We start from the raw sequence: 488,606 nt of genomic DNA, 5'->3' as shown, positions 1-488,606 counted from the left end.
TGAATTTGCTACCCCTGCTCTGTAAGGCACACCGGGAAGGACAGGAAGCATCTGTGAGATGAAAGGGCATATCTTCTTTAGGGATGGGGCATCAAGTGAAAGAAAGCATACAGGAGGGTAGCACTTGCACATTGTAAATCCTGTCCTGCCACAATAGGACAAAGGAGGAGAGACTAGTGAAAGACCAGCAGAGAAGAAAGTGAGGCAGTTTCAGAGAGCATGGTGGGTAGGGGGACAAGACAAATGGATTAAGGTGCCTAGCTGGCCTGAAGAATAAAAGTGCAGTGTTTACAATCTTCCATGAGCTTGTGTTTTGGAGGCTTTCTCTCTCTCCTCCCACCCTCCACTCCTGCTAATCCTCCCCCCTTCTCTATACGTGAAAGGCATCATCCTTGATGTCCCTCCAAGCTGCAGAGGAAGCAGTATAGTGCTCTTAATTTAGAAGCAAACTGCATTTGATTCTACTTTAATGCATAAGGGATAAAGCTTTTGAAAGGAATCTTTTTTTAAATCTATCTATTTATTTATTTATTTATTGGCTGCATTGGGTCTTTGTTGCTGCGCACAGGCTTTCTCTAGTTGTGGCGAGCGGGGGCTACCCTTTGTTGCAGTGCACGGGCTTCTCGTTGCAGTGACTTCTCTTGTTGCAGAGTGCGGGCTGTAGGCGCACGGGCTTCAGTAGTTGTGGCACGTGGGCTCAGTAGTTGTGGCGTGCAGGCTGTAGAGCACAGGCTCAGTAGTTGTGGCGCAAGAGCTTAGTTGCTCTGCGGCACATGGGATCTTCCCGGACCAGGGCTCGAACCCGTGTCCCCTGCATTGGCAGGTGGATTCTTATCCACTGTGCCACCAGGGAAGTCCCTGAAAGGAATCTTAAGGTGAAATATTTTGAAAAGAATAGTTACCTTCCAAAGTTTGCTTATATTTCTTTTATATAAGAATTTTTCTTATGCAGTGTTAGATTAAAGTTAATGTAAATTATCAAACAACTGGACTAAAATTTCTTACACTAAACATATTGTTTGCTTACAACTTTACAAGTTATTCACTGAGAAAACTTACTTGAGACCTATATCTCTATATTATATCTGTATCTGTATGTGAAAGAGAGTTTCAACCCTTTAGTACTACATGATTGTGAGTATAAAACAAAATAGCAAGTTTCAGACTAGTAGAGAGGAAACCTATGGCAATGTTTAAGGAAAAGAGGGGGTCAATGAAACACTGGATTGTGAAGGCGCTCCATTTTAACATTATTCACTCCTTCCTCTGGAAAGAATTCAGGGATTTTAATATTTACAGTAATACATCACATTCATGCTTTTCAGGGAAGATCCAAGTGTTGAATATAGCTTGGAAGGAAAGGGAAAGGAGATGGCAGTGGAGAGGGGGAAAAAAGCTGTGTTTCATCTTTGTTGCATGCACTTGAAAGGGAGAATTGATAAATGGCAGATTTGGGTTACTATACTATCCTGTTTAACTTCCATTTCTTGTCACCTTTCTTGGCATTTTATTCCACTTTCTTGTAGTGCTGGGTTATTTTTTATATTGTAACCAGAGACAGCAGAATTTTTTACAAGCTGATAAAGTAAAATGATATCATCATTATGGAGAATAATTGGAAATATCTAGTTAGTTTGAAGATACACGTACCATGTGACCCAGAAATTCTTCCCGTAGATATATACCCTAGAACTCTTGCATATATGCACAGGGAGACCTGTAAAAGAATGTACTTGCAGTATTGTTGGTTATAATCTCTATTAATAGTAGAATAAATAACTGAATTGTGGCCTATTGATTGAACAAAATACTGTGCTGTAATGAAAAGGACTGGACTATGGCTTCATGTATCATTATGGAGGAATCTTGCAAATATAATGCTGATGAAGGGAAAAGCAGGTTGCAAAAGAAACATAGTATAACAATATAACAGTATTTGAAACAGTGTGGCTTAGTCATGCAGATACTCTGGAGTCAGACTCCTGAATTCAAAGCCATCTCCACTATTTACTACATGTGTGACATTGGCAAGTAACTTAACCCATCTTGGCCTCAGTTTCCTTCTCTGTGAAATGGGGATAATAATTGTTCTACTTAATGTGGTTATTATGAAAAGAAAAATGAGTTAGTACTAAAGTACTGAGAGGAATATATAATACCATTATTTTTCTTACAGTGTATCTTCAGTCTAAAATCATGCAAAAAATACTGGGTATTTTGTAAGAATGTATACATGTAAAAGCACATAGACATGAATGTGAATGAAAATACAAATTAATGATAGCAGTTATCTCCTGGACAGAGAGCTATTTCTTTTTTCTTTTTTTTTTTTTTTTTGCTGCACTGTGCAGCTTGCGGGATCTTAGTTCCCCGAGCAGGGATTGAATCCAGGCCCCGGCAGTGAAAGAGCCATGTCCTAACCACTGGACCACCAGGGAATTCCCAGAGGAATTTCCCACATCTATTTCTTGAGCTGTGGTAGGTACATGATTTTTTGTTATTATAATCCTTATGCCTTTGTGTATGACTAAACTATTTCATTATAAATTTTAAATCAAATAAATAAAGTTTAGTTTTAAAACTATACACACAGTGTAACCAAATTTCCAAAAAAAATTGGAAAATAGAGGAAAATTCACCCCAAATTATACCCTTAACCCACAATTTTTAAAAATTATGTAATTCTTATTATCCAGCAATCCCACTCCTGGGAGTATACCTGGACAAAACTATAATTCAAAAAGATACATGCACCCCTATGTTCATAGCAGCACTATTCACAATAGCCAAAACATGGAAAAACCTAAATGTCCATCAACAGATGAATGGATAAAGAAGATATGGTACATACATTCAATGGAATACTACTCAGCCATTAAAAAGAACTAAATAATGCCATTTGCAGCAATATGTATACAACTAGAGATTATCATACTAAGTGAAGTAAGTCAGAAAGAGAAAAACAAATACCATGTGACATCACTTACATGTGGAATCTAAAATATGGCACAAATGAACCTATCTACAAAACAGAAACAGAATCATAAACACAGAGAACAGACCTGTGGTTGCCAAGGGGGGCAGGGGAGGGAGAGGGATGGACTGGGAGTTTGGGGTTGGTAGATGCAAACTGTTACATTTAGAATGGATAAACAACAAGGCCCTGATGTATAGTACAGGGAATTATATTCAATATCCTGTGATAAACCATAATGGAAAAGAATATAAAAAAAGAATGTATATGTGTGTATAACTGAGTCACTTTGCTGTACAGCAGTGATTGGAACAACATTGTAAATCAACTATACTTCAATTAAAAAAAATTATATAATTCTTTCAACAACACAATGAGGTTGGTGAATAAGAATGTTATTTCTGCAGCATTATTCATAATAGCCAAAATCAACCCAAATGGCCATTAGCAAGCAAATGGATAAACAAAATGTTGTATATCCATACAAAGGAAGGAAATTCAGCAATAAAAAAGCAATGAAATGTTGATATATGTTACAACTCAGATGAAATTCAAAAACATTATGCTCAGTAAAAGGAGCCAGACACAAATGACCACATATTGTATGTTTCCATTTATATGAAATGTCTAGAAAAGGCCAAAAAAGTGCCTAAAATAGATTAGTGTTTGCCTGGAGCCATGGGGGAGGAAACAAAGTGCCTGCCAATGGGCACAGAAGATTTTTAGGGGGTGATGGAAATATTCTACAACTGGATGGTGATGATGGTTGCACAACTTTGTATATTACTTTGTGAGTTATTAAAATTCATTGAATTATAAACCTAAAATGGGTGAATGTTAGAGTACGTAACTTATATGTCCAAAAAAACCCCCACTGTTTTTAAAAAGTCTTTAAAGAAGAAACACTTATGCTTGGGGGAGAGGGAGGGAATGTTATTTTAGATTACAGACATGAACATGGATAGATACAAATCTGAGACAGGACCCAGAACTCTACCCCATTAAACTATGTCGGTAAAAACCCTCCAGGTAGGTTGAGGTGGAGGCTGAAATCAAAGGCGCCTTTCTGTCAGCGTCTCTGGGAGGAGGCCACCTTACAGGAAGACCCTCACCAACCTGGAATAGCCATAATAGAAAAAAAAATAGTAATGGTGGCACCATTAGGCAGAGAGAAATCTGGAGATGGTGCTCCCAGCACTTCATGTTCTGTGGGTGGTTTGCAGGAGATTCAGAAGTTCCTTCATGCCCCAATTTGGGGAGGGTAGGCACGAAATCCTGGAAATTATGATCCTGGGACCATATACCATGTATCTGTTGATGACCCTCAAATTTATATCTCACATCTAACTCTAGGCTCCAATTTCCAATGGCCAACCTGATATCTTCCCTTGGGCATTGCACAGAAATATACAACTAAACGTAGCCCCAAATGGCAATCTTGATTTCTACAGCCCCAAACCTCCCCACCCACCATTCCCCCAGGTTGCCACCTCCATCCACATCCACTGTCCCAGTCTCCCCAGTACACAGAATCCACTTTCTCTATCTCCACTGCTACCACTTGTTCCTGGCCACCGTAATTTCTCTCCTGGACAAAGCAACAAACTCTTAACTGGCCTCTCTGCTTCCACTTTTGCTTTCCTCCAGCCTATCCCACACACAACAGCAAAACTTGTTTTCTTAAATGTAAATTGGGTCCTGTCACTTAAATGCTTAAGACTCTCCAATAGCTTCCCATTGTACACAGTAAATCCCTGAATAATCTGGCCTAAATCCCCACCTGGCATTCTTCCCATTCCTCACTACATTTGTTCACATTTGTTCTTCTCTCAATTTTCATATTTCCTAAGCTGTTCCCATCTCAAGGCTTTGGCACTTACTGTTCCTTCAATTTGTACCGATCTTTTGCCTTCTCATTCTTCACATTTCAGCTTAAACATGCCTCTCGCAAAGTCACCTTCTCCAATCACTTTTTGTAAAGTAGCCTCCCTTTTTATTCCCTTCCTTCATCTCCTTTTCGTTTTCTTCACAACACTTCTCACAATTTGCAACTATTATGTGTTGCTTTACTTATACTTCAGGCTGTTTCTCTTATGAGAATTAAACCTCTGTGAACCACATGCTACTAACTATTGTAGCCCCAGCATACAGCAAAATACCTGGAATGGCTCAATAAAGATTTGTTGAATGAAAGCACTTAGAAAACCACTTGAATATTTCCCCCTATTGTTCAATTTTCAAAAAGAAACAGATTTTCTTGGCCGTATCAGGACTATTTTGTTTGTAAGTAAAGGAAGCCCATTTAAGATGCAGATACAGAGATGGGAATAAAGATGCAGACCTACTAGAGAATGGACTTGAGGATACGGGGAGGGGGAAGGGTAAGCTGGGACAAAGTGAGAGAGTGGCATGGACATATATACACTTAAACTTAAAATAGATAGCTAGTGGGAAGCAGCCGCATAGCACAGGGAGATCAGCTCGGTGCTTTGTGACCACCTAGAGGGGTGGGATAGGGAGGGTGGGAGGGAGGGAGACGCAAGAGGGAAGAGATATGGGGACATATGTATATGTATAACTGACTCACTTTGTTGTAAAGCAGAAACTAACACACCATTGTAAAGCAATTATACTCCAATAAAGATTAAAAAAAAAAAAAGTTGCAGATACAGGATTGTCTCAGGAAGCTGAAGGGCAAAGGTACAGATGTGTCTTAGGAAAGAACTCAACACAGGAACTGGGGTACTGTAGGGCACCTGGGGATTTTACCCTACTTGCAAGCTAACTAGTTAGCCTGCCACCATTACATTCTGGCAGAAGACAGAAGGTTCCTGAGTCAGAGACAAAGAACAATATATCATTCATACCCATAGCAGTAGCCAGAGTATCAGCATTTGCACTGGTTCTGAGCTCCAGTTCCCACAGGGCGACATGAAGAGAGCCAGGTGGTGCTTACACACCCAGTGTGTTGTGTTACAGGTGAGAAACTCCAAGTTTACAGAACCCAAATCTTTTATAATGGGCAGGATGCATGCCTGACCTTGGCCCTGGGAGGAAACATTATTTTTATTGTATTGGATCGTAAACAAACCTGCTTTTTGCTACAGAGAGACATTCTCTTTGTGTTCCAAGGTTGTTTGTTGTATAAACATCCTTGAAAAGATAATCCAGAAGAAGGGTGGCAGTGCCTCACTCACAAGATATGCAGAAATGCAAGAGATCCAGGGAGAAATGGCTCCCACTAGGCAGGTGAGGGGGACAGGATGCCCTAAGCCCAAAAAAATAACAGACATCCGCCAAAATCTCTGGAGCGTGGTAGCTTTTAGAATGGTTGTGGGAATAAGTTTAGCACTTTTCACAAATGAATTCAGGGAATATTTACTAGTTTTTATCTTATAGAACCTTACCATTAGAAACTGTTTTTCTTTTTTCTTTTTTGGCTGCGTTGGGTCTTCGTTGCTGCGCCCGGGCTTTCTCGTTGTGGCGAGAGGGGGCTACTGTTCGTTGCGGTGCAAGGGCTTCTCATTGCGGTGGATTCTCTTGTTGCAGAGCATGGCCTCTAGGCGCGCGGGCTTCGGTAGTTGCAGCACACAGGCTCAGTAGTTGTGGCACGCAGGCCCTAGAGCGCAGGCTCAGTAGTTGTGGTGCACGAGCTTAGTTACTCTGGGGCATATGGGATCTCCCTGGACCAGGGATCGAACCCGTGTCCCCTGCATTGGCAGGCAGGTTATTAACCACTGCGCCACCAGGGAAGTCCCATAGAACCTGTTTTTCTTAAAAAAAAAAACTCTTCCCAAAAGGTATAGGATATTTTGAAAACAATATTTTTTTTTTCTTTGAAAACAATATTAATGTGTTTTCACAACAATTGGTATGGAGGAGAACAATTTAAATTCCTGGCGATGATGCATTTGAAATAATTCTTTAAAACTAATTTCACTTTTTAAATTTTCTTTTTCCAAAGAGTATACTGTGGGGACTTCCCTGGTGGTCCAGTGGCTAAAGACTCCGCACTCCCAATGCAGGGGGCCTGGGTTCAATCCCTGGTCCACATGCCACAACTAAGAGTTTGCATGCTGCAACTAAAGATACCGCTTCCACAACTAAGAGTTCGCATGCAACAACTAAAGATCCCACATGCCACAACGAAGATCTTGCACACGGCAAGGAGGATCCCGTGTGCCGCAATTAAGACCCAGTGCAGCCAAATAAATAAATAAATATTTTAAAAATAAATAAATAAAGAGTAGATTGTGGCAAAGGGTCAAGAAAGGTATTGTTTTATGTTTTTCCTGCTTAAGGGAATCTGAACTACTCTGATTCTGTATGAATAAAAACAAAACTTGGAACATTTATAGCTGTCTTTAAAAGAAATTCGAGGCAGTACTAAGGGACTTAAATGCCCTCATTTAATCCCTCATGACCATTTCAGATTTTTAAAATTATGTTTGTACATGAATTTGAAATTCTGGTTACCCAGAACTCTGTAGATGAAGAAAGTCATATAGTCTTAGGAAATAAACCAGCTATCAGAGTAACCTTATTCTATGATTTCTCTCCAATCAGTGATTATGGAATGGTAGTTTGTAAACAAATCAATGATTTATTTACTGTTTCTTCAGTTACACTTATTGATACATATGTCTTAGATGATGAAACCATAAAATACTGAATTAATCAGTTTAATTCACTTTATAGAGAACTTAGCATAGCAATTGAGTGCTTAAATATTAGCTAAATTAGAAAATGGTCCATAAATCAATTATAGAACCAAGATTTTCAATCTTAATGAAAGACGAATACTTAGAAGCACCATTTCCTCTAATTTAGTGTTAGTACTTTTTTGTTGTCTATCTCTGAAATTTAAGAAAATATATTTCCTTTTTCCCCTTGTTTGTCCCATTTCTAACCCAAGAGAAACTAGAATTTATTTCAGCTATATTTAGCAGTAGAGTTAATCTGTAATAGCAAATTTAAATAGAACAAATTACATGTTATCTTTTATAAAACTGAATATATACTTTTTTTTAAAATTTACTTATTTTATTTTATTTCTTTTTGGCTGATTTGGGTCTTCGTTGCTGCGTGAGGGCTTTCTCCAGCTGCGGCGAGCGGGGGGGTGGGGGGGGGCCACTCCTCCTTGCGGCGGGCTTCTCATCGCGGTGGCCTCTCTTGTTGCGGAGCACGGGCTTCAGGCGCGCAGGCCTCAGTAGTTGTGGCACGCGGGCTGTAGAGCACAGGCTCAACAGTTGTGGCTTGTGGACTCTAGAGCTCAGGCTCAGCAGTTGTGGTGCACGGGCTTAGTTGCTCCGTGGCATGTGGGACCTTCCCGGACCAGGGCTTGAACCCATGGCCCCTGCATTGGCAGGCGGACTCTTAACCACTGCACCACCAGGGAAGCCCTGTTATGTATATATTGAAAACCCAAAATATTTGAGGTACCTGGTGAAGTTGATGTGCTAACTATTGCCTTTTTGCTCATAATCCCTTCCTGGAAATACTATAGGATTCTGTTCACCTCTGCCCCTACCCCCCACCTCATCTTGTTCTCCCTCAGTGGACTAATCTTAGCCTAATAGTATGTGAGTCTAATATAATGTCACCCAAGAATCTGGAATTGAGACACTGAGAGACTGATTAGGTCACAGTAGGCACACAAATGTCAACAGTTGTTACAACACCAAACAAAAACCCACATGTAAACTGATGTTGTGAAGGGAACTCACAAGCCATGAGTAAGCAGAAGTTTTGAGAGAGAATTAGGGGAATGGAGCAAACACGAAAGAAGCAGAGAAGAGAGGGCTCTTGTTAAAATGTAAATCAGGTCATGTCACTCTTCAGCTCAAAATCTTCCCTTTTCTTCTCATTTTAGCTGGAGTAAAAGCCAAAGTCTTTACAAGAGCCTACTAGGTCCTATAGACTCCTTCCTCCGTCCCTCCGACTTTCATCTTCCAAGACTCTCCCCATCACTCACTCCAGTTTAGCCACATAGATGTTGTTCCTCCTTGAAGCCAGGCACATTATTGCCTCAGGGCCTTTGCACTTGCTATTCTGTTGGCATGCTCTTCCTAAGTTACATGCATGTCTTGCTCTCTTACCTCCTTCAGACCTTTGCTCAAATGTCACCTTCTCTGCAATGCTTTCTCTAACCACTCTATTTAAAATTTCAATACCACCCCTGCCCACACTCCTTATTCTCTTCTCTGATTTATTTTTCTCCATAGTGCCATCATCACATGGCATACTCTACATTTTAATTATGTGTTTATTGTCTGTCACCCATCAGTAAAATGTAAGCTCCGTGAAGTCAGGTCTTTTTCCTCTGATTTTTTTGCTATATGCCCATTGCCTAGAACAATTCCTGGTACATAGTACGTGCTCAATAAATATGTTGGATAAATAAATGAATGACTCATTAAAGGAGATGGAGGACATTTCCTTGGTTTCTTACTTTGTAGTTCTGTTCCTCAAGTGGCCTGGCCACACTGTATTACCTACTCTCTGATGTTATAATACAACTTTTTTTTTCACTCATTAGATTTTATAATAGTTGACATATACCACTAGCATTATAATATCCAGAAAAATATATTTTTTTCAAAATAAATGAGCACACATGATACACAACTATAATGCTTATTTCTCTTACATGTTTTGGCTTCATCATCTCTGACTGCTTCTTAATAGGATAGCAATTTTGTAATATTAATAGCTCAAGTGATAACTGGAAGATAATTTGGTCTTATAGCTAATAACAATTTATTTTTTTGCTGTTATTATTATTTTAAAAAAAATTTTTAACATCTTTGTTGGAGTATAATTGCTTTTCATTGTTGTGTTAGTTTCTGCTGTATAACAAAGTGAATCAGCTATACGTATACATATATCCCCATATCCCCTCCCTCTTGGGTCTCCCTCCCACCCTCCCTATCCCACCCCTCTAGGTGGTCACAAAGCACCGGGCTGATCTCCCTGTGCTATGCCGCTGCTTCCCACTAGCTATCTATTTTAAGTTTGGTAGTGTATATATGTCCATGCCACTCTCTCACTTCTTCCCAGCTTACCCTTCTCCCTCCCCATATCCTCAAGTCCATTCTCTACGTCTGTATGACAGACTCTAGATCCAACCACCCCACTACAAATAACTCAATTTCATTTCTTTTTTTTAATTTATTTTATTTATTTTTTATTTATTTATTTATGGTCGTGCTGGGTCTTCGTTTCTGTGTGAGGGCTTTCTCTAGTTGCGGCAAGCGGGGGCCACTCTTCATCGCGGTGCGCGGACCTCTCACTATCGCGGCCTCTCTTGTTGCAGAGCACAGGCTCCAGACGCGCAGGCTCAGTAGTTGTGGCTCACGGGCCCAGTTGCTCCGCGGCATGTGGGATCTTCCCAGACCAGGGCTCGAACCCGTGTCCCCTGCATTGGCAGGCGGATTCTCAACCACTGTGCCACCAGGGAAGCCCTCATTTCTTTTTTATGGCTGAGTCATATTCCATTGTATTTATGTGCCACATCTTCTTTATCCATTCATCTGTCGATGGACACTTAGGTTGCTTCCATGTCCTGGCTATTGGAAATAGTGCTGCAATGAACATTGTGGTACATGACTCTTTTTGAATTATGGTTTTCTCAGGGTATATGCCCTGTAGTGGGATTGCTGGGTCATATGGTATTTCTATTTTTAGTTTTTTAAGGAACCTCCATACTGTTCTCCATAGTGGCTGTATCAATTTACATTCCCACCAACAGTGCAAGAGGGTTCCCTTTTCTCCACACCCTCTCCAGCATTTATTGTTTGTAGATTTTTTGATGATGGCCATTTTGACCGTGTGAGGTGATACCTCATTGTGGTTTTGATTTGCATTTCTCTAATGACTAGTGATGTTGAGCATCCTTTCATGTGTTTGTTGGCAATCTGTATATCTTCTTTGGAGAAATGTCTGTTTAGGTCTTCTGCCCATTTTTGGATTGGGTTGTTTGTTTTCTTGATATTGAGCTGCTTGTAAATTTTGGAGATTAATCCTTTGTCAGTTGCTTTGTTTGAAAATATTTTCTCCCATTCTGAGGGTTGTCTTTTCATCTTGTTTATGGTTTCCTTTGCTGTGTAGAAGCTTTGAAGTTTCATTAGGTCCCATTTGTTTATTTTTGTTTTTATTTCCATTTCTCTAGGAGGTGGGTCAAAAAGGATCTTGCTGTGATTTATGTCATAGCGTGTTCTGCCTATGTTTTCCTCTAAGAGTTTTATAGTGTCTGGCCTTACATTTAGGTCTTTAATCCATTTTTAGTTTATTTTTGTATGATACAACTTTTTAATATCTCCCCTTTTTTACTTTTAATTTTTGTTTGTTAAGCATGTCAGTATTTACATGGTTCCAAAGTCAAAACCATGTTACAAGATAAACTCAAGATAAATTCTATTTTGTTGATGAAAAATTAATCAATCAATCTAAAAATGAAATGGAAATTTTTATTTGAGCCAAATTGAGTATTATCACCTGGGAACGGCTCCTCAGAAAGCTCTGAGAACTGTTCCACCTATTAGAAGCCAAAGTACAGTTATGAAAATTTTTTGAGACAGAACGCTGTACATTAAATGATGTATTATTGACAGTTTACACAATCCAGATCTGCAAGTACACAGTGGTGGATCATTGAGACCCCTTTAAAAGATCAAGAAGGAATGTTATCTTTAAAGGAGTTGTCTGGTTGGTGCTAGGAGAATGTTGCTTTTTATGGTTGAGCAGGTATTTCTGCTGATGGGGAGCTTTGGTTGATGCATAATGCAGATACACCATGCACAGTGAGGGGAGAGAGGAGGCCAAAGGGCAGAGAAAATTTTTTTCATGTTTAAATTTTTCTTGTCTTGCCATAAAATATGAAGTTTATTTCACAGTTTCTATGCCCTTCACTCTGTTTCCTCCTTCCTCATTGGGTCACCGTTTTTTAAAATCGTTTTTTGGTTTAGGCTTCCATTTTTTATTTTTTATTTATATGTATATTTTTGTACATATATAAGCATATATGTATATATTTTATATCCCTCCTGCTGTTAACACTAAGCACCATTCTGAACCAATTATCTTGGAGACATACGGAGATTTTTCTCTTTCCTTTTTATTGAGGCTTAGTCCTCCATTGTGTGGATGCTTCATGATTTTCTCAACTAGTCCCATATTGATAACATCAGGGTTGCTCTCAGTCTTTTGATATTACAGATAATGGCATAAAAATAGTAAACTGCTTCGTGCATATTTCTGTTCATATTTGTTTCCAGTTTCCTTTTGGAATCGATTCTTACAAGTGAGATGAGATTAAATTGAGATTATTCAAGTGGTTTTCTGTTCTTTGCAACCAACAAGTCAAGATTAAAATAGCTACCTATCCCTGAAGGCCCATCTGAAATCACACTTCTTCTGGGAAAGCTCTTATTATCTCAAGGAGAAAGACTCCACTTCTATTCCCTTAATACTCTCAAAAAAAAAAAAAAAAAATCAGAGGAAAAACAAACACACCAAAAAAGCCCTTATATTCTCTTTTGTCCATATGGCTCACATGGCACTTTTCACGTGGTTCTTTGTGTGTATTGTTATCTTGTGTACATTTCATCCCCTTAATTGGACAATAAGCTGCTCCAGAGTGAGGAGCACAGTCCTTATGACCTTTATCATCTCTGCCCCTTAACAGCATACCTTGAACTAGTAACAGTGACCGAATAAATACATAGAGTATAATCCAGCATACGACAATGCCCCATATAAAACTGTCCCTTTAGAGATATGCTTCACACAACCCACCAGAATAAATCCCATGTCAACTGAAGAGTTGAATGTAAGAATTCTAAGAAACTATAAGAAAAAAGGTGTGATATTTAGCATTTGTTTAGAGGTCAGGGAAAGGACTGTCTGAACTTTGTGGCTTTAAGCTAGACTGACCCAATAAAAATGAGCCTGGAGCCCTCTAGCCCATCATTAGGGATCTTCTCACATAGCTTCTGCCCATATTCTCTGCTCATGGTACTAATCCTGGCTGGTTAGTTGCTGGGCTGACCCTTCAAGGGATGACTGAATGTTCTTGCCCAAATATAAGGCTCCAGAGCCAAGCCCATTACTACAGTCATGTGGAAGATCTGGCAACTACATTATTGTGCTCAGGGAGCACATCAGCTTCTGTGTGGAGGTGGTGGCCTTTATCAGCCCTTTGACTTAAGTGTAGGAGGAGTTGTTTTATCTGCCTGGAGTCTAATAGGCTACGCCCACTCTTGGAGGGGACCTTGTGCAACATTATGATGTAGCTCTGAATGCATCTGTGGTGGAGAAGTAGAAAAGCATCTCTTTTATCCTGCCAGGTGGAGAGGTTGAGAAATTTATCGCCTTCCACGCACACTGCAATCCCATCTTTGAAAGCAATACGCATTGCCCTGCTATCCCGTAGAATACATACCCTCTCCCTGTCAGGATCATTGCCAGCAAGACCATGATCTGTCCTGCTGCCAATGCACAGCAGAATTTTGGTGGTTTTCTCAAGAGTTGTTTACAAAGATATCACATCATAATTTGGGTCCAGTGTTGAAGGACCAGAGGATGCTGAAGCAGAACTGCGAACTGACAGCTGTGTGTGACTGAAGGTTGCCTGAATACCTGGCCACACCTCCTGATCAACTGAGGGGGGCTGCAAAAACCAGCAATAGTGAAAGTGCAATCAATTTGGGAGAATGGTGATGGTAGAAAAGAGGAAACAAGTCTTCCATAATACTGGGGTAGACAACCGTGCCGACAGACAGAGCAGCTCTGTTTGAACTGAGAGCCACCTCTTCATGTGCAGGTGCCCTATCTGAAGGAAACCATATCCACTGATAACAGGGGAACCACCTGTGCCATGCCCTACTAGTCATCTCTTCCCTGCCCGACACCCTACCCTCGTTTCTCTAGACTACAGTGCAGATGTGAGATGAGAGCTATCTGGTTTCCAGGAACTTTGGGGAGATGGAATCTGTTTACAGATCGACACAATGGTGGACTCCTGTGCATCAGGGAGCTCTAAAGAGCGGGCCCTAGTCCAACATATCTGGTTACCAGTGTGTCCCAAGACTAGCAACTCACAACCCAGCCAGGCAGCAGCATCACTGGCCCTTTAAATGCAACTCTTCCTCCCGCACAACCTGCTAAAAACCTGCAACCACTTGGCTTTAGCAGAGAATCACCCCTCTCATCTACTGTTGAGACCATTCCTCCTATTCTCATCTGTTTCCTTGGCTCTACACTTTGCCTTTTGATAGCTGCTTTTGTCTCGCTTGTTTCAGGACCAGTTCAATTTTTCCTTCTCTCATGTATAGGCCTAGGACTCTTGCCATTAAATTCTGACCTTTAAATCTTCCTGCTTTGTTGATTGTGGTGGTAATATTACTGCCCTAGGTAAAAGACTCCCTCTGCTAACTTATTCCCCATAAAACTCCTACACGCTGGACTAGTCTACCAGCCTTTCCAGTAAGAAGCTCAGATGCTGAAGCTTCATCTTAGTAAACTGCTGACTGGGGGTGGGAGGGACATGGTCTTCAGGACCCTTCCACCCACCTCTCTGGAGTATCTGGAGTACTATTGGAGTAAATGGCCTACTAGGAAGTCTTTTGATTAAGAGATAAAGGAATTGCTCCCCTCTCTAAGGAACAGATTGTTTCAATGTGTTGAGTCCCAGAGGGGCTGAGACTTCAAAACTGGCAAACTTGCTCTTAGAACAAGAGGATCAAGTTGTTGGGTATCATAAAAGCAATAACCCTTGCTCCCAATCCCCACCCCAGATGGTAGCTGACTGAGGTATCAATATTCTTGTAAGGAGAACAATGGAGAACTCATCTTGGTCATGAACTATTGGAGATTATGAGTGCGGATTCTGAAGTCCGACCACCTGTGTTCAAAACCAGCTCTGCTACTTCCTGGCTATGGGATTCTGGGAAATCATTTAACATTTCTCTCTCAGTTTCCTCATTTGTAAAATGGAGATGATGATACTAATAGCTGCTGCCTCAAAGGACAATTGTGAGTTTTAAATGAATTATTACATATCATAAAAGTGGTCAATAATTGTTAGCTACTATTATTATTGGGCTAATTCAAAAAGACCTAGATATTTACAGAATTACACTTCCAGGGTACATATAACTTTGTTTACATAAGGATGATGATGAATAAGTAAGGAAATTTCTAGATGTGCTTCAGCAAATTGAATAGTTGATTACATCTTTCTGTCTGTGTAATATTCCAGGAGTATACCAAAGACTCAGGAATGGAATTCTCTACAACTTCTTAGATAGAAAAGTAACTGTATAAATATCTCTATTACAGCTTAATTTACTTCAGCCTAATACAAGCCTCTGTTCATAGCCTATTATCTCTCTCCCTAGCATCTCTAAGTCAATACTCAGAATAATATATTTAAAATCTTAGATCAGATTACTGGGACTTGTATCAACTTGGAGATTTAGATGATTCTTAAGTTTTCTCCTATCCTTGAATGGTAGGTTCTCTAGAACATCATGGATATCCAGAAGTGGTTCATATTCTACTTTTCCAACTTCACTGTCTGATATACTACTTAAAGAAAGGGGGAAATAATAAATTTTATTTAACAACCTTATCCTCCCTCTTGCTACCACAAAAAGGGTGGGGGACTAGGTATTGTTCTATTTGGGGTTAAGACAGCAGCCTTCTAAGAGTCTGAGAGCCTGTTTACCTCTGCCCTTATCGTGGACCTTCCCATTTTACATCAATATAATACATGCCCCCAACAGTGTGATAGGGGGCCACCCTTGGACGGAGGACCTTCTTAAGGAAGTGATGCCTGCCATTATGGTCACTTTTGAGGCAACTCATAACTTTAAGATTTGATCGATGCTGACTGGAAAAATTCTAGGTTCAAATCCTGTGCCCCTCTTCTTTTTGTCCCCAAGATTTCAATTCAGAATTTCTTATACACATAGCCTTTAAAGTTCTTGAGATTTCTTCTTAAAATTGCATGTGCCAAGACAGTAAAGAGAGCCCTCTTGATAGACCAGAGGGAGGTAGATCTCTGGGAAGAATGCTGGTGAGGAATAGGTGAGAGAGAACATGTAGGAAATGACTGGTCCGGTGTGTGCCTGTGACGACAAAATAAATGTACTGGATAGTAAAGCTTTCTTCAAAGAATTTGAACACTTTTTAAACAAATGTAAATATTTCTGTAAGTGCCTAGCAATTTCTAAATTCCTTTTGGGCATGTGCTCATATGCGTGCACCCGTACACACACACACACACACACACACACATATCTTTGTATGGGAGTTTAGGATAGCTAAATACCTTTAAGCCATTGAGTAATAGTTTATTTACTTAAATAATTTTAGTGGTTGTAATATTTTCCACTTTGTCAGGAGTTTCACCAAGAGCTAACATACAAGTAGAAACAAGTTATGGAAAGGGACATACCTGCTTAGAAAAAAAGCAACTCCTTCGTCCAGGAACAAAGCAAGCTTATCAAAAAGACCACACCTGAAGAGCCAGTTGGGATAATTGTGCATACTGCAAACACCTCCTAGCTTTACTCCTTATGTCTACCTGAGAGTGACTTTTAGAGTGACTTTTAAAAAACATGCTCTAACACTTCTGAGTCACCAGAGAATTATAGTTAACCCGAAAGAGAAAGACGGGTTTAGGATGGAATGGAAGTATTCTTGTCCTTATACGTCTCAGTGAGAGCCTAAGACTTTCTCTCCCCAGCAGTTCTTAAGGGCTGTTGGCATTCAGGATGTGGAGAATGACCTTCTTTGAAGATGACATATGTAGTGTGACATGTTGCTCTTTTGAAAGAGGAAAATATAATTAAGAAAATCAACCATTCAACATTATTAGGAATCTCCACTTTAATGATTTGAGGCATAATGAACGCATTTATCTGAAATTCACTTGACCTAAATCCATCCATTCATTCAACATTTACTGAACACCTACCACACAGTAGGCACTATTCTAGGCACCAAGGATACATCAGTGAATCCTGTTTTCACACAGCTTACATTCCACTGGGGAGAGATAGGCAATAAACAAAGGAAGAAATAGATGATGTGTCTGAGGAAAAACGAAACAGGCTAAGAGGATGGGGAATGATAGGGATGCTATTTTATGAGGGTCATAATAATGAGGATAGTGAACTTAGGTGGTGATATTTGAGTTGAGATCTGAATGAAGGGAGAGAGTTAGTAATGTGACAGTGTGGAGGAAGAATTGACCCTAGATAGTGGGAATAGCAAGTGCAAAGTTCCTAAAATAGAAACATGCTTGCAGGTTTGAAGAACATCAGAAAGGCCAGTGTGGCTGGAGTAGAGTGACGGAGGGGAAGAATCGGGTAGTCAATGAGATACCTGCAGAAGTTGCCAAGTATCAAATATTTTAGGCCAAGGAAAGGACTTGGGATTTTTAAGTATGTTGGAAATCAAGTAGAGGATCCCTAGCAAAGGAGTGACCTGATCTGACTTACACAAAGATCATCTGGTTGCTATGTGCATCACGGATTGTAAGCAGCAAAGTGGAACAGCCCATTAAGAGAATACCACAATAAGCTACACAAGAAAAGATGGCAACTTGAACTACAGCTGTACCAGTGGTGGTGCCAGGAAGTATTCAGATGTATTTTGAATATAGAGCCAGAATGACCTGTGTAAGGATCAGAGATTAAAGTCAAGTACCAGATTTGTGGTATAGCTAGAATCTGCCATCCAGTGTTCTGATGCTCCATTCATTTTTCCACATTACACCAACCTCTCCTTGCCCCCATGAACTTCATAATGTTATATGAACTATTCTTTTCAAGGAATATATTTGAATGTTCTTGTTACAGAACCTGGCTAGTTGGGATCTATTTCACAAACTATTAAATGCAAGTGAAAGTGCTATACGTGAAGCAGCCGTGTTGTTTAACCCTCTGGTGACTAGTTCAGCTGTGCCAGAGACAGCAATAACATTTAGATGTGCATTATACAGATAATACAATTATTGTGACGCAAAGATATCCTTTGACTAGGTGTGCATAGCTAGGAAAATATTCTACTTATTTATTTATTTAGGCAGCTCCGGGTCTTAGTTGCAGCACACAGGATCTTCGCTGTGGCATGCGGACTTCTTAGTTGGGGCATGCGGACTCCTAGTTGCTGAATGCATGCAGGATCTAGTTTCCTGACCAGGGATGGAAGCTGGGCCCCCTGCGTTGGAAGCGTGGAGTCTTAACACACTGGACCACCGGGGAAGTCCCGATAGTCTACTTATTTATAGTTGGTCAGCAAACGTCAAAAATACTCAATGCTTTTTTTGCTATGAATAACCATCTATCCGGTCCTTGACCTGTCAGAATTTACATTCCTCATAACTTTCAACAAACCAGATATTGAATGTCCACTGTGTCAGACTCTACTAGACATGAAAAACTAAAATGAATGGTCCCTTTTCATCAGGTACACAGACAAAAACAATTGAAAGTGACTTAGAAAAAGAAGCAAAAATTTTAAAAGTGCAGACACCTGTTGAAAACTATTGATCAGGCAATGCTAGAGTAAACAGAACCACTAGATCGTTGTGGAATTGTCAGGAAAAATTTTCCTAGATGGGTGAGCATGAGTTTTAAGAAAAGGAATCAGATTTAGCAGAGTTTTATGAAAAGGAATCAGATTTGGTAGAATATTCTAAGTAAGGAAAATATAGCACAGGAAGGCTAAAGGGTAGAAGCAAGTAAGACATGGCATGCGAGTCCACACCCAGGTGTATGTAATAGGACTGGATCATTATTAGCAAAGGGTGGAGGAGGCAATTAGAGGAAAGCTGCAAACACAAACCAGTTCACAACTGACAACTCAAGAGCAGTGAATGTGATCAAAACAAAGAATTTAGGTGTTTTGTTTTGTTTGCTGTCAGTAGTACGAATTATAAACGGGTGCTACTGAAGGCAGATTCTTAGTCATACTTCTCTCAGCATTCATCAGTATTTGTCAACGTGTTTATTAAGTACTTTCAATACACAACTTTTTTCAAGACTATGAAAAAGATTTTCAGAAGAAAACGATACAAAGAGCAGATTCTGCATCAATTAACAAAGTTGAGAGAGGAGCAGTTTTCTATCGCCGCTTCCGTGCCAGTGTGCAGTAAACTGCAGTGAAGTCGGGAAAACTATTCTAGATAATGCCTTTAAAGTGTACAGTGTCTCCCCGTAGTAAGCACTTAACAATTTATGGTTATTATTTTGACCTTAGACCTCTCTTAACCATTGCGATTCTACTTTCTCATTTTCAGAGGAATAAATGGGTCACAGATGGTCTGAGGATCCTGCCAGCCCCGACAATTTCCTATTTAAAGGAGGAATCGAATAAATATTTGCTGAACAAACAGACGAAGCAAACTGTCTCTCCACGGAGCCGGGCTGCGCGCCCACCAGAGAACCAGCCGGGAGGGAGGACAGGCTCGGATACTGAACCCAGAAGCGAGTGCTCATCCAAGGCCAACAGGCGGGGCTGAGGGAGAGTCTCGATTTGCAATCTTAGCCCCACCCGCCGCCAAGTCCACACTCCCCTGGGGCCCCGCCTGCGGCCGTAATCGCTCTTCTCAGCCAGCAGAGCAACGACCCGCCTCCGCCGACGCTCCGGGACGTCCCTTCCGGTTTAAGCCCCGCCCCACTGGCCTCGCCCGTGGCACCGCCCCTCCGCGAGATCGGCGCCGGGTCCTCTCAGCGCCCGCTGCCGGCCGGTCCACCCTCCGACGCTCTGAGGTCACCGACGGGACCGGGCTGAGGGGGGCGGAGGGACAGAGGGAAGATGGCGGTCGAGGCCGGATATTGGCGCCGCCTCCCCCAATCCTGGAGCCGGCGCAGATGAGGCAGCTCGGCTGGGGCCAGCGGCGCGTCGGAACCGGAGCAGGGGAGGACCCTGGCAGTGGGGCCTGGCCCTGATATATGCCGGCGCCTCGGCTAGAGTGAGCGGCGGCGGCGCCTCTTTCCTCCGGCTCTTTCCCTGTCGCTGTGAGTCTGAGCGGGTGGCGGGCGGCCGAGGCGGCGGGGCCGGGATGGAGGACATTAACTCCAATGTGAACGCGGACCAGGAGGTGCGGAAGCTGCAGGAGCTGGTGAAGAAGCTGGAGAAGCAGAACGAACAGCTGAGGAGCCGCTCCGGGGCCGTGCAGGGCGCCGGCTCCCTTGGGCCTGGCAGCCCGGTTCGGGCCGGCGCGTCCACTCCCTCCTCCGGAGCGGCGTCCCCTAGGGGCTTCCCCTTGGGCCTCAGCGCCAAGTCGGGCTGCGGGGCCGGGTCGGGCCCGAGGCGGACGAGTAGCGAGGAGCTGCGGGACGCCACCTCCTTGCTGGCAGCGGGCGAGGGCGGCTTGCTGGACGAGGTGGAGCCGCTGCGGCCCGAGGAGCTGGAGCGCCTGTCAGGCTGGGAGGAGGAGGAGGAGAGCTGGTGAGCGCGGGGCTCCGGGCCGGAGCTGGGCGGGGACGGGCCCGGGGGCGGAGAGCGTCTTCCGAGGGCCCCCTGGTAAGACACCTCGCTTTGTGTAGCGGGGTCTGATTCGTGGTTTTCTTGCTTTGGCTGCGGAACGGTCAGCGAGAGTTGGGGGTTCGAGGCTTGCGAGAGGAACAGGCTTTGTAGCTAGTTCTCCTCTGGGTTGGGGACCCTCTGAGCTTTGGACCCCGTTGGGGTCTGGGGGCTGGCACAGCCTAGGAAGGGCTGCTCGCCGTGGGAGGAGTCGGAGATGGGAAACTGCTTTGTAGGAAGGGGTCCAGCTTTGTGTGAAATACTGGCTTTCCGATGGCGGCCTGGGCATTTTGGGTGTGAATGAGGTGTCACCCGGTGCGCGGAGCAGACCAGGGTAACCTAAGTCCGGGCAGTGGTCAGTGTTTTGGACCCGTGGGAGATGGGTACATTTCTGGCGGCGATGGGGAGACCGTGTGGATCAGCACTCCCCCGTGGGTAGTAGGGTGACGCTTGCTTTGTGTGAAGAGGGCAGAGGATGGTGCTGCTTTGTGTGACGAGTCAAGGGTGGAACAAGAGCCCTGGCTCTCATTTTTTAAACAAGAATTGGGTCTGGCATTTTTCGAAGCTGTGAAGTGACAGTTACCTATCTTTCATTTCCATGTCATCCTAGGGGCAGAGAAAAACAGCCGTATTTAAAAATCTAAACCGAACTGTATTGTCATAAGCTACTTCTTGATAAAATTGTGACCCACACTGTAATATCACTTCTGTATGTAGAAAGGACATGAGAGGCAGTTTCCCTCATGTATTATTGTAATTGCATAAAGATGTCAATGGGAAATTGTTAATTTGTCTTAATTTATCCTTTTTTAAAGTTTTAATTTTTAGCTAAAGTATCTCTGGTCTTTGTTGAAACTGAAACTTCTAACTTAGTGAAGTTGAAATCCTTCATAGACTCCGGTTTTGCAGGGCTGCAGCCTTACAGAGTGCACTGAGGTAGTTAAGAGCTTTGCCTGGATTCAGGTCCTGGCTCTGCTACTTAGTAGCTGTACAGCTTTGGGCAAGTTAATCAGAGCCTCATTTTCTTCCTCTGTTTGATGGAGAAGATAATAGTTCTTACCTCTGTAGAGTTGTGAAGATTATGTGAGGTAATCCATGTATGCATGGGTCTGGTATATAAGCTCTGTGAGACTAACCACTATTACTCTTAAGCCTAGTTGTTTAAATCAAGAAATATTTAGTGAGTGCTTTCAGGATCATGTGGGAGATTCTTAAATGTTGATCCCTGTTCATTAAGGAAGTTATAGTCTTGTTGGGAGCCAAGTTTTATGGAGGAATAAAGAAATAGGCTAGGAAATACACAGTGAATTGCTTAAAAGAGTGATAGGGACAAAAAGTACTGAGAGTGCTCAGAAGTTGAGAAGAAAATAATAGTCTAGTTGGGACAAACTATGAGGAGAGGTGGTTTTGGAGCCTGAGGGTGGAGAAAGAGTGGGAAGGGCATGTTATGCTCTGACAACTGCTAGAGCAGAGTCAGAGATATTTGTAACTCTCAATTAGAAAGGTTTGAGTTACAGAGGTGCTCTTGAATATATGATGTCAAGCCTTTATTTTATTGCCAAGTGATACCAAATATTATTAGAACGGACTGTGGTAGTGACAGTTTTCATATTAGTGTGAAATCACGTCCTTACAAAGGAATCCTAGGTACGTATACACTTTAAAAGAAGTCGGAATCATCTAAATATCACATGCCTCTTCCAAGTGATGATGATAATGATGCTCTTAATAATAATGAAGATTAGCTGCACTCAGCCCATTTTAGACTATGTATTCTTAGAACACATTGACTCCCCTTGGAGAAGCTGACTAAGTCTTTTGCTGCTTTGGTTTCTGATCACAGTGTTTTTGTTCAGGTAAAGCAAGTCTTTTAAAATACTATGCCAGAAGTTTCTTTTGGCCAATTGGCTCCTGCTTACTACTTTGATCCTGGTTACATATCTTGATGTTATAGATGTCCTGTGCTTTTTCTGAAAATGTGTGAATTGAAAGTCTGAAAATCATATTTAAAGTGCTTTGGAGTATGTGTATGGAGTATAAGTTATAAGGGGTGGTGGGTGTTAGTAGCAGTGAGAGGAAGATTTAAAGAGTCAAGAGTTTTTCTTAGCAAGCTGAAAGTCTACTTTCTGTAACTTATACCCATTTCCTTCGTTTTCATCTAGAGGAATGTTTTTTCCCAAATGTATACCACAAAATGCCAGTCCTGAAGGTGTTAGTAGATACTGTGTGAAAAAAATAATTGTGGGTCTGAGATCAAATATATCTGGGAAAAACGAGGTTCAACAACAACAACCAAAAAAAACCCACCAGATTTCTTTAATGCTGGGCTTTTTTAATATGCTAGTATGTATTGAATATAGTAAGTCTCTAAGTGGTATGGTTTGTTTCCTAAACTTATTTGCGCTCCCAAGGAACTAGAATCTGTAGAACACACTTAGAAAACAGTATTGTACTTACAGCAGTGGCTTTCACGGTTTTGTTTTGTTTTTTTCTCAATCCCAGCTTCATGCTAAGAAATACATTTTATACCATAGTATAATACACACATGTTTATGAATAATTGAAACAGAAGTTTCACAAAACTATACTTAATATATGTGGTAAAGCGCTAATGTTTTCTGTTCTGTTTCTTTAGAAAAAAATGCTGGTTACAGCCCACTGAGCTGATGTGGTGACCCATTAATGGCTAATTATTAGTTTGAAAAATGCTCTTATAGAACAACTCAGAAAAGTCTAGAGAAGGGAACTAACATTATTGTGTGTCACAGTGTGTCAGTCTATGCCAGGCAACATATAAACATTTTTACACTTAATTGCATTTAATTTTTATCCATTTATGAGGTAGGTATCATTTTCTAGGTAAGGACACTTCTCTCTCTAAGCATCAAATAAAAGATGGTAAATGATGGAGCCAGGATTTGAATCTAGGTCTTTATGACATCATAGCTTATGCTGTTCCCACTATATTTTGTTTTCTCCCAAGTCTGATTCCTTTTCCACATGAATGGCCCCTTACGATATTTGAATACTACCATCATGACCCTGCTGACTCCTCCCCGCCACACACTCTGAGCGTTGTCATCTCTTCTTCAGAGTAATACAATCCCAGTTTACTTAATCATTCCTTAGATAATGTCATTCTCTGATCTTTCAACTGTAGTCATTTTTCTCTTAATGAATTCTGGTTGCTCCTCGTCATTAAACGTGGTACCCAGAACTGTACTCAGCATTTTAGATGATATTTGACCAGACAGTGTGTGGTGGATATGTCTTGCTTGAGCTAAATGCTATTATTTTGAAACCAAATATTTCATTAACTGTTTTAATTTCTGTTATTTATGCTTAAAATAAGTGAGTAGTTTCAATTACACTCCATATATTTTATACATAGGCTGTTACACTAAGTCTTCCTAACCCTGGTTTTCTGTAATGAATTTTTTTAGCTTGAATATTAGGCTTTTATATTTCATTTTGTTAGTCTTGATTTAGGCATATAATACCTGTTCCTTCCAAATTTTTTTGTCATTTTCATATTTCATAGGCATACCTACTGGGTCTTCATTTAAGTTGTTGATAAAAATATTAAAATGACAGAATAAAGGGCTCTGAAGTATGCAGCTTGACTAGACTCCCTCCAGATCAATGAACATCATTAATCAACTCACACACTGGTTGTTCAGTAACTGTTAGTACTACTTATTATTATCAAGCCCATATGCCATTTTGCCTGTATGGATATTATGAAAGATTTTGCCAAGTGGCTTGCTATAATTAAGCTATATGGTGCCTTACAGAGTTCTTACCTGCAATGAAGTAAACTTATCAGCATAGACATTGCAATTAATTTGGTTTGACTTGTTCATGATGAATCTTCTGGGTTTTTCCTTTTCTAACTTTACAAACATTTTGTTTAACCTAGTTTAGAATTTTGCAAGGAATCAGTCTGGTCTGGAATTTCTAGACATTGCTTGTTTTTCTCTTTAGAAATTATCATATTTTGTCTTATCCAGGCTTTTGAGCTTGCCATAATACTGATATTTCAGATCAACAGATTTCAGGTCAACAATAATTTGGTGGTAAAATTTCAGTTATCTTCCATTATTTGGAAGAGTAGACTTAAACCTGTTTCAAGCTACCTTTTGGCTTACTGTGTATCACCTTGCCTCATTTGAACCAATTTCCTCAATTTAGCCTCCCCAAAATTCCAAGTTTATAGTTCAGTACTGTCAACTACATGCACATTGTTGTGCAACAGATCCCCAGAACCCTCCCATCCTGCATGACTGAAACTCTACACTCACAGAAGAGTAACTCCCCTTCCCCCTGCTCCTGGCAAGCACTGTCCTACTGTGTTTCTATGAGTTTATCCCCTTTAGATACCTATAAGTAGATTATGTAGAATTTGTCTTTTTGTGACTAGCTTATTTCATTTAGCATAATGTCTTAAGGTTCATCCATGTTGTAGCATATGACATGGGTTCCCTCTTTTTGAAGGCTGAATAATATTCCATTATAGTATATAACACATTTTCTTTATCCTTTCATCTGTTGGTGGACACTTGGATTGCCTCCATTTCTTGGCTGTCGTGAATAATGCTGCTGTGAATGGGGACCTACAAATAATCTGTTCAAGTCCTTGCTTTCACTTCTTGTGGGTATATACCCAGAAGTGGAATTTTTGGATCAAATGGTAATTCTGTGTTTGTTTTTTTGAGGAGCCACCACACTGTTTTCCACAGCAGCTGCACCGTTGTACATTCCAACCAGCATTATACAAGAGTTCCAGTTTTTCCATATCCTCACCAACACTTGCTTTGATTCATTCTGAGTTTTTATATGGTGTGAGGTAGGAGTCCAACGTCATTTATTTTGTATGTGGATATCCAGTTGTCCCTGTACCATTTGTTGAGAAGACTTTTCTGTTCCGTTAAATTGTCTTGGTACCCTTGTCAAAAATGAGTTGCTCAGAGATTGGTTCAGATGGTGGAGTAAAAGGACGTGCTCTCACTCCCTCTTGTGAGAACACTGAATCACAACTAACTGCTGAACAATCATTGACAGGAAGACACTAGAACTCACCAAAAAAAGATGCCGCACATCCAAAGACAAAGGAGAAGCCACAATGAGACAGTAGGAGGGGTGCAATCACAATAAAATCAAATCCCATAACTGCTGGGTGGGTGACTCACAAACTGGAGAACACTTATACCACAGAAGTCCACCCACTGGAGTGAAGGTTCTGAGCCCCACATCAGGCTTCCCAACCTGGGGGTCCGGCAATGGGAGGAGGAATTCCTAGAGAATCAGACTTTGAAGGCTAGTGGGATTTGACTGCGGGACTTCGACAGGACTGGGGGAAACAGAGACTCCACGCTTGGAGGGCATACACAAAGTAGTGTGTACATCGGGGCACAGGGGAAGGAGCAGTGACCCCATAGGAGACTGAACCAGACCTACCTGCTAGTGTTGGAGGGTCTCCTGCAGAGGCGGGGGGTGGCTGTGTCTCACTGTGAGGGCAAGGACACTGGCAGCAGAAGTTCTGGGAAGACTTCTTGGTGTGAGCCCTCCCAGAGTCTGCCATTAGCCCCACCAAAGAGCCCAGGTAGGCTCCAGTGTTGGGTCACCTCAGGCCAAACAACCCACAGGGAAGGAACCCAGCCCCACCCATCAGCAGACAATCGGATTAAAGTTTTACTGAGCTCTGCCCACCAGAGCAACACCCAGCTCTTCCCACCACCAGTCCCTCCCATCAGGAAACTTGTACAAGCCTCTTAGATAGCTTCATCCACCAGAGAGCAGACAGCAGAAGCAAGAAGAACTGCAGTTCTGCAGCCTGTGGAAGGAAAACCACATTCACAGAAAGATAGACAAAATGAAAAGGCAGAGGACTTTGTACCAGATGAAGGAACAAGATAAAACCCCAGAAAAATAGCTAAATGAAGTGGAGATAGGCAACCTTCCGGAAAAAGAATTCAGAATAATGGTAGTGAAGGTGATCCCAGGACCTCGGAAAAAGAATGGAGGCAAAGATCGAGAAGATGCAAGAAATGTTTAACAAAGACCTAGAAGAATTAAAGAACAAACAAACAGAGATGAACAATACAATAACTGAAATGAAAACTACACTAGAAGGAATCAACAGCAGAATAACTGAAGCAGAAGAATGGATAAGTGACCTGGAAGACAGAATGGTGGAATTCACTGCTGTGGAACAGAATACAGAAAAAAGAATGAAAAGAAATGAAGACAGCCTGTGAGACCTCTGGGACAACATTAAACGCAACAACATTTGCATTATAGGGGTCCCAGAAGGAGAAGAGAGAGAGAAAGGACCAGAGAAAATATTTGAAGAGATTATAGTTGAAAACTTCCCTAACATGGGAAAGGAAATAGCCACCCAAGTCCAGGAAGCGCAGAGAGTCCCATACAGGATAAACCCAAGGAGAAACATGCCGAGACACATAGTAATCAAATTGGCAAAAATTAAAGACAAAGAAAAATTATTGAAAGCAGCAAGGGAAAAATGACAGGTAACATACAAGGGAACTCCCATAAGGTTAACAGCTGATATCTCAGCAGGAACTCTACAAACCAGAAGGGAGTGGCATGATATACTTAAAGTGATGAAAGGGAAGAACCTACAACCAAGATTAGTCTACCCGGCAAGGACCTCATTCAGATTCAATGGAGAAATCAAAAGCTTTACAGACAAGCAAAAGCTAAGAGAATTCAGCACCACCAAACCAGATCTACAACAAATGCTAAAGGAACTTCTCTAAGTGGGAAACACAAGAGAAGAAAAGGACCTACAAAAACAAACCCAAACAATTAAGAAAATGGCCATAGAAACATACATATCAATAATTACCTTAAGCGTGAATGGATTAAAAGCTCCAACCAAAAGACACAGGCTTGCTGAATGCATACAAACACAAGACCCATATATATGCTGTCTACAAGACATCCACTTCAGACCTAGGGATGCATTCGGATTGAAAGGGAGGGGATGGAAAAAGATATTCCATGCAAATGGAAATCAAAAGAAAGCTGGAGTAGCAATCCTCATATTAGATAAAATAGGCTTTAAAATAAAGAATGTTACACGAGACAGGGAAGGACACTACATAATGATCAAGGGATCAATCCAAGAAGAAGATATAACAATTATAAATATATATGCACCCAATATAGGAGCACCTCAATACGTAACGCAACTGTTAATAGCTATAAAAGAGGAAATCAACAGTAACACAATAATACGGGGTGTGGGGGACTTTTAACACCTCACTTATACCAATGGACAGATCATCCAAACAGAAAATTAATAAGGAAACACAAGCTTTAAATGACACTATAGAACAGATAGATTTAATTGATATTTATAAGACATTCCATCCAAAACCAGCAGATTACACTTCTCAAGTGTGCACGGAACATTCTCCAGGATAGATCACATCTTGGGTCACAAATCAAGCCTCAGTAAATTTAAGAAAATTGAAATCATATCAAGCATCTTTCCTGGCTACAATGCTATGAGATTAGAAATCAATTACAGGGAAAAAAACGTAAAAAACACAAACACGTGGACGCTAAACAATATGTTACTAAATAACCAAGAGATCACTGAAGATATCAAAGAGGAAGTAAGAAAATACCTAGAGACAAATTACAATGAAAACACGATGACCCAAAACCTATGGGATGCAGCAAAAGCAGTTGTAAGAGGGAAGTTTATAGATATACAAGCCTACCTCAAGAAACAAGAAAAATCTCAAATAAACAATCTAACCTTACACCTAAAGGAACTACAGAAAGAAGAACAAACAAAACCCAAAGTTAGCAGAAGGAAAGAAATCATAAAGATCAGAGAAGAAGTAAATGAAATAGAAACAAAGAAAACAAGAGCAAAGATCAGTAAAACTAAAAGCTGGTTCTTTGAGAAGATAAACAAAATTGATAAACCATTAGCCAGACTCATCAAGAAAAAGAGGGAGAGGACTCAAATCAATAAAATTAGAAATGAAAAAGGAGAAGTTACAACAGACACCGCAGAAATACAAAGCATCCTAAGAGACTACTACCAGCAACTCTATGCCTATAAAGTGGACAACCTGGAAGAAATGGACAAATTCATAGAAAGGTATAACCTTCCAAGACTGAACCAGGAAGAAATAGAAATATGAACAGACCAATCACAAATAATGAAATTGAAACTGTGATTAAAAATCTTCCAAGAAACAAAAGTCCAGGACCAGATGGCTTCACAGGTGAATTCTATCAAACATTTAGAGAAGAGTTAACACCCATCCTTCTCAAACTCTTCCAAAAAATTGCAGAGGAATGAACACTCCCAAACTCATTCTATGAGGCCACCATCACCCTGATACCAAAACCAGACAAAGATACTCCAAAAAAAAAAAAATTACAGACCAATATCACTGATGAATATGGATGCAAAAATCCTCAACAAAATACTAGCAAATAGAATCCAACAACACATTAAAAGGATCGTACACCATGACCAAGTGGGATTTATCGCAGGGATGCAAGGATTCTTCAATATACGCAAGTCAATCCATGTGATACACCATATTAACAAATTGAAGAATAAAAACCATATGATCATCTCAAGAGATGCAGAAAAAGCTTTTAACAAAATTCTTCACCCATTTATGATAAAAACTCTCCAGAAAGTGGGCATAGAGGGAACCTACCTCAACATAATAAAGGCCATATAGGACAAACCCACAGCAAACATCATTCTCAATGGTGAAAAACTGAAAGCATTTCCTCTAAGATCAGGAACAAGACAAGGATGTCCACTCTCACCACTATCATTCATCATAGTTTTGGAAGTCCTAGCCATGGCAATCAGAGAAGAAAAAGAAATAAAAGGAATACAAACTGGATAAGAAGTGAAACTCTCACTGTTTGTAGATGAGATGATAATATACATAGAGAATCCTAAAGATGCCACCAGAAAACTACTAGAGCTAATCAATGAATTTGGTAAAGTTGCAGGATACAAAATTAATGCACAGAAATCTCTTGCATTCCTGTACACTAATGATGAATAATCTGAAAGAGAAATTAAGGAAACACTCCCATTTACCATTGCAACAAAAAGAATAAAATGCCTAGGAATAAACCTTCCTAGGGAGGCAAAAGACCTGTATGCAGTAAGGTATAAGACACTGTTGAAAGAAATTAAAGATGATACCAACATATGGGGAGATATACCATGTTCTTGGATTGGAAGAATCAATATTGTGAAAATGACTATACTACCGAAAGCAACCTACAGATTCAATGCAATCCCTATCAAATTACCAATGGCATTTTTTACAGAACTAGAACAAAAAATCTTAAAATTTGTATGGAGACACAAAAGACCCTGAATAGCCAAGGCAGTCTTGAGGGGAAAAAACGGAGCTGGAGGAATCAGACTCCCTGACTTCAGACTATACTACAAAGCTACAGTAATCAAGACAGTATGGTACTGGCACAAAAACAGAAATATAGATCAATGGAACAGGATAGAAAGCCCAGAGATAAACCCACGCACCTATGGTCAACTAATCTATGACAAAGGAGGCAAGGATATACAGTGGAGAAAAGACAGTCTCTTCAGTAAGTGGTGCTGGGAAAACTGGACAGCTACGTGTAAAAGAATGAAATTAGAACACTCCCTAACACCATACACAAAAATAAACTCAAGATGGATTAGAGACCTAAATGTAAGACCAGACACTCTAAAACTCTTAGAGGAAAACATAGGAAGAACACTCTTTGACATAAATCACAGCAAGATCTTTTTTGATCCATCTCCTAGAGTAATGGAAATAAAAACAAAAGTAAACAAATGGGACCTAATGAAACTTAAAAGCTTTTGCAAAGCAAAGGAAACTAGGAACAAGACGAAAAGACAGCCCTCAGAATGGGAGAAAGTATTTGCAAATGAATCAATGGACAAAGGAGTAATCTCCAAAATATATAAACAGCTCATGCAGCTCAATATTAAAAAAACAAACAACCTAATCCAAAAATGGGCAGAAAACCTAAATAGACAATTCTCCAAAGAAGACATACGCATGGCCAAGAAGCACATGAAAAGCTGCTCAACATCACTAATTATTAGAGAAATGCAAATCAAAGCTACAATGAGGTATCACCTCACACCAGTTAGAATGGGCATCATCAGAAAATCTACAAACAACAAATGCTGGAGAGGGTGTGGAGAAAAGGGAACCCTTTTTGCACAGTTGGTGGGAATGTAAATTGATACAGCCACTATGGAGAACAGTATGGAGGTTCCTTAAAAACTAAAAATTGAATTACCATATGACCCAGCAATCCCACTACTGGGCATATACCCAGAGAAAACCATAATTCAAAAAGACACATGCACCCGAATGTTCATTGCAGCACTATTTACAATAGCCAGGTCGTGGAAGCAACCTAAATGCCCATCGACAGATGAATGGATAAAGAAGATGTGGTACATATATATATACAGTGGAATATTACTCAGCCCTAAAAAGGAACGAAATTGGGTCCTTTGTAGAGACGTGGATGAATCGAGAGACTGTCATACAGAGTGAAGTAAGTCAGAAAGAGAAAAACAAATATAGTATATTAACACATATATGTGGACTCTAGAAAAATGGTACAGATGAACCTGTTTGCAGGGCAGAAATTGAGACACAGATGTAGAGAACAAACGCATGGACAGCAAGGGGGGAAGCGGCGGCGGGTGGGGATGGTGATGTGATGAATTGGGAGATTGGGATTGACATGTATACACTGAGGTGTATAAAATGGATGACTAATAAGAACCTGCTGTATAAAAAATAAAATAAAATTCAAAAATTCAAAAAAAGAATCAGTTCCTCATAAAATGTATGGTTTTATTTCTGGACTTACAATTCTATTCCGTTGATCTATGACTCTCCTTTATGCCAGTACTACCCAGCTGTGATTACTGCAGTTTTGAAATTGGAATGAGTGAGTCCTCCAGTTTTGTTTTTTTCAAGATTGTTTTGGCTATTCAGTGACCCTTGTATTTCCATATGAATTTTAGGATCAGCTTGTAAATTTCAGCAAAAAATAAAAGGCAACTGGAATTTTGATAGGGATTGTATTGAATCTGTAGATCAACTGGGGATCTTAACTATTGAGATCTTAACAATATTGATTTTTTTCAATCCATGAACATTGGATGTCTTTCCATTCATTTAGGTCTTTAATTTCTTTCAACTGTGTTTTGTAATTTTCAGTGTATAAGTGTTACATTTCTTTTGTTAATTTTATTTTCAGTCATTTTATTCTTTTTTTGATGCCACTGTAAATGGAATTGTTTTTCTTAATTTCATTTTTGGATTTTTCATTGCTACTGTATAGAAATACAGTTGATTTTTGTATATTGATATCATTGTTTCCTGCAGCCTTCCCCAAGTCATTTATCAGCTGTAATAGTTTTGTTGTTGTTTTTTTTTGGTGTGGATTTCTTTGGATTTTTTATATAAAAGATCATGTCATCTGCTAATAGAGATAATTTTACTTCTTTTTTTCCAATCTGGATGCCTTTTATTTCATCTTCCCACCTAATTGCCCTGACTAGAATATCCAGTATCATGTTAGGTCCAAGTGGTGAAAGTGGACATCCTTCAGTGTGATTTTTATTGCTCTTTCATTTTTAATAATTGCTAACAATTATTTATTGCATTAACATGACAGATACATGCTAAGCAGTTTATATACAGTATTTCATCCTTTTAATAACCCAATATGGTCAGTCTATTATTAATCCCCATTTTAAAGATGATGAAATTAAAGCTTAGGTTAAATAATTTGCTTATAGTCACTCAAGTTTATGGATGAGCTAGGATTGGAACACAGTTAGTCTGACTATATTTAAACATTTTCAGCCCTTATCTAATTCTAATTATCTGTATTTTTCATGTTATTCTTCGTACATTTGTATTGTTATTCACCTTTGGCTATTTTATATTCCCTAATTCTGTTTTTTGATCATTTGTCTTTAATGACCTGAGCCCTGTGTACATTTTTGTTAATTTCTTTATCTGATGACCTCTTTTTGTACTCACTATTCTTGTGCTGAGTTGGCCTTTGGAGCCCCTGGGAGTCAGATTGTAGCTAAGAGCCATGACTCTGGAACTAGGTAGCCTGAGTTGAAATCCTTGCTCCCACCTTTGTCAACTGCATGACCTTGTCAGCCACTTACTCTCTGTGCTTGAGAGTTTTCATTATCTGTAAAGTAGAGTTAATTATCATATCAACCATATAGAATTAAACGTAATATATGTAAAGCATTTAGAACAGTTGTTGATACAAATTTAATATATGTGTTAGCTTTGTCTTTATCATCACCATTTTATTTTAGTTCTAGACTGGTCTGTCTTTGAAGTGAACTTAAAAAAAAAACTTTTTGAAAAATTTCAAACATATACAAAAATAGAGTGAACAGTAAAATGAACCTCCACTTAACTTACCACCCATCTTTAACACTTACCAACTCATGCCATTCTTGTTTCATCTATACCATTCAAACCTCAACCCTCTGGACTATTTTGAAGCAAATTTCATCTCAAACTTCGTATCATTTAATTACTAAATATTGTAGTAGAAGATAAGGACTCTTTTTAAACATAACTACACTACCAGTTTACCCTCCCCATTAAAACTAATTATTTAATATCATCAAATGTGCTCTGAATGTTTTTAGATCACATTTTCTAAAAAATGGTTTGCACGTCTGTGTTTAGAATTTTTTTTCTATTTTGCTATAAACTCCAAAATGAAATGGCCTCTTTCTTCCAGTATTTTGATCATTTTGTTATCCCCAGTTAATTTGTTGGTGATGGTCAGAACAGGTCCAGTTCTCATTTCTTCCTAAGCCTTTTGAGAAATTAATTGTTGGGAAAATCAAGAATTTCTTAGGTGTTCTCTGTGCAGGGTGAGGTTTTCAGCAGATGTCTAAAAACCTGAAGTGATCCCATATCATTATTAGATATTTTCTTTGTACTAGAACTGAAATTTGAATTAGGTGAGTAACATCATTCATATCTTCCTTTGGCCTGTTGGCCTGTAATCAGCTCCTGTAATATCATCCTTATTTTTACAGTTATATAACATTTTTAGTTAAATTTAGTTTTAGTGTCTCTGTGCTTTCATCCATGTACTTGTACTTTTATGCGCCCAGGTTTTTGTAAAACAAAATAATTTTAGTCGAATTTTCCATAAATCCTCATGTTCTTCATTAAATTTACCTAAAACAGGTATACTTTTACTGAGGAAAGAAACAGTAGTGGGTCTCAAAGAAAGGACCCTTTTTAAATGGTTTTTATTAGAATTTCTCAAAAGCCTCATATTAAAGAATAAACAAATGCATATAATACATAAAACATCTTTATGTTACTATTTAAAATATTCATTGTTGAGGGGGAGGATTAGGAACTGACCTCTCCATCTCTCCAAGTCTCCAGATTATTTTCTCCATTCCTAGTGTGAATTGTGCTAATTGAAAAGGAATTTACATCTGGGCAAATGGGGGGTGTATGTGTGAGATACTTTCTAAATGAGTTTTAGATTGTTTATTCATCCACTCTGCTGCATTTTTGTAGATGAGAGTTTAGTATTGCGTATATATGCATAAAGACTGTATTATCTAATCAGTATTTGTTAGTTAAAATTATTTGTCAGTATCTAGAAGTTTGTTGCTTTATTATTATTTTTTTCTTTGAGAGATTCATTATTGCTGACATACACCCCCTATATCTGTAGAGGAGACAACAGATTGAGAATAATGATTTTAGGGAAAATAGACTTGAGCTGTCTGACTCTTTGTGGGACCCTTAGGAACTTTTGCAGAACGTAAAATCATAGAAAGTAAAATTAGAAATGGACTTTGAGATGAGGTGGTCATGCCTCTTGTTTTTAAGCTGATTTAATATTCAGGCTGGTCAGGACAGATGATTATTCTTTTCTTAAAGGTTTTTGAGATTGGAAATCTAATAAGTTCCTTGTATCCCGTTAAATCCATTTTACTTTAAATCAGTTTTCTTTTACGTTTATGAAGACACTTTAAACTCATGCTGACTTCTCATCAATAAATTTTATGGATAAACTTCCCTAACTCAGAGGTAGATAGGTCTGTGGTTTTTACTTACTGTGTTTTTTTCTCTCATAGCCCTTCACTTCTGAGAATGGACTTTTATTACTTGACCTTTTTGTTTTATGTATGCTTTTTGTAGGGGACCATTGGTAGAATCTGCCTGTGATTTAATATGATAAGCCTAGGTTTATAAAGCAATTTAATTTGTGTAATTGCCACCACTTATAATTTGGCAGTCATTCACTGATTAACATCTTGAAGTTTTGTTTTCTAGACTCTTCTGTACCAAGGAGATGTTACTTTAAAGTAACGTGGTTCTTGTGAATGTGTGTCTAGATGAGCATTTTATTCCCTTCTTAGCAGTGCTTTTCCACTGATTCTAACATGGGTTTACATTTTTTTTTTTCTTTAATGGAAAAAATACTTAGAGCGCCTATGTGTGAGCATTGCAATGCTGGGAACACTTAGAGACATGATAATGCATTTTCTTGCTTTCTTAAAAAATTGAATTTGGCCAAGAAGGGCCACATGATTGGTAAAATATATTACAGCCATTATTGTTTAAGCATGTTCTTTATACCAAGTATTGTATAAGGCATTTTATGCATGTTAAATCATTTAATCTGCACAATTTTGAGTTGTAGTTATTGTTATCCCCATTTTTTTCAATTGGGGTAAAATATACAAGACAAAAATTACCATTTTAATCATTTTCAAGTGTACAGTTCAGTGGCATATAAATACATTTACATTGTTGTGCAGTCATCACCACCGTCCATCTCTAGAACTTTACAAACTGAAACTCTGTATAAATAGTAACTCCCCATTCCCCTATTCTGCCTGCCCCCAGCCCCTGGCAACCACCATTCTACATTCTGTGTCTATGAATTTGACTATTCTAGGTACCCCATATAAGTGGAATCATATAGTATTTATCTTTTAGTGTCTGGCTTATTTCATTTATCATTGTCTGTTCAAAATTCATCTATGTTGTAGCAGGTGTCATGTTATCCACATCTTACAGGTAAGGAAACGAAACTCGAAGTCACATAGCTTATATAGTGCGTCGAGATTCATACCAATCCTGAAAACTGTGCCTGATAAAACATTTGATCTTGATTTATTTCACCTGTAGATAGATTTTTTTAGACTTATTCTGTATAACTCTGGAGATCATTACTAGAACAATAGGTATACATTAGAGGTAAGCAAATATTTATTTAATATAAGGAAGAATTTTCTAGTAGAGCTGTTCCTAGATAGTATAGACTGCCTTTAAAAAGCGTGAGTAACCTTTAGCAGTAAAGACTGCTTAATGGTCCTGTGACAAGGGATGTTTCAAAGAGGTAAAAGTTGAATTTGGTTACTTCTAAGTGTTCTTTTAATCTGTGTTTCTGTGATTAAAATGTTGTCATCTATTTTGGAACATAAGATACCCTCAAGACAAATTGCTAAGCTTAAATGTGGGAGAGATCTTTAGCAATGTAAGCATCATGGATTTTTCTTTTCCTAAATCTATGGCACATTTCTCCGAATAGCCATAGTAATAGCAGATTCTTTTCCTCTTGAGGGTAGCTTTGAATTTTGAAAACTGTTAAAGTCATTATTATGCCTTGTGAATAAAAATGGGGTAGCAAGATATTTGAAGTCCTCAGCAGTCCAACTCCAATTCACCTTTTTCCTAGATTTACTTGCTGTTGTCAGAAAACTTTCATAAACGTTCATGCCTGTTACCTTTTAATTTTCGTTCTGTATAGAGTACCTTTTTTCTTTCCTTTCTGAAGTTCTAAATTTCCCACTTGGTTTACTTCCTCTTCAGTGTTACCCATCACTGTTTATATATCTTTTTAGAGTATATGTAACACCACAACCTCATACTTTGATCTGTCTTGTCTAGATTGTGAGCATTTTAAGCAGAGGGAACAGTATCATATTCATCTTTGTGTGTCAGAACAGGCTCTCAGAATCTTGTGTGTAGTGAGAGTTCAGTTATATTAAATTGAATCAATCTGATTGTCAATGATGTTAAGTTGAAACGAGGTGAACAAGGTAAAATAATGAGACCAAATTTCTTGCATGACTTGCATGACCTCTATGCCAGTTACAAATGAGGAATTTCATACATACTCTGCATAATGGCAATATTGAAACTGTACTCTCCCATGAATGAATTAAAGAAAATTCTGTCCAGATACAGTATCTGATGTTTAGAATCAGTTTTAAAGTTCTCTCTTTTGTAGGATAACAGTTACACCTTGTTTTATACTTCTTTGTACTTTGTGTAATTTCTCAATTTTCTGTTATGAACACAAATTGCTTTTATAATTTAAAAAAATCCTGACAAATATTACTGATTTAAGTCAGTTTCATTACTCTGGAGTCACATAGGGTAGGGATCATAATACAACATGATACATTAAAAAGCCATTGATGTTTTCCTTGTTACTTAGAATCAGTAAGATTATATTTCACAGATGAACAAATTTTGTTTAGGCATGTGTTTTTGATAGAACTGGAGCCCAGGTCAGCTGATGTGTATGATATTATCCGTTATTCTTGTTTTTAACTTTGCCTTTTAAAAATGAGATTCCACAAGTGTAAATATTAACAAGTTTATCAGATTTACCTGAAGTATGTAGTCTTTTTTTTTTTTTAATTTTTATTGGAGTATAGTTGATTTACGATGTTGTGTTAGTTTCAGGTGTACAGCAAAGTGAATCAGTTATATGTATACTTACTCTTTTTTAGATTCTTTTCCCATATAGGTCATTATAGAATATTGAGTAAAGTTCTCTGTGCTATATAGTAGGTCCTTACTACTTATCTATTTTATATATAGTAGTGTGTATACATCAATCCCAATCTCCCTTTATCCCTCCTCCTCCTTTCCCCCCTGGTAACCATAAGTTTGTTTTCTACATCTGTGACTCCATTTCTGTTTTGTAAATAAGTTCATTTGTACCATTTTTTTTTTTTAGATTCCGTATATAAGCAATATCATATGATATCTGTCTTTGACTTCACCTAGTATGACAATCTCTAGATCCATCCATGTTGCTGCAAATGGCACTGTTTCATTCTTTTTTTATGGCTGACTAACATTCTATTGTATATATCTACCACATCTTCTTTGCCCACTCCTCTGTCGATGGACATTGATTGAGGTTGCTTCCATGTCTTGGCCATGGTGAATAGTGCTGCAGTGAACATTGAGGTGCATGTATCTTCTTGAATTACAGTTTTCTCCAGATATATGCCCAGGAGTGGGATTGCTGGATCGTATGGTAGTTTTTGTTTTTGTTTTTTAAGTATTTATTTATTTGGTTGCGCTGGGTCTTAGTTGCTGCAGGCGGGCTCCTTAGTTCTGGCATGCAAACTCTTAGTTGCAGCATGCATGTGGGATCTAGTTCCCTGACCAGGGATCGAACCCGGGCCCCTTGCATTGGGAATGCGGAGTCTTAACCACTGTGCCACCAGGGGAGTCCCCCGTATGGTAGTTCTATATTTAGTTTTTTAAGGAACCTCCATACTGTTCTCCATAATGGTTGTACCAATTTATGTTCCCACCAACAGTGTAGGAGGGTTCCCTTTTCTCCACACACTCTCCAGCATTTATTGTTTATAGATTTTTTGATGATGGCCATTCTGACCGGTGTGAGGTGATACCTCACTGTAGTTTTGATGTGCTTTTCTCTAATAATTAGTGATGTTGAGCATCTTTTCATGTGCTTTTTGGCCATCTGTATGTCTTCTTTGGAGAAATGCCTATTTAGATCTTCCACCCATTTTTGGATTGGGTTTTTTGTTTTTTTGATATTGTGCTGCATGAGCTGTTTGTATATTTTGGATATTAATCCCATGTCGGTCACTTCATTTGCAAGTATTTCTCCCATTCTGTGGGGTTGTCTTTTTGTTTATGGTTTCCTTTGCTGTGCAGAAGCTTTGAAGTTTAATTAGGTCCCATTTGTTTATTTTTGTTTTTATTTTCATTACTCTAGGAGGTGGATCAAAAAAGATATTGCTGTGATTTGTAGTCTGTTTTTGTTGAGGGGGAAAAAACCCAAACTTCCTTATTTTCCAGGAATATCAGATAAGGAATTTCAAAGCTCACATTTTGTGAGTCTTCGGGGTTACTGATGTTGCTGCTCTCCTCAGTCTCATTTTTGGGACTACTCTGCATGCAAATCCCTATGCCAAACTTTCCAGGGTCCCTGGTGGTGCCGATGCCCTGGTAGCCTAAAAGGGCTCCTTCCCTTCTCTTTTATTTACCCAGATCCCTGCCTCCTTGCCCTTCTGCTAGGAACATATCTATAAGTATATCTGTAAATCAGTTTAATTTCGACATGATTTAAAATAAAATAATTTGGATAGTAAATAGCATTAAGTAGTGTCTCAATGTAAATGAATTGTTACAATAATGTTCTGTTCCTTATAGTAATGACTTGTACTAGCCAAAGCACACTGCATGTTGACTCCTGTTGTGATAGTTTAGTAGCAAAAATGAACTTGTAGAAGCACTTAGGTTTTAAGGCTTTCAGTAATATAAGTTCTTATTTTGCCTGTTGTATTTACGTAAAATCACATCCTCTGTGCTCTTTCATTTGGGAATCTAAATTATGGAGGAAATGAATACCTTTAGGAACAAATTAGCTTATTTAAGAGGAAGGCTCAATAAATACAAAACATACAGTTTGCTTCGATCTTGGAAAAGGTTCAAATTCTGGAGTAAAATTGAAATTTCTTGAGGGTATTAAGGACTATAGGGAGGAAAAGAAAAAGTGATTATATCTCCTTGAAATGTGGGAAATAATAGAAGCAAGATAATGCAGTACCATGAAATTTATGAAAATATTTGGAAAGAGAGAAATAGTGTTTAGTTAAAAATTAGAGGTTTAGAATTCATGAGGATGAATCAAACCATGGCCCACTTCTACAGTTACTAGAAGGAAATCTCTCCCACACACAGCCCTCCACTACTCCATTCAGGAACTTCTGCTCATCTGTCTGTGAGAGAATTAGAAAGTACCCAACCATGTGTGGCTGTTAAGGGTTGTTTTGTTTGAAAAGCGTGAATAAGAAGCAGGGGGTGGGGCTTCCTTGGTGGCACAGTGGTTAAGAATCTGCCTGCTGATGCAGGGGACACAGGTTCGAGCCCTGGTCCGGGAAGATCCCACATGCTGTGGAGCAACTAAGCCTATGCACCACAATTACTGAGCCTGCGCTCTAGAGCCTGCGAGCCACAACTACTGAAGCCCACACGCCTAGAGCCCATGCTCTGCAAAAAGAGAAGCCACCGCAGTGAGAAGCCCGCTCTCTGCAACTAGAGAAAGCCCACTTGCAGCAACAAAGACCCAACACAGCCAAAAATAAAATAAATAAAATAAATTTATATATACAAAAAAAAAAGAAGCAGGTGTGGGCCAGGCTAAGTCCACAAATGACCTGTGAGTCTGATAAATTTGAGGAATGGAATTTAATAGATGTTATCAAGTTAGTGAGGAGGTTTTTAAGTATATGCGTTTAGTGCCTAATTCGTACTGTATTTTACAATTATAGAGATTATATTTTATGTCTTTATTAATAACTAGTAGATATAGAGAGAGTACTTTAGTAATTTTAGGATGTGACTATCTTTTGAGTGAGCCTGCTAATTTCCCCCCTTGGAGGGAGATAATGGGTCTTGCGTTGACTTCTCATAGTGAAACTCTTGTTTGCCATTGGTTATTTTTAGCTGGGGTTTATCTGGAGAGGATTAAAAAATAAAATCCAAAAAAACAGATAAGTTCTAGAAACCTGAATCTAGAGGTTTGGAACTTGTTGAGCAGGCGCTGTAGGTTTCTATGGTAGTACAGCCTATGACTGAGAGAGCTAACAACCAGCACTATGAGAAGTATAATCATTTAATTTTGTCTTAATTCATTTTTGAATTCCTGTCGAGCACCATGCCTGGCCAGTGGTAGCTGCCACATAAACGTTTGTTTAAATGACTGATTGTGGCTTGATACTAAGCCTTCAAGTGCTTAGAGTTTAGCTTGGAGACAGAATAAACACAGAATTCGGTCCTCTCTGAAGTCAGCAATGAGAGTTTACAGCAGAAAGGTTTATATGGACTTGAATGTGAGAGCTGAGACTTAGGATTTAGGTACAGATAGGCGGAAGGGTATTTCTTGCTGCTCTGTCAGAATCAAAAAATGCAGGGAAAAGAATGAGTGCTTTATTTGAGTAGGGTAAAGCGAAGCCTGTGAAGATACAGGTTTGTTGGGGAACAAGTAAGAAATTTGAATCATTGAGTTGGAGACCATACTGTGGATGGCTTGTGAAATCTAGGAGGAGATTTTTGAGTGTCGGAATATCCTTAACAAAATGGTGTTTTGGAAAGATTAGTGTGGCAATAGTATGTAGGTGGGAAAAGAAGGCGTAGGTACTTTTGTGGGCTAGAAAACTGAGCCTCTGATCTTTACCAACCTCTTGGGCCCAGACGCACATAGCAAAACTGGAATTCAAGCCAAAGTATTGAGTCCATAATGATAGTCTTTCCATCTCATCCCAACCACTTACAGTTGATTGCATGAAAACAATCATATCAAGCTAAATGAATAAAGATCAGATTTGTTTAGTTCCTCTTATAAAACATCTACATTGTTTAAAAATATCATTTTGATCTTGCTTTCTTATATAAGGGTATTGACATTTGGGGCCAGATAAATTCTTTGTTGTGAGGGCTGTCCTGTGTGTGGTATGATGTCTAGCAACATCCCTGGCCAAGCAAAAATGTCAGACATTGCCAGATGTTTCCTGGGGGCAAAATCACCCCAAGTATTGCCTTAAAGCATACTTACGGTGTCTACTTGACCAGAAATATTTAGTGCTGTATTGCAGGAATAAGTATCTTATTCTAGTAACTTTTCTCCATTTACATTTCTAAGTCATAAAATAATGTTCTGAAAATTAGGTAAAATTAAAATGATTGTGTGATTTATTGTACAAACTATTTGAGAGTCAAGGGAGTGCTGAGATGCCAAAACAACAGGTTTTTTTTTTTTTTTTTTAAATTCTAAGTGTGTGCCCCAGACCCCCTTGGACCCCTTCCTTTTTTTTTTTTTAGAAATTCACGTTCTTTTATTTATTTATTTATTTATTTATGACTGTGTTGAGTCTTCGTTTCTGTGCGAGGGCTTTCTCTAGTTGCGGCAAGTGGGGGCCACTCTTCATCGCGGTGCGCGGGCCTCTCACTATCGCGGTGGCCTCTCTTGTTGCGGAGCACAGGCTCCAGACGCGCAGGCTCAGCAGTTGTGGCTCACGGGCCCAGTTGCTCCGCGGCATGTGGGATCTTCCCAGACCAGGGCTCGAACCCGTGTCCCCCGCGTTGGCAGGCAGACTCTCAACCACTGCGCCACCAGGGAAGCCCAAAACAACAGGTTTAAATGAGGACTTATACCTGTGCAAACTGGGATGAACAGTCACCATGGGAGTAATCATAAAACATTTATTGAGTACCTACTATGAGTAGAGCGCTATGTTAAGATGATAAGGAGTAGTCAGAAGAACTGTGGCAGTTGGAAAGCCTTATGAAAAATGGAAAGTCTTGAATTGGTCTAGAGGTAAGGCTTGGGTTAGACAAGGAAAATGGAAAGGAAATTATTTTTGCCCCCATAGTAAAAAGAGCTATAAGCAAAGACACATCTGTGGTTTAACAGATGTGTGAAGTGAACATTTACTTGGCCATTTTGGCTGGACAAGAGGGTTTTTTACTGGAGTACTTGAGAGAGAAGATCAAGGATGTAGTTTTGCATCTAAAACACAGGATCTTGAAAATTAAGCTGGGGAGTATATCCAGTGAGAAAGTTTTTGAGCTGTGAAACAATGTTTATCCTGACCTGTGTTTTGGAGAGCTAAATGGTAGAATATAGAGGATGGATTGGAAGGTTGAAAGTCTGGTAGGTGTGGGGAAACCAGTTTAATGAATCGATAGAATGTGTTGATTGAATGTATGGAGTGAGAAAACAGTCAAGGTCATTATAAAAATTTTCATTTGTTGACTGGAAAAAATAATGGTGTCATTTTAGGTTTGTTTGAGGATATTTGATTTTGAGACAATGTCTATAGTAAGCACTTACAGCTCTGTGACTGACACCCAGGAGAAAGATTAGGACTAAAACTATTAGAACATATTGTATGTCCAAAAAATGATGATTGGTTATGATGAAACAAACAAAAGACTTCTTCAAATTAAAAGAGTTTCTGGGAATTCCCTTGCGGTCCAGTGGTTAGGACTCAGCACTTTCACTGCCAACGTGGCAAGGCCAAAAAAAACCCAATAATAATAAAAAGTTTATGGTAGGGGCTTCCCTGGTGGCGCAGTGGTTGAGAATCTGCCTGCCAATGCAGGGGACATGGGTTCGAGCCCTGGTCTGGGAAGATCCCACATGCCACGGAGCAACTAGGCCCGTGAGCCACAACTGCTGAGCCCGCGCGTCTGGAGCTTGTGCTCCTCAACAAGAGAGGCCGCGACAGTGAGAGGCCCGCGCACCGCGATGAAGAGTGGCCCCCACTTGCCACAACTTGAGAAAGCCCACGCACAGAAACGAAGACCCAACACAGCCAAAAATAAATAAATAAATAAATAATTTAAAAAAAAAGTTTATGGTAAACATAAAATAAAATAGTAGGAACAAATATATGGTTATATCTTATGAGGCAGCAGTTGATAAAATAACAAAAATAATGTGATGTAGGAAGTGTGTGAAGAGCTCAGGTTTTACACTTCTAATGTGTATTTTCAGATCCTCATGTCATCACTTCTAGCTTTGGTAATTAATAAGTGATCTTGAGAAAACTAGTAGGAAAGGGAAGAAAGTTAAGGGACTGGAGAATAGGTTAAATTTAGCCTCATAAAGACACTGGGATAATTTGATTAGTGTCACTTGAGAGAGATCCTGGTTAGTGGTTATGGGTATTTTGAAAGGAATGAGGAGGGTAGAAATGGATATGAATTAAAACAGGAAGAATTTAGTTCTGCTGATCTTACAACTGCGGTCACCAACTGGTACATCAAGTATAACTGTAGAATTTCCATGATTATAATTTTTCAGGAAAAAGGCAGTGCTATGTTACGAATTTTTTTATAATTATTTCCTTCATTCATTCTGCAGTATGGTGTTCCTTTTCTATAATACTGTGTGCCGGGCAGTCTTCTTTGGGGGTGAGGGTGAGGCATAAGGGATGATGTGAAATATTCCTGTCCCTGAGATGCTTGGAGTGCTATATGAGAGAGTTAAACAATTATATATAGCTTGTATATACACACACAACTACTTTCCCCCATCCCCCCAAATGTATTTTATGTATTTTAACCATCTTGGTATACCATACACTTATAATAATAAGGAATCCTCACTTACTCATTCTTATCTTTCTGTGTAACTCAAAAGAAAAAGAGAAGAGATGGGACTTCCCTGATGGTCCAGTGGTTAAAACACCACGCTCCCACTGCAGGGGGTACGGGGTTCGATCCCTGGTTGGGGAACTAAGCTACCGCATGCTACGCAGGATGGCCAAAAAATTTTAAAAAAGAGAAAGAAAGAAAAGAACGTCTGGGCTGCTTTTTTTTTTTTCTTTAAAGCGTTTTTATTTTATTTTATTTTATTTATTTATTTTTGGCTGCATTGGGTCTTCATTGCTGTGTGCGGGCTTTCTCTAGTTGTGGAGAGCGGGGGCTACTCTTTGTTGCAGTGCATGGGCTTCTCATTGTGGTGGCTTCTCTTGTTGCAGAGCACGGGCTCTAGGCACGCGGGCTTCAGTAGTTGTGGCACAAGGGCTCAGTAGTTGTGGCGCACGGGCTTAGTTGCTCCGCGGCATGTGGGATCTTCCCGGACCAGGGCTCAAACCCATGTCCCCTGCATTGGCAGGTGGATTCGTAACCACTACGCCACCAGGGAAGTCCCTCGGCTGGTCTTAATATTAACTTTAGTTCTATAAGCAGAGTATAGTGTATTATTCTCTCTTCCTACTCTGGCATGTAGCGTAAAGATATTGCCAAATTTTCTTCAGCACTTTAATTACCTGATATTTCATTTTTATTTATTTATTTATTTATTTTGTAATTGCTATCTATGTATGCAATTGTAGCTAAGCAGGTATGTATTAGTCAATATACATTAAAACTGTCTCTTTCTTTGCAGCTATTGCCACAATTTGCAGTCTGGTATAGTTTGAGACTTCCAGTCTTCCTGATGTCTTTTCTCAAAACGAAACAACTCATTTTCTGATTGCTACACTCCCAGTTGGTCTCCCAGCAGTACACAATTATGCCTCAACACTAGATGTTTGCCTATTTAAAGAAGTAATTTCCAACTTCAGTTCTGTGGCATCCCAAGGAATATCAAAATTGTTTTGATACTCTTAAAATTAAAAAACCCATGCCATACCAGAATGAGAATCAAGAGAGTCATGAAATGAAAATGGAAGCAGAGAGTGTCACTGTCTAAAAGTTTGGGATTTGCTACCTTAAAACTTTTCTTCAGTCTGTTCTGCTTGCTCTGCCCTGTTTTTTGATTCACCATGTTGTGTTCTGCTCTCATACCAGCAATTTATATCTGTATCCTGCCCTGCAGCTATTGTCACTTCAGGGCTTGTAAACTGTTCTAAGACTTTATTAATGAATTTGCCTTGTAAATAATTACCACTATTATTTATTACTAAAATTTCAAAAAGACTCTTACTACATATGAACTGAAGATATTTTTCTTCAATTGAGTTGTGATTTTTTTTATTGTATTTAATAGTGGGATCTATTACAACTTTATATTTTGTGGTTCATAAGGCTTAGAAGAGAGCAGGGAACAGCAGGAGGCCATGAGAATGATTACTATATTCAAGCCTTTAAATCAAGGATCTTGTGCATTCTTTTAGAACAGTGGTATTAGTTGGTAAAATATGTAAAGTATTAGTTGGTAAAGTTAAGAGCTTAGGTTCTGAAGCAATCCTGGTTTTGCCACTTAACAGCTATGTCACCTTGGGCAAGTCATTTAGCTCACTGTGCCTCAGTGATCTCATCTGTAAAACAGGGATTATATTAGTACCTATCTCATAAGCTTATTGGGAAGATTGAAAGGGTTAGTATATTTAAAATACTGAGGAACTTCCCTGGTGGTCCAGTGGGCAAGACTCTGAACTCCCAATGCTGGGGGGGGGCTGGGTTCGATCCCTTGTTGGGGAACTAAAACCTGGCACAGCCAAAATAAATAAATAAATAAAATACTGAAACCATGCCTGGCATGTAATAAGCCCTTGATTAATAATAATAATAACAATTATTATTTCACATTGACTCAGGAAGCTTGTTAAATCATTATAAAGCAATGTATCCTAATAGTTTATTAAATTATATTTAGGTGTGGGTACGGCCAAAGATACTTTTATTAATGAAAGTTTAAAAAAAAAACATATACAATGGAATATTACTCAGCCATAAAAAGGAATGAAATAGTGCCATTTGTAGAGACGTGGTTAGACCTAGAGCCTGTCATATAAAGTGAAATAAGTCAGAAAGAGAAAAACAAATATTGTGTAATTTCTCTTATATGTAGAATCTAGAAAATGGTACAGATGAACTTATTTGCAAAGCAGAAATGAGACACAGATGTAGAGAACAAACTTATGGATACCAAGGGGGGAAGGGGGGGTGGAATGAACTGGGAGATTGGGATTGACTTATATACACTACTATGTGTAAAATAGATGACTATTGAGAACATACTGTATAGCACTCGGAACTCTACTCAGTGCTCTGTGGTGACCTAAATGGGAAGGAAATCTAAAACAAGAGAGGATATATGTGTACGTATAACTGATTAACTTTGCTGTATAGCAGAAACTAACACAACATTATAAAGCAGCTATACTCCAATAAAAATTAACTTAAAAAAAACAGTAAATGAGTTCAGCATACATCTATTTCTTGTTCCTCTGCTCCCTTGTGTAGCTGACCAACTTTAGCCTTCTGCAATACCCCTTTGACATATCTGTCCGTCTTTACTCAATCCTCGGTCTTGTTCCCAGTGCCCTTTCTGAAGAAGTTACTCCACAGACCACCAACTCTGATCCATTGATTCCACACTCTGGGCAGACCTTTAAGCCTTTCCATCACTCTGATTTAAATTCAAGCCTTTCCTTGACCTACTGTATAGTACAGGGAATGCTACTCAATACTCTGTAATGACCTATATGGGAAAATAATCTAAAAAAGAGTGGATATATGTATATGTATAACTGATTCACTTTGCTGTACAGCAGGCACTAACATAACGTTGTAAATCAACACTTCAACTAAAAAAAAAAAAAAATTCAAGCCTTTCCGGATGGACCTAGAGATTATCATACTAAGTGAAGTAAGTTGGGCAGAGAAAGACAAATATATGATATCACTTATATGTGGAATCTAAAAAAAAAAAAGTGATACAAATGAACTTATTTACAAAACAGAAACAGACTCACAGACTTCGAAAACAAACCTGTGGTTACCAAAGGGGAAATGTCGGGGGAAGGGATAAATTAGGAGTTTGGGATTAACATATACACTCTACTATGTATAAAATAGGTAATCAAGGACCTACTGTATAGCACAGGGAACTCTACTCAATATTCTGTAATAACCTATATGGGAAAAGAATATGAAAAGAATGGATATATGTATATGTATAACTGAATCACTTAGCTGTACACCTGAAACTAACACAACACTGTAAATCAACTATACGCCAATATAAAATAAAAATTAAAAGTAAATAAATAATAAAAATAAATTCAAATTTCCAATCTGAAAAAGCACCCCATAAAATTATAAGAATAGAAACAAAATTACAATCTCAAAATGGCCACTTTGAACTTTGTTATATTTCCTTTATCTTTTTTCATATGCACTTAAAAAACATTGTAATCATTGGTGTTTTGTTCAGGGTTCATTCAGACGCAAATATATGTCTGTAAATGTCATTACTATTGCAGGGAATATACATTGAACTTTGTGAAGACAGAGGCTCTGTTCTTTTGCCTTGAATACACCTTACTCAGTAAATAGAGAAGTATGATTTTGAGGTATTAAAATCTGATGATTTTCCTTAGCCTGTAAAAAGTTTCCATACCAATCTACAGAAATTTATTTCAATAACAGTTTTGATATAATTTTTATTTTTACTTTAAAGTTAAATCTTTGTTGTTCTTAGCTTTATTAGCCTACTTTCAGCTGACTGCAACATGAAAAGTGATTACTGTGGTTACTATAAATTCAGTAAAGTGTCTCCAGTCTCCCATCCTATCTCCATCTTTTAATAATATGTCTGCTATGTGTATGCATAAAAAAGTCACGAGAGATGTACTGCAAACTGTAAGTAACTTGGGAGGATAGAATTGGTAGGGGGAGGGAGGTTATTATCACTCCTTACATTTATACATTTCTGTATTGCTAAAGTTTTTTTTTGTTTTTTTTTTTTAATTTTTGGTTATGTTGGGTCCTCAGTGCCACGCTGGCTTTCTCTAGTTGTGGTGAGTGGGGGCTACTCTTCATTGCGGTGCACGGGCTTCTCATTTCTCATAGCAGTGGCTTCTCTTGTTGCTGAGCACAGGCTCTAGGCACGCGAGCCTCAGTAGTTGCAGCACACGGGTTCAGTAGTTGTGGCTCGCAGGCTGTAGAGCACAGGCTCAGTAGTTGTGGCGCACAAGCTTAGTTGCTCCACGGCATGTGGAATCCTCCTGGACCAGGGATCAAACCTGTCCCCTGCATTGGCAGGCAGATTCTTAACCACTGCACCACCAGGGAAGTCCCTAAAGTTGTTACTTTTACAAAATAGTTATATTCTTAGTTGTTTTTATCACCAGTCACATTATACAGGTATGTGTGACATATCGGACAAAATATGATTTGTTATGATCAGTTTCATAATCATATTCTTAATTACATCTTTACTAGTTCTCTCACTATTAACAATAGACATAAATTATATTTAATTGTGTTTATTAATTCCTTTGTAATAATTGTTCTAAGGGAAAAAGCAACATCTTGAGAGGCCAATTATTTCTAACATTTTTTTAACAGCTTTATTAAGATAGAATTTACATACATAAAATTCATCTGTTTTTAGTATTGAGTGATTTCTAGTATATTTACAGAATAGTACAGCCATGACCATAATCTTGGTTTAGAATATTTTCAGTATCCCAAAAAGGATCTTTGTACCCATTAGCAGTCATTTCCCATTTCTCTCTCCCCATCCCCTCTCCCATCCCTGGGCAACCACCAATCTACTTTGTCTCATAGATTTGCCTATTCTAGACATTCCATATGAATGGTATCATGCAGTATGTGGTCTTTTGTGGCTGACTTCTTTTACTTAGTTTAATGTTTTTGTGGTTGATCCATATTGTAGCATTTTTATTGCCCCAACACATTTTTTAATTTTTATTTATTCATTTTTGGCTGCATTGGTTCTTTGTTGCTGAGCGCAGGCTTTCTCTAGTTGCGGGAAGCGGGGGCTACTCTTTGTGTCTGTGCGCATGCTTCTCATTGCAGTGGCTTCTCTTGTCACGGTGCACGGACTCTAGGCTCTCGGGCTTCAGTAGTTGTGGCACGAGGGCTCAGTAGTTGTGGTGCACGAGCTTAGTTGCTCCGTGGCATGTAGGATCTTCCTGGACCAGGGCTCGAACCCGTGTCCCCTGCATTGGCAGGTGGATTCTTAACCACTGCGCCACCAGGGAAACCCCTAATGTAGTCTTATGACAGGTACTTAAGGAAGGTTTCCTTGAAGAAGCAACATTTGAGACTTAGCAGAAAGTACGAATGGGCTGGCTGAAGTTGGGCAAGGGAGGGTGAGGTAACCAAGAAGTGGAATTGAGTTTGTTTAAGGCAAGGGGAACAGCATGCACAAAATGACCTAGAAGCAAAAGTGTTGGGTTTTTCAGGAATAGAAATTAGTACCATATGGCTATTATTTAGATTTGAGTGGTGGAGAGGGTGAGAAATGTAGCTTAAAAAAAAAGGTACTGCAACAGTTAGATCATTGCTGTGTTTCAAGGGCCATGGGGGCTCTGTTTTGGAAAAAACTATCATAAGAGCAAAAGGCAACTGGCATAGAATTTTTAGCAGAGGAATATTAATAGTCAGATTCATATTTTAGAAAACTATTTGGCTGCGATATATAGAATGGATTGGAAGGGAGCAAGACCAGAGATTTTGAAATTTAAAAAAGATTTTTCATTTTCAAAATTCTTCTGGCCATTCTTTGTCTTTACATTTTCATGTAACTTTTAGAATTAGGTTGTCCATTTCTATAAAAATACCTGCTGGCATTTTTGTAGGGATTGTATTCTGTTGATCAGTTTGGAAGAATTGACATCTTGACAACATTGAGTCTTCAGATCTAGGAATATGGTACATCTCTCCATTTATTTAAGTCTTCTTTCATTTCTCTCAGCAATGTTTTATTGTTTTCAGTGTACAACTCTTGCACTTCATTTGTTAAATTTATTCCTAAGTATTCTTTTTGATGCTGTTGTGAATGGAATTGTTATATTTATTTCATATTTGAGTTGTTCATTGATATATAGAAATAAATTGATTTTTTTTTTTTGGCCTGTTGATCTTATATCCTGTGACCTTCCTAAACACATTAATTAAGTCTAGCTGATTTCATTTGCTTTCAGTAGATTCCTACAAAGGATTTTCTATGTACAGGATCATAGTGTCTGTGAATAAAGACAATTTTACTTTTTTCTTTCCCACATGGATGCCTTGATTTCTTGTTCTTGCCTTTCTGCACTGGCTAGACACTGTAGTACCACATTGAATAGAGATGTTAATAGTGTGCATCCTTAACTTTGTTCCCAGTCTTAGGAGAAGCATTCAGTCTTTTACCATTAGATCTGTTTTCTGAAAGAGTTTGTATAGGATTGGCATTACTTTTCCTTAGTATTGATAAAATTAATAAGTGAAGGCATCTGGGCCTGGGCTTTTCTTTGCAGGAAGAGTTCTCATTACTAATTCAATTTCTTTTTATAAATCTCTTCAGAGTCTCTATTTCTTCTGGAGTCCCATTTGATAACTTGTATCTTTCTAGGAATTTGTCTATCCAGTCCGTTTTGTTGGCGTAAAGTTGTTCAAAATATTCCTTACAATTCTTTTTTTTTTTTTTTAAAGATTTATTTTTATTGATTGATTGATTGCTATGTTGGGTCTTCGTTTCTGTGCGAGGGCTTTCTCTAGTTGCGGCAAGCGGGGGCCACTCTTCATTGCGGTGCGCGGCCCTCTCACTATCGCGGACTTTCTTGTTGTGGAGCACAAGCTCCAGATGCGCAGGCTCAGTAGTTGTGGCTCACGGGCCTAGTTGCTCCGCGGCATGTGGGATCTTCCCAGACCAGGGCTCGAACTCGTGTCCCCTGCATCGGCAGGCAGGTTCTCAACCACTGCGCCACCAGGGAAGCCCCTTACAATTCTTTTAATATGGGTAGTGTTTGTAGCAATGCTCACTCCTTTTTTTTTTTTTTTTAGTTTTATTGAGATATAATTGAGATATAGCACTGTATAAGTTTAAGGTGTACAGCATAATGACATGACTTAACGTATTTTGCAAGATGATTACCACAATAAGTTTAGTTAACATTCATCATCTCATACAGATACAAAAAGGCGGGGGGGGGAGAAGAAAATTATTTTTTTCCTTGTGTTGAGAACTTTTAGGAAATGTTGGGCTTTTTGGTTTTGTTTTGTTTTTTAATTGGAGTATAGTTGATTTACAGTATTGTGTTTCAGGTGTACAGCAAAGTGAATCAGTTACACATACACGTATGTCCACTCTTCTTTATATTCTTTTCCCATAAACGCCATTACAAAGTATTGAGTAGAGTTCCCTGTGCTATACAGTAGGTCCTTATTAGTTATCTATTTTATATATAGTAGTGTGTATCACTCTTTCTTTCAGACTTTGGCAATTCATGTGAAAGAAGCCAGACACACAAAACACACATCGTATGATTCTGTTTATATGAAATGTCTGGAAAAGAACATGGAGCAGAAAGCAGATTTGTTATTGCCTAGGGCTGGAGGTAGAAACGGAAAGGGGGTTTCTTTTTAGGGTGATAAAAATGTTCTAAAATTACATGGTGGGTAACTAAATACTAAATTCATCAAATTATACAATGAATTTTATGGTGCAGAAATTACACAGGCAAATTTTATGGTTGTAAAATCTTGAAAAAGTTGTTTTTAAAAAAAGTTGTAAGGTACTTTTAGCATCTTTAAAAATACAGAAACTACTATAAACTAAATGAATAAAACATCAATAATTCAAAATCAGTTAAACTAAAACATCATAATCTCGCCTATACCAGGTGAATGGTAGCTTTCCTGTTTTTGTCAATGGCACTATGATTCTTTCAGTTACAAAAGCTAAAAATTTAAGAGTAATTTTGTATTCTTTCATCTTTTTTTATTTCCTACCCTTATCAATTTGCCTACTAAAAACATTTTTTTTTTCACTCTGACGCTTTTGAATTTCTTAAATAATAATATACAGTTCAGTCAAGAGGGACTGTGTTCTGATGGACACAGCCAATTTATTGATGGCTAATGTAGCTTACAACAAATTGAGATTGTCAAGTTTTTACTTGTCAAGAAAACTTGAAAAATATTGCTTTATTCCCCTATTTCTGCTAAAATTAAGTCATAGAGGCCCAGTGGGAGAGCTGAACCTCCACCTCTATGCAGCATCAACAAGACAGAAGGAGGCAATGTCAAATGGAGCGCTTTTTCTCCCTTTTCCCCATCCTCCATGAGTCAGTCAGGTGCAATAAAGGAGCTGATTTTACATCCCATCCATCTGGAAGTGTAGTAATTTAGTTTACATCATAGATTTCACTTAAGTGTCTTAATTTGGAAACCACTCTGGTTAGAATTCAAGTAACTTCACATTTTTCATATAGAGTCACATTTGAAATAAATTAACATCAATTGATGTAATGTGAATTAATCTGAGGAAAAACAAATGAAGTAGGAAGTATCTTCTCACCTTTCTGTTTTTATATACCTTCCCCAGGAGCTTGTAAAATACTTTTCCTTTCTTCTTTACTGAAACTGAAGTAATTTCATAAATTGGTTCATATTGTTATTAAGGATTTTTTAATGTATTGCTTTTCTCTGACGTATCATTTGAAAAAAGGGCTACAGAGTGGGTACTGCTTAAGTAAAAGGAATGCATTACTAATGGTGAATTTTTGTGTGGTTTGTGGTAGGAAGGGAACTGGGAGTTGGAAAGCAAGGTATTTATCTGCCTTCTAGACAGGACTTAATGATATGGTAATATTAGGGAGTTAAGAACTATTGAAAACAGAAAAAAATATTGTAAAGACATGTTTCTTCATAGTTTTTGAAATGAGAGTAAAAGAGAAAAATAAGACACATTTTAGGACTGGACAGTTGGCCTCATTTGGGTTCATTTAATAGTTGAGATTTGGGCTTATATTGATGATTGTAGTGCCGTTTTCTTCCTGTGCAGAAAGTAAATGTGGGTGATTTTAAACATACTCCATCATTTTTACTCCCCATCCCCCAATTTAAATCTGTTCCAAAGGATCCCTATTTTATAACCTTGTGCTTAATAATTAACATTACCCTTTTTTGTTTTTGTTTTTTGTTTTCTTCTAGGCTGTATTCATCACCAAAGAAAAAACTTACACCAATGCAGAAATCAGTTAGTCCTTTAGTTTGGTGCAGGCAAGTTTTGGATTACCCAAGTCCTGATGTTGAATGTGCTAAAAAGTCTCTTATCCACAAACTTGATCAAACTATGTCAGGTATGTCTATAATTTTACTTGTAAATTCATCTCTTTGCTTTCTTTAATCAAAAAACAGATAAATGTTGACTGGTATGTTTTTAGGAAGGCAGTTCTTTGCTTGGGGGTGTTTTCCAAATCACATTGTGCATGCCATCGTGAGTTTTTGCCATATGCACATAACCCTGTTCTGTTATTTTCTTAATAGCTTTTTAAAAAAATCTCCATATTTTTATTTAGCTTCATCCTAAAAAATATCCATGAAATAATGGATTTTATGTAATAAGGTTTTTTTGATGCAAGCTAAAATAAATAATTATTTTTTAAAAATGTTTTGTCTGGTATCATCTAAAATCATCTCACCAGCCTCAGGGAAATTTTGATGTGGTAGAAAGATACAGGTTGAGAACCAAAGAGCCCTCATTCTCACTCTGTCACTTAGTTGCTATGTGACTCTGCGAATTATTTAACTCCTATAAGCTCAGTTTTCTTATAAGCATGATGAACCCTGTAAGTGTTATTTAAGGATTAAATGATAATGTTGAAAGAGGCTAGCATGTTTTTCTGGCTCATGGTAGTGCTTAATAAATGTATTCATTTCCCCTCTTTTTTTTTTTTTAACTTGGCATTTTAAGTTAAATTGCTTTTATGTTCTATTGTTTAATAGCATTCACAAAGCTGACAAAATGTATGTGTCACTATTTATGGTATTTAATGTAGCATGCCAGTGTGTTAGAAATGTAGGAAAAATATTATTGACTCTTTCTTGGAATTACTCTCAGTCTTTTAAAAATATGTTTCAAAAAAAAAATTTAAAAAAAGAATATCAGTTTCTGGGAATTCCCTGGGGGTCCGGTGGATAGTACTCAACGCTTTCAGTGCTGGGGCCCTGGTTCAGTCCCTGGTCAGGGAACTAAGATCCTGCAAGCCTCGCAGCGAGGCCAAAAAAAAAAAAAAAAAAAGAATATCAGTTTCCTGGAATACTCATGTAGTAAAAGATTGATACATGATTACTAATCCTAAATAGAGTTTTGTTTTTTGCTTTGTGTTTACTTGGCAGCCATGTCCTTAAAATTGCTTTTTTTTGGCTTTATTATTGAAGTATGTGCTCTTTTGTTAGAGTGTAAGCTGCAAATGGTCAGGGGAGGCAGGGGGGAGCCTACACAGTTAAACTGTCATATAGTAAAGTGTAGTTTGTTCGGCAGGGGCAGTGGTTATTTTAAGAAAATAATGTATGGGATGGTCATAGGGGAGAAAACCAAAGCTGTTGCACTTCAAAAGTAGCAATTGGAGTGAGTAGCTTTTTGCTTTATTATAACAAAGGTATTAAAGATAGTAGGAGCATGTAAGAAAAGCTGTTATTCTTGAACCAAAACTAGGTGTAATCAAGTACTGGATCTGCTTAACAGTGTTTAGATTTTATAGCTGTATGCACAGAGCAATAGCTATAGCTGTATATATTTAAAGAAAAATAATTTGGCTGTTGCAAGTTTGAACCTTGTAGTCCTAAACCTCTCTTTTCCCAGGTTAAAGGGAAGATTGTTTTTTAAGTGTATTTTTTTGATAAGGCAAAGCTTCCTAGGAACTTAGCTATTATATTCTAGCACAGCCGTTTCTACTCCATCATACTCAGCTTCTCTTTAGTGTACCAGCACATGTTCCTAAGGTATTCTTCTCTTGTTTTTTTGATAGCGCATTATCTTTTTTACCCTTATTCTCCCTCCGGTTTTCTTTTCAGTCTTCTTTAAAGTTTCTCTGCCCATCTTCTTGTGTGTGTTTTGGGGGGGGGGTAAGATTTATATAGCACAAAATTTCCCACTTCCACCATTTTTAAATATACAGTTCATACAGTTCAGTGGCATTAAGTACATTCACATTGCCATCACCACTGTCTATCTCCAGAACTTTTTTGTTGCCCCATACTAAAATTCTGTACCCATTTAACTTCCCATTCCTCCTACCTCCCCCCCACCCCCGCCCCATCTGCCCAGGTGTCTCTTTTGCCCCATTTCTCTCTGTTTTGATGATTTCATCCATTCATACTATATCCAGTATCATCTTTATTCAAACTAATCTCCTTTATTTATGCATATATTCAATTAATATTTTTTGAGAGCCTGTTATGTATCAGGCGTTGGGGAAAGGGTAGCGGATACATGATGAAGAAAGACGAACACTGTACCTGCACTCGTGGAGTTTATCATCTAGTAGGGGAAACATGTTAATACAAATAATTTTTATAACTGGTGATATGTAATAAAAGAATAATCTACAGTGCTTTGAACTTGGAGAAATTAGAATTTTACTTCAGGAAGTAATGTTTGGCCTGAGTCCTAAAGATTCAGGAAAATTTAAGTGGGCTAAAGGGGAAGGCGACAGAGGGAGTAGAGTGTTCCAGGTGGTGAGAACAGCGTGTGTAAAGGCTCTGTGGGAGGCCTGTGGGAGCATATGGGCGGGAGCCTGGCGTACATGAGGAACTGGACATGAGATCAGAACAGTATGTAGGAGCCAGACTCTGCAAGGCCTTAGAGACCATGTTAAAGGTTTTGGACTTTATTCTAAAAGCAATGGGAAGATACTGAAGGGTTTTATTCAAGGGTATGGTATGTGTTGGCAAGAAGAAATTATAGGATTTGCACGTTGATGAGGACATGCTTAGCTGTAGTATGGAGAGTAGATTGGAGAGGGCCAAAAGTGAACCGTAGGATGCTTTTGAGGAGGGTTGATGATGATAGCTGGGTAGTGTGTGTTGGGGGGAAAGGGTCGTAGTGGACATGAAAAGGTGTGAAAGGAAAAAGGAATGAACCAAATATGAGGAAATGAGGGAGAAGAAAGTATCAGCAGTGATTTCTAGGTTTCCAGCTTGTGTAATAGGATGAATGTTGTTATCATTCTGAGATAGAGATCCCAGGAAGAGAATTTGTTTTAGCTCGAAAATAATGAGTTTGGATTTGGACTTGTTGGCTCTGGGGTGCATTTACCATACCCTCAGGGGAGACATTAAATGGGCAGCATATATGGGACTGAAGCTCATGGAAACTTAGGCCTGGAGATATAAGTAATGGATATTTGGGGGAATAGAGATAATAACTAATGTTGGGAGTATGAATGAGATTTCTCAAGAAAAAGAATATGGTTTAGAGTGAGAAGATAAAAGAGTTGAGAACTTGAAATGCTAGTGATTAAATAACCAAATAAAGAGAGACTGCACTTCAAAGGAAATAGAAGAGTAAAGAGATAGGAAGGAATGAACACCCCTATTTCTGCTCGTTGATATATTGAGCTCATGCTACATACTACATACTAAATATGTTTAGTGGTGTCTTGTCTCATGGTGAATATGTAGAAAACTATACTGGCCAACTTACCACACTATCCAACTAAACAGAAAAACTAAACAGAAAACATGTGTTCCTCCTCCCAAAACCAGTGCTCTGCTTATAGGCAAACCAGAAACTTCAGAACCATCTTATTTTTTTTCCCTTTAGTAATCCTTACCGGTTTTTAATATTTATCCTTTTCTTCCTTTTTTTTTTTTTTTGGTCACTTTTATTGCCTAGTTCAGTCTAATCTATTTAACATTAGAATTTCCGTCAGTTTTTTTTCCTTAAGCTGATTGGATCATATTGCTCTTGCTCAAAAGTCCCTGATGGTGTTATCACTGCTACTGAACAAATTTCAGACTCCTGAGCATAGTATTCCAGGCCTCCTGTGACCTGGCCCCAGCTGGTTTTTCCTGTTTTGTCCCTCACCATGAGCTTTACCTTTCTAGATTACTCACTGTTATTCCCTGGACACACTATGCATTTTCAAGACATGGCTTTAGTTTATGTTATAAACACAGATGAAAACATACTTTCCCCATTTCCAGTGTCCTATCAAATTATTCTCTCAAGACTGCTCCAGTGCCTCTCCTTCCAAAAAGCCTTACTACCTACTTTCTCTCAGTTGTAATGAATTACTCCTATCTCATCATTTCCATTAGCCTCTTTGCGCCTTTATGATAGTACTCATTTCATTTTGCCTTGAAATCACTGTTTTTTCTGCCTGCGCTACTTGGCTTTAGGCCTCTTGAGAAGAAGAACCATGTCACATTTGTGTATTTATTCTGCATAGTACTTTGGTGATGGTCATAAATATGAATAAGCTGTAGATTTTAGAATAGGGTGAAGAAAAGAAAAAATATTTTAAGTATTAATTTTTCTTGTATATAATTGATATCTTAGCCCTACTTTCATACTATTTTTATAATTTTATATGCATAGCACAAATTTTTCCCCTTTTTTGGCAGAAGTATTCTCCTTGGCCCAGAAAATGGGGCGGGGTGGGGGGGTTTCTTTTAAAAGAATTCTTGTGTGTTTGACCTTCATCTGGCCTAAATAGTATTGCTTTATTTTTTCAAAAATCCAAACTTTGGAAAGACTATTTTTAAAACTCATTATTTCATAGTTTTTTGTTGTTATTAGCAGTATGTATTTGTTATAGAAAAATGAGACAACATAAATATGCTTTTATATTCATTTTATTTTTAAAGGCCGTTCAAGGTTGATACAGTTGGAATAAACTTTCCAACAAGATAGAAGTAACTTAATTTAGTAGCTAATAATTTGTTGAGGAGATATTCTTCCTATAGTATTATTTCTGTTTGGTGTGGCTCCTGTTTTATTTGCATAACAAAATTTAAGATAGTGGAAATATTTTGTTGGGATTATTAATGTGATATATTTCTCTCCACTAGTATAGAAGTGTTTCTGTGTTTAAACTGAGATAATGACTTACTGAATTTCCTAATTGGAAATTTTTTTTTTTATAAATTTATTTTTATTTATATTTTTTATTTTTGGCTGTGTTGGGTCTTCGTCGCTGCGCGCGGGCTTTCTCTCGTTGCAGCAAGTGGGGCCTACTCTTCATTGCGGTGCGCGGGCTTCTCATTGCAGTGGCTTCTGTTGTTGCAGAGCATGGGCTCTAGGTGCATGGGCTTCAGTAGTTTTGGCACAAAGAGGTCAGTAGTTGTGGCTCGCAGGCTCTAGAGCACAGGCTCAGTAGTTGTGGTGCATGGGCTTGGTTGCTCCGCAGCATGTAGGATCTTCCTGGACCAGGGCTCGAACCTGTGTCCCCTGCATTGGCAGGTGGATTCTTAACCACTCCGCCACCAGGGAAGTCCCCCTAATAGGAAAATTTTTGAGATGTTATTAGCCTTTTCTTCAATTTGATTTTTCCCCTTGTCATTAATGCAGCTCTCAAGAGGCAGAATTTGTATAATAATCCTTTCAACTCCATCAGTTACACAAGTCCTTACAGTCCAAATGCCAGTAGCCCATACAGCAGTGGTTTCAATTCTCCGTCCTCAACCCCAGTGCGACCTCCTATAGTCAAACAGCTAATACTTCCTGGAAATTCAGGTAAGGAGAAATGAAATGGAGTAATTAAGAAATGGTTTTTAACTTACTGCCCTGCCTCAGAAAATAGCTTACTCATCAGTAGTTCAAGTTCCTTTATTTATGAAACCTCCAACTGGTTAGAGAAGATATCATTGAGGTGCTACTTAGCACCAGGTAGTACGGTACTAGGCACCAGTGATACAGATAAGCCAAGTTACATTCATAAAGTTTTCTTTAGCACGTGTGTAAAAGTTTTTTAATGTGGCTTGATAAAATAGGGTCACAGGCTTTATTCTTTTAACCAATAGATGCTTACTGAGTAGCTTGCTTAGGTTGTAAAAGCTACAGAGTTAAAACTCTTTTAATAGGAATTTTAATAAGCTTTGATATTGTAGTTAAATAATAGTACAAGGCTGTATATGAATGTGCCAAGAGGGTGTTTAGAGCTCTAAATGATATGGGAGAGGGATAGATTGCTATAATTGGGGGAAGAATGTTCTGCTGTGGTTCTGTGACTGAGACTGTTATTCTGTAGCTTACTGTTCTTTAGATTTCACCCATTCAGTTACTCTTATTACTGCTATTGGTATGATTAATTATCATAGCTTCCTTAAAAATTAAAGTATTATTAACCACCTCAAACTTTTGACTTGTATACTCCCTAGTCTCATCACTTATTGACCCTGAAGTTTGTTCTGTACGTAGGTTGTTACTTGCTACTTATTTCACCCATGACTGTTGTACTAAAAAGGTTGATCTGCCATATTTGTTTTATATAAAGAATTTTATTCAGGCACTATTTGAGACTGACCTTATAGTACTTTTCCTGTCATGTGCACTATGCTCTTCTTGATAACATAAATATTAACTTTCGTATTCTTCTTGCTCTTTTTATGTGCCATTCGTGTTGGAGCTGACTCTTATGGTGAAGAATTCTGGAAAACAAGTTTCAAATAAATCTGTATTAGAAATATTAGTGACAGTCTTGGGATTTTTAAAATTCTTCATTAGAAGTTGATGATCTGATGAAAGCATTTCCTTAGAAACAAATTAGAATCTTTTGGATATGTAAATCCTTTATTCCTCTGACCTGTCTTCTATCCCCCTTTTGGTTTACAGTGATAAAATGAGTTTTTTCATCCAGTCATTTTCTTCATCCCATCTTTGTGCTTCGCTAGTAAACTTCAGAGAACTTCTTGGATCCCCATTACTAGTTTAGCAAAGGAATTTTGTAAACATGGCATAATGTAGGAGAAATGAGCTTAGTGTTCTTTTTTTGGTTTGTCCTAAATCTCTTAAGGAGTCCTGGTTTTCCTCAAATTATAGCTTTCTTGTTTAGGAAAAGTAGGTGCTTTTATTCAAGGGAAAAGATGGTGGTATTTGCTAGTGACTGAATTTGGGAGGAGAAAACACATCTTAAATTCATCTATTGATAGAGTAGTTTCATTGGCTACCTTGTAAAAGTTGAAATCCTCTAGCATGTATTATTGAACATTAACTACTTGCCAGGTACTGTTTTGAAAGCTTAATTGTTTCATAAGAATATAAATAAGTTATAGCTATAAGAAAATGTGTTTTGTATTTCTCAATATATATGAAGGAGCCTCTGTAGCCCTCTTTATTCTTAATCAGGTCAATTTTTAATTTTAACATTTGGGAATTTTATAAACAGAAAAGGCAGAATAACAATGAACTGAATCCAAAGATATAATATCAAGTTAATTGCAACAGATGGTTATTCAATTTTTGTTTCACTGAAGTTTGAATCATTTTCTTTTTTAAGGTAATTTGAAAAGTTCGTCAGACAGAAATCCTCCACTCAGTCCTCAATCCTCTATAGACAGTGAATTAAGTGCTTCAGAATTAGATGAAGATTCAATTGGATCCAATTATAAGCTAAATGATGTAACTGATGTGCAGATTCTAGCTCGGATGCAGGAAGAAAGTAAGTATTTTAATTGTTAAAGTTGTGGTCTTTCATTACTGTATAATTTTGTTGTCGTTATTAAATATGTCAAAGTGTTGTGGAATAATAATGTAGTAAGAATAGAAATGTTGAAATTTCAGAGGCTTTTTCAACAAGTGGACTGGTTTGTTCATTAACTTGTTTTTAGAGTCCATAGTATGTAGAGCAGTTTGCTGTGTGAGGAGTAAAGAAAAACAGGCTATGCTCTGCTTCTGTGACTGGTAATCACACCCTGCATGTTACTCTACACTGTAACTCTGTAGTTATTACTCGGTTGCTCTGTGTTTTCTTAGTGTAGACCAGAGTTTCTCAACTGTTCTTTCATTATTGCCTCCCCAAGGAGCCAATTTAGACATTTTTTTCCCCTTTTTACCCACCCCCACTCCCGTTAAATTTTAATACCATTGATATACTGTATATCTCTTTTTGTACTATAAGGGCCACAAACTATTATGATATCTAAGATTTTTTCCACACCCCCCAAGTCAGTTTTTTTCTACTTGGGGGCAAATTTCATCTTTCTTAGAATGTTTGGTGTAGTCTGTATAAAAGACCTTCATGGGAAAATTGGAATTGTGACATTAAGTTAAATGAAGCATGTGATGTTGCTTTGCAAAGTGGTCCTTGCAACTTTTTAGGTCACATATACCTTTGAGAATCTGATAAAAGTGTTGTCCCCTGTCATTCCCAAAATATGCATATGCACAAAATTTTTCATACTATTTCAAGGGCTCATTAGTGCCCTGACTCTAATCTGAATGTAAGATGTTGGTGATAGTATTATTCTTGCCTGTATATTTTATTGTATGATGCCATAGGCTTAACTGTGAAAGAAGCAGTCTCTCTAACCTTCATAATGAAAAGGTCCTTGAAACACAGATTTCAGAGTCTTGACAGTTGGCTGAGGTAATGGAGCAATGCTATAGTTTAGTTCAAAAATTTTCTGTTTAGGTCCTTTCTTTTATGTAAATATGTAGTAAGTTTTATCAAGCTATAACATTTATTAAGAAACTGCAGTGTTTCTCACTCTTGTCTGATTCTAATTCTTGTCTGATTTTCACACATCTTCCCTTAGAAAGATAGAAAGGTTTGGTGCTTGTTTTATCTATCTTTAGCCCTAAAAACTAATAACATTTTACCCTTTTCTTCTGTAACTTGTATATATAACTCCTCACTGGGAGTATGGTATTGTCAGCTAGTGAGGGGTTACTTATTATCACGTATGTGAAAAAAGAATGAAGAATGCTGTGTAACTACCAGTTAGAATAAACTCACTCATTTCTTCTTTGAACCCTGACTTTTTAGACTGCAGTATTTTGTTAGAAATTCAACCAGCTATTTGCTGTAGTTCTCATATTGTGTGTTGGTAATGCATAATAGAAATTTTAGTCTTACTTTAAAAATCCTTTCTAAGCTATTCACACGCACAAATATTTCTTTTCCTGGTGAATTTAAAAAAATAAAACAAAAAATGCTGAAAATGTGTGTGATACCTCCTTGAAAACACCAGCTTTTTTTTTTTTTTTTTTTTTTTTTAAAGAGAGAATGATTTTCCTTTTTACAACATTGTTTCTCCTGTTCTTTGGTAACAAAAATGAAGAGTAACAGATTTGCACTTTTGCCTGGTTAAGCTCCCTCATTTTTAAAATGAGAAACACACAATCCCATAGTGGTTGTGACTTCCCTAGGACCCCCTTGTTAATGGGGAACCTGCATTGGGATCTGGATTTTTCTTTTCTAAAACACCGCTCTTCTCACTGGTCTGTCGTCTTTTGCTAGGTGACTTTAGTGCCATGTTTGCTATAACATGACACTAAGTAATTTGTTGGTTACTACAGTGGTCCCCAAACCTGACCAAAGGGCTAGACAGGCCCTAGGAATCTGTAGTTTTACAGGTACCCTGGTGTGATTCTCATCCACTACTTTGGGGAACCATGTTGATATCACTTTCTGTGAATGAATATATAACTTAAAAGTTTGATACTCCTGTAGAACAGATCTTTTGGGCTAAACTGCCAATAGTTAGCAGGACTTCCTCAAAATGTTATCTAAATTCCATACGTTTTTTTCAATTGTAATTTTTTTTCTCGTTGAATATCTATCAACATTTGTTTTTATTCTAGAAGTTTTTATACTATTTGAAGGGCTCCTAAGGTCGCTTGGGTATTTCTGGAGATATCAAGATAAATAAGGGACTCCTTTGAAAATTCTTACTTGATGGCTTAGAATTTATCTTGTGTTATTGAAGTCTCTTAGGTTATGAAACAACTGAAATTATGTTTGTGCCCAAGTATTGAATTCCTAAGAGTGGAATAGAAGTTTCCTTCATCATCTTCTTGAGTAAGATTAATGCAAGGATTCAGTATCCAGGGAGTATATTTACTCACTGATGTATTCTTTACACTGGTTGGGCAGTAATTGTTTTCCTTCAGTATTCCTTTAATATTAATCTCAAATTTGGATTACTGTCTTTTGGAGTAGAAATATTTTTAAATTTATGGTTCTATTTTTAATATAGATTTTGGATTCAGGAAGAAATGTTGAAATTGGGCAAAAGTTTATGAATTTCATTTAATTTAAAAATAGCCTTTTAGATGTGGTATATGCATCCTTATGTGTGGGAAAGTCTAAGGTGAATCAAGTGAAAGGGAGTTTTCCTTTACACGTTATACCCTATTTGAATTTCTCAATGATAATCTTTTGCTTTTAAACCTTAAAAATATTTAAATGTTTAAAAATAAAACTAAAGAAATAAAATAACACATTCATTATTGTCAGGTCTCCGGCAAGAATATGCAGCCACCGCATCTCGGCGCAGTTCTGGTTCATCTTGCAATTCTACAAGACGGGGTACTTTTAGTGATCAGGAACTTGATGCACAAAGTTTAGATGATGAAGATGACAGTATGCATCATGCAGTATACCCTGCTGTTAACAGGTTTTCACCATCACCACGCAATTCACCTCGACCATCACCTAAGCAGTCACCCCGAAATTCACCTCGTTCTCGATCTCCTGCTCGGGGAATAGAATATAGTAGAGTGTCCCCACAGCCTATGATTAGCCGCTTACAGCAACCTCGCCTTTCCCTTCAAGGCCATCCCACAGATTTACAGACAACCAGTGTTAAAAATGAAGGTAACTATAATGTATGGAAAAAATTTGTCCTTCATATTTCAGTATGAAAGTAACACAGTTTTTACCAAGGTTCTGTATTTCAGAAAGTAGATCAAGAATTTAGACAGTTTATTGTTTTATTAATACTGAGTCAGGGACTTCCCTGGTGGCACAGTGGTTAAGAATCTGCCTGCCAGTGGAGGGGACATGGGTTTGAGCCCTGGTCTGGGAAGATCCCACATGCCATGGAGCAACTAAGCCCGTGCGCCACAACTACTGAGCCTGTGCTCTAGAGTCCCCGAGCCACAACTACTGAGCCTGCGAGCCTAGAGCCCGTGCTCCATGACAAGAGGAGCCACCGCAATGAGAAGCCTGTGCACCGCAAGGAAGAGTAGCCCCCGCTCGCCGCAACTAGAGAAAGCCCACGCGCAGCAGCGAAGACCCAACGCAGCCAAAAATAAATACAATAAAATAAATAAATTTATTAAAAAAATACTGAGTCAATGCAAAAATAAAGGAAGAAGTGAATTTAATTTTACTTGATTATGTTAGTTTTGCTTTGTTATACTCATGAAGTGATCTGTGTATAGATTTTTTTTTTTTTTTAATTTATTTTTGGCTGCTTTGGATCTTTGTTGCTGCGTGCGGGCTTTCTCTAGTTGTGGTGAGCGGGGGCTGCTCTTCATTGCGGTGCGCGTGCTCCTCATTGTGGTGGCTTCTCTTGTTGCAGAGCACGGGCTCTAGGCACGCGGACCTCAGTGCTTGCAGCATGTGGGCTCAGTAGTTGTGGCTCGAGGACTCTAGAGCGCAGGCTCAGTAGTTGTGGTGCATGGGCTTAGTTGCTGTGTGGCATGTGGGATCTTCCCAGACCAGGGAATCAAACCTGTGTCCCCTGCATTGGCAGGCGGATTCTTAACCACTGAGCCACCAGGGAAGTCCCTGTGTATAGATTTTGATTTAAGTAATTTATGGTTCTTTTTAACAGTTCTGCCCATTTATAGAAACTGTATTGTTTATTTTTATAAGACGTATACTTCCTGTTAGCTCTTCTAAAATATGCAGAACACTTAAATAAAGAATTTGAGTTTTTAAAAATTTATTTATTTAATTTTTATTTTTGGCTGTGTTGGGTCTTCGTTGCTGCACGTGGGCTTTCTCTAGTTGCAGCAAGCAGGGGCTACTCTTCGTTGCACTGCTCAGGCTTCTCATTGCGGTGGCTTCTCTTGTTGCAGAGCACGGGCTCTAGGTGCACGGGCTCAGTAGTTGTGGCTTGCAGGCTCTAGAGCACAGGCTCAGTAGTTGTGGCGCACGGGCTTAGTTGCTCCATGGCATGTGGGATCTTCCCAGACCAGGGCTCAAACCTGTGTTCCCTGCATTGGCAGGCGAATTCTTAACCACTGCACCACAGGGAGGCCCAAGAATCTGATTTTTGAATGTTAATTAACATTTTAATTTTCTCCATTGGAAAGAATGTTTTGATTTTTTCTTTTAATTAAATTTCTGTTGTCATAGAAAAACTAAGACGCAGTCTTCCAAACCTGTCCCGAACATCTAATACACAAGTTGACTCAGTGAAAAGCAGCAGAAGTGACTCAAATTTTCAAGTGCCAAATGGAGGAATACCTCGCATGCAACCTCAGGCTTCAGCCAGTAAGTATCTTTTATGTATCAGTTATTTAAAGATAAATGAAAATTACAGATTTTAATTTTGTGCTGAATAGCTGTATTAAACTATAGTAAAATGTAGTGATTATCAATTGCTATAAGATGATCATAGCTGTATTAAAATTTAAAATTTGTCCCTATAAAATACCCAATTGTATCAATACTTAAATCTGTATGAAACTGTGGTCTCTCTAGAATTCTAAAATAAGCAAGTTCTAGCTGTTTAATATATAAATATATATGCCTTAAAAACCTTATATTCTGCAATACTGCACATTAAAAATGACAGGATTTTGGGGGGAAATAGTCCTGAAGCAGACCACTTAAAACCCAAGGAGCTTTCTTACTAGAACATTAATAAAAACAATAATGATCCCATAAAAATAATAGCACAATTAAAGGCATGTTAAATTCTTAATAAATAAAATAAATACCCCAGCAAATGTAGAATTTCCTTTTTTAAAAAAGTTGAAGGTAACCTGATGGAAAGGAACGTTGAGACTGTTGAATTAAGGAGACATATGCAACATAAACAAAGATCAGATAATCATGCAGAAGGAACGTCTAAGACAAAGTGGCCAAACTGAGCCAAGAAGTGATGTGGGAGTAGATGGGCACTCTGTACTTTACAGAGTGACTAAAACAGAATTGAACACTTTCCAAAAAGTATTGCGTATTAAGTAGGGTAGATATGAGCATGCAGTCAAACCAATTTTAAACAACAGAGTTATCTCTACAATCTTAGAAATGCTCAATATGCATGCCTTCTATCCCACAGTTCACATCAGTTTTGTAGTTTGATTCATTCAGTTCCTTTGTAGCATGTTTACTGTCAGTGGTTGAAGTGGTCACTGTGATGTGTTCCTTCATTTCCTTAAAGCTGTGACAAAGAAGTGATACAAACATGAGGTTATTGACTGTCCATTTATAACTTGTGTATTGAGTAACACAACTTTGAAAGCATTCAACTCTTTTTAAATCCCCTTTCGCTCTTCCTTGTCTCTATTGTGTTTAGCTGACTTTGTGTAGTTTGTATTAAGCTGCTGTTACTTGGTGGCTCTAAAATCCACAGTCCAGAAAAAAATACATTTGAACCAAAATGACTTTTGTGATATATTGATAAATTTTCCTTATTTACAAATTGCATATGATATTATTTATATTATAGAACTCACATTGTATGGTACCAAACATTCATAATTCTGTTTAATCCTCTGAACAATTCTATGAAGTAGGTTCAATTACTAACACATTTTACAAATTAGGAAATTGAAGCTTTGAAAGGTTACATAAGTTATCTATGATCATACCATACAGCTTATAAGTAGCAAGTTAGGATTCAGACCCATGTTGATCCTGATTGAAAGCCGAAGCCCATTTAGAGAGATTTGTCACATCAGTGGTTTAGTACTAAGACATAAAAATTATCCAGAAATATTACTCTTTTTTTTTCTAAGATAAACTCTAAAATTTAAGGCGTTGTAGAAAATTGATACCTAGAGATTTGGGTACCTCATTTTTTTAGATGGAGGTGTGCAAAAACGTGTTTTTATACCACATTAAATTTTAAACACACAGACCACTTGAACTGTGTGTTTAAGAGTGCCATTATGGTACTCATATTGTACTCACAAATGGTGTAGAAAATAGAGATTCACAAAATTTTAAAAATGAAAGTAAAGGTACAGTTTGAACTCTTAAGTTACTGCTGAAGTGGTGAGGGATAGGTTTTGTGCCTTTAAACCTGCAAATTAAGTTAATTTGATTTAATAATATCCTGTTTCTGGGGTTTTCTTCCCCCTTGGGAAGAGCAATCCACAGTGTTAATACAACAGGAAAGAAACTTTTACATCATTAAGAATATTAAGTAACAAAACTCAGGTATATTATAAGCTACACTTTTACAGTCTATGCACAGATAATCCAAAACACCATTTTCACTCGGCTTTCAGAGGTGCTTTAATACTTAGTTTGAATTGTTAAATTATGAATTTCTCAAATCTTTCCATGACATATTTTCAGACAGCTTCCCAGCTCTTTGATGAAACCAGCTATATCTATGTCCTTTTTACCTCATTCCATTATTGTCAGTACCAACTCTTTACTCAGATTTGTTCCCTCATGCCCTCATACATGCTGTTTGTTTATTTAAACTCTTCTAGCATCTTAAAGCTGTATGGAAATGAAAAATAATTCTTTACAAAAAGAGAAGGAACAATAAAAGATTGAGAACCTAGGATAAAAATGTTAATAAAAGAAGAATATATTGACCATATCTTAAACTTTATGATAACTACTCACCTTCTCTAGTGGTAGAATTACCGTTGTATAATCACCTGCTGATTCCCTAGAATTTTTTTTTTTTCCTGTAGGTGAATTATTTTTTCTTTTTCCCCAGAAGTTGATAATTAAGGAAAATATGTAAAGAAACATAATGAGATTCTAATCACTAATTTACTTTTAAGTGGGATATATGTATACCGTTTCATATTCGTGTATTTCAATATTTGAATAATGTATAGGCAGAAGAAAAAGTAAGGTACCATCCTTTTTTAAAAATTGCATATACTTGTTTATTTTTTATATATGTAGCTATAGTGAAGCTTATTTATGATGAAAATGTCACAAATATTTTAGTATAGAATCACACTACTCACAAGAATGTGTTTGGAAAGTAGTAAATCCAGAATATTAGCAGGTTTAAAATTTAATGAAGTTTACTTTATAAAAATATTTAAAACTTGGGAGTTCCTTGGAGGTCCAGTAGTTAGGACTTGGACTTTCACTGCCGTGGCCCCAGGTTCAATCCCTGGTTGGGGAACTAAGATAACGGAAGCCGTGCGGCCCGGCCAAAAAAAAAGAAAAAAAAATTTAAAACGTTTTGTTTAAAGTTAATACATTATGAAGCAAAATAAAATGTTACCTATTTTTCTGAAAATTTTACATATATCTTTGATACATAATATATATGTGCGTTTTAACTAGTGTGTGTATATAGGTGTACTGTTTTCATAATAGCCTTTTTATTTTGATATATAATTATGTACAAATATTACAATGGCAAGTTTTATACATGAATTAGCATTTTAAATATTTTATATAAACCAAATTTATATATTTGCTGCATTTTCTTTTCTTTTAAGTATTTTTCCAGCTCTTAAGTGGTAAAGCTTTGGTTCTTACTTGCTGGTCTGCATGAACCTAACTTTGCAAGGTTGCTTTATTTCCACCTAAGGGACCACTTCTTTTGCCTTGTTACTATGCCAATCACTATTTTTATATGCTTATTTGCTATGGCTGCATTATTGTGGATGTTGGCATTCAAATATGAATATTATGAGAGTTCTAATATATTTTCATTTTGATAGCTATTACCAATTCTTGACTTTTATATTTGGAAAATGTGAGTAACTTAAAAAGTTTAAGAAAACCAGAGCATTGCAGAGGTCATGGATAACATGTAATTTTCTCAGATTCTCCAGTTAAAGGAAGGAATGTTTCTCAGGGACAGTTTTTCAAAAGACTAGTGCTTGCTTTCTAAGACCACTAGAGCACAGGTTTAATAGAAAGTTTAATTTTCAGAAAAATATAGGAATTACTGGTTCAGAAATAAGAGAAGAAAGAAAAACCCAAGGCAATCTGCTGGTTTTAAAAAAAGTAGTATGAGTTTACTTTCACATGTATTGTCCCATTTGAACCTCACAACATCTCATTTTTCATTTTTATAGAGAGGGAGAAGAGATCCATATAAATTATACGTACAATGTCAAGTAACTAGAAAAGTGACAAAACCAAGCCAAATTACTCCCTGTTCTCAACTCCTCCATGAGTCTCCTGATTTTCTCCCAATCATTGTTTGGATTACATCATGCTGACCTAATTGCAAATGAGGAGGCATCTTGGAAAATATTCTTGGATGACTCTACTGGAGCATGATTTGAGACTGAACTATAAATACTTTGTGAATTACCACAAAAGAGTAAAATAAGTCAGTGTAACATTTATCCACTTGCTTGCTTACATTTAACTAAATATATTTGAATAGGATACAGAGTATACTCCCAGAGAAGAGATGTATAGGATCAGTATTGTACTCTGGACCTCTCGCTGAAGAGGAAGTGTCCAGGGCAGTTGTCAGCTTATGCATAGGCCAGGCTGCACTTAGGCCCATGGGGAAGGAATTCTCATCCAAATTTCACTTGTAACCAAAACACTAGAAGGTTACACTCGAATTTTATATAATTATGAAACATAAATTGAAATAAATAAGTCATGATAAATCTGTGTAATTGGCTAATGTACAAATGAGTGAAATACTTGTAGAACTCCTGTTTAAGGATAAGTAGTGTAATCATGTTGTCAGTTATCACAAAGAGATTTTATAAATGTAGTTTTTCTGACCTTTACTTCTGGAAATGTTGATTGAATACATCTGGGATGGGGACCCAAAATCTATTTTTTAGAGGTGTCTTAGCTGACTCGGGCATATTTAAATTTGAGAACCACTCAATTGGACCTCAGCTGTGGAGGATCTCGAATATTTAGTTTGAATCTCTGGATTTTATCCAGTACTCAGTCACTTATGTGTTTCTTAATTATTCAACAGATATTTATTGGGTGTATATGTTCCAAGCACTGGGAATATAAATGTGAAAGAGACAGCTTATGCCCTCCAAAAGAGGAAGTGATAGGCAGGAAGTGATGTGGGAACAGGAGAGGCATTACACAGCAGTATGAAGAGGTTTTCAGGAAAGGTATTGAAAGATATCTCAGCCAACTCTGGAGGAGCTGTCACACGAGGAAAGGAAGTATAGCTTTTCCAAACAGTGGGACCAGTAATGAAGTCTTAAGAATGGCACCCTGATTATAGTGGTTTTGTTTGACTAAAGTGTGGGTCACAGGATGGTTAGTGGGTGCAGTGACCAAGGACGAGAGATGTAGGTAGGGGTTAGGTTGTGGGAGCTTTTAAATATCATGTTAGGAATTCCCCGGTGGTCCAGTGGTTAAGACTCCACACTTTCATTGCCGAGGGTGCGGGTTCGATCCCTGGTCAGGGAACGAAGATCCCACGAGCCGCGCGGTGCAGCCAAACAAATAAATGAATCAAATAAATATCATATTAAGGAGTTTAGATTTCATCTTATAAGCATGGCGAGCCATCATAGGCTTTTTTTTTTTTTTTTTTTTTTTTTCATCATAGGCTTTTTAATCAGGGTTACTTCTTAAGAAATTCAATCTGGTAGTAATGTGGAGAATAGATTAAAGTTCTAGAAGGATTTGGAGACTTTCAGTTTAACTACTATAATTTATCTTTAAAAAGTGATTTTGGGGACTTCTCTGGCGGTCCAGTGGTTAGGACTTGACACTTTCACTGCCGGGGCCTGGGTTCGATCCCTTGTTAGGGAACTAAGATCCCGCAAGCTGTGCGGACAAAATAAATAAATAAAAAGTGATTTCGTCATTAGAAAACAGATCAAATTACGATTGATAATTCAGATTAAAATGTAGTTTTTGTTTTTATTTGAATAACATTATGTGACTTTGTGGTATCTCATGAAAATCAGTCATTTCATTCCATCTGTATCAGGCAAATTTAGAGTATACTGCCTGATCCTATTTGCTATAAACAGGATCCTATCTGATTCTTGGACTTACTATTGGACAGTTTTCACTTGTCTGTAGATGCTGTTCTTGTGGCATCACCCATGAAACTTGAGGGATAAATAAGGTCCATTGGAGTTATTGTAGCTATTATTTTAAATAAGATCTTTCCAGGACAGTTGATTAGAGATGATATGTTAAACCCTCGTTTAAAAAATTTTAGTGGTTAATAGATACTGTGGATTGCCAATATATGTACAGTTGGTTACCTTTTGCCCTCATTTACTCCACTCCAATCACCGTGGCCTACTTCTGTTCTTCAGATATACCAGGCACACTCCTACCTCAGGTCCTTACTGCTGCTTTTCCTTCCATATATAGAATGCATTCCCCTGATATCTGCATTCCCCTGATATCTGTATGGCTCACTTCCTCTCTTCCTTCAGATCTTTGGCCAAATGTCATCTCAGGGAAATATTTCCTGATGACTCTATTTGTAATTGCAACTTAAATCTCCTACTTCTTGTCTCCCTTTCCTACTTAATATTCTCCTTAGCAGCTATCACCATCTCGCAGGCCATATATTTTACTCTTTGTTTATTGTGTTTCCCCTTCCCTAAAATCTTAGTTACATGAAAGTAGGAACTTTGTCTATCTAGCTGGCTACTAAATCCATTGTTCCTAAAACAGTGCCTCTAATAAAGTAGATAATTACTTGAAAGAATGAAAGAAAGCAGGAATGAATGAATGAGTGAATGAATGAAAATATGAATGGTTGAAAGCATGTATGAATAAATATGTAAATGAAGAATATTCAGTGACGATAGCATCCTATTTTTCTGTGGGATAGATATGAGGTAATGCATTATAAAATTGGTATTTTTTAGGTTTGGAGAATTTTTTGCTTGTCTGCCTGGCAATATATTTAACTTAAACTGGCATACAATATTATTTAGCAGCAGTAATGTGTTGTAGTAAGTGTTACAGAAATTGAAATCAAATGCATTTGGTACTTTTTAAAAATGTTTACTATTAGGCAGTGAGAAAATCCTATCAGCATTGATACGGTTAAGCAATAGAGGGAAAGAAAAATTCTCCTTAATTCTTTTTGGTGATATATCAAGTAATCCATTTATCAACCCAATGTTTGTTTAAACTCTGGCCAGATTTATGGTTTGAGATCTCTTTTTGGGGGCGGGTTGGGGGCGTTGCTTATAAATCCTAGAGGTATATGAAGTCTGACTTTCAAATGGGTAGAATGACATTTTAGAACCACTTAAATAGGTGACTGCACTGGTACATGTGGGAATCATCAGTTCATTGGAGCCAAAGTGAGATTTAACTCTAGATGGCTTTGAACTGCTGCTTAATTGCCAGTTATGAGAGTTTCGCTGCAGTTAATAGATTAGGAGTTCTGAAGAATGCTTAGAATTCCTCATTGATCACTTTAAAAAACAGATGCTCTGACTCTTCCAAATCCCTCAACCCCAACACACACACACCCCTCCCCACCCCGTATGCATGTGTGCATAGTCCAGATATGTTGCTACCCAAAGTCTAAAGTGCAATTAGTTGAATTCTACAGCAAGAGGATGTTGAACATATTAAAGAAACTAGATTGTTTACTCCCTTGAGGACCTGCCTGGTTCTGAGTTTTCTTCTCCTTTTTGAGTATGGGGATTACTATTTCATGTTAGGACAGTTCATCTAACAATAACTGCTTTGCCAAAGTCTGCTTTTTGCACTGAACAAGTACTACATTTATTTTTTTTTTCTGTACTGTGTGCTTGCGTTCATCACTTATTAGCTTTGTATTCTTTGCATCCTGTAGCATGTTTGCTGGTGGTTTGTTTTCTCTTTGATATTTTGATTGGTTTACATATTATAGATGTTCTCATCTATAAGAAATAACTTTGGAAAGTATGCACTTTGCTCTAAGATTTCCATTCCCTTTCTTTTCCAACTTAATGCACTAAGCATCACTTTAAGATTCCTCTGCTTCTAGGATTCTAACATAGTCTCACCTTATCTGTTCCTTGATAAGTTTTCAAGTTTGTATTAAAATATTCAAGTTTACAGAAGCTATAGTCTTTATCTTGTCCTTCCAGGCAAATATTACAGTTCCTTATTTTTCAACAGCTTCGCAAAGGCTGAAAAATTTGCCTCGTACTTCCCTCAAAGCCAAACAGTTGCTTCAAACTTCATCTACAAAAAGAGGTAACTACAGCCTCTTACTAAGTTTTAAATTTCAGCAAATGGTCAAGTTAGTTAAATCTTTTACCTTTTGGCATACTGAGTCAGTGATGTCTATAAGGCACATTTTAGTCTTTTTTTTTTTTATACTAAAATAATGTGTATTCATTCTCTGTTACTTGGATAAATCCAGAAGAAACTCATTTTCTACAGAGGTATGTATCGGGTTGCAGTTCTAAAAAGAATAAATGATATGTAGCATTTAATATTAGAGAATTTATCATTTTTCTTACCTAAAACTGAAGGTTATTGTTTTAACTTTGTTAGATAAACTAATAAATGCTTTAAAATGAACCAAATGCCAGGCATTCTGTATGTTATGTTTTTTCTTCTGTCTTTGGTTTTGGGATTTACTTATCTCTAGGATGAAACAGGCGTGTTTTCATATTAGAAATTGATTGACGTTAAAGCAGAGTTGTTAACTGATGATGTTTGGAATATTTATGGAATGGTAGCTTTTGTAAGAACTGACAGCTGAAGAAATATATGAAGGTTGACATCGAAGTTATCATGTTGGTTCCAAGAGATTGGATGTATGGACAGCTAGAAAGAAGTAGAATTGGGAGAAACACTGTGGGATTAGATAGACCAGCAGTAATAAGAATGAATAGAAACCTCAGAGGAAATGGGACAGAACAAATATAGGCAAATATTTCCCCTATCCAGGACATGTAGATTTCCTGCTAGCTTCAGAACTCAGTAAATAACAAAGCTATATAAGAAGGATAAAACACTAACAGGACATTATATGGAAAGAGGAGGTTTGGGATTTGATTTGTTGAAAAAACGATTTAGTTAATATGGTTATAAAAGTACTGAAATAGGTACTTTAGCAAGTTCATTAATGCAAATGTTTTAGCAATGATTTGGTGGATTAAGTATAATTTAAGGAAATAGTTTTAGATATTAGAATCCAAAGAAAAGAGAATAGTCAAATAGAAAAGTAGAATGTTGGAATGTTTGTGTTTTGGATGTCAGGGGCTGATTATAGGCCTCTAGTAAGGGTGTGTTTTGGTGCCACTGTCAGAAATAATAATAGACTGAATAGATTATGCTCTTTTGATGGAGAAGAAGGTGACTTGTTAAGTATCATTGTAGAAAAGGTTCTTAAATTATTTGAGGACCTTAAACCTCTTTTTTGAGATTTCCAGATACTTTCGAGTACTTCTAGGGGTAGAAGGTAGGTGAAAACAGATGATTATAAAAGGATTGTAGTATCTATACCAGGGCAAGAGAGGATTTTAAGTTTATATAAATTTTATTTTTTGTATGCCTCTATAAGCTGCTTCATAATGTTTTTTGGCATTAGGTACACTTATATAATTTAAAATTTTTACTTGAAGATTTTATGTTGCTATTTATTAGATCGAGAAGATCATAACTTCTGGCTGATTTTTTTTGGGGGTTGGGGGACGCCTGTGGAGGTTACATTATTTTTGTGATTCTGAACTACCAAACTGCCTACCCTCTGTGATAAGATAACAGGAAAACCCAGTCTCATAATTCCTGGTACCTCTAGCTGTCTAGATGACATGGTAAAGAGAGAGAAGTTTGTGCGTGTACATGTTTGATTTTTTGTTCCTTTTTGTTTCATTTTGTTTAATCTCTCATTTATCTTAATCCAGACTCCCTTATTTTCTGGTCGTACTGTGGCTTGGTGATCATCATTTTATACTATAAGTTCTAAACCAATTGAAAAAGGAACAATATATGATAGGATTTAAAATACTAGTTTAATTACTGGTAAAGCTGAGTTGGAGAATATCTCTTGGATCCAAGGTCAAAATGGATTTTCTAATTTACCCTCATGTCTAGACTTTGAGAGAGAGGAGTCTGCATTGGACTGTGGGATTCTCTGCTATTGTGGGGATGTGAAGCAGACAGGATTCAGACACCACGTTTTCTTAGGTATCTTTGCACATTAATCCCATCCAATAGGGAAACATGGACTAGATAGTAAATTGCCACATAAATCAGTTGTTCCTCATCCTGGGGATGAGCCTATAACATTTTCTAGAAAGCTGATTTACTTATTTTAAGGGCTCACAGAATCATGGGAAGAGGAAGAAGATGGTTTCCTTAACTATTGGAAAAATGGTCACTGATTTTAATTGCATTTAGTAGTAGCTGGAGTTTGAAGATGTGAAGGGAAGTAAAACTGTGTTGCCTGGCACAAAGAAACACACCATAAACATTTGTTGATGAACACGATCATGCCACTAACTCAGAAAGGGCTGGACACATCCCTCATTGCGTTTTCTTCTTGCAAAGCTTTTGTGTTTCTTCAGCCCACTTTTCTCTTTGAGGGAAAGAATGCAGTGTTTTTTTAAGACTTCGTAGAAGTGACTGCTTAAACTGCTTTGATAAAGATATATTTTATTTATCTCCAGTTGCTGGGAACTCAGTCAAGTAGAGATAAACAGGGTAGAAACCTCAACAAGTCAGGGGAAGAAAATGAAGACTAATTAGAGAAGTGAATGTAGAGATAAGGACAAATTTAAATGTACAAACATATTTTTATTTAGAAGGAAAGAAACAACTAAGGAGGAGTTCATGATGGTAGTTGTCTAATACTGCTTTAATTTTCTAATTCACTATGTTTTGAGATATTTAAGGTGACATAAGCAATATTTATAAGAGGCCTTATTGATATGAACCCAGGAATTTTGTCATTACCCTGGATCCAAAATTTAAAATTTCATGTTCCCTTTTCTGTCAGCTAACACATATTGAATCTGAAGCATAAACATTATATTATTTATGCATTATTATATATTGTTATATTATAATGCATTATTATGCATTATATTCTTTTCTATTTTTTTCCTCTGTTCTAGTCCCTCTTTACTTTTTCTTCTGTTAACAGTTGTGATCAAAGCCAGCCTCTGCCATAAACAGTTGTTAGATACAGTTAAAATGATAGGAGTTGCTCTCCCTCCCATGACGGTTATATACAATTGGGAGAAGGAAAGGAGAGAGCATGGGGGCTGTTCTTGGCGCTCCCTCCAAACACACAAATTTCTGTTAGATCATTTCATGCTATCTTTGGAATGATACTTGAATAGGTTTTATTTACATTTAGACTTGCTAAGGCTTTTATGATTTTCTAAGATTCTTTTTTCCTCTTTAGTTAAATCTTGACTACATCTGTCAATTTCCTTTGCTGAAGAAAGTCCTAGATCAAAATTTCCACCTCTCTGAAATTTGTGCCTTGATTTTTCTGATTAAATAGGACTGCATTTTAAAATATTAAAAGCCTTTAACATTCTGTGGTTTTAAAAAATCACCTGATTCCAATTAACCCTCATTATATTTTTATTCCTCCCTAACTCCCAAGTTTATAGATAAGGCAAAATGCTGCTACCATTAGAGGAGGAAACATTTTTTACAATAGTAAAACTACAGCTTAGTGCACCTCTTCATATACTCTAGTTTTCCCTCAATTTATACTTTAACCTTACTAAAGTATTTCTCTCCATATCTGGAGATTGTAGAACTTTTTGTCTTGTCCTTTCATAAACTCTAGTACATTTGTCTAAGAATATAAGGATTAATAAATTTAAAAGGATTTCTAATTTATAAATCTATTTTTTAATCTTTGTTATTTTAAAATATAGCACAAATTCAGAAAACCATATAATACGTAGAGAGCTTAATGAATTCCTATAAGGTGACCCCCTTGTAACTACCGGTCATATCAGGAGACTAGAACTTGCTACCTCAGATGCTCTATACCCATCTGCTTCCAAACACAACCCTCTCTTGACCCCCTCTCCCAAGAATAGCCATTCTTCCAAATTTTTATAGCGATCACTTCCTTACTTTTCTGTATAATTTTTATCATCCAAGTAATGAAATTATAGTTTTGCCTCTTTAATATATGTCTTTTTTAAGTTTCTCTTAATTTATAGTTTTCCTCCAACTCTTTACTCCCCCTTGCTGTTTGAAGAAACCAACAAATCACTTGTCCTGTAGATGTTAACACAGACTGGATTTTCCATGGTGTCATTTATCAGGTTCCTCTGTATTTCCTATAAATTGTTAGTTATCTACATGCTTAATTAGATTCAGTTATGTTATTTTTGGCAAGACTACTATATAGGTGGTGGTACTTCTTGGCGTTGCCTGTTTCATGTGATATTAGCAGGCATTGATGCATAATGCCTATGTCCTTACTTTATTAGGAATTGCAGAATTGGGTTATTTCAATTCTAACATTCCTAAGAGAAACTTTTCCTTATTCTTTGGTTAACCAGCACTGAGGTTTTATTTCAATACTTGTTCTTTCCCTTTATTTACCAGTTTACAAAATAAAAAATTGGCAATCTAGGATCCTCCAAAGGTGACCAATATTTTTCATATATATATATATACACGCACACATACATATATATATATATCTCATTATAAACTTAACAGATTTAAACATTTTTTAATGTGTTTCGATCTGAGTATTTTCCCAACTTTGGTAGAAGCATCTTCAAGTTGGCGTTCAGGTCTTTTTGACACAACCCTGGTAGTCTTTGATAACGTCTTGATAACTGGTATGACAAGATAGGCTCATCTTATACATTTCCTGCCACAGACCTGAATTTAGTTATTTCTCAAAAAAAATCCTGATTTCTTTTGGTAGGAAATGGAATTTCAAAACTAAAGTCTGAGTTTTTAGTTGTGCTCTTTACTATCCAGTTGGTCATTGTTTCTAGTTCTTTTCAGTTACTAGAAATATATATGTGTAGATTTGTGTTTGTATATTTTTTAAGATTGAACGCCTTAATGAGTTCATGCTGATACTTCCTAATCAAATTTAGGGCTTGAGGGTAATTACTTAACCTCTTTTAACTTAAAGCTTTCTTTATTTTATTCTTCTCCGAGAAGCCTATCTCTCAGAAACACATAGAAATAGAGTATCATTTAATAATTGTTTTCTCCCACGTTTTACACAGAATCTTCTGGGGATAACATTAGTGTAATACCATACAATATGGTTACTAAAAGCAGTTTATAAAACTTTTTACATAAATAGGTTACTAGGGGATGAGGGGGGAAGGGATAAATTGGGAGATTGAGAGTGACATATATTCACTACTATATATAAAATAGATGACTAATAACCTGCTGTATAGCACAGGGAGCTCTACTCAATACTCTGTAATGGCCTATATTGGAAAAGAATCTAAAAAAAGAGTGGTTATATGTGTATGTATAGCTGATTCACTTTGCTGTACACCTGAAACTAACACAACATTGTAAATCAACTATACTCCAATAAAAATAAAAAAAGCTTTTTCCATAAATAGCTATTATATACTCTCCTTTATATGCCTCATTTAGTCTCAGCCCTACATTTAAATAATATTTGATGCTTGCTACCTGTCTGTTGATATTGTCTCACCAGTGAGTTTTCTTGTTTAAAGCTTATCCTCTGTTAGATTCCTTAAGGAGTTAATGGGAACAATATCTGTTCCCTCAATTTTTGCATGTCGATGACAGCTTGTCTGCTCTTTTTATATTTGAAAGTCGTTAGCTAGATATGAAATCTTTGGCTCACATTTTCTTTCCTTGAGTATCTTAAATATATGACTCCATTTTTGTCAGGAATAAAGAATTGTTTCCATTACAATCGTTTGGTCTTTTTATCTGGATGTCCAAAGGTTGTTTTCTTCTCCTTCGAAGTTCAGTAATTTATGAGACTATGTCTTAGTGTTTGTCATTCTGAGTTGATTTCCCCAGATAGGTGGTGTGTTATTTTAATTTGAAATTGCAGAGTTTTAAAAATTTTAGGCAAGTTCTTTACAATTATAGTTTTTTTTAATTGTGTTCTTTTGCTTTGGCTTTCTTTTTTTGTGGGGACTCTTCTTGTACACATGTTGGGTGTTCTTTGCCTTTCTTCTGTGTTTGTTGCCTTCTCTTGAATCCTTTTCATCTTTCTTCATTTCTTCTTGTTCTATAAAAGTTTATTTTCATTGTTTATTTCTTTTAAAGCATAAGATACTGTATATGGTGACTCTTGTGTTCCTTCTTTCTTAGATTTCATTTTGAAATGATTTATTTTATGTCTGATTCTCTTCTGTGTTCCACCACCTCCCTTTTGAGTGTTTTTTCATTCTGATTTATGTTCTTTCATATCTTGTTATTTTCATCTTTTTGTGCATGTGCATGGTGGACATATTTGGCAAGGTTTCACCATTGGTAGAAATATTATTCTATTCCTTATTCTCTCTATTTTTTTATTTAGTAATTTTATATGGGATTTTGCCTTACTCTTTTTCTATTGCTCATTTTTCTGTGAAATTGGTTTTTCTAAACGTTTAGAAAGGGAGTTTTAAGATTTTCTAATTTATGGCTCTAGTGCTCCCTCTTCTTTTGTTTTAGGAAACTGTTCAAAAATATGGCTGTTTATTTTCTGAGATTTCTTGCTTTTACTCCCCTCCCCTGTTTTAAAATTCATCCTTTTAAAGTGTATAAATCAGTGTTTTTTAGTACAGTTGACCCTTGAACAACACGTGTTTGAACTGTATGGGTTCATTTATACACGGATTTTTTTTTTTTTTTTTTTATACACGGATTTTTTTTCACTAAGTATGTGCTACAATACTACACAATCTGTAGTTGGTTGAATCCACAGATGCAGAACCATGCATGTAGAGGGCCAACTGCAAAGTTATATGTGGATTTTCCACTGTGCAGAGGGTCAGCACCCTTAACCCCCTGAATTGCTCAAAGGTCAACTGTATATTCACAGAGTTGAGCAACTGTTAACCACTGTCTGATTTTAGAGATTATCATCACCCCATAAGAAACACCATGCCCATTAACAGTCACTCCCATTCCCCACTCCTTCCAGTCACTGGCAACCACTAATCTTTCTGACTCTGGATTTGCCTGTGCTGAACATTTCATATCAATGGAATCATACAATATGTGATCTTTGCAGCTGGCTCTTTCAAACAAATTTTGTTTATCCATTCATCAGTTGGTGGACATTTGAGTTGTTTCCACTTTGTACCTGTTGTAAATAATGCTGCTAATGCTGCAAATGTTTGCTGGTAGCTTATTTATTCTTATCTATCAGTCTTTTTGTATGTATGGAAGAAAAGCTAGCGAAACCTGTTCCCAGGGGTTTCTTCTGCCTCTTATGTTTAATAAATATTCTCTTGATAAATATATGCTTACAGAAATAATGGTAAGTACTGTACCCTAATGAAAGAAGAAATCAAGGGATTCTACGTCTTGTTATTTTTTTATGATTACTTGTCAGCCATTACAAATTTAATATGCCTTGGTGTTGTATCTTATAAAACCTGCATAGGATAGTAGCCCCACAAATAAACTTTCTGAGTCTAGTTGAAAATTAAAATGGTGAAAAAGACATTTTAATGTCTACTCCCAGAGGTGTTTCTCTTTTGGTATTACCGAGAGGTAAAGAACACCAATCTGGGAATCAGGAGACCTGAATTCAAGTCCTGACTTTCCTGTTTATTTGCTCAGTTGATTTCTGTGGTTGTGGCAATTTTCCTTCTCTGTAAAGTGGAAGGGTTGTAATAGTTACTAGTATCTCTTTTAACAAGGATGTCTCTTTTTTTTTTTTGGCTGCGTTGGGTCTTTGTTACTGCACGTGGGCTTTCTCTAGTTGTGGTGAGCAGGGGCTGCTCTTCGTTGTGGTGCGCAAGCTTCTCATTGTGGTGGCTTCTCTTGTTGCGGAGCACAGGCTCTAGGCACACGGGCTTCAGTAGTTGCAGCACGCGGGCCCTAGAGCACACGGGTTTCAGTAGTTGCTGCTCGTGGGCTCAGTAGTTGCAGCACGCAGGCTCTAGAACACGCGGGCTTCAGTAGTTGTGGTGCTCAGGCTCAGTAGTTGTGGCTTGCGGGCTCTAGAGCACACGGGTTTCAGTAGTTGCTGCTCATGGGCTCAGTAGTTGCAGCACGCGCACCCTAGAGCACACAGGTTTCAGTAGTTGCTGCTCATGGGCTCAGTAGTTGCGGCACATGGGCTCTAGAGCGCAGGCTCAGTAGTTGTGGCACACAAGCTTAGCTGCTCCGCGGCACGTGGGATCTTCCCGGATCAGGGCTCGAAGCTGTGTTCCCTGCATCGGCAGGCGGATTCTTAACCACTGTGCCACCAGGGAAGTCCTAACAAGGATTCTTTAACTCTGTAATGAGAGAATCATATTTACTTCATCTCTGTGGTCTTTAATAACAAGAAATTATTTTAAAGTCCTTATTATGTCAGTAACCTGTTGCCATCATTTATGGTGCATAGACCATTGAGTGACTGGAATGATATACCTATAAAGTAAGGGATAGTTGACAAGGAAGTATTTTTGTCTTTATTTTTTAAATAATTGAATGGCATATGTACTTTGCTCCCCATCAGTCATGGTAGCCAGTGTTTGGCAATGTGTGTATTTTTATTGCAAACTGTGCATTTATTGGATATTTACATATTTTTTAAAAGTATACAATTAATGTAATTTGTAGTTTGGTTGACACATGACTGTGAAGACAACCACTTGGAGTGTCTAGTTTTTATATTGCAAGATAGTGTTTAATATTGAGATATATTATTTGTAAAACATTTTGTATTCAGTGAGTATCAAGCTAAAAACAGTATACAGTTTACTCAATTTCTCCATTTTAGAGTTAAGTGCCTGCTGAATTATACAAGCCTTAATTAGAAAATAAACTTACCATTTTTATTAAATGCTTATTGAAAGACAAAAATGAATATTCAAAAAATAAGAATCCTCATATCACCCACCATTCCATTTTAGAGATGACTTAGACACCACAGTTAACATTCTTAGTCATATCTCAGTTTTATAAATAGCATTCTAATTCTTGCTTGGAGCAGATAACATTCCTTCATTTTGTGCCTTGATTCAGGTGTAATTCTCGGTATCCACAATGAGTAAAGAGAAACTGTAGCCTGCTGTCATAATTAATTTGGGTAATGGAGCCTAATTTACTTAATCCCTGTATTTTAGTTAATTTATAAGGACAGCTTAGGAGACTGTCCTGAGTGGCATTGTTGAATATCTTTCCAGATAACTGAGCTGCAACAGGCTGAAAAGCACCATATTCCTTAGATAAGGGAGGCATGGATATGATACGCCTTACAAATCCTATAATATTTTACATTTTACCAACAGTTTACTTACACATTGCTCATTTGATCTTTGCAGCTAACCTGTGATATTTGCCGAGATTTGTTTTATTAGATTTACATCTATATATCTATTTTCTCTTTTTTGGGGTGCAGTGCAAATGGTATTGCATTTAAAATTTTTATTTCCATGCATTTATTGCCAGCGTATAGAGATACAATCGATTTTTGTATGTTAATCTTCCATCCTGTGACTTTCCTGAACTCAAAATTTCTGGAAGGTTTTTTTTGTTTTGTTCTTTTGTTTTTAGATTCCTTGGGATTTTCTGTGTAAACAATCGTGGAGAAAGTTTCTTTCTTTCTTTCTAATCTATATGTCCGTTATTTCCTTTTCTTGTTTATTGCACTGGCTAGAACTTCCAGCATGTATTACATAAGAGTGGTGAGAGCCTATATCCTTGCCTTGTTCTGGATCTTAGAGGGGAAGCATTCAGTCTTTCATCATTAAATATAATGTTAGCTGTAGATTTTTTGTAGGTGCTCTTTATCAAGTTGAAGTTCCTACTCCCTGTTTTTCTGAAAATTTTGTCATGAATATGTGTTGAATTTTGTCAGACACTTTTTTTACATCAATAGATAGGCTCATGTGATTTTTCTTCTTTAGCCTGTTATTGTGGTAGATTACATGGATTGATTTTCAAATATTGAACCAACTTTGCATCCTGGAATAAACCCCACTCAATCATGGTATATAATTTTTTTTTATGTATCACTGAGTTCTTTTTGCTAATATTTTGTTAAGGAGGCTTATGTCTATTTTCCTGACAGATATTGGTCTGTAGGTTTCTTTTTTGACACTATCTTTTTCTGTTTTTGGTACTGCTGGTGATACTACTTTCATAAAATGAATTGTGATGTGTTCCCTCCTCTTCTGTTTTCTGATAGAGAGTATATAGAATTGGTGTTAATTCTTCTTTAAACCTTTGGTAGAATTTTCCAGCAAAACCATCTGGGCCTGGAGGTTTCTCTTTCAGAGGGTTTTGAATTATGAAATCAGTTTCCTTAATAATTATATGGCCATTCAGTTTATCTGTTATATACAAGATGAGTCGTGCTAGTTTGTGCATTTTGAAGAATTGGTTCATTTCATCTAAATTGTCAAATTAATGTGTGTAGGATTGTTCTTAGCACTCCCTTATGATCCTTTTGATGTCTTCAGGGTCTGCAGTGATATCCCATTTTCATTACTGATATTGGTAATTTGTGTTTTCTCTCCTTTTTATTTTGTCAGGCTTGTCAATTTTATTGTCCTCTTGAAAGAAATCTTTATTTCTTTGATTTTTCTCTGTTTTTCTTTATTCAATCTCATTGATTTCTGCTCTTTATTATCTTCTTCTGCTTGCTTTGAGTTTATTTCTCTCTACTTTCTCTAGCTTTTTGAAGTAGGAACTTAGATTACTGATTTAAGACTTTTCTTTTTCCTAATTATGACCCACAAACTTTGATATTTTGTATTTTAATTTTTATTCAGTTCCATGTATTATAAAATTTCTATCAAGAAGTATATCATTTAGTTTTCAAGTGATTTTTTTCATCTTTTTGTTACCTTTTTGTTATTGATTTCTAGTTTGATTGTATTATGGTCAGAGAAAGTACTCTTTGTAATTGCAGTTTTTAAAAAATTGTTGTAATTTACTTTATGGCCCAGGGCATAGTCTATCTTGGCTTATATTCTGTGGACACTTGAAAAGAATGTGTATTCTGCTGTTGTTTAGTGGATTGTTCTATAAATGTCAGTTAGATTCTGTGGTTGGTGGTGGTGATGTTGAGTTCTTACATGTTCTATCAGTTGTTAAGAGGGGGGTGTTTAGGTCTCCAACTGTTGTGGATTTGTCTATTTCTCCTTTCAGTTCTGTAAGTTTATCCTTCACGTTTTTATAGCTCTGTTTAGTACATACACATTTAGGATTGTTTTGTCTTCTTGATAATTTGACCCTGCTTTCATTATGTATTATCCCTCTTTGTCCCTGATAATTTTCTTTTTCATTATCTTCATTATATTGTGTTATTTGCTTGATATATTTTTTCCATCCCTTAACTTTCAACCTCCCTATATTTTTATATTTGGAGTGAGTTTCTTAAAGACAGCATAAAGTTAGATTATGTTTTAAATGCATTTCTACCAAATCTCTGTCTTAATAATTGGTGTAGATGGACCATTTACATTTCATGTAATTATTGATATGCTTAAGTCTGCCATTTTATTTGTTGTTTTTTGTTTTTTCTACTTTTCATTTCTCTATTTTCTTTTTCCTGCATTCCTGTGGGTTATTTGAACATTCTTTAGAATTCCATTTTGACTTATATATAGTGTTTTTGAGTCCATATGTTTGCATATGTAGTGGTTGCATTACATTACATTATGTATACATAACATCATATATACATATCACTGTCTGTTGATGTTATCATTTTATCAGTTCAAATATGTAAACCTTACCTTTTTTCATGTACCTTTACCCTCACCCCATTTATAATTGTCTTAAATATTTCCTTTAAATAATATTTCCAACAACATCAGTGTTATAATTTTTTCTTCAACCTGCACATATAATTTTGAAAACTCGAGGAGAGGGAAAGCCTATATGTCTACCCATATTTTTGCTTACCTTGTTCTTTCTTCTTTTCTGATATTCCAAGTTTCCATGTTTTTATCATTTTCTTTCTGTTTATAGAATTTGTTTAGCTAGGGATTTTTTGGGGGGATGCGGTCTGCCGGCCACAAATTGTCTTTGTTTTCTTTTGTCTGAGAATGTCTTGATTTTCCTTTAGTTCTTCTAGGATATTTTCTCTGAGTATAGGATTCTGGGTTGACATTTCTTTCAACTCTTGAAAAATATTTGCTACTTTTCTCCTGGCCTCTGAGGGCTATGATGAGAAATCCACTGTTCTTACAATTCGTTTTCCCCTATAGGTTAGGTGTTATTTCTCTCTCTGATTTCAAGGCTTTTTCTTGTGTTTCGTTTTCAGAAGTTTATAACTATGATGTGTCTTGGCATGGATTGCTTTGGATTTACCTAGTTTAGTGTTCTCCTAGTTTTTTGAATCTGCAGGTTTATGTCCTTTGACAAATATGGGAAGTTTTTGTATATGGGAAGTCATTATTTCTCACGGTACTTTTTGTCCTCTCTTTCTCCTTTCCTCCCAGTACTCCAGTGACATGAAAATGTGGGTCTTTTCTTGTAGTCCCACAGGTCCCCAAAAATTCTGTTCATTTTTTTCTTTTTTTTATTGAAGTAGTTGATTTACAGTGTTTTGTTAATTTCTACTGTACAGCAGAGTGATTCAGTTATACACATATATATATATACACATTCTTTTAAAAATTCTTTTTCATTATGGTTTATCACAGGATATTGAATGTAGTTCCTCATGTTATACAGTAGGACCTTGTTGTTTATCCATTCTAGATATAATGGTTTGCATCTGCTAATCCCAAACTCCCAATCCATCCCTCCCCTACTGCCCTCTCCCTTGGCAACCACAAGTCTTTTCTCTATGTCTGTGAGTCTGTTAATGTTTTGTAAATAGGTTCATTTGTGTCATATTTTAGATTCCACATATAAGTGATATCGTATGGTATTTGTATTTCTCTTTCTGACTTACTTCACTTAGTATGATAATCTCTAAGTCCATCCATGTTGCTGAAAATGGCATTATTTCATTCTTTTTTTACAGCTGAGTAGTATTCCATTGTATATATTTAACACATCTTGTTTATCCATTCATCTGTTGATGGACATTTAGGTGGTTTCCATGTCTTGGCTATTGTGAATAGTGCTGCTGTGAATATAGGGGTGCATGTATCTTTTTGAATTGTAGTTTTGTCCAGATATATGCCCAGGAGTGGGATTGCTGGATCATATGCTAGATATATTTTTAGTTTTTTGAGGAACCTCCATACTGTTTTCCATAGTGGCTGCACCAACTTACATTCCCACAAATACTGTAGGAGGGTTCCCTTTTCTCTACACCCTCTCCAGCACTTGTTATTTGTGAACTCTTTAATGATGGCCATTCTGACCAGTGTGAGGTGGTACCTCATTGTAGTTTTGATTTGCATTTCTCTAATAATTAGCAATGTTGAGTTTCATTTCATGTGCCTATTGGCCATCTGTATGTCTTCTTTGGAGGAATGTCTATTTAGGTCTTCTGCCCATTTTTCAATTGGGTTGTTTGTTTTTTGTTTATGAGCTGTTTGTATAGTTTGGAAATTAAGCCCTTGTCAGTCACATCATTTGCAAATATTTTCTCCCATTCTGTAGGTTGTCTTTTTGTTTTGTTTATGGTTTCCTTTGCTGTACAAAAGCTTGTAAATTTGATTAGGTCCTATTTGTTTATTTTCACTTTTATTTCTATTTCACTGGGAGGCTTTTTGTTTGTTTGTTTGTTTGTTTTTAAGTCTATTTTCTCTATGTTCAGATTGGGTAATTTCTTTTGTTCTATCTTCCAGTTCACTGGGGTTCCCCCAGCCCCCATTCTGCTACTGAGCTCATCCACTGAGTTTTTTATTCTGGTTAATGCATTCGTAAGTTTTAAAATTTACATTTGATTCCCGTTTGTCTGTGTCTTCTATTTATTTGCTGAGACTTTGTATTTTTGCATATTTCAAGTGTTTGGAATTACTCATTCAAGAAATTTTATGATAGCTACTTTATTTTTTGTTAAATATCTTTATTGGAGTATAATTGCTTTACAATGTTGTGTTAGTTTCTGCTGTACAACAAAGTGAATCAGCTACAAGTATACATGTATCCCCATATCCCCTCCCTCTTGCATCTCCCTCCCACCCTCCCTATCCCACCCCTCTAGGTGGTCACAAAGCATCGAGCTGATCTCCCTGTGCTGTGCAGCAGCTTCCCACTAGCCACCCATTTTACATTTGGTAGTGTATATTTGTCAGTGCTACTCTCTCACTTCGTCCCAGCTTCCCCTCCTCTCCCTGTGTTCTCAAGTCTGTTCTCTACATCTGTGTCTTTATTACTGCCCTACCACTAGGTTCTTCAGTACCGTTTTTTTAGATTCCTTATATGTGATCGCTACTTTAAAATCTTTGTCAAGTATTTCTAATGTCTCTGTCATCTTGGTGTTCACACCTCTTGATTGTATTTCTTTATTTAGTTTAAGATCTTCCTGGTTCTTGGTATGGTAAATTGTTGTTTTGGTTTTTTTTTTAATTGAAATCTGGACATTTTCAGATTATGAGAGTCTAAATCTTATTTAAACCTACCCTTTTATGAAAGGGTATGTCTTTCTCTGACACCACTCAGGCATTTGGTGGATGAGGGGCGGGGGATTTCATTACTGCTATGGGAATAGACGCCCAGGTTCCCCACTCAGTTCCTTTTGACACCCAAGGGGGAGGGACCGACTGGGTGGAGGTAGAAATTTTGGCTACCCATATGGTCTCCACTGAAACTGTGATGAGGGTGGTCTTACTGCCAGTGAGCAATCATCAAAGTCCTGACACTCCACTAGTCCTCCTCTGACACCAACCCAAGAGGAGGGAAAAGAGCACCTCATTACTTCCTTCTCTCTTACCTCCCTGGATAAGGTGTTTGTAGGCCTTGTTCAGTCTCAAAAGGATAGAAGTCCAGGCTCCCCACTAGCCTTTGTTGGCATGGGTGAAAGTAGTGCCACAGTTTTTTCTGTGGTGTTTGGCTGGAGCAGAGCACTTATTATCTAAAAGTTTTCTTTCCTAGTCCTTTGGCTAGAGAGAGCAGATTATTTTTTGGTCTGTCATACCCAAAGGCCTTTTTGGGTTGCTGCCTTCTTCAGCTTTAATCTGGGATATATGAGGCAAAAGAAAATCCTGGGAACTCATTACCATGTCACCCCTCAGGTCTCAAGGTTCCTGAGTAGTGTTTCTTCTTCTCTCCATGTTTCAGTCTATGTCTGTTTTATATACAGTGCCCATGGTTTTAAATTATACTTACTGGGAGAAATAGGGAAAAGTTCATCTATTCCATTTTCCCAAGTGGAAGTATGAGATTCACATTCTTAAAAAATTTCAGGAGACATCCATTTCCCTGGCATAACTATTAATAGTTAAAATGGTGGTGAGAAGTTTTTCCAGAGGAAAAGGCTTTCACAAAGCCTATTTTCAAGATAAGATTTGGTGAGACATTCCAAACATTATAGATATATTCCAGTATTTATAAAGCTGTGATGTAGAAATGAAGCACTCTCAGGGACTTCCCTGGTGGCGCAGCAGTTAAGACTCTGTGCTCCCAATGCAGGGGGCCCGGGTTCGATCCCTGGTCAGGGAACTAGATCCCACATGCATGCGGCAACTAAGAGTTCGCATGCCACAACTAAGGAGCCCGCGAGCCGCAACTAAGGAGCCAGCAAGCCACAACTAAGACCTGGTGCAACCAAATAAATAAATATTATTTAAAAAAAAAAAAAGAAAGAAAGAAATGAAATACTCTCAGCCTCATCAAGATGATCTGCCTAATTTCACCATACCCTCTACATCAGTCACCATAAGAAAGAAGCCTAGGACTCCTTGGTCATCTCTCATCTACCAGATTGTCATTCACAATGTCTTAGTGAATCTCTTAACCTGACCTCATTTCTGTCTATCCCCAGCTCTCCAGACTTTTCCAAAATACTCCTTGAAACTCAGTGATCCCCCTCTGAACTTTACTGTTCTTGCCTCCTATCTGAAACCTGCATCCCCACCAAAACAAAATCCCAGTCAAAAGGCTGCCAGTATGGTAAAAAAAACTAGGACTGAAGGTGGCTTTTCTGGAGTTGGTACTGGAAGAAGCAGGTCTAGGCACTACCCTTAGATAGTGGCTAGAGGATAACTTAGGCATAGAGTCTCAGTTATCCAGTGAGCTTCCAGGAAGACAGTGAAACAACTTGGGCAGAGACAAAGGTGGAACTGTAGGGAATGGAATTGAGAAAACACTTTCATAGTCACCTATAGAAAGGGGAAGATGGATTATGTAAGATAAAGAAAAAAAAAAAACTTCTGTGAAGATCATGGAATTTGCAATTCAGGGTACTTGGGTCCTGTGGACATCTTGTCTTCAGTTTTCTACCAGAAGAGACTGTAACAGTTTGTTGGATATAATTGATTCAAGATATAATTGGTTCATAATTATTCTCAATTATGGTCCTACTTTAGAGCCCCTTATGGAGTTTTTTTGGTTTTTTTTTTTTTTTTTTTTTGGCTGCACCCTGCAGCATCCGGAACTTCCCCAACCAGGGATTGAACCTGCACCCACTGCAGTGGAAGCCTGGGGAAGCACGGAGTCTTAACCACTAGACCACAAGGGAAGTCCTGGAGTTTTTTTTTTTTAATCAGCTTTACTCAGGTGGAATTTTAAATGCACAATTTTAATTACAAGAGTATAGATTCATGCAGCCAGCCCAGTAAAGTCATCGACCATTTACATCATCCCCCAAAGTTTTTTTTGTACTTCCTCCCAGTCAGTTCTCCCAGCCTCAGGCAAATATCTGATTTGTGCTTAGTTACCATAAGTGAGATTTGCCTAATTTTTGAGAATCATCCTTGTTGTATCAGCAGTTTTCTCCTCTTTATTGCTGAGTGGTATTCTGTTGTATGGATATACCACAATTTGTTTACCTATTCACCTGCTGATGGACATTTGAGCTGTGTCCAATTGAATGGAGTGTTCTATAAATGTCAGGTTAGCTTGATTGATGGTGTTGGTCATGTCTTTGTCCTTTCTGATTTTCTACCTATTTGTTTCGTCTATTACTAAGGAGTGTTGAAATATCTAACTAATTCTGGACTTTTTTAGTTCCTTTCAGTTATGTCTGTTTCATGTGTTTTGTATATTTGTTTTTGGGTATACATAGTTAGTATTCTTATGTCCTCTTGCTGAATCGACCCCTTTAACTTTATGAACTCTATCTCTGATGGTAATTGCTTTCTGATATTATTATAAACACTCCATCTTTTTCATAATCGGTTTTGTATGAGGTAACTTTTTCTATCCTTTTACTTTTAACCTGTGTCTTTATATCTAAAATGTGTTTCTTTTAGGTAGCATGTTGCTCTTGCTTTTTTGTCCATACTGGCAATATTTACCTTTTAATTGGAGTGATCACGATTCACATTTAATGCAGTTATCAATATGGTTGGTTTAAAATCTGTCTCACAACTTGTTTTCTCTTTGTCTCTTCAGATTTTTGTTCCTTTTCTCCTCTGCTTTCAGTCTTGCAATATCTGAGTACTTTTTATATATTGCATTTTATTTTCACGGTTGGCTTACTTTCTCTTTTTTTTTTTTTTTTTTTGCTTTTTATTAAGTGGTTGCTTTAGAGTGTGCAGTGTACATATTTAACTTATTACAGTTATCTTCAAGTAATATACCACTTCACTTATAGTGTAAGAACCTCAGAACAGTATATTTCCATTCCTTCCCATTCTTTGTGCCACATTTATCATTTACTTTTACTCTCTTTATATATATTATATTAAATTGCAGAGAATGTTTTCGTTAGTTTTATTTTACAGTTATCTTTTAGTGAAATTAAAAATGATTTATTAAAGATCTTTTATGTTTCCCAAAATGTTTACCATTCCTGGCTCTGTTTATTGCTTTATGCAGATCAGGGTTACCATTTGGTATCATTTTCCTTCCAGCTGAAGAACTTCCTTTAGCATTTCTATTAGTGAAAGACTTGCTGGCAACAAATTTTCTCATATTTTGTTTGTCTTTAAAAGTCTTTACTTTGATGTTAGTTTTGAATGATAATTTTGCTGGATATAGAACTCTAGATCGAAGTCTGAGGTATTTTATCTTTGTTCCTCTGTTTAAACATTTTTTAAAAATTTATTATTCACTTTTAGAAATTTGATGATGTTCCTTGGTGTGGTGTTCCCTTTGTTTGCCCTGCTTGGGTTTTTTTTGTTTGTTTGTTTTTTAAACTACTTAGATACATGAGTTTATAGTTTTCATCAAATTTGGAAAATTTTCAGCCATTCTTCAAATCTTTTCTGTCCCACTTATAACCCCCTTCATCTGGGACTCCAGTTGCATGTATTAGACCACATGATTTTGACCTGTAGATCATTGAGGCTTTATCATTTCTTTTTAGAGTCTTTTTCATTTCTTTTTTGAGTCTTTTTATTTTCTGTATGCTTTAGTTTAGATAATTCTTATTGTTATGTCTTCAGGTACCTCTTCTTCTGCAACATCTAAATTGTTATTAATTCCCATCCAGTGAACTTAGCACTTGGAATATATTATAAGTTTTTCATCTTTAAAAGTTCTATTGGGAATTCCCTGGTGGTCCAGTGGTTAGGACTCTGTGCTTCCACTGCAGGGGGCCCAGGTTCGATCCCTGTTCAGGGAACTAAGATCCTGCAAGCTTCAGGGCATAGCTAATAATAATAACAATAATAACAGAAAAAATGTTTTTTTTTAAAGTTCTATCTAGCTCTTTTAAAAATCTTTTATTTCTCACCTCATATTTATATATATTTTTTATATCCTTAAGCATATGTGTAATAGTTCTTTTTAAAGTCCTTGCCTGGTAATTCAGTCATTCCTGTGACTTCTTAATCTGTTTCTCTTGACTAATTTTTATCCTAGTTTTGGTTATCATTTTACTATTTCTTTATATGTCTACTAATTTTTTATTGGTTAGTGGACATGGTGAAGTTTTATGTTCTGTGCTGGATTTTGTTACCTTCTTTTAAATCGTGTAGACTTTGTTGTGGTAAACAGGTAAGATTTTCATGGGTTAGTTTAATCCTTTATAGCAGGGATCAGCAAACATTTTCTTAAAGGGCCCGATAGTAAATATTTTAGGATTGTGGGTGATATGGTCTCTGTTGTAAGTTTTCAGCTACTCTTGTAGCTGGAAAGCAGCCATAGACAATATAGAAACACATGAGTGTTGCCATATTCTACTAAAATTTTTTTTTAAAAAGCATTTTACTTTTCCATGGTGGTAGCTTGCTGACCCCTGCTTTAGTGGCTTGTTTTTAAGTTTTGTTTGAGTGGATTTGGGGTAGCTTTATTCTAGAACTAGTTTATTCCTTTTGGAGTGTCCCCTGATTGCCCTGGATGTTTGACAAGGATTCTCTACTCTAATTGGTTGAAACTCAGATGTTTCCTAGTCCTGTATGAGCTTTGGAAACTGTTTAGTTTACAGTGCTCCAGGCCTCCTTTGCCCAGTGTCATGGAGCTTCACTTGGTGCATTCACAGCTCAATATTCCAGCAAAGGTTCAAGCAGACCTCTAAGCTGAGTTATAGAGGTCTTCTGGAGCACCTTCCTCCTCTAAGGTAATCTGCCCCTCAGATTCCAAGTTTAGTCTTCTCAAATCAGCAAGATAACTTTGATCTGCTCTGAATCCTCCTCCTCACTCTATAATCCAACCTCCCCCCCAAAAAAAGCCAGGGTGCCAGTAGAGCTCACCACATTTATTTTCCCTCTTTCAGGGATTACAGTCCCGTACTGCCTGTTGTCCAATATTTGAAAACTGTTCTTATGTATCTTAACTGGGTAAGCCCTGTCCTATTTTTGTCAACATGGTTGGAAGTGCCTATGGTAGTTTTAAAATAAATATCTTGATTTCCATTCCAGACTAGATTCTCTAGGGGTGGTGCCTGGGCTCCCCCCACACACACCTTTTTTTAAAGTTTCTTGGGATTCTGACACACAGTCAGACTTTCCTCTACTCATATCCTTGGCAAACTAATGGAGGTTGAGAGAGAATACGGTGACTCTGATTCATTTCTCCCCTGCACTCTCCTCCCTTCCTCTCCCCGCCGACCAGTCACTCTGAACCTCACCCCAGAGTTCTTTGCTAGATAAAGCATGTTAAGGTAATATTTTTTTATTTATATTGTATATAGCCATTCATGGGCATTTGAAGAAACCTTCCAGAGATGATTTATCCAAATAGAATAAACAGGAAAGGATGAATGTCCCCCAGGACATCTGAACTTACAATGCTAAGGGACCACTACAAGAATAAAATTTATCTGAAGTCTTATTTTGACTTAAAAATTAATGCAAATTGTACATTTAATTCTTTCATATATCATTATTTGTTTCAACATGTATTTTAAATAACCACTTAGTAGAATTGACATTCCAGCAAAATGTACCATCTTTATCCTGTGACTTTGTATACCTCTTGATATGCCCCTAACTAGATTTATAACTTCCCTACTTGGTGAAGCACAACAATAGAAGCAGGTTTAGTTTCTAAATTATAAGTTACACTGTGGATGATGCAGGGCTTGGAGGTACACTCTCCAGATACTTGATACATGTTTACATGAATGTTTCTTTGAGGGGAAAGTGTGTTTCAAATTCTAGTCAGCTGTCTAGTAGTCAGCATTTTTTTCACCTCTAGAATGTGGCTCAGGTTGGTTGCCACAGTAAAACAGAATGCTGCAGTGCCTTTTCTGGTATTGTAGATTCCTAGCTGACCTAGTTAAAACACTGTTGTCAAGGATAGTTGCAATCCTCTGAGTAAGGACTTGGTTACTTAAGAGCTACCAGTGATCGATCGATCGATCGATCTATCTATCTATCTGTCTCTCTGTTTCCCTAGAAATATTCTTTATTCCTTGCATTTCTGTAGAGTGAGTTTTCATGAATACAGATGTACTGCTGCCCAGTCATAAAGCAGTGGTTTCACTTGCACTTGGTTTCCACTGAAAACATTGATTTTTCTTTGCCATTCTACAGTACCTTCTCCAGGCAAATTCCGCTCCCCTGCAGCACCATCTCCTTTGGCTCTCCGGCAGCCAGTAAAAGCATTTAGTAACCATGGCTCTGGTTCTCCTGGTAGCCAAGAAACAACACAACTCATGCAAACCACCTCCTCACCTGGGCCTCCCATGGTTCAGAACACAGTCCCAGCAAATCCTCCCAGCAATATCAACAGCACTACTCTAACCAGACCTGCAGGGACAACTGTGATGAGAAGTGGCTTGCCCAGACCCAGTGCCCCTTCTGCTGGGGGTATACCAGTGCCTCGCAGCAAACTTGCACAGCCTGTTCGCAGGTAAGTGGCAAATGCCCTGCTTTGACCTTCTTGAGCGTAGGGAAATGGGTAGACTGGAATTATCCTCATCTCTGCATTTGATAGTGAAGATCAAGAGTCCTAGTGGGTTCCCACTAGCATCTTAGTACAATTTGAATAAAACATTACTTTCCTTGCTTAAGAAATTCTCACTTGGGACATTGGGGTATTATATCACTTTGGTTCAGGTTAAATTTACCCAGATGCCTAACATGATTAAGCATCTTGGTGAACTTCTAGAAAAAATTGTTAGAACCACTTCATTTGGATGTGGTATTTGTTCATTTTGAATATAATGATATTCAATAAAGATACTAAAAGCATAATAGAACCTAGAATGAGATTTAAGATAAAACTTCTAGCCATCAGGTCTGAGTATATAATCCAGGAGGGTGGTTTTCAAACCTCGCTACAATTCAGAATCTTCTGTGGAATTTATGTAAATATAGAGGCCTAAGTTTTACCCACAGAGAGTAGATCTGGTGTGAAGCCCAAAATCTGTAGGTATGCTGTTTTTAAATTTGTTTGTTTAATCTTCAGGTGATTCTGAGCCAGCCAGGTTCGGAACCATGTATCTGTAGTCTTCATCTACCTTTCAGGAATGTGCTTACCACTATCAGTAAACTTAGGTGTCAAATATAATTAAACTTGAAATATTTATTTGCATGAAAAAAGTGCTTTTGTGCTGTAAGCATTGAAACTGAATTACCCATACTTCTTTTATTCTAAGATAGCATATTATGTTTCTGAATTCAATAGAATATAAGCTTTTTGCTACGTACTATGCTAAATAACATATCTGTACCTTATTTAGTTTTTACAATAGCATTAAACATGTAGGTACTGTTATTATGCCTGTTTTTCAGAGAAGAATATTACAATTTAATGAGGTTAAGTAATTTGCCTAAGACTTCAGCTAGTAAGACCTTCAGTTCCAAGTATGTCTGACTTCAGAGTCCTTTTAAGCACTGTCCCATTCTGCCTCTCTCGTGATGGTGACACTACGCCTCTAATATCACATTCATCAATTTGCCCCTCAAATAAATAAGTAAATAATAAGCTTGGTGATCCATTCAGTTGGAAAAGACAAGACAATCTTTTCTCTTACTCAAGTGGCTATGTTAACAAAAAAAAGGTTAGTGCAGTCACCTGATGCCCAGTGAAACTTGAAAGTTGTGGACATGTTGAGTGTGGGATGGTTGCGCTAATAGCTGTTTAGAGCTTTGATCTCAGCAGTGCCCTAGAACATTGGATCGTGATGCCATCTACAAAGTAATTAATATATATGGAAGATAAAATGGTAATGTTCCATAAAACCTTGCAAATCACTTTATAAATTGCTTTATTTCAGATCCTTGCCAGCTCCTAAAACCTACAGTAGCATGAAAGATGACAGTTGGAAAGATGGCTGTTATTGACCAGCAAAGACAAGAATGCAGAGTCCACAGCTTCATGGATACCCCTTCACCAGGCTAAAAGACAACTTTTATATGCAGACTGTTCAGATAAGACTCTTGGGATTTATAAAATCCCAGCCCTCTCTGTCTTAATTAGCACAAACTGACAGAGATGATCAAGCAGCACTTTAATGACATTTAACATCAGATGTGTTTGGTAATCATACAATCACTCTCCATGGAATCACTTTTAGTTTTGTTTAATAGAAACTAGGTTGATTTTTTAATATTTGACAGAGGCCAATATCTGGGCAAAAAACTAATGGATGCCAAAGAGAAATGCCCATTTGTAAATGAGAGAGTACCTTTGTGCACAAGAAAATGATGAATTCAAGCTATCCAAAACTTCACATTCAACCTAATTTACTGTATAAATAGTATCAATAAATATTTGTGTTAATGAGAACTAATATTCTGACTACTTATCTAAAATGTTTCACTAGTGTTTCACTAGTTCTCCAGGAAACTAGATTGAGATGGCAAGGGGGCAGGGTGGGAAGAAACCTGGGCTAGAGATTTAAAACATGATACCTAAATTTGGAAGAATCCTATAAGTTATTTTTGCAGATTCATTAGAAAAATTATTTTGTTTAATCTTAAGTTTTGGGTGTAGCTCACATATCACCACCACCAGATAGTGTTACAGCATGCATCCATCATGTTGCATTGACACATCAGACTTCTGTGTGTTTGTTTTGATTGCCAAAAGGGCTTAATATCAGTTGTACAATCTTTCTAAACTTTATAGCTCCTGGCTCAGGAAAGATAGCCTTTGCTATTGAAGCCACCTTCTTTCACATGCTGTCATCTGTTACAGAACTAAGAGTTCTTGTTTTTATTAGCAGGTTTCCACGATGGGAAAGAGCAAGTAGTATGTGTGTTTATTATTGATATAAATAACACCACCTCAGTGCTTACAACCTGGAACAAAACCATACAATAAGAGGGGGGGAGGGAAATCTATGCACTTACCTTACAAAATCTCTGGTAATGACAGTAGTATTGTTACTATTAAGTGACACAATAGCCTATTATGTGGTGGGAAATTATAGCCTGCTGAATCCTACTTAAGTCGATCCACTTTAAACTGTTTCAAAACATCCTTTGAAAATACTGCCCCTTTTAGATTCTGCCTGACATCAATTTTTTGCATTTTTGGTAACAAATGAAACCTACTACGTATGACTGTAACCTGTTAAACACTTGCTCTATGATGGCCCTTATGTATGTCTTGGAAATCACTTATTTTGGTTTTATTCGACTATTAGCAGACTAAAACTTCCTTCTTCAGCAGGCTTCTCATTTTTCATGGTGAGGTCTGTTTTTAAGTATTTAATTTGAACAGCTCTAAAATATTGGCAGCTGGGTCACTAAAGGATTTTAGATATTTGAACATAAGTTCATTTCCTATTAGTCAAACACATTCTGTAAGTTGGCAAAAGAAATTGAGAGAGAAATGGGAAGCTTATATTCAGGATAGCACTGAGGTTGATAGGTTGAGAGAATGATAAAACTTTTAAAACCAAGACCCCTGTTCTGCCATGACGGACCCCATGGTAGACTTTATTAGCTTGACCAGTAGGTAGTCATTCAGTTAGCACAAACAGCTGGAGATTCAAAATGCCAGTGCTAATGTATTTTGGTGTATCATGCAAGGAAGAAATTTTATCCTTGGATTCGAGGGTGATGGGGATGGGTCAGGAAAGGATGGCGCCAGAATTCCACATGATGATGAACTTAAAAATGTTGCTTTTCAGAGGAAGATAAAGCATCTGTTTCGGGTAGAGGGGTATCGCGTGTAAAAATCTAAGTAAGTAAAAGAAAGAACTAGCCACTGTCTCATTTTGAAACCACATATACACAAAAGAAAATAGGTCTCAGTTTTCAGTGCAACATTGGAAAAAAAAAATGCTGCAATCTACTAATGAAAAGGAATTTTAACCCTATTACAAAACACCCATTACATTTTTAAGTTAGATTATCAGTTTCAAAAGGAATATTCAGGTTATTTAACTTTGTTTTTAAATGGCTGCATCAGAAAAGAAAATGTCTATTTTTTTTAATTAAAATATTTCATCACTTGTTAAAAACATATTTGGATCTGAGTTGGGTAAAGTATTATTTTACCTGCTGTTGTACTACCACAGACTATTGGCTTTTAGTTTCCTAAAGAGAAAAATTGCCTATTTACTAGAAAGCCTTTGTGTATTGCCAGTTTTTCTGTTTGGGAAAAAATCTAAGGATTCACTGTGGTTAGTCTTACAGATGAAGTGTGGATTTGATAAACTAGTGCCTATGATTTTAACTTATGTTTGATATATAGTAGTAAGGGTTTTATGAATGTTGATTATTTTTTTGTGCCAACAGCGCAGAATTGTCACTTGTATGTAAGCAGAAATCTGTGAGCTCTGCTTCCAAAGTTATTTAATTTTCTCAGTGTTTGAATGTTATTTTTTGTAAGTGTGTTAATAAAAGTGTAAAGAATTGGAAAAAATATAAATATTCTTAACTCAAGCATTTGCTGGATCATTTTTCTACAAAACTTGTTTGTATAATATAAAACACTCTCTGAAGGGTTGGCTTTTTTTGGTTTTCATACCCTGGGAATCACATTTTGTAATACTGGGGACCATTCATAATTGTCAGATACTTTTAAAAATTATTATCTCAGTACGTCACTTTTATAAAAAAGTTTTTCTGAAAGGAAATTAGATACATGTGTCCCCAGATGTTTGTATAACTCTAGAATGATCTAGACTATGTATATTTAACTTTTTATTGAATGTACAGGCGTCCATTTTTGACGTTATGCATGGTCCTTTTAGATCACATGAAGTTTGATTTGCAAAAACATTTCTATAGCCGAACTTGTATGTGTGGTTGCCTCCTTAATAAACAACCTGACCATAATGTTTATTATTAAATTTATATTTGTTTTTTTAAGTGTTTTATTAATTTCTGGATATGGTAAGATCTGCCCCCCCTTCCCACCAGTTGCCTATAATTGGTAATAATAAATAGCTCAGTTGATTTTTTAAAAACACAAACCCAAATCATATTGCCCTTCCAGACTTGATCTCTGTGAGGTTGGAATGTATCATGTTCTATTCTCTCTGCCCTAGTTATTTCATATGTGGATTATTTGGGGGTAAAATTTGTAGTTTACTCAAAATTGCTATTTTCCTGGAACTTTTTAACTAGCTGTGAATTGATATCTAGTTAGAAAAGGTAGCATACGTAAAACAAGCAAAAAACTATTATGTAAGAGTATCCAGGAGGGAAAATTACATTTTCAAACCAAATATGAATATTTGTTTAGTTGATCATGTGCATCTTTCTCTTATGGATAAACAGAAAAAATCAAGAATCATACACTGTTTTATTAGTTCCCCGCATCCCTTTTGGAAGTTTTTACTGTCCTCCATGTTAAAATTAGTCTCACTAATGAGTCATAAGAAATGACACCTTCCTGCTTGAATTTTCTCCCAAGCCAACCTAAAAACTTTTAAGAACCATTTAAAATTAAATGCCATTATACTTGTAAATTAATGAATGAAAAGTTTACTTAAACTTGTTATATACCCTGTGTAACAGGAAAATGTATATGGTGGTTCTTGTGAATTATTTGCTGTATCAAAGTTTAGCTTTGAATTACAAAATAGAATAAGAATAAATGATAGTGAAACTAACTTGGAGGGAGGTAGTGAACAGCATGTTCACATGAGCATGAAGCCGAAGTTAGCAACCACTAACATATTTGAATGATCTAAATAAAAGTCTGAGTAGATTAAATGGCCCTCTGGTTACTAGTATACAACTCAGTTAAAACTATTAACTGCATGCTAATTTCACACCAGTTCTTCACACTGGATAACTTTAATGTTTTCTCTTTAAAAAGAAGGGGGGAAGAGCTTTATTTCTTCTGATTTTAAAAATAATAGACCCATTACTTTTTTACTTAACTGAAAATACTAAGAAATATAAAAGGGGAAATGATCCCACATTTCACCTTGGGATCCTGCAATCCCACCTTCCAGAAATAAATATTTAAGTGCTGACCTTAACATGGTTATAAAATGCAGATATCTCCCGCATTTCAAAGGTTCACTGTATGCCACTTTGCTTTTATGAAAGACCTATTAGTAGCTGTTTTCACTAACCAAAAGAAATCTGAAGAGTATTTTTGCTTTTATGAAAAAAGGGGAAAGCAAAAATAGCATTCAGTGTTTATTTTGCAGGGAGCAGTGCGCCCCACACTGTGAAGCTCCTTCATCAGGAACTACTCAGCATCTCAGCATCAAGCCACCATAGCTTGGAACTGTGTGAGCATCTGTGCTTTATCTTGATTTATTTTGTATACACAAAATAAATTAGTAAGTAAGTAAGATGTGTCCTCAGATAATTGCTTCTTCACTTTATGCCATTTCAACTTAGGAAAGGTTTCATAGAAATGCTTCTACTTTCAGTAGCCGGGGAAAACTGTACTAAGTGGAAGGGTAAGAAGTCTAATGTTTAAGATGAGAAAATACTTCACTTACAATGCTGACATGAGTTTGCTTTTGAACAGAGGTGTATATTAACTGCCTACTGAAAGTATGACACATTTCTCAATTCCTGATTGTAGATATTCCTTGATTAAAAAAAATATATTGTTTGTATCCTTATAACATCAATTGGTTTCTGTTATGAAAAATTATTTTAGGAAAGTAGAGAAACAGTAAATTATAAAGAAGAAAAAGCACTAATTCCATAGGTAATCACCCACTTAAATTTAAGGATATTGTCTTTTTTCCCCCTAATGAAATTGTGATTATATTCATGATTGACATTGTAACTTTTTCTTAACTCTGAGATCACTGAGGACTGCCATCATTTAGAGTGGTTCTGCTGGGGGAGAAATAGTTGCAGAAAGAGTATACAAATATTCCAAAACTTTACCAAATTTATATTCTCGTGTTCTCTATATAGTATCTTTTATTGACACTTGAGCTCCCCCCCACCCCCACCCCAGTCTACCAAGCCATGAATTGACAGTATTGGTTGAGTACAACTCCAGTTTCAAAACAAAATACCTCTGAAGAAATAGGCACAACCAAATAAAGAATCAAGATAGTCTAGATTAGAGTTCTCAGACTTTAGAATCACCTGACAGACTGCTAAAATGCAGATTTCTGTACCCTACCCCAAGCATTCCTGTTTAAAAATAGAACCTGGTCCCAAGAACAAAACTTCTAGGAATAGGATTCCCCAGCACAGGTCAGGTGCCCATTACTAGGCTAATTGACTATGGCAGGTGATTGGGGTTAAGTAAAAACCACGTAGCTCTTGTGAAAACCATATGGAGAGAATGAGGGAAGACCATTTTCCCTGAAAGTGGTGCTATCCCCATTAAGTAGGCCTAGTCTTGAGCAAACAAAACAGTAGGTACTTACACAAATGTCTCAGTGTATATCGTATAGAATGGTTATTTCATGTCAGTGGTCATGTTTTCCTGGAGGAAACATTTGTAGTGAGAGGGAAGGTTCCGATAGTATTTTTGAGCCCTTGGCTCAAATTGTTCATGCAGCCTAGCATCATTCCTGCCTTGAATTCCACAAAGCACCTCAGTATCCTTATTATAAGTTCCCCTTAATACAAAGGTTGATTTAAGCTAAGATTCTGGCATCTGCCACCAGAAGGAAGAGTTAATTTTTAAAATTTTTTAAGTGTTTTTTAAATTGATACATAAAATATGTACAGAAAAGTGTACAAAACAAATTTTCAGCTGAATGAATTGCTGAGTAACTATAATACATGTGTAACCACCATGTAGGCAAGAATTAGACTATTCACAGCACCCAAAAAAAACTCCCCTAATGCCATCTGCCAATCACTACTTCCTTCCTCCCCTTCAAAGATAACAGGTATCCTGACTTCCAACATTATAATTTAGTTTTGCCTATTTTTGAACTTCACCTAAATGTAACCAGACACTTTGTAACTTTTTTCTGCCTATCATTTTGATTAAAGGCTAAAAATGGTGTTTCTGTCAGACTTGGCAGTAAACAACAAAGATAATGTGAGATTCACCTATGTTGCTCATGTCACTGTAGTGTGTTCATTCTCCTTGCCATATTATATGCCATTGTATAAATATGTTATGATTTGTCCATTCTAATGTTGAAGGACAATTGGGTTGTTTCCAGTTTAGGTCTCTTGAAAGTAATGCAGATTTGGACTTCAGGGATAACCAAGATGGAGTAAGCCCTCAAAAGCCCTTCTCTCCCACTTACAACTAAAAATTTTGGACAAAATGCAAAAGACACCTACCTGAGGACACTGAAAAGTAAACAAAAGCAGGTGGATTTGGAGGACAGTCAAACCTGGAGAAAAGACCCATACAGGGTTGAGTTTTCCATTTTTTTCCTCTTTTATCTCAGCCCTGAGCTCAGAGAGGGCACCCAGCAGAGCTGTCATAATGACTCCTCTGATAGTTTGAACCAGAGGAAATTCTGAGGGAAAACCTATGAAAGGAAAACCCCCAAAAATGAGGGAAAAAAATAGCTCTTGGTAGCTAGGACATGTTGGGGGCTTTTATTTTTGCTTTTCTTTCATGATTTGTCACTGGTGAGCACCCCAGTTAAGCCCTGGTAGCAAACAGTGCCAACAGTTAAAATTGATGGGAAACGTGTTTTTCTGACAGAAGAAATGGGAAAAGAACCTCTGCAGTTTGAAGAATGTGAAGATAATCCCCATTTTTCTCTACTCTCTTTGTCCTGAAGGTAAACTGAGCTGTGGCAACTGCACAGTAATAGTGATGGAGCTAAAATTCTGAAAGAACCCTTATATCTGGTCTGAGCACAGGGCAAAGGTGCCCTTGGGGCAAGGGGGGAACTGATGAGAGAGCTGGAGAAAGCAGCCCTTTATGTTTTGATTAGTGCAAGCTCCAGGCTTACCCCTGAGCTACACATACTCAGACCCAAAACAGCACAGCAAAGCCTTTGAGAACTGAACTAATTTAAACCACTGAACATGACACAGCCTAACCGTGTCTGTCATGCACTGAGCAGTGCATGTATGAGGTAGATCCAACATAGCATGACAAAGCCTTTGTAAACTAAACTGACATTGGAACCACAGCCCGCAGAAGATGGAACAGAAGTTGCATTCTGAACCTATCTGGGTTGACTGTTCAAACAAACAAAAATCAACATTGTCCAGAACATTTTAATGGGACCTAGAGTCTAAAGTATAATATTCAAAATGTCTAGCATATAATCTAAAATTACTCAGCCTGTAAAGAACCAGGGAAATGAGATCATTTCTCAAGAAGACAACAAATGTCAACACCGATATGGTCCAGATGTTAGAATTATCAAACTTTAAGGCAGCCATTATAACTATAACATGAGACAAAGGAAAACACTCTTGAGATGAATGGAACTATAGAAGTTCTCAACAAAGTAGAAATTTTTTTTCAAAAGAAAAAAATTTTAGAACTGAAAAGGTATCTGAAATTTTTAAAATTTGCTAGATGGATCCAATAGCTAACTGAAGATGACAGAAGAGTCAGTGATATTGAAGAGAGAGCAATAGAATTTATTAAACCTAGAGAACAGAGCGACAAAAGATTGAAAAAATGAGCAGAGCCTCAGGAACCAGAGGACCAATATCAAAAGGCATAACATTTGTTTCACTGGAGTCTAGTAGTAAACTAGCTCTCAAAAAAAGTCATTTGTAATGTTTTCCAATGTCCAGGTAAATATTCCCACCATGGCCATTTTCAAGCTATCAACATGATGTCACTGAACGTAGTATTGGGAAGAGTTGTGCAAAATCAGCTTGTGAGTTGGTACAAGCTGGCTCTAGCAGAGCAATGTTGGGATCCCAGAAAAGGAGGAGAAAGAGCTAGGTACAGGGCAATTATTTGAAGAAGTAATGGATAGAACTTGCCAAATTTGATGAAAGACATAAATTTACAGATTCGGGAATCTCAGTGAACTGAACCTACCTGGGTTAACAGGATAAACTGAAAGAAAACCACACCAAGACACATCATAATTAAACTGCTTAACTCAAAAAGGAAAAACTCAAAAGAAATACACACAGAGACACATCATAATTAAAGTGCTGACAACCAGAGATAAAGAAAAAAAAATCTTGAAAGCAGCTAGATTAAAACACTTTATGGGGACTTCCCTGGTGCAGCAGTGGTTAAGGATCTGCCTGCCAGCACAAGGGACACAGGTTCAATCCCTGGTCCGGGAAGATCCCACATGCCACAGAGCAACTAAGTCCATGCACCACAACTACTGAGCCTGTGCTCTAGAGCCCATGTGCCACAACTGCTGAGCCCATGCACCGCAACTACCGAAGCCTGTGCGCTCTAGGGCCTGCATGCCGCAACTAGTGAGCCAGCGTGCTGCAACTACTGAAGCCCCTGTGCCTAGAGCCTGTGCTCCGCAGCAAGAGAAGCCACCACAATGAGAAACCCGCACACCACAATGAAGAGTAGTCCCCGCTCGCCTCAACTAGAGAAAGCCCACATACAGCAACAGAGACCCAACACAGCGCAAAAAAAGAACCACTTTATGTATCGTGGAACAGCAATGTAAATGATCACAGATTTCTCATCAGAAACTCTGGAGGCCAGAAAATACTGAAAAAGATCTTTAAAGTGCTGAAAAAAAGAATAATCAACTCAATTTTCTATCCATTGAAAATTTTCTTCAGTAATCAAAGCAAAATAAAGACATTTTCAGGTGAGGGAAAACTAAGAATTTATTGTCTGCAGACTTAAAGGAAATGATGCCAGAGGGAAACTTAGAACTGCAAGAATGAAGGAAAAGCAGCATAAATGTTAATTATGTGGTTAAAAATAAACGAAAAATTTTCTGAGTTCTTTAAAATATGTATGACTGTTGAAAGCAAAAACTAACTTTGTCAAAAGAAGTTTTCAATGCATTTAGCAATAATGCATATGACAACTATAAGAATAGTAAAGAGACCTGTATAGTTGTAAGGCTTCTATATTTTACTTGAAGTGACAAAATACTAACTCTAAATAGACTGTGAAAGGTCAGGTGTATATATCGTAATCTCTAGAATATGTGTATTGCAATTGCAATTAGAGAGAGAGAAAATAGATGTTATAATTTAAGTTCAAATAATCTAAAAGAAGGCAGGAAAGGTGGAATAGAAGAACAAAAACAGGACAAACAGAAAACAAATATTAAAATGGAAGACCTAAATCCATCCATACCAATAATTACGTTAACTGTAAATGATTTAAACACACCAAATTAGATTGTCAGATTGCATAAAAAGACTCAGCTATATGCTTTATAACTATATGTTGTATATAAATATGAACATATAGGTTAAAAATACAAAGATGAAGAATGACGTACAATGCAAACATCAATCAAAAGAAAGCTAGAGTGATTGCATTTGTCGAAGTAGACTTCTGAACAGGGAAGATTAGCCAGGAATAAAAAAGGGAAATTACATAATGATAAAAGGTCAATTCACCAAGAAGCTGTAACAGTCCTAAAAATGTACGTACCTAACAATCTTCAAATTCATGAGGCAAAAACTGATGGAGCTGAAAGAGGAAATAGACAATATTAGGATTTGGAAGACTTGAACAACACTATCAAACAACTTGATTGAATTGACATTTAAAGATTACTCAATCCAATAACAACATAATACATATTTTTTTAAGTACAAATGGAATAGTAACCAAAATATATGCTGGATTATAGAAAACAAATTAAAAAGAACAACTTTTTAACACATTTTATTCTCTGAATAAAACAGAAATAGGGGCTTCCCTGGTGGCACAGTGGTTAAGAATCCGCCTGCCAATGCAGGGGACACGGGTTCAAGCCCCGGTCTGGGAAGATCCCACATGCCACGGAGCAACTAAGCCCATGCGCCACAACTACTGAGCCTGCGCTCCAGAGCCTGCGAGCCACAACTCCTGAAGCCCGGCGCCTAGAGCCTGTGCTCTGCAACAAGAGAAGCCACTGCAATGAGAAGCCCACGCACCGCAACGAAGAGTAGCCCCCCGCTCACCGCAGCTAGAGAAAGCCCATGCACAGAAACAAAGACCCAACGCAGCCAAAAATAAAATAAGTTATAATAAAATAAAATTTAAAAATAAACAAATAAATTACAGTAAGATTGATAACTGGAAAATACAACTATCTGGAAATTTTATATAAAACATACATTTAAATAACCACACATCAAAGATAAAGACACAAGAGAAATTAGGAAATATTTTGAGTTGAATGAAAATGAAGGTACAAAACATTGATATTTGGGGAAAGCAGCTAAAGTAACTTGAAGGAAATTTACAGTATTAAATGCTTATATTAAGTAAAAATGTGGTTGGCAGAATAATAGCTCGCCAACGATATTCACATCCTAATCCCTAGAACCTGTGAATGTGTTCGATTTCATAGCAAAGGAGCATTAAGTTGTAGATGGAATTCAGGTTAATCGGCCGACTTTGAGATGGGGTGACTGTCCAGGCGTGTTCAGTGCAAGCACAGGGGTCTTTACATATGGAGGAAGGAGGCAAAAGAGGGAGAGATGGCAGCATGGGGACTCAGCCCAACACTGCTAGAGGAATGGAGCCATGAGCCAAGGAATGCAGGCCATCTCTAGAAGCTAGAAAATCAAGGTAACAGATTCTCCTTAGAGCCCACAGAAAGATAAGAGCCTGCCAAGGCCTTGATGTTAGCCCAGTGAGAGTTGTTTCCGACTTCTGGACTTCAGAACTGTGAGATGATAAATAAATTTGTGTTGTCTTAAGCCACTAAGTTTGCGGTAATTTGTTACAGCAGCAACAGGAAACTATAAGAGGTCTCAAATCAGTGATTGAAGCATTTACCTTAAGAAACTACGAAAAGAAGCCAAAGGAAAGAAATAATAAAGTGCAGAAGTCAGTGAAATTGAACACTAAAACAACTGAGGAAATCAGTGGAGTCAAAGTACTGCTGCTATGAACTTTCTTGTACATGTGCATGCATTTCTGCTAGATATATGTATATAAGTGGAATTTCTGGAAAAAGTGATGTGCAGCTGTTTGCAACAGTGGTGTGCCAGCTCCCATTCCTACCTGCAGTGCTCCATATTGACAGTCTGTTTTACTTTAGTCATTCAGAGTGTGTTGTGATATCTTTGTGGGTTAAATTTTCATTTCTTTGATAATTTATGGTGGTTGAGTACTTTTTCATATGCTCATTGATCATTTAGATATCCTCTTGTGAAGTTTGTTCAAATAGCTTGCCTGATTTTCTATTGAGTTTTCTTTCTCTTACTGATTAGTAGGAGTTATATATGTATCCTGGATAAGTACGTTTAGATAGTTTTTAGTAAAGTTTTTCATGATTCTTTTTAATGAGTATATAATCTGAAGTGATGTCCCTTTCATTTCATGTATTGATATTTGGGGATTCTTGCATTCTCCCTCTCCTTCTCCCACCTCTCCTCCCTTATCAGTTTCACCAAGAGTTTCTCAATTTTATAATTGCAGCTATTAATTTGATGTATCCCAGGACCCAGTCCTTGTTCCACTTCTCTCTCTGTACTCACTCAATGGTTCATAGCTTAGAAATCATCTATTATATGTCTGGAATTCAGACCCATCTCCTGAACTCCAGATTTACACACCCATCTGCTGATTCAGTATCTTCACTTGGATATCCAACAGAAATCTCAGGGTGTACATATGCAAAACAAACTTCTGATCTTGCAAACCTTCTGCATCCATCTTGGCTGATGGCAACAGGCTGAAAACTTTGGAGTCATTCTTGATAACTCCTCTGTCTCTCTGTCTCCGTCAGTCTCTCTCTCTCTCTCTCTCTCTCACACACACACACACACACACACGATATAAGTTTCACAGGAGCAGAGATCGTTGATTTGTTTATCATTGTACCTCAAGTGCCTAGAACAGTGCCTAGCACATTGTAGGCACTTAAATATTGAATGAAAGCATTGTTGGTGAGAATCTCTTGAGAGAGCAATTTGTAACACGACAAAATTTACAATGTAGATTAAAATGTAGATCCAGTGATTTCCAAGAATTTATATTACACCTGTATGTGTGCTTGTGTAGATGTGAATATAGAACATTTATTATAGTGTCATTTGTGGCAAAGGCTGAACGTAAATGACAATCAATAGGACACTGGATAAATTATGATACATTATTCACTGAAATATCATGTAGCCATAAGGAAGACCAAGATACAATAATTCTATATAATGGTGTGGAATTACCAAAGATACAGTGTTAAAAGTGAAAACAAAGTGCCAAACAGTGCCATTTGTGGAGTGAAAAGGTTTGTGTGTGATATTTGCTTGATTAACAATGACTGTCTCTAGAGGAAAGCAAAAGAAACTGGTGACTGACCTGTGGAGAGGGGAACTGGGGACTAGGTTAATAGCAGTAAAAAGACTTATTTTACCAGCATACTTCTTTGTACTTTTGAATTCCATATGTACACCTACTGGTTTTTCAAAAAGTAAGAGAAATGTAGCTCTCCTTCTAACTTCCCCACCCCTCCTAAAAAAACTAAAATTTTGACTTTAGTTTAACGAGTAGAATCTGGTTTGTGGGACATGCTCTTCTTTGTCTTAGCCTTCTCATTTATGTCATCTTAAGTTTATATATTTGGGCCACAGAAGGCATTTTTATAAATTTTACTTTAATGTTATGCTTTGGGCTTTATCCAGAATTTTATGAAGAACAACCACAAAAGCTGCTTCTCTCTGGCGTAAAATTATCAGGAGCGTTGCTCATTATATGGCTCAACATCCCCTATATGAGGGCCCATGTGAGAACTTTAGTCTAGAATGCAGTACCTGGAAAATCATAGTCTCTCTTGAGGAACTGAGGGTGCCCCCTCTTGATTACAAGACCTCTGTGCTTTGTCATGTTTGCAGTTTTCTCCCTGTTGCCAGAAAGAGTAGATCTATAAATGATGCTTAATTGTAGTAACTGAATTTATTTCTTTATAGCCTACCTTGGTCCAAAAAAATATAAGGTGGTTTACATAAATACAAGAAGAAGTTTTTATTAGACAGGAAAAAATCATGAAGCTGAAGAAAATAGGAGAAACCTCATGTGGCATATTTGCTTCCTCTTCCTTTTCAGAGCACTGATTGTATTTTTATTTTATAATACAACTATTCTCTTAGAAGTAAGGTGAACATAAGTGAAGAATCCATATTTATATTTTTAACCTAAATGTTAAAAATTTCCACCTATTTTCATTCTTCAGCAAGCCAGAAAGTCTTCTGTAGGTTTAACTTATTCTGCACAGCCCTAAGCTGTGGACTGAGAAATTATGAAATTATATTCATATAATTATATAATTATATGAAGTTATACTATTGGTTTATAGTAAATAAAGGAGACTCTGACTACTAAATAAGTGTAAGCAAAATCTGTTAAAGTCCCTTACAAAAAGTTTTGCTATAGGAGTTTCTTTGTCTTGATTCCTTTAAAATAACATGAAAAAGTTTTAATTAGAAAACTTGATTTTCTATGGTAGACATCCTTCTTTTAATATACACTTTTAGAAAGTTGTGGGGGAGAGGGAAAGTTATATTTGAGAACTGATAACTTGGCCAGCAGCTACTTAGAATGTTTATACTTCATCTTTCAGATAAAAGGAAGTACCTATAGGTTATTCCCCATGTAGATGCTACCAAACCAGGCAGACTTACAAATAACTAGAAAGAGTTCTTTTTAACACTGTCTCTTTTATTTATCTATTTTTATTTTTATTTAGATATAATTGACATATAGCATTATATTCATTTCAGGTGTACAACATAATGATTTGGTATTTGTGTATATTGCAAAATGACCACCACAATAACTCTAGTTAACATCCATCACTATACCTAGTTACAAAAATTTTTTTTCTTGTGAAGAAAACTTTTAAGATCTACTCTCTTAGCAACTTTCAAATAGACAATACAGCATTATTAACTGTAGTCCCCATGTTGTACATTATATCCCTATGACTTATTTATTTTATAGCTGGGAGTTTCCACTTTTTAACCCCCTTCAGCCACTTCACCCACCTCCCACACCCCCTCCCAATTCCCCTCCCCACCTCTGGTAACCAGCAATCTGTTCTCTGTATCCATGAACTCGGTTGTTTGTATTTTGGATTTGTTTTGTTCTGTTTTAAATTCTATATATAAGTGAGATCATACAATATTTGTTTCTCTCTGGCTGACTTATTTCACTTAGCATAATGCCCTCAAGGTCCATCCATGCTATTGTAAATGGCAAGATTGCCTCCCTTTTTTATGGCTAAATAATATTCCAGTGTGTGTGTGTGTGCGTGTGTGTGTGTGTGTGTGTGTATGCCATATTTTCTTTATCCATTTATCTATTGATGAACACAGGTAGCTTTCATAGCTTGACTATTATAAATAATGCTGCAGTGAACATGGGGGTGCATATATCTTTTCAAGTTAGTGTTTTTGTTTCCTTCAGACAAATACCCAGAAGTGGAATTGCTGGATCATATGGTAATTCTATTTTTAATTTTTTGAGGAACCTCCATACTGTTTTCCATAGTGGCTGCACCAATTTATATTCCCATTAACAATGCAAAGTTTCCCTCCACATCCTTGCCAATGCTTATTATTTCTAGTCTTTTTGATAATAGCCATTCTAACAGGTGGGAAGTGATAGGTCATTGTGGATCTGATTTGCATTTCCCTATTGATTAGTGATTTTGAGCATCTTTTCATGTGCCTGTTGGCCATCTTTGGGAAAAATGTCTATTCAGATCCTCTGGGAAAATGTCTTTCAGATCTGCTGCCCATTTTTTAATAGAATTGTTTGGTTTTTTTGCTATTGAGTTTTACGAGTTCCTTATATATTTTGGATATTAACCCCTTATCATATATGATTTGCAAATATTTTCTCCCATTTGGAAGGTTAACTTTTCATTTTGTTAATGGTTTCCTTTGCTGTGCAGAAGCTTTTTGGTTTGATGTAGTCTCACTTGTTTATTTTTGCTTTTGTTGCCTTTGCTTTTGGTGTCAAATCCAAAAAAATCATCACTAAGACTGATGTCAAGGAGCTTGTGGCCTATGTTTTCTTTCTTTCTTTTTTAAAAAATTTTATTTATTTATTTGGCTGCATCGGGTCTTAGTTGTGGCATGTGGGATCTTTTGTTGCAGTATGGGCTTCTCTCTAGTTGTGGTGCATAGGCTCCAGAGCGTGCAGTCTCAGTAGTTGCAGTGCACGGGCTCTCTAGTTGTGGCACATGGGCTCCAGAGCACGAGGGCTCAGTAGTTGTGATGCGTGGGCTTAGTTGCCCTGTGGCATGTGGAATCTTAGTTCCCCAACCGGGGATTGAACCTGTGTCCCTTGCACTGGAAGGCAGATTCTTAACCACTGGACCACCAGGGAAGTCCCCTATGTTTTCTTATTATAGAAGTGTTAATTGTTTCAGGTCATGTTCAAATCTTTGATCCATTCTGAGTTAATTTTTATGGTGTAAGATAGTGGTCCAGTTTCATTCTTTTGCATGTGACTGTCCAGTTTTTCCAACACCATTTATTGAAGAGACTGTCCTTTCCCCATTGTATATTTTTGGCTCCTTTGTTATAAATTAATTGACCATATATGTGTGGGTTTTTTTCAGGGCTTTCTATTCTGTTGCATTGATTTATGTGCCTGTTTTTAATTCCCATACTATACTCTTTTGATTACTATGGTTTTGTAATATAGTTTGAAACCAGGGAGTATGATGCCTCCAGTTTTTTTCTTCTTTCTCAAGATTGCTGTGGCTACTTGGGGTCTTTTATGGTTCCATACAAATTTTAGGATTGTTCTATTTATGTGAAAAATGCCATTGGAATTCTGATAGGAATTGCATTGAATCTGTAGGTTGCTTTTGGTAGTATGGACATTTTAACAATATTAATTCTTCCAATCCATGAGCATGGAGTATCTTTCCATTTATTTGTGTCTTCTTCAACTTCGTTCATCAATGTTGATGAAAATCTTTTTCTGACACTTTTATAAACAGGAGATGCTGATTATGATGTGAATATTTCTTAACGATTTAAGCTCATCAGTAAAATCAATGGCTATATTCTGTGTTTGGTAGATTTGTTTCTTCTCTGTCTACCAGTTGTCAGTCCTACTGCCAGAAAGCCAGTGTTGAAGCCACCCTTACAAAGATGCTGTCTTTCTTCCTGTGGACCCAAATCAAACCATCCTAATTATTAGAGTTACATATAAGAATAGCCAGTAAGTTCTAAGTCCTTGACTATGTCTATTTCTGCATGGATGCCAAGTTTCTGTTTCTCTTTCTTTGGGACAGTTATTTCACAAGCCTCCGTTGCCATGCTTTTTGATTTTTCACTATGTTCAAATGTTTGAATAGCCAGAAATCTGATATCCAGTCATTGGGGGTGGGGGAAGGGGAAAAGTGCTGCTAATTATAGTGCTTATCAAGACTAGTGAAGCAGACAGCACAGGCGTTGAATGCCTTACCTTTTATATTCATTAATCCTGATTAGATTAGATTATAATGAACATAAAAAATGTAAGCCCACAGAAAACTGCTCATTCAGTCCTTGATTACCTATTAGGAGGCGTGATACCGGGCCCCGTAGAGGATACCTGCTCGCCAACCCTGCTCGCTTTTACACGAACCCCCTACCGGGTCTGCAGCTCCCTCTCTCTTCAAGGACATTTTGTTGTTGAGGTTGTTTGCCATTTTTGTTAGTAGTTGACTGTGCCTTCTCTTCCTGTGGGTGATATTTAAACTATGATGTTTATTATCATTTCCAAGAAAACTTTTTTAGGAAGATTTGTTCTGTATTAGTACTAAGTTGGAAAGTCAAGGTGCTGTTTTCTATTCTAAACACTAGGGGGAGATCTTGTTTTCTCTTGGAGTGGTGGTTTTTTGTTTTTTGTTTTTTGTTTTCTTTTCCACTCCCTCTCCACCAGCCCTACCCCCACCCCCCACAAAACTCCTGGAGCGTTTTAAATACCAACTCGCAGTCAGCTAGCTCTGAATTCAGTTTATTTTCGGTACAAGTGAATGTGTGAGATTTTCATCTGTATAAAAATAAAATGAAGATGCATGATGACTAAATGCAATGTGGTATCTTGGGTGAGATCCTGGAAGAGAAAAGGACATAAGGCAAAAACTAAGGAAATCTGAATAAAGTATGGACTTTAGTTATTAATAATGTATCAATATTGGTTCATTAATTGGGACAAATATACCATACTAATGTAAGATGTTAACAATAGAAGAAAGCGGGCATAAGGTATGTGGGAACTTAGTATTTTTGTAACTGTTCTGTAAGTCTAAACTGTTCCAAAATAAGTTTTATTTAAAAATACATTTTAAAAAGTGAGACCAGAACCTAATTTCCCTTCTTTTTCTTTTTGGAACCATGGAAAATATTTTAAAAACAATATATTTGCAGAACAAGTTGAATATTGGAAAGAGGGACTTTGTTAAATGAGCCATAAATATATGAAGATGTAATTAAATGGGATTAGATACATTTAAAGAAACCTAACGAAAGTCTGCTAAGTTTTCTTGAGGAGCTATCAGAGGGTTCCTCTCTGATATGTGTTGTTACATGGCAATCATCTAACAAGAATTCCTGTCAACCCTAGTCAGACCTCTCTCATGTTCTCTAAGTTTCTACTTCTCATAGGAAATCATACATTTCTCTTCTCTCTCTCAGACTCCAAACCTGTGTCCCTGGACTCACGGCTCCTTGCCCTCTCTCTGGCCTTCTCCTTATTCCCTCCTCAAGGACCCATTTGTTCCTCCCTTGAGATGGTGCACTTCTTATGTAAAGTTTCAGATTCCTTCCCTGTGGTGGGAGGGCTTGGGGGTCTGTGGTGGTCAGTAGAGTGTCTTTCAGCATTCTCGTCCTTCTCTTCCACCTGCACATAAGGTAGAGTTGCCTGTCCCTGCCTGTTCCTTGCTTTAGCCAATGGAACATGAGCAGAAATGACATGTCGTTTTCGGACAGAAGTCTTTCAGAGCTGGTATGTAACTCCCACTTCCCTTTCCCCTACCACAGAAAACACTGTCATTCCAGGTGATGGGGACTCCCTCCACTTGCATGCTTAAGTGTGGACCCCCAGCCAACCCGCGGGACATACAGCGTGAGAAAGAAAAATATCTTTGTGGTTATAAGTCATTGAGATTTCAGGGTTGTTAAGAAACACAACCTAGCTCATCCTGTCCATCCACCAGCCCTCCCAACAAAACATACTGTAATCTTCCTAGTTTTGCATGTGAAGAAACAGAAGACTGGGAGATTAATATTACTCAGCTACAAAGGAGGAAAGCCAGGATTTAAACCCAGGAAGTATGGCTCCAGCGTCTGTGCCCTTAGTAACCGTCCCGCAGAGACTCTCTGAGAAAAAATGCAGGAATACATCAGAGAGTCTATCTTCCATTTACTTCCCCTGAAGAGCGCCATCCTGCTGCTCCTGTCTGCCCAGGTGGCTTCCTCTGCCTGCTGCATTGCTATTGCCCTGAGACTCGCCTGCGAGGACCTTTTCCTCGATCTGTGGCTTTTCCTTCTTAGTTTACTCTCTTGTTTTCTGAAGCTTTCTAAGGGGCTCATAGGAAAGGATACATGGGAGGTTAACTTTTGGAGACCTTGAATTTTTAAAAATATTTTTTCCTTCCTTCATTGTGATGGTTAATTTTATGTGTCAGCTTGGTTGGGCCACAGTGCCCAGATATGTGTCCAGCAGTTTTTTGGATGTTTCTCTGAGAGTGTATTTGGATGAGATTAATGTTTACGTAGGTGGATGTTCTGTCAGTCTCTGCCTGTTGATAGTGATGCTGTCAGCTAGGGATGCCTGAGGCACTTGCCTGGTCCATACTACTTGTGGTGAGGCCCCCACTGACATTTCCTTGACTGGAGCCAGTGTTGTGGCTGGACTGGCCCTTGCGGTTCTTACTATGATCAGAAGACACACCTAAGCAGACACCATGAGGGAACTTTGAAGAACAAAATGTATTACTCACAGGTCCTGAAGGGTACATGGCACACCCAATGGCCACACACTGAGGTCAAAGGTAGAAAAAGAGGGAGGGGGGCGCAGACCTGGGGCTCTGCCTTAATTGGGGTCTGAGGGTGAGGTGCCTAGGGTTCACTTTTTATTGGCGAATTTAAAACATAAGAGTGGCAGTTAGGGCACAGGAAGGGAAAAGTGGAACCATTCAAGTGGTCAGTCATCTAGGTTACCCAAGGCTTTCTGAAAAGGGAACTTCATAGGTAGGGTGGCCTGGGTTCTTATCTAGTTGTTTGACAAGTAGCTGTGTCATAGAGCTGGCAACATGCTTATTCGGCATGGAGGTCTTTGAAATGGATGTCTTGGCAATCAAAGCTTAATGTCAGGCAATACATTACAATAAAAAAAAAAAGCTTAATGTCAGACACACTACGGTGGACTTGGAGTAAAGCAGAATGCACTCCATAACATGGTGAGCCTAATCTAATCAGTTGAAGGGCTAAATGACACCAAAGACTGATCTCCTGAGCAAGAGGGAATTCTGCCAGCAGATGGCTTTCTGACTTGAATTGGCTCTTTCCTGGTCCCCAGCCTTCAGGTGCACCCTAAAGATTTTGGACTTGCCAGAATCCATAATCAGATGGGCCAATTCCTTAAAATAAATCTTTTTATATATAAATACACAAACTGTTGTCTCTGTTTCTCTGAAGAAGCTGACTAATACACTCATCCATAATTGCTAGTTTGAAAGACATAATAATCTCCCTTGAAAATAACAGTTCTTTGGAATGTTGACATTCTTCTATGGTCTTCAAATTTTACAGTTGGTACTAAAAGTCTTATTGTCATTCTAGTCCAGTTTCTTTGAATGAATGTGAAAAAAAAAATACTTTCTTTGTTCCAAGTCTTTTGGTATTTTATGATTTTTTTTCTTGGTCAGTCTTAAAATTTTATTGTTCTGGGCCCTTGGTGGGTCTTTTTAACCTGGAGATTCATGTTCTTCAGTTCTGAGAAGTCTTCTTCTTTTCTTATGAATATACTTCACTGAACTAGAAGCTTTATGAAGGCAGGGACCATATATATCTTGCTCATTATTCATCTTACGGTGCCTAGTGTAATGTAGTACCTGGAGCCCAACAGCTATTTGAATGAGTGGATGAAGGAATGAATGAATGCAGGAGAAGAAGATGTATGCTTTGGGAAGAACAGATTGTGCTGAGTTTTAGACCTGTAAAGCTTGAGGTGTAAGAGCCTGGAGCCTCAGAAAGATACCAGGGCTATAAATGTTAATTGGAGAGTTAACTGCATATATTTGGTAACTGAAGCCCTGGTCTTGAAATGATCCCCTGGAAAAGTGTATGGAGAAAGCTAAGAAAAGAAGGTGGGTAGTAGAAGACTATAAAGTAAATGATTCCTTTGAGTAAAGAAATAATTTTGGGGACTTCCCTGGTGGTCCAGTTGTTAGGACTTCACTTCCAATGCTGGGGGTGTGGGTTCGATCACTGGTCGGGGAGCTGGGATCCCACATGCCCCGTGGCCAAAGAACCAAAACATGAAACAGAAGCAGTATTGTAATAAATTCAATAAAGACTTTAAAAAAAAAAAAAGTCAACATCAAAAAAATCTTTTAAAAAAGAAAAAGAAAGAATTTTGTTTCCCAAATCTTCCAAACAGAAGTAAAACTTGAAGAAGATGTTCCCTTGTCCTATAGTTTTCTGTACCTCCCAGCAGAACTTTGCATATTCTTTGAGAAGCATGATACTAGAGCACACTAATTATTAGGATCTGCCATCAGAACTCACCTCTATTTATATCCATAGTTCAAGTAAGCAGAGAAAAGCAGACCTACATGGGCAGGAAACAGAAATGGCAGAGAGGAAAAGCTGTTGGTAGACAAGATAAGTTGCCAGAAGAGAGGTACAAGGGAACAGTTCTAGCCCACCAAGCCCTTGGTCTCCTCTAGGCTATTCAGACCCTCATTCCCAAGCCTTCTGCACCTGAAAACACTGCTGCTAAACACTTCTCCCACCCTCAGATAACTCCCATTGTTCCACCCCTGCCAAAAGCAAATAGCTCCTGCAGACCCAGCTCTGTTCTCTTAACCACACCACACCATGCTTTCCACCAAGTCTTATTCCTTCTCTAAGAAGGTTCGAGCCTCTTGCTTGTTAAGCCTAGTTTCAACTGAAACCAATCTCCCCAGTTCCAGGTGAAGTTAGCTACCTTCTCTAATCACTGGATATTTAGGGTCCCCTCTAACTGCCTGTATCACCAGCAAGATCACCTGCCAGGAACTGACTCTCAGTCCAGGTTCTATCTCTGTCTCACCCTCCATATGTCTCTGCAAGCTCCACACTCTCAGAAAGAAGCTCTCAGGGAAACCCCCCACCCAACCCTGCATAGTATCTTCCTGCTAGAACATGCTTGTAGATGAGCTCACAATTGAATTTGTTTATTTTAATGGTTGGGGTTTGGGTACCTGGAAGCCAGTTTTAGAAAATGTATTGCCTGTTGGATGAAATGATGAAGTACAGATCTAGCATGCAGTTCTAAGATTCTTCACTCCCAGGCTAGCTGACTGGGGAGTGTTAAAAGGAAGTCGAAAGTTAGTTTGTCTGTTGTAACATCCTATACAAACAGTAATTCAGTTTCCATCATGATGGGTTAGATAATAATTTTCTCTAAAATGAAAAATGTTGGATAAAATATATTTAAAATCACATTAAAAACAATAAAGAATTGAAAAAAGAGTGGGACCTGCCATGCTAAATTTGGGGGGAAAGCCTGAACCTAAAAGTCAAGGGAAAGTATCTGAGCACTGAAACCTCTTTGTGCTCAGGTGTCTCCTAATGCTGAACACTCAGTCTTGAGTTCCCTGGTCTCATGTGGCAAAGGAGACAGTCAAGGTTCAGGGTCCACCCAAGAAGAGGAAACTAAGAGGGGACATAACCTACATCATAGGGACCCCAAAAGACTATTGTGATATTGTAATTTATAATAAAAACATATATTCTGTCTTTGTCCCCATTTCCAGCAAAGAGATCCTAAAACCCTTAGAGTTTCCTAAGCGAAGAGAGCAACATAGGTGTCTTTTGTTATGTTAATGAGGTGACATTTGGATCCACCTAAGTATGAGGGCTGGTTGCCAGGAGAACAAACCATAAACAGAGGGTTGGAACTTTCAGTCCCACCCACCACCACCACCCCCGCCCCCCCCCCCCGATTTCTGGGGATGAAAGAGGGGTTATAGATGGAATCATTCACCAATACCAATAATTTAATCAACCATGCCTACATAATGAAGCCTCTATAAAAATCCAAAAGGATGGGGTTTGGAGAGCTTCCAAGTTAGGGAACATGTGGAGAATTGGAGAGAGTGGCACATTTGGAGAGGGCATGGAAGCTCTGAGCCCTTTCCCCATACCTTGCCCTATGCATCTCTTCATCTGGCTGTTGATTCATACCCTTTATAATAAACCAATTATCTAGTGAATAAACTGGTTTCCTGAATTCTGAGAGCCACTCTAGTAAATTAGTCAAACCCAAGGAGGGGGTCATGGGAACCTTGGATTTACAGCCCATTATTCAGAAGCACAGATAACAACCTTGACTTGTGTTTGACATCTAACATGGGGACAGTCTTTTGGGAATAAGCCCTTAACCCATGGGATCTGATGCTATCTCTGGGTAGCTGGTGTCAGCATTGAGTTGAATTGTAGGACACTAAGCTGGTGTCAGAGAGCTGCTTGGTATGGGGGGGTGCAGGGGTGTGTGAAGGGGAACCCCACACATTGTAATTGGAGACAGAATATTAGCTACATAATTAAAGAAATGATAAATCAGAACAAAGCTCCTACCTCCCTGAAGTAACAGAAAGGAAAAAAACAAGCAAGCAAACAAAAACAAAAAGTAACAAGGAAAGAGTCCCTAAGAAGTTATAGTGGACTTCCCTGGTGGTGCAGTGGTTAAGAATCCACCTGCCAATGCAGGGGACATGGGTTTGATCCCTGGTCTGGGAAGATCCCACATGCCGTGGAGCAACTAAGCCCGTGTGCCACAACTACTGACCCTGCGCTGTAGAGTCCATGGGCCACAACTACTGAGCCCACGTACCACAACTACTGAAGCCCATGTGCCTAGAGCCCATGCTCACAGCAAGAGAAGCCACCACAATGAGAAGCCCGAGCACTGCAACAAAGAGTAGCCCCCACTCACCGCAACTATAGAAAAGCCCGCTCACAGCAACGAAAACCCAACGCAGCCAAAAATAAATAAATAAATAAATTAATTTTTTTAAAAAAAGTTATAGTCATAGACTGGTCCTTAAAAGTATTTGTATCCTGCATAAGCATAGCCTGGGTGAACCAGAGAATCTCAAGGTGAGATGGTCCATGTCTGGGGTGCCTGTGCACTTGGCAGAAAACCTCTATGAAATAAGGTTCATTTAGCCTAGAAACCAGAGAACCCACCAAGTTGTTCTTAAAGGTGATGATCAGCAAGCAAACATACACAAGAAAGCAAGGTAACATGAATGAAAACCAGTAGAAAAACGTGACAGCAGAAACAGACTCAACTAAATCTAAGATGTCAGAATTATCAGGCACAAATTATGTAAATAACAAGCTTGAAAATATCTGAAGGAAATCATTAAAAGTGACATAGCAGATTTGGGAAATAAAATAGAAATTCTAGAAATGAATGCTACAACAATCCAAATGAAAACTCAAAGACATGTTTGATAACAGAAGAATTCATGAGCTGAAAGATGGATCAAAAGAGATTACTCAGGGGACTTCCCTCGTGGCGCAGTGGTTAAGAATCTGCCTGCCAGTGGAGGGGACATGGGTTTGAGCCCTGGTCTGGGAAGATCCCACATGCCATGGAGCAACTAAGCCCATGCGCCACAACTACTGAGCCTGAGCTCTAGAGCCCGTGAGCCACAACTACTGAGCCCATGTGCCACAACTACTGAAGCCCATGTGCCTAGAGCCCATGCTCCGCAACAAGAGAAGCCACCACAATGAGAAGCCCATGCATATCAACAAAGAGTAGCCCCCGCTCGCCACAACCAGAGAAAGCCTGCGCACAGCAACGAAGACCCAACGCAGCCAAAAAAAAAAAAAAGAGAGAGATTACTCAGAATGTGTAACAGATGAAAGGATGAAAAATACTGTGGAGAAATAAGAGACATGAAAAACAGGGTGGGAAATTCTTACCTATTTGTGATTGGAATCCCAGAAGGAGACAGAGACTGGGAAGAGGCAATATCTGAAGAGATAATATATAGCAGAGCATTTTTCAGAAAAAAAAAAATGAAAGATACCAATCCACAGATTCCAGAGACTCAGAATATCTTTTTATTTTTGCCGCTTGGGATTTTCACACCTAAATACATCATAGTTGTAAAAGAAGCCAGAGGGTGAAGGAAAGAGAGTATATCTTCAAAGCAATAGCAGTTAAACTGACAACTGAGTTCTTGACAGAAAAAATGAAAGCCAGAAGACAATGCCATAATGTCTCAAAGAAAATTAGCTGAAAGAAAATAACTGCTGTATGAGAGTTCAAGCAGAGAAGCAGAATGAGCAGGAGATACATATGAAGGGACTTGTTGCAAGGGATCTGCTTACACAATTGTGGGGCCCGGCTAGGTAAGTCTGAAATCTGTATGGCAGGCCCTCAGAAGGGTGGACCGGAACTCACTGAAACAGGCTGAAACAGCAGTCCATTGACAGAATTTCTTCTTCAATCTGGGAAGCCTCAGCTCTGTTTTTAAGGTCTTTCCATTATTGAATCAGGCCCACTCAGATTATCTAGGATAATCTTCCTAACTTAAAGTCAACTGATTATGGACTTTACACATCTACAAAACACATTCAGAGCAATCCCCCTTTTTTTAAAAATTAATTTTTATTGGAGTATAGTTGCTTTACAATGTTGTGTTAGTAAATTCACTGTACAGCAAAGTGAATCAGCTTTATATATATGTATACCTATATCCCCTCTTTTTCAGATTTCCTTCCCATTTAGGTCACCACAGAGCACTGAGTAGAGTTCCCTGAGGTATACAGTAGGTTCTCATTAGTTATCTCATTTTATACATAGTTTCAATAGTGTACATATGTCAATCCCAATCTCCCAATTCATCCCACCCTCCCTTCCCCCCTTGGTGTCCATACATTTGTTCTCTACGTCTGTGTCCCTGTTTCTGCTTTGTAAGTAAGGTCATATATATCAGTTTTTTTTAGATTCCACATATATGTGTTAATATGCGATATTTGTTTTTCTCTTTCTGTCTGACTTCACTCTGTATGACAGTTTCTATGTCCATCCATGTCTCTACAAATGACCCAATTTTGTTCCTTTTTATGGCTGAGTAATATTCCATTGTATATATGTACCACAACTTTTTTATCCATTCCTCTGTTGATGAACATTTAGGTTACTTCCATGTCCTGGCTATTGTAAATAGTGCTGCAATGAACATTGGGATTCACGTGTCTGTTTGAATTATGGTTTTCTCTGGGTATATGCCCAGGAGTGAGATTGCTGGGTCATATGGTAGTTCTATTGTTAGTCTTAAGGAATTTCCATACTGTTTTCCATAGTGGCTGTATCAATTTACATTCCCACCAACAGTTCAAGAGGGTTCCCTTTTCTCCACACCCTCTCCAGCATTTATTGTTTGTAGATTTTTAAATGATGGCCATTCTGACTGGTGTGAGGTGATACTTCATTGCAGTTTTGATTTGCATTTCTCTAATAATTAGTGATGTTGAGCATCTTTTCATGTGTTTGTTGGCCGTCTGTATGTCTCCTTTGGAGAAATGTATATTTAGGTCTTCTGCCCATTTTTGATTGGGTTGTTTGTTTTTTTGATATTGAGCTGTGTGAGCTGTTTGTATATTTTGGAGATTAATCCTTTGTCAGTTGCTTTGTTTGCAAATATTTTCTCCCATTCTGAGGGTTGTCTTTTCGTCTTGTCTGTGGTTTCATTTGCTGTGCAAAAAGCTTTTACATTTAATTAGGTCCTATTTGTTAGTTTTGTTTTTATTTTCATTACTCTAGGAGGTGGGTCAACAAATATCTTGCAGCGATTTATATCAAAGAGTGTTCTGCCTATGTTTTCCTCTAAGAGTCTTATAGTGGAATGAGAGCCAAACAAAGATATTTTTAGATAAACAAAATCAGAATTCATCACCTGCATTCTATCACCAAAGGAAATACTAAAGGATGTATTTCAGGCAAAAGGAAAATGATCCCAGATAGAAGGTGTGAGTTACAATAAGAAAACCAGGGACTTCCCTGGTGGTGCAGTGGTGAAGAATCCGCCTGCCAATGTAGGAGACAGGGGTTCGAGCCCTGGTCTGGGAAGATCCCATATGCCACGGAGCAACTAAGCCTGTATGCCACAACTACTGAGCCTGTGCTCTAGAGCCCGTGAGCCACAACTACTGAGCCCGTGTGCTGTAACTACTGAAGCCTACACACCTACAGCCCATGCTCTGCAACAAGAGAAGCCACCACAAAGAGAAGCCCACACACCACAACGAAGAGTAGCCCCCGCTCGCCACAACTAGAGAAAGCCCGCACACAGCAACAAGGACCCAATGCAGCAAAAAGATAAATAAATTAATAAATAAATAAATTAAAAAAAAAAAAAGAAATCCAAAGAGCAAAATAACTAAATAAAGTAACAAAAGAAAAGAAACAGAGTATATTGTTCTAAACTATTGGGGAGTAGGGATTTGAATGATAAAAAAGTTCATTCAAAGGAAGGCAAGAAAAGCACGCTGGCCTCTGCTGCCGCAGGCTCCCCCCACACTCCGTACCCCTCCCTCCCCCCAGCCTGAGTGAGCCAGAGCCCCCGAAGCAGCTGCTCCTTTAACCCCGTCCTGTCTGAGCGAAGAACAGATGCCCTCAGGCAACCTACACGCAGAGGCAGGGCCAAATCCAAAGCTGAATCCCAGGAGCTGTGCGAACAAAGAAGAGAAAGGGAAATCTCTCCCAGCAGCCTCAGGAGCAGCGGATTAAATCTCCACAGTCAACGTGATGTACCTGCATCTGTGGAATACCTGAATAGACAACAAATCATCCCACATTGAGGCGGTGGACTTTGGGAGCAACGATATATATATATATTTTTTCCCTTTTTCTCTTTTTGTGAGTGGTATGCGTATGCTTCTGTGTGTGATTTTGTCTGTATAGCTTTGCTTTTACCATTTGTCCTAGGGTTCTGTCTGTCCTTTTTTTTTTTTTTTTTAATATAGTTTTCAATGCTTGTTATCATTGGTGAATTTGTTTTTTTGGTTTGGTTGTTCTTTCTTTCTTTTTTTTTAAAATTACTTTAAAAATTTTTTAATAATTATTTTTTTATTTTAATAACTCTTTTTAAAATTAAATTTAATTTAATTTTATCTTTTTCTTTCTTTCTTTTTTTCCTCCCTTTTATTCTAAGTTGTGTGGATGACAGGCTCTTGGTGCTCCAGCCAGGCATCAGGGCTGTGCCTCTGAGGTGAGAGAGCCAAGTCCAGGATATTGGTCCACCAGAGACCGCCCAGCTCCACATAATATCAAATGGCAAAAATCTCCCAGAGATCTCCATCTCAACACCAAGACCCAGCTCCACTCAACGACCAGCAAGCTACAGTGCTGGACACCCTATACCAAACAACTAGCAAGACAGGAGCACAACCCCACCCATTAGCAGAGAGGCTGCCTAAAATCATAATAAGGTCACAGACACCCCAAAACACACCACCAGACGTGGACCTGCCCACCAGAAGGACAAGATCCAGCCTCATCCACCAGAACACAGGCACCAGTCCCCTCCACTAGGAAGCCTACACAACCCACTGAACCAACCTTACCCACTGGGAACAGACACAAAAAACAATGGGAACTACGAACCTGCAGCCTGTGAAATGGAGACCTCGAACACAGTAAGTTAAGCAAAATGAGAAGACACAGAAACACACAGCAGATGAAGGAGCAAGGTAAAAACCCACCAGACCTCACAAATGAATAGGCAGTCTACCTGAAAAAGAATTCAGAATAATGATAGTAAAGATGATCCAAAATCTTGGAAATAGAATGGAGATAATACAAGAAACGTTTAACAAGGACCTAGAAGAACTAAGCAAACAAACAATCATGAACAACACAATAAATGAAATTAAAAATTCTCTAGAAGGGATCAATAGCAGAATAACTGAGGCAGAAGAACGGAGAAGTGACCTGGAAGATAAAATAGTGGAACTAACTACTGCAGAGCAGAATAAAGAAAAAAGAATGAAAAGAACTGAGGACAGTCTCAGAGACCTCTGGGACAATATTAAACGCACCAACATTTGAATTATAGGGGTCCCAGAAGAAGAAGAGAAAAAGAAAGGGACTGAGAGAATATTTGAAGAGATTATAGTTGAAAACTTCCCTAATATGGGAAAGGAAATAGTTAATCAAGTCCAGGAAGCACAGAGAGTCCCATACAGGATAAATCCAAGGAGAAACACTCCAAGACACATATTAATCAAACTATCAAAAATTAAATACAAAGAAAAAATATTAAAAGGAAGGGAAAAACAACAAATAACATACAAGGGAATCCCCATAAGGTTAACAGCTGATCGTTCAGCATAAACTCTGCAAACCAGAAGGGAGTGGCAGGACATACTTAAAGTGATGAAAGGGAAAAACCTACAACCAAGATTACTCTACCCAGCAAGGATCTCGCTCAGATTTGATGGAGAAATTAAAACCTTTACAGACAAGCAAAAGCTAAGAGAATTCAGCACCACCAAACCAGCTTTACAGCAAATGCTAAAGGAACTTCTCTAGGCACAAAACACAAGAGAAGGAAAAGACCTACAATAACAAACACAAAACAATTAAGAAAATGGTAATAGGAACATACATATCAATAATTACCTTAAATGTAAACGAATTAAATGCTCCAACCAAAAGACATAGACTGGCTGAATGGATACAAAAACAAGACCCATATATATGCTGTCTACAAGAGACCCACTTCAGACCTAAGGACATACAGAGTGAAAGTGAGGGGATGGAACAAGATATTCCATGCAAATGGAAATCCAAAGAAAGCTGGAGTAGCAATTCTCATATCAGGCAAAATAGACTTTAAAACAAAGACTATTACAAGAGACAAAGAAGGACGCTACATAATGATCAAGGGATCAATCCAAGAAGAAGATATAACAATTGTAAATATTTATGCTCCCAACATAGGAGCACCTCAATACATAAGGCAAATACTAACAGCCATAAAAGGGGAAATCGACAGTAACACAATCATAGCAGGGGACTTTAACACCCCACTTTCACCAATGGACAGATCATCCAAAATGAAAATAAATAAGGAAACACAAGCTTTAAATGATACATTAAACAAGATGGACTTAATTGATATTTATAGGACATTCCATCCCAAAACAACAGAATACACACTCTTCTCAAGTGCTCATGGAACATTCTCCAGGATAGATCATATCTTGGGTCACAAATCAAGCCTTGGTAAATTTAAGAAAATTGAAATCGTATCAAGTATCTTTTCTGACCACAACGCTATGAGACTAGATATCAATTACTGGAAAAAAATCTGTAAAAAATACAAACACATGGAGGCTAAACAATACACTACTTAATAACCAAGAGATCACTGAAGAAATCAAAGAGGAAATCAAAAAATACCTAGAAACAAATGACAATGAAAACATGATAACCCAAAACCTATGGGATGCAGCAAAAGCAGTTCTAAGAGGGAAGTTTATAGCAATACAATCCTACCTTAAGAAACAAGAAACATCTCAAATAAATAACCTAACCTTACACCTAAAGCAATTAGAGAAAGGAGAACAAAAAACCCCCAAAGTTAGCAGATGGAAAGAAATCATAAAGATCAGATCAGAAATAAATGAAAAAGAAATGAAGGAAATGGTAGCAAAGATCAATAAAACTAAAAGCTGGTTCTTTGAGAAGATAAACAAAATTGATAAAGCATTAGCCAGACTCATCAAGAAAAAAAGGGAGAAGACTCAAATCAATAGAATTAGAAATGAAAAAGAGGAAGTAACAACTGACACTTCAGAAATACAAAGGATCATGAGAGATTAGTACAAGCAACTCTATGCCAATAAAATGGACAACCTGGAAGAAATGGACAAATTCTTAGAAAATCACAACCTTCCAAGACTGAACCAGAAAGAAGTAGAAAATATAAACAGACCAATCACAAGCACTGAAATTGAAACTGTGATTAACATCTTCCAACAAACAAAAGCCCAGGACCAGATGGCTTCACAGGTGAATTCTATCAAACATTTAGAGAAGAGCTAACACCTATCCTTCTCAAACTCTTCCAAAATATAGCAGAGGGAGGAACACTCCCAAACTCATTCTACGAGGCCACCATCACCCTGATACCAAAACCAGACAAAGATGTCACAAAAAAAGAAAACTACGGAGCAATATCACTGATGAACTTAGATGCAAAAGTCCTCAACAAAATACTAGCAAACAGAATCCAACAGCACATTAAAAGGATCATACACCATGATCAAGTGGGGTTTATCCCAGGAATGCAAGGATTCTTCAATATATGAAAATCAATCAATGTGATACACCATATTAACAAATTGAGGGAGAAAAACCATATGATCATCTCAGTAGATGCAGGAAAAGCTTTTGACAAAATTCAACACCCATTTATGATAAAAACCCTCCAGAAAGTAGGCATAGAGGGAACTTACCTCAACATAATAAAGGCCATATATGACAAACCCACAGCCAACATCGTCCTCAATGGTGAAAAACTGAAACCATTTCCACTAAGATCGGGAACAAGACAAGGTTGCCCACTCTCACCACTATTATTCAACATAGTTTTGGAAGTTTTAGCCACAGCAATCAGAGAAGACAAAGAAATAAAAGGAATCCAAATCGGAAAAGAAGTAAAGCTGTCACTGTTTGCAGATGACATGATACTATACATAGAAAATCCTAAAGATGCTACCAGAAAACTACTAGAGCTAATCAATCAATTTGTAAAGTAGCAGGATACAAAATTAATGCACAGAAATCTTTTGCATTCCTATACACTAATGATGAAAACTCTGAAAGTGAAATTAAGAAAACACTCCCACTTACCATTGCAACAAAAAGAATAAAATACCTAGGAATAAACCTACCTAAGGAGACAAAAGACCTGTATGCAGAAAATTATGACACTGATGACAGAAATTAAAGATGATACAAATAGATGGAGAGATATACCATGTTCTTGGATTGGAAGAATCAACATTGTGAAAATAACTATACTACCCAAAGCAATCTACAGATTCAGTGCAATCCCTATCAAACTACCACAGAACTAGGCATTTTTCACAGAACTAGAACAAAAAATTTCACAATTTGTATGGAAACACAAAAGACCCCGAATAGCCAAAGCAATCTTGAGAAAGAAAAATGGAGCTGGTTGGACCTTGCTTGGTGGTGTGGGAGAGCAGCGGTCCCAGACACGCCCATCACCCTCCTCTCCCCGCCACCCGCCCCCACCCCCGCGCCCAGCTGCCCACTGACACTCCCCACCGTTGGAACTGGCAGTCAGAATCGTTACCTTACAACTTTTCATCCTGCTTTTAAAAAAGTCTTCATTTTTAAAATAAACCATTATCATCATCAGGCATTTATTAGACAGCAAAGTGAATGTTTCATAATTTTAATGAAAGACTTCAAGGAAACCGTCAATGAGACATTTTACTTTCAAATTTAAGTCTGAAAAAGAAAAGTAACCCAATTATTTAAACCATTTAAAATAGCTTGCTTTCAATTAGCAAATCATGATTCAACTCAGTTATGTAATCACTTTAACCCTTGAAATATAGACAGATGCACCTGGGACTTTATTTCCTCGGCAAACTTCCAACCCGAAGCATAACAATTGTTTAAAAATTGTGTGTGTCAGGGTCATATTAATTCATTTAAGACTAGGAGAATTTCTTGGCAGAATTTCTTCTAATGGTGTGGGCGCTAAAATAAGTATCTAGTGAAATTTATGCGGTAATTGACCCCACCTGGCTTTGTAATGCCGCTAAGTGCAGCCCGTCTCAAGGAGGGAACCGAATGGCTGAGACACGTGTCAGCACAAATTGACTTCATGAATCTTATTTCCTGGAACTACTTGAATCATCAAACTCTAACTCACCAATCAGACAAGAGGAGGAAAACATCTGGATATCCTGAATTTCTCAGTGAGCCTTCCCCCTCCCCCATTAAGGCAGCCTTTATTTTGGATGGTGGAAACTCCCAGGAACAAAGTTGATAGTAGGCCTTCCCTCCTGCTGAGGCTGGCTTGGCGTTCAGCTCTGGGTGATATTACCGAAGGAAGGATTTCCAGGGCACAAGGCAGCCAGCAAAGTGGTTCTCTGGTGATGTTTTCCTGCTAGACAACCCCTTGGCTTTTTTTTTTTTAATTTATTTTGGCTGCGCCGGGTCTTGGTTGTGGCACGTGGGATCTTTTAGTTGCAGCATGCGGGCTTCTTAGTTGCTGCATGCATGCGGGATCTAGTTCCCCGAACAGGGATCAAACACCGGGCCCAGTGCATTGGGATCACGGAGTCTTACCCACTGGACCACCAGGGAAGTCCCCCAACCCCTTGGCTTTTAATACTCCAACTTCACAGAGTGCAGCATCTCAACACGTTTTTCAGCTGAAGTTTGTGGAGAAAAAAATTTTATTTATGCCCCTAAATCCAATAGCTTAAACAAAATTATACATAGGTAAAGTCTCAAATTACTTCCCCCAAACAATTAGGAGATGGCAGAATGACTTGAGGATGATTTGAAAAGGGCACCAAGTGTGCAGGTTGGATGTCGCTGGATCTCACAAGTCAAGGGTTTGCAACAGTCCTACTCATTGTAAGGTCCAAATAAGTGGTGGTTTAATTATCATACATCCTAATATGGGGGTTTACTTTCATGTAGGTATGTTGGTGTTTTACTGTTTGATTTTAGGAAGTTGAGTTCTGAGAACTTTTAGGAAAAGAATGAGTTCTGGGAAATAGATGGCTGACCACAGTTGGAGCATCTGGCAGGGCAGCAGGGTGGTACCTACAGATTGTCATAAAAAATAGTATCAAAGGAAGTGGGATGCCCTGTATTTCCTACTTCTAAGATCAGATGACCTGCCTCCTGCTCTCAGGAGTAGGTCAAATCACCTAGGAATGAATGAGCTCCTTAGTGGATCCAAGCAAAAAACATGGAGGAGAGAACAGGAATTTTTATAGCAATGGTCAAAAAAAGTTAAGTATATATAAGACTATGGCCAGACGTTCTGTCTTCAGGTTAAACAAAAAAGGAAAAGAAACATAGAATGTTGGCAGAGATTTTGGTGATGATGGTTTTCAATATGTCTGTTTCTTGCATTCCACTGCTCCAGTAGAGACAGGTTTCCTCTGTATCTGGTGAGTGGCTATCATCCTGGTACCTCCTTTCAACATCCTCCTGGAGATTCCCTTTGCCTCTCTGGTGTGTCGGATCTCCTGTTTTCTGTTTCCCATATCTTCTTTGTCTAGGGTTTGACTTTGATGGACCACACCCTACAGTAACCTCATCAGAAAGGGTGCATGAGAGGTAAGTTTTTTTAAATATTACCTGTTGAAATTCTCATTATCCTAGAGTGGTAATTTATGAATAGTTTAACTGGGTTGAGAATTTTAGATCAGCAATCCTTTTCCTTCTGAATTATGAAGGCATGACTCTACTGCCTTTAAAAAATTTTTTTTTCATTTCTGAAAATTCTCTTTGGTTCTTTTTCAAAACTGCTATGTCATTCTCACGGTGCCTTGTTTTCTGAAGATATTTTTAAGTTTAGTTCTTTAAACTTGATAAGCATAGTTTAAAGTTCATGACTGATCATTCCAACATTGATTCTCATTCGGGTTCATGTTCTGTTTTCCGGTGTGTTTCCACTGCTTACTGGACATCACCCTAGAAAAATGATTTGTTGTGGTTCTCTGAGTCCTTGATTGGATGTGCCTTCTTGCAGGGCTTTGCATATGTTTCTGCCAGGTGCCTACGGGCACTGTCAGGAAGGACCACATCAAGGTTTGAGAGTTCCTGGCCCAACCAGGTTGGATATATTCTAAATACAATTTCACGTGAGGACCAATCCATGGGTACAACCTCCCTAGGACACCTTCTTTTCCTTTTCCCCCCTTTTTCCTCTGCTGTCCTCCCCCCAGGCCCCTGTGGCTCAGGGGAAGGAGGGCGAGTCTAGTTCAGGTTTGCCATTATTGCTCTGATGTTCTGCTTGCCTCTCTGGCTACAAGCTCTAGTCTGAAAAGTGACCTGAGAGTTCCTAACTGCCTTTTTATATCTTTACTGTTTTTAAAGTGTTTTTATTTTCAAAAATAGATTTTATCCAGTTTTTCAGCAGGACGATGGCTCAGTTTCCTGGCGTGCCATTAACTGGAAACAGAAATGCTCCACTGATTTCTTGCTTCCAGTATTACTGTTAAGAAATCCAAAGCCATTCTGATTCTTGATCCTTTATATATGATCAGTTATTTTTTGTTGTTGCTGTTATTTTTACTTTATCCCTGGAAGCTCATGTTAGTATTGTGAAATTTCATAAAGTTGTGCTTTGATGTGTATCTGTTTTATCCACTGTGCTGAGCTGTCAGTGGGCCCTTTCAGTCTGCAGATCACATCCTTAGATTCTGAGAAATGTCCTTGAATTACTTCACTAAATATTTACTTCACTCAGCTTTCTATGTTCTCCTTCTAGGAATGCCTATTAGATATTTTACCTCATATACTGGCCCTCTGTTACGGATTGATGTGTGTGTCACCCAAAATTCATAGGTTGAAATCTAATGTGATGGTATTAGGAGGTGGGGTCCTTAGAAGGTAGTTAGGTCGTGAGGGTGGAGCCCTCACGAATGGAAATAGTGCCCTTATAAGAAGAGACCAAAGAGCTAGCTCACTCTCTTTCTGTCATGTGAAGATATCAAGAAGTCTGCAACCCTAACCTGACCAGGACCAGAACCAGAACCCGACCATGTTGGTACCCTGATCTCGGACTTCCAGCCTCCAGAACTGTGGGAGATAAATTTCTATTGTTCACAGACCTCTCAGAGTATGCTACTTTATTATAGCAGCCCAAACTGACAAAGACACTAATTTTTGTAATCTTTTTCTCCTATGTTCTGCCTCTGTCATTTTACTTTACTTTTGTAGAAAAATTCAACATTATGTTCCAACTCTGCTATTGAGTGTTTCATTTCTGCTTTCATATTTTTAAATTTTAAGACCTCTTCTTTTTTTCCTTCTAAATGTTCCTTTTTATAGCATCCTGTTCTTATTTTGTGATTGCAATACCCATGTCTGTAAGAATCTTTTTCAAATTTAAAAAGTTTTATTTCCTCTGCTTCGTTTCTATTTTTTTTTTTTTTTTATGTGGGATCTTCCCGGACCAGGGCTCGAACCCGTGTCCCCTACATTAGCAGGTGGATTCTTAACCACTGCGCCACCAGGGAAGCCCAGTTTCTATTTTTGTATGCTGCTTGTTTGTTTGCTTTCTTGCTTGGGTGGGCCTCTATCTTCCACAGTGGAGGTTTTCTTTAGATGTCTACTAATCTTTGGTTGTCTGCTTGTGCTTAAGAGAGAAAGACTAAAAAGCTGATTGGAAGCTCTGAGCACAGGGTGGGATTTGCCTTCCCTTTAGGGTAACCTGGCTGGGCCATTTTATTAGGGAGACTGAAGGGTCCTTATCTTTTGACTCTAGCTGCCAAGTTCTGGGAACAAAGTGGGGGAAAGAAGACTAGGGTAGTACACACGCTCACCTATTGTTTTTGCACCCTCAACTAAGCCTGATGTTCCCCTCTACAGACAGTCTTTTGCCCTCTCCAGAGAGGAAACCTCTAGTCTAGGGGAGGTTGTCTAGAAACCTAAACCAGGGAATAGATCTGGACATTTAACTCCTCCTCTTCCTCCTTCTCCTCTTTCTCCTCATCCTACTCTTCCTCCTTTCCTTCTTCTCTGAAAAAAAACTTCATTGAGATATAATGTACACACAGAGAAATGCACAGATTTTCAGGGTGGACCTAACTAACTGCTTCTCAAACAATCCTAATTTTAGCCCTTCATCCTTCGTGAAGTATGTGGTACTGCCCATTCTTGAGCCTTTGGGGATTCTGGGGTGTATATTGAGTTAGTAATGTAATCAAACCCCAGTCTGAGTGAGGGGACTTATTCTGGTTACTACTTCTCTCAGGAGACCTATCTTTTCCTTTTTTTTCCTTTCCCAGCACCAGGACTGAGACAAACAAGTTACATTTTTTCATGCTTTGCCTTTGTTAAGGGGCAGTGAGTTTTCTCTCCTACCTTTGTGAGGAGGGTGTGACTCTTCAGGTTCCTGACTTTATGTGGGTGTCTCACTTCCAATTCCTGTCTCCTGTGTTCTGTCCCCCAGAAGCCCCCACCCAGCCTTACCCAAGGGCTCTGGGTTCCTAGTTTCAGCAAATGCCTTCAATAAAGCAAGGACTTCAGCACTGGTTCACCATTCTACGTTCCTGATTTTCAAAGGATAGTTATTGTATTTAATTCAACAGTTCTGGTATTTTGTAACTAGAGGATTTTTTAGGATATTTATTCCACAGTATTGCTGGGAACAATTCATCTTTTTAAATCCTATTCATCTTTACATGTTCAATGCAAAGGTCACTTCTTATGTAAAAGCTTCCTGCATTCTCCTGGAGGAGTAGACCTTCCTCTGAGCTTCCATGGACCCTTGTGACACTCCCACTCCAGGGCTGTAACTCACTTGGAAGGTTGCTTTATCTGTGTGCTCACATATCTGTCTTCACCACCAGTTATGAGCTACTCAGGGAAAACACTTCCAAACGCACCTCTTATCATCTGCGTCTAGCATAGAGCCTGCCACCTGAGGGGTAATTAATACTCATTGAATTGAAAGAAAAGCAATTAATAATGTGTTAATGCCACAGTTCAAATTCTCATGAGGCTCTAATCACATTTTTCAGGAGATATTAGACATCCACATATTTAATGCAAACACATATCGGGTGCCTTCATTCTGTCCCTGAAACATGCCAAGCTTGTTCTCATCTCAAGTTCTTTGCGTTACTGTCCTTCTGCTGAGAATGCTCTTCCCCTGGATGTTTACATGGCTACCACCTTCCCCTTATAGAGATCTCAAGTTGAATGCTACCTCCAGAGAGAAGGCTTTCCTAACCACCCCACCCACATGCCCAGTCATCGTATCCTGTTTTCTCTTCCTAATAGTATCTACTAGTGTATGATTCTATGATCAACTAAAATCAACTTATTTATGTTTTAAAAATAAACACATAAGTGCAGTCTCTGCAGTAGCATCCCCAGAGCCTAGAACAATGCCGCAAATAACTTGTTGACTACCTAGCCTAATATGTATGGGTGCAAGAGATTTTAGAAAATGAATAATTGGCCCTAAGAGGTTCATTGAAAAGTTTATTTGATCAAAAATGGATCTTCCTGAGGACGGAAATGTCAAATAGAGGCATCTTTTACAGTGTATTGACCTAAGAAATACTTGTGGACAAAATGATGTGGTCTTTTTTATATTTGCTTCAAATTATTCCAGGGAAAAAAAGGATTGACAAAAGTCCTGATAATTGCTCCTGGGGACATGAAGGTGCACTGTGCTAGACTCTCTACTTTTAAGTAATTTTGAAATTTTTCCAGACAACTTTTAAATGAAAAAGTAAAATGAATTTAGCAAAGGGGGAAAAAAGATCTTCTTTTGGACCACTTTTGAGATTTTTCTATGGCTATGGTGGACAACTAGTAATATCTTTCTAGGCTAAAGTCATCTAAGTTATACTCTGTAATTCTGGGGACCTCACTGGTCATTTAATCATGTGTTAGAGCAGATTTAACCTTGTTTCCTAAGTACAGTCCTGGCTTTGTCTGTAGCTTGTACCAGCTTTGGTCCCTCTAGTCATGGAGTTAGGTCGGATCCTTCGAGGTGGGACTTTGGTTCAGCCTACCCACTTCTTCTAAAGGATGCACACCTCCCCACCTGCTTATCCCTACACCTCTACCAAAGTAGCGTGTGTGCTAGGTAGGAAGGAGGATGAGACAGACTGTAGATGAGGAAGAACACCTTGCAGGGGGGTCTAGAAAAATAAGGTAGCACATGGCACCAGGGGGTGAGAAGAGAGGGTAAGCCTGAGAAGTGGGATAAAGGGGAAAAAAGACAAAGTGGAAAGGCCTCAGAAATAACTTGGACCAACTTTGATATTCAGTCCAGGGTCAGCTTTGCCCAGAATTGGTCTGAAAAGATGCAGTTCCTAACTTATCTTCGTGAGAAATCTTGTGTGAAAGTGGGGAAGGGGGGAAAGGAGGCTGGAGATGACACTTTTTGTCCTGGAACATGAGCTGCTTACCAGACAAGGAACACAGGGAAGCAGAGCATAGATTTCTCCTTCAATTCTAAGAACGTTATAATCTCTGTGGCCCAGTGACCACACTGCCTTTCACCTTTCACCTACTCCAGGAAGCCAGGTCATGGTATAAGCCAAGCTCTACCCTGCGTGCTAAATCAATGTTATTTGGAAGTGGTCTGATCAAGTCTAGCCACACATGCACGTAGCTTCCAGCAGTGATCCTTCAGCTTTGGTGTGCAAAGGAATTTGTTAAAAATGCCAGCCAGTCCTCCCTCAGAGGTTCCGATTCATTAGATTGGATGTGGGGTCCAGGTGTCCACATCTTAACCCAGCGCCACCAGTGATTCTGGTAAAGGGGATTCGTGGATCACTCTTTTATAAAATTGGCTTTTAGAAAATAATAATAATAGTTACCGGTTACTAAATGTTCGCTATGAGCTAGGCATTGTGCTAATAGCTTATGTGTATTGTCTTTCTTAATCCTCACGACCGCTCACCAACTAGTCCGGTACTGTCATTAGATGAGGACTTAGAGGTCAGCTGTAATTTGTAAGTGGTGAATCCTGGACTTAAATCCAACATCTCTGATTTCAAAGCCCCTGCTGTTTCATCGGGCTGGGAATTCTCTGTAGATTCCCTGATACCTTGCTACTCAAAGTGTGGTCCTTGGAGGACATATCTCCTGGGAACTTGTTGGAAATGGAGGATCTCAGGTCCCGCCCCAGACCCTGGGACTCAGAATCTGTACTTTAACGAGATCTCCAGGTGATGTCTATACACAAAAGTTTGAGAAGTGTTATTCTCATTTATTTTATTTATTCATTTGTACCCCATCTCGTGCCAAAATAAATTAGAGGCATGGTTTCCTATTACATATATCATGGAAATACCTTATATCTAGGCAATATGATTCATATCGGTTTATGAGGTTGAATTCATCCATTCAACTAGATTTAGCTGAACCAGTTTTATTATTCTCACCCAGACTATTACAATTATCTCCTATTTGATTTATCTGCCTCCAGTCTCTCCCGTCTTCTATCCATTTTTGCAAACAAGTTTTTTTTCATAACAGTGGAATATCTTACTGAAACAAAATGTTGCTGAAAGACCTACAATAATAAGATAAAGGTGCAGCTGCTTTAGTTGAAATGTGTTTTGTGTGTGTGTTGGGGGGTGGGGAGGGGGGAGGGGGGTCTGGGCTCTGTCTTCTAACCTGCCGCCCCCACCCCCAGTTCCCTAGATGCCTTCCCTGAACCCCCAGGTGTCCGTGAACACAGATGACCTTCCTTGCTCTAGCAGTTCTGAGCTGTGGCATCGTAACTCTGTCATGATCAGTTATGAGGTACATTGTAAATAATTTAGTAATAAAGTGCCAAAGTTTGTGATAAATTTATATTAAAATCATCTGCATTTCAGTATGCTTTCCTGAAGATGAAAGCCCCCATGTTAGTTACACATGGGGAAGTGCGACAGTGTCATCGTGGATGTCATGGTGGAAGAGGGTCAAGAGTCATGGATTCGGACTGGCCTTCACATTGCTGCCAGAGTTTCCTTAAAAATACAGCCCTCTTTGCTTAGAAACTCAGCCCTCCACAGCCTTCAGACTTAAAACCTTGCGAAAAGTGGATTCCTGACCTTCAGTGCCTGCCTCTAGTCCCTCCTGGGTCCAGCGGTTCTGCCTACCTTTGCGCTCTTTGCTGGTCTTCGATACCCTCCGTTGGGCCCTATCTCATCCTTTTACATTTGTCTGTGAGTTGCAGAGATCTCAGCTAACTCACCTTCGTACTCTCAGGGCCTGGAAAGCAGTGGGACAACAAGTCACGTATTTCTTCCTTTCTTTTTTTTTTTTTAATTGAAGTATAGTTGATTTACAATGTTGTGTTAGTTTCAGGTGCACAGCAAAGTGATTCGGATATATATTCTTTTTCATATTGTTTTCCATTATGGTTTATTACAGGATATTGAATATAGTTCCCTGTGCTATACAGTAGGTCCTTGTTGGATGTCTATTTTATATATAGTAGTGTGTATATTTTAATCCCAAACTCCTAATATAGCCCTCCCTCCCCCCCTTTCCCCTTTGGTAACCATAATTTGTTTTCTATGTCTGTGAGTCTATTTCCATTTTGTAAATAAGTTCACTTGTATCATTTTTTTTAGATTCCACATATAAGTGATATCATATGACATTTGTCTTTCTCTGTCTGACTTGCTTCACTTAGTATGATAATCTCTAGGTCCATTCATGTTGCTGCAAATGGCATTATTTCATTTTTTATGGCTGAGTAATATTCCATTATATTAATATATATGTCACATCTTCTTTATCCATTCATCTGTCGATGGACACTTAGGTTGCTTGCATGTCTTGGCTATTGTAAATAGTGCTGCTATGAACATATTTCTTCCTTTTTAAATTTTTTTTTTTAATTTTATTTTATTTTATTTATTTATTTATGGCTGTGCTGGGTCTTCATTTCTGTGCGAGGGTTTTCTCTAGTCGCGGCAAGTGGGGGCCACTCTTCATTGCGGTGCGCGGGCCTCTCACTATCGCGGCCTCTCTTGTTGCGGAGCACAGGCTCCAGACGCGCAGGCTCAGTAATTGTGGCTCACGGGCCTAGTTGCTCCGCGGCATGTGGGATCTTCCCAGACCAGGGCTCGAACCCGTGTCCCCTGCATTGGCAGGCAGATTCTCAACCACTGCGCCACCAGGGAAGCCCCTCTTCCTTTTTAAATGGAGCAAAGCAAAGAAAGCTACCTTGTATTTTATTTATTTATTTATTTATTTATTTATTTTAAACTTTGTTCTCATAGAATTTTTTTTTTTTTTTTTTTTTTGGCTGCGTTGGGTCCTAGTTTCTGTGCGAGGGCTTTCTCCAGTTGCGGCGAGTGGGGGCCACTCCTCATCGCGGTGCGCGGGTCTCTCACTGTCGCGGCTTTTGTCGTTGCGGAGCACAGGCTCCAGACGCGCAGGCTCAGTAGTTGTGGCTCACGGGCTTGGTTGCTCCGTGGCATGTGGGATCCTCCCAGACCAGGGCTCGAACCCGTGTCCCCTGCATTAGCAGGCAGACTCTCAACCACTGCGCCACCAGGGAAGCCCCAAATACCTTGTATTTTAGATCCCATTTTCTTTCCATTGTTCGAGGTGACACTTAGACATACTCCTTTGAGTAAAAATAAAATAGCACATGGTCCTCAGGGCTCTAACTTACCATAAAGATTTTTCAAGTTCTAGTTTTCTTTATGAACAAGAATTATTTATGTTGATTCCCTAAAGAAGCAGCACCAATTTATCACCCCAGGCATTTTCCATTTGCGTGAGATGCACGTCAGAAATGTCCGTCTTTGTGCTAAACCTAGCAGCGCACAGAGCCAGGCTTTTTAAACAGTAATTCATTAGTTTGGAAATAGGAAGTGACAAGAGGTAATTGATCTGTTTCAATTTGTTCTGGCAGGGGAGAGCTTTTATTGCTTTGCCCCGTGGCCCCTTTTGATTTAGTGTATGTATTTTCTAGAAAATTCTTGTCTGTTTTTTTTTTTTCAATTCAATGGGGAGCAAATTTTAGACTGTTTCAAATCACAAATGTAGACCTCTCAGTCTCAACCTCTACTTTCCTACTATAACTAAATATAGAAATTAGGCAATACCAATGTCTCCCTCCCCTGCCTGGTTCCATCTCAGCATTCTGCCCAACCGTGTTTATTCTGTTTTCCCCTCCCCCACAGAGATTTTAATTTTGTTAAAACATTTTTACTGCGGCTGTGACTCAAGCGCTCAGCTAGCTGCAGAAACACAACGTCATTTAATATTCCAGCCCACAGCCCAGACAGTTTCACATCAGGTCATCTGGAGCAGAGCTGTTGCGACGGCTTTATGACAATGATTGGCAACACCCTGCTGCGGAAATCAGACAGCCTGGACACCCACTAGTGTGCTCTGCGCGTATTTCCATTTTCACACCAGACTGCAAATCACAGCCAATTTAACCAAAGTGAGTGTGGTCACAAGATGACGGTATTACAGTAAAGCCACACTCTTGATTCCCTCTGTGTCGGTTGGATAAGACACATCCGTTCATTAACCCACAGCCCATTCATTCAGCTGTATTCAAAGTGGGCCTCTTTCGAGATGGGACCCACACAAAGGCATTGCTCAGGACACAGAACAGCACTAGCTTAGCTCCCGCTGCTACAGACCTGTGTCTACTGGAGAAGGTAGACTTCAAAAAAACATTACGGGTGGGGGCGGCCATGATGGTAACCTGGGGAACCAGAGAAGACGGCACCCTACTCACAGGCAGACCAAAGTCACGTTACAGGGCCTCACAGAGGAAGTGAGGTTTGAAGTGAATTTTGAGGGATGAACTGGCTATTACCAGATGAAGAAAAGGAGTAGATGTATTTCCGTCTACGGAAACGCATCCATAAAGGTGAGAAACTGATGACGGCAGTGCCGTTAACTGAGGTCAAGAAGAGAGGACTGGGCTGGAGAGAATGAATTCTGCTTTATGCCATGTTTGCAGTATCTGTGATGGGTTTGGGACTTAGAGGAGAGTTGGGGCTAGAAGTAGAGATTTGAGAGTCAGTCTCTACAGTTCAGGGCTAAAGGCAGGTGAATGAATGAAGTCATCTAAGAATGTGAGGAGTGAGAGGAAAAAAGAGCCCCTGACTGAATCCTAGGAACGGCAACATTTAAGGAGGTGACAAGGGACACACAAGAGAGGCTGAAGAAGAATATAGATGGAGTACAAAAATAGAAGTGTGTGGTGGAGAGAAGGCACTGTTTTTACAGAAGCTGTCTCCTCACTTTTACATCCCTAACACCTGATATTCACCCAGATATCCGCTAAATGAATGATTTTACATATTATCCAGCTTAATCTTATCTAAAAATGAGAAAAGTAAAGCCAAAAGTTATATAATTAAGATATTCTCTCTCTTTTTTTCATTTTTGCTATGATGTGTCTAGGTATGGATTTATTTCTATTTACCCTTTTCAGGACTCATTATGCTTCTTGAGTCTGGAATCATGTCTTTTTTCAAGTCTAGAAAATCTTTAACCATTACATTTTGAAATATTACTTCTTCTGCCCCCATCTCCAGCTTCCATAAGTCCTTCTGGAATGCCCGTTAGATGTACATGGAGGTTTTCCATTACTCTGTTGTGGACTTATCTGTGCCTTTAAAAGGATGTTTGTTATCTTTTATGCAGCGTATCTGGGTGTTTTTTGTAAAAGAAAGATTTTCAGCTAGCCGAATCAATCATATTATCAGAAAGTGGAGGTAGGTGCGACAATTGCTATAAGTCTGACTGCTAATTTACATCTGTTCCCAGTTCTCTGTCTTAGGCTTCAGAACCAAAGTCCATTTGCGTATTAGATTCCAACTGGATGATCCAAACATCCTATACCCAATGTATTTAAAACCCGAGTCTCAAACTTGCTATTGAATACTTTGCCTATGTTCTGTAGCTCAGTTAATGTTATTACCATGCACCCAGTCTTCCAAATTAAAACCTAATTTTGCTTTAAGTCATCTCTCTCCTTCACTACAATTATATCTTTTCTCAATTTCCATGCTTATTTTCCAGGATAAGCTGCCATTATTTTCCATTGACATTATCATAATAGCCTCCTAGCTTGACTCTCTCACTGTTCTTTATGCCTGTTCCTGTTCATTTACCCTAAGCTTCTGGAACTGTGTTTCTGAGTCTTGAATCTGGATATGTCATTTCCCTGCATAGAAAACTTAGCTGACTTTCTGCTGTCCACAGAATAAAGTTCAAGATCTTTACATGGCAATAAAGGTCTTAGATACTTTACCTCTACTACCCACCTTTCCACATCTTGTTTCCTGTCCTTGCCACTTTGTATACAGTCTCTGTTCCTCTGAGGAAGTAATGTACCCACGACTTTGTTCAAGCTCTTCTTCTCTGGAATGTCCTTCCCTTCCTTCACAGATTGAAAGTCTAAGCACTCGTTGGTTAATGAGGCTTAGACTCCACAGCCAGAGTTTATCACCACCATCTCTATTTGAACTTGAATATATACAGTTCATCACAGTATGCCTTGCAATACAGTTAGCTGTATATTTAGATGGAGCAGCAAGGTCCTTGAGAATATGAAACAGATTATATTTCCACCTCTATCATCCTACTGTCTCAAAAATTGTTGGGAGATTAATACACAGTTGTTGAATTGAGTTATTATAATACAATATTACAGGGGCTTCCCTGGTGGCGCAATGGTTAAGAATCCACCTGCCAGTGCAGGGGACATGGGTTCGATCCCTGGTCTGGGAAGATCCCACATGCCGCAGAACAAGTAAGCCCATACGCCACAACTACTGAGCCTGCGCTCTAGAGCCCGTGAGCCACAACTACTGAGCCCGTGAGCCACAACTACTGAGCCCACGTGCCACAACTACTGAAGCCTGCACACCTAGAGCCCTGCCCTGCAACAAGAGAAGCCACCACAATGAGAAGCCCATGCACCGCAACGAAGAGTAGCCCCCGCTTGCCGCAACTAGAGAAAGCCCGCGTGCAGCAACGAAGACCCAATGCAGCCAAAAATAAATAAATAAAATTTTAAAATACAATATTACAAAAAGAACTCTGCAATTTTCAGAATCTATGTCTACTAATTATAGACAATTCTAAAGGGTCTAGAGTAATAGAAGAAAGCATATGTGTATATATATATATACACACACACACACATATATACATATGTGTCATATATATTCCAAAATATCAGATTTTTTGAAAAGTCATTTATATTTGATCAGTTAGGAGAGAGTCAAAACAAGTACAATAAAAATACTAGTACCAATTTTTAATCCCCCCACCTCCAGCCCCATACGTCCTGTAAGCACGAGTTTGCAGAAGCAGTGTGGGGGAAGCAGTGACCTTATCTACTCTCCCTCAGTCAATATTCTAGACAAAGTAGGGCAATGGATAGTAATGGCATACTGGAAAGCAGCATCCAGGGGTAATAATTCTCAGATCTCTTGGATGGCAAGACTAATGCAATATTGAGAGTAAGAAAAGAACGTATGGAGTATAAAATTATTAACAGACCTCAGTCTTTTCTTAGGAAAGAGAAACCAGCATTCACTGTCATTCCACCAACACATATCACTACTTACCAAGGTTAAATGAGTGAGTAAGAGGTTGTTTTCATGATTTGCTTCTTGCGTAAGGGGCAAGATGCTTTAAATTATTCCAAGAGAAATCCAGCTTTAAAGAATGTTTCAAAATAACACTTTCTAAATTCAAAAATGTTAATGTTTTCTTCAACTTTGTATGGAGTGCTGGAAAAAAATTTTTTAAACCAAATTCAAACTAATTAGTGGTGTCTAATTTTAATAAAACTTAAATTTCACTTTTGCTATTTATCGTGTTGTCTGGTTAACAAGAGGTAATCTTTCCATTGGGAGCTTTTAAAAATATCACTGGAGTTTTTCATGTTTAGATCAAATAAATTCTCAGTTTAATATCCTGCTAGAGCTCTGTAAGATACTGTTTATTTCTTTTCAGTTTATCAGATGACAAATGCCTCCTGATACAAGCCTTTATGCCATACAAAGACTGCTATGTGAAGTCCCCAGGAAAGTCTTCTATGTATCAAAAGCACGTTGAAATATTAGAACTTCAAGAAAGCAACAGACTTCTCACCTTACAGGTTAGTTGACAGTGATAGGAAAGTTAAAGCATAGGTGAAAACAAGGATGGGACTGGTTAAAGAATGGAAGATTAGCAGAGAAAAGAAAAAGAAAACAGTCTAAACAATCTTCTCCTGTAAAGCAAACCCCTATTATTAAATCACTGAGGAGGTGAGTAGAATACTGAGGGCCCCTCTGGTACAGACTTTGAGATAACATGCAAAGGAGGACCTGGATTAAATCAAATCTCAATTGATGCCTTCTGTAGGGACTAGGAAGTGTGCATTGAATCATGTGATTGGAGAGCAGATGAGATAGTATTTTTACAAAGATGACTATTGGATGAGATCTGACGTGTTATCAGAGCCAGTAGGATGGGCTGGAAAAAGTCATGGGAGGACACAAGGAATCAAAGCCTCAAACAATGTAGCAGAAGGAAGACGGATCAGCTCACATAACCAGGAAGGTGAGGAGTGTTGTTGGGAAGGACCAGAACAGGGACCCGGTGCTGCCTGCGTTTTCTCTCTTCACCTCTCATCTGCTTTATTTAGGCTTTTATTTTTGGCTTTATTCTCCCAAGCTGGGTGGTTTTACAAAATGGAGCCATGGTTAGTATCAGTTTCTGGGTTCACAACTTCCCAACTTCTTAACATGTGAAGAAAGGGCTTTTCCCTGTGACTCTCATTTAAAAAAAAAAAGAATCATAGGGAAGAACCCTAATTGACCTGGGTTGGATCAATTTCCACCTTCTGGACCAGTCACTAAAGTTAAGAGGTTGGTTCCTGGAGTCACATCATATACACACTTTAACATTTACAAATTCAAGTCTGAGAGTTAAATGGGGGGAAAATAAGAGAGAGAGGGTGGTTGTGTGTGGGTGACACTGCCAGCCACTGAGTACAGTGGATGTGAGCCTGGAGAAGAGCATTTGCTGTGCCCAAGGCCCCAGTGCTTGTCATGGCCTGAGAACCTGGAGCAAAGGCCCAGAGAGTCATTTCATATAACCTGACCCTGAAATGCAAGCCGGCTACTTCATCTGGTAGTCAGCTGAAGAAACAGCCATCTGTTCCAAAACTGGGGGGACTTGTCACTGCAGCCTTCATGAAAAAAAAGTATACTGTTATGGGTGTTTAAAGGATTTTCAAGGACAATTTTACCTGTAATGAATTCCTCCTCAGAAGCTGACAATAAAACCTACCCCCTGCCTAGGATTGCTCCAAACTCTATTAAGATGCGTCTGGGGGCCTATCCCTCAACCAGTCCCTGATAACTCAGAGGTGGGGTCCTTTAGGAAGGCAGTGGCTTCCATTTGGACTTTATGACAAGAGCTGTTGGATGTGCAATTCCCCCCAAAAAGGAGGGTCTATCTTCCAGGAGAAGAGGGGAGGAGCACTGGGGAGCAAAACAGTTGGGATCCACTACACTGGAGTGACCATGTGGCGTAAGGGTCGAGTGTCTACAAACACCTTCCTCCACTTTGACATCTTGGAGTCTGCCTCTCTCCTCTGGTCCTCACGAGGGCCTCCTTCATGGCTTCCTGGCCCTCTTTAGAACCACTCTGTTAGTGTCTAATTAACGTGCACTTCATTCCCAGACTACTGCCTGCTATAGTGTTTGTGTATGTCAGTGGCTTCCTCCCGCTCTATGAGGCTGGAGTTCAGCTACAGAACATGTTTAATTGGAAACTGCAGTGCTTCTCTCCACCTGGAACCAGGCCAAGTTCCTCAGCGGAGGAGGAGGGGCCTCGCTGTCTCCTCTTCATCAATCCCCAGGCAGCACCCCTAGCCCGAGTCTAGCACCTCCCCTTTGTTCCCTGTGATTTGGGGGTTGCTTCCTAACCACGTGGAGCTCTTAGCCCCCAGAGGCCACTGCTCCGTTTCAGTTTTCTAATCATCCTCTTTCTCCAGGTAAGGTTGCCTGATGAAATATTTGGGACATCTTTATACCAAAAACTTTATTATTTATCTGATATTCGAATTTCACTGGGCAGCCTATATTTTTATTTGCTACATCTGGCAACTCTATCAGTAAGGCTTCCATAAATATGACCTCCACCTGCCTGGTGCACCAGGCAGACATTCCTCAGCAGGTTTCAACGTGCCTGCACGCACCAGGAGCGACAATCCAGGCTTAAAATATTCAGATTTTCATGCCGGTTACATAAATGTAATACGGATGTCCCCCACTTTTCCAAAGTTCACTTTACAACTCTTCACTTTTACGAAAGCCCTACCTATTAGTAGTACTTGTTTTCGCTAACCAAAAGAAATCCAAAGAGGATTTTCACTCTCAGGAGAAGAGAAAAGCGAAAATAGCGTGGGTTTTGCAGCAGCCATTATAGAGGCAGTGCGTGCCCCAAGCAGCGAGAGTGGCCCCGCCAAGCTCCTTCCCGGGAACGGCACTCAGCATCAGGCCGCCAGAGCTGTGAACTGTGTCAGCGTCTGTGCTTTTTCTCCATTGACTTCGTACAACCGTTAGCAAGATGTATCCTAAGGTAAGTGCTTCTTTGCTTTATTGCCATTTTGGTTTATCAAAGGTTTCGTAGGAAGCTCTGCTTTGGGAGAGTGGGGAAACCTTTATTGCAGACCAGCATTTTAAGTGTGGAATGCGTTTTGGACACAGAAGATAGTCCCTGGTTATATCTGTCATTAGCTAGTTACGAAGTATGATTAACACTGTGAGAAATTGACATTTATCTGTAAAATAGGCTTAATTATGTAAATCAGGCATAATCACCAGGCCATGTTGCTTTTAGGTACAAACCAGCTGAGAGGAATATTCCTATCAACTCTCCCATTTGACAGCTTCTATTAAAAGAAAATCTTCCCGCTTCCTTTCAACGAAAGTGGCCAAATGTTATTGCAATTCAAGTTGCTTCAAGGAATTTAGAAAACCTACGTGTTTTATTACTTAAAACACAATAAATTACTATATACTCAATCTACTTGTTTGACAATTTCAGTTTCTTTGAGAGGGTGGTGCTGAGAGCAGAGATAAAGCAAGTATAAGAATGCAAAAATCATCCATCATCCAATATATTTTGAATACATTGGCCCAATCTTTTTGAATGCAAATATATAAATATTTTTAAAGAAATTGGGGCCAAACTGTACGTACATTCTGTTATATAATTTACTTTCTTCCTATCAGATTTTTAAGCTTTTTAATAGTGTATACTGTTCTATTATATGAATAAAGCATAATATACTCAACCAATTGCATATTGCTGAATATTTAGGTTTTTCTAATTTTTTTTTTCTGTTGCCACAGTCTTATTTTATCTTCCTGCATAAATTGTCTGCAATTCAGATGATTTCTCTAAGTCAGCAGAGTGAGCATCTAATGTTTCTGCCAGCCCCAAATCCATTTTTCCTCTGTCTGTTAACAGCACCCAATATTCTTTTGGGGAATCCCTGGCCCAAATCTGAGTTCATGTGTCTTGAGTGGGGATGAGACTACCCCCAAGTTCAAGGGAGAGCATTCCATCTTGTGGCTATAACAACTTTTTCAAGGATAGGCACAGTTCCTCTGCCTGGGTCAAATTTATCCCAGGACTTTTATGAAAAGTATTGGGAAGTAAGCATTCTCAGTCCATGGGTGGTTCTGAGCTGGTGGATATTGTCCAGCCCCCTAGGGAGAAAGTGAACGTAAAAATGAAGATGACATAGTAGAAAGCAGAGCTGAGAAATGGACAGAGACCCAGTCCTCACTATAACCTGGGAGCCAGCCACACCAGGAGATTTTTCATTCTCATGAGTCACTAAATTCCCTTTTTGGCTTAAACCAATTGGAGTCAGTGTTTCTGGCACCTCACTTGAAATAATCCTAATTTTAAAAAAAAAATGTCCATCAGAACTGTATTATCAAATTGCTTTCCCCAGAAGTTGTATCGAATAACCCCTACCATCAAAGCTGTGTTTCTATTGCATTTCCACCATTAAATGTTGTTACTTTGAGACGCTATTTGACTTTTTTTGAAGTTTCATATTTTATGTTTACTTAAATACTAGTGAGGTAAAATTTTTCCTATTTAATAAATAGAATGTAATTTGTCTATTGTAAATTGTATCTTTTGCCTATTTTTCTCTATCAACCTATGGCCTATGGATTGATTACATGATTTGCCCTTTGATACTTGTGGAATGTATTTTTCCTCTAGATTTTAAGCTTTAAAAAATAACATTTACATTTTTCTGATTATAAAATATATTTACAGAGGAATTTGGAAAACACAGTAAAACACAAAGAAGAAAATAAAAATCACTTTTAATACTACCACTCAGATATAATATACACTGGAGAAATTCCCTCTAAGTTTACATATATTTAATGTACTCACTAGAATATAAGTGTATGTTAATATGTGTTTATAGCTTTTTAAATTGCTTTATCACTTAAGATTATGTCAACAGGGAATTCCTCCCTTGTCATTAAATATTCCTCAAAATGGGTCTTGGACCCTCTGAGAAAAGTCATGAACTCACATTTCAGGAAAAAAATGTACGTATATAGAGAAGTTGATACATTATTTCAGGAGGGTCACATATTCACCCTGGACCAGATTAGGAACTCTGGTTGTAAACACGATTCTTAGCATCTGCATAGCAGTCTTTTGTATTAGTACATTTGTATTTATTTATTTATTTTTATTGAAGTATAGTTGATTTACAATGTTTCAGGTGTACAGCAAAGTGATTCAGTTATATCTATATCTATATATCCATATATCTTCTTTTTCACATTCTTTTCCATTATAGGTTATTTCAAGATATTGAATACAGTTCCCTGTGCTATACAATAGGTCCTTGTTGTTTATCTATTTTATATATATTAGTGTATACCTGTTAATCCCAAATTCCTAATTTATCCCTCCTCCTCCACCCATTTCCCCCTTCGGCAACCATAAGTTTGTTTTCTATGTCTGTGACTCTATTTCTGTTTTGTAAATAAATTCATTTGTATCATTTTTTAAGATTCCACATATAAGTGATATCATATAATATTTGTCTTTTTCCGTCTGACTTACTTCACTTAGTATGATAACTTCTAGGCCTATCCATGTTGCTTAGGCCTATCCAAATGACATTATTTCATTCTTTTTAATGGCAGAGTAATATTCCATTGTATATATGTACCACATCTTCTTTATCCATTCATCTGTCGATGGACATTTAGGTTGCTTCCATGTCTTGGCTATTGTAAATAGTGCTGCAGAGAACACTGGAGTACATGTATCTTTTTGAATTAGAGTTTTCATCTTTTCCAGATATATGCCCAGGAATGGGATTGCTGGATCATATGGTAACTTTATTTAAGGTTATTCCTATTTAACTACATCGTATTCGGTTTAGGAGGACAGACTTTGGGATCCAAAAACTTGGGTTCAAAGCCTAGCTCTATCCCTACTAGGGGGTGACTTGGTAAATTTCTTTTTCTCTCTCCTTTTTTTTTTTTTTTTTTTTTGACTTGGCAAATTTCTAACCTCATTAAGCCTGTTATGAAGATTGAATGAGATGATCCATGATTAAAAGCTTAGTAGATTGTCTGTATGTAAGCATTCAATGTAGCTCTCATTTTTTTTTAAATTCCCTGATTGTTTTCTTGGATAAACACCTAGAAATAGAATTGCTGGATCAAAGGAGATGCACATTTTTAGGACTACTGTCATCTACATCAAGTTTTCTTCTAGAAAGTATACACCAATAGCAGGATGAGAGGGTATGCAGTTGATAGTATCCTTGCCACCATAACATAATATAATTTATGTCAGTTTTTTCCGACAGTGGAAAAATGGCATCTATAGGGTTGGCCAAAAAGTTCGTTCGGGGTTTTCTATAACATGGAAAACCTGAACAAACTTTTTGGCCAATCCAATAGTTGCTTCAGTTTAATTTCTTTGGTCTTTCCTTTTTGTGATCTTGTGTGTCTATTCATATCATTTGCCTTTTTCCCTATTGTATTGCTTGTTCTTGTTAATTTGTAAAACTGTTTTATAAATTAATGATATTAGCTCTTGGTTTTACATATGTTGCCAATATTTTTCTCATTTTATAATTTGCTTTTAGTTTTTTAAATGCTCTTCTGACTACACCAAAGGTAAAAATTCTTATATAGCCATATCTACTGAGCTTCCCATTATGATTTCTTCTGTTACTTTTTTGCTTGGGAAGATTTTCCCTATCCAAAGATGAGATAAATACTAGCTAATATTTTTCTCCAACATTTTGTTCCATTATTATTATTATTATTATTATTATTATTATTATTATTTCTTTAATCCATCTGGAATTAATTTTGGTGTATGCTGTGCAAGAAGGCTCTAAATTTATTTTCCCCCAAATGGCATATTTTCCATCTATGTTGTCATCTCTCCCTTCTATGTATTTTCTCCCTTCTGGGTGGGCCAGACTCTCCTTGGTGGCAGCAAGAGTAAAGGTAAGGCAATTGAGAAAGCAAAGTGACCCATGCCAGCTTGCCAAAATCACCTCATCTGGAGAACTAGCTCTATTTTCTAATCCTGGGCTTTTCTCCTGAACAGTGAAGGAGATCAGAAGGAAGAGGGGAGGCAAGAACATCTGCTTTATTTACAACAATCACACCAGGTGTGCAGGCCCCAAGAAGTCCTCAAGGCTGCAGGTTGAGCATGATCCTGCTGATTTACAACCCAACACTTTCTGATTTTTGCTCTTCACCCACTGCACAAATCGCCTCCCGTATCCCTCCCCAAACCCCAAGAGGAGCTAGTTGGATGAGTTTGCCTCCCTCTAACTATAGCTTACTTAATTTGATTGTGGGTTTTAATATCATTAACACAAGGAGGGGGAAAATTGGAGTGGTGTCTGCAGAGTTGGGCTTCAGCTCATGCTCTGCCATTTGTGTTCTTGGCTTATCTCATCCTGTGGTTCAAAGAATGTAAAGGTTCTGCAGTCCTCCTCCTTATCTTGTCTGTCTGTCTACATGTCTCCCCTGGATATAGTCACTTAACCGAAGTATTTGGGTAGCATGTTTCTTTGTTTATCTGCACATAAGCCTAAATGAAATCTTGGAATATTTTTGGTCACATCCCACTTCCTTCAAAGCTCTACAGATATTACTGCATTGTTTTCTTGGGTTTATTGTTTTGGGGAAGTATGAGGGTATATTATTTTCTTTAATGCTTGCAGAAGCACTGCCCTCATGGAATGTATGGTCTGATGGAGAAGAAAGAAATTATTCATTTGTTATTGAGTGCAGTATTCTGTGAATTTAATCATATTTTTCATATTCTCTGTCATTTTCCTGAGATTTGGGGAGGAGAAAATATAAACACACGAGCTCAGTCCACCACTGGGAAATGGAAGTCACCCAGTCTCCTCTGGTGTCAGAAAACGGGGTAGGGACAAGTTTCCACGAGGAAGAATTCACTCTAGGATCTTGGCTCCACACAGACTAACCATGGGCTAAGACTTCACCCTAGAAATTCCCACTGTTGGCTTTCACAGATCAACTGGCTATCACTTTATGGTCACAGCCTTCTCCAATGGCTCTGCCTCCTTGGTATGAAGAGAAGTCCCTTTCCTTTGTAGATGCATCTAGAGACTCCCATAAAGTTGTTGAGTCAACATTTCCAAGAACTCTGCATTTGATTTGTTTGGGGATAAAGCTGTCTGAAGCAGGGAATCTCACAACTTTATTTCTCTTCAGTCCTTTAATCCTAAGGCCAGGGCTATACTCAAAACACTTCATAAATCTGTGGCCACTGAAGTAGCCTCTCCCCATCTGCCAATAACTTCCCAAATACACATTTTTCACGGAGACTGTACTTAGCAGAGCTCTTCAATGCACGCTTTAATACCATATCGCGGCGCACACTGAGCCAGCTGCTTCTGGGTTTGGCTGATGAGGCTGAGATTTCCCTGTGCCTCGGATTCCTGGTGTGGAAAAATCGAGCTAACAGCATCTCTCCCACGGCTCTGCTGTGAGAAAATCAAATGAAATAATGCACACACACATGCACAAGACCTGGCTCAAACCCCACCAATATTTTTATTACTTTCTACTTTAAGTTGGAACACAAAAATCTTATTTAAAAATTGTTTGTAAGTTAAAACCAGATATTGTGTCTGAGAGCAGAGAGCAGATAGGAGCAGAGAGCAGCTCCTATTAAGTCAGGCACCCCTCAGGATGCTAGCGGTTGCAGGCTCTTTGAACAGTGTGTATGATGTACGTGCGTCCATAGACAAACTCCTCTCTCTCTCTCTCTCTCTCTCTGTACGTCTGGCTCTCCAGATTTCATTATCAAAGAGGCACAGCCCATCAGAGAACTTGGTCAGCAGCCAGGCACGGTTTTTTCTTCTTCTTGTCCTTTGTCAGGTCTTTGTTCCGCCCCTGGCTACACTCTAACAGAACCACTTACTGGTGATTAAAAGGAGGGGACTCGGCGGCGGGGGCGGCGCCTGCGGGCGCGGGGGCCCAGCGATTGGGTTCACCCTCGGGGGCTGCGCTTTCTTAAGTGCCAGCCAGCGGCCTTCGGCCGACCCCCAGCCGAGCACCGACCCGTTGCCCCGGACGTCAGACGCGCGCAGTCCGGCCTTGCCACCGAGTCCCGTTTGGCGGCTGCGGACGGGCGGACAGACAGACGGACGGCGGTGGCGACCAAAGGCGCAGAGTCGCGCGCGGCGGGAGGGCAGAGAAATCCGCAGGGCGGTAAGGAGCCAGACCCGCAGCCTCCCGCCGACAGCGCCATGGACGGCACCGGCAACGCCACCCTGCTCTTCGACCCGTCCTCGCTGCAGCCGGACAACTACACCTTGTCGCCCAACGCCAGCAGCCTGAGCCCCGGCCCAGACGCCCCCCTGGCGCCCGCCTCCAGCGCCGGCCCCAGCCCCGGGCTCAGTGTCGCGCCGGGGCCCGGCGTCAGTTTCAGCCCCGGCCCCACTCCGACCCTGACGCCGACGGCCGGCTGCTTCGCGGGTGGCGCCGCCGGCCCGAGCCCTACCTCGTTCGCTCACCCCGAGGCCGCCCACGAGCCCCCGTTCTGGGACACGCCGCTGAACCACGGGCTGAACGTGCTTGTGGGCGCCGCCCTGTGCATCACCATGCTGGGCCTGGGCTGCACGGTGGACGTGAACCACTTCGGGGCGCACGTCCGTCGGCCGGTGGGCGCGCTGCTGGCCGCGCTCTGCCAGTTCGGCTTCTTGCCGCTGCTGGCCTTCCTGTTGGCGCTCACCTTCTCCTTGGACGGGTCGGCCGCCATGGCGGTGCTCCTATGTGGCTGCTGTCCCGGCGGGAATCTCTCCAACCTTATGTCCCTGCTGGTTGACGGCGACATGAACCTCAGGTACGGAGCTGCTGTCCGGTAGGCATCTTTCTTCTCCCAGTGAACCGCGTGTACAGCCATGCGTTCAAGACCAAGGAGGGAGGAAGGAGAGGCGCGGAAGAGGGGAGAATGAGGCGCGGAAGAGGGGAGAAGAAACTGGAGATGATGGGGACGCCCGGGCTTTGGAAGTCCAGGCAAACATGAAGAGGTAGGGTTGGAGGGGAGACGATCTAGACAGGGACAGAGGTGCTCTGAGGGTCTTATGGTCTCATCCACAGCTCCCTCCCCACCCTCCCTCAGTGTTGGGCTGTCAGTGCAGGTTTGCAGGCCCCGGAAGACAAAGGTAACTGGGAAGTCTGAAGCCAGGACTCACGGGAAATGTAAAAGCAAAATAGGACTATTGGCTCCAATAAAGAAAGTAATCTCATATATAAGACAATATAATTGAGGTTAATCCAACAAGTAGTATTCAGTAGCTTTACCATGCCTTACAGGGTGCTTTGGAGGATTAAAGAGAAAACAAAAATGTTCCTTGCCCTCACAGTCATCCAGACTGTAACCAGCTCAATAGGCTGTATAAAGCAGAGGGCAGCAGTCCTGAGATTTTTCTTCTCCTGCCTGGAGTTCATGTTTCAGCTGGGCTTAGCCATGCTGCTCTCCTGGTGCTCCCCTGGGATGAAGCAGGTTCTTCCCTGACTTCAAGCTGGGGGACTTGCAGGCTCCCCCGTTTTCTTCTACCCAATGTTCAAGCAAGGCTCCTTGGCTCAAAGCCCATTCCGACTTCTGTCCATTCCCTTTTCTGCAGCATCATCATGACCATCTCTTCCACGCTCCTGGCCCTGGTCTTGATGCCACTGTGCCTGTGGATCTACAGCCGGCCTTGGATCAACACTCCTCTGGTGCAGTTACTGCCCATAGGCACAGTGATCCTGACTCTCTGCAGCACTCTCATCCCTATTGGTTTGGGCGTCTTCATTCGCTACAGATACAACCGGGTGGCTGACTACATTGTGAAGGTAAGGTCACTCTTCCCTTTGCATACTTCACACACGTAGAGAATCCTTGGTCTCTGACCCACGGCTGAAACAGCGAGAAGTTTGGGAAAGAGAAGTAAGGAAGAAAAGGACTGGGTAGCCCTTGCATGGATAAACTTAAAAAAAAAAAAGAAAAGTTTATGCCACAAATATAACTTCCGTTCCATCTTTTGGAACTTCAAAAATAATAGCTTTAATTAAGACACTGGGTTAATTTAAAACAGCATAAGAGAACTATCAGTATTCATAGGAGGAAACAGATCATGGGGGGTAAAGATGACAGTGCAATTAAATGGCAATATGTTTTCCACTAAGAAGTCATGTATTACTAAAAATCAAAGCAGGTGAAATAAAATTAATAGGATTTGTGCAGTACTTTTGAAATGCATTACAGTACTCTACTTTTTAAAAGTGGAACTCTAATTCTGAGAAACTCTGTAGAAGTTTCCTTTAAAATGTTTCATTAATTTTCTAAAAGTAAGTTTACACTAATAAGACAAAAAGTAATTTAAAAATTACATCGTAAAAAAATTACATCGTAGAATATAATAGAATACACAAAACATTGGCTTTAAGGCACAAAATAAAATCAGGTCCTGGGTAAATAATGCAGAATATATTCACATTATTAAATTTGTGTTTCTTTTTCCTTACCCATTGCAATATTTCATATGGTTTCTAAAGGTAGTAGAAGAGTGGGATTTCTATTATTCTGTGCAATATTTCCAAAATTGCTTTATTTTAAAAAAATTGATGCTTTTGGTAGCAGTAGAGATTTTGTAATAGTTGATTGGAGAAAAAATTTAAATATTTCTAAATTAAACTTTCTTTGAAAACTCAAAACTAGTAGTAAATAAGAGTAAATCATGAACAGGATTCTCATTTTAGGAAGTTAATCAAATAAAATACATAACGAATTAGTCTAATTAGTATAAAATGTACATGCAAATTCCTTCAGACAATGAAGAGAAAAAGGATCACTCTAATGTTTCAATTATGTAGAGTTAAGAAGACAATCTTTTGTGTTTTACTTATATTATACCAAAGTAATCTGATTATACAGAGGGGCTAACTTTTATTAATATGAAAAATAGAGGGCTCTTTTCAGTACATATATCCAGCCTTGAGTAAAAAAATTATGCTCTATTGTAAGCATATATATACTCTGAATGTAATAAATATATATGTACATGTAAATATACATATTTGTTATATGTTATACATAATACATCTATAGATCATCTTGAGATCATTAAGAACTTACTAAGCTTGATCATTAAGGTAATACTATTAATGTGATGGCATTTACTATAAAACCTTGGGAATTCTAAGAGAAAGTCAAATAACCTATTTCCATGCTAAAAACAGGTAAACATATTTAAACAACAGACAATTCAATAAGATAGTGTAACTTTGAGTTTAAGCTGAACGTATTCCATTGCCAGCACACTCATTAAGATCCACTTCATAATATTTTTATACTTTTGCAAACACTTTAAAATGAGCATTCATTGTCAGTGCTCACCCAAATGATTTTAAATTGTTCAAAGGAAATGTTAGAGCCAATATTTTCACAACGAAGAATCAGATTTCCTCTCAAAACTATTGATGTAGACACACTTTGAAACTTAATATAAGTTTTGATTTATAAAAGTTTGGTTTCTGCTAATTGTACATTTGTAACATGAGTATCTTATATAATAATTACTTCAGCACCATTTAGGGTAGACTTTTTGACCAGCCCAGATAAATTTTGAATAATCTTTTAAAGAATATAAAGTATATGCCAATCCCATAGACTCCAAAGGGGTATCCTCCCAGATATCTAGGGAACCAGAAACAACACTTAAACTGTTCTGGATCTGTAGTCTCCCTCACAGACACCCACCCAATCCCCTCCCCCATTAAAAAAAAAAGCTACCGATCTGAAGGAGAACTAGGAGAAGAATTTTTAGGTTTCCACCTTACTATTTACAAGCCTGTCTTATTTGCATGAGTGAAATGTACCAGTCGGACATCAAGATGACACACTGTTTTATACAGTCAATTGTTTTTATCTAAAATCCTTCTATTATATATAATAATTCCTAAGCGTCATTAGAGACTTACATGTGGGAGTATTCTCATGAACAGGTGAAAAAGCAGGGAGTTGCAGGATTACAAAGAATTCCTCACATCTTATGTTTACATTTTTTTCTTTTCTCTTACCTAATCTAAGAGTTGGTAACTGTTTGGGTATTGCTAACAATTCTCTGAGCTATAAAGTGTTTTGAAGGTTAAAAATATCAGACACTCAGTTTCATAAATCAATAGCCTTTTATGTCCTGTGTAAAACCAGAACTAATTTCTTATGGAAAACACTGGGTCCTGTTCAGGGAAAGCAGTGCCCATCTGTCCACTCTATTCATCAGACCATACCTGGTGTCTTGGGCCCAGTTCTAACTGCTCTGTTTTTAAGAGGCACATTCACAAATTAAACGAATGCTCAGAACAGTCAGGACTCCAAAACAGAGTTATGGAATGGAGGCTGAAAGCCTGGGACAGTCTGCCCCCAGAGAAGAGTAGCCTTCCCCTCATAACTGGTTTTTAAACTTTTGGAGGCTGTTTTGCAGGAGGTGCAGTCTGTCTGGTCTGTGCTGCTCCTGAGGGCCTATCCAAGACAATGGCTAGCAGTTATAGAAGGCAAATTGTCACTAGACATAAAGACAGGTTGCCAAACAGAGCTGTCTGACGTGGCCTGGATGCCTCCTGAAGAGGTGATCTACCCATCTTCAGAAATACTCTGTCAAAGACTTTTAATGGCGAAGATCTCCATTCTGTGTGGGAGGTCAGACTAGATGACTCTCCTCTTCCAAGAGCCCAGGATCCCCTTGCCTGAATCCCTCTTCAACTATCTTATTTTTGATGGCTTATTTATCCATGTTCTTTTACTAGGTTTCCCTGTGGTCTCTGCTAATGACGCTGGTGGTCCTTTTCATAATGACCTGCACTATGTTAGGACCCAAACTGCTGGCAAGTATTCCTGCAGCTGTTTATGTGGTAGCGATTTTTATGCCTTTGGCAGGCTACGCCTCAGGCTATGGCTTAGCTACTCTCTTCCATCTTCCACCCAACTGCAAGAGGACTGTGTGCCTGGAAACAGGGAGCCAGAACGTGCAGCTCTGTACCGCCATTCTAAAACTGGCCTTTCCACCGCAAAACATAGGAAGTATGTACATGTTTCCCTTGCTTTATGCCCTTTTCCAGTCTGCAGAAGCAGGGATTTTTGTTTTAATATATAAAATGTATGGGAGTGGAATATTGTACAAGCAAGATCCTCTAGATGAGGATGAAGATACAGATATTTCTTATAAGAAACTAAAAGAAGAGGAAATGGCAGACACTTCCTATGGCACAGTGAAAGCAGATAATTTAATTATGATGGAAACCACTCAGACTTCACTCTAAATATGGAGATACACAGGAGAGTTTATCTTGCTGAAATATTACTTCATGTTTATGGTCTGTGGTAGTGTCTATGGTTTACATAAAGAACAACAATTGGTTCACATTATTATACATGTAACAATTTTGATCTGCCCACCATAAGGTTGCGTTGGTATATTAACCAAGCGTTTTCATAAATTACAAATCAATGTCGTAATATAACTTGCACCTGGGACTGCTAGGGTGCCGCCTGAACAAATGTGCTTTTTGGTTTTTCACCGTTACCGATTTCTATGATTGTTTCAAATATGTTAACTCTTAGAAAACAGGGTCTTGGAAATGTAGAATTTTGATGCACTATCTTATATGAGTAAAAACACGCTATATTTGTAAAGCATAATTGAGTTTAATGTAATTGTTGTTTAAAAAAAAAAAGTGTGCTTGCTCAGCTTATAAATACTTGACATTGTTAAAATTTGACCTGTATTCAGAAAAATCCCCAAACAGGTCTATTAAACAATGAAATATAGTATTTTATTGTCCAGCCTGTATCAAATCAGAGAAGAATTACATTAACGTATTTGATTACTTGACCTGATACCTATTTGTAACGAGCGGCCAACATGTTTCTAGTGGACAAGGCATTTGCTTTCAGCTGGGGACTGATTCGGTCTTCTGCATTTATGTAAACACACCCTAAATCAGTTTCTCTTTTGGAAAGATTATTTGGTTAGGAAAACCCGTAGAGCGACTGTCTACCCCAGAGAAGAGCAACAGCCATCAGACCCTCGTGGTACTCAGCAGCACCTCCTGGTCACCGTTTGAGGTGGGGGGGTTGGGGGCGCGGCGGGGGTGGAGTGAGTTCTCCAAGGGAGAAAACGATTAGCCTAGACACATGCCCTGGAACGCTTTCCCATGCACTTGCTGAAAGGGTTCAACGCATAGATTTCTCAGGGCAGCCCTGAGGTGATGAAATAACCGACAATCTGAGATCGTAGGTATCAGACCCAAAGCAGTTCCCCCAAAACCTTCGCAGTTTTGCTCACTAGCCAGAGGCAGTCAGCCTCGCCTCAGCTTCCCGGGCGGCGCCGACGATCACGCAGGGATGGGGACCACCTGGCTCAGCGAATCGCCGTGATGGTTCTCCTGCTGGTATCCTCTTCACCTGGAGCCAGTTCACTTACAGACCAGTTCTGCTTCGCAAAGAAAGCCTTCTTTGCAGATCATCTCAGGGTATTTGTGCCAACCTCCGGGTGTGGAAAGTTCCCACACCGAGAAAGTCTGGCAGGGGCCCCTCCGGCGGGGACACCAGCGGGTGGCGGGGAGGGTGCGGGGGGCCGCGCAGCGCGGCCAGCGGGGGTGGGGCCCGCGCCCGGATGCCCCCGGGAGGTCGCCTATTTAGGACGCAGGGGCGGGCAGGAGCGGCAGGGGTGTGCTGATGGCTGCCCTGGGGGACGAGGTGCTGGACGCTTACATGTACCCGGCGTGCGCCCTCTACTCGTACCCGTACCCCTACCCCTACCCGGCCGCCGCCAAGGGCAAGGGAGCGGCGGGCGGGGGAGGCTGGCGGCACCGGGACGGCGGCTACCCTCCCGTTTCCTCCTCCTCTGACGGCGCGGCCTCGTCGTCTTTCCCGGGCTACGGGCAGCTGGCGGCCGCCGAGTACTTCCACAGCTACCAGCGGGCGCAGCTCATGGCCCTCCTGTCGCAGGTGGGCCCCGGCCTCGCCCCGCGGCCCGGCCGGGCCAGCATTCGGGACGTGGCCGTGCAGGTGAACCCGCGCCGCGACGTCTCCGTGCAGTGCTCGCTGGGGCGGCGTACGCTGCTGCGCAGGGCCCGCGAGCCCGGCCCTGACCCCGAGGGCGCAGCGGGCGCGGGCGGCAGCTGCCCGGCCTCCCCGCAGCTGGTCCGCCGGGGCCCCCAGCAGGGCAGCCCGCCGAGCGGCGTCCCGCGGCCCGTGCGCTTCCCGCGCACCGTGGCGGTGTACTCGCCCGTGGCCTCCCGCCGCCTTGCTACCCTCCTGGAAGGGGCCGAGACTGCGGCGGCCGAGCAGAGGCCCGGGGCGCCGGACGGAGAGCTAGGGCCGCCAGCTGCGAGGCCCCGAGGCCCCGAGGAGGGAGAGGGGTCGGCGAGGAAGGAGCCCCAGCGGCCGCAGTCCGAGGAGGACGAGGCCCAGGCCGGGGTACCGGCGAGCAGGGAGCAGCCCCCGCTGGTGGCCGGCGCCCCGGACGCCGCGGGCGAGAGGTGGTCGCCGCGGAGCCCCCAGCCGAGCAAGGAGCGCCTGCGCTTCCAGGTGAGTCCCGAGTCGGCTAGGGAACCGGCGGGGGAGCCCCAGGGCTATGCGCCCTCCTGGCTCGCGTCCCGGTCCCCGCCCCGCGGCTGCTCGTGACACGTGGAGGCGCGCGCTCCCTTAGGCGCGGGCACTTCTGTGTGCTTTTCGGCAGCTGCTGAAGTCGTCTTTCTCAGGCAGAATTCAGTCCAGTGTAGCTTGCGTGTTGCTGCGATGGTAAAACACCGGTTGCACAGGGGTGGCCGAGGAAACGCCCTTTTAACATTCTTATTCCGAGCGTATTTGCTGTATAAAGCTCTGACCACGGGAGTGTAGTCCTGTGTTGATCCTGCACTGGATGATCTAGGATGGGTCTCGGAACATCAGAAGGTGAACTTAACTGGCAAGGGGAGTTGATTCCCAAGGATCCCACTCACACTTTCTCATTCAGTGTGTTAGAAACCGTGAACAATTGACTACTGGGGTCCTAGTCAGGATCTTCTCTTGCCCTTAAGACTCACTCCTCTTCAGAAATCTAGTAGCACTGCTGGAGCATCTCCGCTGTGCTGCATTGCTGCCTGAGAGGAGCGGGCTTGGAAGGCCAGTTGGTACTTGCCTGAAACTTAAAGGGCTGGAGCACACTGAGGGGTTGTAACCCAGGGGAGTGGAAAGGCATGAGAGGTAGGAAGAGGCCCGGAAGAGTCCTTTTGGGGTCTCTTCCAGGCTCCCCAGGGCTGTTTAGTGGGGGTGGGGAAACACAGAGGGAATCAAGTTTGCGCGCAAGCTGTGCGTGATCTTAAGTCTTTACCTTCCTGGGCTTCAGTTTGCTCACCTGTGAAATTGCTCAGTGTCCTCCAAAGTTCCTTCCAATTCTAAAGGCCTGATTCCAAAAACTTGTTTAAAATTTGTTTCTCACTGAGAGAGAAGAAGAACTTAAGAATAAGGTAATACTACTTTTGTTCATATTATGTGTGAATTATGGCTTATCCGTATTTTAGATTCCCAGCACCACTGTTTGGTGGAAACTTAATTAGCATAGAGAACTTTTTTCAAGGTGTTCACCCAAGATCATTTTTAGGATGCAGAGTCTAATTTCTTGAGTTTAACCACTTCATGTGTGTTCTAAGATTAGACCTATTCTACAGAGAGAAGCCCTCCCTAAAGAATCCCAAAGTTCAGGAACCCTATGTGTTTGGCTTTCCCCTTGCCTGCCTGAGGGAAAACACCTGCTTAGTAATCTGTTAATTTGCTTTATGAACCAAGTTAATCTGGTACATAAATTCCGGTGGGCCCTTGCTTTTCTACTTGATTAAGCCATTAGCTTTCCTAATGATTACGTTGTGGAGACGGACTCGAACCTGATTCTACTTTCCTCCAAGATATGGAGTGGAGTTGCCAGTTTTAAGTATCAGATCCTTTCCAAGCTTCTGAGATGAAGGCTAATTCAGATGTCATGTTGGTTAAACTCTGCTATCCTTCTGCTCAGTTCTTAGAACAGAAATATGGCTACTATCACTGCAAGGACTGCAACATCCGATGGGAAAGTGCCTATGTGTGGTGTGTACAGGGCACTAACAAGGTAAGAAGTGCCCTGTAACTGGCATCATCCTGACAAAAGGTTCAGGAGGGTTTTGCTCTAAGTTTTTCCTCTTTCCCATCACAGGTTTACTACAAGCAGTTTTGCAGAACATGTCAGAAGTCTTATAATCCTTACCGAGTGGAGGATATCACCTGTCAAGTAAATTGAATGTTTGTATTTTGTGTCTGAACTGGGTAGTGATTAGAAGATTTGGGGGTATGTTTCTTGAATGTATTTCCTAAAAGAGCCTAGATTCCCAGTGACCTCAGGTTTTGATTTCTTTCTGGAAGGAGTTGTAGAAATAATACTTAACTGGGAAACAAGGCCTTGGTGTTAGTTTCCTCCTGCTGTTGCAAACCTCGGTCATGTGAACATCTCTAGAAGCTGTTGCCTCACTTGCAGTGTGGAAGAATGTTTGCTTTGCCTGCGACTCAGCTGAATGTAGGAGAAAGTAAACTTAGAAAACAGATCATCTTTCTACTAATATGAAGTAGTAAAGGTTGATGCTTTTACCCAAATGCGTTTTATGAAGCACATACCCAAGTTAAAGTATTTAGTAAAAGCACGGGTTTTTTAAGTTTCCATTTTGCCTGTGAGTTCAGAAAGGGATTCGTTTTAAAGTAAACCTAAGTTGCTTTAGCTTTAACCCTAAGCTTTATGGGATTAACTGGTAACACGTTGCTTGTTACTATTAACTGAGCACGGCACTGTGATAAAGGGCTCTGATAATCGAAGAGGGAGAAGTGACTAAACTTGCCTATTAATCACACAGCTAGTGGAGCTTGACTTGCCAGTAGAGACAGCCTAATCTATGCACTTGACTCCAGGTGGATGCCGGAAGCATGAACACTGCAGGGTGGGTGGAGAGAGATTCAGTATGGAAAACTTAGACTAATCCAGATCTTGGGAGAGTAGGGTACATTCTAAAGTAGGAGAGAGGAGTTTGACAATGAAAGCGAACTTTCTAACCACTCTGCTCTTGGCCCAGCAGTTGCTGCTCTGCCTCAGCTTGAGGTCCTTCGGAGCAGGGAGAGGGCCAAGGTTAGCCACTGGTGCCAGGCCTGCTACTAGTTCCCGGCCTCACACCTTCGATGTTGTTAAACTCCTCTCTCCTGCTTGCGTGTTCGCCACCCTTCAAGGGCAGGGAAAGATTTCCTCTTAAACTGTTTTAAAAGGAACTTCACAATTCAGAATTGAATCCTGTGCAACATGGGAGCAGGACTGCATGATAAAATGCTCTACTCCTCCCATCCTTCTCCTTGCTAGGAAGGGATGTAGACAGAACAAGATTAGCACAGGACTTTGCTTAGCGTGCATTCAGTTAGTATTTGAATGGACTAGAAAAGTAACTTTGAAGTTCCAGGACATCACCAAGCGTTTATGTTCTGTATGTACTTCTCACTTTTTTTTCAGAATTGTAAACAGACTAGATGCTCCTGCCCAGTAAAAGTTCGCCACGTGGACCCCAAAAGGCCCCACCGTCAAGATTTGTGTGGGAGATGCAAAGGCAAACGCCTATCCTGTGACAGCACTTTCAGTTTCAAATATATCATTTAAATGAATGTGAAAAAAACCAAAACACTGGTCCTGCTGAACGTGTGCTAGTGGAGCAGACAAGTGAGCTTTTTTCCCTGCCCCTCCTCCTCCTCTCTGCCGCTCCCTCAAAATACTTCGTGAAAGGCTGTATTTGACAAAGCTGTCAAATAAAAGCATTGCAAAACAATTGATACACTGCGTAAAATCCTTAAAGATTTAGGAGAGCCTGTCCTAACAGTCTGGGCCTTTTACTTTAATATTTGTCCATTGCTTACAGAGCAACCAGGCTCTGAACTAGGTTAGTCACTTGAGAGAAAAGTGTAGAGGGACGCACATGTGAGGTTTACTACTTGTAGGTCTTGTAGGGCTGATGCCTATAAGAAATTAATTGAATAAAAAGCCATCTATTAAAATGAGCATCCTTCTGGGGGAGGTGGAGGCTAGAGCCAGGCCTTGATGTTTGAGGGGACTCTGGGGGGTGGGGATGGGTAACGCAGAGTCAGAACCCAGAATGGATGGCCTACAGATGATCTCGGTTTAGTAGGTGCTGAGGGAGAGAGGCTGTGAGAACTGGTGACTTGCTACTCACAGTGTCACAGGTACGGGTGGGAACAGGGTGGCTAAGGGCAGCTTTAAGATGTTAAATAACTTCATGTGGACTTCAGCTGGTAATTTGTTAACTTTAAAAAAAGGCCTCCTAAATGTATTTAAAGATTCAGTTAAAATAAAAAAAAAAGATTCAGTTAGAGGCAGCTTTATTTAGCCTTTGTCATTATGGACTTGCAGTTCTGTAAGGGGAAACAGCGTTTGGCGTCATCTAACACAGGGATTCTCATCCTAACCTGATTACCAGGCTTTCTACCTGATGACCAAGAAAACACCGAGACCCGGCACCAGCGCTCTCCTGGTGCAGGGATGGGGGTGGGGGATGACATGAGGGATTTTAACGAAATCAGAGTTGAGAGCTGTTGATTTCTTGGTTACAGAAACCACATAATTGGAACCAGGTGCTAATTAGGCCTCCTTCCAATTTTCTAAGCATCCCATTTTTAAGTTAACCCTTACTACCTTATAGGCCCTATATAGTAAGTCTGTTAACATCTTGGATGCTTGTATATAGACAAATATGGAGAATAAAAGAAACGAAAATGAGTTTGAAGTCTCTAGAATCCTTTATAGCAAGGGGGAAGGCCTCTAACCATATGGCTTGGTAAGGTGTTTGTAAAAAGGCAGATTCGTAGGGTCCCTATCTCTACTGAATCACTACATGGAGGTGAAGCATTGAATAAGCGCCCCAGGTATTGCTTATGGAACTGAAGTGTGAAAACTACAATTGAGTCAGCCTTGCACTTACCGTAGAAAAACATGGCTCTGGGCTCTGCCCTCATAAAACTTCCAGTGTAGCGGGTAGATGGCCATTAATTCCTGCATAAAACTTATGCCATGCGCTATGTAAGACCTACTTTGGTGCCTTGTAGGAGGGAAAAAAAAGGATCTGACTTGGGGAGGTCCGGGAAGCCTTGCCTAAAAGATGACACTACAGCTGAGCTAAAGTTTGGGTGAGTTGAATTAGACAAAGAGGGGGAGAAAGAACTTTTCCAGACTAAGCTAATGTGTGCAAAGGCCCAGTGGTAGAGAAAGCCAGGAGGCCACAGGGGCAGGGATGGGGATGATGGCAGGTGCAACTGATAGGCCCAGGCTGGGAGGACTCTTTGGACCTTGCTCAGGATGACTGGTTTTCATATGTCATCAGTAAGAATCCACTGAAAGGTTTTAAAGCTGTGGTGGGGCATGGTGACAGATTCACCTTTTAAAGAAAATAATCACTCCGGCAGTACAGTGGATGCCTGTAAACCTGTAAGGAGTCTTGCAAAGATCAGATAAAATGGTGGTGGGACCAAAGAGAAATGAAGGATGAGAACTCTAGGTGTGGGTGAAGGTGATGTGTTTTGTACTAAGTGTGGGTGAAGGTGATGTGTTTTGTACTAACACTATTAACTCCTGATGTGGTTGAGGGTAGGTACAGGGATAGGAAACCGATCCGACTCACATGACGTGAAAGGGGTACATAACATTCACTCTAAGCATTTGATGAATGAATGAGGAACAATAGAAATATACCTTCAACGAGTCCCAGGACAAATTCAATGGTTATTAATACAGCTATTAAAATGCCTATTAATCATTCTTTAAGCTTAATATTGTTTGCCATTAATTTTCCTAATAGAGCAGCTAACCCTATTTTACAGCTGAGGAAAGCAAGGATCAAAATATGTGTCACTTCGAGTCAGTGGCCATTCAGACATTGAACAAAGTGGTACAAAAACTCATGATTCCTAAGAGTTATGGTGATAACATTCTAGCAATAAGGCACTGTCAAACTGTATGTATAATTGGAAATTTATAAAATGGATTTTTCTTTGAGTGAGAGATGGAGAGGCTAGAAGGAAATATCCCAGAATACTGTTCTCACTGGGTGTCAAGAGAAGTGATTCTAGTTTTGTTCATATCTCTTACATTTGCTAAAGTGACAGTGGATTACTTTGAAAATTTAAAAATAAGAATGTCATGAAGTACAATTATTATCACATTGATTCTTATTTCCTCTAGTGTAGGTTATGCTGTGGATGGGCAGTTCTCATAGACCAAAAGGAGGTGCACTCACTCTGGCTCTGGTGAGTCTGTTCCAAGAGAATGTCCGACGATTTCCTAAATTTAAGGTAGATTGTGGGGTGTACCACACCCTCCATCTTGTATCACTGAAAGTAGAAAATATTTTCTAAATTGTGTAAAAATCCTTTGGATTTTTCTTCTTTGGAGAAACCGCCAGATATCTTTTTTTTTTAGGTTTTTTTTTTTTTTTTTAATATTTTTTTATTTATTTGGCTGCACCGGGTCTTAGTTGTGGCACTCGGGATCTTTCTAGTTGCGGCATGCGAACTCTTAGTTGCGCATGTGGGATCTAGTTCCCTGACCAGGGATCAAACCCGGGCCGTCTGCATTGGGAGCGCGGAGTCTTAGTCACTGGACCGCCAGGGAGGTACCCAGATCTCTTATCTTGTGTGATTTTACAAACTTACTGTTTAAAAATGATAAATTTAGTGGGCAAAGGAAAAAGTTTGTATGAGCAAAGACTGGGCTCTGATTGGAACTAAATAAGGTGTTTAATAAATTAAGCATTTGATATATTTTGTTAATAAATGCAAACTTTGGACCCAGAGGACAAGGAGCAAAAAATTATAGGCTTTAAGGAAATCTGATTTGCAAAAGGACAATCCTAATGACTTTACATCTGCATCTTGCTTTCTGCATGTGTGTTAATCTTTATTACATTATTAATAGACTTAGTTACATATAAATAGGAGAAGGAAATTTCAACTGTTTGGAAGGTTTGGTTTGGGTAATTAGTCAGTTGAACTGAATCTGTTCTCCCCTTTTGAAGGAAAATTATTTTTAAGAACAATGAAGGCAACATTTGAAAAGTTCCTTAATTATGCACACTCTAATCATCATTCATCCTTTCTTAAAATACAACACAAACCAACAGCTACAATGCTTTTTATTTTAACAAAAAAGGAGGATATAAGGAGGGTGAGAAAAATAGGGGATGGTAAGATAGGCTGTAAAGTGTGGTGTGTCTCCAGACACCCACCCCTCTCTTCCTGCCCCGCACCCAGAAGTTATTAAATAATTTAAAGGACACCATTTACAGTACCAGAACACCATCAAAATAATTGTTTTTATCAGGGTCAAAAAATACAGTGATTATGAATGTGCTGTGACCAGTTACAGAATTTTACAGGTAACATAACTCTAGTCAGCAGTCCAGCGGCGTGCACAGGGCCCTCAGTTAATGCACTTGAGCATAATTACATTTCTGGCAGGGTCTGCACCACCAAGAAAAGGCAAAGCCAAGCATTTCATTTCTACATTCTAAACTCTGGAATCCCAGAGCCCAGTTTAAAAGAAAAGTCACAGTGGATAAGAGATGCATATAAAAAATACAAGGTGTTCCTTTCAAATCAGAGGAATTGTGGGACTACATTCATTTCTTTTACAAAATGCTATTTAAAAAAAGGACAGAGAATCCAGTTCATGTTATGCTACAGGCTTGGACAGCGAATAAGTATATTGCATGTTTTGGTAGTCAGTCTTCAGGCTTCCTTTCATCTTCCCCCATAGCCCCAGGTTCCTTTAGGGTTGAAACATGTGAGTCCTGAATTAAACATATAAAAATGCATTTGCATCTCTCTCCTTGAATTCTGCAGACTTCAGGGCCTGCAAGTCATATATTTTACCATCAATGACCACAATTTTTTCTTTAGCTTTGTACACCTCTTCTTGTATAACAGTGCATTGCACAAATGTACAAGAAAATACTGGTTTTAATCTATACAGTTTCTATAATAATTATGGAGTAAAATAAGTTAACTTTTCTAATGAGAAGAGCTGACGGGCAGCATACATCTTTATTTTACATTTTAAAGTCTCTGCAGGCATCTACTTTGGTTAGTTATCAACAATCGTAACATAAGCACTGATCAGAGAACTGAGCAGCATTCCAATAACGTTAACAGATATATTATTTCTTTTTGAAATACTGGGAAAGCCCAGTTTTAAAATATTATTAAAATGTTCTAACATTTACACACTATGAAGAGTTAGATCTAATAAAATAAAATTTTTTCAAAAATAATCTTGCAGTGCTCTTTTAGGCATGCTCTGAGACGTTATCACCAAACATCCATACCTTGAAAATATGACTATCAAATCACATATTCACACATCTCAGCTCGCACACACACACAATTCCTTATACAGACCAAAAACCAAAACACCCACGCCCTTATCCCACATGTTGGGGGAAAAAAAAAAAAAAAAAAAATCAATGGTTTTTGCAAAGAAGTCTTTCTGTGTATATCTATCCGACTGTATGTTCTTCATGTAGATGATTAAGTATCAGCTGTCGATTATGCTTGTGACTACGAGAAATCCAAGCATCTCTGCAGGTCTTCAGCTAAAATGAACCAGCCTCAATTTCAGCCTCATTTCACCTGCTTTCCAATGTCTCAGTATTAGAGGCCATTATTGCAGACATTCTTAGAATTCTTTTCTTTCTCCAGAAAGTAATATATTTGTATGCATCACTTTTAGCCCTTTTCTTTTCACGTAGGTTAAGTAATTAAAAAAATTCTTTCTTCATACAGTTATTGTGGGAGGTATTGGCAGCTGTTAAACGATTCGTTTTTTTTCCCTTCAGATCTGATTCTGATGTTCTTACTTTTTTACCCCTGGTAAAGTTTGACAGTGAACTGCAAGGGTCCATAGAAGGTGCTTGTTAATATTCTTGATCGCCTTCAGTTTAGTCTCTTCCTAAATGCCTGAAGTTTCTCAGAATCCAGTGCTCACCAAATTTCCAATTGGTTTGGCCTGTGCTAGGAGTTGGTATGATTGCACCATGCGTAGAGACTCTCTTATTTCTAGATTAAGTTCCATCAATTTGTAGTTGGCTTCTGACATGTCCAGGTCAGAGCCTATGACTGCAAAGCTTCCCGTCTGGCCCAGGGTCTGGTGATGGAAATAGATGTGTAACAGTGTCTGGACAGGGTCATCTTCACAACTGCCAAAGATATCGTTGGGCCAGAGAGATCTGAAAACACACAGTATTTTTAAGTCCTGAGACTCAAAGTAATTATTAAAGATAACAACTACTTTTAAGTTAATACCTATAAAAATAATTTCCTTTTGAATCACTGAGGATCTGTTCTAATATTTGAGCAAACATTACTGAAAGTATCACAGAATGAACAAAATCTAAAATTGGTGTCATTTCATTGGTAACTGTACAAAATAAGGTCATGTTTTCCTTTCACAAAGATATAATATTGAAACATCAAACTGAAAACCAAACCCAATCTTTATAAACTTCCAGTTAGGTATAAAGGCATCTCCTATAAATCCCTTCACAATTTACCTGAAAGCTTTGACTTGTGCTACAGCTGATATAAATTCCTTATTTTTCAAAGTTTCAATTAAAGTATGAATGGCAGTTTCTATAGTAGTTTGTGCAGCTTTGGAAATGTCAATTTCTTCATTTTCTGAGGCGGACTCGGCTTCTTTGAGGATACTTTCCAACTGGGCAAGTTCCTCTGACATGTTGAAGACCTAAAAGAAATAAATATACCTTAAAAGGATCAAATTTTATGTTCAGTAACAACAAGAGCATTTACTTGGCTGTGAAGACACATCTAATGGTGGTAGTATTTTTCTCTTAAAGATTATTTTCAACTGTTAAACTTAGTCCTTATGGGCAGTTAATATTTCAAGTTCTCTATTCAGTTGGAATAAATAATTTCAGCTGCCAAATAGTAGTCTTTAAATACTCTTGATAAAACAGGTTGTCTTAAGTGTAATAACTGTTACATTGTAATAAGTTAAAATAATTGGTTGCAACCAATGTTTATATTGGTTTTAACATGTGATATATACTTCATCTTGGATAGTAAAAATACATTTATGTTATTTTTTTTGGTAACAGTAGGCCTGGAATTTTGGGATGATCATGAAAAAAAATTTTGGCAGTAATGAGAAGTCTTTATATTTTTAAAGGGTTACTTACCCAGGGTATTTTATATAAACCAGTACGTGTTTATTTTTTTTAATAAATTTAACCATTTTAGAAAGTGAAGTGATTTCCTCAGTGATAGTTTTGGTACCAGCGGTTGACAAGGGGGAAAAAGACTAAGGTCCCTACTTTTGAATCTATCCATGACACGATTTCTAACATTCGCAGTGCTCTTGACATGTTTATTCTTGTGTGCATTACTTGAACTATAGAAATACTATGTGGACAAGATGTTAGGGGGTGTCATAATACAATTTTGTCTTTATTGAATTGACGTGCTTTACTTCATTTTTGATTACAGATGATCTGTTGCTGCTACTGCGACCTTTAAGGTCTCGGATCTTTTCAGATCGCTGGATATCTGCTGTCAGATTCACTAACAAACAGGTCCTGAAATAGCACATCATTTCAAAAACCAATAATGCTTAACTGCGGGGGGTGGTGTGGGGTGGGGGAAGATTCACTATAAGCGACTTTTCACTTCAGCGCTCCTGCAAGGAAATATGTATGTATGTATTTTAATTTCCTAGGGTCAGTTACTAATGCCTAGTACAACTGAATATTTACCTCTGCTTCATTTTTTATTGTGTTTACTTGATTGATAAGTTTACAGTAGGCTTGGAACAGAAGCAGCAATTGAAAATGCAATTTGTATAACCTTCGGCAGAGCTCCAGTTCCTAGAAAGAAATAACACTGTGTTAAATTTAGGTGTTATTTTCCATATTTGACTAGACAACATATTTCAAATAAAAATTTATAAGTAAATAATTGTTAAAAATTTGTTCTGAGCTTTATTTTTCTGCAGTAAGCACGTTAATATGGTATGAAGTTGATGAAAGACAGATGAAAGATGCTCTGAAGACTGGTATTAAAGTAAAAATGTAAAGATTATTGGTCACATAATTCATTTTTAGTGTGAAGCACATTTTCACATTAGACAAACAAACAGAATTTTTCAGCAGGCAATAAATAGAATGCTTTAAAAAGAACTCACTAGAACTTAAAACTTTAACTTCATAACGAAAAGAATTTACAAGTGCATATACTCTTGCCACACTGAGATGTAAATCTCACTGCACTTATCGACAAGTGCTTGATAAAGCAAGAAGTAAAACTCTGGATAACCTCTCACCTAAAAAGTAAGAATAGTTTGTCTTTAAAATGAGTTCCTTTTTTTAAAAAAAAGCAAATTTGTAATCTCACTGAAACAAGACAATGAAATTAACAAACGCACTTGGATTTTTAAAATTAAGAAATATAAAAGGAGACATGTTAGAGGTGTGTAAAAAGGCAGCCGCTAGTTGTACAGATTAATTATAAAACCTCATTGTCTTTGTAGGACAAACATTTCATGGATTAGGGTTATGCAGAACTGAAGCACACACTACTCTTAAAGCAGTCCATGACAAAACATTGCTAGGTCACAAATGGCAAATGAAAACCAGTTTGTCTGACATGGATAAGTAGTCTATAAATTAAGACAGGTCACTTACTGCTAGAATTTCCATTTGCTAAGCAAGAAGGTGATCGGGTCACAAAAAATACAAAGGAAGAAAAAGACCAAGAATTAGTGTAACAAATCATTTTAGCTAGGGTCACAGATGTCCCAGGCAAACTGAAGAACATTTAAAATTACACCCAAAAGAAAAATTTATGATGCTATTTCCAGAATAAAACTTTTTAGACATTTACTGTAACAATCCAGGGTGTTTTTCACTCTTTGCCAAATAACAGCTAAATTACATTTAGGCTATAGTTTATTTCTTGTGCAAAAGCTACAAAGAATAAAACTAGTGGGATATTGGGAAAGTTGGCTACTGAAAGTGGTCTTCTGTCTGGGTTTTTATAGCCTTTCCAAAGAAAAAAAAAGCCAAATGTAATAAATTTCTGTTAGTAAAGTGGAAAACTTCTGATTAGAAAATATGAAATGATTTGCTCTTCTCAGAAAAGAATTGGTTTATAATTTTATGTAACATGTATTTGCCCATGAGAAGATTCTCTCTGGCGTGGCTCATTCTGGGTTGCCTACCGTTTGCTGCCTAAGTCCTAAATTGCCATAATTAGTGCTGAATCGGAAGGTAAAATGTTGAGAGCAGTTGTGTGTTTTAAATTGCATTGCAAATGTAATTTAGTAAACCTCAGAAATTCGACCCAACTAGGTTTGAATCAAACGAGATAACGTAAAATACACAGTGGAACATCCAGTTTATGGAATATTTAAAAATTATTACATTAAAATATCTACAGCAACTTAGACCTAGTCTCATTAATGGAGGAGAATGACTTCTAATTAAAACAGCAATCGCCATAATGTAAATATTGCTTCTAAAAGTCCTTTTTGAAATCTGCTTTTCTAAATAGTTTCCTCTGAAGCACTGTTTATATAACATTTATTCCTATCAATTTAGAAGGGATTTGCTAAGCAAAGGTGAACTTCAGCTCCGCACTGCTTACCATAAATTATGTAGATGGCCATCCTGTGAATATTAGTTGAGCACAATCCAATGTCAAACATATTAGCATATCTAAATTTCTGAGGTTTTACTTCATACAGTTTTATGTGGAAACTAACAACAATTTGATCTTTTAAATATTTTTTTTCACTTCCGTTAGCATAAATAAAAACTGACTCTACACACGTATCATCCAGAGCATCTACTTTGGGATGTAATGGAAAAGAAATCACTGATAAAGTTTACGATCACCACAACTGTAGGAAATAACACAGACATAATTAATTTCATAGCTCTGAATTACTAGAAATCACGCTAAATATGTTAACACTGTACATTTAAAAATATTGCTTTTTAGTGTACTGAAATTTGCATATACAGTCTTCATTTATTTTTAATATTTATTGATTGCTTATTATGCAAAAGACTATACTGGTATACAGCAAAAGACAATACATAATGTTGTGCAAAAAGGGACCCCCGCTCGCAAGGAGCTGAATTTTTGAAAGGAGACCTAAGATACCAATGAAAGTCTTCAATGTACAGAGTTTTCAGTTTTCACTTAGTAGAAAACCTCAAGCTATATTAATTGGACATAGACTCCTGGAGATGGAACTCATTTTCTTCAGGGTAGAAGGGGTATAAGAAATCACTTAGTCTAACCACCTGATTTATATGTGAGAAAAGCAGTTTGTTACTTCCTTAAGCCATAGTGGCAAAGACAGAATTAGAACCAAAGGATCTAATTCTAGTCTGGGGTTAATTCCTTATCTTGCCTCGTTTCTTTCTTTACACAGATTATTTGACAATTTCTTTATGACAGAGCAGGATTTGGAGTCAGCTTTCCAAGGTTTGAATCTTAATCTATTTACTTACTGATTTTAGATAAATTAGCTTCTCTGAGCCTCAATTTTAATTTGCATATACTTTTTCTCATTTATTTTAAAAATATTTATTAATTGCTTATTATGTATCCTCATCTGTGTAATGGGGCTAATTACAGCATCTACTAGACAGAGCTGTAAGGACAGAGCTCATAAATGTGAAACGCTCAGCACAGTGCCTGGCAAATAGTTTACATTTATGGAGAGTTTACTGTTATTTTCTCAACATTTCAGTTTTGTAAAACTTCACATTTTTATTACAATAGTACAATAACTTTTACAGTGACTAGAAATCTATAACAATCTGATGTTGTAAAAGGTTAGAATTCTCATGTCAAATGCAAAGGGTGTTAACTGATTAATACATGTTCCCCATATGAAGTTATACTTCTATTAGAATGATTTGTAGGTCTTAATTTTATCCTCATTTAATGTATGTGTTACATATGTGCACTTTTCTCTAAGCAAATATATGACTATTATTTTCACTGAATTTTATACTAGCAAAAACCATAATTTATGCAATCAGAATTTCAGCTTCGGAAGGGCTAGTATGAATGTATATAACATTACTCAGGTTTGTTATCCTGACCAGACTATTTATCTGTAGCGTACTAATGCAGAATGAAAAAATGTTTAAAGAGGCAGATGCAACTAAAAGTCAACTTGGACTGTCCAGATATTCATCGAGCTTATCTATGGAATGTTATTAAGCTTCAGTCATAAGCTGGCCGTTCATTTTTATGAAAGTGAATTTTTCATTACTAAGCCAATATTCCATTGAACCTAACTTTTACGAAGATTGTTCTGATAACAAAAATGAAAAATGTTACAAATATTCTTTACTTCTAGGAATATCAAGGACATTTGAGCATACATATTATTTTACCTGATACAGAAATATAGCAAAACTAAGAATAAGAAACTTACTTGTGCATCTGTGTTTATCCTATACATGTCTTCTTTGGCACCAAATGTCCTCTTACAATTGTCTAACCACTGAAGAAATAAATAACAGTAAATTTTAATACAGTAATTGCACAATGCATAATGAAGTTGGTACTGTAATGGCCTGCTCATATAAAACAACAATCTTGGACTCCCCTGATGGCGCAGTGGTTAAGAATCCGCCTGCTAATGCAGGGGACACGGGTTCGAGCCCTGGTCCGGGAAGATCCCACACGCCACGGAGCAACTAAGCCCGTGCGCCACAACTACTGAGCCTGCGCTCTAGAGCCCGCGAGCCACAACTACTGTAGCCCGTGCGCCTAGACCCCGTGCTCCGCAACAAGAGAAGCCACCGCGATGAGAAGCCTGCTGGCCGCAACTAGAGAAAAGCCAGTGTGCAGCAACAAAGACCCAACACAGCCAAAAATACTAAATGAATAAATAAATATATTAAAAAAAAAAATAAAACAACAGTCTTAAAAAGTGAACTTGAATTTCTAGGACTGGTTGTAGACATAGACTTTCATCTCCATTTGAGCCGAATCATTTGTATGCAACAAACCCAAGCAGAGGATACTGTGTATGTGGCTACATGCACACGCTGGGGACGGTTTACTAATGGAAACACAATCAGCTGTCTTCTATTCCAGGGCCTTGTGGCGCTCCATCTCCGTAAAGAATATTCATTTTGTAGATTTTATTGGAAATCTTCACAACCTATACCTGACCTTTGCCTAATGTAAGATGGGGAAATGAAAGATGGGCTTCCCTTCCTGTCAATTTAATAAAGGCAACTTAGAATTAACCAGGTCCGTTTGCTTATCGGAAGTGTAATTCTCAGAAGACTTGTGTCACTTTTAATTAGTGAAACAGAAACTAAAATACATTTTAAATCTTGTTTTTGTTTCTTTTTATTTTTTCTTCCTTTTTGGACAGCAGTAAATGACGAACGTTATCTCCAATGAATATTGAATACAGAAGCCAAATGTGGATTTTCCTTTTCCAGGGGCTAGTCCTAAAGTTGGATATTTATTTAAGGTACCTTTTCCTCGGTCAGATAACAAGAAAATAATAGCACTATGGTTTAGTGGGGAAAAAACACTGGAGTCATAGACTTTCCAAGCTAAAGTGAAAGCTTAGAGCCTGCAAGTTAAGCTCCTAGGTTTCGACGGTTTGATATTATTAATATTACCAGTTCTTTTGACTTCCTAGTTCTTTTTGTGTGATAGATTAAATATAATAAAACTAATATATATATATATAGATGAAGTCATTAGGACTTTGAGAAAAACTACTAGCTACATTGTTTACTCTGAAAATATTTCAGTAGTAGACATTTGAAATTCTCAATTGTAGCTGTTAATGGTCTACGTGCAAAGAATGAAAATTAGATGTCTCGGTTGTTTCAAAACAATCTCTTTGACCTTATGTCCCTCTTATCCTGGTTCCTCAGCCTGCACGGGCCCTCAGGCTCTTTACTTGACAGCATCTCAGAAGAAAAACATGTTAGGCTTTCCTAGTAAGATACGGCTGCTGGCAGTCACTGTCAAAAGCTATCTAGCAGATTTCTTTATATGAGCAAAATTCTCTTGACATCTATCATGGAATCTGTACCTTAATCTTTATTCACGCAAAATGTTAAAATGCCTATACACTTCATCATCATAAGTCCGGCCCAGTTTGTCCAAGTATACTGATAAATTTGAAAAAAATAATTTCAGTTGCTTATTTAATGGCTTGTTCTTACTAAATATAATTTTTTATACTGTATGCCTATGATATGGCATTTGGGGGGCACTATTCAACGTAATTATTTCTGATTTTTATTCTGTTACAAGAAAAGCCCCAACCCGATTGTCCCATGGCTGCACACTGGCCTGAAAAAGTACAGGTCCACACCTCCCCAGTCAGTGTATACAAGATACAGTAGAGAATACTGTGTACAGAATACTCTCCAACTCACATGTAACAGTCTTCCTGTCATGATGGATTTTTTTTTTTTCCCCCCAAGGGATTTTTTTTACTCAAGGCTCAAATAAAGGTTAAAATTTAACTGGAGAGGCTTGGCTTCTGGGTATGATGGGGTAGCTTGTATAAGGCCAGTCCTCCAAGGACAACCATGGAAGCTGAATACCACCAGCCAGGAGGATTTAGGGAGTTAGAGAAAAGTACTGAAGGGAGCTGTACACTGATTCCAGCATTACCCTAGGGGACTTGCTCATTGATGTCCATGGGCTCAGAAGCTGAACAAAAAGTAGTGGCTTATAGTTCACTGGGCTGGGAAAACAGGGCTATCACAGGTAGTGAGGTACTGAGGGCCAAGATCCTGGAGAAAAGATAACTGCAGAGAAGGGAGCCTACCAGTCTGTGTGCAGTTTGCTCCTGGGGCACTTGTTCCTATGTTTGTCATGTGCAGGAGGAAAGGCTAAGAAAGCAAGTGACAGCGTCTGGGAGGATGAAAAGGTAAGCAGAGACTTTTTGGTCTCGTGGTGCTGGGAGATGAGATAAAAATTGTTCAATTCCTGCCAAGAGAGCAGGGTCCTGATAAGTACCCCAGGCTTTCACCTGTGATCCTTAGAAGACTCAAGGAATAATAAAAGAATGTATAACTAAAAGACTATTAGAAGGGAAAAACTGAATAATGAAAAATGGTTGATAGAAAAGAAGTTAAGAAAGGAAGGAAAAAGTAACAGAATAGATAGGATAAGAAATGGTGAGATGGTAGCTTAGGAAGGAATCAAATTCATTTTTCTCTTCCATACAAATATTTTAATTGATTCGGCACAATTTATTGAACATTCTTTTCCCACTGCATTGCCATAGCGCCTTTGCTGTAAATTATATGATTATATATGTGTGGGTCTGTTATGTTCTATTGGTCTATTTGTCTATTTTTATGCCAGCACTACACTCTTGAGATTTTTAATAGGTCTTACTGGATGTAGGTCTAACTCTGTTGTTTAGACCTTGTTGTTGCTCTTTTTGAACAAGATTTGGAAGACATTTTCTGTCAAGGGCAGACAGTAAATATTTTAGGTGTTGCAAACCACAGATTTTCTGTTGCAACTATTCTGTGTCGCAGTGCAAAATAGCCATAGACAATAGGTAAACAAATGGGATGGCTATGTTCCAAAAAAGTTTATTTACAAAAACAGGCAGGGAGCCAGATATGACCTGAGGGCTATAGTTTCCTGACCTGTGTTCAAGACTGTAATCAGCCTGTCAATTTCCATGAATATATTGTCTGAAATTTTGAATGAGATTGCGTTCAATCTATAGATCATTTTGGGGAAAAATGACTTTACACTGTTGAGTTTTTTGATTCATAAACATGGTATAGCCTTCCATTTATTCGGGAGGCCTTTAGTTTCTCTCAGTAATAATTGAAATTTTCTGTGTGGAGGTTTAGCACATCTTTAAATAGACTTAATTTGTAGGTATTTGATGTTCTCCTGTTGTAAGTGGTATCTATTGCTGTATAACCAACCACCCCTAAAACTTAATGGCTTCTTAAAACAACAAGATAAATCTTTGTGTTGGCTGGGAGTTTCTTCTGGTCTTGCCTAGGGTCACTCATGAGTCTACAGTCATCTGATGGCTTGACTGGGGCTGAAAGTTCCAAGCTGGCCTTCCTCAGGTGCCTGGCATTGCTGGCAGTCAGCTGGTGCCTCCACTCTCGTCCACATGGCCTCTCATCCTCCGGAAGGCTGGAGGTCAAATAGTTTTCCAGAGTTTGTTCCAATTTACACTCTGACAGGCATGATGGCAAAAGCAGAAGCTGCAAAACACCTCTTAAGTGCTAGTCTCAGAGGTTGCACAGCATCACTTCTTAATTTGGTTGGTCAGAGCAAGTCACAAGGCCATCCCAGACTCAAGAGGTGGGAAAATAGATTCCATCTCTTGATGGGAGGAACAGCAAAGTCATATTGCAAAGAAGCGTGGACACAGAGGAGCATGATTCATGGGGACTATTATCACAGCAATCAACCTTCTAGGATAGACAGAGATTTCTGAAGACACAAAAGCACTAACCATAATGGAAAAGATGGATTACTTGGACCTAAGTAAAATGAAAAACTTCTGTTGATCAAAAAAATGCTATTGAGATAGGGGAAATGCTAGCCACAGAGGGGGAAAAAATTTGTAATTCATACATCCAGTAAAAGGCTTGTGTTTAGAATGAAGAACTCCTACAAATCAATAAGAAAACCACAAATAACCCATTTACAAAATTGGGCAAGATACTTTAGGCACAATTCACAAAACAGCTAAATGAAGATATCTGTAAAAAAAGGTGCTCAAACAGTCATCAGACAGATGCAAAATAATATCATGAAATACTACCTCACATCCACCAAAAATGACAAAATGTTAAAAGTTGGCAATACCAAGTGGTGGCAAAGGTATTAGGGCATGGTAACTCCTGTACACACTTCTGATAGGATTGTAAATTGATGTAACCTCTCTTAGAAAACTGCTTGGCAGAATCTACTAAAGTTGAACAGATGTGTATACCCTGTGACCCAGCAGTTCCACTCCTAGATAGATATCCAACAGGTATGTGAACATATATACGTAACAGACATGTATAAGAAGGTACACAGCAACATTATTTGTAACATGACCAGATCTTGCCCGATACTTTCCTGCTACTGAAAACTCTCCTCTTCTCCAATCTGTCATTACTATTTCAGTCCAGATATAAGATCACTACCCCCTTAATAAGTATTTTCTTATACCATATTCTTTTCCTGAGATTAATCCCCCAATCTAAAATTAACATCTGTCAAGGATTAAGGTTGCATCTCTATTCCATGAAGTTTTCCTATCAGCCAAAACTGACCTCTCCTTGGAAATCATAGATTTGGTTTGCATCCATTCTCTGTTAGACCTGTATGATTTGGGGAAGTCTCTTTCATTGCCAGTACTTTTATTTATAGCTATAATTTAAACATTTGTTACTAATTATTCATGCACAGTATTTGTGCTTTATATTCCTATCTAGAATATTTAGGGAATAAGAACCAGGTTTAACACTTCATTTTGCATAGGCCTTTACATGTGATAGATATTTAGTACTTATTAATGAAAGACTCATCTCCTATTCTAGGGAAAAAATGCCTGCTGTATGCAGTTTGTGTGAAAAGGAGAAACTTTTTTTCCTTTAAGTTTTTCTTTCCCTGCCAATTGAAAATACACTGGATTTACTCTCAGGGAATAGAACGGCTGTGTTTTGCAGTGCCAGACTGGAGTTAAACATTTCTTTGCAGGTAATATCTGTAATATACCGCGTGCTTATTTCTCCCTTTGCTTGCCCACGTACACAAACACATCACTGGAAAAAGATCACCACTTTGTCACAGGTTGCAGATTTTTCTGGACCACAACATCACTGTGCCTTTCTCAGGGAAATACTGCTTTTATACCCCCGCTTGCAATGTTGACAGCAGCTATTATAGTCTCAACACAGAAGCGTTTTATAAAGCTCATTTTCCATTGTGCTCTTAGGCTCTTAGAGGGCCAATTTCTAAAAGCTAAAGATAGGAATTTAGTGGACAGAGAGCTCCAAGGCCCCAACATTCTCGGTATAACCCTGAGGCAAGTGTTAATAGGTTCTGTTTTCCATCTCAGCTATTATGCCAGGTTAGCGCTTCTAGTGTCACAAGCAGCTACTTTATTTCACACGGTAAAAACAGACTGACCTGCTCAGCTGCTTCTCGTTTGGCACTGTATGTATCCAGGTGCTCTTGCAATTCCAAAACACTGAACTTGAGTGTTTCTAGCAAATCACAGGACATCAGCTGTCAAATCAGAAACACATTGATCCAGGTCACCGTTTCTGATCACAATCCTGAGACCAAAAACTTTGGTTTTCAGGCCAGCTTAAGCCGGCCTCCCTAACTGTACGCTGTCCCATGCTAAGGACTGACCTTTCACTGAAACAGAGGAGAAGTGCAGTGCAATTTCAGGGATGTCAGAAGGATAAGCATGCCTTCAACTGCCTTCAAAAATGGGCTCAGGCAAAAATGGCATGTCAGTCCAGGATATACCTTAAAGGTAATACCCTTGAAGCTTTTTAAACCTTCATTCTTTAAAAAAACCTTAATACATAATCTACAGGCGTGCTTGGACACAAGTGGGGAAGACCAGGGAGTTCTGGATTCTTCATGGGGGGAGGTCTAGCCCTCTCCTACCCGCTTTTACTCAGGAATCAGGAAAAGTACACATCTCTAGAGCATGATTCTTCAGCTTCCCCATCTAGGACTCTGTGGAGGGTGAGGGCAGGGAGAGGCCAGAATCAGAAATAGTCACAAGCCACTGCATATGATACACGGGAATTATATTCTGCTAGATATTTATAATCAAGTTGAAAATATGAACCTTCAGACTTCAAAATTCTGAATTACCTTAAAAAAAGACCATTTACTGAATGATGCCATTTCAATTTAGTTTTTATAATAAGCCCTCATGTTAAAACTTACTGTTTCAGCATCCACAAAGACTGTCGGGCATTCTGAACACATCATCATCACTTCCAGTGAACTTTTAAATTTGGTACCAATGCGTTGCAGACTCTCACCAAGAAAGCTGACTGCCTCATTAGTTATGTCTCCAAACTTTCTTTGAATTGACTATGGAGAAAACATAAGAAAAATGTTAGTATGAAATGAAAATGAAAGCCTTTTTTCATGTTTAAGTAAAAAAGCATAATTTATAATTAGAGCAACCTTTTATTTTAAAACTATTATTGTAGTGATATATAGAACTCTTAAAACTGATCTGTTTTTAGGCACTTCTTTAGGAAACGTGGTAATTTCTAAAAATGATCAAAACAGTATTTACAGAACAGTATTCCTGAAAAAAGAAACTATTGATACAGGCCATTCATCTCCCCATTCCTGAGGTTTTTTTCATTAGGAAAGACAGAAGGAATACATGCTATATACGTTGTTGGAAATAAAGTCCTCACATGTGTGAGGAATTAGCTCTTCTAAAGTTAAGTTCTACCTGAAAGAAACTTTCAGTAAAAGTAGTGAAAAATCTCCTTGGCTATGAGCTGCCTTCTGACTTTAAGTCATCAAAATGCATCAAGGGTAATACCTTCTCAAAACTCAAGAATATTCATTCACATAAAACAGACAGTGCCTGACCCATAGTGAGCACTCAATGAATTAGTATAATCAACAGTGTAATTACTGTACAAATACTTAACGTGTACCTACATGTATATGTGTAGCACCATTAGTTGTCATTATGATTAATTAGAAAAAAAAAAGCATAAGCCACAGTCTTCGGCATCAAGAAATTTATATCTCTGGCACTAAAAGAATATAAATAGAAAACCGAGTAGCAATGCAAAACTACAGAATTAAATAAATAAATGCTCCAGTTAATAAGCACTAAAGAAGTTCCAGGAGGGAGAGACCGAAGGTTGGAGTGGTTGGTTGGGGAAACCTCAGAGAGAATATGTACTGAGCTGGGTTTTCTAAGATGGGCAAAGTTGCTGAGGTAGGGAGGAAAGGTGGCAGGTAGTTTGGAAAATAATGACTTAAATGGTGGCATTTCTCTCTGCCTTGGTTTCCCTAGCTACAGAATGCTAAAAACACATCTACGTTACATAGGTCTATTGTAAGAATTACTTAATGTAGAACATTTAGCCTAGCGCCTAGCATGTACCGAGTGCTCAATAAATGTCAGCTCATATTATTTTTAGGGCTGGAAGCAACCCTGGCTAAAATTTTTAAGGTCCCCACACAGTGATGAAAATGCCAATGAATTTAACGCTTTATGATAAGTTGTCTTATGATACTGACATAAGCTCCTTGAAGGCAGGAACCATGCTTTGTATTTCTTTGGTGTCCCTGAAAGTGCCTAGCATACTGCAGAAAACTTATCAGATGTTGTTCTGAAGTTTTACTCTAATTGCCTTAGGGGCGATATCGGTAGTAGTCATTGTATAATGTCCCAGCAGTGCTACAATGTTGAAGTGTAAATTTAAACATCACTATCTTAGGAAAATAAAAATTTTTAAAGGGAATCAGTGGGAATATTAAAATTTGATACTGATTTTAGCCAAAACCCCATAACTTTATCAGGTAACTATAATATGAATTCAGAAACCCTAAACCTCACTGACCTGAAACAGCCTAGAAAACACGTGAAAAGTAAACACTGCACAGGACCCATCGGTGTCAGACAGCATCTGATTGACGTGACAGCGCCAGGCTTCTTCTTCATCATCGTACGCTACTGGCTGAAAAGCGGCTATGATGGCAGAGAGAAATGGTGATGGCAGAGGTGATGTCTGTGCTTCTGGAAAACCATCTTGCTCTTCTTCATCTTGACTGTTAACACAGATATCATCATCATAATACTATCGCAAAAGAATACACTCAATTACTTAAAATAGTTTGTCATCTAACATAGATTATTTTTTACCCGTATATACACATTGAAATGAAGAATTTAGAAAATGTGCAACCACCTAAACTTTGTGAGAAAGCACAAACAAGCAGATTTTCTTACTCATCCTGTTCTTTCTAGCATCTTGTTCTTTCTTAGCATCTTTGGAATTAGAAATCTAATTTCACATGACCAGCTTACAACAGCTCAAGTCCTAGCACAGGCCAGGGCTATGGAATAATTTCTGTAACTTCTATGAATAATACAGATTAGAATGCTTTCATTTTAAATGGTCAATTTTGGAGGCTTTTTAGTTGAACAGGCCCAGATCGACAATGATAATATTTTTAAAGTTTTTGTCATGTACTTTTATGTCAAGGGCTATATATTAGGTGCTTTATACAGATTGTTTTCATTCAATCTCCACTGCAACTTTAGGACACTTAAGTACTATTATTATCTTGATTTTTTACCAGTGAGGAAACAAAAAGTTCAGCGAAGTTAAATGATGTGCCTAGGCTACTGGGTAGGAAATGACAGAGCCAGAATTTGAAGCCAGGACTTCAAATGGGACCAAACCCAGTGTTAAAGCCATGACATATACTATAATGTCTAGCAGTATGGCAGTAACAGATCTGACTCAAAGAAACGTAAGGCCTGGCCATTTTCTCTGAGAAATGTATAGTCCCCACAGTCAGATAATACATACAAAAATGAGACAATGGGAAAAGATGGAGATGTATTTGGGTTGGGCATCCTATAAAGATACGTGTGACTCTGGGTCTTAATATTGCGTATTTCACATTACAGGGTAGCTCCACAAGGCTTTATAGAAATTACGGAGCAATTCATATGGAAGAGAGGGATCTGAGAAGACTGCGGGGGGAAAAGATCAAAATGCAGCAGACATTTGAAGTGAAAAATTGTATCTCAAAAAGTTTAATTTTTAGAATGTCACTGTGGTGATTGATTTGAACAAAATGTATCCTCTAAGCTTGAGTAGATATACCGCTATATTTAGTAAGGATGTTTAATTCTATTTCAACTTCAGTGCTTGGCCAAAGTCAGCTCTTTGGCTGCAGCCTTTTAGAAAGCCAGACAGCTGAGTATCTACCCCTGCATCATTTCTGGTGTCCCTTAACTTGTGTATGATCAATGAGTGAGTGATTGCATAGGCTACTGTCACATCCAAGTCAGTAATATGAACAAGGTGTGTCACCAAGATTTGTTGTTAACATCTGAATGTGCACTTTCAAGTGTAGGTAGGCATTCCAGATACGCTGAGAGTGAAAAATCTCCTCATGTGCTATATATGTTAAAACTCAATTATCACTTGAAGTATTGATATAAATGAAAAGCTTTTATTGTAGGAGTAAAGCTCTGATATACTTGATTACTAACTATTAATTTTTATATAAAATAATTATCAAGGAGCTTCAGACTGTTGAATAGAAATACACTGATAGAGAGTGCATTAAATTAGATGTGCTTATAAAGAACATTATATTGAGTCACAAATATTTATAAAATTAATTTAAAAAGCAAAATAGTAGATGTAGATTATATCATAAGTCTCATCATTATAGAATTGTTTGGTATTTAAGCTACATAACAGCCACCAAACTTTCTTTTAAGAACTTTATGTAATAATTGATTATTCAATTTTGTCAGCCCATGAGTGAAAAAAAGTCCTATTTGAGAATTCAGCTATCACTTTGTGATAATTTTGAAGCTATGGTGCATAAACATTTAAAAGGAGCACTGTAACATCTGACAGTAGTAAGAAATGGTCACTTTTGCCCATTATATAAGTCAAACTTTAAAAATATGACTGTTGATAATAAAACTATAAAATAATTTTTGGAACCTATTTCAGATTTGTTCTGGTATCACAGAGTTCATTCCATGATTCTGATACTTGGTTCTGGCCATGGGCCAGTATTGATTTTAACACTCGGCCATTTGGCATTTTGCCAAAATAGGTATTTGGTGTACTTCTAAATGCAGAATGCTACTCCCTATGTTCTGAGAATGGCCTACTTGTTTTTCTTTAAGTGAATGTCAATAATAGAAAATAAACCCATCGTAAAAATGAGGTAACTCATTTTACCTTGGAAACATACACAGGAATGAAAGTCCGTTTACTAGAACAGAGGGTCATCTTTGGGAGGGGATAGGAGAGAAAATATCACCTCATTATTGTGTCTGCGATACTGTATTCTCACCTAGACAGCCCAGAGAAATCCGCTTCCTCTTCTTCACATCGTTCATCCAGTTCTTTCAGAGCTAAGGTGACATCTTCTTCACAGACTGACCCGGGGTAGCTCTCGGGAGCCGAAGGCTCTGGCATGTCAGTTTCCTCTAAATCAAGAATCCCTTGACACACGAGAGAATCCTGCTGTTCTTGAATAATATACGACTCTTCATCTTCAAAGGCTGTAAGAACTTGTTCCTCCTTTAATACTGAGCTTGTATCCTGTAAAACAATTATGTTTTTTATGGACTTGAAAAACATTAAAGAGAATTTTACCAACACAGAATAAATGACTATTGCCACCGACCTACATCTGTTTTACTAGGCAGTCTTCATTTACACAGTTTAAGTGTTGGAATTTTTGGACTCTGATCATATAAAATTGATTTTTAAAAATATTTCCAGAGTTAAAATATTTTGAAATTAAAATGTATCACCTATTGCCACTTAGAAACATCATGGAGATCTTTTTTCTCCTACTAGGATTTAGGTGTTTACTTAGAAATATATCCTTATATAATACCTTCTCTCATACATATTCTAATTCTACGTAAGTATAACTTTGTGTTATTACTATAAATTCTCTCTTATTTGAAATGTCATTTCTTTCATTATGCTTGAACCTTATACCCAGTGAATCGTGGATATAAGAAGGGGAGGTAATTCAAAATGGTTAACCCACTGGTCCTGTGGGGCTACCGTGAATCAAGAACAGGTCCTGACCAATCAGGAGGCTGCTGAACGAAAACAGCGAGGGCCACCTGACTGGTTTAAGTGAGCCGAACACCAGAGATGTTTTAATTTGCATGGACATTAGTTCAATCAGTTTGAAAGTAAGCACTAATAGTCTCACAGCTTTAGGAATAAAGATGAACTTCTTTCAGTACTTAGACCTAAGGTTACTACTTAGTTCTACAGTAGTTCCTTATCTCTTTTTCATGGATAAAAATAGAATTTTCCTTCCAAATTATGAAAAGTAAGTGAAATCCAGAGCCCCTGACCTCAGACCTCATCCGTAAAATTCATGTATAAAATGAAGGATTTTGACCAGCTTCTGGGCTGGGTGCTCTGGGATAAATTAATAACTACAATTAGTGTGCAAACTAATAATGAGGTTAGGCTAATGTACAAATGATGGTAATATACAGTAGAGTATGGTACATGTAAGGTAAATATAAGTGATATACAGAGGACTACTGGTACTCAAAGAAGGGAGAGATCACATCTGGTTGAGGCAATGAAGACTAGTCTCTGTGGAGGAAACAACATACGGTGGGCTTTGATAAAGATGGGGTAGCAATAGTGCTATGGACCAAAAGTTTCTGTCCCCTCAAAATTCATATGTTGCAACCCTAACTCCCAATGGGATGGTATTAGAGGTAGGGGCCTTTGGGAGGTGATTAGGTCATGAGGGTAGAACCCTCATGAATGGGGTTAGGACCCTTATAAGAAGAGGACGGAGAGCTGGCTTGTTCTTCTTCCACCACGTGAGAACACAGCAAGAAGAGCTCCCAGGAAGAGAGCCCTCACCGGACAACGAATGGCTGGCACCTTGATCTTGGACTTCCTGGCCTCCAGAACTGTGAGAAATACATTTTGTTGTTGATAAGCACCCCTGGTGACAGTATTTTGTTATAGCAGCCCAAGCTAAGATAGATGGTGTCTCAGGGAAAAGGACTTAGAAGATATCGAAGCCACAGAAACATGGCAGGAAAACACAAAGTGTACTAAGGGAACACTGGTCTGGAGATAGTTATGCAGGGAAAGCACAAAGTCTTTGAGTCTTCACAGGATAGTACTTTATAAATAATATAGTATAATCATTCCTTAATTGCTCCAATAGCTTATATTCAATACACTCTATTTAAGGTTTCCATGTGAATTTTTTTCTTAAAGATCTGGCCATTAAAGGGGTAAGCATTAGTTATTTGGAAAGATATTTTTCCTTCTACGTATCATGTTGAAATAACCCAACAAACTTCTTAGTTTAATGCCGTCACTTTTCATTAGTGTACACCGGTATTTTGTTGTCATTTGTTCTTGAATAATAATTTGAAAATAGATGTTTTACCTAAAATTATTATTATATAGTATATGCTGAAATTTTCTAATAACACCTAGAATTCATGAAGAGAGTGCTTTTTGGTTAATGGAATGAATTCCACTATTATACACAGATGGTGAGAATCAAATTTTCTTGAACTTTACCTTATCACACAATGTCTGTCTCTCTCTCTCACACACACACACACGCACACTTTTATTCCAAGTTTCATTTCCTATAAGGAATAATTTCTGTCACACATGAATCGGTATCTAAACTATTATAGATAATAGAAGAAATCCCTCTGTGGAGGTTTCTCTGATAAACACAAGGACATAATCCCTTCTAGAGTAATTTGTATATATTATAGAGAAGGGAAGGACACACTGGGCTCTAAATTTTCTGTCTTGAGGTGGAATGCTTTAGCCTATTACGTTTTTTCTTCCTGATATTAACATAATTTAAAGGGAAAAATTCAAATAAACATTTCTAGGATTTTTTCTTTAGTTCATAAAATGTTTCATCTACTACAATTAATTGTATTCCTCTTCTTAAGAAACTGCTTTATAGCAATATGCATAGCATATGTAACTCATATATAACTCTATATAATAGAGTTATGGTTTTATTTCAATATATTAGTGCTTTCATACTTTTTTTAAAGGCACAATTTTGGGTCATTTGACACTGTTTGGCACACCAGGGAAAAATAAATTAGGCCATCATATCCAGCAGATACAAACTTGAATCATTCTCTGGTGGACAGCCATTCTTTTGGTGATAATTTTAATGTCAATAGAATTATTTCTAAAAGAAATGGTACGATTCAAAAATATCTCCTTCAGGGCCTCCCTGGTGGCGCAGTGGTTGAGAATCTGTCTGCCAATGCAGGGGACACGGGTTCGAGCCCTGGTCTGGGAAGATCCCACATGCCGCGGAGCAACTAGGCCCGTGAGCCACAACTACTGAGCCCGCGCGTCTGGAGCCTGTGCTCCGCAACAAGAGAGGCCGCTACAGTGAGAGGCCCGCGCACCGCGATGAAGAGTGGCCCCCACTTGCCACAACTAGAGAAAGCCCTCGCACAGAAACGAAGACCCAACACAGCCAAAAATAAATAAATAAATAAATTTTTAAAATAAAAAAAAAAAAAAAAAAAAAAAAAAATCTCCTTCATTCTCATCTGCCAGTGTCACAAAGTTTACAGTGATACTGAAATGCACTACTGTAAAAGGGAAAAAAACTAGTAAATTAAAGTGTTTTTCCTTCATTTAAAAAAAAGTATCCTCAGGAACTTTATAGTACCTCAGAAGTAGGCCCATTAGATATTGTCGGATGAATGATCTCATCTGAAATAACACAATTTCCAATATGTGTGGAAATATATATGAATTTCCGATTCATTTCCAATAAATATGAATGATTTACAGGAGGTAGTTTACTCACCAACTATGATTACAGCTATTTTAATTACCAAAAATAAAAGATTTCCCTGTTTGTTAACTACACAAAATTAAAGCACATGACCATTAACCATACTGCTTTTGTTAAAAAGGTATTTCTAGTATCAGCCTGCTGTTTTCCATTGTTTCTAACGAGAATGTCTGTTGACCAGTAACATGCTATGAGGCACACCAGACACAGTAGTTTAGATTAACTAGTAGCTAATGCTCGGGTAACAAGCCTTCCAACACTGAAAGTAATATAGTCTACTTAAAGCGCAGCTCGGAACCCTGCCAGCTCCCCCCATAAACGTTTTCCTGTCCACGCACTCTGTCGGTTCAGGACCCCTTATCTCATGCTGATATTCTTCTCGTTTGTCTCCTCATCTCAGCCTCCTCCAATCCTTCCTCCACAGCTCAGTCAGAGACTTTACTAAAACACTGATCGGACTTTAACCTTCCTTGATGACAGACTGCAAGCTCCACGTGGCAGGTATAGGTACTAGAACCGACTTTCCCTTTTCCAGAGAAAAAGCCAAGATTGAAAAAAACACAATCAGATCATGTCCTCCTTCTGCTGAAAACCCTCCAATGGTTACCTGCTGTGTGGCCTCTAAGATTGCCCTTGAGGGCACCTGGCCCCCTCCAGCTCCTTCTCCCCGACTCCACTCTCAGGTTCACCGTGCTCCAGCCCCAAGAGCCGGCTTGTGAGGTCATCAGACACACCAGGGCCTTTTCCACTCCTGTTTCCTGGGCCCTGAACATTCTTTCTCCACACCTTCGAGGGTTGGCTCCTTCTCGTCACTTGTTTCACCTCAAATGCCACCCTAGCTAACTTTCTCCCTTACCAAGTCCACATTACGGTCAGATTTTCTTAGTATGAATAGTAAGATGATCACTTTCAGATATATCATTTCTATTTTATCTGTTTTACCTGTTTATTATGTCTCTCCTACTAGAATTAAGCTCCATAAACCAGGAGCCTTTGCCTGTTTCACACGGTGCTATGTGCCCATATGCCCAGGGCCTAGGACAGCGCCCAGCACACGGTAGGGGCTCTATAAATAAATATTGCTTAAATGTCTGACTGCCTGTGTGCCCCGTCTTCCCACGTTGGTATCTGGTACAGGGCTTGTCACATAACAGGCATCTCTGGGAAGAATGAAAATTCATGACTTCCTATCATCTCAAGATAAAGCGTGTCTTTAGCACGGCCTGCAGGACCCAGCATGTCTTAGACTCACCCGTCTCTCCTATTGCTGCTCCTCCTCCTGCCATTTTATTCTCTAGAAGGACTGAATTTCCTGCTGCTGCCTGCACATTCCATGTTACTTCACATGGCCATGTCTTTCTGCATGATGTCCCTCTGCCTGCAATGTCTCCATTGCCACGAAGCCCATCCTTTGCCACCATCACCCCTAATGCACAGCTGATCGGTTGTCCTTTGAGTTTTCCCAAAGCTTTGAGCATGTCTATTACTGAGTTTCTCTTATTGGCATGTACTGCCCTTTTTTTTTTTTTTTTTTAAACCATCTCTGCCTCCCTTAATAGACAATGGACACTCTGAGGACAGGGTAATGTCTTATTCATCTTTCTAGCACCTAATGGAATGTCCAGCATCTAGTAAATCTCAATAAATATTTGTTGAATTGAATTACCTAAACTTCAGCCGTACTAATATGAGCATTTAAAAAACTCCCCAAATGCCTTCATTTCAAAATATATCTGCTTACTGTAAAGATCTACAATACATTGTCAGTGTAATAAGAACATGAGATTTCAACTTACTCAGATAATAAGATCTAACAACTAGATTGGTCTAGATCTAATAACTACATTAATTTGGTTAACACTGAACAAAATATAGTATTTTCCTAATACCAAGGCATAATAGCATATATGAGAGAGCTATAGCAATTACAGTTTAAAAAATATCTGTAATAATTAAAAAAAAAAAAAAAACTAAGAAAACTAATACTTACTTATTTTTGGTCAGTCATTAGCTTGGAATCTGGCTTACTTCTCACACGCCTTTCCAAAAAACATAATACTAGTAGTTCCAAAATCTTTCTAAAAGGTTTCATTTTAACCAACTGCTAACACAGCTGGCCTGAGGTTTTCATCCCAATTATAGCACCAATCACAAAAACCCAAATACAAAGCAAAAAGAGAAGAAAAAACAAAAGCGGTCCTTCAAAGAAGGTACAGCGCCACAGAAGATGCTCCCCATCCCCAGAGAAGCGCCTGCACATTAACCTAATCACATTCTGCAGCACAAAATGCTCATTAAAAACACTCAGGGTTATTTTTAACCTGTAGGTCATTTCCTTAATCTATCAAAGTTTTTGTTTTTTTTTTTTTTTCAATCATCAGATCTGACTATTTCACTTAGACTATATCACTTAACCAACAGGTTAGAAATACTGGTAACAAATCAAATAATTAGCGTATCAGATGAAAACTCTTTCAAAAGAAAAGCAAGGGGTATAACGGATTGCTAAAAAGAGCCCAGATTGGCCATGCACCAGCCCCCATGTCTCCCCACCTCAGGCAGCTGGCTGTTAGCATTATCTAGAGAAGCTTCCAAACTTGGGGTCTCATCTCTGATTTGCAGCACTTCTTCTGCTGAGATGCTGCCCGTGGAATCTTGAGACTGAAGAAGTAAATCAGGTTGGTCTGGCATGGTTTCATCTGCAGCAGAATCATTGTTTAACTAAAAAGAGAGACAGTAAAATAAGGAATTCATTTATGAGTCAGTGGCGGTCACAAAGGCCACAAGAAACATTCTATGTTGTAAGACATTCTGGGGCCATAGTTATAAAGAGCTCCTTTGACTTCCTAAAATTACTTTTTCCCCTCATTTCAGTCTATGCCAGAATTGGTGCTGTGAACCAAGCAGCTAACCCATCAGCAGAAATGAAGTATCCGTTAACAAGGGTTAAATTTTGCTAAATAAAGACTACCAAAGTGAAAGAGCTCCTTGTGACTGTGTTAATCTTGACCTAAAATTCTTATTTTTACAGCGACGTCTCGTGCTTGCAGTTGGTCTAAGGACTCGTGAAGGGGACGCTTTCACCTCCCCCGTGGCTTTGGCGCCAAACACTCAGTGGATTCTCAAGAAGCAGCGTTAACTGGGAAGCAGGCACATAAGTCTGAACTGGCCATTCACTTATTTAAGCAAAAATCAATACCACAAAACTTCAGTAAGACGTAAAGAATTAGGACAATAAATTTGTAATGGCAGACCAGCCTCAGTGGGTTTATGTTCTAAGAAAATATTACAATTTTTCCTCTTTTAAACAGGGCTATACATTTTTTTTTTTTTAGGAATTATTTTTTAGGTGTGAAATGGTACTGTGATTATGATTTTATTTTATTTTTTTGAATTTTTTAAAAGTAGACATTTTATTTAATATTTAGATACACTTTTTTCTTTTTAAAAATTTTAATTTAATTTTTTTTTATTAAAAAAGAAATTAGCAGGTTCTTATTGGTTATCCATTTTATACATATTAGTGTATACATGTCAATCCCAATCTCCCCATTCATCACACCACCACCCCCCTCCCGCCACTTTCCCCTGCTTGGTGTCCATACGTTTGTTCTCTACATCTGTGTCTCAATTTCTGCCCATGCAGGGTTATACATTTTTAACGGTCAATATTTAACATGAGAAAAATCAAGTTCATGATTCAGAACAGATAAAGGCAAAAACTGATTTTTTTTTTTTCCCTGTGAGGAGGAATCAGCTTCAAATTCTTTTTTAATTTCACTACCACTATGACTAGGGTCGGCCTTCTAAGGAGACAGTCAGCTCTGCCCTGAGGCTCTCATGGGAGCGAACCTTTGTTAAGCACTTACTCTACTGTCCTCCCCATGAAATTCCCACGAGGCAGGTACTGCAGGTACTACTGGGAGAGGGCAGGTAACGACCGCAATTACACAGCAGGTTGGTGGCACGATGCCAGCCTCTGAGCCTCTAGTCTGGCTCCGGGGAGAGCCTGGGCCTTCTTCGGTGAGTCGCTGCTACCAGCAACTCACTGTTCCTTTAAATGCACACAGTCCCTGGAGAAGACTGTCCTTTAGGTAGCATGCAGACCGCCTGGCTCAAATGCACTTACTAGCTGTGTGTCCTGCGACAAGTCACTTAATCTACAGAACTGCTGTAACTGCTTGTGTGGTTGGGGGGACAGTTATAGTGACTAATCCACGTAAAACACCTTGCCCAGGGCCTGATGAATCTCAAACACTCAGCGAGTGGTAACTACCGCTGGGAGTTAGTGGAAAGACATATTGGGGTAACGGTGAGAAGCCAAAACAGGAGAGGCGACAGGAAGCCAACCACAAGCTGACAAGTGTACATGCTCGCTATCTAAAGCCAACTCAGCCCGGCCATTCAACAGCACTGCCAGGGCTCTACCAGCAGACCGAGTGTGATGCGAATGGGCCCAATTAAAGACAGGCATGTAAAGGGCCCTCATGTAAGAGCGCTGTAACTGTAGCTGCCGCCTGGTCTTCACTAGCTGACTCCTCATCACGTGGGCCCCGGTGGCTCATCCACACCCCTTCTCTCTCCTCGTTCCGCCACCTTCAAGCTCCAAACCAGCTACCACTGCGTGTTCGGTGCCCCCCTCAATCCACAGTTCTGCACGGACAGACTACTCCTGCAGCCTTCATTTTCTCATCTCTCTCTGTCTCTCTCTCTCTCTGAATATCTGCCATCTGGCCCTTGGAATACAAGTCAGAACCTCCATATAACTGACTTGATCTTGCAAAGAGAGCGAAGCTGCGCTCCATCTTTCCACGCTGACGAGGAAAGAAAAGCAGGTGGAGAATTAAGCAGTGCTGGTGCTCACACCGATACCAAAACATGTATCATTCAAGGCGAGGGCCTCTAAGAGTGCCCAGCACAGCTCACTGTTACCAGGAGAGAAGCAATAGAACATACGTTTCAGCGGCTAAGCGGCGCACAGTATCGAATGTTTAGTTCTGTCATGAATAATGGAACACGGCATTGCGGCTACAATTTTGTATTTTCATTTCAGTGTGTGCATTTCACCCGCACTGAAATGAAAATCACAATATAGAGAAACAGTAATTACTAAGTTGGAAGGTAGGAGAAAGAGGAGGCCAGCTGTCACTGTACGAAAAGGTCACTGTACCATCTGCGTGCGTGAGAGTATCTGGCTTGCTGTGAGTGCTGCTTCTTCTTCCGAGGACTCGTCCGTATCCTCCTGGTTTGTCAGGTTCAGGCTGGGGGTGCTGCTGGAACACTGGTACTCCTGGAGGGATGGTGTGTCCCCTTTGTCAATACTGTCCAGTGAGCGCCTGCGGACTCCCCAGTTGAAATTGTCCATGCTTTCGCCCTGGAAAAGCAAGACATCGTTTCTAAGACCTCAAATACGTGCTTATAAATATAGGAAAGGCAATACAGCAGGAAAACATACACCAAGATGAGAAATACTTAATGCATCATCATAAGCAGAGTTTCAATCAGCCCTTCAATTTCTTGAAACTTTTAAAACATCATTCAATATTTATAATATTTAAAGGGATCAAAATATTTGGTCAATGACCTGTTTTAACTAAAGAATTCTCTTGACTTTCTATCTTATATTACTGGGGACCAACTAAATCTACTACCTAGGCCATTTCTATTCTAATACACAAACACAGATGAGACCACAAGGAAGACAAATACATCACAGATGACAACAAATAAACAATCCACAACACCAGGCTGCAACTTACCTGCAGCTCCTGGTTAGCAAAAAGGAAAACACACAGAATTAGAAAGAACGAAGACAAACATGTAAATATACACTACACTTTTGGGGAAAACTCTTTGTGATTTCTCAAACCCAAAGACTGATTCAAGCTCTGGATTAAGCTTTGTGCAGGAAGCCAACATGTGATTTAAACTACTTTTTTATGCAAAATATATTGTGAAAAAGTCAGAGACAGACACTTAAAACAACATTTCTATGATACACTTTGGCAACACAAACTTTAGGAAAATCTTCAAAATTTACATAGATTTAATGCTGGATACAATGTAAAACTGACTTAAAGTACCCACATTCAGTTGACAACATACAGGTTCACAATTATTTTAGACTGTAGCATGGTTCTGGCTAAACCCAATGGTCATTTTCTGCTACAAAGTAGTTTAAAATCAAGATCATAGTTATCAAAACATAACCTTTGCCAATCTCAAAAGGTCAATAGGAAATAAGACAAATTTCAATTTCGCCCCACTTACGGATTTATATAAGCTAACGTTTCTGTTATTCCAAGCTGATCCTCCTTTTGTAAGGATATAACTCTTAGGCTCCTCTTTCTTAAGCCCTGATGACAAATTACAGTGTGTTGGCTAGCAAAATATGACTTATGTGTATTCCTTTACTCAAGAGGGATTGTCCAGAATAGAGGTTTTCAGATTTTTTTTTTTTTTTTAAATAAAGCAGAGGAATACTCATGTCAAATGAAATTTACGACGGAAGTCAACTGTGCAAAACTGATGAACAAAACCAGGGCTGCTCCGGTTGAAAAAGGTGGCCAGGAGTCCTCGGATCTTTCCCTATTTCTCAGGTATCCTAGAAGCCCTAAGGCTCTGCAGGTCAGAGTTTGAAAGCCACCTTCCTAGAATATATCATTTCAAATATTACGATGTAGCATAACACATAATAATGGCAACAGCCCTTGATATACATCTGGTGAATGAATGAATACACACTGTGGGCTTTCAAGGTTGGGGGATATTTTAGAAGTTTCATTAGCAGTTAAGTTTGTTTTGTAGCAAAGTACTTCCTGTTACCATGTTCGAAGCAAGACTATCTTTAGGTTTTAGAAAATCTCTATCATTTGATTTGGCCTAATTATGAGGCATAAATTAGCACCACCCTCCCCAAATTACTGTGACTTGAATGAAAGATAGAACTACAATAAGCATCTTTCATTCCTTCTAAGGTTCTATTCAAAAGTCATATTCATTACTATGGACATTTCAGAGTACTGGATGAACCTGAAAGCATTTACAGTGTTCTTTAAAAAAAAAAAAAAAGGCAAACAAAAAGAAAGAACCTGACCATTACAAAAATGTCAAGAGTCAGCCTTTAGAGATTCTAAATTCTGCGCTGAAAAAAGCAAGTAACTACAGAAGAATTTAAAGTGGCTCATGCCCGTGAGGTAGGGCAGCAGGTCTCTTGAACCCACCACAATTCCTTGCCTGATTGTGCAAGTTTGTCCAATTTCCTACAACATGTTTTTCAAACTGTGGGAGCGACATCAATTTTAGAGGCTGGTGACGTGCTCTTTTTTTAAAAAAAAAACTGAAATGAAAGGAATAGAAAATATCACTGTGCATAGCATAGAGTAAGGATGCATATTCTTGAAACTTTTATTTTAAAGGTGCGTCCATATATATACACTTGGATGTGATATAAAATGTACTAGCAATGGCCACAGTTAAAAAAAAAAAGTTTAAAAGCCACTGCCCTATAAGATGCTGAATAATACTTGTTCTTGGGCTCCTGTGAACCTGCCCAGTGGTGTCTTTGGGAATATGGCGAACTATGACATAGGAGCCTGTGCCGCCCCTCAGCCAGTGTAAGGGCGTCTGCTGATCTCTGAGGCACCATGGTCGTACCCTCATATCTGCAGGGGTGGGGGGCCTGGGGGGCCGAAGCACACAGGAGGACCTCCCTAAACTGGCTTCCTATCCACAGCTAACGGTGTGACGTGGCAGAAGCCATTACATTTTATTCCTCCACCTCACCTATACGAGCCAAAGGAAACATCTCTTCAAGAGGGTTGATGAATGCATGCAAGTTATATGAGTGATTTTAATGTCTTTGGACAGAGATATATCAGTGACACGGTATGGATACTTGACAGTAAGGCATTTGGGGCTCTTGAAGACAGACATTTATAACAATTTTAGAATGAACATTTTTGTGATCTGTTTGATGTAAACTTTTCAGATTTAGGAGACTGTTGTTTAGGGGACTGACATGAGCTACAGGAATAGGTCCTGAACAGCCTAACACAACCAGGGCAGTGGGCAATCCTATTCTCTTTGCCACAATGATTGGTTTAGAAATTGGCAAATGTCCCAACTTGGGCCAATGAGATGTGACAAGAAGTGTGCTAAAAGCATTCGGAGAGTAACTTCTTTACTTTCATGAGAGCATTTCTGGAAGTGACCCCTGCTTCCTCTTAACACTGCTGTGTGTGGACATAACCAAGGTCGTCTGAGGTGAAGCTGACTTGCAGAGAAGGGCAGAGCCTACAGAACTGCAGAGAAACAGCCGGAAACCTCACTGAGCCTTATCTAAAATAAGCTCTAACTCTGGACTAGCTCAGTTCTGGGAGCGTAAATCTACTTTCTGAGTTGGATTTTCCATTTAGGAAGCATCTAAACTGACACAACTATCAACTTTCTCTAAACGGAGTCAATATCAAGGACAAAGTCCTTGGTATTGAATGAAATGAGGCATTTGAGAGAGCTGGCTCCAACCTAAAGGAGAAAGTGATGATCAATGTCATAGGCAGAATCTCAGCCATAGGAAAGTGTTCTAGAAGAGAGCCAAAGGCGCCTTAATCGTCAATTTAGTTTCAGGGCCACCCTCTTTAAAGTTGTCTGATAATTTTTTAAAAAATAACTGATTTTATTTTATTTTTTAAATTAAATTTAATTTTTTTGGTCACGCTGCTCGGCGTTCAGGATCTTGGTTCCCCGACCAGGGATCGAACCCGTGCCCCCCTGCAGTGGAAGCGTGGAATCCTAACCACTGGACTGCCAGGGAATTCCCCATGTCTGACATATTTAAATGTAATTTTTACTATTCTGCTGCCCATTAAAATTTGTATAATTCACGCAAACATTTAAGTCTAAGCGCACCCTCAATTAAAAAAAATACTTTCGAAGAAATCCATTTTTACTCTATATTTTTAAATATAAAGATGAAAAATTAGATGTTCCTTTTATTTCAGATTTATTCTGCTATACCTAACTGTACTAATCATGTTTAGTTCCCAGTTTAGATTTTTACCTTTTGACCTTACACTGCCCTTAATCAGGAAAGATCCTGTGGTTAAATCCTTCAGTTTCATGCAGTTGTTAACTATTCTATAAATATTATAAAATGAAAGCCCATATCCTTACCTCTGCATCTTCCAACTCAACATCTAAAAAGTCAAAATCCTTAAAAACGCCAAACTGTTGTTCACTGCTGTTATCTTCCACAGCTACTTCTTCCTCTTGAATTATGTCCTCTGTTGCAGAAATGAGGCTAGTCTGTTGGTCCCCGACTTCCAAATCCTCATTAGAAGAAAATACCACCTGACCCCCAGCCAAAAACAAAGCAAAACAAAACAAAACAGAAAAAGGCCATCCATCAGCTTTGTCACTCTGAATATGGGACATCAGTGCCCTAAGAGCCATTGCAGGCCTCATCTGTCAATGAGCTCAGAGCTTCAATTTGGTCTAATGTCTACCTGGGTGTATGCTTAATTAGCATAGCGGCCAAGTGTCAGAGAGGCAAGTAATAGTTTTTTCATTCTCAGTCAACACCGTAAGTAAGGTAAGTTAGAAAAGGCAAGCAAGGAGACACAATAATTTCCGTTTCTTCATGGACTAACATGATTTTTAAAACCTTTACACAGGTTTTCATGATTACTCACTGATGGATTCTTCGGAAGACCAGACTCTGGACCACAGAGAGAAAGCACATTCATTAGCTTTTCTCTTGTTCTTCGCTAAGGAGAAGGAAAATGCAAACGTTACGATTCTTGATAAAATAAGACAAATTCTCAAGTTCTCATACATAGAATAAAATGGATTCTTCTATTCTATGAACCTTTTTTTCATCTTTTCTAAAAATTTTATTTTATTTATTTTTTATACAGCAGGTTCTTATTCTATGAACTTTTATGTACCTGTGATAACTGTGGCCTCTTCCAACTAACAGGCACCAAGGCATTAGAATTAGAACCAGAAGAAGTTGAGGAAGTGCTTCTCGTCACAGCAATCACTTTCGGCTTCCCGTTTCTTCCAGCTGCGCTATGCTGATCACCATATTTATTTCCAATAATTGGTGTCTACACAGAAATAAAACGCCAGTGTTTGACTCAAATAATTCAACATAAATGGGTTAATAGTGTATCTATAATGACATTTTTTATAAACAGCCAAAAAAAACAGCATAAGGAGAAAAATTACTTAGCATAAGGCAGATACTACAAAAATCAAAGGTAATGATGATATCTTTTTTTTTAAATCATAAGATTTCACTTTATTGGGAACAAGTCTCTGAGGAGATTATTGGAGAACTTATTCCTACTTTAAATACAGATCTGCTTTCTTTAAAAACTACCATCTTCACCTTTCCCCCTGTGATTATAAAATAGGTCCTCTTTGAAAGCTCAGAAAATATGAAAATGATTTTAAAAAAATCACCTGTCATCTCACCACTCAGACTTAATGTCTATTAATATTTTGGTGTTTTTTTGATGCAGGTTGTTAAGTGTGCTTCAATAAGGTGCTTCTGCAAATATTCAAGATAAGTAACAACTTCAAAGAGAAAGCTATCTACGTATGTCTCACTGCAAATCTGATATATAACTTTTCCAAAATTGATTTCTGTAAAATTCCATGATGAGCCCAAACTTTGGATGATCCAAAACATGTGTATTTACTTGGCTTTGTGAAGTGTCTCAAATTCGCATTTGAATATAATTTTAAGCTCACTTGCATGTCACACAAGTCCCCTTACGATCTGGTTCCTGCTTATCTCCCCAACTTCAGCCTCCACCACTCCCTCCTGAACTTCACACTCCAGCAGAGCTGAACTTGCTCCCCAAGCATGTGGTGCCTTTGTGGACCTATGTGTTGGCACATGTCACCTCCTCTGCATGGAACACGCACCAAGCAAACCCCTAATCACTTTGAACATTGCCTCCAGACTTCCAAGGAGGCCTGTGCTGATACCACCACCACCTCTGGGTAATTATACGTGGACATTTACCAGGTGATGGTGACTGTTTCTGTGCCTCTCTCCCCCTGCTATACGGGAGGCCCTGGACTGAGTGTGACTCACCACTGCTCCTCTAGTATATCTCCAGTGCCTACACAGAGCAGGTACTTGGGAATTTTTTGATGAAACAAATTGAAATTAACTATGTGATATAGATCAAATGTTCTGAGGATTTGTATCACTGTTTTAAACAAAATAATTGTGACACCATCATTTTCTGACTCAGAAGAACAGCAAAGCCCAGTTTCTCTATCATATTCCCATTCTATGTATTCCATGTTACAAATTCTCAGGTGATCGTAACCAAAACATGGGCAGTAAACATACTTTCTATCTTAAAAAAATAACCAATAAACTCTGGATAAATTCTAATACCAAGACTAAACTGCAAAAATTTTTTTTAATCTATATAATCCTAATCAATTAAAACATGAGTAGATCTTCAGCTGTTATCTTTCTCAACTCCCCCCCCCCACCCCCAATACTTGATCAATAACTCCTCTCTTGAAAAATTCCTGCCTTGGCTTGTGAAAGACCACTTCAATGGCACCAAAGCCAACAAAAATGGGCTGAGTTTCTGGAGGAAAAAAAACCAAAACTGACGTTCTCCGCTAGGGTCAAAAAATCTTTGCATGAGATTTGTATCGATATTAATATGTAACATAGTCAGGGCTCAGGTTCCCTCTGGACTGGGGGACCCTGCCTCAGTCTAGCCCTAAAATGTAGGGCTTCTCAAATCTCAGCTTATTTTAGCCTCATTTTTCCTTCCATGAGTTCAACCATCCACCTATATGACACTGCAAACACTTAAACTTCTTCCTTCCGCCCAAGTTTTCCTCTAAAACTTCAGATCTCTTTAGGCAATCAGCACCTCGGTCAGTATGCTTTTAGTCTCTTCAGAGCCAGTATACCCAAGACTGAGCTCATCACGCCCTCCTTCCCTGCTAAGGCCTGCCCTCCCTACATTTCCATTCCCTTTGAAAGGTACCAACACTCACCAAGTTGTCACGGCAACTGTCCTTGTCTCTTCCTTACTTAGCACCTCCTCTCCTTCCCATCAAACCCCATCAATTACTTCCTCAGACTTTTGAAAACCATCCCTTCCCTCTTTGTTTCCTTTGCAGTTGCCTAGGGACACAGTCCAACATTATCTTTTACCCAAATTACTCTAACAGATTCCTTAAAAATTTCCACCCCGCTCCTCCCTGGTCTGTTTTCTATCCTGTTGCCAGAGTGATCTTCCTAAAACGCAAATCCTAATATTTCCTATTCCAGCTAAAAATCCTTTAAGAGCGCCTACTGCTTCAAGAGAAAACCATCTCGTCAGACAAGATGCCGGTGACCTCGCAGCTCCCTATGTCTTCAGTTTCCTCTCTCATCCCACTCTATACCTCCATCCTCTGTACTCCGTGCTCAGGGTAGGCCACACTAATTGGATGGAAGTTTCCAGAGCGCTGCGCTTTCTCACACTTACAAGCCTTCATTCACACATGCTGCTTTTTCTTGGACTACTCCCCCCTCCCCGGACTTCCATATATACCTGTCTAGGGTTACTTATCTCTCAACATTCGGCTCAGATCAGGTTAGATGTACATGCTATATATTCCTATAGAACTTCAAACCTACTTCCAGCCAAAGTACTTATCACAATGTTTATTTGCCTATCTCCCCAAGAGGCTATAGGCCTTCTCCCCTGAGAGTAACCTTCTCCCCACTCCCACCCCATTTTCATGACACCTGTCACAGCATCTACTGCTGAGTATGAGCTCAATCAATGCTTGTTGAATGACAGAATGAATAAATGAACAAATGAAAATTTCTAATAGAGCACCTTTATCAATCTCTGAGCATCTTACCTCAGATATATCAAAATGAAAATCTAAGGTCTTCCCAGGCAACTCCTTAGAGACATTATTAAAAATTTTAGTGAAGGATATTTCAGGAGAACCTGTATCTCCTCCGTAGGTCCTGGGGATATCGTTGGGCACGACAAGGCTTGCCGACCGAGACACCACCAGTTTTAAGATGTTAAGGGCTTCCTTCCAATAAGGACTCTGGTTTCAGAAAATAATAGACAAATACATATTTAACTAAGAACAAAAACTTAAGTGTACACTGTAGACAACGAAAATATTATTTCTACAAAAACTCCTTGTAAATTATTCATTTTTACTTTGAGGTCCCTAACAGAGGGTCTGAATTACAAAAGGAAAGAAAATAAGTTATTATTTGTACTGTTAAATTTATGAGATATTGTACATATAATAATGCTACCAACTCAGAATATTTTGCATTTTTCCCAATAAGTGCTTTATAAATATTATTGGTTGAGAAAGTCTAATACAGTAATCTGGCAGTAGGGGCAAACAAAGGGGTTGTATACATATGTGAACTTTCTAGATGAATGAAGTATATGGCTTTAAGACTCTAAATGTTTTAAGTCTTGGAGATAAATAACTTTTGATGCATACTTTTTAGACATAAAAATATTAAAATACTAAAAAAATTTTAGATTTTTCTTAATGACCCAAGCCCCAAATAATAAGCATAAGTGCTGTGCTAAAACGATGCTCTCAGTTGATTCCTGAGCTGTATAGGGTGAACTTTTCTCCCTATATATGGTGGCTATGTTTGCGAGTTATTCTTCTGCTTTTAGTTTTGTATATTTCTACCAATATAATTTAGGAATGATTTACATGACAGATGTATATGTGGAGAGGAATCAATGTCTAATTAAAAATTTAGAACTTTTTTTTTTACTGTCTACTGAAAATCATATAAAAATGACATTTTTTCTTACTTGTGGTACCAAAATCAAACTTCAACCTTGTATTATACATATTGTTTCACAGTTGGCAGTTCTGAGCGAGGGGAACTACTACTTAAAAAAGGAAGTGAAAAATCTTTGGCAGAACTGAGTTATCCAATTTAGCTAATAACATCTTGATATGAAGACATGTAAAGCATAAAATATTACTAGTAATTAAAAATGTCCACATGATACTGTGACATTTTAAGCACATCATCGTAGAAAACAGTTTATCTTTAACAAAGTTAGACTATGTAAAAATCATCATCATTTTTTTCTTATGGAAATAATTAGGAGCTCTGGGCATTGCAAAATGCTAAAATCTCTTCAGAGATGTTTCCATAAATTATACTGGAACTTGTGTTCTAAATGTAAAAGATTATCAAGAGTTCAAGTATGTAAAATGTTTAATATTTGAATAAAGCAGAAGTCACTAACTGGGATGATCTGTCAGCTAAATATAACCTTGGTTTACCCAACATTTAAAAATAAATTTGAGGACTTCCCTGGTGGCGCAGTGGTTAAGAATCCGCCTGCCAATGCAGGGGACATGGGTTCGAGCCCCGGTCCAGGAAGATTCCACATGCCGCGGAGCAACTAAGCCTGTGCGCCACAACTACTGAGCCTATGCTCTAGAGCCCGCGAGCCACAGCTACCGAGCCCACGTGCCACAACTACCAAAGTCCATGCGCCTAGAGCCTGTGCTCCGCAACAAAAGAAGCCACTGCAATGAGAAGCCCGTGCACTGCAACGAAGAGTAGCCCCCGCTCGCTGCAACTAGAGAAAGCCCACGCGCAGCAAAGAAGACCCAATGCAACCAAAACATAAATAAATTAAAAATAAAATAAAATAAATTAATTAAAAAGTTTAAAAAAATTTGAGACATTTTAAAATTAGGCGATTTTAAAGAAAAACCCAGATTTTGAGCTTCTCTTTATAAATTAGAAAAGAAAAATTAGAAGTTCTGGCCACAGTGGACCTGTACTCCAACATGGCAACCATTCTTGGTCGTGCTGTTCCTTTTAGATGAGGAATGTGCAGTTCACTTAGTCATAAATCTATGCCCTCTTATGGTTACTTGCTTGCCCAGTGGGCATATAAGCTTGTGGTTCTGAACAAAAGAAATGTATCTATGTTTCATAAATTAGTAATTCAATGTGCTATGTATTTCTGCGGGTGATCCAGCAAATATCTGATGAGTTAACTTCTTTAAGCCTTAAGGAAAAAAAAAAGAGAAAAGCGCTTTAGGAAAAAAAATATAATTGTTGAGTGGTGAAGCCTTGCTCCTTAAGAGATAAAAATAGAGAAGATACACAGAGTTACCAAAGAAACCTATGTTTTTTTTAATATTTGCAATCACTGATTTTCAAGGGAATCTAAAAATTAACCCAGATTACCCAATAAAAATACCAAAAAACATTTTAATACAGTTTTATTACTTTCAGATATGGACTAGAACACAAACTCATTGCAGCTTAGTATTTCCATTTGTAAATTTTGCTTTAGTGAATGCAAATATCACTGCAGTAGAAACACAAAGTATTAATCTGTTAAGGCTCTCAAAGAGTTTGCTCTGTTTGGTCAGTTGTATCCACAATACTGCTCTGCTTATCAAGGCCTTTCTTACAGATAGTTCGAAAGTGAAATTCAGTACAGACCAAGTTGACTTGTCACCATTTACAGTTAAACCAAGTCTGATTTTCTACTTTCTAAATATCTGGCACTTTTTACCAGACCCAGAAAGCAACTCTAAAATACAGACTCTTCAAAGAGTTCTTCTGTTTCTAAAAGTAATATCTGTTCATTATGTAGGATTTGGTTAAAAACAGAAAGGTACAAAGAGTCACAATCATACTGTCCAGAGACGGTGACTGCTGCCATTTGTGTACATTCCTTCCAGTGATTCCTGAAATGTACATTCGTAGATGTAATCATTAAAAACAAAAATCAGGAATCATGCCAATCCTACCGTTCAGATTCTGCTTTATGTCACTCACATTGAGAACATTTTCTCATGTTGTAACTATTCCTGAAAACATGATTTATGAACTAACCACTTCCCCTATCTTAGACATTTAAGGCGTTTCCAATTTTTTATGATTATAAATTGTTTCGAGAGGAACACTTCTATACATGAGATTTGGGGTCACTCACCTGTACATATTTGCCAATAATCTTTATGATCTCCAGATTAAACTGCTTGACTGGGGCAGCGGAGAGGTCAATATGACTCAAAAGACTATAGATGATCTGTAGTAATGATTGCTGCATACTGGACAGTCCTTTTTCTAACAACTGAAAGTAATATTAAAAAGTATACTTTAATCAGGTTAAAGAAAATTCCACAGGATTTACATTAGTGATGTTGAAAACCATAATAGATTTAACCTAAGAGTTTATGGTTAGAGTTATCAGAAATCCAGAGAATGATGAAGGTAAAAGGTAACGTCTATTACTGTTACTTGTCCTTGCTGCAGAAAGGAGAATTAGACAGATTACTTGTCATCTTAATCTTAGTGCTTTCTTTTATATCCTTAACTAATTTAGTTAAACACCATTTATTTTAGGTTAAGAGAAAAACTGCTACACCACCGTCACCAAAGAATAACTACCCGCAAGCCATTCACACCAGCCGCTTACTACCTATGTGATCTTAGATAAGTTTCTTATTTCTCTGAACCTTGATTTTTAAAAATAAAACTGATAGGGCTTCCCTGGTGGCGCAGTGGTTGAGAATCTGCCTGCCAATGCAGGGGACACGGGTTCGAGCCCTGGTCTGGGAAGATCCCACATGCCGCGGAGCAGCTGGGCCCGTGAGCCACAATTACTGAGCCTGTGCGTCTGGAGCCTGTGCTCCGCAACAAGAGAGGCCGCGATAGTGAGAGGCCCGCGCACCGCGATGAAGAGTGGCCCCCGTTTGCCACAACTAGAGAAAGCCCTCGCACAGAAACGAAGACCCAACACAGCCATAAATAAATAAATAAATAAATAAAAATTTAAAAAAAAAAAATAGAAATGACAAAATTATTAAAAAAAAAATAAAATAAAACTGATAACACTTGCCTCATAGGGTTTGTAGGACAATTAAATTATATATTTGTAGTTTTAAATACATGTAACTAATTTTAGTACTGTTGTAATAATTTGAGAATTATTAATAATCATAAAATAAGGATAACTTACACTAATAAGAGTAACATTGGGGACAAAGCATTCTCTCTGTAGACTGGAACTATATGGCCCATATGTGGTACCTAATAGGCTGTATTGTGCCAGTGCCAGACCTTAGAACGCCATGGGTGGGTCTTCAGGGAGCGCTAGTGTTACTTTAGTGTTGAACTTTACGGTGGCACAAAAGTGAAAGCTAGACTAAGGCACTTAAATTCAAAGCCAGTTAAGGAGGTCTGGCTTTATGTTGGCTCTTGTCCTAAAGGTGTAGGTATAAGATAACCTAGCGATGCGCATTCATTCAGGTTAGGAAGCTCTCAGGCAGAGGGCTCACGCTGTTGGCTCACCTAAATATAAAGTCGATGGGGGTAAACCCGTCCAAACCAACACCTTAAAAATCCACACCAGTCCCGAGCACTTTATGATGCTCACCATCAGTGACTTAGCTAAGTTAAACAGTGCTACGAGCAATACTTAAAATGTTTACTGAGTTACAAATAATTTAAGTTTGTACAGTGTGTTAGGTTTAATTGCCAGAGGTCAACTTTCTGGAAAGGAAGGTATCACTGACAAACATTTTTAGTGACTAGGAATTTCTTCCTTTTGAGGGTCTCCTTGTGGCTCTCTACTCAATAATTTACTTTTCTAGGCACGAAGTTAGTTCTTCAACAAATAAATACAGTCGACCCTTGAATAACAGGTTTGAACTGCATGGGTCCACTTATATGTAGATTTTTTTCAATAGTAAATACTACAGCACTACCGGACTCACAGTTGGTTGAATCACGGATGCGGAGGGCTGACTGTAAGTTACACGTGGATTTGACTGTGTGGAGGCTTGGCACCCTTAACTCCTGCGTTGTTCAAGGTCAACTGTATTAACTTTTCATGCTGTTCTATCACCAGATTTTAAAATTCTATTTACTCCCCCCCAAATCATATTTTACATTAGGAAGGAAATATATCATCAAAATTAAAACTTGCCCAGCAGAAATGACTTTGCATGCTGTATTACTATTCTAGAAAGGATCTCAAAGCCAAGAGCTGGTTTTGCAGAAACAAAAAGATAACCATTCCCTCGGATCAAGACCAGGAAAAACCCATTTGCCTTTTGAAATAAAGGTGAGGTTTATATTATTATGAGTTTTATGTCACTTAAGGACAGTGAATGAGGAAATAAACACAGAAAATGAAAAAAAAAAAAAACCTTTATAAAAACTTCCTCCTTACTTGAAAGATATTACCTATATTTTTCTTCAAAAAAAGATGTTACCTATATTCACTCTCAAAGAAAATTTGAAGATTAATTAGCATCAGTGCTGCTTCTAGAAATAAATCTACTTGAAAATTTTGCCACAGAGCAGTTGAAAACTCCTTTTTTGGGGGGGTGAATTTACCTCTGCAAGATAAGTCACAAGACTAAATGTAGTATCTGAGAAGGAGTCGTGCAGGTATCTACACACTACGTTGATCCAGTTAGAACAGTCTCTGGAATATGTGTGTGTACTGTATAGACTCATCATGTGAGCCAGATTGACAAGCGTTGGGCATTTTTCTTCTGCACAAACCTAAAAAAGCAAACAAAAATTTCATTCACTTAAAGACAGTTAAGTTTAAACTTGATTTCATAGTAAATGTATTTATTTAATGAATCAATTTAGATATATATGTTGAGTTAATGCATTTTATTTCAATATGGTAGAGAAGTTAAACAGAAGAGGAAAAAGCACAAGGCATTCTTAAGTGAATGCCTTAGATCATACGGAGAGTATTAATATGTCAAGCACTTCCGTGGGTGTTAAAAAGTATGGCTTTTTTTCAGTCTGATGTAAAATGTCTTTGGTAAAAACCCAAATGTTTTTGTAAACCCTGTGTGTCATTTCGTAAAAAGTGTTTTGTTTTGTAAAATCTATATATGGTTCAGTGCACAAATAACTAAACAGCCAGGCTCAACGTGGGAATCCTCAGCGGGGTTCGGAGCTGCTATGCCAAAGAAGAAATGCTTTAGTCTCAAGCTGTCCAGGGTATCTCACTAGAGCAGTCAACTGCAGAAGCCTCAACCTGTGTGATATAGTCAAAGCACTTCACTGGAGAACTGATAAAACGTTTGAGTCCTGCATCTCCAGTGAATGGCAATCTCCAGTGTGGACGTCAAGCTACTCTTAAGGAAATCACCTAAAGCTCTTAAGGTCCTTGGCCAATCATTTACAGGCTACTACAAAGTGTACTGACTTCCTAGACTTTGCACGATACGGTACTACAGAATCCGAATCAACAAATGTTTGGGAGGATCTTACTGACTAAATGCACCTTCACAGTCCATCTGTCTCCGGAGTTAACTGGTGAGGATGTTCCTTAACCTCCTCCGAGGACACCTGAACAATGAAGAACTGGAAAAAGGCCACCCTCGTCTTATAGCCTGATCTACCATGAAAGGCCACCCTCGCCTTATAGCCTGATCTATCATGAAAGGCCAGCCTCGTTGAAATTTCCTTTAGTTTTCCTTTTTTCATTTTCCTCACTTATTCTTCCATCTTACTGATGTTCGGTATGTATTTTCACAAATTGCCTAGAGCATTTAATAAAGAAAGTAGAGTATTACCTACTAAAATATATGTATTTTCAACTTTCAGATGACTATAACTGACTTTTACTTTGATTCGTCATGCAGACGGCATCACTGGACAGGCCCAAGATATGAAGGCATGCAAGACTATGCAGAGACTAATACAGTACCTTGGAAGTTATTTTATAAAATCATTAAAAGCAGTTGTTTTCATGCCATTAGCCTTTTACTCATAAAACAGACACCAGGAAGAAAAAAGAAAAGTTGTTTGATATTTCTGATTCGTATTTCAAAATATAATAATTTATCACACTATTTTAAAAAAAACCACATAACTTTATAATTTCAAAATTTGTTATCCTTCAGCAAAAATTTTTATAGTTTAAATTCTTTAATCTTATCTTGAAGAATAAGGCATTCCTATAGAATTCTTATATTCTTAAAGAATATTTTTTGAAAGAATGATTTTTTAAAAACCTATTTTTTGAAACAGAGGAAAGTTCTTTGGAATAATAGGCTGTGTAATTTTATAGTAAAGCAAATGGCTTAGATTTAATTTTGGAACTTTGGAATTACCAGGTTAAAATACGAGCCAGAAAAGAGTATGTTTTCAACAAACTTTTTTAGCATCCTATTTTTGCCATAATGAATAGCTAAAAAGGACAATATTTGTCCTAAGTGTTGCCTCATTTTGAAATTCTGCGCTCTCCAAGGGCACAAACAGTAGAAAGAGTGATATTTGCATAATGAGGAAGCACATAATGGCAGAAAATTGTTCTCAACAGTTTAAGTGAGAGAACAATTAAGGAATCAATTTAGTTCACATCCTGCAGGTTGCTGAAAGGCCACAGAGGGAACCTTTGTGTGCTGCTCAACAGGAAGAAAACAGACTTAATAGCAGTTTATGACTAACAGAAAGCCACATATTTGATTTCTTAAAAACATAAAAGATATTTGGGACTTTCCTGTGCTTTGCCTCGGTCATGACAGCAGAGGCTTGGAGCTCAAGGGGCTTCTACGGCCTTCCGGCCACGCTGCGCTTCTCACCTGACCCAACACTTAGCAAATTACTCAGCACTTCAGCTGCCAATCTCAAATGCTTCTACTTCCCCTATCAAGGGATTTATGCTTTTTACTTTCTTAAAATCCCCAAATAAGCCAATATACCTTTTTTCCTTATATTTTCTTTCTTACCCCTAATGTAGAAAAAAATAAAATCTTTGTTTACATTTTCCTAATGGTGTGTTATTAGAATATTCAAATGAAAGTCATTTTAATAAATTATTTTAAAAATCACGTTTAGACCTCATTAATGCAAATACATGTTGTTGGGTTTTTTAGTGCAAACCATCATTTTCAAAACTAAGATATGTCTCCATTAACTATAATAATGGCTCTTCTTTTTAAATACATGCTTTTAAAATGGTTAAGAATTTCTCCATATCTGTTTAGAAATTTAAATAAGGATGGATTCAACAGCAAATTTTATTAAATATTTTCTTGTCACTTATTAAATATTTTCTATCCAGATAATGAAAATGTTTTTACTCTTGTTACTGTGTATGTGATTAATTGGGTTGGTAGTATTTTTTCACTCCATTGGCACCCAGAGATAAATTTGCACTTAACAGTATTGAAATGTGGGCCATAGAGAGATGGATGTTTTATTTGGTTTTCTAGAAGCTTGCTCTTTCCATTTACTGCTGTGCTACTTGCTAACTGAATCTCAGGTTTGAAAAAAATTGCTTATATAAAAAGCTCTTCCAGAGAAATTTACTTGCTTGTTCCCTTCTGTTGCAGACTTCTCTGATTTTTCTCCCAGTGCTTTAGCCAGGTTATCTTACTTGTATTACTATTGAGTCACCCCCTCCAGTTCACCTGATTTCCTGTTGTATGTATATTACTTGTAAATTCCTATAACTCCTTCTTGTAACTGTTTGTATTTTCAAATACAAACTTTTCAGCCTGAAAAGTCTTTTTTCCAAGACTCAATGTGACAAAAAAAATAAATATATAAAATAAAATTAGTTAAGAATTAAGTTTAAGCCGAAGGTAAGGTATTTGTGATCTCTTTACTGTTCTTAAGAGGAAGTTACTAAATAGATAAAATGTCAAAATCATATTCTTTTACAATTAAGACTAAGAGCTATAAAACTTTTAAACAAATGTTCACAAATGATTTAAAAATAGTTACATACGTGTTTAAGAAATATATGATGGGAGGGAAAGAGTCAAATAACGAAGAAAAAAGAATGAAGGGAGCAGAGAGAGAAGATAAAGAGAATGTTAGAAGGAAAAAGGCAAACATAAAGGGAGAGAGAACTTTCAGAATCAAAAAATACATTATGCCCTCTTCTTCCACAGGGCCTTTGCACATGCAATTTCTCCTGCCTGGAAAGTTTCTACCTTCAGCTCTGCGCTCGTTTCTCATCCAGGGACCTTATTTTGGTTATTCTTATTTGCCCTTCAAGTCCGCTTAGATATAACTTCCCCCAGGCAGACTTTTGCTTTATGTGTCCCTAGAATATTTTGTTCTCCCATTGCAAAGTCACCAGACTCTACGGTGATTGTCTACTTACTTGACTGCACCGCCACCCTAAGGCCCATAGGGCTAAGGATTCTATTTACTCTGATTATCATTGTGATTCCAGCACCTGATCCAGTGCTCAGTATGTATCTGGTGGCAAATAAATGAATGACTTGGAAACTGACAGAGGATAAAGTAGGGAAACAGAGCAGAAAAAGATTCAGACTCAGAGGAGTGCTACTCTAAACAAATAATTTTATTCACTGTCATTTGAGCAGCTAACATATCATTACTATATTACGCCTTCATATGCATAAAAGAAAAATTTAGATAGGAAGTGTCAGACAGTAAAAGGATTTTTAAGAGATTTCCCCCCTTAAGATAAACTCCAGAGAAAATTCCCTAAAGTGTTATCTTCCAGCATCACATTTGCTTACCTTTGCTATTCGACTAGCTGTTTCTTTGCAAAACTGAGTTGGGCTGTCAAAATGCTGGATTAAGTGAGGCAATAAGCAAAGGATGTTAAGAGGAAAGCCTATCAAAAAAAAAAAAAAGCAAACAATAACCAATTTTATTGCACATTATTTTAAAAATTAAAGGATTTTTTTTTCATGGTTCACAAAAACCATTTTCTTTTTATTTCCTGGAGTACTTGATTTTCTAAAAAAAAAAAAAAAAAAAGGTCTTTTTTTTTTTTTTGCTTTTACCAAAGAATTTAAGCTATCTCACATATTAAGAAAACCATCACTGTTTGTGGAAAAGCAGAAATTAGTAGATTTTCAAAACCAACGATTAGTTTACATGTCACTATATTAAAAAAAAAAGCAGAGTTGGTGCAATTCTAGTCACATCACCTGACAACTGGGAAGGATCCACCAGCGTGTGTTTGGAGACAGCAATGAGTTTACTCAGGAGGTGCACTGTCATTTCCTGGGTGGATACTGAGGTAAAACCCTTAAGGAAGAGCTGCTGAAGGCCTGGGAAATTATTCCACTTCAGCTTGCTTTGTACGGTTTCAATCTTCTCTCGACTCTCTGACTTTTCCAAAGGCAGGTGTATCAGCAGTTTGTTGAGAAGTCTGAGAGCCAGGAGGTATTCATATTCATAATCCGATTCTAATAAAGATGCTGCTATCCAAAAAATGGTGGCCATCAAGCTGGCAGGCTCAGTAGTGGGCTGCACATCATACACGGCTTTCTCTCTCAGGGAGGAAAGGCTTCGAGTCCTCGCTAAGCTACTGCTGTGGTTGAGCCGTCCATCCATTATATCCAGTGTATTACTCCGCCGCCGGTCACCTCTTCGGTCACCAATTAAACTTAACCTCAAAGAGTTACTTCTTGCATTACTGCTATATCCCAAATAACTGCTACTATTAATGGGACTTGTGCTTAGATTGAGTTGTCCAGTGCTTTTCCTGTTAGCTGCATACTTGTTTCCCATTATAGGATCATGGTATGAGGTTCTTTAAAAAAAAGAAAAGAAAAGAAAGAAAAAAAAAAGATGAATCCATGCACAATCACTTCTTTTGCTAAATTAATTGTACTCTTGAAAACACTGCAAAATGGTAAGTGTTACCAGGAAAAATCATTTTTAAGTATATCTGACTTTGCTTAACCCAATTTCAGTTCTTTCCTCCCTATTAAAATGTACAACAGTATCTTTTCCACTGTGGCTACTTTGGGTTGGGTGAGGTTTGATTTGAAGCGAAAATTCTGCTATAGTTATCGCTGATAACTTTCAGCTCTGGGATTTAGTACATATTACGTCCAAAGCAGGCCTCGTTTGTCTCACCCCCAGACTCAACGGTCCTGATGTCCCTATTTCTGTCAATTCACATTCTTTCCAAAAGAACCAAGCTCAAAAATTTATTTTTGATTTCTCCTTCTCCCTCACATCTAATTATCATTGATTAAAAAAGAATTACAGAATACTTTCTACCTGTGCCAGCAGCATGTAAAATGCTAGGAATATTAAAGTCCATGGAAATGGATAAATTAGAGCCTGTTAGTTGCTGTTATGAAAATATTAAGAAAATACTGTGAGATCCCGAAGGATGGAATGCTTAGCATTCCCCTGGGGCAGTTAGAAATACTTAGCTAGGAGGTGATATTAAGACGGAACTTGAAGGATAAATCAATTTGGGATTTGCAAGGAAGACAAAGTTCGAAGAGAGGCTGGTCCAGGGAGAAGGAACAATATGTGGAAGGTGTGAGTCCCAAGGAGCCTGGCCTGCTGGGGTGACAGGAGGATGTTGAGTGTGGCAGTAATACAGCCTGTCACTGAGGCTGAAGCCGAGTAGCACAGCAGAAAGGTCTCTGACCAGGGTGTCAGAGGAACGGCACTGCCGCATACTAGCCCCGTGAGCTTTCACACGTCTCACTGTCTGAGGCTCATTTTCCCACCAGCAATCCATCTGAATTTAGGGGTAGTACTCTCACTGCCGATATTAGAACAATACAGTATTACACATATTTAGCTCTTGAAGGTCTAAATACAAATCTACTGGTTGCCTAGTTTTTCAGTTCTTACTGAGAAAGGGCAGAAAGAAGATCGTAATGCTTCATGGTTTCAGCCAAAGTATCAATTGCAGATTCCAACGTGAGAAGAAGCTCAATCACAAATCCCTAGAAAAAAAGGCAGATCTTAATTAATCATACTCTGGAAAGAAGAAACTGCAATGCACTTCCTGATGAGATTTCAAAATAGAACAAACTCCACATTAATATTACAAAATAAACTCTTGAGCAACATGATCTTGCTGATGGATGAGAATGCATCAAAACTAATGGTATAAACTCATTATAATGGCAACACGATTCACCCAAAATTACCTGGGCCAGAAATCTAGGAGCCATCCTTGTTTCTTTATCTCACACCTAAATTGAATCCATCAGCATCTTGAAAATATTACTTTAAAAATAAATCCTAAATCTGACTTCTTTCCTCTACCTCCATAGCTTCCCTTAATCCAAACTATCATCATTTTGGCCTGGACTCTTACAAAGAGCCTCTTAACTGACCTCTCTTGCCTTCCGAAGGATTCCACCTAGCCTCCAGAGTGAGTTTTTAAAAAAGCAAGTCATATCCATCACCTTCCTTTCAAAACCAATGGGTGGCTTCCCATCAATTCAGAGTAAACTCCCACCTCTCACCAGAACTTCCTCGGCCTCACATGACCTGGACCTGCTTACCTCATCAATCTCCTACCTCTGGAGGTCCCCAACCAGTAAGTTCTAGCCACATTAGTTTGCTTGATGTTCCTTTATTTTGTTTTATTTTAATTTTTGGCTGAGCCATGAGGCTTGCGGGATATTAGTTCCCTGACCAGGGGGATTGAGCCCCTGTGAAAGCGCCGAGTCAGTCCTAACCACTGGACCGCCAGGGAATTCCCCTGATGTTCCTTTAAAAAGCCGATTCCTTCTGCCTCAGGCCCTTTGCACTTGTTAGTCCTATTTCCCTCTGCCTTCTTCCCCAGGTTATCACAGGGCTCACTTCATTTAAACATGTGTTCAAAACTCTTCTTCTCAGATGATCATATATATATATATGAAAAAAATTCTCTCCCCCATCATTCTTTAACCTGTTACTCTACCTTATTATTTTCACGGCATTCGTCACTAAGTAAACTTGTATTATACATTATTGGTGGATTAAAGGCTTGTTTCCCCAATGAAATGTGAGCTCCAGAATGCCAGGAACTTTGTCTTGTTCATTACTGTATCCCCAGTGTCTAAAACAGTGTTAATAAAGTCATGAGTCTGTACAGACCTACGTAAGCTCTCTTATTGCAGTATTTCACTTAATTTATCTTAACAAATGAAATTCAGTGTTCTAGTTTACATCTAACTTTAAATTCCTCTTTTACCTTGTGGGCATCTCAGAATAATATCCAGGTGTGTCTGATAAAGCTGTTTCTGATAGGCACTATTTAATTCAATTAGTATGTTATTAATTACACAACTTTGTTTCTTAATTCTTTGCTTGTTAGCACCTGACATCAGTAATTCTATACGACCATCATCTTGCTCTACCTGCCATGATTTACATTTGGCAATAAGTCCTTGACAACGAGGAGTGCTCCATACTTGCTGAAAGAATTGAATGAACTACCTGTGCATCTTCTCCTGGATCCCCTACAGTTTCTACAAGTCTGGAGAGAACATCAGAAAGTGTAGCTGCTGAAAGAGGCTGCTTAAGGGCCCTGAAAATCTGAAAGGATCTCCCAGCATAGTGTCGAGAAGAGCAGGAAAGTGCTGTCTGCAGAGCAACCTCGCTAAGATGATGTTCCAAATGAATTCCTTCTGTGAAAGCAAAGGAAACAAGTAAGTGCTTGTTTTTCAGGATATATATAGGGGTTATGATCAGAGGCTAATAACCATGTTAAACCCGGTGCCAGCACAATACCTGGCAAACTGGGTGGGCACTGATATTTCAAAAGTCAATGCTTTTTCTTTTCATTCAATTCCATCTGCACTTTAGATGACTCTTCATTCTAATCTCCAGGGAAGTAATCCCTGAGAACAGGGTTTCTCAGCCCCGGCATTACTGACATTTTGGCCAGATAATTCTTTGTTGTGAGGGCTATCCTGTGTAGTGTGTTTGTGTAGCAGCACCCCTAGCCTCTACCCAAGTGGACACCAGTACTAACCACTTGCCCCGCGCCCCCTAATTGTGACAAAAATGTCTCCAGACATTGCAAAATGTCCTGAGAAGCAAAATCACCCCTAGCTAAGAACCACCGTTTTAGATACATTTTACTGTAATTTTCAGAATGTGTTAAATTTTAGATCATCGAAGCCCATACCAGTATAAAAAAATAATTTAAAAGTTTGTCATCTCTACCTATGTTCCTTCAATATAATTGTTTCATAATAAACAATTGTATTGTAATTTTATTATGCCGTCTTACACCAAACTAAGAACCCCAGAGCGTCAAAGTAGCATTCTTATTTTTAAGTAGTAACAATTTTTCTTCAACCAAAACAAATCTGTTTTCACTAGTAAGTTAAAAAAGAAAACCTGTCTAAAACTTCTGAAAATTTAGACATGTCAGCTTGTCAACTTTTTGCTAAACATTATCAGAAGTTTGGACATCACACTAAAAGATCTGCTTGAAAGTAAATACTATCTGAAATGTTTATTAAAGGATACCTGAGCTTGACTGCTTAAAAACAGAAACCACATGTTTCAAAAATGTAGTTAACTGCTCAGCACTCTTTATGCTAGGATTCTTGGCAGAAACATCCTCATGGTTCCAAAGGGGCCCTCTTTTTCTGAAAACAGAGAACAGACATGATTCCCTTGGTTTTTAAACTTAATTAAGTTTTACTCATACTCACCTAAAATGTGCTTTTGCACTTAGAAAGGATAGTAGTTGAAGAAATCAAATAGCATGTCACACAGCCTACTGCTACTATTTATGTACTTGGATATGTAATGATCTAGAGCAAGTACAGGAAGATCCAAGTTACATGTAATTTCAAAGTCTTCCACTGTTACAGTCAAATTCTCTCAGAGGTAGCAGGAAAAGATGGCAAATTTTGCCAAGTGAGAAGAGTACTGGTTACTGCTTAGGTATTACAAGTCAAAACAGTCTAGTTTGTAGAGGCTGGACTGTATTTAGATTGTAGTGCAAATAAAATAATTTATAAGTTAAAACTACCTGTCGATTCTTTCTTTAAAATATCTTTGCACTCACCAGCTTGGTTAGTAAGGGTTAGGCCCCTTATTGCCACAGGCCCGAAGTGCCCTGGAAAAAAGATGTGGTCACGCTGCCTCTAGTCCCTAACACCTCTAATTCATCACATACTTTGCTATGAGACTGATTTTCTCAACACATTTATTTAATTGGGTCCTCCACCCTCCCCATCCAGCTCAAAGATTTTTGCTAATGTCTCCTTTCTTAAAAGATCTATAACCTCCGGCCTGGGCTTCATGGCCCTCCAGCTTGTCTAGCAATTCCTCCGCATTAAACTCAGGCTGGATTACTCATCAGTTCCAAATATACTTTGTTTTCTCACACCTCTGTGATTTTGCTCTTGCTATGGTATACTAGCCCCTTTCTCCCCACCTACGTTTCTTCTTTACTTATAGTGCTTTTGCAAAGAGTAGGCCATAAATAAATATTTGAAGATTGAATGTTAATGTAGCTAATGAAGGCAGAATATATATTCAGATAATACTGTATCCTCTTTGGGTACCTGGTATCTAGTCATGATTAAGGCCCTCCTTAGGTATAACAGTGTGAGCAAAAGAAGAAAGTCTTTGGTTGCATCAAATTTTCTAAATATTGCACAATACAAACCTGCCTATTCCAAATCAATGACCCTTCGGAAAACAAAATAGGGCTCGCAGAAGCTGACAAATGAAACAACGACTTAACACAGCTATGTGTCAGGAATGGTAGGAGCTGCAAATGTTACCTTGAGGTAATGAATTCCATGAGGGTTTTGACTTTTCCATCCTGCTCTACTGAGATGTCGACCTCGCTGAGGACGGTGGTGTGCAGATGTGAAATGGCAGCGCTGTTATTTCCTAAGCTGATACTAGAGGAGGTAGAACTTGAGCTGAGCCCTGAGTCGGTCATGGGGGAGGGCTGGTAATCAGGTATAAAATCGCTAACACCTGCTGAAAGAGACACGGGCGTGAATGCCCAGATGTAAGCAATTTCCCACAACCCTCAAAGAAGTGAGCCTCACAAGCGCCCAACTACACTGAATGCGTTTTTGAGCAAATGTTGTTTTCGGAGCCTCTCAGTCAAACTTTAACGATTTGGACTTACTATGCAGTCCTGTGCTGCCATCTGCTGAACAAAGTTGAAATTGTCAGTTTCCTAATATTGTGGCATATTTCCTCAACATAGGTTGCCATTCACACTTCTATAATGAGAACTGGTTTTTAATTTCTTATGTTAAGGATTCTATGCTTTCTGCTTCACTTTACTTAAGGAAAATTTTAAAGTTTATTTGTAATATTATTATGTCAATTATTAAATAATTCTAAAGGTTATTACTAATGCCCACATTTACAAAATAGCAAAAGGAGCCTTAAAAACAAACACCAAACTATGGAATTTTGAATAGAAATGTTTTAACATAAAAAAGGCAGTAAACTTTATTCCGTTCATCTTTTAATCATGGTTTAAAAAGGCGAATAAGTTTACTAATAGATGTTTTCTCACTAACTACAGGTTTTTAAGTAAATAACAGGGCTTAAGTAAGTAACTTTAAAACGTATTAACCCTGTATCTGGCATTATATGATTAGGAAAAAAAAAGTAATTTTATTTCAATTTTTAAAAACCAATTATTTTCTACATCATCTATTATAAACCTGATGACACTGATGAATGTAATAAATAAGTTAGGGCTATTAGGGAAAAAGAAAATATAACTTGAAAAGTAAACCAAATTCACATCAACAGTGAAATAAATTTTACATTAAAGTCTCATTAATTTGGACCTCACTACTTCAAAATACATAATTTGGAACTTACTAGACTTCAAGATGTACAACATTTTAAGTGCAATCAGTATAACTGAGTGAATAAAAAATTTTTTAAAATTTTAAATGTCTTCCTTTGTCAATTTTTCAGATCTTGAGAGTAGGGGGAATCTAATACAAGTTCACCATCTTTGTCATAACCAGTGCTCAACAAATTAAGCCACTCTTTCATTGTACCTTTAACTTACATGTGGAGAGTTTAACATTTTTATGACAAAGACCCTTAAAGGTAAGAGAGATACAAATACTCCAAGTTTAATTCCTTCTTCTATGAATTAATAAATAATGTCAATGGTACTTAAAATAATAAAACTACATTAAAAAATATTCTCTAATATCTCAACTTCAGTTGATGTTCTCTAATGCAGGATCCCAAATTAACGAAGTACGGTTCCAGTTTCAAACTGTACTTTTAAAGCAAATACCTGTGAAAGTATAATCTAAGTGTGCAATTTGTTTGACTGTAAGCACCCTGGGCTCATTAAACTCCTTGTTCCTGAGAAGGACAGAAGCAACAGTTCGGATGTTACTGTTGGATCCCATTACTATTAACAAGTGCAGAAGCAGGCGTTTACAATGTTCATACACCTCAGGGTGGCAGTGGTCAAACCCTAAAGAGAACAGTAGAAAATCATCATCAGTAAAGAGAAATAATGAGTATTCTTGCTATCAAACTCATATTTTAAAAAGAAAAGCAGAAATTATATAAAATATTTTGTGAAAGATGACACAGTACATCAATCAAATTCTTTATTGGCCTAGAGTGTGTATACACTTTTACAATAGCCTATTGTCCTACTGGACTAGGGAGAATCAAGACAAATTTCCAGTGTGTTTTATATCTAAAATTTAGTAATCTCTTAGAAACTATTACTCTGTTACATAACACTAGATGTAAATGAACTTTTAAAGGCAAGCATTTTTTGTGCCTAGAACACAATAGAAAGTCAGGAGATGTTTGCTCACTGAAAGAAGAAAGTAGTACCTATATAATATGTGTACATATCAGGAAAATTTAGGAGAAGATGGCTATTTTGACTTGCTTCAGGAGAGCAATCCTACAGGCATGAGAAGTGTTGCTGATGTGATGGATCCCACATGTTTGTTACAGAGGGCACAGTGGAGTTTTAGCTGTAATAATCAGACTGTCCACAATCTAATTCTTTTGGGAAACACTAAGTACCCGTCTCAATTTTCCATTTACTCGGAAAGTTCCCAGTCCCAGAGGTAAATTAATTTTACTCTTGCTACAGTTACAGAGTTTTTCCTACTGGAGGGTATGTGTGTTTCTGTGTGCAGTGGGAGAGGCTGTATGATAGGAACAACAGAATTGTTTGTGGTTAAAGGAGAGGCTAGGAATAACTCTGCTCTAGACCACAAGAATCACGGTAAAAAGTGTCATGGAAATAACATACAGAAAATAGAAAGAGAAATATGAAGAGACTTTCTTGAAACCATATCTCCTTTCCCACTGTGGAGAACAATATGGAGGGTCCTCAAAAAACTAAAAATAGAGCAACGATATGATCCAGCAACCCCACTCCTGAGCATATATCCAAAGAAAACAAAAACACTAGAAAAGATACATGCACCCCAATGTTCACAGCAGCATTATTTACCACAGCCAAGACATGGAAGCAACCTAAGTGTCTATCAACAGATGAATGGATAAAGACAATGTGGTCTATGTACCCAATGGACTACTACTCAGCCATAAAAAAGAATGAAATAATGCCATTTGCAGCAACATGGATAGACCTGGAGGGTATTATGCTCAGTGAAATGTCAGACGGAAAAAGACAAACACTGTATGTTATCACTTATAAGTGAAATCTAAAAAATAAAACAAACTAGTGAATATAGCAAAACAGAAGCCGACTAACTGATATAAAGAAGAAACTAGTTGGTTACCAGTGAGGAGAGGGAAGCGGGGGGGCAAGGTAGGGGTAGGGAATTAAGAGATACAAGCTACTGTATATAAAATAAATAAGGTACAAAGGTATATTGCACAGCACAAGGAATGTAGCTGATATTTTATAATAACTATAAATGAACTAGAATCTATAAAATTTTGAATCATTATTTGTACACCTGAAACTAATATTATAAATCAACTCTACCTCAACTAAAAAATAAAATAAAATGCAACGTGTAAAAAGCAAACAAACATACTGACTTTCAATTATCACAAAAATATAAAATGAAGGAATTAGCGCCGAATATGTATTACCTATAAAGATTGCATGAAGAAGAAGATGGAGGTAGCTTCCCCATTCCACCTTCACACTATGATCGATAATGAGATCCGTCAAAAGGATGACGGCTATGTTACACCTATGACAAACAAGAGCATTATTCATGTGTCACTAGAGTAAACCTAGAGAAAACCTTATGCAAATTACTTAAAGATTTTAATATTGTCTTTTATGGAAAAAATACAATTTCTCAAGAAAAAAAGAAGAAAAGAAATACAGCTGAAGAAACCGTTACGTGATAGTTTTAGATAAAACCTATCTGGCTAAGGGCTCCTTGAAGTCAAGGGCCATATTTTCTTCATCTTCAACCCTAAGGCCTAGCACACTGCTTGCCACATAGTAGGTGTTCAGTACATGTTTGGTACATTAATACATTTCAAAAGAATGCAGTAACTGTTCTATTGTGATTTTTGCTAAGTAGACATCAACTTAACTCAATTCAAAATAATAGTGCCTACTACCGTAAAATAATATTTTTCAGATGTAGTAACTGGGTCCCAGAAAGGTCAAGTAACTATGCCAGACACCCAGAAAAGCAGCAGCAGCAGAATTAGATTTAGTAATACTAACTGTAAACAGTGAGAAGTGTGAGTTTTTAGATTTCTTAAAATCTAAACGCACGGATCGAATTTGTTGCAGTATCAAAAGAAAGAAGGTTGCTTATGTTGTGTGTTGTCAGACAGCGTAAAGAAAGCTGGAAGTGTTAAGCAGTGGTTTGGCTCATATGAAATAGGAATGACACTGTGGTCCACCTGTGAAGAGGTAATCCAGGTGATGACGTTTCAGGCAAGTAATCCACCAGTGGTGACCAGCAGCCTCCAGCTGGTGGGAAGGGTAGTGGCTCTCCTTCATTATGCTCCATCACTTTCAGTCGCCAATTAGAATAAAGTGGCATTGAGTCACCTATCAAGATAAAATGATCTCATTGTCTACACCATCTACTTTCCGCCAATATAAGCAAACTCTAGTAAGACACCAACTATTTATAGCACTGGAAAGTGATAAAAAGAATTTCCCACTATTTGGACATATGTTTGCTAGGTAGACATGGGTACAAATATTATCAGATTAAGCAAATCAGAGAGAGAAAAGAGGTATCAATTCAGGTTCCATCCTTTAAATCAAAGCAAAACTACATGAGCACTTCATCATGATTCCACAATTGATGTCCAAGCTATGAGACCACATTATAGGTAAAGCTGCCTTGTAACAAGGGCCTTCTGGTAAGTTACTCAGTTCTAAATTTCCTGAGATAGGGCCAACACAAACCCATCTTCAAAGGAAATCTGCTCTACCACAATGGGGCTGCAGGGTGCAGTAAGAAAGGTCATCAGGAAATGTGAGTTCTGTGTGACGTGGGTAAGTCACTTAACCTCTCTGGACCTCAGTTCCATCGTGTGCAAAATGAGGAGATTGGACCAGATCATCTTCAGGGTCCCTTCCAGTCTGAAGGCTTGTGCTTCTATTCTACCCTACCTTAGTGTTATAATGAGACTCGGACACATTATTCATTTTGCAATTGCGAGGGAGAACGTTTTAGTAAAATGTGAATCCCACGAAAGTTCAAATCTGTTAAAAAAAAGCAGCCTGTTGGTCAATGTTTGTTCTATGATGCTTCTTGAGAACCAATTCTTATGTTCCTTTTGATTTATCTACAGGGAACCTGTGCTTTTGAAACATATTTCCCCGACTTACGTTGCTTCTTAAAATCAAGACATTTCAGATTATGTTGGAACACCACTAGTGGCAGTTAAATACCCTTCTTAAAAACAATTTCCGGGAAGAATATATTTATTAACATTAATATAATGATAATACACCTTGCCATCGCAGTTATTAAAAAAAAACATTTGGAATGTATTACTTTTTTCTTCTTCATAAGATCCTCCAGAGCTGCTACTGTATCGAGATTCTAGTCTGTGATGTTGACGATTTAAATGACTGTTTAGTCCACTGTAGATGTCTAGGTGCACATAGCTATGGGAATGATCATTGAGTTAGTCACAGTCATGGTAAAGTGGTATTTGTACTTTATGTTTTACTTTCTATGCTTAAAAAAGAACACAGTACACAAAATACTAAAGTTTACTATGATATATATTAATTTCCACATTACAATTCAAAAGCTTAAGCTTTGAAGTCAATTATTTCTACCTGAAGATTTTTCTTAAATTGTTGTGATAATAATGTGCTGATGAAACCTATTCCATATAAAACAGGCAGAGTAAATATCCATTTAGAAAAGTTTAAAAATGTAGCAACACAAAAAGTGACTGACCATACTCTACCTATTCATCCATTAGTGCACATTAAAAAATCTAGCATGCCAGCATCTTTAATGTTAAAATAGTCAATGTGGAAAATTTCCAATATGGAAATACATTTCCTCACTAGAATTTTAACACAATGAAATATACATTCCAATGCAGAAATTGTCATTTATGCTGATGATAATCTGTATATGTCAAACTGACAGGTTAATGAAGAACAGAGAAGTACTTACCTCTCTTCAATATTCTCTTTTATGGGCTTATTATCGGGATTGCCATCCGTGGGAGCTACCATTGTATTGCTACTAGAAGTAGTTCCTGTAATCATAAATAAAACAGTATCTATGAATTTAAAGCCTAGGATAGCTCAATAAGAACAAAAGATTTCAAATTATAGATGTCAAAACTCCACTAAAATGAGAAGAAGGTGATTTTTAAAAAGGAATGTACTCTTAACGACCAAGAGGGTAAGGAGACAACAGCAACAAAATTATGGATACTGGAAAACAAATGGACAGGATGTAATCGAGTGTTAAGAAGGCTGAATCCAGAGCTGTTAGTGGAGGAAACAAGAAGCTTCCGTATCTATACTGCTGAACCTCCAAAAGGTCAGGAATTAGTGGCATCAAGTACCTCTGGAAGTAGAGGTTGAAGAAGGTGCTAAAAGTGGCAAGAATGGTTGAAAATCTCTTTCATAAGTAGCTGGTTCCCAAGATCTACCCCCCTGCCTCTTGTAACTGGGTAGCTCTCTCTCCTCACTTCCAGAAGTCTTTTCTGATGAGAGTATATCAGAGGACTTCTGGACTAGGGCACACCACATACAGGTGAAGGAGGAAGTACTTCACTGACGATACGAAGACTAAGTGAAAACATACATACATACATACATAAATTTGCCATTGGATCCCCCTGCACCCTTCTTACACCACTGGGCTACCAGAAGGCTTGAAGACTCTGTGCAAGTGTGTGTATGTATGGATTATATGTATTGGTATACACACACACACACAAACACACACACCCCTACACCTTCTACTCTAGGCAGAGGACTAGAAGAGTTTTCTCTGGGGAATCTGATTACTGCAAGGGAAAAGACCTATGTATACTTGTATCGACGAAATCATCATACAACAAAGGACAAAATAAGTTCTGTATATACCTACAGAACAACCAATCAACTTTTTAATATGCCTGTTAAATGAACTGTTTATGAAAAGACACATCCAGAATTGGTAGGCTTTCGAGGAAAGCTTTTACTAAGACAAACCAAAACAAAAACACAGTAATATAAAGAAAATAGGAACTTTCGCTGCTAGAATATTTTATCAAATATACAGAAGATAGTCCAACCATGAAACATGAATAGGACGCTCCTAAAAAAATTCTAATTAAAAAACCTCTCTTTGGAATTAAAAACATTCTAGCAGATATGAAAAATTCAATAGAAGCATTATTAGAAACCTCTTGGAAAGTATAACAAAAAGATGAAAATAGATGACAAAAATAAATTATAAAGATATAGTATGAGAGATTTCTAATTATACAATGTTATTAACATCACAAAAACATTTAATATAAACTGAATGGCAAAGAAGTTCATAGAAATTTAATCTACAATAGCCCAGATATTATACTGATTTTCAATGAAAGTTATTCCCTCAGCAACGTAGTTTCTTCAACTCGAAATATTACAATAACTATAAGTATATGGGTATACATAAAAGTATATACACTCATGTGATTGGATACTATGTATAATACATGCCCAAATAATTATAATATGAAATTACACAGTAATTTTCAATAAGTGAGCATTTTCTATATTTACATACTAATTATAGTCATTTTAAAAAAGCATTTGTTGTGTAGAGATATATAAATGTATATTCCAGTTCTAAATAAGTATGTAAGTATGCTTCCCTTTATCACATCATGAATCCTTACATTGTCAAACTTCTTTACTCATATGAGGATTTACTAAGTTTTGTCCGGTTAATTAGATATATGACTCATGTTTGCTTGTTTTCTTTATGACGATGTTTAAAGTAAACGCTTGCTAAAATGAACAATTATGGAAAGCTTCTCTTTTTATACAAAGTAGTCAGTTTTAAATGACTTCTCACCTGAGGTGACAGAAGGGATTTTATAGCTGGAAGTGATGCGGTAATATGGGGGATTATCCATGTGAGTGACGCCTGAACTGACAGGGTCGGTCAGCTGTAGTTCACTCACCAGTTCTTCTAGCAACTGCATTGTTTTGTCTCTACCTAAATATACAATAACTTTCTTCACCTGTCACAAAAGAAATTGTTCGGAAAAGAAAAAGCACAATTTTTATCTCACAAACTTGTCTTGAGACAAATTTTATCAGAGTAAGTTCAACTTTAAGTGGTAGATGAATAAGCACAATCTTAATTTGAATAGACACTGATCAGCAATCAGACATTAATCAGCTTTATAAGTACTGTTCTATCTTCCCTCTAACCCTCAACATTGTATCTAATTAGGATGACCTAAATGTATTGTTTAATGGTGTCCATAAAGTTATCTACTTCCTTTACCTTTTTGGGTTTTTTTTAGAAAAGCAAAAGATAACTTGCCTTTCTATAAATCAGTTTCTCTTTCAATGGAAAATTTCAATTAATATCATCCTAAGATTGTCCTCATATTTTTATTCAGCCAGCCTTCAAACCCAGGATTCATCATTTATTCTGCCTTCCCCGTTCTCTATATTCAACCAGCAGTATAGAGTGGCGATTAAGAGCGAAAATCTAGAACTAAACTAGAACTCCAACGACACAGTCTGGATTGGAGTGTAGATGTAACTTTTACTAGCTAGGCGATCTGGAAAGTTCCCCTCAGTTTTCTCTTCTGCAATTAGGGACGTCACCTACTCCATACGGTTGTTAGGATTAAGTAAATTAAAATTTATAAAGCACTTTAAAAAGGCCTAGTACACAGTACGAGTTAAATAAGTGAAAAAAACTTTTCAGTAGTATGCTTTATGGGTATGTTTTAGTAATATGTATTATTGAAATGGGCTGATCGGTTAGTAAGCGATCTCTCTTTTTTCTCCCTACTTTAATCCTTACTACTCAAAATGTGGTCCTTGTAGAACATGCATCGTCATCTGAGCTTGCTAGAAATACAGAATCTCAGGCCTCACCCTCACCTCCAGACTCAGAACCAGAACAAGATCCCCAGACGACTCACGTGCATACAGACATGTGAGAAGCTCTGTCTTATTAGATGACCCCCGGACAAATCTTACAACATGCTTTATCACATCATACCAAAAAATCTGATAACGGTTCCCTAATGATAACTGACCGTCCTCCACACAGCTCTTGAGCTCTCCAAGCTGTTCTATTTGCTAATTCTCTGTTCCCAAGTCCAGTCTCCTCTGACCCAGGAAACGTCAAGCACGTTTCTTCCTCTGTGCCTTTGCTCTGACCCAGGACCTCCGAGTTGACGCTCCTGACTCTAATCCTGTCAGGTCTTCAAGCCCCATCCCCGCTCCAGCTTCACTGCCTGTCCCAGAAGCTTTCACTGACTTTTCACCAACAGCTCTGGGTTGGAATTCCAGCTCCACAAAGATAGAGCTAAATGGCTGTGCGACTTTGAGGAAATTACTCTTCTTTCTACCTTATTTTATTCATCTGTAAAACTGCAGTAATCTTAGCAAGGTCACAGATTTCTTCCGGAAATTAAGTAATGGAGATGAAGTGCTTATACCGTGCCTGGCCACTAAGTAGTGCTTAAGAAATGACAATTAAGAAATTATTATTATTGTCATTAAAAATAGCTCTTTTAATATTTCTAGCAAATAGCTATGCCTTGAACTTCATCTTGGCTTCTTAGAATTATAGCTTCATGCCTGTTTCTAGTGCCAGCCCTGACTCACTCATTCATTCATCCGATTAAGGGGAAGATTCTATGTGTCAGGCACTAGTCCAGGCTCTGGCAAGAAGGCAATGAACTAAGCAGACCAAAATTCCTGCTCTTAAGGAGCTGACAATCCACTGGACTGATTGAGGCAAAAGTTATGAGCCAAAGAGGTAAAATATATAACAAGTTTGATGATAAATGCTAGGAAAATCAATGAAACAGGGAAAGGAAAAGAAGAGCGTACGTGTGGGGGGCAGGGCACTTGCAGTTTTAGACAAGATGACCAGCAAAAGTATCAGTGAGAACTGACAGTTGAGGAAACGTCTGAAGGAGGTACAGCAGTGAGCAATGTGGCTGTCTCGGACAGAGAGGAAAGTAAGTACCAAGGCCCCCGGGTGGGACGCCTGGTGTGAAAGCAGGACAGCAAGCGGGGTCAGCGTGGCTCAAGGGCAGGGGGCCTGAGGGAGAGCATTAGGACGTGCGGTCAAGAGGTAATGTGTGATGGTGTTGTTTGGTACCAAACACCCACCTTTCTCTAAGTGCTTCTCATTGAAGGTTAATCTTGTGACATGCCTTCAGAACAGTGCTTTCAGTAATCAAGTTAACTGGTTCGTTTAAAGTAGGATCCATAAGAACTTTCAGAGCAACATTCTGCAGAGCTAGTCTTCTGTGGACATACTTTAAGGAGATGCTACCATGTCACTGATAGCTATATCTACATATACACACGTGTGTTTGCGTGCATGTGTGCATATTCAGTTTAACCTTCATGTTTGATGGTTTCACGCTGTTCTCTTAACTTGAGCAGATTTAAGTACTGCTTTCCCTCTAGAAGGCAAAGACTTATATTCTTCACTGTATATCCCTTATCATGCTTTTCCTTGCTTCTAGAAGCCTTAGGGCACGATTCCACAGGCACTGAGCTCTCACTTCCCATCCTGCTCCAACATCCCAACGCCAACTCCTGATAGGAAACACTACTAACATCTCTCCACTTCCATATCACTTTCTCTCCAGTATCATCTCTAATCCTCCCAGACAGTGGTGATTCCAAAGTTATCCACTCTCAGGACTCTTGCAATTTTCCTTTGTAGCCCTTACCATGACTGTACTTTATTAACTTAGATTTATTCATTAAATAAATTAGGTGTAGGTTCAAAGAATAAAATCTGTAGCATCCATCAGAACCTAGAAGAACACCTAGCCTGTAGTAAAGCCAGATGATATCTGTTAAATGAATCAATGGATAAATCCATGTGCTATTTCCTGATTTTCCTCATCTTGGCCCCTGCTTTGCCTCTGCTGGTCTACTGCTTGCCCAGACTCTGACATCACAAGACACTGGGTAAATATATATATTAAAAAAATAAATAAAAAGGAAAGGAACTTGAACACATACGTAAGGCAAGAGGCTTGGTTCACTATTCACTCCACAAATGCTGATCAAAAAGTGCAAAATTATTTTCAGGTTTTTTGGCCAGCCATCTGCGAGCGTGGTCCACACATTCTCCACCTCCGACCAGGCCAGTTCATCACCATACTAGAGGCAGGAAACACAGCACACACTTTAGGAACAGCTGTCTTTTCAATATCTAACTTGCCATGTCATGAAATATTAGAAAATAACGCTTTTACAGACAGCTTTAATCTGTTCCACACTTTAGAGGAACAATCATTTCTTTCAACAAATCTAAACACAAGTATCATTAAGCACATATGATTTTAGCTCCCCCGCCCCCACCAAAAAAAAGATATTTTATATCTAATGAGAAGTTTTTTAAAGAAAGGAACTTATTGGTAACACATACTTGTTTGGTTACCACAGGATTATCTAATCTCTTTGTCTATTTCTAACCTGTTTACTCCTGACTCGGTAATTCTGTCCAGCAACTGCAAATACAAAAACCATGTTACCTTTGCTGTCATGTACATCAGATTATTCAAAACCATGGCAGTGGCTTGTGGGGATCCCCAGCCTTCTCCTCGTAACCAGCGCCTGCTCGTCACCATAAGTTCTCGGTCTTTTAAGGAATCATCTTCATCTTCATCATGCCGCCTTGCTGTGGGCAACGGTTTTAAATCCACCAACTCGATGTTGTTCATCCACGGTAACAGGTAGTGCAGCATCACTTGCCTCCCAGCAGGGTGAGCTGTCTGAATTCTCTGGCTTATCTCTGTAATTAAGAACAAGTCAAAGAGGGAACGACTGATGTAACTGTGGTTTTCCTTTGACTTGTAATGAATTTAAATTTAATTTTTAAATTTAACTTTTTAATTCTTAAAAAACAGCAAGCCAGATTTTATTCATTACATTTAAGAATTATGAGCACTGTTTCTCCTTTTAATGAATTTGACATTGATGACATCATAAAGAAAAGATAGCAGCTAACATATATCACACACTTACCTTTTCTATAAAATATCTCTGGCGGTTGAGAAAAATAAATGTTTGCACACTATTGGTGAGATGGTAAAATGGTGCAACTGCTATGAAAACAGTATAAGAGCTCCTCAAAAAATTAAAAACAGAACTATCATATGAGCTAATAATTCCATTTCTGAGTATGTATCCAAAAGAACTGAAAGCAGGGTCTTGAAGAGATATTTGCACAACCACGTTCATAGCAGCACTATTTACAATGGCCAAGAAGTGGAAGCACTCCAAATGTCCATTGATTGATAAATGGATAAACAAAATATGGTATATACATATAATAGAATACTCTGCAGCTTTAAAAAGGAAAGAAATCCTGTTATTTGCTACAATATGGATAAATGTTGAGGACATGATGCTAAGTAAAATAAGCTAGTCATAAAGCCACAAATGCTGTGTGATTCTACTTATATGAGGTATCTAACAGAGTCAAATTCATAGCAACAGAAAGCAGAATGGTGGTTACCTGGAGCTAGGGGAAGTTCAGGAAAAGGATGGTTACTGTTTAGTAGGTATAAAGTTTCAGTTCTGCAGGATGAAAAATTTCTGGAGATCTGTTTCATAACAATGTAAATATATTTAACACTACTGAACTGTACAGTTAAAATGATTAATATGGTAAATTTTACTATGTATGCTTTTTACCAAATAAATAAATAAATGTAATTATAAGATAAAAGGCAATCTTTATACATGGATTAATTTAAAGTGACCCATGAAAAATCTCACATATTTCGGTTTTATCTAGGGGAGACGCCTATGATGTGCTTATTACTTTTACATTCATCTCATTTAATGCTCATGTCAAACCTGTGTGGCAGACAGTCCAAGTAACTTGCCCAAGGTCAATGATCAAGTGGCAGAGGATTCAAATACAAGGTCGATTCCAAAGCCTGTGAGTTGTTTTTTTTTTTTTTTATAAATTTATTTATTTTTATTTTTGGCTGCACTGGATCTTCGTTGCTGCGCACAGGGTTTCTCCAGTTGCGTTGAGCAGGGGCTACTGTTCGCTGTGGTGCACAGGCCTCTCATTGCAGTGGCTTCTCTTGTTGTGGAGCACTGGCTCTAGGCACACAGGCTTCAGCAGTTGCAGCACGCAGGCTCAGTAGTTGTGGCTCACGGGCTCTAGAGCGCAGGCTCAGCAGTTGTGGCGCACAGGCTCAGCTGCTCCGTGGCATGTGGGATCCTCCCGGACCAGGGCTCGAACCCGTGTCCCCTGCACTGGCAGGCGGACTCCCAACCACTGCGCCACCAGGGAAGCCCAGCCTGTGAGTTTTTATATGCTATTTAATTTCCATAAATCACTTTAAGTACAAACCTTCTTTCTCCTCAAGTCCCGTTTTGCCCACTAGGTCTTATACCTATTTACTCATTAGAAGGAATAAATACGGAAGCATAGTGATTTGGAACTTGGCTCTGGAATCACACACACCTGGGTTTGAATCCCAGCTCTACCACATACCTACAGGTTGACCTAGGGCCAACCTGTCAACTTCTGATGCTCAACTGATTATTCTGTAAGAAGGTAACAAAAACAGTTGCATCATGGGGTTACTGTGCAAATTCAACACAGTACCAGTGAACTGCTCAGCCCAGTGCCTTGCACATATTTATGCTCAATTCTAACTTTTTACAAGAAGCCCTTCTGTTAATAGGTCAGTGTTATTGCCATGACTAAGAAATATTAGACCTGGAGCTCTGAAAGTAGCTGAATGAAGAGATCCTGGCCAGGGGGTTGTAAGTGCATATAGCAGCCGGGGCCATGGCAACACCCACTGCCATCCTGACCAATTTCATGACCTCTGAGGCTCAGAGGACTCCTCTGTTTTCTGTGCTGGAGCCTCCAGAAGAAGCCCAGCAGCAGCAAAATTAGTGTTGACAGTGGTTAGTACTTTGCGTTGATGACCAACCATGTCCATCTTGAAAGGGCTGTCAGGACTGTGGGAGCTGGGAAAAAGGAAGGGGCTGGTTGCTGCCATTTATCAGTGCAAACCAAGCACGTGAGCTGCTTTAAAAACGGAACGTTAGGAGAACTGAAGTTGTTTTTTCCCCACTCAGGTCAGTTAGGGATGGGAACCAAACTATCTCCACCACTAAAATAGGTACTGTGGAAAGATGTGCAAAGAAGGCTAAGGCTTCTACGCCTTGAGCCCAAATGAAGGAAAGGATCCACTTAAGAACCCTGTTATTCCCTGCATGCCAATTCTGGTGCATTTCTAGTATTTGGATTAGAACAAGATCGTGTTGCAGATGAAGAACAGAAAAACTAGCTGAGTGTCTTTTGTAAATATTATAATTAAAACTTTTCAGTTAAAGGATAAAGCACTATGGGGGCATCTGCAATAGTGTGCTCATTGGCCAGAGGTTAAGCTGGATGAACCCCCAAATTATCTTAAATCTAAATCCTGGGAGGCCCAGATATACAGGACATCTTGCCTGACACATAGACCTGATGTTTTCAAAACTCCTGGCAAGAATATTTGTTGGCCCACAAGGAAAGGAAACTGGACCAGAAAGCAATGTGGGTTCCTAGCAATAGTTTTGCTTAAGGCAGTGCAGGACCTTTCCCTAAAATTAGAGCTTTTACTTATAGAAAGAAACTTGTATCTCTATCCCTGTCCATTTTTATTATTAAAGACAGACCAATACACAAGATAAACTGCATACCAGAAGATTCAGGAAGTTCTATGTCTACTAAAGAAATACTTTTAAATTGCCTGTGAAGCCCCCTTCTACCTTTTTTTTTTTTAAAGCTGGGGTAAGGTGGAGAATGGAGGCCAAAGTTAGAATCCTTGCAGAGATTTTTAATAAGCAACCTCAGTATCATGGTAGATCAGTGTTAAGAGTTCATACTAAAGAAAAAAAATTCTCTTATATAAAGACGTGTTTTGTTTTGATTCAACCTCAAATTTCATATATTTAAATTTCCTAAAAGTAGTTTTTTTCAAAATGGTTGCTAAAGAAAAACTATTAACCAGTTGAATGATCATACCTGAGAATATGGCGAGAGTCAGCTCAGGATATGCCCTTGCTAATTCTTCGGACAACTGATAATATGAAACAGAATACAGATGCGGCAGAGGAGACAGCTGGCTGAGTACCCCATCTGTTCTCTGAACCTCCAATTTGTGAGCATAGCGAAACATCTTCGGTTCCAGGATCTACAAGAATGTAATCCATTAATTTAAGATTTTATGGGTCCTCTAAATTTCAGCTATAATGAAAAACATAAAATCTTCTCCCAAGAAATATTCCAGTTTAAAAGTTATATAGTTATATATGTTGTAAAGTTTTTCAGGTGCTAATTTCTAATTCCAAGAAATGTTTGCAAAAGATCTGTAACTCTTTACAAGGCTTTGCATTCCCTGTGTTGAATGCCAGTAGCATAGTTTGAAAATAACTTCAGCAAATTAATATACAATTACTTAAAGAAGATTACCACTTTTCCAGTTCAAAACTATGACTATATAAAAACATGTATACTTGAAAAAAAAATTCTTCAAACCTATCTTGTTTAATAACAGATTAAATATGGAATGTAAGTTAAAAATTCTTTCGACATTACACTATACAAAGAGCTACACTACTCAACTTTCTTCTTAATTATTAAAGACATTAGGGTATAATTCCTAAGATGGTCCCTACCAGCCTCAATACCACTTCAAACCCTTTGGAAAAATGTGCATCTCCTTGAATCCCATTCTTAACCCTTGGTTAGGAGTGAAGAACCACACCCTATTATCAATGGATATAATCATATATCCACACTTGATAAGTCAACTTTCTAGGTTATTTTCCTCAGTCTAATAAAGAAATATTATAAAAGGTTATCATAAAAGAGCTAATTACTTTTCACTTGATTCTCAAAAAAAAATTTGACTCGCATTATTCTTATCTGCTGAACAGAAATAGTTAAATGCACACATAGGCCTTAACCACTCAGTTTTCATAAGTACTCACACACACACACACACACACACAGAGGCACACACAGGTGAGCGGAAGGGGGGTTGCGGGAAGGGGAGGGGTATCATACATAATCCCCTACAGGACACTTCTGAGTAGTTTGCATGATTTATAGACTTAAATGACCCATATTATTTTACTCTTCTATTTCTAATGGTAATCAGGAATTAACACCATACCCCACTATTAAAAATAAAGCTGACTGTTAGCATACTTTCAAGGCAAGAATAGATTATTATGCTTCATTAAATCCCGAGCAAAACTATATTTTAATTAACATTTGTTTACAAACCTGTAAAAGCTGCATAGCAACTTCATAGATACTTCGAGAAGAATCAGCGGCTTTAAACAGTATCAGGTTGAGAAGCATCACCGTGTCACACTGACAATCCCTAGGGACAAATTTTACATGTTAGGTAAAACAATGTTTAGAGGCTTTCACACCAGTTAATAAACATGATATAAAGGGAAGGCTACAGGCATGCAGCTGCTAAGCCTATGAGATGACTGGGGTGTTTTTGTTTTTGTTTTTGTTTTTAAGGCAATAGGTACAACAGATGCATGGGGATCATTATCCGTATTTGGTTAAATTTTGTTAGCACTTAAGGAAAGAAAATACGGGTTCGTTATTATTTCTGAGTTCAAAAGGACACGTTTTCTCTTTTAAGAAAAGCTAAAAAAAATATGAAAGACAGTAGTATCTAGAGCACCTGTTCTGGAATACATTAGCTATGGCTTTAAAGCAGCCAGCTGCCACTCTCTTGGAACCAGTGTAACAGCGATCCACCGCCCAGTACATCAGGTTGCTCTGATCCGGGTTCAGCTCCAGCAGTAACGTAACTGCTTCACAGCCCAACTGATGAACCTAAGTAAAGGTCACAAAATTGCCCAGAACAGAGAAAGGGATATATTATTTGTCTACTCCTCTACATTTTAATTAAAATAATATAGTGCATATATTCACTGTATTGAATCACGAAACTCAAGCCTCCTTTTGTTCAACTCTTTCTCATTTTATTCAGCCAGCAGAAAAACCAACGTGGAAAAATTATGCTTGGTCTCCTGCTTTTTATATAAGACTCTTAGAAGTACAATTCTCTTCTCCAGCAGAGCCCCGGAGGTGGTTGATGAATATGAACAGTGATTAAGTGCTTTCAGGAAAGTGAGTTATTAACCTCTCCAGTTATTTTTATCAAGCTTTATTCTTGTTTTTGATAACCCAATAGAAAAATTATTCTGAGGGGAAAAAATGTTAAGTCCTATTTGAAATTGTGAAGTCTGTGTGTGTACAGAATGAGAGTAAGGAGGTCAAGAAAGAATGATTAATTGGAGAGTGGTCAAAAAAATTCAATTAAACATAGCAAACAATGTATTTTTCCATGGAGCTCAATGTATTCCATAATTAATATTCTTTTATTGACTTAGAACCCTATTGTGATATATATATATATATATACACACTACTGTATTAATCCTATAATATAAAAGGGAAATTAAAATTATTCAAGTGAGTACTAAATAAGAATTACAAATCTCGTAGTTTATGGTATCCTACTTAATTTTACATAATATATTTTTTTGCCTGTAATTCTAACCTATCTTATGTTAAAAAGACATGTTCAGTGGGCCATACAATAACTCTAAACAATGCAATGACAATTTATTATAGAATTTTAAGGGAACTGTCATAAGTACCTTTGTGTCCAGAGAGTCCAAAATGTTATCCAACCATTTGTACAAATATCCATCTGATGAAAGTCCTACATTATCTGCAACAGGGCCACAACATAGTACAGCAGACATAGCCTTCAAACAATAATATTAGAATTACATTTAAAACATTTAAGAGGTTAAATGTTGGTTGCTTAATGAGAAGAGGCAGGATATTTTACTCATGCTTATGTAGCCACAATATCGTTAATTTTTTTCTTTATAAAGAAAAGCAAAATAGTAACTTTTGAAATGAAGAAATTTACTATGAGTAGTATGTAAATATCGTGATACCAGATAAGACATGGAGTTTGAACAGTATTGGAGGAGAAGAGAAAAAAAAAAAGACCAAGAGAAAGTACTTAAGTAGGAAAAAAAAGTAGGTATTTCTTTGAGACAATCCTCAGTTCTTTAAGAGAATGGCTTCCAATTTTGGTAGATTCTGGAACTTTTTTGCATTGTATATTATACATTTAAATAAACTTACAGTATAAATGTTTGAATACAGCAGGCAAATGTATATTCTAATACTCTCAGGTACTCTGAAGAAATCCCTATCCTTTTTATAACACCAGGCACTGAGAGACAAAAAAATTTAACTCCACTCTTAACATAAGAAAAAAGAAATCAGATTTCTAGGTAAATACCTTTAGTGCACAGTACTGATGTCTGTTAATTTGCATATTTCTATCACTGTATCTGTCCAAGGGCGTAAACATGATGCTAAAAGGACCTGCCCAGTGACTGAACAGCATAAACAGACTGTGACGAAGGCTCTGTTGAGGAAAAATACTTCTTCTCTGGTGTACTGTAAATAAAAAATAGGTAGAAAAAATTATTTCCATTTCTTTTTTCCTTAATACGCATGTCAACTTCATTATTGAATATATATCATAAAAAAAGAAAGCAAAAGCTTTCATTTTAACCTACCGCAAACCTCCAGAGTTAACAGAAATTATTTATATATATGCAAATAACAGAAACAAAGTTGCAGTGTATGTCATCATGTAGTGCAGTGTTATGTGAGATTGCAGCGTTATATGAAATACGGCATCTTGGCATGCAGAATTTCACGGCACTCACAATGCTGCCTGAAGGCTGGCACAGAGCTGAGAGTCGGGACCCTGCTTCTCCCTGGGCTGTTGCTGGCTACATGGTAACCTTGCCGAAACATTAACATAACATACCTCTGGATCTTGGTTCATTGGTAAGAGAGGGCTTTGGACCATATAAGCTCTTTTCAGCTATAAAAGGATCATTACATGGAATCTTGATATACATAACAGACAACAGGGGAGCTGATCTACTTGTAGTAAAGTGTGAGGCCTGGAGCCCAAACCCATTCTGCTGCCCTTTGCTGCTGGTTTAGATGATTTCCAAGGATCCTTTCCACTTTAAAAACCTATTCTACAAGTTCTCTGCATCAGTTCTTGTGGAAGAAACTCAATAGTACCGTAATGAACCAATGTGGAAGTTGCAGACAAGTGCTGAGTAATGGACTAAATTACATCTTTACATCAGTGAGCTTCAGATCAGAAAATTTAGAGGAAAAAAATGCTCTTTTCCTCTATATAGCATCATTTGCCCCTAAAGTTCAAAATAGGTTTTCTGCACTTGAAATTAATGTATCTAAAGAAGTGCTTACAGGACCCTCCTATAAAATACAACCATTGTCTTACTTTAAAAGTCAACTATTTGCATATACTTTTTAAGGTAACAAAGTAACTTTAATTCTTTTCTAGAAAGAAAAAGAAACATTTGTATTTACATTTTATAACCAAGGCTATAACCACATTTTTACACTTGTAAAGTATTTATGACTTTTTAAAATGCAATTGCACATAGTAATCTTCCTGCTGCCTCAACCAGTACCTGGCACATAGTATGTGTTAAATAATAGGCACACATCTGTTAAAGGAATCATGAGTCACATTGTATCCTTATTATACTCTACTTTTGTGCCTATACCCTTCTCCCATTAGTCAAATGTATCTTGTTAATTCTATTCTCAAATACCACTTGGAGCATTATGCTCTTCGCTCATTGTGTCTGGAACAAGTTTGTCCAAAGAGTTTATTCTACTGATTTCTTCAAATTTTTGTTAGTGTCTTGACTGTCACTGAAAACCTATGTTGGGTTGCTTTTTGATTTCTTGTCATTGATACTAATTCAAAAGTAAAACAAATTCTTGCTATCTGTGTTACCCTGACATAGTTTTCATATGTTCACAAGTTGCTTGTCAACATAGATTACAAAACCTCAGGGGGAGAAAAAAATACGATGGTCCCTTAATATTCATTAATGGTTTGAGGAGCTAAAAAATCGTACCTGGAACATTCTGAATGATATTCGCCACTAAGGCACTAAAATGGCATCGTATATCCTTCAGTGTGTCAGAGTCTTTTTCATTCTCTGCTTCCAGGAGTTGTCTAGTTAAATCTACATATTCCAATAAAGTGTTGTTGAGGAAATGTGTTTCACTATCAAGGCCACCGCTTGCACTGAAAATATTAAAGAAAATACATGGTAAAGAAAATGTGATTTTAAATTATAATTTAAGTCAAAATAAATTCCTAATAATCAAAATCAGAATAATATATATTAAAATTTGCATAGTCGTAGCACTGTGCAACTTATAAAAAAAATTGAATGAACAAGATTTTGCCTTACTGAAATATAAAAATACATGGTGCTTCATAATCAAGGAACTGCAAATGTAATTTACATTATTCATTTCCATATCCAATTTCAATCACCTATTGTGAGCGCTAAATGTTATTTTCTCTCCATCAAAATATATTGCTTTTCAAAATAAAGAAATAAGGAGACACATGGGGTAGGGAGGTTCAGTTTAGAAGGTAGAGAGAGGAAAGACTAATCCTATATGTTCGCATAGTTGCCCCGCATATTCATATTATGCCTTTAGCATAATCAATCAAATATCCATTAGGTACTTATTCTCAGCAAGATTCTGGCATAGGTATTACCGGGGATACAAAAATGTAAGAGAATTCAAGTAAGAGAGCTGGTTTTCAAATCTTCTATTTAGACTTTGGGAGTTGCCCCAAGAATCTCTACAGTAAGATTCTCTTTGAGGCCAAGGTCCCGGGCCTGAAGCCTACTGACTGCAAGGGGATCGTTTGATTAGAGTCACAAGTCCTGGATTCCAGTCTTAGTCCATCAGTTATTAAGCACGTGACCAGTAGCTACTTCAGAGCATTTTAGTAATTTGGTTAACTTCTCCTTGTTATATTTGAAAAATACCTCTAAAATGTATGACTTTAAATATGCCTTTCATAGCTGCGAATAGTTTTTTATAAATATCCTACAGCCATGAAAATAAGAGAAAGGAGCAACAATAAAAATATGTTGAATGTATTCACTATGAAATTTTTTCCTTTATTCCTTAAACGAATGTTTTTTAAACTCTGGGTCATGACTTCTTAGTGGCTGGGAAACCAATTTAGTAGATTGTAACCTGGCCCAGAATAAACTCTGAGTACCTACTATGAATCAGGCACATAGGATCGATTGGGTGAACAAATTAAAGATCCCTGCTGTCTTGCCATTCAGAATTCATCTTTTTTTCCTTAAGCAAGAAAATAAAAAGTCCATAATAGTCCATAATAGGTAACTTTATATTGATTTCTCTTGGGGGAAAAAAAAAAGACAAATCCAAAAACAAAACATGCAACTGTGTTACTAACATTACATTAAAAGCAATCAAGAAAAAAAGGATTCAGATGTGTATTAGGTTAATTTTTTGCATCAAGCTCAGCAAGTGTCAAATTCACTTTGGCTAAACTTCCACTGTTTTATTTTTGTGGAGGACAAAAAAAAAAAAAAGTGATGTTTCTTTTTTCTTTATTTTCATTTGCTTTTCATTTACTATAATAGTAAATCAATGGTTTAAATTCTCTTTGATTAAAGCTATATTTTGAAAGCACTTGTCAAAAGCACTCGATGCTAAATATGAAAAGTGTTAGGCACACTGAGAAAAAATGATCAGGACAAATGGTAAAGTAACAATAAATACAACACTTGTTTGATTATTACTATTTTTTTCTTCAGGATCTTTTTTCAGTTATCTTTTTTGGAAATGGTCAGGTTTATTTTTTTTCCCTCCTTCAATGGTCATGCAACAACATTACCTTCCTAAGGAAATAGTTATTTCTCAACATAAAGCTGATGGAATTTTCCTCGAGGGGATAGTCTTAGTGTCAACAATAAGCTCAGGTTTTATGTTTTTTTATTTGTAAAGGGTGGAAACAAGAATTATGGTTTTGGATTTCATAATTTTTCTCAGCACAATAGATTAATAGTTGATTGAAATAAATCTGCAAACCTTACAATGTTTAGCCTTTAAATATATGATTTTTACAACTCCAGAAGAAATAGATCTTAAGAACAAGGTAAGACATAGATCAGACACCAAAAGAAAAAAAAAAAAGGCTACTGTTCACTTGCCTAGATAACTAGATCCCCCAAAATATTAAAATCATAAGAACATTACACCCAATTTTTGCCTGAAGCAGTATGTACCAGTGGTAGATCTTCAATACATTTTTTAGCCATGGGTTAATGTACCAGATGCATCTTTGGTAAATAATGTTTATAGTGGTACAGATTTTTTGTTGTTGCAAAGGTGCTTTTCTGTATTTCCTTAAAGAAAAATATTACGGTCCCTAGTTTTAAAAAAGTTCTAAAAATCAAAATCCAATACTGACCTGTGACTAATGACACCGGCATCTGCCAGCAGTTCAAATATTCGTACCAGTTGTACTCGTAAAATATCTCGACGCCTGCGTCGTTTCATGTTCTAGTCCAAAGATAACAAAGATATTAATTAAAAAATCCTTCAAGGAAGTTGACAGAAAACTTGCTGGCGTAACTTGGAAAGAATAATGTGAATGTCTTAGAGTTTGGGGGGGTCATTATTTTGCTTGTGCAAGGTAGATTTGGGGCACTCTGGTGGCTATTGCATCAAAAAGGTATGTGTGGATAGTTTGAAATTAACGAGCCAAATAAAATCAAATGACATTTTACGCAGTATTAACACTTACGAGGGGAGAAAATAAAATTCTACACTTTACAGTTACTTTTAGGTCAGATTTGCTAATCTGACAACTTTAGAGGAACTGAAACAGTTAGTAAACTGTTCCCTTTGGATGGTAAAGAATCCCTAAGATACTCCCAAATAATACGACAGAAGGGCAGGGAAAATATCACAAAGGGGACTGAGAAACCCCACAGATTTTGCTCATGCCATGGTTTTTCACTTAACAATTAATTCTGACACACAAAAATACAAACAAAAACAAATTTCTTTGATCATCATGGCACGAATTAATGTTTGTCTTACTAGGGCCAAAGTACTAATGCCTAGGGTAATAGCTGTAACAACTTGATTCTGCTTCTAACAGAAACTCATATAATGGTAAGATATAATTAATCTCCTATAGCACTTTCTTCTATAGCTCATTATGTCATTTATGATATAATTTTCATAATACAGAGCAATTAAAAATCAGTCATTCACTTCCATGTCCACAATCCAGTTTTCTCCCTTCCAAAAGCAGGCCAATTTGTGGGTAACCAATTCATTAAATTTACTGTTTCTTTTAGCTCTTATGAAGTTTGCTGCAATTCATACTGAATGAAATGGGTTTTTAACCGTCTTTGAGGATTTTTGCAAAGTTTTAGTCCACCTGTTTTCATTTTGTGTCCATAGAAAGATTGTGAGTCTAATGCTCTCAAAATATATCACACCTTCAAGGCACATCACTGTGCATATCTATTCACCTGCTAAGATGACTTTTTGCCCTGAAATTTGTTAAGTACAAATACTGCTACTTAATTTTATTTCCAATTCCACTTCGCTCTAATAAATCATTTTTGCACTGTAACCACACAATCATTCTGAAACAAAAATTAATCAATTACAAAATGGAGATACTATCACTACTCCACAGGGCTGAATTACAAAGGAGTGAAGAATTACAGACGCTGTTTTAAGGTCCCTATAAAAAGTAGCTATTGTCACCATCTCCCTGTCCTGCTAAAATTCCTCAGAGGATCTCCAACATTAATAGCAGTGACTCTCATTCAACGTTCTACATCAGACTCATCTAAGGTGCTTAAAAAAATAGATTTCTGAGTTCTATTCCAGGGATTCTCATTGAATAGGCCCAGGAATCTATAATTTTTAGCAAGCTCTCCCGGCTAATTCTCACATTCCACTGCCATATGGGGCACTGCCACTGGTCTACTGGATAAAGCTGAAACCAGGAGCCTTTCATAAGATAGTTCCTTTTTTGCTTTCCAGCCTAACATTCAGTCACTTTCCCCATAACATAATTACAAAGAAAAATTTGCCATGTCCAAAATTTTTAAATAAAGTTTGCAAATGCTGTTCCTCTACCTAGAATGTCCTTCCCTTGCTTGTCCACTGGGTAATATGCTTCAAAAATTCACCTCAAATGTCATGCTTCACCTATAAAGCATTCTCTTACACCACAGGCAGAATCAGAGGCTTTCTTCTCTGTAGCTCATACAACCCTTTATCTATGACTTTATTTGAGTGCAGAATAATTGTTATAATTATGGATTATATATCATCTGTCCCAAAAGACATGTGGCTTCTGAAAGGTGCTCTGAACCTGATGTGTAGATTTGGGGATCTAGACCTGGGCTTGGTAAAACACAGCCCTCAGGCCAGATCTGACCCACTGCTGCCAGTAACTATAAACAGAGCTTTACTGGACTATAGAGCAACACGCACTTGTTTAGTTGTCTAGGCAGCAAAACTGAGCAGCTGCAACAGAGACAGGATGGCCTGCAAAGATGGAAATACTATCTGGTCGTTTACAGAGAAGGTTAGAGGGCTCCAATCCAGACTCTGACCATCCTAACTTCAGGTAGAGCAATTAAATATCTGCATTACAGAATGGGTTTCTGAGTAAGACCTCTTGTGGGGGGGGGGGGGGGGGGAAGAGTTCTACACATTTTTAAAATGTTGAAAACTGCACTAGACTTATTTACTTCTGAACTTCTAACTTCTGTTATATTGTACAGAATAGAGAAGCCAATTTTAAGTGTTTGCCAAATAAATATTTAATGCTAGAAAACTACACAGCTTACCTCTGGCCTTCGTTCAAGTGCTTCTTTAATTATGGGATGTAATTCCTCTATTAGTTCCCTAGAAGAAAAATGATATACATTCATTTAATTAATAGCTAAATATATAATCTGACATGTAGAAATATGTAAATATTAATATAATGATGTAAACTAACAAGTGTTAACCCTAATCCTACTGTTTTAAACACAATTTTTATTGTTTTTTTTGTTTGTTTGTTTTGTTTTGGTTTTGGCCACACCGCCCAACTTGTGGGATCTTAGCTCCCCGATCCGGGATCAAACCCAGGCCCTAAGCAGCGAAAGTGCGGAGTCCTAACCACTGGACCCCCAGGGAATTCCCTGTTTTGTTTTGTTTTGATTGTGAAATAACATGCTCTCTGTAGAACACTTGGAAAACACAAAAAATGGTATAGGCCACTTACTCTAATTTGTAGAGATAAATACAATCTATTCAATCATTTTCAACCCACATACATTTTACATAGTTGAAACTCTAACATATATAAAATAGTATCCCTTTTTCTTTAATTAACACTAGCATAACCACTTTCACATGCCATTAATTAATTCATAATGCTCTAGTATTGATAATTTTCCTAACCATATTCAGTTATTACTGTTTCATTAAATTTTATCTAACTTTTTAAATAAATACTGTCCAGTGAACATCTTTGTACATTAATCTTTGATTTCTGATTATCTCTGTAGGATTAATCCTTACAAATGAGATTAATGGGTCAAAGGGTATGAACATCATGAAAATAATCTTTTTGTTGTTTTGCTTATATTCTGATTTTAAATTGCAAATGTACTCATTGTAGAAAATTGGGAAAATACAAAAAAATAAGAAGAAAATAAAATCCATCCACGATTTCATCATCTACAGAAACTGCTGCAGACATTTAAAGTATCTGCCTCAGAATTGTTTCTATTTATAGGGATTTGTTTTTTAAGAAATTGAGATCATTTTTGTATCTCATTTTTTCTATTAGCACGATCGTGTGTTTACTTGTCATAAAATTACCTTCCAACACTTCATTTATAATGAATGCTATCCCACACCTACAGACATATTACAATTTACTAACCTATTCTCTGTTGTATATGTTATCTTGGAGACAAAACATCAAACATCACCCCATATCAATGGAGGACAACCTCAAAAGAATAAAGTCAGGATCCATCAGGCAATAACAAAGCAGAAACTCAGGCAAAAAATGAAGAATTTGCTTTATGACTATCAAAAACACCAAGAATAATATAAAATATGTACATAAATATTTATTTTAAGAATAGTCATTCTCTTGAACAAGAAGGGGAAAAAAACTACAGTTTTAAGCAACAGATCAAGATTATAAACTAACAGAATCACTGTATAAATAAATCAGGTAGGAAAATATTACAAATTTACATGGCATTTTATAATTTCTAGAACGCATTTATGTATAATATATATTTGATTTCCATAATCATTCTTTGAAGAAAATATGGTGTTATTTACTCACTCAAAATGAGGAAATAAAGGCTCAGATAAATTAAATGACCTGTTAAATGTTAAATGGCTAGTTAGCTGGTAAAAGTCAGGACTGATATGCAACTATCCTGATAATAAGTACTCTACCTCACCTTCTCTCCAAGTAGCCACATTTGCTATTTTAGGGCATAGAGAAAACCTGCAAAGATAATTACCTAAAAGCTCCTGGGTTGGTCCTGCCAAGACCTAGAACAAGGGATTCTGTGATTTCCATGCTCTCAGAGCGCATCATTGGAACTATATGCTTAAACAAAGATGAAGGGGATGGGATGCCAATAATCTGGAAAAAAAATATTATATTTATAGCAGCCACTAATGATAGTACATCCAACTAAATAATTTGACATTTCAACAGTATTTGGCAAAGGACAATGGATAGGTGACATTTTAGAATGAATGTCATTTCAAAATTCACTTGTGGTATATACATAATCTAAAAAAGTTAAATGATTTATCCAATGGCTCACTACAAGTTCATTAATGGAAGTGGGATTTGCAGGTCTCTTAATACCTTACAGACACTCGTCATCATATAATAGGCTGACTCCATCAGCCTATTTCTTTCGATCTGTAAAAATGAGTAAAAAAATTACTTCTAAAAGAGTCATCAGTGTTAAAGTTAGACACCCAGGTGTTAAGTTTTGTCAATTTCCTCCAACTACCTGATAATATTTTGTGTCATATCGTGAAGACTATGTCACTATTCTTATCAAGTTACTTGTACCCCGACATAATCCAGGGAAATTCTAAAAGAAAAACTTTATGTATTATTGATTCCAACTAAGAATCCATAAAAATAGTAATGGGATTTCTTGAACTATTTTCAGTATTAGTCCAAGTAACTAATACACTTTTCAACCAAGTTATTTTATTGTCCTGAAAAAGAAATTTTAAAACATTATTTTTATGCTGCCATTTGGATTCAGTGGCAGATGCGGAAAACTTACTTTAGAATCAATGCTGTAGCCACTATCAGGGGTGGACGCCAGCGTCTCAGGAGGAGAGCACCGCACGGAACCCGCAGATGCTGAAGACGCGGTGGAAGTCGCCGCGCTGCAGCAAAGGAGCAGGTAGTTTCTCCACAGGCCCATGTATGAGTCACTGCCTGTGGTCGTATTTACTTTCTTAGCATTGATGGGGCTACTGAAAAAAAGAAGAAGAAGAAAAACAGGTAGACATAAATAATACATGTTTTGGAAAGTTTTTTTTAAAACTAAAGCTAAATTTCTATCAATTTAGGGGAGATGGTTAGCATAAAGTTTTTATTACTACCACTGAATCTTGGTGGAATAAGATATAATGAATAAAATATTAGACTGAAAAAATAAAACACATTATAGGATCATTTTAACATAATCTATTATTTCTGTGAGTACAGTTAATATTTTATCAGGTCACATTTTATAACTTGTTATACATGCTCAATGTAGGAAAAAAAAAGTGAAAACAAAATGAAAATCACCTTTAATCCTATGCCAAAATGAGCACTGTATAGTCTTCTACATATCTTCAATTCATATACATTAAAATAAAGGCATAAATACATCTCTTTAATTTATAAAAACTGAATAATATTGTTTCATTTGTTTTGTACGTGCTTTTTATACTTAACATATATATTTAAACATCTCCTATGTAAATTAATATACTTCCATGACATCATTTTTGATGACCATATGTTATATCATAGAGATTATCATGATTTATACGCCACACTTTCACTGTCAGATATTTTAGCTAATAGTAATTTTTCCCTATTATACACAACACTATACATTTGAATATATGCTTAATTATAATAAATGTTTTATTATTTTCTTGAGTAAATTCCTGAAAATGGAATTGCAGAGTCAAAGAATATCTACATTTTTTTTTTTAAACATCTTTATTGGAGTATAATTGCTTTACTGGTATGTTAGTTTCTGCTTTATAACAAAGTGAATCAGTTATACATATACTTATATCCCCATATCTCTTCCCTCTTGCGTCTCCCTCCCTCCCACCCTCCCTATCACACCCCTCCAGGTGGTCACAAAGCACCAAGCTGATCTCTCTGTGCTATGCGGCTGCTTCCCACAAGCTATCGGTTTTACATTTGGTAGTATATATATGTCCATGCCACTCTCTCACTTTGTCCCAGCTTACCCTTCCCCCTCCCCTAGAGTATCTACATTTTTAAGGCTTCTATCAAATTTCTGTTTTGAGAGATTAGACCAATAAAATATTCTGGAACAATTCCATAAATCTTTCCAAATACCAAAAATTTTGTTGGGATTAAGGACTGAAAGCAAAACAAAGACAGGAAAAATACTAAGTTTTAGTCCTCACCTTCAATAGATTTATAATCTATTGATAAATAATACATATCGTTTCACTGATTCGTCAACAGTTTCTCAGTATTTTAAAAATGTTCAGAGCACTGTGACAGCAGTAAAAAAAACCAAAAACAGAAACCTGCTAAAAAAAAAAAAAATCACTGCCATCATGTGTGCTAGGGGAGATATATAATACAGAAATAAAACAATGTCAGATGGCGCTAAGTTTTATGAAGAAAAATAGAGCAGAAAGGGGATATAGGGAATGGTGGTAGGAGAGGGGCTTATAATTTAAAATATGGTAATTAAAGGAGACTAAATAAGTTCATAAATGTTACACAAGGTGGCAAGTGTCAATCTTCTTTAAAAAACCAGCATCCAATACACAATACCTGAGAATCTACATAGATATATAATTAACATGTATATATATATATATATATATATATATATATATATATATAAACAGTAAAAACAAAAACAAAAAATATATGTGCGTATATATATATATATATATATATATATATATATATATATGTTTATATATATATGTATATATAGATACACACAAATGCAAAAGAAGGAATAATTACTCTGGGTTGGAGATATAAGAGAAGGCTTTAAAAATAAGGTGGACTTTGCGATGCGTCAGATATGGGCAGAGCATAAAGAAAACAAAAGGCATTCTCGGTTCATGTGAACACAGGCTCACGGAATAGACACTGCAGACCACATTCAGTGAACTCTGAGAGGTTTATTTTGGTTCCAACATAGAGTACATGGATAGCATTGATAGAAAGTAAGGGAGAAAGTACAGACTGGAGGAGCCAGGTTTGTGCAGGCTTTCATATGAGCTGAAGGTGTTAAGTTTATCCAGGTGTTGGGTTTATATGGTCAAGTTATATGATAGGAGGACTCATGCCATGCAATCTGATCAATGGCATATTGGATAAGGTGAAATCAGGAACTCAAACTCAAACAAATTCTCTTTAAAATTTAAGAGCAAGACTAAGCTGCAGTTATAAAGCCTTGGTCAACTCTCCAGCACATCACCAGTTACTCCAACTCTTTACCATTATCCTCAGAACTACAACCAATGTCATTATCACGCATCTCTCACAGTGGACGGCCTTCCTTACAACGTTGTCAGGAAAAGTAAGGTCACTGAACTCGGTTTCCCTTTACTTCTCACCCTTTATCTACAAACTTATCTATACTCACATCCATATTCATCTTCGGATGATTTCCTCATTAATTCTTTCATTCACTAGACACAAACTACGTACCAAGCAGTGTGTTATTAAGTGAATGAACGATTACAATTTGGTGAGACCAAATTATACGAAAAGAATGAAAGGATAATGAGACTGGGTCCTTTACAACTTTCATCTCCCTTCTTCACATACCAGTATGTTATGGCATGTTATTTATGGGATTCTCAATTTGTAGAACTTTTCAAATGCATACCTTATGAAGGCTGACAGTCTATACATTTTAAAACTTGCACTAGAAAAACAACTTACTTTATATCAACTTGTGGGGATAACAACTGAAGTCTTGTGTATGCAAACATCCAAGCATAGCTCACAGCTGTAGGGCAGTGTTTTGGAAGGTTTTCTTGCTTTAAAAAACTGGAGAGACTTATAATCCATGGATCTTGGCCTTGGGTCACATGTGCAAATATCCATATGTGCGATGGACTAATCACATCAAACTGGTGGCTAATAGGAGAAGAGTTCCATTCTGCTAATGTCTGTAAATCTATTGAGCTAGGGCAATACAGCAAAGTAGTCTATGAAGAGAAAAAAAAAAACAACCAATTGATTATTGCATATTTCAACAACTTTCAAAGTTTTGCCATATAAATTGCTTTTAACTATAAGTGGCCTATTGCTAGTTTCTAGAACAGAGGTTCTTAAACAGGGGTAATATGAGCAGAGAATTCCTGAAACTGCATATAAGCTGTTTTGTGCACATGTGTACATGCAATTTTCTGGAGAGAGATTCCATAGTTTGTGTTAGTCTCAAAAAAGATCCATAAACCAAAAAGTTTAAGAACCACTACTTATGTAATTCATGTATGAATATGCAACTTTCACGGGCATACTGAAGCTGCTAGAGAACTCAAAAATGAACCATTAACTTTCATGCTGATGTGCCCTATATATGCATAAGTGGAACAGATGGGGAAATGGGCTCCTCTCCAGAGGTACATATTCTCAAATATTTGCTCAATAATATTCAAAGACTGAATATTAGACTGAAAGAGATAAAGACTTACCTTCAGAACAAATTATTTATGATTCAAACAACAACAATGACAACAAAACAACAACAAAAACCGGAGTCTTAAACTGAACAGAGGCCCAATTCACTCGATCATTCAACAGATATTTATAAAGTACCCGCTCCGAGTCAGGCACTGCTTTTGGCACTAGAGAGAGCCATCTATTTCTCAATTCATGGTTAATAATCTAAAACAGAATGCTTTAAATTGCACAGGTTTATAACCATCTCTTAGGTTTATAAAATTTTATTAATATCTCTCTTGGTTACATATAACTCGTGAGGTATGAGAGCCATGTGTTACGTGGAAAGCACAGAAACCTCTTGTCCAGGTATTCCAAAACGGGAAGAAAATAATTTCAAGTAGTAAAGTGTGATGGTTATTCTTACATCAGTTTTGAAATCTTGATATATGACCTTTTCTTCCCCCAAGCCAAATTAAGAAAGCTGGCATCAGCTTTCTTATGTATGTGTTGACAAAGTGTTTTTCTTCATTTTAATGAGTCAAATTACGTATGACTCAGGCATAAAATACTATATATTTACTCTATGCATTTAAATTTACATGGCAAAGCAAACAAATACACTTACTGAAGGTGCAGAGCACAATTTTTTGCTTCGAATTTCAACAAAAATTTTCTCCATAGCCTTTTAACCAGCATATAGAGGTCAAGAATATTATATACCGTAATAAATAGCAAACAGTAGTCGATAGCAACTTCAGGTTTAAGAGAAACTTTTTAGATTGGAATGGTTGGAATTTTACAAAGATAAAATATCTTTATTTCTGTGGGAAGAGTACTGACCATAGCCTAAACTAGTGCCACTTTGTGTGTGTGTATGCCACTTTTTTTAAAGTATTTTTTGTTTTTAAAGCACTTTACCATTTTCAAAAATACTTTCTAATGCATGACATTTGTAAAAGAAACTCATGTATGTATGTATGTCTTAAGTTCCAAAACACGACTGAAGAGCACAAAATCATTAAAGTTACCTGATCGGCCCCAGTGAGATGGATGAAGCTCTCAAGGATGGATGGGCTCAGCCTGTCCATCACATCTATGGCTAATTCGTCATCACCCTATAAAAAAGACATCACATGTCTGAAAAAGTTTAGGAATGTTTAAGAAAAGCCGCCAAACCTAGGTAAACATTAAAACTCACTTTAGCCCTATTTGTTACAAATGGAATCGAGGGCAGGTAGGTGGGTGAGCTCAGACCCTGTCAAAAAGATCTTGTTATAAAGTAAATTATCCTTGCATGGTAAAAACAGAAATGGAATAAGGATGGACAAAAGGAGTTTTTAAGTACTTTCATTAGATAGCTGGATGAGATATCTAAATCTTACCTTAGGTATTTCCAAAAGTGCAAATAAAGCCCGTATTTCTCTAAGGACACTGACAGCTAATCTCCTAGTGGCAGGTCGACTGCTACAGAGAGTGACAAGTGCAAACCCTTCAACCACATGGAATACATTGGAATACGGGCTCCTTTCCAGAGGAGGGGGATGAGAAGCTCCATTAACCATACCATGCTTGAAAAATAAACAGAAGTTAAAAAATATATGTATGTATAGACATTCTAGTAAAGCAATTACTAAAGAGTAAAGCAAATCATAAAAATGATGGCTATAGGTCTGTCTCAGCTCAAGAAATTTAAATAACATTTAATTTATAAAAATGTCATAGTCACATAGTGAAAAAAGCATTTAATTGGCAGTCTGAACAGGAATTCTGTACCTAAGTTCTATCACTCTCTGGCTACTTTGTAAAAGCCTTAGAGCTGACACTTAAAATCACTACTGGTCTAACATTTCTATATTGAAAATGAGGGGATTGGATGGTATCCTTTGTACTCGAAGTGTGGACCAGCAACGTGGCATCACCTAGGAGCTTGTTAAAAAGAGAGATTCTCAGGCCCCTGTGATTTGTAGGCTCTTTAAAGGTTGAGAAGCTGGGTTGGCTTAGATGATCCAGCTCTAATATTCCAAGATTCTATGACTTAACACATTGTCACAAATCAATAATTTGAGCACCTTTTACGGTTAAGAAGCACACGTACTGTATATGTGAAATGGGGACTGGTGCCTTTGAGAAAACAATCAAATAACTCATCTGAAAGGCTACCAAAATTTTTTATTATATCAGCTTTAAATATATTGGAAACAACCTAAATGTGAGCTAGAATTGCCTCTAGTTTCTATGTTCATTTAAAAATAATGATTACCGGGACCTCCCTGGTGGCTCAGTGATTAAGAATCCATCTGCCAATGCAGGGGACAGGGGTTCGAGCCCTGGTCTGGGAAGATCTCACATACCACAGAGCAACAAAGCCCATGCACCACAACTACTGAGCCTGCACTCTAGAGCCTGAGAGCCACAACTACTGAGCCCACGTGCCACAACCACTGAGCCCGTGCACCACAACTACTGAAGCCCACGCGCCCTACAGCCCGCGAGCCACAACTATTGAGCCTATGTGCCACAACTACGGAAGCCCGCGTGCCCTAGAGCCCGCGAGCCATAACTACTGAGCCTGTGTGCCACAACTACTGAAGCCCACACACCTAGAGCCTGTGCTCCGCAACACGAGAAGCCACCGCAATGAGAAGCCCATGCACCGCAACGAAGAGTAGCCCCTGCTCGCCGCAACTACAGAGAAAAGCCCGTGCGCAGCAACGAAGACCCAGTGCAGCCAAAAAATAAATAAATAAATATATTTTAAAATAAATAAATAAAAATAAAAACTAAAAATAATTATTACCAAAGAAAGAAAGTTGGAAAGGTTGGACACACAAATGTTATGTATTTAATATATAAACTATAGGAAAGTTCTGCTTAAGGGATTACAAACACTTTGAAAGGAAGTAAAACTAATAAAACTTTTAGTTTTTGAGAAAGTCAATATGTTTTAATATCATCATTGGTCATCTACCACTGACCACATACAAAGAGACACTACAAAAGAGTTTGGTACCTGTGAGTCCTGGTTTTTGTTATGCATTTGGGTTGCTTGTTTCCACTGATTTATTAATTGCACCAACATCTTTACGGCATTATCAAGAAGCGTGGGATGGACATCGGTCACTTCACGAACAATAAAATAAACAAATCCTGAAAGAACATCCTCCCGCCAATCTGGAAAATCAAGCATTAGTGCCTGCAGAGTATTGAAAGCCAGAGCACGTAGTTCTTCATCCATATGAATTGTGAGCCTACCAAGAACAAAATTCCATTAGCAAACCTCAAAAACCTTCCAAAGAGTTTTATCATCTAAAACGTAAAACTAAGAATTTAAAAAATATATCCTCTCAATTGGTTCATAAGAAGTAAGAAGATAGGAACCAATGTTCACTTTTTGTGCTATATTCATCCTTATGCTAAACTATATTCATTTATTTAAATTCACACGTCAATCTACTAATATTAGCTGGTACTTGTAATATAATTCAGAATAATAAGTTTGATCATAATTCAAATGTTGTACTTTAGAAAGCACAGATTGACAAATCAGAATTATATTAAAAAAATTCTTTAATCCTTAAAATGCCATATGTTATCCTATAATCAACCAAAAATTACATCCAAGCATATAATACCTTAGCGCTAGCTCATATTTATTTAGTCCTTTACTGGAAAGGACATGATTTATCTCTATCATTCCTTTCATGCTGCTGAGGTTACAGTTAAACATAAGATGGCTGATTGTGAAGAAAGAAATACAACAAATCAAGATGGAATCAGTTTAACAGAAATAATTCTTGACAGTGAGAATGAGAATAAATTTAGGAGTAACTTCATAAGTGGGGTATGCCTAGAAAGAAAATGAAAAAAAAAATGTGTCAAACTAACCCATAAGGTCTTCAAGAGTTTAAGTCTAAATAAATTATAGGAGAGGCTATATATAATTACCTTTTAAAGACATCAATACAATATGAGGACATGAATTAATATTAGTTAAAGGATTTTAATGGAACTTAAAGAAGAGAATGATAAACAAGAAAAATCATAAAACATGGCTGCAGCAGTGAAGCTACCAATATATATTGCTATATGAATATGAGTTTCTGTTTGGGGCTGTAGAGTATTATTTTCATGATTGACCATCAAGACACATGCATCAGAGTTAGAAAGAGCCTGAATGAATAAAGAAAAGCAGGTGTATTGAAAAGTATGCCACAGTTACATGCTTGGGCAGCTGGAAAGATGCAGTTATCCTCAATGATAGAGGAAGAGAGCTGCGTGATTTAGGTGAGAGGAGACACACAGTCTTCGCCCTGCTGAGCTCAGTTCTGGTCTTCACTAAGCCAACGTTCAACTGACCATGAGACTGAGGAGAAAATGTATTACAGCTACAGAGACCTAGGAGTGAGCCACAAAGCAGCAGCAGTTAGAGCAGCACACTGGAAGTACCACATGGGGTCAGATCAAGGGTCTCTAGCCCAGTGTTCTGTCTCTGATAGTGGCACCAAAGGCAATAGTGTGGGCTAGGAGAGTGACTGACTCTGTGCTGCTGGCTTTAAAGGTCATTTTAACATCCCTTAAATCCATGAATTTACACCTATCTGTGTGACTCGTGGTATAGCCATGAAGAGAATGGTGCCTGGATAATTTAAGGCAGGAGAACAAACTGACCTTCCCTAGAGACAGCAAGACAGGTCTGCAAATTTACAGTGTATCTTTGCTTTGTTTGTTTGCTTACTTTATTTCTAAGTAAATAAGATTTAGACATCACAATTCCAAACGATAGGAGTTGGGGACAAAGTAAGCAGACCCTAGAATCTTTCTTTCTGCCAAAATAAACTAATTGGTAAGTGAATACCACAGGGGAAAGAAGCAAAGTATTATAAACAGCAAAGCAAATTGTCAATCACTGTCGAGATGTTTGCTCCTTTACAAGGCTCCTCTATCCCTGCCCCTTGGAGATGCAACTTCATTTTGGTGGGGGATATGGACTGCCGTCCACAAAGATGCAGGTGAGTTATAAACTGAGGTGGGAGGAGTAAGAGCAGAAGTGAATGAGAGTTGTTTACTGCTTTCCCAAGGAACAGCATTATAAATAATTACAACTTATTTTCCCTCCCTAACACTGACAAGACCTTCGTAACTCTGCAATCTAATTTACAGCAAGAGTTAAGAGACAGAGTAGGAAGGGATGAATTTATCTCATGGTGCAAAGTTTCAAAGTAACCCCTTTCTTCTCCTCGTAATCCTAAAAGACACCAATACCATTCAAGGTCTGAGTGCAACCCGCAACCGCTGAGGATAGGTAGTGCGCGGGTGTGTGAAATGCTAGGTGTTTTCAAGGAGGTAGAAAAGGTTGCTGGTGTGGTCTATTAACTGTTTATCCATTGTGAATTTAACTTAAGACTTAGTGATAAGTGCCCAGCGAGCAGTAAACGTCTTTCAATGTGATCAAGTATCACTGCCCTGATAGTCTTTGCACTTGGTTTTCCCTTTAGGCTGGGGCCAGCAAACTATGGCTCAAGGGCCAAATCCAGCCAGGAGCCTTCACAGGTGGCTGCTTCTGCACTACAGTGGCAAAGATGAGTAACTGTGACAGAGACCATGTGACTTGCAAATCTTAAAATATTTACTATCTGGTCCTTTAAGAAAAAAAGTTTGCTGACCCCTTATCTAAAGAGAATCCCCAACTATGTCAACAAAGCGGTTTTTCAAAAGGCCATCACCTCAACTTAGAATTACTTTTGGGAGCTGGTTAGTTTGGATGTCATGTTATTTACTCACTTATAGAGCCTAGTAGAGGAAAGAGATAAAAACTTGAATGCTATGGGCTCTGTAATAAGAGGAAAAACTAAAAATGAGACCTGGTTATCACCCTAGGTGCTAAAGAAATGACTGTAGGAGTTAACACACTAATTAATTGCCCAGTGGGGCTGTCATACACGGATAATGCCCATATGTTAAGAGACAACATGAAAGGTCCCAAGAAACAGTACTATATGGAAAGGCAAGGAATTTAAAAATAGGATTTGTAGGGGAATCCAGAAGAACTTTAACAGTTAAAAAATGAGTGAGGACTGCTGGTGGGAATGTAAATTGATACAGCCACTATGGAGAACAGTATGGAGGTTCCTTAAAAAACTAAAAAAAGAACTACCATATGACCCAGCAATCCCACTACTGGGCATATACCCAGAGAAAACCGTAATTCAAAAAGACACATGCACCCCAATGTTCATTGCAGCACTATTTCCAATAGCGAGGACATGGAAGCAACCTAAGTGTCCATCGACAGATGAATGGATAAAGAAGATGTGGCACATATGTACAATGGACTATTACTCAGTGATAAAAAGAAACGAAATTGAGTTATTTGTAGTGAGGTGGATGGACCTAGAGTCTGTCATACAGAGTGAAGTAAGTCAGAAAGAGAAAAGTAAATACCGTATGCTAATACATATATATGGAATCTAAAAAAAAAAAAAAAAAAGGCTCTGAAGAACCTAGGGGTAGGACAGGAATAAAGACGCAGATGTAGAGAATGGACTTGAGGACAAGGGGAGTGGGAAGGGTAAGCTGGGACGAAGTGAGAGAGTAGCATGGACATGTAATGTAAAATAGATAGCTAGTGGGAATCAGCCGCATAGCACAGGGAGATCAGCTTGGTGCTTTGTGACCACCTAGAGGGGTGGGATAGGGAGGGTGGGAGGGAGACGCAAGAGGGAGGGGATATGGGGATATATGTATACATATAGCTGATTCACTTTGTTTTAAAGCAGAAACTAACAAAATGTAAAGTAATTATACTCTAATAAAGATGTTAAAAAAAAAAAAGATACTTGTAGGATTTTACATTTAGGATATCAAGTCATTCGTCGCTCTCATTCCCTGGGGAAAGAAAGGCTTTGACCTCTCTTCCATAAAATTAAATAAAAGTTATTAAATACATCTTGAGATTAAATTTCATCAACAACAACAACAAAAAATGAGTGAGGAGAAAGTGTTAACAAAACGTAAAAGACAAAATGGGAGTTTAGAAAGTTATCAAATAAAGGATTAAAAATGTCTTTATCACTACTTTTTTAGTGATAATAGTAACAGGGGTGCATTAGAAATTTAAAGAGATTTAAAGAGATAAAAGGTAACCTCACAAACAGTAATTCTCATTTACCTTGCTAACAATTCAATGAGGTCAGTTCTGCTCATACCGTCAGGAATCAACCTTGGAATAGCAGCAATACAAGTTCTAAACAAATCAATTTTGGGTTTTCTTTCCCCCCTGAAAAACAGATCACAAGAGGACTTAATAAGAATCTTACATACACCAGACAATGAAAGCAAACTTGGAAAAATTATTACAGAAAATGAGCCCACCTCCAAAAGTTTAATGTATTTATTTTAAAAAGCATATACAAATCCAGTAAATAATTATCAGTTTATAAATGCAGAAAAGAATATATGGATAATTCAGGAAAAAAACACAGGTAGCCAGCAAAAAAGGTTTTCAGTGATTAAAAACAAGTATAACAACTATTATGTTTAAATAAGTATTATTTAAGTAAATTATTTATATTATAATTGTTTCAAATAGAATTAAATATATAATATTTAACCTTTGAAAATATTTAATTATTAAAATAATGAAATTGACATTAAATAACCAAATATTAGTTATTTGGGGGGGGTCTATAAAATCAACAAAATTTTTTCTTTCTCTTAATCTCATATACTAACAAGGGTTTTAGAAAACAGACATTCTCATATACTACTGTTGGAGTTGTTTTTTCTTGTCTTTTTATTTTACTTCAGAATGTATACACACACAAACAGACACACACAAACATATTTAAAATTTTTATGTAATAAAATATATGAAGTTTTGAAAACCCTGGTTCCTCCAGAGGCTTGATACAATTTAATTCTTCTGTATTTTCCCCTAGTTATTCAATGATTTTATTTATTTTAAATATCTAACCTTTTATATACTGGTTTTTATTTTGGTCTACATTTCAAGGGGAAGCTGTTAATTTATTTTACCCAAATTATCCTTCAATTGGCCCAATAAAATAATTCTTATATAGACAAGAATTTGGATGTTTTAAGAGTTTTCGGCTCAGTATCCATTATCATGGCAATGGACCTACTACTTACTTTCAGTGATTTTATATATAGTCAGTTTTCTCAGCTTGGTTCCAACATGCATGAATTTCAGTTACCACAATTTAGTTAAATAGTATCAGTCTCCAACAATGTGGTTCAATTTTCTGTTACCATTAACTGTAAGTAATTGTATAGCCAAGCTTCCCTATTAGCTCCTCAGTGCACAAATCAGGATGTAAAAAACAGATGTGTATCATAACCAGTGACTTAATCACATTAATTTTTTCAAAGTCTGTCATGATTGGTCACTGCACATCTGTTATTCGGTTCACACATACATGGCAAATTATGTAGTTGTGTTGATTCCTTGTCTCCAGGGGTAAACTCAGGTGAGTATCCATCTGACAAAAATGGATAATCAAAACAGGAAACTGGCCAACAAAGATTAAAGTACAGCAAAGAAAGGAAAAGTGAATACTGGAAGTGAAATACTGGGTTGGCCAAAAAGCTTGCTTGGGTTTTTCTGTAACATCTTATGGAAAAACCCAAACAAACTTTTTGGTCAACCCAATATGAATCAAACATTAATGGAGTTACAGAGGAACTAGCTGACCAGGGAATGCTGACACTGCTGTTGTCACTGAAGACCCTACATACGCAGCCAGAGGAACTCAGTGTGGGCAAATTTACAGGCCGAAATGAGGAAAGTGTGACGAAAAGGATGAAGACTTCCCAGAGGAAGTAACGCAGGAAAAAAAACTTCGCATTAGAGAAACTCTCAGAGATATTAAGATTTTCTAGTATATAGTAACTATGCATTAATTGAGAGATCCAATATCCAATTTGGTTATCTAAGATGTACAATGCAGATATTAACACCTTAAAAAAAGTCCTCTTATAAAGAATATGTAGACACTTCCTAGCAAGTAAAAGTTGTTGCCATAAAATATATCTTCCTGAGGAGGAAGTCCCTAACAATAAGGGAAGAAAACATGGGTTGACAAGCAGTGCTGGCAGTGGGATGGGGGAGAGATGAGGTATAGTTTCTCACACAAAAAGCCACTCATACATTATTCCCCTCTGCACCCTCAGTTCCCAGGAGATGTTCAGGTTTTCTTTTTTTGTTGAACAAGGCTCTGGAAATAAGAGCATTTGTTTGACTTAATAAACCAACCATGTCCACACACATCTGGGGTCACTAGCATTTCTCTCTCGCTCACAGAATAAGTATAAGGCATCATCACTGACAACAAACTGGACGGATCCAGGATGACTTTTGCTATCTATACTGGTTTGACAGCACTTTAAAGAGTAAAACTGAGCCTGTGGGAGGAATCGCTGTATTAAAAACTGCCGCAGATGGCAATAGGGGCGAACTCCAGAAGAAAAAGGAAGGAAACAAGGAAGGAAACAAGCAAGAATCAACCCACTTTACTTATGAAAACTGAAATAGCAATGAAGAGAAATAATTGACTACATACGTAATCATATCTTCAGGCTCCTTATTAGACATCTGCACACTAGTCATACACATTGGTCTTCCGACTTCTTTGTCCAAATGTCTGAGAATGCTGTCTAACGCTTTTCTCACTTGAGGATAGTAAACAGACATTCCTGGGAAGGGGGGAGAAAACCTCACAGTTATAAAATGTCAAAAATTAGATAAAGAATAGTTACAATTATTTTCTGTAAAAAATAAAAGTCTATCAACCTTTAAATTACATTAGCTTATTTTTGTTACAAAAGAAGGAGTTCTGACTTTGACATACTATTCTCCCTGATAATTTGCTTCAGTATATTGGAGAAAATGTGTAAAAATTATGCACACAACTGAAATTAATTTGAAGGAAGGACAAAATGCAGTGAATAGTATCATGTGAGAAAATATTTAACCAGAAGACTTTTAACATAACTTATGGACATTATTAAAAAAAAGTATTCATTTTTTTTTTTAAGTATTCATTTTTGAATCACTCTGTACACTGGAATAACCAGGCAAATATATACTTTCATAGGCAAATATATACATGTATGTATACATTTACACAGGCAAATGTATACATTTTAGATTTGATCATAACCTTTCACAAAAGAATATTAAACTGTATTATTGACTTATTCCAGTTAACACTAACCTATGACTTTTGCCTCTTCATCTGTCAAGGTTTTATTGAGAAAGATTTTCTTTACACGCAGAGTGTTTCCTGAGGGAAGAATAACTCCTGTTGTTGGCATTGGCGGCTCACCATCTTTCTGCTGCAAACTGTCCGCTATTACAAGGAACACTCTGAGGCCTATGTTCATCCTCTTCAGAGAAAAAAGTTTCAAAGTAAAGAAGTCAGAGTGTCAGAAAATTCCTTTTTTTTCATGCTAAAAATATCTCATCAAATAACACTGGGGGATGTGAGGAAGGAGGACAGAAGAAACACAAACCTTTCCGTCCAACATTTTTTTTAACTAGCCCAGGCACTGGAGTGTGCTTTAATATCAAATTCCCAAGGGCCACCCATTCACTTATGAGGTCAACTGGCTCTTTTATTTTCTAGCTTATTTCAAACCTCTTCCATCCCTTCCTCAACTCTCCTACCCTGATACCATACTCTCCCCTCTGTAAGCAGATGATCTGTCACCCACTTGACAGTCAGAAAAAAACCATCAACCTTCCTCAATCTCTCACTACAAAACACACTGATCTACTTATATCTGCACCTCTTCTTCCTCTACTTTGCTCCTGTTACAGTCGAGGGGTGCTGGTATTCCTAGTTATTAGAATCCCACCCGCTCTTGCATCATCAGGAAACTACACTATCAATTCTCCCTTCGCTTTCTTGCATCTTCAGCATTTCCCTTTTAACTGAATATATCTGATTCCTGTTAACTATACTCAACTATCTTAATGGAATGAGCGCTCCCCATAATACTTCCCTCTCACTCATCAGTGACAATACTGCTCAAAACAGTGGGCGTTTTTCCTGCATCCTATCTGACTTTTCAGCAGCATGGGACACTGTCAAATATTCCTTCTTCCCTGAAACCCTCCCTTCCTTGGATACAAGTGTGCCACTGCTGACTGTGTCATCTCTGTCCACATTTCAAATTTACCCTCCTTTATCTGAATATTAAATGTTAGACTGCTTCAAGGCAAGTTCCTAGGCTGCCTTTTCCTATCATTATGTATTCTCTCCCAAAGCAATTTCATGTATTTACATGGCTTCAATTACCACCCATACCAGATCGCCTGCTAATTTTAAGCCTTACTTCTCCTCTGAACTTGGACCCTCAGACCAATTTGACACTTCTACTTGGATGTCAGAAAGCTGCCTCAGATTTGCCATGTTCAAACCAAATGCCCTCTTCCCCGCCAAACGCAGTATCTTCTCAGTGTTTCTTTTCTCAGTAAATGACCTCTCTATCCACACCACACCATCTCAGCCCAAGCTGTCATTAGTTATGACCTACACCAGTGGTCTCTAAAATGGGTATATGCATCCCAGTGGGTGTGTAAGATGGTTCACTGCAATACAGGGAGAAAATAAAACTTTTCGTTTATATATTTTTTATCTAAATAAGATCAAGGTTTTAAGATTTACCCCTCTTTACATATGACATAATACTGGTGATATTAGTCTAATACCAGATGGTCATTTCACACAGTCATAGAAGACACCTTGAAGGGAGCGGGAAAATTCCACAATGTACCATGGTTCACAGAGGTGTCCTCACTTATTCATTCTTTCAGTGTATTGCAATTTGCTTGATTTGATTAAGTGGATTAATAGATCATTTTATCTGGCTTTAACTAAACTAGCTCTCACAAGCTTAAAAAGATTCCTGAAAAGAAAATATAGATTGAAGAAAATCCTAATAAAGTAAGCCTGTAGAAAAACAACAACAACAAAACGGCAAAATTGACATTTTTTCTCCTCTTAGTATGAGCGTTTCAGTGAGGAAAAAACTTAATTTCAGAAATAAACTTGTTCAATGAAGAGAATATTTTTGAAAACGGATGATCAAGAAAACGCCTTTCATTATGTGATTTTTGTTGCTGAGAACCAGGTTAAGCATGTCATCTATAAAAAGTCTTTTCTGCTCACTTTAAAAATTTGGAAATAATTATTAACCTATCTTAAAAATCCTACACATAAAAAGCTTCAATAACTTTCGAGCTCATTTGTTAACTACGTAAATATATATCTTAGGATTTGATTATGAGGAGGACCAGCACAGGCATTTAAAAGAAATAAGAGAAAATATAACACGTATTTTGTCTTTTTACGTTCTCCAGTGTCATTAAATTCCAATAAGCAATTACTTCAAAAAATATTTTTAAACAATCTGAAAATTTAATATCTAAAGGATGAGTAGGAGTTTACAAGGGAATAACAAGGCCAAAGAAGTAGGAAATAACATTTACCTTAATTTGTCTTTAACTAGAGATTTGAGCCTAAGAGTTCTGATTCCAGAAATTGTGCTTAAGAAAAAAATTTTTTTAATTGTATAGGATAAGTAAATTACTACATTATAATTTTTTTACCTCTGGATTAATGGTGAAAGTTTTGGTAGATTTTCCAACACTGAGAAGATCAAATATTATTTCTTTCATTGCAAAATCCAAACGTTCCTAGAGAAAAAAAAAAAAAAAATCAATAAATCCTTATAACTTTCTACTGCTATGGGCATACCTTGGAGATAATGTGGGTTTTGTTCCAAACCGCAATAAAGCAAAATCAGAATAAAGCAGGTCACACAAATTTTCTGGTTTCCCAGTGCATATAAAAGTTATGTTTATACTATACTGTAGTCTATTAACTGTACAATAGCATTATGCCTAAGAAAGCAATGTACAACCTTAGCTAAAAAATACTTTATTGCTTAAAAAACACTAACCATCATCTAACAACACAGAGTCGCCACAAACCTTCAGTTTGTAAAAAAAGGCAATATCTGCGAAGCACAATAAAGCAAAGCGCAATAGAACAAGGTTCTGCCTGTATAAGTTAGGTATCATGTTAAGAACTATACAAATAATGGCAACAATACAGGTCTGTGCCCACAAGAAGTTCCTGAATCTAGTTGGACAAAAGAAAACTACGTATGAATTAATGTTAAAAGTGTATGATTATAGATAACATGATTTAATTATCAAATGATTGGTTTAATAGCCAAACCAGCAGGATAGAAGTTTTAAACACTCATTTGCCAAACTCATATTCAAGACCTAAGTGAAGGAATTCCCAAAATAATGATAAAAGGAAGTCCCATGACGATAGCAATGAGGCAGGTCTGGAGAGCAGGGAGTTCATACTGGGATAGAAAGAACAGGGCTCCAGGAAGGTAATCTCCAAGGAAAGAAAAGTTAACTAAGAGTAACTGATGTTTGAGAGGAACTCTATAGTTCTGGAGGAGTGCTGGTGTGAGGTGATTAAGCAAAGGGAGTGGGTACGACCCTCGGGGAAGGGATGCAACCAACTAGCAAAAGTTTTCTCAACAACAGATCTAAAGCACAATCTGCTTTCATTCATCTTACTGACACATTTATTCTTATCTAATTATCATTAATTCTGTGCTCCTGTAAATAGAAATGTATTAGTTTTATTTAAATATTCCTTATTTCTTCATTGTCAAAAATAATTACATTACGGGTCATCTTTGTTGTCATAGTTTTAGTTCAAAGAGAACTCAATGAACATTCTGGAACCAAAGCGTTTTTCCCAAATAGAGACGGTAACCCTACCTATGCTTCTCCAGGGCTGATGTCCCAAAAGAGAATGTGACCAGAGCCATGGATTTGCTTACTCAGCCCCCATTTAATCCTCTTCAAATAAACCTTCCTTTACTGCAGAGGCCAGAAAGCTAAAATATTTCCCAGGATGCCTTTGGACAATAGGCTTCAGGATGTGACTGAGACCCAGTCAAGTGATATACTCACGGGAACCCTTGGGAACTGGGGTACGGGAGGAGGAGGGGGAGGACAGGGACAAAGGAATCTATTTTACTGGTGGGGATTGTGGTGGAAACATGATTCTGAAGTGCTTGGGGCACTTCCTAATTTGGCAGGTTTTTGACTGTGGCAGAGGCAGCAGCTTCCTTGGTAGCCCGATGGTGTAGTTTCCTCTGGATTTCCATTTCGGCTAGAATCTGTTTCTTCAGTCCTCTGAGTGATTCTGTGAACGACCTCTATTCCTTAAAAGACCCCTTTGGGTTCAACTAGCTACCACGGACTCTAGTGTCTGTACCTGAGAACCTAGATTAATGCAGGTTATGAAAACAATGTTCCAAAATCTTTCAAGACGCTCAGGAACTAATTAGTAAATAGACAAGAGGAGGATTATGAGACATTTTCTTGACTTTTCCTAAATTAAGTGTCTCCTCCTGTGAGTCTCCTTTCCAAGTGTGTAGATCAATCATCTAAATGTATTTTGCACACACACAAAAATCATTAGCATCATTTATTTTTTACTTTTTAAAGCATACTTTTATTTTTCACTATTCAGTATTAATAAATGTTTTGTTATCATGCTTTTAGATGTGTAACAAATTCTATGACTCTAAGTTACTCTTACAATTTACATGTATATAGGTATTATGAGGTGAGGCACTCACCTGAGCAATGAACTGAATAATCTTCACAAATATATTGAGAGGTGTATCACGAGGAACCACACTACGTGACCCTTTTGGGAAAAGTGCTGACACTATGCTCATAAGACGACTGTAGGGAAAAAAGATTTAGTCATAATGAGAGAATGAAATCAACAAAACATTAGCAAAATATCCTCCCCATCCTTCATAATATGTCAAGATAATTCATATCCCTCCTCAAGGTATTTGTAATGTTAACTAAAATTCATCAGTGTGGCATTTTTTACCAAGATGTTATTTTAAATATACTTTAAAACAAAGGCACTCACCTTTGAGTTACAGTGTTGCTTTCACATTTTATTCTAATTACATAGACCCACAACAATCTATACAAAGATTCCAGTGCAACTCGAGACATTTTAGGATCTTTATTCTGTTTAGAAACAAAAGAGAATAAAAATAAGCTTATTTATCAAAGTACTTGCAATAATTTAAGATCAATTATATTCTCTGTCAACAACTAAAAGCCCCCTCCATTCCCTTCTTTATTCAATCTAAAACAGGTTTAAATATGTAAGTATATATTTGGTATACAGTAAGTACAGAGAGCTCAAAAGCAACCATAAATAAGGAAATTGAGCCGTCCCTTATATTCTCAAAACAAAATACTATTAGTATCTCTAAGAACTCTGAAATTATACACACTTCAACTTACCTGATGGTAAATGGGACACACAACAATACTGACATAATGATGAAAGGATTGCTCATCTTTGCCGTAATTCACTGCAGCTCATACACAGTTAAAATTTGGAACACCAAATGTTGTTACAGATATTTGCACTTATGGAATAATACAAAATATTATTGAGTGATTATACTTCAAAGAAGGAGTACGGAATGGTGGGTTAAGAGCATAGACTCTGAAATTAGGAATGACTGGCCAAACCCCATCCTTGGATCAACTGGTGAAACAGTTTCCTCAGCTCTAAAATGGAGATAACACAGTACCTACCTCACAGATTAAGGGAGTTATTACGTGAAAAGCACTTGGAACACTGCCTGACACATGTTAAGTGCTCAGTAAGTGTCAGGTGTTTACCTTTAATTTTTTAATTTAGAATTAGAACATTATTATTTAAAATCAGCAAAGTATCCATTTCAATCGCAATTTGATCAGCAAACCTTTTCTTCATACTAGCTATTATAAAAAGTGAAGTACTTAAATGACAAGAGACATGTAATGAGATTTAATTGTAAATTTTGAAAATTAGCTACTAATCACCTTTAGTAGGAGAAACTCTGTATACATCTGTTAATTAGTTGTAGGATGCATTTAGTGCTATAAATTAGCATTTATTTAATCTGGTTTGAGAGATTTCTTATTGTTAAACAATTATTTTATATATAACAATGGACAAAAGGGAGTTTTTAAATACTAAGTAATTTACCATTCTATTTTATGTTTTCTCAGACTATAGAATAATAGACATCCACTACGTATGATTAAAAGCAATGCAACAAGATTACCACTGGACATGTTTTTAAAAAAGACAACCACTAGAAAATATAATTTTGTACATCTATGTATATGAAAATCTGATATAATTCAGAATGGAGTATCAACTATTCAGCTGGTCAGAGTCTCAAAGTCAGTCTCTCCCTCTACTGCCAAATCCGCAATTCCAAATTTCAAATACACTCCCCAAGTAGTTTTCTATTAATTTGTTACTAATGTAACTAAAGTAACATATAAAGTTACACACAATATATGTTACTAGTGTAACAACCAAGTTTTTTGTAGTACTTTCTTTTCTATCACTTAAATGCAAGGTCTCAAATATCAAAATATGAGTTCAATTAGTTTTATGTACACTCCAAATAATACTTTCACATAGTTAAATTATCTTTTCAAAATATGAATACTACAAATTAACATATAATAAATTATATAATAGAAATATTTAAGTCCAATTCCACATAAAAATTCTTCTCATATAAATTGTTAATAAAGTATTTGGATTATCTTATCTTATGTGCTGAGGTATCTGGCATGAAATAAAATTTGAATTTCAAACTTTCCAAGATGGACTACTATCTTTTACAAAGCAGACTTATTTTATAATGAACAATTCCAGAAAAGATAAAAAGTGATAAAAATTATATAATTGTTTACTCGGTAACTGCAATGCTGCTATATATCTCTGAATAATGAAAACATCCTAAATTGATCTGATCCTTACACAAAGATACATAATTCCCTAGTTACAATTTTGGTCTAATTTGAATAATCAGATTACATTAATAAAATCCAGTAATATTAACGTATAATACAGTTTTTTAAAATTCTTTTTTCTTTCTTTCTTTCTTTTTTTTTAACGGCAGGTTCTGATTACTTATCTATTTTAAATAATACAGTTTTGGTGTCAGGCAAATATGCTCTCTGGCAGCAATCATTTTAATGTTTCTTCATTTTTTTCCTACTGTGAACAACAACAAAAAAAGATTTGTTTAAAACTCAAACCAGTAGGATTGAAGTTTTAAAGTGTTGCATCAAAATCATATTCAAAATCTGAGCTACTGTCTCCTGAATTTCATTGGAAAATGTTATAAAAAGCATCATTTATAACAGCTAATTTTAATTAAACAGAATATTTTAAAACTGAAGATTATGGTTAAAAATCAACATTCGGTATCACTTCTCTCTCTTAAATTCATCTTCTTGGGACCACATTAATATTAAACTTTCGGTAGAATGTTCCTGCTGTGTGCTGCTCTTCTTTTACAATACGAGAAGCAGACTTAAATAAATACGTTGGACATGCAACGCAGCCATGGGTAAAGGGGGAAAAAAGCCACACTTAAAGGAGATAAAGCAATATTTTACTTTGTAACATCAACACGACTCACCTGGAGTGTTTCTATTTGTTTTCTGATACTGTTGTTAGATGGCATCTAAATAAAGCAATGTGAGACAGCAAACATAAACATGAGATGCAGCACATGCATGTTAGATGAAAATAAGCACAAAACAAGACAGCTCTTCACCAAGGTCTCTATTTAGAAGAAATTTGAAATGTCCAAGACAGTGGCTAGAATCACTGAAGAAAAAAAAATTCTATAATTTGGGCATCATAAGATACATCTACAACACTCAAACTGAGAGAAAATAGATACATTTTTAACTATCTAATTTTTCCTCTACAAGTACTGCATTTGATTTCAGATATGTTTCAATTTTTAAAAGAAAATAAGCATACACTGTAGAAAAAAATATCTAAATTATTTTTACATGGCATCTACTCTTACTCCTCTCTCTCTCTCTCTCAATTATTCTTTAGAAACTTTAAAATCATTTTTCACATAATGACCTTATTTGACATAAAGATTGGGGAATGGGAAACTACCAAATTATGTTTGGGACAAAAACAGCAGATTTAACACTTTCGGTGAAAATAAACTGATGTTCTCTCATGCTATTTATGGACCTACAGACTAATGCCCATTTTTCATGGTCACCAACTTCAGAAACTAGTATGATAATTTTTAAAAAATTGGGCGGTATATTAAAGTGCCTTGAAAATGCATCATATTTATTCTTATGACTCTAGGGAATAATGCCTTTTTACTATCCCAGAATTATAGCCAAAAATATTTTTAAAAATACTCAGTAAAGCAACATTCCTTATAGTACATTAGAAGGTAACATGGTAGACCAGAAAGAGCAAATTTTGTTGAACTGGATGGATTAGATGCAAATCCTATCTCTATCACTTTTTTGGCTCCCTAAACTTGGGTTACTTACTTATCTTCTTTCAGCCTCAGTTATAGTAAGAATTAAATGAGATATTGTACTTAGAGAATCTAGCCTATAATAAATACTAATAAAAATCTATTTTAAGGAGTAGTAGGTCTAATAAATGGAAAAGTGTTACAGATTTTTTTGAACTCAAGAGATTACTTGAATCTCAAAACAAAATCAATTTAGGTAAGACCTTTATCTTGGACCAACTTTGCCTGTATACAAAACAAATAAATGATACCTGTCACAACAGATAATTAGCATAGTTTTTCTCTGAATGCTCGACTCCTTACCTCAACTATGTAGCGTAGCCACAGTATCTAAAACTTAACAAGCAGGAACCAAGTCATAAAATTTCTGCTGAATAGAGCCTTAATGTAAGTTAAAGGTTAATGGTCAAGACAACTATATTCCAAATATTCATGCTAAGTGGCTCTTATCTCCTTTAGCCTGGCAGATTGACACAGCCATTAATGAAAATGGACAATATGCCAGAAATATTTAACAGGAGGTAAGGGTTCAAAGAAAACAGAGCATTTTAAATGAAAGCCTTAAGCCAAAAAAAAAAAAAAAAGTTAAAGTACTGCGAAAGAACTGCAAATATGTTAGGTGGAAACGTGTATATATATAAAAACATTCCAACAAGCAACAGAAAAGTATGAATTGTCATGAAACAAAGCAAACTTCCAGGAACACTTAAATGCGTGTCTTAAAATCTGTTATTAAAAGTTTGAAGAATCATACTACCCAGAAAATGATTAATTCCCTTTCAGTACCTAAATCTGTATGAATTATCAAAATAAGGACAGAAACAATATAATGTACTTAAATAAAACTTATTTTCTGGTTGCATGACATAAAGAATTTAACCAGCTTGATTGGTCCTGGGAATTTTCATAAACAGAGCAAAGAGAATATATCAATTCTCACCCAAATATGAATAACATCAGTGTATGTATATCTAGGAGGAAAATAGCCAAAAATATTTTTCAAAGACATATTTTAGTACACCTTACTAAGAAATCAAAGTATTTTTCAAAATGATATATAAAATCATTAAAAAAAAAGATATATAGGATAATGTTGTCCAGTGAAGCAATCCTGAAGTGAGAAAAAAAAAAGCCAGTCCTATTTCTCACAATATCACGATGAGCTGCAGAGTCAGAGACAACTCATTTAACCTCTCTGTGCCTTGGTTTCATTGTCTTCCAAGTTTAAGTTTTTCAGTCTTAACCCTAACTTAGAGGAATAACAGAAAACGAAATGCCATGTCTACGTGTTTCTATAACATGTAAGCAAATATTCAAATATATTCATTTATGTATCAAAATGGTATTCAAATCAAGCATTCACATGACATGCAGATGAGGAATATTCCCACGTTCTGTGTCAGATATTAACTGTGGTCCTATCCACAGAAGAAAAGAAGATCCTGTTAGATTCTGCCAGCAGAGCATCCTGGGCAGATAATGATCCTTCTGTCTCACAGTTTTGTTTTCAATCCTAAGAGACCGGACATAGATGTGCCAAATAGTGTTAATAACAATTAATTATCCCTTGATTCAAGTCAGAATCATTTCAGGAGCTTTCACATCTATGTGGATCCAGTACCATACTTTTAGATTTGGCTGGGCATACTTAACACTAAATGTGCTTTTACTGATGTTTTATTATCGAGGCTTTTTTCATATTATTCAGACTTGAGCCAACATTACTGAATTTTCTCAAGAGAAAACGCAAAATAAGCATCTGGAGAGTTTTATAAGATTAAACTAATACTCTGAAATTCCAAAGGAATTTATTTATTAACAAATATTGCTAGATCCAAGATAATATAAACAATCATTACAAATGTATAATTTTGCATTCATTAAGACCAACTAAATTTTTAATTAACAGTTTATTCATGTCTATAACATGATTCCCTATAGAAGGAATGAAGTATGTATAAGAAAAGGAATACGTTAAAGTATCACTATTCAAATGAACTATAGTACTAAAAGTTTTATTATATACTCTTCAATGTATATGCATAAGCGAATATACTACAGTCAGTATTTACAGGTCAGAAATGAGATTAAGTCTTACCTTTAAATGTGACAAACAGTTCTGTAGGAAAATATGCCAGTTATTTAAAAAAAACTGTTTTTGACTGACACATAAAAGGCAGGTAATTAATGGATATAGAGCCTATAGGAGACAGAAGAAAGAGAATAACATTTTTATGAAAAAGCACTGGACTTGTAAATTATATTTCATTCATTCTCATAAACAAAAAAAGTTCTATTAGCAGTTTTCCCATTTGTAATCAAAAAAATACGATCTCAGGGAGTAATCTAACAAAGAATGATAAAGGGTAGATTTTCTATAAGAACAATTTCCTGATCTATCACATCTCCCCAAGTGAGAAATGTGCTATTATTTCTCCCTAGACCCATTCCTCCTCTAACCAGTACAGTGGTCCTGGGATCAGAGGACAGACCGGCATTAATGTTGCAGTTTTCTATTCATCAGGTGTGTGACTTCAGGGAGGATACGTTAAAGTGCTCGAAGCCTCACTTTCCTAACATGTAAAGTGGAGAATGCTAATCACACACATGCTATAGGGTTGTGAGGCTTAAAGTAAGACAAAGAATGTAAAGCACTTGGCTCAATGCCTGGCACAACCAGTGTTTATTATTATACCTCTATCTTAAGCGGTCAAGTATTTGTCCAATCCTCCAAACTTTCTCCAAGCTGCATACAAATTTACAGAAAAACCCCTCAAAGTTACTGAAGTGGATGGTGAAATGGGAAAAAAAATGCTTTAAATCTCTGAATAGAAAAGATGTAATTAGACAGACAATAGCTCCTAAATAATCAAATGCTTCAGAATACAATTTATTATAATGTAAAATAAAGGAATTTATGGTTTAATATGAGACTACACTTAACTTTTCCTTTATTCTAATACATAATTTATAGCATCTGTCAAGACAGGTAAATACCTAGAATGAAGTCTGAATAACCTATCAAATACAGAGCTAGTAAAATTAAGAATAGAAAGTTTTGAAAAGAGCAGGAGAAAATAGGTAAAATTTGCCCTTGTGTTACACTTTGGATATTTTACAATTTCAGTTTTTACAATTCTCTTAAAACTCTACTAAAAAAAAAACAACTAAATTCATAAATCAATTACTAAAACTCCTAATTAAACATATGAAAGTTTGAAATGTTTCTCAATACCAATGAATGCTTCTTTCTGGAACTCAGTTCAAAAGTAGTCTGATAAAGCATCTCCACAAAATTTTTCAAGCAGGGAACATTCACTTCATTTTTAACAGCCTAGATAAAAAGATAATACAAAAACAAAGAAAATGGTTACAAGTGTTAGATCAAACTATACAAGGATTACAATAACTTTCTGTAAGGTTTGAAATTAGTCAATAATTCACTGAGTATCTGATGAAGTCCCATAATATACCAAATTACCAAATGTTGAGTAAGTAAGATAAACCGGGTTCCTGCCCTGGGTGAACACGCAGATGAATGTGTGGTATAACAGGAGCTCTAAGAGGAAATTCTCTGTGCTCTTGGAGCACTCAGAAGAGGCCCCAATGGAAAAACTCCACAAGGAAGTAACATCTAAGCTGAATTTGGCATTTCTTTACCTAAAATACTGCAATAGCCTCCCATTTAACCTTTCTGGTCTTATCTCCCACTACTCTGGCCCCCTGCACTAGGATCCAGCCACACTAGCTTCTTTGTTGCTCCTAGAACACATCAAACATGCTCTTGCTTCAGGATGTCTGCACTGGTTCCTTCTGCCTAAGAAGCTCTTCCCCCAAATATAGCATGTCTTACTCCCTTATTCCTTTAGTTTTTGCTCAATCGTCACCATCTCTTTCAAGGTGGTGGTCTTTCCTAATTACTCTATTTAAAATTTCAACTCCCCTGCCCACTTCAAGAATTTTTAGGCCCCTACCCTGCTCTACATTTCTGCACAGTACTTACCACCACATCTGGCATATACTCTTGATACATAATTTTACATACTTGTTTGAGTTTTCTGCACTAGATGTAAGCTCTGTAAGAGCAGGGAGTCTTTCCTACCTTGATCATTGTTGTATTCCCTGTGGACGGAAGAGGCCCTGACACACAGAAAGCACTCAATACATATAATGAATAAATAAGTAGAATCTAACCAGGAAAGGAGGCTGGAGGTTATTTGAGAGGCAAGAATGTTCCAGACAGAAGGAGTTCTATGTGCAGAGGCTGGTGTTATGGATTGAATTGTCCCAAAATTCATATACTGAAGTCCTAACCCCACATACCTCATAATGTGACCTTATATGAAAACAGGTCATTGCAGATATAATTAGTTAAGTTAGAATGAGGTCACATTGAAGTTGGGGCGGGGGCTACTCCAACATGACTGGCGTCCTTAAAAAAGGGGGCGGGGGATGAATAGGGAGACTGGGATTGACATATACACACTATTGATACTAGGTATAAAATAGATAACTAATGAGAACCTACTGTACAGCTCAGGGAACTCTACTCAGTGCTCTGTGGTGACCTAAATGGGAAGGAAATCCAAAAAAGAGGGGATATATGTATACGTATAGCTGTATTGCTGTATAGTAGAAACTAACACAACATTGTAAAGCAACTACACTCCAATAAAAATTAATTTTAAAAAGGTGGGGGGGGGGGGAGAATTTGGACAAAGACATGCACACAAGGATAACACCATGTGAAGATGATGGCAGAGATCAGGGTGATACATCTATAAGACAAGGAAGATCAAAGATTTTCAGTAAACTACCGGAAGTTAGGCAAGAGGCACGGAACAGATCTTCCTCACGGCACTCAGAAAAAAATCAACCTGGCAACACCTTGGTCTTAGACATCTAGCCTCCATAAATGTGAGACAATAAATTTTTGTTGTTTAAGCCACCTAGTTTGTGGTACTTTGTAAGGGCAACCCTAGTAAACAAATAAAATACAAAAGCAAACATGGCATAAAAGAATTAGGCAACACAGTAATAATGGACCACAGTTGAGGGTCTTTCTTCCCACAATCTGCTCCTTTTGATGAGTTACCTTAAAAACCACAACATAATCTCAGATATCTGGCAAAAACAGATTTTTCAGACAAGGGGGAAGCACAAATGACAATTTGGGATGGATACACAGTGTTTCAAACCATTTCTAGGAAAAGAAATTGAAGTACATGCACTAATGATGTACTTCATTAAGCTAAGCTGACATGGTTTTATAAATGATCATCTGTTTTCTTCTTGGCAAAATGAACCTATTTTCACAGTTAAAACTGAGGTGAGAGTGGGGGTGGGGTATTTGACTCAAACTACTTACGAACTTATAGTTCATGACTTCTGTTCGTACTCATTTAAAAAATCTTCAAGTATTTAACTCTAAGTAAATATTCAAAACTGGTCAAAAAAAAATCATGCCAATCTCTACAACTGCTATGTCATTAATATTTTAAATTCTTAATTTTTCTTACAATTCCCTGTCCATCTTTTCTGAACATGTTCTAAAGATAGGACCTGAATACCATAAACCATTCCATATGAACACATAGATCACAAGTCAATTAATTCAATATTTAAAAATAAAAGTCAAAACAGTTACATTTGATTCTCAGTATGAAAATAAATTTCTTCATTTTAAAATATTTTAAATAGAAAAAAACCTGAATAAAGTGAATCTTACTAACTTCCATTTCTAGCCAAGGTGGTGTAAAGGGGGCTAGACTTATTTTACCATCTGAAACAACCAAAAAGGAACAAAATATATGAAATGATACGCAAAATATCATACATCAGTCAACAAAAGAAAGTGACCCCTGAGGAATGGAAAAGAGATGAGCCCTTTGATGGCCCCAGCTTACTGCTGTGTAAGAATTTTCAGGGAAGAAATGAAAGTGTACCATTGTGTATGGTTTTTACACTACACAGGAACAGTATAACATCACTTGAGGTAGACAACGATAAGTTAAAGATGTATACCATAAACAATAAAATGACAAAACAATCAGATATAGCTAATAAGCCAACAAAGGAGATAAAAGAATCACAAAAATATTCAATTAATCCAAAAAAATAGTAGAAAAAGGAAACAAAGAACAGATGGGAAAATTAAAAATATAATCAGAAGATGACAGATTTAAAATAACTGTATCAATAATCATATCAAATGTATGTGGTGCCCAATTAAAAGGCAGAGATTGTCAGACTGGATAAAAAAGCAAGAACCAACCATATCCTGCCTACAAAAATATATATATATATATATTTTTTTTTTTTTTTAAATATAAAAACACAAGTAGATTAAAAGGAAAAAATGGAAAAAGATATACTACCCTTATACAATCAAAAGGAAGCAGGAGTGGCTATATTACTATCAGACAAAGTAGATTTCAGAGCAAAGAATATTATCAGAGATAAGGAAGGTTTCACAATGATAATGGTGTTAATTAAAGAGGATATACAATCCTAAACATACATGTGTTTCATGATAGAGCTTAAACATACAGCAAGCAAAAATTGACAGAACTGCACAGAGAAATAGTTGATCAGATTTCAATACTCCTCTCTCAGTAGTTGATAGAACAAGTAGAGAGGAAATCAGCAGAGTTGAAGAACACTATTAACCAATTTGCCCTAATTGATATTCATACAACACTCTATCCAACAGCAGTATACATAGTCTTTTCAAGTGCACATGGAACATTCATCAAAATAAATGATATTCTGGCCCAAAAAACAAATTTCAATGCATCTAATGGGATTCAAGCATACCAAATACGTTCTGCAACCACAAATTAAAAATGAATAACCTGAAGATCTCTGGAAAATCCCCAAATGTTTAGACATTAAATAAAATGCTTCTAAATAACCCGTGGATTTCAAAAAGGACAGCAGAAAGTATTTTGAGCTTTATGAAAATGAAAACACAAGATATCAGAATTTGTGGGCTGCCACTGTAGAACTACTTAGAGGGAAATATATAGCATTAAGTGCTTATATTAGAAAAGAGAAAAGGTCTTGATGACCTCAGCTTCCACCTTAAGAAACTAGGGGGGAAAAAAAGAGCAAATATAGAGAAAGTAGAAGAAAAATAATAAAAATCCAAGTAGAAATGAGTTAAATAGAAAACTGAAAAATAGAGAACATCAATAAAGTCAAAAGCTGGTTCTTTGAGAAGATCAATACAATCAATAAACTTCTAGCCAGACAGATCAGGAAAAAAGGAGAAAAGTCACAAACTACCAGTATTTGGAATGCAAGAGGTCACTACAGATCCTATAGCTATTTAAAGAAATTAAGGGAATATTATGACCAACTTTACAACAATAAATTGGATAATTCACACAAAATGGGCAAACTCCTTAGAAAGACGTGAAAGCGTACTCAAGAAGAAATAGTCTGAGCAGCCCTATGCATTTTGAAGAAAATTATCTGGTAGTTAAAAAGCTTGCCACAAGAAAAATCCCAGGCCAGGTGGCTTTATTGGTGAATTCTACTCAACTCCAAAGGAAGACGTAGAGCCAATTCTGCACAAACTTCTTCAACATTAACTTGTTACTAAAAACAAAGACATTGCAAGAAAACCACAGACCAACAGCCCCCATGAAGATAGATAAGTGCAAAAATTCTCAAAAGAAAAAAACCTAGCAAATGAAATCTAACAATATATTAAAAAAATCTTATCATGATCAAGAGGAGTTTAACCCCAGGAATATATGGTTGATCCAACATTTGAAAAATCAATCAATGTAATTCACCATATTAATGAACAAAATAGAAAAACTATATGATTACTTCAGTAGACAGAGAAAAAAAAGCATTTAACAAAATCCAACATTCATTCCTGAAAAAAACTCTTAACAAACTAGGAATGGAAATAAATTTCCTCAATATGATAAAAGGCATCTATGAAAAATCTACAGGTAACATCATACTTATTGGTAAAAGACTGATGACTTTAGCCCTAAGATGTGAATGGCGTCTGTTCTCATCACTTCTATTTATCCTTGTACTGAGAGTCCTAGCCAGTGCAATAAGGCAAAAATAAAATATGCACACTGGGGCTTCCCTGGTGGCACAGTGGTTAAGAATCCGCCTGCCAATGCAGGGGACATGGGTTCGAGCCCTGGTCCAGGAAGATCCCACATGCCTCTGAGCAACTAAGCCCATGCGCCACAACTACTGAGCCTGAGCTCTAGAGCCTGTGAGCCACAACTACTGAGCCCACGCACCACAACTACTGAAGCCCGTGCGCCTAGAGCCCATGCTCTGCGACAAGAGAAGCCACTGCGATGAGAAGCCCACACACCGCAACGAAGAGTAGCCACTGCTCACCGCAACTAGAGAAAGCCCGTGTGCAGCAACGAAGACCCACGCAGCCAAAAAAAAAAAAAAAAAAAAAATGCACATTGAAAAGTATTTTGAGCACCTGGAAAATGAAATTTTAAAACAATGCCATTTACAGTAGCATAAAAATATGAAATGCCTAGGGCTAAATTTAACAAAATATATTCGAGACCTGTACACTGAAAACTACCAAACACTGTTGACAGAAAATAAAGACCTAAGTAAAAGGAGAGAAACTACGTTCATGAATTGCAAGAATCAATATTAAGATGTCTGTCCTCCCAATTTATTGACTAATTTAATCCAATCCCAGTCAAATCCCACTAGATTTTTTTTAATGGACTAGGTGATTCTAAAATTTATATGTAAATGCAGTAGACCTAGAAGAGCCAAAATTTTTTTGAAAAAACTTAAAGTTGAAAGATGTATACTACCTGCCTTCTAACTTACTACAGTAATTAACACAGTATACCATTGTTGTAAGAATATACACACAGATCATTGGAACAGAATAGAGTCAGAAAAAGACCCACACAAATAAGAGTCAATTGAATTTTTTGACAGAGGAACTAATGTACTTAGAAAGAGCTGTCAACAAACAGGTGAAACGGTACAGGAACAACTGGATGCTATTTGCAAAAACAAAAAGAATTAAACAAAACAAAACAAAATTTCAATCCATACCTCATACCATATACAAAATTAACTCAAAATAGATCACTGACCTAAAAGTAAATCCTGAAACTGAAATATAGAAAAACTTTGTTACCCTGGGTTAGGCAAAGACTTCATAGGTACGATACCAAAAGCACAACTTATAAAAGAATAAACTGATAAATCAGACTTCATCAAAATTTAAAACTTCTCCTCTTCCAAAGACATAATTAAGAAAATGAAAAGACAAATCATGGACTAGGAGAAATATTCACAAAGCATGTAGCTGACAAAAACTTCATATCCAGAATATACAAAAAATACAAAAATATATCTCTCAAAACTTAATCAGAAAATAACCCAATTTTAAAATGAGAAAAAAGATTTCAACAGACATTTTGCCAAAGAAAACATACAGACAGAAAATAGGACAGGAAAAGATGCTCAAAATCATTAGTCTGGAGGGAAATGCAAATTAAAAGCTACACTGAGATATCACGACACACTTATTAGATTGGCTAAAACTAAAAAGACCAGCCAAAGCAGAGTTGGTGAGGATGTGGAGGAACAGAACTCCCACATAAGTGGTGGGAATGCAAACCAGTAAAACCACTTTGGAACACAGCTAGGCAATTTCTTTAAGAGTTAAACATACACCTACCATTTGGTCCAGCAATTTCACTTCTAGATATCAACCCAAAGGAAATTAAAGCACATGTCCATACACAGACTTGTATGGGAATTTCACAGCAGGTCTATTTGTAACAGTCAAACACTTGAAACAGGGCTTCCCTGGCAGCACAGTGGTTTAAGAATCTGCCTGCCAATACAGGGGACACGGGTTCAATCCCTGGTCAGGGAACTAAGATCCTGCAGGCTGCGCTGCATGGCTAAAAAACTAAATGAAATAATAAAGAAGATACACTCTTGGGACTTCCCAGATGGCGTGGCAGTTAAGAATCTGCCTGCCAATGCAGGTGACACGGGTTCGAGCCCTGGTCCGGGAAGATCCCACATGCCATGGAGCAACTAAGCCCGTGCGCCACAACTACGGAGCCTGCGCTCTAGAGCCCACGAGCCACAACTAATGAAGCCCGCGTGCCTAGAGGCCGTGCTCCGCAACAAGAGAAGCCACCGCAATGAGAAGCCCGCGCAACACAACAAAGAGTAGCCCCCGCTTGCCGCAACCAGAGAAAAGCCCGCACACAGCAACAAAGACCCAACGCAGCCAAAAATAAATAAATAAATTTATATATAAAAAAAACCTTGAAACAACCCAAATGTCCAAAAACAGATAAACACATAACCGAACTGTGGTATATCCATACAATGAAATAATGTATAAACTGCTGATATATTCTGTAACATAGTTGGAACTCAAAATAATTGTGCAGAGTGAGAGAAGCCAGAAAAAAGAGTCTGTACTATAAGATTCCATTAATATAAAATTCTAGAAAACCCAAAACTAAGTAGAGGAATAGAAAGATCAATGGTTACCTGAGAACAATGTGGAGTGAGTGGGGAGGGGATTAAAAAAGGAACATGAGGAAACTTCTGAAGTATGATAGGTACGAACATTATCTTGACTGTGGTGAAGGTTTTACAGGCATATACATATGTCTAATTGTACGCTTTAAATATGTGTAATTTAAGTCAATTTTACCTCCATAAGTGTTTTTAAATGAAATTATATGTATATATATAAAGAATATCATTTATACAGCAGTATGTAGTATACTGAAAGTGAGTGGCATATCACATACCACAAAAAAAAAACCCCAGGAAACAAAAAAATCTAGCATGTCTAAGTATTCTAAAATCCCCGAATCCTATTTATACCATGCTATGTTACTAGTAACTACAGAATTGTTTTTGAATAACACAATGAATTTAGACCTAGAAAAGCTTCTATAAATCTGCTTCCCTACAAGTTATTGGAACCATATTTATAGCAGTCATATTTTCTAAATAATTTAGAATACATATTTTGACAGGTATGATGAATATCATGGCAACTATAGAAATTAACTTTTAAAACTGAGACAATCCTGTAAACTCTAGGATACATGTCACAGTACTTTTAAATTCTTCAGAGGCGTTAAAATGGCTGCCATTTTGTAAGGAGCAAATGCCATTAAATGCAGTGTGTTACACTGAGCTACTTGAGATAACCATTACTTCTAGGTTGCAAATACTCTGCCTTCCTAACAGTCTCTAAATCTTAAGGGCCTGGGCTTGTTCTTTTGATTAAAAGACTGATTGATGCTCTTCTGCTATGTGTCGAATAATGATTTACCCCATACTCCCACTACACTGAAAGTTTCCGCTTTATTATCTATGAGATTACCAGAAAGTAAGAATATCAAATGTGGCAACTTCTTCGCAAAAAAGGTACTTTTAAAATGCAATATAAAATTAAAAATATACTTACAGCAGCTACAGGGATAAGAATCTCCACAAATAAACCAGCAAGTGCATGTTTTATATCTTTATCTTTTACTTCTAAGAAATACTGAGCACATTCCTTGAGAGGGGAAAAAGGTATATTAGATTAAAAAAGGAGGAAGATTATAGAAATGTTAATATCACAATAATTTTGTAAATACTCTGCAATTTTACCAGAAAGCTAAGTTCAAATCATGCTCAAATTTAAAAAGAAAATTAATTCACACTTCGGACAATTTAACGCTTGGGGTAAGGAATTAGTAACAATGTCATTAATTATATTTATTTTGTTTCTTTTAAATAGTCATGAAAAGCAAAAACAACCACTGTTAGGCTAATTCTAATTACTGCACTTGAGAAGGCAGATCACCTGCATGAACTGAAATGATGCTTCAAAATCTTCTACAGGATACATTTTCACTCTGAAAAATTTCATTCCCATTATTAAGCTGATGACGCTTTGTACCACATGTGGACTTTGTTCCTTTTGTCGCAGTTCTTTTAATTCTGTCACAAACTTCTTCCTCACAGCCTGAAACCTTTAACGTACACGGATACACAATTTGATGTGAATTGAAAACACTCATTTCCCACATGATATTTAAGGTTGAAATCAAAAAGTATTTTACCTGAACACCATCTCCTTTCTCTGCCCTCATCAAAATTACCCAGAAAAACATACAGATGAAAACAAAAATATTTCTGATTCTAAATTTACTGTTCATTTATTTTTTCAAATAAAAAATGCCTTAAGGAGAAATTCTTATTTCTTATTAGAATTTCTTATTCCTATAATACCATCAATACAGCATCATTACCACTTAATATTTCATAATCATCATAAAAATAAGATCTAATAACCCACCCATAAAACATCCACATGTAAATCAGAGAGTGTCTCTAAATATTAAGACTCATTTTGATCAAGTCTGCAATTTGAGTTACATGGAGAGCAGACTGGAGACTACATATTTGTTCAAAGAGATAAACCAATCACTTGTAGACTACTAATTATCTCTTAAAATTATTATCTCCTTACACTGTAGAAAAACTGAAGAAGATGAGTGGGAGGACACTGGTCTCACAATGTGAATCAGCTAAAGAATCAAAATGCTTCTGAAATGTTGAGCAACATCCTGGATTCAAATGACTACAACAGTTAAGGCTACGAAGTTTTTCTTTGCTTACAATGGAAAAAGATATCTGATAGTTTGTTAATCAGTAATACTTCATTTTCCCCCTCTATCTATTATGAAACAACTAAAGGTTTTATTGCTGATGTTACTTGGGGAAACCAGTTCTTGAAAGTTATAATGACAAATGAAGCATACTTCCCAATGGGCACTGAGGACATATTAATATTAATTAAACATGGATATTAATTACATGTTAATGAAATATGGATCCATGATAGGAAGTATAACTTCTCCATTTCCATTTCAGTCTTGTAAAATACAACACCATTTTCCATGAAAGTGTTCTTTTGCGTTTTATAAAGAAAATATAAAGTGGATAAAAATCTTCCCATTGTAATATTATTAGAATCCAAGGATTTTTCCTTCGATTAAATTTCTCATAATAATTATTAGTCACTATAATCAAAGGAGATGCATTGACAAGATTCTAAAACACCCCCAGCCTTTTCTTTCTCCCCACCCCTTTCCCACCTCACCACCTTTCCTCTCAAATGTTGGTGCCATCAGCCCAGCCAAATGTGGATCCATCCATGTTTTTTCCCATGCTCATTGTATGTATGGGTGGAAAACACCTCAATATTGCTCTGAGTGGCATTTCTCTTACAACTAGACCAGTGAGGCTGAGCATCATTTCATAAATCTACCATTGGCCATTTAGATTTACTATCCTTACCATCCTAGATTTAACTTCGCTATGATGTAGGGTTCTTCTGGACCCAACTTGCTCATGTGTTATTTAGCACTTCTATATTCCTGACAGAAAATCATTTTCAATAAAAATTACAATATCATGAACTACTGTGCCATGAAAAGAAATACATTATTGCTCATGTTTTTGTAGCTATATTCCTGAAACAGGGATTCATTGTTGATTAAATATAAATACAATATTAAAATATTATTGTCTACATCTAAGTCATTTCGAATACTCCAACTATGTTCTAAGTTCTATAGCATTGTGTGTACAAGGAAGGGTCCCTGGTAAATTACAAAGGATAAAAAATAAATAATACTAAATTAAAGGACAGTAACTACCAAATAATAAAATACATTACTTCATATTAAAATCTAAACTACTAAACATCAACAATAATTGTGTTTGGTTTCTTAGACTTGAAAAAGGTTGCTATAAGATGATTTCAGGGCCAAAGACTGACTCTTTAAATAGCACCCAAGAAAATCTAAATTGATACTTTTTTCCTTACAAATTTCCCAGTAGCAACAAAGGAAATTCAAAATCTTCCATAGTCTTTAGAGCAGGCACAAGACACTAAAGACAAACATCTTTTTTACAGTTTATGATAATGATGGTTCAATACAACTCAATGCATGTTAACTCCTAATGAATACCACCCTCTTTATGGAGTACTCTACTATCTTTATCTTTCCTTTCTGGTATGTCTTCTACCTATTCAAAACTCTGTTCAGTATTAAAATAAATAAGATGGTTAGAAGGAAGACACTGTATTGCTATCTCAGAAATAAAAGTATTCAAGTAGAAACTATTAACAGTAATTATTAGCTTCGACAAGAGTTCTATAAAAAAGATTTTTAAAAACACTTCTCACAGAACTGTGAAAAATAGGGAATAAGGTAATGACCTGACTATTCTTGGCAATTTCTTACTTCCTCAGTTCAGGTTTTATGGAAAACCCCAAATAATGAAGACAAGTTGTGGAACTGAGGTATGGGTGTCACTTAAAAATCCTCTAAAGCAGGGGTTCCCAACCCCCAGGCCATGGACCAATAGCTGTCCACGGCCTGTTGGGAACCGGGCCGCACAGCAGGAGGTGAGCAGTGGGCGAGTGAGCGAAGCTTCACCTGCCACTCCCCATCGCTCGCATTACTGCCTGAACCATCCCCCACATCACTCGCATTACCGCCTGGACCATCATCTGCCACCACCCCCCACCTCCCCCCCATGGAAAAATTCTCTTCCACGAAACAAGTCCCTGGTGCCAAAAACGTTGGGGACCCCTGCTCTAAGGAACAGAGCAGCAAAATAATAAAAGGTGAAACAGACTTCACAATAACTCTATGGAAAAAAAACAGATCTAAAACTGTCAGTGTCTATTCTGTTAGCTAGCAATGAGAATTCTAAAACGCAAAACAAATCAAAATCAGTGATTTATAAAACTTACTTTGATTGGGCAAGAACGCCTATCACTTCTGCATATAAATCTGCAATAATATGCACATTCCCAGTGTTGGTTCCTGAATATCTAAAATAGCAAAAGAACAAACATATTATTTCATGAAATTTTTCTACAAACTCTCTTTCTTAATAACTCTGAAAATTCCTTATCAGGGTGTTGTATAAATTTTCTCTGAAGATTCATTTATAGGATGATAAAAACCACATGAATTTTCTTCTCTCTCTAGATTTCAATTTGCCAGGAAATTTAACCTGATTCTTATAAATTCAATCAATGGTTTTAAGAATCATTTTTTACAAAATCTTTCCCATAAGCATCTCCTGTGGACTAAAAAATACAGGAAGATAATTGCTTTGAACTTCAGAAAACAAATGATTTATGAGAGTTCCAATTAACAGTCTAAATCTGGACCGCCGACAAAAGCAACAGTCCCGGAAGTATTTTACTTACCCTTCCTTATGTTTAAAGTGCTTGAAAGCTAAGTTTAGAACTTCATGAACTAAGGGATCAGGCACAGGATGAACAGGAATCTAGAAAAAAGAAAATCAAGTGTGTGCTAAACAGGTTACAGGTCTTTTATGAGTATCCTCGTCATTTCAACTAACCAAATCAATAATCAATTTAAATTTTCATGATATGATCTACTACTAATCCGTCAGTCTTCCCTTTCTGAGAATGCTATTATTTTTCTCTAAGAACTTAGCTGGACGTCTACTTTAACAAGCTCTAAATTCATGAACATTAAGCTTTATAATCGCTAATCTTTAAACTATAGACTATGCAGATGAAAAAATAGTCATTGTTGATACGACCACTGTCACTGTCACCAAGTTAATAAACACACACTCGTGGGTGACTCTCTACAACACCTATAGGACAGTAAACTTTGACTGAGCCAGGCTCCATACAGTCTGACTTTCTATCATAATAGTATCCAAAAGGGACTCCAACTTTCCCAACAATTTAAAATTATTTATGGTTTTATTAGAAATTTGTTATTTAAATGTTTGTTTTGTTTAGTTCTTTAAAAATTACATGCCAGTTCCTAATATGGACAACACATCAAAACATTTAAACCAGAAAGTAAAATCCCTGCCCCTTCCCCCATGTATAATCACTACTGGTATATGTCTACTTCCAGGCTTTTTCCTACACACACTCATCCACACAGCTTATTTTTTACTTAATGGAATGATGCATCTTTCCCCATCAGTACTTAGCTCCTCCTTACACTATTTAGCAGCCATGTAATACTCAGTATATATATTATAATTTATTTAATGAGCTCCCTATTAATGAACATTTCATTCCAGATTTTCAATATTCAATATATATAATGTTATACAGTAAACATCTTGTGCATTTAACATTATTTACTTGTATGGTTCCATGGGAAAGCATCCAAAAGGAAGAACTGATGGGTCAAAGATTATCCAAGGCGTCATTGATATAGATTCTAGTTCTTTATATGTGTGGGTCTGTTTGTGAGCTCTCTATTCTATCAATTTATACACGTCTATACTAAAATCATGTTGTCTTAATTATTAGGGCTTACTAATAAGTTCTCATGTCTGGCACCACAAGTCCTCCCTTATTTTTCTTCAGAGATAGCTTGGCTATTGTTCTTCCCTATTCAATTTACAGACATCTTTTCAAGTTCCAAAAAAACTGTTATAGGTGAAGTATAATCAAATCATTATATAACATATAAAAACATTTTCTTCATTAGACCAAAAGGTCTTTCTACACTTTTTATCATTCTAATGAAGAAAAGCCAAGCTTCTCTTTTCACTAGTTATGTAACCTGGAGGAAGTTTCTACTTCTTTACCGGTAAAAAATGTAGGTAATAGATTAGAACCCCATAATTATCAGCCCTGAGAGAATGCAAAACTGGGTACATTACAATTGGAGATTCTTGGTCTCTCACCTTTTCCACCCTTCTCTAAAAGGGACTAGGACAAAATTCTTACTTCCTAGGAATGTAGGGCAGATGACAGAACTAGAATATAGGATGGAGATATTGAGGACAAGGCCTGGTAGGGAACCCAGAGCCCATTAGGAAGTGGGGAGGCAGATGTATTTTCCTAGCTTCATCTTCCCTGGATTGGGCCAAACAAAATAGGCCCCAAGGTAAGAAAAAGGTTACTGAAGTCACTGCTGTTGTCCCGTAAGTCCCAGTAAGCCCTATGATTATCCCATTGATGGTTAAAACAAAGTAGATATCTACCACTAGGTGATACCAAACTTTAGTCGGGAATATGCTGTATCTGGATCCAGCAGCCCGACTTCCAGAACTTACTCCAGAATTCACAGCGCTAATCACGCAGGCTGGCCCCAGACACTGCATTTTACATGACTTAATTTTTTGGGCCCCATTTACTGTGCTGTGTTGTGGTTTTACCATACTGACTTCTTTACAGGGATGTTTGGTGTGCTCTAGGCCAGAGATATGAAACACAAGTTAACTTACACCTATACTTTCTCCTAAGTAGTCTTTATTTGCTCCAGTTATGCCAGAAGTCTAACAATGACAGCTAGGGACACTACTTAGCTATGTTGTGTGCTCTTTATTACTACCTTAATAATATTAATTATTAATAATGCCACCACCAACAATTTTCACGTGTCTGTGTGCCGGGTATTACTTAGGCATTTTATATACATTATTTATAACACTTATAGCGGCCTTACACAGTAGTATTTGTCCCCTGTTTTACAGATGAGGGGACTGAAGTTTAGAAGCCAGTGCATACTTCTCTAGAAAATACTGTGTGCCCAGTTTCTGATATATGAAAATGCATTTAATAAATGGAACAAATGAGGAAAGAAAACTTTCAGTTTTATCATATTATAGCTAGAAAAGAGACAGAAACAGAAGTGAGAGAAGAAATATTATCTCATCTTTAATTTTTGGAAGAAAAAAAGCACAACCTCTAAAAATTTTATTTTAAGAATGAACACTATCAGGATGCTCAGATGTTCTTGAAATTCCTACTTCTCCCCTTATTTACAATAATAAAAAAAATTCCCAAGCTGAATCTCCAAAAAAACGGGGGGCTGGGGCGGGAAAGAATCCCAGTTCAGTTTATAGAGAAAACGTTCTACTTTCATGGAGTAGTATTCCCATCTATAGCATCAAGAATTTTTTAGATCTTGCCATTTGCATGATTTTGGAAGCAGACCTAATTCTATTTGAACATTCAAGAAGGATATATCTAGCAGACTCTAAAGAATACCCAAGTTTTATTCCAAAGCTATTCCCACCACCACTTCCCCAGATCTAATGCTTTTAGCACATCATGAAAGTAGAAAACCACAAAACCAGGTTAAGACATGGACAATGGGGAGTCAGCAAGGTGCGCTCATTATGTAAATGATCAGCCCTCAGTGCAAAGGACAGTGAATAAACTCATGACTAAGCAAAATCACAAATAACCCCATAACCTTCAGGGCTGCTCACCAACATCTAAAATGCTTATGTCGTGTGATGAACTGGAAGATTGGGATTGACATGTATACACTGATGTGTATAAAATGGATGACTAATAAGAACCTGCTATATAAAAAAATAAATAAAATAAAATTCAAAAATTAAAAAAAATTAAAATAAAAATAAAATAAATAAATAAAATGCTAATGTCAAACCTGAAAATACTAAGGATCTACTCCTCCTTCTGATACTTCACAATAAGCACCCATAAAACTAAGCCAAGAGCCTGAAGTGGCTCATAAGCTTGGTTTCCCAATCTTGTTTGTTTCAACGAATAAATGTATGGCTAAAATTCAATATAAAAACAAAACTGCTTAAACATACTAAATGCTATAGTGCTGTTTAAACATGCTTTTACCATGGATTCTAAAGCCTCTGGTACTAATATGCTAATATTTGTAGTTGGCCATGACCCCAAAATTATTCTTCTTTCTTGAAAAAATAAAATTAGTCCTTTTTCATCTTGAATTAATGTTGTTCGCATGGCGAATCACACTCATTTCATCACATTTATATAAACTCAATCCTTTGTCTAATTTGTTATGATTTAAACTTTAATTTAATTTTATAAGATGCTGGCCATTTCACCTAATTTTGTATCACTGATTTTTACCAATAAGAATAATTTTATTTACAAAGAGAACCAGGGGCTTCCCTGGTGGCGCAGTGGTTAAGAATCTGCCTGCCAATGCAGGGGACACGGGTTCGAGCCCTCGTCCAGGAAGATTCCACATGCCGCGGAGCAACTAAGCCCGTGCGCCACAACTACTGAGCCTGCACTCTAGAGCCCGCGAGCCACAACTACTGAGCCCACGTGCCACAACTACTGAAGCCTGCACACCTAGAGCCCATGCTCCGCAACAAGAGAAGCCACCGCAATGAGAAGCATGCGCACCACAATGAAGAGTAGTCCCCACTCACCACAACTAGAGAAAGCCCGTGCCCAGCAACAAAGACCCAACACAGCCAAAAATAAAATAAATCTATTAAAAAAATAAAATAAAATAAAATAAAAAAATAGAGAACTAGCTTTATAATCTTCAGCAGGTCACTGCAACTAAGAACACTGATGTATAAGATGAAAACAACAGATAGCATTTACTGGACACTTTCCATGTCCCAGGAATTATCATATTTAATTCTCACCACTCTTTTACAGAGAAGGAAAGAATTAGTGGGTAATAACTTGCCCAAGTTACACGGCAAGTAAATGACACAGCTGGAATAAAAACACTTGCCGTGGGCTTCCCTGGTGGCGCAGTGGTTGAGAATCTGCCTGCCAATGCAGGGGACACGGGTTCGAGCCCTGGTCTGGGAAGATCCCACATGTCGCAGGGCAACTAGGCCCGTGAGCCACAATTTACTGAGCCTGCACGTCTGGAGCCTGTGCTCCGCAACAAGAGAGGCCACGACAGTGAGAGACCCGTGCACCGCGATGAAGAGTGGCCCCCACTTGCCGCAACTAGAGAAAGCCCTTGCACAGAAACGAAGACCCAACACAGCCATAAATAAATAAATAAATAAATAAATAAACCCAAAAGTTAAAAAAAAAAAAAAAACAACTAGCACGGCACATATTAAAAAAAAACAATAAAAAACACACTTGCCATGGTTATCTCCCAAAGTTTACTGTAGTGACCAGCTGGTACAAGGGATACAGAGTTCTTCGTGCATTTTGAAGAGATCTAAATATGTGATGATGACACATGATAATGTCTGATAAAGACATGACAAATTATTTAAGAAACAAACAATTTATAATATATGAGGTCAAGAACTAACCCACAATTAATATATATTCCTCTTTAAGACTGATCCAACCATGTATCGATATTTCAATACTCCTGGGGCTGTCCATCTCATCAAAATAAACCTGAATCACATTTTAATACATGTATATTATGTGGGACAAAAGTAAAAGTCCTATTAAATTCAATATATGCTACACTGATTACTCGCCGGAGCTATTAAACCCTACACCGTTTTGATACGGGAAAAAATTGGGTTCGTTTGTCATGATATTTCAGAAAGTTCTATTGATTTTGACTTCATTTTCTATAGTTTAATTAGTTTTGAAGAAGCTAAAAAGACTTGCCTTTTACTAAGAAAGAGAAAACCTACATGGGATTTTTTTTTTAAGTCATTGTTGAATTTGTTACAATATTGCTTCTGTTTTACGTTTTGGTTTTTTGGCCCCAAGGCATGTGGGATCTTAGCTCCCCTACCAGGGATCAAACCCACACCCCCTGCACTGGAAGAAGTCTTAACCACTGGAGTGCCAGGGAAGTCCCGGGACTATTATTTCCTTAAAGGAAGAGGAGGAAAAGGACGATGAAGACAAGGACAATGGGACGGGGGAAAGGACAAGAGAGAAGGAAGGGGAAGAGGAAGAAGAAAAACCTCCAAAGGGTTGCCTGTGCACTGAAGTTCTGAAGTCAGTGCAATTAAGGGCAACTTTTAGATGAGAAGAGAGACACTGCTAAGTAGAAGAAAATCGTGGGAAACAAAGGAAAAAAGGCACAGTAGAGCCTGAATGTCAGTGCACGGAGTTTGCAATTTCTTTTGCTGGAAGAAGAAATATCTCTATGATTTAACTAAGTAAAGAAGTGCAAATGCTGATTACCAAACCACTCACAAGACCTACATTTAGCACATAAGAAATGCCAGGGATCAACCACAATGAGCCCTAGTCCAAGTCCGTTCATGGTGCAGTGTTTCTGGTCCGCAGCTCCTCCTATATCCTTACTGACTTCAGCCTTAGCATCTTAGGATCCCAGCTAAACTAAGAGATCACAGAAAGCATATCTGGCTTCCAGAAAGCACAACTTTCAGAGGAAAGTTCTTTTCCACCTCTACTAAAAACAACCTCATGGAAAGTACAAATTAAATTGTTTTTATCTTTGATTAACGCATTTATCTATGTCACGTATTCAAAATTATTTTTAAACAAAACAAAGCCAAAAAAATTATTTTTATTTTCAGATTTCGGATATTCAGATTTCAGTGTCTTTTCACATATATTGTAAAAACAAAGGCAAAGTATAAATGATTACATAATTCAAATATTTTTATATTAGCTATGTTAAAAAAGACTATCAAATCAATTAACTTTTAGATCTTACATTTGCTGTTTCCTGCTGTATTACATATTCTATTCCATTTTATACAACAGAAACAAAACTCCCTGTCCGAACATGTCATGTGCTGTGCAAAATATGATTTTTTTTCTTTTAGGTAGCCTGACTTTTTTTCAAAACACTACAGTGTGCATGACTGGAAATATATGGAACATCTTTGAATGATGTATATAACTTTTTAAAGACTACAAACTACAAAAACATTTTCATATCAGTACAGGTAGATTCTTTTTAATATACATTTATTTATTTTGGCTGTACCAGGTCTTAGCTGCGGTAGGCGGGATCTTTTAGTTTAGTTTAGTTCTAAACCATGGGCCATCACCTGAACACTAGGCAATGGGAACTCCTAGTTGAGGCATGCATACGGGATCTAGTTCCCCAACCAGGGATCGAACCCGGGCCCCCTGCACTGGGAGCATGGAGTCCCACCCACTGGACCACCAGGGAAGTCCCTCAAGTCAGTACAGGTATTTATACATATACTTGTACTGACTGTGAATAGTAAAAATATATAACATGATATCTGACACTATTTACCTATTTATATCTTTACTATCTATGCCATTCAGATGTTGAGCTCAGGAGTGCAGTACCTAGAACAATGCCACCCAACAGCAGGCATTCTAATATTCACTGGGTGAATAAACATAAACAATTCATTATCCTGAGGTCTTCTCGCTTGTCTGAAAACCATTTGCACTTGACAATTCAGTCTTACTCAAGTCAAATCACCCCCGTTCCTCAACTATCACTGCACAATTATTACATGTTGAAATGCAGGCTTGAGGGCTACACAGATAACTTCTGTGAAAGTGGAGGTAAAAAGGGATTGAAGTAGGTGAATGACAGGTGGATTACAGTTGCTGCTAAAAGCCCAGATTTTACATACTTTTTATTCAGCTCCATTTCGCTAACATGATTTCATGTCTTGGATGGTAAACTAAGGTAGAAAAATGGGGAGTGATAGGTACGGGACACGGAACCCTCAGGCAATTGACAGAAGTATAATTAAATTATAGGAATTTTGTTTCTGTGAGCCAGATGTTTAGATATAACATCCTAAATAAGGTAACTGAAACATGAAGGCAAAATTAGCAAAAAATAAGAAATACAGACTTTGTAGAAACAAAAGAGCTTACCTGCTTTAGAACTTCAACTAAAACTAAACAAAAAATGAAATCTACTGCTAAATCTCTTCTTTCAAGAAGATAATCTCTTTCACGTTGCTGTTCATCCCTGAAACAAGAATCCCAAATTAGGATTGCATTAAAACTATAAATTCTCAAATAGCTCTTGGTAGTACTTCATGTTATTTACTGAGTTCCTAGTACATATGGTGTCCCACAGCAATCGTTACAAGTTTTTAAAATAACCCAACGTATGTATTACACATTCTTATGTTCTTTCTCTTTTTGTACATTAGGAACTTATATGCACATCTCACTATTACATCTGTCAGAAATTAAACCTAATCTAAAAGAATTAGGAAGAGGAAGAAAAACACGAAAATACAGTGCCAGGTCATTTTTTCACAAATCTAAGTTGAAAAATCACAAGTGGCATCTACTGAAGTACAATTCTAAACCATGGGCCATCACCTGAACACAAATAGATGTTTTACTTAAAGCCATGATCTACCTGGGAAATTTGAAGAAGGAGAAGACAAGTTCGAGGATTTAACACCAAGAAGAGTCTCGTGGTATGAGAATTTAGGGTTTTGGCAGTCTTCCTGTATCGCAACAACTGTTTCCCTTCACAAACCACGTGAACAGGACTTCCTTCGAATATTTTCTTAACTTCTTCCATGACTGTTAAAGCTCCTCACTGAACTACAGAAATTCAGTTTTGCATGACTAGTCCCAGTGATGACTCCTGTAGGGCAGCACCTACTTTAACTGATATCTTTCCTAGATTTACAGTTTAAGTGTGGACTATCTTTTCCCCTTGTTACCACTTCATAACAAAAGTAACCAAACGATCACAATCATCAGTTGATAACACTATTACCCGCTTCATTGGAAGTGTTTTGAGCCAAGGTTGAACAGCAGAAAATGAGCCACTTACCCCTTAGATTTTGTGCTAGACCGAGGCCTATACTCATAAGATTCATCTTCAGTTCCATTCTGGCGTCTGTACCAGTCAAACAAGGTGCGAAGTAAGGAAGGGAGACAGTGCTCTGCTACTGAGCTCATAGAGCTTATCAACTGAAAATACAAGACGTTACCAGAAGTAAAATACAACATCAAAGTGCCATGCTCCTCCCGCTACTACCAATCACTTAGAAATGAGTAACATTTCTAGAAGAAAAATACACTAAACGCAGTAACTCCAAAGCAATAAATGTGTTTTAAAATAAAAGGGAAAAAAATAAATACAAAAAATGCCACTTACATTTAAATATTAAAAAATAAATAAAATAAAATAGGGCTAGGGGTTTAGCCAAGTAATAAAGTAAAGTGAGCTAAGTTTCACCGGCTATTAACATCTACCCAAATCCATTCAGTTTAGCTCAGAGACTTTCCACCTTTTTCCTGCCTCCATATGCTACTCACATGTGTAAAAACTTGACCATCAGTAACATCCCTGATTACACACATGACACCTCTGGGTGAACTGTAACACAGAACATGAAACAACCACACCTACTTCCTTCCCCCGGCCAGTTCCTCTCTGCTCCTGTGAATGAAATGTTCTAAAATGTTGCCACTAGAAGGGATGACGAGATGCAGAAACAGAGAAGACTACACCATGTTAGAACTGTGGGAAAAGCTCCACTTTATTCTGTGCTGCTATGACACCGAACAGAGAATTATAATTACATAATTAATTTGTGATACTCACAAATAAACATATTAGAAATGTGTTGTATATATGCTTTTAAGGCTTAGAATATATAAATGAACAGCAGAAAGATAAATGAAGTGGGATGGACACCTGCAACTCAATTTGAGGCATCCCTTAAGTTTAAGGGATTGTAGGTGAGTTATCAGATTCATTTCATGAATGAACCCAACTTGCCTGTAATGGTGGTAAGAGGTACACCAGCTACCATTAGTCATCCCTAAGGTCACTCTTCATCTTGAGGATCCAGAGAAAAAACACTCCCTCTTCATAAGCGATTCTGTATCTGATTCAACCCATTGCTTGTAAAATTAGTATTTTAAAATTAGCATACAGCAAAACATGCTTCACTTTGTTTTGCTTAACTAAAAAACTACGGGTTGCAGGAATACTCAAGGTCTCGTTCAGTTCCACGACTGTAGGAAGTATCAGTTAATGAAGATAAATTGATACCTCTAGGAATTAAACATTTATTTTTCCCAATATTTTACATTTTTCATATAAAAAAGAATGAAAGTTTGATTATGTATGCTATTTTTCTCTTTTTCATGATCTCTGCCTTCCTTTAATCATGCTTTTATTTATAAATTACCATAATGTGACAGGTGAATAGTTTCTAATATAGGGAATTAAAGTAAAAACAAGATTCGAATTTTATTTAGCCACTTTTGAAAATTTATATTTCATTAACAATGAACAATACCACTCAAAGGAAATCCCTTTTAATACCTAAAGAAGGAACAACAAAACACCATCTACTATGGTAAATACATATTAAAGCAGTTTACCCCACTCATAGCTTTTTATTGTGGAAAAAAATCAAGGTATGGGGCATGATAATAGTTTTATTAATCATTTACATAAAAAAAGAAATGGAAGTTTTCCTTAAAATGTTGTTTAATAAGATTTCATATTGATTGTTCATTCATCATTAGTAAAATGGATTCAAGATGTGAATAATCTAAATAGCTTTAAAATAATATATTAATAATACATTAATAATTAATTAATAACTAGTACAATTAGTACCCTTTGTAATGGCATTAAGATTTGAAAAGGGTTATATGAGGTGATCTTATTATTACTGTAACAGAAAACTAGCCTTCTTATTTATGGTTTCTTCTTAGACCAGTGGCTATTTACTAAGTGTGTGCTTCAGAATCACCTAGGGAGCTGTTGCAAAATACAAGTGCCAGAGCACTGCTCTTGGTGATTCGGAATCAGCAGAACTGGAGTGGGATCCAGAAACACAGCATTTTGGTAAGCCTCCACCAAGTAATCCTAACCAGTCATCTTTATCTAATCAAGCAGACTAATATGAACATTAACTTCTATTTCCTAGATACATAATTATGAGAAGAGTAGCTCAGGAATACTAGATGGCAACAGAAAGCTGATCTGGGTTATTGGGTTTTGCAGACAATCAACATGTAATGAAATAAGTCTTGAACAAACATAATTATGACAAAAATAACACTTGATCTAACATTCAATATTAGCAAGAGGAAAGAACTGACATTAGAGGATTACCACTAAATTTTAGATATTGGTATTATATAAAAAGGTTTTTGGTTTTGCAGGGTTTTTTTGGAGGGGGAGGGTTGGCCACTGTATATCTTCCTTTTTAAGCTTCTTTGGCTTTTTGACACAGACAGTCCATTTGGCCTTTGCACAAGCATAGCTACAAGTAGTTAATGCCTCTTAGGGCAACCCTCAACTGCTGGAGATGGGGGCTGCAGATAAATGCTCCAGCCCTCCATTCTTCAGAAAGACAAAAATGGGTGACATTCTGTATGCTTCTCAGAATAGAATGAACCCCCAGTGCCCAGAGCAGTGATCTCTATCAGTTCTTCCTCTTCCCTGCCTCAATCTCTCAAGTCTCTTCCTTGGAATCTCTTTCCAGAACCAAGTCCTTGTCTCTGGCTCCGCCTTCAAAATGGGGTGGAGAGGGAGAGAACCAGGCTGGATGTCTCAGTATAAAGGTTCTGATACCCCCAACAGGAAAAAATAAATGTTAAAAGGTCAAATATTATTATGTAAAAATTATATACAAGGAAAGATTGAGGGATATGATTGGAAATATTTTAAGAAATTTTCAAAGGGCATAGTAAAGATGGTATCAGTGAAAAGCAAAGTTTTAAAATGCTTAATGAACAGGAATCAATAAAGTTCACAGCTCATTCTATGAACTATGAAGTTCACAGTTCATAACTCATTCTATTTGTTTTGTTAAAAAACAGACTACCAGTTCCAGACTGAATCTAGTGTATAAAAACATACAGGACCACTAAACAAAATAAATAAATTTCTTAATATTGGATGTATTTGGATCAGACTGTTAGGATAAACATTTTCCTTTCAGGAAAAAATATTCCCCCCACATTGGCATACCTGGTCAAACTGAAGATCTTCACCCCTCTGAAGAGATCTAGATAATGGCTTCTCCTACAATTGAAAAAAAAAAAAAGTATATATGCAAAATATTAGAAATCTTACCGATAATAAACAGTTGAGATTCGTGAGATGGTTTTGTTTTTGTTTTCATTTGTAATTAGATTGTTTCAAGGAAAGGTTCTAATCTGCTAATACAAACAAAATTTAATATTATTAGTTTAACTTAGAATAGCATACCTAGCATGACCCCTTCTGTCAGCCTTTCTACCTACTTGGCCTTGCTGCTTACCCCACATATAGTTACCTGACTTACTGAACATAAGAGATGTCTCAAATTATGTTCACATATATTATGACTGATTCTTTTGTTGAGATTTTTTAGGATGATTTTCTAAACTTTCTACTTTATGCTTTTTTTATTGAATTTTTATCTGAAATATACATCATAGGAAAACAAATGCCATTTTTCCATGAAAAAAACTGGAATTTAGAAATATGTATATTCTGAAGCTTATCTATCCAAGAGCCCCAATTTCCTTCTCTCATTTATTGCTATAACTTCATGAAAATAAACTCACAAATGTATCTGCCACTGAAATTTAAAAATTCCTAATCTAACTATCAGAGAATCACATTTCTAACTAATTTAATTGGGGTCAGTAAAATACCTGAATTCCATAGCGCTTGACTTTCTTAATAGGTAAAGGTTTTTGGCATGTCCTTGGCACTTGAGCCCTTATATGCTAAGCACACTTTGGTAATTATCTTTTAGACAAGTCGTCGACTTCTAAAACCAACTATTATACACTACAAACATGCAACATGATGAGGATCCCGTCCAATAATATATATGCCCAATTAACTAGCTCTAAAATTTAAGTAAAACAGTACGTCTCATAGCAAGTCCAATAGAACATTGTTTTTAAAAGTATCTAAAAGTTTGAAAATTACTGAGCTATCCTAATGTGAATTGTGTATTTAAAACCTGGGCTGGGGGTAGTGTAGGAGAGATAATAAGCTGTTTCTTACCAACTTATTTGACTTATTTGATCCCCCTCACTTGATCCCTCTTTTCACTGTAATATTTAATTTAAAGGTCTTCAGTAATATTATGAGGAGTGTTGATCTAAGTAGTTTATTACTCACATAGGGTGTTTATACAATAAAGTAATGGCCAAGCAGACTAAAAGAGAGCAATAACCTTCTCAGAAACACTTACACTGTTTTCTTATACCTCACACTTTTCATTTCTCAACAAACTCATGCTTTCTCAAAGATTTCTGAAGATCTGACATCCTCACAGAGCTTTCCCTAAACCAAAAAGTGAGGATGAGTTATTCTTTCCATAATAAGAACTCAGAAATGATGTTTGAATGCAAAAGAACACTCATGTTACCATCAGTACAAAAATATGAAATAAGTGTACTGCACTAAACACTGTATAAATTACTAATCAAGGACTTTGTATTAACCTCTCGATTTGATTACAGTATGGTTGAGGATGGCCTAATCGTTGTCAAGCAGATGTACTTTCAATGTGAGATTTTGAAAGGATACTATTTAAAACATGTTTATAGTACATGCAACCCATTGCCACAACAACTAAAAAGAATACAAATTATTCTCTATATTCACATATAGATGAATGCAAAGACTTATGTACCAGAATGTTTACTGTAGTATTTTTTTCACAGTAGCCTCAAATTGGGGTAAGTCCCAAACAGCTTACCCATAGAGACTGGTAAAAAAAAAAAATTTATAGTACTTTCTTTTATTGAAATAATATTCAACGTTAGAGAGAAAGAGACAAATATATATGGGCTGATAATAGAACAATCTCTGATTTACATTGTTAAAATAAAAATAGGGACAGAAAAAATATACATATAAAAACTCCCATTTGTGTTTTTTTTTTTAAAAAAAGATGGAGGGTGCTACAGAGATTGATAAATAATAGACATGAAAAATGGTACACTAAAAACTATGGACAGTGATTATCTTGATCCAGAATGGAAGAAAGGGTCATTATTTTTATTACATAACCTTTAAAACCATTTCCACTTTTTATAATGTTATTATTTCATAATAATGTAATAGATCAATAATGAATCTAAGGTTCACAATCCTTTATACTCTAATTTGATCCTTTAATTAGTATCTATGTATAGAGTACCAACAGCAACATGTAGCTTCCAGGGAAAGCAAAAGAATTTACTGAAAAGATTTTCGCAGCGTAACAACGATACTGAAATATTTCAATAATTTGCAACTAAAGATGGCAATCTCTCCTAAACAATCCCCGTCCTTGTAGAGCTAAAAGTCTAATGACAGAGCAAAGAAAATATATATTATCTCAGACAGACTTTATAGGATAGCAAGTTGCAATGGAGGTGAAGATTTTAGAATGACCACTGAGAAGATGACATTTAAGTCACAAGCAGAGGGAAGTGAGTAAGCTTGCCATGAAGAGTGAAGGAAAGATCATCCAGTCAGTACCTTGGAACTCCCCAAAGGCTCAAGAATTGGAGAATTTAAGTACTATGAAAGTGTGGGTGAAGGTGAAGTTAAAAAGAAGAGGACTGGTTGAACGATAGTTTAGGAAACATTTAGACCCTCCCTCCCATTCCCTTCACCCACTCTACTTAGCACGTTGGCTGTCCCTCCAACCTACCCACAGAGGAATTGCCCTTCTTACGAAAGGGCAAAACAGAGATGTCGACTGGGGGACACTACAGTTGAAGACAAGGTACCACACTGAAGACAGGGAGCTTAGGTAAAAAGGTATATATGCTAAATATCAAAACCCCCAGTTATCTTCTGTCTCTACATCCCCAGAATGCTAGCAGCCAAGTCTAAACCCTCCCATTTGGGCTACTGAAGGACCCCTCCAGGGGACTCTGACCAGCTTCCAACCAAAGATCTGACACTGATGGTTCAGATGATCACACACTCAAGACCACAGTCAAAAAGGCCCCTCCATGTACACAGAGCTTCCAATCAGCTGTTTAGTGCCTCAATCGTAATAAATAACATATGTTATAATAAGCATGTGAGGAGAAGGGGAAACTAACAGAAAAATGCAGTTTGTGATGCTGGGGAAGGGACTAGGTCTTATCAATCTCCTTGACTGTCAGATGTCACTAACTGTAACATTATTAACAATAACTAATTAAATTACCTGGACTAATTTAAAAAAAAAAGATGTAGTTTGGAGGAAATAAGAGATCAGAAACTCTTTAAAATACATATTTAATATTATCAAAAAAACAGTGGACAGTGCAGAGCTGTAAAAATGCTGGGCCTAAACCAAATACATACAGTCTAAATCAGCAGGTGATTGGTTAAAGCCCTTTTTCCTCTCTTCTTTTCTGGTCACTGGCAATCTAAAACAGTAACAGATAGGCTTGGATGTGCCTGGATCATTACCCAGGATTGATCTACCTCCTTTTAGGAAGAAAGAAACCTAAGGTATTGGACTGCATAGTTTGCAAGCTGCAATTTTAATCAGTGGTTGCCCTTCCTTCTTGAATCTTCCAAGATAAAAATGAAATTGTGGCTAAAGTCAAGCTCAGGTAATCTTCGAATCTTTTGCCTTCCTTAACCTCCTTTTATTGTGGCTTCTAATATGAGAATGAAAAGGCCAGTTCTCTCATTTTAGTGATTGATTAAATTCTTTTAGCAAAAGCCATTCACATTTGTGCTTCTAAGTTTTCATGTAACCTACACTCCATCTGACCATGACACATGCTAGCCTCCTTTTATGTAACAATTCGTGGATGCTGTTTTCTTTAAAGAGACCCCATGAAAGTTTCATTCAAGAACGCAAGAGAGTCATCTTGAATGGCTGTTTATTACTGGAAAGGGTACAAAATAAATTTCAAAATAAATGAGATCACAATAAACGCATTTGAAGCTATAATAAAAACCTTGTGATAATGTTAGATTAAATGTATTTTCATTATCTAATCTTGATGCTGGGTAAACGATACACCATCTACTCAGACTTGGACATAAATGAAACAAAGCTGGCAGAGATCTGATTCAGACAAGAAGAAATTATGCCGGTACATAGGAGTGAGGCGGATAAAATCTGTAAAATATGATGGGGATTTTCTCAGCCAGTGTTTGTCCTTGGCTGCTATAGTCTACAACACTGGGGGTTTTCCTGGTGTGTCAGGAGGAGTAAGCAGGGATGCCTCTTCTCTCTTAAGTGTGATGATGGGGTAAAAACACCTATTTTCTAATGGAATCCTCACCACTACTCACCATAACTTAATAATCTCATTTTAAATTACACAGCAGATGTTTCTGAAATTAACTGTTAAATGAATGAATAAAATATAGTCAACATCAGACTATTCTGAAAGAACTATCAGAAGCTCTGGCTAACACAATGATACTATGCTTTGTTAGAAGAAAAAGGGCACAGGCCACAGCAATGTTCTTAAGGCTACACTTGATTTAAAATACAAACTTTTACTAAGCACCTACCACCAAGGGCAGTGCTGCAGGTACTGCCTGGAAAGAGAGACCTGGTTCCTGGTATCAAGTAGCTCACGTCAGAAAAGATAAACATGTAAGCAATTAACCATAATATGACAATGTCAGAATCGGGGAGTATGAACAAATTATTATGGTAAAACAAAGATTCATTTAGTTTGGGGAAGGATCACTATGTTAGAGGGAACATGTGGGAAGTTGGAAGAATGAGTAGAGGTTTAAAAACAGAGGAATTAAAAGCATTTTAAGACTTCCCTGGTGGCGCAGTGGTTAAGAATCCGCCTGCCAATGCAGGGGACACGGGTTCGAGCCCTGGTCCGGGAAGATCCCACATGCCGTGGAACAACTAAGCCCGTGCGCCACAACTACTGAGCCTGTGCTCTAGAGCCCATGGGCCACAACTACTGAAGCCCGCGCACCTACAGCCCGTGCTCTGCAACAAGAGAGGCCACTGCAATGAGTAGCCCGCACGCCACAAAGAAGAGTAGCCCCCGCTCACCACACCTAGAGAAAGCCCGCGTGCAGCAACGAAGACCCAACACAGTCAAAAATAAATAAATAAACAACATAAAAATGACACTTTGAACAAAAAGGCATTTTAGATTGAGAGAAAAATAAAAACAAATACATCAGAACAACAGACTATATAGAGGATACTTCTAAGTGTCACAGCACACATCAGGATAGGAGAATCATGAGACATTATACAAACTGTAACGAGACTGTGAAGAGGCTGAAATGACTCACCAAGAACTTGAATTTAATCCATAGCAATGAAAAGGAAGCAAGATTTCTAAAGCAGAAAGGCAATAATATTTGTATTTTAGATGAGGAAAAGTCTGGTGAGAAGAAGGTAAATGGGAAGGAGATGGACCACTTCTTGACTGCTTAGAAGACTAATGCAATAGCCGAATATGACAGAACCTGGCCCTGAGCTAGGACAGTAATGATGGCATTGGGAGAAAAAGGAAGGAGAAAGATGTAAAATCACCATATTATAGACTCATTCAAATTAGGTAATTTCACTCGTATTTTCTTTTAACTATTTTACTCTGAAGACTTTCACATTTCAAAATTAAAATTCCTGGGCTTCCCTGGTGGCGCAGTGGTTAAGAATCTGCCTGCCAATGCAGGGCACACCGGTTCGAGCCCTGGTCTGGGAAGATCCCACATGCCACGGAGCAACTAAGCCCGTGAGCCACAGCTACTGAGCCTGCGCGTCTGGAGCCTGTGCTCCGCAACAAGAGAGGCCGCGACAGCGAGAGGCCCGCGCACCGCGATGAAGAGTGGCCCCCGCTTGCCGCAACTGGAGAAAGCCCTCGCACAGAAACGAAGACCCAACACAGCCAAAAATAAATAAATAAATTAAAAAAAAAAAAAAAAAAAAAAAAAAAAAAAAATTAAAATTCCTTTAAGACTATAAAATATTTTAGAGCTCTTAGGACCATAGCACATGGTGCTGTTTAAAAATATTTTATAAAATAGGTAAAAGTTTTAAAAATGTGCTATGTAAGTTGCAAATTGCTGAAGCCAGCTGATTGCTGAGGGTTCATTATACTATAATCTCTTATATAAGTTTAAAAATTTTAATAAACATTTTTTTCAGGCTTATTGAGATATAAGTAATAAATAAAGGTGTAATATATTTAAAGTATACAATGTGATATATACATATATACTGTGAAAGGATTCCCACCTTCAAGTTAATTAAAACATCTATCACCTCACATATTCACTTTTTTCTTTCTTTCTTTCTTTTTTTTTTTTGGTGAAAACACTGAAGTTCTACTTTCTTGGCAAATTTCAGTTATACAATATAGTATTATCAACCATAGTCACCATGCTCCATAAACTTTTTTTAAAGTATTTTTTAAAAAGTGGTTCCCTTTCTGACTGTACGTTATTTAAGTAGGCTAGTGTAGCGATCTGTCATGTAATTCATAGACCATGGATGAAGAAAATAACATTTTATAGAGTAAGTACATTTCTAATCAAACCTTATAATCACTAATTCATATCTATAGACTCTTGTAATCCTTATTTCTAAAACAGAATTTTAAATTATATACATGCTGTAAAATATATATACATTAGTATAAAAACAAATTAATTTGATATGCAGAAGGCAATCGTGGAATGATTTAAATTGAATATAGTGAGATGCACAGTTTTAAAATATACATTTTGGTTAATGATCTTTTACCTATTATTATTTATTAAACCTCAAATACATTATTTCATAGATGCTTTCTTCAGAGTAGTTTCCTCTATTTAATGATCAGAAAGAAACTCGAGGAATGCATGTACCCACACACATACCATCGTATTATGAGTAATGTTAAGTCCCACTTCACTAAGAAAATTAAGAACATATAATACTTCCTCAACTTCCCTTCTTTCTTAGGTCATCATTATTCTCTTTTCTGTTCCTTTCCTCCCTTCCTTCTGAGGAAGGACAGCAGATTGAGTAAGCCTAACTCTTCACTCTGCTGCTTATTGGCTTTGGGCTTCAGACACGTAACAAACCCTCTGAGTCTCAAAGTGGCAGTGAAGACCTATCTCTAATCCCGTTGTGTAAGGAATAAATAAATTTTAGCTATTACATCCTCTACCTCCATCTTCATTATCATCACCGTACTTCTAACCTACCAGCGTGATCCTGATAACATCACATATCCATTCCCTTCAAATCCAAAGAGTTGCTTCCTAAAGTTATATCATCCTGCTAAAACTGTTCTCAGGCTGCTTAATTTCCAAGTCCAATACCCTCTTCCTCAGTGTTCACTGTGTTCTTCTGCCTCTCTATATTATTTGACAATAATAATGCTATCGTATACTCTCTTCCCTTGATATTATCATGTGCTCTTTTAGCTTTAATTATCACCCTCATGTAGATGATGCCAAAATCTATATTTCTTGTGAGTTCCCAAAAGGAATCTCCAGCTACCAATCAAATAGTTCCACATGGTTTAGATCGCTAGTAGCTCAAGCTTAACATACACAAAGGAAAAATTATCTTAATCACCTTGACTACCCCAATAATATTCCTGTTTTCTTTACCTAAGTAAATACACTACCATCTTTTCTAACACTTAAAAAAATCTTTAACCCTTCACTCTCACTCAAAACACCTACTCCTGTTTAATTATGTGTCAAGTTCTACTGATTCTGCTTCTGTTGCTTATCTCACTTTTTTCTGCAACCACTTCCACTGTTAATGCCCTAGTTCCAAGGTTCTTTTCATTCCAGCCTGAATTATATACAATAACTAAACAGTCTTTGCCTTTCATCTATTCTCCCTCTTACTGTCCAACCACTGTATTATCTATCATAATAGCCACCACAATTTGTTAGAATCCAACCCAGACATTTGTTTTTGGTCATTTTCTTCCTTCTTCCTCACCATAAGCTCGACTCACACAGAGCTCCTCACATTATTTAAGTATCCTCGTGTACTGTAAGTTCAAAGCTGTTTACGTGTTCATTGTAAGTTTGGCTACTGTCACATCATTAACTCACAGAATGTTTTAGGTTTTCTCTTATGTTTTATCTGTCTCAACAATTCCTGTTGGTGAAATCCATTTTTGTTCTTTGGTGACCCGCAGTAACTTATCAAAGTGGGTTCTAGAGTCATTACAGCTTTTTAGATCTTCACTTTAGGGCTTCCCTGGTGGCGCAGTGGTTGAGAATCTGCCTGCCAATGCAGGGGACACGGGTTCGAGCCCTGGTCTGGGAAGATCCCACATGCCGCGGAGCAACTAGGCCCATGAGCCACAACTACTGAGCCTGCGGGTCTGGAACCTGTGCTCCCAACAAGAGAGCCCGCGATAGTGAGAGGCCTGCGCACGGTGATGAAGAGTGGCCCCCGCTTGCCACAACTAGAGAAAGCCCTCGCACAGAAATGAAGACCCAACACAACCAAAAATAAATTAATTAATTAATTAATTTTAAAAAAAAAAGATCATCACTTTACTACTGGCCTATCCCTTAATTTTTTTTTAAGACTTTATTTTTGAGAGCAGTTTTAGGTTCACAGCGAAACTGAGTGGAAGGATAGACTTCCCATATTCCCCTGTGCCCTTACATGCACAGCCCCCGCCGCTATCAACATTCCCCGCCAGAGGGGTGCCTTTGTTATAACTGATGAACCTACGCTGACACAGCCTAATCATCCAAAGTCTATAGATTGCACTACAGTTCACAACGGGTGTTGTATATTCTATGGGTTTGGACAAATGTCTAATGACATGTATCCACCATTATAATATCATACAGAATATATTCATTGCCCTAAAAATCCTCTGTGTCTGCCTATTCATCCCACCCCTGCCCCTGCCCAATCCCTGGCAACCACTGATCTTTTACTGTCTCCACAGCTTTGCCTTTTCTAGAATGTCATATAGTTGGAATTACACAGTATGTACCCTTTTCAGATTGGCCTCCTTTAATATTTTTTCAAGTATATTATTTTCTTTGGAAAATTTGTAATATAATGGTTAATGCAAGTCAAGAATATACTTGATTTATAGGTCAGCTCTACTCACCAAGGGTTCAGCCATTACAACTTCAATTTTCTTTTCAGCTTGAACAGCAAATTCTGCAAAGAGGCTCTTGATGACATATTCACCAGGCTTGACATCTGGGTCAATCGTAATGCTTGACATGATGATATTCTTTTTCCCCAAAGTGGAATGAAAGTTGGAAGAAGTGCAGTACTTATTCACTTTGCTGACTTGTGCTGAAGCTGAAAATAAAAGAAACAAAAGAACTCTACTTTAATAATCAACTCAATTAGGCCAACCATAACCACCCTATTTAATATGTATCCTCCCCCTAAACCCCATCCGGATCTCCCAATCTGTATTACCAGACTCTATTTTTGTCTATTACACTTGTCACCTTCTAACATACTGCCCAACGTAACTATAATTTAGTTATATATTATGTTTACTATGTACTATTTTTCTCCCTACCCTACCGTTGTAAATGCTATAAGAACAGAGATCCTCTTCTCTCTTTTTTGTTCACTGATGAATCCCAAGAGCCTAGAACAATGCCTGGTATATATACTAGGTATACAATAAATATGTATTGAATGAACAAATGAATTCTAAACAAAGTTATATGCAATGAAGGAAATAAAACGTGACTCATAGGACTTTTCTTTGAATCATTCAAAGGAGAGATAGGGATGATATCAATTGTGCCTGGCAAACAGTGCTTCCCATCAAGTGTGGCACAAAAAGAGCACACACCACTGATTGCTGTTTATCTTCACCTGTTCTGTTCTCTTGACTGCCTGGGCATTCTACCTGGCTTTTATCTACAGTTTATCCAGTCACCTCAATCTTCCAGGCTGTTGTATGATATAGACCCTCCCATTCTCTAACCTCAGCTTGTGACATCCCTTTGGCCTGGAATATTCACGGAGAACCTGCAAGAATGTACTTCTCTCCCTCAAGCTGATCTCTAGATACTACCCTTTCAATATGCTGTCCTATAAATAACTCCCTCCTTGAAACAGGAAGCAGAACACAATTTTTCAAACACTGAATTTCTGCTTACGTGTATGTGTGTATATAACCACAGGACAATAAATTTAATCTAAACAAATACATTCCCAACTTATAAGGAATTGTTCCATCAACTAAAAAAAAAAAAACAAACCCTACTCTACCAAACATAGTATGTGCCAAGATATCTAAAGGTGACTGTGATAACACCCAAAGAAAATTCTAGAAAGTAATATAAAGTCAGGTTATGGCAGTCACTTCAGAAAAAATAATTTGCAAATTTAAGAAAAATAAATATTTTTGAAAGACTGAACTTCCGGGAATTCCATGGCAGTCTGGTGGTTAGGACCCCACACTTTCACGGCTGAGGGCCCAGGTTCAATCTCTGGTCGGGGAGTTAAGATCCCACAAGCCGTGCGGTGCAGCCAGGGGGAAAAAAAAAGACTGAACTTCCAAATACCAAAGAATGGTTTACTTTCATGTCCTATTCATTATCTTTGTTTACTTACTTATTTTTTATAGAATAGAATATTTTCCTCCAAGGTTAAGATTAGAAATTAGTCATACACGATGCTTAAATATTTAAAATAATAATCTAAAGAATGTTATAAACTGTTACTATTGCATCTAAAATAAATATCTTTGTATCACATAAAATTAAAATATAATATGTAATGTATTCTAGAACTAAAATTATATAATAAGAACAAATCAAAACAAAAATTCAGTCCTTTGAACACAGTGCACAGTATTTATTTTAAACAATGACTTGTTTGTTTACTCTGTTTCATGATCCAACACTGTGTATTATAAAGGAGAGAATGTGTTAACAAATGTCATTGTGGGGAAAGGAGATCTTAAATTTTAAAAATTTATTCTGAGTCATTAAGAATACTCTATATTTTATATCCACACATGTTGAATAACTCTTGGGAATCATAAAATAGTGAAAAAGCCTACCCACATAGTTTCTAGAATTTTAATTTACATTTTAGAAATAAAAATGAGGATGAAACATTTTTAAGATTTTGACTTATGGTAGTAGATACAAAATATATCTTTTAATTAAGATTCATAAGATCATAAGAGAGTTACAAAGTTTCTTTGGCTTTAACTTTACAATAAACATTTTAAACAAGAAGCTATGATAGACTTTGGCACTTGAATTCTAGACTTTGATGAAGTATAATCTTAATAACATTTAACCTTTAAAGTCTCCTCAAAAAGAAAAAATTTTAGTTAAAATGACCTCTCATAAACTAACCCTTACTGTCTTCTACTTCCTAAAAAATCATAAACATAAATTAAGCATAAACAAATATTCCTACATATCATAATTGCATATTTCAAGAAATTTGCCAATACAGCCAAAAGTTTTAGGGAAACCAGTATTTATCTTCCAGATAAAGGTTTATCTTCCAAAGACCTGCATTATCTTCCAAAATAAAAATACTTCAATTTTTTAAAAAATCAAATTTAAACGAAAATTACTTATTAAGAGTTAATCACTTTTACCTCCATCCACAAAGCTCTAATGAAATCAGTTAGAAAAAGACCCACACCCCCAAACTGAAAACTGGACAAAGGACATGAAGAAACACTACAAAAGATATAATAGAAGAAGCCAGTAACCATGAAAATAATATTTAACCTCACTAATATTTTAAAAATAAATAAAAATTAAATAATACTTTTCATTTATCAAAGTGGTTTCCCCCAGTTGTGTATTTCACTATAATGTTCAGCTTTGGTGAAGATATGTGAATTTTTCTCAAATTCTGCTAATAGTTAAGAAAAAGGGATGGTCACTCTAAGGAGGTTAAGAAGGCTAGTTTACACATTAACTAGATTAACTTGATGTCACCAGACTGCTTGAGTTAAATATTTTATGAGGTTAAACAATCCTATTTCTCTATATGCTATTAAAATTTTTTGAAAATTTTATATAAGCCTATGGGAGAATAAAGACATAAATGTTAGGGTGTAACTCTTAACACAATTCAGGCATTGAATTACAAGTTGTAAAAACCCAATGTCAGAGTAAACATCCTTGGAATATAAATCTATAAAACTCTGATAATAATAAGAATAAAGCAAGATACGAATAATTAACATATAAAATTAAGATAAAATATAAAAATTAAACTAGCATGTATACTCTTCCTCTTAGATAAGGTGCAAATAAAACGTAAATACAGTATTTTTAGACATTTTTATTTCTAACTCTCTATATAGCACTGTTCTCAGCATGTTTCATTTAAAAATTACCTTTTTCATGCTCATAAGACTCCTATACCTTTATAAGATAAATTGAACTTCAATGAAGGGGAACAGACAAGGGAGAAGAGACACAAAAACCCTAAGTCGATACATGTTTGGTTTCATTACTTTACAGCAGCGGTTCTCAGTGTTTTCTAGCTCCATTATATTCTTATGCACAACACTAAACAGTAACATCCCCCCAAATGCAGTGACTCTCAATGACTGAGGTGTTTTAGATAAGGATGAGCAGGGGTGGGTGGATGCAGCTTTAAAAAGAGCCCAGTGGAGTCTATGAAAGCTGCCTGCAGTACCCTCACCCCCTAAAACAGGTCTTTAGGGATAAAAAATTACTACTTTGTGGTCATAATCTTATATATACATGCATATTACACACATATTTACGAAGAGATTTATATAATACAGAAAAGTAACAAAATACCACACAATTGCTTACTTATTATAATTATTTACTTTTATATTGGTTAATAGGAAACATGTTGATGACAACCTAAGAAAGAAAAGGTATAAGGTAAATGGCCTTTGAACAAGACCAAAAGTCAAAAATATCTCTTATTTTAAAAGGCAAAAGCGAAATTCTTAGTTTAAAAAGCAAGCCTATCCCAGCAAGTTATTTTGTGGCTATCAACAAACCGATTCTGAAGTTTATATAAAGAGGCAAATGACCCAGAATAGCCAACACAATATTGGAAGAACAACAAAGTTGGAAGACTGACACTACCCGACTTCAAAACTTACTTTAACGCTACAGTAAACAAGATAGTATGGTACTAGTGAAAGAATACATAAATTGATCAGTGGAATAGAATAGAGAGCCCAGGAAGAGACTCACAGAGTCAAGTGAAACTAATCTTTGACAAAGAAGCAAAGGCAATCAATGGAAAAAGGAGACTTTTCAACAAATGGTGTTGGAATGACTGGACATCCACATGCCCCCCCCCACCAAAATCTAGACACAGAACCTACACCTTTTACAAAAACTAACTCAAAACGGATCATAGATCATAGATCGAAATGTAAAATGCAAAACTATAAAATTCCCAGACTATAAGAAGGAGAAAATCTAACAGTTCTTGGGTTTGGCTATGACTTTATTAGATACAACACTAAAAGCACAACCCATGAAAGAAAAATTGATAAACTGAGCCGTATTAAAATTACTAACTTCAGCTCTGCAAAAGATACTGTTAAGAGAATGAAAAGACACAGACTGGGAGAAAACCTTTGCTAAACACATATCCGGTAAACTGCTATCCAAAATATATAACAATTCTTAAAATGCAATTAGAAGATAAACAATCCAATTAAAAAATGGGCAAAACATCTGAATAGACCCCTCACCAAAGAAGACATACAGATGACAAGTAAGCATATGAAAAGATGTTCCACATCATACGTCTTCAGAGAAATGCAAATAAGACAACAATGAGATACCACTGTGGATGGAAAATGTCACCTGCCATATCAGTAAACAAAGGGTGTTGCCAACATCAAGCCATCAGCCACTGCAGCCCCCCCCAACGTGCACCCTGAGGGGATTCAGGATGGAGAAAAACAGGATACTGGCCCTAGATAGTTAAGGTGCATATCAAAGGAATGATTTCAGTAAGCCCAGACTCTTGCATCTTTCTATGTGCTAATGAATTTAGCACATAGGAAAGTGCTAAATTCATTAACATGAGATGTCTGTTTTTTTTTAATTAACAGTAATCTTTTGATGTTCCAACTACCTGGTTTTTTGTTGCAAAAACTCCTATATATCCTAGCTCCTCCCTTACCTCTTAGGAGCAGTCCCTCAGAGCTATCTTAGAGGCTGCCTCCTAGGCTGAAGTCCTCAGCAAGTCTGCCAAATAAAACACAATTCTCAACTTTTAGGTGGTGCTTTGTTTTGTTTTTTTTTTTCAGTCAACACCACTACACACCTATTACAATGATCAAATCTATAACACTGACAAAAACAAATGCTGGTGAGGATGTGGAACAACAGGAACACTCAGTCAACACTGGTGAGAATGTAAAAGGGAAGACAGTTTGAAGGTTTCTTACAAAACTAAATATATTCTTACCACACAACACAGCAACTGTGCTCTTTGGTATTTCCCCAAAGGAGCTGAAAACATATACACACAAAAACCTGCACACGGATGTTTTTAGCAGCTTTATGCATAATTGCCAAAACTTAGAAGCAACCAAGATGTCCTTCAGGAGGTGAATGGATAAACTGTGGTACATCGGACAATGGAGTATTATTCAGTGCTAAAACGAAATGAATTATATAGCCATGAAAAGACTTGGAGGAAACTTAAATGCATATTACTAAGTAAAATAAGCCAATCTGAAAAGGCTACATACTGTGTGATTCCAACTATTTGACATTTTAGAAAAGGCAAAACTATGAAGACAATAAAAAGATGAGTGACTGCCAGGGGTTGGAGGGAGGGAAGGATACAAAGGTGGAGCACAGCGGATTTTTAGGGGCACAGTACTATTCTGCATGACGCTGTAATGATGGATACATGCCATTATACATTTGTCAAAACCCACAGAATGCACAACACCAAGACTGATACTGTAAACTATGGACTTTGGGTGATTATGATGTGTCTATGTAGGTTCATTAATTGTAACAAATGAATCACATTAACGTAAAATGTCAATAGTAGGGGAAATGGGTGGGGCTGGGAGGGGCGGGTAGCAGAAGCAGGTACATGGGAACTCTTTGTACTTTCTGTTCAAATTTCTGTAAACTTGAAACTGCTCTTTACAAAAAAAAGTCTATTAATTTTTTAAAAAAGAAAGAAAAGCCTACTCTATTCCTGTCAGCCAGAACCAAAGGTGCCTGAGAAGAGTCACAATAAACAGCAGACCAAGCCAAAGCTTAAAACAATAATGTACTTGGATCAAGAGAAGAAAACAGTTTACTAAGTCAATTACAATAAAATGTCAAAAACACAAATCAGTTTATATGGTAGACAAATTGAAAGCAGAAACAAAGATAGCAAAATCAGATTAGGGAATAAAAGAAAACTTCAACTTCTGGGGAGGCCAGTTGGATTGGTGTGTCTTTCAACCAACTATCCAAAGCAAAACTGTACATTTGAAAGCAACTGTTTCTGAAGAGAAGAAAAGAAAAGAAAAGGAATGTGCATGCTGTACATGTTGAGAGGTACAATATGAAAGCATTGTTTGATGGGTTCAGCGCACAAACACAATTTGCTATATAAGGCAAGGTATACCTCAAAATTCCTTCATGAATGAAGGAATCTCATACCAGACACCATTCACTTCTTATGGAAACAAAACATTATTTAATATTTATTAAGATATTTTGCATGTTATCTTATTTTATGCTAACAAACCAAATCTTATTTCAAGCGATAAGCTGGTAAACGCCTCTCTTTAAAAAAAAAAAAATATTGTGTCCTGATTTGCAGCATTTGCTAATTTCCATCATGGAAATACTCCCATCATGGCTGATTTCAAGCCACCAGATGGTAAAATTCCTGGCAGGAACCGGATGCAAAACACCACATCAAGTTATTGTTCATGTATGACAAGGAAACTGACTTCTAATTAAAGTCGATTGTCCCATTTGAATGGAATGTGAACTTAGGTTCTCAGTTTAAGAACTTTCAGATCAGTGGCTTTATTTCCTCCACAACTACCAGATTTTGATATATCATTTTTTCTTCCTTAAAAGTCTATATTATTAACATACTATTTGCTTAGAATAACTATTTGCCAAATCAAGTACTTTTGTTGCTCTTCAAATTCATTTATATAAAATGGGCTAAAAAGAAAAAGCTTCCCCATTTTGATCAGATATATATTTACCTCTATTTTCTTTTAACTCTCTTTTAGTTATATTTACTCCATTTAAATCTATCGTGGGGTGTTATACAACAAAAATTTAAAAATTTTTCCTCAACATTTCATCAGTTCTTCTCAGTACCTTTACTAAAATTTTGTCACTGATTTTATTATCATAAACTAAATTCATATTCAAATATGCTTCCTATTCTGCTCATTAACAATCAGTTTTTGTATCAGTACCATTCTTTTAATTATTGTTAACTTTTCATAATAGTTTTTATCATCTGTTGGCACAAATACTCCTGGTGTACTCATTATCTTCAGGAATTTCTCACATATTGTCATTCACTTATACTTCCAAGCTTATGCATACTTTCACAAAATAATTAGAAGAAAATTGACATCTTAATTAAGACTTCTTATCTAGAACCTGGCATACCCTCACTAATTTGTCTTCTTTCATGTACCCAAAGGAAAATGTATACTTTCCTTCATAGGGGAATCTCTCGAATTCTTATTAATTCTGTTCCTAAATACTTTGTCTATTCTGTATGAATGAAATCATTTTCCTCACTACTCAGTCCAACTTTTTTGCTTCTGGATGAATTTCAATGGATAGAAGAATTAAGACCTTTGCTTGTTCTTTGGACAGCTGTTCCTAAAATGTTTATTTATCCTAGGCTAAAGTATTCCCATTGAAAACAATTTCTAAACATAGAAGTCCTATGACATCTTTGGCACATTTCCAATGTTTTTTACTTGAAATCTACTACAGAAATATCACTTATTATAAAGCTTAAGAAAAATGACCTATCATCTAAGTAATCCATTATTCACTCAGCCAGAGTCTCCCTGAGGTTATTATTTTCCTGTACTCTTTTGAACCTTCAGAAGCTCGCCTAAGAAACTCTTCTAAAAATTTAGAAATGATGTGGTATTTTTAAAATATGCATGGACCTAGGAGTCAGAAGACAAGCGCTCTGGACTTGGCTACTGAATATCATTATAATCTTGGTCAAAATATTTAACCTCTCTAAGCTCTGCTTCCCCTCCAGAAAATGAACGAGTTGAGTTATATCTCAACTGTGGGTATGGTATCAGAAGCAACAAAAAAGTTTTCATTTTTGTTCTCCACTCTTCTGCCCATAAAAATATTCACTGCCTATGAAAAACCTATTGTGGCAAAATCTTCTCCTCTGGCCAGACATGAACCAGGGCCTTACCACAGGATAGCCCTAAAGTGAAAATATGAACACCAGAATCCTGCAGAATACCCAGTTGTTTCATCCAGCAAACATACCTAGACCCAGGGCTTGGCAGAGGTAAATAACTGCATATGGTTGTGTAGCCATTCTTCTTTGACTTCCAAGAAGGTGAGCAGAATCTAAATAGGTGGGCTGAGTCCTCTATACCCCTGAGGCTGATATGACTTAAACAAACCAAGAACAAAGGGGCTTCCTCTTAATATCTTAATTGATAGCTAACTAAGGCTCACAGAGACTGAGCCTGCTTTCCCTTCCATCACTCCTGGGATTACACTTTAAAATAGTACTGTAGGGCTTCCCTGGTGGCGCAGTGGTTGAGAATCTGCCTGCCAATGCAGGGGACACGGGTTCGAGCCCTGGTCTGGGAAGATCCCACATGCCGCGGAGCAACTGGGCCCGTGAGCCACGACTACTGAGCCTGCGCGTCTGGAGCCTGTGCTCCGCAACAAGAGAGGCCGCGATAGTGAGAGGCCCGCGCACCGCGATGAAGAGTGGCCCCCGCTTGCCGCAACTGGAGAAAGCCCTCACACAGAAACAAAGACCCAACACAGCCAAAAATAAAAATAATAAATAAATAATAAATTAAAAAAAAAAAAATTAAAATAGTACTGTAGCTGTATGGCTCACACACTTAATTAGCTGACAAAGAAATATAACTGCACACCTACTAGTATCCAGCAGCCAGAGACAAAGGAAACAAATAAAATATTTACCAGGGCTTCCCTGGTGGCACAGTGGTTGAGAATCCTCCTGCCAATGCAGGGGACACAGGTTCGATCCCTGGTCCCGGAAGATCCCACATGCCGCAGAGCAACTAAGCCCATGCGCCACAACTACTGAGCCTGAGCTCTAGAGCCTGTGAGCCACAACTACTGAGCCTGTGTGCCGCAACTACTGAAGCCCGCATGCCTAGAGCCTGTGCTCCGAAACAAGAGAAGCCACTGCAATGAGAAGCCCGTGCACCGCAACGAAGAGTAGCCCCCGCTCGCCACAACTAGAGAAAGCCCGCATGCAGCAACGAAGACCCAACGCAGCCAAAAATAAATTAATTAAATAAATAAATTTTTTAAAAAAATTTACCATTCACCAGCAGCAAATATTATTACAGGTTTCAAAACACCAAATCTATTTCAATTAAAACAAATTAAACAAAGATGCTGATTCTTGCTTTATTATTCAACACCATCCTGAAGGTTATGGGATAATATAAGTAAATGCAATAATACAAAAAAATGAAATCATTGTTATAAATATTGAAAAAGAAGACAAGAAATTTCTTTATTAACTAGCAATTATGTAGGAATGAAAATCAATAAAAACCTATTCACAAATATAAATAGGTAGGGATAAATTTAATAAAAAAGCATAGGACTTATAAAAAGGAAAATTCAAGAACTTCTTAAAGAACATAAAAAGAAGACATGAACAAAGGTAAGGACATACTTATAGATAAAAGCATTTGTTATTATGTGTCAATTCTCACAAAATTAATATATTAATTAGTACAATTCCAATTAAGATTTCAGTACTATTTTGTTTAGGTTGTAATGGATAAAATTATCTTAGAATATACTAGGAGGAATAAATACCTAAGAACAGCTAAAAAAAAAAATTATTTAAAAGGAATACAAATACTATTCTCTAAATCAGAAGATAACTATAATCAGAACAGATTATAACTATAATCAAAACATATATCAAAATATAACATAAAATATTGAACATCACTGATCACCAGGGAAATGCAAATCAAAATCACACTGAGATATCATCTTACACCTGTCAGAATGGCTATCATCAAAAGGACCACAAATAACAAATGTTGGCAAGGATGTGGAGAAAAGGGAACCCTTGTACACTGTTGGTGGGAATGTAAATTGGTGCAGCCACTGTGGAAAACAATATGGAGGTTTCTCAAAAATCTAAAAATAGAATTACCATATGACCAAGCAATTCCACTCCTGGGTATATATCCAAAAAAAGCAAAAACACTAATTCAAAAAGACACGTGCACCCCAGTGTTCACAGCAGCATTGATAACAATTGCCAAGACATGCAAGCAACCTAAGTGTCCATCAACAGATGAATAGATAAAGAAGATATGGTATATATATATGTATGTAAGTATGTGTATACGGAATACTACTCACCCATAAAAAAGAATGAAATTTTGCCATTTGCAACAACATGGATGGACCTGGAGGACATTATGCTAGGAGAAGTAAATCAGACAGAGAAAGACAAATACTGTATGATATTACTTATATGTGGAATCTAAAATACAACTAACTAGTGAATATAACAAAAAAGAAGCAGACTCACAGATATAGAGAACAAACTAGTGGTTACCAGTGGGAAGAGGGAAGGGGAGAGGGGCAATATAGTGGTAGGGGATTAAGAGGTACAAACTATTACATATAAATAAGCTACAAGGATACATTGTACAACACAGGGAATACATCCAATATTTTGTGACTATAGAGTACAACCTTTAAAAATTGTGAATCACTATATTGTACACCTGTAATTTATGTAATATTGTACATCAAATATACTTCAATTAATAAAAACTTAGTAAAATGGGTAAATATATATATATAATGACTATATCAGAACACAATGTAAAAGTAATCAACTTAGTGAATATTAAGTACAGATAAATTAGATTAATATAAAAGATTAGAGAACCTCCCAAAAAGCCCAGAATAAGAATTCAACATAGGCAAAATTAGAGGGCAGGGGATGATTTAGTAATAATGTTGGATTATCTTCCTACTCATCTGCAGAAAAATAAACATAATATATTCAAAAACCAAATTCCAGATGGATATGAAGTAAAAATGTTTTAAAGTCTTAGAAAAAAAAATTCAAAGTCAACATGTATAATCCAGGAGAGAGGAGACTTTTAGCCAAGATAGAAAGCCCAAAATTATTTTTAAAAAAAAAGAAAGAAAGAGAGCGAGAGAAAGAAAAAGATGAATGTACTCAACCAAATAAAATTTTTAAATATTTATAAGGCAAATGATACCATAAACAAGAAAGGACAAAGTCGGGGAAAAAACAGAATGCAGATGACATAAAATATAAAATATTCAAAGAGCTCTTACAAATTTATAAAAAAAGACAACACAACAGAGAAAAAAATGGCAAAAGACATAATTAGACAATTCACATAAGAACCAATCTAAGAAGACAACAAACATATGAAAAAATATTCAAACTTTGTACTGCCCAGAAAACGAAAATTAAACTAGCAGTGAGCTTTCATTTTATACACAAATGTTAAATTTGTGCCAAATATTAAAAAGAATAATTGGATCTATTGCTGGCAAGGTTTAGGGAAATTAACACTTAGCACACTGCTGATGGAAATGTCATGTCCAACTAAGTACAGTGCAATAGGGTGCACAAAAGGATGAGTATTCTGGCCCCTATAGCAGAGCATGACAGATATAAATTTCTTAGATCTTTAGGCTCTTCCATGCAACTTCCTGATTACAATTTAGCTTTTATGACCTACCTCACAAGGAGAGCAAAGAATGGCCTGCCAGCTCCAGCATTAACGTTCATTCACTTGGCATATTTCTCACTGTAAATTAGTAAATTGGCAAACATAAAAGCTTGCCTCTGTCAGACTGTTTATAACAATTCTGCCCCCTGGAAAAGATTTCATATCCACTCGCAGCATTCTGGCAAAGTCAAGTTTTCTGACCTGATGCTGGTCTTTGCTGGCCTTCTCTGGCAATTCCTTAAATCAGAATCAAAATCTTTGGAGGGAGGCCCAGGCATCTGTATGTTTTTGAAAACTCCCTAACGTGGCTCTACTGTGCAGCCAGGGTGAAAACCACACTGCCTTCCACTATTCTTCTAAAGCAGAACAGTTGGTTCTATACAATGATTTTATTTAAAACTAATTCTGATGATAAAAAGTTTGAAAAACACCATAAACAAGGAAACCTACTTATATAATACCACAAATAATATCCATCAAGCAATTCAGAGAGAGTTAAATGAATGCATGTCAGGGACAAAGCTCTAGGAAGCAAAGTGAAGGATCGTTCATAAGATAACTCAAAAACCTAATTTTAAAAAGTCATACAGAGGACTTCCCTGGTGGCGCAGTGGTTAAGAATCCTCCTGCCAATGCAGGGGACGTGGGTTCAAGCCCTGGCCCAGGAAGATCCCACATGCCACAACTACTGAGCCTGCGCTCTAGAGCCCGCAAGCCACAACTACTGAAGCCCGTGCACCTAGAGCCAGTGCTCTGCAAGAGAAGCCACAACGAGAAGCCCACGCACGGCAACGAAGACCCAACACAACCAAAAATAAAAACAAATAAATAAATTAATTTTTTTTAAAAAGTCATACATAGTTCTCTCAGTTCATACTAGAAATCTTGATGAATTGATTTCTCTCTCACGGTTTCAGCCACTTCACTTTACTCACTGTCCGTGACCCAAACCACATATCTTGGTGCCCAATCAATCCTCTGCCTTTCATTAGCTGTGATTTCAAAGGGTAAAGTTCCAATGATCTAAACTTCATTGATTCCTCCCTGTGCCCTATATTCCATATCCAGTCTACCCATCAAATCCCATCACTACTAAAAGTAATCCCCCCATTCTTTTTCTGCATAGCTAAATTTTAAGTTTAGGTCCTAATAACAGTCTATGTAAACTCCTGAAAAGTCTTCCTTCACAGTTATCCCTGCCTCTTAGCAGATGCAATATCGACTTCACATAGCAGCCAAAGGGACTACTTTATATTTGAACCATTACTAGGCCCTTATATATCAAACCATGGTAATCCAGTGCCTCTGTACTCTGCATAAAAATGCACCACTAATTACCTTCAGGAATATTACTAAAGCCATTTTATTGGAACATCATTTTCTTTTCTTCCATAGTCTCCCTACGATAAAAATGGCTCATTCATATAACTGCTCCAAAATTTTACATGAATTTTCTTCAACTTTTTTTTTTTTTTTTCAAAACAATTTTTTAAGAGCAGCTTTAGGCTCACAGCTAAATTGAGAGGAAGGTACAGAGATTTCCCATAAACCTCCTGCTCCCACACATGCATCCTTCCTTCCCCCATTATCAACATCTCCTGGTACATTTGCTACACAGTTCATGAATCTATATTGACCCATCATCAGCCAAAATCCATAGTTTATATTAGGGTTCACTCTTTGTATTGTACATTCCATAGGTCTGAACAAATGTATCCATCACTGTAGTACCATACAGAGCAGTTCCATTGCCCTAAAAATCCTCTGTGTGCCACCTACTCATCCCTCCCTCTCCCCAGCCCCTGGCAATCACTCCTCATTTTACTGTCTCCATAATTTTGCCTTTTCCAGAATGTCATATAGTTGGAAACATACACTATGTAGCCTTTTAGACTGGCTTCTTTCACTTAATAATATGCAATTTTGCTTTCTCCATGTCTTTTCATGGCTTGATAGCTCATTTCATTTTACCACTGGATAATATTCCATAGTCTGGATGTACCACAGTTTATTCATTTACCTACTCAAGGACATCTTGGTTGCTGAGTTGTGGCAATTATGAATAAAGCTGCTACAAACATCAGTGAAGCTTATTTTAAACAAAAAAGAGCCATTAAATGCATCTAATGTAAATCTGTTATTTGTTATTATGTTACATTGTTACTATATTGCATGTTAATGGACATTAATTTATTCTTCAATTTTTATGAATGCCTTTGCGAGCTACTTTCTGCATCAACATGGATCAATAAATACAACTGAAAAATATAACTTCTAAAACATTTCATATAATTTTCTACTATGAACTACCATCACACTTATAATTCATCATCTTCTAGTAGAAACAGGTCTGACATTTCAGAATTTGGTTTCTATAGCCTTCCCCATTCAAAGGGATTTCTCTTTTTGGAAAAACCCTTAAGATTCACCTGGTTGAAAATAAAATCCCATGTGACTGGCTCTGCTCTCAGGCCATCATGGCGTCTCCCAGTGGGAAGGGCGCCAGGGCACCGGAGGCTCCTGGCTGCCGGCCCCAGCCGCTCACCCGGGGCCTGGTAGACTCCATGGACGACGAGGAGGGGCTGTACATGGCGGTCGAGTGGTGTCCGCTGTGCAATACCACCCGCCAGCAGCTGACCTGCACCAAGTGCGTCCAGAGAGGTGATTTAGTCTACTCCGATCGCCATGACCGTGAAAGGTTTATAGACAAGGAAAGGTTAAGCCAACTTAAGAGCAAGCAAGAAGAATTTCACAAAAAAGTGTTAGGGACTTCCCTGGTGGCTCAGTGGTTAGGACTCCGCTCTCCCAATGCAGGGGTCAGCATTCAACTCCTGGTCAGGGAACTAGATACCAAGTGCATGCTTCAACTAAGGGCTCACATGCCACAACTAAGGAGCCAGTGAGCCGCAACTAAGACCCAGTGCAACCAAATAAATAAATAAATATTAAAAAAAAAAAAAGAAGTGTTAAAGGCTATGGAAGGAAAATGGATAACAGATCATCTGGGGACGCAGGTTCAATCCCTGGTCGGGGAGCTATGATCCCACACGCCGCGGGGCAAGGAAGCCCGCGTTCCACAACTACAGAGAAGCCTGCCCAACGCGAAAGATCCTGCATGTCACAAGGGAGATCCCACGTGCCGCAACTAAGACCCGACACAGCCAAATTAATTAATTAATTAATTTTAAAATATATATGCATTTAAAAAAAGAATTATTAAAAAAAATAAAATAAATACTCATCAAAGAAAAAAACCTTAAAATTTCACTCACTTTAGCAAAAATTTTTTAAAATAGCATGCATAATAAAAACCAACTAGTGGACCCAAAATACAATTTTCAGAAATAACAGGCACTGTCCAGTAACATCCTGCATTAACAGATTAGGAGGAGGAATAATTAAGAGAACACAGCCCATTCCATCCTGCAAAATGTTAAGCAACTATGACTTTTCAATGTGATAATGAGATTGTAAACATGATTACCTCCAGAAAAGAAGTCTAAGGGTTTGGCCAGTAGTGAAACAGTCTAAAACTCAATGATTTGGGGTATAAACACTATAACAAGCCAGATACCTGTCAGATGTTATATTTAAAATATTAGCACTCAGGACAGAGGGACAGTCAGAACAGCTTCTGGCTGTAAATACCAGTACAGCCATAAGGATGCATTATAGCTGAATATCAGCAACACTGAAGGTAATGAAAAATCTAGTAATGGAGGCAGAATGTGGTACCTAAAGAGTCTGATAACAGGTAAAAAGCACCAGGGGATCCAAGAAATAACAAGAGATATGGCAGGTAGACAGATTCATAATGCAAAGTCTAAGAACAGGATATATATGGCCATGCACCTAGGGAGGTGGGTTTAATCATTAAAAAGGTATGTCAGCAGAACTTGATTCTCATCCAGTTTTACTTTTGTTTTAGGATGAGAACTTCATTCTCTTGAAGGGCAAAGCAGGGTCTCATATTTGGAAGAAATGGAATACCAAAGATTCTGACAAGGCAAGGCTCAGGAAGGAAGACGTACCATTATTAGAGGTGGAGCCTTTGACACAAGAATGGGTAGCAGCCCAGACATTGGAACTGATGAATAAAACCAAGCCAAAACTCATAGTGAGGTTAGGCTGATGCTGAGCTGTGTAGACTAGTGAGCTAGGGCTCTCCCAAACCAACGTCCCATCTTAGCATAGGACTGGACCCAGGACCTGATGTAAGACTGAGTCTACACATGACTACAATAGAAGGTACAAACAGGAAAAGGTTGTGACATCAGGATTTATGGAATAGTGGGTCTGAAACTTACCATACATATTACACTGATCTTTTTGAATACTCTCAGACACCTAGGAACACTGTGACCATCTGTGTTGCAGTTTCCTGATTTCAAATTTCCTATCTAATTATTAGACTATGTATCAAATTTAAAACAAATCATGAAACCAAATACTTAATGAGTTAGATAATCAGCTGCACTTCTCACAACACAAAATGTTTAGACTTGAAGATAAAATCTTCACATTTGTCTTTTGTCAAATGAAGTAAAATCTGTCTTTTGTCAAATGAAGTAAACCTAGCTTAAGGAGTCAGAACATTTAAAATAAAATTGGAGAAAGCAGGCTCATGATTCCTAAACTCAATGATATCTGCAGCTTGGAACTCCAAACTCAGGGACCATCACAGACTTCACACTGTTCCCTTAACAGCACACTGAGTTGGCTGCCTTGTCTAGGCTTCATTTTTTTAAAGCAGACAGATTTTTCTGAGGGATGAGAGGGTATCTGGGCACTAAGCAGTAGGTGATTCTTTTTCACTATGACCAATGGATACATCTCTGAAGTTAACGTCAATGAGAACATAAATTACCCTACCAAGTTCATTTTATAAAAGCCTAGTTAAAAATCTCCTTTACCTCCCATATCTAAACCAAGACCTGTTGTTCCTAGTCTTAAATAGTCCCCATATCCATGATTAAGTGAGTTAGTATTTTGTAAAGCATTTAGAAGAGCACCCACCCACCCATGTGGTAGGCATTACATACATGTTCGCTAAAGAAATAACATTTGTTCCGCCTTCATCTCACATCTGGTCTACTGTAATAGCAACCTAATGCATCTCCCTATACATGCTGCACCCCTCTCTCTTCCCCCTTTTCTGTCCCCATCCCATGAAAAGTGGAAGTCTAATGAAATCACCCCAACCACTGTCACAAAGGCCATCAATGACTTCCCATGTGTTTTACGTTTAAGACCAAAATCTATAAGACAGTCTTCAAGATTCCACGTGGTCTGGCCCCTGCCGACCTTTGCAGCTCATTCCCATCACTGCCCCCATACCTCTCTGCTCCAGCCAAACTGGTCATATTTCCTCCCACCCCCCAGCACATCATATCCCTTCTGCCCACCCACTTCTGCTCCCCGAAACTGTTAACTATTTCTTCCCTCACATTTTGCTAAAGTCTCACTAGATCAGGGAAATCTTTAAACTGAAATATGAAGGATTAAAAGAAGTTAGTTGGATAAAAAGTCTAAGTGTGTGTATGTGTATTTGGTTTATTTGGGGGGGGTGTTCTTTGTGCACTTTAACTTATCTGAGCCCCCTTTTACTCTACTATAAAAACGGCAATTTATCAACTGATGAATGGCTAAACAAAATGTGGTATATTCATACGATGGAATATTACTCAGCCACGAAAAGTAATGAAGTACCAATATATGCTACAAATGGATGAACCTTGGAAATATGGTAAGTGAAAGAAGACAGTCACAAAAGAACACCTATAGTACGATTCCACGTATATGAAATGTCCAGAAGAGGCAAATCCACAGAAACAGAAGTTAGATTATAGGTTTGAGGTTTCCTTTTGGTGTGATAAAAAAGTTCAACAGTTAGAAAGTGGTGATTATTGTACAACTCTGAATACACTAAAAACTACTGAATCACACACTTTAAAAGGATGAATTTTATGGTGTGTGAATTATATCACAATAAAGCTGTTATTTTTTAAAAAGCAGCAATAATAATAGTTTTCCTCAGATCTTCAGGATAACACGAGATTTAATAAAAGTATGTATATATGTGATTGTACACACACATACATACACACACACGCACATTTACAATATGTACTTAACACAATACCAGACCCATAAGTACTTTAATAAATGGTACGTATTATTTTAAGCAAATAACACAGATTTTAACTGAAATTAGATGATTGCATAATTGTGCTTTTAGGGTTTGGCTTTGACTATTTTTGCAATCCAGGAAAAACATCTGAGCATTAAAAACTCTGTTTATGAATTTTTTTCACTGTGCAAAAATTCAAGTAAATTATGCAAATTTAATTTCTTAACACACTGTATCTTATTCACATTTTAATTTATAAAACTGTGGTTAAAATAAGTCAATTTATCTCTTCTATGTCTGTGATAAAAACTGAATTCTTTGAAACACTAGCTCTCATAAAATCATGTATGCAAAATAAATTCTACAAATTAATATATTTATGAAAGGTAGTATATTGATAATAAATGCATCTGTGACCTTACATTGCAGATAAATGACTAGATAGATCTCAGTACTGAATCTTGCCTTGTCTTATCAATTTTAGGGAACTAGGCCAATCTTTAAAATGATAACATCTTCACTACACAGCTGGTTTAACAGAATGTTCCTGATTCAGTTTTTAAAAGAAGTAATGCCTAAAACTGTTGGCACAAAGACAAAATCCTGAATTTAGGCCATATGAATGTCACTTCATTGTTGTTACTGAAAGAAATAAGCTCAACAATAATCAAACTTCAGCAGCACTGCATCAACATTCTGCCGGCTAAGCAGGCCTTGAAACCAGAGGGCCTCTAGCAATTAATATACAATGTAGCATTGAACATTAATACAAACCATGGCAAACGTATCTTATAAACATGAAACATTATCACATTTAATGATAAAGAAATATAATATACACTGCTATTAAGTTGTTTTCAATAACAAAAATCAGATTTTCGTCTCTTTTTCCCTTTTTCTTTGGAGGATAGGGGCAATATTTGAAATATATAACTTATTTAATGGAAAAATTACTTTCCATTTCTGTTTTCTCCCTAAAAGCTATTAATAAATCAAGTTTTTCTCAGTTTTTCCCAAGGAATTCACTAAACAGAATATCGGAAAATGTTATTATTATTATTTTTTTAATCACTGAGGTATCCTTCTATGCATTCCTGCTTCAGGAACTGTTCCCCTGAGAAACATCGGAAATATAATAATAATTACATAGTCTAAGGGGGCTCGTATATTTTATATTTATCCTCCTGCCTTCTTTCCTATTATTAATCCATTCCAACAAAAATGACTGCAGCCCTAAGCTTTATCTTAGTTGCCTGCACATTTACCAGAAGTCAACTAAGCATTAAGTATACAAAGAAGAACAAAACCACAATCAACCTATGCCCTCTAGGAGCTTATACTCAAGTAGCAGAGGAAGACATGAATAGCGTGCTAAGTGTAATGATACGGTAATGTTAAAGTGAAGAACAGACCCGGGGAAGCATTTAGTATCTGGCTGACTCAAGAAAGGGAGGGTCTTCAAGCATGAATAAGAATTCTCTGTGAAGCAGACAAAGGGGTGAGGGGTAGGAGGTGAATTCTAGGCAAAGGCAGCTGCAAATATGAAGGCATAGCACGCTCCAGGAAATGGATGAGTATGGCTAGAGAGGAGACGGACAAGGTGAGCAGGGGCTAGATGACGAAAAGCTTCATCACACAGGGGACAGGAAGACTGTGAAGTAAGGAGGGGAGAGACTCTAGGAGCAGGCATTTAGAAGGAACCCTTGGCAGCAATGGGAAAGATGCAGAGAGGACAAAAAAAGAAGCAATGGCAATAACCCAGGTGATACTGAAGGCAGAGGGCTGAACTAAGGCAGGTTAAGTGGCTGTGGAGCAGAAAGCAGGAGAGACTAAGGACGCTTTAGAAGGTAGAATGACAAGTCTTGGTGAATGAGGGCTGAGAGAGGGGTGTTCACTCACCCCTGGATTCTGGCTCAGGGAGAATGTGGATGGCTGTACTGCCTACCACCACGGGGAGCATCCTGTCACTCAAAACTAAACTCCAATGAACTCCTTTCCTGCTAAGTCAGTCTTCTCCATCCCCTGTGGTTCAATGTGATTCCTTCCATCCCTGTACTCCCTCTGCCTGTTGTGTATACCAGAAATTCGGTAAGTCATAACGCATACTTCATTTAACTGCCTTACTGTGAACTTTTCATGTATATTCCCTCTCTCTGAGTAAACCAGAAGTTCCTTATGATCAAACATCACGCCTATTTGTTACAGAACAGTATATGTTCAATAAACGTTGGCTGATTCAAGTGTTGGTATCATGAAAACATCCCTAGGAAGAGACAGATAACCACTGTCCTTTTCTAGGGTCTTAAAAGTATTCTAATCCTCTTGTCTCTCTTTTTAAATACAATAGGGCTAGGTGAAGGAAAAACAAACAAAAAAAAGACATCCACAGATGCTGGTGAAATAAAAACATTCTCCCACTTTCCAGGCCTAGGGCAGACATGGTTAGGGCCTTATTGAACCGTGAGACTTGTCACTTCTTTTCAATATTAACCAACTGCTTTATAACTATAAAAACATCTTCAAGAGGTTTACACTACGAATGCCCAAGGGTAATGGGATACCCACAAACTGAATCATTATTTTACTAACAGCTAACAACCAAGGCTTTACAAACATCGGTTTTGGGTTCACTCTTGGCTTCAGGGAATATGACTACATGAGATTTGGCCGTGGCTGGTTACAGGGTTCAGGCAATGACATGTAGAAATGTTTAAATGGTCACAAAACAAAGTAACCACATAGTTCACAAGCATCTAAACAAAGTTTTTACAGGACAAGCTGCTGTGATATAATCTAATACACTGTTCCTCTATAAGAACCCATTTATAGCTTCATTCTCACTATAAAACCGTCTTTCTATTTTTAAAAAAGTACATGGTGAGGATGGGGGAAGGAAGGAGAAGAAGGGGGGAAGGAAGGAGAAGAAGAGGGAAAGGGGAAAAAAAATGATTAGAAACCAGAGTCTAGTTTATTTTAGTAAAAATATATTCTATAGTATCCTCTTAAGTAGTAAAAGTAGTTAATTTAAATTAGTCAGTGATTATAATTCTCCCACTATTTTAACTATGTATATTCACTTAGAAACTTTCCTCATACTAAGATAATTTTCTGCCATCTGGCACAATATCTCCATATGGAAGCATTACTTACAAATCAAAAATAAAAGAAAAACAGAGATTGTAAATGCAGTATACTTGGCATAATACAAATCTCCTCAAATTATATTCTATAAAGTTTTAAGAGGTCCCCCCCCCATATCAACATTTGCTCTTTTATATTATTTGATTACAAAACAAAACTACATCAAATATTTTGGTTAGAGAGTTAGCAGGAAAAAATTAAATTTAGTCTCTCATATTTTATTCATTAGTTTGCTCAGGCAGCGGCAGCACAGTTGGGACCAAGTACAACTGGGTTCGAATTCCAGTTCTTGGCCACCATATGACCTTGGAAAAGTCACAGTTTTTCTACACTTCAATTTTCTTTGGGCAAAACAGACATTATAGCAGAATCTTTGCTTGCTTACTTCATTAGTCTGATATCATTTTATTAAGATGATTTTCACAGAAAAAAGAAAGAAAAGAATAGAAAAACAGACCATGGTGATAAATAATTTCCAGAAGTGCTTTGAGAGCTTCAGAGAAAAGTGCCATTGGAAATCACTGGGAAGACTGAACAAAATCAGTGTTTCTGCCAAATCCACATATTAGGAAAGGAGTTAATAACATAAGAGCTCAATGATATTAGTGGTAATGACTTAACTGTGAACTCTGAAATACAAGTACATCATCCTGAATGCTCTTTATCAGAAAATTCACTACATATGAAAATTATTCAATGTTAACTTCAATTATAGGACTAGGGGGAAATTACGATCATTATATTACACTATCTGATGCCTGAAGATAGCTGATGTTGCTTCAAACATTTTGTGCTAACAGAACTATGGAAGAGTACTGGTATCCGATATCCCTGCAGACAGAGATCAGAGTCTATTTGTCATCTTTTTTCCCCATTTTTGACCAATGGAGAGAAACTTTGCCAGAATGACACAAATTAACAAGAAAAGCCAAGGCTGGTCAAAGAATATTTAACTACCCATACTACAACTGCCCAGTGTGTGCACATCTAGGTTTTTCTTACTTTTCTATCTTACTGATTACTATTCAAGAAAGTATTCTTCATGTTATTTCCAACAGCTTTAATTCTATTTGAATTGGGCTAAGGAATTAGCATGCAAGGAATGGCAATGATCATACCTCAGCATTTCTCCTGTTTAGGCAAATATACTTACAGCTGCTGCTCCAGGACTTTAACAGGGACTTTATGCTAATTTCAAAAAACACAGAATCCTGTAGACTCAACATTGTGTCCCAACCGGCTGCAACAGCAGCAGCAGCAGTAGCAGCAGCAATGGATTCGTTGATCTCTCTCCGAGCCGCTGTCCCTTCTGCTCTCACGGGCAGCAGAGTTTTGGCCCACAGTGCCTCGGCTTCATTACCATGCAGTCTCGCAGTGACGCACAACTATAGTGGAAACGCTGCTGAATGCAGATGAACTATCCAGCTGAATAAAAGCTTACAAGTTTATCACGAGTGCCCTGAAGGACACCCTCACCTTTCTTGCTGTAGATATACACGTGGCCGCAATTATCGGCTCTGTTTATGTCCCTGTTATCAGTTTTGACGCTGCTTTCAGTGTAGTCACTACTGCTAGTAAACAGACAAGGGGAGAGCTCTGCCCTTGGATGCCAACTTTTCTCACTAGCTGAGAGCCTTCGAAATAAGAAATGAATTTGGATCCAGCATAAGATCTTTAAGGCTCTTCCTGTAATAGCTGACCCCCTCCCCCCCACCAAAAAAACATCGGTGGTATTTATCCCACTCCAACCAGTTTTCTCTAGGTGATTTTAGTAGTAAATTCTCTCCACTCCTCTACACGCCCAGGCAGTAAGTGGTGACTTTCTCAGCGTGCTCATGATGATGCAGAGTCCACTGCCTCACTTAACCCACCGGAGAGAACGCTGGCTAATGGAATGAAAGGATGATGTAATGAACACCGTGGCTGAGCTTCCATCAGCCTCTAAAACTGCTCAGCTCAGGACAAAGTTTCCTCTGCTACAGGCAACTTATTCAAAAGCGAGAACTCTATTTAAATAATGGGATTATTTTAAAACATAGGGTCTTCTATTCTTAACATAGCACATAATTCCCCTGAAAATCTTAAGAGTCAGAATATCAATGAATAGCAAGAAATCCTCTGGCCAAGTAAAATGCACATTTTAAAAACTTTACCCTACAAAAGATATTTTAAAATGGAAAACTGACACTATTGAAAGCCTGACTGCTCTTCAAAAAGTAGAAAAATTCTAAAATCAAACCTGACAAATAATATTTTATGTTAATATCTGAAGAAAAATGTCTTGACCTCACAATTAGTTTACTGTGACTTTGAAGGTCAGTGAGGGGGGGGGCGTGTTTTTCCATATGTGGCAATACATTTGTATTGATCCATCTATATTTTTTATCCTTTAAATACCACAAGAAATAAGTAAATTCAGTGATCAAAGTCATAACTGAATAGACTAATTCATAGCCAAATGGCTAGGTGCTGTATTAAAAGCTAAAAGAATATCCTTCTACGCACAAGTATCATACACCAAGGGATAAAGATAATCATATTCATTAAGACACATTCAGTGGTAATAGTAGCATTGAGAGTGTCATTTAAAGCTTGTATTTTTCTTCAGAGTAGTCCAGGAACTCTGGAATAAGTCTGTGGCCACTCCTACCCCTGAACAGGTCCAAAATCTAAATTTAAACCAGGGCCACAAAGGCTAACCACGCAAAACTCCAATATCACAATACTGTTGTTTGGGCACATCTTGATCAGAGACATCTCAGGATCAGGTAAGAGCAAGGTTTCCCCTGGCCTAATGGAACACAAATGCCTCATGGAGTTGCATGAATAAAGGGTATTCCACAGTCCAAAAACACTGCCTACTACACCCATTCTTGTACATTAACAACATATGTCAACAAACAAAAGGCTCTCGGTTATACACAAACCAGTTCAATTTCTCTTTTTAGTTAAAGTATTCCCCAAAGTGATTTGACAATACAATCCTCTTTTCATCAAACAGCTGTTAACAGATTCAGGGAATAAGATGATCTAGACCCAAACAAACTACACCAGTAAATGCCAAGACTCAGAACTGAACCATGTCAACAAGCAGACAAGTTAGAAGGCATACACACAGATATTTTACCATAGTTTTTCTATCCCTACTGAGCTAATAAGACTTTTAGTCTCACACAAATCTTGAAAACTACTTAATACTATTTGACTATAACGTCCCACCAAAGTAACCAGGGTTCATTCTTAGTAAACCTTTATAAACTATAACAAGCAAAACCAACTGTCATACAGAACGTCAGAGTAGGATATTTTTTTAAGGGATGGGGGTTAAATAATAGGTGATTTTCTCACAACCTTAAAAAAGGATTTTCTTCTGCTGAAGTTTTGTGTACATGGATCTAAAAGAATAAATCAGAACCTAAAGTTTCTCTTATACCTAATGAGTCTGTGTATGTATACACATGTATACACATGTATCCTATGTGTATACAGCCAAAGCAAATCAATAGTGTCTTGGAGACATAGATGCATAAAAATTAATTTCAGGGCTTATTTTGGAAGTTGCATTTACACTAGGACTTCCTTGTAGACAGAGGGTGAGTGAAAATTGCGTTTTCCATTTATACGGAGAATAATTCAACAGGCCCATGTGGGCAGAGCCTGGGTTCTGAGCTTTATCCTGAAATGTAAAAACTAAAATAAGTAGCATTATTATTCCAACTCTTAATCACAACTAACAAACATTAATGGATTAAGTATCTCCTTTCTAACCCTTGCCAAACATTTATCACCCAAATCGCTAAAGTAGTAACTAGGAGAACTACATACGCACCCAACAATTCTTTTGGAAGACTGGGGCAGAGTCCCACTGTATTCCAAATGCTTTCTCAATCCCTCAACTACTAATCAAATTTTTAAGTTACACAAATAATAATACTCCTATCATTCTTCAAGTGACTTCTCTATCCTTAACCTAGCAATTAATCACAGAAACAAACACATAGCCTAAAGCTCTTGCAAGCTTGACAAAAAGCCAGTCAAAATGTCAGTCAGTCTTCTACTTTACTCCTTCTATAAATTCAGAATTCTCCAAGTTGCATCATTCATATATATTTTTTTTGTCTCATCACCATAAAAAGCACAAATCATTTCTCGATGGCATATCCTGGGCAAAGTAGAAAAATCTATTTTGTATAATTTCCTTCAACAACTCCTCTCTACCTTTCAGACTGTAATATTGAAGAGTGCTTTCAAAACGATAAGATTTAGAACATTTTAAAGAAATACACAGTTCCAATATTATCAGCCTTTGCTGAGGTCCTCTTGGCATGGGCCAGATACTGTGAAGCACTGGGTACAAAAGATGACTGTGCCAGTCCTCTTGCCCCCAGGGAATTAGAAAGTAGGTGCCCTTCTTTCTTTTAATCAATTTCCATTTAATTCTATGCCCTTTTCACTGGCATTTTAAGGATTCATGGAATTGGTTACTTGCTTTACATTTCTAAGTAGAAGATAGAGAGAGGTACATCCTAGTAAACCAAGAGAATGTGTACCAGGAAAACTTCTCAGTAAATCCTACAAAAATATTGCCATTTAGATATGTTCTAAATGGATCCAAACAAAATGTTCTTTAATAAAAAATGAAGTTTGGATTTAACTGACTATATCATACAATATAATCTAATAGAATTTAATGTTCCACCAACCCAAAAGGAAACAAAAGTCTTCAATTATTAACATTCTTAGGAAGAGTACAAATATAATGGATCATTCCTTATATTAACACCTTTTACAATATCTAGAAATTATTAAACTGGTAACCAAACAACCGTATTATGGAAAAAATAGAAACATGGCAAATTTTTCTACATCAAATATCAAATATCCTATCACTCCTAGAGCCTTTCACAGTCCCCATACATTTCAGCCTCTTCAGAAAGTCCTCATCTCTTCTGTTTAGGAAAGAGATCGAAAAGCTTTAGGTATGGAAGGAAAGATGCTCTCAGGTCTGTTAGGTATTAACACCACACATGAAATGCAAAAAAGAAAAAACAGAAAAGGCTGTAAAAATCACTTCATATTGTTTTGTTGTATTAAATAATACAACAAAAAATTAACAATAATTATCTATAATTATAACAGTAGTTAACATTTACTTTTTAGTGCACTTAATTCTACTTTCTTCTTTCTCTATTTCCCAAATTTTCTACCATGAATTTGATTTAACATTTTAAAACTTCATTACAAAAAGAAAGCAGAGCTCCTTGGAGAAATGACTGATTCTAGGGCTAGAGCATGGAACACACAAGATAAGCCTGGAACATCTTGTAGGGCCAGAAAGTGAGAAAGGGCTCAAAACACAAAATAATGTGGGTATGTCAAAGGGATATGGGAGCCAAGTGATAGAGCTGCCAACAGCCAAAGCTAACACTTTGAGCAACAAAATAAACAATGTAGTTTTGGAATACAACCCAAAGTAAAAGATAAATAGCCACTGAGTCTATACTTATATAAACAAATGATTAAATAAAAGAGAAGAGACAATTCTCACACTATACAGAAGAGTTAACCTAGCAGGCTTGACTGATAGTCTTTGAAAGGCCTGTTTACAAGATTGGCCCTTGGCTAGCATCCAAGAACTTAAATTTTAAGAGGGGCCCACCATTCCCATGATAAGAGTGGCTCACCATGACTAAATTGTTGGTACAAACAATATAGTTTACGCTGAACAACTGCTTTCCCTTCAGGGAGTCTAAAACTGGGTATGTGCCATGTCATCAGCCCCAATAAAAATCCTGGGATCTGAGTCTCTAATGAGCTTCTTTTCTATGAGGAGAAAACAGAAGATCTAAAAATAGACTCAAACAGAACTTTGAGAGATAAAATACCTAAAACAATAAATTTAATGGGTGGGACCAAGAAAAGATTAGATTCTGTGGAAGAAAAGACCAGTGAACTTGGAGAAATGGAAATAGTAACTCTCCAAAGTGAAGTCCAGATGATAAAACAAAGGGAAAAAAATGCACAAAGCCTCAGAGACCTTTGGAACAACATCAAATAGTCTAATATATGTTGGAATATGCCAAGGCATACCATACGCAAACTGCTGGAAACCAACAACAAAGAGAAAAATCTCAGAAGCAGTTGAAGAAAATGATAAATGATACGTTACATACAGAGGAACAAAGATAAAAATGAACACAGATGTTTCATCTTCGTTGCCGCGTGCGGGCTTTCTCTAGGTGAGCGGGTGCTACTCTTCACTGCAGTGCACAGGCTTCTCATTGCGGTGGCTTCTCCTGTTGTGGCATGCGGGCTCTAGGGCACTCGGTCTTCAGTAGTTGTGACACGTGGGCTTCAGGAGTTGTGGCTCGAGGGGTCTAGAATGCAGGCTCAGTAGCTGTGGCGCACGGGCTTAGCTGCTCCGCGGCATGTGGGATCTTCCCAGACCAGGGCTCAAACTCGTGTCCCCTGCATCGGCAGGTGGGTTCTTATCTACTGCACCACCAGGGAAGTCCCAGGAAAACACCTTTTATTTCTCGTTTTAAATTTTCTTTACGTTAACTGACTGCTTAAAGCAAAAGTGCTTAACAACGTACTATGAGGTTTATAATGTGTGTAGAAATAAAACATTTGACTACAGTAGCAGAAAGGATGGACAGGAGAAACAGAAGTATAAAGTTTCAAGTCCCTACATTCTACATAAAATATTATGCTATTATTTGAAAGTAGACTGTAAGTTGAAATTCATTTTGTAAACCCCAGAGCAACTAATTTTTAAAAGAGAGAGATAATAAGCCAATAGTAGAATAAATTAGAATACTAAAAAATATACAACTAATTCGAAAGAAGGCAAAGGAGGAAGGGAAAACAGATGGGACAAATAGGAAACAACCGCAAAATAGATTTAAACCCGACCAAGTCACTAATTAAATATAAATGGTCTAAATACGGTGTGGAAGCATCACGTCAGGTACAAAAAGGATAATTTAGTGAATAAAACAAAGCTTTGTGCCCTTGGGAAGGTTAGGATCCAATGGTGGTGATAAAGAGTGTGTGGTATGTGTGGGTGTGTGTCCCCACATAAATCCATCCAAATATAAACTAACCAGTTGTGATTAAGTGCTGTGAAGGCAATAAAGGGGGTATAGTGACAGAGAAAACCAGAGGAGGCCCTGCTGAGTTAGGGTGATCAGGGTTGGCCACTCTGAGGGAACAATATCAAATCTGAAATCTGTTTAGCAGCGGATCTTCTTCTGAAGAATGAATCTTTATGCTTAATCCCCAAAAGGAAAACAGACTGAAATCAAAGTAACCCTGGCTGACCAGGGTTAGAGCACCAGAGTCCTACCCACTTGCCTGAGGAGATTCTCAAAGAATCCCTGAAATACCCATAGGGACCCAAGAAATATTGAGGTCAATAATTGGATGCTATAGAAGAGTTCTGAGCAGGAACAAGGTCAGACAGACCAACCTGATTGGTGAGGTGGAGAATGGACTTTAGGAGAACACAATGAAAGTCGATGGACTATCTAAATTGCTGAGGTGAGAGATAAGGACTAAAAAGATAAATAGTATACATACTTAGAATACAACAGAAAAGGGCAAAAAAGATGGGAATAGGAAGACAGATTCCATTTTTTCCTAATAGATACTTCTTGATGTATCTGGTGACTGACAGTATAGGAAAAAAAAAAAAAAAAGCGGTAAAGCTGAAAACACTCAAAGTGACCCCTAGGCTTAGGTGACTGTGTGGACAGTGGTATTTACCATGGACTAACCAGGTGTGGGTCACATCAAGAAGGGTTTGGACAACATAAATCTAAAGTACAAAAGGGATGTCAGAACTAGAGGTAAGAGGAGGACAAAGACAGAAGAGAAGCAGACAGCCAGCCAATCCCACAAGCTCTCCAACTTCTTCTCCATTTATGAGGGGGGTAAACAGAATTCACTATTTTCAAATACATGCTGGCCAACAATAACCACAAATTAACGAATTCAGCTGAAATGAAGAAAAGTAAAAACAAACATAAGAAGAGACAATAATTCAAACATGGCACTATGAAAGAGCAAATGAAATAAACAAGTGAGTAATGAAGGGACTCTGCTCCTGAAACACAAGGATCAGAATTCCATCTAGATTTCTGGAGAGAAAGGTTTCAGGTCATGACCAAATGAACTGCTTATTTTAGAAGTATAAATCAAGTTTCTGAATGAATGATCATAGCTATAAAAGGGTCTCATAAAAATAAGTTTTAGACAAATGTCACAGATGGGATTAATGCATCAGTATATTCACAAATTAGCAGCATAAAACCAATAAAGAAGCATTTTAACTAAGCTCAATAACTTGGGGAGTGGCTACCTATACAGCAATTATATTACTTGTGAATGCCGTAAGGTACAATTACCGTTACCTTCCTGACACAAGGTATTTATTAATAGCCCAACTTATTCCTAGCTTTTGGTTTAAGTTCTTTTCTATATATTTCACATGTAAAACAAAAAAATTTCTTCCTCTGCTTAAAATGAAGTAGTCCAGACCCTGTAATCATACTTTCTCCTCTGCCCTCACAAACCATACCAATTTGCTATCATTTGGCCCAATGCTAAGATATTATTATTTCTTGAATGAAAAAAATCTATTTCTGAATATACTTAAAATTGATTCTTGAGATCTTAAGAACTCTAGACATCAGAAATTAAATTTAATTGCCTGAAATAATTTTTGAAGATACTGGTGATAAAAATCCAGCTACAAATTTTCTATTCAAAAGGCTTGTTATTGGATTTGTAGTTTTACAACATGCACAATGTATATTCACTGCCCCAAAAGAAACTAGAATTGTTAATACTAAGATACTTTCATTGTCAATACATGGTATACAGATATATTGAGAAGAAAAGAGTATATGCATTACAACTGCTCAATCCTACTGGGAAAGAATAGGTAAAATTCTATGAACCATGAATAAGAGAGAACATAAAATGTACTGTCCAAGGCAGGACTTTTTTGAGCGTGAAAGTAGGCACGAACTATTAACAACATGTCAGAACAGAGATGTAAACCATTAACTGTCCAAGGTCAGTGGAGACCAATGGTCACTTTATCCATGAAGCACCATCACAAAGTAAAGGCTCACGACTTCCTGCCAACACTTCCCTTTCTGAATTTTTCCTACCTTGTCAGTAGCACAATAAGCTTTCAATCAACTAGAAATTTTTATTGTTAGAGCCACCTTTTATATCACTCAGTTTTAAAACAAAGGGGTGAGTTGGCAAGGCTGTAATAAAGTATAAGAGGAACAGTCTAAATCAGTAAAGGAAAGGAAGCGTCAAACTGCAGAGGCACTCAAATGTAAAGACAAAAATTACACTTAGGAAGTAGAGTACCAGCAGTGTTAGGAAGAAAAGATGAAGAGATTGTCCAGTGTAGTTAAATGGGCAAGCCCAAAACACAGGAAAATGTTTATGCACCGTCAAGCTTAATCATAATGTACTATATTAAAACTAATTTGGAAGAATTTACCTTCGTAATCTTAATATTCTTTAAAGCCTCATCCTAAACCTTATAAATCAGAACCGACTTCTTTATAAGATCCCCTAGGTCATTCTTAAGCATGGTAAAGCTTAAGAAGTGCTACTTTAAATTATATTAATACAAAAACATCATTATCTTGCTTATGTTATTTTTAGCACACATCTATACTTATTTAAAAATAGAGATTAAGAAAATTCAGGACTTCCCTGGTGGCGCAGTGTTTAAGAATCCACCTGCCAATGCAGGGGACACGGGTTCGGCCCTGGTCCAGGAAGATCCCACATGCCGCGGAGCAACTGAGCCCATGCGCCACAACTATTGAGCCTGCGCTCTAAAGCCTGCGAGCCACAACTACTGAGCCCGCGTGCCACAACTACTGAACCTGCGAGCCACAACTACTGAGCCCACGTGCCACAACTACTGAACCCGTGTGCCACAACTACTGAAGCCCAGGCACCTAGAGCCCATGCTCCACAACAAAGAGAAGCCACCACAATGAGAAGCCCACGCACCGCAACGAAGAGTAGCCCCTGCTCGCCACAACTAGAGAAAGCCCGTGTGCAGCAATGAAGACCCAACGCGGCCAATAAATAAAATTATAAATAAATAAATAAATAAATAAATAAATAAAATAATAAATAATAAAAAAGATACATTCATTAAAAAAAGAAAGAGAATTCAGAACCCTGAGAAATAATAAATATAAATTTTCTGCATTCCTTACGAAGAACTTTTTAGAGTTTTTTTTAAAGTTTCTCTATCATGTAGACTAGAAATATATGCCAGCTTATACTTCTTCTTGAGGACAGTATAAGAGATTGTCAGATGCCTTACCTAACCTTAAACAAATCACTCTCTAGAAACAGAAAAATCTATCAAAAGTCTAAGTAAAGGGGTTTCCCTGGTGGCGCAGTGGTTAAGAATCCACCTGCCAATGCAGGGGACACGGGTTCAAGCCCTGGTCCGGGAGGATCCCACATGCTGCGGAGCAACTAAGCCCGTGCACCACAACTACTGAGCCTGCACTCTAGAGCCTGCAAGCCACAACTACTAAGCCCACGTGCCACAACTACTGAAGCCCGCGCGCCTAGAGCCCGCGCTCCACAACAAGAGAAGTCACTGCAATGAGAAGCCCGCGCACCGCAACAAAGAGTAGCCCCCACTCGCCGCAACTAGAGAAAGCCCGCACGCAGCAACGAAGACCCAGTGCAGCCAAAAAAAAAAAAAAGTCTAAGTAAAAGTAGAATTCAAGATTTAGGTAAGGTGATAATAATTTACATCTGTAATATCTAAAATTATTTTGGATTATTGTTTAACAGTTTAAATGAATAAATCAATGATGGAATGTTCACTTGCTGATACAGCATTTAGGAAAACATAATTCTCAAAGGCAGACTGATCCTCATTTTGATCGCCATCTTTCTATACAGAATCATTGTCTTTCTAAAAAAAAAAAAAAACTACAATGAATTACCTTTAGAGCTAATTTATTCTATTAAAAAATGACTAGGCTTAATAAATTTTATGATTAAAGTAAGGCAAAGTGTGTATTGTATCCACACATGTGGCAGGACAGGGTGATAAAGATGGGTGAAAGGTACCAGTATAACCTAGTGGACAGTGAGTTCCATTATGGAAACGTCCATAAGACAAAATGATTGGTAAAAAGCAACTATTTCAGAATCACAGCAGGATATTAAAGGCATACAGGAAATGTGTTAAGCCAACAATTGTTATCTTTAAAGAATTAACCATCTGGCCTTCCACAAACAGAGAATTGCAGATTTTTTTTAACTGGAGAGTCTTTAAAGATCACGTAACATAATCCCTTAAATTTTAGATAAGATAACTGAAGCCCAGGGAGAATAAGTGAGAGAGTTGGATCCCAAATCAAATTAATAAATATTTATTGAACACCTACTATGGATAAAACACTACTCCAAGGGTTACAGAAAATAAGTATAACAGTGAACCGCTTCTTCAAAGTTTCCATTCTCTATTTCCCAGGTAAATTACCTGCATGTAGCTCTCTGATGATAGCAATATCCTTTTCCATATTCCGGCTTAGGGTTGGAACACTTAGGCCCCCAGGCCAAATCTGGTTCATCACCTAATTTGTAAATAAAGCTGTACTGAAACACAGCCACACACATGCATTCACATTACATCTAGGCTCCTTTTGCTCTACGAAGTCAGAGCTGAGCAGTTGTGACAGAGACTTATAGCCTACAAATCCTGAAATATTTACTATCTGGCCCTTTCCAGAAAAAGCTTGTATTCTAGATCATCTTTTGCTTGATTTGAAGCATTTTTTTTTCTTTTTTCATTTTCAAACTAATGGGAGGCTGCTTTTGCCTCAGGAACCACTGCCCACTGAGCAATGTGCTAGATGGTTTTGAAGGAAGAAGTCAGTGGGCTAAATACGGCAACTGACAGCAGCTCTTCAGAACAAGTGAAAACTTGCTCTGGCACATAAAGGACGAGAACCAGAGGACAGAAGACGCTAACCTTCAACAAACATTTAATAACTGCTTCCTAAGTGCCTGCCATGGGGCTGAGCTCTGGGGCTACCCATATAAATAAGACCAACTCAGTTCTGAAAGAACTCACTATCTGGAAAAAGAAACAATGCTTTTATATTAAATGGAATAATAGAAGCCAGTGGACAATGACAGAGAATAAGTAACTGAGGTTGGGGGCGAGGGAAACTATCAACCCCAAGGACAGTCACACAGAGACTTCTATTCCCCCTGCAGAGTTCCAGTTTCAGGAAGTAACCAGGATTGGAAGCTTATAACTATGTATGGTTGCCTCAACCCAAAGGCCACTACTTATAGGTGGGTGGAGTTAACCCTTGGGCTGTATGTTGCTTCCTGAATTCCTTTTATAGCACACTTTATTTTTGTTTAACCCTCCTAGTATATTCTTTTAGTTACATTTTAAATTTACATTCAGCTTTAGTCATCTTAACCTATTTTACTGTGCATTTTAACCTCTTTGTTATTTTTTTAGAATCTTTGGATATAGATATTATTTTCTATCATTTTATTCATCTTTTTACACATTATTTCAGTATTTTTCCCTAATATTTATTTATATTTTTCTTATACCCTTTTGTTTCAACTATTTTATCTTATCCATAGTATCTCCTTCCTTTTGCTTCTCTAAGTGAGAATAAACAGGGGTGATCATCAAAATAGTCAGCCACCAGGAAGGTACGGTAACTGAACAATTTAACAAGCCCAGCCTCAGAGTGGAGGTGGGTCCTGGAGTCCCTGGTATGCCTAGGTCTCACCCTTTAGTTGATGAAACCCGGGGTGATCAAAGAGGGTCCTGGGGTAGGACAGGAGGGCTGAAGCAGCAGGAGCACGTGGGGGAGGGACGTAGGAGTAGCTAAGTATCAACTGATACGAGAAATTGTAATACTTTAACAACCAGTATCACCATACTAGATAAACATCAATTCTGTGATTAGGAAATGAGAGAGTAAGTGGGATAGAGAGGAGACTATTCTAGGCCTCTTAAAATGGAGACAGATGCATTTTTATTTCGATTAAGTTTCTTAAAAGTCCTTTCTAAGAGCCAAAGAAGTAAAGACCCTGACCCTAACTCTAGTCACACTTAACTGCCCCAATTTCTAAAAATATACATCCACGTAACTTGAGGAGACAGTCCAAAATGACCCTTCTTAAGAAGCGTTAGGCTGGGACTTCCTAGTAGTGCAGTGGTTAAGAATCCGCCTGCCAACTCAGGGGACGTGGGTTCGAGCCCTGGTCCAGGAAGATCCCACATGCCGCGGAGCAACTAAGCCTGTGCGCCGCAACTACGGAGCCTGCGCTCTGGAGCATGCGAGCCACAACTACTGAAGCCCACGTGCCACAACTACTGAAGCCTGCGCGCCTGTAGCCTGTGCTCCGCAACGAGAGAAGCCACCACAATGAGAAGCCCGCGCACTGCAAGGAAGAGTAGCCCCCACTAGCCGCAACTAGAGAAAGCCCGCACACAGCAACAAAGACCCAACGCAGACAAAAATAAATGAAATTTAAAAAAAAAAGTGTTAGGCTAACTTTAAAAACAGCCAAGAGAACCTACTGAAGTAATACTGCTACACTAACTTCTAAAAACCTTTGTATCAGAATCACAAGATCTTTTGGCAGTAGCTATTTGGAAGAGCACACATTACAAAGAAGGAAAGCACAGGAGAAGGTGTTGCAACTCAAGTTCCCACGAACTGTCATGTAGCTATAAATCACATGCTAAAATGGTTCGGAATTATGCACAACGAAAGACCTAGATCCATTTTTCTACGATGGAATGCTCCAAAGATAAATTCTAGTTAACTTTGATTCATCTATCTCCAAGTCAAAAATTCAAAAGTTTTCTTAAACAGTAACAGCCACTATGTATTGAATCATGTATCAACTTTGTTACCATTTTTGGTAATCTTGAAAACAATGCTACAAAGAAAATATCATTCAAAGTGATAGGTGAGGTCAACTGGCCTAGAGAGATTAAGTAGCCTGTTCAAAGACACATAGCCAGTCACCAGTGGAGCTCAACTCAGTCTGGATCAAAGCCCCACTCCATGCCATTCTCAATACTTACTTCACTGCCTCTCTCCCATCACGCCTGTAGGTCTTTTCCAATATCTCTCCTCTATCATGAGAATTCTCACAGACTCAGAAAAGGCATGAATATAACCACCCATACGGCTTCTCCTGCAATCGCCAATGAAAACCACCTGAAAAGTACTCCAAAGGCCCTCTACGTAAGGGATCCTACTTGATTTCAGGACACTATGAAAGCCCAACACTTCCAAATCCCATTTATATAAACAAGAAGAATTCATGAACTCCTTCACACACTTACACAGTGAGAACAAGGTATCATTGGGGTCAAGCCAGAAATTCCATAGCAGACTGATTATAATTTGGAGCTCAAGTTCTTCCATGACACTGTCCTGCCCAAGAATCTTTTAATGACATTTGAATTCCAAAGGATTCTCTATCTCCTTTGGTCTGTTATCACTTACAAGCATTTGAAGCGGCAAAAGAAAACCTCAGAGTCCAGCCTTGGATGAACACTTAAAACACTCTTTACTCATCTCATTCCCTTCTAAAAAGAAACTGGCCTGCCACGCTATTCCTCTACCCAACATAGGGTACATCAAACAAAAGCGAGCTATTCAGGAGATACAAAATCTAATAACCACTGAGAGCAACGGTTCGACAAAAATAAAACTAAAAAGATCACTTATTAAGGAAATCCAGTTAGTAATAGTTGGCATCCCCCATTCTTCACTAGTCAAATATAAATAGCAGCCTTTAAAACTCAACCAAAAGACATCTGGAATTTTATATAACAAGTGCTACGTTTTGGTCTGTTCCTCCTAGTAAGCTGTGCTGAACACCTCAAGAGAGGTATACCAGTATACTATTTAAATGTTTATATCTCATGGAGTCATTAACACTTTATAATGAAATGAAAATGGTATCTTAATGTGAGTCTCAACTGTTTTTGTAAAAGTCATGTGAAACAGCTATTTACTTAACCAGCTTACATAACCAGAGTGTTAGAGAAATAATTATCAACTGTTCATTAAACCGTAACACAGGATCTGAAAGAGATGCAGACATATTGAAATTAAAGTGTTTTCTTATTGAAATATAGCTCTTAATTAAAATGAAAGCACCAAAAAAAAAAAAAAAAGTATGTGTTCTTTGGTGGAACAATTAAACTTGATAGATACACTAGTCTTTTAAAAAATATTTTATACATAAAGATTCAAAAACATCAAACACTGCAGTGAGGTGGAGTAGAAGGACAAAATGCCTGACTTTAAAACAATGGCATGGGCTTCCCTGGTGGCACAGTGGTTATGAATCCACCTGCCAATGCAGGAGACTCGGGTTTGAGCCCTGGTCTGGGAAGATCCCACATGCCACAGAGCAACTAAACCCGCGTGCCACAACCACTGGGCCTGCGCTCTAGAGCCTGTGAGCCACAACTACTGAGCCTACACGCCACAACTACTGAAGCCTGCGTGCCTACAGCCCATGCTCTGCAACAAGAGAAGCCACCGCAATGAGAAGCCTGCGCACCACAACGAAGAGTAGCCCCCGCTCGCCACAACTAGAGAAAGCCCGCGCGCAGCAAAGAAGACCCAACACAGACAATAAATAAATAAATAAATAAATTCATTTAAAAAACCAATACACTTTCTGTGGGGATGACAAATATCAGTATTAGGAAATCCAATTATCCAAAAAATAAATAAATAAAAAAAGGCATAACTATACCACTGAGTAGCCAAAAAAACCTCAAATAATTTGGTTAAGCTTCTCTGAACTTTTAAAACTTTGTACAACAACCTATCTCACAGGGTTTTCATGACAACTTAGATAACATCTGCTCATTCAACCAATATTTATTGAGCAACTATTATGTTCCAAACCCTGGAACACATCAGTAGACAAAGCAAAGTCCATGTTCAACTTATATTCTGAGAGGGGAAAAGGGACAGGTATGCACTAAATGGGTAGACAAATGAGACCATTTAAGTTATTTGTAAATCAAAACAAGAAAACAATGCCCAGAATACATAAGGTGCTCAAATAATGTTGACATATATTTAGTTCTGTTCAATGTCTCATTATCTCTGTTCTTGGTGAATTATAAAAATCAATCATAATATACTTACACTCACTTATTCTTGACTCCAAACAGAATGAACAACAACAAAATTAAGGTTGATTGCATCAGAATAAAAATAACCCAGTCCTGGAGATACAAGGACTTTGCAGCTGTCACAACAGAAGCCTGTGGAAACACACTGCCTGATTCTTAGGATCTGACGCATAACTATGCCTAACATTCATTCTCCTTCAATGGTGAGACAGCACTGAAGTATATTCTGAATCAGTGAAGGGCATTTTCTCCCCACCAACTCTTACGCCTGAAGATAAATATTAGTAGAACTGGCACAAACAACATCTATCAGTGAAATCAGTCTTTGATCACATTATTAGGACTCTACACAAAAAATATTGGACATTTAAGCATCTATGAATAAGATTATATAACATGAACACATGAACATTTTGATTCCTTTTTTTTTTATTAAGGACAGCAAATAAATGATTTACTTCTTTAACAAAATTGCAACATTATACAACTATATAGAGTCCCCTTATTATAAATTATAACTGTTAACTAATCATTTAATCAAAAAGCTCCATTAAAGTAGGAATCAGGGGGGTTGGGGGGGAAATCAATAGGTCTACTAAAGGTTTTAACTTAATAGAAAATCCATGTTTATTCCCTAGCCTTTTGATGTAGTGCCAAGTCCCTGTCTCTTAAGGTGAATTTGCTGATTACTCTGTTGTCTTTCTCACCTAAAATACAGCCCGTGTACATCACCTATGATACCTAGTTTCAATTTCTTCTAAGTGGAGTGGGAAATTGAAGGTATGTGAGGGCAAAATCCTTCCAATCTTGTATATTTCTCTGGCCTACATGTAATTTAAAAGCAAACTTTTCGAGGAATTCACTTTTATGGAGTATGACCAAAGTATTCAACTTTTTTACACCGAAACAACTTTCTTTTCAGCCTCATACTTTACTGAATTATGTGATACCTAATTAAAATACATGATCACAACTACAAGTATAACTGGCATAAACAAGTTTGGTTTAAAACGCAACCAACTCTTGGTAAGCCCACACCTGAATCTGCTCGGAGCAGATGCGGTGGCAGGGGGTCTGAACAGTGTGCAGTGAACTACAGGCATTTGTTAATATATTTTACAGAGAAATAGAGGATTTCTGGTAAATCCAGTGTGTTGTTTGCGAATTTCTATCAAACTCTTAAAACATTAGGTTACTTAATATTTAGAGAAAGTTAAAAAATGAAAAACTTTATCAAAAGTGAAGAAAAATGTTCTTCAAAATGTCAACCCCTGCAAATACCTCAAAATTCTATGCATATTTTTGTTAAAGAAACCATAAGCATCTATAAATGTTTCTGGAGTTAAAATTAGCAAGGTAAATTTCTATATCCTCTCACGGAAGTACAATTATCAATCCATATTACAATTTTGCCTAAAATTCCTTAGAAATAATTTTTTGTAATTTTGAATTAACAATTAAAGAAGTTGGAAACAACTGATCCAAATACAAAGCTATGAGATTACATACCAGTTTTTCTCTAAAAGAATACTTCCTTCTTTGCACTACTGATATGAAATCTCTTCATACTCTTGATTTCTCCTTTCATTAAATGAGCAAACTGTAACGCCCTTTAGAAGAACTGTACCCAGTTCTTTGCATGACTTCTGGATAAACTACTACATTATCTCTATCCCAAAACCACCAGCAAGCAGGAGGTAAAATTCATTCATGCTGAGTTGCAAGTAATCAGTGTGTAGACTGGTGTGAATCATGTGGGTTTTATTCTTACATACAATATAAATTTAGTATCAAATTTTGAGATTCAAGAAAAGGACTTTATCAGTAAATCGAAATTTCAGAAACCAAATCTTTTTACAGATATTGCCAAAGAAGTCCCTTAAATTAATTTTAATAGTCATTCCCTAAAGTTGAATTTTATTTTTGAAGAGAAAAACGGGGCAAGAGTTATTCCACAAAGGACCTGTGGCCTCTGAAATTTCAAACAGATTCTTCAGTTGTTTCAGTTCCATGATTTTGCTTTATTTTGACTGATTGGTAAAAAGATATATAGCATAGAAAGCCCTTAATCGTTAAATTGAGTGCTATTTGCAAATTAATGTAAATTATAAAATCTCATTATTATACTTTATAACATATACGCTATGTTCAAAAATGTATAAGACAGTCTTAAAAAAAAAAAAAAGGAGCCATATTAAACTAATGGGCATAGGATATTACATTTAAACACCAGGTCCCTTAGATATGCTGTGGTACCGTGAAGAAAGCAACTAAATGATTCAAGACTGAAAGTTAAAGAGTAAATTTTTAATAACATAAATAACTGCACATATTAATGCACTCATATTCTTCACTTATGCATATCTATACTGTTGAACACAAAACTAAGTACTGAATGATTTAGATTTTAATTGAAATTAAGAGGGACTAACCCATCAGTAGTCTCACCTCCACTTCATCCACCCAAATGAGTGAAGACTATAAAAAAAAAAGACTTCTAATACCAGTATATTCTAGATAGGAATATTTCTTTTTAAAACTTAAAAGTTCCTTCTCCTTTCTTTTACACAATATATTTAAAACAGAAATTTTAGTTTCTCCTAATACTGACCCTATTTTTTAAACTGACAAGAAACAGTGTTAAGGAGAGTACAAAGAAATAGAGATACTGCCCTGGGGAGCTTAAATTGAGAAAATTCTGAAAAGTAACTTGACATTGTCTATCAAAATTTTTAATGTACATAGAAATTTATACTAAGAAGCAATCATACAAAGGCATAAAGTAATACAATAAATGGATAATAAAGTAATAAAATAAATGGATATTTATTACATAATTACTTTTAATAATTAAAAATTAAAGTCACTCAGTGTTCATCAATAAGGACTGATTGAATAAATTATTATGTCATACAATGGCATGCATTTTAAAGAGACAGAAAGATGGTTATGATGTATTAAATGAGAAAGCAAGTATCAGAACAGTTTAGATAGTAAATCTCATTTTTAAATTCTATAAGTAAAAATGTATATGTGCATATTAAATATGCATAAAAAACAGCTGTAAGAATACATATCAAACTTGCAGAGGATTTACAGAAAATCTCTTCTTTCTACTAAATGTTACATTAATTTGTATGAGCAGTTATATATTCCCTATAATAAAAATTCATAATCATACAGAACATTTTAACATTTTTAAGTGTTTTAGTCAAAATTTTAAAGCAGTAATTTTTTTCATCATCTTCTTAAAGGATTTTCTTTTTTTTTTTTCCAACATTTTCTAGTTACCATATGCAAACCTGATTTTTCTCCTGACACATGAGTATCATCCTCTCAAACTTTAAAAGGCATTATATTCAACTTTGCAGAATTATATGAAATAAAGGTAGTGACACAAAATAATCATTATTATATTCAAAGATTTTTTTTTTAATATTTCATCCCAAATATTCTTTATCTTTAGAACAAAAGAATGGGACTTTTTTTTTAAGTGATTTCTGTAGTGATAGATAAAACTCAGTATCTTGTTTTTCAGGTATATACCCTACCTTGTTTTTACCGATTGTAAAATAACACTTTTTTCAATAAGTATAATCCTTCATCATAAAAATATTTTCCAAGATCACTAAACTGTTAACTTTATTAATGGCTTTATCTTGATCTATAGCAATCAATATTTCTCCATCTAAACTCAAAGCAACATTTTGATACTAAAAAAATTTAGGCCAACTATATATTTACTCTTTTCAAATTCTTTTTAGTATTTAAACTTGATTTTCAAAATAAAGATTTATGCTCACTAGAATTCATACTTATAAAAATAATTTTACTTTCCTAAAATAGTTTTTATTAAAGGATTGAAAATACATTTTTACTTTACCTAGTTGCTGCTGTTGGTGTTTGTCATAATTACTGTGACCACTCTCCTCATCTACAGTCTTCTCTGATGAAAGCAAACTAAGAGGTTTCAACTTCAGCAATCTTGGAGGACTTCCCCAAAAACTCTCTCTAGTGTCCAAAACCACATCTCCCGAAAGAATGGGAGGAACAACTCTCTTCAAAAAGTCCATTTTAAGGTTCTTCTACATTACTGGGCCCACGAGCACACAGAAAGGTGCTTGTACCAACTTCCTTGATGAGAAGGTAAGGTCCACTCTTTGTGTCAAAGAGCAAAGAAACGTCATGTGAACTTAGGTGGGTCGACTGCCAGCTGTTTTGAAGCTGATTTTTAGGACATTTGCTGTTCATACTGATAAGAAGTCAAACAGCTACCGACTGTGAAACTGCACTTCATATATACATGTACATGTACAATGGGTGTTAACAGCAATACCGGGACTATAAAATGTTTAGCATCCATCTAGTTTAACATTTAGACTTTGAAAACCTACACTGTGATAATGTTAAGACAAATTTACTTTGGTCTGAGGTGTGTCTTACTTTTTAAATACACTGAACAACTTAAATGTGAAACAGTAACTTGTATTCAAAAGATAATTCTTATCATTCTGAAAATTCACTAATAGACCACAGGAACATCAAGTTTTACAGGAGGTGAAAAGGAATAATTTAAAACTATACTGTATTATGAACATCCCAATGTACTTTTAAACACACACAGAAAAACCTCTTCATTATAATCAATCATAAGTATCAACAGTAGCAAAGGAAACCTTGGCATGAATTACTAAAAAAAATTGATAATTTAAAATGTATGAATCTAAGAAAATAAAGTTGAACAGTTTAAAGTATAAATATTTAATTCAATAAACCCAGTAATCAACCTTACACAATTTATTTCCAAATAACTGAGCATTCTACTAAATATTTTAAAATAGCAAAAGTAGCTGATCCTACTGCCTTACTACAATCCAGAAGCATGACAAAATGTGCCAGTAAAAGGTGCCTACGTAAGACTTTGTGAACTTAAATTAATGTCTTTTCTCCCTTCCTTTGCCTGCCCTCTGGTGGGGTTACGAAGTGACAAGAAAGAAATGGAAAAAAAAAATGGGAACAGATAAAACGTAAACATCTCTAAACTAACCAAACTGATAACTTTGAAAGATACACATTTTAATAATAAAAAAAAAATCTGATTCACTTAGTCAAACACAAACACAATCTCATTCTTCCAACACTCAATATGAAGAAAATGGTCTACATATATTAAAAGATGAAGCATAAAATTGTCTACACAGATATCAGGGAAAACTGTTATAATATAAAAACAAGGAAATTTCTGGTCTGAACTGTCGAGTTTTTAATCCTTATTCTTCTGCCACGTTAATAATGAAGTCAATTATTCTCTATTTCATTCATTTAAAAGATGTTAAGTAAAAGTCCTCTACACATAAAGCATTAATATAGTATTAAGGTTCAGAGAAAATTTAGAGGATTTATTAATGCAAATCCTGTCTCATGGAATCCTACAGTAAAAAGGAAAAGAGGAAAAAGAAAACAACAAGAAGTGAAGGACTCAAATTTCTTGCCCTAAAGCAGGACTGTACCAACTAGAAAAAAACACTGACTTTAAAAAAGCCCTTCTCAAAAAAATAAAATTAAATTAAAAAATAAAAAAGTCCTTCTCAGAAGTAGATTCTCTCTTAACCCTGGAGCATAAGAGGATTAAAAATTCGTATCTGATCAGCCTATTCCCTACACACAGAAAAAACAAACTGGTTAGAACCATAATCCATATCCCTTAATAGCCTAGGAGTTATCACTGTATCTTACAGGGTTTTTGTTTTTTCCATCTTACCTCATTCATTTTTTTTTTTTTTTTTAATTTATTTGGCTGCATTGGGTCTTAGTTGCAGCACGTGGGATCTTTGTTGCAGCATGCAGGATCTTTCGTTATGGTGCGCAGGCTCTTCTCTGTGGCGCAGGGGCTTCTCTCTAGTTGTGGCGTGAGGGCCCAGTAGTTGCGGCGCACGGGCTTAGTTGCCCCACAACATGTGGGATCTGAGTTCCCCAAATCAGGGGTCAAACCCACATCCCCTGCACTGGAAGGCGGATTCTTAACCACTGGACCACCAGGGAAGTCCTTCGTTCATTCATTTTTTTTTTAACTGAAGGATAACTGACTTACAATATTATACTAGTTTCAGGTTTACAACATAGGGATTCGATATTTTTATAATTATGAAAAGATCACCATAAGTCTAGTTACCACCTGTCACCATACAAAGTCGTTACAATATTACTGACTATATTCCCTATGCTGTATGTTACATCTCCATGACTTACTTATTTTATAACTGGAAATTTGTACCTCTTAATCTCCTTCACCTATCTCACCCATATTGCCAACACCCTCCCCTCTGGCAAGCCCCTGTTTGTTCTCTGTATCTGTTGAGTCTGTTTCTGTTTTCTGTGTGTTCCTTTGTTTTGTTTTTGAGATTCCACATATAAATGAAATCACATGGTATCTGTCTTTCTCTGCCTGACTTACTTCACTTAGCACAATACCCTCTAGATCCATGTTGTTTTTTTTGTTTGCTTCCTCTTTACTGATACAGTCTCATATTCTTTAAAACAGGTGTCCCCAACCCCCCGGGCTGCACAGCAGGAAGTGAGCGGCGGGCAAGCGAGTAAAGCTTCATCTGCCGCTCCCCATCATTCCCCATCGCTCGCATTACCTCCTGAGCCATCGCTCACATTACCACCTGAACCATCCCTGCCCCTCATCTGTGGAAAAACTGTCTTCCACGAAACCGGTCCCTGGTGCCAAAAAGGTTGGGGACTGCTGCTTTAAAACTTATATGTGTGGTTTTCCTCAGGTCCCATTGTAGGTCTTCCTTATCTGTGGAGCCCAGGAACACAGTGGTATGCAACACATGCTGATTATGGAGGACAAGTTACCTTCATGTTTGTTCATGATGTACAAGACAACCATGTGTGTCACTGTTAACCTCACTGTTCTAAACCACACTTTCAACTGGAAAAAGGAAGGGCAAGGATTAGGTGTTACAGGAGGGACCACAAGATTTTTCTCAGATTTCCTTCATTCAACAAATATTTGCTGAGCAGCTTCTTTAATGGCCTGTGCCCAATGCAAAGGCATTAAGGATATGTCTCCATCCCCAAGAAGCTTAACTCTCACAACTACAAGACTCCCTGTCTCAGTTGGCTAAGGCTTTGTTGAGCCTACATTACACTTCAATTTCCACTGCCCAGTAACCTCCTCTCTTTATAGGTTGTTGATCCCTAATAAACATCCGGGAAGCCAAACTCTCTTCCAGCATCAGTTTTCGGAGGACCCACCCTGAGACATACAGCAAGAGGGAAAGCATGGCACTCCAGTATCTGTTAGTAGCTGAATCTATGACAGGGAAATACCATAAAGCCTTGTTTGCATGTTGATATTTCTAAGATCTTTGGTTGATTATCACAACCTTGAACTCTTGGTATAAGAGTTACAGGACTGAGAAATTATAATAAAGGCTAGTCACTCAAAGACAGCATTCAAAAATCTTTTTAGACCTCATGGTCACTATTTAGCCTTTGGAACATTTATTATAATCTTACCGTAGAATTCAAGACAATAATTTCTTGGTGGTAAGTTGGATCATCTAATCCTGGCTGTGGGACTCTTGAGCAGTTCTGAGAATTAAGCATTTAGGTGTTAATCATCCAAGATTCAAATAAACGGCTTCAGCTCTGAAGAAAAACAAAACATGAGATTGACACATTAGATATGTTTATAAAAAGTACATCTGTGTGTGACTCATATCTACCCTTACTTCTGAATATATTATATTGCAGTGTCAGCTGGTGCTACAGTTATCCTCTTTCAATTAATGTTGCATTACACTTTTTTCTAAGTTTTTATTATGAAAACTTTCAAACTAATGCAAAATTATTAAGACTAGTATAATGAACCCACCGTTGTTAACTCACAGCAAGTCATGTTGCATTTATATTTTCACACCCCCGCCCAACCTCTAACCCACCACTCTGGATCATTCTGAAGCAAATTCCAGGCATTATACCACTTCATCTGTAGATAATTCTGTATGTATCGCTCTAAGACAAAGATTTGCTTTTTAAACATAAGGCAGTATCATTATAATATCTACAATAAATTCAAAATAATTTCTTTACAACATCAACTACCAATCAGTGCTCAAATTTCCCCAACCTTCTCATAAGTGGTTTTTTTGGGGGGTTTTTTTGTTTTTTTTAAATTTTATTTATTTATTTTATTTATGGCTGTGTTGGGTCTTCGTTTCTGTGCGAGGGCTTTCTCTAGTTGCGGCAAGTGGGGGCCACTCTTCATCGCAGTGCGCGGGCCTCTCACTATCGCGGCCTCTCTTGTTGCGGAGCACAGGCTCCAGACACGCAGGCTCAGTAACTGTGGCTCACGGGCCCAGTTGCTCCGTGGCATGTGGGATCTTCCCAGACCAGGGCTCAAACCCGTGTCCCCTGCATTGGCAGGCAGATTCTCAACCACTGCGCCACCAGGGAAGCCCATAAGTGTTTTTTTAAACAGTTTGTTCTAATCCAGATCTAAAAAAAATCCATACAGGCAATTGTTACTGTCTCTCCTAAATCCCTTTTAAATCTATAGTTTTTCTCCTTTCTTCTCTTTGCAGTGACAAGCCATGATGCTTTTACTAGGCTATGATTGAATGAATACGTTAATACCTTAACTGTTCAATAATACATTAAATCCATTTTCATTTTATTCACTAAATTAATCAGATTTGCAAAATAGTTCATATACCCACTAGGCCTAATATTTATCCCATCTACAGACAGTGTTTAGGATGTATATTTTTCAAAGTCCTATTATAATAACTCTGAGCGGGTCATGGATTGTGAACTACTATACCTTATATGTAATAATTTGATGGCTACTAAGAATGAAACCAATGACCATAGGGAGTTATCCTTTTACCACATATGAGGCCTCACATATAATCATGCGCATTCCATGTTTTTATTACCATGAAAGGTCTGTGCATTTTTCAACAGTTAAATAGGACACATTTTTAATTTGTCATTGAAACTCTAATCAACCTCATTTTAAATCACATCTGGTTTCCTACTATTTTTTCTGTTTAATGAATTTAATCCCCAACCCAACAGAAAGAACTACTTGCTGAAATATTAATTTTGTACTTAAAACTTCTTAATCTGAAATTCCTTTAGCCAACTTAGAAAAAAATATAATGATATTTCACTTATTCAGAGGTATAATCAACTAAATCATGACTAAAACCAAATCTTCGAAGCCCCAAAACTGGTAAATACGAACAAAATAGTAATTTAGATGCACTTGTTCATAATCAGTTATCATTCAGACTTATGGAATTTTTGACTGCCCCACCAAATATTTCTGAATATATTAACAAGCAGATATCTACAATTCTGCCATAACTTTTTATCCTTTATTTTATATAAGGTTAATGGAATTATTTCTCCCTCAAAGCAAATAAAGTTTATGTGACAAATAGCATACCATTTCTTGTACATAGTGAGCAGAGCACAGTCATGTGCTGGTCTGTATTTAATGAAATTTAAACTATTTTTCACTGTGTCTTCTAGGACAAATCACAAAACCAAGTACTCCTGGAGGACAAAGCAGTTTTAGGAATACTGCAAAAATTGCATCTAGGAATTGATTTGTACTACCATGTCTATGTCTTTCGTTTTGCTTCATTTTTGAATATCCTTTTGCTCAGACACAGCAAGGGCTAATGCCATGCTGTTTATATGTGTTTTCTCTTCTTATAACCACACTGTCAGAGCACTGTCATTTTAAGATTTCCCAATGTTTGCCTAGAATTTTCAATACCTCTCTAGTAGAGATACAGCCTTCCTATTTTCCACTTTCACTTTTGATAAAATAAACAAACTTTTATCTTTAGTTACCCTGGAAAATATTTGGTTTATACTTCCCTGGCTTTCTTTATAGGTTATAATCACTTTTAGCAGGGATGGGTTTTTGTTTTCATTTTGCTTGAGTGTGGTTTGGGCTGTTGGTTTTTTGGGTTTTTTTTTTTTTTTATATCAATTGCACTTTCACCTTGTCTCCATATATATTATCTAACATGGAACTCATTTTTATTATTCATTTCACTTGATTAATTTGGAGAATATTTTATCTACAAGAAGAGTAATTTTTATTACCATTTTTAGACTACTGCTTTTGAGATGATCAAGGTCAGAGAGGTTAGGTAACTGTGGTCACGGTATACACATGACCAAGCCTGTTGTTTCTTATTTTAAAAGAAAAAAGTCATATAAACAAGAGTGACTTGAGGAGGTCAGTTGGTATTTGACAACACTGAAGATAAGACTGTAAACAGTCAAACAGCACAAGCTTTAAAGGACCAAGGCTTTAAACCTTCAGCAAGACTAATGATCTAGAAGCTTCCATGTGTAATAAATAAAGAGAACAGTGGCCCAGCTCTGGGGCTTGGGAGGATTCTCAGATCAAATGAGGTCCTTCAGGGACAACCCTGATTCGCTTCAGTCTAGAAAGTAAAAGAGAAAGTTGAATGGGTGCTCAGATAACACATTAATCTCATTTCCTTTCTGAAAAGAATTATAAAGAACAGAAATGCCACAAATCTAATGTATCCTAATTGTAGTAAGACATGTGACATAAAAGTCTCTGATATACATTGATACAGAAAATGATAATCTCAAGCAAACAGAGTAGAAATTAAGAATAAGTGAATCTCAGTGATGTTCATTATAAGTACTCACAATACTTACAGACTTGGAATAGTTCATAATTTGAAAAGGAAAACAGGAAGTTATGGTGCCTAGCACAAGGTAGATTTGAGCTCAACATAATAAAAAGAATAAATTATTATATAATTCATTTTAAAAAGCTGCTTCATAAAGAAATAGAGTTCCTACTCACTGAGTTTTTAGACAAAGATTGTTAGAAATGCTACAGAAAGGGTTACACCACTGGGTCAAAAGATTAAGCTAAATTACTTCACAGATTCCAACTTGAAACTCTAAATTTCACTTCAAAATGTATTTTGTACTTATACTTGAATAATGGAATGTGTGGTGACCTAAAGATTCAATCATATTGCAACTAAAGAAAGAAACCACATTGCAAGATATGAAATCTATATGGGAAAATTCCTGCCCTTCTATTGAAATTATTCTGAGAATATTGGAAGGCCTCTTAAAATGATGCAATGATTTTTGAATAAATTAGAATAATCTAGCTCCTATTTGTAATGGCAAAATAAGTGTGGAAAATGTAAAATGCAATGACTTTTTAAATCTGCCAAAGATTATGGAAAATGTGAAAAATCTATTCACAAAGACTCAAATGCAGGCAGCAAATAATTACTCAAATTATCTTTTCTGTCTGTCTGGCAAAAGTCATTAAGATAAAGAATTTACAGTCATCCCTTTAATTAAGAAAGAAAATTAATGATTTATAAATTAACACTGGTTCCATCACACTTCAATTTTTAGAAATTCACTTTTTCTCTTATTTTAGAAATGTTATAATTTTTACAATTTTTAAAACAAACCTGCATTTAATCTTTTGTCATTCTTTTAACCTTCTACCAAATTTCAATTTTAAGAAGTATGGAAACTTATGATGCTGACTAATGCAATCACAGATTACACTATATCACCTGCTAAAAATGCCATATAATGGCACTAAAAATGCCCCACTGCTTTCTCTTTTAGAATAACTGGGCTTCACTGCAAAAATCTAAATCTCTTGCTGATAAAGCAATGTTCTCTGCAGGTAAATTTTTCAACATTTTGTTGATTTTACATTTTTAGCCACAATAGCAGTTACTGCCATACCACTTGGTTTAATGAAAACAATTAGAAAAATTTTCCATTCTCAAATTTAAGGGGAAGTTTTTCTATAACAATTACATTCATTGAATCAAATGAAAACAGAGCCAAAGTACATTTTCTAATAGACTGATGAATGAATATGTATTGTTTAGAACAATTTTCCTGTTACATTTCTACAGCATTACATTTCTATAGTATTTCTAACCCATTCTACAGCATTTCTGTTGGCACAGACAAAACAGGAATTCGACCACAAAATTATCATACAAATGCCCTACCTACTCATCTAGACTTAAACAAAAAGAAAATTTTGGGACAAATATAGAAACAGCCAAGCAAGACATCAACCTCACTAAACCTGGAATTTTTTTCCATCCCTGATTTCTAAAAATCCATTGCTGTAACTAGGCCACACATAAATTTACAAAAATCATACCTTTAACAAATATTTATTGAGCAGAACTATGTGCCAAGAACCAGGGACAGAGGAGTGAACAGAACAGACAAAAGTCCCTAGCCTCACGGAGCTTACCTTCTAGTAGGAGCTTGAATTTTGAATTTGAATTTTTTTGAAGTCATTCTTTTGAGAATCTGAAAAAAGTTTTAGAGGCCTCTCCTTCCAAAATGCACATATACCTAATTTTGCAGGGTTATGAACCTTTATAATCCAATCATTAAAAACCCCTGATAAAAATCCTCCTTATGCTTATTTTCTATATCTACCATTTATAGTTCATAGTTTCATAATTTTACTATTCATAGTGTAAAGAAGTAGTACAGTCATCCCTCAGTATCCAGAGGGTATTGGTTCCAGGACTCTTTGTGGAAGCCAAAATCATCAGATGCTCAACTCTTATATAAAAGTGTGTAGTATTTGCATATAACCCACTCAAATCCTCCCATATGCTTTAAATCCTCTCTAGATTACTTATAATACCTAATACATGTAAACGCTATGTAAATAGTTGTAAATACAATGTTAACGCTGTGGGAAGCAGCAAATTCAAGTTTTGTTTTTTGGAATTTTCTGGAATTTTTTTTTCTAAATATTTTTGATCCAAGGTTAGTTGAATCTGTGGATGTGGAAGACTCAGATACAGAGGACAGACAGTACTTTTTTTTTCCCCATTAAAATACTTAAGGCATTCAAATTTCAATAAAATGTTTTCTATTTATTCCATTTGTCCCTCTCACAAATTTATAGACTGTCAGAGTACCCTTTATCAACCTTGGTTTTTCCAGAAAAAAATTGATCCTAACCTCTTCGGTAGCTTCATAGGTAAATTTTCTGATTTCATTAATTATTCTCTGGACCTTCTTAAGTTAAAATCCCCCTCCCTCTGCTCATATCTTCAGCTAAAGTCTCTGTAGAAGTTACCACAGTCCCTGGAAGAAGATATATGCTCAAGAGAAACCACAATAAAACCTTATTTAACCCTAACAGAAACCACCAATTACCCCCAAATTTTTGTTCTTGCTTTTCACAAAAAGAGAGTGACCCCCTAGAAAAAAGCTTTCTTATTTTAAAATACAACATCTAAAACACTTTTAGGGTTATTACTGTCTCTAATCAATGTCTTATGCCTTTTATACCTATAAGTTTTTAAATTATACATTGGAAATTTCTCTACCTAATTATGATCCTGAGGTCCTAAATGATCAAACATTAAAGAAAATTCATGAAAATCTGATATGTGTATTTTAGATGTTATATAAAACAATTTACAGTAAAAAGGTTTTAAGGCTAATCCAAATTTTAAGTTAATCAGAAAAATGAATAAGTAGCTGTGAAAGGTCACAGAGCAAGTAAATGGCCACAATTTAATCTCCAAAGTTTGTCTTTTCTCTTTTTCTCTGTGTTTATAGTCTCCAGCAAGCTTAGAGAAGCCTCACTTTTGTAAGAGCAACTGTGAAAGCACAAATTCCCACTGATGTTTAGATGACCTATTTCTCTCAAATTTATAGCGCCAAAACAATTTCTCTAAGTTTAAGGAAGAATGATCATTTGTTACCTGCAGTCTCATAACTTGTATCAAAAGCCTTAAAAATGTTTATGCTCTTTGACCCAATAATTCCACTTCTAAATGCTTTTTCTAGGAAGATAATCAGAAATGCACACAGAGATTTATTCACAAAGATACCATTGTACCATTATTCCTATGAGCAAAATACTGGAGGGGAGGGGCAGAACAAAAACAAAGGACCAGTTGAAAAAAAATCATGGTATATTCACTAGACGAAATGTTATCCATCAATTAAAAATCATATTTTTTAATTAATATGCCATAATATTCACCATGTATCTTTAAGTAATACGTAGAAAAACAAAACAGTATTTATAGTATCTTCCTAATTATTGGAGATAAAACTACATTTAGAAGCAAACAAACTTAGAAGGATAGACTCAAATTGTCAAGGTATTCAATCTCTCTATGCCCATTTCCTCATCTGCAAAATAAGGATTATAAAACCTGTCAGGGCTATTATGAGAATTCACTTTTAGATGAAAAGTGCTTAAATAGTGTTTGACACATAGTAAGTACTCAAATGTTTATTATTACTTATTAACTCATATAACATAATGCTGATAGACAAAATCTGCAACATTTCTAAAAAAAAAAGAAATGGGGGCTTCCCTGGTGGCGCAGTGGTTGAGAATCTGCCTGCCAATGCAGAGGACACGGGTTCGAGCCCTGGTCTGGGAAGATCCCACATGCCGAGGAGCAACTGGGCCCGTGAGCCACAATTACTGAGCCTGCGCATCTGGAGCCTGTGCTCCGCAACAAGAGAGGCCGCGATAGTGAGAGGCCCGCGCACCGCGATGAAGAGTGGCCCCCGCTTGCCACAACTAGAGAAAGCCCTCGCACAGAAACGAAGACCCAACACAGCCATAAATAAATTAATTTTTTTTAAAAAATGAAGAAATTAAAAATCACTCATAATTCTAACACCAAGAGATAGCCACTATTAATTCATGTAAATATCTGGGTTAATTTTTTTCAGGTCTTTTAATACACATTCAACATTTTATACAATTGGTATCATGTTTTACCATTTCTACTGGTTACAAAATATTGTAAAATTTTATAAATATACTACGTGCATTGCATCCTTCCACTGGTATTGAACATTAGGTTCAATTCTTCACTCTATAAATAATATTGCAGTGAATATCTTGATTGGCAGTCTTTGTACACATCTTTGATTTTTCCCTCAAGAAAGAGTCTAGAAACAGAATTTCTATCTCAAATAGTATGAAATACACTTGGCCTTACTCCCTAGTGACCTGTATAGAATGTAGACACATACTAAGTATTCAGAACTGCCAATTTCTCCACTTTCTCCATGGATACTCAAAAGCTATTAACTGGCTTTTTCATTGTAACCTTTCTATTGTGTTTTGATACAACTGCTTATCAGGTATTTCTCTTTTTCCATTTATTCTATTTAAAGGAGCTCACTTTTCCTTTATATCACTCTAACATCCCAAACACAATTTGAGTGTTCATAACTTCAGTACATTCCTCAAAAAGATTAAGATTCTACTTTGTATGTCTAGAAATAGAAGTCCTTGTCTTTCAGAAATACATCCTGAAATATTTACAGATGATGTGTTATGACAGAGGAACTGCATCAAAATAAGTGGGAACTGGGGAATGGGAATGGGTAGAGTTAACAAAGAGTTGATCAAGGCTGAAGCTGAGGAACAGACACATGAACATTCATTCCACTATCCTCTCTGTTTAAATATTTATCATTAAATATTTAAATATGAAATTTAAATGTTAAATGTAATATTTCTCTAAAGATATAGTATAAATATCTATAAGCATGTTTATATGTTTATATTTCTATATAAATATTTAAATATTAAACATAAATGTTAAATATTAAATATCTTTAGTCAGGGGAAATTGTTTTAAAATAAATCTTTAAGATATAAAATTATTAAAATCTACAGAACAATTATGGTTAAACTTCTATCATAATAATTCAATTATTATAAAAAAAAATAACAAGACCAAAAATATTTAAGCCAAATTCAAAAGTGAAGTAAACAACTACAGTATTTAGAATCTCTCAATTACACTTGCCAGTAATTCCCACAGATAAAAACATACTACAATGCCTTTTTCCAAACCATGGCTTCAGCATACCATGCTGATTCTCCAAAACAATATTAGTATTTATACTGTGCATTACAAGAATACAATTATGCCTCTGTATGTGCCCACATGAACATTTGATAAGTAGTTTTATTATGTACTAGTATTAAATAATCCAAATTCTCTTGGTGCTTAAATCACATCTTGGTACCAAGTTAGGCACATCATAAACAATTCTTACAGATTAACAGTTAAGATCCACCAAAGTGTTTATTTGTACCCAGAGGCATGCAAGCAAGACCAGTGTAATGAAAACACCACCTTGCTGCACATCTTTATGTACTGGGGGAAAATATCACCTCTGTATATTTCTAACTGGTTAGAAAACACTTTACCTTGGAGTCAGGTCATGATGACAAGAGAGCGTAGCAAAAAGAATAAGTAATATATTTGGGCTGTTCCCCAGGTTTAAAGCAAGGGTGAAATAGACTAGGGACATGTTTTCTAAACTCTTTTCACTGCAGTAAAGAAAAAAATGCATTTTACATAAATGAACATGTAATACATTTTATGTAACAACCCAATATATATACAACCACATGATACCTTTGAAATAATATGTAATACACTGTGATAGTCTCCCACCTATTTTTAAAAAGTGTTATAGTTAAAATGATTTCTTGACTTCACAGTTTTAAATACCTGAACTAAGAAATTGGCCTGAAAAAAAAAAAAAAAAAAGGCCTGTATCTCCTCCTGTTTACCAAATAAAGAAGATGAATTCCTGTCAACCCTTCATAGAAAAATGACATTAGTACTTATCTGGGAGGATAAGGAGTGGGGGACAGGAGACACTGAAGTGGTCAGGAATCAAAGGACTGCTGCTTAAACACACACACACACATACACACACACACACCAAGAGAGGAGACTCTCTTTAATCTCTTCCTGTTCTACACACACACACACACACACACACACACACACACACACACACACAAGAGAGGAGAATCTCTTAAATCTCTTCCTGTTCTAAAATTCTGTGGTTCTAAGAGATAGCTCTGAGATTATGAACCCCTAAAGAGCAAGAAATTCACTTTACATCTCCCACAGTGCCTAGCAAGCCAACTTTCATAAGAATAATAAAGCACTAAATAAAGATTAAATTCAGCTAATAATGTACAAAATAAGCATAAATGTAAAGGTTTCTGTCATTTAAATGTATGTTTTCCACACTATTAAATATAAAATCAATGCTATTGTATATTATTTGCAAACTCGTGAGCGTAAAAGTGTTAAAATGTATATGTATTGGGCAGGTATATATGTGTGTATATATATTAATATACGTGTCACAAAACGAATACTATTCGTGTTACTTTGCCCATAAAAGGTATAAAAACAATTCACTGTAAAATTACTCTAAAACTCAGAATCAAATTAAACTGCTAACTTTTAGTTTCAATAATACCTTTTTTTCCCTACATCCTTAATGATATTATTTGTGAGCAAAGAAATGAGCTATGGGCCCAGTATAAAAGCAAAATAACAGTAGAGGACTGGACAATGTATAACTTTTATAACTCAATCATGATTTTTTGTATTCTAAAGTCTACCAGTTCTTGGTTCAAACAGTGTCCTCTGCTTTTGTCTTAGAAGGATAGTTTTCTCCCCCCACCCCCCCCAAAAAAAAGAGTCAATGACATTGAAGATTTTTCCTATATACATTAACTTTCAATAAACTACGATGGCTTAATTCAAGTGGGGGGGAAGATGAAAAAGGAGTCTATGTAAAAGACTTCCAATTTTAAAGCCCAATAAAACCTTTTATAAATAAGGACAATATGGTCAATCCTTATACCTTTTATAATGTTATAAAATGCCATATGATGCAATAAAGGATACCTTTCTCACAACAACCTGAAAATTGTAACACAACTGTCACTTTCTTTCTGTAAGCTTTACCCAAATTTCCCATTTCTCTGAGGTTTTGAATTAAATTATTTGGAAAAAAAATCTAGAATTTTACCAAAATTAATATAACTGCTGATTTTTAAGAGGAAAATGTTTACAAATATGTTTCTGTTACTTAAAAGAATAATGTATTTTAACAGGCCAATTCCAAATTTCCAGTTCTAGTTAACATCTCTCGCTTTTTCTTGGATTTCTGAATTTTGATTACTACTAACTAAAATTAAACATACCTTTAAAAAGCTACATGGAAAAGGACTTGAATTGTTCCTTGAAAGAAATAAAGGAAATCGAGAATTTGCATTGGCAGAAGAGAAAGAAATAAGAATGGAAATACAGGATACACGGTAGAATTAGCCCCTCTAGAGGTTTTTCATTAAAGAATTAGAGAGGATGTGGAACAATATAATTGGACCAGTTAATGTTGAGGAGTCCCCACAAGCCACAGGGAGACATGCACTTAACACAGACTGAAGATCCACCCTGAGCTCCCAGAATCTGCACTAAGTGACACTAACACAGACACGACCACCACCAACCAGGAGCTTACAGACAAGCTGGAAGAGAGACACATGGGACAACCCTTTTTAGATGCTTTGAGAGAAGTTACCTAAATATGTTCAAGCTACAACTGGGTACAAGGGAGACAGCCATCAATTTACGTGGAGGGTGGGACAGGAAAGACATTGCCAATGAAGCGGTGCTCATAGCCTCCATTGCCAGGAAGTAACTGGAGCTACAATCTACAATGACATGAATGGCTTTTTGCCTCTCTTTGAGGAGCCGGCTAGCTGTTGATAGAAGAGCCATTTAAGTGACATATTAAGGCTTAATAAACATGACTATTTCACCACAGGCCTCCAAGCCATGATTTCCCGTTGTGACAGGCTCCAAAGTTGGGTGCTATCACACACCCTCTGAATTGCCCAGCCGGGCCCGGCTTTATCACCCGAAAGGTTATCCTGGGATTGCTTCCTCCCTGTGTTTATGAAAGAAAGTACTGTGTCGGATGAGGTTTACACCGATTGACAATTCGTCTCATTCTAGATATTTATAAAGGATAATAAGCAATTTATTCGGATCAACATCCTCTGTACAGAAAATAACACATTTCAAAGTTAGTAACAAAACAACATTCCAAATCAGTTTGGTCACTATGGATGACCATATAGAACATGCCACAAAGCTTAATCTTTCACATTCCAGTACATCCAGTAACTCTAAAAGGACTTGCACACAAAAGTCAAAAAGCTCCACCCCACCAATAGGCTTTATTCTTCACAGTGGTTAAGTCAGTCTAAACAAATTACAAATATGGGAGGGTAGAATTCAGAATTGGTTCACTGCACTCTAAGAAATGGTGCCCTAGAAATCCAAATTAATTAAGTGACCAATAATAATAAAAATAACCACCACTAATTACTGAGGGCCTACTATGTGTGAAAAACTAGGTTAGGTGCTTTACATACGTTACTTCATTTTAACCTAAACAAACCCATAATTTCTGTAAATGTTCAACTTTGCAGCTGTGGAAACTGACAAGACTAGTAAGTAAACTGAAAAATACTGCACATCCGGATTCTTTTATATTTTAAAAGAATAAGCTGTTATACAGAGTTATATGAGATAAAGTTCTCAAATTAAAATGCAATTATGATTTCAATGTTTTTATATTGATTCTGAACCTCAGAACAAAAGCAAGAGAACTTTCAAAAAAGGATAATTAAACATAATTAACACATAATTTATCTTGAATATTTCATAAAGAAAGGATAAATTTGCCTTATCAAAAGTAAAAAATACGAGGAAAGGGAGAAATCATATTATGGCTAACAAATCATAGAGATGCTTATTTAAAACTAAATTCAATCCTCTTCTGCTAATGTCTCACTATTAATTTAAAAGTCCAGGAACAATTTTATAAAGGAAAGTGACATTTCTCTGTCTCAGCCAGAATTATTAAAATAATCTTTAATCTAAAATATATGTTTCCGGGCTGTCCTGGTGGTCCAGTGGTTAAGACTCCACACTTCTACTGCAGTGTGTGCGGGTTCAATTCCTGGTAGGGGAACTAAGGCGGCCAAAAAATTAAAAAATAAAAATAAAAATAAAAATAAATAAATAAAATATATGTGTCCCTAAGATGGATGCTCACAGGTACAAAATTCTGTGTCAGCAATTTCTACATTACAGGGAAAACCTGACCAAGTATGCAAGTTGCTGTGTCTGTGGTTTAACTGCAACTTCCCTCCACTTAAATCATCCTTTTTCTCCTGGGTCCCTGCATGCCTCTTTTCCTTTATTCCTGCTCTATGTTGAGAAAATTTTTGGTCCCTGGCTTAATTTAGTGGATTCAGGGTCATTGGAATTATGCATTTTGAATGTTGACTCTGGACCAACTTCCCAAAACACTTTAGCATTTATAGAAACGTAACACCAGGTACAGTATAATAAATGAAAACAGACATAATTCTACTACCTTTACTAGCCCAACTTGATAGATATATCAAGCTATGTAGTGAAGGACACAAACACTGAATAGACATAAACCTTAAGGAATTGGCAGTGTGGTGTGACTCATCCAGCTCTACGGCCACCCATAAACTGTCCTAGAAGGAGACTGTTCTAGAAAGTTCCAGTATGGTACAAATGGAGTTATTATAAAACAACAAAAGCTTACCTTTTAATATATCAGGCTTCTGAATTAATGTTGTGTTTATATTTGAAGCTGTAATATTCATGCAGGATTTAAAATGGAGAGTGCAAAGTGAGGAACTGAGTCATTTCTCCCACCTCATCAGGTTTTTTTCACCCTCACTTACTTAGTTACATAAATCCTACGTTGAATGCAATATTTCACTTACAACAATTTTATCTTTCAAGGCTTTCATAAACCTGTCAAACCATGAGCTGCTTGAAACATTTTTTGTTTTACAGATACTTAGTTTTAAAAATAAAATCCTTCATCACTCTAAACTTGAAGATCACAGTACCAAACGATAATTTGATTCTTACCTATAAGCACCTGCCCTAGTTAATATTTCACAGTGATTTTTAAAAATTCATATTCCAGAAACTAAGACTTAATGTCCTAATTTAATCTGAAGCAAGCTCATTTAAAATTTCTATTAAGATATTTTTACCTTAAAATAATACAACCAAAATACTTCTCATTAGTTAACATTGCTGAAACACCCAAAATTTGAAATGTGACTTTAGGAAATTTAATTTAAAAATAGCTTTAAAAGGTTTAGTTTCTACTGCATTTCCAATGACAAAATTAAATCCCATTTAGTATGGAGGCAAAATGATTATAATCTCCCAACCCTTTTATTGCATCAATAGGTATTAGAAATCAAAAACAGTCATTTAATTCAAGAGGTGATCCAAAGAGACTTAAAAGTTAGATTAATATCTGAAAAGTACATGTAAGACAAATCTGTAGAAACCCCATTTCCCTTATAAGTTCAGAGAAATGACCTCATATGAGAAGGCAACACAATGTATGTAGCACAGTTATGCAATACAAAGCTATATTAACTTAGACAAAGTGACTTAACCTCATTTATAGGAAGAAAAGGAGAGAGGGAAGAAGGGAGGGAATAAGAGAGGAAGAGAAGAAAACCTGTTAGAATTTTAAAAGGTGGGACACATAAAATCATTTTGCAAGTGTGTAGGTAGTAATGATAGGACCCTTCTCTTCACAAACGAAACATACTGGCTGGCCCCGATATACAAACAAAACCACATATGAGAATCAAGTATATGAAACTTAGCCAACACGCAGACCACTACTTTTAACCTAGCGAGGTACCCGGTCAGAAGTTGTCTAAGTGGACAACTAGTCAGCAGGATACCTCAGCTAAAAGCCGAGGTACATTTAGATATGCTACATAGTCATGGTTTTATTGACCCCTCCCCACCAGCATGGAAATTGAGTATTAATCCTCTATATACCCCCAGTAAGTCAGAAGAACTCTCTGATATTGCCATATAAACATATTTTTGCCAAACTAGTATACAGAGTTTAAGTATTATCTGATATCCACTGAACTGTAAAGACTGTTTCAAAAGGCAAGTCAGATTTTACTATTTCTAAATGAGGTCACTCCCTGAAGGTTCAATACAAGATATTTATAAACTTGTACTTGAGACTTACCTCTTTTTAAAGAGATTTCAGTGAGGGATCTAAGCACATGGAATGATCCCTAATCTCCTACAATTCAACACATCTACTGAGTTCTTGTCTGTTAAGAAAATGAAATATGCACAATACTTTGCACTCCAAATAAATACAGGAGTGCTTCTAATACAACACAGGCTGTGATGAATCTTAGAACTGACATATCAACAAATGTTAAAAGTCAACCTGACTGAGGAGATTTAAGGATTAGGGGAACAGTTAGGATCGGAATGGAGACTTTAGGGGAAAGAAAAAAAAAAAGAGAGAGAAGGGTTCAAAAGGCAGAGATGTCATGACAGAAGATGAAGATGAGTTTAAAAAAAGAGGTAGAATAATATCAGTCTTGGCTGCCTAAAGAAAAGTAGTCTCAGAGGAGTAGACCTTGAAGCTTAAAGAAAATGAGAAAGGCTTCAATTTCAGGTGGGCTTTCATTTTTCTGCAATGAGGGAATGTGTTAGGGTTCAGAGACTACAGAGAAACAAAATCAATAGAATAATATAGATATAGAAGAGGATATTTATAATGGGAATTGGCTCCCACAATTACAGAAGCTGAGAAGTCCTACGATCTGCCACCTGCAAGCTGGAGACCCGGGAAAGCCAGGGATAAAATTCAGTCTTGAGTCTGAAGGCCTGAGACACAGAGGAACTGATGGTGTAACTCTCAGTCTGAAGCCAAAGGGGGTTGGGGTCGGGGGGTGAGGGTGATGTGCTGCCGGTTTAAGTCCCAGAGTCCAAAAGCCCAAGAACCAGGAACTCAAATGTCTGAGGACAGGAGAAGATGGAAGCCGCAGCTCAAGGAGACAGAACAAATTCACCCTTCCTCTGCCTTTTGGTTCTATTTGCATCCTCAATGATTGGAGGACGCCCACCCACACTGGTGAGGGAGGATTTTCTTTAGTCTACTGATTCAAATGCTAATCTCTTCTGGAAGCACACTCACAGACACACCCAGAAATAATGTTTTACCAGCTCTCTGGGCATCCTTCAGCCCAGTCAAGTGGACACATAACATTAACAGTCACAGGGAGCCACCAAGAGTTTTCGAGAAAGAAAGTGATATGAACAGACCTCTTCTGAACCAGATTGGCTGGCGAACAGAGACTAAAACAACGTGGGACCAATTTGTAAAAACCCATCAGAGTAGTCAGGAGGTGACTTTCTGAACGAGGGCAGTAGATATAAAAATATGGGAAGAAAGAACAAAGCACCAGTGTAGAATTGAAAGAATGTCACTAAGAGAATGAATGTGACACTTCCACTTTTCACGGTTACCACCACAGCCTCCACACCAGGCCTTCCTCACCAACCTCTACACACACGCCCTCCACCCCTAGAGCCAGAGTGATCATTTTACAAAGTAAATCAGATCACATCTCATGGCCCTCTACCCCTTCTCCCTACATGCCAGCCAAACTGGTCTGATCATTTCCTAGAAGTTAATTTTCTGCCTCAGGATCCTTCCACATGCTGTTTCCTATATCTGGAACCCCAATTTTTTTTTTTTTTAAAGGCATTCCTTTATTTTTATTATTTATTTATTTATTTTTGGCTGTGTTGGGTCTTCGTTTCTGTGCGAGGGCTTTCTCTAGTTGCAGCAAGCGGGGGCCACTCTTCATCGCGGTGCGCGGGCCTCTCACTATCGCAGCCTCTCTTGTTGCGGAGCACAGGCTCCAGACGCGCAGGCTCAGTAGTTGTGGCGCACGGGCTTAGTTGCTCCGCGGCATGTGGGATCTTCCCGGACCAGGGCTCGAACCCGTGTCCCCTGCATTGGCAGGCAGATTCTCAACCACTGCGCCACCAGGGAAGCCCTGGAACCCCAATTTTTTTCACCAGGTGAACCCTAATAGACCTTCAAATCTCAGTTTAAATGTCACTTTCTCTAAAAGGCTAACTCCCTAACCTCTCCAATCTAATCACGTGTCCCAGCCCATAAATTCTCTCTTGAAATACTTACCACCCATTGAGACATGGGTTTGTGTGTATATTTGTTTACTACCCATTCCCCCATCAGACTGTTCCCTGAGAGCTAGGATTGTGACTATTTGTTACCTAGTGCCTAGTCCAGTACCTGGCACTTGGTAGGTGCTCAACAAATACTTGCTGAATTAATAATAAATAAACCACAAAAGATCACTCCAAGTTTCCAAGTAGGAAAATGGTAATGCCATACCTGACAAAGGGAACACAGGAATATCAGGTTTGTGGATAAAGTTGAATCCTATCTGGGGCATGTTGAGTTTGAAGAAATGGTGGGATAGGTTTGAGCTGCAGAAGTGGAGTCAGCAAATACTGAATAATGATTTAGCCAGAAGAAAAAATGTAACACTAATGGAAAAGGATGAGAAGCAAAACAAAGCAAACTAAAAGCAGATTAGAGACTACCTCTATTTAACTGGCAGGAAGAAGAAAGCAAATGGACAAAATGTTGATATTCCTAATATGTAAAGAGCTTATAAAATAGAAAACACCAACAAACCTAGAGAAAAAGAGCTAAAGAAATGGACAGTTAACAAAAAAAGAAATGCAAATGCCTCTTAACCATATAAAAAGATACTCAGCCTAATATGTCCAAGAAAAACATGGTATGTTATGTCTAAAAATATCCACAGTTGATTTAAATGGTTCTGAAATGTCTATGAATAAAACTTTAAAGTTAAAAAAAGATATTCAATCTCACTCATAATGAGAGATGAAAATTAACACTACAATGAGGACAAAAAACCCAAAATTCTAACAATATATTCTGTTGATAAGGTTATATATACACAAAAAGGCACTCTCCTACATTACTGATGGGAACACAAAGAGACATAATTCTTATCAGGATAAATTTGGCAATATCTATAAAACTGTGTACTCATTTACATTTACCCTTTGACCCTGCAATTCCACATCTAGGAATCTGCCCCAAATGTACAATGGCAAAAATATAAAGACATATATATGAATTACAAAGTTATCCATTGCAGTACTATTTACAAAAAATTAGAAACAATCCAAATGCCCATCATTTGGGAACTGGTTAAATAAGCTTTGTTTTTTCATTCATGCAATGAGATATTATGTAGCTATAAAAAGGAATTAGTAATTTACTACTAAGGAGTGATCTCCAGAATATGTTAAGTGAAAAAAGCAAGGCATATAATATTTTATCACTTGTCTAAGGAGGAATATGAATACATAGCCTACTTATATTAAACTTGTTTTTAGAATATAATTACTTAGAAAGAGAAAGAGAGAAAACGGTAGAGAAAACAGAGATAGAAGTTAGACTCCTTTGAATAAACCTTGTTTTGTGGATTTGACTTTGGAAACATGAAACTATTATACAGGATTATAAAACAAAATTACGTTTTAGAACAGTCATTAAATATCAAAAATAAAATAAGTTAACTTAGGGACTTCTCTCGTGGCACAGTGGTTAAGAATCCACCTGCCAATGCAGGGGACACGGGTTTGAGCCCTGGTCTGGGAAGATCCCACATGCCGCGGAGCAACTAAGCCCGTGTGCCACAACTACTGAGCCCGCACTCTAGAGCCTGCGAGCCATAACTATTGAGCCCGCGTGCCACAACTACTGAAGCCCACATGCCTAGAGCCCATGCTCCACAACAAGAGAAGCCACTGCAATGAGAAGCCCGCGCACCACAACGAAGAGTAGCCCCCACTCGCCACAACTAGAGAAAGCCCGCGCACAGCAACGAAGACCCAACGTAACCAAAAATAAATAAAATATAAATAAATTTATTTTAAAAAATTAAATAAGTTAACTTAAATGTATACCCTGTTGGTGGCAGAACTATACAGAACAATTATTAAGACTGACTTAAACAGTGTGGTGGCAGCCTCTAGGGACCCAATGATCCCCACATCCTGGTATCACACTGTTATATAACTACCTCCTCTTTAGTATAAACTGGATTTGGAGACTTGCTTCTAAGAAAAGAATGCAGTAGAACACCAATATTCATAGAAGTGTTATTCACAATAGCCAAAAGGAGGAAACAAATGTCCATCAACGGATGAACGGGTAAACAAAATGTGGTATATACATGCAATGGAATATTATTCAGCCTTAAAAAGGAAGGAAATTTTGACACATGCTGTCATGTGGATGAACCTTGAAGACATTATGCTGAGTGAAAAAAGCATGTCACAAAAGGACAAATACTGTATGATTCTACTCATGAAGTACCTAGAGTAGTCAAATTCATGAAAACAGAATGTAGAATAGTGGTTACCAGGGGATGTGGAAGGGAAGACTGGGGAGTTAGTGTTTAATGGGTAGAGTTTCAGTTTGGAAAATGTTGTGGAGATGGATGGTGGTGATGACTGCACAACAACGTCAATGTACTTAATGCCAATGTACTTAATGCAATGTACTTAACTATATACTTTAAAATGATTAAAATTGTCATTTTATGTTATGCATATTTTACCATAATAACTTAAAAAATAAATAAAAGAATGCAGCATACGTGTTGGGCTGTCACTCTAAGAACAGGTTACTAAAAAGGCCATGGGTTCCATCTTGGATACCCTTTCCTCCCTTGCTCGAAGCTAACAACCAGTGCCATGTTGTTAGCTGCCCCATGGAGAGGCCTGAGGGACTGGTCTCCAGCCAATGGCCAGAAAGGACCTGAGACCTACCAATGATCACATGAGTGCATTTGAAAGCACCCCAAAAGGCTCCTTTGTGGCTCCTCCAACTGAGCCCTGGGATATACACAGCCCTAGCTAACACCTTGATTGCAGCTTTATGAGAGACCTTGAGCTAGAGGCACTCAGTTAAGCTGCACCCCACAGAAACTGACCCACAGCAACTGTGAGATAATAACTGTGTTTGCTGTGTTAAGTCACTAAGTTTTGGGGTGATTTGTTACACAGCAACAGATAATGTTTCATACAACAACATGGATTGAGAAAAGAAGGCAGACAGAGACAAAATGCTGGTACTGCTATTCTGAGACTGTTGTGTGTATTATGGGGGTACTATAAATGAGTAATTATGAAATATTCTAATTGTATTATTCTTAGTATCACTGAGAACTAGAATTTTCAGTTGAAAGATACAGATGTAAAATAAAAAGATTAACTAAAAATCTTATAGTATTGAAACTGAATTGGAAGTATCAGTATGAATTCATGAGGTACTCTATCAAAAAAAAAAAATTTTTCCCTAGTTTTGACTACCAAAAAGGCCTAGAAACAATGGTCAACCCACTAGGAATGAGAATCCCTAGAGCTCAAACTGTGGTCTTGAAATTCCATTCCCCAGTGAAGGAATCAGGGCTCCTTGGAGAAACTATTGACACCAGGTGTGGGGAGGAAATGTACATGATGAGCCTGGAGCTCCTTGTTATACCAGATAATCAAGAAGCTATCAAAAACTACTAGAGTCATGACAAAATAACTCAGTAAGCAAATTTAAAAGGCTCCCACTGGCCAAAGATTAAATAATTTGAGCATCAATAAGGGTAATTACCATAATGATTTTTTTAAAAATCCAATATGTTTAAATCTAAGAGTATATAGTTAATCTGGAGGAGAAGGGGAGACCTTAATTAGTCACTGTTAGAGAAAGCTAATATACCCGATTCATTATTTTGAAATTTGTAAGCCAAGGGAAACTGTCAAGCTTTTGTCTAACATTTCCTATATAAACTGTACTACCATGTAACAAACAGTACACATGGAATAGCTTCTCTTTATAGAACATTTCACCTAATAAATGAACAGTAAAGTTACAATATTAAAATTTTCCAAACCCTAATGATTTAATAGACCTCAAGTAGGGAGCCCATCACCTGTTTTTGTAAATAAAGTTTTATTGGAACACAGCCATGCCCATTCATTTACATTTTATCTATGGTGGCTTTCTCATTACAACAGCAGAGTTTAGTAGTTGCAGCAGAGGAGACCAGATGGCTCACAAGGCCTAAAATGTATACTATCTGCCTCCTTACAGAGAAAGTTTGCCAACCCCTAATCTACAGCATGGAGGCGAAATGGCAACTAATCAGCAGAAAAAGAGAGACAACTAGGCATTGTGTGCACCAGAGAGACACTTGCCCAAAGACAAAGACGTGCCAAAAGAATCTGAACTTGAGTCTGAGCAAGTCTCTAGATCCAATGACCGACCAATTAACAGGAAATACAAAGGTCAGATGTGTATGCTTAATCACTTCACAGGAATGTAATCAGAAACATCCACATCTACAAGACAAAGACCCAATTTGTTCAACAAATAAATTTTAGAGAAAAAAAGGGAGGGGAGGTTGAAACTTTAAGAGAAAAATCAACCAACTGCAATGGAGGAAGGGCTTATCTAGACCCTGATCCAATCAAGTCAGCTGCTTTAAAAATGTGTGAGGGGAATTCTCTGGGGGTCCAATGGTTATGACTCCATGCCTCCACTGCAGGGGGCATGGGTTCGAGCCCTGGTCAGGGAACTAAGATCCTGCATGCCATGTGGTGTGGCAAGCAAATAAATAAATAAGTAAATAAAATGTGTGAGAGAATTGGAATTAACATTGATTGGATATTTGATTATATTGGAATTGTTGTTTTTTTAAGATTAATAATGGTATCATGGTTATATATTTTTAAAGGGTCTTATACATAAGGATATGTACTGAAATACAAATAAATTTTATGATATCTAGGATTTTCTTTAAAATAGTACAGGAATGGGAGGGAAGTCAGTGAGAGATTGAAAATTTGGCCATGACATGATAATTACTGAACCTGAGTCATGAATACAAGGGGATTCATTACACTAGTCTGTTTACTTTTATATGTCTTAAATTTTCCGTAATAAGAATTATAATAAGGTACATAATTTCTTCTTTAGACACAGAAAAAATTCTGAAGCGAAAAGAAGAACAGGTCAGGAAGTACGCTAGATAGCCCCAAAAAGACAACTTGGGGCTTCCCTGGTGGCGCAGTGGTTGAGACTCTGCCTGCCAATGCAGGGGGCACGGGTTTGAGCCCTGGTCTGGGAAGATCCCACATGCTGCGGAGCAACTAGGCCCATGAGCCACAACTACTGAGCCTGCGCGTCTGGACCCTGTGCTCCGCAACAAGAGAGGCCGCGACAGTGAGAGGCCCGCGCACCGCGATGAAGAGTGGCCCCCACATGCTGCAACTAGAGAAAGCCCTCGCACAGAAACGAAGACCCAACACAGCCATAAATAAATAAATAAATAACAATTAATTAAAAATTAAAAAAAAAAAAAAGACAACTTGACTGTGACAAGGTGTGGGGTCTTCTAAAGGAAGGGTAAGAAGCCAACCTTGAAAAGAACCAGTTTAGAGATCAAGTAAATGGCTGCCTAGTAGATCCAAACTTAGTTACGTGACCTTTTCCAACTGCATCAAGCAGCTGGAACTAGGAAATATATACATGGCAAATTAACTTAGGTTTGAGATTTGGACAGGTTCCTCACAATGTTAAAAAGGCAACAGAACATAAGATGCTGCTGCAAATATGATCATGGGGTTTGGGTGAGTAGAAAGCAAATGAAGCTAGGAGATAGCTAACTTAACTATAAAAACAAAATGCCAAGAAACTACAAGTCATAATAAAGACAAAGAAGAGATTCAAAAAGTGTGGCATGATAGAGGGTTATGATCATGAGAGGAGACTCCAAGACCACAGAAATTTAACTAAGTGATGATGTGATCTAAGGCAAGAAGTGACGGGGTGTAAAACCTGGGGGCTCCAGTCCTGGTGAACTAATAATGCTGGTTTACTAGTAGGTTTCAGCTACCTGCCAAAAAATCGTACCCTTCTCCCAAGCTCATTTTAGAAGGTATCTGTATTTTTTTAAAGGGTCCCAGGATTAGAATCACTGGTGTAAGATACAGTGATCCTGGAAAATACTAAGATGAAAACAATGGATGCTAGACAGGTCAAGGAAACATGATGAGAGCCACTAATAAGATACAAGAAACAGAAAGGGAACAAATGAAGAGTCAAATGAAGGAAAATTCCAGAGGTCAAGAGAAGAGAAGGATAAGAACGTGGAGAAAAAAAAATAAAAGATATGACCTTCAAAAGAAAATGACTGAGGGATTTCCCTGGTGGCACAGTGGTTAAGACTCTGCCTGCCAATACAGGGGACACGGGTTCAAGCCCTGGTCCGGGAAGATCCCACATGCCATGGAGCAACTAAGCCCATGCGCCACAACTACTGAGCCTGCGCTCTAGAGCCTGTGAGCCACAGCTACTGAGCCCACGTGCCACAGCTACTGAAGCCCGTGCGCCTAGAGCCCATGCTCCACAACAAGAGAAGCCACCGCAATGAGAAGCCCACGCACTGCGACGAAGAGTAGCTCCCACTCGCCGCAACTAGAGAAAGCCTGGGCACAGCAACAAAGAACCAGTGCAGCCAAAAATAAATAAATAAATAATTTTAAAATATATTTCTAAAAAAAAAAGAAAAGAAAATGATTTTTAGTGGGGACCTTATTCTAACCTCACAATTCAAAGAAAGTAGTCTAAAAATATCTCTATTGGAAAGGCTAGAGAAGAAGAGGTATCCTCAAAAAAACAAACATCTATCAATTTGTTCATAACAAAGTGTTAGGTGTATGAAAGCAGCAAAAAACCTTATAAACCATTTAGTTAATTCACTCATTTCATAGATGAGAAAACCAAAGGCTACTAAGACTAATAACTTACACTCAAGAACACTGTGCAATTAATAGTTAGAGCTAAAACGTACCCCATTCTTCACTCAAACTCCCTGCTTTGCATCCTCATCTAATGCCATGGTTTCTATTTGATGACTTACCTCTTCACAATGCCAAATGTCATTGTGTATTTTTATTCATAAACAGCAGGCATTTGGTAACTATTTGTTGACTGACACTCAAAATGAGTGTTTGATATTTTACAACAATAATTTTATTTCAAAGGTTTCCCACTTCAGCAACTTGTTCTGCTCAATTTTATTCCTCTGCACCCCCCCCCAAAATGTGTTTTGAGTAAATCTCAGAGATGTTCAAAAAACATATTGGCTAACTAGCACTTATGCTTCCAAAAATTCTTAGAATATGAAAAGGGACACACAGTGCCATGCTATAAAAAGAACAGCTGGCATTACACACCTCTCTCATCAACTCCATAAATGTGCACATAATTTACAATTGCTAGGAACAGGATGTTCTTGACCCAATGGACTCAAGATACCTAAGTAGGTAGGAAAAGAGAGCAACAGGAAAAACTACCTCAGCCTTATAATAAGAGAATATACAGACCTAAAGTTGCAATCTGTGGCTCTGGCAAAATGAAAACAGAACCAATAACAAATCATAAAATACTAACATTTACAACTCACTTAACATGCAATTTCTTGTTCAGCACTGAAATTACTCTATTTTCACAGCTTTTTTATTTCCTAAGTCCAAAATTTTATCATTCCATAAAACAGTTTTCTTCCCAAATCAAGCTACTTTTAGTAAGCCCAGTTTTATAAGTTCACTTGTGGTAATAACCACTAAAAGTGGTAATCACCTATAGCAGTAAATATATACATAAATTTAAATCATTATTTAAAAAACACTTGGAGTTAAAATCTCTAATTATGAAATAAATATAAACTATAATCTTGTGACATCAATAACTGCCACTTGTATCTCAAAATGAAAATGAAACTATTTGTAAAATATCAATATACAATACAGAGCATGTAAAGTACATATACATAAAGGTGTTTACATACTTTTATATTTATTCCTAGCAATTGTAAATTATGTGCACATTTATGGAGTTGATAAGAGAGGTATGTAATGCCAGCTCTTCTTTTTATAGCATGGCACTGTGTGTCCCTTTACATATTCTAAGATTTTTTGGAAGCATAGGTGCTAGTTAGCCAGTATGTTTTTTGAACATCTCTGAGATTTACTCAAAACACATTTTTGGGGGTGCAGAGGAGTAAAATTGAGCAGAACAAGTTGCTAAAGTGGGAAACCTTTAGAATAAAATAACATATTTTTATTCCATACCAAAAGAGAATGCAGCATAAAAAGGGGGAAGGCAATCCAAACAAAAATTGTTTTACAAATTTCTATTAGTCTTTTTTAAAAGTACATATCACTTACCACTTAGAAAGGGTTGTTGAGGCACAGAGTTTGTAGAAAAGACACCAAATTTGGAAAAGATCCATCTAAAAGCTTTTTTCAATCTGGAGCTTGTACTTTATAGGCACGCAAGTGGGCACACTGGTGCAAAGCAGTAGTGATTCACCATGTACAAAGCAGAATGTGGAATGTTAAAGGCTGAAAGACAAAAAAAAGAGAGAGAGAGAGAAAAGAAATATGGTTGGTTATTAGTAACAGCCATGTTTAAAACAAAAGCTGTAACATTTTAACAGTTTTCGTATAACATATATCATTATTGAAGTTAGTTTTTATAACTTGAGAATTTGGCCAAGAAGAACTTACTTATAAAAAAATGTCAACTGTATAGGGAAAGCATTTATCTGGAGAGAAAAAACAAGAAAATGAGAATTTGTCTTTTTTTTTTTTTGGCCTCGAAGCGTGGCTTGTGGGATCTTATTTTCCCAACCAGGGATCGAACCCTGGCCACGGTAGTGAAAGCGCCAAGTCTTAACCACTGAACCACCAAGGAATTCCCAGAATTTGTCTTTAAATGTTCTAATTTAAATTTTTTTCACCACCTATAATATCTTTCTCAAGTATATTACAAATTTCCTCACCATCTAAACATAATTACCTGTTTCTTGATGACACAAGGGTCATCACCATGAGTTCTTCTATAGTACTTGAGGATACATATATAATGGGATTTGAGGTAATGACACTAGGACTATCGTTTTTCAAAAGGTACACCGAGGAACCCCAAGAAATGAGCAGTCTCCATTGCCGGTGGAAGTGTCAATATCTACAAAACCAAGAATGCATTTATTTTTTGACCCAACAACTCTCCTGGGACATTCTCCTGCAGATATAATTACACATTCACAAAATAAAGTGTGCAGCAAGATTATTGTGGGATTATTTGTAAAAGTGAAACACACTGAAAACAACTTAAGAGGACTGGTAAAATCACCTATGATACATCCATTAGAAGGAATACAGTGCAGCTGTAAAAATAAATAAGGAAGCACTCTGTGTACTTCTATACAAACATCACCAGAATATGCTAAATAAGCAAGGTACAGAAAAGCAAGGTATATGTATATATATGTTGTTATATTCTGTGTTTTTAAAAAGGGGAGAGAAAGAGGGAAGTAAGAATATCTATTCTTATTTGTTAATTTTTATTAAAAAGCACTGTAAAGATACATAAGAAATTGGTATAAAAAAAGGGGGGTTACAGTAAGGAAACATGGATGGAAGTTAAGCCTTTTCAAAGTGTCATTTTGACTTTGAAACATGTAAATGTTCAAACAATATAAAATTTAAAACAAGTTCCCCAAATAAGCTTAATTTTACTCTTTCATCCCTTTTTTATAAACACATGAGCTATTATATGATCAGTGTAACAAGGCTACTTTCCTGGAAAGTTGAATGGCAAGTTATTTCCCTGTCCTTCAGAGAAACCCTTTTCTTTCCTACTGGTAGCATTCTACATATATTCAGTGCCTACTATCTTCCAGCAATACATACATCAGTGAACAAACTCAAAAAAAATCCCTGCTCAATTCACCTTAAAACTCATTTGTTACCCATTTACTCATTGCTAGTGAAGGTACAGTAAGAAAGGAATACATATACACTGCTAGAGGAAATATAAATTCTGAAAAGCAATTTGTCAATATGTAACAAGAATCTTTAATACGTTCATAGCTATTGATTGACCCAGTAACTTCATTCCTGAGAACTCAAAATGCAGACCGAATTTTACATACAAATTTTTTTACATTATTTATAAAGAAAAACTGTAAGAAATATAAATGTCTGAAATAGGGTAACAGTTGGCTAAGTTATGGTTTATTCAGCAGATAGAATATTATGTTGCAGTTAACTTAGAAGTAATTTCTAGTTAACACGTTAGATTAACCACAAAAATTTATTCCCACTCCACCTCCGGGCTCCTCTGAAATAATTGTAAAATTTGAAAAATTAATAAAAAATAAGAACACAAAAGCCAAAGAGAACAAAAGAGACATTCTCTGATAGGATAAAATTAAAATACAACTTCAAAAAACATGGGGAAATGCTGTTAAACAACAAAAAAAGGCAGGACTCAAAATCATATATACTTTTAGCCATATTTTAAAAATTACTTTAAAACATGGAGAAAAAACCCACTCAATATTATTTCTAAATAGTGATTTAAAAATAAATGATTTTTTCTTTTATCCTTTTCTATATTTTCCAAAATATCTACAAAGGGCATTTATTACTATTATAGTCAGAAAAATAAAATCACTTTAAAAACATATATATACCCACTAGGATGGCTATAATCAAAAAGACAGATAATAACAAGTGTTGGCAAGTGTATGGCTGGAACCCTCTCACACACTGCTGGTAGGAATATAAAATGGTACAGCCACTTTGGAAAACAGTCTGGCAGTTCCTCAAAAGTTAAACATGACCAACCATTCTCTCCCAGGTATACAGCAAGAGAAATGAAAAAATAACATCCATGTAAAAATATGTGTACAATAGCATTATTTGTGATAACCACTACACTACGGAAACCATCATAATAGCATTATTTGTAACAGCCAAAAGGCAGAAACAATACAAATGTCATCAACTGATGAATGGATAAATAAAATGTGGTATGTCCATCCAATGGATTCTGCCATAAAAAATACTGATACATGCTACAACATAGATGAACCTGAAACACAGTATGCTAAGTGAAAGAAGCCAGTCACAAAAGGCTACATATTACATTATTCCATTTACATGAATAGACAAATCTATACAGTATAGAGAGAAAATAGATTAGTGGTTGACTCCGAACAGGGGGGAGGAGATGGGGAGCTAATGGACACGAGATTTCTTTTGGGGATGATGAAAATATTCCAAAATCAATTGTGGTGATGGTTGCACAATTCTGTCAATATAAAAAACCTCAAATTGTATACTATAAATTGGTGGCTTGCATGGTATGTGAATTATATCTCAATAAAGCTACCGTGTTAAAAAATATATACATATAGTCTGTAACTTCACCACTAACCAATATTTCACATATTATTCCTTATCACCCTGCAACACTACATAATAGGACAAACATTAGATTCAAGATAAAACCAAACTCTTGCCAATCCTAAAACCATGGACAAACCATAACTCCCAAGTTTCAATCTCCTATTTGGGGGAAATGGGGAGTCCTCTCTGGTACACCATCTCATTTTTCTCCCAACAATTGAGTCGCATGCCTACCAAGAGCAAATTATCTTATATTTGTTCCAAAATCTTTTTATGCCAGTTGTATTTACTACAATTATATAATTTAGTTAAATATTATATCAAAAACATGAGTGCAAAAAGAAAATGCTTTGTCTCTGAAAATTAAGCTGTACGATTTGAAAAAGGCAAGTTACTTTTAAAATATCCTTAAGAGAAGGTCTCAGCTATACATCAAAAGATTGATGACGTATGAGCATTTATACACTAACCAACTATAAAATATTTAAGGCAGATATCCTTCCTATTATTCTTCATTTCAAACAAATTTTTTATTTAACCATTCTAACTACTGGTGATTATACAATCAATATTGTATAAGAGAGATTCTACTCCATGTAAATTATTCGTATAAAAGACTAACAGAAGTATACTACTATTACTATTATTCTATCTCACACTCTAAAGACTGATGGTTGACCCTACTAAGCTGTGTCTTAGTGAGGTTGAAACTTTTCTATCCTTCAAGTTCCCAGGCCCACCATAGCCCTGTACTCTCTACAGATACCCTCATCTCTTAAACTGAAAGAAGATGCCCAATGTAAACTCTTCAAGTGCAGTTCAAGGCTGCTAAAATCCCTCTTCCTGTCCTCTTGGACCCTCCAAATCCTCCCTTTTCAAAGCCAAACTTATACCTGACCTGTATATTCAGATGACCATTAAGGAAAAAAAAATCTTACTTACGCTCATGCACCATAGACTTCTATTTCCTCTTACTACACATTTGGGCCTCTACTTTCTCATCTCTCAACTCATCAAGTCAGTCATTTACACTCTGACCCCAACTGCTGCAATACTAAAATACTCTACCATCAAAAAAATTCTAAGTGGTCTCTGACCTCCCCTCTCTCACTACTCTGATGCATCTCAGATATTGCTGCCAAGTACATATTCCAAATGCACAACTCTAATCACAAAGCTCCCTGCCTTGGTAATTCAGTGATAGTCCCAATGCCTATAGAATAAAATCCAGAAATTCCTTAGCCTCAGAGTCAAGGTCCTAATGGAAGAGAATAAACTGTTAGCCCATCTCCCTAATGTTCTCTAGACTAGTCAGGCTGAACTCTGCTCTATGCAAACATGTCCCATTCCTTCCTACGCCCAGATCTTTCTTCCATCTGGAATGCCCTCCCTTTGTTTCTATGCATTAAATTCCTCTAAAATCATTTTTAAAGTAGAAAATCACTTTTTAAATCAGAGCCTTGGGTTTCTCAACTATAAGACTTTTTATAAGGATTATAAAGTGTTAGAAGTATTATAAGTATTATTAAGCATAAACTTAGAACAATAGCCAGCAGATAGCACTCAACAAATGTTGTTACTGTTGTCCATTCAACATAATGAGGACTCAATAAATATTTTTTAAATTGACATGCAAGACAAAGCAAAACAAAACAAAAAAGTCTCTTCTATACTATACTATACTCTTTGCTCTCAAAGCAACAGTTTAAGATCTGACACCTCTGGAAGTTAAGATGATGAAAACTTCTGATAATCAATAGTTTTCAGTTTCTGGGAATCTCACACAGATTTATGATATAAGAACAGCAACCCATTATTTCAGATTTAGTCAAGAACAACTTGATTTATAATCACTTCACGATATATTATGCTGCACACCCTAAACTTATACAGTGCTGCATGTCAATTATATCTTACTAAAATGGAAAGAAAAAAACAACTTAATTCACTAACATCTACCAAAAATGAGGAGGGCAAGCCTTACCAAAATAGAGTAGTTTTATTATTCACTTTTTTTTAAACTGTGTAAAATACACATAACATATAATTTACCATCTTAACCATTTTTAAGTGTACAGCTCAGTGGCACTAAGTACATTCACATTGTTGTACAAACACCACCACCATCCGTCTCCAGAACTCTTTTCATCTTGCAAAACTGAAACTCTGTACTTAATAGACAATAACTCCTCTTCCGCCCCCTCCTCCCAGGCCCTGGCAACAAGCATTATGCATTCTGTTTCTATGAGTTTGACTACTCTAGGTACCTTATTTAAGTGAAATCATACAGTATTTGTCCTTTCGTGACTGGCTTATTTCACTAAACATGAGGCCCCTTCAAGGTTTGTTTGTGTTATTTACTTTTTCAGCAAGAACTTCAAAACCACACGAAGGACATGGTTTAAACATACTCTAGTTTAAACTCATGGTTTTAACGCACACTGTATTATACGGCACTAAACTGCAGATTTGGACGACTCAAATTACAGAAAGAAAGGGAAAGTAGAATAACATGTACCCAATCACCTGGTATGATACCAGGTATCAAACTAGGTGCATTTCACACACAATTAAGTCCACACAACTCTAAAGAGGTAGGTTATTATTATTCCCAGCTGGTAAATGAGAAAAAGGAGATTCAGAGGACCTCCCATGCTACTGCCCTATTTCCATTTTGTTTTCATCATAGAATTTATCACTATCTGACATACATACATATGCACATACATCTATTTCCTTATGTGCAAATTGTATGTAGGCAAAAAAAAAAGTTGAGAATCACATTTATGCAACAAAGTTGTATCTATAATACAACATAGCTTGGAATCTGAACATTTTATAATCTCTAGCTTTTCTGAGATGCTTGTCCATAGGTACATTTCTTAGATACTCAGAAGTTGGGAGACTTTATTACTGCCAAAGATATATATATATATATTTTTTTTTTTTTTTTTTTTTGGAGCAGGTATGGGAGGTGGCGGGCACTGGAGGACAGAAGTAGGGGATAAAATTCCAACTGAAAAGTCCAAGGGTTCAAGAAGGCCAGTCTCCAGTAAACCAAAACCTATTATTACAATAGCCTCATCTTCTATGAATTTTATTGTTTTAAATCGAACTTCACCTGAGGAATCTTCTAGCAAGCATGAATTTACAATGGGAGGGGAGATATTAGTTTGTGATGGATGTTCTACTTACCCCTTGAATATATTCTCACTATAATATTAGCTATATTTACAGTACTGTGGATTTCCTTCTTCTGCTTCAGAGTGAAAAATATTCCCACCACCCTGTAGTGCTACATTTTCTCCCTTAAAATTAGTTAAAACTTTTTATTACATTACAAGAAATTAAGAACTAGATACCTAACTTTTAAATTTGTTAAACTATATTTTTTCATAATTTAAATGACAACTATCTCTACCATGAGAAGAATTTTAAATGTTCTGAAGAGAAATCAAAAAATGTTAAGGGCTCCCACTAAATAAATTCCCACTTGTAACAAAAGTCTACATTTCCCATTAGCTTACTGTTTTCATAGAATAATTTCTTTTGATCACAGTATGAAAAATGCTACTCACAAAAGGAGTACTGTATTCACAAAATAATTTTATCTTTACTGATATAACAAGAAGTCAGCGGTTTCCTTTTTGTGGTAAACAATGGGCCTTGGGAAACACGTTCCCTGTTAAATGTCTTTCACATTTTTTTAAATACACAATTGGTTCAACTTCCTAATAATCACCATTTACCAGAAATGTGAAAGATAAAAATCTATCAAGATACACAATAAGACTAAGCAAGCCCAAAAGAGGAAAACAAAAGAAAATCACAATGGCTCCCTGAAGAGGGTGGGGTAGAGAAAACTTCCAACCTAACCTCAACCACCTCCAGACTACTTTCTAAAAAACAGGAGAACATCAATGTCAAGGTGACAAAAATCTCACATCTTTTTTCTCCATTCCTAAGGGATCATGCCCATTAGCATACAAACATACCATAATGATCACTCACCTTAAAGAGAATAAAAGGGGGGAGCCCTCCTCCCTCCTCCACCACAAAACCCCTGTCATGACTGCCCTGTTTCTCTGCTCCCCTTTACAATAAAAGTCCTCCAGACAACTGTCTCTATTCAGTATTTCACTAGCTCCCCTTCTGCATCTCATTCTCTCCTCTCTTCTACCCCCAGGGCCGCGGGCCAGTGTCACTGATGACCTCCACGCCTCATGAAATCCAAAGGTCAATAATCAGTCCTCATCTTAGTTGACTCCAAGACAGCATTCCTCTCCCGCCTTTTTGAAACACCTTCTTCACTTGGATGGCAAGATGCCACACTCTCCTGGTTCTCTTCCTCTTCCTCTGCCTCTTTTCCAACTTAAAATATTGGAGAGCCCAGGGCCAGTCCTTGCCCCTTTTCTCCACTGACATTTACCCCTGTACCTTATCCAGGCTAAAGGCCTTAAATTCGAATCTGGAATTTGTTAGCATACAGATGGTATCTCTAGCCCAGACCTCTCTCTACTGAGCACTAACCTTGCAAATTCAAATACCTGTCTGCACATCTAACGAGATGTCAAACACAACTCTTAATACAGCCCCCTAAATCTGTGCCTACTCCCAGCACTTCACTTCAGTAAATAACACCACGGTTATTCTAGTTGCTCAGGCCAGAAATCTGGCAGTCACTTTTATTCCTTTCTTTACCTCACACCCTCATATCTAATCCATCAGCAAGTCTGTCAACCCTGCTTTCAAAATACTGTATACCTTAAATCTGGCCACTTCTCTGCCATCCACTGCTACCACCTAGTCAGAGCCATCATCATCTGTGGCCCAAACAATTCATGCAGCCTCTTAGCTGATACTTCTGCATCTACTCACCCCTTAATTCTCCACATAGACACCAGAGTGATCTTTTTAGAATATAAATTTATTCACTTGCGCTCAAAAATCCTCCACTGGTTTCCCATCAAATACAGAAAAATATCCCATGGTCTCCCTAACATTTCCTTTCCTCTATTCTAGCTACACCAGCTTTCCTGCTATTCTTCAAGTTGAAGAAGCTTATTCCCATATCAGGGCCTATGCACTTGCTAATTCCTCTGCCTGGAAAGTTCTTTCCCTTGAGTATGACTTGCTCCCTCCCTTCCTTCCTTGGCTCCCAGATGACTGCAAATGCTCCCACAAAGAGGCCTTCCCCACCATGCTACCTGAAATAACCAAAACCTATCACACTCTAGACAAACTTAGTTTTTCATCATAGAGTTTATCATCCAATATTTGTTTAATCTTTGCCTACACGACTAAAAAGCAAGCTCCAGAAGGGCAGAGACTGTCTTGTTTACATTTATAATCCCTAGCACCATCTCCTAGCTCACAGGTACACAATAAGCATTTGTTGATTAAATAAATGTCAAAGGTAATACATGATATGCACTATAAAAAAAAATAAACCAATATATAGACTTTCAAACATTTTATTAAACAAAATGAATATTAACTGCTTCATAAGGTTCCATTTTACAGCCTTTAGAGGAGATAAAGAGTAGCACAGAATGACAAAGGAAAAGGTAAACTTCTTGACTTCAGTACATAAATCCAATATATTTGCATACTCTACCTTATATACATTTTGAGATGTAACCTAATGTTTCCAGAAAATAACAGGTTTTAAACTGTTTCTTTTCTTCTTGTTAAAGACCTGAATCAACCTACATCCAAACAATTAGCTTAAAAGGAGGATTAATACTTAGAGGATAACCTAGGAATACATATTTGACAAGGTCAGCTCCCTGTTCAAATAGCCCCTGAGATAACTTAATCAACATAAAAGGGAAAACTCAAGCAACATTAGAAATTAAAAAGGGGTATCACCCCACCCCTGAAATTTTGAGCTTCCACAAAGATATTCTAAGGTAAGAACAATGGGGAAGGAGACGTAATCTGCCCTGACATCAACCATTGCTGTGCTCGAGAGCGGCTTACAAGTCTACTCCACCGAGGTGCACCCCAGAAGATAATGCTCAATCCCTCCCTCCATCAAATTCACTGGGCTAAATACTAACTGCAACCTTCAACAGACTCTGACTATCCTTTAAGAGCAGGATAAAACAGAATAAAATCTCATGCCAGGCTGTGACAGAGCCTGTACTATTTATCAACACAGAATAGCATGTACACAAAAGAAAATTCACCAGTCTTAAGAAAAGAATTGGAAGATACAAGACTGATCAAGATGTTCTGAATTGCAAGGATAATGATCTTGGCAGAATTCTAAACAAAGGGGTGAGATGTGAAACCATTTGCTTTTCTAAGATATTCACTCTCTTGGGGGGATAGAGTGGTAGTCAGGCTTACCAAAGGAATGTCTACAACCAGGCTTAGGGACTTGAGGAGACTCCTTCTCTCAAAAAACAACAAATCAACCAGTAAAAAATGATAATAATAATAAAGATATAGAGCATATTAACAATATTACTCACTTTCCCTCTCCTTCTAGGCTTTCCTTCTCTCTCTTGAAGTCAGGCATGGTCATGTGATTTGTGTTGGCCAATGAAATGTGAGTAGAATTGATATATAAACTTCCCATGGAAGCATTTAACTGTTGGCACTGGGCTCTGTACCTCTCTTCCCACTGTCTCTGTAATTATGGAGGCAGGTGTTGATATGGAAGTGCATTGCCAAACCTGTAGGCAGAAGACAACTTGCCTAAAAGGCATGAACTTGACATGAATGAGAAATAAATTTTTGCATTTTAAGCACTAACAATTTGAGGATTGTTTTCACTGCAGCATAAGCTAACTTGATTATTTTAAAATTCCAATAAAATTAATTAAAATTTGGCAAATCCAGAAAATCAGACAAGGGGAAAGATGTTTCAGAGATAGAAAAACATACAAACATGACAGCATAATGAGAAATGGTTTATAACCATAGAAACAGAAGATTTTAATGGAATATCCCTTCAAAAATCAATAATTTCATCTTAATTTAAAAAATTTTAAGAATAGTAGGCTAGCTCTGGAAGGATGCACAAGAGGCTGATAATACTGGTTGCCTCCAGGAAAGGAAACTGTATGGTAATAGAAAAAGTGAGGAGAGACTTCCGGTTTTCATTCCGGCGTGAAAAGACACTTAGAAGTCACCACTCCGTCTTAAAAAAGTAAAAAGATAAACATATTGAAAAAGCAACAGCTCTTTTTAGATTCATAAGAGGAGTGAGGTCATAGGGCAAACCACTACTCCCAAAACTGGAGACAGGCAGGTGCAGAGAATCACAACTTACGGGAACAGAAATCCATGAGCAGAAGCTTCCATGGGAACCAGTGCCAGGGTAAGAAAACCTGAACTTTAACTGACAAACTGCTAGAGGCTCAGTGTGGACAATGAGAGTTAAAAACTCCTAGGGGACCAATAATAGGGGGAATCCCATACTTGTGAGTTTTATCTCCAAGAGCTCCACCTGGTTCTCATAGTGAATATCAAAGAAAAATCCCCTCAAGTTTCTGGCAGGGGGAGGGGAAAAATATTTTGAAATACTCCAAAGCATTCTGTTCTTCTTAACTAAGTCTGCCCTCAGGAGAAATTAAGAAACTGTTTAGCCAGAGCCTGACTGAGCTAGGAGAAGGGAAATACCCAACCCCAGCTCCCTCTGGCCATCCTGTGCCACCTAAGGTAGGGAAGAAAACTGAGAAGCACTTGTGAAATCCACAGTCTGGAGGCAAAGGCTGACCCCCCCACACACACACCTCACCACCACTTTACTGAGAGCCTACTTAAATCAGTCTCTTTCACTTGGTACTGTAAGTCCATGTCCAGCTACCAAGAAAATATTACAAGGCATGCTAAAAGGAAAACAAAACAAAACAAAAACAGTTTGAAGAGACAGAGCAAGCATCATAACCAAACTCAGATAAGGCAGGATGTTGGAGTTCCCAGACTGGGAATTCAAAACAACCATGATTAATATGGTATCTAATGGATAAAGTAGAAAGAAAGCATGCAAGAAAAGATGGGCAATGTAAGCAGAGAGAAGGAAATTCTAAGAGTCAAAAAGAAATAGTAGTGATCCAAAACACTGTAACTGAAATAAAGAGAGCCATTGATGGGCTAAAGAAAGAATATCTGAGCTTGAGGCTATATCAATAGAAACCTGAAAAGAAAGAGAACACTGAAGAGCAAAGAGAAAAAAGACTGAAAAAAAAAAAAAAAAAGAATATTCAAGAACTGTGGGACAACTACAAAAGATCTAACATACATGTAATAAGAATACGAGAAGAAAGAAAGAAAGAAACAGAATATTTGAAACAATAATGACTGAGAATTTCCCCAAACTAATATCAGATACCAAAACCACAGATCCAGGAAGGTCGGAAAACACCAAGCAGGATAAATGCCAAACAAACAAAAAAACAAAAACACACACCCAGGATATCCTGTTCAAAATCAAAGATAAATTAAAAAATCCTGGAAGAGGCCAGAGGAGAAAAAATAAATAAACCTTACCTGTAGAGGAACAAAGATAAGAATTACACCCACCTTCTTCCGAGAAACCATGCAAGCAAGAAGAGAGAGGAGTGAAATATTTCAAATGTTTATAGAAACAAACAAACAAACGGAGAATTCTGTACCCTGCAAAGTTACCCTTCCAAAGTGAAAGAGAATAAAAACTTTCTTAAACAAAAGTTGAGAGAATTTATTGCCAATAGACCTGCCTTGCAAAATATGTTTAAAAAAAGTTCTTTAGAGAGAAGGAAAATGATATAGGTCAGAAAATCAGATCTACATAAAGAAAGGAAGGCATCGAAGAAAGAATAAGAGAACATAAAATACAAACTTTTACAATTTTTAGTCTTAATTGATCTAATAGACAACAATTTGTTCAAAATAATAATAGCAACAATGAATTCAATTATGTATGCCTATAAGTGAAATGAAGGACAGCACTGATATAAGGGAAGGGAGGGAAGAATTAGAATTATTTTACTATAAGGCACTCACTCTACTCATGAAGCAGTATAGTATTATTTGAAAGTGGACTTGAATTAGTTGTAAATAGATATTGGAAACTACAGGGCAATGACTAAAAACAGTTTAAAAAGAAGTATAATTGATATGCTAACAAAGGAGACAAACAGAATTAGATGAAATACTCAAAACCATAAAAGGCAGAAAAAGACTGGAAGGAAAAAAAAAAGAAAAGAAAGGAAACAAAGAACAAGGGCAACAAACAGAAAACAAATATGATAGAAATTAATCCAATTGTGTCAATTATCACTTTGAACATCACTGGTCTAAATGAATCAATTATAAGACAGAGATTGTCAAAGTGGATCAAAAACCAAGACCCACCAGAAACCCACTTTAAATAAACAGACACAAAGATTAAAAGTAAATGGATGGAAAAAAATTTACCATGCTAACACTAATAAAAGGAAAGACAGAGTAGCCATTCTCATTTCATACAGAGCAGACTTAAAAGGAAAGAAAGTTATGAGGGATAAAGAGGGGCATTAGAGAATGATAAAGAGGTCAGTTCTCCAAGAAGACATTAACAATCCTCAACATGTATCTACCTAACAAGAGAACAAAGTACGTGAAGCAAAAACTGATAAGAAATATAAGGAGAAATAGATGAATCCACTATTATAGTTGGGGACTTCAACACCCCTCTATAAGAAATGGACTGGTATAGCAGTCAGAAAATCAATAAGGACATAGTCGAACTCAACACCATCAATCAACTGGTTATAATTGACATCTATAGACTACTTCAGCGACAGCAGAATACACATTCTTTTCAAGCTCACATAGAACATTCACCAAAAAAATTTAAAAGAATAGAAATCACACAGCATCTACTCTCAGACCACAATGAAATTAAGCTTGAAATCAATGACAGAAAGATAGAAAAAATCTCAAAACACATGGAGATTAAACAATACTTCTAAATAACACATGGGTCAAAGAAGAAATCTCAAGAAAAATTTTTTAAATATTTTGACTGAATGAAAATGAAAACACAATTACCAAAATTTGTGGGATACAGCAAAAAAAAAAAAGAAATCCTTAGAGGAGAATTTATAGCACTGAATGCATATATTAGAAAAGGAGATCTGAAAATCAATAAACTAAGTTTCCATTTTAAAAACCTAGAAAGAGCAACTAAATGCAAAGTAAAGAGAAGAAAAGAAATAATAATAATTAGGGCAGAAACCAATGAAACGGAAAACATGAAATTAATAGAGGAAAATCAATGAAACCAAAAGTTGGTTCTTTGAAAAAAAATCAGTAAAATCCATAAACCTCTAGCCAGGCTAACTAAGGAAAAAAAGGGAAAAGACACAAATTACTAATATCAGAAATAAAAAACAGACATCACTACAGATCCCATGAACATTTAAAAGAATGAAGAAATACTATGAACAACTCTATGTCCACCAATTTGAGAACCTAGATGAAATGGACCAATTCTTTGAAAGACATGCAAAGAAAACTGCAAAAACTCACACAAGAAGAAACAGAGAATCTAACTAGGCCTGTATCTATTAAAGAAATTGAATCAGTAATTAATAACATTCCAAAATAGAAAGCACCAGGCCCTTTACAAAAATTAACTTAAAAGGTGTCATAAACCTAAATGTAAAATGCAAAACTATAAAACTCTTAATAGATAACATTAGTACAAACCTAGATGACCTTGAGTATGGCAATGATGTTTTAGATATAACACCATAAGCACAATCCATGACAGAACTAATAAGAATATTGATCAGCTGCACTTCGTTAAAATTAAAAACTTCTGCTCTGCAAAAGACAGTATCAAAAGAATAAGAAGACAAGCTACAGACTGGGAGAAAATATTGATATTTGCAAAACACATGTCCAATAAAGGGTTGTTTAAAAAAAAAAACAACAAAGAACTCTTAAAACTCAACAAAAAGAAAAGAACCGGATTTAAAAATGGACCAACTCCCAGGCTTCCCTGGTGGCGCAGTGGTTAAGAATCCTCCTGCCAATGCAGGGGACACAGGTCCTAGCCCTGGTCCAGGAAGATCCCACATGCCGCAAAGCAACTAAGCCCGTGCACCACAACTACTGAGCCTGCCCTCTAGAGCCCACAAGCTACAACTACTGAAGCCCACGTGCCTAGAGCCTGTGCTCCACAACAAGAGAAGCCACTGCAATGAGAAGCCTGCGCACCGCAACGAAGAGTAGCCCCCGCTCACCGCAACTAAAGAAAAGCCCACATGCAGCAATGAAGACCCAACGCAGTCAAAACTAAATAAATTTTAAAAATTAAAAAATAAATAAAATAAAAACGATCCAACTCCCAACAGTGCACCCTAAGGGGACTCAGGATGGGAAAGAACAGGATACTGGCCCTAGACAGCTAAGGTGCGTACCAAAGGAATGACTTCAATGAGCCCAGACTCTAGCATCTTCCCGTACACAGAAAAGTGCTAAGTCACAGGTGTAGAAAGCAAACTTATGGTTAGCAGGGGGGAAAGTGGGGGTGTGTGGGGAGGGATAAACTGGGAGACTGGGATTGACATCCACACACTACCACATATAAAATAGATAACTAATAAGGACCTACATATAAAATAGATAAAATAGATAACATATAAAATAGATAACTAATAAGGACCTACTGTATAGCACAGGGAACTCTTCTCAATACTCTGTAATGACCTATACGGAAAAAGAATCTAAAAAAGAGTGGATATATGTATATGTATAACTGACACACTTTGCTGTACAGCAGAAACAAATGCAACATTGTAAATCAACTATACTCTAATTCAAATTTTAAAACATTTTTTTTTTTTTTAATTTATTAAGTAATTTATTTATTTTTGGCTGTGTTGGGTCTTCGTTTCTGCACGAGGGCTGTCTCTAGTTGTGGCAAGCGGGGGCCACTCTTCATCGCTGTGCGCGGGCCTCTCACTGTTGCGGCCTCTCTTGTTGCAGAGCACAGGCTCCAGACGCGCAGGCTCAGTAGTTGTGGCTCACGGGCTTAGTTGCTCTGCGGCATGTGGGATCTTCCCAGACCAGGGCTCGAACCCGTGTCCCCTGCATTAGCACGCAGATTCTCAAGCACTGCGCCACCAGGGAAGCCCTAAGACATTTTTTTAAGAAATGGGCCAAAGACCTTAACAGACATCTCACCAGGAAGGATACTCCGATAGCAAATAAGCATAGAAAAGATGTTCCATAGCATGCATCATCAGGGAAATGCAAATTGAAACAACAGTGAGGTACCACTGCACACCTATTAGAATGGCCAATTCCAGAACAATGACGATACCAACTGCTGGAGAGGGTGTAGCGGAACAAGAACTCTGACATACTGCTGCTGGTAAAAATGCAAAGCGACACAGTCACTTTGGAAAACAGTTGGCAGTTTCTTACAAAACTAAACATACTTTTACCTTACGACTCAGCAGCTGGTGCTTTGGTATTCCACCCAAGTTGAAACCACGTCCATGCAAAAACCTGCACATGGATGTTTGCAGCAGCTTTATTCATAATTGCCAACCAAGATGTCCTCCAGTAGGTGAATGGATAAACTGTGGTACATCCAAACAGTGGAATATTATTCAGCACTAAAAAGAAATGAACTATCAAGCCATGAGAGGACATGAAGAAATGTTAAATGCATAATGCTAAAGTGAAGGAAGCCAATCTGAAAAAGCTACATATTGTACATACTGACATTCTGGAAGAGGCAAAACTATGGTGACAGTAAAAAGAAAGTCAGTGGTTGCCGGGGAGGGGTGGGAGGATGATTAGGCAGAGCACAGAGGATTTTTAGGGCAGGGAAAGTACTCTGTGTGATACTATAATAGTGGATATACGTCATTACACATCTGTTCAAACCCTACAATGTACAATACCAAAAGTGAGCCATAATGTAAACTATGGACTTTAGGTGATTATGATGTGTCAGTGTAGATTCATCAGTGGTAACAAATACACCACCCTGATGGGGGTTGTTGTTAATACGAGAAGCTATGCATGAATGGGAGAAGGGATCTATGGGAAATCTCTGTACTTTCCTCTCAATTTGGCTGTGAACCTTAAACTGCTCTCTGAAAAAAAGTCTTTATAAAAAATAAAGTCTACAGGGACTTCCCTGGTGGTGCAGTGGTTAAGAATCCGCCTGCTGGGCTTCCCTGCTGGCGCAGTGGTTGGGAGTCTGCCTGCCGGTGCAGGGGACACGGGTTCGAGCCCTGGTCTGGGAGGATCCCACATGCCGTGGAGCAGCTGGGCCCGTGAGCCACAATTACTGAGCCTGCGCGTCTGGAGCTTGTGCTCCGCGGCGGGAGAGGCCGCGACAGTGAGAGGCCCGCGCACCGTGATGAGGAGTGGCCCCCGCTCGCCGCAGCTAGGGAAGGCCCTCGCACAGAAACGAAGAGCCAACACAGCCAAAAATAAAGAAAGAAAGAAAGAAAGAAAGAAAGAAGCTTTTTTTAATCCGCCTGCCGATGCAGGGGACACGGGTTCGAGCCCTGGTCCGGGAAGATCCCACGTGCAGCGGAGCAACTAAGCCCATGCGCCACAACTACTGAGCCTGCACTCTAGAGCCTGTGAGCCACAACTACTGAGCCCGTGTGCCACAACTACTGAAGCCCGCGAACCTAAAGCCTGTGCTCCACAGTAAGAGAAGCCACCGCAATGAGAAGCCCGCGCTCCGCAACGAAAAGTAGCCCCCGCTCACTGCAACTAGAGAAAGCCCGTGCGCAGCAACGAAGACCCAACGCAGCCATAAATAAATAAATTTATAAAAAATAAAATAAAATAAAAAATAAAGTCTATTAAAAAGGCTTTTTTTAATTAAAAAAAAGAAAACCTTGCCTTATGTGATCTAATTCCAATTATTTCTACAAATCTTAAAAATTACGTTTTCTGCTTTGGTTGACATTAAAACAAAAACAGTTTGAAAATGTTTAAATGACATATGTATTGCTATATCAAAAACAATGCCACAATTTTGACTTATTATAAACCAGTCTTCCCATTAAAATTAACTTTTGAAAATAAAACGTTCAATGTCTTTAAGCAAATATTTGGATTTTATTCTTGGATGTGGCATATAATTTTACACAAAAACAAAAACTCGACTTTATAGAAATCTTTGCAGAGACTGGTTTTATATGGCCTGTGATGGAAATCAATTTACAATACAATAAGTTGTATAAAATTTTTAAAGCGTGTGTTTATAGGCATTTTTCATGTAAGAGGTCCATAGTTTTCATTAGATTCTCAAAGGGGGCCATCATTCAGACAAGATTGAGAATGGCAAGTTTTTAGCTATCAGTTAAACCAAGACATTCACCCACTATTTAACACTGAGGCTTCTACTATGATTAATCATGAAACCCTCTCTGACCCCCATCCTGTATCTGTTCCCCCTTCCAAGAACATAAAAGGAAAATAATTTACTGTTACCCAAGTATTTAGGGAAGTACTAGGGAACACCGTAAGAGTTCATTATTAGATGAAAGAGGACGATCAGAAGTCAATTAAATCACCCCAATAATCTTTTTTTTTTTTTAAAGGATACATTCACATATGGTTAATGGGATCCTGGAAAATAATTGGGCTACACACATCAAGACATTAAAATGGCCATAACCTCTAAGTTAATAAAGGGAAATTTACCAAAAAGATATAATCTAAAATCAGGTTTAAAAACATATATGCAGAAAGATGCTTAACTGCATACAGTTAAGAACACAGGCTCCAGGGCTTCCCTGGTGGCGCAGTGGTTGAGAGTCTGCCTGCTAATGCAGGGGACACGGGTTCGAGCCCTGGTCTGGGAAGATCCCACATGCCGCGGAGCGGCTGGGCCCATGAGCCACAATTTCTGAGCCTGCGCGTCTGGAGCTTGTGCTCCGCAACAAGAGAGCGCGCGATGGTGAGAGGCCCGCGCACCGCTATGAAGAGTGGTCCCCACTTGCCGCAACTAGAGAAAGCCCTCGCACAGAAACGAAGACCCAACACAGCCAAAAATAAATAAATAAATAAAGAAAGAAAGAAAGAACACAGGCTCCAGAGCCAGCTTGCAAGGACTCACTTATGAGCTAGGCAGCATGAAGCAAGTCTCTTAACCTCTGTTTCCACGTTTATTTTTAAAAGGGATAATAAAAGTACCTATTTCAAGAGGGTTTCATGAAGATTAAATGAATATACGTCAAATGCTCAGTGTACAATAAGCCCTCTGTAATTGAGTGCGCACTTAAACCTACTAAGCATCAACCATGTGTCAGGCACTGTCCTAGGCAGTTGAGATACATCAATGAACAAAAGAGAAGAATCCTGCCCTTCTTAGAGCTTACATGCTAACAAGGGAAGACAATAGACAATAGAAATAATAAGTAAATTATGAGGCATAAAAAGATTAGAGAAGCTATGGGGGGGGAAGAAAGGAAAAAGAAAAAGTAGAGAAGAATCACAGACTGGCAAGTGCCAGAGGTGGCAGGCGTTGCAATTTTTAAACAGTCAGAGCACATCTCATTAAAAAGGTGACATTTAAACAAAGATCTGAAAACTCAGCCAGGTAGCTATCAGGAGTAAGCATATTCCAGCCACGGGAAGAGCAATCACAAAGGCCCTAAGGCGGGAACATGGCTGGTACATTAGAGCAAGAACAAGGATGGTGAGAGCAGATGAGTAAGGGAAAGAGTAATAGGAGAAAAGGATTAGAGCGGTAAGGAGGGACCAACTCAGGTAAGGCCTGTAGGCAGCTGTGCTCTGGGGAGCCACTGCACGGTCTGCAGAAGAGTAACGTGACTGTCATACATTTGAAAGGACTGCTCTGGCTACTGTGCTGAGAACAGAGCACAGGGGAGAAGCACTGATGCCGGGGAACTCTCACTGCGAGGCTATTTGTGACTGAAGTGTTAGCAAAACCCTTGTCTTTGAGCCTGAGAAATTGCTCTTGGATTCAGTTCATCTTCTAGCTCTGTTCCCCTGGAAACCATACAGGCAGAATGTCAGCTGTGTTACTAGGCAACGTTGCTTATGGTAAAAATGACTATTGGTAAGTTGCTTCTGACCGAGAGAAACAATAAATACCCGGTGAGTGGCTGTAACTGTGGGCTTCCCTTACTATGGTGACTCCTATAATTCGGCACATACCTTGCAGAGATCCTGGAAGCTATGCTCATGGCTTGTATCTTGTTACACAAGATAACGGCTCTTGTGGAACATGGGGCTCCTAAGCAAAGTTAGTTACATATCCATCATGTGAGCCTCATTACTCTTACTTAAGCTTCACTTGGAAGAGGGGAGAGGCACAGAGAATGGTTCCAGCTGTTCTCTTTGTAGACTGCTACAAGGACTCCTACCAAAGAGAGTATCTGATTCTTCTCTGCTGGTAAGCTGTGTTTCCTGTCCCATATCCTCTTAAGTAAATCTGATGTCAAATATGGCCTATGGCAATCCAAACATCTGTCTAGTTGAACCCTAAGAAAATTCCCTGGGTAACCCCTGCTCTGTTGTGGTAACCCAGGCAAGAAATGGCAGTGACTTGGACCAGGATGGTAGTGATGTCAATAGGAAACAGTAGTTAAGATTGCAAATATAATTTGAAGGGGGAGCTTTTAGGATCTTCTAATGAATAGGATGTGGGATGTCCATATTCTATGTGCATACAATAAAGTTAGGGATAACGGCAAGATTTTTTGGCCTGAGCAACTGGAAAGATGGAGCAAAAAACTGGGGTTGGGGAGCACTGAAGATCAGGAATTCAATTTTAAACAAGTTAATTTTTGAGTTGGGGGTCATTCATCATCTTGCTTTCTTCTCAATGACCCAAAATGGCTGCAGCAGCTCCATGTATCATGAGCTCACGTGACCACATCCAAAAGAAGGTGTGTGCCTTCATAAATTGAAGGAAACCAGACTCCCAGAGGACTTCCTTTATATGTCACCATGCCTGAACCAATCACTGGCAAGGAGAATGAAACTAACACTATTGACTTTAGGCTGCTTTACAAACTGCCCCCTTTGGGTTGGGGAGGAGCCCGTGAAGCAGGTGAACCCTAAACACCTGAAAAAAACTAGTCTTAAGAAAGAGAAGAATGACTAATAGGTGCAGTGTCTGTCAAAGGTATTGTCAAGGGCTTTGAATGAACCATCCACACTGATGTTAACATCACCCAGAATAAAAGAAGGTCAGTAATAAAGTACAGGTATAAAATAAAACAGGGAGCCAGGTAATGAATAATGAATGAATAAAACAAGTGACCTACCCTCTGTTCCATGAAAGAGGCACGTAGACAAATCCTGGGAAATCTCATAGCCAAAAATTATTCTAAATGATTTGAGGAAAAAACAATTAAGAATCTGACTAAAATCAAACTCTCAATTGTAGAAGACAGAGCAATGTCGTGAAAACTTCCAGAATTAAGTAATTTTGACCTAGACTTTTACATCCAAATGATCAATCGAGAAGGCAGAATAAAGACAGTTTCAGACATGTAAGAACATTACTTGAGGGCGTCCTGTAGCAAGCAAGAATGAAAGCCAATAAAGTGGATGTGAGCACACAAGAAACAGTGGAAATGATCCAAGAGTGAAATGAAAAAGAAATCCCAGAATGGCAGGTGTACAGCAGGACTAAACTATAATTCATTCTATTAATACAGAAAATTAGTGAACTCCATGAAAGGAAGAAAGGAATGGATTCTGTTCCAAAGACAGAATAACTAAGAAGTTGGTTTTGACAGGAATGCATGTGTTTCTTTTCTTAACAACAACAACAAAGAGATATGCAACAGAAAACTCCAGCAGAATGCTGTCTACCTACAGCTTTTCCTTCCTTATTCCTTGCTAAAGGAATCCAATCTTTTTTTTTCTTCTTTTCTTTTTTTTTTTCTTTTTTTTAAGGCATCAGGTGAGAAGCACAGGATTAGGGAAGGCAGACTCTCGCCCAGACCCATGGGATAAATCACTACAGGTCTAAACAAGCCCTGGAAATCCCATTCTCCTTTGCCAGCAACTGGCCTGATCAACTGAGGTGAACGAGCAACTCAGTTTAAGCCAATGAGACTTACAGGAAAGTCATCTGGGGAGCTTCTTGAAAGACTTTCCTCCAACCAAGATAAAAAGAGAGATCCGATGGTGGGAGGGAAGATTTGCCATAAGGAGCATTACTGGGCAACTGGTGAATTTGCACATGGACTGTATATTAGATAATAGTACTGTGTTGTGGTAGACATGGAAATCTACCACTCACATCCAAAAGACTCACTACCAGGAGTGAGGAGTGTGAGGAGTGTGGTTAAGCTGTTAGTTTCATCAGAGTTAGCTTCAGCCTTCCAGAGAGGGTCTCGATATTCTCCGGACAAATCCCAGCCCATAAATGAAAAACACAAGTTACAGGCCAAGCAATTTCTGCCCAACATGGAACTCCCCTAATGGACAGTCTTAACTCCAGATGTGCTCCTTGTGCTGGCAGACAGGGTGTCATCACAATCTGACAGCTCCACGTGTCCAATCCTGCTTCCTTCTTCCACTTTTGTAAATACAATCCTAATTCTAGCTCAGCATCTGCTCCCCAGAGATCTCAACCTGTGACAATTACATTTCCTGAATTTAATCATTGTTCCATGATCACACCTTTTCTTATGTGATATGTGATGAAGTATTTAAGGGTAAAGAATCATGATCTCTGCAACTTTCTCTCTAAAGATTCACCAAAATAAAGACAACTGGATCTAGATTTATAGAAACAAAAGATAAAGGAAGGAAAAAGCAAATATAGCAAAATGTTTGTAACTGATGAATCTAGGTGAAAGTTAGACAGTTCATATTACTATTCTCACAACTTTGTTTTAAAATTTTTCAAAAATATATTTTAAAAGGGGGAAGATCCAAAAAAAAAACAAAAAACAAAAGAAGCACTCATCCTATCCCCTTCCTCCTGCTTTTTAGTAAGTGAAAAAAAGATGCTTGGAGTTACAGCAGCCAATGGCAATAAGAGAAAGATCAGAACCACCAGATATGTCACCTGTGGGTGGATATTCCGTAAAATGCTGCCAAAAACAACCAAAATGATACATTAGGAAAAACAAAAAAGCTATTCAAGGAAGTAATGGTTCAAGTGTGAAAACATATACATATGACATGATTTTGAGCAATTGATAGATTATAGGAAAAGATAATCCATTCGTCTTTGATACTAGGAACATCATCCTTCTATTGGCATGGGATCATGACACTGGTGTGGAGAGAAGGAAATGTAACCATAAACTCACTACTCCATTCTGCAATTAGTATTTGCATGGTAATTAAAAGATGTATGACCGATACAAAAACAAAGCACCAAGGATTTCATTAAGGTTACAGAACAGAATGTAAATGTTTACAACCTTGTAAGGATAAAAGGTACAGCTGATAGAAGTTGGGAGATGGAATGGGGGAGGGCAAAAGGAAAAGCAGTGAAAGAGTAGGATTTCAATTTTTGATTCCCATAAGACTAGAAATCGCTAAACATATTCCACTTGACTCATTTTTTAACAGTTTTTATTGAGATAATTCACTTACCATAAAATTCATCAACTTACTCATCATTTTTAATTAGGATGTTTGCCTTTTTATTATTGAGTTGTTAAGAGTTCTTTATACATCCTAGATACAAGACTTGCAAATATTTTCTCCCATTTTGTGGGTTGTCTTTTCACTTTCTTGATGGTATCCTTTGAGGCACAAACGTTTTTAATTTTGATGAAGTCCAATTTACCTATCTTTTGTTGCTTGTGCTTTTAGAGTCATATCTAAGAAGGCTTTGCCTAACCCAGGTCACTAAGATTTATTCATATTTTCTTTGAAGAATGTTATAATTTTAGCTGTTACATTTAGATCTGTGATCCATTTTTAGTTAATTTTTGTGCATTGTGTGAGGAAGGGGTTCAAATTCATTTTGTATGGGGATCTCCAGATGGCTCAACACTGCTGAAAAAGCTGTTCTTTCCCTATTGAATTGTCTTGGCACCTTTGTCAAATTTTTTAAAAACTTGATTGATCATAGGGTTTATTTCTGGACTCTCAATACTATCCAACTGATTTCTATGTACTGATACTTTTTTTAAATTAAGCTAAAATCCACATGATATAAAATTAACCTTTTTAAGTGTACAAATCAATGGCATTTAGTATATTCACAGTGTTTTGCAACCAACAACACCTCTACCTAGTTCCATGATGAAATGAAAAACATTTTCATCACCCCCAAAGGAAACCCATACCCATCAAGCAGTCACTCCCCATTCCCCATGCCCCTGGCAGCCACCGAACTGATTTATGTCTCCATGGATTTACCTGTCCTAGATATTTCATATCAATGGACTCATACAATATGTGATCATTTGTGTCCAGCTTCATTCACTAATCATAACGTTTGAGGTTCATGCACTTTGAAGCATTTATCAGTACTTCATTTTTATGGTTGAATAATATTCCATTGTACACATATACCATATTTTGGTTATCCATTCATCAGTTGATTACATTTGGGTTGCTTCTACCTTTTAGCTAAAGTAAACTGCTATGTAAGCACCACCATGAACATTCATTACAAATATTTCTTTGAATACCTGTTTTCAGTTCTTTTGGGTACGTACACAGGAACAGAACATGTAGGTCATATCATAATTTTTGGTTTAACTGTTTGTGGTCAAACTGTTTTCCACAGTAGCTGTACGATCATAAACTCCTACCAACAATGTACAAGTGTTCCAATTTCTCCACATCCTCGCCAACACTTGTTATTTTCTGTTTTCTGACTCGTCAAATGTCACATCCAGAACTCAACACAATACTCCAGGTATAATCTGGGCAGTACAGTATAAAGTAAGACTGATACCTTTCCTCTTCTGAACCTCCTCCCCCAGTAGTCCAGATGACAATTCTATGAAGCCTTTCTTACAGTTGTAGTACATTTTATATCTATATTGAGTTTATCAGAGTAATTAAAATACCTAAGTTGTTTGTACTCAACCACATCTCCTTCACCCCTATAATTATGCAGCTGTTTTCTGAACTCATATACAGGACTTCACATCAAGCTCCATTAAGTTATCATGTTAGCCTTAGCCCACCATTTCAGTCAGAAATATTATTTTCAAAAGTCAACCCTAAAAAATTCATTTCATCCAAAAATTTGATAAGCATGGTATCAATGTTTTCATTCACATCATTACAAAAATATGTACAGCAACTTTCAGCATGTCACTAGAAATTTTTCTCCAGCTGTCATCAATTCATTATTAATTTTAGAGGTGCTACTCAACCAATCACATTTCCACCTAATTTTATGGCCATCCAGCCCACAGCCTCTCCCTGTCAACAGAGAGAAATCTCATAAAATGTTTGGCTGAAATCCAGTTATACTGTACCTTCTGCATTCTCTTGACCCACAGTCCAATAATCCTATCTAAAAAGTAAGGTTAGTCTAACATAATTATCTTTAGCAAGCCCATGTAATACCTTTCCTTCAAAAATGTAATCATGGTCAATGTTTTTAGCACTTATAACACGATGAACTCAGATTAGATCATACTAGGTTTCCAATCATATTTTGAGATTTAAACATTAAAATACAACGAAAAAACAATATGTATCACTCAAGGCAATATATCACTCAGGCAACACAGGGAATATAGATATCTCAGGTATTATACTTCACATTATCAAGACAAATATTTCATCAATTTACTGTAGTTTGCATTTACAAGTTTTTAAAATTCTACAAGTCTCTCCTCCACCATAGAAAGTTCAATATGAAAAATATATTTCTCCCATGTGTTCACAAAAAATAATAAAATAATAAATAAATAAAATAATAATTAAACCAGTAAACTTTAAGTTTTGTGTTTCTAATAACATAGATTATTTTTTGTTGGAACCAATTTCCCCAATACCTTTAAGAGCATATTCCTAGCTCAAAAATCTCTTTCACAAAGCCTTCAGAGGTTGTTCCATTCTAAAATAGCTGCTCTCTGCTTTGCTCTTTCATGATACCTACTACTATCCCTACCACTCACTTTGGCACTCAGTCATCTGATGCTTGGTAGTTAACTGTTGTTAACTGTTTGATTATTATCTACAATAGGGTCCTGCCACATTCTTTTCTAACTTCATCACGACCAACATAGAAAAGGTAAGCACTCGGATTCTTTTATTAATTTATACTGCATATATTATAAACCTATAAAGAATTAAAGTGAAATTGATAAATCTGAAGACATTTTAGGATCTCCTGGTTCTTCTCTTTCTGAAAAGGGAAAACCAGGTACAGAGAAAGAGATGTTGAAATAGACGAGGGTAAAATTCAGCAGGCTGTGTTAAGAAAGAATGTTTACTCCTAAAATGTATTAAGTAAGCACTGTATCAGTTTGCTATTGTTGCAATCACAAATTACCATAAATTTAGTGGTAATGAATATATGTCTTACAGTTCCGGAAGTCAGAAGTCCAAAACAGGTCTCACCGGGCTAAAATCAAAGTGTCAGTAGAGCTGCATTCCTGTCTGGAAGCTCTAAGGAGAATCCATTTTCTTGCCTTTACTGGTTTATAGAAGCTGCCCACATTCCTCGGCTCACGGCCGCCTTCTATCTTCAGTGCCAGCAACGCCCGGTCAATTCCTCTTCATGATGCCATCTCTCTGGTTCTGACTCCGCTGCCTCCTGCTTCTTCTTTTAAAGGCCCTTGTGATTACATTAGGCCCACCTGTTTCTAAAGCCCTCATAACTCTATTTGTGTCGGGGGGGAGGGGAGGCGGTAAAGGGAAATGTACAAAAAGTAAGGCTTTTCTTGCCCCCTACTTCAACAAAAACCATCTCTCCTTTCATCACTTTATATTAGCGATCTCTGTGCATGATTTTGTTTAAACAAAAGGTTTTAAAATCTCTACAAACCATGCTACATTCCACTTAGGCTTTGGCATACGAAGAGAGGTCATTAGTTAAGAAACAAAACTAAAACTATGTGAAAATGTGACATATCGGATGTGAAAATCCAACACATTTATGTATCTCTGAATCATCTCTTACCTATTTTAAATGAATTACAGAGTTTAAGTTTGTAGATTCCTTCCCCATTTGTACAATTTTAGGCTCTAGAGTTGAACATAAATTATTTTTATAACTATTTCAAGCATTCAAATAAATCCCCCAAGATGTAATATACTGGATTGCAAATATCAACAGTTTACTATGTCTTGACATGTATAGCACATTATTTTTCAGGAAACCATCAGCCATATGGGAACATATCTTCTTAAAAAAAAAAATTATTGGGGTGATATAATTGACTTCCAGGTGTCTCTTCTCATCTAATAATGACCTCTTATGATGTTCCTTGGCCCTTCCCTAAACACTTGGGTAACAATAATTTTCTTTTCATGTCCTGAAAAAAGTCTACAGATACAGGATGGAGATCAGGGAAGGGATCTGTGACTGAGGGCAGAAGCCCTGGTGTTAAATGTTTGGCAAATATCTTGATTGAACTTATACCTCTAGAGCAGCCGTTTTTAATCTTTCCTGGGTCATGGCCTCTGTTTTGAGAATCTGATGAACCTACAGACTTCTCACTAGAAAAATGCACATGAACACATACTCAAAGTTTTTAATATAACTTATTTTATTGTATTTTAAATTGACTGTCATTACAGACCATATAAAACCAGTCTTTGCAAAGATATCTGTATGTCTCAATTTTTGGTTTTATGCCAAAATTTGTTACACCCAGGAATAAAATTCAAAGTATGCAATAAAACAAACCAAACTTTAATTATTTTCAACAAATAGAAACCAAAGTACTGCTGGCTGCTGGCTGGAGTGCCTCTGACACCAAAGCACAGTTCTAGGAGAAAATCCACTTCTTTCACAGAATTCTCCAGGGAGAGCTGGGGAAAACATAGGTGTAAGAGGGAAAGCTCAGGTCCAGACAGTAAGAGAATAATGTTGACTGAATTTAATGCGTGTTCCCCAAAACAGTAACATTTTATACTTGTATATATTTATTAAAAAAAGGAAAAATATGGTTTCAAAAATTGTGAGACATTAAGAATAAAATTTAAATATTTGGGAAAAAAATCATACCAGACCTGCTATGTTCCTACTACTTAGTCATGCAAAATGTATTAAGTTCAAAGTGGAGTAAATGCAAGCCTCAAAAGAAGGGTTCTCAAGGCAATAAGGTAAAAAGAAAATACTAGAAGATAGTATATATGTGTTATCTTAAATTTGAAATTTGAGGTTTACTAATATTCAATGTGTCAGACTGACACCAGCACCTGCTCTTGGTCCTGCATCAGGCTGCTTCCGTCTTACGGCATTTACGTGAACTATGCTGTACACCACAGATTGGCGCACTTCACCTCCCGCCTACCTATGAGCAATTAGAAAGGAGCCTTTTTAGTTGTTTGGGGGGCAAGCACAGTTGTGGAAATATGAGATTTCTCTACAGCATAATTCCAGAGTCCATCCCCCAGCTTCTTGGGTGACGAGAAGTGGGGCGCCAGGAGCACCAGCAGCAGAGGTGTCTTGATCTGACTTCCTAATCCAGGGCTGCAAGTTGGGGTCTGTCCTGCAGTTTTCAGAGTATCTAGAGGCAAATGCAGCAGTGGCAGAGGTGGCACGAGGTCTGGATTCCAGCACAGCTCCCAGGGTGGCCTCTGAGCTGCCCTGGTGAGTTACCTCTGGATTGACCCCCTAAAACCTGCTGTTAGGCCCTTCTAACAATTCTGTAAGCACCTAATACCTTGTATGAAATCTCTTCTAGCTTAAAATATTCAGAAGGGTTTCTGTTTGCGACGCTGACTACACACACAGTATTGCAGTAGATAAAAGTCTCCTAAGGGAGAGGTAGCAGTTTCACACCCTGGAGGGGTTGTCTGTGATGTCCTCACCTGTTCACTGTCAGCAGATCACAACATGCTGCAGCCCGCATGGGCCCAAGTAAGTAGATCTGCCGATCTCAGTAGAATTATGATATCACTCATGGATGGATTTTTAAGATTTTTGCAAAGAAAGGGAGATTAAACATAATATTAATAAAGCAAAATACAAGCAAGCAACAAGAAAATGGGAGAGCTGACAACTGCGTGTTACCAATACCAGTGCTTTATCAAAAGCTGTAAGGTAAAAATGTGATTACCTTGTAAAACATAATCTATAAAACTTTTAGAAGAAAACACAGGGGAAAAAAAGTCTTTGAGACCTAGGACTAGGTGAACAGTCCATAGACATGACACCAAAAGAACAATCATAAAAGAAAAAACAATGATTAAATGCACTACATGAAAATTTAAAACCTTCTTGCCTCTGTAAAAATCCCTGTTAAGAGGATGAAAAGACAAGCTGTGGATGGGTAGAAAATTTGTGCCAATCACATATCTAACAAAAGACTTATATCTAGAATATATAAAGAACTCTCAAAACTCAACAATGAGAAACAACCCAATTTGCTCATTAGGGAAACAATTTACCCACTAGGGAAAGGCAAATTGAAACTACAATGAGCTATCACTACACAACTATTAAAATGACTACAATTTTTTAAAAACAGTGAAAATAACCAAATTCTGGCAAGCATGTAGAGAAGCTGGCTCTTTCATACATTGCTGCTGGGAATATATAGCCAGTCTGGAAGATAGTCTGGCCATTTCTTGTAAAACTAAACATACGCTTAGAATACAACCCAGCAATTACACTCTTGGGCACTTACACCAGAGAAATGAAAACTTATGTTCACACAAAAATCTATATACAAATGTGCAGGGCTTCCCTGGTGGTACAGTGGTTGAGAGTCTGCCTGCTAATGCAGGGGACACGGGTTCGAGCCCTGGTCTGGGAAGATCCCACATGCCGCAGAGCAACTAGGCCCGTGAGCCACAATTACTGAGCCTGCGCGTCTGGAGCCTGTGCTCCGCAACAAGAGAGGCCGCGATAGTGAGAGGCCCGCGCATCGCGATGAAGAGTGGCCCCCGCTCGCCGCAACTGGAGAAAGCCCTCGCACAGAAACGAAGACCCAACACAACCAAAAATAAATAAATAAAAAATTTTTAAAAAAAAGAACAAATGTGCACAGTAGCTTTATTTGTAACAGCCAAAAGCTGGAAACAACTCCTATGCTCTTCAACAGGTGAAGAGTTAGCAAACTGTGTACTGTTGTACATCCATACACTGAACCCCACTCAGCACTAAAAAGAAATGAACTACTGATACATACGACAGCTCGGATGGTTCTCTAGGGCATTGGGTTGGGTGAAGAAAAGTCCATCTCAAAAGATTACATACAGTATGATTCCATTTATGTAACATTCTCAAAATGACACAATTATAGAGATGGGGAACAAATTACAGGTTGCCAGTAAATAGGGATGGGGAGGGTGGGGAAGGAGGAGACCTTGAGCTGCGTGAGGGAGTTTCTTGGCAGTGACGGAACAGTACTGTATCTTGATTGTGGTGGTGGCTAAATGAATCCAGACATGAAATGTTATCAAATTGCACAGAACTATACACACACATACACATGAATGAGTGCATTAAAAAACATGAAATCTGAATATAGCTACTTAACAGTACTGTACCAATGTTAGTTCCCTGGTTTAATGTTGTTATAAACATGTTGTGTTATATAAGATATTACAACTGAGGGACACTGAATGAAGGTTACACAGGACTCCTTGTACTATTTTTGCAACTTGCCATGAATTTATAATTATTTCAAAATAAAAAGTTTTTTTGTAAGTGAAGACATTCAATCATACTTATTTCTAAAATTACTAATATTTTAAGTGGAATCAAAAACATGGAAATAATACATTTTAAATTGTTCTAAAATATTTTTCATCTTTATCTCATTATTTTTGTTAATGTCTTATGTACATAATATTATAGTACATAGTTTACAAAAAACATACACATATTGGGAATGCAGATACATTTTTTTATGCTGCTGGAGTGTGACATAAAACTTTTGCAGACCTCTGTTACAGAGACTACAATAATCTAAGACTCTATCTTTTACATTTTTTTACTTGGGCAAGCATATGCCAGAACAGGAAAAACATGGGATTGAGAATCAAAAAGAATTCAATTTTTATCCATAGGTTAAACAAGTCACAATCTCATCCTCGTCTACAAAATGTAGGAGTCGTATTAGATCATTCCCAAGGACAGTCCAGCTCTTAAACATTATGACTCCATGAGTTCTACAACAGGAAAAAGTGAAACAACCATAAAGAAATGTATGACTAAAACTCTAACCAGTATTCACTGAAACTGGATGGATTCAGTATTGCCAGGAATATTAAATACAATACACAGCCTAAGTTACCATCAACATAAACACAGAAAAGTGCATCTACAAAGATAATTTTACCTCAAAGAAAATAGATTAGCAAAAGATCCTGTTTAAATATAAATACCGAGATAACAGGCACATGTGGCTATTTTACATGCAACCTCACAGTTATTTAAAGCCTCTAATTTCTGCTCATGGTATTGCATTGCGTTCTGAATTGCAACAAACAATATACCAATGCATACAGGTATCCTGGTATACAAGCTTGTGGGTTGGGTTCTCACAAGAAGTAGACTATCAAGACATCCAGAAAAGAATTATTTTCCATCCACTTAATTATTCTCCATCCACTTGAGTTAGACTTAATAAGACAGAATTTTAAGAGATCCATTATTCAGGGGAAGTTAAATATACCACCCTGTTATACCACCTTTTACTTCTAAGCAGTAAAAACCAACACAACAAGGTCCTAGCACTAAAGCTCCATGCACAGGAAGTTCTTCAGTTTCTCACCCAGAACCTTCTATCATTTTTATACACCATTCAACAAGCGGTTTTGGGTTCTAGTCTCATATCACATGGAAAATACCAAATCAGAAAGGGGAGTAAACTACTACAGGTGGGTGCAATGAGAGCAAACAAAGAGATACAGTTAACAATAAAGTAATAAGCAAATCTACCCCCCAAAACCAGACATGCTTTAGAAAAGAATGGTTTCACCAACAAATGAACAAAATATGGTGATCTGTATATTGCTGACTGAGGAGACTAATGGCTGGAGATTCTGCAAATACACTGTGATGAGTTCACTGACACCCAGGACACATGAATGGAACCACCAAAGTAATATTTTTTTTACTAGTATTATAGACAGAATTATCCATCTTAAATTTTTTTAATGGAGAAGAAAACTGAAAATCACATTTAAATTATTTTTCCAGCATTCTTTAGTATTGAACTAAATTACATCACATCTGAATGTTACCAGGAAATAGAGACACACCCAAAAAAAAAAACAACACACAAAATAGGACAAAACAAAACAAGGAGTCCTGAGAAGTTGAAATATTATGTTGAAATTCATTTAGGCAACAAGGCGTATCTGTGAATGTTTTACAACCTAAAAAAATGAAGCTGCACTGCAGTAAATGAACAAACTAATATCCCCTTCTTCAATTCCCAGATGCCCTTTAAAAAAACACCACCACCACCACTTCAACCTCTCTGAAGTATGGTTGTTCTAAAATAGAAATGTATCTCACAACTGCTGCCACCCAACAGCGACATTTAGTTGGTAAAAACTTTATGTTGACATTTCCTAAAAGTTCAAAAATGCAGTGGCATCAAAGTGTCTTAGGTTTGATCAAAAATGGTCATTCAAAATAATCTTAAAAAAAAAAAAAGAAATGATCAGAAGCCTGTAAAACTACAATCAATGGAGATACAGAAAATTCTCAAAACTAAATTGCATCCTTTTACTTTAAAAGATAGTACATATAAAGAACTTATTACTTAGTAAGCACTCAATAAATGTAGTTGCTATTATTACTACAAGACAGAAAATAAGGACTAGAGAGCTGATGAAAATATCTATAATCATAGTGGTCAGGCAACCAATATACACTTATTAAGTGCCTACAAGGTCTCCAGCACTGTGCAGGGGCAATACAAGTTCATCACAGTCAACTTACACAGCACTATCTCTGATCAAATAAATGACAAGTTGCGCCATATATTCTGAACCAATAAGGTAAACATCAAGTTATATTCAACAATGATTAGAACTTACCAAGTACTTTCAACTTCTTTCAAAGTACCATCCTTTATTTAAGTCCAGTATACAGAACTTGAAACAAATTACTTGTAGAGAGTCACCAAATGATTAAATGAACATAAAAAAGTGTCACCAAAATGAGTCTTTTTCTTTCTTTCAAAATGAGTCATGATTTTTATAGGGGGAAAAAAATCTCTTTTTCCATTTCTCTCCAGGCGTAGGTAGAATAAGGATATAGATAAATTCCCTTTTTAAAAAATCTTTCTAAACTTCTAGGGTCATGAAAAGACCCTCTCTACTCCTAGGATTTATGCACATTAGAGGGACGGATTTATACAGGAACGCACATTTATTAAAATGTTATCTTTCATTTATATGAAAGATCCAGAATAGCAAATGTGTAGAGATGGAATGTAGATTAGCAGTTGCCTAGGGCTGAGGAGGGAGGTAAGGAAGGTGATGGGGTGATGAAAAAGTTCTAAAATTGGTTGTGATAGAGGTGTACAACTCCGGAATATACTAAAAAACATTGACTTGTACATTTTAAATAGGTGAATTGTATGGTATGTAAATTATATCTCAATTAAGCTGTTATTTAAAACTTTTAACTCTTCTCAAAACTCAACAAATCACACTTGCTGCATTATGGTCAAACTCCATAGGATGTATCCTTGGTCAGATATTCTTCCTAGCCTGGTTGACTCCATCACTGACAACTCTACAAGGCCCCTTTCTCAACAATCTGATTCTTTCCCCACAAATACAAAGATCGAGCAACAGAACAGGCTTGCGGGGAAAGGAGGTAGTCCATTTTGTAAAAGTCAGAAATACTTCACACTATATTTTAACACAAGTGATTTTTCAAAACAATTATTTTCATAACATAAAAAAATCCTGATAAAGCTATCTATTTATTATAGCATTTTGAGTTTAAAATAATGTGTTACTACTCTATCAGTAAACTGTGAATTACCTACTAGGATACAGATACAGTGTCATAACGGTGGTCTCTGCAATGGACGATGCTTGTAGGGTATAAGGAAAGACACATCAATATCTGCAGAATTTCTGAAATATTCTGCCTCACAGGAATAGCAGTGCTTGAAATATAAAAAAAAAAAAAATTCTACAGCTCACAGATTTACTTTAACAGGTTCCATGGACCCCAACCCACCTCCTATGGAATACCAGGTTTGTTTGTTAGGATACTTTGAAAGAAGCTATACAGAACAACAAACAAGGGTGAATAACAAATCACCTAAAAGTACACATCATATACACTACCTTTCATCCACATGTACCACTCTGTCTATTTAAGGATCCTACTCAGAGGAGCTCATAGCTTGTGGCCCAGACAGACTTCATCATCCTATTCTCAGTGCCTACATGGTGCACAAATTAGGTGTAGTTTTCAATAAAAACTTGCTGAATAAACGGAGATTTCTCACCTGATTAGCCCTGGCTGCTTGCAGCTGGGTTTTCTATTTAGGAGCCTTTGGAAAACCTTTTTTCCCACCTGGGCTGGCTTAAAGAAGCACCCAGAACAACAGAATCTTATCACCTCCTTCATCAGCCTAAATTGTAGCTCCCTTTTCATAATGAGCAACATAAGGGTAGAGTACAACCTCTGCGTGTGAACTGATGAGAAACAAATATCTTCCTACATTCCTCCAGGGGCTACTGTGAGCAGTGCCAGTTGGCAGTCTCGGAGCAATTTTTAATGCTCTCTAGAGACGAGAAGAATCAAGAAATGAAAAGAGATTAGGCTTACGGTATGTACTCCAAAAACATTTTAGCGTAAAGATACTTAAAATGTTCAGGGACACAGGTTTTGACCATCTTTGAAATGATTATGATTCTAATAGTCTGTAAATCATAGTCTGTTTTGAACACAAAAATACTGGTGGGAGCCTTGTTTCTCAAGAACAGGTAAAATAACCATAATAACTGAGCCTGGAGAAATTAATAAATAATTATTTATTTTATTATATAAAATAAAAAATAAATAAGTGTATAAAAATTGATTACCTTTCTCCATTCCCAGTAAACATAACTTACTCATTAAAATTTTTCAAGTATGATAGTTTAAGGCACTCCTATCTGAAGGTAATAAAAAAAAAGAAGGGGAAAAAAACCCTGGAATTAAAACCATTACCAATAGTTATAATGTGATAGGGGCCATGTTAGAGGGGATATTTAGTTTCTAAGTTATACACTTCCTTCATAGCAATATTTTACAATGAGCATGTGAAACTGGTGATAAGGAAAAAACTGGTTTTTCCTTTAAACACTCATATACTCTTTCCCCAAAGAAAACAATATGAACTTTTTTATTGCTTATGGTTTTACAGACTCTATTGGGCTAATAATAATAAACCTGCTCAAGTACTTTAGGCAACAGTAAAAGGGACTGGGCAGGGCGGGAAGGCTCCAACTTTTGTTAATGGTTTTTACCAAAATCCACAAGCTAATGAATAAATACATAACTATACTGTAAGTCAGAGCATGGCTTGTGCTGTAAAAGGACTTTACAGGAGCAAGAGAAAAGAGCCATCACTTAGGATCAGGAGAACAGGAGAGCTTGCAGACAAGGTGACATTTGAGCTGGGTTATATAGATGATCCCTCTGATGAGGTAACAATAGGTGAAATTCAGAGTACATGCTCTGCCCCCCCTCAGTATTTCATACATTAAAAATAGTTCAAGTAGTGAACATACACCCCAAACATACTTTATTTTTTTAATTTTTAAAAAATATATTATAAAATTTGCTACATAAAGCAATGAAAACTTTCCCACATCTCCTAAGTTTCTTCTATCATTACACTATTCCTTTACCATTTTGGCATGAATCCTGTGTCACTGTTAGTTTGCACCTGTTACTGCAATGGGATACACATTATCTTTTCCCTATGGATGATAATTTTGCATCTTCCCATTAAACTCCATAACTTTGAGAGCAATGACTGTCATCCATTTCTACTTTACCTTTCCATAAAACTCCTCAAATAAATGGGTACTCAACGGATGTTAACAGATTAAACCTAATTCTAATAATTGGGACAAGAAGCAATCACCATCACAAAAGATGTCTGTGGAACAGATATTATAAACAATTAAATCACAGTTTTGTACACAGAACAAAAAGCACCTAGATTAATATATCTTCCCCCAGACACTAAACCAATTGCTATTCTTTGGTGTAACTTGCTCAGAAAGGTGTTTATTTAAAAAAAATAAATATATAAGCCTCTCAAGCAGCCTCTATAGAACATTATCGTTTTCTGTCAAAAAGACCTAAGTCAACACATTAATTGGCACTAGAAAAACACTAGGTGACACAGTGAATCTGCACAGAAATAGAGGACAGTCCTAGTTCCCAGGGATCTCAATGGACAGTGCACAATTCAAGAAATGCCCTGGCAATGTGTATATTTAGGACAATGTGTTTAAAACAATGTGAAAAGCACACAGGAAAAATATGTTTTCCAGGAAACATAGCCTAGATAGTTCAAAGATAATTCTTTCTGAGTGTTTTCTTTATATGCAATCTTTTAAAAGTTCAGGAATTCTCTCCTCTATTGTTTAAATAAGCTGGTAAGTAAACAAAAATAGAAATTTGGAAGCTTGTTTTAATCTTCTACTTTCTATTATGAGATGGAAAAGAAGATTATGCCAGCAGGCCTGCCTGACATACTTATCAAAGAGGATCAAAGAGAAGAGGAGGAAGAAGGATATTAGGTGTAACAACGCCAGATACCATCAAGATTACTACGAAAGATCATGTGTTTGTGCGTCTACACTTCCTAAATTCTATAGGAAGAGTCAAGTATCTCTCAAATATTATTACCTGAAATTGGCTTTTAGATTCCCAAGTATAGCTTCTCTGTTGTTATTGCTGAGCCTGTGAACTTATGTTATAATGCTGCACACCACTCATATAATCAATGAACACTTTGGAAAGTTGTTAGTATTGCTTAAAAAAAAGAAAAAAGAAAAACACCCCGCTGGGCCAGAGGTTCCAATAAAATTCACTTTTCTAGAGAAGTAATTTTACAAAATAACTCAGAATGGAAGAAAAGACAGGATGGAATGCTATCTTTGATAATGAGTAGCCAAAAAAAGACTACAGAATAACACACACACCGCAGCTTTGTTTATAGGGTTGTAACTTGCACATGCAAGTACTCTACAAAGTACTGCACAAGAAGAAACTGTCAAAAATGAATGTTCATGAAAACATTCCTTTTCTAAATAAGATCTCTAACAAGGAGGTACTGTTTCTAAATATAATTTCTTTAGCAAGTATTGACAGGTATAGAATAGCAGCAGTGCTCAAGATGGAAAAAAACTACTTACATTTGTCTTATCAATAGTACAAGTTACTGTTACTAATTATAATGCCTATGGGCTCAGTAGCAGAAATTTACGGAGATATCTGCTGGGCAGAACAGTTACAAAACTAACTTTAATCAAAAGTTTTTTTTTTTTCCCTAATCCTATAGACCCTAGCAACCTGGAGTTTTTTGTTCTGTTTCGTTTTGCAATTTTTTTTCCTTCCAAAAGAAGCTCCGCCAGTAAAGTCGAGGTAATACTTTCCACAGTTCAAAGGTTAAGGCGCATTCGGCTCTACATAGAGCTCTAGCTCCTCATCAGCACCGCTCCCTTTTTTTTTTTCTTTTCAAATTATCTTGACCTGAGAGAGGTTAATGCTCCCTTACAATGCAAATCCACGAGAAAAGCGATTTTAGGTGCCGAGAAATGAAACTGGGATGGGAGGAAAACACCGACAGCGATCAAGAACCATTTCGCCGTAGAAATCAGCCTCTCCAGAACGCAAGAAACTGAGGTTTTGTCCAAAGAACCTGCCGCCCGGAAGCCACAACTTCCAGCAATTGGCAAAGAAAAGTTACAAGTAAGAGCTCAGCGCCCAGGGAGCCTGCGCCGGTGTGGAGACTGAGAGCTGCAAGGACACTCACTGGCCCCGACGGCCCGCAGGCGGTGGCTGCGGCGTCGGTGGGGCCGATTCCGGCTCGGGCAAGCTCGGGGTCTGGGGGTGCGCGGAAGGCGCGGAGCGACGCGGGCACGGCGCCCGCGTCCGCACCCCTCCCCACTACCGCGAGCAGTGGGCGGAGAGACGAGAGCAAAGGAAAAGCAGGACAATGCTGGGCCGGGCTGGCGACTCCGCGCGCTCAGCGGGTCCCCAGCGTCCTCCTCGCCTGGGGCCGCCAGCTGCCGCGCTAAGTTTGCTCCTCAGCCCTGCCTTCCTAGCCGGGGCAGTAAAGCAGTGACCGCCGACCTCCCTCCGCCTCGCCACCACCGCCACCGCCTTCCTCCCCGCGGGGCGGCTCCCGCGAGTCCACGAGGACGCGGCGCGCGCGAGCGGAATGGGGCGCGCGAGGGAGAGGGGGCGCGCAAGGAAGCAGCGCGCGCGCGGGGGAGCCGGGCGCGCGGGGGAGCGGGGCGCGCGGCGCTCCCCGAGGACCCGCTGCCGCTCCAGCGGGTTTTCGGTTGAGGCGGGGGCTGCGCCGCGGCTAAGTGTCCGTTATGAGTCTTGGCCCGGGCGGCGCAGCTTGCCAGCCATCCTGGCCCGCCCCCACCTCGACTCCCATCAGAAAGGCAGCGAGCGAGGGCCGGCGACCTCGTCTCCCGCCAGGGCTGTGGCCGCCAGTCGGCGGGCATCCCGGCGCCTGCCCCTGGGGCTGGAAGAGAAAGTGAAATGAAGCGCTTTTCCCCAGGCAACACCTACCCGTCCCCAGTCCAAGTGCAGCTGCCTCACTCCTCGGGCGCCGCCGGTCCCCGCCCTCGGGCCCCAGGCTCCGTTCTCTTGACAATGGCGCGTCCCCTTTAAGGAATAATCCGATCGGAACCGATCTGTGGTTAAACCTCCCTCCGACTCTGATTTTTACCGGATTTCTCTCTCTCTCCCCCCAGAGCCCGACGGGCGCCCGGCGGTGCTGCGAGCTCTTCCCACCTCTTCCCCGCCCCGCCCACTCCCTAGCCTTCCTGATTGGCGAGAAACACTACTACAGGAACAGCAGTTCTCGCATCCCACTCGCCAGTCCAGCCGCCGCTCAGAGTTACCCCCCACCTTCACCCCGCCCCCTTTCCTGGGTTGGTCCTACCTCTAATCATTCTCCGTCTTCTACTCTATCGTTGCTTTGGAGAACTGGCAGTCAAGGCTCACCCTCCCGCCTCCGGAAAGCGAACTTTATTTTTATTGGTAAAAGGACATCTTCCTGTGCACCTGATTGGGCAAGGAAGGAGTTAGTCTGCACGCCCCTTACCCATTATCGCTCTCTCTCTTTACGGGTTTCAGAAACAGCCGCAAAGTCCTCCCCCCCTACTTTGCCTTGTTCTAAGCGCCTTTCCCTTTAAATATTGGTAGGGGTGGTAGACAAACTCACAGCCTGTATTGGAGAAAGACGGAAAGGGAGAAGAGAAAATTTCAAAATCTTCTCCAGATGAGTAATATATCGGGAACTGGAGCTGGGATACTGCGGAATCTCATCCTTCGGTCTACTGAATGGAGTGGTTAGAATGAGTTAGAATACCTGAAATTCTAGTACTAACTTCTGAGATGTACTCAACAAATTTTCACTCACCGTCCACTCTACTCCTACTGACGATCCCACTGGCATTTCGCTACTCCAGAGAGCTTTAATAAAAGTATCTGCAAACCTAGAGGTGTCCTTGTTTGTCCCGCATTCATTTAAAAAAACCCTTTAAATCGCTTCCATTAAAAGTTCTGTTTAGTTCACGTCCTCTGTTGTTATCTCGGGGTTTGTCACGAGAGCTAAGTTACTCTTCTGAAAAGATTGAATAGATGCCCACCCACCATGCCAGCCTGCAAAGTTGAAGAAATCCATCCCCCTTGCTAGAACTGTGCCAGGGGGGAGCCCAGGTTGAGCCCAAGCGGGCACCAGAAGGCTATTTCTTGAGAGAATGGGGCAGTCTGGCACCGGAAGCTTAACCCTGCCGCGAAACCTCACGCATGAAAAGAGGAGGAATTCTGCTGCAGCCTGGTGTGGTCTGCGTTAGGAGTTCCCCAGTTTCCCATGGGAACTGCAAGAACCGAAAGTGTCGTACCTACGAAAATTGGGTACTCAAGTGCTTTGGTACCCATCTGTGAATGTTAGGGGTAAATGGTTAAATGTTCTGCCCCTCTTTGCCAATGAACTTCGAGAGACTTTGGACCTCAGGATGTTTAGTGCATTTGCAGTGAGAGCCCAGTGGAAACCAATGATGCCAAGATAGTGGCAGCGCTCAGCAGTACCGTGGAAGGGATTTATACCAGAAAAGGGGGAATAAACATCGGTAGTCGATAGGACTTTTCCGTGAGTTCAGGGGAAAAATCTCCTGGGATACCTGTAAATATGGAAGAGTGAGAAAAGGGAAACGTTGTAGGTGGTTTAGGTGTTTCTAGTAGGAGATAAGGAAATATCTGGATTATATTTATATGGCCTTCATGGTATTTTTTAAAAATCAAGATCTAGGCAATGTTTTCAAGTTCTTTGTAAATCACTTGCTTTATAAGGCCAAGATTATTTTGTTACACTAGCACATTGGGCTCATAACTCCAGAAGGCTGTCTACAGTAACCTCTAGATTCTCTTTGTCACACCTAACCAACCACGTTGAGATCATCACCTTACAAATATAATTTATATTATTTTTTTCTCTATTTCATACTTGCCCACAATAGGATTACTTATTACTTTTTAGCCCATACACCCAGACTCCTGGTACTAATACTGCTATTGGTATTTCACATTGAGGAAAAATTTAGGAAATCTGCAAGCATGGATATGCAGGTCATTCTTAAGAATGTTCAGTATTATTGAACACAGCTGCAGTTCTAACCCTGCAGAAATTGACAATTTGCACTTTTCCCTTCAGAGGGACTTTATGTCTCCTACCTTTGTTTTCCATCTCTAAGCCAGATCCCCATTCTTTAAAAAGAAATATTCCCCCAATGTGCCAGTATGACTAAAGCTTTTCAACATCCTTGTATATAGATTTTTGTTAAACTCTTTTAAAGGTGAAATTTCACACATTATGATCACTTATTCTCCCTTTGTTTATATATAAAAGTAAGCCATATCAAAGAACTACCAGGTAAGCCATATCAAAGAACTACCAGTTAAGCCAGTAATTCAGTTTTCCTCAGAAAAAAATGTTACCATGTATATTGCAAATTCTTTTCAGTTCACCATAGGTTTATATAGTAACTATTATGTGTTGAGTAAACAATAGGGGGTAAATTGATGAATGTGACTCTCCAAATTCTACCCATAACTGGCACAATTTTACCCCTCACTCAGCATGTAGGTGGATACCATCTATTAATCAGTGATTTTCCATAGTAAAATTAAGAAAAAATCCAGTCAGTAAAAGCTGTCAACCAAAATCTTTCCCCAGACCTTTACAAGCATTAACAAGAATGAGAAAAATTAAGACAAAATACATTCATAGTAATTTGTTTTATAAAGAAAACTTCAAAAAATATTTCCTGGGTCTCTAAAGAGGAGGAAGTCCTACACCTTCTATATTTCAATGTGTTCCTTTATAAAATGAGAACTGATGTTCATTGAGAAGATCACTGAAAGATCTTCAGTTATCAGTAAAAGGTTCAATTATGTTCAGTATATTCTACTTACCCAGGCAGAAAAAAAAAAGATACTAATATATTTTTTAAAAGATTTCCAATTCTCTCCTACTTAAAACCCTTCGAAGATTCTCCAAGCACATATTGAATATAGTCCAAGCATCTAAGCAAAACATACAAATCACTTTATAATCTGACTCCAGGCTACCTCTCAGATTTATTCTCTGGCCACTCCTTCATTTGACACTTGAAATGGCTGCTCTTTAGATATCAATGATTCTGTTCTTTCAAGCCTCAGTGCTTTGGGGCATGTGGGTCCCTTTGTATAGAATAGCTTTCCCCTCCATGCTCACCTGGAGGATGCTTCCATCTGTCCATCCAAACCCAAAAGAAGCTTTACCTTTTTTGTGAAGCTTTCTCTGATTGCACCCCCTTCCCTAATTTAATTATTTTTCTACCATATATATATATATATATATATATATATTATTCTGATTAGAATGATGCCTGACATAACTGAAGGCTTTCAATAAATGCATGTCAAATTGACTGAGCAAGGATGAGACAAAAAGGTTAACCTACAATGTGAAAATCTAATTAACCAGAACACTATTCTAGGAATATTCTAATTACTTAATATTTTACTGTAAATCTATCTCATCAATTAGTCTAGATTACTGGTTCCCAGGCTTTTTTATTTCATGGACCAGTAAAATTTGCAAGGAATTTTTGGGAACTGATATAGGTTTAACAACTTTTTTATTTTGCGAAGCAAAGGTATAAAAATAAATATAAATAAATCGCTATCTATTCTCCCCATTATTTCATAAAATAAGAATATTTTAAAACCCAAAATTGGGAAGGTTGTTTCATAAAACAAGAATATCTGAAAACCAAAAATTGTTTGGGAGGGTTATAACTTCAGAATGAAAGTCCTCTGAATAAATTTGACATTATAAAGAACTTGTACAGGGGACTTCCCTGGTGGCGCAGTGGATAAGACTCTGCACTCCCAATGCAGAGGGCCCAGGTTCGATCCCTGGTCAGGGAACTAGATCCCACATGCATGTCACAACTAACAGTTCCCATGCCCCAACTAAGGAGCCCAAGTGCCGCAACTAAGACCCGATGAAACCAAATAAATAAATAAAAAGAACTTGTACAAACATCCTTTTGGGTCCAGAATACTCACTGCATTTCACAGTACTTGATCTGATGCTCTTTTTCATCTATTTTAAAAGATGGCTTAGAAATGAAAATATTCCTAAGATTTTTTTCCCTCGATAATGTTTATGGAGGGGAGGAGAAACTATTTGACTTTTTGTTAATTTCCACTCTACCCATAAGTAAATGTTAGAGCATCACCACTAATGACTTGCTAGCTTCCTGCCAGGATATTTGTAGAGAAACTCCCATTGTTACTGGAGGCCCTTGCAAAATGCTTCCTGAATTCCCTTTTGCATCTACCATATCTTACAGAGTTTCCCTCCTTTCCTTTTGGGAAACTTACAACTCTTTAAGAACCATTGTTTAGTCCTTAGAAAGTTCCCCCTTGTTTGTCAATGAGTCAAACAATAAAAATTCAAGTGCTCTTTTAAAAAATTGTTTACCCATATAACATATTTTCTGAGCTTCCAAAAATTTAGGTTAAGTGCCCAATAACCATCAATGAATATCATAGTATCTATCCTGCGTCACAGTTATTGTAATGCTAATATGAGCCTACTATAGCACATGGAGAAATGTTTGTGTTAGAGTAATTCAAATATATATATTTAAATATATTTATCTATTTATATATAAAAGTGCTTTTTTAAATCATGCAACCCAATCAGATATAAATTCTTTATGATGGGATGGCTCATAATGGCTAAGCAACTTGTAGAAGAAATCCGATGCCACGGTAAAGGTCTAGAAATACCATCTTCTAAACTGGGTCAAATAATTGATTTGTTGCTTCACGGAATATATGATAATGTATATTAGATCATCTTCCATTAATAAAATATTATATTTATTTTGCATTCAAATTCTATACCTATTTTAGATCATTTAGGAGCTTCATAATTGTGATACTTTTATCAATAAGATCTTAACTTTATCTAAAATATTTTACTGCTGGTATGTTAGTATTCTGTCATTTTTCTTTCCTTTTATCATTACAAGGGGACTTCCATTCTAAATAGATCCATTGTATGAAAATATGAATTTAAAGAAGAGATAAATCAAGGATTAAATACTGACTTTATAAGTGATTTACTCTGAGAGAATTTTTAGAATATTATTCAAATGAGATCTATTTCCGATCATAAAAAACTTCTCAGAAGTAAAAGGCATGATATAAAGAAAGACACCGGGCTTCCCTGGTGGCGCAGTGGTTGAGAATCTGCCTGCCAATGCAGGGAACACGGGTTCCAGCCCTGGTCTGGGAAGTTCCCACATGCCACGGAGCAACTGGGCCCGTGAGCCACAATTACTGAGCCTGCGCATCTGGAGCCTGTGCTCCGCAACAAGAGAGGCCGCGATGGTGAGAGGCCCGCGCACCGCGATGAAGAGTGGTCCCCACTTGCCGCAACTAGAGAAAGCCCTCGCACAGAAACGAAGACTCAACACAGTCATAAATAAATAAATAAATAAATAAATAAATAAAAGAATGTGAATTTCTAAAAAAAAAAAAAAAAAAAAAAAAAAGAAAGACACCTAGGGAATTCCCTGGTGGTCCAGTGGTTAGGACTCCTTGCTTTCACTGCCAGGGCCCAGGTTCCATCCCTGGTCAGGGAACTAAGATCCCAAAAGCTGCCTGGTGCGACAAAAAAAAAAACACCTATATTCACTACAATCCTCTTTGTCTACTCTGTCACTAAAAATATCTTTAAATTCAGCAGCCAAGAGCATAAACAGTGGTTACTTTTCAGATTAGATTTTTTAATTAAATTATTTAAAGGAATGAACAGTTCATCTGTCCCTCTTGGGACAGTTATCCAGTACTATGGTGAAATCACTTTGAAACTATCTTAAAACCTTGTTAGATTTTAATGTGTATTTTAAAGTGTTGCTCTGGTAAGTATGAATTTGTAACTGGAAAGGGATATAGTCCATTTATAAGAAAACAGAAAACATTTTTTAATCCATTCCCAGTTTATGAGTTGAAGGAAAGTTGATGGGAAAATGTAGGCACTCTATTTAAATTCATTGTTACCACCTATCAACTCATTATCTCATTTGGGAAAGGAATTCGTGAATTATCTGAAAAACCGGGAAATCTGATTGGGGGTGAAAAATAGTTACGCCATCATACCACTGGCAAAAGGAGTTTACCATATGACTGACCGCGTTTGGGGGCTTCTGTCTGTTGATAGAAAAGCAGAAAAACAAAGGACAAAGGAAAGTCTCCTTAATTAATCCTTCCAACTAAGCAAAATAAATAGATCACTTGTTTCAGCAACAGAAGCAAACTGTTAACAATTGAGAAAAGCCACCTGCAGGTGCTTTTGAACACAAAGTGCCCCAGAGCCCAGAATTACTATTGTTTAAAAGGGTCAGCTAAGTTTTTCTGTAAAGGACCAGATAATAAATATTTTTGGCTTTGCGGCCCTATGGGCTCTGTCACAACTACTCAACTCTTGCTGTAGCACAAAAGTGGCCATAGAGAATACATAAACGAGTATGCAGAGCTATGTTTCAATAAAACTTTATTTATGGACACTGAAATGGAATTTTATTTAATTTTCATGTGTCAAGATATATCATTCTTCTTTTTATTTTGTCCTAATCATTTAAAAGTATAAAAACCATTCTTGGCTTGCAAGCCATGTAAAAAGAGGTAGAGGGGGACTTCCCTGGTGGCACAGTGGTTAGGAATCCACCTGCCAATGCAGGGAACACAGGTTCGAGCCCTGGTCCAGGAAGATCCCACATTCCGCGGAGCAACTAAGCCCATGTGCCACAACTACTGAGCCCATGTGCCACAACTACTGAGCACATGTGCCACAACTGAAGCCCACGTGCCTAGAGCCTGTGCTCCGCAACAAGAGAAGCCACCGCAATGAGACGCCCGCACACAGCAACGAACAGTAGCCCCTGCTCACTGCAACTACAGAAAGCCCGTGCGCAGCAACGAAGACCTAACGCAGCCAAAAATAAATAAATAAATTTATTAAAAAAAAAAAAAAAGAGGTAGTGGGCCAGATCTGCTTATGGGCAATAGTGCTGACTGCTGGTCTAATATAACCTTAATTCATTAAAAAATATATTTTTTGGTTGAGTACCTAGTATGTGTTCAGTACTATGCTGGACCTGGGGACTATAATGGCTAACAAGATGGACATTGTCCCTGTCCTCATGGAGCTTATGATATAATAACCATACAAATATATAGTTAGAAACTGTAATTAGTGGTTATGAAGGAAAAGTACAGGGTGCTCTAAACTGTGACCTGTAATCTAGACTAGGAGGTCAGAGAAGGCTTCACTTTTGACAAGGACTGGGAAATGAGTATGAACTGACATGGTGAAGTGGGAGTAGGGAGAAGGGAAATATTTCAGGCAGAAGGCACATCATGTAGGGCACCTTAATGACACTCAAAAATCTGTGTGCCTAGAAAATACAAAGTGAAAGGAAGAGAGACAGGGTGTTAAATTGGCAAAATAGTTTTTAAAAGAAAAAGCATTCAGGGCCTAGTAGGTCTTTATTCAAAGTCCTAGAAAACCTTGAAGGCTTTATGTCAAAACCATGACATGGTCAGATTTGCATTTTTAAAAGATCACTCATTATAGTGTGGAGAATAATTAATGAGGGAAAGCCATGGTGACTACAATAGTCAAAGGCTTCTAGACCCTAGACTCTAGGCCCTAGAGTCAAACACTACTATTTTACCTAGTAAAATAGTAATAGCCAGTATGTACTTTTTTTTTTTTTGACAGTTCAGATAACATTTATTTATTTATTTATTTTCATATTGTAAGTCCATAAGCTTTATTTTTTTTAACATCTTTATTAGAGTACAATTGCTCTACAACGGTGTGCCAGCCTCCGCTGTACAACAAAGTGAATCAGCCACACACACACATACATCCCCATATCTCCTCCGTCCCGCGTCTCCGCCCCACTCTCCCTATCCCACCCCCCAGGTGGTCACAAAGCACCGAGCTGATCTCCCTTTGTTATGTGGCTGCTTCCCACTAGCTACAGTATGTTCTTAATAATTTAATGTACATAGGTCCCCTACATACGAACCTTCAAGTTGCAAACTTTCAAAGATGCGAACGTGCATCCACATGTCCAGTCACATAAGTTAGTTCACGTGTCTGGCGTACATTGTCACGTGCATGCATCCTCTACAATTGGTTGTGCTTTTGTGTACTTTACTGTACAGTACTGTAGAGAGTACAGTAGTACAGTATTTTTCTTTCAAGCTAGATCTGCAAGAGGATGACTTCATTGAACTCCTTGCTGTGCAACACGAGGAGCTTACTAATGAAGACTTGATGGAAGTGGAGGCCCAGAGAATGGACGAAGAGAGACAAGAGGAAGAAGTAACTGAAGCAACAAAGAGATTCACAACTCAGGAAATGGCAAGGGGATTTTCTTTATTTGAGGAGGCACTTTTAGTTTTTGAGGCACAGGACCCAAATGTAGAACGGTACAGGAAGGTTGCAGCAGCCGTTCAGAATGCAATCCAGTGCTACCGTGTCATCTATGACGAGAAAAAAAGAGCTACTACCCAGACATCACGGGATTGTTTTTTCAAGAGGGTAGATAGAATGAATCCAGCAAGGAACCAGAACCTGTGCCATCAACGTCAGGTGTGAGTGAAATTGCAGCTTGCCCTCCATCTCCTATTGCTGACGATCCTTCAGCTCTACCATCTCCCGCCTCCTCTCCCTCCTCCAGTCAATAATTCTTCTTGCCTCTTCACTCGATGCCAGTCCCTGTATGCCAAGTATTGTACTGTACTACTGTACTTTTCAAGGTACTGCAGTGTAAGATTAAAAATGTTTTCTTTATTTTTTTTTTAATTTTTTGGTCGCGCCGCCCGGCATGTGGGATCTCGTTCCTCGACCAGGGATCGGACCCGCTCCCGCTGCATTGGAAGGGTGGATTCTTAACCACTGGACTGCCCGGGAAGTCCCCCGTTTTCTTTATTTTTTGTGTTTGTTTATTTTTTATGTATTATTTGTATGAAAAATATTATAAATCTATTACAGTACAGTACTATATAGCCAGTTGTGTTAGTTGGGTACCTAGGCTAACTTTGTTGGACTTATGAACAAATTGGGCTTACAAAGGCACCCTGAGAACAGAACTCGTTTGTATGTAGGGGACTTACTGTATTAACAGATTGAATTTCATAACAACCCCATAAGTAGGCATTATTATCTTCCCTTTATGGAGGAGGAGACTTAACCATGGGCTGCCTATCAATTTCTTCCCTTGCTGCAGCCCCAGTTGAGTTTACAAATCATGGGAAGGAACTGTAGGAGAAATGTAAGAGTGAGGAGGAAAGAGGGGCAGAAAGAAACAAATAAGTGTGTTCTATGGGACCATAGCCTTGGCTCAGACCCTAGACTCTTCCCCAAGAGGTAGTATTGTGTTGTACTGGGAATGAGCCCCAAATTCAGCAAGGTGACTGCCTTGGGTATCTGTGGAAGCCCTTGTGAGAGTACTCATTGCTACAGAAATATACCCAATGCAATGTTTGGTACATACTTACACTAAAAAAAGCCCTCCCTGTTTATCTAAAATTCAAATTTAACTGGGCATCCTGTATTTTATCTCCCAAACCTATACTAAGGAAACAAATACAGTCCCTCCCATAAAACCAAGATGTCAGCTGGAGACACCTGGCTCCTAAAGACTTAGAAAATCAGCCTGAAAACCTTTTCTTCATCCAAAAGCCTTCCCAAGGACATTGTGAATTACCAGGGCAGGGGTATGGGATGGAGGATTGTGTTACCACTTTTGCCTCCAGGCTCATTCTTCCACCTGGAAGACTCATTTTTGAGCTCTTCCACTATCAAGAAAACAAACAGAGTATGGAAATATTGTGAGAGTGGTAGATTTCACAGGAGACCTGGGAGTTGATGGGAGCAGTCCCATCAGGCACAGCCTTGCAAACAGTTCAAAGTAGTATTTTATTATACTCGCTTGTTTAGACTCCTTTCAGCCACCTACCACCAGTGGTTTTTCATAGCCCTCTGCCATGATCCCTGGGTCATATTCACCCTCTTAACCAGCCGTTTTCCCTCCCCTATCTTCTCGACATTCTCTCAGTAGCCAAGAATTTCTCTCCTCCTAACGAGCAAATTCCCAAACAAAGCAGTTTTGACTCCACTCTAAAGCTTTGTCTCCAGCTGATGACCAAGACCGCAGGATCTCACTTACTGAGGCATTCTTCCAAAACAAAGACAGTTTGAAATTCTCCCTAAGAAGAATTCTCTTGCCAGCATTTAAGACAATAATCACTTTTTCTTAAGTTTTTGCAATATCATTTTTTGCCAGCATTCAGGAAAAAGAAGGATATTTCTTTTGGTTGCATCCAGTGGGGCCCACTTTTACCAATTACATCGTCATTTTCTTGGGAAAGTTCAACTGTTTTTCACTATTGTAACTTAGTACATCAAAATTTCAGGAAAAACCTAATGGGCAGCACTTTGGATTCCATAATGGATTCCAGAAAAAAACTTTTTTCCCCCCCTCTGTTCTGCCTTTAAATCTGATTCAAAATTAAAGCTGATTGCTTTTTCCAAGGTAAAGAGAGAAGGTTTTGGTACACATACCACAATTTGCTATAGCTGGAAGCATTGCCTGATTTAAAAAAAAAAAAAAAGAATGAAATGTACTATCAGGTAAACTCTCAGGAAAGAGTGAGGGGAAAAGAGGAGGCAGAAAGATATGAAAAAGGTGGTTTCTGTGGAACCATAGCCTCGGTTCAGGCCCTATTCCATTATCTTTTCCAAGGTTTATCTTCTAAATTTAGCTTTACTTCCCTATTTTCCAGGTGGTTCCTAGATACTGCAAAAGCCACATAAAGATACACAGATATAGTAATCCTGCTAGCCAATTGAAATAATAATAAAAATACAAAGGTTGATGAATACATATTCCTATGAGGTCGTCGATAGCAAAATGAAACAGGGAATTTGGTCAGTCATACTGAAACATTTAAAAATAGCTTTGCCACAATTATCTTGATATTTAGTCATCTATTGACTAGTGTCTTTTTTTTTGTTTGAAGTATCCAAATAAAAGTATTCATGTTTTACTACTTTTCTGTAAGTATTAATTTGGCCTGAATGTTAGTGTATTAACAACTGACATAGAATATATTAATTATTAATTATATAAAGGACAAGCAGATTAGTAATATAGTAGCCACACTGGTAATATTATAACAGAGAAGCAGAGGCTCAAATTCAAGCAGCAAAACAATATGTAATTGATTTGTCATTTTTTCAGGATGTTTACCACAACAGAAAGTGCTTATCTTCTACATATAATAAAAGTACCAACATAGCAAATATTTTTACAAATCTACTGAAAAAAAAAAATCTTATTTCAGTAAATTACTCTTTTAACACAGAAGAAGTCCATAATAACCAAACAATATTCTAAATTGTCCTTCAAAGAGACATCTTACCTTTAGGGAATTATGATGTTTCACTCAATCAATGAAGCAATGTAAATCTTATCTGTGTGGGTATTTTCCCTTCAAGAAAATCCTCAACTTTCCATGGGCCAGTACTTTAGCAGGTCACATTTTCCATAAGACGAGTTTTACAAACCATATGTAGATATCTGATGGCTGTTGTGAAATCTCCACGCAATTTAGTATTTTGGATCTATTTATAGAAGTCCTGTTATGTGAACATTTTCAGTCTGTACGATGCCAGCCTGGTAATTTTCATGCAAGTAAGAAAACAGTTTGTTCTGGCCTCCAAATGGTACTGACATCAAAAGTGTCCTTCACACTGGAGAAATTGTGACTGAAGAATTTTCAGCAAAAGCAGTAAAAATGGTGGCAGTAGCAAGTCTGAAGTGGCAGTGCTAATGGGAGAGCTCTTCCCCCCATCAGCATAAGGGAGTCAGCAGTCATTGTCAAGTGAAGGCCAGAGAGAAAGCACCTGGCCTTCAAGTTCATTCCTTTCCTAACATGGAGATTCTGCCAACCTCAGAGAATCCAGGCTGTTGTTTCTAAGGGCAATCCCATTACAGACTGCAATGTATTTTTCTAGCACCATCTCCCACTATTCTCTAATCTTTGATCAAATTGGTTTATATGCTATTCCCCAGATTCCTTCCTTGCCCTTGCGTACAACACAGAGAAAGGTCTCAGAAGAGCAGGGTCCAAGAAGGTTAACAGAGAAATCAAGAGAGGAGTATTTAATCACGAAGGCATTGAGAACAACTGAGCTAGAGAAGCCTGGCTGCAGCCCCTATGAACTGCCCTAAGAAACCTGCAAATGAATCTGAACAGGGAGAAAATGAGACAGCCAACAGGGTGGTTAGGACCTCTCAGCTTATTCACTACCCATCAACAGACAAGTCAAGTGGGCCACAAACTACTGTCAGTGTTTGGAGACGGCATTGAAGTGTCCTTAAGGAATTTGGAGATGAGGGGAGTCTAAAGGTCCTCTTGAAATTCATTGGAAAACCAACACATCATGAATCAGAGAGGAGAAATCCAAAGTCACCATAAAGAGAATGGCTCCCAACCCTACCAGACTTGTCTGAAAAGGATAAAATATGCCATCATATCTAAAAAAAAAAGACAAGAGTCCATCAGAATGGGGATGGTTATCCATGAAGGCAGAGAAATAGGAGAGTCACAGAAAACTGAAGCCACCTTCATCCAAGCCCTTATGGAGGGCGGATGCCATGATTGAAGGAATCAATTTGTCAATCCCAGTGGCAGGAACACTATTATTATGGGTGCTCTACGTGGTTTTTTTTTTGGCCGTGCAGTGTGGCATGCAGAACTTCCTCAACCAGGGACAGGCCCCTCCTCCCAACCATTAGAAGCACGGAGTATTAACCACTGGAACACCAGGGAAGCCTCTACATGTCTTAACCTACTGACATCTTAAAAATACGACGTAGTGCTTTACTGTTCAAGGTCCTTTTGTTGCAAATGGCAGAAACAACCCTAACTAGCTTAAGCAAGAAGAGGAGCTTTATGACAGAACACAGGGATGTCTCCATAAAAGGTAAAGCCACTGAACCTCTGAAGGACCTGGAACAGGGAGCCGGCAGGCACTGCCCCAGGCTCTCTCTCTGGTGTCTATGGCCCTAGTTTCTTCTTTTCTTGGCAAGTCTGCTTTATTCCCCTCTCCCTTTCTCTGCAGGCCAGCCTCAACTAGCTCTGGCAGCACATGGATAGGCAGCCTGCGGTCCCAAGTTTACATTACTTCGTTCAAGAAAATAGACCAGACTGGATAGAGTCTCTGGGTCTAAATTGCAAGTTCCTGAGAGAAAAAATCTGATTAGCCACACCTAAATGAGGAGTCCCCTTCATTCATTTCCCTATGAACAGTGGTACAAGATCATACTGTAAAACATAGATATGAGAGGCCCACATTTATGGAAGGAGGGAGGGAGGGAAGGTGGTTATTCTTAGAGGAAGTGAGCCAGTGTGACCTGTGAAGATATCACAAAAGACATCTTCTACAGGTATGAACCATTATTATCCCCATTTTAAAAATGAGGAAATTAAGGCATTCAGAGCTTAAGTAACTTGCACAAGGTCACAGAGCTAGTCACTGGCAGACTCAGGATCTGAAGTCAAGTCTGTCTGAGTCTTAATCATTATGTTGTAATGTGTCTCCAATCCCTGTTCAGCAAGTAACCTTCTTATTGACATAGCTTCTTATGAGGGTCTACCTGCATGGATGCATGATTATACAGACTAATATGTTCCAATTCTTTTTTTTTTAATAAATTTATTTTATTTTTGGCTGCATTGGGTCTTCGTTGCTTCATGTGGGCTTTCTCTAGTTGCGGCGAGCAACTACTCTTCCTTGCGGTGTGCGAGCTTCTCATTGTGGTGGCTGCTCTTGCTGTGGAGCATGGGGTCTAGGCGCGTGGACTTCAGTAGTTGTGGCATGTGGGCTCAGTAGTTGTGGCTCGTGGGCTCTACAGTGCAGGCTCAGTAGTTGTGGCACACGGGCTTAGTTGCTCTGCAGCATGTGGGATCTTCCCGGACCAGGGCTCGAACCAGTATCCACTGCATTGGCAGGTGGATTCTTAACCACTGCACCACGAGGGAAGTCCCATACATTCCAATTCTTATGATGATTATAGTTCTCATTATAAACTAATAAATCGTCTTTATGGTTCTTACATCATTACTCTGAGTTTAGGTAATGTAAGCCCAGTTCTAAGAAATGTGTGGATTCTTTGAATGTAACAACATTGGTTTTTAGAGCCTGTAAGGCTAAGGCTGAGCCCCCAACTATCATGGCCGAGATGGTTGTAAATCCCACCATTCAGGCAATTCACGGTCCTAGGAAATTTCTTAAGGAACCATTGCTGGCCTTTCTGTCACGACAATCCTTTTTTTTTTTTTAATTAATTTTTATTGGAGTATAGCTGCTTTACAATGTTGTGTTAGTTTCTACTGTAGAGCAAAGTAAATCAGCTATATGTATACATATATTCCCTCTTTTTTGGATTTCCTTCCCATTTAGGTCAGCACAGAGCACTGAGTTCCCTGATCTATACAGTAGGTTCTCATTAGACAATCCTTTTCTTACCACATGAAACTTTTTTTTTTTAACATCTCTATTGGAGTATAATTGCTTTACAATGGTGTGTTAGTTTCTGCTGTATAACAAAGTGAATCAGCTATACATATACATACATCCCCATATCCCCTCCCTCTTGCGTCTCCCTCCCACACTCCCTATCCCACCCCTCTAGGTGGACACAAAGCACCTAGCTGATCTCCCTTTGCTATGCGGCTGCTTCCCACTAGCTATTTATTTTACATTTGGTAGTGTATATGTGTCCATGTCACTCTCTCACTTAGTCCCAGCTTACCCTTCCCCCTCCCTGTGTCCTCAAGTCCATTCTCTATGTCTGCATATTATATTCCTGTTCTGCCCCTAGGTTCTTCAGAACCTTTTTTTTTTTTTAATTCCATATGTATGTGTTACCATACGGTATTTGTTTTTCTCTCTCTGACTTACTTCACTCTGTATGACAGTCTCTAGGTCCATCCACCTCACTACAAATAACTCACTTTCGTTTCTTTTTATGGCTAAATAATATTCCATTGTATATATGTGCCACATCTTCTTTATCCATTCATCTGTTGATGCACACTTAGGTCGCTTCCATGTCCTGGCTATTGTAAATAGAGCTGCAATGAACATTGTGGTACATGACTCTTTTTGAATTATGGTTTTCTCAGGGTATATGCCCAGTAGTGGGATTGCTGGGTCGTATGTTGTTCTATTTTTAGTTTTTTGAGGAACCTCAATACTGTTCTCCATAGTGGCTGTATCAATTTACATTCCCACCAACAGTGCAAGAGGGTTCTCTTTTCTCCACAACCGCTCCAGCATTTATTGTTTGTAGATTTTTTGATGATGGCCATTCTGACCGGTGTGAGGTGATACCTCATTGTGGTTTTGATTTGCATTTCTCCAATGATTAGTGATGTTAAGCATCCTTTCATGTGTTTGTTGGCAATCTGTATATCTTCACTGGAGAAATGTCTATTTAGGTCTTCTGCCTATTTTTGGATTGGGTTGTTTGTTTTTTTGATATTGAGCTGCATGAGCTGCTTGTGTATTTTGGAGATTGATCCTTTGTCAGTTGCTTCATTAGCAAATATTTTCTCCCATTCTGAGGGTTGTCTTTTCATCTTGTTCATGGCTTCCTTTGCTGTGCAAAAGCTTTTAAGTTTCATTAGGTCCCATTTGTTTATTTTTGTTTTTATTTCCATTTCTCTAGGAGGTGGGTCAAAAAGGATCTTGCTGTGATTTATGTCATGGAGTGTTCTGCCTATGTTTTCCTCTAAGAGTTTTATAGTGTCTGGCCTTACATTTAGGTCTTTAATCCATTATGAGTATATTTTTGTGTATGGTGTTAGGGAGTGTTCAAATTTCATTCTTTTACATGTAGCTGTCCAGTTTTCCTAGCACCACTTATTGAAGAGGCAGTCTTTTTTCCATTGTATATTCTTGCCTCCTTTATCAAAGATAAAGTGACCATGTGTGCGTGGGTTTATCTCTGAGCTTTCTATCCTGTTCCATTGATCTATATTTCTGTTTTTGTACCAGTACCATACTGTCTTGATTACTGTGGCTTTGTAGTATAGTCTGAAGTCAGGGAGTCTGATTCATCCAGCTCCGTTTTTCTTTCTCAAGATTGCTTTGGCTATTCGGGGTCTTTTGTGTTTCCATACAAATTGTAAAATTTTTTGTTCTAGTTCTGTGAAAAATGCCATTGGTAGTTTGATAGGGATTGCATTGAATCTGTAGATTGCTTTGGGTAGTATAGTCATTTTCACAATGTTGATTCTTCCAGTCCAAGAACATGGTATATCTCTCCATATGTTCATATCATATTTAATTTCTTTCATCAGTGTCTTATAGTTTTCTGCATACAGGTCTTTTGTCTCCTTAGGTAGGTTTATTGCTAGGTATTTTATTCTTTTTGTTTTAGTGGTAAATGGGAGTGTTTCCTTAATTTCTCTTTCAGATTTTTCATCATTAGTGTATAGGAATGCAAGAGATTTCTGTGCATTAATTTTGTATCCTGCTACTTTCCCAAATTCATTGATTAGCTCTAGTAGTTTTCTGATAGAGTCTTTAGGATTCTTTATGTATAGTATCATGTCATCTGCAAACAGTGACAGCTTTACTTCTTCTTTTCTGATTTGGTTTCTTTTTATTTCTTTTTCTTCTCTGATTGCTGTGGCTAAAACTTCCAAAACTGTGTTGAATAATAGTGGTGAGAGTGGGCAACCTTGTCTTGTTCCTGATCTTAGTGGAAATGGTTTCAGTTTTTCATCATTGAGAACGATGTTGGCTGTGGGTTTGTCATATATGGCCTTTATTATGTTGCGGTAAGTTCCCTCTATGCCTGTTTTCTGGGGGTTTTTTATCATGAATGGGTGTTGAATTTTGTCGAAACCTTTTTCTGCATCTATTGAGATGATCATATGGTTTTTCTCCTTCAATTTGTTAATATGGTGTATCACATTGATTGATTTGCGTATATTGAAGAATCCTTGCATTCCTGGAATAAACCCCACTTGACCATGGTGTATGATCCTTTTAATGTGCTGTTGGATTCTGTTTGCTAGTATTTTGTTGAGGATTTTTGCATCTGTGTTCATCAGTGATATTGGCCTGTAGTTTTCTTTCTTTGTGACATCTTTGTCTGGTTTTGGTATCAGGGTGATGGTGGCCTCGTAGAATGAGTTTGGGAGTGTTCCTCCCTCTGCTATATTTTGGAAGAGTTTGAGAAGGATAGGTGTTAGCTCTTCTCCAAATGTTCGATAGAATTCACCTATGAAGCCATCTGGTCCTGGGCTTCTCTTGTTGGAAGATTTTTAATCACAGTTTCAATTTCAGTGCTTGTGATTGGTCTGTTTATATTTTCTATTTCTTCCTGGTTCAGTCTCAGAAGGTTGTGCTTTTCTAAGACTGTGTCCATTTCTTCCAGGTTGTCCATTTTATTGGCATAGAGTTGCTTGTAGTAATCTCTCATGATCCTTTGTATTTCTGCAGTGTCAGTTGTTACTTCTCCTTTTTCGTTTCTAAATCTATTGATTCGAGTCTTCTCCCTTTTTTTCTTGATGAGTCTGGCTAATGGTTTATCAATTTTGTTTATCTTCTCAAAGAACCAGCTTTTAGTTTTATTGATCTTTGCTATTGTTTCCTTCATTTCTTTTTCATCTATTTCTGATCAGATCTTTATGATTTCTTTCCTTCTGCTAACTTTGGGGTTTTTTTCTTTTTCTTTCTCTAATTGCTTTAGGTGTAAGGTTAGGCTGTTTATTTGAGATGTTTCTTGTTTCTTGAGGTAGGATTATATTGCTATAAATTTCCCTCTTAGAACTGCTTTTGCTGCATCCCATAAGTTTTGGGTCATTGTGTTTTCATTGTCATTTGTTTCTAGGTATTTTTTGATTTCCTGTTTGATTTCTTCTGTTATCCCTTGGTTATTTAGTAGTGTATTGTTTAGCTTCCATGTGTTTGTATTTTTTACAGATTATTTTCTTGTAATTGATATCTAGTCTCATAGCACTGTGGTCGGAAAAGATACATGATATGATTTCAATTTTCTTAAATATACCAAGGCTTGATTTGTGACCCAAGATATGATCTATCCCGGAGAATGTTGCATGAGCACTTGAGAAGAAAGTGTATTCTGTTGTGTTTGGATGGAATGTCCTATAAATATCAATTAAATCCATCTTGTTTAATGTATCATTTAATGCTTGTGTTTCCTTAGTTTTATTTTGGTTGATCTGTCCATTGGTGAAAGTGGGGTGTTAAAGTCCCCAACTATGATTGTGTTACTGTCGATATCCCCTTTTATGGCTGTTAGCATTTGCCTTATGTATTGAGGTGCTCCTACGTGGGGTGCATAAATATTTACAATTGTTATATCTTCTTCTTGGATTGATCCCTTGATCGTTATGTAGTGTCCTTCTTTGTCTCTTGTAATAGTCTTTATTTTAAAGTCTATTTTGTCTGATATGAGTATTGCTACTCCAGCTTTCTTTTGATTTCCATTTGCATGGAATATCTTTTTCCATCCCCTCACTTTCAGTCTGTATGTGTTCCTAGGTCTGAAGTGGGTCTCTTGTAGACAGCATACATACGGGTCTTGTTTTGGTATCCATTCAGCCAGTCTGTGTCTTTTGGTTGGAGCATTTAATCCATTTACATTTAAGGTAATTATCTATATGTATGTTCCTATTACCATTTTCTTAATTGCTTCAGGTTTGTTATTGTAGGTCTTTTACTTCTCTTGTGTTTCCTGCCTAGAGAAGTTCCTTTAGCATTTGTTGTAGAGCTGGTTTGGTGGTGCTGAATTCTCTTAGCTTTTGCTTGTCTGTAAAGGTTTCAATTTCTCCATTGAATCTGAATGAGATTCTTGCCAGGTAGAGTAATCTTGGTTGTAGGTTTTTGCCTTTCATCACTTTAAATATGTCCTGCCACTCCCTTCTGGCTTGTAGAGTTTTTGCTGAAAGACCAGCTGTTAACTTTATGGGGATTCCCTTGTATGTTAATTGTTGCTTTTCCCTTGCTGCTTTTAATATTTTTTCTTTGTATTTAATTTTTGATAGTTTGATTAATATGTGTCTTGGCGTGTTTCTCCTTGGATTTAATCTGTATGGGACTCTCTGCGCTTCCTGGACTTGATTGACTATTTCCTTACCCATATCAGGGAAGTTTTCAACTATAATCTCTTCAAATATTTTCTCAATCCCTTTTTTTCCCTCTTCTTCTTCTGGGACCCCTATAATTCAAATGTTGGTGCGTTTAATGTTGTCCCAGAGGTCTCTGAGATTGTACTCAATTCTTTTCATTCTTTTTTCTTTATTCTGCTCTGTGGTAGTTATTTCCACTATTTTATCTTCCAGGTCACTTATCTGTTCTTCTGCCTCAGTTATTCTGCTATTGAGTCCTTCTAGAGAATTTTTCATCTATTTATTGTGCTGTTCATCATTGTCTGTTTGCTCTTTAGTTCTTCTAGGTCATTGTTAAACGTTTCTTGTATTTTCTCCATTCTATTTCCAGGATTTTGGATCATCTTTACTATCATTACACTGAATTCTTTTTCAGGTAGAATGCCTATTTCCTCTTCATTTGTTTGTTCTGGTGGGTTTTTAGCTTGCTCCTTCATCTGCTGTGTATTTCTCTGTCTTCTCATTTTGCTTAACTTACTGTGTTTGGGGTCTCCGTTTTGCAGGCTGCAGGTTCGTAATTCCCGTTGTTTTTGGTGTCTGTTCCCACTGGGTAAGACTGGTTCAGTGCGTTGTGTAGGCTTCCTGGTGGAGGGGGCTGGTGCCTGTGTTCTGGTGGATGAGGCTGGATCTTGTTTTTCTTGTGGGCAGGACCACGTCCAGTGGTGTGTTTTGGGGTGTCTGTGAACGTATTATGATTTTTGGCAGCCTCTCTGCTAATGGGTGGGGTTGTGTTCCTGTCTTGCTAGTTGTTTAGCATAGGGTGTCCAGCACTGTAGCATGCTGGTCGTTGAGTGGAGCTGGGTCTTAGCGTTGAGATGGAGATCTCTGGGAGAGCTTTTGTCATTTGATATTACATGGGGCCAGGAGGTCTCTGGTAGTCCAATATCCTTAACTCGGCTCTCCCACCTCAGAGGCTCAGGCCTGACACCTGCCTGGAGCACCGAGACCCTGTCATCCACATGGCTTTTGAGAAGTCTGAGGTCTTCTGCCAGCATTCAGTAGGTGTTCTGCAGGAGTTGTTCCACGTGTAGATGTATTTCTGATGTATTTGTGGGGAGGAAGGTCATCTCCACATCTTACTCCTCTGCCATCTTGAAGCCACTCCACATGAAACATTTTGAATACTACAAAGATTAGGTCTTTTTACCTATTAGGCCCTAACAACAACAACAAAATGCTAGGTTCCTGTTTGCAAACGAACTTCTATTTTCCATTCATCCATGCATTCTACAATTATTATTAATACCAGTTATGTGCCCAGCAATGTGCCAGTGCACAACATAAGCACTGTCTTTGCCCTCAAGTTGCTTGGAGTGTAGACTAGCTTAGAATTTTAGGCAAGTAAAATTTTTCCTAACAGATTTTGAAAGGAGAATGAGAATGAAGGAAAAAGAGCAGAAAGTAGAAAAGAGATGCATGGGCCTTTTCCCACAGGAGAGATGAAGAAAGAGGAAGTAGAAAAGAAGAATCCTGGGTTGATTCAAATATAATCCAGAGATATATTTCATGAGTGGTTATTAATATATTAATCATGAAAGCAATATCTTCCATCTCACATCCCACTGGAAAAAAGAAGTACATTGTGACATAAATAACCCAAATCAAGGCAGTCTTTGCTAAAGAGCAACTAGCATCTGCAACAGCCAATGTACCAAATGATTATCAGCTTTCAGAACTGTCCGTGGGGTTCACTGCTTCATTGACAATCAATCCACAAAAATATATATAAGATTGCAAATGCAATTTGATTCAACTGACAGATTCATCTGAACTCCAACATGTTTAATTAACCAGAACACTGCTAAGTTTTTGTCTACCATGAAACCAAGATTCTCTATTCTCTATTCCCCCATGATAGGAACAGGTTTGGCACATTCAAAGAAGAGGAGGAAGTCCAAGTTGCTAAATCAGAGTGAAGGAGAGGGAGAGTTATACAGGTGAGGTCAGAGAGGTGGGCCAGGTCATTAGGGCCTTGTAGACATGGGTAAAGACTGGGTTTGTATTCTAAATGCAGTGGGAAACCATTGTAGGGCTTTACTCTGATGAATGACATGATCTGATTTACCAACTAAAGAAGATAATTCTGGATTCCATATAAAGAATGAGTTTTGTGAGGGCAAGAACTGAACCAGAGAGACTTAGAGAAATATTGCAAAAGACTGGAGGAGAGATTATGTTAGCCTGGACTTGAGTGGTAACAATGGAGGTGGTGAGATTTCACTGAATCCTGGCTATATTATGATGATAGAGCTGACAATACTTGCTGATGGATTAAACATGAGGGAATTTAGAAAGGAGTCCAGGATGACCCTCAGATCAATGGCATGATGGGTGAGTGCCAGATACTTACTCAGAAGGGGAACACAGGGAAAGGAACAGGTTTGGGGAAAGAAGTAAGAGTTGGAGTTGGAGATACCAAGTAGCCATCCAAGTCATACAAGGGGAGTTATCAAGTAGAAGCTGGGATACGAGTCTGGGCTTAGGGTTAGGACTGGAGAGATAAATTGGGAGGCTTCAGTGTATAGATGTATTTAAGGCCATGGGACTAAAGCATCTAGAAAATGAGCATAAATAAGCATAAATAAATAAAGGTCAATGACTGAGCTCTGATGTGCTCCAACATTTAACAGTCTTGGAAGCAGTGGTCAATGAAGCAGGAGAGGCAGGAAAGAGATCTGATGTGGAAGCCAAGTGAAGAAATGTTTAAGGATGGAATGATCACCGATTCAAACGCTACTAGGAGGCCAAGCAAGATGGCAACTGAGACATGACTCCTGGATTTGGCAAGATAGAGGTTATTATTTGATCTTGACAAGTGTAAATGCCAGAAATGGAGTGAGTTGAGTTGAAAATATGAGGTGACAATGTGGAGACATTAATAATAGTCAGTTCGTAATGGACTATTGCAATAAAAGGGCGTAGGAAAATGTGATATTAGTTGAGAGGGACAAGGACACTAGGGAGAATTTATATCCTGCTTGTATGTTGATGGGAATGATCAAGAAGAGAAGGAAAAATTGTGGATGCAAGAGAGGGAGGGGTTATTGCTGGATTGAAATTGTTGATGGGTCAGAAGCACAGGATTAGGTGTAGGTGTATATGTGGAAATGCTGGCTTCAAATGGGAGCACTGATGGTTATGCAGGATAACAGAAGGGAAGGCAAAGTACTTAGGTACAGATGCTGGCAGGCTGACAGATTTAGTGAAGAAAAAAATGAGGTGGTTTTCTTCCAATTCCTTCTATTTTCTCAGTCACATCAGAAGAGTGGTCATTATCTACGACTGAGAGGTGGGGTGGGGTGATGTTTGATGTTTGAAGGTAGAGGGAAAGCTGTGAAATAATTAACTAGGAGAGTGGAAATGACCAGGGAAATGTAGCAAGACTGTTGAACAGGGTAAGGCTGACTTGAAATTTAAAATTTAAAAATTTTTTTGAAGTAAGAGCATCAACATGGTTGCACACTCTTCTCGAGCCATGTTTAACTGCTCAGTGCTGATGTGAAGTAGATAAAGAATTCTGTTTAATATAGGGTTGGGTTTTTCTAGTGAGTAAGACGGAAGGTGAGGGGCCGTGGCAGTTGTGGTGTACACAATGGAGTGATTCGTTACAGTAAGCCACAAAAAAGGAAAAGACAGTTACACAGGAGGAAGAATAGACAGTGAAGAAGTGGTAGGTCACTAGTTTGCTGCTCCAAAAGGGTTGATTGAGGATGGTAGTGATGGTAGAGATAGAAAGTTAAGAGATGATTGATCAGAAGAGTATGGAACGCTGGAAATCAAGATTTTGAGAAGTGATACAGTGATGTGGTAAGAAGTTCTCCAAGGCATGTGACCATGATAGTGTTTTGCTGAAATGTAGTGAAGGAAAATAATATTGGAAGTAAGAAGATTAAGGAACTCAGAGGCTAGGGTGTTTACATGGATAATTTTTGTGAATGCCGAAGTTACCCAGCAGAGGAGTGTAGAGTAGTGGTGGAGAGAAAGACAGAAGACCAGAATCTAAAATCTTTACTGAATAAGGAAAAGTTAGCAAGAGGCTGGTAGACAGCTCAATAAAGAGAGATAGTGGTCTGATAGCTTGTACTTCAAAGAAACTGAGTTTGTTGTTGTTTAAGGAGAAAGAACAATAAAAATACCTAAAAGTAGCACTGAGAATCAAGGACTTCACCTCTAGCTCCTCTGTAAGTGGGGTGTAGGAGAAAACTCAGCTACTACTTGAGAGAGCTGAAGTGGATATAATGTCTTCAAAGCCAAGTTTCAGTTAAAGAAAGAGGTATTATAAATTCCAAGGCACACAGTGGAAGGGTAGGTCTGGTTGGGGAGGAGAGAGTGACTGATTCAGATCAGGGGATGTCCTAAACTCTATGAATGATAATGAATGACCCAGGAGCTTATAATTCTGTTTGGCCTGCTGAAATACATAAGGCATTTGACATAATGAGCTTAATTCTGATGGTCACTTAAGAGAAGGTGGGTATCAATCTTCACTGTAGCCTGTGCTTTGGGCCTGATTTCTTGGCAGTTTATAGGAGAGAGACTGGTGGTATCATGATCATTGTGAAGTGGCAGCCTTGCAGGATATGTGGCCTTCACTTCAATCCTGCTGAAGGTAGTATGACAGTAGGGAGAGGACTGATTTTGCCAAGGTCAAATGAATTCTCATGGCCTTGCTTGAATCCTCTGAGCCTTTCAAAAGATATATTCCATTAAGCCACCAAGAACACATTCCCTTAGGAAATTCCTTCCTTCAGTGTCCAAAGGCATATGATTTGGCTTCCAGGCACATTAATCAATGGCTTAATCATTTCTACTGTAGCCTGCTTATCCTATGAATCCTCCAGTATTGAGATGAAAAAGCATCCATCTAGGAATGGCATTGGACTTTCCTAGATTACACCAATGAAAATTGATGAGATGGAATGGCTCTGTCCCAAAGGACTTAAATCAAGTCACTAAGAAAAAAAGTGTCAGGACTTCCCTGGTGGTGCAGTGGTTAAGAATCCGCCTGCCAATGCAGGAGACACAGGTTCAAGCCCTGGTCCGGGAAGATCCCACATGCCGCAGAGCAACTAAGCCCGTGTGCCACAACTACTGAGCCTGCGTGCTGCAACTTCTGAAGCCTGTGCACCTAGAGCCTGTGCTCCGCAACAAGAGAAGCCACTGCAATAAGAAGCCCACGCACCGCAAGGAAGAGTAGCCCCCGCTCGCCGAAACTAGAGAAAGCCCACTTGCGGCAATGAAGACCAACACAGCCAAAAATAAATAAACAAATAAAATTTTTAAAAAGGTTCATAACTGACGTTCATTAAACTCCTTAAATTCCATGATAAAAAAATTAGCATGTATGAAATTAATAATTGTTTAAATTATTTAAAATTCTTTATTTATTTATTTAAATTATTTAAAAATAATTTTCTTTTTGACAGTTATAATCTTATAATCTTACTTCCCAGCATACTTCAAACACATATTAACATTCACCTTTTGTCTGGATATAGTTTAAAAATACAAAGCAGCTCAGTGCTACAGAAATTAGCAATACTTTTGAAAAACAAATAAAAGAGAAAACAAAACCTACAGGTGTTTATACAACAATGACCTATTCTGGGTGAATAGTAGGAGGACTTGAGTTCAAAGAATTGAAACTCACATCTCAACAAGCTAAACATTATTAAAAGAATCTGAGTAATAACCTTACACCCATACCCCAAGACCTCTTAACATAAATTCATGACACAAACTGATGTTTGAAACAATAGGTGTTTTGTTTTAAAATTTCAAGTCCAAGGTGTTAATGCTTACTACTGGAGTCTGGAATGCCCAGATGGTTGGGCTTGACAACTGATTCAACACGCCTGAATCTTGTTGGGACGCAACACAAGGTGCAGATGGTCAGAGCAGACAGTCAAATTTAAAATACACTGTTGTTACAATGATTTCGAGTAGGTCTTAATGAATGCTAAATTTAAAAGTATAGGGGGGAGACAGATGAAAAACAAGATTTGATTAAAAGAACCTGAACAGGAAAGGTTCCATAAAAGTTTAAAACAGATAACTCTTGTATGCCTAAACATTTCCATTTTTATGACTTCACCTGTATATATTGTACAGTCACTACTTCCCTTGAGAAATGCTTCTTCTCCAGATTTTTTCCCCCTCAAGTCCTTTCCCAAAGCTGCTGCCAAAATCAACTTCCTCTGTTGCCATTCTGACAATGTTACTCCCTTCCTAAAATTCCCTTTAATGGCCTTTGCTGGTCTTTGTTTGAGTGGCAGGCTTCTTGCCCTGCCCTTAGGACAAACACCCTATTTCTGCCCAGATTTATTTAAGGCTCCTACCTATTTTTACAAATACATGTGTCATTTTCCTCTCCATATAGACTGATTACCTTTCAGTGTCTCAACTTATGTTCATTAATGTTTAGATTGTAAACATTTTATTCAGTTTTGCTCAGTAAGAGTTCCTCATTTTACCTCAACCTTCCCCTTCACTTCCACTCCAACACAAATACATACACACTAAAAATCTCTAGAGCTATCTGCCTTATTCAAATTTCTCCAGAAATTCAATTATTTTTGTAAGAACTACACAAGAAATCATCCACACTGAAAAGTTTTGTCCAATAAAAACTAAACAACAGCAAAAACAAAATACTCTTAACAGATGAAAATAATATTGTGGAATTTCCCTAAGAGGCAAAAAGATCTTTCAGAATGAATCACAGGAAAAAATATCTAATATTTTTATCATGGGCAACTTCTAGGAAAAGTTTCTCCAGATTCTGAAACAGCACCAATGCTATGTCCTTCTTTCTTCGTCGTCCTTGTTTTTTTTTTAACCTAAAAGAGCTGAATTCAAGTCCCAGCTCTGTTATTTGAGAATTTTATTTTTGTCATTTAATCTCTTTGAGCCTCAATTTCTTGTTTGTAAAGTGGAAATAACAATACCTATATGAGCTTTTCTGAGGATTCAGTACTATTTGTAAAAATGCTTTGTAAAGTAAAAAGTACTACACAAATACAAGGTATTATTATTACTTCCTTCAAATGTTCCCTTTTGACTGAGAACTTTCCCAGGATTTCCCCTTTCCCATGTATTTTTATCTGGAGACAAATCTGGTAGTGTAGTTATAAACTTACCTCCTAAATGGGAAACCATGCTAAATCTTTCAGAGATGTTGAATATTGTCGTCAATAATTTCTTCTATCATTATTGGATTTTACAGGAAATGAGAGACACTAATGTCATTTTTTATTATTATAATTTTTAAAATATACAAAGTATATAAAAGAGGGACTTCCTTAGTGGCACAGTGGTTAAAAATCCGCCTGCCAGTGCAGGGGACACGGGTCCAGGAAGATCTCACACGCTGTGGAGCAGCTAAGCCCTTGCACCAAAACTACTGAGCCTGCCCTCTAGAGCCCGTGAGCCACAACTACTGAGCCCGAGTGCCACAACTACTGAAGCCCGCGTGCCCTAGAGCCCATGCTCCTCAACAAGAGAAGCCACCGCCCTGAGAAGCTCGCACACCACAAAGAAGAGTGGCCCCCGCTCGCAGCAACTAGAGGAAGTCCGTGCACAGCAACAAAGAGCCAAAGTAGCCAAAAATAAATAAATTTTTAAAAAAGTATATAAAAGAATATAAAATTTATCAGTAACCTCACCACTCAAAAACAACTATTAAAACTTTGGTGTTTTTTTTCTTATCTTTTCCTAATGCATATGTATAACCTTATGGAGTGTGTGTATATGCCAGAGGCTTTATATGAATTGTCTAATTTATTCTTCACAACAACTTTGTGAGGCAGGTACTATGAGCCTCTTCTACCTTTCACAGAGGAAAAATCAGTTCAGAGAGATTAACTTGCTGAAAGTTACATAAATAGGTTGCTGCCTGATGCTGAAGTCTCTACTGTGAAGCACTCCATTATTTTTTACAACTCTGCAATCCTACTGTACGTGCCACTTTCTTCACTTGTAAAATAGTGGCCATTTTACTGTGTTATTATAGACTAATTATAAACATGATTTTTAATGATCTTTGTTGTTTGGATGAGTCATGATTTATTTAATTAGTCCCCTATCGTGGGATACTTATTTCCAATTTCTCACTAAACATTCTCTTTTTTTAAATGATATTCACATATATGCTTAATACCTAAAACTTTTTGAAAATAAGGAAATATATCATAAAGAAAATCAGGACTTCCCTGGTGGTCCAGTGGCTAAGACTCCACGCTCCCAATGCAGGGGGCCCGGGTTCGATCCCTGGTCAGGGAACAAGATCCCACATGCTGCAACTAACAGTTCGCATGCCACAACTAAAAGATTCCGCTTGCCGCAACTAAGACCCGATGCAGCCAAATTATAAATAAATAAATAAAATATTAAAAAGAAAGAAAGTAAAAGTCCTCTGTGCACTCTTCTCCAAAGAGAAATTCTACCTCTACCTCTCTCTCTCTCTCTTTTTTTTTCTTTTTGAGATAATTGCTCCTAACAGTTTTGTATATATTTTTGCAGGATTGTTTTTCTTATTTTAATCTTATTTAATTTTTTGACCAAAAAAAAAAAAAAAAAAAAGGAATCATCCTATATGTGTTTTGCCCCTTGCTTTTTTGTCTTTGCAGAATTTCATGGACATCTTTCCATGTCGGTCCATGTATTTATCAGGACTCTTTCTGCAGCAAGAATTAGACACCAATTCAAACCAAACTAGATTAAAAAGGGATTTCTTTTTTGCATATGTATTTGCAAAGTCCAGAGGTAGATCTATATCTCATGTGCAGCTGGGTCCAAGTCCTCTAAAGACAGCAACAAGAAACGTTCTCTCTCTTCCACTCTGGTCTCTGCCTTCCTCTGCAATGGCTTCCTTCCCAGGCAGGCACCAGCAGCTTAGCAAGCCTGGTGGAAGGAGTGTGTCTCTTTCCCAGTACGTTCCCAGAATGGACAATCATCAGCCCAGTTTGTGTCATGGGTCCATAGCTAGAATTGAGGGGTAGAATCAACCTCAGCTTCACCACACTAACTGAAAATGAGCAACACTTGGTTTCACAAAGAAAATCAGGGGCCTGCTACCAAAAGGAGGAAGAGAGGAGGCTGGGCAGGTGCAACAATAAATGCTTGCCACAGTATATATAGATCTGTCTCACAGTGGGTGATGGTTTATTTTTCAACTTGGCAATTGGATCACAATTTGTTCCACAACTAATCTATTGATGAGAAGTTCAGCTATTCTCATCAAATAGTCTAAATTAATATATTTTATACTTACATTGTCTGATTTTTTAAAAAAGTTTTAAGCGTCTTTAGCACTCAACTGATTTCATATTTGTTACATAATACATCACAGCCTTCTTATTAATTTGGCAATACTTCACATGGAAATAAACACACCATGTGTTATGGATTGATTTGTGTACCCTCCAAAATATGTGGAAGTTCTAACCCCCAGTACCTCAGAATGTGACCTTATTTGGAAATAGTGTCTTTACAGAGGTAATCAAGTTAACATGAGGTCATTAGGGTTGACCTCAACCCAGTATGACTGTTGTCCTTATAGAAAGGGGAAATTGGGGGGTAAAAGACAGTAGTTTGAGGAGTGAATGGGAAGCAAGACACTGGAAATGTGGAAGGTAGACAGCTTTTTCCAGAAATACACATAATCATCCACTTGCAAGACAACCTTGATATCAAGCTATAATTTTACACAACAGGGACTTGGTGGATTTAAAATGTGTTCATAAAACCTTGGATACTCCTCCCTTAAAAAGGTAGAGTTCAGTTTCCCCTAGCCTTGGGTGTAGACTAGACTTAGTGCTTCTTTACTAGACTTATTTGCTTCTAACAAATACATATGGAGGAAGTAGTGGTGATGCCTTCATATACTAGATCATGAAAGGCATTGCAGCTTCCTCCTCTTTCTCTCTTGGAAGACTTGCTCTGCAGGATGAACTGCCTGATCACAAGGACACTCAAGCAGCCCTATGGAGAGGAACTGAGGCCCTTGCCAGCAACCAGGAGAGTGAGCTGTCTTGGAAATGGAGACCCAGCCCCAAGTGAAGCCTTCAGATGATTGTAAACCCAGACTACATCTTGACCAAAGCCTTATGAGAGACCCTGGGCCAGAACCACACAGCAAACCCACCCTCAAATTCCTGAACCACAAAAATTGGGACAATAAATGTATATTGTTTTAAGCTGCTAAACTTAAGGATAATTTGTTACACAATAATGGATAGCTAATACATGCACTACAGACAGTGAACAATTTGAATCCTTTTATGGCTAATACTCTGACTTATTTCAGATAGATCTGAAAAAAGACATATCATATAAGAGTTATCAGAAATCTCCCTTTCTCTCTTATTCAAATTTGTCTGTATATCCATGCATGTTTAGTTTGCAGTTATTTTTTTTTTTTTTTTTTTTTTAGTTTGCAGTTATTTAGAAGAAATTATATCATTTAAGTGGTGAGCAATTTTTTTATTACATGGGTATGTGGATATATGCATTTTATGCTGGTTTTATAAATTAATGATCTCTAGAAAAGACAATGTCCCTGTCTTCTAAAATTAGAACCATGCACATTTTATTCATTCACAGTTTCATGTTTGGCTTTAACATTTGTCACTTTAAATTTGGGAAAACATTTGAAAGAAAGTAATCAATTTTTATTGCTTTCATTAGAACATTTTCTTTGTCAACTTGGGGAATGGACTTTTTACTTTGTTGGATTTCAACCTTTCCCTAAACTGCCCTTATAATTTTCTTTATCTTTACTCAGACTCTACTTTTTCATTAGATTTAGAGTATGTTTTAAAAAATCATTTCAAATTATGTCTTTTTTTTTATTAGACCACAGATACACAGAATTAGATCGATTTGACTAATTTCACTCTTTGGTAGATGGCCCAGTATCATCACTCCCTCCACTCCACCCCACCCCACCCCTATTTTAAAAATTAATTTCAGTCATTTTTAATGTTCCATCCCCACCTCCAGTTTCTTCCATGCCCAGATCCCACATCCAAAGATTTAAATCTTTGGGTGTGGGACCTGGGCCTCATTACTTTTACAAATCTGACTAGATGATTCTAATATGTAACCAAGTTGAGAACAAGTGGTGTGGTGGACCCTTGCTATTCAAAGGCGATCTTAAGATCAGCAGCATTGGCTTCGTCTGAGAGTTTGTTACACGTGCAGAATCTCAGTTCCCACCTCAGACTCAATTCAGTCAGAATCTGCTTTTTAAATAAATCTCCAGGTGATTTGTAAGCACTTAAAAAAAAATTTTTTTTTAATTGGAGTATAGTTGATTTACAATGTTGTGTTAGTTTCTGCTGTACAGCAAAGTCAGGTATGCATACAAATATATCCACTTTTTTAAAGATTCTATTCCCATATAGGTCATTACAGAGTATCAAATAGAGTTCCCTGTGCTATTCAGTAGGTTCTTATTAATTATCTATTATATATATAGTAGTGTGTATATGTCAATCCAAATCTCCCAATTTATCCCTCCCCACCCCTCCCATAACCACAAGTTTGTTTTCTACATCTGTGACTAAACTTCTGTTTTGTAAATAGGTTCATTTGTACCATCTCTTTAAATTCCACATATATGTGATATCATACGATATTTGTCTTTCTCTGTCTGACTTACTTCACTCAGTATGACAATCTCTAGGTCCACCCCTGTTGCTACAAATGACATTATTTTGTTCTTTTTTATGGCTGAGTAATATTCCATTGTGTGTGTGTGTGTGTGTGTGTGTGTGTGTGTGTGTGTGTGTATACCACATCTTATTTATCCATTCCTCAGTCGATGGACATTTAGGTTGCTTCCATGTCCTGGCTATTGTAAATAGTGCTGCAATGAACATTGGGGTGCATGTATCCTTTCGAATTATGGTTTTCTCTGGATATATGCCCAGGAGTGGGATTGCTGGATCATATGATAGATCTATTTTTAGTTTTTTAAGGAATCTCCTCACTGTTCTCCATAGCGGCTGTACCAATTTACATTCCCACCAACAGTGTGAGGGTTCCCTTTTCTCCACACACTCTCCAGCATTTATTGTTTGTAGATTTGTTAATGATGGCTATTCTAACCAGTGTGAGATGATAACTCATTGTAGTTTTGATTTGCATTTCTCTAATAATTAGTGATGTTGAGCATCTTTTCATGTGCCTCTTGGCCATCTGTATGTCTTCTTTGGAGAAATGTCTATTTAGATCCTCTGCCCATTTTTTTGATTGAGTTGTTTGTTTTTTTGATATTGAGCTGCATGAGCTGTTTGTATATTTTGGAGATTAATCCCTTGTAGGTTGCTTCATTTGCAAATATTTTCTACCATTCTGTGGGTTCGTAAGCACTTTAAAATTTGAGAGGCACTGATTTACAGCATTGGCTAGATTCAAATCCTGCCTCTATCACTTACGAGTTATGTGATCTTGAATAACTTACTCAACTTCCCTGTGCCTCAAATCCCTCACTTGTAAAGCAAGGATAATAATAGTACGTACAACCTATAGGGTTGTTTTGAGGATTTCATATGATATTGCACTAGAATGTTTAGAACAGTGCCTGACTCATAGTAAGTGCACAAAAAATGTTAGGTATTATTAGTAGTAATTACCTCTTCTTGCCTCTTCTTTCAAGTAATATTACTACTTCTTGGACTCTTTTATCCATCATTTAAATCACTGGTTCCTAGTTGCTTCTTTGGCATGCTGCAGCCTAGCCCCAGCAGAATCAACTGGGAGCTTTAAAAAATCTATAGATCCCCCTGTCTCATCTCTGAAGATTCTGATTCAGTAGTTTTGGGGAGGGGCTCCAGAAAATCTGTATTTTAAATCCGCCCGAGGTGATCTGATGCTCAAAGTCCTGAGACTGGGAATCACTACTTTACATTTTGGTGTTGCCCAGCATTCATCCCACTCATCCACTGCTATAACATCAACCCCATTAATGACCTGATGACTCTAGCCCAGAGTTTTTTCTGAGCTCCAGACCGATATCTCTTAACTGCCCACTACAACCCTCCACTTGGGTATCCTGTAGACATTGTAAAATCAGTATTTCCAAAATTCATCCCTCCATCAAAATTCCTCCCTCCAGTACTATTCTCTACGTCAGTCAGTGGCTCCAGCATCCAACACTGTGCCCAAAGCCAGAAACCTGGGAGTCACTCTTGTCCTCTTCCTCTTTAACTGTCCTACTTCCTTCGTAACAATGTCCTTTTGATCATACATTCTTATTATTCCTGAATTCTGTTCTCCTGTTTTGTTAGCACTTCAACCTTATTAGTTCAGGCTTTCAGTTTTTATTTTTTCGATTAAAACAGCTTTAATTAATGTAGCTGCTCTCCTTGCCTTTAATTTAATGTTACCTACACAGCTGATAGTGATTTTTCTGAAATTCAAATCAGATCTTCTTTCCATTCCCATGTAGCAAATCCATCTATGCCTTCCCTATTGCCTTCAAGATAAAATGGAAAATCCTTTCTATGACATATGAGGCCCTGCATGGTATGGTCTCTGTCTATTACTCTTAACACTTTCTCTCTACTACTTCTTCTCTAGCTATAACTAATATCATTATTTTTTGGATGCCCAAAGCACCCCACTCTCTCACCTGTTGGTGCATATGCTGCACTCTCCTCCTTGAGCACCCATTCCCTTTTTCTTCCTTCAGCTAACTCATTTGTCTCTCAAAATTACTTCTGCCAAAAACCTTGCCCTACTATGTTTCCCTACGATGCCCTAGGATCCCCTTTGTTACAGTAGTAACTTTATTGCATTATAAACTGCACACTTAAGTAGTTAAGCATATGGATTCCAGAGTCAGAGTGTATAGATCTGAATCCTGGTATCACTGGTTACAGCTCTATGACACTGACCTACTTAATTTCTGTGCTTCAGTCCCCTCACTTGTAAAAATATTATTTTAATAGTAGTCATCTCTTACTTTGTTTTGAGATTTAAATGATGTGGATGTGACATGGAAAATTCTTAGAACAGTGCCTGGCACAAAGTGCTTGACAAATATCAACTATTATTATTATCGCCACTGATGAAATTAGCTTTTTAGCAGCAGAGGCTGTGTTTGTGTTTGATTTTGTTTTTGTCTTGTTTTGTTTTTTTTTAACGTTTGTGCTCTTTATCCAGTCCCTGGCATATCGTATATACTCATTAATGACTATAAATCTTTTATTCATTCTGTCTTTTAACAAATATTAGTTGAGCACCTAAGTAAGTATCAGGCCCTTTTCTAGGCACTAGGGATACATCAGTGAAAAAATTAAAATCCTGCCTACATAGTGCTTACCTAGAGACAGAAAAGGCATGAGTAGAACATAGGTCAGGTGACAGTAAGTGCCATGAGAGGGGAAAAAAAGTCAGGGAGTAGGAGAGGGAATGGGAAATGCTAGTGACGGGCAAGGGTTGAGGATGGGAGAGAAGAAAGAGAAGTGCTGCAATTTTTAAACAGGATGATCAAGAAAGGCTCATTGAGAAGATGACAGCTCAGCAAAGATCTGAAGTAGATGAGAGGTTGATATCCTAGGGCACTCAGATACCCCACCCAGAGGAGGAAACAATTACACTGGTCCCAAGATGGGTGCCTGCTTGGCCTGTTTGAGAAAATGCAAGAGCAGTGTTGCTGTACTGTAGGTAGAAGGGGAAGAGCAGTAGAACATGAGGTCAGCGGGAGTTCCCTGATTGCCTAGTGGTTAGGATTCTGGGCTTTTGCTGCCGTGGCCCGGGTTCAACCCTGTTCAGGGAATTGAGATCCCGCAAGCCACATGGTGTGGCCAAAAAAAAAAAGAAAATGAGGTCAGAAAGGAGGCAGAGAAAGATTGCAGAGTCTTGTGAGCCATCATAAGGGTTTTGTCATTTCCTGGAGAAAGCCAGGAAGCAATTGGAGGGTTCTAAGAAGAGGAGTGAACATCTGACCTGGATTTTAACAAGATCAGTGTGATTGTTATGTTAAGAGTAAACTGAGGCAAGGCAGAGAGAGCAGTTAGTGGACTTGAGCAATTATTTGGGCAAGAGATGATGATGATGTGGACCAGGGTAGTGGTAGTGGGTCTAGTGAGAAGGACTCAGATTATGGAGATGTGACTTGAAGATAGAGACAATAGGATTTACCAAGTGAGTGTATGTAGGGTGTGAGACAAAAAGGGAGTCAAGGACAGGATGCCTCCAAGGATTTTAGCCCAATAAATTAGAAAGAGGAATTGCCTTTAAGTGAGATGGAGAAGATTAAATAAGAGGTTAATTTTTTTCTGTTGTGGAGTTGGAGATCAGAAATTTGGTTTGGGATATGCAAAGTTTGAGATGTCTATTAAACATATATGTATAGACAGATATATGAGTCTGGAGTTCCAGAGAGAGGGGTCTGTACTGGAAGATTAAATAAGAGGTTAATTTTTTTCTGTTGTGGAGTTGGAGATCAGAAATTTGGTTTGGGATATGCAAAGTTTGAGATGTCTATTAAACATATATGTATAGACAGATATATGAGTCTGGAGTTCCAGAGAGAGGGGTCTGTACTGGAAAACTTAAATTTGAAGGTTATCAGAGCACAGATGTTATTTAACCCTCAAAACGTATGAGATTACCAAGAAAGTGACCACAGAGATGTCCAAAGTCTGAATCCAAGTGTACCCAAAATTTAGAAGTCAGAGAGATGAGGAGGAACCAGCAAAAGATACTGAGAAAGAATGACCAGTAAGATTTTTAAAAAGAATCGAGAAGTGGGACGTTTGGAATCAAGTGAAGAAAATGTTTAAATAAGGAGTGATCAACTGTGTCAAATGCTTCTCTTAGAATAGGTCAAGTAATACAAGAATTGAGAATTGAAAAATCAGTTTAGTAACATGGAGTTCATGGGGACTTTTACAAGGGCATTTACAGTGGAAGAGTAAGGGAAAAAACATGCTTGAAGTAGGTCCAAGAGAGACTGGGAGAAGAGGAAATGGAGAGGGGAAGTATAGAAAATTCCTTCAAGGAGTTTTGCCATAAAAGAGCAAATGAATAGGAAGTGAGCTCAAGAGAAATTTGGGGGGGGGGGGTAGGGTGTCGTTGTTAAAGGTGTGAGAATTATAGCTTGTTTATAAGCTGATGGGAATTTTCCAACAGTGAAAGGAAATCAGTGATGTGGGAGAGAGTGAATAGAACTGCTGAAGGGATGTCCTTGAGTAGATTGGAGAGGATGGGATCTACCTTACAAGTGTAGGGTGGGTCTTGGATAGGAACACAGGCAGAAGATCCACAGTAACAGGAGGAAAGACAGACTATATGGGCACAGATGCAGGTAGGCTGGCAGATGTTGTGATGGGAGCCTCTGGCTTCTCATTGCATCTCTTAAAGTTCCTTTCAAGAAATACCAGAACACATATTCTATTACATACATAAATGACTTTTCATTTAACAATTTAAAAAAGAGCCTAGTATGAATGATACTGCTGATATAAACATGGAGGGGTAAAGTCCCTTTTCTTGCAAGAATTAGTCCTGTGGGTCAAACAGGTAAACAAATAATTGTGGTGGTGTAAGTGTTATCAAAAAGGAATTTGAAAATGCTACAGGAACTAAGACTGAGAAAAACATTGAACAAAATTTTCAGAGTATATAAGCATGCAGCCATGACTAATTTCCTATGGTTTAATATTCTGGGTCAGTAAACTTTCAAAATTCTGTGTTTTAACATCATAAGAATGTGAAAGTTCTCATTTCCTGCATAGATGAATAAGTAAATACTTACATTTGTTTTTTGGTCCATTTAAAGTTGAAATAGGGAAACTGCCCTGAAGCTGGTAATACTTTAGATTTCTAGACCTCAAACTTGCTTCCATATCAGAAACTCCTTGACTCTTGAGTCAAAGTTTTAAAAACATTTTTTTTTCATGTAATACTTTTTCTTAAAAGAAACTCATGAGTCATTATTTAAATATTTACAGTTGGCTTGAATCTTAAACATTTTGTGGGAGTTGTTAAAATATATATTTTTTCAACTTTAAAAGAAGTTTAAGGCTCACTCTCTTAGGAGTTATTATTATAAAATGAATTATTCACTTTGTGGTTCTAATTTCATAAAAAAATAACTTCAAAACTGAGATTGCCATATAGAAGCCAGCTGCAAAAATTCAAAGTCAGCTACATGCAGCTGCACTCTGGTTCCCCTAATTCATCTAACAGCTTTGAGTGGGTTCTATAAGTGACATTAGAAAAGGCACAGCAGATGTGCAAGATGGCTTCTGAAATCTAAAGTAGGACAGATGATTCTCTAGTTGATTGACAGCATGAGGAGCACTACAGCAAGGGTCACCTCCTGTGGAGGAGTGACCCTCCCAACCCCCACCCCTGCTTCTGCCTGCAAATGAAAGGGTCATAACAAAAAGAAAAGCAGGGATGGCTATTCAGAAAGTCTTTGTTTATGAATGTTCATTGTAGTGAAAAGATTCTCAGTAAAAGAAAGAATCACCTAGATGTGGAAAAAATTCTTCTTCTCTAACCTTTCACAAAGAGTTGACTCTGCATAGTTACAACAAAGTAGATTCGGGACTTTCCTGGTGGCACAGTGGTTAAGAATCTGCCTGCCAATGCAGGGGACATGGGTTTGAGCCCCGGTCCAGGAAGATCCCACGTGCCGCGGAGCAACTAAGCCCGTGTGCCACAACTACTGAGCCCGTGTGTCACAACTACTGAAGCCCGCGCGCCTAGAGCCCGTGCTCTGCAACAAGAGAAGCCACAACAATGAGAAGCCCTCGTACCACGATGAATAGTAGCCCCCACCCACCGCAACTAGAGAAGGCCTGTGAGCAGCAACGAAGACCCAACGCAACCAAAAAAAAAAAAAAAAAAAGTAGATTCATATTTGAACACAACACTCATGATACTGGAGGTAAAGATGAAAGAACAAAGAAATAATATAATTGGAATTTATAAGCTACCAAACAGCATTGGTTAGTACTAGACTAGTTCACCATTGGAAGCCCCATATTGCCCTTAAAAATAAACTTCTTGGGCTTCCCTGGTGGCGCAGTGGTTAAGAATCCCCCTGCCAATTCAGGGGACACAGGTTTGAGCCCTGGTCCGGGAAGATCCCACATGCCGCAGAGCAACCAAGCCCATGCACCACAACTACTGAGCCTGCGCTCTAGAGCACGTGAGCCACAACTACTGAGCCCACGTGCTGCAACTACTGAAGCCCGCGCACCTAGAGCCCGTGCTCCACAACAAGAGAAGCCACCGCAATGAGAAGCCTGAGCACCGCAACGAAGAGTAGCCCCCACTCGCCACAACTAGAGAAAGTCTGCACGCAACAACGAAGATCCAACACAGCAAAAAATAAATAAATTAAAAAAATAAACTTATTTTAATTAGAAAGCTGGACAATTATTTGTGATTGTTAGCCAGGAATTAATACATCATGTGTATACTTAGCCCTCTCTGTCTCTCTCTTTTTTTTTTTCAAGTTCCTTTCCAGTACTTCAACTCTTCAAGGAAAGTAAAAAGAAATTCATATTCATTGCATGTAAACTAAATGTTGGGCCCTGTACTAGGGGCTTTCTTATAATTTTATATGATTTAGGATCTCAGTGATATGAACTGACTCTTTCTTCTTAGGTTCATATTAATACAGAAACATTGGCCACTGATTTTATTGATGCTTCTCTTCATCTCTTCTGCTGTTAGAGGGCAACCAAACACAAAATATGCCCCAGGAAAATATGTCCAAGCCTAAGTTCAGATGCATGGTAGGATTCCAAGATTTGTGCCTTCCACCCAGCTCCTGAAGAAAGGTATACAGTAGCAGATGCAAGATTTCTCCATAGAAGAGACTGAGGAATGGTGATGTGTTTGCAAGGAAGAGCTGGAGATAAGTCTTGGAACTTCATTTGCCTAAAACTATGCTTATGTGGAGCAAGCTGCCAAATCTGCCAGTGAATTCACATCCCCCTGGAAGCCTGCTTTTTGGAGAGTCTTCAAGAAGTGCTTGATTAGAGTCTGAAAACTATAGTGGACCCTATATGTGGATAAATTTAGACTTTACTCCTGAGGCTCAGGAAGTAAACTGGGTTTTGACCATAAGGACAACAACCTGCCAGGTACCTCTTTCCATTCTCAAACAATTCTAGAAAACAATGAATAGCTGACTAAGTGACACAGAAATATGAATAAGTGATCTGGAAGACAGAATAATGGAAACCACCCAATCAGTACAGCATACAGAAAGACAAATTAAAAAAAAAAAGAAAGCAACATGTGAGACCTATGGTATAATATAAAGTGTGCCGACCTACACATAATAGGGGTTCCAGAAAAAGAAGAGAGACAAAAGGGGATCAAAAATGTATTTGAAGAAATTATGGATGAAAATTTCCCAAACCTAAAGAAGGAAACAGATCTCCAGTTACAGGATGCATAGAGGGCCCCAAATAAGATGAACCCAAACAGACCCACACCAAGACATACCATAATTAAATGACAAAAGTTAAAGAGAGGACTCTAGAGTCAGCAAGAGAAAAACAAAGAATTAGTTACAAGGCAACCCCCATAAGGATATTGGCTGATTCCTCTGCAGAAACTTCACAGGCCAGAGGTAGTGGCATGATACATTCAAAGTCCTGAAAGGGGAAAACCTGCAACCTAAGATGTTTTACCCAGAAAGATTATCATTGAGAATAAAAGGAGAGATAAAGAATTTCTCAGACAAGCAAAAACTAAAAGAATTCAGCAATACTAACCCTACCCTAAAAGAAGTATTGAAGGGTCTTCTCTAAATGGAAAAGAAGTAAGAATCTATTGGAAAGGGAAAACCACAATAGGAAAGGAAAATATAAAAAAGGATTGAAGATCACTTACATTAGCCAGTACCTAGACTAAAAACCAAAAAAAATTTTGTAAAGGCGATTATAACTAAAATTAACAGCAAAAGGATAAGCATGAAGATGTAAAATAGGTCAGCGAAATCACAAGATGGGGGAGGGGAGTATAAAAATGTAGATCTTTTAGAATGTGTTTGAACTTGTATGACTATCAGTTTAAAGCAAGTAGATATAGTAATGCGTCAATATACTTGAACTCCATGGTAATCACAAATCAAAAACATACAACAGATTCACAAAAAACAAAGAATCTCAAGCATACTACAAAAGAAAATCATCAAACCACAAAAGGAAAAACAAAAAGAAGAGATGAACAAATAACTACAAAAACAACTGGAAAGCAAGGTTTAAATGGCAATGAGTACATACCTATCAATAATTACTTTAAGTGTCAATGAAATATATGCTCTGATAAAGAAAAAGAGTGGCAGATTGGATAAAAGAAAAAAAGCAATCTACAATATACTGCCTACAAGAGATCACTTCAGGGTGAAAGACACAAACAGACTGAAAGTGAGAGGATGGAAAAAGGTATTTCATGCAAATGGAAATGAAAAGAAAGCAAGGGTAGCAGTACTCATATCAGACAAAATAGACTTTAAAACAAAGGCCATAAAGAAAGACAAAGAAGGATATTATATAATGATAAAGGGATCAATACAAGAAGAGGGTATTATACTCATTAACATATATGCACCCAATATAGGAACACCTAAATATATAAATCAAATATCAACAGATATAAAGAGAGAAGTTGACAGGAATACAATAATAGTAGGAGACTTTAACACCCCACTGACATTAATGGACAGATCATGCAGACAGAAAACCAATAAGGCAACAGAGGTCCCAAATGACACAATAGATCAGTTGAACTTAATTGATATCTATAGGACACTACATCTAAATACACATTCTTTTCAAGTGCACATGGAACATTCTCTAGGATAGACAAGATACTAGGTGACAAAACAAGTCTCAAAAAATTTAAGAGGATCCTCCCTTATCCTTGGTGGGGCGGACCGGATGAGGTTCACTGGCATTTCTCTGCTGAAAAAGCCCAGCCAGCAGCTCATCTCAGACATGAGGAGAGGGGAGCCCCACACTTTTGAACAGCCATAGGGTTTTCCCATGTCACCTAAGTTCCTACAAGGGAAGCAAAGAGTTTCCTTTGTTGGGCTATACCCTTTCTGCTGAAGATATCAGATAAAATCGTGTGGCTGACAGTGTCTTAGAGCTCTGGCCTGGTGTCAGGCCTGAGTCTCTGAGATGGGAGAGCCACGTTCAGGACATTAGACCACCAGAGACCTCCCGGCCCCATGTAATATCAATCAGCAAGAGATCTCCCAGAGATCTCTGTCTCAATGCTAAGACCCAGCTCCACTCAACGACCAGCAAGCTACAGTGCTGGACACCCCATGCCAAACAACTAGCAAGACAGGAACACAACCCCACCCATTAGCAGAGAGGCTACCTAAAATCATAATAAGGCCACAGACACCCCAAAACACACCACTGAACGCGATCCTGCCCGCCAGAAAGACAAGATCCAGCCCCACCCACCAGAATACAGGCACCAGTCCCCTCTACCAGGAAGCCCACACAAGTCCCTGAACCAACTTACCCACTGGGGGCAGACACCAAAAACAATGGGAACTACGAACCTGTAGCCTGTGAAACAGAGACAACAAACACAGTAAGTTAAGCAAAATGAGAAGACAGAGAAATACACAGCAGATGAAGGAGCAAGGTAAAAACCCACCAGAACAAACAAATGAAGAGGAAATACGCATTCTACCTGAAAAAGAATTCAGTGTAATGACAGTAAAGATGATCCAAAATCCTGGAAATAGAATGGAGAAAATACAAGAAACGTTTAAAAAGGACCTAGAAGAACTAAAGAGCAAACAAACAATGATGAACAGCCCAATAAATGAAATTAAAAATTCTCTAGAAGGACTCAATAGCAGAATAACTGAGGCAGAAGAACAGATAAGTGACCTGGAAGATAAAATAGTGGAAATAACTACCACAGAGCAGAATAAAGAAAAAAGAATTGAGGACAGTCTCAGAGACCTCTGGGACAACATTAAATGCACCAACATTCGAATTATAGGGGTTCCAGAAGAAGAAGAGAAAAAGAAAGGGACTGAGAAAATATTTGAAGAGATTATAGTTGAAAACTTCCCTGATATGGATAAGGAAATATTCAATCAAGTCCAGGAAGCGCAGAGAGTCCCATACAGATTAAATCCAAGGAGAAACACGCCAAGACACATATTAATCAAACTATCAAAAATTAAATACCAAGAAAAAATATTAAAAGCAGCAAGGGAAAAGCAACAACTAACATACAAGGGAATCCCCATAAAGTTAACAGCTGATCTTTCAGCAGAAACTCTACAAGCCAGAAGGGAGTGGCAGGACATATTTAAAGTGATGAAAGGGAAAAACCTACAACCAAGATTACTCTACCCAGCAAGGATCTCATTCAGATTCAATGGAGAAGTTAAAACCTTTACAGACAAACAAAAGCTAAGGGAATTCAGCACCACCAAACCAGCTCTACAACAAATGCTAAAGGAACTTCTCTAGGCAGGAAACACAAGAGAAGTAAAAGACCTACAATAACAAACCTGAAGCAATTAAGAAAATGGTAATAGGAACATACATATCAATAATTACCTTAAATGAAAAACGGATTAAATGCTCCAATCAAAAGACACAGACTGGCTGAATGAATACAAAAACAAGACCCGTATATATGCTGTCTACAAGAGACCCACTTCAGACCTAGGGACACATACAGACTGAAAGTGAGGGAATGGAAAAAGATATTCCATGCAAATGGAAATCAAAAGAAAGCTGGAGTAGCAATTCTCAAATCAGACAAAATAGACTTTAAAATAAAGACTATTACAAGAGACAAAGAAGGACACTACATAATGATCAGGGGATCAATCCAAGAAGATATAACAATTGTAAATATATATGCACCCAACATAGAAGCACCTCAATACATAAGGCAGATGCTAACAGCCATAAAAGGGGAAATCGAGAGTAACACAATAATAGTAGGGGACTTTAACACCCCACTTTCACCAATGGACAGATCAACCAAAATGAAAATAAATAAGGAAACACAAGCATTAAATGACACATTAAACAAGATGGACTTAATTGATATTTATAGGACATTCCATCCAAAAACAACAGAATACACTTTCTTCTCAAGTGCTACCTCACACCAGTCAGAATGGCCATCATCAAAAAATCTACAAACAATTAATGCTGGAGAGGGTGTGGAGAAAAGGAGGGAACCCTCTTGCACTGTTGGTGGGAATGTAAATTGATACAGCCACTATGGAGAGCAGTATGGAGGTTCCTTAAAAAACTAAAAATAGGGGCTTCCCTGGTGGCGCAGTGGTTGAGAATCTGCCTGCTAATGCAGGGGACACGGGTTCGAGCCCTGGTCTGGGAAGATCCCACATGCCGCGGAGCAACTGGGCCCGTGAGCCACAATTACTGAGCCTGCGCGTCTGGAGCCTGTGCTCCGCAACAAGAGAGGCCGCGATAGTGAGAGGCTTGTGCACCGCGATGAAGAGTGGCCCCCGCTTGCCGCAACTAGAGAAAGCCCTCACACAGAAACGAAGACCCAACACAGCCATAAATAAATAAATAAATAAATAAATAAACCCAAAGTTAAAAAAAAAAAAAAAAAAAACTAAAAATAGAACTACCATATGACCCAGCAATCCCACTACTGGGCATATACCCTGAGAAAACCATAATTCAAAAAAGAGTCATGTACCACAATGTTTATTGCAGCACTATTTACAATAGCCAGGACATGGAAGCAACCTAAGTGTCCATCGGCAGATGAATGGATAAAGAAGATATGACACATATATACAATGGAATATTACTCAGCCTTAAAAATATGAAAGTGAGTTATTTGTAGTGAGGTGCATGGACCTAGAGTCTGTCATACAGAGTGAAGTAAGTCAGAAAGAGAAAAACAAATACCATATGCTAACACATATATATGGAATCTAAGAAAAAAATAAAAATGGTTCTGATGAACATAGGGGCAGGACAGGAATAAAGACGCAGATGTAGAGAATGGACTTGAGGACACGGGGAGGGGGAAGTGTAAGATGGGACAAAGTGAGAGAGTTGCATGGACATATATACACTACCACATGTAAAATAGATAGCTAGTGGGAAGCAGCCGCATAGCACAGGGAGATCAGCTTGGTGTTTTGCGACCACCTAGAGGGGTGGGATAGGGAGGGTGGGAGGGAGATGCAAGAGGGAGGGGATATGGGAATATATGTATACGTGTAGCTGATTCACTTTGTTATACAGGAGAAACGAACACAACATTGTAAAGCAAGTATACTCCAATTGAGATGTTAAAAAAAAATTTAAGAGGATAGAAATTATTTCAAGCATCTTTTCTGACCATAACAGTATGAAACTAGAAATCAACCATAGAAAGAAAAATGGGAAAATAACAAACACATGGAGACTAAACAACACGCTACTAAAAAACCAAGAGCTCAATGATGAAATCAAAGAAAAAAATCAGAGAATACCTTGAGACAAACAAAATGAAAACACAACCTTACAAAATATATGGGATGCAGCAAAAGCAGTTCTAAGAGGAAAGTTCATAGCGATACAGGCCTTCCTTGGAAACAAGAAAAATCTCAAATAAAGAACCTAACCCACCACCTGAAAGAATTAGAAAAAGAAGAACAAACAAAGCTGAAAGTCAGCAGAAGGAAGGGAATAATAAAGATCAGCGGGGAAAGAAATAAATGGAAGATCAAAAATAAAAATAATAATAATAGGAAAGCTCAATAAAACCAAGAGCTGGTTCCTTGAAAAGATAAACAAAATCAACAAACCTCTAGCCAGGCTCACCAGGAAGGAAAGAGAAAGGACCCAAATAAACAAAATAAGAGATGAAAGAGGAGAAATAACAACTGATAACACAGAAATACCAAAATAAATAAACAATAAAAAAGAAAATACTGTGAACAGTTATATGTCAGCAAACTGGACAACTTAGAAGAAATGGATATGTTTCTAAAAACATACAGCCTGCCAAAACTGAGTAAATAGGAAACAAATAAGTTGAACAGACCAATCACTAGACGTGAAATAGAATCTGTAATAAAACAAAAACAAAAAGAAAGAGAAACAAACAAACAAAAAACTCCGTGCAAACAAAAGTCCAGGACTGGATGGCTTCATTGGATAATTCTACCAAACATACAAAGAACAACTTATACCTATCCTTCTCAAACTATTCCAAAAAATTGAAAAGGAGAGAACACTCCCAAATTCATTCTATGAAGCCACCATCACCCAGATACAAAAACCAGACAAAGGGGCTTCCCTGGTGGCGCAGTGGTTGAGAGTCTGCCTGCCAATGCAGGGGACATGGGTTCGAGCCCTGGCCTGGGAAGATCCCACATGCCGCGGAGCGACTAGGCCCGTGAGCCACAATTGCTGAGCCTGCGCGTCTGGAGCCTGTGCTCCGCAACAAGAGAGGCCGCGATAGTGAGAGGCCCGTGCACCGCAATGAAGAGTGGCCCCCACTTGCCGCAACTGGAGAAAGCCCTCGCACAGAAACGAAGACCTAACACAGACATAAATAAATAAATAAATAAATAAAATTAAAAAAAAAAAAAAAACCAGACAAAGACACTACAAAAAAAAGGAAATTATAGCTAATATCTCTGATGAATAGATGTAAAACTCCTCAACAAAATATTAGCAAACTGAGTCCCACAATACATAAAAAGGACCATACACCAAGATCCAGTTTGATTCATCCCAGGATCACAAGGATGATTCAACATACATAAATCAATCAATGTGATATACCACATTAACAAAAGGAAAGACAAAAACCACATGATCATCTCAATACATACAGAAAAGGCATTTGACAGCATTTAACATCCACTCATGATACAAACTCTCACCAAACTGGGTATAAAGGGACATATCCCAACATAATAAAAGCCATTTACAACAATCCCACAGCCAACATAATACTCACTGGTGAAAAACTAAAAGCCTTCCTGCTAAATTCAGGAACAAAAGAAGGATGCCCACTCTCACCACTTCTATTCAACATAGTACTGGAAATCCTAGCCACAGCAGTCAGACAAGAAAAAGAAATAAAAGGTATCCAAATTGGAAGAGAAGAGGTAAAACTGGCATTATTTGCAAATAATATGATACTCTATATGAAGAACCCTAAGGTTCCACAGAAAAACTACTAGAACTAATAAATAAATTCAGCAAGGTAGCAGGATACAAGATTAATATACATAAATCTGTTGCATTTCTTTACACTAACAATGAAATATCAGAAAGTTTTTTTAAATCCCATTTAAATTGTATTTAAAAAATAATAAAATACCTAGGAATAAACTTAACCAAGGAGGTGAAAGACCTATACACTGAAAGATATAAAACACTGATAAAGGAACTTAAAGATGATTAAAAGAAATTGAAAGATATCCCATGCACTTGTATTGGAAGAATTAATATTGTCAAAATGGCCATATTACCCAAATTAATCTACAGATTTCATGTAATCTCTATCAAAATATCCATGACATTTTTCACAGAACTAGAACAAATAATCTTAAAATTCATATGGAACCACAAAAGATTCAGAATTGCCAAAACAATCCTGAGGAAAAAGAACAAAGCTGGAGGCATAACCCGTCCAGACTTCAGACTATACTAGAAAGAGTAATCAAGACAGCATGGTATTGGCACAAAAACACACATATAGATCAATGGAAAAGGATAGAGAACCCAGAAATAAACCCGCACACCTATGGCCAATTAATCTACAACAAAGGAGAAAAGACTATACAATAGAGAAAAGACAGTCTCTTCAACAAGTGGTGTTGGGAAAGCTGGACAACTACATGAAAATCAATCAAATTAGAACACTCCCTCATACCATACACAAAAATAAACTTGAGGGTTTCCCTCGTGGTGCAGTGGTTAAAAATCCGTCTGCCAATGCAGGGGACACGGGTTCAAGCTCTGGTCTGGGAAGATCCCACGTGCCGCAGAGCAAGTAAGCCCGTGTGCCACAATTACTGAGCCTATGCTGTAAAGCCCACGAGCCACAACTACCGAAGACTGCGTGCCTAGAGTCCATGCTCTACAACAAGAGAAGCCACTGCAACGAGAAGCCCATGCACCACAATGAAGAGTAGCCCCTGCTCACCGCAACTAGAGAAAGCCCTTGCACAGCAACGAAGACCCGACACAACCAAAATAAAAAAATAAATAAGTGAATCAATCAATAAATAAACAAACAAACAAACAAAATCAACTCAAAATGGTTTAAAGACCTAAATATAAGACATGAAACCATGTAAGTCCTAGAAGAGAACATAGGCAAAACATTCTCGGACATAAATTATAGAAATATTTTCTTAGATTAGTCTCCTAAGGCAAAAGAAATAAAAGCAAAAATAAACAAATGGGACCTAGTCAAACTTATAAGCTTTTGAACAGTAAAGGAAATCATCAACAAAATCAAAAGACAAACTACGGACTGGGAGAAAATATTTGCAAACAATGCGACTGACAAGGGATTAACATCCAAAATATACAAACAGCTCATACAACTCAATATCAAAAAAACAAATAACCCAATCAAAAAATGGGCAGGGGCTTCCCTGGTGGCGTAGCGGTTGGGAGTCCGCCTTCCAGTGCAGGGGACACGGGTTCGAGCCCTGGTCTGGGAAGATCCCACATGCCCCGGAGCAACTGGGCCCCTGTGCACAACTGCTGAGACTGTGCTCTAGAGCCCGTGCTCTGCAGTGGGAAAGGCCACCGCAGTGAGAGTCCTGCTCATGGCGGCGAGGGGTGGCCCCCGCTCGCCTCAGCCCGGGAAGAGCCCGTGTGCGGCGGTGAAAACCCAACACAGCCAAAAATAAAATAAAATAAATTTATTTAAAAAAAAAAATGGGCAGAAGGCCTAAATAGACATCTCTCCAAAGAAGACACACAGATGGCCAACAGGCACATAAAAAGATGCTCAACAATGCTAATTATTAGAGAAATGCAAATCAAAACCACAATGAGGTATCACACCAGTCAGAATGGGTATCATCAAAAAGTCTACAAATAGCAAATGCTGGAGAGGGTGTGGAGAAAAGGGAACCCTCCTACACTATTGGTGGGAATTTAAATTAGTGCAGCCACTATGGAGAACAGTGTGGAGATTCCTTAAAAAACTAAAAATAGATCTACCATATGATCTAGCAATCCTGCCATTGCGCACATATCCAGAAAAGATGAAAACTCTAATTCAAAAAGCTACATGCACCCCGACGTTCATAGCAACACTATTTACAATAACCAAGACATGGAAACAACCCAAGTGCCCATTAACAGACGACTGGCTTAAGAAAATGTGGTATATATACATACAATGGAATATTACCCAGACATAAAAAAGAATAAAATAGTGTCATTTGCAGCAACATGGATGGACCTAGAGAATATTAGAATTAGTGAAGTAAGAGAGAGAAAGACAAATATTATATGGTATCACTTATATGTGGAATCTAAAAAATACTACAAATAAAGCCATATACAAAACAGAAACAAACTCACAGACATAGAAAACAAGCTTATGGCTACCAAAGGCGAAAGGGAAGGGGGAGGGATAAATTAGGAGTATGGGATTAACAGATACAAACTACTATACATAAAATAGATAAACAAGAATTTATTGTATAGCACAGGGCACTATATTCAGTATCTTGTAATAACCTATTGTGGATAAAAAATGTTGCCTGCCATATGAACAAACAAAGGATGCTGTGGCCATCAAGCCATCAGCCAGTACCACAGCCCACCACCATGAGCCTGAAGGAACTCAGGATGGAGACAAAAGGGCTGCCCAATGCCAGCTACCCCCAACAGTGAACCCTGACAGGACACAGGACGGGAAGGAATAGGATCCTGGCCCTAGATAGCTAAGGTGCATACCAAAGGAATGATTTCAATGACTCTTGCATCTTCCCATACATAGAAAAGCACTAAATTCATTAACCTGAGATGTCTGGTGTTCTTTAATTAACAGTAACTTTTGGTGTTCCGACTACCTGGTTTTTGTTGCAAAAACTCCTATATATGCTGGCTCCTCCCTTACCCCTTTGGAGCTGTCCCTCAGAGTTACCTGAGAGGCTGCCTCCTGGGCTTGATGTCCTCAGGAAGTCTGCTGAATAAAATATAATTCTCAACTTTGAGGTTGTGCATGTTTTTCAGTCAATGCTATAATGGAAAATAATCTGAAAATACATATATCATTTATATGAATATGTGAATCACTTTGCTGTACACCTGAAACTGATACAATATTGTAAATCAACTATACTTCAATTAAAAAAAAAAGTCAAAGGTGAACCAACTTCCAGTAAGGCTTTGGATCTTACCCAATTTATGTTTGAATTCTTTGATTGCCGCATTGCCCAAATTACCAATGGACTCAATAACCTCTAAATGCCAGAAGAGAAAATTCCAGTTTACCTTGAAGTGTTTAGAATCTTATTTTTTCCCCACAGAAAGAGTACCATACTCTTTCTTCAAAAGAAATCCAATTTTTCAGTTAACTTGATCGCTGAGAAATATGGGGCAACAGAAAATATACTCATCAATATCTACCATGTGCCAAGTGTTAGGCCTGGCTTAGTAAATATAAAGAATATGATAAAATTGGATTCTGTACCCTTACAATCTAGTCAGAAAGCAAAGAGGAGATTTTGCTTCAGCATAAAGCTATTTCTAATTTTCCTATTTTTGTTCCTTCTTTTATAAAAAATGTACTCAAATTCATTTAAGAAACATTTATTGATTTCATACTATGCACCAATCATTTTGATGCCAGACAGGCTCCTACTGTTATGGATCTTTCATTTTAGTGAGTGGGGAGAAAGAGAGAGAGAGAGAGAGAGAGAGAGAGAGAGAGATTAGACAAATAATTGTCTTAGAGCATAAATTGTATGAAAATAATAAATGGAGTAACATGGAGAGTGACTGGGGAGCTATTTTAATTGGGTGATCAGGGAAGGTCTCGGATGTGGTGACACCTGGTGCAATGACAGATAAGAAATCATGTGACCATTTGGAGGAACAGTGTTATAGAAGCAGGAACAGCCATTGCAAAGGCCCGGAGCCCAGAACCAGCTTACCATGTCCCAGGAGCAAAATGAATATTAATTATTAATATTGATGATCTTATTTGGGAGTATAACGATTTATAAGCCAAGGTCTCCGTCTGAAAGGAGCTCTGTAACTGAGACAGAAGTAAGCACAAAGATCACAATACAGTGGCAGAACAACATTGCCTTGACAGAAGTATGTACAAAGTAAAGAGGTAGTAAGAAGAAGGAGTAATTCTCAGGGTGTGTTGCAGGGAAGGCTTCACAAAGGAGGTAATGGAAAAGCAGGATTCGAAATATCAATAGCATTGACAAGGCAGGAAGGATGGTTGTGCCAGGAGCAACAGCACACAGGGAACTGTGAGTACAAAGGGCTGCGGGCTGCGTTTCTACAGTGAACACTAAAATAGAAGAAAGTGAGGATCAAGAGGACAGAGGCCAAGCCATGAAAGGGCCTGATACTCTGTGCATGATTGGAGCTATCAAAAGGCGCTAAGGAAGCAACCACAGGATTGGATTTGTGTTTCAGATCCATCACCATAGGCTGTCTCTCTGAAATATGTCTGTGGGAGAATAAATTTGAGGCAGTAAAAAAGATGCAATGAGGATGGTGACAGTGGGGCTCAGTAAGAGATACAGATATCGGAGAGGTTTTTCGGAGTTAATCAAACAAACGGACAGGGCCGACTGTTCACTGTTGAATGACCAATAACTTTCAGTATCTGGCTCACGGCAGGCACTCAACAAATATTTGCAGAATGAATGAATGGTGGCTGAGTGCGGCAGCACGGTCTGACCAACAGAAGCCCGGAGACCCGCACTCAAATACAAACTCTTCCATTAATAGAGAACATTGAGCGCTAAAGCCTCGTTTAAGTGTGTTGCTTTAATCCTAACAACCCTATGAGGTAGGTCGTATTTCCATTTTCCAGATGAGAAAAACCTGAGGCTCAGAGAGAGCGAGAACTTACCATGCCTGAGGTTTCTAGAACTAGGGGGAAGCCAGGCTCAAAAGTCAGCCAGCCAGCCAAGTGCGCATGTTTAATAATTACTCGCTACTACTTAGCCTAGAGGCTCAAAGAAATAAATGAACTACGTAAAGCCTAAAAGCAGAAAAAGCTAAGACAAGTCGCTCTCAACAAGCGGATAAAAGGGGCTTCCAGAACGTTCCTGCCAGCCGGTCACTGGAAGATCAAGACAGCACATCCCAATTACCTAAAGCCAAGCCTCCCGCGCGGTGCAGGAAGGGTATGGGGGGGTGAGGCTCGGGTCCGCAGTGGGCGAACGCGCAGCCGCAGTGCAGCTCGTGAGCGCCGCCGGGAGGGGGGGAGGTTGGAGGAACGAACCGAGGAGGACGGCGAAGATTAACAGAGGCCTACGCGTGTATTCCGAAGCTGTTCGCCTTTAGACTCCGCAAGGAGGTCTTGACGTCATTTCCTTCCGTAGGTAGCCAGTGCTTCCGGGTCGCGGTCATTTTGAGCCCGTATCTGGGTGAGTTCTAGGCGGTCGCGTCGTTGACCGCTCCCCACCCCCAACTCCGCTACGGTCCTGCGCGTTTCCTGCTCCCCCTTCCCTCCCCACCCCCGACCCCTCTCGGGTCCCTTCTGGGCCTTCGGCCCCTGGTCGAAGCTCGCCGCGCTGTGGCCCGCCGCTGTCGTCGGGAGGTGGGTGAGGTGACGCAGAAAGCCCCGTTCCGCCCCCCACCTACCCACTCACCACCTCTGCGCGGGCAGCCGCTCCCCTGCACCTTCCGCCATTTTCCCGCCTGCTAGGGTGGGCAGATCGCGATCCTCTGGGTCTCGGGCTCCTGGGTGCCTGTGACCAGGGTTGGTGAGGGAGCGTGTCTGGTGGGTGTGGATGGGAGAAATTCATGGTGACGGATGTGCGTAGGTGTTGCAGGTGGGAGACGCGGTGGGCGGGGGATGGGGTGCAGGAATCGACGGTCTCTTAATGCGGGTTTTTTTTGGGGGGATTAAGAGATTAAAATGATGTTGTGTGAAGGGGGTCTTGTCAACCCTGGCAGTCTCTCTGTTGGGAGAAGTAAGAGGTTTCCATTGTTTTCTTTTACGTTTGGTTTAGGGTATAAGTAGTTTATTAAGTAGTCTCCATCCATCCATGAATTCATTTACCCTTTCAGATCATGTTTCTTAGCGAAGGGACTGGCATGTAGTAGGCCCTCAGTGATGAGTTATTGAATAAGTGAATTGTGGAAGGGCCGCAGTTGCTGTTCTCATCGCGTATGACGTTTCCTGTTTTCATTTACATTGTTTTTAAGATGGGAGTAAACACGATCCTGTGTGAACATTCTGTAAAATGCGTAGCTGTCTAATCTATTGGTCTCTTAAGTTCGGTCGCATGGGTTAGAAATAATGATAAAGTGTATGTTCTTGAAATGCTATGCGTTTTTTGTATCTTGTATGTTTTTCTAGGTGTCTGTTTGGGGAGGGAGGAAAGTTCAGAGGCTACAGAATGTGCTGTTAGCTTCCCACCACAGGGAGAATGATATGACGTCTTTGTTATTTCATTTTTTTGTAGTACTGCTTTGTAGAAGGGGTTTCCTGATGATTATTTCATTTTTTAAAATGGAAGCCCAGAAAAGACTTGGGATTTTTCTTCCTCTATTTGGAGAATTATCCTAATCATTGGGCGTATATTTCTGAGAGAATCCAACCATAGGATAATGTGAAATAAACCAGCCTCCGGAGGAAAAATATGTCTTTTTTAAAAATTGGTAACCTTTTGTTATCTTAACTTGATATAATCAGTTGATAAATACTTATAAGGCATCTTTTCTTTTTCAATTACAGGACCTAGTGACTAGTTCTAAAATAGTTAATAGGTCTGTGACTTTTTTATTTAGGTAGCTTTTTAAGTACTTCAGATGTAGTAGTGCTTAGTAAATATTTGTTGATTGGTTGCCATGTAGACTAGTAATTTTACGATGCTATATCTTGATTTACTTTGGCCAATCTCAGTCGTTTCTAATACTTAACAGAAATGTTTTTGATGCAGGAAAGATGAATGGAAGGGCTGATTTTGGAGAGCCGAATGCAGAAGTTACAAGACCAATTCCCCGTAACTATCAATTAAGTATTTATAATTAGAAGCACTTTTTATGTAGAGAAATTTTCACTGCCTTGAATAACAGTAGCCACGGGGCTGGCTTCAAGGGTGTGTGACCTGTGCAGTTATACAGGGACCCATTAATGATCTACTGTGGCATCTTTAAATTCCTAATAATTTGAACAGAGGGTCCCAAATTTTAATTTTGCACTGGACCCAGCCCATTTTGTAGGCAGTCCTGACTACATAGCCAGTAGAACAGTAGCACTAATTTTATGTTTGAAGTCAAAATTTGTTAAAAGTTCACAAGCCATGTATTCCATTACTTCATTAAAAAAAAAAAAAATGGTATACTTTGTTAATGTTTAGACTAAGGTATTTTTAGACTTAGTTTTTCCATGGGTGTTTTAATGTTTGCCAATTTTCCTTGGTGAAAAGACATAGGGGCTGATTACATTCCAACAGAGGAAGAAAGAAGAGTCTTTGCAGAATGCAGCGATGAAAGCTTCTGGTTCAGATGTAAGTTAAATTTTCTAATCAACAAAATTTGACCCTTAGTACCTGAAATTATGATTTCACATAGAAAAAATGGGCAGACTTTTGGCATTAGTGTGGTTATTGGTAAAAGAGGTTGATTAAGGAAATAGAGTTGAACACGTTTTATTTCTCTGTTTAAAATTTTTAAATTGAATTGTAGTTGATGTATGATAATATGTTTCAAGTGTACATGTAGTGGTTTGACATTTGCATATATCATGAAATGATCAGAATTGTGTGCATCTTAAAGTAATAATTTCTAGAACTGTTTCCAAGACCCTGAAGTATTTTTGTTGGTAATAGTAATAGTATTTACTGAGTGCACATGGGTTATATAAAAATAACCCAATAAGGTTGATTATTATTACCCTCACTTTACAGATGAAGAAATTGAGGTTTAGAGATGTTAAAGGAGTTACCTAGTGTTCCACAGCTGGTAAGCATGGTGTCCAGACTTGAAGCCAGGTCTGTCTGAAATAAGCTTATGATTTTAACTCTTAAACTTTTAACCATTATATGATAAAAACTGGTTAGTTTCTGTTTTATCGTTGTGAAATGCTATTACACTACCAGCTCTTGATTTCTAACTAGAGACCATATACATGAGGATTTTATTTTTTAAATACAGAGAATGTTGAAAGCAACACAAAACATAATTTTCCTTTTGAATAGAACCCTGTTGTTGCTTCATGAGGTCACTGCAGTCCTTTCAGGTAAGAAGGTAATTCTAACAAAAAAGCAGGATGGAGGGGGTGAGAAGGATCAGTCACCTGGTATTTATGCATACAGTGTGTAAGGTACTGTGCTTGGAAGTCTTTGTCCTAAAGTAGTTTTATGATGTAGCTGAGACAAAGCTAACTCATGAAACACTGAGAAAGATTAAGTGCATAACATCAATAGGAATTTTAAAAAGAGATAAATTAATTGGAATTGATTTAGCTAAAAAACAGGCTTTATTAAACAAATGAGACTTAACAACTAATAGGACTTCAGGCAAATGAAGAATGGTGGAGGAGCATTTAGATGAAAGGGATAGTGAGCAAAGGCAGAGTCTCCAATAACTTGATCTCTACTAGAGCCTTGAGGCTGAATGGATTGGAGCAGAGGTCTTTTGTTGGGGGTAGAAAATAAACATAATAGCAAGGAGTTAAAAGTTTGATTCATTATATATGGTAGGTTCTTGGGCCAAAAGGATGATATGTAAATTTTTTAAAGGAACATTAGTTAGCAGTGTGCAGAATGGGTTAGAAGGATGAAAAGGAGTACAACTAGTTGTATCTGCCCAAACATACAGATAATGAAAGAATCTACATAAAAGGCTTAGTTTAATGTGTATTGTATGTTACAGTAGTTCTCTACCTCTGGAATTGCTGAGAAGGTGTATGAATTCATATTTGTTTCATGTATCTTTTATTTTGTGAATATTTCATACATGTGTACTACTGGTTTCCGAATGAGACAGTGTAGTGACTTACTGTGTAGTGACTTACTTAAGGGCATAGACTCTGAGGCCTGACTCTCTGGATTCAAATTACAGCTCCATCACATATTAGCTGTGAGATTTTGGAGAAGTTCTTGATGTCTGTATGCCTCAGGTTCCTTATCTGTTAAATGGGGATAATATTAACCTATCTCACGGGATTAATTAATTCAATTTAACTTATTATAAGTGTTAAGCTATTAAATGGCTGTTAGTGCTATTGTGATTAATGAAATAAAAGTTTCAATTGAAAACAATTATGAGTTTAGAGAAGCATTTTGCTAGTGTAAGAGAAGAGTTAAAGGAATTTTAGGGGTCCTTGTGTTGGATGTGAGTGGGACCATGGTCATAACATAAAGTAGCATTTGGTCAGCAGTGTTACTGATTTGCCTAAAGAAACATTATTTAATAGACTGGAGTGGGAGTCATTGTACAGTGGAAAAGGCCACTGACTTGGGAGTTAGAAGACTTGGATTTTGATCTAAGCTCTACCACAAACTAACCATCTGTGTTGCTTTGAGCAAATGACTTGTTCTTTCTGGATATCAGTTTACTCTGATTAGGATGAAGACTAGATAATCTCTGAAGTCTCTTTGAATTTTACCATTCTCTTTTTCTGTGACAGAATATATGAATTTGAAAGAGACCTTAGTTCTAATCCATTACCCTTTATAACATGAAGTTAAGAGATTTATGCAACGACATAGTGGTGAATGGCAGAACTAGTACTTGAATCTCCTTAACCAGACTATTACTCTTTGCATTGTGCCGTCTTGACCTAAGAAGCGAAATGGGGAAAATATTGTCCATTGTAGAGATGGCCAACTAACTCATTGCCTTTTACCTTTATATGATTCATCAGTTCTTCATGTTGCAGTCCTTGAACCAAGCTGAAGGAGAAGAATGATTGCAAATTGTACTGATGCTATAATTTTAAAAGATTATCCTTTGAAAAACCTTAAATAATAGTATATGAAGGCATTTTAACCAACTAACTAATGTTAGATCGTTCTTCCAGCAAAGGTAAAATCTGTTAGTATGTAATAGAGCAAGGATTTAAACCTTAGGGTTTCTGCAAATTGTGTCTGATGGCAAAGCTAATGCCCTATTGCCGAGTTAACGGATTTTAATCATGAATATTAATGATTCAAATGCTTAATGATTTTGGTTCTTAAATTGCCCATGTACAGTCTAGACCAGGGATGCGCAAACTACGGCCCAAGGGCCAAATCTGTTTTTGTATGGCTATGAGCTAAGAATGGTTTTTACATTTTTAAATATTGAAAAAATCAAAAGAAGATTTCATTACATGTGAAATTCCTATTTTTGCATCCATAAATAAAGTTTTATTGGAACACAGCTGTGTTCATTTGTTTATGGATTGTCTCAGTGCTTTTGCTTTAAAATGAGTAGTTGGGACAAAGACTGTGTGGCCGACAAAACCTAAAATATTTACCACGTGGCTCTTTACAGAGCACTTCCCAACCCCTAGTCTGAAACTGCACTCTCCAATGTGGCAGCCACATGTAGCTGTTTCAGTTTAAAATTAATTTACAACAGAAAGGATACAAAGGAAAATCAGCAAAGGGAAAGGAGTGTGGGTGAAATCCAGAGGAGACCAGGCACAAGCTTCTAAGAGTCCTCTCCCAGTGGTGTCACACAGAAAGAACGTGCTACATTTCTCCAGTTGCATGTTGTAGTAACACATGTGAAGTGTTATCTACCAAGGATTCTCATTAGAGACTCGGCACCCACGGTTTTTATCGGGGTCTCGCCACATGGGCACCCTCGGCCTAGCAGGTAACAAAATTCCAGACTCCCAGAAGGAAAGGAAGTGTTCAGTATGAACTGTATTTGTACAAGCAGTTTGGGCAGAGTGAGCCACTTATCGTTCAGGTAAAGATTTATATCAGTTTACCAGTCAAGCTCCCAAATATAAGCTAAGGACCAACCTTGAAAGCAGGCCTTAGTAAGGAAAGCAGTTTTAGAGCTGTTATGTTAAATCTTTCCTGCACACTACCTGAAAAACACAGATATAGACTGCTCTCATCATCAAAGAAAATTCTGTTGGGCACTGTGGGTGTAGAAGACTGATTTCTTAAATTATGAGCCTCTTTGAGGTTATGATGAGAGCTTTGGATTTTTCACTCTGGGTTAATATGCATATGTATGTCATATTTTCATTTAGTTTCACAGAATTCACTGGTTTAAGAGAAAGAGCATTAGTATTTAAAATATATGCTTTCTAATTCTTGTCCCAATCACCATATGATTTTGGGCAAATAATATGTCTTGTGTATCGGTTCACTCAGTGTAATAAAACTTGAGATCTAGCATCAGACATAATTCTTTGGAATCTGGAATCTGTCATTGAAGTGGCTGTGTGGCCTTGAGCAAATTACTTAACATCTCTAAGCTTCTGTTTCCTTATCTGTAATAATAGTAAATAGTAATAATAATAATAATACCTATTTTATAGAGATGTGGTAAAAATTAATGATAATGTACTGAAAGCACTTAGCATGGTACATGGAATTTAGCAGTTTGTAATATGCTTCTTGCTTCCCTCATCATTAATTCTTTCCCCCTTTAACTCCGGAAGTAACTTTTGGTCACTATTTCTGTGTTGTTTTAATTGATGGTATTAGTGAATGGCTTTTTTAGATCCTAAATCTGGGTGGCTCTTAAATTATACTGTTTAATAATTTGTGATATTTTCTTAAATTTAAAATACGTTTTATATTTCCCTGAGTATATACAGTACAGCTTTGAAAAGTGGAGAAATCTCTTTTAAAGATCTTAATTTTGCAACATAACTTCATAGCTGGTTTTACTGTTATACATTTATCTATCCTAATGAACTCAGACAAAATCTTTTCCTTTTGTTGGTGTTGACAAATTTTTTTTTCCCTTATAGCTGTACCTTTGGCTGCAACAAGTATGTTGATTACTCAAGGATTGATTAGTAAAGGTAAATATTTTAAACTTTGAATTTGTTTAGCACTTTGGATACCATTGTGTTTTTATGTGTTCTTTTCCTGATCTTTAGATAAAGGACATATGGTAATGTATCATATTAAAAATTATCACTAAAAAATTACTACAACATCAGAAGAGTTATGTCTCCATGAACCCAGACTCACATATCAAATTTGAGAATTTGATGTCCATTAACTGTAGCAGTGTAGCAGCATTAACACTATAAGAGCAAGAAAGTAACTGAAAGCCAGTGGTAGTTTACAGGAAGGCAGAGAGACAAACCTGGTCTAGGTAGACCATCCATACAACTTATCACCTAGGAGCTTATAAGAAATGCAGATTCATGGGCCCCATCTCTGACCTGTTGAATCAGAGTCTTTGAGTTAGAGCTCCAGCTGATTCTTGTGTACCAGTTTAAAGACTCGGAGTTCCCTAGCTTCCTCAACCAGCTTTGTCTTATAATAATGGGGGGAGTGAGGGTCCTTCCTTGTCCAAAATTCTGTTGGTTTAAATAGTGAAGTTGAGTTTAGATTAGGTATTAAATGTATCAGTCTCTACATCTTTAAATTTAGTAGTGTAAGCGGTAGAAATATTCATTACATTTATTTTGTAATAAATAAGTTACAAATTTATGGGAATTAGAAGGTATTTCAGAAAAGGATGGTTACCTTAGGATGGCCTTTATATATCCTAGAAAACTGTTCTTTAAATTAACTAGTTCCTCCTAAAATGTTACTAAGATAGGAAGTTTTCGCCTTTTCATATTAGCAGTATGAAGTACTTAGACAGTAGTATTGACACAACTAGTTGAGAAAAAGTAGTTTTGGAGGGAAATGGGAGGATTTTTTGAGGTAAAATTTTGTTTTTGTTTGGAGAATTCCCAAAGAACCTCATTACAATGTGCTACCGTGACAGGAATTTTTAAAAGGCAAACAAATCAAGATATATACTCTTATTTGTATATATACTCTTATTTGTCTTTTAGGACTAACTTGTTTTATAGACTAGAATTGTTTCTATAGTGTGAAGCAGACATTTTATTCAGATTACTTTTTTTTTTTTTTTTTGGCTGCGTCGGGTCTTCGTTGCTACACGCGGCTTTCTCTAGCTGCGGCGAGCGGGGGCTACTCTTCGTTGTGGTGCACGGGCTTCTCATTGCTGGGACTTCTTTTGTTGCAGAACACGGGCTCTAGGCGCGCAGGCTCAGTAGTTGTGGCACCCGGGGTTCAGTAGTTGTGGCTCGCGGGCTCTAGAGCGCAGGCTTAGTGGTTGTGGCGCACGGGCTCAGTAGTTGTGGTGCACGGGCTCAGTTGCTCCACAGCATGTGGGATCTTCCCGGACCAGGGCTCGAACCTGTGTCCCCTGCATTGGCAGGCGGATTCTTAACCACTGTGCCACCAGGGGAGTCCCTAGTCACATTACTTTTAAGGAAAAACTTAGGACTGGAGAAATTATAGTGTCTGTTATTGTACTGCCCATTTTATTTATCTTAGTCTTGTCAGTCATTAATGATTGGAGCTAGACCTGGGGGCGGGGGTGGATTATACAAAAGAAATTAAGAGCTGCTAGTGGTTCATGTGAGGAAACAATGTGAATACAATGTTGAAGCAAATGGAGAATGTAACTTAAATATTTAATAAGCTTCTAAGTTTTGTGGTAGAGACTCCAAGAGCTGTAGGTTTTCAAAGAAGATCTCTGCAGAGGTGCTGTAATGAAGGAAAATTTCTTGAAAGAAGTGGGTTTTGAAGATGGGCAGGATTTAGATTAAAAGAGATGGAAGAATATCTCAGGAAGGAGGGACCTGGTTATCAGAATAATAAGCATGACTATTTGGGTGGACAGTCAGGAGACTGACATGGCTAGAGTGTCAGAGTCACGCAGGGAGGAATGAAAACGTATAGCTAAGGTAGAACCAGGAGAAATGGTAATTTTGAAAAGGTTACAAAGAAGAGAAAATTTTGGAACTTTGGGGCTTACGTAGAGTAGGAGACTTTGGACAGCTTGAAGGTAAGGCAGAAGCAGTAAAAATTGGAAGGGTCAGATTGTACCTACTCACTTAGACCTTATATCTTCAACAATAAAATCATACCATTGCTGGGTTTTTTCCCTGGCTTGGGAATGCCTTGCTCCTACATGTAGCTAGTTATACACATAACCAATCCAGAGAAATTCCCTTTTTCTAGTTACACACACATCTTTTTTTTTTTTTTTTTTCTTTAAGTATATCTTTATTGGAGTATAACTGCTTCACATGAATCCTACTGAAAATATCAGGACCTAGTACTGAGGTGACAGATTATTCTGTCAAGAGCCAAAATCCTCTTGGACTCCTAGTCAACATCTGGTGATTATTTGACTTGACATCAATGGTGATCTATGCCTCTGATTTCATTTGCAAAAGTCACGCCATGAGCAACAACAGTGACCAACATCTTTCTCTGTAATTGTTCATAGTGACTGAGCCTGGAGCCTTTCAGTGGAATTTATAATCCATTTTTTGGAAAGGATAAGTTGTTGAAAATGACTTAACCTGATTTGTGGAATAACATTTTCTATTCAGCGTGTCACATGTTACCTTTATATTTTTTTCAGGGTTGTTTTGTTGTTGGGGTGTTGATACTTTGAGTAAAAAACACAGAAAAGAATATTGAGTAATATGTCACTCATGTAACTATCTCCCAGAATTAAGGGCTTTCAGTATTGAAACTGTACTGGGTTCTTGTTTTCTGGGGGGTGAGGTGTTTTAATTAAGAAGTCAATCTCAAAAAAAAAAAAAAATTGAGAGAGACTTTAGAAAAGGAGTTCAGAATCCACCAAAACAATTTGCATTTAATCAAAACGCCTAACATTTTGTGTATGATTTTATCCACAGGGTCATACTCTACATAGTCTTAGCTATTCCCACTCTACTCATTCCTTTTCTGTCAAAACACTTAAACATGCTCAGGTCATTTCTAACTTGACAACATAAAAAAGAAAAGTTTTCTTTTATATCCCTTTACAGTTGCTCCTAGATGTCTTGCATTTGAAGCCAGACTTCATGAATGAGCACTTCACTTTTTTTTTTTTAATTTATTTATTTTATTTATTTATTTTTGGCTGCGTTGGGTCTTCGTTGCTGCATGCGGGCTTTCTCTAGTTGCAGCGAGTGGGGGCTACTCTTCGTTGCGGTGCGCGGGCTTCTCATTGCAGTGGCTTCTCTTGTTGCGGAGCGCGGGCTCTAGGGCACGCGGGCTCTAGAGCGCAGGCTCAGTGTGGCACATGGCCTTAGTTGCTCCGAGGCATGTGGGATCTTCCCGGACTAGGGACTGAACCCATGTCCCCTGCATTGGCAGGCAGATTCTTAACCACTGCGCCACCAGGGAAGTCCCGAGCACTTCACTTTTTATTTCTTTAAACCCACTGCAGTCTGTGTCATAGATTTTGCATATAGTCTGACATGTACTAAAACTCTTACCAGTACAACCTCTTCGTTGCTTAAATTCAATGGACAGTTTTTGTTCTTGACCGTTATACAACTTTAACCAATCCTTAAAATGTTCTCTTCCCTTGGCTTCCATTACAGCACATTCTTCTGGTTTTTCTCCTGTCTCAGGCAACTTCTCCATTTTTTTCATATGTTTTTTGAGTGTCTGATAAGCACTATACACTGTTTTTGGTATATAGCACTAAAAGACAAAAACCCACGATCTCTTGGTACTTACATTGTAGTCTGGGTTTTCTTCCTTCACTTGTGTTGTTCTTCAGAGTTGTACTTTGCCTTTGAGTTTTTAGTCTATACAGTATCCAGCAGTAATACGGGCTTTGGTGACCATTTATTGTTCTAAATCCCCATCATTATCTCTAACCTAGATAATCTGCTCCAGAATCATATTCTGCATATCTCCACATGGATGGCCCTCCTACAGCCTCTTCAGATTGAACTCAAGTTCAATCCCAAACTGAATTCACTTCTCCATAAATTAATTCCTCCATTTTCCCTGTCTGAATGGCATCACTCTCCATCCAGGAAACTGAGACATTATTTTTCACTTCTATCCTTTACCTGCTGTGTCCAACAAATGTCCATTCTCTAGTACAGCTCTTAAATATTTCTGTAAACTGTCTCCATCTGCACTCCCGTTGTAGTTAATGCAACCATTTGTTGCCAAGAGTATTACATTAGCTTCAATAAATGTATTTGCCTCCATTCTTGCTACTTCCCTTTAGAATATGGGCTGTCTCTGGCACCTGACAGAGGGCATAGTGCACGTAGTAGACACTCAAATACAGAAATACCTCATTTTATTGAGCTTCACAGATACTGTGTTTTTTACAAATTGAAGGTTTGTGACAATCATCACTGAGCAAGTCTTATCGACACCATTTTTCCAACAGCATCTGTTCACTTCTGTGTCTCTGTGTCACATTTTGGTAATTCTTGCAACATTTCAAACTTTTTCATTATATTTGTCATGGTGATCTGTACCAGTGACCTTTGATGTTACTATTGCAAAAAGATTACAGCTTGTTGAAGGCTTAGATGATGGTTAGCGTTTATAAACACAAAGTATTTTTTAATTAAGGTATGTACATTGTTTTATAGACAATACTGTTGCACATTTAATAGTATAGTGTAAACATAAATTTTATATGTGCTGGGAAACCTAGAAATTTATGTGATTTGCTGTATTGCAGTATTTGCTTTATTGCAGTGGTCTGGAACTCAACCTGCAATATCTTCAACTTATGCCTGTATTTGAGTGGATGAATAGCAACCATCACACCGTATTCTTTTTTTTTTTTAAAGAAATTCACGTTCTTTTATTTATTTATTTATGACTGTGTTGAGTCTTCGTTTCTGTGCGAGGGCTTTCTCTAGTTGCGGCAAGTGGGGACCACTCTTCATCGCGGTGCACGGGCCTCTCACTATCGCGGCCTCTCTTGTTGCGGAGCACAGGCTCCAGACGCGCAGGCTCAGTAATTATGGCTCACGGGCCCAGTTGCTCTGTGGCATGTGGGATCTTCCCAGACCAGGGCTCGAACCCGTGTCCCCTGCATTGGCAGGCAGATTCTCAACCACTGCGCCACCAGGGAAGCCCCATCACACCGTATTCTTTCTGTCTTCATTCGCTCTCTAGACTGTAAACTCTGTGAGTGTAAAGAGAGTGTCTTGTTTACTGTTATATTCCTACTTCCTAGGGTGTAGTGCTTGTGTGTTGTAAGTGGTCTGTAGCTATTTGGTGACAGAATAAAAGAACGACTTTTTTGTATAAATGTAGATATTGTTACCATCCCCCCTTTTCTTCTCATCATCTCCGTTCATTTATACAATGAAGGAACTGAGGCTAACAGCATAAATCTGTTGTCTGTTTTTTATATAAAATGAAATCATAAAATTATATATACATGTTGACAGTCTTTTGTGTATCTTCTTTCAACATGGTGAGATTCATCCAGTAGTATGCTAAAACTGGCTTGTACCAGCTCTGGAGAGCTGATTATTAAAATTTCAGGAACTTGGCAAGCCAATTTTTAAACCATTGGTAGCTTGAAATTGGTCATGGAGCAAGTATTTACATCACAGAAATCGACTAACATTACAAATTAGGGCCTTTTATTTGGAGAGCTGGTTTACCAGCACATCACTGGATTCATTCACATTGTTGCATGTAGTTGTAAATTATATATTCTCATTGCATATAGTTTTCTGCTATGTGAATATGTCATAGTAGTTTATCCATCCTTTTGTATATTGATGATAGTGTAGTTTCTAGTTTTGATACATGTTTCCCTCGTACAGATATGTGGTTGACCCAGCACTATATTTTGAAGACTAATTTTTGTTCACTGCAGTGCAGTGTTACCTCTGTCATAAATCAAGTGACTGTGTGTGTGGATCTGTTTCTAGACTCTTCTGATTTTGATTAGTTTATCTGTTCTTACACTTATAACACACTGTCTTAATTACTATAGCTTTGTCATAGATATTGATATCTGGTGGTAGTCAGTTCTCCGTTATGTTCTTCAACATTGTCTTGGTTTTTCTTGACCCTTTGTGTTTCCACATGAATTTTAGAATAAGCTTTTCAATTTGGGGAAAAACTTTCTTTGATTTTAATTGGGATTGCATTGAATTTATAGGTGAGTTTGTGGAGAATTACCATCTTTACAATATTTAATCTTTCAGTTCATGAACATGGTGTGTTTCTCCATTTACTTAGCTTTCATTTCTCTGAGTAAATTTTGTAGTTTTCAAGATCTTTCATGTTTTTCATTAGATTTGTTCCTGGGGCTTTGAGGTTTTTTGGTGCTATAATAAATTGTTTTTTAAAATATTGGGGGTTTTGTTTGTTCCCGGTATATAGTGGGTTTTTTCATTTTTGTTTTTATTTTATTTTGTATATTGACCTTGTATCAAGTGATCTTGCTAAATTCACCTATTCTAATAGAGTCTTTTGATTTCTTCATATTTCTCTTGATGTTGAATTCTCTTTTAAATAGCTTCAGACTTCTTTGGTGTTATGGAAAGAGCTAATGTTATCAGATGTTTAAAGATCATCTGTACTGATCTTTCCTTGTATCTTTGTGGGTTGCTCAAAGCTGCTGAGAAATAGATACATCTTACTTTATACTGCACTGCTAAACTTATTGCTACTTTTGTCTCACATTATGAAAGACCAGATAATGACTAGCAGAAGTAGTTTCTTTGTATTTTTTACCATAATTTCTGTGCCATTCTCTTTTATACTCTTAGCATAAACTTGGCATAAAGCTTTTCTTTTACCTCAATAAAAGATAAAACATCTTAATTATGTAAATGGAACAGTGTTACTCAGAAATATTTACTGTTTTATCTTTAGGAATCCTTTCAAGTCATCCCAAATATGGTTCCATCCCTAAACTTATATGTAAGTATGAACAATACTAGTTCTCTTAACTTTTCTACCTAAGTAAAATAACTAGCTTTTATCAAATGTTTTGTGTTACTAATAACAGTTATTTGGTTATTTGTTTTGACAAATCATTTTGTTTAAGCTTTTCATCAAATGGACTACTTGGGCATTTTATTGTTAGCATTAAAAATCATGAGCTACTTGAAAGAAGCTTTTTTTATCTCTTTTTATAATGCAATGGAACTATTAATTTTAAATTATTTTGTTAAATAATTATATTATTTAAATTATGTTAAAGATATAATAATTTAAATTATATAATTGAAGATATAATATTTGAAAGTAAGTTCTCTTGGTCTGTGAGGAAAGAAAGTTGTCCAGCTATTCTGATTAATCAAAATAAAGTGTATTTTAAAATTAAGCATAATTTTTTAAAACCTCTTTAATTTACAATCAGTAAATAAACATAACTTACATTTATAAGCATCGCTTCTTTACATTTTATAATATGGTTGATAGAAAAGATACTAAATTGCCCTGAAAAAGAGTACCTGAGGCTTTCTATGAATCTTTCCAGGGTAGTCTCTATTGAATAAAGATGCAACAATAGCCATATTTAGGTACACTTCATAATATATTATTTTAAGGCATTTGTTGCACCTGATTTAAAAAATAATCTTATGAAATTAGCTGGGCAAATGGTGTTATTCCCATTTTATAAGGAATGAAATGGCCTAAATCCCTGTGACCAGGCTAGAACTGTGTTGTTTTGATTCCTCATTCCATTATACTGTTACCACATTTTTCCTATCTGTATTAATAAAGTAATTAGTAAAGTAGAATTTATCTTATAGCAGCTTTATTTTAACTTATTTTGTGAAAGTGAATTATATCTACCGAATCTTTCTGTGAACTCTGAATGTGATTTAATATGGTACTTTTACCATTATTTCAGGAAATCCCAGTTTTTCCACACCAAAGACATATTTAGAACCACATTTTTGTCTTTTTTTAAAATTTTTATTTATTTATTTATTTATTTATTTATGGCTGTGTTTGGTCTTCGTTTCTGTGCGAGGGCTTTCTCTAGTTGCGGCAAGCGGGGGCCACTCTTCATCGCGGTGCGCGGGCCTCTCATTATCGCGGCCTCTCTTGTTGCGGAGCACAGGCTCCAGATGCGCAGGCTCAGTAATTGTGGCTCACGGGCCTAGTTGCTCTGCGGCTTGTGGGATCTTCCCAGACCAGGGCTCGAACCCGTGTCCCCTGCATTGGCAGGCAGATTCTCAACCACTGCACCACCAGGGAAGCCCAAGAACCACATTTTTTAAAATGTTCTTTTAGAATAGGTTTTTGTCTAAAGAGGCGTATTGAGTAACACTTTTTGTTTATTTTTACTAAAAGTTGCTTGCATCATGGGATACTTTGCTGGAAAGCTTTCCTACGTGAAAACTTGCCAAGAGAAGTTCAAGAATCTTGAGAATTCCCCTCTTGGAGAAGCTTTACGATCAGGACAGACACGACGATCTTCACCAACTGGGTAGGCCATTCAGATCTTATTAAAGGTTTTTCATTTTAGGTAAAAAATTCTAACTAGATGTTGCCGTAATTGAGGGCATGAAACATGGCCTAACTGAAGGAACATTTGAAACTTGCCATTTTGCTGCAAGCTAAAGCTAATTTTGTTTTCAAAAGTAGAACAAGATTTGTTTACTTTTGTTTTAAATACAGAGTTGCATCCTACTGGGAGTTCATGTCCCAGAATGAGAGATTTTAATTTGTCAAACACGTTTGGTTACTATACTTTGACTTTTTTTTTTTTTTTTGAATTCCCAAATATTATCAATCCCATCTCTTAACAGATTTCAGCTTTGTAATCCTTCTGTTGTTTAAAATTGTAGGGAAATTGTGTAAGTATAGATAAATGAATCTGTCTGTCTTGATAGGTAGGTAAATAAATAATAAGGTAGTTAAGTAGATTTGGTAGATTGTCCTATCATAAATGGCAAGCAGCATAAATCCCATGAAAGCTAGTATTACTTACATCTACTTTAGCAAAATAGTGTTTATATGGACTGCTACCTGTGGAAGTAACTTCCCAATTAATGTGGGAAATGGACATATTTTCTGATCTGAAGTACTTTTTCTTTCCAAGAACTTTAAACACACTAAAATGATGTCTAAAGCCTAATAGTTAGAAAATTGGACATATATTTTCTCTTCTCTATAGTAAGATTGACAATTTTTAAGTTGTATAAGTGGATCAGAAGATATTTTTAATGTTCTTGTGGCAGAAACAGACTTTATTTTACTGTTTTAAATAACTGTGTTAAAATTATATGATTCCTTTAGAAAATGACTAGTTTTCATACCTTAACACACTTCTTTAAATAAGGTATAGACAATAACCCATGTTTTTTATACAGTATGATTTTCTTTTACAGGCACTATTCTCAGAAGTCAAAATATGACTCGAATGTGAGTGCTCATTCATCTTTTGTGACATCCCCAGAAGCAGACAACATAGAAAAAGAGACGCTTCCTCGTTATGAGCCAATTCCATTCAGTGCTTCTATGAATGAATCTACTCCCACTGGTATTACTGATCATATTGCCCAAGGTAGAAACTTCTCTTGAAATGAATTTCAGCATTTTATGGTCCAACGTATGTATAAACTTTATTTGATGACCTTTTCTGCTGGATATCACCTATATGTTCCACCATCAGCCTAAACTCAGCATGTTTGTTTGCTCTTTTGTTCATTTGAATTCATTCTTCCTTCATTCAACATTTTTTGAGGCCAAATAGGTATCAGGCACTCTGCTAGGTATGGAAATAAAGATGAATAAGACCTAGTTCTTGGCCCTGAGAAACTCTGTCTGCTGGAAGATATAGAAATGTAAGGATAAATTATTAATATGTTCCATTAATTGAAAATACTAACCGTGTTTAGTGAAATAGCAAAGAAGAAATGATAAACTGTGCCACAGAGAGGCTTTAAAAATGTTACACTTGGTAGTGTGGTCTTAAAGGCCACCTTAGCTTCTTTGTAATATGAGAATAATAATAATTACCTGCCTAACAGAACTGTTGTCAAGTGAGAAAATCCATGTGAAAGTGCTTTGTGAAGTTTGTGTATACTAGTTTTGAAGATCACATAATGTTAAGTGAAACAACATCACCTTTGGATTAAGGCCTGGATATGAATTACTGACATTTGCTAGCTATTGTAACTTTAGGCAAGTAACTTGTAATTTGTGATCCCTGCAGTTTCCTGATCTCTTGAATGGAGATGATAATACCCTTCTTAAAGAACTTTGGGAATGAGATGAAATACAGAAATCAGAAGTAATGCCTGGAAAGTAATAGGCTCTCAACAAATGTTTGCTAGCTTGCTTGCTTTCTTGCTTCCTTCCTTGCTTGCTTTCTTCAGTCTAATTTGCAGTGAAAGATGAATTAAAAACAGAAAGTGCAAGTTTACAGTTCCTTACCTAAAATCCTAAAATCCAAAATGCTTTTTAAAAAAACAGGTTTTAAAATAATTAAATTAGTGATAAAAATCTGACCTGAACTCATTTTAAGCCCTGACCTAAACTGATATAACTCTATTGATAATGTTTATTTATCTTAATACGATTTTTTTCTAGATTTTGTTGTAGAAATACTGTGTTTGCTTGTTCATTGCTACTTCAGTGGACATTAAGTAATAAGGGATATATATGGTAATGTTTTTCTAAAATCTGAGAAACTCTGAATTTTGAAGCATTTCTGACTCTGAGGGTTTGGAGAAGGGATTGTGGACCTCATAGAGTATTTGAAAACGTGTACTTTGAAATAAGTACAATCAGCCAGTAACTATGGGGAATAAACAAGGTTAAAGGAACATTTGGGTCTTCGTTTCTTTTGTTTAAGACAGGAGAGATTTGATTCTATATGTAGGTTAAAAGGAGGGAGGGGATATAGTGGAAAGAGAGGCATTGGTTATAGGTCAAGTAAGGTTCTGAATGATGTGGAAAGGGGTCTAGGTAGGTCAGGGTATAAAGTAGCCATTAGCTATAAGAGGCTGTTTAAATTAATTAAAATCAAATCAAATTGAAAATTCATCAGTTCCTCAGTTGCTTTGGTAGCATTTCAATTGCTCAGTAGCCGTATGTGCTAATGGCTACTGTGTTGGACTGCACAGATATATAGAATATTCTCATCATTATAGAAAACTGTATTGGACAGTGCTGCTTTTAGAGCAAGAGTCCAGGTTGGTGAGGGGGGTATTAACTGAAGGGAAAGGACAGAATGGAAGTTAAGATAATTAAAGAGATTCTTAAGTGGATGAAAGTTGTTGATAGTCTCTTAATCCTCAACTAACTTTTTTTTTTTTTCCTGAATGGTTGGAAACAAAGACATCTGATTAGTCAGAAAGGGAAGGAGGTAGGCAGCTTAGGAAGAATGGTTAAAGACATTATTTTATCTCCAGAGTCAGCTGTCCTTGTCCCTCACTGCATCTCCCATTTCCCCGGTCTCCCAAGTTCAAATCCATTCTACTTCTGTTCTAGCCATGCACCAACTCTTTCCTTGCTATGTCTTGCATCCTTCCTTGCATTTGCATTAGAAAATTTCATTCCACACTACATAATTTCTTTGCCAAATGAAAACAGACAAAAAGGCCTTTGGTATCTGCCCACAGACTACAGCAAGGCCCAAATTTTAATATATTTTAAGTCCTCCACTGCAGCCATCCATCCGTCCATGCTCTGCTACTCTGACCCCCCTTTTTAACTCAAGATTGCCACTCTTAGTTCCCCACATGGGCCCACAGTGGCCTCCTTTGCTTTGCCCCAACTGCAGTCCTCCCTTAAATTAACCAGGACATCCTCGCTTTTTGTTTAAGCCCTATTTATCCTCTGCTTTCTCTTACCAGGAATTGAAAGAGTTATTAATCTTTCAAAGCATAAGGCATTCTTTCATAGTTGCTATGAGACTTACTATAGGTAGTGTGTTACAGGTAGATTTAAATCAACACTTTTTTACATTTTCCTGTTCCTTCCAGCTCTTTATAGTAAATCATGCTCCCTACACAATGCAAGATATTTTCATTTGGCTTTTATAAGTGGAAAAAAATCTCCCTAATCTTCTAATTTATGTTTTCATTATTTGTCACAGAATTTCAGAACAATGAAATACTTTTCTTTTTGGTAAGAAAAAGTATTAGACCTGGAAGGAACTTTAGTGATAGATCATCTAGTTCAAACTTCCATATTTCACAATTGAGAAAACCAAGACTCAAAGAAGCTTAGTGATTTGCCCAAGGACATTCATTAAATGTCGGCAGAGTGGGAATGAGAACCTAGAATTCCTCACTACTAATCTAGTATATACTGTTCCCTTCAGAATTTAAAAAATATCATTTATGGTGAAGGGAAATGACTTAAATAATTACTTATTACTAATGAAATGCAAAGTGCTTTTAAACCCGGTATACAGTTTTAATACTTTTCTTTTTTAGCAAGAAAAATATGGTTTTCAACCATGCTTTATAATATTAGAACTAATTAGAAATTTAAATCCTCTGTGCTTTGTATCAGTGCCAGTATATTTTGTAGTAAAATAAAAGATTGTAGATGAATGCATTCAGTGTATAGTTATGTTGCTTCGAAAATTGTGATTATTCACTGGGACCTTACCACTGAGTTGCACAATAGTACCACTTACAAAAACTGTTTTTTAAAAAATTATTTTAATTTATATGGTTATATTTTTAAAATGATAGGTACAATTTCTGTCTCATTAAAAACCTCTGGAAAATATTACTTTTAGAGTGGTCTGTTAGATTTTGTAAGTTAAGTAGTTCACTGAATGTTATGTTAGCATTAGTTAATTTCTTTAAAAATGTTTATATGGCCTTCCTTGCTGACTGTCTATTTTATAAACTATGTTCAATATTTGGTCCTGTCAACCAGTATTAAGAATAACCATTTCTTTACTTTTATATCAGTGTTTGACTCTTGATAATACATAATCATACTTTGATTTTCTTTGGGAGAGATAAAGAATAAATGCTGGTTCTCCAGGTAAAAGTTGCCACTTTTTTCTGCCTCAGTATTGCATCCATTAGACCTGAATATGAAAATGATGCATACTCTGGTGAGAGGCTATGTAATACTTTTCAATAGCTATTTTCAAGTGTTTTTATTTAAATATAAAGAGGGTAAGATAAATATCTTTTTAATAACTGGAGTTGTTTGCATATATGGACTCTGGATACAGGAACATTTAACTATGAAAATATTACTAAACAAAATCTATACTATGTCAAGTTTTGTTCAATTGTCACTAGTAGAATGTATTTCTCTTTACTTATATAAGCTGTATGAATAACTTCCCAGTTTAGAACACTGGCATTTTAATGAGTGAATTGTTCTGGTTTATATTATATCCATTCTTCTTCTGGCCATGGTTAGTTTTAAATTTTTTTTGTATTTTAAATTTTAGAAATAACAGCTTGAAAGTATAAGAGGAAGTAGATTTTAGTTTTATAATTACCTTGGGGAAAATACAGTACCTTTGGAATGCTGGTAATAATTTGATCCTTTGTTTTACTTTATTTTTTTTGTAGGTAAGGAGCATTTGTAAAATTTAGCTGCTTTTGGATTTATTCACATCCTTTTATCGCCATTTATTAACTGTTTGTTGTTTTAGGACCTGATCCCAACATTGAAGAAAGTCCTAAAAGAAAAAATATAACATATGAGGAATTAAGGAATAAGAACAGAGAGTCATATGAAGTTACTTTAACACATAAGACTGACCCCTCAGTCAGGCCTATGCAGGAAAGAATGCCAAAAAAAGAAGGTATGATAGTCTAGTCTGAATCACTTTACGCTTTAGGATTGGAAACTGCAGCATTAGTTAAAAACTTTATACTAACGTGTGATTTAATGCCTCAAGCAATTAACCAAAATAACATTTTTTTTAGAGAATAGCTACTTAACAGTTATTAGGTCTTCCTTTTTTCAAGTATTCCAAAGGCCATTTTGTGTTAGAAAATAATGAAGTCCAAATAGTAGTATAACTTAAGACGGTAAGACTAGTTTTGTAATACAGTGTAGAAATTATACAGACATTTGACTATTTTCCCTTATAAGAGGCCACCTTGGGAACTGATACCATTTTTCAAATGATGCATCTACTGCATAAAACTAGACCTGGTGACCTAGTGGTTGTGATGCCACTTGTGGCAGAACCACAGAGTCCTGATTGAGTAATAAAATGATTTTCTTATATAATATCTATGAAGTCAAGATAGAGTTATATGCCTTACAAACCAGCTTTTAGGGCATTTCCAAAAAATGAGTTTGACTTTTTTTAACAGTACTTTTACCCTATAATTAATTAATATATACAGATTTTTTAAATGACAGTTTCTTTTAAGTCCTTTTGGAACAGCTGTGCATTACCGAAAGTAAATTTTCTGATACCAAAAATTTACCAGTAACAGAAGAGGTCATTTTGAATAGGGGTTTGAAGCTGTTTCAATATAGAATTTTATGACGTCTTTCTTGAGGAATTTTAGAGGATGTATCATTGTTTCAAGGTTTTCTATTTACTACTTTAAAAATCGAGGGAGGGAATAGGTACCTTCTTGAGAGTCAGTATGCCACAGAGAATGCAAAAATACATAAAAATCCTTAGTATTTTTTATTATGATCGTTCCTTTAGAGCCAGTTTTATTTCTAATTGTTAGTAGTTGTTTCATTTAGAATTCTGTTTTATAACAATGATCCACCTCTGTCATGTTATTGATGTTTTTTACACCTTTAAAATAGATTTGTAATCAATAATACTTGTTAATGTTTGTCATAAAAAATTTAATGTAAACCTTTTGCATTCAGTGGTCATTACTCTGTAATATGTAAAGACTTACCAGTACTCTGTTCTGCTAATTAATTTGAGGATTTAGACTGTAAGCTCCATGAGGGCAGGCAGTTAGTAGTTTTCTCATTTTTATAACCATTTCTATTGTATGTCAAGGCTAAGAAAAGGGAATATGGTAGATGTGTGGCATTCGTTGAATTTGGACATTTGTGGTTTTGGCTGTGAACAGTCTTAAAGTTCTGTTATGTGACACAGTAAAGTGAAAAAATTTTTTTCTTTGTAAAAAGAAAGTTGATTTTTTTTTTTTGGCACTTTATATAATTTAAAGAAAAAACAGTTTTGAAACACTTTGATTTTCTAGGATGTTCTGTTTTAGAATCTAGACAGAAATTTGACAGTACAATGTAGACTCACTAGGTCAGAAAGTGTCACTTAAAAGTTTTCAGCTTCAGTTTATGTGGATTATATTTATTGGTATTTACCTAATTAGAAATTATGGCAGAAATTTTAAATACCTCAGCACATTTTCAGTTAGCTGTCAGAGCAGTGATGTCACCACACATTATGTAGCTTCATGAGAATTCTGCCAGATGCTCTGCCTTATACACATGAGGGAAGGAAAGCAAGGGGAAAAGGCAAAATATGAGGGGAAAGTTTATATAACGTCTTGGTACAATAATGAAATAGTTTTGACTTCATAGACTTATACTGAAAGAGTCTTGGGGAAGGGGTCCCTAGTTATATTTTGATAACTGCTTCTTTACATTGTTATGAATACTTCTGAAGAGTTATAATTCACAGTTGAAGGCTATGTAGAAGAGAGGCTAAAAGTAAAAGAGTAGAAAAGACAGAAAAACATGTTTCAAAATATAATTTCATATAAAATGCAAGAATATTGGAGAGCATTTCCTTCTTGTACTGGTATTACAGCTCCTGGGAGAGATTAAATTAATCAAATCTGACCATTTCTGTTACTATATTTTTGTGAAAAACAACATTCAAATGTTTATCATTGTTGTTATTTTTCATTTGCTGGTAACTTTTTTGTATGTGCTATAATATATACCACACTCACTTAGGCGGTAAAGTTGTAAAGGCACCCAGGCTTTGGACCTAAACATAACTGTGTCCAAATTTCGGTTCTACCTTGTTTGATTAAGCTTGTACCTTGGGCAAGTTACTAATCTGTTTTCCTTAGAATGGGGATTGTGTTTTCTTTATAAGGTTGTTATGCAGATCTAATATGTATGTAAAGGTCTTGATACAGTGCATTAGAATTTGTCTAACCTCCAGTTCACAGAAGTCTAGCCAGCCCCTTTTTATAATTACAATTTGACTCTCATGTGCATTTATTCAAATCAGAGAGAAACATAACTAAATCATAATAATAGCAAACATAAAATAGTGCCTTTTACTTATTACTATTTGGAATCATCAATTATTTGTGCTTTTTTCCTAGTCAAAGTAAACAAATATGGAGATACTTGGGATGAGTGAAAAATTGCATCTTTGGACCTACTGAAGGAGTTTCAATATACAGCTTCATCTAGGTGGTCATGAACATCTGCATGCTTTGAGCTCAGCAGCAGTCTTCATAAACACATTTAAAACTAGAACCTGGGTTTTTGTGGTTTGGCTTATGAAGATGATGTCTTTAAAAACTTACATTTTAATGTTCATATTGTGTGAATATGCATTTGGGGGAACTCTTTGAATGATGGTAGTATACCATGATTGTACACAGTTTGTGAAATTGTATTAACAGGGCAAGGATGCTCTGTTATAAAACTATCCAGAGAGTGTAATGCTCTAGAATCACTGTATCTGGAAATAAATGAAATCTGCATGTTGAATTGGGGGGGCGGGGGGGAGCAAACATAATTTTAAGTGTTAAACTTTACATCAGAAATTATTAAAAAGCCTTATTCCAGTGTTTGCTGTAGTCTCTTTATGGTAAATAAAGTATAAAGGAATATGCATCTTCATTGATTTTATGGTTTTATTGTTTGCAGTCTTATTTAAGTACGATTATAAGTAAGTGGTGTTTTGTAGGGATAGAAAATAGTCATCTGAATATTTAATGATATGATGAATGTGACTCAGGTAAATAAAGCAGCATACAGTGAATAGCTCAATGCCTTAAAAAAGCAATGTTTGAAAAATTTGCAAATTCCAGGGGAATAAAAATTTGGTATACTTTCTTCATTATTAACCTAATATTTCTGGTTCAGGTGAATGGAAAATGAAATTGTGGTTTCATCTAAATTATACTTACTCGTATTACATTTCTACCAGAAACATAGTGTTTCAGTTAGTTACTGCTGCAAATCATCCCCAAACTTTGTGGCCTAAAACAACAATCATTTATTGTCTCAGCTTTTCTATGCATCAGGAATTAAGGAAGGATTCAGCTGAGTGATTTCGTGCTGGGTCTCAGGTTTGCAGTCAGATGCTGGATGGAGTGGAAACAGCAGGGAGCTAGCCTGGGGCTGGCCAGGGCTTTTAGTTTCAGGACCTCGTTGTGTCTCTCCTTGGGTGAGTGTGGGCTCCGTGCTCAGGGCCATTAGACTGTTCACATGACCACTTAGGGCTCTAGTGTGAGTCCAGCAAGCATGTCAAAAGCTGTTGCCTGTTATTTATGACCTTCCCTCAGAAGTCACGTAGTATCATTTTTATCCTTTTTTCATAAGCCTGCCAGAGGGTGGGAGCATGGACTCCCCACCTAGTCACATTTTTTGTTTGTTTGTTTGTTTGTTTTTAATTAATTAATTATTTTTACTTTTGGCTGTGTTGGGGCTTCGTTTCTGTGCGAGGACTTTCTCTAGTTGTGGCAAGCGGGGGCCACTCTTCATCGCGGTGCGCGGGCCTCTCACTATCGCGGCCTCTCTTGTTGCGGAGCACAGGCTCCAGACGCGCAGGCTCAGTAATTGTGGTTCACGGGCCCAGTTGCTCCGCGGCATGAGGGATCTTCCCAGACCAGGGCTCGAATCCGTGTCCCCTGCATTGGCAGGCAGGCTCTCAACCACTGCACCACCAGGGAAGCCCCACATTTTTAAAAGAACACATGGGATGGAAGATGCTGAGCTATCTTTTCAGTCCCCCATTTGACCACAGTAATTCATACCATTCCCACGTGCAAAATAAACTCATACTTTCCCCAGGTCCTCCATTATGACAGCTCAAAGTCTGGGAGCTCATCATCTAATCAGGTCCAGGTATAGATGAGGTACTTGGGTAAAGATCCTTTAGTACCATTCCTCAGTCTGAAGACTTAATGAACTTAGAAATAATCTTCCCTGTTTGCCCCGAATTCCTATTAGGAATAACATCGCTTCTCTAGACTTTCCCATTTTAAAAGGAGGGTGGGGAGAATGAGAGGCATACACCAGTCAGTTGTCTATTAACAGTTAAGCCCAGCCGGCCTCTTGTTGCTTTGCCTAGGATTTAGGCATAACCCCCAGGGCTTATTCTCCATGGCTCTTTGTCCTGTCCTCTGAGTCACCCTTTCCCACAAATCACATGTTTGCCACTGAGTAGTGTTCTCAGCCTGCCTCCTGCCCACAGGAATTAGAGATCCCAAGGTCTCTTTCTAGTATCCCTAACCAAGCTGATAGAAGTTTTTAAGCCTATGGAGTTGTTATGTCCATTCAATTACACAAAAGCCCTCCATAAATCTGTTGGAAACAGTCTCTTCTATGTTGGACTCCCTGTGAGGCTAACGAACAACATCCCTAAGATTCTTGGAAGCCTTGGGCAGGGTCTACAAAGTCATGCCTTTAAGACTTGTAAAGGCCATTTGTGTCTGAAATGTCCTGAGGCACTGTCATCTTTCTCAGGTCTGAAACAAACAAATCTTAGGGCCTGGCTCTGGGTTTGATCTTTGCCTGGAAGCCATTTCTGAATATGAGAACCCTTTCCTGGCTTAAAAGACTCTTCTGAGCCTTTATATTTTCTCCAAATCACATTTGAGAATGGAGTAATTTGTTCCTTATGCCATGTTTCTCCTCTCATTGTACTTTAGACAGCTAGAAAAAGCCAGGTGGTACCCTCAGCACTGCCCAGAAATCAGAGCTGGGTCAAGTTTATTAGGTACATTTTTTATTTTCCATTTTACCACAGGTGACAGTTTTGCTGAACTCCACTGCACAATCAAGGTCTCTTCCAGCTTCCAATAATGTTTTCCTTTCTTTCCTCTAATCCCTCCTTGACAGCCTCCTTGGAAGCTCTTCAGGCTTCTTTAACACCCTCATCCAGGCCTTTCAGGTTTTCACTAACAACCTTCTCAGGGTCCTGCCGGTATCCATCTGCCACTTGTTCCCCAAACCAATGCCACATGTTTTAGGTTTTTGTTATGGCAGCTCCCCACTTCCAGCTACCCAGTTTCTGTATTAAGAGTTTGATAGAAAAGTAGAGTTGCTCTGAATGATAAAGAGCAAGGGATTTATTATAGAAGATTTTAGTCAACTGTGCAACTGGTGGATCAGTCTGCAGGCTATTTATTGCCTCTGCAACTCGTATCAGGCATGTTCTTATGGTCATGATAAAGACCTAAGTGGAAACAGAGGTCTCTTTAGGCCTAAATTTGGAACTGGCACACCTTTTCTGCCTCATATTTTGCCTAAAGCAAGTCATATGGACAAGGTCAAGAGATAGGTAAGTGTGCCCCACTCACAGTAGGAAAGAAATGCAAAATTATACCACAGAAACCATGCATATAAGGAGAGGTAAAGAATTGGGCCAGTAATACAATCTACAAGGGCAACAGAAGTAACAAATGCTGCCCCTAAATTCTTTTTTTTTTTTTTTTACTTCATTTATTTATTTATTTTTTGGCTGCGTTGGGTCTTCGTTGCTGAGCGGGGGCTTTCTCTAGTTGTGGCGAGTGGGGGCTACTCTTCGTTGTGGTGCGTGGGCTTCTCATTGTGGTGGTTTCTCTTGTTATGGAGCACGGGCTCTAGGCACGCAGGCTTCAGTAGTTGTGGCATGCAGGCTTCACCAGTCATGGCACATGGGCTTAGTTGCTCCGCGGCATGTGGAATCTTCCCGGACCAGGGCTCGAACCCGTGTCCCCTGCAATGGCAGGCAGATTCTTAACCACTGTGCCACCAGGGAAGTCCTGCCCCTAAATTCTAAAGGCATCTAGCTTATATCTATCTCACACAGACATTGCATTACATTACGTTGTATTATATCTATTTATTTACATATCTTACCTCCAGCACTTACCTCTTTGAAGGCAGGGACTATCTTGTGTATGTATGTATGTATCCCTATTTCTTCTAACACGTTGCCTTGCATATTGTAGGTCCTGAAAAATATTTGTGGAATTATTGAATGAAGCCATTTCTGGGCTTCCAAATCATAAGGTCTTTGGTGACAGCCCTGATTCTCAAAACCTTATTCAGGGAGCTTCCTTTTTGATATGTTTCCCCACCATCGTTAACTTATACCTCCCAGGTCCCTCCTCTTTTGTCACCTTCCCATTTCCACCCTCATTCTTGCCCCACCCACATCTAGAGATGAGAGAATCTCTCTAATAAACCAAACGACTGAGGTTTATATTTTGTAATAAATTCTTCAAGACGGTCCTTCAGGCAACAAAGATTGTTTGCACACTTAACCATGAACACTATACATTAAGAAACCAAAGAGCTAAACAATAGTTTTCAGTGCAGGTGACACAATACGCAACTGTTGAATCACAAAGTTTGGACTGAAAAGTACAGATAGTTGGGCCTGAAAATAGCATCAAGAAATCGAAAAGTGGTAAGTATATAATGAGTTATACTGAAGTTCAGAACAACCAGATGCATAAGCATAAAACAGGGAGAACTGACTTAAAGGTAGGTCATGTGAAAAAGCCTAGCAGGGGCCAAAAGTGTGACACAATTGCACACATTTGGACTACAGCAGTATTAGTCGTCATAGCTAATATCCATTTGTTACCAAATTAGGTTGTATGGACTGCACTTGGGCCCTAGCCCAGCCCAGGCCCCTGCCTCAGTGGGGAAGGTTCTTTTTCTGTTGGGGTTCATGCAGCCAAAAATGAGGTCGAAGCTGAGATCAAAGCTTTATTCAATGGCCAGAGAATGGAGACTTGGGAACTTAGTTCATAAATCAACTTCTTACCCAGGGGACGACTGAGGTAAGATTTTAAGGGCAAGGTTAATGAGGGGAGGCATATGCAGTGCTTTTCTGGAAATAGGCAGGGTTCTTCCTGGAACTGGGGTGCCACCTCTTTTCTGCCCCTGTGTGGTCCTTTGGCATCTGTGTCAGAAGCAGTTGGAGCCATCATGGCGTGGACAGGCGGAGATCTTACTCAGCCTGATTGGTTGGTGGTGAGGTAGTCGGGAGTCCACATCATCAACCTTCTGGTTCCAACCCATCTGGGGTCTACGTGCTTGTGGTCAGCATGCAGTTAACTCCTTCCACCTGGTGGGGTCGTAGTATCTGCAAAACAGCTCAAAGGACATGGCTCAGAATACTATCTACAGCCCTTGAGGAGGAACTAAAGGTCCTTGACTTTAATGGTGCAACTAATTATTATTTTGTCTTGTTTGACTGTTTTCCTTTGTTTCTGCATTTTCTCACTTCTCTGATTAAATTTATTCTCTGTAACTCAGGGAAGGCCTAGGAGGCTAAAGTTTTTCTACAAACAAGAGGCAGGTGGAGGACATGGACGAGTCTGTCCTGGGAAGGCCCCATAGAGTCCTGCTCGGTTACACACTGAACGGTTACTCTGAGCCATGCACTGTTCTAAGCACTTTATAGGTATTAGCTCGTTTACTTCTCATGCACAACCTGTCAGGTAAGTCTATTTCCATTTTATGGATGAGGAAATTGAGGCCCAGGGCAGATAAATAACTGACTCAATGTCAGGTGGCCAGTAAGTAGTGGAGCCTGAATTTGAGCACAGGGCTGGACACAGAACCACTCTTGTTACCAGTTCAGCGGCCTGAAACAATAAGCCTGTTTAATCCTGCCCTCTGAACTGGTCAGTCCATTTCTGGGGTGTTGCTGTGTGTGAGGACACCACAAACCCAAGGGTGTCCCAAGACCAGGATGTGATAGGGCTGGAAACTCACTCCAGTGGTTGAAAAACCTGGGGCTCTTTAGCCAGAATTCTGAAAGAAACATGCCTTGCAATATTTAAAAGCTATTATGTGAAAGAAGACTAAGAATTCTGTTTTGTAGTTACAGGGAAATTACAGGTTTAGGTTGACAAACATTTACGAAGTGCCTATATCTGGCCATGAACACTTGTGGGGCTGAAGATTGAGAGATAAGTTTAAAAAAAAAAAAAGATATACTTCCTGTCCTGGAGGAGCTCCCAGTCTAGATGGGGAGGGAGGGAACCCTGGGCTCCCACAGACCTTTCTGAAGAGGTTAGCTTCTGGGCAGTGTACTGGGTTGCATGTGGAGTAGCAGGAGGCCTTCCCCTGGAAGTCCACATGTAGGTCCCGAAACTCACCTGCCCAGACAACAAAGGCGATTTCCACAGTCAGGGAGAGGTTGGGTTGGCTCTCAAGCCACAAACTGGTGATGAGAATATAAGCTTCAGGGAGACGGAATTTTGTTGGTTGTGTTCACTGTTACATTCCCAGGACCTAGGACAGGGCCTGGCACAGAGTGGGCACTCAATTGTTGAACATTTAAACCAGGACATGTCACACAAAAACCTGCACTTGTTTGTTTTGAAAAATTGGAAGATTTGACAACAGTGGGCCCACATATTTGTGTGTGTGGAAGTGAGGAATACACTGGTGTTTAATATGCCACTGGTGCAGCTTCACTCAGTTACACTGTCTGGTCCTGGACTTTGCAGCCTCTGGGTTAATCACTGAAATCTCTACCAACTCTAAATGTCTATGAAATCAAATTCTGTAGTTGAAATTTGGGTGCAGAGTTCCACAGTGGAAAATTTTTCTGTTGATTAACAAATTGCATTATTTGAATATCAAGAAAATTACCTACAATGACATTTTCATTACTTAATCAAGTCATTCAATATAAATATTATTACTGTCATAATGTTAACAGAAAATAGAAAAATTATTCTGACAGCATGGGAAGAGAATGTCTTTGCTTAAATGAGGATTTAAAAAATATATTAGCATCATATACATTATGTCATTATATATAGTTACACATAGATAATATATAACATATATTGGAAATTCTGATCTATTTTGGTAAATGAATCAGACATAAAAGGATTTTGCTACTATTTTTTTAAATTGTGAACTGTGTATTTCATGCAGAATATAGTGTAACTCCAGCAATAACTTTTGAACTCCAGGATCACAGAGAAGCAAAATTTAGAAACAAATGTTCACCTTAGCTAACAGTGGGGGGAACGTTTGAGCAATGTCTCAGAATTTAAAATATCTTGACAGAATCCTTTCCAGTCATCCATTCATATGTAACCCAAGACAGAAACACACTTCTGGCATCACTGGAGTGTCACATGGAATTAAAATAAACCACTTCGATGTTGTTTTCTGGTTGGATAAGGATCATCCTTACTCTTATTAGTGCCATTCTCCACTGTCAAGAACATTTTACAATGTTGTAAAGTAAAAATGCAGGTAAAGTTAATGCAGGTAATGTACTAGGTAAAGTACAAATGCAGGACAAGGCTTATTTTAGATATCCAGTTTGTCTCTTCTTATAGGTACATCCAGGGATAAAGTATCTAAACGTTACACTTTAAATTCCATTAACCAAATGTAAAATAATAGAATATTTTCCATTTTCTTCATTTTTGAACATCAGTCCAACAAGGAATAAGGAAAGTTTTGCCAATGAAGTTGGTTAGACATCCAACATTTACCATGTAGTCTCATCAGTTCTTTCTTTTATGCAAGTTTATCTACAACTTTTTCTTTGCCAAGGTTTTCTTTTTTTTTTTTTTTTTATCATGAATGTACTTCTTTTATAAACTTATGACCACCTTGGGGATGGGTGTTGGTAACTGCT

General features: G+C 37.6%; 6 protein-coding genes and 2 long non-coding RNA genes across 33 annotated transcripts; 7 read left to right on the top strand and 1 right to left on the bottom strand.

Moving 5' to 3' along the window:
* Positions 1–19,075: 19,075 nt before the first annotated feature.
* Positions 19,076–99,025, top strand: SLAIN2 (SLAIN motif family member 2). Of its 4 annotated transcripts, XM_082390658.1 has the most exons (9): positions 19,080–20,437; positions 53,338–53,486; positions 58,703–58,867; positions 60,630–60,791; positions 63,591–63,950; positions 65,442–65,579; positions 73,335–73,412; positions 94,304–94,622; positions 95,992–99,025. In XM_082390658.1, exons 1-9 carry the CDS (start codon positions 20,049–20,051, stop codon positions 96,056–96,058), a joined length of 1,827 nt encoding a protein of 608 aa, XP_082246784.1. In that variant the 5' UTR covers positions 19,080–20,048; the 3' UTR covers positions 96,059–99,025. The 4 variants fall into 4 exon arrangements, with proteins under 4 accessions (XP_082246787.1, XP_082246785.1, XP_082246786.1 ...); XM_082390661.1 differs by lacking the exon at positions 63,591–63,950 and having other exon boundaries at positions 19,076–20,437; XM_082390659.1 differs by lacking the exon at positions 73,335–73,412 and having other exon boundaries at positions 19,077–20,437.
* On the top strand, positions 24,951–43,284 carry LOC309628114. The gene is made up of 2 exons (XR_014244175.1): positions 24,951–41,676; positions 42,065–43,284. It is a non-coding gene; the product is annotated as an uncharacterized lncRNA (long non-coding RNA).
* A 2,069-nt stretch (positions 99,026–101,094) lies between the features above and the next one.
* LOC309628082 (uncharacterized protein) lies at positions 101,095–143,472 on the top strand. 2 transcript variants are annotated; one of them, XM_082390813.1, is made up of 4 exons: positions 123,591–128,401; positions 129,725–129,782; positions 142,140–142,284; positions 142,533–143,472. In XM_082390813.1, exons 1-4 carry the CDS (start codon positions 128,236–128,238, stop codon positions 142,551–142,553), a joined length of 390 nt encoding a protein of 129 aa, XP_082246939.1. In that variant the 5' UTR covers positions 123,591–128,235; the 3' UTR covers positions 142,554–143,472. The 2 variants fall into 2 exon arrangements, 1 of the variants encoding a protein (XP_082246939.1); XR_014244138.1 differs by lacking the exons at positions 123,591–128,401; positions 129,725–129,782 and adding an exon at positions 101,095–110,644 and having other exon boundaries at positions 142,140–143,472.
* A 6,925-nt stretch (positions 143,473–150,397) lies between these two features.
* On the top strand, positions 150,398–156,043 carry SLC10A4 (solute carrier family 10 member 4; the record flags this gene model as incomplete). Its single annotated transcript, XM_082390705.1, has 3 exons — positions 150,398–151,583; positions 152,368–152,578; positions 155,531–156,043. Exons 1-3 carry the CDS (start codon positions 150,988–150,990, stop codon positions 156,041–156,043), a joined length of 1,320 nt encoding a protein of 439 aa, XP_082246831.1. The 5' UTR covers positions 150,398–150,987.
* Positions 156,044–156,057: 14 nt separating this feature from the next.
* On the top strand, positions 156,058–161,597 carry ZAR1 (zygote arrest 1). 5 transcript variants are annotated; one of them, XM_082390710.1, is made up of 5 exons: positions 156,070–157,255; positions 157,734–158,315; positions 159,778–159,870; positions 159,955–160,029; positions 161,284–161,597. In XM_082390710.1, exons 1-5 carry the CDS (start codon positions 157,160–157,162, stop codon positions 161,425–161,427), a joined length of 990 nt encoding a protein of 329 aa, XP_082246836.1. In that variant the 5' UTR covers positions 156,070–157,159; the 3' UTR covers positions 161,428–161,597. The 5 variants fall into 5 exon arrangements, with proteins under 5 accessions (XP_082246837.1, XP_082246835.1, XP_082246834.1 ...); XM_082390709.1 differs by having other exon boundaries at positions 156,063–158,315; positions 159,955–160,040; positions 161,284–161,420; XM_082390707.1 differs by having other exon boundaries at positions 157,149–158,315.
* A 3,351-nt stretch (positions 161,598–164,948) lies between these two features.
* Positions 164,949–458,632, bottom strand: FRYL (FRY like transcription coactivator). Of its 11 annotated transcripts, none has more exons than XM_082390377.1 (66): positions 407,425–407,646; positions 379,064–379,267; positions 369,552–369,728; positions 344,917–345,048; positions 300,053–300,252; positions 291,006–291,059; positions 287,838–287,977; positions 286,913–287,009; positions 279,593–279,672; positions 279,128–279,208; positions 276,161–276,329; positions 275,777–275,869; positions 267,536–267,634; positions 266,399–266,500; positions 263,419–263,463; positions 260,838–260,941; positions 260,530–260,638; positions 258,461–258,547; positions 256,062–256,233; positions 255,408–255,540; positions 252,998–253,105; positions 248,840–249,077; positions 247,212–247,397; positions 246,858–246,944; positions 245,101–245,369; positions 242,210–242,405; positions 241,418–241,542; positions 239,729–239,786; positions 237,316–237,407; positions 234,917–235,089; positions 233,236–233,396; positions 232,574–232,684; positions 231,589–231,743; positions 231,171–231,270; positions 229,905–230,073; positions 226,393–226,652; positions 225,878–226,018; positions 222,714–222,882; positions 220,824–220,908; positions 220,185–220,297; positions 219,073–219,223; positions 218,296–218,399; positions 216,491–216,676; positions 214,986–215,190; positions 213,715–213,836; positions 212,674–212,864; positions 211,093–211,187; positions 209,418–210,025; positions 209,001–209,098; positions 204,868–205,038; positions 202,457–202,597; positions 199,350–199,547; positions 196,397–196,558; positions 196,142–196,216; positions 195,624–195,800; positions 191,620–191,823; positions 189,003–189,170; positions 182,946–183,196; positions 180,455–180,662; positions 178,800–178,949; positions 178,020–178,118; positions 172,300–172,368; positions 169,526–169,543; positions 168,599–168,709; positions 167,381–167,571; positions 164,949–167,056 (listed from the first exon to the last, which is right to left on the bottom strand). In XM_082390377.1, exons 5-66 carry the CDS (start codon positions 300,170–300,172, stop codon positions 166,798–166,800), a joined length of 9,093 nt encoding a protein of 3,030 aa, XP_082246503.1. In that variant the 5' UTR covers positions 300,173–300,252; positions 344,917–345,048; positions 369,552–369,728; positions 379,064–379,267; positions 407,425–407,646; the 3' UTR covers positions 164,949–166,797. The 11 variants fall into 11 exon arrangements, with proteins under 11 accessions (XP_082246503.1, XP_082246504.1, XP_082246496.1 ...); XM_082390378.1 differs by lacking the exon at positions 379,064–379,267 and adding an exon at positions 370,186–370,353; XM_082390370.1 differs by lacking the exons at positions 379,064–379,267; positions 407,425–407,646 and adding an exon at positions 458,543–458,632.
* LOC309628107 lies at positions 169,550–173,566 on the top strand. Its single transcript, XR_014244168.1, has 2 exons — positions 169,550–171,335; positions 173,254–173,566. It is a non-coding gene; the product is annotated as an uncharacterized lncRNA (long non-coding RNA).
* On the top strand, positions 458,186–481,612 carry OCIAD1 (OCIA domain containing 1). Of its 8 annotated transcripts, none has more exons than XM_082390768.1 (9): positions 458,186–458,317; positions 459,839–459,901; positions 460,328–460,408; positions 464,824–464,877; positions 471,728–471,775; positions 473,162–473,297; positions 474,202–474,377; positions 478,452–478,604; positions 481,087–481,612. In XM_082390768.1, exons 2-9 carry the CDS (start codon positions 459,844–459,846, stop codon positions 481,122–481,124), a joined length of 744 nt encoding a protein of 247 aa, XP_082246894.1. In that variant the 5' UTR covers positions 458,186–458,317; positions 459,839–459,843; the 3' UTR covers positions 481,125–481,612. The 8 variants fall into 8 exon arrangements, with proteins under 8 accessions (XP_082246894.1, XP_082246893.1, XP_082246888.1 ...); XM_082390762.1 differs by having other exon boundaries at positions 458,306–458,490; XM_082390763.1 differs by lacking the exon at positions 458,186–458,317 and adding an exon at positions 458,364–458,494.
* Positions 481,613–488,606: the final 6,994 nt, after the last annotated feature.

Source organism: Balaenoptera borealis (genome assembly GCF_965194805.1).
Source record: "Balaenoptera borealis genome assembly, chromosome: 4".
NCBI lineage: Eukaryota > Metazoa > Chordata > Mammalia > Artiodactyla > Balaenopteridae > Balaenoptera > Balaenoptera borealis.
The sequence above is the reverse complement of the archived record's forward strand: the minus strand, read 5'-3'. Positions and strand labels throughout refer to the sequence as shown.

Bases quoted from the DNA above. Each gene is read 5' to 3' on its own strand.
- SLAIN2 (XM_082390658.1), top strand. From the start codon at position 20,049: ATGGAGGACATTAACTCCAATGTGAACGCGGACCAGGAGGTGCGGAAG. The intron at 58,868-60,629 runs GTAAGGAGAAAT...TTCTTTTTTAAG, and splicing joins AATACTTCCTGGAAATTCAG to GTAATTTGAAAAGTTCGTCA. The intron at 65,580-73,334 runs GTAAGTATCTTT...ATTTTTCAACAG, and splicing joins GCAACCTCAGGCTTCAGCCA to CTTCGCAAAGGCTGAAAAAT.
- LOC309628082 (XM_082390813.1), top strand. From the start codon at position 128,236: ATGCCGCTAAGTGCAGCCCGTCTCAAGGAGGGAACCGAATGGCTGAGA. The intron at 128,402-129,724 runs GTGAGCCTTCCC...TTCTTTGTCTAG, and splicing joins TGGATATCCTGAATTTCTCA to GGTTTGACTTTGATGGACCA. The intron at 129,783-142,139 runs GTAAGTTTTTTT...ATTTCTTTTCAG, and splicing joins TCAGAAAGGGTGCATGAGAG to TTTATCAGATGACAAATGCC.
- ZAR1 (XM_082390707.1), top strand. From the start codon at position 157,461: ATGGCTGCCCTGGGGGACGAGGTGCTGGACGCTTACATGTACCCGGCG. The intron at 158,316-159,777 runs GTGAGTCCCGAG...CCTTCTGCTCAG, and splicing joins AGGAGCGCCTGCGCTTCCAG to TTCTTAGAACAGAAATATGG. The intron at 159,871-159,954 runs GTAAGAAGTGCC...TTCCCATCACAG, and splicing joins GTGTACAGGGCACTAACAAG to GTTTACTACAAGCAGTTTTG.
- FRYL (XM_082390369.1), bottom strand. From the start codon at position 322,387: ATGTTGAGTCTACAGGATTCTGTGTTTTTTGAAATTAGCATAAAGTCC. The intron at 226,653-229,904 runs GTATGATCATTC...TCTTAATTACAG, and splicing joins GACTCTCGCCATATTCTCAG to AGATAAGCCAGAGAATTCAG. The intron at 205,039-209,000 runs GTAAGCAAATGT...TTGCTTTTTTAG, and splicing joins CAGCTAGTCGAATAGCAAAG to GTTTGTGCAGAAGAAAAATG.
- OCIAD1 (XM_082390768.1), top strand. From the start codon at position 459,844: ATGAATGGAAGGGCTGATTTTGGAGAGCCGAATGCAGAAGTTACAAGA. The intron at 460,409-464,823 runs GTAAGTTAAATT...TTTCCCTTATAG, and splicing joins TGAAAGCTTCTGGTTCAGAT to CTGTACCTTTGGCTGCAACA. The intron at 464,878-471,727 runs GTAAATATTTTA...TTTTATCTTTAG, and splicing joins TCAAGGATTGATTAGTAAAG to GAATCCTTTCAAGTCATCCC.